General features: G+C 45.4%; 2 protein-coding genes across 13 annotated transcripts; one reads left to right on the top strand and one right to left on the bottom strand.

The window, feature by feature from the left end:
* Nucleotides 1-56,407: 56,407 nt before the first annotated feature.
* Nucleotides 56,408-56,668, bottom strand: LOC115648006 (splicing factor 3B subunit 5-like). The gene has a single exon (XM_030555074.1). It carries the CDS (start codon nucleotides 56,666-56,668, stop codon nucleotides 56,408-56,410), a length of 261 nt encoding a protein of 86 aa, XP_030410934.1.
* A 22,698-nt stretch (nucleotides 56,669-79,366) lies between these two features.
* DTNB (dystrobrevin beta) lies at nucleotides 79,367-441,127 on the top strand. Of its 12 annotated transcripts, none has more exons than XM_030555064.1 (23): nucleotides 79,375-79,661; nucleotides 87,880-87,987; nucleotides 104,514-104,581; nucleotides 113,359-113,439; nucleotides 131,125-131,338; nucleotides 142,985-143,070; nucleotides 170,371-170,525; nucleotides 194,571-194,676; nucleotides 211,544-211,710; nucleotides 239,452-239,576; nucleotides 284,919-284,996; nucleotides 329,742-329,831; nucleotides 343,004-343,091; nucleotides 363,984-364,069; nucleotides 366,571-366,684; nucleotides 371,816-371,912; nucleotides 376,854-376,874; nucleotides 416,546-416,705; nucleotides 420,543-420,632; nucleotides 430,767-430,817; nucleotides 431,882-431,951; nucleotides 438,440-438,475; nucleotides 440,826-441,127. In XM_030555064.1, exons 2-22 carry the CDS (start codon nucleotides 87,920-87,922, stop codon nucleotides 438,468-438,470), a joined length of 2,046 nt encoding a protein of 681 aa, XP_030410924.1. In that variant the 5' UTR covers nucleotides 79,375-79,661; nucleotides 87,880-87,919; the 3' UTR covers nucleotides 438,471-438,475; nucleotides 440,826-441,127. The 12 variants fall into 12 exon arrangements, 10 of the variants coding, with proteins under 10 accessions (XP_030410929.1, XP_030410924.1, XP_030410923.1 ...); XM_030555063.1 differs by having other exon boundaries at nucleotides 430,764-430,817; XM_030555069.1 differs by lacking the exon at nucleotides 329,742-329,831 and having other exon boundaries at nucleotides 79,374-79,661; nucleotides 430,764-430,817.
* Nucleotides 441,128-509,587: the final 68,460 nt, after the last annotated feature.

Genomic DNA, 509,587 nt, shown 5'->3' with positions numbered 1-509,587 from the left:
GTGAATCTTCCCAAGCCTCCTGCGCCTAATACTGACTCTGTTCTAATTTTCTCTCCAACTCCTGCCTCTTATGGAAAAGAGCTAACCACTCTGCTGAGGCAACATGCAGCTGAACTTTTAAGTTCTGAATTCCATTATCCCTTTCACCTCCTTAGCCTTTCCTTTCTTATGCCCTACTTCCATATCGAACACATGACTCAAAGTCCTATGGATTAGAATGCTCAGAGATGAACTGAGTGTCCTTCAACTTCACTACTCCTCCTCCGTGTTCCTTAATGTATTTTCTTACAAAGATTCCCAATGCCATGCTACAGGCAACCCCAGAACTCCCTACTAATTCCATTCACTCACTCTAACTCATAACATTCAAAAACCAGTGGGAGAACACTTCAGCCTCTATAACCACTCAGTGACAGACTTGAAGGTCGCAATTTTGCAACAAAAAAAACTTCAAAAACAGACTCCAAAGAGAGACTGCTGAACTCGAATTAATATGCAAATTAGATACAATTAACTCAGGCTTAAACAGAATGGTTGGGTCATTACACTAATTGAATCTATTTCCCTATGTTAAGTTCCCCTCACACCTTATATGGGTCATCTTAATTATCACTTCAAAGTTTTTTTTTCTCCTGCTGATGATAGCTCATCTCAATTGATTAGACTCTTCCTGTTGGTATGCATACTTCCACCTTTTCATGTTCTCTGTATGTATAAATATCTCCTGTCTGTGTGTTCCATTCTATGCATCCGAAGAAGTGAGCTGTAGCTCACAAAAGCTCATGCTGAAATAAATTTGTTAGTCTCTATGGTGCCACAAGTACTCCTGTTCTTTTTGAGGATACAGACTAACACGGCTGCTACTCTGAAACCTGTCTTCCGACAGTGGCCAATGCCAGGTACCCCAGAGGGAATGAATAGAACAGGGAATCATCACGTGATCCATCCTGTTGCTCATTCCCAGGTTCTGGCAAACAGAGTCTAGGGCCACCATTCCTGCGCATCCTGGCTAACAGCCACTGATGACGGACCTATCCTCCATGACCTTATCTAGTTCTTTTTTGAACCCTGTTATAGTCTTGGCTTTCACAACATCCTCTGGCAAAGAGTTCCACAGGTTGACTGTGTGTTGTGTGAAAAAATACCTCAGTTTGTTTGTTTTAAACCTGCTGCCTATTAATTTCATTTGATGACCCCCTAGTTCTTGTGTTATGAGAAGGAGTAAATAATACTTCCTTATTTACTTTCTCCACACCAGTCATGATTTTATAGACCTCTATCATATCCCACCTTAGCTGTCTCTTTTCTAAGCTGTGAAAAGTCCCAGTCTTATTAATTGCTCTTACTATGGCAGCCGTTCCATACCCCTAATCATTTTTATTGCCCTTTTCTGAACCTTTTCCAAATCCAATACATCTTTTTTGAGATGGGGCAACCACGTCTGCACACAGTATTCAAGATGTGAGCGTACCAGGGATTTATATAGAGGCAATATATTTTCTGTCTTATTATCTATCCCTTTCTTAATGATTCCCAACATTCTGTTAGCTTTTTTGACTGCCGGTGCCCATTGAATGGATGTTTTCAGAGAACTATCCACAATGACTCCAAGATCTCTCTTTTGAGCGGTAACAGCTAATTTAGACCCCATCATTTTATATGTATAGTTGGGATTAATGTTTTCCAATGTTCATTACTTTGCATTTATCAACATTTGAATTTCATCTGCCATTTTGTTGTCCAGTCACCCAGTTTTGTGAGATCCTTTTGTAGCTCTTCGCAGTCTGTCTGGGACTTAACTATCTTGAGTAGTTTCGTATCATCGGCAAATTTTGCCACCTCACTGTTAACCCCCTTTCCAGATCTTTTATGAATATGTTCAATAGGACTGGTCCCAGTACAGACCCCTGGGGGACACCGCTATTTACCTTTCTCCATTCTGAAAACTGACCATTTATTCCTACCCTTTATTTCCTATCTCTTAACAAGTTACCAATCCAAGGACCAGATACCTAGCAACCAACCTTTGAGAGAAAAAAAATCTAGATGAGTCAATCCTGCTACATCAACAAATACAGGAAGAAGAAGAAATTGATTTTAGATCCAGGCAGAGAAGGGAAGGTAAAGGGTAATGGTCAAGTTCAGGATCCTGACACAAGGAAAAGAGGAGAGCAGCAGAATATGGACCCTGGATTTCAGAAAAGCAGACTTTGACTCCCTCAGAGAGCTGATGCCCAGGATCCCCTGGGAAAATAACATGAGGGGGAAAGGAGTCCAGGAGAGCTGGCTTATTGAGGTTGCAGGAAAAAAACATCCCGGTGTAGGAAGAATAGTAAATATGGCAGGCGACCAGCTTGGCTTAACAGTGAGATCCTGGCTGATCTTAAACGCGAAAAAGAAGCTTACAAGAAGTGGAAGATTGGACAAATGACCAGGGAGGAGTATAAAAATATTGCTCAAGCATACAGGAGTGAAATCAGGAAGGCCAAATCACACTTGGAGTTGCAGCTAGCAAGAGATGTTAAGAGTGACAAGAAGGGTTTCTTCAGGTATGTTAGCAACAAGAAGAAAGTCAAGGAAAGTGTGGGCCCCTTACTGAATGAGGGAGGCAACCTAGTGCCAGAGGATGTAGAAAAAGCTAATGTACTCAGTGATTTTTTTGCCTCTGTCTTCACAGACAAGGTCAGCTCCCAGACTGCTGCACTGGGCAGCACAGTATGGGGAGAAGGTGACCAGCCGTCTGTGGAGAAAGAAGTGGTTTGGGACTATTTAGAAAAACTGGACGAGCACAAGTCCATGGACTTGGATGCACTGCATTCCAGGGTGCTAAAGGAGTTGGTGGTTGTGATTGCAGAGCCATTGGCCATTATCTTTGAAAACTCATGGCGATCGGGGGAGGTCCCGGATGACTGGAAAAAGGCTAATGTAGTACCCATCTTTAAAAAAGGGAAGAAGGAGGATTCGGGGAACTACAGGCGAGTCAGCCTCACTCAGTCCCTGGAAAAATCATGGAGCAGGTCCTCAAGGAATCAATTCTGAAGCACTCAGAGGTGAGGAAAGTGATCAGGAACAGTCAGCATGGATTCACCAAGGGCAAGTCATGCCTGACTAACCTAATTGCCTTCTAAGAGGAGATAACTGGGTGTGTGGATGAGGGGAAAGCAGTGGACGTGTTATTCCTTGACTTTTGCAAAACTTTTGATACCGTCTCCCACAGTAGTCTTGCCAGCAAATTAAAGAAGTATAGGCTGAATGATTGGACTATAAGGTGGATAGAAAGCTGGCTAGATCATTGGGCTCAACAGGTAGTTATCAACGGCTCCATGTCTAGTTGGCAGACGGTTTCAAGTGGAGTGGGTTCTGGGACCGGTTTTGTTCAATATCTTCATTAATGATCTGGAGGATGGCGTGGACTGCACTCTCAGCAAGTTTGCAGATGACACTAAACTGGGAGGAGTGGTAGATACGCTGGAGGGTAAGGATAGGATACAGAGGGACCTAGATAAGTTAGAGGACTGGGCGAAAAGAAACCTGATGAGGTTCAACAAGGACAAGTGCAGAGTCCTGCACTTAGGATGGAAGAATCCCATTCACTGTTACAGACTAGGGACCGAATGGCTAGGAAGCAGTTCTGCAGAAAAGGACCTAGGGGTTACAGTGGACGAGAAACTGGATATGAGTCAACAGTGTGCCCTTGTTGCCAAGAAGGCTAACAGCATTTTGGCCTGTATAAGTAGGGGCATTGCCAGCAGATCGAAGGATGTGATCATTCCCCTGTATTTGACATTGGTGAGGCCTCTTCTGGAGTACTGTGTTCAGTTTTGGGCCCCAGACTACTAGGAGGATGTGAAAAAATTGGAAAGAGTCCAGCGGAGGGCAACAAAAATGATTAGGGGGCTGGAGCACATGACTTATAGATTCATAGATTCTAGGGTCAGAAGGGACCAATGTGATCATCTAGTCTGACCTCCTGCACAAAGTAGGCCACAGAACCCTACCCATCCACTTCTACAACAAATCCCTAACCTATGCCTGAGTTATTGAAGTGTTCAAATTGTGGTCTGAAGACCTCAAGCTGCAGAGAATCCATCAGCAAGTGACCCATGCCCCACACTGCAGGGGAAGGCGAAAAACCTCCAGGGCCTCTGCCACTCTGCCCTGGAGGAAAATTCCCTCCCGACCCCAAATATGGTGATCAGCTAAACCCTGAGCATGTGGGCAAGACTCACCAGCCAGCACTCAGGAAAGAATTCTCTGCAGTAACTCAGATCCCATCCATTCAACATCTCATCACCAACCACTGGGCATACTTATCTGGCGATAATCAAAGATCAGTTGCCAAAATTAGGCTCTCCCATCATACCATCTCTTCCATAAACTTATCAAGCTTACTCTTAAAGCCAGATATGTCTTTTGCCCCCACTATTCCCCTTGGAAGGCTGTTCCAGAACTTCACTCCTCTAATGGTTAGAAACCTTCGTCTAATTTCAAGTCTAAACTTCCTAGTGTCCAGTTTATACCCATTTGTTCTTGTGTCTACATTGGTACTAAGCTTAAATAATTCCTCTCCCTCCCTAATATTAATCCCTCTGATATATTTATAAAGAGCAAGCATATCCCCCCTCAGCCTTCTTTTGGCTAGACTAAACAAGCCAAGCTCTTTGAGTCTCCTTTCATATGACAGGTTTTCCATTCCTCGGATCATCCTAGTAGCCCGTCTCTGAACCTGTTCCAGTTTGAATTCATCCTTCTTAAACATGGGAGACCAGAACTGCACACAGTATTCCAGGTGGGGTCTCACCAGCACCTTATATAACGGTACTAACACCTCCTTATCTTTGCTGGAAATACCTCGCCTGATGCATCCTAAAACCGCATTAGCTTTTTTAATGGCCATATCACATTGGCGGCTCATAGTCATCCTGTGATCTACCAATACCCCAAGGTCCTTCTCCTTCTCTGTTGCTTCCAACTGATGCGTCCCCAATCTATATCTAAAGTTCTTATTATTAATCCCTAAGTGCATGACCTTGCACTTTTCACTATTAAATTTCATCCTATTACTATTACTCCAGTTTACAAGGTCGTCCAGATCTTCCTGTATGATATCCCGGTCCTTCTCCGTGTTAGCAATACCCCCCAGCTTCGTGTCATCCACGAACTTTATTAGCACATTCCCGCTTTTTGTGCCAAGGTCGGTAATAAAAAGGCTAAATAAGATTGGTCCCAGAACCGATCCTTGAGGAACTCCACTAGTAACCTCCTTCCAGCCTGACAGTTCACCCTTCAGTATGACCCATTGTAGTCTCCCCTTTAACCAGTTCCTTATCCACCTTTCAGTTCTCATACTGATCCCCATCTTTTCCAATTTGACTAATAATTCCGCATGTGGAACCGTATAAAATGCCTTACTGAAATCTAGGTAAATTAAGTCTACTGCATTTCCTTTGTCTAAATAGTCTGTCACCTTCTCAAAGAAGGAGATCAGGTTGGTTTGGCACAATCTACCTTTAGTAAAACCATGTTGTACTTTGTCCCAATTACTATTGACCTCAATGTCCTTAACTACTTTCTCCTTCAAAAATTTTTTCAAGACCTTACATACTACAGATGTCAAACTAACAGGCCTATAGTTACTCGGATCACTCTTTCTCCCTTTCTTAAAGATAGGAACTACATTAGCAATTCTCCAGTCGTACGGTACAACCCCTGAGTTTACTGATTCATTAAAAATTCTCGCTAACGGGCTTGCAATTTCATGCGCCAGTTCCTTTAATATTCTCGGATGAAGATTGTCCGGGCCCTCCGATTTTGTCCCATTAAGCTGTTCAAGTATGGCTTCTACCTCAGATGTGGTAATATCCACCTCCATATCCTCATTCCTGTTTGTCATCCTTCCATTACACCTAAGCTCCCCATTAGCCTTATTAAAGACTGAGGCAAAGTTCTTATTTAGATATTGGGCCATGCCTAGGTTATCCTTAACCTCCATTCCATCCTCAGTGTGTAGCGGTCCCACTTCTTCTTTCTTTGTTTTCTTCTTATTTATATGGCTATAGAACCTTTTACTATTGGTTTTAATTCCCTTTGCAAGGTTCAACTCTACTTGGCTTTTAGCCTGTCTCACTTTATCCCTACATGTTCTGCCCTCACTAAGGTAGCTTTCCTTGCTAATCCCATCCTTCTTCCACTCCTTGTAGGCTTTCTGCTTTTTCTTAATCACCTCTCTGAGATGCTTGCTCATCCAGCTTGGTCTACAATTCCTGCCTATGTTTTTTTTCCCCTTTCTTGGGATGCAGGCTTCCGATAGTTTCTGCAGCTGCGACTTAAAGTAATTCCAGGCCTCTTCCGCATTTAGATCCACAAGTTCTTCAGTCCAATCCACTTCCCTAACTAATTTCCTTAATTCTTTAAAGATAGCCCTTTTGAAATCAAAAACCCTAGTCCCAGATCTATTTTTGTTTATCCTTCCATCTAGTTTGAACTGAATTAGCTCATGATCACTCGAATCAAGGTTGTCCCCTACAACCATTTCTTCTATGAGGTCCTCACTGCTCACCAACACCAAATCTAAAATGGCATCCCCTCTTGTCAGTTCTTCAACTACTTGGTGAAGGAATCCATCAGCTATCACATCCAGAAAAATCTGATCCCTACTATTCTTGCTAGCACTTGTACTCCAGTCTATATCTGGGAAGTTAAAGTCTCCCATGATCACACATTTCCCATTAGTGTTTACTTCATTAACAACATTAAAGAGGTCTCTATCCATATCCAAATCAGATCCCGGCGGTCTGTAGCACACCCCAAGCACTATCTCAGGGGAGGCTCTAATAGCTTTCTTTCCCAGTGTGATTTTTGCCCAGACAGACTCTGTCTTGTCCATTCCATCACTTCTTATTTCTTTACAGTTAACCTCCTCATTGATGTACAATGCTACTTCACCACCTTTGCCTTTATTTCTATCTTTCCTAAACAGCACATAGCCTTCAATACCTGTACTCCAGTCATGACTACTATTCCACCACGTTTCTGTTATCCCTATAATATCCGGTTTCACTTCCTGCACCAGTAGCTCTAGTTCCTCCATTTTGTTCCCTAGGCTCCTCGCATTAGTGTACAGACATCTTAATTTTTGCCGTTTGGCTTCACTCACATTCTGTACCCTGTTAGGCACGGACATTCTACCACCAACATCACCTGTTAGTCTGTTATCTACACTACCCTTCCTCCTTATGCCAATTCTTCTGTCCATGGCTGTATCCTCTCTTACTTCGTTTACTTCCCTCTCAAGGTTAAATTCCGGCGTGGAGATCTCCCGAACATCTCCCAACCATCTCCCCCAAATTTCTAGTTTAAAGCTCTCTTAATCAGGTCAGCGAGCCTCCATCCTAGAAGTCTATTTCCCTCCTTGCTCAGGTGAAGTCCATCCCGAGAGAACAGTCTTCTGTCCGTAAATGCTTCCCAATGGCCGTACGTCCCAAAGCCCTCCTTATAGCACCACTGCCTGAGCCATCTGTTGATCGCCATAATCTTGTCACACCTTTGTCGCCTTTCTCTAGGAACCGGCAGAATCCCACTGAAGATCACCTGAGCCTCAATTTCCTTAAGCATCTTCCCCAGTCTGGCATAGTCTCCCTTGATACATTCCAGAGAGTATCTAGCCGTGTCATTCGTTCCCACATGAAGGACAATCAACGGATTCTTCCCCGCTCCCGCTAGTATCCTTTTCAGCCTCAGGTCCACATCCTGTATCTTAGCACCCGGCATACAGCACACCCTTCTGTTCTCCCGATCAGCTCTAGTCACAGGCCTGTCTATTCTTCTCAGTAAGGAGTCTCCAATCACGTAGACCTGCCTTTTCCTGGTGACAGTGCGCTTTTCCGGTCTATCTCCCGCACCCACCGGCTGCAAGTCCTCTCAATTCCTATTCCCCCTTGCAGTCCTCCTGGGGCTCATATTTGGTGTTGTCTCCATTGACTCCTCCCCTCCTCTTACAGGACTATCAGCTCTTCTCTTTTTCCTTGCCCTCTCTCCTTCAGCGACCACCTGCTGTGCCCCTTCTTCATTTTCCAACTCTGCAAACCTGTTCCTGAGTTCTATTTCTCCTTCACCGGCCCCTCTTTTCCTCTGCCTGGTTCTCTTAGTCACATGCTTCCACCGTCCACTTTCCTCCCCCAGCAGTCTCTCCTCTGAATTATTTGGTCCTGCTTTCATCTGCACATCTTAGCTTATCCCTTCAGCCCCCTTGTGTCTGTGCTCCATCATCTGCTCAAACCCCCTTCTGAACTCAACCAGAGTTTGCACCTGCATCTCCAGTCCTCGGATCTTCTCTTCCATCAGCTCTATCAGGCGGCACTTCATGCAGACAAAGCTCTTCTCAGGCGCCCCCTCCAGGATCATGTATATGCTGCAGCTTCCACATCCACTCATCCTCATTGTGTCTTTCACTGCTGCCTCTGTATCAGTCATGGCCTTCCCACCTGCTGCCTGGTAGTCAACACAACACAAGCCCCCAGCAGGCACCAGACTACCACTCTATCCCTTGACTTGCTTGTCGGTTCCTCTGTCTTAGTCTCCCCTGCAACCTCCCCCTGGAAACTCCCACTGAAACTCCCCTGTTTACAGCTCTGTTTGCTGGCTCCTGTGCTGCTGCAGCTGTCTGATTTATGAGGAGAGGCTGAGGGAACTGGGATTGTTTAGTCTGCAGAAGAGAAGAATGAGGGCAGATTTGATAGCTGCTTTCAACTACCTGAAAGGGGGTTCCAAAGAGGATGGATCTAGACTGTTCTCAGTGGTACCTGATGACAGAACAAGGAGTAATGGTCTCCAGTTGCAGCGGGGGAGGTTTAGGTTGGATATTAGGAAAAACTTTTTCACTCAGAGAGTGGTGAAGCACTGGAATGGGTTACCTAGGGAGGTGGTGGAATCCCCTTCCTTAGAGGTTTTTAAAGTCAGGCTAGACAAAGCCCTGGCTGGAATGATTTAGTTGGGTATTGGTCCTGCTTTGAGCAGGAGGTTGGACTAGATGACCTCCTGAGGTCCCTTCCAACCCTGATATTCTATGAGAGAACCTTCCCTCTTATCCCATGATTGCTTATGAAGTGAGTTTAACAATTAACTTGAACAAGTCACACAGAAAGAAGTATAGGATTTAGGGTTTACTCCCTCTCTTCCCTTAATGGCTAGCATGTTAGCAATCAAGAGGTGTTTACCCTATCGGGCTCCACAGGGTGCAGTGGCAAGCTGGCACAGTTTGTCCTCAGTAGACGGATCAGTGGGTAGCCCAGGAGAGCAGGGGGACTAACACAAAGTAGCGTAGACCTACACAGGTTCTGAACTTCTGTGGCCTTCCTGGGAGGACAACTAAAATATAAATCAACTCTCCTGCCACCTCACAGTGTGCGTCATTGAGCTCTGATGTGACTGTTGTTTCAACTTCAGGTACCTAATATTGCAAATTCAACAAAGCCCTCAACATGTCTGTAAACTTTAAACACACAACGCACCCTCCGATCTTTCAGGATTCAACAAAACCCACAACATGTGACTAGTTGAGATTTAAAAAAAAAATCAAGCACTACCACTGAGGGATGGGAAAGGTGCAATGAAAGCAGAAACACCACAAAAACCACACCAGGAGCAATAATGTGTTGCCAAGAAACAGCTAAAAAGGTGCTGACGTGCCCAAGAGAAAACAGAGGGCACAATGAACCCTATTGGACTGAGTCAGGGAAAGCTTGTGCTCTCTAATGCTGGTTTACTCCACGTAAGTCTCCTGCGTGTCTGACACCTGAAACACCTGAATAACGTTGCCACATGCTACTCAAGTCTCCTGGCTAGCTCACCACTGTTGCCTGATTCTTTCTGAAGGTTAATAATATTTGTATTGCTTGCCAGTTGATCAGCAGGTAATAAGGTTCTTGTCCCAGAATCAAGCTACCCAGAATTAAAACCAGAGTTCAGTATCTTTTAGGGAGCCTCAGGGTGTCTAGCAAGGATACTCACACTGAGGCCAAAGCCTTAATCTTTATTAAAGTAAGGAACAAAGCCAGAAAAGCTCCAAGCCACATGAAAAGTAGTGGGGCTATCTGTGGTATTATTTTATGAACAAGCTCTTAAATCTGCATACTTCTGCCCTTCCTTGAGGACCTGGTGGTCAGAGACAAAGGACCAGCCCTGTCTCTGGCATGCCAAATGAGTCCGATGGTCCAGGTTCCTCAATGCCCAAGACTGATGATAATAGAACTGAAGGGTCAAAGGATGGAAAGCGCTCACTAAGCTAAAGAAGAGTAACTCACCCTGTGGTGGTTTGTCCTATTATAGGCACTGAGCACCATCCTGAAGGTTCAAAACAAATAAAAGGAGGTTCTTCACATAGTGCACAGTCAACTTGTGGAACTCCTTGCTTGAGGAGATTGTGAAGGCTAGGACTATAACAGCGTTTAAAAGAGAACTAGATAAATTCATGGAGGTTAAGTCCATTAATGGCTATTAGCCAGGATGGGTAAGGAATGGTGTCCGTAGCCTCTGTTTGTCACGCAGGAGAGAGATCACTTGATCATTACCTGTTAGGTTCACTCCCTCTGGGGCACCTGGCATTGACCACTGTCGGTAGACAGGATACTGGGCTAGATGGACCTTTGGTCTGACCCAGTATGGCCATTCTTGTGTTCTTATGAGAACTGATGCTCTCAGGAATGGTAAGAGGGAAAACAGCACAATAAAGATAATGGATTTCAAGAAGGCAGACTTTAGGAAACTTGGATTTGATAGGTAAGATCCCATGGGAAGCAAATTTAAGGGGAAAAACAAGTAAATTATCCCACTGCGTAGGAAAAATAGAAAGTATGGGAAGAGACCGCCGTGGCTTAACCAGGAGATCTTCAATGATCTGAAACTCAAAAAAAAGTCCTACAAAAAGTGGAAACTAGGTCAAATCACAAAGGATGAATATAAACAAATACATGTAGGAACAAAATTAGAAAGGCCAAGGTACAAAATGAGATTAAACTAGCTAGAGACATAAAGGATAACAACAAACATTCTACAAATACATTGGAAGCAACAAGAAGACTAACAACAGGGCAGGCCAGTTACTCAAAGAGGAGAGAGAAAAACCCCACAAAATGTGGAAATGGCAGAAGTGCTAAATGACTTCTGTTTCAGTTTTCACCAAAAAGGTTAGTAGCAATTAGACGTCTAACATGGTGAATGCCAGCGAAAATGACGTGGGGTAAGGCTAAAATAGGGAAAGAACAAGTTAAAAATTACTTAGACAAGTTAGATGTCTTCAAATCACCAGGGCCTGAAAAAATACGTCTTGAATACTCAAGGAGCTGACTGAGGAGATATCGGAGTCATTAGCAATTATCTTTGAAATGTCATGGAAGACGGGAGAGATTCCAGAGGACTGGAAAAGGGCAAATCTAGTGCTCATCTATGAAAAGGGAAATAAGGATAACCCCGGGGAATTACAGACCAGTCAGCTTAACTTCTGTACCTGGAAAGATAATGGAGCAAATAATTAAGCAACCAATTTGCAAACACCTAGATGATAATAAGATGATAAATAACAGTCAGCATGGATTTGTCAAGAACAAATCATGTCAAACCAACCTGACAGCTTTCGTTGAGAGGGGATAGGGCGGAAGTGGTCGATGTGGTATATCTTGACTTTAGTAAGGCTTGTGATCCTGTCCCACATGACCTCATTAAAAAAAACTAGGAAAATACAACCCAGATGGAACAACTATAAGGTGGGTGCATAACTAGTTGAAAAACTGTTCCCAGAGAGTAGTTATCATTAAGGTTGCATGTCTGTCCTTGAAGTCATGGATTCCATGACTTTCTGTCACCTCTGTGACTTCTGCAGCAGCTGGTGCTGGCTCAGAGGCTGCCTGAGCTGGGCAGCCCCTTGGCCAACAGCAGCAGTTTGGGTGTGTGGGAGGGGGCTCAGGGCTGGGGCAGGGGGTTTGGGTGCGGGGCAGCGCTTACTCCGGGGGGGGGGGAACTCTGGCTTCCACCAGCATGTCCCTGTAGCTCCTAGGTGGAAGGGCCAAGGGGCTCTGCATGCTGCCCACAAGTGCCACCCCAGCAGCTCCTATTGGCTGCGGTTCCCAGCTCATGGGAACTGTGGAGCCGATTCATGTGGCAGGAGCAGCGCGCAGAGCCCTCTGGCCACTCCTCCCTCTAGGAGCTGTAGGAACATGCCAGGCACTGCCAGCCCCTCCACCCCCCGCACCAGCAGGAGTCCCGAGCTGCCCACCGCCCTCCGCCTCCCCCAGCACCAGCAGAGGTCCCAGGACACGTGTTGCCACCATCTCCCACATCCCCTCCCAGGACCAGTGGGGGCCCAGACCATGCGCTGCCGCCTGCCTCCCCCGCAGTACAGCATGGGTCCCAGGCTATCCCTATCCAGCTCCCATGGTACCCCTGGACCACTCCCCCCACAGCACCCCTGGCCCAAATTTTAGTTAGGGGTTTATAGTAAACGTCATGGACAGGTCACAGGCCGTGAATTTTTGTTTATAGCCCTGATCTGTCCATGACTTTTACTAAAAATACTTGTGACTAAAACATAGCCATAGTTATCAGTGGTTTGCAGTCAAGTTGGAAGGGCATATCAAATAGAGTTCTGCATGGATCTGTTCTGGGTCCAGTTTTGTTCAATATCGTCATCAATTATTTAGATAATTGCATAGAGATTACCTTTATAAAGTTTGTGGATGATACCAAGCTGGGATGGGTTGCAAGTGCTTTGAAGGATAGGATTAAAATTCAAAATTATGTAAACAAATTGGAGAAATGGTCTGAAGTAAATAAGAAGCCACCCTGACATTATCATCAAAGAGGCTGATAAAGGAGGTGCTGTTGTCATCATGAACAGGTCTGACTACCAAAAGGAGGCCGCCAGACAACTCTCCAATACCAAATTCTACAGGCCACTTCCCTCCGATCCCACTGAGGAATACACTAAGAAACTGCACCATCTACTCAGGACACTCCCTACACTAACACCAGAACAAATCAACATACCCTTAGAGCCCCAACCAGGGTTATTCTGTCTACTACCCAAGATCCACAAACCCGAAAATCCTGGACGCCCCATCATCTCGTGCATTGGCACGCTCACTGAAGGACTGTCTGGATATGTGGACTCTCTACTCAGACCCTATGCCACCAGCACTCCCAGCTGTCTCCGTGACACCACTGATTTCCTGAGGAAACTACAATGCATTGGTGACCTTCCAGAAAACACCATTCTAGCCACCATGGATGTAGAGGCTCTCTACACAAACATCCCACACACAGATGGAATACAAGCTGTCAGGAACAGTATCCCTGATGATGCCACAGCACAACTGGCTGCTGAGCTCTGTGCCTTTATCCTCACACACAACTATTTCAAATTTGATGACAATATATATCTCCAGATCAGTGGCACCGCTATGGGCACCCGCATGGCCCCACAATATACGAATGTTTTTATGGCCGACCTGGAACAACGCTTCTTCAGCGCTCGTCCCCTCACATCCCTTCTCTACCTACGCTACACTGATGACATCTTCATCATCTAGACCCATGGGAAGGAGACTCTGGAAAAAGTCCACCACGATTTCAACAGCTTCCACCCCACCATCAACCTCAGCCTGGACCAATCTACACGGGAGGTCCACTTCCTAGACACCACGGTGCAAATAAGTGATGGTCACATTAACACCACCCTATACCGAAAACCTACCGACCGCTACGCCTACCTTCATGCCTCCAGCTTCCATCCCGGGCACATCACACGATCCATTGTCTACAGCCAAGCACTGAGGTACAACTGCATCTGCTCTAACCCTTCAGACAGAGACCAACACCTACAAAATCTCCACCAAGCATTCTCAAAACTACAATACCCACATGAGGAAATAAGGAAACAGATCAACAGAGCCAGACGTGTACCCAGAAGCCTCCTACTGCAAGACAAACCCAAGAAAGAAACCAACAGGACTCCACTGGCCATCACATACATTCCCCAGCTAAAACCCCTCCAATGCATCATCAGAGATCTACAACCCATCCTGGACAATGATCCCACATTTTCACAGGCTTTGGGTGGCAGGCCAGTCCTTGCCCACAGAAAACCTGCCAACCTGAAACATATTCTCACCAGTAACTGCACACCGCACCATAGTAACTCTAGCTCAGGAAACAATCCATGCAACAAACCTCGATGCCAACTCTGCCCACATATCTCCACCAGCGACACCATCACAGGACCTAACCAGATCAGCCACCTGCACGTCCACCAATGTAATATATGCCATCATATGCCAGCAATGCCCCTCTGCTATGTACATCGGCCAAACTGGACAGTCTCTATGGAAAAGGATAAATGGACACAAATCAGATATTAGGAATGGCAATATACAAAAACCTGTAGGAGAACACTTCAGCCTCCCTGGCCACACTATAGCAGACCTTAAGGAGGCCATCCTGCAGCAAAAAACCTTCAGGACCAGACTTCAAAGAGAAACTGCTGAGCTTCAGTTCATCTGCAAATTTGACACCATCAGTTCAGGATTAAACAAAGACTGTGAATGGCTTGCCAACTACAAAACCAGTTTCTCCTCCCTTGGTTTTCACACCTCAACTGCTAGAACAAGGCCTCATCCTCCCTGACTGAACTAACCTCGTTATCTCTAGCTTGCTTGCATATATATGCCTGCTCCTGGAAATTTCCACTACGTGCATCTGACGAAGTGGGTATTCACCCACGAAAGCTCATGCTCCAAAACGTCTGTTAGTCTCTAAGGTGCCACAGGATTCTTTGCTGCTTTTACAGATCCAGACTAACACGACTACCCCTCTGATAGCAAATAGGATGAAATTCAATAAGGACAAATGCAAATTACTCCACTTAGGAAGGAAAAAATAGTTACTTTTGTAACTGTTGTTCTTCAAGATGACCATTCCATTCTAAATGTGTGCACATCCACATGCACAATTGTCAGAGACTTTTGCCTTAGTGATATCCCCCTTGAATGCCACGCTCATGCATTGGTATATTAGGCGCCACTAACCCTACGCCCTCTGAGTTCCTTCTTGCCAGCAACTCCGACAGAGGGGTAGGAGGGCAGTTAATGGAATGGACATGAGCAACACATCTCGAAGAAAAACAGTTACAAAAGGTAACCATTTTTTCTTCTTCGAGTATTTTCTCATGTTGATTCCATTCTAGGTATCTCACAAGCAGTATGTATGGAGGTGGGCTCAGAGTTCGTAGTTTCGCGGCATGCAACACTGCCCTACCAAAGTCAGCATCATCTTGGGCCTGCTGGGTAAGCACGTAGTGGGACGTAAACGTATGGATGGACGACCAGGTGGCTGTCCTGCAGATGTCCTGGATAGGCACCAGGGTGAGAAAAGCTACTGAAGAGGCCTGCACCCTGGTCTAGTGCACAGTGACAATTGCCGAGGGTGACCCTTTCGCTTGATTGTAGCAGAAGTGAATGCAGGCAGTGATCCAAGAAGAAATTCTTTGGACAGATACAGGATGCCCTTTCATCCTGTTATCCACCACGACCAACAATTACGTAGATTTACGGAATGGCTTGATCCTGTCAAAGTAGAAGGCTAGAGCCCCCCTGACATCCAGAGCATGCAGTTTACGCTCTTCCTCTGACTTATATGGCTTTGGAAAGAGGACTGTTAAGTAAATGTCCTGGTTTGAATGAAACTGAGAGACCACCTTGGGCAGGAAAGCCGGGTGCGGTCTCAGTTGCACCTTGCCCTTGCAGAAGACCATATAAAGTGGTTCCAAAGTGAGCGCCCAAATTGCCAAGACTCGGCAGGATGAAGTCACTGTGACCAGGAACACAACCTTCCAGGACAGGAGAAGAAGAGAACAGGAAGCCAAAGGCTTTAAGGGAAGACCTGTGAGCCACAACAGCACCAGGTTCAAGTCCTATGAAGGAGCAGGGTACTTGACATGTGGGCAGAGACGCTCAAGGCCCTTGAGGAATCTGGCTGTCATGTCCTAGGTGAAAATCAACCTGCCCTTGAGTGGCCAATGGAAGATTGAGATGGCCACAAGGTGGACCTTGATCGATGGAAGGGACAAGCCTTGGAGCTTGAAATGCAGAAGATAGTCCAGAATGAGCTGCAACAAGGCTCGCTTGGATCAGACTCCTTTATCTGAGGTCCAGCAGGTGACCTGCTTCCACTAGGCCAGATAGTTTGCCCTGGCAGAGGGCCTTCTACTTCCCAACAGGATCTGCTGAACATCCGCTGAGCACTGCTGCTCCTTCTCATTCAGACACACAGGAGCTAAGCCATCAGATGCAGCACCACCAGGCTCAGATGCAGAAAACTGCTGTGGTTTTGGGACCGCAAGTCCAGCCTGAGAGGCAGCTGGAGCAGAGTCACTACTGAAAGGTCCAGAAAACTGCTCGGCAAACTGCTGTACCAGTGTTGGCGTTGCCAGGCCGGCACTATGAGTATTACCTTTGCTCTGTCCTGCTTGATCTTCAAGAGGACCCTGGGGAGCAATGGCACTGGAGGAAAGGCGTACATCAGCGACCCCGACCATGGGAGTTGAAAAGTGTCCAATGGATCCCTGGTCCAAGTCCTTCATTGAGCAAAAGATGTGGCATTTCCTGTTCTGTCTGGATGCAAAGCGTTCCACCTGTGGAGTTCCCCACTTGTGGAAGATGAAACTGACCATCTCCAGATGGAGGGACCATTCATGGTAAGACAAGATCCTGATGAGGTGATCTGCCAAACCATTCTTGGCCCCTTGAGTGGCAATGAGATGTATACCACTGCCTCAAGTTCCCTGATGTTGATCTGCAAGGAGCAATCATGACTGGACCAATGACCTTGCATATGGAGATCGCCCAGGTAGGCTCCCCACCCCAGGTCTGAAGCATCTGTGATGAGGGTCATCGACGCTGCTGGAGCCACAAAGGGGACTCCTTCCAGTACCACTGCGGGATCCTGCCACCAGGTGAGAGATGACAGTACATCATTTGGAATCCTGACCACCAGGACCAGGCTGTGCTGGTTGAGGACATAAACTGATGTCAGTAGAGGCCTGAGGTGGAGCTGTGCATGCTTGGACCACGTAAGTGCATGCTGCCATGTGACCCAACAGTCTCAGGCACACGTAGGTGGTGGTGAGTGGGTGGGCTCGTATACACGAGATGAGATCCATCATGGCTTGGAACTGAATTTCTGGGTGGAAGACTCTGGCCCAAGTGGAGTTAAGAGCCGCTCTGATTAATTCTCTGTGTTGCACTGGGTTAAGGTTGCCTTCTTCTAGTTTATTATCAGCCCCAGGTTGTGACAGGAGAACAGACCAGACTGAGATGCCTCTGCATCTGGTCTCAGGACCATCCCCTTATCAGCCAGTTGTCAAGGTATGGATACATTTGGACTCCCCAATGTCACAAGTAAGCGGCCACTGGCACAATACACTTTGTGAACACTCTCGGGGCTGACGAGAGACCAAAGGGCATTGCTGTGAACTGGAAATGGTGCTGGCCCAGCATGAAACGGAAGAAGCTCTGGTGCCCAGGGAAAATGGAAATATGGAAGTAAGCATCCTTTAAATCAAGGGCAGCATACCAGTCTCCCGGATCCAGGGAGGGGATGATGGAGGCCAGTGAGACCATGTGAAACTTCAACTTCTTGAGAGACTTGTTGAAGCAACGCAGGTCCAGAATGGGTCTGGGGTCCCCTTTTGCCTTTGGAATTAGGAAGTAACTGGAGTAGAACCCTCTTCCTTTCATGTTCCGAGGAACCTCCTCCACTGCCCTCAGGCACAGGAGATTGTCGACCTCCTGAAGGAGGAGTTCTTGTGAGAAGGGTTGCTGAAGAGGAACATGGAATGGGGGATGAAGGGGTGGTCAGCGATAAACTGTAGGGTATAGCCCGAAGAGACTGTATCGAGCACCCAACGGTCTGAGGTGATACGGGACCAGGCCAACTGGAAAGGGCAGAGGCAGTTGAGGAAGGGAAGGTGTGGATCCATTAGATTGACTGGGGCATTGTCCTTGGGTGCATCCTCAAAACAGCTGCTTTGGGCCTCCCTGATTTTGAGAGGGTCAGGTTGCACAGCCGAGTGGGAAGATGATGGATATAGCCACTTATGCCTCTGTCTCTTTGTCTTTCCTTCTGTAGGAGCTTTGGCAGTTCCCCAGGACCTAAACTGCAGAGAGGGAGGACAGAAAGCTTTCCTGGACTGTTGCGAGATATGAAGGCCCAGGGAGTGAAGGGTGGCTCAGGAGTCTTTAGGGCCATGAAGCCTTGAGTCTGTCAGCTCAGAGACGAGCCCGGTGCCCTCGAAAGGGCGGTCTTGGATTGTGGCTTGCATCAACCTAGAGGACTGCAGCCAAGAGCTGCGTCTCATGGCCTCTGCAGATGCAACCACCATGGCTGAGTCAGTAGCATCCCAGGTCATTTAGAACATTGTTTAGGAACGCTATCATAGTTGAAACTGATTGTATGGAATACGCTCTGATGTGCGTGGAGGGTCCGTGTTCCAAATACGACAGCACTGTTGAATGCATGTGGAGATCCATTTAGACAGTCTCTGAGTGGAGACTGCGCAGCCTTTAGAAAGGTCCGTGGCAGAAAGTCTAGGAGATTTCCATGAAAGTTTGGTGCTTTCCAGGCAAAACGCTAATGCACGCCTAATGTCCAATGTATTTAAGACAGTCTCTGTTGGAGTCTCATGAAGTTTGGGATAGAACGTGGGACGATGGATTGGTTGGCTCATATGAAAGAGTGATGTTACCCTCGTTATAAATTTTGGGTGCGGATGTAGCGTGACCTTGTCTTTGAAGAATATTGTGTAGGGAGGATCAGCCATGAGAGCCCCATCTCACTCGCCTGTCTGGCAGACATAATAGCAACCAGAAAGGCCACTTTCATGGATAAATGCAGGAGGGAACAGGTAGCTAGGGGTTCAAATGGTGGTCTGTTGAGAGATTTCAATACCAGATGGAGGTACCAGGCCAGGCCAGGGTAGGCTGGTGAACCTCTGGATAAATATTCTGGAGACCCATGAGGAAATATTTAGTAATGGGATGTGCGAAGATCAAAGTCCCATCAGTTTTCTGATGGAATGCTGTAATGGCTGCAAGATGGAGTTTGATCAAGCTCATTGTTAAACCTCAGCATTTCAGCTCCAGTAGGTATTCCAACACTAATGGTGGCAGTGTCGTGCAGGCCATCAATTGTTTTTCTTGACACCAGGAGAAGGATCTTTCATTTTTGAAGGTAAGTATTATGCATGGTCACTTTCCTGCTGTTCAGTAATATGTGTTTAACTTGTTCTGAACAGGCTAGTTCGCTGTAATGGAACCATGCAAGAGCTACACTTGTCGGTTGTTCCAGATTCGGGTGAAGTATGACCGTTCTGAGACAGCAGGTTTGAATGGTGAGGGAGAGCTCAAGGGGTGCATATTGCCATGTGCATCAGATAAGGGTACCATGCTTGCCTAGGCCACCTTGGGATGATGAGGATGACCTTGGCCTTGTCTATTCATCTTGTGTATCATGTGTGATATCAGGGGAATTGGTGGGAATGCGTACATGAGCTGTGCATCCCATGTGATGAGGAAGGTGTTCCCCACTGATTATGGTCCCATTCCTGTTCTTGAGCAGAACATCGCATATTTGTGGTTCACTGGGGATGCGAACAAGTCGATGAGGGGATTTTCCCACTGATGGAATGTGGATTACAGGACTCCCTCATTCATTTCTCATTTGTGGTCTCAAGAGAAATACCTACTTAGCATGTCCGACATCCCATTCTGACAGCTGGGAAGATAGGAGGCCAAAATGTTTATGTTGTGGTGTAGACACCAGTTCCACAATTTCATGGTTTTGGTGCAGAGCAAGTGTGATTGAGCACTCCTTTGGCGATTGATGTAAAACATGCAGGCAATGTTGTTGGTCATTATGCAAATGGATTTGTTCTTTATGTGAGGTAGGAAATGTCTGCAGGCATTGTGGTCTGCATGTAGCTCTAGCTGATTGATGTGTAAATCAGTCTCTGCCAGAGACCATTTGCCTCGAACCATGTGCTGATGCATGTGGGTGCCCCAGTCTATCAGCGAGGAGTCCATCATGATTATTCTTGATGGGGTGGTACTGTAAGTCATTTGTGCTGGCTGTGCTTGCTGGGTATATATACCAAGCTCAACCAGCCCTGTAGGTAGTGCATATGTAGTCTTGCGTGTCGTACCATGAACGTTGTGGCTGCCATGTGTCCAAAAAGTTGCAGGACAGTATGAATAAGTATTTGGGGGCTGACCCTTACCTCTGAGATAAGGTTTCTCAGCATTGTGCATCTGTTTAGGGTAGGGAAGCTTTGGCTTCTGTGGCATCAAGATGTGCCCTGATGAAGTCCAGTTGTTGGACAGGGATTAGAGTGGATTTTTGTTCCTTTTTCTGAAGCCCTAGACCACTGAACAGTGTGATAGTTGTTTGGACTGTGTCTCATGCTTCTTGTGGCATTGGATCTTTGAGAAGGCAATTGTCCAAATACGGGAAGATCATTATCCCTTGTTTTGTCTAGCTGTGCTGCTACTCCCACTAAAGTTTTGGTGAAAACTCTTGGCACAGTGGAAGTGTTCATGTCCTACTGTGAATTGCAGGAATTTCCTGTAAGCAGGGTGTACTGTAATATAAAAATAAGCATCTTGGAATTGAAGGCTGAAATTCAGTTCCCCTTTTGCAGCGCTGGAAAAATCATGCCCAGTGTGGACATCTTGAATTTTGAGTTTGTAAAAACTTGTTGAGCTTCCTGAGGTCCAAGAGAAGTCTCCATCCCCCATTCGTCTTCTGGGTCAAGAAGTAGTGGGAGCAAAATCCCTTACTCCTGTATTGTGAAGGCACTCATTCCACTGCACCTAGTTGTACATGATTGACTTCTTGTAACAGGTGCTCGTGAGAAAGGTCCCTGAAGACGGACGGGGAGGGGGGTGTAGGGTACATGGTCGGGAGGTAAAGATGATAGTATATCCCAATCGTATGATCTCTAACACTCATTGGTCCATGGTTATTGATGCCCATATATGGTAAAATGGGCAAAGCGATGATCAAAGCATGGAGATGGACCGGGTGTAAGCACTGCCTGGTGAGGGAGGTCATCCAGACCCTCGACCAAAACTTCAAAAATGTGGTTTGGGCACAACTGATTGAGAAGTCAATGGTTGAGATTGAAGTGCTATTCGTTGCTACAAACATTGACTTTGTCTTTAGTTCTTGTATGGTTGTTGCAGCTGTCGATTAGGAGAGGAGTCTCTGTTTTATAAGCATAATTTCTGGACCTCTGATAAGGTTGGTACCACCATCTCTTCGCAGGTGGGGTGTAAATCCTCAGAGTGCACCGAGTGGCTCGAGAGTCTTTCATCGAGTGGAGCACCTCATCCATCTTGTTTGAGAACAACTTTTCCCAGTCAAAAGGTAAGACTTTGACCTTGGCTTTGAGTTCCTTAGGAATGCCTGAGGATTGCAGTGAGGATGCCCAGTGCATCACTATGGCCATGGCCGTGATTCTGGCTGCTGTGTCTGCAATGTCCAAAGACACTTAGAGGACTGTTTTAGTGATGAGTTGTCTCTCATTTAAAATGGCCTGAAACTGTTATTGTTTCTCCTTGGGAAGTTCGCAGTGAACGCGCTGAGTTTCCCATAATTATCATAATTGTATTTGGCTAATAAAGCTGAATAGTTGGCGACTCTGAATTATAATGTGGCTGAGGAGTAAAATTTGTGTCCAAAGAGGTTGAGCCTCTTGTGTTCTTTGTCATGCGGATTTGAATTGTTGTTTATCATGTTGATTGGCAGCATCGACCACCAAAAAGTTAAGGGATGTGTGGGAAAAGAGGAAGTCCACCCTTTCAGCGGGGACATAATACTTCCTATCTGCCCTTTTGCATGTCGGCGGTATTGAAGCTGGGATCTGCTAGACTGTCTCTGCTGGTTCCAGAATTATACCATTAATGGGCAGAGTGATCTTAGATGTGGAGAAAGGTTGTAGAATTTGTACCAGTTGGTGCTGGTTTGTCTGAACTTCCTCCAGTGGGATGTCCTGGCTATAGGCAACTCACTTAAACAGGTCCTGGAACTGTTTCAAGTCACGCGCTGAGGTAGGCAGTGGTGGCATAATGACTTCATCTGGGGAGGAGGAAGAGTTGTGTGCAGGAGATATAGTTTCCTGATCTGTGCCCATTTCAGTGTTAACTGCGACATCCTGAGCTTCTGTTGTCTGCAGGATGGGGGACATGGGGTGAGATCTCAGTTCACCTCTGTGAGCATGGGTGACCTAGAGTGAGTGCGCATTGAACTGGGAAGGTCATCGGTGGGTACATCCACAGTGGTCCGTACCATGGTTGAGTCATCTGGTTATAAGGATGTTTGGACCCCATATGGGTCCAGGGTCGTCTTCGGTCTTTTGGTGATGAGTGGTGTGGTGAGAAGGTGCACGGTACCTGCACATTCATCATCGTCTTCACTGTATGAATGTAAAGCAGTCTGAGAACTATGGGGATCCCCGCTATAATATTCAGGAGAGCTTTCGGTACCGAGCAGGGGGGACTGCAGTACTGATGAGATAGCCAACGATCTCTGTTGCAGCAGATTCGGTGGCGTTTCTGATGTCAGTACATCGGTGCCAATTCCAGTGCGATCAGATGTGGCAGTCTAGTCAGCGCAGTCGGTGCCGACTTGGCTTTCTCTACTGGTGCCGACTGCGATGTCAGAGCCAGGGGTGGAGCCTGAGGAGACACTTGGTACTGAGTCCCATACAAGTGAGTTCAGTGCCATGGAGGAGGCATGTCTCCTTCAGTCGCTCGACTGTGTCTCCTTCGCTTGAGACTCAGTGATGCCGGAGGTGTCCAGAGCATCATACCCGCACGAGGAAATCAGGAAACAGATCAACAGAGCCAGACGTGTACCCAGAAGCCTCCTACTGCAAGACAAACCCAAGAAAGAAACCAACAGAACTCCTCTGGCCATCACATACAGTCCCCAGCTAAAACCCCTCCAACGCATCATCAGGGATCTACAACCCATCCTGGTCAAAGATCCCACACTTTCACAGGCCTTGGGTGGCAGGCCAGTCCTCGCCCACAGGCAACCAGCCAACCTGAAACATATTCTCACCAGTAACTGCACACCGCACCATAGTAACTCTAGCTCGGGAACCAATCCATGCAACAAACCTCGATGCCAACTCTGCCCACATATCTACACCAGCGACACCATCACAGGACCTAACCAGATCAGCCACACCATCACCGGTTCATTAACCTGCACATCCACCAATGTAATATACGCCATCATATGCCAGCAATGCCCCTCTGCTATGTACGTCGGCCAAACTGGACAGTCTCTATGGAAAAGGATAAATGGACACAAATCAGATATTAGGAATGGCAATATACAAAAACCTGTAGGAGAACACTTCAGCCTCCCTGGCCACACTATAGCAGACCTTAAGGTGGCCATCCTGCAGCAAAAAACCTTCAGGACCAGACTTCAAAGAGAAACTGCTGAGCTTCAGTTCATCTGCAAATTTGACACCATCAGCTCAGGATTAAACAAAGACTGTGAATGGCTTGCCAACTACAAAACCAGTTTCTCCTCCCTTGGTTTTCACACCTCAACTGCTAGAACAGGGCCTCATCATCTCTGATTGAACTAACCTCATTATCTCTAGCTTGCCTGCATATATATACCTGCCCCTAGAAATTTCCACTACATGCATCTGACGAAGTGGGTATTCACCCACAAAAGCTCATGCTCCAAAACGTCTTTTAGTCTATAAGGTGCCACAGGATTCTTTGCTGCTTTTACAGAGCATCATAGGTGCTCACCCGAGCATGTGTCAGTATCAGGGGTAGTGACCTGGCAGGAGATCGCCTGCCTTTCTGCTGTGCTCTCTGAAGAGATGTCTGCACTCTCTTCCTCTGTCTTTTAGAGGAAGGCATGTCTCCTTTCCCTGAAGGGGGGCTGCATGGAGAGGAGGTCTTTTGGTCCATCTCTGGTTGGAGAGACTTCTCCATCAGGATCATTTTGAGTTGGAGAACCCAGTCACGCCGGGCTCTTGCCTTCAGGTTGCTACTGTGGGCACATTTTTATAGGATATGCGCCTCACTGAGACATCGGACACACAAGGAGTGCCTGTCAGAAACATGCATTGCTTCATGGCAGGAACCACATCGTGTAAAGCTTGGGGAGCCAGGCATCTTTAACGGTTAATCGACCCCACTGCAGGGAAACTACAGGGAGGTTAAACCGGAAGGAAGTAAACTTTTTAAAAATAAAACTAACACTAACTACAACTTTCTATATGGCTAACTAACTATTTAGACTATTATTTCTAAAGGTCTGGCAAGAGTGATGAACACCAGAGCTCTGTCTTCAGACGAGGATGGTTGAGACAGAAAAGATGGGTTAAGGTCATGTACATGCTAGATGTGACACCAGCAGCACCGTGAGACACCTACTGCACACGCACAACCTGTGCAGACGTTGCTACCATAAATCTCCGATTGACGGTGCCAGGATGCACTGACACCTGAAGTGGAGCACCCACAGGGACAGCATTCAAAGAAGAAGTTGAAGCTATACAAATTCAGACTGGAAATAAGGTGTACATTTTTAACAGTCAGGGCAAATTACCCCAAGTCATGGTGGATTGTCCGTCACTGACAATAATTAAAACAAGATGGAATATTTTTCTAAAAGTTGTGCTCTAGAAATTATTTTGGGGGAGTTCTCTGGCCAATGTTATACTGTTACAGAAGCTCCAGACTGTAGCCTTTGTAATTTGACCAAATTTCCACTTGTTGTAGGACTCTTTTTTGAGTTTTAGATCATTGAAGATCTTCTGGTTAAGTCAGGGTGGTCTCTTGCCATACTTCTTATCTTTCCTATGCAGTGAGATAGTTTGCTCTTGTGCCCTTAATAATGTCTCTCTGAAAACCTGCCAACTGTCTTCAGTTGTTTTTCCCCTTACACCTGCTTCCCCTGGGATCTTGCCTACTAACTCCCTGAGTTTGCTGAAGTCTGCCTTCTTGAAATCCATTGTCTTTATTGTGCCATTCTCCCTCCTACCATTCCTTAGACTCATGAACTCTACCATTTATGACTCTATGAATCTTAAAAGAAATCCAAATATTTTAAAAGGTGGAAATGAACAGTTTATACACCCAATAATCTTAACTCTCCCCAACAGTGATGCTATTAGAGAAAAAAATATGCAAAAACCTAATCCATCTATAAGTATCTCTGTGATCATTTGCTGGCATATTGCATTCATCCCTCTCCTCTCACACCTTTTATCTGTTTTTTCTGTTTTATATTGTAAGCTCTTTGAAACCAGGAGTGTCTACAGCCCATGAACAGTTATACTTCTGGCATTTTCAGGTTACCTTTTAAAAATTATTAACTAAAAACTATTTTCCCATGCTAATTTTACCCCTACTGTTACTCACACTTTCTTGTCAACTGTTTGAAATGGGCCATCCTGATTATCACTACAGAAGTTTTTTTTTTTCTCCTGCTGCTAATTGCCCACCTTAATTGATTTGTCTTGTTGGAGTTGGTGTGGCAACCCCCATCTTTTCATGTTCTGTGTGTGTTTGTGTATGTGTATATCTATATATCTTCCTACTGTATTTTCCCTCTCCAGGCATCTGATGAAGTGGGTTTTAGCCCACGAAAGCTTATGCCCAAATAAATTTGTTAGTCTCTCAGGTGCCACAAGTAGTCCTCATTCTTTTTGCTGATACAGACTAACACTACCAGTCTGTAACTTTCAACTGTGACATATTTTGTTGGGAGATGTGTGTGTGTGAGAGAGAGAGAGAGTGTCTAGATATTTACATTTTTCTTTTTTCTTTCTAGTTTGTGAAATGAGCCAAATAAGTTAATAACACAAAATATTTCCTGTTAACATATTTAAAATATGTTAAATTTTAAGGAAACAATTTTCTTTGCATTTTATCTCACAAATACCAAACAGTAACTTTCCCTAATGTTTCAAGGCCATTTTTGTTTTATTGTTTAAATACAATTTTAATCATTTTATAAAATTACATTCCACTATTTGAAACCACAATAAAGGTTTAACATAGCAAAATTGGGAAAATTTGTGATAAGAACAATCAGAAATGGTATCATCTCTTTTACAAATAATAATTTAAATAGTTTAGGACTATAATTTTGTTCAATAATTTACTCAAATTCATAACTTTCCTCGAAAGTTGGATAATATGTAGCTTTGATAGTAAATTAGCAGAAAATAAGTAAAAGTTCAGTTTTATATATTTCTCAGACAGATTTCTTTTAAGGTGGGATGTGTGTGTGGGGGCAAAGGGTTTTTTTTGTTTGTTTGTTTTCCACCTATAAAATAATAATGAAAAAACAAGTATGTCCTTTGAGGTGTGTCTGTGCATGTACTGTGTGCATACAGAATTGTATATAGGCTTTATATGTATGTATACAGTAATGAACTATCATGGCTTGTAGATGGGTTTCTCTGAAATTATTATTAAACCACATATGTATGTGTAAACAGTATGTATGGGTGTCTAAAAGTGCCTTTTTGCGTTCCTCTGCATGTGTATGTTTAACATTCTGTGCTTCTGTTTGTAGGCACTTGTGCTGATTGCCCTTGTTGTTCACATGGGCCATGTGTGTACGTATCCATGCATGCTTGCTAAACTATTGAAATGTTGTTATACTGGGGATTGCAATATCTTCTCTGTACCTATTTTAACAAAATTGTCCTGCTTGCATGGATTTTAATTTTAATAGTTGTAGATATATGACATGTTTTTCCAATTATTACATGGAGTTATTACAGAAGGGGACAAGCTTGCAAACTCACACTGGGGCTGAGTAGGGAGCTCAGCTGCTGCTGAATCCTAGTTTGCAGTGTCAGCTGCTGGATCTGCAGCTCGACCTGCACTTTGTTCAGAGTTACGGACAACCTCATTCCCAAGGTGTCTAACTCTGAGATTCTACTATAACCTGAACAGAACAAAAAGAAATGAATGAAGCAAAATGGAGTGACTTCTTGCCTGTATTAGATTAATAATTGAGGAAAGATGGGGCAAATGGGATGAACTGATTTTTAAAAATCATTAACAGAATGTTTACAAAAACAATACGAATAGCTATTGGGATGCAGAACCCATAACATCTCAGTGTTTGCACACTCTCTTACCTTTTCCATTCTAAGGTAAGGTGGGCCTTCCAGGTGGAGATCAGAGTTTGAAAGGGGCTAGGCCAGGGCAAAGGTCATAACATTTGTGACACTGGCAGACCAGCCACTCTGTGTATGACCCATAACAACTTAACAGGAGGTATTACAATTGTAATCAAGACAATTTAGTTGTATGTGAATTTCAAAGAGAGGTACTAGACTAGCATTCATTAACCTGTTCATTTTTAGTGACAGAAATCAAGGGTAGATGCTAAGTGTATTTGTCTGTGTTCGCCTATATCTTGTTAGAAGTTTAACAATGTAATCAGATTAGCTTGTAGATGCTGATTGCCTTTCATATCTTAATTGCCTTATGCTATGTATACATCTATGTTCAGTGAACCTTAAGATCAAAGATGTAAGATACTGCAGGAAACTAATGGTAGAAACTAATTTGCCAGCAATTCCCCTCTGCCATGTACATTAGCCAAATCGGACAGTCTCTATCCAAAAGAATAAATGGACACAAATCTGACATCAGGAATCATAACATTCAAAATCCAGTAGGAGAACACTTCAACCTCTCTGGTCACTCAGTAACAGACTTAAAGGTGGCAATTTTGCAACAGAAAAACTTAAAAAATAGACTCCAAAAAGAAACTGCTGAGCTTGAATTAATATACAAACTAGATACCATTAACTTGGGTTTGAAGAGAGACTGGGAGTGGCTGGGTCATTACACAAACTGAATCTATTTCCCCATGTTAAGTATCCTCACACCTTTTTGTCAACTGTCTGAAATGGGCCATCTTGATTATCACTCCAAAAGTTTTTTTTTCCTCCTGCTGATAATAGCTCATCTCACTTAATTAGCCTCTTATAGTTAGTATGGCAACTTCCACCATTTCATGTTCTCTGAATGTATATATATCTTCTTACTATGGGCTTGTCTACATCAGAAAGTTGCAGCGCTGGTGAGGGAGTTACAGCGCTGCAACTTTGAAGGTGTACACATCTGCGGGGCATCACCAGCGCTGCAACTCCCTGTTTGCAGCGCTGGCCGTACTCCCGTTTTGTCTCGGGTGTAGAGGATCCAGCGCTGGTGATCCAGCGCTGGTAATCCAATGTAAACACTTACCAGCGCTTTTCTTGACCTCCGTGGAAGGAGGAAGCCTCTGGTAATCAAGCTGATCTCCTTTCCCGGTTTGCTCTCTCGTTCCCGGAACCCCGAGCAAGCAGGTAAGGAGAACCGCTTGCTCGGCGGTTCGGGGAACGAGAGAGCAAACCGGGAAAGGAGACCAGCTTTGCCGCGGTTTGCTCTCTCGTTCCCGGAGCCACCCTGCAAACCGCAGGGAAGGAGAACCGCTTGCTCGGCGGTTCGGGGAACGAGAGAGCAAACCGGGAAAGGAGACCAGCTTCGCCGCGGTTTGCTCTCTCGTTCCCGGAACCCTGAGCAAGCAGGTCTCCTTCCCTGCGGTTTGCAGGGTGGCTCCGGGAACGCGAGAGCAAACCGCGGCGAAGCTGGTCTCCTTTCCTGGTTTGCTCTCTCGTCCCCCGAACCGCCGAGCAAGCGGTTCTCCTTACCTGCTTGCTCGGGGTTCCGGGAACTAGAGAGCAAACCGGGAAAGGAGACCAGCTTCGCCGCGGTTTGCTCTCGCGTTCCCGGAGCCACCCAGCAAACCGCAGGGAAGGAGACCTGCTTGCTCGGGGTTCCGGGAACGAGAGAGCAAGCCGGGGAAGGAGACCAGCTTCACCGCGGTTTGCTCTCTCGTTCCCGGAACCCCGAGCAAGCAGGTCTCCTTCCCTGCGGTTTGCAGGGTGGCTCCGGGAACGCGAGAGCAAACCGCGGCGAAGCTGGTCTCCTTTCCCAGTTTGCTCTCTCGTTCCCGGAACCCCGAGCAAGCAGGTCTCCTTCCCTGCGGTTTGCAGGGTGGCTCCGGGAACGCGAGAGCAAACCGCGGCGAAGCTGGTCTCCTTTCCCGGTTTGCTCTCGCGTTCCCGGAACCCCCCTTGAAGCCGCCCAACAGCGCTGCAGTGTGGCCACATCTAACACCACTTGCAGCGCTGGTTGCTGTAAGTGTGGCCACTCTGCAGCGCTGGCCCTATACAGCTGTACTAATACAGCTGTAACAACCAGCGCTGCAAAATTTTAGATGTAGACATGGCCTATGTGTTCCAGTCCATGCATTTGATGAATTGGGCTGTAGCCCATGAAAGCTCATGCTCAAATAAATTTGTTAGTCTCTAAGGTGCCATAAGTACTCCTGTTCTTTTTAATAGTATTATCTATAGTGTCTTCGGTTTAACTATCTTGGGTATAATGGAGGACTGGTTAATTGCCTTATGTAACTACAGTAGAACCTCAGAGTTACGAACACCAGAGTTACAAATTGATCCGTCAACCACACACTTAATTTGGAACCAAAAGTACACAATCAGGCAGCAGCAGAGACCAAAAAAATAAGAAAGACAAATACAGTATAGTACTATGTTAAATGTCAACTACTAAATCTTAAGGAAAACATTTTCTTTGCATTTTACCATCTCACATATACCAAATAGTAACTTTCCCTAATGTTTCAAGGCTATTTTTGTTTTTGTTTAAATACAAGTTTAATCATTTTTATAAAATTACATTTCAAGGTGTTTGTAACTCTGAGCTTCTACTGTAAGTATAACTAGTTTACATGTGTATGTGTAGGAAATAGGAGATTAACTTCAAAGCAATGGTCCATAAACTATCTGAATGGCCTATTCTTCCTTGGAGAAAAGTTCTGCTGTGACAGTTTCTGTGAGGAGGCTTGTCAACCTCCTAGAAGAGCTATAAAAGAGAAGCCTTGGGCCTGATCCTTTAATCTCAGGTCTAAGCCATAGGACCAAGGTCTCCAGATAGATGTAGCCCATAGGATTATTTTGCTATTATATCCTACTAATCCAGCCAGCAGTATCAATTAATATGTCTTTTTCTGAAATTAATCCATTTTATTCTTATATTTTATCAGTATAAAGGACACAAGGAAGAAAGGAGAGCAGCAGAATACAGACACTGGACTTCAGAAAAGCAGACTTTGACTCCCTCAGGGAAATGATAGGCAGGATCCCCTGGGAGAATAACATGAGGGGGAAAGGAGTCTAGGAGAGCTGGCTGTATTTTAAAGAATCCTTATTGAGGTTGAAGGAACAAACCATCCCAATGTGTAGAAAGAATAGTAAATATGGCAGGCAACCAGCTTGGCTTAACAGTGAAATCCTTGCTGATCTTAAACACAAAAAAGAAGCTTACAAAAAGTGGAAGATTGGACAAATGACCAGGGAGGAGTATAAATATATTGCAAGAGTGAAATCAGGAAGGCCAAATCACACTTGAAGTTGCAGCTAGTAAGAGATGTTAAGAGTAACAAGAAGGGTTTTTTTCAGGTATGTTAGCAACAACAAGAAGGTCAAGGAAAGTGTGGGCCCCTTACTGAATGAGGGAGGCAACCTAGTGACAGACGATATGAAAAAAGCTAATGTACTCAAAGCTATTTTTGCCTCTGTCTTCATGAACAAGGTCAGCTCCCAGACTGCTGCACTGGGCAGCACAGTATGGGGAGGAGGTGACCAGCCCTCTGTGGAGAAAGAAGTGGTTCAGGACTATTTAGAAAAGACGGATGAGTACAAGTCCATGGGGCCGGATGCACTGCATCCAAGGGTGCTAAAGGACTTGGCGGATGTGATTGCAGAGCCATTGGCCATTTTCTTTGAAAATTCATGGCGATTGGGGGGAGGCCCCAGATGACTGGAAAAAGGCTAATATAGTGCCCATCTTTAAAAAAGGGAAGGAGGAGGATCCAGGGAACTACAGGCCAGTCAGCCTCACCTCAGTCCCTGGAAAAATCATGGAGCAGGTCCTCAAGCAATCAATTCTGAAGCACTTAGAGAAGAGAAAAGTGATCGGGAACAGTCAGCATGGATTCACCAAGGGCAAGTCATGCCTGACTAACCTAACTGCCTTCTATGAGGAGATAACTGGGTCTGTGGATGAGGGGAAAGCAGTGGACATGTTATTCCTTGACTTTAGCAAAGCTTTTGATACAGTCTCCCACAGAATTCTTGCTGGCAAGTTAAAAAAGCATGGGTTGGATGAATGGACTATAAAATGGATAGAAAGCTGGCTAGATCATTGGGCTCAATGGGTAGCGATCAGCAGCTCCATGTCTAGTTGGCAGCTGGTATCATGCGGAGTGCCCCAAGGGTTGGTCCTGGGTCCAGTTTTGTTCAATATCTTCATTAATGATCTGGAGGATGGCGTGGACTGTACCCTCAGCAAGCTTACAGATGGCACTAAACTGAGAGGAGTGGCAGATACACTAGAGGGTAGGAATAGGATACAGAGGGACCTAGACAAATTAGAGGATTGGGCCAAAAGAAATCTGATGAGGTTCAACGAGGACAAGTGCAGAGTCCTGCACTTAGGATGGAAGAATCCCATGCACTGCTACAGACTAGGGACTGAATGGCTAGGAAGCAGTTCTGCAGAAAAGGGCCTAGGGGTTACCGTGAACGAGAAGCTGGATATGAGTCAACAGTGTGCCCTTGTTGCCAAGAAGGCTAATGGCATTTTGGGCTGTATAAGTAGGGGCATTGCCAGCGGATCGAGGGACATGATCATTCATCTCTATTCGACATTGGTGAGGCCTCATCTGGAGTACTGTGTCCAGTTTTGGGCTCCACATTACAAGGAGGTGGAAAAATTGAAAAGAGTCCAGCGGAGGGCAACAAAAATGATTAGGGGGCTGGAGCACAAGACTTATGAGGAGAGGCTGAGGGAACTGGGATTGTTTAGTCTGCAGAAGAGAAGAATGAGGGCAGATTTGATAGCTGCTTTCAACTACCTGAAAGGGGGTTCCAAAGAGGATGGATCTAGACTGTTCTCAGTGGTACCTGATGACAGAACAAGGAGTAATGGTCTCCAGTTGCAGCGGGGGAGGTTTAGGTTGGATATTAGGAAAAACTTTTTCACTCAGAGAGTGGTGAAGTACTGGAATGGGTTACCTAGGGAGGTGGTGGAATCCCCTTCCTTAGAGGTTTTTAAAGTCAGGCTAGACAAAGCCCTGGCTGGGATGATTTAGTTGGGTATTGGTCCTGCTTTGAGCAGGAGGTTGGACTAGATGACCTCCTGAGGTCCCTTCCAACCCTGATATTCTATGAGAGAACCTTCCCTCTTATCCCATGACTGCTTATGAAGTGAGTTTAACAATTAACTTGAACAAGTCACACAGAAAGAAGTATAGGATTTAGGGTTTACTCCCTCTCTTCACTTAATGGCTAGCATGTTAGCAATCAAGAGGTGTTTACCCTGTCGGGCTCCACAGGGTGCAGTGGCAAGCTGGCACAGTTTGTCCTCAGTAGACGGATCAGTGGGTAGCCCAGGAGAGCAGGGGGACTAACACAAAGTAGCGTAGACCTACACAGGTTCTGAACTTCTGTGGCCTTCCTGGGAGGACAACTAAAATATAAATCAACTCTCCTGCCACCTCACAGTGTGCATCATGGAGCTCTGATGTGACTGTTGTTTCAACTTCAGGTACCTAATATTGCAAATTCAACAAAGCCCTCAACATGTCTGTAAACTTTAAACACACAACGCACCCTCCGATCTTTCAGGATTCAACAAAACCCACAACATGTGACTAGTTGAGATTTAAAAAAAAAATCAAGCACTACCACTGAGGGATGGGAAAGGCGCAATGAAAGCAGAAACACCACAAAAACCACACCAGGAGCAATAATGTGTTGCCAAGAAACAGCTAAAAAGGTGCTGACGTGCCCAAGAGAAAACAGAGGGCACAATGAACCCTATTGGACTGAGTCAGGGAAAGCTTGTGCTCTCTAATGCGATTTTATGATTCTAGTATTAATTCCTTGAAATTTAGGATGCGTCAAGGCATATGTTTCCTAATAATAAATTTTGCTGAAATGCAAGAAGCCTACCGGCCTGTATGATCTGGTAAGATCTGCTATATAGGAAAAAGTATATTCAGTTATAAATATGTCAGCATAAAAGCCAGCAACCTTTGGCACAGATAAGAATGGTCCCTGAACTTTAGGAAACCAAAGAGAGGAACTATCCACATCACGGTTTTATCCGGCATCTACAACCAGTTGGTAATTGCAGGGTACGCCACAACTTGGAGGTCATCAAGAGAGCCTAGATTGGCAGTTTTGGAGTGAGAAAATCCTTATTAATATATTTAGAAAGTAAGTATCATAATCCACTAACCTATAAGAGAAGGGTACCCATAAATTTCTTAGGATATGGAAATAAAATTTGGGTATAGTAGGTTGGATCTGAATTACATAGGTCAGGATCCTATAAAATACCTTGTAAGAGAGCTCTTCTGAGTTCTAGGCTCTTCTAACTCCCGAAGCTTCGGTTTCTTGGAGTGCTTTTTCCAGTTCTCCTATATTCTAAAGACTATCTTTTCATCTATCTGTCTGTTCCATCTTCTATCACGCTATCAGCTTAGCTTGCGCAGTACAGTATAACTACTCAATATTCCTAATCATTGGGGAAGCCAGCACCATTGCGTAATCGGGGATGCCAGGAGGCTGGTCCTTCATCTCCTATTACTGGGTCCTCAAGGAAGAGTGTGAGTATGTTAGGTTAAGGTACTTATAATAGAAATGTTACCACCAGGAGTTTTGGAATTCTTTTACTGGTTTGCAGTTATAAGTTTCATTGCATTTCTTATTTTTATGTTAATTTCAATAAAGGTTTTATCAATTTGGTACTGTCCTCAGTGTACATGTTCTTGCCAAGCACCCCAAGAGTCCTCTCCCGATGTAGAACTCTCTGAGTTCTTGAATTCTGTAGTTCGAATTGGACAAGAACCTATAAATCTTCTGGTCAGATGCGATCAGTGGTGAGCCATAACAATTAACACATCAAATTCACGTCAATATAGATACCTGGATTACCCTGTAATTCTCCTGGAAAAACTCTAGCAGATGCTACACCTGAACTGCTTATTGGACTATAACCCTTTGAATTGATTCCAGAAATATTTTTACAAATCTACATGTTTGTATGTATATTGATCTCTTAACCAATTATAATTCTACTTTTTCCTTTTATTAAGAAATTTAAATTTAGTATTAAGAATTGGCTGACAGCATGATATCTGGGTAAGATCTGAGATTCATATTGACCTGAGGGTAAGTGTCTGATCCTTTGGGATTGGTACAACTTTAAGTATGGTGAATGAAGTTTTCAGTAACTCATTATATTAGATTTGGTTGTGTAGATGGGAGCCAAGGTCTGGAATGCCTAAAAGAGACTGTTTGGCTTCTTGTTAACCAGTGTGGTACTACAGAAGCTTTTTTGTTACAGGCCTGGTGAATTTAATTATAGAATAAACAACTAATTTTGGGGATTATCTGCCCTATTTCTTGCAGTCTGTCCTGAGTGTGGCATCCTCAGTGTGGCCCGTCCAGGCACCCGGTCACAACATAATTTATGGTTACATCATCAGTCCTGTGATGCTGAGGTAAGGCAGGCTTTCCGGTTAAGGCAGGACTTCCAATGACATCCTTATCTCATTCATCAACCTCCTTAATCTTCACCCCCAAATAAACTTAGAGTTTCAGGGATAGGGATGCCCTCACTGATTCACTGAGGCTTGCAGTGAGGAACCAATGAGCCTTCTAAAGCTCAGTGGGGATCCTCTACACCTCTACATAGACATCAGAAGAGCAGCTCTTTGCTGCCCCCCTCACTTTTCCCCCTGCCTATAGTCTCTCTGCTCTCTTTTCTCTCCTACTATAGAACACAGATTCAGAGCCCCTCCACTTACTTCCAGCGTTGGCACAGCTCCATTACAGAGTCCTCAACACCTGGGAAAGTTTCGAGCACCAATATCCTTCCAGTGCCCCCACCTCTGCATGCACAGCTCCATGTTTTTGCACCTTATACGTGTAACTGAACTTATTTACACAACACGCCTATGTGTGTTTTACCTATGGGGTCCTGAGGCACAGAGACTAAGGTCAAGGTTAGTGTCCCTCAGAATTCCAGTTTGTGATTTACCCAACATCCCTCAGGGAGTCTGTGGCAAAGCCAAGGTTATAATCTAGTTCCCCTAGATCCCAACCCATGCCTTCACCACAGCACCCTCCATTGTTTTCCTCCAGCCCTTTACCTCATTCACTATACAGAAATTGCAGCACATGCAAACATTTGCTAGACATATTCCTCTGTGTCTCAATACTTCAAAGGAGTGGACGTGCAGGAGTCGCCCTTTGCAAAGACTGCATTGCCAAGTGCACACACTTGGCAATCTCCCTAAGAGGCGGTGCGGTCAAGTGGATGAAAGTTGGATTTGCTTCTCTGAGACCTGAGTTCTACTTTCATGTCTGTAAGAAGTAGGCTTGTGTAATGTCCCAGATCCTCAGTTATCTCATCTGTAAAAGGGGGAAATTATATTTGCCTGCCTCCTAAGGTAGGGGTCTGAGCTCTATGACAAGGGCTGTGAAGAACACAGAATCATTCACACTAATAAGTTCAAGATGTGATACTAGAATTCGTGGTGTCCTTCTCCCTCTTGAGTTTATGCCATGGATTGCCAGTGCTATCCCCTCACACTGTATTTCCAAAATGGAGGGTCTAATAACTTTCCCTATATTTATATTATAGACCTTGATTTTGGTAGTAGGCACTAGTCTCAGGAACAGGATCCAACACTACAAATTTCATGTATCTCATGCCCACCCCCCATGTAGACAAAAACAAAGTTACAGTAAAATGGAGTCAGCATCCTGAAAGGCTGCAATACACTCAGCCCTTTCACTCATCATGTAGTTAAATTTAACTGCACTGTAATTAGGTCCAATGTGGGTCTCTTCTTGATTGCAACCATCAGCATCTACCAAGTAGCTATTAAGTACAATACTTCATTAAGAGGAGATTTCCTTCCCCTCCCCAGCCACTTCCTCTGCTCTAAGAGATGGAGATAGGAATCCCGAGCTTTTCTGCAGAGGCTCCCAATGGAGATTATAGGGAATTCTGTCTCCATATCTGCTCCCTGCTCTGAGTGAAGGTACAGTTTTCCAGAGGCCTTTCTCCCAGCTCCAAGTGCCTCCAGGATCTATCATCACTTCCTGGGTGACATGAATAACATCTTTTGCCAGCTAGGGCCGCCTCCTCTTATTGTTTAGTGGAACTATATAAGGGGGAAAGGATTCCAGAAGAGCTGGCTGTATTTTAAAGAAGCCTTATTGAGGACACAGGAACAAACCACCCCAAAGTGCAAAAATAATAGCTAATATGACAGGCGACCAGCTTGGCTTAACAGTGAAATCTGCAGTGAGCTTAAACACAAAAAGGAAGCTTACAAGAAGTGGAAATTTGGACAGATGACTAAGGAGGAGTATAAAAATATTGCTCGAGAATGCAGGGGTGTAATCAGAAAGGCCAAGGCATAATTGGAGTTGCGGCTAGCAAGGGATATGAAGGGTAACAAGAAGGGTTTCTACAGGTATGTTAGCAACAAGAAGGTGGTCAGGGAAAGTGTGGAACCCTTACTGAATGGGGGAGTCAACCTAGTGACAGATGATGTGGAAAAAGCTGAAGTACTCAATCCTTTTTTTGCCTCGGTCTTCACAGACAAGGTCAGCTCCCAGACTGCTGCACTGGGCAACACAATATGAGGAAGATGTGAGCAGCCCTCAGTGATGAAAGAACAAGTTAAGGACTATTTAGAAAAGCTGAACATGGACAAGTCCATTGGTCCAGATCTAATGCATCCAAGGGTGCTGAAGGAGTTCGCTGATGCATTTGCATCTCTGAAAATTTGTGGTGATCAGGGGAGGTCCCGTATGATTAGAAAAAGGCAAATATAGTGCCCATATTTAAAAAAGGAAAGAAAGAGAACTCAGGAAACTGTAGACCGATCAACCTCACTTCAGTCCCTGGCAAAATTATGGAGCAGGTCCTCAAGGAATCCATTTTGAAGTGCTTGGAGGAGAGGAAGGTGATCAGGAACAGTTGACATGGATTCATCATGGGCAAGTCATTCCTGACCAACCTGATTGCCTTCTATGATGAGATAACTGGCTCTGTGGATATGGGGAAAGCAGTGGATGTGATATATCTTGACTTTAGCAAAGCTTTTGATATGGTCTCCCACAGTATTCTTGCCAGCAAGTTAAAAAAGTATGGATTGGATGAATGGACTAGAAGGTGGATAAAAAGCTGGCTAGATTGTTGGACTCAACAGGTAGTGATCAATGGCTCGATGTCTAGTTGGCAGACCGTTTCAAGCGGAATGCCTCAGGGGTTGGTTCTGGGGCCAGTTTTGTTCAGCATCTTTATTAATGATCTGGATGATGGGATTAATTGCACCCTCAGCAAGTTTGCAGATGACACTAAACTTGGGGGAGAGATAGATATGCTAGAGGGTAGGGATAGGTCCAGAGTTATCTAGACAAGTTGGAGGATTGAGCCAAAAGAAATCTGATGAGGTTCAGCAAGGACAAGTGTAGAGTCCTGCACTTAGGAAGGAAGAATCCCATGCATCTCTACAGGCTGGGGACTGACTGGCTAAGCAGCAGTTCTGCAGAAAACTACCTAGGGATTACAGTAGACAAGAAGCTGGATATGAGTCAACAGTGTGTCCTCATTGTCAAGGAGGCCAATGGCATATTGGGCTGTATTAGTAGGAGCATTGCCAGCAGATTGAGGAATGTGATTATTCCCCTCTGTTTGGCACTGGTGAGACCACACCTAGAGTATTGTATCCAGTTTTGGTTCTCCCAGTACAGAAGGGATATGGACAAATTGGAGAGAGTCCTATGGAGGGCAACGAAAATGATTAGGGGGCTGGGGCACATGACTTACGAGGAGAGGCTGAGGGAACTAGGGTTATTTAGTCTGCAGAAGAGAAGAGTGAGGGGGGATTGGATAGCAGCCTTCAACTACCTGACAGGGGGTTCCAAAGAGGATAGAGCTCGGCTATTCTCAGTGGTGGCAGATGACAGAACAAGAAGCAATAGTCTCAAGTTGCTGTGGGAGAGGTCTAGGTTTGATATTAGGAAACACTATTTCACTAGGAGGGTGGTGAAGCACTGGAATGGGTTACTTAGGGAGGTAGTAGAATTTCCATCCTAAGAGATTTTTAAGGCCTGTCTTGACAGAGCCCTGGCTGGGGTGATTTACTTGGGGTTGATCCTGCTTTGAGCAGGGGTTTGGACTAGATACCTCCTGAGGTCTCTTCCAACCCTAATCTTCTATGATTCTACTATTAGGGCAAGTGTGGAGAGGTGGTTGAAAACCCATCTCAAATTCAACTGCTTCTAGGCTGCACACAACCAGGGAGTTCTTATACTTATCAGCCCTCCACACCGCCCTGAGTCTGTTTTCAACCACCACTCCACACTTGTCCTTATAGTAATGATTCCACCATTGTATGTGCTGTGCTGTGGGCGAGAGCTGTATAAAGGACATCTTATTAAACTCTTCATTTTTATCTGTACTTTAATAGAGCCTTCCTGAATTTTGCAATGATCTGCTTTCTGTTTTGTTTCTTGCCAACTTGGAATAAAAGTCCTTAAAAGTGAAAGAAGAGCTCTGCAAACAATGTCTAAATATAGATTGGGAGCAGACTGCAAGCTCAGGCAAGGTAATTATCCTGTCACATAAAGGGAGAACAAAGAGAGTAATACACAAGGTTCAGCATCTCCCCTTGCGCTCAGCTCCTGCTTTAATCATTATTATCCTGTTGGCTGGCAACTGGGAATGTTTATAAAGGAGAAGAGCACAGTCCTTACAGTTTGTGATATATTTATTACATAAAAACAAATAGTGCTGCTAAGTCATTGGTTGTCACTAACCATGGTCCTAAATTTACTTAGGGAAAAGAATAATAAATACAATTGTCACCTGTTTTGGAGATGGCAGCTGCAGACAAAGAAAGCACAGGAGGAATAAAGCCTACCCATGGGAGCACCAGATCTGATTTTGTCTGACATATGTAATACATGCACACAGGTTAATAGTGCATTCTTTATTTTAGTAGTATTAATGTCTTGCACTTTTCATACAGATAAATGCCAAAGAACAAGATATCTGTATACAGGCAAGAACCGCTTCCTTCACAAATATACAGCTTCTGCAACTCCCTAAAAATTGCATAAGAACATAAGAATGGCCATACTGGGTCAGACCAAAGGTCCACCTAGCCCAGTATCCTGTCTTCTGACAGTGGCCAATGCCAGGTGCCACAGAGGGAGTAAACAGAACAGGTAATCATCAAATGATTCATTCCCTGTCACCCATTCCCAGCTTCTGGCAAATAGAGGCAAGGGATCTCTCTACTGGCGAGTCTTATCTTATGCTGGGGTTACGTTCCGCTGTCAGCACGTAAAGCGAAAAACATGTAGGAATAGTATTTAAATTGTTATTTTTCTCTTCTTTTTTTTGCCCACTGTGCAAAGCAGAATTTGTGCACGTTAAATGTGCGTAAAATGAGAGTCGCCTGTATATAAAGGCTGCCCATCCTGGCTAATAGCCAATGATGGACCTATCTTCCATGAATTTATCTAGTTCTTTTTTTAACCCTGTTAGAGTCTTGACCTTCACAACATTCTCTGGCAAAGAGTTCCACAGGCTGACTGTGCGTTGTGTGAAGAAATATTTCCTTTTGTTTGTTTTAAACCTGCTGCCTATTAATTTCATTTGGTGACCCCCTAGTTCTTGTGTTTATGAGGAGTAAATAACACTTCCTTATTCACTTTCTCCACACCAGTCATGATTTTATAGACCTCAATCATATCTAGTTCACAGAAGGCCCTGAAGACAGAAGGATCCAGACCATATGACCCAGCCAAGGGTGTATACAAAGAGTAGTTATCAGTGGTTCCCTGTCCAACTGGGGAACCACTGAAAAGCATCCACTGAACTTAGGACAAGAAACAATTGGCTTAATTGGAAGCAAAAGAGATTGAGGTTAGATATTAGGAAAAACTTTCTAACTATAAGGATATTTAACAACTGGGATAGATTAGTGAAGGAGGATGGGGAATCCCTGTTTTTGGAGGTTTTTACGAACAAAAGTTTGACAAACACCAGTCAGGGATGGTCCATTACTTGGTCTTAACTCACCGTGGGTCCTTTCCAGGACTCCAGAGGTCCTTTCTAGCCCTACATTTCTATGACTGCATGGCTACATTGGATCTCAGTAGCCAAATATTCTTGTTGTTATCTCTGCATGTTGTGTTTTACAAAGCAAAGGGGGAAATACTGCTAGCAGGGAGGAGGGGATGAATAGTGAAACACAACGACACTTAACCAGAGCACGTGGAGGTGCTATCCAGCTGAAGGATGCTTTAAGAGAGTATTATGACAGTGTGCCATAGCATAAAAGTGTGCTGTTGTGTGCTCTTTTGTGTCACATAATGAAAATACCACTTGGTTTCTATGTAAATGCACTATTAGGACAGTAAAGATGGAATAGGAGATGATTTTGGGATAGGTCAGATGAATGTTTTGTAATACAAAATAAATCATGATTATTACAAAACCAAAATTGTTGAGACATAGTCAGCAATGATCTGATGAAAAAAACATTAAAAGGAAATTAAAAACAAAGTGTGTGGTGTGGAATGCTCCTACATGAGTCACAGACCAGGATATATGTATCCATAGCAGTTCTTGTTTTCCACTGTGGTCAAGTGAAATGGGCACTGCGACAGGCTATGGTGGCATCTTGCCAGCTGGGGATGTGTGCATAGCACAGGGCCTGGAAATATAGAATTGGTCACAATGTGCAATGACTGGTGGGGTGCAAGTCTCTTGCCATTTTACTTCACTGTATTCTGAAACATTAAGAGTTTGTTGTCTGAAGAACTTCATTATGTCTTGGTACGTTTCTCAGTCCATCTCTTGGTCCTTTTCTTTTTCCATAAGTAGGATCTACCTCCAATCCCTTGCTTTTTGTGAACCTTCCCCAGAGACCATAAGAAGGTTTGAAAACATGTTCTCCCATGTTTGTTTCTTCTTTCACCTAATCAAGGTCAATCGTTCAGCTGATACGGAGACCTTGCAAGGAGGGTGTGGCTGCTAAAACAAGACAGATTTAAAGGCTTAGTGGAAAGGAAAAGATAAGTGGTAAAACTCTATACAAATTTCCCATAAAGATATCCATAAAAATATGAAAAGGATAAGACTTGCTTCACTGCTACTATATTCAGGACCGTTCACCAGCTCATTGCTTGCGGGGGGACTATTCAAAGCCTGCATCTGCATGGGATAAGAGGGAGGGGGCACGGTCTGCTAGGTGGCCTAGGCATTAGATGTAAGGATAGTGTAGTAAATATTGCTAAATTTGTTACCAGGCAGTGGTGATTATGGCTGACATATCAGTCTTGAAAGTAACAAAGACCCAGAGAAGGCAGCTGCTCAAAGTCACCCTGGTCTGTATGCTGCCACGTTCATGACAAAAATGGTGTCTCTGAAGCTTGTTAATCAAAAATTTTCCAAGATTGTGCCAGAAGACAAAAGGGAAATATGTAAGAAGATAAACTTAAAACTCCATGAGTGAAGAAGATTCATCAGAGCTGCTTAGCACCACCAGCCAAAACAAAGTTAAGCCCTCTGAGCCAACAACATACTGTTTCTACCATGTCTACCCCTGAATCAAAGCACAGCATGCAAGTGAATTGTTTTTGTCTTGGACTGGAAAACCAAAGCATTGTCTTTTTCAATGTTTACATAAAGGTTTATTTTTCATGTTTATTCATAAAAATCATGTAGTTTGAATGACCTGTTACTGGTGTGCTTGTTTGCTTTTTTAAAGATATTTTTAAAACATTTCTTGCACTGTATTTGAATACTCAAACTGATATTTGAGCATTTGCAAGCATTGCTTTATGATGTTCAAAAATCTATCTGGATGTCCTGCAAAAAGGTTACATCTATAAATGAATATATGGTCATAGTCCTTAAATGGTTACAGTCTTCTCTAATTGAACTGCCAGGGCACATTTTAAAATAAAATCACTACTTGAAAAGGCAATTCCCTTGTTCCCTGCCTGCACACATTCAGATGCCATTTTGGAAGAGGAGTGAGGAGGGGGATGATGGCTCTGGGCCCATGAAGAGATGTCAAGGAAACGATAGTGGATGTTAATTCATAGACCAGAGCTCCCTTCCCCTTCCTCATTGGGCTCTGTATCTGCATTCATGTGCATGGGGTTTGGCTGGGTCTTACAGAGCTCCAGTCTGTCTGTGGGTCATGCATCTTCCATGTCACCCTCCTTGAGCTCTTTGTCACTGGACACTTCCTGGGTTCCTTCCTCCAAGTTTTGTGAGGTGTTCACCATCACTTGTGGGGGCACCCTGCTTACTCAAAGGGCCCACAGCCAGCTATGGAGCCTGTACACAAGGTCTTCTCACCCAAGATCTTCCTCTCTCTCACCACTGCATTAGAAAGTTCTGAATCCTGCTCATTCCCTAGACCTGCAATCTCATATTCATCTTTGACCTTTCACTTTCCTTTAACCTTTTACATTCAAACTGTTCCTAAGTCTTGTTGCTTTTTTCTCAGTAATATTGCCAAAATCTGTGGTTTGGTGATTGTGTATGCTTGAGTTTTGCTGCTTTACTTATATCAGTATAAGACTTGATCTAAACTAGAAAGTTTTGCTAGTAAAGCTTTCCTTATTTCAGCACATCTCTGCATGCAATCACACTCAATTTTGAGTCCTCTTGATAAAATCTTGACTTTCTGTCAGTGGCTGAAAACTACCTCCACAAACAACATACACCGTCTACTGGCACTGCTTTAGTCCTTCTATACATGTAGGAGAGGTAGTCTCTCAAACTCAGGACAGTCGCATCCTGTTACACTTCTTGAGGGTACCAGGGTTTTGAGGCATCTTGCTACTACCTGCTCTTAGCATGAGGAAGCCCTGTCTGTGACTGCAGTGGGTCCTCTCCCCAACTCTACCAGGTACAGGGAACCCAAACACTTCCCTTTAGTCTTTGCCGACCTTCCCGTCCCTTTTTTCAGGTTAGCAACCCAAGCATCTCCATGAAGTGTCTAACTTTTGGTTCACTAGAAGGGGTGGCTCCAGGCACCAGCACGCCAAGCGCGTGCCTGGGGCGGCAAGCCAAGGGGGCGCTCTGCTGGTTGCCACGAGAGCAGCAGGCAGGTTGCCTTTGGCGGCATGCCTGTGGAGAGTCCACTGGTCCCGCGGCTTCGGCGGACCTCCCGCAGGCATGCCACCAAATGCGCGAGACCGGGGACCTCCCGCAGGCAAGCTGCTGAAGGCAGCCTGCCTGCCGTGCTTGGGGCGGCAAAATACCTAGAGCCACCCCTATTAACTTAACATTCATAGTAGTCACCAATCTGCTGCTTCCAAAGAAGCATTACACTCCAACTTAGCAGTTTCACTTCAGATCACTGCTAAGTTTAATTCACAGCACTTTGTTTATAGTGAAATTAAGTATATTTAACAAAGCATAGAGAGTCTAGTAGAAGCATTGGAAACAAATGATTACATGGATAAGCAGCAAAGAGTCCTGTGGCACCTTATAGACTAACAGACGTATTGGAGCATGAACTTTCGTGGGTGAATACCCACTTCATCGGATAGCATGAAAGCTTAGAGGAAAAAGTTGATAGTATTATATTATCACCCAATAATGCACTTGAAAAGTGGAATATAATCAAATGAGACATCCCTCAAGCCTCAGGAGAAACTCTAGGCAAAAAAAACAACAACCCAGAAACCAAAGATGGCAGCCAAAATTAATAACCACATGCCTTTTGATGAAAAGGATGATTACATTAAAAAGATCCTCCAGGAGAAGTTTCTATCTTGACAAAACAAGAGATAAACATCAAAGGAAGAAAAATTCAAGTACTGCAAGCCAAGCCTCCAAGAGGACTTTTTGTTACCATAAAAACATAAGAACAGCCGTACCGGGTCAGACCAAAGGTCCATCTAGCCCAGTATCTGTCTACCGACAATGGCCAATGCCAAGTGCCCCAGAGGGAGTGAACCTAACAGGCAATGATCAAGTGATCACTCTCCTGCCATCCATCTGCATCCTCTGACAAACAGAGCCTAGGGACACCATTCCTTTCCTATCCTGGCTAATAGCCATTTATGGACTTCACCACCATGAATTTATCCAGTTCTCTTTTAACTGCTGTTATAGTCCCAGCCTTCACAACCTCCTCAGGTAAGGAGTTCCACAAGTTGACTGTGCGCTGCGTGAAGAAGAACGTCCTTTTATTTGTTTTAAACCTGCTACCTATTAATTTCATTTTGTGACCTCTAGTTCTTGTATTATGGGAATAAGTAAATAACTTTTCCTTATTCACTTTCTCCACACCACTCATGATTTTATATACCTCTATCATATCCCCCCTTAGTCTCCTCTTTTCCAAGCTGAAGAGTCCTAGCCTCTTTAATCTTTCCTCATATAGGACCCTCTCCAAACCCCTAATCATTTTAGTTGCCCTTTTCTGAACCTTTTCTAGTGCCAGGATATCTTTTTTGAGGTGAGGAGACCATATCTGTACACAGTATTTGAGATGTGGGCGTAGCATGGATTTATATAAGGGCAATAATATATTCTGTCTTATTCTCTAACCCCTTTTTAATGATTCCTAACATCCTGTTTGCTTTTTGACCGCCTCTGCACACTGCATGGACATTTTCAGAGAACTGTCCACGATGACTCCAAGATCTTTTTCCTGAATTGTTATAGCTAAATTAGCCCCCATCCTATTGTATGTATAGTTGGGGTTATTTTTTCCAGTGTGCATTACTTTACATTTATCCACATTAAATTTCATTTGCCATTTTGTTGCCCAATCACTTAAGTTTTGTGAGATCTTTTTGAAGTTCTTCACAGTCTGCTTTGGTCTTAACTATCTTGAGCAAGAACTATCTTGAGCTTAACTATCTTGTTGTTCTACATGATAACTGATCAGAAAAGAATGCACAAGAAATACAGCATTACAGTATACCACCAAGCTGATTTATGGCCCATCAAAATCAGGACCACTAAATAGTTCAGATGGATCTACCTTAATCAAGGACAAGAGACACAATGAAAGGTCACTGATTCAGAGTGATCTAGATCACTTGGTAAACTGGGCACAAGCAAAAAATATGCATTTCAAGTATACATCTTGGAACAAAGAATGTAGGCCATACTTACAGGAGGGAGAATTCTAACCTGGGATGCAGTGACTCTGAAAAAGATTGGGGGTCATGGTAGATAATTTGTTGAATATTATCTCCCAATGTGACACTGTGGCCAAAAGAGCTTATGTGATCCTGGGATGTATAAACAAGGGAATCTTGAGTAAGAGTAGAGAGGTGATTTTAGCTCTGTTTATGGCATTGCTGCAACCACTGTTGGAATACTGTATCTAGTTCTGGTGGCCACAATTCAAGAAAGATGTTGATAAATTGGAGATGGCTCATGAGAGCGATAAAAGGTTTAGAAAACATGCCTTATAGCAATAGACTCAGGGAGCTACATCTATGTACCATAAGAAATAGAAGGTTAAGAGGTGACTTAATTACAGTCTATAAGTATCTACACAGGGAACAAATATTTGATAATGCCCTCTTCAATCTAGCAGAGAGAGATATAACACAACACAATGGTTGGCTGAAGCTACTAGACTAATTCAGACTGGAAATAAGGTGTATATTTTTAGTGGTGAGAGTAACTAACTGTTTGGAACAATTTACCAAAAATGGTGGTGAATTCTCCATCACTTACCATTTTTAAATCAAGATTGGATGTTTTTCTAAAAAAACTGCTTCTAGGAATTATTTTGGGTGTGTTCTACAGCCTGTATTATACAGAAGGTCAGACAAGATGATCACTATGGTCCCTTCTGGCCATGGAATCTCTGACAGTGGAAGGAAATCCCCCCCAGGAATTATGGCTTTCTACCCTAAGATTCATAGAGTCCAAGGCCAAAAAGGACCATTGTGATCATCTAATCTGATCTTCTGTATAACACAAGCAAGAGAACTGCCCCCAAATAATTCCTGTTTGAATAGAGTCTATCTTTAAAAAAAAGCAAACAACTAATCTTCATTTAAAAATTGCCAGTGATAGAGACTCCACCACAACTTTTTTAAAGAATCATTCTGGTGGTTGATGACCCTCATTGTTCAAAATTTACGCTTTATTTCCCGTTTGAATTTGTCTAGCTTCAGGTTCCAGCACTGGCTCACATTATACCTTTGTCTGCTACACTGAAAAGTCCATTATCAAACATTTGTACTCCATCTAGGTACTTATAGATTGTAATCAAGTAACTTTCTCTTTGTTAGACTCAAGGAACTCAATTTATTTAGTTTATCACCGTGTCATGTTCTCTAATCCTTTAATCATTCTCATGGTTCTTTCTCTGATCCCTCTTAATTTTTTCAGCATCTTTCTTCAGTTGTGGACACCAGAAATGGACACAATTTTGCAGCAGTGCCAAATACAGAGGTAAAATAACTTATCTACTCCTATTCAAGATTCCCCTTTTTATGCATCCCAGGATCATATTAGCGCTTTTGGCCACAGCGTTGCACTAGCAGCTCGTGGTTAGCTGATGATCCACCGTGACACCCAAATCTTTTTCGGAGTCATTGTTTCCCAGGTTAAAGTATGGCTAAGTGCAAGAGACATTTCTTTGATATTACCTTCTTGAACATAAGCATATACCACCATATATATATATATACACATATAATATATATATATTATTTAAAACAACCTACACTAGACTGTGTACACTTCTGCCCCTGGGGAGAGAATGAGAGAAGAAATGTGTGACAGATGTTAATCATGTTGCTTAATGAATGCTTGGAAGGTGCTCAGATACTATAGGGATAAGTGTGGAATAGAATAGAAATATTACAAGACTTGTTATACAATAGTGAGAGTTGGCAACACTCTTACTCTCCTATTCCTGTAAAAAGCGACAAAGAGTCCTGTGGCACCTTAAAGCCCTGGTCTACACTGCGGGGTGGGCGGGGGGATGTCGACCTAAGACATGCAACTTCAGCTATGCGAATAGTCGGCGTATCTCAGGGTATGGCTACATTTGGAATTTCAAAGCGCTGCCGCGGCAGCGCTTTGAAGTGTGAGTGTAGTCAGAGCGGCAGCGCTGGGAGAGAGCTCTCCCAGCGCTGCATGTAAACCACATCCCTTACGGGTGTAGCGTGCAGCGCTGGGAGCCATGCTCCCAGTGCTGCTGCCCTGATTACACTGACGCTTTACAGCGCTGTATCTTGCAGCGCTCAGGGGTGTGTTTTTTCACACCCCAGTTGCAGCGCTGTAAAGTGTGAGTGTAGCCAAGGCCTCAGTTCGATTTCTCTTCTCCATCCTCATCCTCTCTGATATGTTTGCGACACAGTTTAACCACATCATCATCTTGATTTGCTTTCTCCTTCCTGAGATTTGGTGACTGTTTGGCTCGTTGTCCTTTTACTTTTCAGACTGTTCCTTCAATGTCTCCTTTGGCAGATTCATCTTTTCCCAACACTGTGATGCTATCCTGCAGGACTGCGTCCTTGGTCCCTTCATCTTCTACACTGCAGTTAGACACCAACAACTGGCCCGTGCGGGTTTTTAATTGCAGTGCCGGCATACCCTTAGATGCTTAACTTGCCCCAGGCATTGGGGCACCTAACTCTGGATTCTAGTAGGTAGCAGGACAACTAGAAGTTAGGCATTGCAACAATGAGTCTAAGTACTGTCTGTAGATCTAGCTCTTGGGGTGCAGCGTACAGATTTGGGCTCTTCATCACAAAAAAGAGGTGGGTAAAGAGGTGAATCCAAAAAAGTGAAAATAATGATAAAAGAATTAGATGGCATGTTGTCCTATAAGATAAGGGAAAAGATGCCAAAGAAGGCTAAGATATACAAATTGTGATACAAAAGTAATATGAGAGTGGCAAGCATTGTTTCAGGTGCATGTGGGCCTTAAACTCAAAGGGAAATATATACATCCTAATTAGAAAGTTACTCTGGCGTTGTCTTACTACAGGGTTGTCTGTATTCCTTTTGGGCCTGGATTCAAGCAGAGAGGCATTGTAATGGAAAATCTCTAATGGCTTCTTAAGAGAGTATAGCATGCCAGTATCCCTCAAATGAGCAGTTACTAGCTCCTTGCACAAAAAAGTATCTTGACATTGATCTTTTAAATTACCATACTGTTTCTAACTGGACTTTTTGGCTAAGGTTACTGAGAAGGTTATTGTAAGGCAGTTTTGGAATAGTCTGGGGTTCTCAGATTGGTATGGTGTGGAGCCTGTGATGGTCTCATAGACTGATACTCTCCTAGCAGTCGACAAGGATCAGATGTCCATGCAGATTTTATGTGACCTAATGTTTTAGTCAAAGTTGTTTGGTTTCTATATGATCTGTTGATGGATAATTACTTATGACACCACCTGTGCATTTTCACCCCCCTACCCCAACCTGTCCTTGTCCCCATTAATAGAAGATTAATTCAAAGCTGCTATTATTCTTTTGCCATACACTAGCATTTATATACAGATGAGGTTCTCCTAGGGCAGAGGTTCTCAACTGAGGGTCCACAGCCCCCTGGGGGTCTGCAGTTCCCTGCCACTGAAACCTGGTGCTCCAAGCCCCAGCACCCCCCATGGGGCTGAAGTGGGGAGTGGAGTGGGGCTGAAGCCCAGATCCCCAGCGTGTCCCTTACCCCTGCAGGGCTGAAGCTGGAAATGGTGTGGGGTTGAAACCCCAAGCCCTGACACCGCCCTGCTTCTGCAGCCAGGAGCAGCACATGGCTGAAACCCCAAGCTTCCCCGTCTCCCACCACGAGTGGTGCAGGGCTGAAACCCTGATCTCTCCTTCCCCTCTCCCGCTGAAGCTGGGAGTAGGGGAGCAGCTGAAACCCTAATGTTGGCAGAAACCTTGAGCCCATGGGCAGAGTTGAGGGAGCACAAGGATGTTGCTCCCGCCAATTGAAGTGTCTTATGCAAAGTGAGCAGTTCTACCACCCACCTCCTCCTCTCTCCCAGTCCCCCTCTGGCCAGGTCGTAGGCAGGAAACCAGAGAAAGGCAGTGTGGCAGGCAGCTGCTTCTCTGGCTGGTGGTGCCATAGAGTGGACGGCTGTGGAGTTCCCCATCTGCTGCTGGTGCCTGGGGTTGTAGCTGCTCCTCAGCTCCCAGCCCCCTTTGACTGTTCACACAGGCAGTCAGAGCTGCCCGGGCAACTCTGGGCCCAGCAGAGCCCTTGGGGAGTAGCCCCTGGCACAGAGCCCTAGACAGGTGGGTGGCCTGCTGAAGTGAGTCAGGGATGCAGGTGGCACTCCCTCCCTGGATTCGGCTGTGTGGAGCTGGCCAAAGCCCCACCAGCCCTTGCACCTCACCAAAATAGAAGTCAAACTATGCCTATGCCCAAGCCCCTCCTCCCCTCCCCGCTGGAGTTTTTCTAGCATGTCGAGGGGGGCCTCAGAAAGAAAAAGGTTGAGAACCCCTGCCTAGGGTATGTTTACAGTGCAAAAAACCACCAAAACCCTGTGGCAGCGAGTCTCAGAGCCCAGGTCAATTGACTTGAGCTTGTGCTACAGGGATAAAAATAGCAGAGCAGATGTTCCCACTAGGACTGGAACCTAGGCTCTCACGCCCATCTCCCATGCTGGGTTCAGAGCCCAGGTTCCAGTTTAAAAAGGGATGTCTACACTGCTATTTTTAGCCCTGTAGCACAAGACTGTCAGTTGACCTGGGTTCTGAGACTTGTTGCTCAGGTTGGTTGGTTGGTTTGTTTGTAGTTTAGAGGTTCCCTTAGAAGCAGAAGAGTGCTGACAGTGTATTTAATCTCAGACCTAAGAGACAATACTGCAAAATTCTCAGAAATTTCCGTACAAGTCCCAAAAGGACAATCAGATCATCTAGTCTGACCTTTGCATATCATAGACCATTACATTTCACACAGATATCTGTATGTTGGACATAATAACTCGGTTTAGACAAAAGCATCTCAGTCTTCAAAAGACTAAAGTTTTTTGAAAAGATATATATTATATTCTAGTTGAAACAGGAATTATTTCAGGGAAGTCCTATGGCCCATGTTATTATGCAGGAGGTCTGTTCCTCAAAACCACATTCCTTCTCCATCAGAGCTCCCAGCTTGCACTGCATGCAAAGTCTCTTCTCTCTTCATGCAGGAAATGAAACATGGCATATCCAGCGTAGGTCACAAAGGCGGATGCTGCTATGTCCATCTATGTTGCTGAAGAAAAGCTGTACCTATAAAGCAAGGCCCCTAAACCACTTACTACAAACTCCCAAGGAAATTCCGCTGTTAGCAGTTCCCTGTGTAATGGAAGAATTTTGGCAGATATGTGAATATTTTCCCCCTTCTTTCCTGTTTGAATTTTGTATTCATTATTGCAAATGTTACTATTCAATCTTTAAAGAAGATACTTCAATGGTAAAAGCTAGATCATGCTGGACCAACCTGATCTCTTTCTTTGATTTTTTAGACAAAGGAAATGCAGTAGATCTAATCTACCTGGATTTCAGTAAGGCATTTGACAGAATTCTGCATGGGAGGGAAATTATTAGTTAAATTGAAAAAGATTGGGATTAATATGAGAATTGAAAGGTGGGTAAGGAACTGGTTAAAGCAGTGGTACCCAATGTGGTGCCTGCAGGCGCCATGGCATTTATGTGCGCCTGCCTAGTGCCCAGCAAGACAGAAAAGCTGCAGCCCCACGCCTGCCGAGGACAGAGAACCCCAGGGCTGCAGACTGCGGACACCAGTGTTCTCTGTCCCTGGCAGGTGCGGGGCTGTGGCTTCTCTCCGGCTTCTCCTGGGCTGCAGACTGCGGGCGCCGGTGTTCTCAGTCCCTGGCAGGCACGGGGCACACCTAGTGCCCAGCAGGGGAGAGAAGCCATGGTCCCGTGCCTGCTGGGGACAGAGTACTCTGAGGCTGCAGGCTGCGGGTGCCAGTGTTCTCTGTCCTCCCAGCTTCTCTCGCACTGCCCAGAACTGGCACCAAAAAAAAACCCCAAAAACTCAGGCTCAAGGACTGGAAGGGGCCTCGAGAGGTCATCGAGTCCAGTCCCCTGCCCTCATGACAGGACCAAATACTGTCTAGACCATCCCTAAAAGACATTTATCTAATCTACTCTTAAATATCTCCAGAGATGGAGATTCCGCAACTTCCCTAGGCAATCTATTCCAGTGTTTAACTACCCTGACAGTTAGGAACTTTTTCCTAATGTCCAACCTAAATCTTCCTTGCTGCAATTTAAGCCCATTGCTTCTTGTTCTATCATTGGAGGCTAAACAAAAACAAACGCTCCAACTCTCCAGAATGGACAGAATGCCACCCTGTAGCATGTGCTGCCCCAAGCAAGTGCTTGCTCCACTGGTGCCTGGAGCCGGCCCTGTATGTGAGTAATTGTTGGCGCCCACCACACCCTTCTGAAAACACAAATGTGCTCGTGGCCACAAAAAGATTGGGACCACTGTGTTAAAGGGTGGACTACAACAAGTCATAATGAAAGGTGAACTGTCAGGCTGGAGGGAGCTTACTAATGGAGTTCCTCAAGAATCAGTCTTGGGACCAGTCTGATTGAAAATTTTCATTAATGACCTTAGAACAAAAAGTGGGAGTGTGCTAATAAAATTTGCAGATGACATGAAGTTGGGAGGTATTGCCAATATAGAGGAGGACTGGAATATCATACTAGAAGATCTGGATGACCTTGAAAACTGGAGTAATAGAAATAGGATGAAATTTAATAGTGCAAAGTGCAAGCTCATGCACTAAAGGACTAACAATGAGAATTTCTGCTATAAGCTGGGGACATATCAACTGGAATCTACAGAGGAAGAGAAAGACCTGCATGTACTGGTCGATCACAGGATGACTATGAGCCACCAATGTGATGTGAGCCTTTTTCATGGCCACGTAATCCTAGGATGTATCAGGTGAGGTATTTCCAGCAGAGACAGGGAAGTGTAATAACCATGACACAAAGCACTGGAGAAACATTAGCTGGAATACTGTATGCAATTCTGGTCTCCCATGTCTGGACAAATTGGAGAAATGGTCTGAGGTAAACAGGATGAAGTTCAATAAAGATAAATGCAAAGTGCTCCACTTAGGAAGGAACAATCAGTTTCACACATACAGAATGGAAAGAGACTGTCTAGGAAGGAGTATGGGAGAAAGAGATCTAGGGGTCATAGTGGACCACAAGCTTAATATGAGTCAACAGTGTGATACTGTTGCAAAAAAAGCAAACGTGATTCTGGGATGCATTAACAGGTGTGTTGTAAACAAGACACGAGAAGTCATTCTTCTGCTTTACTCTGCGCTGGTTAGGCCTCAACTGGAGTATTGTGTCCAGTTCTGGGCACCGCATTTCAAGAAAGATGTGGAGAAATTGGAGAGGGTCCAGAGAAGAGCAACAAGAATGATTAAAGGTCTTGAGAACATGACCTATGAAGGAAGGCTGAAGGAATTGGGTTTGTTTAGTTTGGAAAAGAGAAGACTGAGAGGGGACATGATAGCAGTTTTCAGGTATCTAAAAGGGTGTCATCAGGAGGAGGGAGAAAACTTGTTCACCTTAGCCTCCACTGATAGAACAAGAAGCAATGGGCTTAAACTGCAGCAAGGGAGATTTAGGTTGGACATTAGGAAAAAGTTCCTAACTGTCAGGGTAGTTAAACACTGGAATAGATTGCCTAGGGAAGTTGTGGAATCTCCATCTCTGGAGATATTTAAGAGTAGGTTAGATAAATGTCTATTAGGAATGGTCTAGGCAGTATTTGGTCCTGCCATGAGGGCAGGGGACTGGACTCGATGACCTCTCGAGGTCCCTTCCAATCCTAGAGTCTATGAGTCTAAGAAAGATGAAATCAAACTGGAACAGATGCAGAGAAGGGTTATTGGGATGATCAGAAGAATGGAGAACCTACCTTACAAGAAGAGCATTAAGGAGGTTGGCATGGTTAGTCTAATCAAACAAAGGCTGAGGGGACATATGATTGCTCTATAAATTCATCCCCTCCCTGTTCTCCTCACAGCTGGGGTTCTCTTGGGCTCTATTTTCTTCCCATTCTCCGGGTAGGGTCTCTGTCGTCCATCCCAATAGGGACACTCTGCCTTCCAGTGTCCTCCTCGCCCACAGGCATAACATCCTCCTGGCCTTCTGGTCCTGGTGCCTGGCTTCCCCTCTTGCTCCCTGCGATTCCTACAAACTCCCCCTCTCAGCGACTTGAACAGGTACAGCTGCTGCTCTGCTAGCCAGGTCATATAGGCCGGCAGATACTCCTGAAGACATCCGTGATGCTCGCAGGGGCACCGACTCCGGAGTCCAGTCTGGGAAGGTCTCAGAACCCTCCACAAAGAAGGCCTCTGTATACCCTGCCTCCACTGTCTTCATGTTCTGTGTCCCTCAATCTCTCAAATCTCTGAGACAGGCAATAGTTCCTACAGTCCTCTATCATCCCCCTGTGTGACCATGTGCCCGCATTCTCCACAATGTGTGACGGGGTGCGACTCACCACTGCAGCACCTCCTACTGGCTGTCTTGGGAATTAGTTCTGTGCTCTCTTCTGGTGGTATCTCACCAACCATCACCTCCGCTCCTGGACCCACATCACTCCCAGGACCATGGTGTTCTCTTCATGACACTGCCCTCTGGCTGTGCCACACACTGTGTTCTCCTCTTCCGGGGAACCTGCAACCTCTGCCTAGCCACTTACCTCAGTGGTAACTGCAGTCCATTGTCCCGGGGCCGCATGCCATGCAGTTCCAGCACCCTTTTCTGCTCTTACCTCAGGGCCTCAGCCTGTAGGCCCTAGCAGCCAGCTAGGAGCTCTCTCTAGCTTTCCCATTCCTGCTGGCTGCACTGAATTGTCCCAGCTGCTGGGGCTTCTTCCCCCTGCTAGGAGCCTGCTCTTATTCCCTCAAGTTCCAGTCAGCTACTGAACTTTGCTCTGCCTGCAGCCCTTCTTCTCTGGGCCTGCCGGGTCATGACTGGCTACTCCTCTCAGCCCCTTTTTAATTGTCTTCCTCTGGCACAGCCTTCCTTGGGCTGCTTTTAACCCCCTTTCTGTGAGTGAGGGGCAGCCGCCCCATCACAATCATCCGCTACCAATGTGCTTTACAACTAGAGGTACCACACAGAGAGATAAGATAGTTTATTCTCTAGGGCAGATTCAGTCATTGGTTTCTTTGGTGAGACTACAAACAAAAGGTTCAATTGTAGCGATGGATTTTGTGATGTGAAAACATATCCCACTAAGAACTAGACTGAGATTCTCAAATGATTTCACATAAGCCCATTGAACGCTAGTCAGATAGAAGCAATTTTCAGTGACTGATGAGTTAGAATGCATTGGAACCAGTGGTCTGGAGGGGAAAGATCCATAGCCCATTGGTTATACTTTGAAGCATCTAATCATTCCTATTTCAAGATATTAAAACTTATATTTTTTAAATATCTGTGGAACTCTGCCTGTCAGTGAGGAAAGCAACAGTCTGAAACTGGAAGAATATAGAAGATTTTGCTTCCCTGCTTCTCTCTTCCCCCATAGACTACAATTTTTCCCCATGATTTTCACAATGTATCTTTGCTTAACCAATTGTCCTTACATTGTGTCTGGTTTGGGTTAGTGTGCTGGGTCAGCAGTATTTGAAACTTCATTGTTGTTTGCTCAGTATAGTAGTGGGCCAATTCTTCTGTGTCAGCTTTGACCCTTCCCCTTTCTGATTTCTTTGTGGTTCCTTCAGAAACTGCAGTCTTAATAGTCCTTTAATACTGAACAGAACCTCACAGAATATCAGGGTTGGAAGGGACCTCAACTTCATCTAGTCCAACCCCCTGCTCAAAGCAGGACCAATCCCCAGACAGATTTTTGCCCCAAATGGTCCCCTTAAGGATTAAACTCACAACCCTGGGTTTAGCAGGCCAATGTTCAAACCACTGAGCTATCCTTCCCCCCCAAAACTGTGTTGCAAACATTTTTCTAATTTTGATTCAAAAGAGATTAATGCTGATGGTCTGGATCCAAAGTCCCCTCAGGCTCTCTTCCTTATGCAGGTATGTGGTCAAGCACACAAGTGTGATGCAGTCAAAGGTCCGATGCTCTGGAACTGCTCTGTATGAAGCCAGGCAGGATTGTGGGTAATGTGACTCCCCTCAGGGCATGTTGCCCAGGGCAAAAAGTCTATTTGGCTTCAGACCTTCCTGGTCTGATCTCGGAGCATTCAGCATCCCTGAATTCTGCACTACGCCACAAATCTATAACTGAGCAGTGAATTTAGTTCTGGTAGGGTTTACTCACAATTAGATAACATGATAAACACAGCTTGTCCCTGTCTACACTGACTGCAAAGTTGTATTTAATATTTTGTTACTTAACAAGACTCCTCAAAGTCCTGTTTTAATACAAACTTAATTTTCTTGTGAATACAATCCCTATGATATACTTTCTATAAGTATTTCAATAAAGGAATGTTAAAAAATACAGAGATTCAATCCACTTTTCTTGCAGTGTTCATTTCGCCATAAAGCAGGAAATCCACAAACGAAACAAAACCAAATCTTAGCATAACAATGACTGTTGCCAGCTGGAAACAAAAGTCAACAGTTTTTTTTTAAAGCACTCAACGCACTTTTATTTCACATATGTAAAAAAAACCAAAAAATCGTACAGCTAAACAAAGGATGGCGTAGGACTGCAAACAGTGCTAATCCACAGGAAAGGCCTAATGGCTAAGTCCCTCCAGTCCAGGTCAAGTCCCCTCAGGAGCAAGGGGCCACACTGTGGCTGATCCCGACGACATGCGCTTTCCTCATAGTTAGGCCCCATATTGGGAAGCGGTCGTCCCGGCTACCTCACAGGCCACGGCTGGAGGCGGGGTGATGGATCAATGCGTTTGCCAGGCTCGGTCATGATCGACGGCGGGGAGGGGGTAACAGGATCCAGCGTGGCCAGCCCAAGCTCCCACCTCTGGCGGTGGCAAGGCAACTTTGTCTTGCTCCTCCCAAGAGCCGCTCACGCCCCGAGTCCATCCTGGCTTCGCTCCCCTGAGGTCGGGCGAGTTCTGAGGAAACCAGGCCGGGTCCAAACGTTTTTGGCGGCCGGGGGCGGGGATGTTCCCTAGCAGGTGGAGGGCGGGGCGATGCTAGGACTCCTCAGGCATGTCGGCGGGCGGGTCGCAGGGCTGCAGCATCTTCTCCATGAGGTTGAAGCGCACGTGCGCCTTGTTCTCATTCTCAGCAATGGCGAAGTAGTTGAGCAGGTCGAAGTGGCCCATATAGGAGCAGTACGAGTCACGGTGCTGGTTCACCAGCCACTCCCACTTGGTGGTGTCCGCGTGGCCCGTGCCGATGTACTTGGACTGCAGGTGCTCCAGCTGGCTGTGGATGGTGTAACAATCCATCATGGCAGCAGCAGTGGAGGCCTCTCTCGAAACCACCGAGGCCCAACCGCTTCCAGACTTCACCCGGCTCAGGCACAAAATGGCACTGAAACTTTCCTCAGTTAAGAGGGCTCATACATGAGAAACCCTCCTTGTAATTAAAATTGGCACTTTCAACAAAAATATCTCTACCTCTGAAGAATGGAAAATTATGACAATGAAAGTGATGATAAAGCTAAGCAGCGTAGACCTGGTCAGTAATTGAATTGCAGAATTCTAAGGAAATAACCAGTGTGATGTATGATGCAGGAAGTGGTGTTGGTGATTCAGCAGAGTCAAGTCAGCACTGAATCAATGCCCCAGTATGGTACTAAGGACTCACATATTGTTGGAGGTCCTGTCTTTCAGCTGACATGTAAAAACAATGTCTGACCATTAGTGGTTATTGACAATCCCACAGTACTTTTCACAAGAGTTAAGAGTAGTTAGTTCTGGTGTTTGGACTAAATACCAATTGGGTGCTTATATTCTACTTCAATAAATTTTCCTCTGCAGTTTCAAATGAATATGGCATACTTCATTTCTTGTCCTATGCTGTTACATAGTGAAGCTATGCTATATTCTATCTATGGGAGCTTACTTGATAGTAAGGATTATTAGAACACACAGTCAACATGCCGCCCTACCATCGAGGTTCAGTCTGGATGGGGTTTGGGGAAGGGCCTTCTTGGTTCACAGACTCTGTATGGAACTTTCTCACCATGAAAACATCCTTCAATTACACTATTTTTAGAACTCAGTGCAAGACTTTTCTTAGCTGGATTGGTCTCACTTTTGTCACAGGTTTTGAGTTATTTCTAGTTTTGTTGGCTAGCTGCATCTGGGATGACCCCATTTGGAAAGGAAGGATGGTCTAGTGCTTGAGGCACTAGCATAAGCATTAGAAGACCTAAGTTGAAGTCCCTGCTTTGACACAAACTTCCTATCATGTGACTTTAGGAAAATAATTTAGGCTCTCTGTGTCTCAGTTCACCATCTATAAAAGGGGGATGATGTTAACAGTTCCCCATCTCAGGTGAGGATAAATACATTAACAAATCATGAGGTGCTTGGACACTATAGTAATGAGGGCCGTAAGATAGATGTGGTCACATATTTTATTTGAATTTTTTTTTGTACAACGTCCCAAATACTCTATTAGGAGATGCTTGCTTGAAAAAAAATCATTATGACCAAAAGTCACTGCTGATAAAATGCAAAGCCATTGTTAGCTAGCCCACTAGTTCCCCTTCCTCAGTGCTGCAGAAACTAGGAAATACTCCAGATTGAGGCACTTTCTGTGTGGCTGCACCATTATCAACAGAAAGGAAGTCACTCACTTTACTAATAAGAATGTACTCTCTTTGTCACATTCTATTTCATTAGGACTAAGTATAACAGAGACACTCCACGTGGGAGAACACCTCATTACTTTGGTGTAACACTCAAAGGCACCATATGCAAATAAGAAAAGATCCACTAGAACAAGGGAAAAATAGAGGAGCTTGGAGACAGAGAGTGAGACAAAAATGAACAGTTAAAGAGAAGACAAGACACACCAAAATTGGACTGACCAAAGCATTAGAAAATGTATTTTCATAGACTCTAGGACTGGAAGGGACCTCGAGAGGTCATCGAGTCCAGTCCCCTGCTCTCATGGCAGGACCAAATACTGCCTAGACCATTCCTAATAGACATTTATCTAACCTACTCTTAAATATCTCCAGAGATGGAGATTCCACAACTTCCCTAGGCAATCTATTCCAGTGTTTAACTACCCTGACAGTTAGGAACTTTTTCCTAATGTCCAACCTAAATCTCCCTTGCTGCAGTTTAAGCCCATTGCTTCTTGTTCTATCATTGGAGGCTAAGGTGAACAAGTTTTCTCCCTCCTCCTGATGACACCCTTTTAGATACCTGAAAACTGCTATCATGTTCCCTCTCAGTCTTCTCTTTTCCAAACTAAACAAACCCAATTCCTTCAGCCTTCCTTCATAGGTCATGTTCTCAAGACCTTTAATCATTCTTGTTGCTCTTCTCTGGACCCTCTCCAATTTCTCCACATCTTTCTTGAAATGCGGTGCCCAGAACTGGACACAATACTCCAGTTGAGGCCTAACCAGCGCAAAGTAAAGCGGAAGAATGACTTCTCGTGTCTTGTTTACAACACACCTGTTAATGCATCCCAGAATCACGTTTGCTTTTTTTGCAACAGTATCACACTGTTGACTCATATTAAGCTTGTGGTCCACTATGACCCCTAGATCTCTTTCTCCCATACTCCTTCCGAGACAGTCTCTTCCCATTCTGTATGTGTGAAACTGATTGTTCCTTCCTAAGTGGAGCACTTTGCATTTATCTTTATTGAACTTCATCCTGTTTACCTCAGACCATTTCTGCAATTTGTCCAGATCATTTTGAATTTTGACCCTGTCCTCCAAAGCAGTTGCAATCCCTCCCAGTTTGGTATCATCCGCAAACTTAATAAGTGTACTTTCTATGCCAACATCTAAATCGTTGATGAAGATATTGAACAGAGCCAGTTCCAAAACAGACCCCTGCGGAACCCCACTTGTTATACCTTTCCAGCAGGATTGGGAGCCATTAATAACTACTCTCTGAGTACGGTTATCCAGCCAGTTATGCACCCACCTTATAGTAGCCCCATCTAAATTATACTTTCCTAGTTTATCTATAAGAATATCATGCGAGACCGTATCAAATGCCTTACTGAAGTCTAGGTATATCACATCCACCGCTTCTCCCTTATCCACAAGGCTCGTTATCCTATCAAAGAATGCTATCAGATTAGTTTAACACTATTTGTTCTTTACAAATCCATGCTGGCTATTCCCTATCACCTTACCACCTTCCAAGTGTTTGCAGATGATTTCTTTAATTACCTGCTCCATTATCTTCCCTGGCACAGAAGTTAAACTAATTGGTCTGTAGTTTCCTGGGTTGTTTTTATTTCCCTTTTTATAGATGGGCACTATATTTGCCCCCTTCCAGTCTTCTGGAATCTCCCCCGTCTCCCATGGTTTCCCAAAGATAATAGCTAGAGGCTCAGATACCTCCTCTATTAACTCCTTGAGTATTCTAGGATGCATTTCATCAGGCCCTGGTGACTTGCAGGCATCTAACTTTTCAAGTGATTTTTTACTTGCTCTTTTTTTATTTTATCTTCTAAACCTACCCTCTTCCCATAAGCATTCACTATATTAGACATTCCTTCAGACTTCTCAGTGAAGACCGAAACAAAGAAGTCATTAAGCATCTCTGCCATTTCCAAGTCTCCCGTTACTGTTTCCCCCTCCTCACTGAGCAGTGGGCCTACCCTGTCCTTGGTCTTCCTCTTGCTTCTAAGGTATTGATAAAAAGTCTTCTTGTTTCCCTTTATTCCCATAGCTAGTTTGAGTTCATTTTGTGCCTTTGCTTTTCTAATCTTGCCTCTGCATTCCTGTGTTATTTGCCTATATTCATCCTTTGTAATCTGACCTAGTTTCCATTTTTTATATGATGCCTTTTTATTTCGTAGGTCACGCAAGATCTCATGGTTAAGCCAAGGTGGTCTTTTGCCACATTTTCTATCTTTCCTAACCATCGGAATAACTTGCTTTTGGGCCCTTAATAGTGTCCCTTTGAAAAACTGCCAACTCTCCTCAGTTGTTTTTCCCCTCAGTCTTGATTCCCATGGGACCTTACCTATCAGCTCTCTGAGCTTACCAAAATCCGCCTTCCTGAAATCCATTGTCTCTATTTTGCTGTACTCCCTTCTACCCTTCCTTAGAATTGTAAACTCTATGATTTCATGATCACTTTCACCCAAGCTTCCTTCTACTTTCAAATTCTCAACGAGTTCTTCCCTATTTCGGACTAATCCTGCGTAGAGGAGATGAATAAAATCTTCGTTTCAAAGTGCTCTTAAGGTTGCTAAATATAGTTATCTGTCACATCACATATAAAGACCAAATACTTAGAAATAAAGTAAATGAACATAATTTTATGCTGCCCATATGATAAAGATATTACTCCTACTAAGAACATACGAATGGCCATACTGGGTCATACCAAAGGTCCATCCAGCCCAGTATCGTGTCTACTGACAATGACCAAAGCCAGGTGTCCCAGAGGGAGTGAACCTAACAGGTAATGATCAAGTGATCTCTCTCCTGTCATCCATCTCCACCCTCTGACAAAGAGGCTAGGGACACCATTCCTTACCCATCCTGACTAATAGCCATTGATGGACTTAACCTCCTTGAATTTATCTAGTTCTCTTTTAAATCCTGTTATAGTGCTAGCCTTCACAACCTCCTCAGGTAAGGAGTTCCACAGATTGACTGTGCACTGTGTGAAGAAGAACTTCCTTTTATTTGTTTTAAACCTGCTGCCCATCAATTTCATTTGGTGGCCCCTAGTTCTTATATTATGGGAATAAGTAAATAACTTTTCCTTATTCACTTTCTCTACACCACTCATGATTTTATATACCTTTATCATATCCTCCCTTAGTCTCCTCTGTTCCAAGCTGAAAAGGCCTAGCCTCTTTAATCTCTCCTCATATGGGACCCGTTCCAAACCACTAATAATTTTAGTTGCCCTTCTCTAAACCTTTTCTAATGCCAGCATATCTTTTGTGAGATGAGGAGGCCACATCTGTATGCAGTATTCAAGATGTGGGTATGCCATGGATTTATATAAGGGCAATAATATATTCTCCATCTTATTCTCTATCCCTTTTTAAATTATTGCTAACATTCTGTTTGCTTTTTTGACTGCCACTGCACACTGCGTGGATGTCTTCGGAGAACTAGCCACAATGACTCCCCATCGTATTGCATGTATAGTTGGGGTTATTTTTTCCAATGTGCATTACTTTACATTTATCCACATTACATTTCATTTGCCATTTTGTTGCCCAATCACTTCGTTTTGTGAGATCTTTTTGAAGTTCTTCACAGTCTGCTTTGGTCTTAACTATCTTGAGCAGTTTAGTATCATCTGCAAACTTTGTCACCTCACTGTTTACCCCTTTCTCCAGATCATTTAGGAATAGATTGAATAAGATTGGTCCTAGGACTTCCCCTTGGGGAACACCACCATTCTGACAATTTACCATTTATTCCTACCCTTTGTTCCCTGTCTTTTAACCGGTTCTCAGTCCATAAAAGGATCTTCCCTCTTATCCCATGACAACTTAATTTACATAATAGCTTTATACTAAGTATAAAGAAATAGATGTCATCACAACATAACAGATACCAGAGTGATAAGCATAATCTGAGAACCTAAACAGAATAACCTTGACTCTGACCCAGAGGTTGCTGTTAAAGAATATTAGAATTTTTCTACCACATCTTTTTTTGGTTTGCTTTTGTTTTTCTACCATCTTTGTGACAGCCTGAAGATATGAATGGCTTTTGTATTCAGCTCTGAGATAATATCAACTGAAGTCTTTCTATTCTTTTTGCACTTTGTTCACAAATGGACAAAATAATGCATAGTGGCATTAAATTGCTGATCTTAGCAAGAAGAAAGAGTAAATTTGTAGCCCCCTTTTATGTTTTTTAGCTAGCAGCGCTCCTCCTGGAATGATAAGTATATTTCTCTGATTAAAAACCTCAGTCAAAACTGCATCATCAAAGATTAAAGCGTACTCCTCCATAAGAGTGTCTCCGGACTCTTCTTCTCCTATACGTAGCTGCCTTTGCACTTCCGTGGAACAATGGGACTGCTCAAAGCTGTTTGATATTACCAGCACTAATCCAGTCATTCACCTTTTATAACAAATGCTATTTTGAATTCAGAAGAAGTCTTACTCTCTTCTTGATACACACACTTAATTCCCACAAACACTAAAAAGACTTATGCATACTGAGAGGAAAATGAACTCTGTTTAACATGTAGCCTCTATAAACAGATTTTATTAGCATCATACAGGGCTAGCAGCTGCTGTGGGAGGCAGCTATAAATAGTAGCTTTGAGTTTGGAAGAATTTTTGTTTTCTTTGTATTTCTTATCTGTGAGAATGGCATCTTCTGTCTCCTACACATTCTGACCAGTGCTCTTAGACAAAGATAGCAGTGAAATAGTTCTCCAGGCACTTGTTATCCCCAGTGCAAACCATTAAAGGGATAATGTCAGGGTAAAACAATTTCTAAGGAATCTTTAATTTAAGATGATTAAAAATAAAAAAAAAAGACTTTTTTACTTATTTGATGTTTTTTACTATTTGATGTTTATTTACTTTATGCATTTCACTAGTGTAAACTAATAAATTGCTCAGTTTTACTTCTAGTCCATTTCACAGAGGAAACACTCTTAAATAGTTTATATTAGACTACTGTATGCATGAGGGTAGCAAATTCTATATATCTTGTAGAATATATATTGGGCATAAACTGGGCTGGACAAAGCAACAGAGGCTTTGGGAACAATCTTATAGTGGCTAGCAGGAATGGACTAACTGGTCTAATTGGTCCTTGCTGCATCTGATTCATTTGATTTCCTACCCTACTACCTCTAAAAATGAAAGTATTTCCTGTTTGAAATTTTCCCTGAGACAGCAGGAGAGGAGATCCCTATACAAATTGGAAATGGAAGGGCATATCTTTGGGAAATAACATTTCCCTGAGCTAGGAACAAGAAAGTATCTTGGGTTCATTAGTCAAGAGAGCAAACCCCCTTCTCAGGAAGGAACTGTTGCACTGAAGAGAGGGGAAGATCTTCTCCTATGAGGCCTGAAACAGTGACAGGTCTCCTGAGCAGATCTCCTCCTTCAAAAATTTCATCCAAATTAAAGCTCTGAAAAAACTCTATTCCTTGAGGTTGTGAAGAAAACCTTCCAAATATGAGTTGAATGTAACCAGGAAGGCGGATTCTAACCTGGCAAGCAGTGACTGAATAAAATTTGGAGTGCATGATGAATATCTTCACTTATCAACTCAATCTTGAACATCAACTGAACATGAGTTTCCAACTGTGGCCAAAAGGGATAATGTGATCATGGGATGTATAAAGAGGGGAATCTCGAATAGGAGTAGAGAGGTTATTTCACCTCTGTATTTGGCACTGGTGTGACCACTGCTGGAATATTGTGTCCAGTTGTGGTGTCCACAATTCAAGAAGGATATTGAAAAATTGGAAATGGTTCAGAGAAGATCCATGAGAGTGAAAAATGATTAGAAAACATGCCTTAAAGTGATAGACACAAGGACCTCAACCTATTTAGCTTAACAAAGAGAGGTTAAGGGGTGATTTGATCACAGTTTATAAGTGCCTAGAGGGAGAACAAATATTTAATAATGGGCTCGTCAATCTAGCAGAGAAAGGTATAACATGATCCAGTGACTGAAAGTGGCAGCTAGTCAAAATCTGACTGGAAATTAACCACTGGAACAGTTTATTAAGGGTCATGGTGGATTCTCCATCCAGGTGATTTTTAAATCTAGATTGGATGTTTTCTAAAGGAGATGCTATAGGAATTATTTTGGGGAAGTTCTATGGCCTGTGTTATACAGGTGTGACATTCTGCACCACTGCACAATACAGAATTTTGCAGAAATTAATGTTGTGCAGTCAGAATTTTCTTTACTCCACAGAAATGGGCTGCAGTTCTGCTGGCCGCCACTAGTGGTTGCTGGACCTCGCAGAGTCAACTTGCACATAGAAGACACTATGGGAAACAGGGTGAAACTAAAGAGTTTCCAGCAGCTGCAATTCCTCACACACCATAAGGTAAGAAGATGGTGGCACGCAGGAAACGCCACACAAGGTTGGAACTGCATGGTGACTTGCTTGCCTGGTGCAAACGTTGTGGATCTCTCGAGACATCTAGATAGGCTTATGTGTGGTGCTGGGGAGGAGCCGGTGGTCATGGTACATGTAGGTACCAATGACACAGGGAAGGATAGAAGAGAGGTCCAGAAGGCCAAATTTAGGCTGCTAAGAGACTGAAGTCCAGGACCTCCATGGTAGCATTATCTGAAATGCCTCCAGTTCCACGCGCAGGGCCAGTTAGACAGGCAGAACTGCAGCATCTCAATGCATGAATGAAAGGATGGTGTAGGGTGTAGGGGTTTAGATTTATTAGGAACTGGGGAAACTCTGGGGAAAGGGTCTGCCCACATATCTACGCCAGCGACACCATCACCGGACCTAACCAGATCAGCCATACCATCACCGGTTCATTCACTGGCATGTCCACCAATGTAATATATGCCATCATATGCCAGCAATGCCCCTCTGCTATGTACATTGGCCAAACCGGACAGTCCCTACGGAAAAGGATAAATGGACACAAATCAGATATTAGGAATGGCAATATACAAAAACCTGTAGGAGAACACTTCAACCTCCTTGGACACACAATAGCAGATGTAAAGGTAGCTATCCTGCAGCAAAAAAAACTTCAGGACCAGACTTCAAAGAGAAACTGCTGAGCTTCAGTTCATCTGCAAATTTGACACCATCAGCTCAGGATTAAACAAAGACTGTGAATGGCTAGCCAACTACAAAAGCAGTTTCTCCTCCCTTGGTGTTCACACCTCAGCTGGTGGAAGAGGGCCTCATCCTCCCTGGTTGAACTAACCTCGTTATCTCTAGCCTGCTTCTTGCTTGCATATATATACCTGCCCCTGGATATTTCCACTACATGCATCCGACGATGTGGGTATTCACCCACGAAAGCTCATGCTCCAATATGTCTGTTAGTCTATAAGGTGCCACAGGACTCTTTGCTGCTTTTACAGATCCAGACTAACACGGCTACTCCTCTGATACTATATGTGAAAGACGGCATAGAATAAATTGAAGTAAAAATCTTAAATGAACCAAACTGTACCATAGAATCTCTATGGTTAGTAATTCCATGCTTGAATAATAAGAATATAGCAGTAGAGATATATTACTGACCACCTGACCAGGATGATGATAGTGACTGTGAAATGCTCAGGGAGATTAGAGAGGCTATTAAAATAAAAACTCAATAATAATAATGGGTATTTCAATTATCCCCATATTGACTGGGTACATATCACCTCAGGAAGGGATACAGAGCTAAAGTTTCTTGACATCTTAAAAAACTGCTGCTCGGAGCAGCTAGTTCTGGAACCCACAAGAGAAGAGGCAATTCTTGATTTAGTCCTTAATGGAGCACAGGATCAGGTCCAATGGGTGAATATAGCTGGACCACTTGGTAACAGTGACAATAATATAATTAAATTTAACATCCCTGTGGCAGGGAAAACACCAGAGTGGCTCAACATGGTAGCATTTAATTTCAGAAAGAGGAACCACACAAAAATGAGGTTAGTTAAACAGAAATTAAAAGATACAGCAGCAAAACTAAAATCCCTGCAAGCTGCATGGAAACTTTATAAAGACACCACAATAGAGGCTCAACTTAAATGTATATCCCCAATTAAAAGACATAGTACAAGAACCTCAAAAGAGCCACCGTAGCTAAACAATAAAGTCAAAGAAGCAGTGAGAGGCAAAAAGGCATCCTTTAAAAAGTGAAAGTTAAATCCTAATGAGAAAAATAGAAAGGAGCATAAACTCTGGCAAACTAAGTGTAAAAATATAATTATGAAGGCCAAAAAAGAATTTGAGGAACAGTTAGCCAAAGACTCAAAAAGTAATAGCAAATTTATTCAAGTACATCAAAAGCAGGAAGCCTGCTAAACAACCATTGGGGCCACGGGACAATCGAGATGCTAAAGGAGCACTCAAGGATGATAAAGCCATTAAGGAGAAACAAAGTTAATTATTTGCATCAGTCTTCACGGTTGAGGATGTGAGGGAGATTCCCAAACCTGATCCATTCTTTTTAGATGACAAATCTGAGGTACTGTCCCAGATTGAGATGTCATTAGAGGAGATTTTGGAACACACTGATAAACTAAACAGTAATAAGTCACCAGGACCTGAAGGTATTCACCCGAGTTCTGAAGGAACTCAAATATGAAATTGCAGGACTACTAACTGTCATCTGTAACCTCTCACTTAAATCAGCTTCTGTACCAAATGACTGTAGGATAGCTAATGTGATGAAAATTTTTAAAAAGGGCTCCAGAGGTGACCCTGGCAATTACAGGCCTGTAAGCCTGACTTCAGTACTGGGCAAACTGGTTGAAATTATAGCAAAGAACAAAATTGTCAGACACATAGATGAACATAATTTGTTGAGTGGGTCAACAAGCATGTGGATCCAGTGAATATAGTGTATTTAGATTTTCAGAAAGCCTTTGACAAAGTCCCTCATCAAAGGCTCTTACGGAAAGTAAGCAGTCATGGGATAAGAGGGAAGGCTCTCTCATGGATTGGTAACTGGTTAAAAGTTAGGAAACAAAGGGTAGGAATAAATTGTCAGTTTTCAGAAAGGAGAAAGGTAAATAGTGGTGTTCCCCAGGGGTCTGTACTGGGACCAGTCCTATTCAACATTTCATAAATTATCTGGAAAAAGAGAGAAACAGTGAGGTGGCAAAATTTGCAGAAGATACAAAACTACTCAAGATAGTTAAGTCCTAGGCAGACTGCGAAGACCTGTAAAAAGATCTCCCAAAACTGGGCGCCTGAGTCTGAAAATGGCAGATGAAATTCAATGTTGATAAATGCAAAGTAATGCACATTTGAAAACATAATCGCAGCTCTACATATAAAATAATGGGGTCTAAATTAGCTGTTACCACTCAAGAAAGAGATCTTGGAGTCACTGTGGATAGTTCTCTGAAAACATCCACTCAATGTGCACCGGCAGTCAAAAAAGCGAACAGAATGTTGGGAATCATTAAGAAAAGAATAGATAATGAGACAAAAAATATCATATTGCCTTTATATAAATCCATGGTATGCCCACATATTGAAAACTGTGTGCAGATGTGGTTGCCCCATCTCAAAAAAGATATATTGGAATTGGAAAAGGTTCAGAAAAGGGCAACAAAAATGATTAGGAGTATGGAACGTTTGCTGTATGAGGGGAGATTAATAAGACAGGGACTTTTCAGCTTGGAAAAGAGAAGACTAAGGGGAATATGATAGAAGTCTATAAAATCCTGCCTTGTGTAGAGAAAGTAAATAAGGAAGTGTTATTTACTCCTTCTCAAAAAACAAGAACTTGGGACCACAAAATGAAATTACACCTCTACCCCTATATAACGTGACGCAATATAACATGAATTCGGATATAACGTGGTAAAACAGCACTCTGGGGGGTGGGTCTGTGCACTTTGGCGCCTCGGCGCGTCAGCGTGTCTGGCTCCGACATGCTGCTCTGAGCAGCATGTTAACGGTGCCAGGCCAGGGCCAAGGGGTTGGATAAGGGGCAGAGGGTCTCGGGGGGGCAGTCAGGGGACAGCGAGCAGTGAGGATTGGATGGTTCGGAGGTTCTGGGGGTAGGGCAGTCAGGGGATGGGAAATGGGGGTGTTGGATAGGGCGTGGGAGTCCAGGGGGTGATTAGGAATGGGGAGGTCTCCAGAGGGGACGGTCAGGGAACAAGGAGCAGGGGGGCTTGTATAGGGGGTGGAGTCTTGGGAGAGCTGGTTGGGGTGGGGGGGGTCTCTGGAGGGGGTAGTCAGGGGACAAGGAGCCGGGGGGGTTGGATGGGACAGGGGTTATGAGGAGTCAGTCGGGGGGCAGGAAGTAGGTGGGGGTCGGATAGGGGGCGGGGTCAGGCATGTTCGCTGACTATTAATAACGGAAATGCTCGAGGCCAAAGCAAGTTTGATATAATGTAGTTTCCCCTATAACGCAGTAAGATTTTTTGGCTCCCGAGGACCGCGTTATATCGGAGTAGAGGTGTAATAGGCAGTAGGTTTAAAACAAACAAAAGGAAGCATTCTTTGATAGGATAACGAGCCTTGTGGATAAGGGAGAAGTGGTGGATGTGATATACCTAGACTTCAGTAAGGCATTTGATACGGTCTCGCATGATATTCTTATAGATAAACTAGGAAAGTACAATTTAGATGGGGCTACTATAAGGAGGGTGCATAACTGGCTGGATAACCGTACTCAGAGAGTAGTTATTAATGGCTCCCAATCCTGCTGGAAAGGTATAACAAGTGGGGTTCCGCAGGGGTCTGTTTTGGGACCGGCTCTGTTCAATATCTTCATCAACGATTTAGATGTTGGCATAGAAAGTACGCTTATTAAGTTTGCGGACGATACCAAACTGGGAGGGATTGCAACTGCTTTGGAGGACAGGGTCAAAATTCAAAACGATCTGGACAAATTGGAGAAATGGTCTGAGGTAAACAGGATGAAGTTCAATAAAGATAAATGCAAAGTGCTCCACTTAGGAAGGAACAATCAGTTTCACACATACAGAATGGGAGGAGACTGTCTAGGAAGGAGTGTAGCAGAAAGAGATCTAGGGGTCATAGCAGACCACAACCTTAATATGAGCCAACAGTGTGATACTGTTGCAAAAAAAGCAAATGTGATTCTGGGATGCATTAACAGGTGTGTTGTAAACAAGACATGAGAATTCATTCTTCCGCTTTACTCTGCGCTGGTTAGGCCTCAACTGGAGTATTGTGTCCAGTTCTGGGCACCGCATTTCAAGGAAGATGTGAAGAAACTGGAGAGGGTCCAGAGAAGAGCAACGAGAATGATTAAAGGTCTTGAGAACATGACCTATGAAGGAAGGCTGAAGGAATTGGGTTTGTTTAGTTTGGAAAAGAGAAGACTGAGAGGGGACATGATAGCAGTTTTCAGGTATCTAAAAGGGTGTCATCAGGGGGAGGGAGAAAACTTGTTCACCTTAGCCCCCAATGACAGAACAAGAAGCAATAGACAAACTGCAGCAAGGGAGATTTAGGTTGGACATTAGGAAAAAGTTCCTAACTGTCAGGGTAGTTAAACACTGGAATAGATTGCCTAGGGAAGTTGTGGAATCTCCATCTCTGGAGATATTTAAGAGTAGGTTAGATAAATGTCTATTAGGAATGGTCTAGACAGTATTTGGTCCTGCCATGAGGGCAGGGGACTGGACTTGACGACCTCTCGAGGTCCCTTTGAGTCTATGAGTCTATAAGCATTTTTTCACACAACGCACAATCAACCTGTAGAACTCCTTGCCAGAGGATGTTGTGAAGGCCAAGACTAGAATAGGGTTCAAAAAAGAACTAGATAAATTCATGGAGGATAGGCCCATCCATAGCTATTAGCCAGGATGGGCAGGGATGGTGTCCCTAGCTTCTGTTTGCCAGAAACCGGGAATGCAACTACTGGAGGAACGAACCGGGGGCTGTTCTCTTCTTGACCTGCTGCTTACAAACAGGGAAGAATTGGTAGGGGAAGTAGAAGTGGGTGGCAACCTGGGCAGCAGTGACCATGAGATGGTTGAGTTCAAGATCCTCACAAAAAGAAGGAGAGTAGCAAAATACAGACCCTGGACTTCAGAAAAGAGACTTTAACTCCCTTAGGGAACTCATGGGCAGGATCCTCTGGGAGGCTAATAGGAGGGGAAAGGAGTCCAGGAAAGCTGGCTGTATTTTAAAGAAGCCTTATTGAGGGCACAGGAACAAAACATTCCTGATGTGCAGAAGGAATAGCAAATATGGCAGGTGAAAACCTTGGCTTAACAGTGAAATCTTTGATGAGCTTTAAACACAAAAAGGAAGCTTACAAAAAGTGGAAACTTGGACAGATGACTAGAGAGGAGTATAAAAATATTGCTTGAACATGCAGGGGTGTAATCAGGAAGGCCAGACAACTGGAGTTGCACCTAGCAAGGGATGTGAAGAGTAACAAGAAGGGTTTCTACAGGTATGTTAGCAACAAGAAGGTGGTCAGGGAAGTGTGAGACCCTTACTGAATAGGAGCGGCGACATAGTGACAAATGATGTGGAAAAAGCTGAAGTACTCAATGCTTTTTTTGCCTCTGTTTTCACAGACAAGGTCAGCTCCCACACTGCTGTTCTGGGCAACACAGTATGGGGAGGAGGTGACCAGCCCTCAGTGATGAAAGAACAGGTTAAGGACTATTTAGAAAAGCTGGACATGCACCAGTCCATGGTCTGGATCTAATGCATCCGAGGGTGCTGAGGGAATTGGTTGATGTGATTGCAGAATCATTCTATTTGAAAATTTGTGTGGATTGGGAGAGGATCTCGGACGATTGGAAAAAGGCAAATATTGTGCCCAAATTTAAAAAAGGGAAGAAGGAGAACCCGGGAAACTACAGACCAGTCAGCCTCACCTCAGTCTCTGGAAAAATCATAGAGCAGATCCGCAAGGAAACCATTTTGAAGCAGCTGGAGGAGAGGAAGGTGATCAAGAACAGTCAACATGGATTCACCATGGGCAAGTCATGTCTGACCAACCTGATTGCCTTCAATGATAAGATTACTTGCTCTGTGGATATGGGGAAAGCAGTGGACATGATGTATCTTGACTTTAGCAAAGCTTTTGATACTGTCTCCCATAGTATTCTTGCCAGCAAGTTAAAAAAGTATTGATTGGATGAATGGACCATCAGGTGGATAGAATGCTGGCTAGATTGTCAGGCTCAATGGGTAGTGATCAATGGCTCAATGTCTATTTGGAAGTCGGTATCAAGCAGAGTGCCCCAGAGGTCAGTCATGGGGCTGGTTTTGTTCAACATTTTTATTAATGATCTGGATGATGGAATGGTTTGCACCCTCAGCAAGTTTGCAGATGACACTAAACTGGGGAGAGAGATAGATATGCTGAAGGGTAGCGATAGGGTCTAGAGTGACCTAGACAAATTAGAGGATTGGGCGAAAAGAAATCTGATGAGGTTCAACAAGGACAAGTGCACAGTCCTTGCACCATGCACCGCTACAGCCTGGGAACCAACTCGCTAAGGAGCAGTTCTGCAGAAAAGGACCTGGGGATTACAGTGGTTGAGAAGCTGGATATGAGTCAGCAGTGTGCCCTTGTTGCCAAGAAGGGTACTGGCATTTTGGGCTGCACTAGTAGAAGCATTGCCACCAGATTGAGGGAAGTGATTATTCCCCTCTATTCGGCACTGGTGAGGCCACATCTGGAGTATTCTGTCCATTTTCGGGGGCCCCCAGTACAGAAAGGATGTGGACAAATTGGAGGAAGTCCAGCAGAGGGCAACAAAAATGATTAGATGGCTGGGGCACATGACTTCTGAGGAGAGGCTGAGGGAACTGGGCTTATTTAGTCTGCAGAAGACAAGAGTGAGGGGGGGATTTGATAGCAGCCTTCAACTACCTGAAGGAGGGCTTCAAAGAGGATGGAGCTAGGCTGTTCTCAGTGGTGGCAGATGACAGAACAAGGAGCAATGGTCTCAAGTTGCACTGAGGGAGGTCTAGGTTGGATATTAGGAAACACTATTTCACTAGAAGAGTGATGAAGCACTGGAATGGGTTACCTAGGGAGGTGGTGGAATCTCCATCCTTAGAGATTTTTAAGGCCTGGCTTGAAAAAGCCCTGGCTGGGATGATTTAGCTGGTATTGGTCCTGCTTTGAGCAGGGGATTGGACTAGATGACCTCCTGAGATCTCTTCCAACCCTAATATCCTATGATTCTATAATAATAGGCAACAGTGGATGGCTCACTTGATGATTACCTGTTCTGTTCATTCCCCGTGTGGCACCTAGCATTGGCCACTGTGGGAAGACAGGATATTGGACTAGATGGACCTTTGATCTGACCCAGTATAGCTGTTCTTTTGTTTTTAACCCAGCATCAGGATGTTTCTCCTTCTGGATCTCTGGGCTCTGAGGGGTAAGGGGTGGGTATCTAGGCTGGGAAGGCCATGTGGCTGGACTCTGGGGGGTGGTGTGGGTATTTGGGCTGGGGGTCCCTCATGGCTGGGCTCTGTGGCAGTGGGTGTCTGGGCTGGGGGGGGGGGGGGGCACAGCTGGACTCTGGAGGGGAAGGGGACAGGTGTATTGGCTGGGGGAGGCCCTGCAGATGGGCTCTGGTGGGGAGGGGTTGTGTCAGACCCCTTGGCTGAGTGGAAAAATATAATATATGGAGATATACCTATCTCATAGAACTGGAAGGGACCCTAAAAGGTCATTGAGTCCCTGCCTTCACAAGGAGGACCAAGTACTGATTTTGCCCTAGATCTCTAAGTAGCCCCCTCAAGGATCAAACTCACAACCCTAGGTTTAGCAGGCCAGAGCTCAAACCACTGAGCTATCCCTCCGTAATTCCAGACACAACCCTAGGAACCTCCATCTTGCAGTATCCGGTTATGCCTGCTGGGCACTGCAAGCTTGTATGAGTTCATCAATTTAACAAAGAAATTGGTATGTACCAGGCTTGTTATCCCAAGGGGAGTCTTTGACATGGTTCAAACCAAATGCATTGCTTCAGGCAGAATAAACAGACAAATTTATTAAGTAATTATAAGTCAAAGCACAATAACTCAGATTAGGTCATATAAAAAAAAAGCTAAATGCATTCTAAGATGATCTTAACACTTTCAGTGCCCTTACAAACTTAGATGCTTCTCACCACAGGCTGGCTGGTTGCCCTTCAGCCAGACTCTCTCCTTTGATCACTGCTTCAGTCCCTTGATAGTGGTGTCTGTAGATGGAGGTGGAAGAGAGAGAGCATGGCAAAGTCTCTCCCTTTTACCCTGTTCTTTCTTTCCTCTTGGCTTTGCCACCCCCCCGCACCTCAGAGTCAGGTGAACATTACCTCATTGTAGTCCCAAAGTGACCAAAGGAAGGTCAGTGAGAGAGTCCAACAGATCCTTTGTTTCTGCAGAAGTCAGTGTCCTTTGTTCCTGTGAGGCTGCGCTGGGTTTGTCCCATATATGCCCTGATGAAGTGTGAACTACCCCTCTGCTCATGGAGAGTTTTGCCTGGGCTTGTTTTAAGCCACGAGGAAACATTTTCAGCCTCATAACTATACACATGAAATTACAACCTATAACATTACTATAACAACAATGCTCAGGGCATCATGAGCCTTCCAAAGACACCCGACATGACAAACTTTGCATTGGATACCACACTATCATATTATAAGAATGAACATGGGGATACAGACTGTTCCCCCGAGGTACACAGTGTCGCAGTCATCACCTGCCTTATAACTCTGGGTGCCTTAAAATGCCCAGTTGCTGGAGCTCTCTTGTGTGGACACTCCTTGCCAGCATACAAGCATGCACTGAATGTCTGTGTGACAAGTAGCTCTGGACCAGCAACTCTAACTCCAGCAGCCTTCTTGTTACACCACAGCTACACATTGGCCTTCACCAACCTTGGTTATATCTGGCAAGATGACCTCAACGGCCTCTAGTCCCAAATTTCCCAAAACCATGTGCTCTGCAATAATATTAATGATCACTATATTATTAGCTTTCAAATGATATCTTACATGACACCTTTTTGTGCGCTGATCTGGTCAGACCAGCTGAAACACATTACTAGATACCAATTAGCCCCTTGCCCTCTTGCACTGGGATGCTGTTAGAGTTACTCCTATGGGAATTCTGCACCAAAAAATTAAAAATTTGCATACAATATTGCAAAATTCTTAAAATTTTATTTGTCAAAATAACACTACATAATCATGCCAGTTTCAATAATTTTGGTAATTTATTTCAAAATACTGTCAGCAAGTAAGTCTGTAACAATACAGACACAAAAAAAAAATGCCCCCAGGAGTAGGAAGTTAAAGAAACCCCTATGACAATCCAGTTCCTGTTTCTCTTCCCCAGAGTCGAGGATTGGAGTGACCGACCAGATAACACCAGGAGAATGTCACAATGACACACAACCCTTCACTGGTCTGGATTACACTACAGAACTTGAGAACAGGAGATCAACTAGATAATCACAATGGTCCCTTCTGGCCTTGGAATCTATGAATGAATGCAGAAGGGCATTCCTGAATTTGCACACAACTTGAAGCAACAGTTGTAGAGGACCCAGTCTGTGAGGGGCAAAGCACCCTTAATTATCCATTGACTTGAACATGAGTTGAAGTTGGCTAGCCCACTGCGAGGTTAGGTCTATATTGCATAGTAAACCTGGGTGCACGTGACCCATACTTGCAAACCCATTCTGTCAAAGCTCATTTTTGAGCAGCCACACCACATGACTATGCATGCCTCATAACCATGCCAGCATATCCATACTGTGGTATCAGACGTGTCAGATTCTGTGCCTTTTCTGGGTGCATCCCAGGATTCTGAGCACCCTGCTAGCTGTAGCTGCTCTAAGGCTTGGTTCATGGTGTATCCTGAGAGACCTCGTCTGTCCATCCTGTGGCACTTGACCGGAAGTGCTCCTTGCCTGCCAGTGGATTCCGCTGACCCACTTCAGGTCTGCATGCTCCCTGCTGCTGGAATCAGGCCATACCAGTGGGTTGCTATAACCATCTGGGAGCTGCAAACCCCAGACTGCTACAGGTCCATGGCAAACCACTTTGATGTTGGCAAGTAGGCTGTGTGGGTTGTGGAGGTTCCTGAAGCAATCAGGACTGTTGTTTCCTCAGAGGTGATTGGCTTTGAAAGAATGGGCTTCCCGAATTGTGTTGGGGCTATTGATGGGACTCATACGCCCATAAACCACAAATGGTACTACATTATTATATAGACCTTGGTGGACCACAGAAGCAGGTTCATGGACATCAAAGTGGGATGTACTGGCAGGGTGCATGATGTCAGGATTTTTTAGAGCTCAGGACTATAACTTCTTGGATAAGCAATAAGGACCTTATTCCCGTCAAGAGACATTGTTGTAAATGGAGTCTCTAGCCTCACTGTTATTCTAGGGAACCCTGCATGCCCTCTTCTGCCATGGCTTATGAACCAGACCCTGATTTCAGAGGATGTGATGCAAGGACCCCATGGTGCCAACAGGAAGAGGGCATAAAAGGTACATGGAGGTTTATAGGGATCCTCTGGGTTCAATAGCTACAGAATAGTTCACCAAAGGGTGGCATGTAAGGTCTCTACCAAGAGCCAATAGCCAGTGGTCATCATAATCATTGTGAAAGGTATGTAACAACAATATTTCAAAAGTTATGTACCAATGCTGGAAATTATGTTTGTAAAGCCTTGAAGGTTAAAGGCAAGTCAGAAAGAAGTGACATCCCTCGTGTCTGTCTCTCATAGACTCAAGGACTGGAAGGGTCATCGAGTCCAGTCCCCTGCCCTCATGGCAGGACCAAATACTGTCTAGACCATCCCTAATAGACATTTATCTAACCTACTCTTAAATATCTCCAGAGATGGAGATTCCACAACTTCCCTAGGCAATCTATTCCAGTGTTTAACTACCCTGACAGTTAGGAACTTTTTCCTAATGTCCAACCTAAATCTCCCTTGCTGCAGTTTAAGCCCATTGCTTCTTGTTCTATCATTGGAGGCTAAGGTGAACAAGTTTTCTCCCTCCTCCTGATGACACCCTTTTAGATACCTGAAAACTGCTATCATGTCCCCTCTCAGTCTTCTCTTTTCCAAACTAAACAAACCCAATTCCTTCAGCCTTCCTTCATAGGTCATGTTCTCAAGACCTTTCATCATTCTTGTTGCTCTTCTCTGGACCCTCTCCAATTTCTCCGCATCTTTCTTGAAATGCGGTGCCCAGAACTGGACACAATACTCAAGTTGAGGCCAATGTAAGCCTATTTGCATACTGAGTTACCACTTAATCAAGATTGAGACACCGACGAGAGATTGTGAAATCTAGAAGTAACAATACACAGCAGGAGGGTGTATGGTTTATGAATAAAGATCAAAGGACTGTTCTGATATATCTGGGATTGCCAAGGGACACTCTGATATCTTTCACCTAGGAGACAAGCTGCTAGTGCGCATGTCTTATAAATGGAGAGTCACAGCGAGTTACTCTATAAAATGCTGCGAGAAAAGACTTTGGGTGAGGTAAATTTTATTAGATAAGAGAAGTGCTTTGTAATTAAGTCTAGGCTCTGGAATGCATGTTACGATTTTATGCTATATGTAACCCTTTGTTTCCAATATTTCTACTTGATTTCACCTGAATCTCTATGCTTTGTTAAATAAACTTCTACTTGTTCTTTTATAAATATATCAAAGTGCTATGTATTAAATCTGTGGACAGCACGGTTTTTAATTCTAAAATGGAATTGTGTTGGTTGTAAGATGTTTTAGGCAGGAGTCAAATTGGAAGCAAAAAAAAATCAGTGATACAGTTTAAGATGTGTGTGCAAACTAAATTTTGCCCGAGACACCAAAATAAGACATTAGATTGTCCAGTTAATCAGAATGATTGTGCATACTCTGCTAAATTGCTTTCTCTTAGAATGGCTATAATGCCCAACTGGCCTCTTCAGAAGGTGGAGCTCAGATGCTTTGCTAGATTCTTTGAGACTTCTCGAGTGTAGCTTTTTTCAATGGGACAAATAAAGGTAGAAGTATTCTCCCAAGTTTTTTCAATATTGCTTCCCAGAAGAGTGTGTGCTGTCTCCAGCTGAGATAAATCCCAACAGATTATATCAGTTTGGGGAGGATCAGACCAATACAGTACTTTGGATCCCAGTATGGATAAACTAAGGCTATGTCTATACTATCGCGGTAAGTTGTCTTATGCTACACAACGTCTATTCTGAGAACTCCCACAAGCCCTACCAGAATACTGCAAGCCCTAAATACTCAAAAATCATGAGACTGGCTTAATCATGAGATTTTAAAAAATATATATATATATATAAATCCGAGTTAATTTATTTGCTAGATTCTGAGGTTTTAGGGTGAACTTGGGACACATATTTAAGCTTTTCTCAGCACTCAGGAGCCTAAGAAACTTACTTTAAAAAAAATGAAAGAAAGAAAGCTGAGCTTCTTCCCTGAAGCCAGGAGCTAGCGCTGAGAGAAAAACACCATTATGAGACATGCCATAAATCACAAAGTTGGCACCAGGGGACCAGCTGGCTGGGAAATGCCAGGGCAGTGCTGGGTTGCAGGAGTTGGGCAGGAAAACGTGTCACTCCCCAGCAAAGGGCTCAGGCCAGAGGTGAAAATAACTTAAAGGACTTGCCGGTACTCCAGAGTCCTGTGGAGGGGGAGGGGCCTCAACCAGAAGAGGCGTGGCCTCTAAGTCCCGGGGCTTTTAAATCAGGATTTAAAGGGCTCGGGAATTCAGCTGAAGCTAGGAGCTGGGCCCTTTAAATCACCCCGGAGCTACCAGCTGCACAGGCAGCTGGGAGCCCTGGGGTTTGCAAGTAATTTACATTTCTTACCCATATGGTCCAATCGCAAGCAACCCACCTCTCCTACGTACTTCATGGATCCTTCCCATTGCATGACATGGATAGAGAAAATAAAGCTACTATTACTACTACCAGTACTGTCTGTAATATAACTTTACTATTGGAATAAGCCTGAAAAAATGAAAACTCACTGTCACATTTTTCTCCGTGTCTTCCCTCCTTCTCCAGCCAGGCTGTGGACACTAGGCTCCATGCTTTCTCCTTGCCTGGCACTGAGCAGCAGCTGCAGGGCCTTCCCTCTAGCTTGGAGCAGGGAGACTGGCTAGGGAAGTAGAAGTCTGCCTCCTGCATAAGAACAGTTTAAACTCAGCTGTTCCCTGCGTGGTTCAGTAACACTTCAAAGAGGATCTGCAAGCAGTTTGGACATCACAACCATGATCCTCTGCTGGGGAGGGAATGGTATAGATTTGAACTTGGAAATGGTTCCTGATTTTGACTGTGTTTTTTGTGTATAGGAGATCCCCTCATCCCCAGGGGCAAAAAAGAACTGCCCCTACCATGGTCACACACTGTTCTTATGTAGGCAGGAACAGCAGGCATCTCAGCCAGTGTCCCTACTGCAAGCTAGAGCCTAGAGGAGAACCTCTATTGGGGTGGGGGTGGAATGCAGAGCCTTGTCTGCAGCCTGGCTGGAGGACAGGGAGGGAGGAGACAAGAAACCAATGTGATAGTGAGTTTTTCCCTTTCACCTGCTTTTATTAGCTCTGGATTTAAGCAGTGGAGCCAAATGCTTGTACTTGTTGTGTATATTAGTATTGGAGACAAGAGCCCTTCAAGGACTGCCCCTGCCATGGTCAAACACACCCTCCCACTCCCCCCAGGTACTGTGAGTGAAATTAACAAGGATGTCACAAACCACTCCTAACCCCCCGAGCTGAACCCTCAGGGAACAGCTGAGTTTAAACTATTCTTATGCAGGGGGCAGGCTTCTCCCTTCCTCAGCCAGTGTCCTTTTCTTACCGGTCCTCCTGTACCAGCCTGCACCGGCTTACTTTCACCTCTGGCTCAGGCCCACAAGGGGCGGCACCACAGCTTTCACCATTTCAGGACTCCATCGTGCCCAGACTCGGCATCCTGCCCTGCGCGGACTCGGACTGAGAATACGTGAGGGAAATTCCCCTCACAGCCGCCACCACAGACCTGCCTCCAACCCCACAGCAACAACCCTTGCGCCAGCGCGCTGAACGACGAGCGTGAGGCAACTCCGCGCAGGGAACCGAATGAGGAGACGCGAGCTCCAGGCTACAGACGGAGAAATGACCGTTGAACGGCCCGCGAGGAGACGTGCTCGCTGATTGGCTGCGGAAGCACGAGGGCCGGAAATACAACGGCAAGGCGCGGGCGCGAGCCGTACGGAGTCGGTTGCCGATTGGCTGAAGCGCGCGCTCCCTCTGGGGAAAAAAAACCAGCTTCCGCTAGTTGGCTTGAGACGGAGGGGAGGGGCCAGCGGAGTTGACCGCGGGTTGGCTCGAGCGGTCAGAGCGCGAGGGGGCAGGCCGAGACGAGGTCGGTTTGGTTTGAGTGAGTGAGCGCGCGTGCGCGCGCCCCTGTGGCGGCCTCCTCGGATTGGTCGGAGCTGGCCCTAGCGAGGCCGCCGGGGAGGGTCCGTTGGAGCAGAGACGCTGAGGCGTTCGGGGAGCCGGCGGGTTTGCGGAGTAGGTAGCGGAGCCGGAGTCAGGTGGCTTCCGGAGGCCTGGCCGCCGCCTTCTCCTTCCAGGATAGCGGCCCCGGGGACCTTCTGATCGCAGCCACCTGGAAAAGTGAGTGCGCTGGGGACGGCACCAGGCGCTGCCGGGGCGGGTGGAGCCGGGGCGGCTGCGGGGGGAGGCGGACGGAACCGTGGGCTAGTTGGGCCCGTCGCCCCTTCTGAGGTATCAGGTAGTCTCGAGGCACCGTTCGGGGAGAACTAGCCGGGCTTTGCCGGCCCGCGGGAGATGCCTAGGGTGGCTGGGGCGAGGAGTTGCCGCCTACGCGCCAGCTCCCCGCCGTACTCGGGTGCCTGCAGGGGCCGGTGCTGCTCATCGATCTCCACCCGTGCAGCGTCGCTGCCAGACGCCTGTGTCTGCTCCGCCGCTCTTCCGGCTAGAGGGAAAGCTCCGGCACGGAGCGCTGCAGGGTGGTGCCTTGCGTGGGTCCCTGAGTTTTTGGGGGGCAATAAGGGTTACTGTGTACGGGGGCCCTGATGCCTTGTTGCGAGGACCACCTCTCCTAATGCTGCGAATCGGCCTGGAGACAGCAAGGGGGTGGATGCTTCGTTCATGCTCTCGAGATTGCCCCCCCATGCATTGGAGGGAGAGAGAGACTGCCATTGCGTAGATCTGTGTGCACCGTGCACTTCTCTTTCACAATCCCCATTGATTTTTTAGGAGGGAGTGTATTTGGCTCCTCTCTGGAACTGTCCTGGCTCACTAGAGGTCTCTGCTGTTTCTCTTCCACTCTGAACTGAACACTATTGGCCATAAGGTAGTGAAATTGCTGCAGACTTCAGTTCCTGGCTCGAAAGCTTCTCTCTCTCACCTACAGAAGTTGCTCCAATAAAAGATATTACTTCACCCGTCTTGTCTCCCTGGCTCTGTCAGATATGTTCAGGGCAGAAATATTTATATTCTTAGTGATAGGCGAAGGGGAAAAAGTGCTTTTTTTGTTTTTGTTTTTCCTATAAGAGAAACAAGTCTTTTCTTACATGTTTGTCCCAATGTAAGTAGGTTGCTAGTGGGATTGACATTGGATTGTGAGGGGAAGTGACTGTTATGAAGGCTGCTTTTAAATTGTGTATGAAAATTCCACCCCTTCTGTTAAAGATCAGGAGAGCTCATAGTCCATCTCAGAGATCTCCATATCCTCAAGTGAAAACTAGGTTTGACATTTCCTGAGACTCTTAAGGTGAGAAGCAAATAGGAAAAAAATTCAGGCCATATTTATGCAACATAAAGAAACAAAGGGCAAACTTTTTTTTTCTTTTTTTAGGTAGCCTTTAAAGATTCAAAAAGGAATTAAGGATAGAAAAGTGAAAGTTGCCTCTAGAGAGTTTTTGTGTAATCCAGGTAATCTTGATTGTTCTAAATATCGTATGGTGTTGAACACAGGACTTATGTGCATGAACAGAGAGATATAGATATATGAAACTATTTAATCATCTTCTTGTAATTTACATTTGATCTGTTCTTCATGACAAATGTACTATGCAAAGTGCATCCAAGTAACAGATCAATTTATGTGAAATATACTCTGTGGACTGCAATTTTTTGTAAAAGTACAAACATGCGTGAGGTCATGTCACCAAATTTAAGCTTGAATATTTATAGGGAGACCTCCAAGGAAAATTTTGATGGTATGGAAAGTGTTATTGATTCAGTTGGTGGCACTCTTCCTCTAGGACTCTCCTGACTGAGTATAGATTGGGTGACATTATATTGCTGGAATGTCTGTTTTTATGATGTGTGAAACTGAAGCCATTGCGGACTCTGATGTACTGTTACCTTCTGTGGACCAGCCACTAGAGGAGGATCCTTAATACGGTGAAACAGTGGGTTATATAACATGAACAGCCCCATTTTATAGACAGCATAGATGAGAACTTAGATTTAACAGATTTTTTTCTGAGGGATGGTGTGATTCAGTAATTAAGACTAGCGTCTGTTACAGTAAAAATCTGGATGCTGTTTCCGGCTTGTGTAATCTCTTGGTAGGGAAGGTTTATAAGGTTCTTTACTCAATAATAAAGGTTGTGAAGGATGCAAAATTATTAACTTCTTAAAGTAGAAGTGAGTCCAGAACTATTGCTCCCCTGGTTGCCATCCTACTATACTTTTCTCTAGACCAAATGGTACTTTGATGAAGGAAAAGCAGCTGCTGCTGCTACACTGTATTAGTTCTGTGTGGCATGCTGAAGTGATTCGCTGGGGTGGTGCATGCACAGTGCTAATTTGGCATTTCTGGCAGCAAGCCAGGAACAAACTAATGAGCAAAATACTACCAGGAAGTGGCAATTTTGACAGCTCATAACCTGCCCAAAATAAACAGATTTTCAAGAAGCCAATACTAGCTGCCTCCCTGACCCCAGGCATGGTCTCCTAAAATTTCAAGTTACTGCTGAAAACCATAACAGCACTAGAGCTATTCTAAAAAAAAAAAAACAAAAAAAAAAACCTTTTCTAAAGTTTTTTTTTTTAATGGCAGAAAGTTTTTAAATATATGAGTCATTACCCCCTCCCTGAAACATGTTGCCAAATAAAATATTTAGTTTAAAAGAGTTAAGGTTGAAGGTGTTCCTACTGAGTTCAGCACCAACTTCAAAACATTCAAACATTAGTCTGAAAATGCACACCCAAGGCATCTATCTAGTTCTGCTACCATGAAATCTTTCATTGGTCAGTATTGCGCCACCAGACTTAAAGCAGCCATCCTTACCTATGTTCCCAAACACTTCAAAAATGCATGTAAAGCTTAAAATAGTAAATAATAGATCCATTTTGTATTAAAAGGTTACCAACATAAGTTTCTTGTCTTTTAAAAAGGGAACAAAGAGGACCCTAGGAATTACAGACCAGTCAACTTCACTTCAGTTCCTGCAAAGATAATGGACCACATTATTAAAAAACAGTCACTTTATAAGCAACCAGGGGGTAATAGTATTAAGTAATAGCCCACATGTATTTGTCAAGAACAAATCATGACAACCTAACCTAATTTTCTTCCTTGACAGGGTTACTGGCCTAATGGATAGAGGGAAGCAGTAATATATCTTGATTGTATCTCTTATTTATATCTTGTAATAGATCTTGATTTTAGTGAGTCTTTTGGCACAGTCCCATGTGATATTCTCATAAGCAAACTAGGAAAATGTGATCTGGATGAAATTATTATAAGGTGAGTGCACAACTGGTTGAAAGACCATGCTCAAGGAATAGTTATTAATAATTCTGTATCAAACTCGGAGGATATGTCTGGTGGGGTCCCCCAGGGATGAATCCTGTATCCAGTACTATTCAGTGTTTTTGTTAACAACTTGGATAATGGAATAGAGAGTGTGCTTATAAAATTTGTGGATGACACCAAACTAGTAGGGGTTGCTAGAATTTTGGAGGATAGGTTTAGAATTCAAAATGACCTTGAGAAATTGGAGAGTTGGTCTGAAATCAACAAGATGAAATTCAATAAAGACAAGTGCAAAGTACTACAGTTAGGAAGGCAAAATCAGATGCACAACTATAAAATCAGAAATAACTTGCTAGATGGTGGTACTGCTGAAAAGGCTCCAGGGGTTACAGTGGATCACCAACTGAATGAATCTACAATGTGATGTAGGTATGGAAAAGGTTTAATACAATTTTGGAGTGTATTAACAGCAGCATTGTATGCAAGACACTGAAGTTAATTGTCCTGCTCTATTCAGCACTAGTTGGGCCTCAGCTGGAGTACAGTGTCCAGTTCTAGGTGTCACATCTTAGGAAAGATGTGGATAAATTGGAGACAGTCCAAAAGAGGAGAACAAAAATAGTAAAAGGCTTAGAACACATGATCCATGAAGAAGGATTAAACAGGTTGGGCATGTTCAATCTTGGGAAAAGAAGACTGAGGGGATATCTACCAATAATCTTCAAATATGTTGAGGGCTGTTGCAAAAAGCATGATGATCAATTGTTCTCCATATCCAGTGAAAGTAGGACAAGAAGTAATGGCCTTAATCTGCAGCAGGGGAAGTTTAGGTTAATACTAGGCAAAACTTTCTGTCTTTAAGAATGGTTAAGTACTGGAATGTGTTACCAAAGGATGTTGTAGAATCCCCATCATTTGAGGTTTTTAAGACCAGGTTAGACAAATACTGATCAGTACTGGTCTAGATATACTTGGTCTTGCCTCAGTATGGGGAAATGGACTAGATGACCTCTTGAAGTCCCTTCCAACCTTACATTTCTATGATATAACATTACTTTATGAATGTCTGACATTATTGTTCATCACAAAAAACTGCCTGTTAATTGTTACACAGTCTAACTAAAATGCAAAGATTGCATGTTTGCATAAGTCTGCAACACCTTATAATCAACTCATTTCATAACTCCAAATAGATGTAATTTCAATTCTGTTAATAAAACTATTCTAATACTCAGAACATCATTTTGAGAATTTGTAGAAGTTTGATATAATTTAATCTGTTCTAGCACTCTTTTGAAATCTTTACTCATTTATGTATTGCTTACATAAAACACGTATAAACCCAGAAGCATATTTTCATTAGTGAACAAAACAAGGGGCAAGATGATATGAAAACATGGCTTGGTTTTAGTGTCAGTAATATAGCATACAGTCTTTCTGGTTTATGTAGGAGGATAGACAGCAAATTATAGATTTGGAGTTGTAGGTGTACTGTGATATATACGTATTTAAAAAATTACTTGCCTTGGAGTCCTCCAGTAGAGAAGAGCAAATTATACCTGAAATGTGTTTTGGGTATGGAGAAGGCCATGTAATTCAGGTGTGCCCAACATACAATTCTGTTGTCTCCATTGTGTCTCTCTGGTCTAATGTGCCCCATAGCAAATCAGGCCTTGACTATAACTGTCAGTAAGAGTTCCTCCCTCCCTCCTTCCCATCAGTATAAAAAAGCAGTGTAGCATTCTTTGTACTTATTGATTTTGATTTTTTTTATTTTATTTTACATTGACAACAAATTTTAACCTTTCATTATACTACAGATTTTTGTATCGACTGCACCAGGGAAGATATTTTTGTTGTGGGTGAGGGGCAGAAATTGATGGTTCTTTGAGCGGCCTCTGCATTTTCGCACTGCATGTAACTTCTGGAACGAAGAGCAATCTGATGAGGCAGGAATGCTTTCAAAGCCCATCTCCAACACAAAATAGTTCAGGTGGTAATAGACAATACCACTACAAAGTTTTACTCAAGCAAGGGAAGTACATGTTTTTCTCAACTATGCAAGGGCAATGGTGTTGCAGGAATGGTGCATCGTTCACAAGAAATGCCTATTAACAATACACTTGGATGGGAAGAACAACAGTCTGGTAGAAACAACTAAGCAGAGCTCCAGTGGACCAACCATGTTAAGTCACCGAAGACATTAATGATATAGGAAAGGTTCACATGCTGGATTCAACTACAAATATTTAACAGTATTGCATGATTTATATGTGTACACTATCTTCTACTTTTCGTTTTGTTGTTCAGAAAACTTACAGGCACACAGTTTGAGCTATTAGGAAGACTGTTCCCCTTATTACTTATTTAGCAAAACAACCTTTTTTCTGCCAATTGCTTCAAACAGACAAAACATTGAGCTGCGCCTGCAAGGCAACTGACTTGTTTCATAAGAGTAAGATGGTCCTATGTTTTCATCCCAAATTTCTGTCTAAAGTGGTGTTTAATTTCCATCTGAACTAACATCTAAACTTGACTGTTTCCCCAAAGTGACAGTCTTGTCTCATCAAAGAATTTAAAGCATACTAGTGTCGATAGTTGCTGAGGGAAATGACCTGGGAATCAGAATGGTTGAAGATGAAAGGGATAAAGAGAAGTCAGTAAGAAGTGGGGAGGGTAAGGGAATATAGTGTTAGTTTGTGGGGTGGAGATAGTGAATGAGATATTCATAGACTTCAAGGTCAGAAGGGATCATCATGATCATCTAGTCTGACCTGCACATTGCAGGTCACAGAACTTTACCCACCCACTTCTGTAATAGACCCCTAACCTCTGGCTGAACTGTTGAAGTCCTCAAATCATGGTTGAAAGACTTCAAGTTAAAGATAATCCATCTTTTACACTAGTTTAAACCTGATATTGAGGGAGATAAGGAAAGGAAGGGGAGAAAAGAGAAGTGAGTGAATCTTTTTGTGGATCTTGTTCAATTTCTCATTGTAGGTAAGTAGATTAGGCGGAATTTGAAGGGTGACAAACATCTATGATTGCACATGTGGGATTTTAATAAGGGAGATTTTTTTTTTCCATAAATTAAATATAGTAATTGAGTCGGTGTTGTTCTTGATTTTTCTCCAGGGTGCAGGAGTGGAAGAAAGGTATGGAAGGTGTGACTTATACTTAAATGCTTGAATAGTTTGATACTTAGTAGCTGGAGGACTAAGTATGCTCACTGAAGTGAAAAAATAATTGCACCATCATGCTCCCTCCTTGCAATTTGAAGGGGAAAAGTACTTAAAACTTAGGCCGTTACCTACAGCTGATGAGCTCCAAGAAGAGCGAAACCTTTTAAAATAGGTCCTGTAGTATTGGCCTAAGGAGGTTGGCTGTGAGTTGCTTGCCTTTATTCTTGTGCTTTTATAAAGCCAGGAACCAAAGTAGCACAGAAACAATCTAGAATGAGCAGTGACTGAAGTTGAAACCAAGTTGGGGGCTTTAATATTCTTTCAGGGCTTTGATATGGGAATGCATAGCTATAGATCAGTAAAATATTACTCCTGGGGGAATTCTGTGCCAAATAATTAAAAATTCTGTGCACAATGTATTAAAATTCTGCATAGTTATAATTACACCAGTTTAAATTATTTTGGTAATTTATTTCAAAATACCTGTCAGCAAGTATGGCTGTAACAATACAGACAACAGAACAGATTCAGGAAGTGATTTTTGATAAATAAGATTCCTTAGTAGGGATATTAATAAAGAACTTTGAGTAATAATTCCTTTAAACTACAATACAGAAGTGTTTCCTGCACCCCTCAGAAGCAGTGCAAAGACTTGGGGGAGTCACAGGTAACAGAGGAGCTGAGGGAGAGGGAAATTGCTGGGAAGGAGCATGAGAATGAACCTGGAGGGTTGCTGGTGCGGATGAGAGGTATGGAACAGATTATTATTATTATTTTTTTTTTAAGAGGATTGTTAGGGAGCCGGGGAGCCTCTCCCATGCAGACCCTGGCTGATCTCTGTCCCCTCTCATTCAGTCAGGCATATCTGCCCCATCCCCATGTGTCCCTGCACCAAAATTCAGTCACCCTCCTCTCCAATAGCCCTTCTGAACTGCAGCCTGTGACGCCCCAGCACCCCTGTATGCCCTGTTCTGTCCCCCCTGCCCCATCCCAGGCATCCTCACCTGAGCCAATGGGCAGGGCACAATGAAGAAAGCAGCTTCTCCCCCTCCCCTTCCATGGTTGGCTTCTCCAGCCCGGAGCTGGCTGCCCCATCTTCTGGTGCCACAGCAGCCCTAGTGGGTGAAAGGCATAATTGTAGCACCTCCTGAGCAGAAGGTATTTTCTACAGGGGAAAAAAAATATCTTCGGGGACATGAATTCTGTGCATGTGCAGTGGTGCAGAATTCTCACGGGTAAAATATGTAATGCCATTTTTTAAGATTCACTGTACATGTGTTCTTATCATTTTGAAGGGAAAGACTGAAAAATGCTGAATTAAAAAAATGCTTCAGGATTTTGTAATTTGTAAATCCAAATCATAGGTAAAATTAATAGATACATTTTAGTGCTACAAGTGAGAGGCCATTCTTCAAAAGACATCTAGGTGTGTGGATTTCTTTTCATAGATATTTGCTCTTCCGTATAGTGAAGGTGGTACCTCTCCAAACTTTCTAAATCTGTTGGTTTAAACAATAGGCATCTTGAACCAACAACACTCTTGTTGCTTGAAGTCAGAGTTTTTCAGGCTACAACTAGTAATAAACTTCTCTGGGTTGCTGTTAAGGCTGCCTAGTGTCTCAATTGACACCACTTCAACTTTTCTCGTTGTATGGTGTCCTTAGGCTGGAGCTTTCACCCCAGTGAGTTGTTGGTTTGCTGTTGTTCAGCAGTACCAACAACTCCCCGTTTGGACACACTAGGGGCTTCACACCTTGAAGTGTTGTTTGTTCTTGCCTGGAGATTCAGGGCTTTTCTGGTGCTTGGCGAAACTTGCGTTGCCCAATGCATTAGGATTTTGGTTTTCATAGCTCCCATTGCACTGAGACACCTGCACAATTGACTTCTGTGTCTGTTCTATTTTTGTCTTTTCTTTCAGGTACCAAAGTCAGTAGGTGTGAACAAAGAGGGTAGATCAAATGCCTACAGCAGTTTTCTTAGTACTTATGGAAAGCATCCGTATGAGACAACCTCTGTGGATCCTGAGGTATTAGTAATTTCAACTGATACACAGGTGCCTGCATCACATCTGAGTGATGGGGTGAGCTGAGCTGGACTGGACTGCTGGCAGTCCAGGTACAAACGGCATAGACAGCTGCAGCGGCACAGGAGCCAGCAAACAGAGCTGTAAACGGGAGTTTCAGTGCGAGTTCTGTTGGAGGAGAAGGTTTTTGTATTTTGTGTATTGTGTATTGTAGTTATATGTGTGGAGGCTGGTAGGGGCAGTGTGCTGGGAGAGAAGCTGAGCCCTGACTAGGGGTCGGGGCTTCTCTGCTTAGGTGTCCTATAAAGGTAGCCAGCCAGTCAGGCAGCGGCATAGACAGCTGCAGCGGCACAGGAGCCAGCAAACAGAGCTGTAAACGGGAGTTGCAGTGCGAGTTCTGTTGGAGGAGAAGGTTTTTGTATTTTGTGTATTGTGTATTGTAGTTATATGTGTGGAGGCTGGTAGGGGCAGTGTGCTGGGAGAGAAGCTGAGCCCTGATTAGGGGTCAGGGCTTCTCTGCTTAGGGGTCCTATAAAGGTAGCCAGCCAGTCAGGCAGCGGCATAGACAGCTGCAGCGGCACAGGAGCCAGCAAACAGCTGTAAACGGGAGTTTCACTGGGAGTTCTGTTGGAGGAGTTTGCGAGGGAGACTAAGAGAGCTAGGCAGAGGAATAGACAGGCCAGTGAAGGGAGCGGGTGGTGTTCTGCCAGTGTTCTGGTGCCCATTGGTGGTTTGCTTTGCTTTGTGTTTCCTGGACTAATAGGTTTTAGGTGGGAAGGCTGTGACCAAAACAAGGGCAGCAGTGGAAGACACAATGAGGATAATTGTGGAAGCTGCGGCATGTACATGATCCTGGAGGGGGTACCTGAGAAGAGTTTCATTTGCATGAAGTGCTGCCTGATAGAGCTGATGGAAGAAAAGATCTGAGGATTAGAGATGCAGGTGGAAACTCTGGTTGAGTTCAGAAGGGAGTTCGAGCAGATGATGGAGCAGAGACATGAGGAGGCTGAAGGGAAAAGCTCAGACTTGCAGATGGAAGCAGGACCAAAGAATTTTGAGGGGAGACTGCTGGGTCAGGAAAGTGGATGGTGTAAGCATGTGACAAAGAGAACCAGGCAGAGGAAAAAGACTGGCCAGTGAAGGAGAAATAGAGCTCAGGAACAGGTTTGCAGAGTTGGAAAATGAAGAAGGGGCACAGCAGGTGGTCGCTGAAGGTGAGAGGGCAAGGAAGAAGAGAAAAGCAGCTAGTCCTATAGGAAGAGGGGGAGAGTCAAAGGAGACACCACCACCAAATATGAGCCCCAGGAGGATAGGGGATGGGTTGCGAAGGACTGCAAGGGACAATAGAAATCAGAGGACTTGCAGCCAGACAGAAGAGAGGATAGACCAGAGAATCGCACCATCACCAGGAAAAGGGAGGTCTACAAGATTGGGGACTCTCTACTGAGAAGAATAGACAGGCCTGTAACTAGAGCTGATCCGGAGAACAGAAGTGTGTGCTGTCGACCGGGTGCTAAGATACAGGATGTGGACCTGAGGCTGAAAAGGATCCTAATGGGAGCGGGAAAGAATCCACTGATTGTCCTTCATGTGGCAACAAATGATATGGCTAAATTCTCTCTGGAACGTATCAAGGGAGACTATGCCAGGCTTGGGAAGACGCTTAATGAAATTGAGATTCAGGTGATCTTCAGTGGGATTCTGCCTGTTCCTAGAGAAGGGCAACAAAGGTGTGACAAGATTATGGTGATCAACAGATGGCTCAGACAGTGGTGCTATAAGGAGGGCTTTGGGATGTATGGCCACTGGGAAGCATTCATGGACAGAGGACTGTTCTCTCAGGATGGACTTCACCTGAGTAAGGATGGAAATAGACTTCTAGGATGGAGGCTGTCGCAACTGATTAAGAGAGCTTTAAATTAGGAATTTGGGGGAGATGGTTGGGAGATGTTCAGGTAATCTCCACGCCGGAATTGAACATTGAGAGGGAAAAAAACAAAGTAAGAAAGGATACAGCTGTGGGCAGGAGAATGGACCTAAGGAGGAAGGGTAGTGTAGATACCAGTCTAATAAGTGATACTGGTGGTAGACTGTCTGTGCCTAATCGGGTAGAGAATGACAGTGAAGCCAAACGGCAAAAATTAAGATGTTTGTACACTAATGCAAGGAGCCTAGGTAAGAAAATGGAGGAACTAGAGCTATTGGTGCAAGAAGTGGAACCAGATATTATAGGGATAACAGAAACGTGGTGGAATAGTAGTCATGCATGACCTGAGTACAGACATTGAAGGGTATGTGGTATTTAGGAAAGACAAAATAAAGGCAAAGGTGGTGGAGTAGCATTGTATATCAGTGATGAGGTAGACTGTAAAGAAATAAGAAGTGACGGAATGGATAAGACAGAGTCTGTCTGGGCAAAAATCACATTGGGAAAGAAAGCTACTAGAGCCTCCCCTGAGATAGTGCTTGGGGTGTGCTACAGACCGCTGGGATCTGATTTGGATATGGATAGAGACCTCTTTAATGTTGTTAATGAAGTAAACATTAATGGGAATTGTGTGATCATGGGAGACTTTAACTTCCCAGATATAAACTGGAGGGCAAGTGCTAGTAATAATAGGGCTCAGATTTTTCTGGATGTGATAGCTGACGGATTCTTTCACCAGGTAGTTGAAGAACCAACAAGAGGGGATGCCATTTTAGATTTGGTTTTGGTGAGTAGTGAGGACCTCATAGAAGAAATGGTTGTAGGGGACAACCTTGGTTTGAGTGATCATGAGCTAATTCAGTTCAAACTAGATGGAAGGATAAATAAAAATAGAACTGGGAGTAGCGTTTTTTATTTCAAAAGGGCTAACTTTTAAAGAATTAAGGAAATTAGGGAAGTGGATTGGACTGAAGAATTTGTGGATTTAAAGGTGGAGGAGGCCTGGAATTACTTCAAGTGAAAGTTGCAGAAACTATCAGAAGCCTGCATCCCATGAAAGGGGAAAAAGTTCATAAGCAGGAGTTGTAGACCAAACTGGACGAGCAAGCATCTCAGAGAAGTGATTAAGAAAAAGCAGAAAGCCTACAAGGAGTGGAAGATGGGAGAGATTAGCAAGGAAAGCTACCTTATTGAGGTCAGAACATGTAGGGATGAAGGGAGAAAGGCCAAAAGCCAAGTAGAGTTGGACCTTGCAAAGGGGATTAAAACCACAGTAAAAGGTTCTATAGCCCTATAAATAAGAAGAAAACAAAGAAAGAGGAAGTGGGACCACTAAACACTGAGGATGGAGTGGAGGTTAAGGATAATCTAAGCATGGCCCAGTATCTAAACAAATACTTTGCCTCAGTCTTTAATGAGGAGTTTAGAGATAGTGGTAGGATAACAAATGGGAATGAGGATATAGAGGTAGATATTACCACATCGGAGGTAGAAGCCAAACTCGAACAGCTTAATGGGACAAAATCGGAGGGCCCAGATAATCTTCATCCAAGAATATTAAAGGAACTGGCACATGAAATTGCAAGGCTGTTAGCAAGAATTTTTAATGAATCAGTAAACTCAGAGGTTTTACTATACGACTGGAGAATTACTAACATGGTTGCTATTTTTAAGAAAGGGAAAGAAAGTGATCCGAGTAACTATAGGCCTGTTAGTTTGACATCTGTAGTATGCAAAGTCTTGGAAAAAATTTTGAAGGAAAAAGTAGTTAAAGACATTGAGGTCAATGGTAATTGGGACAAAATACAACATGGTTTTATAAAAGGTAGATCATGCCAAACCATCCTGATCTCCTTCTTTGGGAAGGTAACAGATTTTTTAGACAAAGGAAATGCAGTGGACCTAATTTACCTCGATTTCAGTAAGACATTTGATACAGTTCCACATGGGGAATTATTAAATTGGAAAAGATGGGGATCAATATGAAAATTTAAAGATGGATAAGGAACTGGTTAAAGGGGAGACTACAACGGGTCATACTGAAAGGTGAACTGTCAGACTGCAAGAAGGTTACTAGTGGAGTTCCTCAGGGACTGGTTTTGGGACCAATCTTATTTAATCTTTTTATTACTGACCTTGGCACAAAAAGTGGAAATGTGTTAATAAAGTTCGCAGATGACACAAAGCTGGGAGGTATTGGCTAACACAGAGAAGGACCAGGATGTCATACAGGAAGATCTGGATGACCTTGTAAACTGGAGTAATAGTAATAGGATGAAATTTAATAGTGAAAAGTGCAAGGTCATGCATTTAGAGATTAATAACAAGAATTTTGGTTATAAGCTGAGGACGCATCAGTTGGAAGTAACAGAGGAGGAGAAGGACCTCGGAGTATTGGTTGATCACAGGATGACTGAACCGCCAATGTGATATGGCCATTAAAAGAGCTAATGTGGTCTTGGGATGCATCAGGCGAGGTATTTCCAGTAAACATAAGGAAGTGTTAGTACCGTTATACAAGGCACTGGTGAGACCTCACCTGGAATAGTGTGTGCAGTTCTGGTCTCCCATGTTTAAGAAGGATGCATTCAAACTGGAACAGGTACAGAGAAGGGCTACTAGGATGATCTGAGGAATGGAAAACCTGTCTTACGAAAGGAGACTCCAAGAGCTTGGCTTGTTTAGTCTAACAAAAGAAGGCTGAGAGACGATATGATTTCTCTTTACAAATATATCAGAAGGATAAATATCAGGGAGGGAGAGGAATTATTCAAGCTTAGTACCAACGTGGACACAAGAACAAATGGATATAAACTGGACACTAGGAAGTTTAGACTTGAAATTAGACGAAGGTTTCTAACCATTAGAGGAGTGAAGTTCTGGAACAGCCTTCCAACGGGGGCAAAAGACGTATCTGGCTTCAAGACTAAGCTTGATAAGTTTATGGAGGGGATGGTATGATGGGATAGCCTGATTTTGGCAATTAATTTGGTAACTGATCTTTGATTATCAGCAGATAAGTACGCCCAGTGGTCTGTGATGGGATGTTAGATGGGGTGGGATCTGAGTTACTACAGAGAATTCTTTCCTGGGTGCTGGGTGGTGAGCCTTGCCAACATGCTCAGGGTTTAACATTGCCATATTTGGGGTTGGGAAGGAATTTTCCTCCAGGGCAGATTGGCAGAGACCCTGGAGGTTTTTCGCCTTCCTCTGCAGCATGGGGCACGGGTCACTTGCTGGAGGATTCTCTGCACCTTGAGGTCTTTAAACCACGATTTGAGGACTTCAGTAACTCGAGCATAGGTTAGGAGTTTTTTACAGGAGTGGGTTGATGAGATTCTGTGACCTGCATTGTGCAGGAGGTTAGACTAGATGATCATAATGGTCCCTTCTGACCTTAAAGTCTATGAGTCTTAGTCAAATTCCTCCACTCCAAATTGTAGATTCATGCACCTGAGGATGAAATGTACATACAGGGAGGACATAACAGTTTTCATGTACATAAAAGGTTGTTACAAGGAGGAGGATGAAAATGTGTTCTCGTTAACCTCTGAGCACAGGATGAGATGCAATGGGCTTAAATTGCAGCAAGGCTGGTTTAGGGTGGACATTAGGAAAAATTTCCTGACTGTCAGAGTAGTTAAGCAAGGAATAAATTGTCTAGAGAAGTTGTGGAATCTCAGTCATTGGTGATTTTTTAAGAATATTTTAAACAAATACTTGTCAGGGATGGTCTAGATAATACTTAGTTCTGCCATGAGTTCAGGGGACTGGACTAGAAGACCTCTCAAGGTCTCTTCCAGTCCTGCGATTCTATAATCTACTGAAGAAAACATTCCAAGGGTGGAACCGTATTGACTTCCACATGGGTCATCAGCAGCCTTTGAACCTTTTAGATCTGCAGCACAGACTTTTACCAATTAACCTTATGGAGTAACTGATACCAATAGTAGATTGTCATCTGGACTAGCCACGAGACGGGAATATCATATACCTTGCTAATACATTTTATAGATATTTGCTGTCTGCAAATGCATGCTGATGCTCAGAATCTTGAATTCAATCCGTATACTGAGAGGAATGAATTCTAGTAGTCATAGATGCTTCTGCCTCTGTGTCCCCATCTCCTCCCTTCCAGCCTGTCCCAGTGTAGTTTTGTGTTCTCTCCTCCACACAGGGTGCATGTGATTTAAATCAAATTGATTTAAGTCATGATTAAAATCACTAGTCAGGAAGACTCGATTTAATCATGAATTTCTACATAAAAGTGCATTCTTGTTGGTTCTTATAACCTTAATACATATTCTTCACAACTCAGAGATGTAGGTTTCATTTTTAGAAGGTACACACGATACATTTTTCAAGTTAATTATTTTGAAAACTTTTCAGATTAGTTTTACAGCTATATCAGAAAATGAATGATTGTTTGATTATTTCATTTACCAAAGGTAACTGAAGCAGATATTTATGAAATCATTGGGAGGGGAACTATCTCCAATTCAACAGGTTAATCGTTAATATTTGGAGGATTTTCTTGTCATGCTGTATTAGGAGGAAAACCTCACCAGACAGACATTTAAATTTTTATTTAACTAAAACATTATGTATTCTGGATTTTTTTCTTCAACAGCAGAAATATAATATTTTAACCAAACAAGTATATGAATTGTTGACTTTAAACATTCAAGTTTTTTAAAATCAGGTTTGTTTTTGTTAAAAATTTTTTTAAATAAAAGTTAAATATTTTTTAAAAAATTAAATCTACTATGTTAGCCAGGTCAACATGGAAAAACTTAAAATACTGGCTTCTGCAGCTAACGCAGTCATCTTCACCTTCATTTTACTGTTGTTCATAATCTGGAAAAGAAAAACAAGCTTTCCTGCTTTTTCAGGTCCCGAACAGTTTCTCAATTTGGAATTAGTTAGTCCAAAGGAAGAAAATATTCTTTCTACACGGGCAGAAGAAGCTACAGCTGTTAAAAGTGAGATTATCACTTCAACAGTCTCTGAATCTAAGGGTATGTCTACACTACGAAATTAGGTCGAATTTATAGACGTTGTTTTTTAGAAATTGTTTTTATACAGTCGATTGTGTGTGTCCCCACACAAAATGCTCTAAGTGCATTAAGTCGGCGCACTGCGTCCACAGTACCGAGGCGAGTGTCGACTTCCGGAGCGCTTCACTGTGAGTAGCTGTGGATAGCTATCCCACAGTTCCCGCAGTCTCCGCTGCCCATTGGAATTCTGCGTTGAGATCTCAGTGCCTGACGGGGCAAAAATAGTGTTGCGGGTGGTTCTGGGTACATGTCGTCTGGCCCTCCTCTCTTTTTCTGTCTCCCTCCGTGAAAGCAACGGCAGACAATCATTTCATGCCTTTTTTACCTGAGCAGACGCCATAACACGGCAATCTTGGATCCCGCTCAGCTCACCATCACTGTACGGCTCCTGGGTGCTGGCAGACGTGGGACTGCATTGCTACACAGCAGCACCTCATTGCCTTTTGGCAACAGCTGGTGCATTATGATTGGTAGCCATCGTCGTACTCCTGCGTGCTCTTTTAGCCGACCTCAGTGAGGTCAGTCAGGGGCGCCTGGGCAGTCATGGGAGTGACTCAGACAGGTCATTCCCATCTTCGGCCGAGCACCCAGGAGATGACGATGGCTAGCAGTCATACTGCACCATGAGCAGCCAGGAGATGATGATGACTAGCAATCGTAATGCAGCATCTTCTGCCGAGCATCCGGGAGATGATGATGGCTAGCAGTCGTACTGCACCGTCTGCATCCAGCCTAAGATGTAAAAGATAGATAGAGGGGATCAAAACAAGAAATTGACCTGATTTTGTTTTGTGAAATCAACGGCCTGCTTAACCCAGGGTTTTGAGTTCAATCCTTGAGGGGTCCATTCTATGTGACAGTTGTTTGTGTTTCTCCTAGATGCAAAGCCACCCGTTTGTTGAATTTAATTCCCTGTAACCCATGTCGTCAGTCGTCCCTCCCTCTGTCAGACCAACAGCAGACAATTGTTTTGCGCCTTTTTTCAGCACAGACGCCATAGCACTGGGATCATGGAGCCTGCTCAGATCACTGTGGCAATTATGAGCACTGTAAACACCACCTGCATTATCCTGGAGTATATGCAGAGCCAGAAGCAGCAAAAGCAAAACTAGGCGAGGAGGTGACGGCAGTGCAGTGATGAGGACATCGACATGGACATAGACTTCTCATGAAGTACGGACGGGGCAACGTGCCCCGGTAATGTGCACATCATGCTGAAGAGCTCTGCATGGTCACCTCTCCTGATCAGCTCACCACCCTGGCCAAACAGGAAATGAAATTCAAAAATTCATGGGCTTTTCCTGTCTACCTGACCAGTCAAGTATCAGAGGGGTAGCCATGTTAGTCTGGATCTGTAAAAGCAACAAAGAGTCCTGTGGCACCTTATAGACTAACAGATGTATTGGAGCATGAGCTTTCGTGGGTAAATACCCACTTCGTTGGATGCATGCATGTATTCACCCACAAAAGGTCATGCTCCAATACGTCTGTTAGTCTATAAGGTGCCACAGGAATCTTTGCTGCTTTTACCTGGCCAGTGCATCTGAGTTGAGAGCACTGTCCAGAGCAGTCACAATGGAGCACTCTGGGATAGCTCCCGGAGGCCAATACCATCAAATTGCATCCACCCTACCCCAAATTCGACGTGGCAAGGCCAATTTCAGTGCTAATCCCCTCATCGGAGGTAGAGTAAAGAAATCGATTTGAAGAGCCCATTAAGTTGGAAAAAAAGGCTTTGGCTTGTGGATGGTCCAGGGTTAAATCGAGGTAACGCTGCTAAATTCGACCTAAAATTGTAGTATAGCCCAGCCCTGAGTGCTTAAGTGACTTCCAGCAGTTCACTGGTGTGACTCTTTAAAACATCATCAGCACACACATTTCTTGAGTGGTTCTTATTCCCAAACGGGATCTCACGGCCTGCTGCCATTATAGGTTTTCCCTTCTAGTGAGAGAATTGTATAGTAGATCTCAAATCAATGAAGGCTACACTCCGAAAGACCTCAAGACTTCTGGAATGTACTGCAGTTTCACATTTGTTTCTACTGCCTATCCATCCCTTCTCGCATTTATCTCCAGACTTCTTCTTCTTGTCCAGATCTATCCGCCCCCAACAATCTTCTATTCATTGAACTTATTGAAACTTTGCACTTTTATATAGAGGTAAGGGATTGACTCGGTTTACACAGATTTGCAGAGGGACAATAGAGTTGAAGTCTGTTGTTTTTCACCTATATATTTATTTAAAAACATTTTTGCTGTTAACAAGCATGTTATCTCTGGCGACACAAATCCATAGTTTGAGAACTGCAAAACTAAGCATCTCTGATGGTGTCTTCTAGACTGCGGACTGAGTCCCAGTGAGTAGATAGAAAGATTAACCTAAATAATCTATACAGAAACCCCTGGAACCACATAAGATTGGGTCCCTAATCCATGAACTTTTGGAACTCATTTCCAAAACTGTTCTGAAACATTGCATTAATATATTGTCTCATCCTAGAGAATTAGAATGTATAACCCCTATTCCATGTTGAAATATCTTTGAGCTATAATATATCTTTATCTTTAGGTAGAGTTTTTCTTCAAAAAGCATTTTATCAAAAAATCTGATTTAAATTAAAAAAAAGTCATTGATTTTTATCCACCCTGCCTCCACCCCATGCCCATTCCTCATCCCAGTTCCGATCTTCTCTATCTTGGCTTCCAGTCCTCGTTCCTGCCCTGGGCTCCTCATCCAATTTCTCTCAGTATGCTCCTCCTCCCTCCCACTGCCACATCCTAATCTCTTTTCTCTCCAGGATCGTTGTCCCAGTCTACTCATTCCACCCTTTCCCAGGCCCAGCTCTTGTCTCCTCTGCATTCCAAATGAGCTGCTTCCTCCTCCATGCTGCCTGGGTGAACTAAGCCTCTAAACAAAATGACTTGTAAGACTCTTTTTTTAATATGGTGTGATAAATGAAGGGGGGGAGCTTACTTTTATGAACACCCAGCCAGCCAGCAGCTATAAAATCCCTCTGAGTAGCTGTTCTCTAATTGCTCTACTTGTAAAGGGTTAAAAAGTCTCACTGCTATGCATAGCAGTGGGGAAGTGAGTGAACACCTGGCCAAAAGAGCCAATTGGAAGGCTAGAATTTTTTAAAATGGAAAAACAACTTCCCTTTTGTCTCTCTGAGGTTGTTCTCTGGCAGAAAAGAGACAGTGCAGTTATGCTGTAAGCAACTTGGGGCCAGGCATGAAAAATCCTCAGTATTATACCTAGAAACTACTCATTTGAATCCCAGGTATGTAAGTGGATCAGGAAATGTCTGGGAAGATGCAATTAGATTTATCTCTTTTTATTTCTTTATGGCTTGTGAACTCCTCTGTGCTAACCCAAGTGCTTTTGTTTTGCTTGCAACCTCTAAGCTGGATCTCAAGAAAGCTATTCTTGATGCTTAATCCTTGTAGTTGTTTGTTTTTTTAATCTAGCAAACGTCTAAATTCCAGGATGTATTTTCTTTTTTTAATAAAATTTACCCTTTTTAAGAACAGAATTGAATTTTTGTGTCTTAAGAGGTTTGTGCACGTTGTTTAATTAGCTGGTGGCAACAGCTAATTTTCTTTGTTTTTCTTAACTCTTCCCTGGAGGGGTGGTGAAAGGGCTTGAGGGTACCCGCAGGAAGGAATTCCCAACTGCACGTTCCTGGTCTCTCAAAGGGGTTACGCACTTGGGTGGTGGCAGCTTCTACCAATCCAAGGTCAGAGAGAAGCTGTAACCTTGGGAGTTTAATACCAGCCTGAAGTAGTCAGTATTATTTTTTAGAATCCTTGCGGGCCACCCACCTTCTGCACTCGAAATGCCAGAGTGGGGAATCAGCCTTGACAGGGTGGCAGAGCAGTGGGATCACTTTTGAACCAGAGGCACAGACCTCAGGATTTTAAAAGGACACATTTTTCCTTTTGGCAGCCTGCAAAGCCAAGGAGTTTTTTTTTTTCTTCTTTCATTTATTTGCTGCCTAAAGGAGAACAGACACACAAAGGGTTCAGCTTGCAAAGCCAGGGAGTCCAACAAGCAGTTTATTTTTTTTGCCTAGCTTTGTGGCAATGAAATAGCTAGGCTAGAGTAGGGCAACCCTGTGTATGAGGTTGTGGTCGGGCACTGAAACCCTAGAGCAACCAGGCTTCCCAAAGTGGCACACCATGGAGAAGGCAGACCCAGATCAAGCCCAGACATCCAGCTGTATGACAGAAATGCAGGGAGGGGATGAGGGACCAGAGATTTCCCTGAAGGAAATGGTCAGCCCACCCCAACCCAAGATCCAGGTGCCAAGATGGAGGGAAGCCCTTAATCCAGATGGAGTTCTAACTGCAGAAGACAGGAATTTCTTCCTACAGATGAAGTGCTTGGAAGTGGAGGCGAAGCACTTGGAGGAGGAGACAGAGCTGAAGCGCCTAGAGCTGGAAAGAGCTAAGCTGGGTCAGCCAGGTAGCCCTAACTGTCCTCCTCTACGTACTGCTCCCCATTCCAAGAAATTCCCCACATACAAGATAGGTGGTGATACAGAGGCCTTCTTAGAAAATTTTGAAAAGGCATGCCCTGGGTACAACATTCCTCCAGACCAGTATATGGTGGAGCTGAGGCCACAACTCAGTGGACCCTTAGCAGAGGTGGCAGCTGAAATGTCTAAAGAGCACATGAACAAGTACAAACTTTTTAAACAAAAGACCAGAATTAGGATGGGGCTAACGCTCGAGCATGCCCGTCGGCAGTTCAGAGCCCTAAAGTGGAAACCAGATGTGGCATTTTCCTGACGCCTACCACATTGTAAAAAAAATTGGGATGCCTGGATATCAGGAGCAAGTGTTAAATCTCTGGAAGATCTGTCTCTCCTAATACAAATGGAGCAGTTCTCAGAGGGTGTTCCTGAGGAAATAGAAAGGCACATCCTAAATGGGAAGCCCAAAACGGTAATTGAGATGAGGGAGATTGGAGCCAAATGGGTGGAGGTGGCAGAGAAGAAGAAAGCGAGTAGCAGTTGATGGGTATACCAGAAGGGGCAACCTGAGATGACACCCTACCATCAGAATCAGTCCAAGGCCGCTTCTCACAAGGAGGAGCCCTCTACCCAGCCAGGGAGACCCCAGATGCCTGCTCATCCCACCACCCTACTCTCCATCCACCCACCTCACCCCAGCCCACAGTCAGCTGGCGATGCTTTAAATGTAATGAGCTCAGGCATGTGAAGGCCAACTGCCCCAAGAGCACCAACTGACTCATCACCCCAGGATCCCACTGAGAGCCTTCAGGCCCAGATGTCTCACAAATACCCCCAGAGTGAAGGGAAACTGTATGTGGCCAGGAGGAAGATTACAGGGTGGAAAGACACTGGAGCACAGGTGTCAGCTATCCACCAATCCCTGATGGACCCTAAATTCATCAATCTAGAGGCCTAAGTGACAGTGCAACCCTTTAATGCCAACTCCTTTAACTTGCCTATAGCCAAGTTGCCTGTCCAATACAAGGGCTGGTCAGTAATATGGACTTGTGCAGTCTATGACCATTATCCCATTCCCATGCTGCTGGGAGAAGACTTAGCCAACCATGTGAGGCTAACAAAAAGGGAGGGGATGGTCACCCGCAGCCAGGCTAAACAGGCCCCCACACATAACTCCATTTCTGAGCCTCCTACAAGGACCCAGTCTCGGTTCCCTGATACCACAGGCCCAGGGCCTGAGCCAGAGGTGGGAGAACCAGACCAGAGTCTATGGCAGCGGTTGTAGATCCAGTTCCTGGGACCCAGCTAGAACCAGCCCAAGGATCAGAACTGGCGGAGCAGTGTTTGCAACCCCACCAGAGTTAGGGGAGCCAGCACCAAAGGGCGCCACAGAGCCTACACCTGCAGCAGCAGCTCAACTGGTGCAAGAGGCTCAACAGGAGCCTGAAATACAACTGGATAGCCCCCATTCTCTTGCTGGATTTCTGCCTGCATTTCTTTTTACTGCTGCAGCTCATTCCTTTGTTGATGTTTTGTTTTTGTCAGAGGGTGTTTTTGGCTTTAAATGTAAAGAATGTTAAGTGTATCTCCCCTCTCTTGCAAAGTTCGATTGCAAAATTCCCCTGTTAGCTGCTCCTGTTTGCTAGCACCTCTGTTTGCTTCAATCTGATGAAATTCAGTAAAGCCAAGTACAAAGTACTACACTCAAAGTGGAAAATTCAAACGCACAGCCAAAAAATGGGGAATAACTGGCTAGGCAATACTCTTGAAAAAGATCTGGATATTATAGTGGATCACTAATTGAGTGAGGGTCAATAATGTGATGCAGTTGCACAAAAATGATAATATTCTGGCATGTATTAACAGAAGTGTTGTATATAAGACAGGAGAGGTAATTTTCCTGCTCTCCCTGGCACAGATGAGGTCTCTGTTGGAGTGTTGTCTCCAATTCGCTTTTAAGAAAAATGTAGAGAGAGTCCAGAGAAGAGCAACAACAATTATGCAGTATGTTGCTGCTGTTTCTGAAAGACTATTGAACTTGTCATCAGAAAACTGGACAATTTACATGCACAACTTGATGGTTCTGAGTTAAAAGATTTCTTAAATATGTATATAAATGTAGAAATTAAAGAAATATGGGCAATGTACTTTGTGTGTGTATGGTTTGTATTGTCAATGGGTAATTAAATTGGTTCGGGATCCTTCAAGATGCAGTGTCATATAATGCAAGATCCTTTCCAGAAAATAAATATTAACAGGTAGTGGAAGAAGCTGCCAAGGGAAACTGTAGAAAGTCTATCACTGAATGAGTTTAGTGCCAAGACTATATATGTATTCATTTTTTATTATGCATTATAGATGTAATGAAATCAGTCCTGCCATGTTGCATCACAGTGAACTAGATCTCTAACTTAAGAAGTTCCTTTCAATCAAAATGATTCTAATATCATGGAGTAATTTAATCTGCTATTTTCACTTAATAACACTAAAGCCCTGAAGCGTCTTCAATACATTTATATTTAAGTAGTTGATGAATATTGTGTTAACATTTACCTGTATGAAATCTTTGTTTTTATATCAACATCAAGCTGAGTCACTTACACTTGCTCTTCTTTAGGGTTAATTCAAATCTGGTATCAGTCACTAAGGAGAATATAATAATGTTATCATGGTTAGTAAGAGATGTTAAATGAATTCATAGATTTTTAAATTCAGACGGGACCATTGTGATCATCTAGTCAGACCAACTGTGTAGAACAGGCCATAGAACGTCCCAAAAATAATTCCTAAAGCATATCGTTTAGAAAACATCCAATCTTGATTTCACCAAGTTGGAAAAGTGTGTTTTTTTTATTTAAATATGGATGTAAATTGGTGCTTTCTTGCTTGCTTTGGAATTTTGGGAAATCTGAATTAGCAGACGCAAAATCTCAATATAGATACTTTCAATAATATTACTTGATACAATGTATCTTTAGTTTTCCAATTTAGATCACTTTTGCCATTCTGAATAGGCTAATAATTTTAATATGGCACTCAAAAGCTTGAAAGGCATTTCAAAAACATAAGATAACTCTCTGTTCCAAAGAATACTAGATTAAAAATATGTATTTTCTAGGGCTGTCGATTAATCACGGTTAGCTCAAAAAAATTAATCACGATTAATCGCAGTTTTAATTGCACTTTTAAACAATAGAATATCAATTGAAATTTATTAAACATTTTGAATGTTTTTCTACATTTTCATATACTATTCTGTGTTGTAACTGAAATCAAAGTATATATTTTTCATTATAAATATTTGCACTGTAAAAATGATAAATAGTATTTTTCAATTCACCTCATACAAGAACCGTAGTACAGTCTTTATTGTGAAATTGCAACTTACAAATGTAGGGGTGTTTTTGTTTTATAGCTGCACTCAAAAACAAAACAATGTAAAACTTCAGCACCTACCAATCCACTCAGTCCTACTTCTTCTTCAGACAATTGCTAAGACAAACAAGTTTGTTTACATTTACAGGAGAATGCTTCCCTTTTCCTATTTACAGTGTCACCAGAAAGAAAGAACAGGCAAGGTATATACATACCAGATCTGCTAAACATTTGTATGCCCCTTCATGCTTTGGCCACCATTCCACAGGACATACTTCCATGCTGATGACGATCATTAAAAAAAAATAATGCATTAATTACATTTGTGACTGAACTCCTTGAGGGAGAATTGTATGTCCCTTGCTCTATTTTACCTGCATTCTGCCATATATTTCATGTTATAGCAGTCTCAGATGATGACCCAGCGCAGGTTGTTCATTTTAAGAATACTTTCACTGCTGATGTGAAAAATCGCAAAGATTGGTATCAATGTGAGATTTCTAAAGATAGCTCCAACACTTGACCCAAGGTTTAAGAATCTGAAGTCCGTTCCAAAATCTGAGAGAGATGAGGTGTGGGGCATGCTTTCAAAAGTCTTAAAAGAGCAATACTCCAATATGGAAACTACAGAACCCGAACCACCGAAAAAAAATCAACCTTCTGCTCATGGCATCTGACTCAGATAATGAAAATAAACATGCGTCAGTCCGCACTGCTTTGGATTGTTATCAAGCAGAACCTGTCATGAGCATGCACTTGTGTCCCCTGGAATCGTGGTTGAAGTATGAAGAAACATATGAATTTTTAGTGCATTTGGCACATAAATATCTTGCAACGCCAGCTTCAACAGTGCCGTGAGAACGCCTGTCCTCACTTTCAGGTGACATTCTAAACAGGAAGCTGGCAGCATTATCTCCTGCAAATGTAAACAAACTTGTCTGTCTGAACGATTGGCTGAACAAGAAGTAGAACCGAGTAGACTTGTAGGCTCTGAAGTTTTACAGTGTGTTGGTTTTGAGTGCAATTATATAACACAAACATCCCTACATTTGTAAGTTGCACTTTCATGATAAAGAGATTGCACTACAGTACTTGTATGAGGTAAGTTAAAAATACAATTTCTTTTGTTTATCATTTTTACAGTGCAAATACTTGTAATAAAAAATAAATACACCTCAACCCTGATATAATGCGACCCAATATAACACTAATTTGGATATAATGCAGTAAAGCAGCGCTTGGGAGTGGGGCCGGGGCTGCACGCTCCAACGGATCAAAGCAAGTTCAGTATAATGCAGTTTCACCTATAATGCGGTAAGTTTTTTTGGCTCCCGAGGACAGCGTTATATCGGGATAGAGGTGTATAAAGTGAGCACTGTACACTTTGTATATTGTGTTGTAATTGAAATCAATACATTTGAAAATGTAGAAAACATCCAAAATATTTAAATAAATTATATTCTATTGTTTAATAGTGTGATTAATCACGATTAATTTTTGTAATTGCTTGACAGTAGTATTTTCTTTTTTGCTGATTTTGCCTGCTACTTTATATTCACCTGTTTGACTAGATTTGACAAGAATAGATCAAAATCAAAATCTTTCACTTGATGAAGAAAATAAACTTTGCAGTATGTTGGTTTTGTACTAGGAGAATTGGTAACATTAACACTGTTTTAACTTTTTTGTCTGTAGAATGATTGAGGAGAGTGGGAAGAGGAGAAGGACAATGACAGAGAAGAGACAGCTATTCATGGAAATGAGTAAGTTGCAGATAAATCATCTGTATTTGTAACAGGGTGGCTTGTTGCTGGAGTGTGTGAGGCTGGCCAACCCTGATTACTGAAGAAGCATGCCTATGTTGGATAAAGTAATTTCCTAGAAAGGGCAGAAGATGGCTGCGGTGAAAAGGGAAGATTAGGCACCTGCAGGAAGTAAGAGAGGCTTCTGCAAGGGAGATCCTAATATGCAGGGGTTTTGAAAGTTGCCAAGGTGGGGCTGCCAGAAGGATGTCAAACTGGGACAGAGGAAGAGTTCCATGTGGACCATGAGGATTGCTTGAACCACTTGTGTTATTAAACCAGCCCTGTGCGGGGATCCAGTTAGCCACATGAAATGCTGCATGGAGTTCTTAAGAGACCTGCAAGAGTGGGGTTAACTGAGGTGGGGTACCTACAAAATATTTGGCCACAAGGATGTACTTAGTAAATAGTAACTCCGCTACAGAGTTTTGAAAGAAACTACAGCAATATAAGCATACCTTTTTTCACTCCAAAGAAAGAGTGGATTTATGGAACACTATAAATTTATAATTTCAGTACTTGCAACCTTAGTGTTAGCAGTTTCTAAGGGAAACACTCAAGTCAGGAAACTCAGCCAGAGTTAAAGTTCTTACGTATTCCTAGTTCTTCCTCCTTTTTCCAGTTTTTATGGTATTCTTTAATTTACATGATCACATACTATTTTCTTTGAGTGCTTGCTCATGTCCATTTCATATTAGGTGTGTGTGTGCTTGCCACATGCACTGGTGCTCGAAGTTTTTCCCTCAACAGTATCCATAGGGGACTGGCTCTGCTGCCCCCTGGAGCGGTACATATGTGCCATGGTATAAGTGGTGCTGCCGGCTTCTCCCACCCTCAGTTCCTTCTTGCCACCAGTGACGGTGCTGGAACATATGCTGCTTCGGCTAGTGTCTAATTCTCTGTTCTATGAACTCTGTAGAACTTGTAGTATAGTAGTAGGTAGTTGTTGTTACAGTTAGTTACCCTTAGTAGTAGTTCTTGAAGTTCTTGTAGTCCCAAATGGGACTCAGCCGGGGAACTGGGCATGCCCCAGGCTTTAAGCCCTGCAATCGCTGCAAACGGCCTAAGCCTGTCAGTGATTGACATACCAGCTGCCTGAGGTGCTTAGGTGAGTAGCACATAAGCGACAAGTGTAGTATCTGCAAGTCCTTCAAACCTAGGATGAAGGAGGAGTACGATATCCATCTTAAAGTGCTCCTAATGGAGTCACCACTCACTCTGGTACCGGAACAGCAATCCAACTCTGCACCAAGCACCATGGCCTCCATGTGCAGTGCTCCGCAGGCGCCATCCACAAGCTGGCACCGGTCTCCCTCCACAGCTCTGATCAAGAAGCCGAGAAGGACTGAGGGGAAGATCTCCTACTTCCTGCAAGGGAAAGGAGAGGGCTGAGGGCGAGCCAAGACCTGGGCTGGGCAGCTCAACGCCTCCTTCAGGAAGTCGGGTCCCAGCTCAAGTCGAGCAGTGCAGCCTATCCCATACTTCACATGTGACTCCAGATAGAGGTGTAGGCCCTGGCCGACTTCAGGTGCCATTCATGCCCGAAGCCTTTCAAACAGCTCAGGAGATCCTAACACTCCTGGTGCCACCCACACTGGTTCCAGTGGTACCCCGGTCTCAGGGAAAACCTATGCTGGGACCTATGCATGTGTCCCTGACTCAGCGGCACCGTTCCTCATTGAGAGGGACGTCCTGCCATTGACCGACCACCTGAAGCCATCACCCCTCAGGACTAGAGAGGCATGCTCAGCGGAGTCCTCTTCAGTCCCTGCACCGGGGGTACAAGTTGAGGGACTCTAGGCATTCCTTGCTGGTGGATTGGCACAAACCCTCTGAGGCACATGTCACCTGGTAAGAACTCCAGGACCAGTCCCAACCATCTCCAATGGCTCGGGCCCAATTGGAGATCAGAGACCGCTGATCGCCGGGCTGTCATTGCCCGTCTCCAAGAAGGAGATCCTTCTACTCAGGAAGATCCAACAACCAGCCCCGTAGTAGCTCCCGGTCCCGTTTTACGTCCCAGTACTGGCTGAGTAGCGTGAGTTGTGGATCGCTGGGTGTCCTCCGCAGATCTACCAAACACCATCAGTCCCTGAGACTCCGACCAAGACATCCATCTTGCTCGGATAAGTCAGCTTCTTGACACAGCAGCCGGCACCGGTCAGACAAGAGCTACCTCTCCGCCCAATCCTGGTCGCCTGGTACTTATAGCTCCGGCACGGAGTGAGGTTCCCTGACTGTGGGACAAATCCCAGTACCTGTGGTGCTGCCTACATCATCAGCACCGAATCCTCTCCTGTGGCCCCAAGCACAGTGACTGGCGCCATGGTACCCATGGAACCCTTGGGGTTCACCCAACCTTCCCAGGCTCCTCGATTGGTGTCAGGAGCCTCGGAGGCCAGCGGCCTCGGTATCACATTCCCGTCCAGTGCTCGAGGCTTCCAGGGTTAAGACCCCACAGGTGCAGGAGGACCCAGGGGAGCAAGCTGCTGGACCACCAATGGATGTGGAGATTCCTGCGGCATTGGCATCATCCTCAGCCTCATTTGGTGATGACATCACAGGGCTCCCTCACCCAGACATGCGTTTCTCTGAAACATTGAGGAAGAGGATGCAGATGTCTCTGCAGAGACCACTGCGGAAACATAGACGGGCTCCTGCCAGGTCACTACCCCTGATGCCAACCCGCTCTGGGTGAGCACCTATGATCTGGGCAGCACCGAATCCCGAGCGAAGGAGACTGAGTCAAGGCACAGATGGCAGCATGCCTCCTCCATGGCGCTGAATTTGCTCATAAGGAACCCAGTGCCGAGCGTCTTCTCAGGAGCCATGCCTCCGCCCCCGGCACTGATCTTGCAGTTGGCACTGGCTGCACTGACTACATCAACACTACATCTGACGGCACTGACATTGGCACCAATGAGAGCGCCACCATCAGTGTCGATGGCACCGACATCAGAATTGCTGCAGAATTTACTGCAACAAAGAGACTTGGTTGTGTCGTCAGCACCGCAGTCCCCACTAATTGATACCGAGGGCTCTCTTCTAAGTTATGGAGGAAATTCCCATACTTCTCATGGCATGGTACATTCGTCCAATGATGATGATGATGATGATGTTGTGCAGGAACCATGCACTTTCTCGCTGCACCACTCTTCACTGAAAGACCGACCAACCTGGAGCCAGATGGGTCCTAATTACCTCATAACCAGCCTGCCTAACTATAGGCACATGGGGAACCCTGGGCAACTTACCAGGGCCTCAATCCAGGCCACCCACAGCTCACAGAGGCGAACTGAGGTCTAAATCTTACATCTCCCACCCCGCAACCAGTGGATGCTCAGGAAGTAGGGGACAACACAGAAACAGCAACTCGTAACTAAAACAGATCTCCAAGTGTCTTTGGACATCACAGACATGGCAGCCGGAACCACAGCCATAGTCATGCACTAGGCATCCTGTATTACAATCCTCTGGCATACCTAAAGAACTCCAAACTAAGGTTGAGGACCTACCTTTCGACTGAGAGAAGCTCTTTTCAGACAAGATAAGACAGATGAGGTGGTCCAGTCAATGAAGGACTCTCGAGCCACTCTTTGCACTTTGGAGATCTACCCTCCACCTGCAAAGAGAAGATGGTACCAGCCTTATTAGAAGAATAGGGATTCCTCTTCCAACCAAGAGAACAAAAGAGGCAATATGAGAACCAAAGACATCGCCAACTATCACAATGATGGAGAGCACCTCAAGTTCAACTGTCGACTTCTCTAAAGGCTCCGCCCAAGCCACAATTTTGAAGTTTTGGTTGAGGGTCTGGATGACTTCCCTCACCAAGCAGTACTTTCACTTGATCTGTCCCCATGGTTTGGACATCGCCTTCGCCCATTCTACCACATCTGGACATCAATAACAATGGACCAATGGGTGTTATAGATTGTACGATCGGGATATACCATCCCCTTTACTGCCCACCCACCTACCCTACCCACTCACCCCCATCCCTCTTCAAGGGCCCTTCTCACAAGCTCCTGCTGCGACAAGAAGTCAATCATCTTCTGCAACTAGGTGCCGCGGAATGAGTACCTTTGCAATACATGGAGAAGAGGTTCTACTCCCACTACTTCTCGTCCCAGAAGAAGAATGGAGGATGGAGACCTATCCTGAATCTCGGAAAACTGAACAAGTTCATATGCATTCAAAAGTTCTAAATGGTGACACTGGGCATGATAATTCTAGCTCTGCAAAAGGGGGACTGGTTTTCAGTCTTCAACTTCCAAGATGACCTCCAATATTTTCATATTACTATACACCTCGTTCACAGGAAATTCCTGCATTTCACATTAGAATACAAACATTTGCAGTAAAGAATACTACCTTTTGGTCTATCTACTGCACCCAGAGTTTTCTCCAAAAACCCTAGCGGAGTAGTGGCACATCCATGCAAACAAGGAATAAAAGGAATAAAAGCCAGGATGGGCATGGGTAGAGTCCCTAGCCTCTGTTTGCCAGAAGCTAGGAATGGGCGATGGATCACTTGATGATTACCTGTTCTGTTCATTCCCTTTGGGGCACCTGGCATTGGCCACTGTCAGAAGATAGGGTACTGGGCTAGATGTACCTTTGGCCTGACCTAGTATGGCCATTCATGGGTGCTTATGTTCCATATTTGTGGTGAGCTAATTCAAGGACAATGAGCCCATCTAGGCTGTTAACTGAATGATGAGCACCTGGTCAGATAAGACTATAATGCTTCAGTTGCAGGGAGGTGCTCCTGGAGAGGGACACTCCCTTAAAAGAGAGGAACTCCCAGCAGCTGCATGATAACTGCTACCTGTTAGCTTCTCCAAGACTACAGGCCGAGACTGAAATCCCCTCACCCTAACTAAGAAGGAGGGCTGGGAAGACACCTGAACTTAAAGGGGATATGTTTTTAGGAGAAGCTGTTTGAACTAAATAATTTGGACCCTAGGGGAAGGGAATATTGCTTAAAGACTCTGGGTTTGTGTAATGTGTACCCCAAATTAAAAAATACAGTAAGAGGACAAAAAAAATGCCACTATGCTTAAACAACAAAGTAAAAGAAGCAGTTAAAAGTGGAAGTTAAATCCTAATGAGGAAAATAAAAGGAGCATAAACTCTGGCAAATGAAGTGTAAAAGTATAATTAGGAATGCCAAAAAGGAATTTGAAGAACAGCTAGCCAAAGACTCCAAAAGTATTAGCAATTTTTTTTTAAGGAACTTCAGAAGCAGGAAGCCTGCTAAATCACCAGTGGGGCCACTGGTCAATCAGAATGCTAAAAGAGCACTAAACTGGAATACGGCCATTGTGGAGAAACTAAATGAATTCTTTGCATCTTCACGGCTGAGGATGTGAGGGAAATTCCCAAACCTGAGCCATTCTTTTTAGGTGACAGATCTGAGGAACTGTCCTAGATTGTGGTGTCATTAGAGGAGTTTTTTGGAACAAATTGGTAAATTAAACAGTAATAAATCACTGGGACCAGATGGTATGACCCAAGAGTTATGAAGGAACTACTAACTGTAGTCTGTAACCTATCATTTAAATCAGCTTCTGTACCAAATGACTGGAGGATAGCTAATGTGACGCCAGTTTTTAAAAAGGGCTCCAGAGGCCAGTAAGCCTCACTTCAGTACCAGGAAATTGGTTGAAACTATCGTAAAGAACAAAATTGTCAGACACATAGATGAACATAATTTGTTGGGAAATAGTCAACATGATTTTTGTAAAGGGAAATCATGGCACACCAATCTCCTAGAATTCTTTGAGAGGGTCAACAGGCATGTGTACAAAGGAGATCTAGTAGATATAGTGTATTTAGATTTTCAGAAAGCCTTTGACAAGGTCCCTCACCAAAGGCTTTTAAGCAAAATAAGCAGTCATGGGATAAGAGGGAAGGTTCTCTCGTGGATTGTTAATTGGTTAAAAGATAGGAAACAAAGGTAGGAATAAATGGTCAGTTTTCAGAACAGAGAGAGGTAAATAGTGGTGTCCCCCAAGGATCTGTACTGGGCCTAGTCCTGTCTAACATATTCATAAATGATCTGGAAAAAGGAGTAAACAGTGAGGTGGCAAAATTTGCAGATGATACAAAACTACTCCAGATAGTTAAGTCCCAGGCAGACTGCGAAGAGCTACAAAAGGATCTCACAAAAGTGGGTGACTGGGCAACAAAATGGCTGATGAAATTCAATGTTGATAAATGCAAAGTAATGCACATTGGAAAACATAATCACAGCTATACATATAAAATGATGGGGTCTAAATTAGCTGTTACCACTCAAGAAAGAGATCTTGGAGTCACTGTGGATAGTTCTTTGAAAACATCCATTCAGTGTGCAGCGGCAGTCAAAAAAGTGGACAGAATGTTGAGAATCATCAAGAAAAGGATAGGTAATAAGACAGAAAATATCATATTGCCTCTATATAAATCCATGGTATGCTCACACCTTGAATACTGTTTGCAGGTGTGTTCACTCCATCTCAGAAAAGATATGTTGGAATTGGAAAAGGTTCAGAAAAGGGCAACAAAAATGATTAGGGGTATAGAACGGTTTCCGTATGAGGAGAGATTGATAAGACTGGGACTTTTCATCTTGGAAAAGTGGCGACTAAGAGGGGATATGATAGAGGTCTATAAAATCATGAGTGGTATAGAGAAAGTAAATAAGGAAGTGTTATTTACTCCTTCTCATAATACAAGAACAAGGGGCTACCAAATGAAATTAATAGGTAACAGGTTTAAAACAAACACAATAAAGTATTTTTACACACAATGCACTGTCAGCCTCTGAAACTCCTTCCAGTGGGTGTTGTGAGGGCCAGTACTGTAATGGGGTTCAAATTGGAGCTAGATAGATTCATGGAAGATAGGTCCCTGAATGGCTATTAGCCAGCATGGGCAGCAATGGTGTCCCTAGCCTCTGTTTGCCAGAAGCTGGGATTGGGTGACAGGACCTGGATCACTTGATGATAACCTGTGCTATTCATTCTCTCTGGGGCACCTGGCATTGGCCACTGTCAGAGGACAGGATAGTGGGCTGGATGGACCTTTGGTTTGACCCAGTATGTCCATTCTTATATTCTAATGCCCATTCTACCAGGTTTCAAGCTACTTTCTCAGTAAAGTGCCCATCCTGGATGTTTACAAAGCTGCTTACATGGTTATCAGTACATATCTTTTTGAGACACTGCTACTCAGGCATCCCAGGTTGGTTGTGGACTTTGGTGAATCAGTTTTACAGTCCTTGTTCCAGTAGGCTCCACCACCTGAAATAAGAACTGCTAGTATATATGCACAATGATTTGAAGGAGGAAAAAAAGTATTATCTGTACAGTAACTGTTCTTTAAAATGTGTTGTGCACATATATATTCCACACCCTCCCTCGTACCCCATTGCTTGAGTTGTTACCAAGTTTCTGGTATGAAGGAGCTGAGATAGTCCCACTCTTTAAGCCCTCCATTACAGACATGACAGGCAGGGCATGTGCACTGCTCCAACAGTATTATTACCAAACATTTCTGGCACAACCTGAGGAGGGGTCCCAGAGTTCTCTCTCTGTTGCTCTGCTCCTAGTGCTGCACACTCTGATCCCTTCCCAACCACCGCTATCCCTACACCCAGCCTTGAGCTCTCTGACAGCTGTCCCCTATGCCCAGTCCTGAGTTATCTAATGCTGCCTTTGTACCCAGACCCACACTCTCTGCTTGCACATCCAGCCCTGTACTCTTTTCCCCAACATTGCCCCACACCCAGCTCTGAGCTCGCCTCCTGCACCCATCCCTGCAATCTCCCTATCCCACAGCTAGTCCTGGGCTCTTATCCAGAGAGGTGGTCAGCATGGAGAGCACCATACCCACCAGGGGCCAGACCCCATCCTCCTGTCTCTACTTCCTCAGTAGGTTCCAAAAGCCTAGATCCAATTCTCCCACCCTCCTGGGGACTAGGGGTTGGGGTGCCTGGTGCCCATGGGAGTCAGAAGGACTGCAAATGCCAGGGTGGATGATAAGGTGCACAGGGTTGCAATGCCACTTAGAGTTGGCCTGGCCATCTCTCCATTATGCCAGTGGGGAAGGGCCTCTACTGTTATGACACCTGCCTCCGGTGAGGGGCCAATGTGTGGGGGGAAACTGGGTCCCTTGTCCTTCTCATCATTGCACCCCTGCTGACTCAAGTGTACTGGGTGCACATACACACCAACAGTGGAATGTATCTGTGGACAATTCGTCTGGAAGAACAGTTGCTATACAGGTACCAAGTAACCATTTTTTCCAATTGTTTTGTCTCTGAAGCTGGCACAAACTAATTAAATTAAAATATAATATCTGTTGCCTCACATTGTAAAGTCAGATGACTTTAATCTCAAAACTCTTTCAAAAGTGGCATGAACAAATAAGTGTTTGTGACAGTAGAAAGTCTCTACTATTAGTCACTTGGGCTTATTTTCATAATACACATGAATTTGCCAGTTGGAAATAATATAGCTATCCCAAACTTGCATCAATTTATAATGTGCTTTTTCTTACATTTCCGAAGCGTTGCACACACTAAATTTCTATACCTTGAGGAGTTCACAGTTGAAAAATGACAAAGGTTTAGATTTGATTAACTAGCACCGGGCAATAATGTACTTGAGGGAAATATTTTACCACATGAACTGAATGTTTAAAGAAAAAAGATTGAAAAGTAAATAGGGTCTTTTCATTTTGATTTATAGGGGCTCAGAATTTTGATGTCATCAGACTTTCAACATATCGGACTGCCTGCAAACTGAGATTTGTGCAGAAAAGATGTAATCGTAAGTCATAACACTGTACCCTTCCATAAGCAGGTTGATTACTACATATGTATTTGATTTGGGAGTATGCTATACATGCAAGTTTAAAGAATAAAGATTATATCTTGGCAATTGCGGAAACTATAGTTTAAAACAGATTTTACTTTAGTTTAGAAATTAAAAACATGATCGAATCATTAATAAAACATAAGTGAAATTTTAAAAATTAAGGCATGTGGAGTATTTATCTGCACTTCTTGAACTCTTAGGTAGAATATTAGCTGATTATATAATTCACTTATGAATATTTACCATACAGTATGATCTAACTTTTGTAGTATTTTAGTCAGTGTTTTCTCATACAGTTCATTGATCTTATAGTTCATTAATAAAGATTAATCCACAGGGTAATGTATGATAATAGTCTTTACATTAATTCTTCAAACTAGGTTATTGCATTATATTTGTAATCTATTGTGTTGATCGCTGTGGAGCACAAAGCAGAGTAGATTTATGGACTTAAGAAAAAATCCTTCCTTCCCTTGGATGACCCTAGATAAAGTGGAACTGATATAATTCAGTTGTGGAGAAAGACAGAGCATGACTTCGGGGACCTGTGCAGAAGGTGTGCAATATTGTGTGCTGCAATTGAATGGGGGGATGGTGCACCTGGCAAAGGGATTGTCTGTGTGGTTTGGGAGAGGATTATTTTCTCTCTTCTCATTCCTTTGGAGAACCCCTTAATCAGCTGTGCACTGAGGACAACAATTGCCCCTTAATTCATAGAGGTGAGTGAAAAATACTTCTCCTGGATCAGCCGAAGATACTGTTTATAGAATTTTTGCAAAGCTCTTTAATTTTAGCTGTTACTTGTATAGTTTTTATAACCTATCTTGTTAAAAAGCTTGTGTTTTCAGCTCTCTCCCATAGCTAGTAGAGGGATAGTGTCCTGAAGTGGTGGCTTAAACCTTCCAATATGGTCTCTTTTGCTATGGTTACATTCGTGATGGCCCAAGGATAAAGCTCTGAAAGTTTCCAGATCAGGGTTTCTATTATGGTAGCTAAATATTTCTAAAAAGAAAGAAGTGAATCTGGGTCTCAGCTTCCTCTTAGTAAATAATAATAAAGCAAAATTTGTAATTAGCTAGGAGGCAAGTCAGTGGTGAATATAAAGCTTGCTCTAGTAGAATTACTGTTTTCAGATTTGCTTTTACACCATTTTAGAAGCATGATGTATGTTTCATTCTTGCAAGTGTGGAGAAGGAATCTACCTAATTTATTTTGGGGTCTCACACAAAAAATATTGACAGAAAAATACCCATTTACAAGCATACATTCTGAAAAATGTAAACCAGTATTTGTTTCAGTACAACCAAAGTATAGCATGACTTATCTTGGGCAGCAGTGGATGATAGGAAAAAAAAGGAAAGGTCACCAGTGATGTGGGGTTACATCACTGATAGGGTCAAAAGAACCAAAAGCATGGATTGACAGCCTTACATAACAATATACAATAAAGTGTATTTAACTTGGCCTGAACAGTGACTCAACACAGAAATCTGACTGGACTGTACTGTCATGTGGAAGATGCAAATTCAAGACTCATTTTGAGCTTTTCACAATGTGGTAGGAGGATCTAAGAACATCAAAATATGCAACACCATCTTGTTTTAAGAATTTCTCATGTGACTTATTTAAGGTTGAGCTAAAAAGGGAAATAAGTATTAAGCAATAAATGACGTATTTGAAGTGTAAAGAAGGCCTGAAACTTCTTTTTGGAAGTCTTATTTTTGTTTTTTACATTAGAAATTTAGGTTTTGGCTACCTTGGAATGGTGACAAATTGAAAAACTGTTAGGATTATGACAGCGCAAGTACAAGGGAAGTAAAAATCTTGTGAAACTAGGGCCTGGACTAAACAGAAAGTTGCACCAGTATAACTAAAGATATGATATTGTACCAATTTAGGTAAGGCGGTGCAATTTCATCTATGGCTATTGCTTTAAATTGATGTACAACTTGCCTAAACACAACAGACACTCAACTATATTAGTCTGGTCAAACATTATAACTCTCCTATTGTGGAAACCATTCCATCAATATAAAGTGCTCTATAGTGGTTTAAAAGTTGTAAAATTCCTGTACAATAGGGGTTATACCAGTACAATTATTGTGATTACTAAATACAGCACTCCCTAACTGAAATAGTTATACTGGTACAAAGTCTGTGTAGACTAGAGTTACACCAATTTAACTAGGGCTATGTTTATGCAGCGCTGCAGCGCAGACTTTGGTCCGTTCTTCAGTTCACATCCCTGAAGCGTTGTGCTCTCACTGTCCCACATGGATGCTGCTGGCACTAACTAAAAGGTGTCTAGTTTGCTTTAACGTAGTCCTCTTTCAAAAAAGACTATGCTAACATAAGCTAGGTACCTTTTTGGTTGCAACAGCAGCAATTGTGTGGGACAGTTAGGGTATGTCTACACTACCCGCTGGATCAGCGGGTAGTGATCAATCTATTGAGGATTGATGTATCGCGTCTCGTCTACATGCAATACATCGATCCCCGAATGCGCTCCTCGTCGACTTTGGAACTCCACCAGGAGGAGTGGTGGCCATCGATCCTGCGCCCTGAGGACACTAAGTAAGTCGATCTAAGATATGCAACTTCAGCTTTGAGAATAGCATAGCTGAATTTGCATATCTTAGATCGACCCCCCCCACCCCATTGTAGACCAGGCCTTAGAGTGCAACAATTGCACTCTCCGTTTCACATCCCCGAAGTCTGCACTGTGGTGAAAAATAGACAAGATCTAAATTGATGCAACATCACAACTTAAGTTAAACGGTGTAACTTGTGTTTGTAGACAAGGCCTAAGAAGGGAGTGTTTTATTCACAATTTAAAATGCAGATATTGGGTTCATTAAAACCTACTTAACTGAGGGTATGTCTACAATAGCGACTGTCCATCTGTCTTGTCCCATAATCCTCCAATGTCCTTGTTTAAATCCCCAAAACATGAAGGTGAGTAGAGGGTGAGTAAGCTAGTGTGCCTGAGGTGTGTGGGTAAGTACGTGTCTCAGGCTCGGACATGACCCCATATCCATACCAATTTGCAGTGTGGAGTAAGGAGCTTGTACTAGGTCTCGAGTGTTAGTAGTCATCCACCCCCAGTCCCACAATGCACTGAATGCTTTTCTTCTTGAGTCCTACTCAAACTATAAAGGACCCTGTCCTCCGTTTTCACCAATAGTAGCGAGCTGTGGTGAACATATCAGAACAGGTTTCTGCCATACTTTTTTGATCAATATAAGTAAATGTGGATCCTACTTTGAGAACAGCTGCCTGGTCCTCCAACTACACTTGGGTGCTGATTAATGTGTGATTGGAGTGCAGTGTCCTCCACAACTTTGCCCAAAACAGAAGGAACATGTATTTCAGGAAATTTCACAGATGCTTTGGATCAGGTGGACATTGAGCTGACTCCAGCCCTTTCCAGGAAAGCATCAAGCACTTGAGGCTCCTGCACAGGAGGGCAAAAGGCTAGAACAGTTATAAGAACATAGGAAAGGCCATAGTGGTCAGACCAATGGTCCATTTAGCCTGGTATTCTATCTTCCAATAGTGGCCACTGCCAGATGCTTCAGAGAATGAACAGAAGAGGGCAATTTACAAATGATCCATCCACTGTCGTCTAGTCTCGGCTTGTGTCAGTTAGAGGTTTAGGGATATCTGGAGTATGGGATTGCGTCCCTGGCCATCTTGACTAATAGCCATCAATGGACCTATCTTCCATGAACTTATCTAATTGTTTTTTGAACCCAGTTATACTTTTGATCATCACAGCTTCCCTGGCAATGAGTTCCACAGCTTAACTACGCTGTGTGAAGAAGTACTTCCTTACGTTTGTTTAAAACCTGCTGCCTATTAATTTCATTTGCTGACTCCTGGTTTGTGTGTTATGTGAAGGAGTAAATAACACTTCCTTATTTAGTTTCTCTGCACCATTCATGATTTTAGAGACCTCTCTCATATCTTACCCCTTAGTCGCCTTTTCTAAGGTGAACAGTCCCCGTGTTTTTAATCTCTCCTCATATGGAAGCTGTTCCATACCGCTAATCATCTTTGTTGTCCTTTTTTGGTATTTTTTCCATTTCTAATACATTTTTTTGAGATGGGGTGACGACCAGAACTACATGCAGTATTCAAGGTGTGGGTGTACCATGGGTTTATATAGTGGCATTATGATATTTTCTGTCTTATTGTCTAGTCCTTTCCTAATGGTTCCTAACATTCTATTAGCTCTTTTGACTGCCACTGCACACTGAGCAGATGTTTTCAGATAACTATTGCGACAAAGTTCCTCCTCTACCTTGGTGGGTTCTGCGTTTATTGGTGGATTTTGTTAGCTTCAGAGATCTTCCTGTGTCTGATCAGGAGTTGGGAGGTTTGGGGGGAACCCGGGCCCACCCTCTACTCCAGGTTCTAGCCCAGGGCTCTGTGGATTGCAGCGGTCTGTAGTGCCTCCTGTAACAGCTGCATGACAGCTACAACACCCTGGGCTACTTCTCCATGGCCTCCTCCAAACACCTTCTTTCTCCTCACCACAGGACCTTCCTCCTGGTGTCTGATAACGCTTGTACTCCTCAGTCCTCCAGCAGCACAGCCTCTCACTCTTCAGCTCCTTGTGCCTCTTGCTCCCAGCTCCTCACACGCACACCACAAACTGAAGTGAGCTCCCTTTTAAACCCAGGTGCCCTGATTAGTCTGCCTTAATTGATTCTAGCAGCTTCTTGATTGACTGCAGGTGTTCTAATCAGCCTGTCTGCCTTAATTGTTTCCAGAAAGTTCCTGATTGTTCTCGAACCTTCCGTTACCTTACCCAGGGAAAGGGGACCTACTTAACCTGAGGCTAATATATCTGCCTTCTATCACTCTCCTGTACCCATCTGGCCTGACCCTGTCACACTATCCATTATGACCCAAGATCTTTCTTGATTAGTAACAGCTAATTTAGACCCCATCAATTTTTATGTATAGCTGGGATTATTTTTTTTCCATTGTGTGTTATTTTGCACTTGTCAACATCAAATTTTATCTTCCTTTTTGTCTCCCAGTTTTGTGAAATCCCTTTGTACCTCTTTGCAGCCTGAGTTGGCCTTAACTATCTTGAGTAATTTTATATTATCTGCAAACTTCTGCCACCTCATTTTTACCCCGTTTTTCAGACCTGTATTGAACAGGTCCCAAACCACCAGACCCGTGGGGACCATGCTATTTACCTCTCTCCGTTCTGAAAACTGACTATTTACACCTATTCTTTGTTTCCTGTCTTTTAACCACTTACTGATCCATGAGAGGACCTTCCCTCTTATCACATGACCACTTACTTTTTTTAAGAGCCTTTGGTGGGGGCCTTGTTAAAGGCTTTCTGAAAGTGCAAGTATACTAGATCATCTTTGTCTATCCCCTCAAAGAATCCTAATAGATTGGTGAGGCATGATTTCCTTGTACAAAAGCCATGTTAGCTCTTCACCAATGTCATGTTTGTTAATGTGTCTGATAATTCTGTTCTTTACTATCATTTCAACCAGTTTGCCTGGAACAGAAGTTATGTTTACTGTCCTGTAATTGCCACAGTTGCCTCTAGACCTTTTTTTTTTAAAATCTGCATTATATTAGCTATCCTCCAGTCACCTGGTACAGAGGTTGATTTAAGTGATAGATTACATACCAGAGTTAATAGTTATGCAATTTCAGATTTTCTTCAAAAACTCTTGGGTGAATACTGTTTGGTCCTGGTGACTTCTTATTGTTTAATTTTTCAATTTGTTCCAAAACATCTTCTAGGACAGTTCCTCAGATTTGTCATCTAAAAAGAATGGCTTGGGTGTGCAGTTCTTCCCCATATCCTCTGCAGTGAAAACAGGTGCAAAGCATTAATTTAGCTTCTCCACAGCAGTACTGTCTTCCTTCAGTGCTCCTTTAGTACTTCCATGGTCCAGTGGCCCTACTGGCTGTTTGGCAGGCTTCCTGCTTCTGATATGCTTAAATAAATTTTGCTGTTTGTGTCCTTAGCTAGTTGTTCTTCAGATTCTTGTTTGGCCTTCCTAATTATGCTTTCATACTTGACTTGTCAGAGTTTATCCTCCTTTCTATTTTCCTCACTAGGATTTGACTCAATTTTTAAGGTATGACTTTTTGCTTCTATATGCCTCTTTTATTTTGGTGTTTAGCTATGGTGGCATTTTTTGGTCCGCTTGCTGTTTTTTTTTGGTTGGGTATACATTTAGTGTGATCTCTCTTATTTTAAATAGTTTCTGTGCAGTTTGCAGGCATTTCACCCTTCTGACTGTTCTTTTTTAATATCCATTTAACTGGATTCCACATTTCTGTGTAGTTTCACTTTGTGAAGTTAAATGGTACTATGGTGAGTTTCTTTGGCATTTTCCCCCACAAGGATGTTAAATGTAATTACATTATGGTCACTATTATTGAGTGATTCAGCTATATTCACTTCTTGGATCAGATTGTGTGCTCCACTTAGGACTAAATCAAAACTGGCTCTCTCCTTGTGTGTTCTAGGACAAGCTACCCCAAAAAGCAGTCATTTAATGTGTTTAGAAATTTTATGTCTGCATCCCTTCTTGAGGTGACATGTTCCCAGTCAGTTTAGGGATAGCTGAAATCCCCTATTATTATTATTATTATTATTATTATTATTAGGTTTTCTGTTTTTTGTAGCCTCTTTAATCTCCCTGAGTATTTCACAATCGCGATCACCATCCTGATCAGGGGGTCAATAGTATATCCCTACCGCTAAACTCTTATTGTTCAAACATGGTATGTCTATATAGAGATGCCATGCAACAGTTTGATTCATTTAAGATTTTTACTTTATTTAACTCTACTTTCTTTCACATGTAGAGCTACTTCCTCACCAGTACGACCTACTGTGTCATTCCAATATATTTTGTACCCTGGTATTACCACATCCCTTTGATTATCTGCATTCCACCACGTTTCTATGATGCCTATTATATCAACATCCTCATTTAATGCCAGGCACTTTAGTTCACCCATTTTAATATTTAGACTTCAAGTATTGGTATAAAAGCATCTGTACATTTTGTCAGTATGTCATTGTCCAATGGAATGCTGATGAGGGCCAGGATGAGGAGGCAGCAGGGACTATGGAGTCAGCAGAAGACCCAAAGGATGAGGCGCATGTGTCTTTTGCACCTTTACCTAGACGAGCTAGTTGAGGAATCCCCTCTTTGCCTCCCCTACCCCCCGACAAATGTGAGGAGGACCCCAAGTTGTGGCAGGAAGCAGAACCTGAGGCTGGTAAGTTACAGTGGACCCCCATCTTCCCTGTCAATATCCGCTCTTGCTCTGGTGTTACATTGCTGATTTTAAGCCCAATCCTTGTTCTGCTCAACCCAGAAATATCCCCGAGCTAGATACTGCTATAAATCAATTATTTGTATTGATTTCTGATGAGTCACTTGGGGGTTAGGAGTCACTATTATGCATTTGGCTGAAGCTATGTCTTAAAAACAGATTATTAGAGAAAAATCACTGTGCCCTGTGTGTGTACTTTCCTTGGCAAGCAGTCAGGCAGCAATGACCTGGGGCTGCGTGAACCGGGGAAAGGGAGCAGGTAGATTTACCAAGTTCCTGGTTGAGCATAGGACAATTGTAAAAATTGTACTAAACTTAGTTTGTCTGAAGCTAATATCAGTTGTCTTTCATCCCTTGGAAGATTACATTGTTTCTGTACTTTTATCACCCAACCCCAAGCTTACTGTCCTCTTACAAAACTGAGCCATGTGGAATGGGGAGAAGGTTTAAGATGGAGGAGTGGGCTGTGGAAGGGGAAGGGAATATTTTGAGGAAAAGTTGGTCACAGCAGTCCTTTCTCCCTTGGAAGATTGCAATTTTTTTCCTGTCCTGATCCCTGGTGTCTTGCCTCGCCCCACACTGAGCCATGCCGCGCAAGCTGGGGGAAATGGAGGTGGGAGAAGGATCCAGACTGGCAGTTGGATAAACACAGTGTGGTGTCCCTTTGCAGTGGAGAAGTGAGGGGCCTGTGGTACAGATCTGAATCTTCAGAGGAGAAAATACAGTTGCAGTATCTTTCTTGCCCTCCATTTTGCCATTGCTAGATAGGCATGGGGCAGAATTTTCTGGTGATGCTGGGGGTTGTGGATGGTGCTCTATGTCGTTTACATCTCCCTATACACAGAAACTCCATATGTTAGCTGAGAATATAGTCAATTTCCAGTTGAATTGCCTCTTAGTCCTGTAAGTATATTTCACCAAATTTCTGGCATAGCTGAAACACCAGCTAGGTCTTGAGGTTCAGTGGCAGTGTTGCAAATCTGCTTGGTCCACCTTCAGAGCTACCCAAACCCATCCATTCAGCAATAGCTAGAGGGTTGACCATTAGCAGAAAAGTCTTTTGCATAGATTGCCAGATCTTCTCCACAGGACTGCAAAGCCATCTCTTTTCTATTCTGGTACCTTGAAAACTGTTACGTTCTCCAAATGGTCGCCTTTAAAGAATAATTTGCATACTGATAACATAGCCCCTGAAAGGAAATGTCCCTCCCCCTGCTTTGAGACACTATGAAAATTTTAATTTTTTTAAAATATTGGTACATTTTTCTTACCATTCATAGCCTCTGCTCCTTCTTCCTGGTATGCAAAAGTTGTCTGAGAAACAAGGATAGTATAATAGTTGCATTCATGGAATGACGAAAAGTATCATAAGTTGTGGCCTTCTACAGCAACATTTTTTATGGATGATAGGAATTTCTCAGCTTCTTCCAAAGGAAAAAAAAATGCTACCCTTGTCTTTGAATTGGCAGGACCTTCGTCTCCTGAGAGGGAATCCATTCTGTCAGGAGAGCAGGCATGGCACCTCAGAGACAGCAGGGGCAGATGGAGAAGGACCTTCAAAGAGCTATTTGGAGAGATGGACAGGAGGAAGAAGGAGCAGTCTGAGTTCTTCGGGGCATGAGAGGATTGTTCTCCCCAGTAGGAAGACACACTGATGAACTGGTTCATGAGCAGGAGGCAAGCCATAGGGAACGGGAGCATTCCCTATTGGAGAGGCTCGTAGAACTGGTGGTCGACTGAGTTCGGGGTCTGCTGCTGCTATTGCCTCTGCACAGCCGCTGCCACCTACTTCTCCAGCCGTCGCCCAGGGTACAGCTGAGCTAGACAACCTAACCCCCAAGTGACCAGATGGGGACAATGGAGCCTGCAAGATTCCTGGGAAAAATACCCTCCACTGTTATCCAAAACCCTTTTGCTGGGGGACACCCCGAGCATCCAAGAGGGGAAAGATGAGCTTGCAGGAGTCCCTGAATCCCACCAAGTGTTATCGTTTCCTTGACTTGTGTCCTAAGTATAATGAACATAAGATATTTTTAGGTTCTTGATTGGGACCCACAATTCACAGCACATGAATTGCAATGGTGTAACTATCTGGTGCTATTATACTACAAACACTTTTCTGTCTGCATCCCCCTCTTCCTCTGTTCAAAAATATCTGAAGGCCCAAAGATATATGCACATGATGGGGAAGTGCAGTTAGTGCTCTGTACATAGAGAAATTATTAGTTCTTGGTGCAGCAGAACACACAACTTAAGTGTTCTGGGGCTGGAGGTTTGGTGCAAGTTCCTAAGACGGCTCTAGAAAGGTCTGTTTTATCATTCAGAAGTTCCTTTTTCTAAAGCCACTGCAGGTCATCTCAGGTTTCCAAAATGATATGATCCTCCAACACTTATTTGTTCTCTTGCACCAGAAGTAATGGTCCACTCCAGGATATACTGTGACAATACTGGCATTCACCATATCTATACCATATGAGCTAAATTACTTGTCATTTAGCAGCAAGGTCAGCAGTCTCTGATATGTCAAATTTCTGCCCAAATTCCACTTATCATCTTGCTAAACACCTACTCCACCGCATAACTGTTTATCCTGCAATAAGGAGCAGGAGCAGACCCACATCATCATACCATTGCTCTGTCTTCTATCCACTTTGGCAGGGAATAACAGTGAGGGGAGATGTAATGAGGCTCTGCAATTGATAGATTTGTGAAAGTGGAGGACAGTACCTGGAACGCAGAGCAAAGCGGTTTCTAGAGTGTCTCCCTGTCTGCACTGTGCCCTGGGAAACTGCCCCTGTAATGGTAACACTAATGTTGTGCAGCAGTGGCAGTGTGGATGTGGGTAAACGCATGTACCTAGCATTATATTTGTGTCCAGTACAGCATATGTAGACACTTAGCATAAGTATGGCAAACATGCCTGAGTATGTATGTGTCCAGTGACTGAATATGCATGCCAATGTAGACATAACTGAAAACACTTAAGAGGAAAATGCTTTGAGGATTTATTTTCTATTTCTCCTTCAAGAGCTTAGAAAATTCCAGATTTATATTAATCATTCTAGAAGTCATATGACAAAAAAAGAAGACGTGACACTGTTTCCTAAGGGAAAAACAGTCAAAGAACAACCTAATACTGAAAACAGATTTTACCTCTCTTGGAAATTATTTTCCTATTAGTTTTAATAACATTTATCACAATTTAGTTTCCATACATGCACTCCTTTATTAGTTCAAAGGCCACTTGGTGTTGATTACACCCAATGTACAAACATTAAGTCCACATACATCCCTGTATTTCAAAATGGTGGCTGCACCCAACATTCAGCTTTTGTTTCATGCGAAAGCCCTGATCACAGACTGTTCAGTAGCCCAGGCCACAAAGGGCATGTACCAACTACCTGTTTTCCTTTCCCCTCCCTACATCTATCCTGCTCAGAATGGCAGCATGGCGCAGCCACAACCTCTACTCCACCTGTCCTCTACTGTGTTCCAACAGCATATTCAAATAAAGAAAAATTCAGATATGTGAAATTCAGTAGTTTGAGACGAAGTTACAGGGAAAAAAATGGGTAGTATTCTCAGTTTGCATAAGGTAGACATATGAGTATTGCATGCCCGTAAAGGTTCTAAGACTACAGCTTCCTGCTGATATTGAGAGAGATATATATGCCCTGTAACACAGATCTGTACAGGAAAATAAGTTTACCTTAGGAATGGTCTATCCGTACAACCCTGAATGGCTTTTTACAGGGTTTGAGAAAGATAAACAGTTAAGGCTTCAAACAATCAGTACAAAACCTGGTGTATTTTTCTCTGCGTGTTGGCTACTGCTTATCACCCTATTAATCTCTACGTGTGTACACATTGATTATTTAATAATTTGTTCTAGTATCTTTCCAGGTATTGAAGTTAGGCTGACTGGTCTATAATTCCCTGGATCCTCTTTGTTCCCCTTTTTAAAGTTAGGTGCTATGTTTTCCCTTCTGCAAAAGCAGCAAAGAATCCTGTGGCACCTTATAGACTAACAGGTCTGTTAGTCTATAAGGTGCCACAGGATTCTTTGCTGCTTTTACAGATCCAGACTAACACGGCTACCCTCTGATACTTCCCTTCTGCAGTCCTCTGGGACCTTACTCATCCTTCATGAGTTCTCAAAGATAATTGCTAATGGTTCTGACTTGCTTCAGCAGCTCTTTAAGTATCTTTAGGGTGAATTTCATCAGGCTCTGCTGACTTGAATACATCTAACTTCTGTAAATATTCTTTGACCTGTCTTTTCCCCATATCTACAGGGGAGGTAAAGCAGAATCTAAGACTGAGAAATTGCTTGTTGTTTATTTTCTCTGGAGATTATGGGGGATAGTTGCACAGTCTTTGTCCCTGCTATGGCTCGCTGTTCCCTTCCAGTTGTGTAGCATTACACTTCACAGTGTAGTTTGCTGGTCTGCCCTTTTCCTTTTTGAATAAGGCCATTCTCCACCTCCTAGTCACCCACCTCAGTGTAACATCACTGAGAGTCAGAACAGCCTAAAGGGGAGGTATAGGGGATGCCCTATGATACTACATAAGCACCCCCAAGGCACAGCCTAAACAGTGAAGCAAACCAAGAACATAATTCCCAACCCCCCCATCCTCCAAGCCACAACTGTAAACCCAGATAGCATATATTGCACATCCAAAAATCCCAATCTAGCCCTCTTCATGCACATACCACTTATAATCTCTGAGCCCCCTCCCCCTCAAGAATGGGAAGAATCTCAGGAAAGGGAAATCCAAAATAGCTTTTAAAAAATATTTATAATAGCCTTGGGAATGTGAATATAACTGCTTGTTGTTTTTTCCCCCTACTCCCCCAGCTGTGGCACCTGCAGTGGCCAGACCTGCAAGGATGGGACCTTTATGAACGACTGAGTGGCTGGCTAACTTAAAGGGAAGAAACAGAAAACTGTGGAGGAAATGTTTCCAGACCTCACTGCAGAATCCCCAAATTGAAAACAGCAGCAATCTGGAGGTCTGAGAGGAAAAGACAGGGAGATATCAGAGAAAGTTTTGCAGTGGCCAGAGACTGCATTGCCATGGCAAAAGACACAATAGAGAAGGATATGCTTGCAGCAGCAACTCTTGGAGGCAGTCTAGAATCAGTTCCCTACAGCCCCTAAACAGCCATTCTCCCAGACACCATTCCCCACTCCAGCTGAAACTTGAGGCAGTGAGAACAGTTTTACTTGGGAACCCAGTTCTTTTTGACGTGTAATGACCCTGATACTTAGAGCCCTGACATGCGACCCCGAAAAAGCAGAAGAAGAGGCAGAGGCAAGACGTATGCTTGCCTGTAAATTGGAGCATACCCAGTCTTGTGTTTTCCCCTCCATTGCACAGTTTCTCTTTAAAGAAGTATTTCATTGTTTTAATTAAAGGTTCATTTCTGCTTGCTACGCAATACATTATTTAATAATAAAAAACTATTAAAAATTCATTCAAAATGATTTGGTAATGCATGGTACACAGAAAAACTGTTACTTTTCCATAAGGCATAGGTTTTTATAAAAATATGAAGAGACAGATGCAAGATGAAATAAGAAATGCCACCCAGTTACTACTTATTTGGTGTATGCAATCCAGTTAAGCCACGCCACACCACAGTGTTCTTATTAGCTATACAGACGCTCCCTGACTTACACAAGCGTTCTGTTCTGGAACGCCTTGCATAACTCGAATTTTGCGTAAGTCGGAAATATATACTGGAGCATTATGCAAAAACAAAACAAAAAACCCCTCCTATTTCTAGCTTACGGAACTTTTTCTGAAAGTGCGGATTTGCGTAAGTCAGAGTTGCGTAACCCAGGGGGCATCTGTATTCAAGGCCACGCATAGAAGGTGCTGCAATGTTCATAATTCATTCCCCACTGTCACCTGGATAACAGCTGCACTTACAGCTGCACATTTTCAAGCCTGAGACTAAAAGTCAAAGCAGTAAGCATCCCTGACAGTACTGCAGGGCTAGTGCAGCACAGATCTCAAAAAAGTTTGCCTTCACCATGCTGAAATTCTTTTGCCACTGCTGATCCTCCCAGTTTTGTGGAATGATCCTTTCCCACTAATCAGTGCTGTTTTCTTGAGCTCAGAGACGGCAATGCACAATGTGAAGCTGCTCCAGGAACAGTTATATAAATATCCCCAATTATTATTTATTATTATTATTATTATCTCCTTGAACTGGAAGGGACCTTGAAAGGTCATCGAGTCCAGCCCCCTGCTTTCACTAGCAGGACCAAGTAATAGCAGTTCCTGTAGTAGCACTTGCTTGGTGTCTTCCTCCTCCTCCTTCCTCTGCTACTGGAGATGCTGCTGCTGCAGTCACATTATCTGCTTGGTGGTACAGTGTGCAAAGTCCAAAACTGAAGCCACCTTACTTCAAGAACTCAAGAAGCCCAAATAGCTTCTATGCAGTCGTGGCTCCTAGCACAAAGGCACAGATCATTGTTAGGTCCACGCTGGCCAACAGGAATTCAAAAATGGTGCTAGGCCACCCAGAAAGAGGAAGCCTGGGACAGAGAGACTGGAATCATGGAACTTTTTATTTTGACCCTAAGTCCCAGAATTCCACTGGCTTCCCCTGCACATCCCATAAAGTACAGCAAAAAACCTCTAATGCACACAGCACAACAGCAAAGCAAAGGACCATGGGATACCCTCCCAGAATGCCAAATATTTAGGACACACCAAGCCCCTGACATCTGAATACAATAATGCAAATTAAAGGAAGGCACAGAAGTCCCGTGTGCATACTACTAGTATGGTTTACCAATATGTGTCAACTCAATTTGAACTAAATCCCACATGTACACAAAGCTTTAGTTACTGTTCCCGGACTATATTGTGTGTGTGTGTGCCCAAAAAATGAAAATTGATTGTGCTCACGTGCAGCCATAAACTTCCAGTTCAGTGATCAATTTATTTTTGTCTATCAGAATAGCCAATATAGAAATACCCTGAGTTGGTTGGGATGCTTTTTTGTGCTACTTGTGCTACAGGGATAATTATATTAGCTGACAGCAGCAGAAGGCTGTTATTCCAGAGGGAGATGGGCTGCTGGGTCCTATGAGTGGTCAAGGGAAGTGCAAACTGGTAGGTACTCTCCTGCCTTACATGGCACCCCCAAACGTGGGGAGATGAGGCTATGTGCAGGTCCAGGGGTAAGAGTGGGGGAACCTGGTTTATTATAGGAGTTCCTGATACACTGCATATGTTGTTACTGCTGCTGTTTTGTCAGCAACACAAGCCCAACTCTTTAGAATGTTCAGATTTCATTGATACTAGTTATGCTTCCAAAGGTGCAAATGGAAATATTGAACTGAGGAACAGCCTTGTACATACATGGGTGGAAGACTGCGTGTGGATCTCACTTCATTCAGAAGCTGATCTGGTACTTATTTGTTTAGAACCAAAAATGTGCTCAGCAGTGCAGAAGAAAAACTGAAGATAAGCCTTTTCCCAAAGGGATTACTGTCCACAGAGCAAATGGAAAAGATAAAGTGCCATTGGAGGGTAGTGGCTTGATGTGTTAGGCTTTCAGTTCCACCAAAGCTTCCATTTACTTAAGGTACTTGTCTGGCCATCCTATACGCACCTTACAGCCTTTAATGTATTTTTCCATGAGACACCCCTGAGAAATAGGAAGTATGGTTATTCCTGTTTTTCAGATGGGCACCTGGGGCATGGAGAGACTAAGTGACTTGCCTAAGGTCACACAGGAACTCTGTGGCAGAGTAAAGAATTGAACCAAGATCTTCTAAGTCCCTAGTTAGTGTCCTAACCACTGGACCCCCTCTTCCTCTTTGAAGGTGGTAAGGTGATAGGAAATAGCCAGCATGGATTTGTAAAGAACAAATCATGTCAAACTAATCTGATAGCATTCTTTGATAGGATAACGAGCCTTGTGGATAAGGGAGAAGCGGTGGATGTGATATACCTAGACTTTAGTAAGGCATTTGATACAGTCTCGCATGATATTCTTATAGATAAGCTAGGAAAGTACAATTTAGATGGGGCTACTATAAGGTGGGTGCATAACTGGCTGGATAACCGTACTCAGAGAGTAGTTCTTAATGGCTCCCAAGCCTGCTGGAAAGGTATACAAGTGGGGTTCAGCAGGGGTCTGTTTTGGGACCGGCTCCGTTCAATATCTTCATCAACGATTTTGATGTTGGCATAGAAAGTACGCTTATTAAGTTTGCGGACGATACCAAACTGGGAGGGATTGCAACTGCTTTGGAGGACAGGGTCAAAATTCAAAATGATCTGGACAAATTGGAGAAATGGTCTGAGATAAACAGGATGAAGTTCAATAAAGATAAATGCAAAGTGCTCCACTTAGCCCTCGTCCAGACTAACCCGCGGCGTCGGCGGGTTAAAATCGATTGCTCGGGGATCGATATATCGCGTCTAGTCTGGACGCGATGTATCGATCCCCGAGCGCGCTTACATCGATTCCGGAACTCCATCAACCCGAACGGAGTTCCGGAATCGACACGGAGACCCGCAGACATCGATGCAGCGCCGTCCAGACGGGTGAGTACCTCGATTTTAGAAATTCGACTTCAGCTACGTTATTCCCGTAGCTGAAGTTGCGTTTCTAAAATCGATTTTAATATCTAGTCTGGACGTGGCCTTAGGAAGGAACAATCAGTTTCACACATACAGAATGGGAAGAGACTGTCTAGGAAGGAGTATGGCAGAAAGAGCTCTAGGGGTCATAGTGGACCACAAGCTTAATATGAGTCAACAGTGTGATACTGTTGCAAAAAAAGCAAACGTGATTCTGGGATGCATTAACAGGTGTGTTATAAACAAGACACGAGAAGTCCTTCTTCCACTTTACTCTGCGCTGGTTAGGCCTCAACTGGAGTATTGTATCCAGTTCTGGGCACCGCATTTCAAGAAAGATGTGGAGAAATTGGAGAGGGTCCAGAGAAGAGCAACGAGAATGATTAAAGGTCTTGAGAACATGACCTCTGAAGGAAGGCTGAAGGAATTGGGTTTGTTTAGTTTGGAAAAGAGAAGACTGAGAGGGGACATTATAGCAGTTTTCAGGTATCTAAAAGGGTGTCATCAGGAGGAGGGAGAGAACTTGTTCATCTTAGCCTCCAATGATAGAACAAGAAGCAATGGGCTTAAACTGCAGCAAGGGAGATTTAGGTTGGACATTAGGAAAAAGTTCCTAACTGTCAGGGTAGTTAAACACTGGAATAGTTTGCCTAGGGAAGTTGTGGAATCTCCATCTCTGGAGATATTTAAGAGTAGGTTAGCTAAATGTCTATTAGGGATGGTCTAGACAGTATTTGGTCCTGCCATGAGGGCAGGGGACTGGACTCGATGACCTCTCGAGGTCCCTTCCAGTCCTAGAGTCTATGAGTCTATGAGCATAACAGTACAAATATGACACTAACAATAATGGATTAGGCACCACTGCTGAAGGTACCTGTCATAATGACACGATCAAGGAAGTAGAATGGTTGAAGTAATGTTTATAAAGGGAACCCTGCCTTGCTCTGTACTTTATTAGAAGGCTACTATGGAAAGAGACAGACAAGACACTGCAAAGCCATATCATTCAATGATCAAAATGTGTATTCAATGAGTAGGGTGCAAGCGCCAATGAAGCAATGGTCCATAAGAACCTTTGCCTCTTGGAGTGCCACATATTTTGCAGCATAGAATACTCTGTTGGTGTCTGTGAAATATCTGCATATAATGGAGTTTCTTTGTTTTTCCTAAAAACTCTAAGAAAAGCATTCAGGTTTGGAAATGTCAAAGCGAAGGTTGCCTGCATGATCTAAAATATGTCCCAATAATTAGACTTTGCTATAAAGCATGCACATAATGAAGAACAGTTATGGTTTAGAATGGGAAAAAATTAAAACACTTCCTGACTTTTAAATGCTTCACTTTGCAGTCTTAATTTTTTCTTTCAGGAATATATACTGTAGTTTAAGAGCTCTTAAAGGCCTAATAGAACATGGTTAGACTAAATGTTCACTATAGCCCGATTTTGACAATTGAAAGGTTTTCTTGTGAGATTTTTGTGACTAAACGTGTTGTGAGGAATATGATTTATTCTCCATGTTGGTGATTTTAATAGGATGCCCTCTTCCCTCCTTTCTGAACTTTTAGAGTATGTTTAGAGGATGGATTCTGCTTTTTTAAAATACCAAAGATTAACATGTTATCCAAAAGTGGTGTGTAGAGAGTAAAACTGAACGTTACAAAAAATAAGTTAATTTCTTTCTTTACTTTTAGTTCATCTTGTTGATATCTGGAATATGATTGAAGCCTTCCGAGACAATGGCCTTAATACATTGGATCTCAACACAGAGATCAGTGTTTCTCGACTGGAAACGATAATTTCATCCATCTACTACCAGCTAAATAAACGCCTTCCTTCTACTCACCAGATCAGTGTGGAGCAATCCATCAGCCTTCTCCTCAACTTCATGATAGCTGCATATGACAGGTTAGTAACTCTTCCAGCTGAATTCCTTTTTTTAAACTAGTTCATTTATTTGGGCACACCGTGCTTAAGGGCTGCACCTAAATTTTATAAAGTGGAGCAGATTGCACATCTTTAATATAGTGGTGTCTACAGAGATTTACACATCCGGCAAGCAGTGATCCATCTTTTAAAATCTTGTTCTTGTGCAAGATGAATCACTGCCGGCTGGGACCTGTTTGTCTCTACAGGCCACTTATTGGGATTAAAGCTAAAGGGCAGCCACACTGTGCATGAGGGCTCTTAGGCCGGCCATGTTTGGTTCCTGGGACATATTGTGGCCAATCCTTTTTGTGAATGCTAATTAAAATAGAAAATAACATTAACCTAATGGTAGTATGAGTTTGCTTTGAAATTGCATGATAGACTCTCAAATTTATGTACATGCAGTCTCTTGATTAACTCTGGTGCATAAGACCATGTTAATATAACATATATTTTGATACTAAGTCTTGACCCCACCTAGAGTTTGCCAAGGAATGGGCTAACGCCTAATCTTCTGGCTGAAAGAAAGACCACAGTTGTCTGTTCAGAGTGCAGCATTTTCTTTTGGTTTGGTTTGGACCCTTAAACATATATTCTAGTCCCCTCCTGGCAGTCTTCTTGCAACAGGGGTTGAACATGTTCATTAGACTTATCCCTCTCTTTAGGCAGAAGTTTTTGTCTCTGTGGAATCTGTGAATGACAACTGTAGAGTTCCAACTGTTAATTAGGAGCTCCATATTTTTTGGAACGTCATCTATAGTATTTCATATTGTTCGCCCCCTTAGCTATTCCTTCCTTTCCCAACCTTCCTTTTTTGCTGTTGTCCTCTCCTATAACATTGCCCATCCCATCCATCATGACCAAGGAGCAGAGTTGGAAAACAATGTATTCAGAAAGTTACAGCACTAATATAAAACTGAAACATCTCATGCAACCCCACCCCACCCCACAGTGCAATGGACAAGTAGAAAGGCTGAACTGACCTCTGCTGGCTATGTTGAAAACCTTGCCACAAAGACACAAGTCGAATAGTCAGAACTCCTTTAAGAAGGCAATCTATGCCTATAACTGTACATGAAATGAGGCTGCACCCTTGTATTTTTTATGTGGAGGATGACCATATTTGCCAATTGATCTCACATTTGATCTATCTATAAACTCTGACCTGGGGACTACATTGAGAATTGGAGACAACATTTCAGAAACTTATAAAAAGGCATCAAAATGTTCTAAAAAAAAATCTGCTGCTCATGTTAAGAATCAGTATGACCAGAAAGTACACCATGCTGCCCTCTTGCCAGGTGACAGAATACTTGTCCTGAATCTTTCAGAGAGATGGGGACCAGGCAAATTAAGATCCTGTTGCAAAAATAATATTCAGGTAGTATTTCAAAAGAAAGAGGATAGTCCAGTCTATGAAGTAAAAGCAGAAGATGGAGAAGAACCTGGTAGAGTTCTTCTCCACAATCTTTTTGTTCCCTGTGACTTCTTACCATTGGAGATTACACTACCCTCCAAAGCACACAATAGACAACACAGAGAACTAGGCAAACTAGTGCAATAAGAGATCAAAATGGGGACTGGAACTTGAACTCCAGTGATTCTGATACTGAGAGTGAAGATGAACGACATTACGTAATGGTACCAGATATTGCCCATGGCCCGGAGACTCTGAATCCAGAAGCAGAAACATTTAATCTGTGATTGGGAAACAAGGATGATGATAATCCTGTAAATTTGAAAACTGCTGATCAAACTGATGTCACATTTGCACCAAGCACTGAAATACATGAATGCCAGATTATGCCAAGAAACCTGAAACCAGCAGTACACAAGAGGGCAGATCATCAGAACAATCCACTGACATTCAAGATCGTCTGACTAGAGAGATAAGAGGCCCTCAGACTCTGACATATGAACATTTGGGACACCTACTTATCAATACCTAAATCCAACTATTGGACTGGTGAATACACCATGGGTTGTCACATGTCATAGCAAGTGCCTATTCCTGTACCTTATCCTGTTTTCTATACAAGACTGATGTAATATTGATAAAAGAAGTGATATTGACCTATGGTATGGATATTGCTCTATATCGAGTGTTTTATAGTACTGGATAGTTTGTACTTATGTTAATTTAATACATTTTCTGAATAGCTTGACACATGCACTGTCACTTGGAGCTATATGGTTAAGCCACTGATAATATAAGAAATATTAGAGAGTCAATAGGGTTGAGATTTTGTCATGGGTATTTTTTAGTAAAAGTCACAGATAGGTCACAGGCAGTGAACAAAAATTCATGGAGGCCTGCAACCTGTCTCTGACTTTCATTAAAAATAACAGCGGCAGTGAAGAGGGGACTAACCGCTACCCCAGGCCCATTGCTGCTCTGGTGGTGGGGACTGATCACTGCTGCTCCAGCCCCCGGGGGGCAGCTCCAGCTCAGTCCCCAGGCATTGCTCCAGCCCCAGCCCAGGCCGCTGCTCCAGCCCCACCGCTCTGTCCAGGGCTGAAGCCGAAGAAGTCACAGAGATCTGTTGAAGTCACAGAATTGTATCCTTATTTATACGGTATGAAAATCTTTGGGGATTTAGGGTGTTCAAAACTGATTATTTAGTTGTATAGTGGAACTAAAATTTCTGCGTAAACTTTCTGCTTTGTGAAATGAACTGAAGAGCAATGCAGAAACTTTCACCATTAGTACCAGAACTTGTGACACAGGAGAGGCTCGAACTGTCAATAGGGAATAACAGTTATGAGCTTGTGGAACACATGGATTACTTCTAAGAAGTCAAATGGATGGACTCTATGATTCTCAAACTTTTGTACTGGTGACCCACTTCAAATAGAAAGCCTCTGAGTGCGACCCCCCCTTATAAATTAAAAACACTTTTTTATATAGTTAACACCATTATAAAAGCTGGATGCAAACAGGGTTTGAGGTGGAGGCTAACAGCTCACGACCCCCCTGTAATAACCTTACGACCCCCTGAAGGATCCCAACCCCCAGTTTGAGAACCCCTGGACTATATGTGTTGTGTTTTTAATGGAAGTGTTGGAATGATATTACATTTACGAGGGGGGACAATAGCATTCATACAGGAATGTCAGGGATAGACATTGTGGTCCTAGTGTGAGTCTGTAGCCAAAAGAGCTAATAAGATTGTAGGATTAATAAACAGGGGAATCTTGAGTAGGAGTAGACAGATTATTTTACCTCTATGTTTTGCACTGGTGAAATCGCTGCTAGAATGCTGCATCCAGTTCTGCTGCTCACAATTCAGGGATGTTGATAAATTGGAGAGGGTTCAGAGAGGAGCCTCAAGAATGATTAAGCGGCAAAGAGTTCTGTGGCACCTTATAGACTAACAAACGTATTGGAGCCTGAGCTTTCATGGGTGAATACCCACTTCGTCGGATGCATGGAAGAGGGCATTCACCCACAAAAACTCATGCTCCAATACGTTAGTTAGTCTATAAGGTGCCACAGGACACTTTGCCGCTTTTACAGATCCAGACTAACACGGCCACCCCTCTGAAGAATGATTAAAGGATTAGAAAACAACATGTCTTAGAGAGAGAGACTCAAGGAGCTCATTCCTTTTAGCTTAACAAAGAGAAAGTTAAGGGGTGATTTAATTAGTCTATGAGTATCTGTATGGGGAACAAATAACGGGCTGTTCCGTCTAGCATAGGCATAGCATAATCCAATGGCTGGAAGTTGAAGATAGACAAATTCAGACTTGAAATAAGGTGTAAATTCTTGACAGTGAGTGCAATTAACCATTGGTACATTTTACCAAGGGCCGTGGTGGACTCTCCATCACTGACAATTTTTAAATGAAGATTAGATATTTTTCTAAGAATTTGATCTAGAAATTATTTTGGGGAAGTTCTGTGGCCTGTGTTATACTGGATGCCAGACTAGATGATTACTGTTTTCCCTTCTGGCCTTGGAATCTGTGAGTTTATCTGTGTCTTGTCCCTTTAAGAATTGAAGTTCTGCTGAAAGGGGCACAGGGAAAAACTCTGGTTGCAGTAGCAGAATTGTGTTCTGTACGGACTGGGCGGCAATGGGGCTTGTGCAACCAGGGGTGACTTTTGATTGGTTTGTTTTATTTATTTCTGAATTTAATAAAACTCTAGTTTCAAAACTCTCTCTGGTGTGGGAGTGAAACATAAGTGGCCTTGAGCCAATCTGAACAGCCTGCTCTTGAAGTAAATCAGTAAACCCCAACATTTTCTCAGGGGACTCATTCCCTTGGTCAGTTTTTCAATTTCCAAGGTCAAAAGAATTTCTTAAAGCCCAACCATAATGGAACTAAGCATGCGAAAGATTCCTATGACAACGTATCTACCACTTCCTCATGTTCCCATTAATGAGGTCTCAAGAGCCCGTGTCAGTGTTTTGGACCCTTCTAGAAAGCTGTGTACTTATCTTATGGCAATGAATGATCATAGCTCAGGGCTATTTAAAAGAGGTGGGAGCCTCAACCACCTCACTTCCTTCTGTCTGCTTAGGACTGAGGATATAAGGAACCTCAGAACTGTGCCCATATCTCACCAAGCCAGATAACGAAGACACTTTTTCTCTTATACATAGCTTGGTATTTTAGCTTTCTTAGATAATTTCCTAGCTATAAATAGTTCAGAGCTGTTTCCTGGTGTGTGTTCTGCCTGGCAGAGGTAGACCATTCTGCCCCTGGTCAGATCTGATGTCTGCTTGGCTGCCTTGACTTCATGACCCAACAGGGATCCTCAGTTAAAGTTCCAGGCTGGGGCTTTGTGCCATACCTGGACCAGTCTCTACTGGCTCCAAAACACACTACTTCAGAGTTGCGTAAGTTGACTTTGACACCACCTGTTAAGGTGGGATCTGAGAAGGCTCTGCATCCTAATAGTGGGGAAAGAGAAAGTCTTTGGGGTTATTCTTTTTGTTGAGACATTCATGGCACCAAAGATTGCCTGTGGCTCCTATTTGCATGTCTCTGGTCAGTGTAAAAACACTCCTCAAATTGGAAGCTATCCAAGGTTCAAGATTCCAGTGCCAACACTTCATCCTCAATACCAGCCAAGACCTCTATGCCTAGTGCCAGGACAGTTGCCCCATGCTCCCAGACACCAGTTCTGATGTTATGGTGTCAAGAACAAATTACAAAAAGCTCTCTCCGAGACCATTCATATCTTGCCTGCCAGTGCTGACTCCCCTGGACCCCCAGTGCTTCCTGTGCTCATTTAAAGCATAAAGAGAAGAGAAGGCTATGAAAAATACTCCTCAGAAAGCACCACAAAAAGAAGCTTCACCAAACCCAGAACTGCATGATGTCTGTTCCAGTTGACCCCAATGGTACTGTATTTGACTTTCTCAGTACCTTCTCCTTGACACCCTACTCCAGTGCCCATTGAACTTAGGAGAATCAGAGGAGGGGCTGGTTCTTCTTCAGGTGTCCTCTGCACATTCCCACTAATGGATGTGTGACGGGTTGCCCACAGGGTGTCACCTGGAACTGGGGTACCACTAAGCCCTCTGACCCACCAGCCTGGGCTCCCTCTCACACTGTGCTGCTGTGACAACAACCAGCTCCCCAGCCTGGGACCCCAGAACAGTATCATCCTGCCTTGGTCAACTCTGGCCAGTATGTGGGTCCACCTCTCTCTCAATATGAAGACGACCAGGCACACTTGTGGTAACCAAGCTGAGATTTTCCCCAGGCACCTTAGTCAAATGCACACTGGTTTGGATTAAAACATAAAATAAGTTTATTAACTACAAAAAGATAGATTTTAAGTGATTATAAGGGATAGCAAACAGATCTAAACACATTACCTAGTAAATAAACAAAAACGCAAACTGAGCTTAGCATACTAGATAGGTAGGATATGAATTAGCAGATTTTCACCCTGAGTGATAAACAGGCTGGCAGATTCTTAAGGCACAAGTTGCCTTTGCTTTGCAGTTTGGGTTTCCCAGGTTTTCATACACTGCCTAGAATCCTTTTAGCCCAGGACCATCACTTCCTCAGTTCAGTCTTTGTTCCTCTGATGTTTCCAGATGTGTTGTTTTAGGGAGAGTGAGGTACCATCCTGATGTCATTTCCCCCTTTTATATCTTCTTCCCACTTACTGGAAAGCTCTCTTACTGTGACCTGGGTCAAACAGTTCCCACTGTGTAGTGCTATCTCTGAGAGGTTTCTATTGTACATAGTTCCTGGGGTAATCCTTGTGCTTGTGTGCATTTCCTCAAGGAGCCATTAACATTGTTTGGCCTTTTTACTCTTTACCTGAAAGGCTGCTTGTGGATGTTTTCAATCTCACATGTTTCAGTAACACCTACATAGCCAAACTTCATTACTTCACATACGTTAATAGCACATACAATCTAATGAGATATTACTGTCTAGCAGATCAAGACTTTTAGAATGACACCTCACAGGGCATACTTTGTGTAAAACTTATCCTAATTATATGACAGTGATGAATAATAGGGTGCCAGGGTGTCAGGATGCTGTGACTGTTGCATCCTGAATAGTGGAACCCTAGCTAGTAGTGCCAACTGGAGCACTCACATGCCTCCCTCAGCCCTCCCCTGAGTGACCATTCTGAGGCAAGAGTATAGAAGTGCTGTGATGCTCCAGCCACTTAAGTTCCTTCCAACTATGACCAACTTATGTGTTAGGAACCACTCTGGGACTCTTCTGGATCCATATCTTAAGTGCCTAATGTTTTGCATGCTTGAGAGGTGGCCCCTTCATGTCTGCAATGCAACCAAAGAAGGAGAGGGAGAATAGGTTTCAGGCAATTCTGTTACAAGAAGTGTTGGCAGTGAAGCATTCCCACTGTTCCATCCCATCCAGAGGGTGATAGATAAAATAAAATACGAGGCCAAGATGATCCGAATAGTGCCTTTGTGGTCCAGATAGCAGTGATATCCAGACTCAGTTCACAGGTACAGGGGAAGGTGCATATTCTTAGTCTCCTACCATTAGTACCAGACTTGTCACAATAGCAAGGGAAGGTGTATCATTCAGATCTTTCATCACTTCATTGCTTGGGCCAAAAGACTCTAGGATTGTTAGAACAGTCTTGTTCATTAGAATTACAAAATGTTCTGGCTAATTCAAGGAAAGAGTCTACACACTAATGTTGTTGTCATAACTGGAAAAGGCTTTTATTGTGGGTTAACTGATGTAATGTGGATACATATACTGCACCTAATATTAGTATATTTAAATTTTTATTAGTTGTATATTAGAATATTATACCTTAAAAGGTGAGTTGTTTCTCTGTCCTCTTAGGATCCATCTAGCCACAATTTCAGCATACCATATTTCTGAGACAGTAAATTGGTATTGGCTCATGATGTGTTTAAGAGATTCTTAAAGGGTCTTAATAATTTATATCCACCAGTGAGAGACTGAGTACTTTCTTGGGATTTAAATTTAGTGCTTACATAAATTGACATTACGCATTTGAACCTATGGGATATTATACATTTTTCCCACTTATCTCTTAAGACAACCTTTATAATAGCTTTCACCTCAGTGAGTTGAGTAACTAAGTTATAGGCATTAATGGCAGCTGCTTTTTTACTGTCTTTCATAAAGTTGAAGTAGTGTTGAGTACTCACCCAAGGTTTTAGCCTAAAGTGGTCTCTGATTTTCATCACAATAAGTCAGTTTTTACCAGTGTTTCTTCCCAAACCTCAGAGCTGAGTGGGTGACAAATCGCATACATGGGATTCCAGAAGAGTTCTAGCATACTATTTGGACAGACCTATGCATTTGACAGTCTCACAATCTGTTATTCTCTTATATAAGGAGAAAAACGAGGGCCGAGCTGTTAATGTTCAAACTATCTAAACTATCTAAATGGATGAGACTATATATTAAAGAAGCATATAAACTTGTGAGTATTCTGCTTCCTGAAGGGCTTAGAGCACGTTCTACCAGTGCAAAGACACTCTATAGGTTTATTAAATATGTTCTTCTAGTAGAGGTTTATAGAACAGCTACATGGAGTTCAATTCACACTTTTACTAAGCACCCACGAAACCTCATGCTCCAATATGTTTGTTAGTCTATAAGGTGCCACAGAACTCTTTGCCATTTTTAATTTCCAGGTTAGCAGTCTCAAGCCCTTTGTTGTGGGGACAGTTATTGTTAGTTCTGACACAGAGTTGTGCTTTGAGGACTCTCCTGATGACTCCTGCAACAGAAGGCTTGAAACGAAGACAAATCTTTCTCCTAGTTCCCATAAAGCTTGCTTTTAAAGTCACTGTAGGCCTCCTTGGGGAGAGGTCCCTTGTGATCTGATGTGGACTTTCTGTGGAGAACATGTTCATAGGCACACACAAAGATCATCTCCTCTTGCAGTTATCCCTCTTCTCCCAAGTGTTCAGTGGGTACATGCCCTACAGTAATGCTACCAACTCCAGTCAGAAGCCCTGCTACCATCAACATCTCTGGCTAACATCTCTGACGTGCAGTCTGAGCACAGAGATTAGGTCACATCTCGACAGGATGATCCTGGGACACAGACATGATCTCTCCAGGTAACGTGGGCTGTTGATCTCCTGTCAGAGTTGACTTCAAAACAGTTCCACAATGTGGTGGCTGGAGCCCTACTGCTGTAGCCCCCATCTGTCCCAGCAGTAAAGTGAAGACTTTTCAACATCCTACAGTCCAGAGAAAAAAGGAGGTAATGCTCTTTATCTAAAGGGGCATATCTAGCATCCCTTACTACCATGCTTGCAAAGGCAAAAGATGGATGGTTGTTTTATACCAGGGCCTCCAGGTTCAGTTCTGTTGCTTATCCTCCTGCAAATGCATTAGTTATCACAGCAAAATCTCTGAGAACTTCATTCTCTGCCCCTCCAGACAGGGAAGTCAGAAGATTGGACGCCTTTGGCAGGAAAGTCAGCTCTGTGTATTGAGGTGGCAAGCTATGTAGCTCCTTCCTTTTCTTGACCAATTGCCATATATCCAGCAGAAGCTGGCTAAGGATGTTGCCCAAGGAAAAAAAGACTTGCCACTGCATCAAAAATGTCATATGCTACTGTCATAAACAGATAGCTAAGGGTTAATGTCTCTTTCACCTGAAAAAAAAGTAACCTGAAGCACCTGACCAGAGGACCAATCAGGAAACAGGATTTTTTCAACTCTGGGTGGAGGGAAGTTTGTGTCTGAGTTCTTTGTCTTCTGCCTGAATCTCTCTCAGCTAGAGAAGGATTTTTCTATTTCCTGCTTTCTAATCTTCTGTTTCCAAGTTGTGAGTACAAAGTGGGTTTTTTCTTTTGTATTTACATGTCTATAGTTGCTGGAGTGCTTTGAATTGTATTCTTTTTGAATAAGACTGTTTATTCAATATTCTTTTAAGCAATTGACCCTGTATTTGTCACCTTAATACAGAGAGACCATTTTTATGTATTTTTCTTTCTTTTTATATAAAGCTTTCTTTTTAAGACCTGTTGGAGTTTTTCTTTACTGGGGAACTCCAGGGAATTGAGTCTGTACTCAGCAGGGAATTGGTGGGAGGAAGAAGTCGGGGGAAACCGGTGTGTGTTAGATGTACTAGCCTGACTTTGCATTCCCTCTGGGTGAGGGGGGAAGAGAGATTGACTCTCGGTAATTCTGTTCTCCAGGCTGGGAACGGGGAGGGTGGAATCCCTCTGTTTAGATTCACGGAGTTTGCTTCTGTGTATCTCTCCAGGAACACCTGGAGCGGGGGGAAAGGAAAAGGTTTATTTCCCTTTGTTGTGAGACTCAAGGGATTTGGGTCTGGGGGTCCCCAGGGAAGGTTTTTGTGGGGACCAGAGTGCCCCAAAACACTCTAATTTTTTGGGTGGTGGCAGCAGTACCAGGTCCAAGCTGGTAACTAAGCTTGGAGGTTTTCATGCTAACCCCCATATTTTGGACGCTAAGGTCCAAATCTGGGAATAGGTTATTGACAGATGTTGCCCAAGGAAAAAAAGATTTGCCACTGCATCAGAAATATCATATGCTACCTTCAGAGGCTGAAGGCAAGATTTGTAGCCTCTTTACAGACATTCATCGTTGAACTCATCTAGTCTTTCTATGGGTGCCCAGTTCAAATTTGTGAACTTCGAGGAAGAAAGAATATTCAGCAATAAAATGGACCTTACAGCACACTAAGGAGGCAGGGTCAGGTGTGAGAGCTGTATGGCTGACCCAACCTCCCTGCCCAAGAGGAGGCTCTTTTTTTGAGGCTTCAAGTACCAAGACAATATGTTTTCTATCTTCCTTTGCACAGATGAAATACCAGTGTCTCATAGGCAGCCTCTTGAACAAGCTGCTAAGAGACAACACAGAAATAAAACAAGATGGCTGAAATGTTTTTCTGGAGGCAGCCACAATCTTCAGCCTTCCAGCCTCTGTTTTGGTGGGTCTGCTGGGAGTACAGAACCAAGTACATTTAGTTTTCTCCCTTTAGAGATCGCTTGGTCTATTTTCTACCATCTTGAGAACAGAAAATTTGATAATGGGGTCCTGCACATCATCCAGAATGACTGCCTCCAATCCCCCATTCCTCTTCTGAAATCCTTCTGAAATCTTATTTCTAGAAGAGATGGAGTCTCCTCTCCAGAAGGAAATAGTTGAAGAGGATCCAAGTTTCCTCTTCCACATATATATTATCTTACCTTTTCTGAGTTGCTGTAAGAAATCTATAAAGTATTATCCATAGCACACAGTATGATGTAGATAATACAGTCAATCTTTTATTTAGGATTATAGTGCTCAGAATTTATTAATTGCTTATTCACTCTCATGTACATGCTCTTGGTACTCCTAATTTATGTTCAACTACTACTAAATTAACTCCATACTGAGCATTAACAATGGCTTTATCCTGAGATCACTGTTCTATAGCCTCTATAATCCCATTACTATATGTTGTTTATGTTTTACCTCCTTGTAAAGCATTTTGTGATTTTTTTTAAATGAGAATAGTTGTTTTTGCATATCACTGAATAAAATCTTTCCATTGTTTTTATAAGGAATTAGTACATTTTTTTTCTCATGCTGACATTAGGAAATGGTTGCCTGATTGTGCCATCTGTTCATTATAGTGCAGCAGTCTAGGTGGCTTTAATTAGAATAACAACCATCTATGTTTGTTCATGTTCTATTCAGAATGTCCAGAATATCTTGTTACCTAACCTGTTTTGTTAGAATACCCCCTTTCTCTGAGTGTCAGTCAGTGTTCATAAAGAATTGGAATTCCCGAGAAAGGGCAGCAGTAGAAGCAAGAAACATAATTAAACAGGCATATTCTAAACTGAAAGAAATGACTCATAATAATCAGGTACCACCATGTAGTAGGTAGCTGTGGGACAGGTAAAACAAATGCAAGCCTCTCTTCATCCACAGAATGCCCATAATTCTGCAAGAGAACATGTTTTGTCATCGGCTACTTGTTAGCTGTTCTAATTTATTGACAAAGCTAAATGTTACTATCATTTTTTGCATTATTTAACTGTTAAATAGTTTTATAAAGCATAGCACTTAGGGAAGGCATAAATGAACTTTTCTTCTGATCCTGAAATATTTTTGTTCTTATCATTCCATATGGTAATGATTTATCATGTATTTTATTTTTCAGTGAGGGCCATGGGAAGTTGACAGTGTTTTCAGTTAAAGCTATGTTAGCAACCATGTGTGGTGGGAAAATACAAGACAAACTAAGATGTAAGTACTTTGAAGTAAATTTAACTATTATTTTAAATTTTCTATTTCCACCATTAGTCACACAAACTTTGTATTTAATTGTTACATTCTGGAAAATTAGCTACATTTTCTTGCTCATCCAGCAATCATGCTACTGGAATGAATCTTGGTATGTTAGTCTTTCTGGTAATGCATGCCATCTACTGGCTACAAAAGATACTCAATTTATATTTAAAAACTAATATTTTGTTCAATGAAAGTGAAACAGCACTGCAAAAACCCGAAGCTTATTTGACAGTTATTATCCTTCATAATGTTTCATTCATTCAAGGCTTGATCCTACTGTACAAATGAAGTCAACGGAAGCTTTGCCATTATGTTCAGTAGGCACTGGATCATACAGTAGATTAACACAGTATCAGTGTATGGCCTTATACTGGGGTCTATAGGATACAGACTTCTGAAAGAACTTTTGAGCTCTTTTAAGGGTTATTTGAGGTGTCCAGGGTGAATCACTACCACCTGCTTACAGTGGGAGGGAGACCTGTCTATGCCACCTGGGGAGACTCTCCCCAGCCACTGACTGCTGGCAACACAAATGCTTTGCAAGCTCTGCTCTTTCCCTCTGCAGCCTAGCAAATTATACACTTTGTTACACTCAAGTGTCCAGTCCCTTATCTTCTGGACACCTGCAATGTACACCAGTGTGCTGTTGCTGGAGGCAGTGCACCTCAGTTCTCTGGTTTCACCTCAGTACAACACTCTCCTGTGCACAAGGCTTTTAGACGAGTCAATAGTAAAACCAAATGGATCTTAAGATAGAGATTAAAATAAAAGCAAGCTTAAGGGTTTGGAAACATAAGGTAACAAGTAAAAGAAAAACCTAAAAGTCACTCTATAACTTATACTTTTTCCTATCTAAAAAGGTGTAGCTCACCCAATTGTTAGTTGCGACAGCACTTGTCCAGTCCAGAAAGCTGGAATCCATCTTTTATGAGAGATGCCCCTGTTCGAGAATGCCTTCTCTGTAATGGATCACAACTTGTGTTCTTCTGTCATGTCTTATACAGTTACAGACTATTGCCTCTTACCCAAGAGGTCCCCTAATCAGAGTCTTTTCTTAGGGTTCTTTTGTCTTTCTAAATCCTCAAGCCTACACCTGTTCCAGACAGTAAATATAGGCTGGCTCAACGGATGTCCATTCTTGTCAATGCTGATTGAGTGAACCCTAAGATCCACCTCAAATCAGGTGACAAGCTTCACTTTAACAGTTTTGAAACCCAATATCAATATGTTACATGACTCTAAAATTGTTTTGTATGCAAATATCACGCAATAACCATGACAATCAGCTAGTTCTTAGCTTTTGGCAAAGATCACAAACACCACCCTGGGGTGAAATATTGAAAAGCTGGTCAGACATGGGTGTAATATACCCGCCAGAGTATGTGTGGGCATGTTTGTGTCACACCTTTGAAAACAAATACTTGATCTCTCTCTCTCTCTCTCTCTCTCTCTCTCTCTGTCTAGCAAATCTTACAAAATATGACAGGAACAAAGAAGGGAGGCTGGCATCATTATGGGAATAAAGGTGTTTGAGTGACCTTACATTTCCATATTTTCAAACTGTTTTGGATTTCTTTAAAGTTTAAACTTTAGTTCAGAATTTACTGAGCTTTTAATCATAGAATCATAGAAATGTAGGGCAGGAAGGAACCTTAAGAGCTTATCAAGTGCAGCCCCCTGCAATGAGGCAGGACCAAGTCAACCTAGAACATTCCTGGACAGGTGTTTCTTCAACCTATTCTGAAAAACCTTCAGTGATGGTATAACAGGGGGTTTGGAGGACCAGTCAGCCTAGTGGTTGGAGTATTTGATTTCCTGCCCCCTGTTTCTGTGGTTGAGGTGCCTCAATCTTAAAGGAAGGGGAGTAGGGGGACCCAGGCCCTCCCACTCCACCTGGTCCCAGCCCAGGGCCCTGTGTAAGTCAACCCCTGAGTAGGGGACCTCCCAGCAGGGAGTCCACATCCGCAGCACTGAGCTACTTCCTACTGTTGCCCCTTCAGGGCATGGCCCCTGTAATCCAAGTTCCTGTGGTGGCTTGTCTCTAGTAGTGCCCTCTCATGGACACTGGGTGATGTTCTGCTGCTGTCCCAGGTTCCTCCAGGTATGGAAGCCGTAAGTTTGGTGGGGTCAGAACCCCCACAAGGGCTCTGTGCTTTCGCCACCCAGGTTCCTCTTAGGCTGGGTGCTCCTAGACCTCTTTCTCTGTCTCTTTTGGCCAGGAAGAGGGTGCTTGGCTCCTGGTGGCTGCCTCAGCTGGGCTGGTAGTTCTCCTTCAGTCAGGTAGGAAAGCAGCTAGCTCCTGCCTCTCCGCCAGTCAGTCCCAAACTGAGCCAGGCTCTCTCCTTTTCTCTTCCCTCCAGGCCTGGCATTGGCTGCAGGTATAATGGAGGTGGGGCTAGCTAGACCCAAAGGCTCTCTTTACCGCTTCCATGCTTGTGGGCATTTTTTTCTGCTTCACCATAGATGGGGATTCCACAACCTCCCTTGGAAGCCTATTCCAGAATTTAACTACTCTTTTAGTTAGTCTTTCCTCATGTTTAACCTCAATCTCTCTTGCTAAAGATTAAGCTCATTACTTCTTGTCCTACTTTCAGTGGACGTGGAGAACAATTGATCACAGTCCTCTTTATAACAGCCCTTAATATATTTGAAGACTGTTATCTGGTCCCCCCCCTTAATTTTCTTTTTTCAAGACTAAAATATGGTCAGTTTTTTTAAGTTTTCCTCATAGGTCAGGTGTAACCATGCTGTCTCAGGCCAGACACAACTGATAGTATCAATTCAGGACAAATTGCTTAGAGCAGGGCAGTTACAGCCCAAATCTGGAGTTCTTTTACTATTAATGCATTCCAAACCAGCCAGACAGAGAGGACTTTGGTTCTACCCCATTGGCTAACCACAAGTCACACAAGGAATTCCCTTAGACACTTCAGTTTCCCAGTATCACCACCAGTGCCACTCATCCTGGGGACGAATGGTTATGAAAACCCATACCCCAGTAAAAGAAAAAAGGGTTCTCGTGATCCCAAAAGCCCAAGCCCCAGACTCAGGTCAATATACAAATCAGATCTTACCCACAAATCACGCTGTTGCCAATCCTTTAGAATCTAAAATTTAAAGGCTTATTCATAAAAGAAAGAAATATAGATGAGAGCTACAATTGATTAAATGGAATCAATTCCATACAGTAATGACAAAGTTCTTGGTTCAGGCTGGTAGCAGTGATGGAATAAACTGCAGGTTCAAATCAAGTTTCTGGAGTACATCCACAGCTGGGATGGGTCATTGAGTCCTTTGTTCAGAGCTTCAGTTTCTAGCAAGGTTCCTCCATAGGTAAGAAGCAAGATTGAAGACAAAACGGAGATGCTGCTGCTGCCTTTTATAGTCCTTTTGCCATGTGGCTTGTGCTTTCTTTGTTCCAACCACAAGCCACCCAGCACATGGTATGGAAAAACCTTAAGAGTTCTCTCGCTAGGCATGTCCCTGCATACTTTGCTGAGTCACAAGGTGTATCTGCCTTCTCTCAGTGGGTCAGTTGGATAGCTGATGGTCCTTAATGGGCCATCAAGCAGGCTAGGCAGTGCTGACGCCACATTGTCTGGGGTGTCACCCAGAAGCATAGCACAAGTTTGAAATACAGTCAGGATAGAGCCAATAATTATAATTTTAAATACAAAAATTATACATGCATACAGGTAGCGTAATCATAACCAGCAAATCATATTCTTTTTATAGACACCTCACGAGACAACCTTTGTCCAATATTTGCTGCAAATATGTAACAGTGGTGACAACAGTGATCTATAAGGTCACAATTTATGTCAGTAACGTCACATCAGGTTTTCTATACCTTTTACTATTTTTTTTGCTCTCCTCTGGACTTTCTCAAGTTTGTCCACGTTCCTAACGTATGGCCCCCAAACTGGGGACACAGCTCCACCTGAGGCCTCTACATTGCAAAGAAGAGCAGGACAATTACCTCCCATGTCTTACATATCACACTCTTGTTAATACACCTCAGAATCATATTAACCATTTTTGCAACTGCATCACATTGTTGGCTCATGTTCAATATGTGATCCACTATAACACCCAGGTCATTTTCAGCAGTACTATCGCCTAGCCAGTTGTTCTTCATTTTGTAGTTGTGCATTTGATTTTTCCTTTGTAGCTCAAGCACTTTGTACTTGGCTTTATTGAATTTCATCAGGTTGCTTTCAGACCAGTGCACCAATTTGTCAAGGTCCTTTTGAATTCTAATTATGTCCTCCAAAGTGCTAGCACCCCTCCAAGGTTGGTATCATCCATAAGTTTTTTAAGCATACTCACCAGTATCATCATCCAAATCATTAATGAAAATATTGAATAATATCAGACCCAGGATTGACCCCTGCAAGACTTCCCTAGATATACCCTCCCAGTTTGATAGCAAACCATTGATAACTACTCTTTGAGTAAAATCTTTCAAACAATTGTGCACTTATAGTAATGTGATCTAAACTACATTTTCCTAGTTCACTTATGAAAATGTCATGAGGGACTGCGTGTCAAAAGCCTTACTAAAATAACGATATATTACACCTATTGCTTTCCCCTCTATCCACTAGGCCAGTAACACTGTCAAAGGAGGAAATTAGGTTAGTTTGGCATGATTTGTTCTTGACAAATCCATGCTGGTTATTACTTATCACCCAATTATCCTCTAATACTTACAAATTGATTGATAAATAATTTCTTCCAGTATCCTTCAAGGTATTGAAGTTACGCTCACTAATCTGTAATTCCCCAGGTCCTCTTTGTTCTCCTTTTTAAAGACAGGTACTATGATTTCCCTTCTCCTGCCCTCTGGAACCTCACCTGTCCTCCATGAGTTCTTGAAGATAATTGCTAGCAGTTCTGTGATTGCGTACACTAGTTCCTTAACTACCTTAGGATGCTGACTGGAATACATTTAACTTACCTAAATATTTTTTAACCTATTCTTTCCCTATTTTGGCTTGGTTTTCTTCCCCCGCTTGTTAATATTAATTGTTTTGGATATCTAGTCATCATTAAACTTTTTAGGGATGACTGAAGCCAAGTAGGCATTAAACACATCGGCCTTCTTGATATCATCAGTTATTAGCTCTCCTTCCCCACTGAGTGGAGACCCTGTTCTTCCCTTTGTCCTTCTCAAGCTCCTAATGTATTTAAAGAACCTCTTTTTATTGCCTTTTACGTCCCTTGCCAGGTGTAACTCATTTTGTGCCTTAGCCTTCCTGATTTTGTCCCTACTTCCTTGTGCTATCATTTTCTACTCCTCCTTAGCAGTTTGTCCATGTATCCACTTTTTGTAGACTCTCTTTTGATTTTCAGGTAACTAAAGAGCTCCTGATGGAGCTATGTTGGCCTCTTACTATTCTTCCTATCTTTCCTTTGCTTCAGAATAGTTGACAATTGTGTATTTAATATTGTTTCTTTGAGAAACTGCCATCTGTCCTGAACTCTTTTATCCCTTTTATTTTCTTTCCGTGGGACTCTTACCTACCAGTTCTCTGAGTTTAACGTCTACTTTTTGAACTCCATTGTCCTTATTCTGTTTCTTTCATTCCTTCCTATCTTTAGAATTATGAAATCTATTATTTCATGATCATTTTCACCCAAATTGCCTTTCATCTTCAGATTTGCAATCAATTTTTCCCTGTTAGTCAGAATCAACTCTAAAATGGCTGTCCCCCTGATTACTTCCTCCCCTTTCTGGAACAAAAAGTTGTTCCCAACACAATTAAAGACCTTACTGCAAATTTTCTGTTTTTCCATATTACTTTTCCAACAGATATCTGGGTAGTTAAAATCCCCCATTACTATCAGGTCTTGTGTTGTGGACATTTCTGTTGTTTGTTCTATAAATCCCTCACCCACTTCTTCCTTTGGTTTGTTAGTGTATAGTAGACCCTTATTGTGATGTCATTGGTTTTTCCCCCTTTCATCCTTACCAAGAAACTTTCAACCTGACTGCCTCTTACCTCCTTCTGCAGCTTAGAACAAAGTGTATTACTCCTGGGGGAATTCTGCGCCACTGCACAATGCAGCATTTTGCAGAAATTAATGTTGGGTGTGTAGAATTTCTTTCCCCCTCCACAGAAATGGGCTGCAGAGATGTTGGCCACCACTAGAGGCTGCTGGACCTGGCAGAGCCCAGCTCACACATAGAAGATGATGCCAGGTAGAGGGGGAGGGAACTGGAGGGTTCCCAGCATCTGCGGTTCCCAACACGCCCTGTAGGAAGGAGGCAGTGGCACATAGGAAACTCTGTGCAAGCCCGGGACCCAGCATGAGGCTGTTGCTCCTACTGGATCCCTGGGCTCTAGGAGGGTAGGGTCTGTGAATGTCTGGGTCGAAGGGGTGCAACTGGCCTCTCAAGTGTCTGGGCTGGGAGGGCCCACAACTGGCCTCTGGGGAGGAGATGTGAGTGTCTGGGTGAGGGGCATGGGGCTGCACCTGGCCTCTGGGGGGGAGGGGATGTGAGTGTCTGGGTGCGGGGGAGTGGCTGCAGTTGATCTCTGGGGAGGAGGGGATGTGAGTGTCGGTGGGGGGGGACTGCAGCTGGCCCCCGGGTGTGGGGGATGTGAGTGTCTGGGCCGGGGGGCCCACAGCTGGGCTCTGGGGGGTAGGAGGTGTGCGTGTCTGGGCTGGGGGAGGGTGCAGCTGGGTTCTGGGGGGAAAAGGGGTGTGAGTGTCTGGCCCTCCCATCTAGCCTCTGGAGAAGGAAGAGGCAGAGAAGCAGGAACTGGGTTGTCCTAGGGGTTTCTTTAACTCTCTATTCCTGGGGGAATTTTTGTGTGTGTCTGTATTGTTGATATAGTTACTGACAGGTATTTTGAAATAAATTACCAAAATAATTGAAACTGATGTGATTATATAGTGTTATTTTGACAAAATTTGCAGAATTTTAAAATATTGTATGCAGAATTTTTAACTTTTTGGCATAGAATTTTTAATTTTCGGAGGCAGAATTCCCCCAGGAGTAGTGTAGGTATGCTCAGTGTATAATGCAACACTTCCTCCCTTTTTCCCAGCCTGTTCTTTCTGAACAAGCTATTACCCTCTACCAATATTCCAGTCATGAGTTTATCCCACCAAGTCTTTGTGATGTCAGTAAAGTCTTAATCTAAATTGTGTACTAATACTTCCAGTTCCTCCTGTTCCCCCACTCCTTGCATTTATCTCATCTCTATGTCCTGCTTTTCTTGTCCCCGTCTTCCCTTTTCCTGATTCCTTGACCTCCTGTTCTGTCTGCAAAACAATGCTATTCAGAAACGTTCTCAATACTATGCTTTAACTGACTCTGCCTCACTAGCAAGCAGCACAGTTGTTTTCAATGGTTTCTCTTCCCTTTCCTCACTGACACACCTACATTCGGACTCCAGAGTCTCAGGGTTGTACTTTCAAAATGCCTGTGATATATGCTGTTAACTCAAACACTTTAACCCCCCTCCCCTTCTTTTAACATCACCTTCTACATGCTAGGTTCTTTTCCTCCCATAATCAGTCTGCTCATCAACTCTGGAACCCTGATTCTGCCCTACATATACTGTTCCCATGTTGCTGACCACTACTGAGAAAATTCAGGGACTACAATGATTTCCTCCTTTTTATAAATGTGATCTTGTTCCTTCCATTCTTCTTCGAGTGCTCTCCCTGTGGGTGCCCCACATCAGGTGGTGGTGTGTCCCAGTGCCGTCGATTGGAGATTTTTGCTAGCAGCGTCTGGTTGGGATGCATGTGCGCAGTAGCTGTCTTGTGACACTGCTGACGCCTCTTCTGGCACGCGCACACCTGACCCCTTAGGTTCTTTCTCAACCATCCTCAGCTTGAGACAGAGTCCACTAGCACTGTCCCTACGAACTATAGAAAAATGTAGTTTTAGATTGTCGTTAGTTTAATTGTCTAGTTAGTCTTAGATTAACATAGCAGTAATATCGTAGCTAGTTAGTTTGAAAAAAAACATGTTTTTGCTTTAATTTCATCCCCAAATCCCAAAGAGGGAAGCTTTTTAAAAATGCCTGGATCCCAGCTTTTAAAAGATGTGCGTCTTGTAATGATGCCATGCCAATCTTGGATGGACACTCACTTTGTGTCCGCTGCCTCGGGGAATCGCACATTCCTCACGATGCACTCACTGAAACAGCCTAAAGGCTAGAGCCAGGAGAGATAGGGATCTCTGTCTGAAATTAATCTTGATGGACAAATCCCGATCATCCACAGCAGCATGAACATGTGGCTCCCTTGGGGTGGTCTCCATTGACGGGGCGAATGCCTCCTCTTCAGAGAAATCAAGAAAAAGGGCCTTGTCTTCACCAAGCCATGAACTGCTAAAAAGGAAACGATCTCTGGCGAGATCCCTGCCATCGGGGCTGAGCTTATCAGGAGTGAGCACCTTCGATACACCAGGCACCTCCGGCAGTGCGGTGGGGACTTTGGGGAAGGGGTGGAATGGGGGTGGGGTGAGGGCACGGGAGGGACTGGAAGAGGTGGGGCAGAAGCGGGGCCAGGGGTGGGGGAGGGATTTGAGCATCCCCCCAGGCAGAGGGGAAGTCGGCACCTATGGCATCAACTCCTCCTCACTCAACTCTCTGAGATGGCAACTACATCAGCACCTGGCTCTCCACAACCTGGCACTGCAGACTCACCCGTACTGATGGCACCTGAGCAGCCTCATTCCCTCATCGCTCCGCCATTCTCAACCGAGGAGGAGGAAGAAGAAGGGGAGGCAGCCTTCTTCTCGGGACATTCTTCCTCAGCGGACACTACCCACCAATACAATTGCAAAGGACAGACAAGCAAGAGTCTACCACATGACTCGTGAACCCATGGATGTGCCCACCCATGCCATTCCCTATCCAATGACTACAGTTGGACCCATGGGCAGCTTTCAGGGCCCAATTCCAGAGACCCGTGTCTGCGCACAGGAAACCCATAAGGTCAGCAACAACATCAGTACCTGAACTCTCTGAGGTACTTCAGGAAGGGGAAGAAGGGAGGGACGACAACTATAATCACAAGGAGTCACCAGAACACAATTTCTCATCTTCCCCAGATGACATGGCCATAACTACACCGACACGGGCCCCTGACAATTTCAGACACTTCCAGGAGCTATTTAGACAGGTGGCCCAGAGCCAAAACATCCCCCTAGAAGAGGTTCAGGAGACACAACACCAACTCCTAAAGATTTTACGTACTTCCTCTTCATCAAAAATTGGCATTCCAATCAGTGATGCCCTTCTGGAACCCGCAGATGCAGTGTGGCAAACTCCGGCATCCATCCCACCAACTAACAAATGCACAGACAAGAAAGATCTCAGGCCAAATAAGGACATGGAATTCCTGTTTGCATACCTACCTCTAAACTCATTAGTGATGAATGCAGCCTACCAACTGAGCACACAACATAAGACCACACGTCAGGACAAGGAATGGAAGAGACTGGACCTCTTAGGACGGAAAGTCTACTCCTCGGCCACACTACAATTCCAGACAGCAACCTACGCAGTGCTACTGGCAAACTATGACCATGACAATTATAACAAACTGATGGACTTCACGCAGGACACACCTGAGGAGAAGAGAGACCAGTTCTGGGCCATTGTCAGTGAAGGCCAACTTATCTCCAGGATGGCACTTCAGGCTGCCCTCGATGTAGCAGACACAGCAGCCCGCAGGACGGCAATGGCTATAGTAATGTAAAGGGTCTCATAGCTTCACTCCTCAGGAATCCTTAGAGAGCTCCAGCACAAAGTGGAAGATCTGCCTTTTGAGAGAGACAAGCTCTTTTCCTAAAAACTGATGAAGTCGAGCAACGTTCAAAATTCAAAATGATCTGGACAAATTGGAGAAATGGTCTGAGTTAAACAGGATGAAGTTCAATAAAGATAAATGCAAAGTGCTCCACTTAGGAAGGAACAATCAGTTTCACACATACAGAATGGGAAGAGACTGTCTAGGAAGGAGTATGGCAGAAAGAGATCTACGGGTCATAGTAGACCACAAGCTTAATATGAGTCAACAGTGTGATACTGTTGCAAAAAAAGCAAACATGATTCTGGGATGCATTAACAGGTGTGTTGTAAACAAGACACGAGAAGTCATTCTTCCGCTTTACTCTGCGCTGGTCAGGCCTCAGCTGGAGTATTGTGTCCAGTTCTGGGCACCACATTTCAAGAAAGATGTGCAGAAATTGGAGAGGGTCCAGAGAAGAGCAACGAGAATGATTAAAGGTCTTGAGAACATGACCTATGAAGGAAGGCTGAAGGAATTGGGTTTGTTTAGTTTGGAAAAGAGAAGACTGAGAGGGGACATGATAGCAGTTTTCAGGTATCTAAAAGGGTGTCATCAGGAGGAGGGAGAAAACTTGTTCACCTTAGCCTCCAATGATAGAACAAGAAGCAATGGGCTTAAACTGCAGCAAGGGAGATTTAGGTTGGACATTAGGAAAAAGTTCCTAACTGTCAGGGTAGTTAAACACTGGAATAGATTGCCTAGGGAAGTTGTGGAATCTCCATCTCTGGAGATATTTAAGAGTAGGTTAGATAAATGTCTATTAGGGATGGTCTAGACAATATTTGGTCCTGCCATGAGAGCAGGGGACTGGACTCGATGACCTCTCGAGGTCCCTTCCAGTCCTGGAGTCTATGAGTCTATGAGTCTATGAACATTACGGACCCAGGGATATACACACCACCTAACAGGAGACGAAGGTACCAGCCCTATAACAGGAGCAGAGACAGCATGTCTCAATGCCAGTAGAGACCATACGACGCACGGGGCCAAAGAAACAGAACACAGGGACGTTGACAGAACCAGTCACAGAAAGCGGCGTCCCAACAACCACCAAATAAACTGCAATTTTGAAGCATTGGTCAAGGGTCTGCACGACCTCCCCACAGCACCAGTGTCAACAACCAATACCCAAATCCTTGGGCTCCAACTCAGACTATATTACAGCAACTGGGCCTCCGTCACCTCGGACCAGTGGGTCTTAGAGATCATTCAACCAGGCTATACCATCCCTTTTACATCTATGCCTCCTACCCACCCACCTTCCCTATCCCTCTTCAGGGATCACTTTCTACTAATAGGTGCAGTGGAACTGGGTCAGTCACAACACAGAGGGAAGAGATTCTATTCCCAGTACTTCCTGACCCAAAAGAAAAACGGGGAATGGAGACCCATCCTCGATTTAAGGAGACTCAACAAATTCATCCACACCCACAGGCCACTCTGAGCTCAATCATTCCTAATTGGAAGAAGGGACTGATACACAGCCCTCAATCTACAAGACACATAGTTTCATGTTACAATCCATCCAGCTCACAGACACTCCCTAAAGTTCACAGTAGGACAGGAACATTTCCAATACAGAGTGCTACCATTCGACCTCTCAACTGCACTGAGAGTATTCACCAAAACACTTGCGGTAGTAGCAGCTGATTTACACAGAAGGAGGATACTGATATTCCCTTACTTAGACAACTGCCTACTCAAAGACACCACAAAGACAGAAACAGAAGGAAGCATTCAAATAATCACCTCTCTCTTTCACTCCCTGGGACTTCAAATCAATGAAAAGAAATCCACTCTTGCTCCGGTGCAGCAACTAGAGTTCATTGGAGCTCACCTGGACTCCCTCATGGCCAGAGCATCACTACCAAGGCCACATTTCACAACTATAACCTCCCTTATATCAGTGATCTCACACAGTCCATGGATACGTGTACGAATGTGCGTACAACTATTGGGACATATGGCTGCTACCACATTCGTTGTAAAACACGCCAGGCTACACATGTGATGCCTTCAGAGATGGCTGAATGCAGTATACAGCCCACAAAGACACAGTCTAAACAAGAGAGTCACACACACCGGAGAAGTGATACAATCACTATGCTGGTGGACAAACCCAACAAATGTTTTCTCTGATGTACCATTCCAACAGGAACCACCATCTGTTCAGATCATGACAGATGCCTCCCTGATCGGATGGGGGGCTCACCTGAACCAACATACAGCCCAGGGTAAATGATCCTCTGTGGAAACACATCTACACATAAACCTGCTACAACTATGTGCAGTCCGCAGTGCATGCTGTCACTTTCTTCCTCTCATAAGAGACAGAAAAATACGTATCCTAACACAACATCCCATGTATGTTCTATATCAACCGCCAGGGTGGGGCACAATCCCACCTTTTATATGGGGAGGCTCTAAAGCTATGGAACTGGTGCATAAGGCACAACATCACTCTCACAGCATCATACCTACCAGGCTGCTTGAATATAATGGTGGACACTCAAAGCAGACAGTTCTCCCAAGAACACAAATGGAAACTGAACGACGAAATAACACATCATATTTTTCACAGATGGGGAACTCCATTGGTAGACCTGTTTGCGACACGAGCAAACAAGAAATGCCCAAAGTTCTGCTCACTTGCAGGACAGAGAGAACAATCACCGAGAGAGCAGCAAAGAATCCTGTGGCACCTTATAGACTAACAGACGTTTTGGAGCATGAGCTTTCGTGGGTGAATACCCACTTCTTCAGATGCATGTGGTGGAAATATCCAGGGGCAGGTATATATATGCTAGCAAGCAAGCTAGAGATAACGAGCTCAGTTCAACCAGGGAGGATGAGGCCCTGTTCTAGCAGTTGAGGTGTGAAAACCCAGAGAGGAGAAACTGGTTCTGTAGTTGGCAAACCATTCACAGTCTTTGTTCAATCCTGAGCTGATGGTGTCAAATTTGCAGATGAACTGAAGCTCAGCAGTTTCTCTTTGAAGTCTGGTCCTGAAGTTTTTTTGCTGCAGGATGGCCACCTTAAGGTCTGCTATAGTGTGGCCAGGGAGGTTGAAGTGCTCTCCTACAGGTTTTTGTATATTGCCATTCCTAATGTCTGATTTGTGTCCATTTATCCTTTTCCGTAGAGACTGTCCAGTTTGGCCGATGTACATAGCAGAGGGGCATTGCTGGCATATGATGGCGTATATTACATTGGTGGATGTGCAGGTGAATGAACCAGTGATGGTGTGGCTGATCTGGTTAGGTCCTGTGATGGTGTCGTTGGTGTAGATATGTGGGCAGAGTTGGCATCGAGGTTTGTTGCATGGATTGGTTCCTGAGCTAGAGTTATTATGGTGCGGTGTGCAGTTACTGGTGAAAATATGTTTCAAGTTGGCAGGTTGTCTGTGGGCAAGGACTGGCCTGCCACCCAAGGCCTGTGAAAGTGTGAGATCATTGTCCGGGATGGGTTGTAGATCCTTGATGATGCGTTGGAGGGGTTTTAGCTGGGGGCTGTATGTGATGGCCAGTGGAGTCCTGTTGGTTTCTTTCTTGGGTTTGTCTTGCATTCTTTATCAGATGATGTCAAGTATCAGAGGGGTAGCCGTGTTAGTCTGGATCTGTAAAAGCAGCAAAGAGTCCTGTGGCACCTTATAGACTAATAGATGTATTGGAGCATGAGCTTTCGTGGGTGAATACCCACTTTGTCGGATTTTATCAGATGGAACGCCCCTCTCGTATATGCCTTCCCACTGATTCCTCTGATCTCCAGAGTCATACACAAGACAAAAAACCAATGGGGCCAAGCTAATCCTTATAGTGCCAACATGGCCCACGGAGACTTGGTTCCCTTACCTGTCCAACATGGCACTATGCAAACTGTTCACTCTTCCCATCTGACACAATCTCCTCTCACAGGACAACGATCAAACCCTCCATCCAGATCTGGGCAAACTCCACCTGAAGGCATGGCTCCTTCACAGCTCTGCCCTGAGGAATTAACCTGTTCTGACCGAGTAAAACAAGTACTGATTAATAGCAGGAAACCTACCACACGCTCTACTTACCTCCAAAAATGGAAAAGATTTTCCTTCTGATGCCAAACCAAACAAATATCTGCACAACAGGCCCCATTTCTGATCATCCTAGATTATCTACTATCCTTAGAAAAACTCAGGACTGGCTACGAACTCGATTAGAGTTTACCTTGTGGCTATAATGCCCTTCCACCAACATGACGCTTCATGTCAGTATTCACCCATGCAATTACTAAGAGGTTTGTAACAGGGTTACAGAACATGTATCCAGATATCTGTGAACCCACCATCATGGGAATTAAATGTAGTGCTCAAAGATCTAACCAGAAAACCATTCAAACCCTTAGCATCGTGTTCTTTACTTCATTTATTTATGAAAGTGGCATTCTGATAGCCATCACATCGGCATGAAGAGTGAGTGAGTGGGCACTCATGGCACTCACCCCATACACAATATTCTGTAAGGACAAAGTGACTCTGAGGATGCACCCAAAATTCATGATCAAAATATTGTCCTCATTCCACCTAAACCAGCCGATTCACTTACCTACATTCCATCCGAAACCACACAGCAACCCCAAGAGGCGGTGTTGCATACATTAGATGTCCTTCGCTCCCTGGCCTTTTATCTGGACAGAATGAAGGACTTCCGTATATCTCCAGACTATTTGTATCAATGACAGAAAGATCTAAAGGTACAGCTATATCCACACACAGACTATCTAAGTGGATAAAACTTGTTGTGCTACTCCCTGTGTAACATAGCAGCCCCAATGGGCATCAGAACACACTCAACAAGAGCTGTAGCGACTTCCATAGCATTCCTTCACAATGTACCCATCACAGAGATATGCAGAGCAGCCACTTGGGCATCTGAACACACATTCGCTAACCATTGTGCTCAGATTGAGCGCAGACACAAGGGTAGGCTTCACAGTCCTAGACGCAGCTACAGACTCAACTCTGAAGTCCCTTCCATCCTCATGAGGGTTTTGCTCATTCACCTTCGAGTCCTGTCCCTGTGGGTGCTCCACTTTAGAAGAAGGGAAGGTTACTCACCTTGTACAGTTACTGAGGTTCTTTGAGATGTGTGTCCCTGTGGGTGCTCCGCTAGCCACCCTTCTCCTCTCTACTTTGGAGTAAGAGCTTAATGCTTCATGGTAGAGAAGGAACTGAGGGGGTCGGGGTGTGCATGTGCCAGAAGAGGCGCCAGTGGCGCCACGAGATAGCAACTGTGCACGTGTGCCCCGACCAGACACAGTTGGAAAAATCTCTGATCGATGGCGCAGGGACGCACCGCCACCTGATGTGGATCACCCACAGGGACACACATCTCGAAGAACCTCAGTTACTGCACAAGGTGAGTAATCTTCCCTTCTGTCAGCTACTGTATCTTGCCTAAGCAGCTTTCATTTCTACCCTGGTTGACTCATATGCCCACAACTCTTCTGTTCCCTGCTATCCCTATTAGCCCAAGATCTTACTAAGATTGACACCATCTGGTGCGGGCTCTCCTCCTTTCACCCATGCTTTCTTTCTTTTCCTTTTTCCTTCCCCTTTCCTGATCTCCATTTAAGCTCTATTGCTCTCCTTCTGATCATTCCTAATCTCTTCCTTATCTGGTTTCTTTTGTCTCACGTTCAGATATATTCCACTGTCTCCCCCACAATAAACTATTTTTTATATAAGAGCCCCCCTCTTGCTTCACTGTCTACTTTCTCTTCTGTCCCCTCCTTTTCAAACTTGGACCCCTTCAATGTCTGGTCTACTCCTGGTGCCTTTATTTCCTTATTATAAACTATGTCCTTGATAATTTCAATCAAACTCAGTCCCCAGTTTGAACATATATGGCTTTTGGACATCCAGCAAAAAGCCTTTTTGACTTAACTGAGTTATACCTGTTCAAAAAAATACTTCACAAAATGTAATTTATACAGCTGTAAGTGGCCGTGTCATTGTGTATGCATGTGTAAGTGCTTTTTAAGTTCTTTGGATTCCTTGATCTCTGAAGGTGTGTATGAAAACTTCATTACATTCAATTGTGAATATGCATCTGGGATGAGGCTCATATGCTGCTATTAATGTGCACTTTTAATGCAAAAAAGTGTACATTGCATGAGACAGTAGATGGTGTTTACCTAACTGAATTTGCATCTTATGTAGCTAAAGTAATAGTCTACTGTTGTCTAGAACACAGGTTCTCAACCTTTTTCTTCTGAGGCCACTTCAACATACTATAAAAACTGCATGGTCCTCCTGTACCACAACAACTGTTTTTCTGTATATAAAAGCCCGGGCCAGTATTGGGGGGTAACAAGCAGGGCAGTTACCCACGGCCCCATGCTACAGGGTGTCCTGTAAAGCTTTGGCTTCATCCCCTCACGGCAGGGCTCGGGCTCAGGTTTGAACTTTCAGTCCTTATCTCCACAGAGTCTAATGCCAGTTCTGCTTGGCAGACCTCCTGAAACCTGCTCGCGGACCCCCAGTTGAAGACTACTGGTCTAGAAAATACTTTTGTCATGGAAATTTTTGTTTTACCATAATTTTTTTTTAAAACTTTGGAAATTCCATATAAAAATCTTTCTTAAAAATTATTAAGGTTTCAAAGTTGAAGAACATCAGTTGATGCTTCTTGATACGTAAGAACATAAGAAAGGCAATGGTCCATCTAGCCCAGTATCCTGTCTTTCAACAGTGCCCAGTGCCAGATGCTTCAGAGGGAATGAACAGAACAGGACAATTTTGAGTGATCCACTCCCTCATCATCCAATCCCATCTTCTGGCAGTTGGAGATTTAGGGCATCCGGAGCATGGGGTTGCATCCGCAGTTTTGAACCCAGTTATGCTTTTGACTTTTACAACATCCCCTGGCAACGAGTTCCACAGGTTGACTGTGCATTGTGTGAAGGAAGTAGTTCTTTTTGTTTGTTTTAAACCTGCTGCCTTTTAATTATATTGGGTGATCGGTAGTTCTAATATGTAAAGGGGTAAATAACACTTCCTTATTTTCATACTGCACAGCATTCATGATTTTACACACCTCTACCATATTGCGCCTTACTCGTCTCTTTTCTAAGATGAACAGTCCCAGTCTTTTTAATCTTGCCTTGCGTAGAACCTATTCCATACTTCTAATCATCTTAGTTGTCCTTCTCTGCATCTTTTCCGTTTGTAATATATCTTTTGTGAGATACGGTGACCAGAACCTCACGTACTATTCAACGCATGAGTGTACCATGGATATAGTGGCTTTATGATATTTTCTATTTTACTATCTACCCCGTTCCTCGTGGTTCCCTCAATGTTCTGTTAGCTTTTCTGACTGCTGCTCCATGTTGAGCAGATGTTTTTAGAAAACTATCCATGATGACTTGAAGATAGTTTTCTTGATTAGTAACAGCTAATTTAGACCCCATCATTTTGTATGTATAGTTGGGATTATTTTTTCCAGTGTGTATTACTTTGAATTTACCAACATTGATTTTCATCTACCATCTTGTCACCTAGTTAATGCAATCCTTTTGTAACTCTTCGCGGTTTGCTTTAGGTTTAACTATCTTGAGTAATTTAGTATCGTCTGCCAGTTTTGCTACCTCACTGTTCACTCCTTTTTCCAGATTGTTTATGAATGTGTTGAACAACACTGGTGTCAGTACAGGTCCCTGGGGGACCCTGCTATTTCTCTCTCCATTGTGAAAACTGACCATTTACTCCTACTCTTTGTTTTCCTATCTTTTAACTAGTTACTGATTCATGAGAGGACCTTCCCAATTATCCCATGATTGATTTGATTTAGTTGGGGATTGGTCCTGCTTTGAGCAGGGGGTTGGACTAGATGACCTCCTGAGGTCCCTTCCAACTCTGATATTCTATGATTCTATGCTTAGTTTGTTTAACAGCCTTTAGTCAGAGACCTTGTCAAAGGCTTTCTGAAAGTCCAAGTATAATATATCAACTGGATCATACTTGTCCACATGCTTGCTGACACCCTCAAATAATTCTAATAGATGGTGAAGCATGATTTCCCTTTACAGAAGCTGTGTTGTCTCTTCCTCAGCATATCGTGTTCATCTGTGTCGGATAATTCTGTTTTTTATTATAGTTTCAACCAGTTTGCCTGGTAGTGAATTTAGGCTTTACTGGCATGTAATTGCCAGAATTACCTTGAGAGCCTTTTTTAAAAATCAGCTTTACATTAGCTACCCTCTAGTTATCTGGTTCAGAGGCTGATTTGAGTGATAGGTTATATACTATGATATGTTGAAGTTAGATTTTCAATGATATTGAAATTAGGTTTTAAAATCCTCATTCCATGCCACTTCTGAAGGTAAATTTCAAACACAACTTGGCCCAAAATGAATCATGGTTCCACAGGATTTCTCTCTCTCATTATCTGAGTGCCATCCAACCTATGTACTGAATAAGACTGAAGAAGTCTTGTGGAAATGGTTATATATTACATCAAAAACAAAACGTTGAAAGAATGTTAAGGTTATAAAATGAAGCACGCAAGAACTGATAAATTCCAGAATGAACATTGTCCTTGCAACTTTATTTGCCTCCTTTGTGCGTTTATATTATGATGCAGACTTCAATTACATGATCACATTCTGTTTCTTCCACAGGACCCCTGTCTCCATCAGTGACCATAGGTAGTTATTCAATATTACCTTTTTTCCTTCTCATTCAGTGAGTGACCATAGGCCTCATATGATTTACACCAGTGGTGGGTAACCTGAATAGCAGGTTACCCACCTGCTGCACGTGGCACATCTGGGTAATCCACTGGCAGGCCGTGAGACAGTTTGTTTATATTGACCGTTTTCAGGCACGGCCTCCCGCAGCTCCCAGTAGCTGCAGTTCACTGTTCCCAGCCAATGGGAGCTGCGGGAAGCGGCACAGGCTGCAGGGACGTGCTGGCTGCTACTTCCCGCCGCTCCCATTGTCCGGGAACGGCAAACTATGGCCACTGGGAGCTGCGGACAGTCAATGTAAACAAACTAGCTCGTGGCCCACCAGCGGATTACCCTGAAAGGCCGCAGATTGCCCACCGCTCATGTACACCCTCGAAACCCAGTGCTCAGTAAAAAATTATTAATTTCCTGCTGAGTGTTTCCATGGAACTCTCACTGTAGCTTCTGAGTGCTTCAGAAATTCATGAACTTACAAGTAGAACCTCAGAATTATGAGTACCAGAATTACGAACTGACCAGTCAACCATACACCTCATTTGGAATTGGAAATTCGCAATCAGGCGGCAGCAGAGACGAAAAAGAAAAGGCAAATACAGTACAGCACTGTGTTAAACATAAACTACTAAAAATAATAAAGGGAAAGTTTAAAAAAATTGACAAGGTAAGGAAACTGTTTCTGTCCTTTTTTTCATTTAAATTAAGATGGTTAAAAGCAGCATTTTTCTTCTGCATAGTAAAGTTTCAAAGGTGTATTAAGTCAGTGTTCAGAAAGAACAACCATAATGCTTTGTTCAAAGTTATGAACATTTCAGAGTTATGAACAACCTCTATTCCCGAGGTGTTCATAACTTTGAAGTTTTACTATATCTTCACAACACATGTAACCTTAATACTGGCTTTTCCTAACTTTTGAGTGCTTAACTTTGCAAATATAATGCTCTTAGGGCTTGTCTACTGTCATAACCTTAGTCCCAGATTTGGACCTTAGCGTCCAAAATATGGGGGTTAGCATGAAAACCTCCAAGCTTAGTTACCAGCTTGGACCTGGTACTTGCTGCCACCACCCAAAAAATTAGAGTGTTTTGGGGCACTCTGGTCCCCCTGAAAAACCTTCCCTGGGGACCCCAAGACCCAAATCCCTTGAGTCTCACAACAAAGGGAAATAATCCTTTTCCCCTTCCCCCCTCCAGGTGCTCCTGGAGAGATACACAGACACAAGCTCTGTGAAACTACACAGAGACTCCCCCCTCTCTGTTCCCAATCCTGGAAACAAAAAGTACTTTCCTATTCCCCCCAGAGGGAATGCAAAATCAGGCTAGCAATCCAACACACAGATCTCCCCGATTTCTTCCTCCCACCAATTCCCTGGTGAGTATAGACTCAATTTCCCTGAAGTAAAGAAAACTTCAACAGGTCTTAAAAGAAAGCTTTATATAAAAAGAAAGAAAAATACATACAAATGTGCTCTCTGTATTAAGATGATACAACACAGGGTCAATTGCTTAAAAGAATATTGAATAAACAGCCTTATTCAAAAAGAAGACAAATCAAAGCACTCCAGCACTTATATTCATGCAAATACCAAAGAAAAGAAAACCATAGAACTTACTATCTGATCTCTTTGTCCTTACACTTAGAAACAGAAGATTAGAAAGTAGAACTACTTCTCCAAAGCTCAGAGAAAGCAGGCAGGCAGACAAAAGACTCAGAGACACAATTCCCTCCACCCAAAGTTGAAAAAATCCGGTTTCCTGATTGGTCTAAAAATCCGGTTTCCTGATTGGTCCTCTGGTCAGGTGCTTCAGGTGAAAGAGACATTAACCCTTAGCTATCTGTTTATGACATCTACACAGCAAGATACTGCGTGTCAAGCCAGAGTGTGCAACACTTTGCCCTGCTGTAATGTCCTGTATTGTAGACACTGCTATAGTGTAGTGAAAGTCTCAAGAGTGTGGCTTAGTGTACTACTGCTGGGAAGTGTAGTATACTAATTCACACTCCGGGACTTTCAATGCCCCTTAGCAGGGTCCATGCAGTGAGTCAATGTGTGGCAAGCTAGTATGTTCTAGATTTGCACCCTGGTGTGCCATGCTCTGAGTTGCTATGTAGTCAAACCCTAAGTGTGGTTCTTTGAGATGTGTTTGTCCATATATATTCCTTTTCTGATGCACATGTGCCTCATAACACAGATTCAGATCAGAGTCTTTTGGCCTGCGGTGGCTTTTGGGCTATATGTGCATCCTGAATGCCCTTGTGACTCCCAACTGAGGGAATAAAAGGCAGAGTGGGTCCAACTGTCCTTTAGTTCCTTCATCAATTCAGAATCCAAATCATATAGGACTCTGCATTACTGGGGAAGGAGCATGAGTTGTGAAATACATGTGGGCAATGTACCTTAGAGACCTACAGTTACTGTAAGGTAAGTAACTGTTTTTCCCCAGTTACTGGTACTGGTTACAAGTGATACGGGCTCTCATAGCTTAATTGTGAGCTTCTGTTTTTGGAGTCGTTCAAGACCAAGTGTTTCAGACTAACCTCTGTTGTAAGTTAGTGTGCCTAGAACTGAATGGAAAGCTGCTAGCGCAGGTTGGCACTTGGTCTGAATGAAGAGTAGACTTATTGAACTATCTTAGTATGTTAAGGTTTAATAGTTTTTTTCCTACTGTATTGAATGAAATACAATGTTTTGGGTTTATTTCAATTTTAAAATCAAAATATCAGTACAGGGGATATAACAGTAGTTAAATTTATAATTGCAAAATATCTCCTAGCAGCATAAAAAAATTAAAATACCAGCTAATATGAAAGAGATGCGGTTTTTATTTGGAAAGTAAGATGATTAGACCTCAGATGGAGTATTGTGTCCAGTTCTGGGCACCACATTTCAGAAAAAATGTGGGCAAATTGGAGAAAGTCCAGAAAAGAGGAACAAAAGTGGTGAAAGGTCTAGAAAGCATGACCTATGAGGGAAGATGAAAAAAATGGGTTTGTTTTGTCTGGAGAAGAGAAGACTGACAGAGGACATGATAACAGTTTTCAAGTATGTAAAAGGTTACAAGGAGGAGAGAGAAAAATGTTTCTCCTTTACCTCTGAGGATAGGACAAGAAGCAATGCACTTAAATGTTTAGACTGGACATTAGGAAAATCCTCCTGTTAGAGTGGTTAAGCACTGGAATAAATTGCCTAGGGAGTTTTTTAAGAGCAGGTTGTACAAACATCTGTCAGGAATGGTCTAACTAATACTTAGTCCTACCATGAGTGCAGGAGACTGGACTAGATGATCTCTCGAGGTCCCTTCCAGTCCCATGATTCTATGCAGTATGTTTTAGTTTGGTCATTAATCAATGGAAGTTGTGGTCTCACTAGTGTATCTTTGTTATGTTATTTATTGGTGTAGGTAATTAATCTTCAGTTACTTTTAATTGTAAAGTTATATAAAGGAACGTGTTATGGGTTTCAGATTTTGAGTTTTGTGTGGAATACTGGGAATATTATTATATTGGCTGTCAAATTGTAAGTACATATTTATAACATTAGGACAGCTTTAAGTTTTTTTAACATAACTTTTAATGTTCTTATGTGCAGTATTCTTGATCGTTTTTCTGTTCTAAAAAAAGTATAGTTACAGCTCTAATACAGTGTTAATTAAGTTTTACCTGGCAATTGAGTATTAAATTTATTTCTAAGAAGTTTAGAATTTGTATTTGTAGTATATTTAAAAATATTAAACATATATAATTTCTCCCCAACAAAGCCAACAACTGCTTCCCTCTCCTTTCCTTCCACACTCCAAGTCACAGGGGCTCTCTCTTATTATCTCCCACTCAGAACATCACCCAAAACACAAATATCCTCCACCTCTGTCCTAGGTTATCTCAGTCATAACCCTTGCATGCCACTTCTTTTGTTCTCTTTGCATCCTATCCATGGCATCTCTCTACTACATTGAAACACCTGATCACCGCCTGCAGCTTCCTTTGCTTGCTGAAGCAGATATATGGCATTAACCTCTCCCATCTCTTGCTCTTACCTTCCTTTATATCTGAAAATTCACCCTGCCCTGCACATCTCCTTACACCAGCATTACATCAGTACTCAAATAAAGGTGCAAAAATTGAACCATACCAGGTAATTCCTGGGTTACTTCCTGCCCTGACAACCATTCCCAAATATTCCCTACTTTCACTCCCACCAGGAGTGAACAAGGCATAATTTGTTCAGTTTATCCTTTAGATAGCCCTCTGGTGAAGTTTGTGTATTCCACGCAATGTACTTTTTAGAACCTGCCAACAGAACCTGTCACAGACCATGACTTTAGCCTTGTCTTCACTAGGGAAAAAGGTGTGTTCTTAACTCAAGTTAGCTAACATGAGTGAATATCCTAGTGAAGACCAAGCAGTTTGTACTTTTCACATGAGTTAGCAGGTCAAGATAAATCCTAGGCTCCTGTTTAGTCTTGTCTTAACCTGCTGAAATTACAAACTTCCCTGGTCTTCACTAGGATTGTACCTCATGCTAGCTAACTTGAGTTAAGAACACATCTTTTTTCCTAGTGAAGATGCACTTGTTGGGTTATGAGATCCTATTCTTCTTCTCTGTCCTCCAAAATGTCTGTGAGGTAAAATAAGATTAGATTTCCTGCAACGCAGTGAGCATGCCAATTTCAGCCTCAAAGCAATTCTCTTTACTCCATCACATCCCACTGTTTCCCTACCTCACTTTTTGGTTCTACTGACTCCTCTATTGGCAGGATCTTTAAGTGGAACATCAGCATAGTGCCAAACTGTGTTTGGGTTCCTAAGTCTTGCTTGTTTAAATGTTGTGGTTTTCAATTTAATTTTTTTGTCTTGATAGTATTTTACCAGCTTTCTCAAAGGATTTTTGATACAATTTAGGCCTCAACATCTGCTTTGTCTGCATTCTGCCATATATTTCATGTTATGGCAATCTTGGATAACGACCGAGTACATGTTGTTCGATTTAAGAAAACTTTCATTGCAGATTTGAAAAAATGCAAAGATACAAATGTGAGATTTCTAAAGATAGCTATAGCACTCGGCCCAGGGTTTAAGAATCTGTAATGCCTTTCAAAATCTAAGAGGGACGAGGTGTGGAACATGTTATCAGCAACACACTCAGATGCAGAAACTACAGAACCTGAACCACCAAAAAAGAAAATCAACCTTCTGTTGGTGGCACAGGTGATGAAAATGAATGTGCATCAGTCGGCACTTCTTTGGATCGTTATCAGGCAGAACCTGTCATCAGCATGGAAACATGTCCTCTGGAATGCTGGTCGAAGCATGAAGGGGCATACAAATGTTTAGCATATCTGGCAGGTAAATATCTTGCAATGCTGGCTAAAACAGTGCATATGAATACCTGTTCTCACTTTCAGGTGATATTGCAAATAAGAAGTGAGCAGCAGTATCTCCCGTAAATGTAAACAAACTTATTCGTCTTAGCGATTGGTTGAACAAGAAGTAGGACTGAGTGGACTTATAGGCACTAAAGTTTTATATTGTTTTGTTTTTGAGTGCAATTATGTAACAAAAAAATCTACATTTGTAAGTTGCACTTTCACAATAAATAGATTGCAGTACAATACTTGTATGAGGTGAATTGAAAAATACTATTTCTTTTGTGTATCTTTTTTACAGCGCAAATATTTGTAATAAAAATAATATAAAGTGACCACTGTACACTTTGTATTCTGTGTGGTCACTGAAATCACTATTTCTGAAAATGTAGAAAAAATCCTAAATATTTATAATAAATAGTATCTATTATTGTTAAAGAGTGCAATTAAAACTGCGATGAATCACAAGTCTTTTTTTAATCCTTTGACAACCCTAAAAATAACCTTTATACTCATACTCAAGATCCCCCTGTTTATGCATACGAGAATCAAATTAGCCTTTTTAGCCACAGCGGTGCAGTGGGAGCTCAGATTCAGGTGATTATCCACCATGATCCACAAATCTTTTTCAGATCTTTCCCTGAAGGCAGCTGGGAAGCTGAAAAATTCTGTTTAAGTTCTCCTGAAACAATTTTTCTTAAAATCGCTTTCCTTGAAAATGTTCACATTTTTGATGTTCCTCCCTGCTTCAGAATGAAACTTTTTTCGTTAAAATGCAAAAAAATTGTCAGAAAGGGTTTGTTTCCCCCTTGTCATCCAGCTCTGTGCAATTCTTTATTGTTCATTGTTACCAGTCTTAATGTGCTCATGTGTCTGGACCCAAAGAAAGAGGGATTAACTCCTTCACACCCAGAGGGTATGAATACAAAGTGAATAGGTTATTTGAGTCATAGCTATTGTTCATAAAAATATCAGTACTGTTCCTACATTCTCCATGTCAGATGTTCTGCTGCATGCATGCGTACTTTTTGCATGCTGCACCAGTTCTGGGCATATAGTCTGTACACAGGCTCCAATCAAACTGCCCAATAAGACCACAAGACCCATTTTCATAGTGAAGGAAATTGGTCAGGTTTATTGGTGACGAAGAATGGTCCTAGCTCCCGGGATCAATGTCAGCTTAGTAAGTCGCGGGACTTTCCACTGCCCCCTAGGCTGGACGAAGGGTTAAAGTGAGGTATCCCAACATTTATAGACTAAGACAAACAATCAAGGATAAACAACTTATGTATCACCTTACGTGTTTCATGACATGTTTTTTACCTCCCCTTGTACTTTCCTCCTGATGTTCCAGACAAAGCATCTCTTTTAGAATCATAGATTTAGGTTGGAAGAGACCTCAGGCGGTCATCTAGTCCAATCCCATTCTCAAAGAAGGACCAGCCCCAACTAAATCATCCCAGCATAACCCATTCCAGTGCTTTACCATCCTCCTAGTGAAATAGTGTTTCCTAATATCCAACCTAGACCTCCCCCACTGCAACTTGAGACCATTGCTCCTTGTTCTGTCATCTGCCATCACTGAGAACAGCTGAGCTCCATCCCCTTTGGAATCCACCTTCATGTAGTTGAAGGCTGCTCTCAAATCCCCCCTCACTCTCCTCTTCTGCAAACTAAATAAGCCCAGTTCCCTCAGCCTTTCCTCATAAGTCATGTGCTCCAGCTCCCTAATCATTTTCGTTGCCCTCCGCTGGACTCTCCAATTTGTCCACATCCTTTCTGTAGTGGAGGGTCCAAAACTGGATGCAGTACTCCAGGTGTGGCCTCACCAGTGCCAAGTAGAGGGGAATAATCACTTCCCTCAATCTACTGGCAATGCTCTTACTAATGCAACCCAATATGCCGCTAGCCTTCTTGGCAACAAGGGCACACTGTTGACTCATATCCAGCTTCTCATCCACTGTAATAGCCAGGTCTTTTTCTGCAGAACTGCCAATTAGCCAGTTGGTCCCCAGCCTGTAGCAGTGTATGGGATTCTTGCATCCTAAGTGCAGAACTCTGCTCTTGTCCTTGTTGAACCTCATCTGATTTCTTTTGGACCAGTCCTCCAATTTGTCTAGGGCACTCTGGACCCTATCCCTACCTTCCAGTGTATCTACCTCTCCCCCCAGCTTAGTGTCGTCCACGAACTCGCTGAGGGTGCAATCCATCCCATTGTCCAGATAATGAAGATGTTGAACAAAATCGGCCTCAGGACCAACCCCTAGAGCACTGTGCTTGATACCGGTTGCCAACTAGTCATCGAGCCGTTGATCAGTAACCATTGAGCCCGACAGTCTAGCCAGCTTTCTGTCTATCTTATATTTCATTCATCCAATCCATACTACTTTAACTTGCTGGCAAGAATACTGTGGGAGACTGTATCAAAAGCTTTGCTAAAGTCAAGGTATATCATATCCACCGCTTTCCCTATATCCACAGAGCCAGTTATCTCATCATAAAAAGCAATCAGGTTGGTCAGGCATGACTTGCCCTTGGTGAATCCATGTTGACTGTTCCTGGTCATCCTCCTCTCTTCCAAGTGATTCAAAATGGATTCCTTGAGGACCTGCTGTATGATTTTTCCAGGGGCTGAGGTGAGGCTGATTGGTCTGTAGTTCCCCGAGTTCTCCTTCTTCCCTTTTTTAAATGTGAGCAATATATTTGCCTTTTTCCAACTGTCTGGAACCTCTCTGATCGCCAGGAGTTTTCAAAGATAATAGCTGATAGCTCTGCCAATTCATCACTTTTGTCAAACCATCTTATGATGTGCGAGGTTGGGGGGTTCTTGTGCTGGCCTGCTGGAATGTGTGTACATATTCAGTGTGTTTTAGCAATGCTAGCAATACTGGTGCCGAGTTCATGTACTGCACACTGACTTGCAGGCAAGCATCTGCTTTTGACAGGGCCTGATTGTTGCTCATAACATAAGTTTTGCTGACTTTGGTTCAGGCCTCAGGCCTTTCCCCAGGCCCATGCTTCAGGCTCTCTCTTTCTACTACACTCCACACATCCCAAATTTACCTGTCTTGCCTTCAACATATTAGAGGTTTTTAGTACATTGGAAAAATATATTGTATAGGAATGTGGAGAGAGAATCTGGAGGATATATAATAAATGAAGTGCATTCATGTTAAGTTTTATATTGTAACTTGGAAAGAAGTAATATAAAATTGATGTTCATGGTAAACAAGTAGAAATAGATTACATAACTAAGAAAAAAAACTTTTGTGGTGGAAAGCATAATGCATTTTTCAGTCAACTTATATTTACTCTAAGGTTTTACTTTATTTTGTTCTTCTTATAGATATTTTCTCCCAAATGTCAGATTCCAATGGATTGATGATATTTACAAAGTTTGATCAGTTTTTGAGAGAAGTTTTAAAACTTCCAACAGCTGTATTTGAAGGGCCTTCTTTTGGATACACAGAACATTCCGTACGGACATGTTTCCCACAACAAGTAAGAGTTAACAAAATGTGATTGTATATTGCATGTTGAAATAGTACCACCTTCTAAAATCCAGTGACAACTTCTGTAATGGTTTGTATGTACACTCTTTTAAACTTTGTGTGTCGTGTACTCCAAAAAATTTTAAGAGGGTCTGAGTAAATGATAGGAGAGTGCTAGCTCCACTGTAGTTACGGTTGAAATCAGAGTTCTGTTTAAAGCTTAGCAATAAATGCTCTAAAATCATCATGGTTATTTGGATTGCTTTGAAATTTGATGCCTCTCTTGGGGGAGTGGGGTTCGGTTACTGATCCAAAATTGGGGCCATTTGAACAACAGGTTCACCGAGTATTGGCCCTATAGGTACTCCACTTCAGGTGCTCATGTGCCTTTGATCAGAGACTTTCAGTAGCCGTGCCCATTCAGTTTGTGCATGCACCCTATCTATCCTTGTGCCCCTCATAGCAAGGGTATATAGGGGCATGTTGAGTGAACTACTCCCAGTTCCTTTCTCAATAGAGGGGCTGGGCTACAGTACAGCATTTCAAACAGCAGGGGCACAGGGTATCTAGTGCAGCAGGCATCAGTCAGGTGCAAGCCTTGACGGGAGAGGGGCTGGAGTGCAAATTTGTGCAGATTTTTATTTCCGAAGAGTCGGAGTGCAGGTCCCAGAGCAATGGTTCAGACTGCTCCAGCAGCACTATACCCCTGGCCAAAAGACAGGCAACTGGCATCTCCATAGGGAGGCATACCCCCATAGTTTGAGAACCTCTGTGTCATACTTATTGTTTTAGGCTGTATTTATCTCCATGGGGTGTTCTCATTCAGTTGAGACAATCACACTGAGATGAATGGGCCGCTTCACACCTCTCAGAGCCTGCTATGCTTTCAAGATTGTTGGGGATCTGGATATGGCAGAGCGGTTGCTGATGATTAATTTCATGCTGTATTACAGAGGAAGACCAACTCTTCTACAATTAAGATTGAGAAAATATTTCTGTTTAAAGGATGATTTTTCTAAATTCCAATATCTGAATGGATACTCAGATTGTCTTGAAATTTGCTGTGCTTAATGGAAGTGGGAGTTAGGGTCAGTGAGCCAAATTTGGGGTTATTTGAGCATGTTTCTGAGATACAGACCCATGGAGGGGGAAGCTTATGCAAATTCAGCATCTACCAGTGTTTTTATTTTTTGTTTCACGCCAGGCTTCTAAAATGATAATGGCTTAATGGGAAGGGGAGGGTGAGGTGGTGGTGGTGGTGGGTGAGGGCTATATGTTGTAGGTCATAGTTGGGAGATTGGATGAGGAGCGAGAAACACCAGTCTTTCTTTGAATGCTTTAAGTTACTGTAACCACCCTTGTAATAAAATTATCCGGTTTTTGGGACACAGAATATGTCTGAGATTTCTCTCACCAACTCTGTTAGCAACTAATCACTGCAGACATATCAAGACACAACCATTATGCTCTTCCTACTGCAAAAAAAAGTACAGGGGGCAGGAGAGCACTTTGAAATCACATAGCAATGGAGTGGCTTAGTGGAGTGAACAGTAGACTCAGAAAACCTGGGCTCTATTCTCAGCTCTGCCACTGGAGCGTTGGGTCACTTTGGCCAAGTCACTTCATCTCTCTGTGCTTCAGTTTCCCTATTTGTAAGGGAGAATAATATTTTCCTCCTTGAGATCTACTGATGAAAAGTGCTATGTAAAAAGTAGTTATCAAATATCTATTTACAGGCGCATCTGAATGACACGCATACATGATAATTACAACTGCCTCAATGACCCCTAGTGTCTACCAACAACTTTTCTTTCTTCTAGAAACTTCAGGAAATTAAATGGCAACAACTTTGTTAATGCAGATTTAAGGTTGCCTGGATATAGCCTGTGCCTTTCCAGAATCTCAATTTCAGTAAAACTGAAACCTGTGAAAACCAGGAAATACAGAATTAAGGTACACACCCACGCAATGTAATTGCCCAATTTGAGTGGTGCCCATAACCACGCATACTCTCTCTGCTTTTGCCCTGTATTGAACAAGAGCTCCTTAAACTCTCACACTTAGTCTACTCCACAGAAAGAATAGGGCATCTACTACATTTTACAACTCCTTCAATCTTATTACGACTCCTTCACCCTTCTGCACATAGTACCATCAAACACTCTACTTTTGCTTACCCTTCCTTAAACTCATAACCCACACTCATCTCACACCTAACTGCTGACAATCCCCTGGGCAGGAAAACCCTTATGCCCTGTCAGTGACACGGCCTATACAACACAGTGATGAAATGAGGCATACCAGATCTCCCGAAGCACACATGCAGTTCTTTCATTTGATCACACACACATAGAGGGTCAGGGAGAGCTTATCCCTTGACTCCTAGGCTACAACCCTCCCTGCAGATGATAATCACAGCTCTACTTATTACTCCACCATTCAGTAAAGCTACACCTAACACAGTGAAGGCAGCTGAAGTGTATGCAGATAATTCCCAGTGCCTGCTGCCAGCTCCAGGGAGGCAGAGGTAAGGTAACATAGCTGTGTACCGTAACTCTGTATTTTCTGGTTTTCACAAATTTGAGTTTTGCTGAAATTGACATTCTGGAAGAACAAGCGCGTTAACTAAGTTTTTTGCCATTTAATAAAAGAAAATGGGCACAGTCTTTACTCAGGCAAAAGGTGGGTTTGGCGCAATTCTAGTACCAGATTAAATTCATTACTTCAGGAAGAAGGCTTATGCATAGTTTGATCAGAGGCATTTTTATAAGAGTGTGGCAGTTTTAGGGGGTTTGCGAGTCACTACTTACTCCCCTGCCTCCAGAGTGAGGGACTTTCTTGTGGCAGCTGGATGTCAAGTCCCTGCTCCTGTCAGCCCTTCAGCCACTCAAGCACACCCGCCAAGGCTCTATCAGCCCCTACTTTGCCTTGCAGATTAAAAATAGATGCACCCCAACTCCCAAGCCACTCCAAAGCATTCCTGTAGCATTCAGTCTCTGTCGCTGGACATTCACAGTAATTACCAGGTTACTACTCCCAAGGGAATAGGGTACGCACACACACACACGCCCCTTGTTTGATTCAACTAAGTATCAGTTCCAATATATCAACACAGAACTGTAATCTATGGTAAAATCAAATGTAAGTTTATTAACTAAGGGAAACACTAAAAGATAGTGAGCACAGGTAATAAGAATAACAAGTAACATATAACAAAAGTGTAACACACTTAACTTTAACATGCATAGGAAAGATAGGAAGTATGGCAAGAGACCACCCTGGCTTAATTAAGAAATCTTAAATTATCTAAAAATCAAAAAGAGTCCTACAAAAAGTGGAAACTAGGTCACATTATAAAGGATGAATGTAAACAAAGACAACTATGTAGGGACAAAATTAGAAAGGCCAAAGCACAAAACTAGATCAAACTAGCTAGAGACATAGAAGGTAACAAGAAAACATTCAGAGATACATTAGAAGCAAGAGGAAAACCAAGGATAGGGTAGGACCATTACTCAATGAAGGGGGAAAAACAATAAGAGAAAATGTGGAAATGGCAGAGGTGCTTTATGACTTCCTTGTTTCGTTTTTCACCAATAAGGTTGGCGGTGATTGGACGTCCAACATAGTGAATACCAGTGAAAATAAGATACGATCAGAAGAAGCTAAAATAGGGAAAGAACAAGTTAAAAATTACTTCGATAAATTAGATGTCATATCACCAGGGCCTGATGAAATGCATCCTAGAATACTGAAGGACCTCACTGAGGAGATATCTGAGCCATTAGCGATTATCTCTGAAAAGTCGTGGAAGACAGGAGAGATTCCAAAAGACTGGAAAAGGGCAAATGTAGTGCCCATCTATAAAAAGGGAAATAAGGACAACCCAGGGAATTACAGACCAGTCAGCTTAACTTCTATACCCAAATAAAATGGAGCAAATAATTAAGCAACCAATTTGCAAATACCTAAAAGATAATGTGATAAGTAGCAGTCAGCATGGATTTGTCAAGAGCAAGTCATATCAAACCAACCTGATAGCTTTCTTTAACATGGTAACACGACTTGTGGATTGGGGGGGAGAGTGGTAGATGTGGTATATCTTGACTTTAGTAAAGCTTTTGATACTGTCTCACATGATCTTCTCATACACAGACTAGGGAAATGCAACCTAGATGGAGCTACTACAAGGTGGGTGCAGAACTGGTTGGAAAACCATTCCCAGAGAGTAGTTATCAGTGGTTCACAGTCAGGCTGGAAGGACATAACGAGTGAGGTCCCACAGGGATCAGTTCTGGGTCCGGTTCTATTCAATATCTTCATCAGTGATTAAGATAATTGCATAGAGAGTAAACTTATGAAGTTTGTGAACTATACCAAGCTGGGAGGGGTTGCAAGTGCTTTGGAGGATAGGATTAAAATTTAAAATGATCTAGACAAACTGAAGAAATGTTCTGAAGTAAACAGGATGAAATTCAAATCATTTGCACGCATACTAAATGGGAAATGACTGCCTAGCAGGAGCGGCGCCAGGGTTTTTGGCACCCTAGGTGGGGATCCTTCCGCGCTCCCGGTCGTTGGTGGCAATTCTGCGACGGGGGGTGGTCCTTCCACGCTCCAGTCTTCGGGGCACTTCGGCGGTGGGTCCCGGAGCGAGTGAAAGACCTTCTGCAGAATTGCCGCCAACGACCCGGAGTGTGGAAGGACCCCCTACTGCCGAATTGCCGCCGAGGGCGGCAATGCCCTCCCAAATCCTGGCACCCTAAGCGACCGCCTAGGTTGCCTAAATGGAAGCGCTGTCCCTGCTGCCTAGGAAGGAGTACTGCAGAACGGGATCTGGGGGTCATAGTGGACCACATGCTGAATATGAGTGAACGATGTAATGCTGTTGCAAAAAAAAAAGCCAACATCATTCTGGGATGTATTAGCAGGAGTGCTGTAAGCAAGACACGAGAAATAATTCTTCCGCTCTACTCTGTGCTGATTAGGCCTCAACTGAAGTATTGTGTTCAGTTCTGGGTGCCACATTTCAGGAAAGATGTGGACAAAACTGAACGAGTCCAGAGAAGAGAAACAAAAATTATTAATGGTCTAGAAAACATGACCTATGAGGGAAGATTGAAAAAACTGGGTTTGTTTAGTCTGGAGAAGAGAAGACTGATAGGGGACATAACAGTTTTCAAGTATGTAAAAGGTTGTTACAAGGAGAAGGGAGAAAAATTGTTTTTCTTAACCTCTGAGGATAGGACAAGAAGCAATGGGCTTAAATTGCAGCAAGGGAGGTATAGGTTGGACATTAGGAAAATGTTCCTAACTGTCAGGGTGGTTAAGCACTGGAATAAATTGCCTAGGGAGGTTGTGGATTCTCCATCATTGGTTAGACAAACACCTGTCAGGAATGATCTAGATCGGGGTCGGCAAGCTTTGGCACCCGGCCCGTAAGGGTAAAGCCACTGTTGGACCGGGCCGGTTTGTTTATCTGGAGTGTCCACAGGCATGGAGCCCCGCAGCTCCCACTGGCTGCAGTTCGCTGTTCCCGGCCAGTGGGAGCTGCGGGAAGCAGTGACTGGCATGTTCCTCGGCCTACGCCGCTTCCCGCAGCTCCCATTGGCCAGGAACTGCGAACTGCAGCCAGTGGGAGCTATAGGGCTCCGTGCCTGCAGGTGCTCCAGATAAACAAACCAGCCCGGCCTGCCAGCATTTTACCCTGACGGGCCAGGTGCCAAAGGTTGCCGACCCCTGATCTAGATAATACTTAGCCCTGCCAGGAGTGCAGGGGACTGGACTAGATGACCTCTCAAGGTCCCTTTCAGTCCTATGATTCTATGCTAATCTCATCTAAACCAATTTCTCACGTAAGCCCTTTCTTGCAGCATTTCAACCAAGATTGGTTGAGATCTGTTTTCTGGGGTATAACCACACTGCCTGGTTACCCGAGCATGTGCAGGATAAAATCGGCATCCTTTTGCCTTTCTCTTATACCCCTAAGTCTGTTGTTTTTGTCCCCAGAGTCAGGTTGACGCCCTGTGTTTTCTTTCCTGGAATGCTAGCCTCAAGATGTCACCTAATACTTCTGTTTGTTTCATGTTTTCCACATTGACCTGTTTTTCCTGTTAACTTTCACATGTAAATGTGGCCTCCTTTGGTTTGACTTTGCAGTGCCTGATTTATATATGAACTGAGGTTGGTGATTCCACTTCCTTTGTCTGGCAAAGCCAACTTGCCAACCATGCCTGGGGCACAGATTCTAAAACATATTTGCAGCACATACATACAGTTTCTTAAATATTACCCACACATAAGTCATGCAGTGATTGAGGACCAATATGGTGTAAGCTTCCTTAGATACCTCATTTGACCCTTTTGGAGTAAATACTATGAAAGTACTGTGCCCTTTCTCCACTGGTGATGTCTGGGCCTGGCTAAATGGGTTCTTGTGCCCCTCTTACAGATAGAACCCAGGGAAGCCTCATCTACCAAGGAGTGAGGTTTCCTGGTGCTGAAGAATCTGTATCAACTGTAGACTTGGATTCTCAGTCACCTGGCGTACTTGGCCAACAGAGGACTTGGCTTTCCTTTATAGGGAGATCACTACTAGCTAGAGATATTGATTCTTCTTCAAGTGCTGTCCCTGTGGGTGCTCCACTTCACTTCAGTTGATGGTGTGTCTCGGCGCCGTTGATTGGAGATTTTTGATAAGTATCTGGTTGGGCTGTGCATGCGTAGCAGCTGTCTTGTGGTCATTGGAGTCTCAGTCAGCACGCTCATGGCCCGAATCCCTCAGTTCCTTCTCAACCGTCCTTAGCTGAAGACAGAGCTCTGAACAGTGCGACATCTCCTCTTCCTATAGTTAAATAGATAGAAATACTTGTTAGATATCTTATCCTTCAGTTTAGTATAGTTAATTAGATAATTGTTAGTAGTTTTAAAAAAAAATAGTTTTGTCTCCTGCAGGTACATGAACTTTCAATATTCATGCCAGGTTCTCATGGTTTTAAGAGATGCGGCTCCTGCCGTGAGGTGATGCCAAGGTCTGACAGTCATTCTCTGTGCATGAGTTGCCTTTGTGAAGCACACATACCATGTAAGTGCACTCACTGCAACAATTTGAAGGCAAGAACCCATCATGACTGGGATTTCCTCCTTAAGATGATCCTTATGGAGAAGTCACTCCAGCCAGGATCTGACAAGGATCTGAACCGGAAAGAGCATGGCTCCATCCACTCTTGAGAAGAGGAAGAGAGCCTCGAATTCTCCACAGAGGGAGTTGCACAAAAAGAAGTGGTCTCCTGCAAATCTCTACCATCGGTGCTGACAGCCCTGAGAGTCAGTACATACAATTCTCCTGGCACCTCTGGCATCAGCTATGCCACGGAGCCGAAAGCCAAGGAGTTGAGACATAGATCCAGCCATGGTCTCCTCCATGGCACCTACCACAGCAGCACTGGCAACTGAGACAGCACTGATCACGCAGCCACCTTTGGCACTGATGAGGTCGATGCACAAGTCAAACGGACATGTGTCTATCATAATACTACACTTGGCACCACTATCACCGGCAACTCCACCAGAGAGGTCCTTTGGGACCATCTGCCTGTCCCAAGTCAGGATAAAGGAGGAGGGTTGGGCATGGGGCTACCAACTCCACCTCGTAAAAAATCAACCTGCTACAGAAACGCTAACAATAGAGACAACAGAGACTTTTACCCTGGAAAAAGAACGGTCTTCAGCTCGAAGATGCATGATGCTGGGTGGTAAAAGCCATGAGGAAGCCACTAAGCCGATTACCCTTCTTGCAACCAGGAGGATTACCATAGGCACATGGAACGTGAGGACCATGTACGAGTCAGGAAAGACGGCGCAAGTTGCAGCTGAGATGAGGAGCAACAACCTGACCCTATTAGGCATTAGCGAGACAAGATGGACGCAAGCGGGACAGAGACGACTGTTAACAGGAGAGCTGTTGCTGTATTCAGGACATGAAGAGAGCGATGCACCCCACACACAGGGAGTAGGCTTCATGTTGTCCAAGCAGGCACAGAGAGCACTGATTGGTTGGGAGGCACATGGTCCCAGGATCATCACAGCATCCTTCAGAACTAAAATGAAGAGGATTAATATGAATGTTGTTCAGTGCTACGCTCCAACTAATGACAGCGAAGAGGAGGACAAAGATTATTTTTACAACAGACTCTAGAAAATATTAGAGATTCTCCCAGACAAAGACATCATCATCCTTATGGGAGACTTTAATGCCAAAATTGGACCTGACAACACAGGATACGAACAAGTCATGGGGACCCACGCTCTGGGAGAGATGAGTGAGAATGGAGAGAGATTTGTGGATCTGTGTGCACTTAATAACCTGGTCATAGGAGATAGCATCTTTCGTCACAAGCGGATCCACAAGAGTACCTGGGTATCACCAGCAGGCATGACAGAAAATCAGATCGATCATGTCTGCATTAGCAAGAAGTTCAGAAGTTCCTTGCAGGACGTTAGAGTTAGAAGAGGAGCAGATGCGGCGTCCGACCATCACTTAGTGGTGGCCAGATTGAAGCTGATGCTGAAAAAGAACTGGATAGACGCGTCAGACAGAAGAGTGAAGTACAACGTCAGCCTTCTGAAGGACCATAAGACCAAGGAAGATTTTGGACTGAGGCTGAAGAATAAGTTTTCAGTATTACAGGATCGGTCTGAGGAAGAGGAAGACAGTGTACTAAACAGATGACAGAAAGTGAGAGAGACACTTAGGTCAGTATGCCAGGAAGTGCTTGGAATTAAGAAACACCAGCAGAAAGAGTGGATCACAGCAGAGACCTTGATCAAGATAGAAGACAGAAAGAAGAAGAAGGCAGCAGTCAATGACAGCAGGACTAGAGCAGCAAAGGCCAAAGCTCAAAAAGAATGTGCTGAAGCCCATAGAGCAGTGAAGAGGAATATCAGGAAGGACAAGAGAGAGTATGTGGATGAACTGGCAGCAGAAGCGGAGCAGGCAGCATACAGCAGTAATATGAAACAGCTGTATGATACTACCGAGCGACTGTCTGGAAAGTTCAGCAAGCCAGGACGTCCCGTTAAAGACAAGCAGGGAAAGTCTATAACAGGAATAGAACAACAGATGAACAGATGGGCGGAGCACTTTGAGGAACTCCTGAACAGACCAGCACCACCAAATCCACCAGATATAAACCCAGCCAACGAGGACCTCCCAATTAATTGCGATAAACCAACCAGAGATGAGATCAGAAAAGCCATCACCATGATGAAGAATAGGAAGGCAGCTGGACCTGATGACATCCCAGCAGAGGCCCTGAAAGCAGACCTGGATGCTTCAGTGGAAATGCTGTACCCCCTCTTTGAGAAGATATGGGAAGAAGAAGTGATTCCAGTAGACTGGAAAGAGGCATATCTCATCAAAATCCCCAAGAAAGGAGATCTTAGCAACTGTGCCAATTATAGAGGAATCACACTCTTGTCTGTGCCAGGGAAGGTCTTCAACCGAGTCCTCTTAGAGAGAATGAAGGATGCCCTCAATCCACAGCTACGAGATGAACAGGCAGGTTTCCGGCAGAATAGATCATGCACGGACCAGATAGCAACGCTTCGCATCATAATCGAGCAGTCTGTGGAATGGAACTCCTTGTTGTACATCAACTTTGTTGATTATGAGAAAGCATTCGATAGCGTGGATCGAGAGACCCTCTGGAAGCTCCTTCGGCACTACGGCATCCCAGCAAAGGTGGTCAACCTGATCAAGAACTCATATGACAGTATACACTGTAGAGTGATCCATGGAGGGCAGCTTACTAACAGCTTCCAGGTGCAAACTGAAGTCAGGCAAGGATGCTTGTTGTCACCACTTCTCTTTCTCCTCGTCATCGATTGAATTATGAAGACATCCACCTACGAGCGTAGGAACGGAATCCAGCGGACGTTGTGGACCCAGCTTGATGACCTGGACTTTGCTGACGACCTTGCACTCCTTTCGCACAGTAAACAGCAGATGCAAGAGAAGCCCAATGTAGTGGCAGCCACGTCATCACAGGTCGGCCTCAACATTCACAAGGACAAGACCAAGATCCTTAAGATTAACTCCATCAGCAATGACCCAGTCACACTGAATGGAAGCCCCCTGAAAGAAGTGCAGTCCTTCACCTACCTGGGTAGCATCATCGACCAGCAGGGTGGCACAGACACAGACATCAAAGTAAGGAGTGGTAAGGCAAGAGCAGCCTTCTTACAGCTCAAGAATATCTGGAGCTCCAAAGAGCTGTCTTTGGCAATAAAAATTCGACTGTTCAACTCCAACGTGAAATCAGTCCTACTGTATGGAGCTGAAACCTGGAGGACAACCAAAACAACCATCAGGAAGATCCAGACCTTCATTAATAGCTGCCTCAGAAGGATTCTCCAGATCCGCTGGCCAGACACCATCAGTAACATCCACCTCTTGGAGAGGACCTGTCAACTCCCAGCAGAGGAAGAAATCAGAAGGAGAAGGTGAGGTTGGGTAGGACATACACTACGTAAGCAGCCAACTAACATCACCAGACAGGCACTGCGGTGGAACCCCCAAGGCAAGCGGAAAAGAGGCTGTCCAAGAAACACCTGGCGATGCGACCTTCAGGCTGATAGCAAAAAAATGGGCTATACCTGGAACCAGCTAGAGTGAATGGCCCAGGATAGAGGACTCTGGAGATCTGTGGTTGGCGGCCCATACCCCAATTGGGATGACGGGCATGAGTGAGTGCGTGAGTGACTATCACCAGCACCACAGCAATTCTTAACCCAGAAAGACCTTACTGTGGCATCAGTTCCACAATCTCCTCTTCTTGGTTAACTGTTCCAATGGTTAATTAGACTCGCCATTACAAATGTATGCCTTATTTGTCTCACTTCAACTTCCAGCCATTGGATCGTGTTATTGTGACAATGTGAACTGTTGAATAGCTGTCTCTCTTCATTTCTCCTTTCTGGGATGCCTTTTACACTGCTTTTCTGATTAACAGCCACTCCTGGCCAGTCAACATACAGCCTCCAGCATGCAACTTGCTCCCAGCTACACAGTATTGAGTGCTACTAGCTAGCTACTTATAAATTACACTGCAGAAAAACAGCAGCAGATTCTCTAGACCCAGACTTCCCCCCAAGAAATGTGAATCTTGTAGTACCCAGCACACTACTGGACAAAACAAGCTCATATAAAGTCTGTCATTTCATTAGTGGAAAATGATATGCACTATCTTTGTTATCCAAAATGGAATCTCCCAGACATTTTAATCCAAACACACTGATTAAGTAAAACAATAAAACAAATTTATTAACAACAGAAATATAAATTTTAAGTGACTACAGATAATGAGGCATAAAGTTAGAATTGGTTACCAAGAAAATAAAAAGATAAGACCCCAGCTAAATGCCTAACTCAGTGGTTTTCAAACTGGGGTACACGTACCCCTAGGGGTATGCAAGTTCTCATCAGAGGGTATGCGAGAAAGATCCTGTAATGGTGGACAACGCATCATGTTAACCCCCACAGACCTTTTTTTTTTTTTCGTGTTTTTGTAGGTATATTAAGACCCTATCTCAGATGGGGGTATGCGGTAGATTACATTATTTGGAAAGGGGTACAGAGCCTAAAAAGTGTGAGGAGAGTGAGGTCAAGTGTTTTTCCTCCCCTCTTTGTAATTCAATTTATTGTGCTAGAAACACCTTTGATGAGTCATGGTGACAAACAGTCTCTTGTGAACGTGAGGTTTGAACCCTCCTTGTGATGAAATGTAAATTTCTTGTTCTTCGGGTGATTGCTCATATCGATTCCAATTAGGTGTGCTTGCGCCTCATGCACAGTCATTGGAAAGTTTTTCCCCTAGCAGAACTCGTCGGGTTAGCCGTGGAGCCCCCTGGAGTGGTGCCTTCATGACGCTCAATATATGACCCTGCTGACCTGTTGCCTCGTCAGTTCCTTCTTACCACCAGTGACAGTCATTGGAACTGTGACATCTTGCTCAGCAAGTTCTCTGTTTATTCTCTGTAAGTATTTGTTTTTAGTTGCAAAGAGTCCTGTGGCACCTTATAGACTAACAGACGTTTTGGAGCATGAGCTTTCGTGGGTGAATACCCACTTCCTCAGATGCACCTGGTATTCACCCACGAAAGCTCATGCTCCAAAACGTCTGTTAGTCTATAAGGTGCTACAGGATTCTTTGCTGCTTTTACAGATCCAGACTAACACGGCTACCCCTCTGATACTTGTTTTTAGTTGTTAGTTAGTATTAGTAGTTAGCAGTTGGGCGGGGGGGGTTACCTTCTCTCCCGATCACGTTTCCTTGGGGGGCTTACATGCCCAAGTCCCAAGGGCTCAAGCCCTGCAAGTCCTGCAGCAAGCCCATGGCAAGGGGCGACCCCCGCAACACTTGTCTGAAGTGTCTGGGAGAGGCTCACCAAGCCGATCGGTGCGGGATTTGTAAGGGGTTTCCCCCAGAACCAAAAAGGAGAAACTTTCACTTCAAGCAGCTCCTTATGGAGGTGGCACTTAGACCTCAGCCTCCACCAGTGTGGCAAGACCCGGCACCAAGTTCATCGGTGCATAGCACCCGGCCGACAGTGGTGGAAGCGGCACTGTGGAAGGACTCTGGCAGAGACCTGTGGCACCGCTGCTCCCTGTGCCGAAACTGGCAGGATTGACCCGGCACCACTCCCACTCCCCAGTGCAGAAGCAGCACTGGAAGCAAGGGAGGAGCAGCTCTCCGTCCCAGAGGTCCACCCCTCTGGAGCCAGCCAGTGGGTTGTGTCCTCATGAGGAGCACCCAGCGCCAAAGTCTGCGGAGATAGCACAGTTGGCTTCGGCCCCACAAGGGAGACCGTCGAGTCCAGTTCTGTTGGACTTCCCAGACAGGTCATCGAGGAGGTGGAACTGCCATCCGCCCTGGACAACTTTGAGGCCATGTGGGACCTCATCGCCATGATAGTGACGAGGTCACCCACCCTTGGAGTTAAGCCTTCAGTACTGCATTGAGTGGCACTGTCTTGAGGCAAACTGGTGATGGTCCGGCCCTCAGCACTGCTGATAGAATCCTGGCACCACTCGGAATCCCGGCGCTGCTTGCAAGAGCAGCACCGGTAAGACTTGTGTCACTGCTCTAGGTTGTGTCAGTGCTCCTGGTGGTGATGCCGATCTCTGCATCGATCCCCATTGCGCAGCAGGTCCTGCTTCCAGCACCGGTCCTCGCGCTGCTCAGCGACCCCGTGCAGCCCCAGATCACGGCACCACTCTCTAGCCTTATGGCACTGCTCTCCAGTGTCATGACACCACTCCCCAGAGTGGCACTGCTAGCAGGATCAGCTCTGTTCGGCACCGCCCTGGCCTTTGTGGTCCTGATCCCGGTCTTTGGACTTGGAGACAGGATCTAGATACTCAGACCGGGGCCAGCACTGGTCAGGTTGTGGACACTCTGAGGTGGGGGCCAGGCCGTGGCCTGTGCAATGGCAGGGACCAGCGCAGTGGCCATTTTGGACCCTTTGGGCATACCAACAAGCACAGGGTACCCGGTCTAAAGGCTCCTGATCAGCCACCTCTGAACCACGGGTGCCAGAGGCCACCAATCACCCCACCCCGAGGGGTGCCAAGGAAGCACCGTGCCCCACCCCCTCACGGAACCAACTCCAACTCTGGTTCCTGAGCAGGACCCTGATCTACCTGGTCCAGCCAACAAAACAGGACGGGAGGTTTCTGACGAGCAGGAGGGACAGAAGGACCCTGTTCCCTCATTAGCCTCCACTTCCTCCTCCCCAGACGAGGCTGTTGTGGGCACCTCTGTCTCTGGACTGCCTCCCAGAGACAGCCACGCCCACCAGGACGTCCTTCACGGGGTGGCGCACAACATCGATCTGCAGGCCGAGGAGTCGGAGGACCCAACGGTTAACTTTTTGGCCCCAGCATTGTTGGTATGATGGTTCTTTGTGACTTTAATAGTTCTACACACACACTCACCCATTATGTATGCTAAGTGATCAAACGAGAGGTAATAGATGTGAACTCCGTATGATGCTGGCCGACCAATAAATACTAACTGGAAACAAGTCTGACTCACCTGTTTGTTAGTATTGTTAAAATAGGTATTACATTTATAAGAATGTGTTTAGTGTTGTGACAAAGTTCCTCCTCTACCTTGGTGGGTCCTGCGCTTATTGGCAGATTTGCTCACCTCGGTGATCTTCCCTACAGTCTGGATCAACTCCTCCTGTGTCTAATCAGGAGTTGGGAAGTTTGGGGGGGAACCTGGGCCCGCCCTCTACTCCGGGTTCCAGGTCAAGGCCCTGTGGATTTGCAGCTGTCTATAGTGCCTCCTGTAACAGCTGCATGACAGCTACAACTCCCTGGGCTACTTCCCCATGGCCTCCTCCAAACACCTTCTTTTTCCTCACCACAGGACCTTCCTCCTGGTGTCTGATAACGCTTGTACTCCTTAGTCCTCCAGCAGCACAGCCTCTCACTCTCAGCTCCTTGTGCCTCTTACTCCCATCTCCTCACATGCACTTCCTCTCCTCTGGCTCCTCCCTCCCTGACTGGAGTGAGCTCCTTTTTAAACCCAGGTGCCCTGATTAGCCTGCCTTGATTGGCTGCAGGTGTTCTAATCAGCCTGTCTGCCTTAATTGGTTCAAGCAGGTTCCTGATTACTCCAGTGCAGCCCCTGCTCTAGTCACTCAGGGAGCAGAAAACTACTCAGCCAGTGACTAGTATATTTGCCCTCTACCAGACTCCTGTACCACACTGGCCTGGTCTGTCACATATCCCTCCCCCCTGCTCAACACCAAGGTGTTGGGCAGCTTGGGATGCCAGACAGTGGACACGTGACAAGCCATCGGCATTACCGTGACGGCTCTCTGCTCTGTGCTGCACACGGAACTGGAAAGGTTGGAGGGATAAGAACCACCTGGTCACCCTTGTGTTCTTCTCCTTGTTCCGCTGCATCCATTGAAGAAGGGCATGGTCGGTCACGAGGACAAATCTGCACCCAAGCAAGTAGTAGCGCAATGCTTCTATGGCCCATTTTACGGCGAGGCATTCTCTCTCCACCACTGCATATTTTTGTTCCCTCGGAAGGAGTTTCCTACTGAGGTAGAGAATTGGGTGTTCCTCCTCCCCGACCATCTGTGATAGGACGGCCCCCAACCCTACTTCCGATGCATCTGTCTGCAGCATAAATTCCTTGGTGAAATCAGGGGCTATCAGTACGGGGTTAGTGCAGAGGGCAGTCCGTAGGTCTGTGAATGCTTCCTCTGCTGCGTCAGACCATCTCACTAGATCAGGTCCACGGGCTTTCACTAGGTCTGTCAGGGGGCTTGCCCTTGTGGCAAAGTGGGGGATAAATCGTCGGTAATACCCCACTACACCTAGGAATGTCCGGACTTGTTTCATGCGACGCGGTCGGGGCCAATTTTGGATGGCCTCCAACTTGTTCACTTGGGGTTTTACCAGACCTTTTCCCACAATGTAGCCAAGATATTTGGCCTCTATAAACCCTACAGTGCACTTGGCAGGGTTTGCTGTAAGGCCAGCTCGCCTGAAGGTATCAAGGACTGCCTCCACCTTCTCTAGGTGGGTTTCCCAGTCTGGGGTATGAATGACCACATCGTCTAAGTAGGCAGCAGCATAACTGTTATGCGGGCTTAAAAGCTTGTTCATGAGGCGCTGGAAAGTAGCTGGGGCCCCATGTAGTCCAAAAGGGAGGACAGTATATTGAAAAAGACCCTCTGGTGTAGAGAACACAGTCTTTTCCTTTGCGTCTTCCACAAGGGGAATCTGCCAGTACCCCTTTGTCAAATCTAGGGTAGTCAAGTACCAGGCATTCCCCAGACAGTCCATTAGCTCATCTATGCCAGGTATGGGGTACGCGTCAAACTAGGATACTTCATTTAGTCGCCGGAAGTCATTGCAAAACCTTGTGGTGCCATCACCAGGTTTGGGCACCAGCATGATTGGGCTGGACCACTGACTGTGGGATTCTTCGATGATCCCCAACTCCAGCATTTTTTTTAATTCTGCTTTTATTTCCTCTCTTTTGGCCTGGCACCTGATAGGGCGTCATTGTTATTCTGGCCCGAGGGTTTGTGACGATGTGGTGATATGTCTCGGTGGTTCGACCTGGTTTTGTCAAGAACACATCTTGGTTCTGGAAGATCATCTCAGACACCTCATTCTTCTGGTCTGGTGTTAAATCAGGAGACACTCTCACCTGTTTGGAAGGCTTGTTTTCCTGGGTTAGGTCTTTTCGGATAGTTGTGCATGCCTCTTGTGCATGCCAGGATTTCAGAAGGTTGATGTGATAAATCTGTTCTTATTTTCAGCATCCTGGCTGCCGCATCTTGGAGGTTACTTCCCCCATGGGTTCAACCACCTCATAGGGCCCCTGCCATTGGGCCAGAAGCTTGCTTTCTGCCATTGCTACCAACACCATCACTTGATCCCCTGATTGGAACTGTTGGACTTTTGCCTGTGTCAAAGTTAGAATCAGGACTCACAATTTGTCAGACCACTCTGTTTATTAGTTCAGCGCTCCACCAATAACATTCAGAATATGTGAGTGGCCATGCAAGGCCCAAACAGTCTTATTTATACAGATAAAAGAGCGGGAATTAGACAAAGGGACAAAGAAATCAAAACAGTAAAATTCACCTGGGGCACAGCATGCATATCCTATTTCCTTACTAACTGTTATCGATCTAAGGCTAATGCTTCATCAATTGCCCTTAAACGGTGCAATTGTTCTATGTTAATGTCTGTATTCCTGACACCTGGTTGCAACATTCCAGCAATTTTGCTTAAAGGTACAGACAACACTTCTTTAATCCTTTCTATTCTTACTATATAATTCATTCTACTTTCACACCTGGCGATTGTAATAAGTTCTCTGGGCCTCCTGGGCCTTTTCCAAATGTTCCCGTACAATAGACATGACACGAGCTATCCGGTCTTGCATCTGTATTACATGTTCTATTATATTTCTCCCCTCATTGGGTTCCTCTTCCCAAATCTCTTTGACGATATCTAGTATGCCACGGGGGTGACGTCTTTATAATAACTCGAAGGGGGAAAACCCAGTTGAGGCCTGAGGTACCTCCCGGATAGCGAACATAAGGTAGGGCAGTAGGGAGTCCCAGTCCTTCCCGTCCCGACTTACCACCTTCCTTATCCTAGCCTTGAGGGTTCGATTAAATCTTTCTACCAATCCATCAGTCTACGGATGGTAAACTGAAGTTCTCAGGGTATGTATATGGAGCAGCGTACAGAGGTCCTTCATTAGCTTTGACATAAATGATGTTCCTTGGTCTGTTAATATCTCCTTTGGTAGCCCCACTCGGGCAAAGATTTCCACCAGCTCTTTGGCTATCGTTTTAGAGGCTGTGTTCCGCAGGGGGACAGCTTCTGGGTAGCGAGTAGCATAGTCCAAAACAACAAGTATATATTGGTGGCCGTCTTCTCCAGGGGTCCCACTAGGTCCATGGCTATTCGCTCAAAGGGGACCTCTATGATGGGAAGGGGTACTAAAGGTGCTCTCAGATGGGGACGGGGACTATGCAGCTGACACTCCGGACAGGATGCACAGTACCTTCGCACTTCTTCATGTACTCCGGGCCAGAAGAACCGTCGTAGGACTCGTGCCAGGGTCTTCTCTACCCCCAAATGCCCCCCAAAAAGATGACTATGCGCAAGACTTAATACAGCATTCTGGTGTTTTTGAGGTACTAAGATCTGCTATACCTTCTGCCCCTGTACTGATGCAATTCGGTATAAGAGATTCTTCTTCATTATGAAGTAGGGTCCTGGTCCCAGTGTTCTCCCTTCCACGGGAACCCCATCTATTTCAGTCATCTCCTTTCTAATGTTGTTGTACCTTGGGTCTTCAGCCTGGTCCTGTCCAAAATTTCCGCTTCCGGGGCTAATCTGCCCAAGATCTAGGGGCCCAGTCTCTGTTGCCTCTACTGGTTCAGAAGTGTTAGGGTGGCGCTCAGACTCAGGAGCTACTGCCTCCTGGGTGGCCTCCTTTTCAGCTGCTCGGGTCTGCCTACCTATGAGAGCAACCCTCTGGCTTTGGGCCCGTATTCGGGTTCCCAAGGCCGTAGCTGCCCTCCTTTCCCTTTTTGACTTTCTACCATGTCTGGGAATAGAAAATAAATCTGGGATATTTCAGAGGAGACTGAGGGTTGACAGTCTACTGTGGATGCCTCACTAACTTCAGGATTCCCCTCTTTCTCCAATCCTCCTACTGGGAGTAAGTCTCCAAACCCTGGGAAGTCCCTCCCTATGAGCAATGAGTATAGGAGTTTAGGGACTACACCTGCTGCTACCTCAGTAGTGTTCCCCTGAATCTCGAGTTTTACTGGGATGGTAGGGTAATAATCAACTGTCCCATGGACGCATGCTATCCCTGCATGCTTAGCCCGCAGCAGCTGACTACACTTCACAAGCTTCCCCAAGACAAGCGTGATAGCACTCCCCGAATCAACCAGTGCTGTGGTCTCTACCCCATTTAGCTTTACTGGTTTGGTGTACATATGTGGGGTTAGTGAGACCCCCACAAGGTGGATTAGGGAGCATGGGTCTGCCCAGTTCCCCAGGTTACACTGCATCAGCTCCTCCGCACTGGGACACTGTGCAGCTATATGTCCCCACTCCCCGCAGGCATAACATCTGTATGAGGCCCTAGGCATTCCCTGGTCTCTTGGTTTGGGCAGTCTAACATCATGATCCTCTTCTCCCTCCGTGCTCTGACTCTTTGTGGTTTCTGGTGAGCCTTCAGCCCCTCTCTTTTTCCACCTGGGCTCTCCTGGTGGCCCCGTCACCCAGCTCTAGGGCTTGGTGCTGCTAGTTTAACCCGGGGAGCCTCTTCCTTAACTGGTTGGGTCAGCTCCCTCGCTGTCCTTCGCCTTTCTACCAGTGCAACAACCTCATCATAGGTGGAGGGTTCGTTCTGGCTTATCCAGGCATGAAGGTCTGGCGGTCGTCCCCTCATGTATCAGTCGATGACCAGAACCTCTAGTATCTCTTCTGGACTCCGGGACTCCGTTCGCAACCACTTTCGTGCGAGATGGATGAGGTCATACAATTGGGACCGCGGGGTTTTGTTTTCCTGGTACCTCCACTCGTGATACCGCTCGGCCCGCACTGCAGTCTTTACCCCGGATCTGGCCAGGATTTCTGCTTTCAGCTGGGGGTAGTCTGCTGCAGCCTCTTCAGGCAGATCATAGTAAGCCTTCAAGGCCTCCCCACACAGGAATGGGGCAAGGATGCCAGACCACTGATCTCGAGGCCAGGCCTCCCGTAGGGCTGTCCTCTCAAAGGCCAGAAGGGATGCCTCTACATCATCCTCCCACGTCATTTTCTGCAGCCAATGTCTGGCCCGTATGATCTGCATCCTTTCATGGCCGCGGTTAAGCTCTGTAAGGGCCTTTACCTGGTTCACCAGTTCTCGCAACATAGCTCAGTCTTGAGAAGCCTGGTCCATCAGCAGGCAATTAGTCTCTTGCTGCAGCCGCACTGCCTCCTGTTGGGCAGCTGCCTGGACATGGGTAGCCTCCTGCTGGGCTGCTGTAGCTTGTATCAATGTCCGTACTAAGTCATCCATTGTGGTGAAAAAAAAAAAAACAACCCTCTACCCTTTTTTTTTTTTTAAATCACCCTCCTCCTTCTGCCGTGCTGTGTACACCAGATCCCACCCCTGACACCAGTTGTGACAAAGTTCCTCCTCTACCTTGGTGAGTCCTGCACTTATTGGCAGATTTGCTCACCTCAGTGATCTTCCCCACAGTCTGGATCGACTCCTCCTGTGTCTAATCAGGAGTTGGGAGGTTTGGGGGGGAACCCGGGCCCGCCCTCTATTCTGAGTTCCAGCCCAAGGCCCTGTGGATTGCAGCTGTCTATAGTGCCTCTTGTAACACTGCATGACAGCTACACCTCCCTGGGCTACTTCCCCATGGCCTCCTCCAAACACCTTCTTTATCCTCACCACAGGACCTTCCTCCTGGTGTCTGATAACGCTTGTACTCCTTAGTCCTCCAGCAGCACAGCCTCTCACTCTCAGCTCCTTGTATCTCTTGCTCCCAGCTCCTCACACACACCTCCTCTCCTCTGGCTTCTCCTCACCTGACTGGAGTGAGCTGCTTTTTAAACCCAGGTGCCCTGATCAGCCTGCCTTGATTGGCTGCAGGTGTTCTAATCAGCCTGTCTGCCTTAATTGGTTCTAGCAGGTTCCTGATTACTCCAGTGCAGCCCCTGCTCTGGTCACTCAGGGAACAGAAAACTACTCAGCCAGTGACTAGTATATTTGCCCTCTATCAGACTCCTGTACCACACTGGCCTGGGTCTGTCACAGTGTTTATACTTTATGAAATGCTTCTAAGTTGCTCCATGCATTAAGCTCAGTTTTAATATCTGTGTCCCATGTTATAAGGTATTATTTGAGTGTTTTCTGTATAACTGAAGAAGTGGGTTTTTCACCCACAAAAGCTTATGCCCAAATAAATCTGTTAGTCTTTAAGGTGCCATTGGACGCCTCATTGTTTTTGCTCTGAAACAGTAAACCATTTGTCTAGAGAGAAGCATTACCGCATCTGAAATACTAGTTTTGCCACAGGAGGTGTTACCTTCTGCTCAACAAAAGAAGGCCCATAGACACCAGACAAATCGTTGTGGAACACCAAAGGACAAAAGATTCCAAAACACAAAAGGTTCGCCCCACACCAATGAAGAGGAGACATACATTTGGACTCATCCAATCAGCCTGATCTTTGTGGGAAGTGAATAAAAATCCCTAACAAGGAAAAAACTGTATGTTTATGATGCTTGGACTCTCAGGGTCAAGGATTACTAAGCATAAGCAAAAGATCCCGTGCTTGTTCTGGGGTAGCTCTGAAGGACATAAGCAAGCTCTATATTATAGATGCTTCTATTACCCTTTGAGACTTAAGACTAACTCATTTGTGTTTGTATGTTTACATGCTTTAATATTGTACGAATAACTTAATGCTTTTTCTTAGGTAATGAATCTTTTTTAATAGGATTGGCTACAAGTGTCTGGTGAGATCTAAGGAGCAATTAACCTGGGATAAGTGATTGGTTCTTTGGGACTTGGAATAACCTGAATATTAGGGTGATATTATCACAAAGGCAAGCTTACCTGAATGGTAAGATAGACCAGAGTACCCAAGAGGACTGTCTGGGATTCCATGTTAGGGCTGTTACAGTGCTTGAGGAGTTCACACTTTATACTTAGTTGGTGACATCTGAATATAGAACTCACAACCAATTTGGGATTTGTACCCCGCTTCGTCACAGTCTGCCTGAGGTTCGCACTCATGCTCTTGAACCACTCCATACAGTTTGACACTCCTTATACACCAGAAGGTCTGTTTCAATATATTTAAGGATTTTTCTTGGCCTCACTGAGAAGTTAGTTTCTTTAAGTCATTAATGTATCTCCGCCTCTCATATCGTATGAAAAAAGAGGTTCATTGTGCATTATCAGTAATAGCCTAATAGGGACTTCTACACTTTTGGGGGGAGTTTCGGGGTCTCCAGGCACACCTTCTCTCCTGAGAAGAATTTGACTGTTCCTGCTGTGATGACTGAGAATGAGTTCTCTTGGGACTCCCTCACAGCAGCAGCGGGCAGCCTGGCTGTTGAAGAGAAGTTCTTCAGCTGCAGGGTAAGATGATTAGGCATAGGGCATCCTATAGCAACTGAAAGGAGCAGGCTCAAGCACTCCTAAAGTCGTGCATTAATAGTGATTGGTACAGGTAATCGTGACTACCCTCTAGCTCCCCGAGACTGATTGAAAGGCCATTTTCAAAGAACAGTTATCAATGGTTTACTGTCAACCTGACAGGATGTATCTAGTGGGATTCTGCAAGGTTCTGTCCCGGATCAGGTACTATTCAATATTTTCGTTAATGAGTTAGATAATAGACTGGAGAGTATGCTTGTGAAATTTGTGGATGACACCAAACTGAGGCGGGATTGATGCACTTTGAAGGATAGGATTAGAACTCAAAACAATCTTGACAAATTGGAGAATTGGTCTGAAATCAACAAGATGAAATTCCATAAAGTCCAAAGTATTATACTTAGGAAGGAAACCTCAAATGCACAACTACAAAATGTAGAATAATTGACGAGGTAGTAATACTGTTGAAAAGGATTTGGGGGTTATAATGGATCATGAATTGAATAGGAGTCAACAATGTGATGCAGTTGTGAAAAAGACTAATGTTCTTGTTCTTGGGGGCATTAACAGGACTGTCTTATGTAAGACAGGAGAGGTAATTGTCCCACTCTCCTTGGCACTGGCGACATCTCAGCTGGAATACTGTGTCCAATTCTGTGTGCCACTCTCTAAGAAAGATGTGGACAAATTGAAGCGGGTCCAGAGGTGACCAACAAAAATGATAAAAGATTTAGAATACTGACCTGTGAGGAAAGGCTACAAAAACTGAGGATATTGTCTTGAGAAGAGAAAACTGAGTTAAGGACCTGATAAGTCCAGATATGTTAAGAGGTGTTGCAAAAAGGATGGTGATCAATTGTCTTCATATCCAGTGAAGGTAGTTACAAGAAGTAATGGGCTTAATCTGCAGCAGGGGAGGTTTAGGTGAGATATTAAGGAAAAACTTTCTAACTATAAAGGTTGTTAGGTACTGGAAAAGGCTTCCAAGGGAGGTTGTGGAATCCCTGTCATTGGAAGTTTATAAGAACAGGTGGACAAACACCTTTCAGGGATAATGTAGGCATACTTCATCCTGCCTTAGCATAGGGGGCTGGAATAGATGGCCTCTCAATGTCTCTTCAAGCCCTTTATTTCTATGATTTTGTACTCATTAGGGAGAGATGGCAGACACATACATCTTCCTTCCCCAACTCCAAAAAGATATAGGTGAATTGGACATAGCATGCTTCTCCAAAAAGAGTGCTTCAGTCATGGTGTGGCTGCTGCCCGGGAGAACTGCGGACAGTTTTCCTCCTCCTAGAAAACAAGGCTTTGGCCTTTTTTGCTCCACTGCTGTAAGCAAGGCTGCCACCATCTTCTTTAATCCCTGTCACGGTGGCCCATTGATGTACCACCAATGTATAGGGAGGCAAGAAGAGACAGGCTGTCTGAACAGTGGTTTTTATCCCACAGATCACGTGCCAGAGCAAGGGATTTGCTTCCCAAAAAGTAGAGGGTGTGGCTGGCCTTGCACAGGTCTTGTTTCCTCCTCTGAAAGTGGAAAAAGACTATTTAAGAAGTTATCTAGTTAAATACTTTTTCCTTGTAGGCCTAGTTTCCTTAGCTTTTCTTCCTGACAAATCTCATTGGTATGCATTTTTGTCAATATTATATCAATCATTCTTCCTTCTTTCCTTGCCAATTTGTCTGAAATCGTGAAAAGCATGGGTCTAGATCCGGAGAGACTGTTCTCTGCTTGAAAATTAATTTCACTCACTTCCTTTCCTAAATTTCTTAATTTAAAATCAGTTTCCTTGCCCATTTTTTCACATTTTAGTACAATTATGCCTTTACCTGTTCCTGTTCTCATTTCTTCTCTTTCGCTTGTTTGCCATATAGCTAATGCCTAAGTACTCCTTTTGATTCCTCCTTTCCTTGTCTTTGTCTTTTTTTCAGTATTGTACCATGTGCTTGGAACTTCCTCCCTTAGTTCACTAAACAATCTTCCCTCTTGGCATTTGAATCCCTCTTTTAAAGCACTTCTTTGCAAACCCTTTCAGCTGTAACTTGCAAAGTACTGACTACATACTCACTCCCCTTTGAATTTACTTATGTATTATGTATTTATTGATAATTTATGTATGCAGTATGTACTATCTTGTTTGTGATGTACTGTCTAATTAAGACTGAAAATTCCTTGGGGAGGGAGAGAATGTATCTGTCCTTTACAATACGTAATACACTGTTGGTACTCAGTAAATTAATACTAAAGAAACTATAGGATGGAGGTAATTACAAAGAATTAAGTTCTCTTTTGAAAGTGACTCATGTTTTTGTTTCTTTTACAGAAAAAGATAATGCTAAATATGTTTTTAGACACATTGATGGTTGATCCACCCCCTCAGTGCCTTGTGTGGTTACCTCTCATGCACAGACTTGCACATGTAGAAAATGGTAAGTTAAATATTTATGTCTGACATTTCTGTTCGGAAAAGTATATATATGATCTTTTCCAGAAATTGGATCTTAGTATTTGCTTTTTCTGATTGTTCCCACTGTATGGTGTTAGTCCCAGAGCGTTCAGGGACTAATTCTCAGAGGAGCTAAACACCCCCAGATCCCACTGACTTCAGTGTGAATTGTAGTCATTCATCACTTCTGAAAACAAGACCCTATAATTACACAGAAAATTGAGCAATAATCTAGAACAATCCTATTATTTTAAACTTTTCTTTTTAATTTGAATATTAACATCATTAACAGCACAGGATTTAAAATAAAAAATATAACCTTCAGAAAAAACAATTTCTGCAAATGAACAAGCTCATCGACAACTTTTAAAGGATTTTCACTTGCATCGCACTTTAAGATGTATTATCAGTTGATGATGTGGAAGATTTTTGGGTACCAGTTCAGGTTTCCTTGCTGAGTGTCTCATGAGTGCATCAATCACTTTCTGCCTCTCACCATGAACAACATGAGGGCTGAGCTCTCTCCATCCATGTCCAGTGCTTTCCTTAGCTACAAGTTCCCAGTTACACCTACACAAGAAGGTATTTTTCTGAGAAGTGATTAGGGTTTGAAAAACTGGAGAAGGCTAAAAGGACAACAGATGTACAGATGAGGCATTGTGTGCAACCTGGTCTTTGACTGGCATGTAGATATGTCAACACATTCTGTGAGGCATAACATCCTCCAGTCTCAGAAATCACAATTTCCACTTTTGAGGCAGTCATCGTCTGTGGACCTAGTGGTTCACCAAGGACTTAACCCAACCTCCCCTTTTTTTTTGGCCAAAATCTTGGGTAATCAATTTCTCCCTCATCTTTTCTTGTCACTTCCTAGGTATGATCAAATCTTCCCAATTTTTCCTCAACATACCACGTTTTCTGTCTCAGCAGCTAGACTGCTTATCCCCGTCCCAATAGCCTTTTGCCTTGATTACTAAATTGTCTTCCACTTTAGTCTTCCTGAAACCCATATCTGTCATACTGCAGTCTGTCCAAAATCCTGCAGCTAAAATTATCTTCCATGCCTGTCAAATGGACCACATCATTCCCTTCTCTGAATGTTTCCAGTGGCTATGCCTTGTTCACTATATCAAATTCAAACCTCTTGTGTGTCATTCCCTGCAGATTCTGCCCTTGCCTATGTCTCAGTCTTCTCTTATTTCTCATTGCCCCATCCACTCTGCTTTACCAGGAGTGCCAGCCTTGATGCCCTATTTGTTTGCTTCTCCCTCTCCCAACTTTGTGCCTTTCCCTATGCTTTTCTCTATTAATCAAACCATGGACTTCTCCACAATATGTGTGTGTATGTAATAAATACATGCGCACACACATTTAATGAAATAAGCAACCATGAGATATGTCATTCACCTGTTGTATCAGCACCTCAAGGTGCATGTAGCACCTAGATGCCCCAACCAGATCAGGGCCCAATTGTTCTAGACACTATACAGAAGCAGTCCTTGCCCCAAAAAACTGATAATCTTTTTCTAAAACAAGATGTCACAGGTGGGTGAAATAAATGGGGGAGTAGTGAGTGATAACAGGGCAATAGTATTACAAGGATATTTTACACAGACTATAGATGTGTGCACACTCAATTCATTCAACTCATTCTAATTTAACCCAATAAACTTACCAAAGTCCAGTGGTGACAGAGACAGGCAGAGGATGCTGCTGGCAGTCCTTATTTACAACTCTTCACACAGGTGGGATTAGGGTGATGGTCATTCTCCATAGATCAGGATAGATAAGGACTTCTTATACACCTTAAGTGATAGAGTTGGCCTTTTTTAGGCACAGCGCTCCTCTCCCCAGTCTGGGGACAGGGAACTGAAAATGAATCCTAAACACAGCCTGCCCTTTCTGTATCTGTCAGGCTACTACTCCTGGCTGGTCATTCAACTCAGTGGTCAAAATAAAACACAGATTCAGATTGACAATTTGGTTCATGGAATGTCAGCACTCTTCTTGACAATGAGCAAAGATTGGAACGTAGGTCAGCCTATGTTGCCAAAACACTGAAGAGGTATAACATAGACATCACTGCCGTCTAAGACGGTCAAAGGTAGGGTTCGCCATGTGGTCCAACATTGCTCGCAAGCTTGACTCGCTCCCCCAGAGAGTCAATGACTGATGTATAGTGCTCCACATAGAAACCAGTATGCCACCATTATCAGTGACTGCACTGACAATGACTCATACACCGAGATCAAGGAAGTGTTTTATGAAGGTCTTAGCAGGATCTTCAGAGGGTTACCACACCAGGACAAATTTATTGTCCTTGGAGATTTTAGTGCTCCTGTGGGAACTGACTCAGATACATGGAAGAAGGGGCTAGGTCATCACAGCTTTGGAAGGTCAAACTCCAATGGCCAACTGCTTCTCTCCAAATGTACCAAGTTCAATCTCACTATTACCAACACTGTCTTCCCACAGGCCAATAAATATAAGATAACATGGATGCATCTTAGGTAAAACAGTGGCACATATTGGACTATGTAACTGTACAGTCTAAAGACATTGAAGATGTGTACACCACCTGCTCTTTGAGAGATTCTGAATGCTGGTGAGACTACTGACTTGTGAGAAGCATCATGTTGCTACACTTCTCACCAAAGCATCCCAGAAGATACCTCAAACCAATGAAAAAAATCAGTGTGGCTGCCGTGAAAGACCCTAGCAAACAATCCAAGTTGAAACAGATACTGGAGACTGCATTAACTGAGGTCCCAGAGAACTCCACAGATATTGAGGCAACCTGGCAGAAGCTCAGAGATGTCACATATCATGTGGCATCCAAGGTTCTTGGCTTTGTAAGGCGGACACACCACAACTGGTGTGATGCAAATGATCCTGAGATAGACTGGCTACTGGAGACAATGCACATCACACTCAAGTCCTACATCTTGGACAAGAAATCAGTAATGAAGGAGACCAGGTGCCATCAGGCCAGACATGCACTTCAAACCCGATTAAGGCTAATGAATCACTGATGGAAGCAAAAGGCTGCAGCTCTGCAGGAAGGGGTTGACAAACATGATGTGAAGGCCTTCTGCGAAGGTCTCCATGCTGTGTATTACCCCAAATCCAGTGGGAACAGCCCCTGTCCTCACAGCAGATGGTAACTGGATGTTCACAGACAAAAGCAATTTTCTCTATCACTAGGCAGAGCGCTTTACTAGTCTCCTGAACTGTCAATCCACTGTGTATGACGAAGCCATTGACTCACTCACACAATGTGTTGTCCTTGAGGAGCTGTCTGTGGACCCTTCTTTAGGCAAAGTTACTAAGGCTATGATGCAACTATCCATGGGCAAGTCTCGAGACCCTATCGGCATTCTGCCTGAAGTGTACAAATGTGGAGTTTCCCACCTGGTCAGGAAACACATCAGCCTTTTCAAGACTATATGCCCTAGGAGTTTTCAACAAGTTTGTGTCCCACCCAATGGACACATTGTGTCCAGAGTCACAGTGTGGCTTTTGTGCTGGCTGTGGCATCATGGACATGATTTTCGCAGCTGACAAATACAACAGAAGGTTTATGAACAGAACAAGGACCTGTACATGGTGGTTGTTGACCTGATCAAAGCCTTTAACATGGTGAGTCACAAGAGCCTATGGAAACTTTTTCATGAATATGGTTGCCCAGAGAAGATGATTGTGGTCATCTGCTCATTTCACGATGTCATAATGGCCAGGGTGATGGTCCGTGGTGATTCATCAGAAGCCTTCCCTGTCACCAGCAGCAGGGATGGTGTGGTCTTTTAAGCCATGTTCTTGTTCGCATTCCAGGACTTTGACAGAGGTGTACACATCCAGTTCAGATTGGTTGGGGGTCTATTCGATCTAAAACTCAGGGCTTGCACCAAGGTAACTGAACAGCTATTAAGAGAGCTCCTGTTTGCTGACGACTGTGCCCTCATTGCACACATGCATAAGGACATTCAACTTATCATGGATGGTTCTGCCTCTGCCTCAGCATGCTTCAGTTTCATAACCAGCCAGCACCATACCACCAGCATCATTGATCTCATGATCCCATCATCACAATTGACAACACACCCCTCAGCTTGGTCAGGAAATTCTGCTAACTGGGTAGCATACTTACTGGCAATGTGATGTATGATGAGATCATTCAGTGCCTGGCAAAGGCCAGTTTGGCATTTAGCAGGCTCACTCACAGGCTCTGGAGGGAGCATGGAGTCTGCCTCAGGACCAAAATATAATCACCTTACTCCAATATGGCTGTGAGACATGGAGCTTTGGATATTTCGTTTAAGAAAACACAAAGATGGGAGAAAATGAAAGGGGCAGAGGGTAGCACAGACGATAAGACAAGGATAAGAATTTCGGTTTGAGGTGTAGATCACAATGGAATTGTGCAGAGCTTTAAAGGCAAGAATAAGAAGTTTAAATTTGACAAATTGGAAGCAGCAGAGCCATCACCCATCTCGAATTCAGGGCATTTTGCTATGCTCTCAAGGCCTTTCTACCATCTCTTTAGTGCTAAGTAGTACAGGTCCTAACAGACAATACCATGGCACTGAATTGCATAAAACAGAAATGGGTGTGGTTCCTACATTAGTTGAAGCAAGAAAACTCTTTGGCATTGGTGAATCAAACATAGGATCAACCACACAGGGCTACATCATGAGGAGGAGATGAATGTGCAGGCAAATTTCTCTGAGCAGGACAATGCAGGACCAACAATAAGGAATAAGGCTAATCCAAGGAATTATAGACTAGTCAGCGGACCTTCAGTGCCTGAAATGATAATGGAGTAAATCAAGTAATCAAATTGCAAACACCTAAAAGATAAGATAATAAGTAACAGTCAGCATGGGTTTGTCAAGAACAAATCATGTGAAACCAACCTAATAGCTTTCTTTGAGATGGTAACAAACCTTGTGGATAGGGGGAAACGGTAGATGTGGTATATCTTGACTTTAGTAAGGCTTTTGACACTGGCCTGGTCTACACTGGGAGCGGGGAGGGGAATCAATTTAAGATCCGCAACTTCAGCTACAAGAATAGCATAGCTGAAGTCGACATATCTTAGATCGAATTAAAATTACTTACTTTGTGTCCTCGTGGCTCTGGATCGTCGGCCGCAGCTGCCCCGTCGACTTTGCTTCCGCCTCTCGCACTGCTGAAGTTCAGCAGTCGATGGGAGAGCGATCTATGACGTCTACACTATACGGAATAAATCGATCCCCGATTGATCGCTATCCACCTATCTGGCAGGTAGTGTAGATTTACCCACTGTCTTGCGTGACCTTCTCATAAATCAACTAGGGAAATATAGCCTAGAGGGAATTGCTATAAGGTGGGTTCATAACTTGGAAAACTGTTCCCAGAGAGTAATCATCAGTGAGTCACAGTCAAGCTGGAAGAGCATATCAAGTGGGGTCCCGCAGAAATCAGTCCTGTTCAATATCTTCATCAGTTATTTAGGTAATGGCATAGAGAGTACACTTTTAACGTTTGCAGATGATACCATGCTGGGAGGGATTGAAAGTGCTTTGAAGGATAGGATAAAAATTAAAAATTATCTGAACAAACAGACAAAATGGTCTGAAGTAAATAGGATGAAATTCAGTAAGGACAAATGCAAAGCACTCCACTTAGGAAGGAACAATCAGTTGCACACATACAAAATGGGAAATGACTGCCTAGGAAGGAGTATTGCAGACAGGGATCTGGAGGTCATACACAAGCTAAATATGAGTCAACAATGTAACACTGTTGCAAAAAAATGCAAACATTGTAGCAGGAGTGTTCTGAGTAAGACAGGAGAAGTAATTCTTCCACTCTACTCTGTGCTGATTAGGCCTGAGCTGGAATATTGTGTCCAGTTCTGGGCGACACATTTCAGGAACGATATAGACAAATTGGAGAAAGTTCAGAATCAGGAATGGTCTAATTATGACTTAGTCCTGCCTTGAGTGCAGAGGATTGGATTAGAATACCTATTGAGGTCCATTCCAGTCCTACACTTTTTTATGATTCTATAAAGTTGAATGATTTTTGACACTGTCAGTAATCATCTCCATATTCAGGAGAAGAGTCATAAATGGAGCTCTTCATCTCCAGAGAAAATGTGAAGTGATTAAGCAAAGACTGGAAAGTCATTGTCAGATGATTTCTTCTGGGTTGCAGTGGAAGCCTCCAATCCCACTCCTTCCCAGTGTTATGGAAGATAGAGAGACAGAACAATGATTCATATGGCCGTATTATGGCCAAGACAACACTGGAATACAGAGCTCCTAAAGTTCTCCGAAGAATCTCCTTTCCCACTTCCACTGTCTCCAGATCGACCTCCTGCCTCAGAGGAGCTGCCAGTTTCTTCATATCAACCCAGAGACATCTCGCCTTTTGGCCTGGATAATAACCTACAGTGATGGTCACTGATCAGGCTTGCTCTGGACAAGGATAAAGTCCACTATGAAGTGCTATTTCCAAAAATGGAAAAGGTTCTCCATGTGGTCCAGTAGCAAGAATCTTACCCTGACACAAACAGGAATTCATGCTATATTGGACTGTTTAATGTTAAGTCACAAGGACTCTCACTAACAGCATTAATATACACCTGGATGCTATCTCAGCTCACTGCCATCCTGTGCAGAACAAAATGGTATTTTCCCATCGAACAATAGCCAGATTCCTAAAAAGACTTACTAATGCTTTTCCTGGAGTAAGAAAACCACCTCCTTCCTGGGATATAGATTTGGTGCAAACCAAGTTGAAGTGGACTCCGTTTGGATCTCTCAGGAACACTTTTCTAAAACACCATTCTTGTTGGCTATAATCACATCAGCAGGAAGAGTCAGTGAGCTCCAAGCTCTAATGGCCGTTCCTTCCTACACTGTAGTGCACAAAAAATAAGTGGTGCATAGACCTCATTCTAGCTTAATGCACCTTAGCCAGTATATTTCTCTCCTTTAGTTGTTTCCCAGTCATTGTTCTCACCCATGGGAAATACATTTCCACACTTTGGATGCCAAGAATACAAAGCCCATTTAAAAGATTAATAGGCTATTTGTAGCATATAGGAAAAGCTGCTAAAGAGAACCAGTCAACACCGAGATATCTAAGTGGGTTAAGGCTTGTGTAGAACTCTGTTACAACATAGCTAAGTTACCAGGGCCTACAGGGTTAAGGACCCATTTGAATAGAGCCATTGCAGCTTTTGTGGCAAGTCTTAGACAATTCCTAATACTGGAAATCAGCAGAGCAGCAGCTTAAAATTTAGTGCATATTTTCTCCAATTGCTGTTCTTTATACTTAGCATCATGTTCCAATGCTCTATTTGTCAGGATAGTGCTACCACGCATATGTGGTTATGTGGTTATAAACTCTTCATCCACCTTCCACCCGGGCAGTACTGATCACTAGTTTTAGTCAAGTGGAATACAAAAAGTCTTTTGAAGAAGAGAGAGGCTACTCACTAGTAACTTTACATGCATCTGAGGAAGTGGGTATTCACCCACGAAAGCTCATGCTCCAAAACGTCTGTTAGTCTATAAGGTGCCACAGGATTCTTTGCTGCTTTTACAGATCCAGACTAACACGGCTACCCTCTGATACTTGACTAGTAACTTATTTAAGAATTGCCTTCATGTATTCATGCTTCCTGTCTGCCTTTGCCTTGGGGTTTTTTGTTTGATCAGCAGCCTGCAGTTCAGGAGAAGAAACTGATGCGTTTGTGGGTAGTGGTGGGATGTATATGTCAGGAGACTGAGTCATAGGCAGTCAGGTCTAATGGTTGGCGCAAGAGTCAGGCCCAGTGGTTGGAGTCTGAATGTCAGAGCCAGGGGCCAAGACAGGGCCAGTACCAGGAAGCAGAGCTAAAGGTCATAACTAGAGTCAGAGTCTAAATATCAAGGCCAAGGGTTGCAACAGAGTCACAGTCAATAATCAGAGCCAAAGCTCAGAACTGGATTACCCAAAATTAGGGAAGGCAGGACCAGGGCTGGTTCTGAGGCAGGAACAAGGCTGGGGCAGGATGGAAAAAAGACTGGGTGCAGGGCTAGAGCTGTCGGGGAGCAAAGCAGGAACAGGGCTTGGTGAGAAAGAAGCACAGAGAGGCAGAGAGTCTGTGGGCATGTGCATTGAGCAACCAGTGAGGCGCTGCTGCTGAGCTTGAGAACTAGCTTGCTAGCTTCCTCAGCCAGTCAGGCAGGGCTGTCTGTCAGGCAGTGTAGCTGGCTCGTTAGGAAGTCAGGAGTACTGAGCAGGCGCAGCCACAGGGCCTTACTCCTGACAGTATGTGTACTCCCTCATAGTCTTGAAAGTCAATGTCACAAGAGGGTGTCTGCACACCCCTCCTCCATGGGCTTAACTTTGAAGAGGGTTCTGTGGCTTATCACCAAGGGGCAGCATATCCTACAGGTGTGAGTTCACATATGTGACTGACTTTTGAAGAACAGTTGATGGAAAGTAACTTCTCTTTGCCTAGGGTAAACCCTACTCACAGTGGGTATGGAATTGCTTAGAGGTGCTGTAACCTCATAGGTTGAGAAATATTTCTTTAGAATAGATTTGTGAAGCTATAAGCATGGTGTTTGTACGTACATTTATGTACATACCTGCCCCAAAGCATTCTTCACTAGAGTAGTTCTAATTGCAATGCTTGAAAAGTAATCTTATACCTCTCCCTTTGCTGTGGTTATAAGATTGTTATAAAGAACCCATTAAATTGTTGACTGAGCTTATTCACTCAAGGAATAGACAACTTTTCTAACCTGTAAATGGTGTTTCTCAGATGAAATGAGCTAAATCCACAATGACCCATCTTTTGTGTTTTTTTGTTTGATTGAGTTTCATTCTTTGCTTCTATTTTTTTAACTCTGTAATTTTTTGTTCTTAGATAGTGTTTGTGAGTTTCTAGTTAATTTTTTTTTTCTAGTTCTGGAACCATTCGTTGATTGCCAGCACTATAAAAAGTTTCTTTTTGATTGCACCTTGTCAGAGTGGAGCACCTTTGTTGGCTAACTTTTCCTTCCAATCAGATGCTCATCTTCTTTGTAGTTTGTAAGTATTCTAGTTAAGTAATATGGCAGATACAGCTGGGGTGCTTGAGAGAAGCTTGAGGACACCTGGACTGGCACCCAAAAAACTGTCGTTTCCTGTGTTGCCTGTGGTTGTCCTTATGTGAGATAAACAAAAACTCATTAAATTGTGGATTGCGTTTATTCCATTGGAAAAGTACCACTTACAGGTAAGAGAAATTCTCTTCTCTCACAAGGCATCAGATCAAGTTTTCTTTAATCAGTAACGCTATTCTAAAGAAACCTAGGACATCATTTTTGAGAGCCATGCTTCAGTTTTTGAGATGTGCAATATAATACCAATAGTATTACATTCAGTGGCTTTCTAATCCATTTTGTTAGCTTTCTGTAGAAATAAGGTCCATGGAAGAAAATAGAGTTTTGACTGAAGAAGAAGCCACTGTAAATCCAAGTGGAAGAAATTCGTACATTCTACTTCCCTCCTTCCCTCTGTAAAAGAGGAAAAAATGTAGGAAAACATACCCTGGCAGTGTGAAAAGTTATTTTTCTCCTTTTTACACTTGACTGTCCTGTCACCCTAGCTAGGTATGTATATTTTTAGAAAGATTTTAATAGATTGTAAACTCCTTGGAACAGGGATCATGTCTTTATCTGTGCCTATATTGTAGGCACCTAACAAATTAGTTGTATATGAACTTCAGCAAATTATCTGACTAACTTGTTTCTTTGGATTTATTAATCCAAATATAATAAAATATATCTGACCTGTTCGTTTGCAAAGAAGATTACTTTAGTAGCGATATTTAATCCAGGGAAAAGTCATGGGGGAAGAATGTATTCCCAATTATTTGTTAACTGGTCACTCCTCTACTCTTGTGAACTGCTCAGGTAGTTTTCCAGTCAAATATTGCAGCCCTGTCACCATAGCCTCATTTTGTGGGAAACTAGGCTTTACCTCTCTCACCAAATCAGAAGAAAGTTCCTGATGATTAGTTGCTACCCTTCCTAAGAAGAGCAGAAAATGGACAGTTCAAGAAACCCACATGATGTCCTGCTTAGCAGGTCCAAAGAGTATCAGCTTCACCAGTCTAGGACCAACAGGCTGCTGCTACTCTTCACTTAGATTGATGGATCGTCTCGTGGAATGAATTTTCATAGGATGATATAGAATCATAGAAGATTAGGGTTGGAAGAGATCTCAGGAGGTCATCTAGTCCAACTCCCTGCTCAAAGCAGTGCCAACACCAACTGAATCATCCTAGCCAAGGCTTTGTCAAGCCGGGTCTTCTAGTGAAAGTGTTTCCGAATATCCAACCTCCCCCACTGCAACTTGAGACCATTGCTTCTTGTTCTGTCATCTGCCACCACTGACAACAGCCTAGCTCCATCCTCTTTGGAACCCCCCTTCAGGTAGTTGAAGGCTGCTATCAAATCCCCCCTCACTCTTCTCTTCTGCAGACGAAATAACCCTAGTTCTCTCAGCCTCTCCTCATAAGTCATGTGCCCCACTCCCCTAATCATTTACATTGCCCTCTGCTGGACTCTCTCCAATTAGTCCACATCCCTTCTGTAGTGAGGGGACCAAAACTGGATGCAATACTCCAGATGTGGCCTCACCAGTGCCAAATAGAGGGGAATAATCACTTCCCTCAATCTGCTGGCAGTTCTCCTACCAGTACAGCCCAATATACCATTGGCCTTCTTGGCAACAAGGGCACACTGCTGACTCATATCCAGCTTCTCTTCCACTGTAATCCCCAGGTTCTTTTCTGCAGAACTGCTGTTTAGCCAGTTGGTCCCCAGCCTGTAGCGATGCATAGGATTCTTCCTTCCTAAGTGCAGAACTCTGCACTTGTCCTTGTTGAACCTTATCAGATTTCTTTTGGCCCAACTCTCCAATCTGTCTAGGTCACTCTGGACCCTATCCCTACCCTCCTTTGTATCTACCTCTCCTCCCAGTTTAGTGTCATCTGCAAACTTGCCGAGGGTGCAATTAATCCCATCATCCAGATCATTAATAAAGATGTTGAACAAAACCAGCCCCAGGACCGACCCCTGGGGCACTCCACTTGATATTGGCTGCCAGCTAGACATCGAGCCATTGATTTCTACCAGTTGAGCCCAACAATTTAGCCAGCTTTCTATCCACCTTATAGTCCATTCATCCGGCCCATAGTTTTTTAACTTGCTGGCAAGAATACTGTGAGAGACCGTATCAAAAGCTTTGCTAAAGCAGAACAGGAAGTGTGCCCAGTTTTGTTCCAGAGCAGGTCACAGCCACCTGATCCGTATCAGACACTTTCCTTTGTCCATGGGACAAGGACCTCTTTTATGCACTCCCATCCGTGTCCCTGATTCCCAGGGTCATTATCAAGCTCAAGAAAGAAACATGGCAAATTGGTCCTTATAGCTCCAGCCTTATCAAGGCAGATGTGGTATTCAGACCTCTGCAAGTTGTCCACTCAGGAACTCTTACTGTTGCCAGGGACAAAGGACCTCCTAATGCACAGTCATGGACGAGGGCTGCCTCCAAATCCTCAAGGGTTGAGCTTCACAGCATTGTTCACTGGTGGCTGAGTATGGAGGAAATGCATTGGTCAGTCGCTTTCCAGAATGTTCTCCTAACAAGATAAAATATTCCACTAGAGCTACTTACTTGAGTAAATAAAAGCATTTCTCCATCTGGACAGCTTCCCAAAATGTGTCCCCAACTAGACCAGCATTCAGACAATCCTGGACTATCTTTGGTACCTTAAGAAGTTGGGTCTGATGCTCAGCTCTGTTAAGGTGCATCTATCTAGAGGCCACTTTGGCTTTTCATCCTCATATAAGTGGCAGGACTATTTTTACTCTCTCCATCATGATCAGATTTGTGAAAGCGCTAAACAGATTATTTCCAGCAGTCTGAGACCCAGCACCTCTATGGGATCTGAATTTGGAGTTGTCTTTGCTTATGGACCCTCTTTCAGAGTCTTTGGCCCTGTGCTCCTTTCTACACTTACTAGTTAAGGTAGTATTTTAAGTGGCCATCATCTCTGCCAAGATGCATTGGTCACTGATCCACCTTACACGTACTTCACAAGGACAAAGTCTAGCTTAGGCTTCTTGGAAGTTCCTCTCCACGGTGGTCTCTGACTGCCACATAATCCAATCTGTCTGCTAGTTTTCTTTCCAAAGTTGTACGTGAACAGGTATATGAGAAAACTCCACGCCCTCAGTGTTTTGTACATATTGGCTTTTTACTTGGATAGGGGAAAGCCCTTGCAGGTTTCTTCCTAGCTGTTCTTGTCATATGCAGAATGAGTGAGGCATCATCCAGTCACAACACAGGCTCTTCATCCTAATGGCTTATGCTGCTGAAGGAGTAATAGCTCCTTCTAGACTCACAGCACACTTGCTCACAGCATGTTCAATCTCAACAGCATTTCTGGCACACATCCCTGTTATGGACGTATGTAGCTCAGCAACACGGTCCTCAGTTCATACTTTCACTAGACCATATGCACTTTGCAGCTTGAGGGAAGATGCAGATCTAGGCAAGGCAGTCCTACAGTCCCTCTTTCTATAAGGCTCTAAGCCCCTCCTGCGTTAACAGCTTGGGCATTCTCTGTATCATAATGCAACCACTTGAAGAACAAATGATTATTTACCATCCTGTAATGGTGGTTCTTCGTGATGTGTTTCATATATCAATTACGTGACCCATCATCCTTCCCTGATGTGTCGGAGTCTATCACTGGGTTCCAGTGCAAAGGAGCTGAAGAAGGTTTGGGGTGACTCTGCCCTTTATATCCTTAATTGGCTCACGAAGACCTTAGCCATGGGTGGGGCTGCTGACTCCAGCACCAGTGCACAAGGTGTGCACACATCTACAGTATAATGGACATATGCAACACATCTCAAAGAAAAGCACTTACAAGAAGGTATGTAACTGTTTTTTTCCACTTGCCCTCCAAAGGCTGTCATCTATTTGGGGAGATGGTGGATAAACCCTACAAGATAAGTGGAGCAAAATGCCTCATTTGCACAGCTTAGAAAGACGTATTCATTATCTTGGGAAATGTGCAGCAACTTTCACTGAAATTCAAATTCAGACCTATCTTTCTGAGATTTTCTCCAGCCAGCTCTCAGGAGAGTTAGTCTAAGAATGAGCTTTCCAAGGATTTTAAAAGAAAAACCTAAGATGTCAGTTTCTTTCCCCTAGGTGGAGAGGGAATGCTTGTGTGTGTACCCGGTCAATTGTGGAAGCTAGTTTGGAGGGTGTGTTACATTCCATTCTGATAGCAGTGAGTTTTTGTGATCATTCTGTTGTGTTCCAGGAGTTCCTCATTCCTGGGCCAGCTACAAAGAAAGCTTTGTTTTTAGGGCTCACTAATCTCATTCATGACAACTCCATTGTTCCAGTGGAAAGCAGGTGTGAAGAGCGAGGCTGTCTGTAGATCAGTGTGGTCAGCCCAAGTCTGTCAGGATAGAATGAAGTTTTAGGGGTGGTCAAACAGCAGCTCCTTTACTGTTGAAGTGTGGCTTGCAGAGCCCCTCAGACTCTCCCATTCTCTGCCTACCAGACTGGGGTGGAGGGAAGCTCAGGGCTTCTGCACTGCAGTGGCGTGGTGGGGCTAGGAGCTTCTTCCCAGCAGGGCGGTGGGTCTCGGGCTTCAACCCCACTGGGTGCACCCGCTGGGGCTAAGGGTTTCAGCAGGAGTGGGGCTGAAACTCCAAGCCCAGATAGGCGCCTTCTGCAAGGCTGAAGCCCCGAGCCTAGACAGGGACCTCCCTTAGAGCTGAAGCCATAAGACCCTCCTCCCCAGAGAGCACAAGCTCTTAGTCCTAGCAGCCCACTGCGAGGCTGAAGCCCCGAGCCCCTGCAGACGTGCCCTGGCTCTTGAACTACTGAAGATTGTTGTAATCGGCTCAGAGGGTCAGTACGTTTGGCCACCTCTGCCATATTTCGTCCTTTTTACAACCACAGCTGTTGGTGTCAAGTCTAGGAGGACAATCTGAAAATAGAAATGTGAATGACAGTCATTGTTCCTGTAGCAGCAAGTTCTTCAAAGCACTTCTCTCTTTCAACATCACTGTCATCTGAGCTACAGTTTCAACCTTCTGCCTTTCTCTTCTTAACTAAGTCTCAGTGCTTAATCCTCATCCTGTTTGACCTGTCTGCAGACATTTCCTCCTCCTTGATATCCTTTCTTATTTTCTGTGACTGTCCTTTTTTCATTCTCCTACCACAGGCTTTCCTTTTTTTAGTGTGTCATTTAGTGTCTTTCTCCTCCACTTCCTTGAAAAATTGTTCTTGTCTGCCTACTCTTCTCATTCTACATTTTATCCCTGAGTATCCTCTTTTCTCCATTTGCATAAGTTTAACTATCACTTCTAAAATGACAATTTTTATATACTTCTCCATCCAGACTAGTCTCCTGCAGGTCAGTCTTGCATATCTCACTCTCTCAGATATCTCACCCTGTATGGATCACTGTCATCTGAAATTTGACATAGATAAAACTGAGCTCATAATCTTTTCTCACAAACTCTCTCCCACTGCCATTATGGTTGATAGCACGCCTCCATCCTCCTAGGCTCCGAGGCCTCTAACCTGGGGGTCATTTTCAATTCTACCTTATTTCTCCTATACCCAGGCTGTGACTCAGTCTTGTCACTTTTTATAACAATGTTGCAAAAATATCCACCAATTTATTTCTTTCCATTCTAAGACAGAAAATATCATATTGCCTCTATATAAACCCATGGTATGCCCACATCTTGAATACTGCGTGCAGATGTGGTCACCCCATCTCAAAAAAAGATCTATTGGAATTGGAAAAGGTTCAGAAAAGGGCAACAAAAATTATTAGGGATATGGAACAGCTGCTGTATGAGGAGAGATTAATACGACTAGGACTTTTCAGTTTGGAAAAGAGATGACTAAGGGGAGATATGATAGAAGTCTATAAAATCATGACTGGTATGGAGAAAGTATATAAGGGCATAACACAAGAATGGGGGATCACCAAATGAAACGAATAGGCAACAGATTTAAAACAAACAAAAGGAAGTATTTCTTCACACAATGCACAGTCAGCCTGTGGAATTCCTTGCCAGATGTTCTGAAGGCCAAGCCTATAATAGGATTCAAAAAAGAGCTAGATAAGTTCCTGGAGGATAGGTCCATGAATGGCTATTAGCCAGGATGGGCAGGGATGGTGTCCCTAGTATCTGTTTGCCAGAAGCTGGGAATAGGCAACAGGGGATGAATCACTTGATGATTCCCTGTCCTGTTCATTCCCTTTGGGGCACCTGGCATTGGCCACTGTTGGAAGATAGGATACTGGGCTAGATGGACCTTTGGTCTGACCCACTATGGCTGTTCTTATGTTCTTTTTCTGATGACTGAATTGCTTGTCCGTGCTCTAATAATAGCCGATATTGACTATTGTAACCTTCTCCTCTCCAATCTTGTAGATACTTACCTTGCTTCCTGCTTTCCATTCAAAATGCTGTCACCAAAATCATTTCCCCTCACCTTTTGGTTTTGATTTCATTTTCACTCCATAAGATCTTTTCACTGGTTTCCTTGTTGCCCAGCATATCATCTTGAAATTCCCTATCCTTGGTTTCAAGACCCTATGCTTCTGGCCCAAGTCTGTATCAGTGATCATGTTTTCGTTATGCATTACCCCATTCTCTCCACTCCGATATTGTTGATAGCTTTGAAGTTTCCTTTATACCCTTCTTCCATTGCCATCGCCATGCTGTCCCTTTCCAAATTTATTCCATTTTCAAGTTACCTCCTTGACCTCACATATACCTCATTCCATCTCTCCTAAAAACTCACTTCTGTCATCTCTTATATGAAGAATGAAGGGGAGGAAAAGGTAAACTAAAGAAACGAATAAAACCAGAAAGGAAAAACTTAAGTCAACAGAACCACTAAGAGGAATATGTGCCTTGCCGAATAATTATATGCTCTTTTTTATTTATTTGTTCATCATTTCCCCATTTCCTTCTCTCCACTTTTTTTGGTCTGTTTATGACCCTCACTATTTGTCATGTCTAATTTAGATTGTAAACTCTTTGGTACAGGGACAATGTCTTTGTTGTCAAGACCCTTAGCATATTTTTGGGTGCTCAAAAATAAACTCAGAACTCAACTTTATATCTGGGTACTGGCTGTATTTTAACACTGTGCAACATATATCATTTTGGGATTGACTCATATAATGGAGATGGAAAAGACTGCCATCCAGTCCATCTCCCTGCTATTGCAGGATTGTTCCTTTCAGTACATTAATTTTTTTAGCCAATTTAGTTTTGAAGTCCCAAGCAGTGGGACTTGCACCACATTCTTTGGTAGGCTCCCATTTTTTAGGGTTTGAAAATCCTTTGTATACTGTCAAGTATCAGAGGAGTAGCCGTATTAGTCTGGATCTGTAAAAGCAGCAAAGAGTCCTGTGGCACCTTATAGACTAACAGAAGAATTGGAGCATGAGCTTATGCTTCAGTACTTCTGTTAGTCTGTAAGGTGCCGCAGGACTTTTTGTATACTGTGTATACTTTAGGTTGTCGAACTTGCATACAGATTTCAAGATCAGACAGTATCTGAATAGGGACATATATAGAAATACATTATTTTAACTTGTTTAATGTAAATCATTTTTATAAGTACGAAATTGTTAGCAAATTTTATTGATGTTTAGGAACTTCATCCTTATTGGGCACTCAGATTTATTGTGTGTGGTTTTTCAGATAATAGTAAAATAACACTTTTTAAGATTCTCTTATTGCTTTTCCCCCCTGAAGTCTTCCATCCTGTGGAATGTTCATATTGTCGGTGTGAGAGCATGATGGGTTTCCGGTACCGATGCCAGCAGTGCCACAACTACCAGCTCTGTCAAAACTGTTTTTGGCGTGGCCATGCAAATGGCCCTCATAGCAACCAACATCAGATGAAGGAGCATTCCTCTTGGGTAATTCAGCTTTGTTTGTAATAATGCACTGATCATCTCTATGCAAACTTCTTTTGAAAGCTAAAGATGTTTTTGTAATAGGCTTAGAATCACAGGTTAAATCGTAAAGGTTTTCAAAGAGGAGCTTATAAATAGGCACATTATACTTTTCTGTGAGTTGTACGTAATTTAATTTAATTATTTGACATTATCATTTTGCTCAGTGCTGATGATACAGTTCCTGCTCTCAAGTGCCTGGCAATCTGAGAGACATAAAACAAAGCCCTTATTGTCGTCGTCTTTTCCCCAACACCATCCCTTCCTACATCCCTCTTGTTACCAGACTAATAACCCACTGTAATTTTGATGTGATCACAAAGGAAGAAAACACTATGCACACAAGGTGCTCTTTTTGGCAAAGTGGTGTTCTTGAACATAGTATCTCTTTAAAATAATTAAATGTTTGCCTTCATTGTGCATGAAGCTGGACTGTATATATCGTGGAAGACAGATCCTTAACCCAAGAATCTGGTAATCTAAGATACATGAGCAGTAAAGTTTAGAAAAATAGTCCAACAGACAACTAGATGATGAGCACATCCCAAGTCATAGCTAGTAATTCAAGGTCTGGAAAACAGGATGTCACAGGTGGGATGATTCTATAGCAACCCTGATAACACCAAGCCTGATGCTGCAGCCACCCCCTGTCTTAGTCCACAAGTTGTGACCTGCTTGAAGCAGGGTGGCCAATGCCATAAGATTGGCATCAGTCGCTAAACAGTTAACTAAGATTACAAAACTCAGAATTCGGCTGTCTGTGCCTTTAAACAAACAAGAAAAATGCCAAGACAAGCACTTCAGGGCAGGGCCCTGACCTGGCCCTTGGGTTCTGTGCTAGCACTGAGGAACTTCTCTTCTGTCCCAGTCTCACCCAGCGCTGCCCCTGAGAAGTAACAGGCAAGCATTCATAACTGCACTGCTGGCTCCTGATTATTCAGTGTCTCCTCCTGGCCCTTCTAAGCTCTGGAGGGCTAAGTCTTGTGGTAGCCTGATCTGAGTAGGTTTTCCTTGAGCACACGGCGTAGACACCTCCAGCAGGCGACAAAGAAGGCATGGTAGACCCCATCACACAGGCCTTGTGGCGTGAGATTTACGAAGCTAAATCTGTTTAGTTCATTCAAGAGAAGATTGAAAATGACTTGATCATGACCTGCATGTACCTATACATGGAGAAGAGATTTCTGATAGTAGATGGCTCTTTAATTTAGAAGAAAAAGGCATAATGATATCCAATACTTGAAAGCAGAAGCTAAACAAATTCAGATTGGAAATAGGATGAATATTGTTAGCAGTCAGGGTAAATATCTATTTGATCAGTTTACTTAGAGAGCTGGTGGAATCTCCATTCACTTTCTCTTTAACTCAAGACCAGATGTCATTCTAAAAGGCACGTTGTGGCTCAAAACAGTGGGCTTGATTGAAATTACTTGGTGAGGTTCTATGGTCCCTGTTTGCGGGAGGTCAGATGAGATCATCAGAATGGCCCATTCTGGCCATAACAATCTATGAATGTATAATCACTTTTTGATGGTGAACGCAATCATTTAGATTATCCTACGTGGGCTAAGTGGAAGAAATCAGTTTTAAGTTGCGATTAAATGAACAGGGTGGACATTAATCATACTGGTTTAAAGAGGGAGTTCCAGGTATAGAATCATAGAAGATTAAGCCTCTAAGGATGGAGATTCCACCACCTCCCTAGGTAACCCTGTTCCAGTGCTTCACCACCCTCCTAATGAAATAGTTTTTCCTAATTGTGACAGGTTCAGTCACAGAGACCCCCTTGAAGCTGTCACCTGATGTAATGGAGTTACCTCTGAGCCCGTTTTCCACTGCCTGCTTGGAAATTCAGAACCCTACCTTGTTGAGCCAGACACACTAGTCTGCTGCAACACAGACCCAGGTCTGGTCCACGCCCCCAAAGCTGCAGATTTTAACCAAAAACTGCTCAGCAAGTCACCTATCTCCAGCACCCAGACACCCAGTTCCCAATAGGATCCAAACCCCAGATAAATACATTTTACTCTGTATAAACCTTCTACAGGATAAACTTATAAATTTTCCTTCCTCTATAAAACTAAGAGGGAGATATGCACAGCTATTTGATCCCCCAGGTATTAATAACTTACTTTGGGTAAATTAATAAACAAAAGTGATTTTATTAAGTATAAAAAGTAGTGTTTAAGTGGTTTCAAGTAATAACAGACAGAACAAAGTAAGTTACCAAGCAAAATAAAACAAAACATGCAAGTCTAATACATTTAAGAAATGGAATACAGATAAATCTCACCCTCAGAGATGTTCCAAGCTTCTTTCACAGACTAGACTCCTTAGTCTGAGACCAATCCTTTCCCCTCATACAGTTCTTGTTAGTTCCAGCCCCCTTTGCTCTGTCTCACCCCCTTTTATAGCTTTGGCATCAGGCGGGAATCTTTTGTCTGTCTGGATACCCACCCCTCCTTCAGAATAGAAAAGCACCAGGTTTAAGATGGATTCCTGTACCAGGTGACATGATCACATGTCACTGTAAGACCTCATTCTCCATTCTTTCAGGGCTGGCCTGCACTTACCCAGGAAGGTTTGTAAGTAAACAGAGCCATTCGCAACCGGTTGTCCTAGTTAATAGGAGGCATCAACATTCCAAGCCACCATTAATGGTCCACACTTTGCATAGTTACAATAGGATTTCAGAGTAATACTTCATATTTCTAGCTTCAGATGGAGTGCGTCACACTAATATCCAACCTAGACCTCCCCACTGCAGCTTGAGACCGTTGCTCCTTGTTCTGTCGTCTGTCACCACTGAGAACAGCCGAGCTCCATCCTCTTTGGAATCTCCATTCAGGTAGTTGAAGGTTGCTATCAAATCCCCCCTCACTCTTCTCTTCTGCAGACTAAATAGAATCATAGAATATCAGTGTTGGAAGAGACCTCAGGAGGTCATCTAGTCCAATCCCCTGCTCAAAGCAGGACCAACACCAACTAAATCATCCCAGCCAGAGTTTTGTCAAGCTGGGCCTTAAAAACCTCTCAGGATGGAGATTCCACCACCTCCCTAGGGAACCCATTCCAGTATTTCACCACCCTCCTAGTGAAATAGTGTTTCCTAATATCCAGCCTAGACCTCCCCATCGCAATTTGAGACCATTGCTTCTTGTTCTGTTATCTGCCAGCACTGAGAACAGCCTAGCTCCATCCTCTTTGGATTCCCTCTTCAGGTAGTTGAAGGCTGCTGTCAAATCCCCCCTCACTCTTCTCTTCTGCAGACTAAATAAGCCCAGTTCCCTCAGCTCTCCTCATAAGTCATGTGCCCCAGCCCCCTAATAATTTTCATTGCCCTCCGGTGAACTCTCTCCAATTTGTCCACATTCTTTCTGTAGTGGGGAGCCCAAAACTGGATGCAGTACTCCAGGTATGGCCTCACCAATGCCAAATAGAGGGGAATATTCCCTTCCCTTGATCTGCTGGCAATGCTCCTGCTAATGCAGCCCAATATACCATTGACTTTCTTGGCAACAAGGGCACGCTGTTGACTCTCATTCAGCTTCTTGTCCACTGTAATCCCCAGGTCTTTTTCTGCAGAATTGCTGCTTAGCCAGTCGGTCCCCAGCCTGTAGCTGTGCATGGGATTCTTCCTTCCTGAGTGCAGAACTTTGCACTTGTCCTCATTGAACCTCATCAGATTTCTTTTAGCCCAATCCTCCAATTTGTCCAGGTCTCTCTTGATTCTATCCCTACCTTCCATCATATCTACCTCTCCCCACTCCTTAGTGCCATCTGCGAACTTGCTGAGGGTACAATCCGTCCCATCAGCCAGATCATTAATGAAGATGTTGAACAAAACTGACCCCTTGGGCACTCCACTTGATACTGGCTGCCAGCTAGTTATTGAGTTGTTGATCCCTACATGTTGAGCCTGATAATCTAGCCAGCTTTCTATCCACTTTATAGTCCATTCGTTCAATCCATAGATTTTTTAACTTGCTGTCAAGAATACGGTGGGAGACCATATCAAAAGCTTTGCTAAAGTCAGGATATATCACGTCCACCGCTTTCCCCATCTCCACGGAGCCAGTTATCTCATCATAGAAGGCAATCAGGTTGGTCAGGCATGACTTGCCCTCGGTGAATCCATGCTGACTGTTCCTGATCACCTTCCTCTCCTCCAAGTGCTTCAAAATGGTTTCCTTGAAGACCTGCTCCATGATTTTTCCAGAGACTGAGGTAAGGCTGACTGGTCTGTAGTTCCCCAGGTTCTCCTTTGTCCCTTTTTAAAAGATGGGCACTATATTTGCCTTTTTCCAATGCCCCGATCGCCACGAGTTTTCAAAGATAATGGCCAATGGCTCTGCAATCTCATCAGCCAATTCCCTCAGCACCCTTGGATGCGTTAGATCTGGACCCATGGGCTTGTGCATGTCTAACTTTTCTAAATAGTTCTTAACCTGTTCTTTCATCACTGAGGGCTGCTTGTCTCCTCCCCATACTGTATTGCCCAGGACAGCAGTGTGGGAGCTGCTCTTGTCTGTGAAGACTGAGGCAAAAAAAGCATTGAGTACTTCAGCTTTTTCCACATCATCTGTCACTAGGTTGCCTCCCCCATTCATTATGGGTCCCACACTTTCCTTTACCTTTTTCTTGTTGCTAACATACCTGTAGAAACCCTTGTTGTTACTGTTCACATCCCTTGCTAGCCTCAACTCCAAATGTGTTTTGACCTTCCTGATTACACCCCTGCATGCTCAATTTTTATATTTTTATACTCCTCCCTAGTCATCTGACCAAGTTTCCACTTCTTGTAAGCTTCCTTTTTGTGTTTAAGCTCACAGAAGATTTAGTTAAGATTGAATACACTTCTACCCCACTATAATGTGACCTGATATAGCATGAATTTGGTTATAACGCGGTCAAGCAGTGCTCTGGGGGGGTGGGGCTGCACACTCCGGCAGATCAAAGCAAGTTCAATATAACACGGTTTCACCTATAATGCAGTAAGATTTTTTGGCTCCCAAGGACAGTGTTATATCGTGGCAGAGGTGTAGTTAGGTGTTGATACACATTTCAGTCCTAATAGCCACAACATGAATTTTCATAGAATAACTCATTTGCAATCAATCAATAAATAAATAAATAAAAATAAAACCTTTCTAAGTGCAAAAACTTGGAAATTAACCGTTAAGAACTGCAGCTACTTCAGTGAAGTCCTATATTTCTTCTTCACTTACTGTGAACCCCATGTAAGTTACAATCTCTCCATCCTTTAAATTGTTTCTTTTTATTGATTGCATAATTACATTTAAAGAACAACATATTAGGATAAGATGCTGACAGTTTAATCACTTTATTTTATTCATGTGAAACTAAAGATGTTTATTCATCTAATACGTTTACTTACCCACACCAAAAAAATCAAAGGCTATTCTGAGCAAGGTGAAGAGAAGAAATCCAGTTGAAATAGCTGTGCGTGGTTCTGCTAGTGTGTGGAAGCAGCTCACACACTGCCCGGCATGAGACACAGACTGGTGCGTGAAAGGAACTTCTTGTGGAAGTGTGCGAGCTGCTTGCACACACTAGCACCAGAGGTGGATTAAGCTTTTGTGGGGCCCTGGGCCAGAGCAAGTGGGGGCCCCTCCTGACCCCTTCCGCCTGTAGTTCCCCACTCTTCCTGCTCCTCCTGGGGAAATGGGATCGGGGCATGGGGGCTCGCCCTGCCCTCCCCCCCCACCTGGTGCTCCTGCTGGAGAGCAGGATTAGGGTTCGGGGCCTTCCCCTGTCCCTGGCAGGAGAGTCGGGCGGACAGAGCAGGTTATGGCATAGGGCGCCCATTTTTCCAGGGGCCCCTGGGCATGGACCCCATTGGCCCAGTGGCAAATCTGCCACTGACTAACAGGACCAGGAAGAGCTGCCAGTGAGTCTGGTGCGCGCCCCGGGGCCGGGGCTGCTGGCAGTACAGCCATGCCAGAGGAGCTGCCGGTGGAGGGTGCTGGATCCTGGGAGTGGTGGCTCAACGTGCTGCTGCTTTCACCAGTGCAGTTCCTGGCAGAGCCGTGCAGCGCCGCGGATACCGATGTATATCCGCGGATATACATTCTGTATCTGCACAGGCCTACTGATCACAAAAATAAACGTTGATGGTGGCTTAGGTACAAGTGATCATAACTTGATCATATTTATAATGTGCGAGCAGGAATAAAGTCCAGAACAGTAATATATGTACTTGGTGCTTTAATAGGGCCACCCTATTGTATTCCCCTGAAGGTTACGCATGTGCACCATGCGCCTGGAGTTGGAGAATTTGAAAGTAGTGTCTGTTAGTCTGCACATGCATCTTGGCTTGCCTCATGCCGCCATCTGAGGTGATAAAGGGTGGGGCAGACAGAGCACGTCTCTAGTTCCTTCTCTCCAACACATTGTTCATATTTGTACTTTCATTGTCCTCGTCTCTGAAGCACTTTTTAAAATAATAGTTGTATGTAGTTTTTATGAGTTTTACCAGTTTCATCTTAGTGCTAATAGTCAATAGTTGTAGTACTTGTTTTTAGATAGATTTTGGGGGTTTTCAATCTCCCCTCCAAACTGCACCCTCTGTACCAACATGTGGGTACCAGACTATGGCCAGGACTCCAAACTTCCAACTGTGTGCCTCCTGCCCGTGTTCATCTCGGTCAGTGACAACCATGAACATTGTTTCTACTGCCTAGGGGAAGCTCACATTGTGGCCAGACGAGTATTTGCCAGATTTTCCCTAGCTGCACCCGAGAAGGAAGAGCTCTTTGCATCTGGAAGCCTCTCATGGAGCTTGCCATGAGACCTCATTCGGACTTAGACCAGGGAACCCCCCTCCCCAATCCTGAGGCAGCGAGAAGTGAGCCTCCTGCTGCCATGTCTAACTCCGGTGCTTGTGGAACCTCCCCCATGGACCTCACTGGGACCTAACTGGGAGGTAAGGAAGCACACCCATAAGCATGGGACTAAGTCTTCCTCCAGATGAAAGAAGATAGATTCTCTTTCCACTAGTTCGGCCCAAGGGTTACAAGAGCATGCGCTAAGCCCCATAGGCACAAGAAAAAGACCCACAAGCAATAGGATCCAGCAATTTGGGGCACTGATCCATTGGTACCACCATCATCGGCACCCCACAAGACATGAGATGGGTGTTGAATGTCATCCACCATGGTTATACAATCAAGTTTATCATGCTTTGTCCTTCAAAATCCTGCTTCTTGTCCCCCTTTGGGGACCACTCTCGTGACAGTATTTTTGCCCAAGAGGTGAATGTGTTACAATGGGGAGCAATAGAACACGTTCCTCCTGTTATATCAGAGAATATCAGAGATTCTACTCAACCTACTTCCTGATACCCAAGAAGAAAGGCAGGTGGAGACCAATCCTCAATCTCTGACATCACAGTTGCTTCATCCACAAAATCAAGTTTTATATGGTCACTCTGGCAGCAATAATTCCATCCTTAGAGAAAGGCACGTGGTTTATAGCTGTCAATATAAAGGACACTTACTTTCACATCGATATTAATCCTGCCCCCAGATATTTCCTGAGATTCACATTGGACACCCAACATTTCTAATACAGAGTGCTCTGCTTCAGAATAGCCGCTGCTCCCAGTCTTCACCAAAGTATTTTCCATTAGTAGTAGTTTGTCAAACATTATGGTGTCCTCATGTTTCCATATCTCGATGATTTGCACCTTTCCGCAAGTTCTAGACAAGAAGCCCACATGTCAACCTGGTGTTACTCAATCTCCTTTCTTCCCTTGGAGTGAGCGTCAATGTTGAGAAATTGATTCTCGACCCCATGCTGTCTCTGGACTTAATCGGGGCTACCATAAGTTCGGTCACATCATGATCTTACTTGCCTACACACAGGTTTCAAACCATGATCAGATGACAATTTTGGTAGGCTGTCCATCAATCATTACTCAAGTAGGACTCCGTTTATCCATCTCCAGGTAAATAGATAACTGCTTCTTAGCCACTGTTAGGGGGCTTATTCCTTCATCCTCTCACTTCCCTGGTCCTTCTCACATGAACAGGGAGCAACAATACCCGAAGTCCAAAGGCGCAAACAATTCGATGTTTATTGGGGTGAACTTCCAGCAAGCATGATTCCAGTTTCCTTCCTTAGTGTCCCCCTTCTCAGCTCTGACACCACAGGGCCTTGCCTGTGTCCCTGTCCATGTTCCCATCCCCTGTTCCCATTTCCCCCTTTAGCAAAACATGATCCAAATTCCCCCAGTCCCTGTTCCCCTGTTCCCATTTCCCCCGTCCTTACCTCCTGATTGACTGCAGACTATATAGTAAAACCTGAGTTTTGCTTAGCTATTCCTTTAGTTAAATTTTAACTAACCAATCCTAACATATTATAACATGGTTATTTAACCAATTATATTCCACCACCTTCATTGGTTTACACCCAACAAAATTAATTATACAGCAGACAGAAACAATTACAGAACCAGACAGAGACCATACAAATAAACATACAAAACAATACAGAAGTGAGGATTTCACAACTACATCTATACAGACATAAGGGTTTTCCAGCTGTGTCTATTGACAAGTGAGTTCTTGCCAGACAGGATGCTATCAAACTAAGTTTGCTTTTACATCTTCTAGGCTCTACCCTTCCTCTGGAGGTGATAGAAATATCAGGACAGGATTGTATTCAGAACAGCCCAATAGCACCTTATTTCAATGTGACTAGTTTGGAATGTGAGGATGTGACCATACACTTCCCAGCTTATGGCTGCCTAACTACATCTTAGCTGAAGGTCTTAGCCTGTCACAGTAAGAGAAGGCCACTCCACAGACAGTGATTTTGATTTTTTTCTTTTATACCTCTATAACTAGCTAAGTGATAAGAATACACCTAAATTCTTAAAGGATAGGCCTTTGCAGACAGGCCTGAATATCTGTATCCTAACAGCCACCAAGAATGAAACCATGTGAACAATCACTTGAAGAAAGAATGGTTACATATCCAATGGTAACTGTGGTTCTTTGAGATGCATTGTCTACAGATTCCTTGATCCACCCTCCTCATTGCTACTACAGAGTTTTGTAACACTTGGATTTTATAGGTGTGAAGGAACTGAGGGCTGATTGGGCCCACTCCACTCTTTTTGTCTGGAGGAAGGGAAAGGGAGGGCACCTAGGGCAGAGCCACAACCCCAGAGAGTTACTGGGTTATACAGTATCAGAATGCCAATATACAAAAACCTGTAGGAGAACACTTCAGTCTCCCTGAACACACAATAGGAGATTTGAAGGTAGCCCTCCTGCAGCTAAAAAACTTCAGGACCAGACTTCAAAGAGAAACTGCTGAGCTTCAGTTCATTTGCAAATTGGACACCATCAGCTCAGGATTAAGCAAAGACTGTGAATGGCTAGCCAACTACAAAAGCAGTTTCTCCTCCCTTGGTGTTCACATCTCAACTGCTAGCAGAGGGCCTCACCCTCCCTGACTGAGCTAACCTCGTTATCTCCAGACTGATTCTTGACTGCATATTTATACCTGCCTCTGGAAATTTGCATTACGTGCATCTGACGAAGTGGGTATTCACCCATGAAAGCTTATGCTCCAAAATGTCAGTTAGTCTATAAGGTGCCACAGGACTTTTTGTTGGGTTATACAGGATATTGTGAACTGCATATTACAAATATGCAAGTTCAGGTAGATATGTGTAGAGTATTTTTATAAGGAAAAGTCCCATTGATGAAGAAATAAACTGGTGTTTATGCTTAGCTGAATAATATTTTACTTAGTTACAATTTTAAAGACTTCTGGAATATTTTGACTACTTGTTGTTGTTGGGACCTGTTAATTGTGAGTGCTCAGCTTGTCTGAAAATCAGGCCATTGACATTAGAAAATGTATTTAAACATGGGTGATGTTGTTATTAAAAAAGCTTTTGTTTTGTCTGCTGCAGTAAGGTAGTCAAGGTGTTACCCCTTTGTGGTGAGTATATTCTATGTCAGAAGAACAATTTCTGAAATTGCTGAAACCAGCTAAAAAGCTGTAGCCTTTGGAAGCCTCCTTTCCAGTGCAGTAATGCCTTGTTCTTTCTAAAACACTTGCTATTTCAGAAGCAGAATAGAATATTTATTATTTATAGAGCATTCTAATCCAACGGCCTCTGAGAATCTATTAATAATATAACTAAAAGTAATTTTAGTTGTTTATTTGTACTGTGATAGTGTCTTGGACCCTGATGAGGACCCCAGTATGTTAGTTACTGTACAAACACATAAGAAAAAGAGTCCCTGTCCTGAGAAGCTCACTGTCCTCAGTAATTTAGAGTTTGCCTGTGCTGGACTTCTTATAGCTGCAGTAGGGTCCTTTGAGCATTTTTCTCTCTTAGAAACCCTTCTTTTGTATTATTAACTTAGTTACTGTCCCCTATAAAATCTTTTAAAGGTAACTTGCAAATCATTCTATAAAATTCTTAATCGTAATGATATTGGCCAGATGCCCTGAAAACCAAGTGAAGAGGGGGACATATTCAGTACAATTTTAAATAGTTTCTTTCCCCAGCCGAAGGCAAACTGTGTCCATGCTCAAATGAATTCAAGAGCTGTGTTAGGCTTCGTGTGAAATATGTTTGCAGTGTTGTAGCTGTATTGGTCCCAGGATATTAGAGAGACAACTTGAGTGAAGTAATATCTTTTATTGGGCCAACACTTTTGGTAAAAAAGACATATTTTCTAGTGACAGAGCTCTTCTTCCGGTCTGGGAAAGATACCCGGGGCTTGTCTTCACATAGAGTGCTACGTTGGTGCAGCTGCACTGGTGCATTGCTGTAGTGCTTTGGAGAAGATGCTGCTATGCCGACGGAAGAGCTTCTCCTGTTGGCATAGTTAATTCACCTCCCTGAGAGCGGTAGCTATGTTGTCAGGAGAAGCTCTCCTGTCGGCCTAGCGCTGTCTATACAGAAAGTTAGGCCGGTATAACAACATAGCTTGGGGGTGTGGATTTTTCACACTCCTGAGTGACATAGTTATACCGATATAGATCTGCAGTGTAGACCTGGTCTCAGAATGTCACAGCCAAATACAAGGTGGAATAGACTGTTTGGCATAAGTAGTTAACACATATTCTAAGAGACCGTTCAAGGTGAAGTGGCCCATTGACACCTCTCCAGTTATAGGACAAAAAAAGGGAGGTTAGGTTTCAGATTGTTGTAAAAAACCATAAATTGAGTTTTTATTAAGTCATCATTTTAATGTCTATCAAAGTTATGAATGTAAGCTCATCGGCTCATCTTCTGAAGGTGATGTGCAGGTTTCCTTTGAGGACGAGGACAGGAAGGTCAGATACAGAGTGATCATTTTGTGAAAAGTGTTCACCCATGGGTGAGATGATGTTTTTGTCTTTTATCATTTTTCTGTGTGAGTTCATTCAAAAGTGTAGTGTTTGTCTGGTTTCACCCACATAGTTGTTGCTGGGGTATTTAGTGCACTGGATGAGATACACTACATGTTGTGATAGGTGTGTGTAGGACCCAGGGATCTTAAAAAGTGTGTTGTGGGAGTACTGATCATCATAGCAGCAGAGAGATGGTCTGCAGGTTTTACATCCTTTCTTCTGGCAGGGTGTGGTACCATTTTGAGTTAGTGTGTCCTAGTCTGTAGCAAGCTTGCTTCAGATGATGAGATTTGAAACCTGTCACAGGTTCTCTTACCACACTGGCGTCTCCTGCTGGCTGTTTCAGGAATTAGCTCTAGTCAACAGGTGTGCCCTCTGGTGCTGTTGGCTCTTCCTTCCTCGTCTCCACCTGCAGACCCACTGCAGTTCCAGTCTCAGTGCCTCTGCTTCGTGGCACAGCTGTCCGGCTGTGTCACAATCCAGGTTCCCCAAGAAGCATAAGCAGAAATCCTGCTAAACAACCAGCAGGGCCACTGGACAATCGAGATGCTAAAGGAGCGCTTAAGGACGATAAGGACATTGTTGAGAAACTAAATGAATTCTTTGCATCGATCTTAACGACTGAGGATGTGAGGGAGATTCCCAAACCTGTGCCATTCTTTTTAGGTAACAAATCTGAGGAACTGCCCCAAATTGAGGTGCCATTAGAGTTGGTTATGGAACAAATTAATAAACTAAAACAGTAATAAGTCACTGGGACCAGAGGGTATTCACCCAAGAGTTCTGAAGGAACTTAAATATGAAATTGCAGATCTGTGGTTGTAACCTGATATTTAAATTAGCTTCTGTACCAAATGACTAGAGGATAGCTAATGTGGCGCCAATTTTTAAAAAGGGCTCCAGAGGTGATCCTGGCAATTATAGGCTGGTAAGCCTGACTTCAGTACTGGACAAATGAGCTGAAAGTATAATAAAGAACAAAATTGTCAGACACATAGATGAACATAATTGGTTGGGGAAGAGTCAACATGGTTTTGTAAAGGGAAATCATGCCTCATCAATCTACTAGAATTCTTTGAGGGGGTCAACAAGCATGTGGATGAAGGGGATGCAGTGGATTTAGTGTACTTAGATTTTCAGGAAACCTTTGACAAGGTCCCTCACCAAAGGCTCTTAAACAAAGTACACTTTCATGGGGTATGAGGGAAAGTCCTCTCATGGATTGGTCAACTGGTTAACAGGAAAAAAAAAAGGGTAGGAATAAATGGTCAGTTTTCAGAATGGAGAGAAGTAAATAGTTGTGTTCCCCAGTGGCCAGTCCTATTCAACATATATTCATAAGTGATCTGGAAGAAGGGATAAACAGTGAAGTGGCAAAATTTGCAGAAGATAAAAAACTACTCAAGCCAGTTAAGTCTCAGGCAGACTGTGAAGAGCTACAAAAGGATCTCACAAAACTGAGTGATTGCGCAACAAAATGGCAGATGAAATTCAATGTTGATAAATGCAAAGTAATGCACATTGGGAAACAGAATCCCAACTAGACATATAAAATGATTGGTCTAAATTAGCTGTTTCCACTCAAGAAAGAGATCTTGGAGTCGTTGTGGATAGTTCCCTGAAAACATCCATTCAGTGTGCAGTGTCAATCAAAAAAACAAACAGAATGTTGGGAATCATTAGGAAGGGGATAGATAATAAGACAGAAAATACCATATTGCCTCTATATAAATCCATGGTACGCCCACCTCTTGAATACTGTGTGCAGATGTGGTACAGAACAGCTTCCGTATGAGGAGAGATTAATAAGACTGGGACTTTTCAGTTTGGGAAAGAGGTGCCTAAGGGGGGATATGATAGAGATCTATAAAATCATGACTGGTGTGGAGAAAGTAAATAAGGAAGTGTTATTTACTCCTCCTCATAACACAAGAACTAGGGATCACCAAATGAAATTAATAGGGAGTAGGTTTAAAACAAAGAAAAGGAAGTATTTCTTCACACAACGCACTATAATGGAGTTCAAAAAAGAACAAGATACATTCATGGAGAATAGGTCCATCTATGGCTATTAGCAAAGATGAGCAGGGATGGTGTTCCTAGCCTCTGTTTGCCAGAAGCTTGGAATGGGTGACAGGGGATGGATCATTTGATGATTCCCTGTTCTATTCATTCCCTCTGGGGCACCTGGCGTTGGCCACTGTCGGAAGACAGGATACTGAGCTACAGTGATCTTTGGTCTGACCCAGTATGGCCGTTCTTCTCTATAATGACCTTTAGCACAATTTCCACAAGACTGTTCTGAAGACAACTGTCCTAGTTAGAAAGAAAACTATAATTGTGGTCAAACAAGATTTTTTTCTGCATCTTTTTGTCATGAAAGATGCTTTTCACATATGTGGATGTGTGACACCAAATGCCATACCCTATAGAAAGTGAAATGAAATTCTGTTCCTTCAAGGATGTTTCTTCCCTCTTGAGAATGTCTGAGGGCATGTTCTCATTGTATGAGGATTATGCACCTCTGAAAATTTTAAAACGTTACCATTTTCAGCATTCACATCAGAATAATTGGAATATGTTTGTAAGTAATTCCTTCTGAATATTCACTGCTGGAAGGGAGAACATTGTTATCCACTATGATCACTTTCATTAATTAGAACTCTAAAACTTAGACAAAAATCATCACTATGTGGAACGTGGGGCAATCTACAAGTTGGCAAGGAGCGTCTTTCTGTGTATTTCTGTTAAACGGTTTACATAAATATTGAGTGGTGCTTTGGTCAGACTTAGGACTACAAAGATTTATGTAGTTTAAGAGTAGCAGCCGTGTTAGTCTGTATCCGCAAAAAGAACACCTTAGAGACTAACAAATTTATTTGAGCATAAGCTTTCATGGGCATCCGATGAAGTGGGCTGTAGCCCACGAAAGCTTATGCTCAAATAAATTTGTTAGTCTCTAAGGTGCCACAAGTACTCCTGTTCTTTTTTAAAGATTTATGTAGTAGATCTCCATCTATTTGGAAGGAGTAATTTTCCTGCTTGATGAATATAATTATGTATATAAAGCACTCAAATACCATGGTTATGGAATAAAGACCTAGATTGGTGCATGTGACTGTATTATACATTGATAAAGTGACTTTTCAGTCAGCTGCCACTTGACAAAATCATTGTTTTATTGTTACATTTTATTTTATTTTATTTTATTACAAAGCTGAGCCCAGTAGCCTGTCTTCCAACAGTGGCCAATGCTAGGTGCCCCAGAGGGAATGAACAGAACAGGGAATCATCAAGTGATCCATCCCCTGTTGCCCATTCCCAGATTCTGGCAAACAGAGTCTAGGGACACCATCCCTGCCCATCCTGGCTAATAGCCGTTGGTGGATCTATCCTCCATGAACTTATCTAGTTCTTGTTTGAATCCTGTTACTGTTCTGGCCTTCACAACACCCTCTGGCAAGGCATTCCACAGGTTGACTGTGTGTTGTGTGAGCCTCTTCAGCTTCCAGAAAATGGAGCTTGCATATAGACTTTCCTGTGATAAATCAGATATTTAAGGAATAATCTCGGCGGGAGGATGTGCAATTGTAAATTGGAGTGTTTTTAGGAAAGGAAGTTGTCCTAGTGATGATAATAGAATCATAGCTATGTAAGGGCAGGGATATGGAGGTTATCAGCTCCAGCCCCCTATGTTGAGGCAGGACTGGAATATACTTAGACCAGTGTTTCTCAACCTGTTTATCATTGTGGGCCACATATGTGGACCACAGTGTGTTACATGGGTGTGGTTGAGTCCCCTATGCCCAGCGCTTCCGCCCAGAGTGGGGCCAGGAGTGAAGCCCTGGGCTCGTGACCAGGCGGGCGGACCCTGCCGTGCGGGGCCAGGCAACAGCCAGTGGCAGCAGCCAGATCCGGATCCTGAGTGCCGATGCACGGGGATGGGCAGCTGAGATCCAAGTGCCACAGTGTGCGGACGGGCAGCCCGGACCCCCAGCAACGGGCCAGGAGTGAAGTGCCCATTACAGGCCAGCAGCCAGGATCCGAGAAGGGGGGCAAGGAACGGAGCCCCGCCTAAAACGTAGGGCTGCTGCAGCACACCAGCAAACCTCTAGTTCCCAGCGCCCCTGCACTGAAACCTACCCCTAGACCCACTCTCCTGCCCCCTTACTACCTATGCCACTCACCAGGCCCCTGCTGGCAGGAGCACGGGTTCAGACTGCAAGACGCTGTCTCCCCCTCAGCCAGCCCCAGCCTCTGCCAGACCAGGAAGGCAAATGCTGAATTTTTTTTAGCACACAACTGGGCCACAGCTGTGAGCTATTTGGGCTGAATGTGGCCCGTGGGCTGCAGGTTGAGAACTGCTGACGCAGACCATTCCTGAAAGGTGTCTAACTTGTTCTTAAAAACTTCCAATGCATGAGGTTTGACAACCTCCCATTCGAACCCTATTTCAGTGCTTATCTCTCCTTATAGTTTGAAAGATTTTCCTAATATCAAACATAAATCTCCCTTGCTGCAGATTAAGCCAATTACTTCTTGTCCCAGCTTGAGTGGATATAGACAGTGGTCAATTGTTATCCTTGTTATAATAGCCCTTTCCACGTTTCAAAGCTATTATCAGTTCCCCCCTAAGTCTTCTCAAGACTAAACATACCAGTTTTTTAAACCTTTCCTCAGAGGTCAGGTTTTCTAAACCTATCATCATTTTTGTTGTTGTTCTCTGGACTCTCGCCAATTTGTGCACAACTTTCTTGAAGTGGTACCCAAAACTGGACATAATATTCTAGCTCAGGCCTCAGCATTGCTGAGTAGAGTGGGACAATTACCTCCCATGTCTTACATATCACACTGCTGCTAATGCACCCCAGAATATTTGCCTTTTTCTCAAGTGCATCACAGTGTTGGCTTATATTAAATTTGTGATCCACTATAATCTCCAGATCCTTTACAGTTGTACTACTGCATAGCCAGTATTTCCCATTTTGTAGCTGTGCCTTTAATTTTTTCTTCCTAAGTGTAGTACTTTGTACTCCAAGGCCCTTTTGAATTCTAATCCTGACCTCCAGAGTGTTTGCTATTCCTGCCAGTTTGGCATTCTCTGCAAATTGTAAAAGCATACTCTCCTCTCCGTTATCCAAGGCATTAATGAAAATATTGAAAGGTGCTAGACTCAGGATAGACCCAGTGGAATCCCACTGGATATGGCCTTCCAGTTTGATGGCTAACCACTGTTAACTACTCTTTGAATGCGGTCTTTCAATCTATTATGCACTCACCTTTTAGTAATGTCATCTAGACCCATTTTCCCAGTTTGTTTATGAGAATGTCATATGGGACTGTGTCAAAAACATTATTAAAATAAAGATAAATCACTTGTACAGCTTCCCGCCATCCACTTCACCAGTAATGCTGTCAAAGAAGGAAATTAGAATAGAATATTAAGGTTGGAAGAGACCTCAGGAGGTCATCTAGTCCAATTCCCTGCTCAAATCAGGACCAACGCCAACATCCCAGCCAAGGCTTTGTCAAGCCAGGCCTTAAAAACCTCTAAGGAAGGAGATTCCACCACCTCCCTAGGGAACCCATTCCAGTGCTTCACCACCCTGCTAGTGAAATAGTGTTTCCTAATATCCAACCTAAACCTCCCCCACTGCAACTTGAGACCACTGCTTCTTGTTCTGTCATCTGCCAGCACTGAGAACAGCCTAGCTCCATCCTCTTTGGAACCCGCTTTCAGATAGTTGAAGGCTGCTATCAAATCCCCCCCTCTCTTCTCTTTGCAGACTAAACAATCCCAGTTCCCTCAGCCTCTCCTCATAAGTCATGTGCCCCAGCCCCCTAATCATTTTCATTGCTCTCCACAGGACTCTCTCCAATTTGTCCACATCCTTTCTGTAGTGAGGGGACCAAAACTGGACACAGTATTCCAGGTGTGGCCTCACCAGTGTCGAACAGAGGAGAATAATCCTCCTCCTTTGAGATGAGTGTCCCTGTGGGTGCTCCACTCTAGGTGTTGGTGCGCCCCTGCGCCTTTGATCGGAGATTTCTGCAGCAGTACTCGTAGCGTCCACACATGCTCAGAGCCTGGCCCCCGCTCTGAGTATGCCTCTAGTGAGCATGCGTGGTCGGTTCCCTCAGTTCCTTCCCTACCATCCCCAGCTTGAGACGGAGCTCAGCAGACTCCTTAAAAAATTTCTTTCCTCATTTTAAAATAGCTTGTAGTTAGACAGTTTCTTGTTAGTTAGTGTTACCTACGTTCTTTTCTACTGTTAAAAAAAAAATTTTTTTTTTGTTCTCTCAGCCGCTTCAGATATGCCTGGCTCCACAGGCTTGAAGCGCTGCTCCTCCTGTAAGGATGCTGTCCCTCTCTCCGATGGACATTCACAGTGCATAAAATGTTTGGGGGAGACCCATATTCCCCCAAAATGTGCTCCCTGCACTAAACTAAGCTCCAGAGCAAGATACGAACGGATCTTGCCAGGGTGATCTTGATCGCACCTTCATGGCCGAGACAACCGTGTTTCCCTTTCCTCACCAGAATGTCAATTTGACCACCGATCTCCCTGCCTGTCATCCCGAACCTCTTATCACAGCAACATGTCCGGCTTCTTCATCCCAATCTCTCCATGCTTCATCTCAAAGCCTGGTACCTGCATGGTTCTCCCAACGAGAACTAGACTGTTCTGACCAAGTTCAGAGGGTACTTCTACACAGCAGAACACAATCCACCTGTACCACCTATCTCCGAAAGTGGAAACGATTCACAAAATGGTGCTCAACTAAACAACTGTCTCCTACCTCGGCACCTCTTCCCTGCATACTCGACTATCTATTGGACATTAAGCAATCCGGCCTTTCCTTCAGCTCCCATCAGAGTCTGCTTAGCTGCCATCACAACCTTTCATGGTACAGTTGACAATACCTCAGTCTTCGCTCATCCCATCACCAAGCATTTCCTGAAGGGACTCCAAACCCTATATCCAGACATTAAGCCACCTACCCCTCCATGGGATCTTCACCTAGTATTGTCCTGTTTAACTCATCAACCCCAGTTCCCCCATGGACTTTCCCCCAGCTTTTCTAAATAGTCCCAAACCACTTCTTTCTCCACAGAGGGCTGGTCACCTTCCCCCCATACTGTGCTGCCCAGTGCAACAGTCTGGGAGCTGACCTTGTCTGTGAAGACAGAGGCAAAAAAAGCATTGAGTACATTAGCTTTTTCCACATCTTCTGTCACTAGGTTGCCTCCCTCATTCAGTAAGGGGCCCACAATTTCCTTGACTTTCTTCTTGTTGCCAACATACCGGAAGAAACCCTCCTTGTTACTCTTAACATCTCTTGCTAGCTGCAACTCCAAGTATGATTTGGCCTTCCTGATTTCACTCCTGCATGCCTGAGCATTATTTTTATACTCCTCCCTGGTCATTTGTCCAATCTTCCACTTCTTGCAAGCTTCTTTTTTGTGTTTAAGTTCAGCAAGAATTACACTGTTAAGCAGCATAGATGCAGCGTGAGTTGTCAGAAGGCATATGCTGGCATAGCTATACCATCTCCCCAAACAACATTAGCTGTGCCAGCTGAAGCAGTCTTCTGTAGGCATAGCTGCATTTACAGTGGGAGTTTTGCTGGCATAGCTATGTTGGCTGAGTGTATGTGATATTTTTCACACTCCTAGACCACACAACTGTTCATGCAAAACTTGGTAGTATAGACCAGGCCTTAAATGCAATTTCTTGTATGAATGAAAGATACTGCCCTGTTGTATCCCAGTACAGTTCTGGGAGAGACTCTCGTGTCTTGTTTCTCAGTGACCACTCCTATGCAGCTTAAAGTCACGAGTCATGTATAGCTTTTAAGGTTAACACGAGAATGATATTGTTGAAGACTTAGAAAACTTTTAGAATCTTGCTGATAACTGCACACAGGGATGGCTTTAGGCCGATTCACCTGATTCCCAGGAATCGGGCCCCGCGCCTAAGAGGGCCCCATGCCTTAGACACTTTTTTTTTTTTTTATTTACCTCTGGTCCCTGGCTGCAATCTGCTCAGGGGTCTTCCGTGGTCCCGCTCTCTTGAGCGAAGTACAGGCGAGAGCGCGGCAAGCCCCGAGGCCCTGCTCTCCCAGCTGAAGCCCCGGCCGGAGCGCGGCAAGCCCCGCTCTCCCAGCTGGAGCTCCGGCCAGAGCGCGGCAAGCCCCGAGGCTCTGCTCTCCCGGCTGGAGCCCCGGCCGGAGCGCGGCAAGCCCCGAGGCCCTGCTTTCCCGGCTGGAGCCCCGGCCAGAGCGCGGCAAGCCCTGAGGCCCTGCTCTCCTGGCTGGAGCCCTGGCCGGAGCGCGGCAAGCCCCGAGGCCCTGCTCTCCTGGCTGGAGCTCCGGCCGGAGCGCGGCAAGCCCCGTGGCCCTTCTGTCCCGGCTGGAGCTCCAGGCATTTAAATAGCCTCCAGAGCCCTGGGGTAGTAAGGGGCTCCACGGGCTATTTAAAGGGTCAGGGCTCCAGCTGCATCTACCACCCTGGTCCTTTAAATAGTCGCCAGAGCCGCGCCACCCCCATGCATTCCCCAGGGCTCCCGCGGCTATTTAAAAGGTCCAGGGCAGGGTAGAAGCTGGGGAGCCCCGTGCCCTTTAAATAGCCCCCAAAGCCCTGGGATAGCAGGGAGCTTGGGGGCTATTTAAAGGTCTGGGGCTCCAGCTGCCTCTGCTGCACCCCCTGCCCTGCCCACACCAGCCCCGCTCCCCCTGCCTGCAGCCAGCTCTGCACCCCATGCCCACAGCCAGTCCCTGTCAAACCCCCTGCTGTGTCTCCAGTCAACCCTTGCCACACACCCGTGGCCCTGCCCAAAGCCAGCCAGCCCCACACACACTGCTACCCGCACCAGCCCTGCACACCCTGCCCTGTCTCCAGTCAACCCCTGCTGCACCCCCCTGCCTGAAGCCAGCCAGTCTCACACTCCTCTGTCTCCAGCCCTGCCAACCCCTGCTGCATCCCCCCGTGGCCCTGCCTGAAGCCAGCCCGCCCCACACACCCCCTATCTCCAACCAGCTCCGCACCCCTTGCCCTGCCTGCAGCCAGACCCTGCCTCCAGCCAGCCCCATGTCCACTTGTGCCCTGCAGTTCCCAGGGCAGTAACCCTGCACACCTGCTTCAATGAGGGGGGCAGGGAGCAGCTGGGACCCACACATTGAAACGGCAGTCATTAATAACCAATCAACAGCATATATGATGCAATGTACATAATATATAATTTTATTATTTATGTAGTTATGGAAAGTAAATAATACATGAAAGAAATGAAAGGCTTTTTTTTCCACTTTTTTTTTTTAAGTCATCCCTGCCAGGGCCCCGCCAAAAATGTTCGAATTGGGCCCTGCACTTCCTAAAGCCGGCCCTGACTGCACGTGTAAGCACAAGGGTGGAAACAAGCTTGTCTGTGAGGCATCCTTTTTAGAATCGCCAAATGTGCATTTGCACATTTGTCTAATGTTAAAGCTCTTAGACTCTGTGAGGAAATGTAACCTCTCTGTAGGATTAGCTCATTCTTTTTATCTGATTCACTTCGCTAGTTAGATCTTTAACTCTTTGAAGCTGGAACCGTGTCTACCTCTGGATGTGTACTGTGCCTTGCACAATGGGTCCCTGATCCTGACTGGGGCCTTTGAGTGTTATTCTCAGTCACTGTGTTTATTTAACCAATTCATTATTTTAGAAAAGATGAGACTGTGGTTCTTAACTACTAATACTTATCTATTAATTATCAAAATACAAATGACGGGCTGTAAAATCACTCCCAACTTTATCACAAGATATACATTTGATACAAGTTACTCTTCCTTTCTTAATGCCTTAAATTTGAAAACACAGAGAATACATTTTTTTATCCACTGATTAATATGGGATGAAAAGCAAGGTTTCTTACTACCTTAATTTGTTACGCTGTCAGTTCCAGAGACTCACATCCAAGTGGGATACCGTTTGCATTCAGTGGCTTTAAATTAATTCATAATGGACTTCTTTGGCATCACAAAATTACTACACAGTTGCGGATATCTACAGACAATGTTTGCAGATCGGATGCAGATACAAATGTTGTATCCACGCAGGGCCGTATAAATGACACTGAAGGACTGATAAGAAGTAGGAGGAGAACCAAGAGAAGACAGTGCTATAGAAACAAAGGTGACGGGGGACAGGATTCAACGTGAGAGTAATCTTTAGTTATGAAAAGTACAAAGGAAAAGGATGGAATAGAAATCACTAGATTAGGGAAAGAGAAAGATTGTTAGTGATCATGAAAGAGCAAGTTTGGTAGAGTGCAGAGGGAGGAAGCAGGACTGGAGAGGAGAGAGGATTCAGTGAGATAAGAAGGAAGGAAAAGCAAGGGATGGAAATAGCCCATTCAGGACCTAAAGAGAAGTAGAACAGTAGTTGGAAGGGCAATTGGTTGCAAAAGCTGTTTAGGTTATTTATTTATTTTTACAATGGAAGAATACTGGATCCTGGGTTCTAGTTTGAGTGGAAGGAGTCAGATTATAAGGAGAGGTTGAGGGTGAAGCAGAGAAAATTGAGGGGACAGCTTATGGTAAGGGAAATAGAGCATTAAGTGAATGACCATCAGTCAGTGACAGGAGGGAAAGGGTGTGAGGAGGGAAAGAAACAGTGATGGGATGGTAGCACTTGGACACAAAAGTGATGCATGAGTGATAGATGTAAGGGTAGAGGGAAAGTGATCAAATCTGAACTGATTGTTGTTCAAATCAGTGCAATCCTGAGAAGAATCCTGGGGAAAAGGAGCTTGAGGATAGAGTGGAGGGTGACAAACGATAGGAGCTGTAGAGTGAATTGTAATGAGGAAGGGAAAGAGAACAGCTGTTCATGGAAGATAACCTTGAAGGAGGAAAGGGTGAATTTGTAGTGGAGGAAGTCTGTGTGATCCCTGGATTTTCTCCACAGATTTTCAGCAGTACAGGACTTGGATGGAGGAAGTGGTTTATGGTTATTTAAGTGGATGGTGCAATGGGAGAAGGACAAAAATATTAAGGGTGAAGAGGGTGGTTTTGGGGACTCAACTATTAAGTTAGTGGAGGTGAGTGAGAGAAATGGAAGGGACTCACAACTGCTGGGAATTCAGGGACATTTATGAATTTGGAATCATGGAAGAGCTGGGGGACGGTGGGCAACATTATAAGAAAAATATTAGTCAAAGAGATGGCCCCTTATTCCATTCAACAAATGGGAATTACGTTCTCCCATTTTTTACAGGATAATATATTTGGTACACGAAAACATTACCTTAAACTCAATAATATGTTAATAAGTTAGAAAAAATAATTAGTCTCACTGTCCCTGGGTTTATTTAACTCATAGACTCATAGACTGTAGGATTGGAAGGGACCTCGAGAGGTCATCGAGTCCAGTCCCCTGCCCTCATGGCAGGACCAAATACTGTCTAGACCATCCCTGATAGACATTTATCTAACCTACTCTTAAATATCTCCAGAGATGGAGATTCCACAACGTCCCTAGGCAATTTATTCCACTGTTTAACTACCCTGACAGTTAGGAACTTTTTCCTAATGTCCAACCTAAATCTCCCTTGCTGCAGTTTAAGTCCATTGCTTCTTGTTCTATCATTGGAGGCCAAGGTGAACAAGTTTTCTCCCTCCTCCTGATGACACCCTTTTAGATACCTGAAAACTGCTATCATGTCCCCTCTCAGTCTTCTCTTTTCCAAACTAAACAAACCCAGTTCCTTCAGCCTTCCTTCATAGGTCATGTTCTCAAGACCTTTAATCATTCTCGTTGCTCTTCTCTGGACCCTCTCCAATTTCTCCACATCTTTCTTGAAATGCGGTGCCCAGAACTGGACACAATACTCCAGTTGAGGCCTAACCAGCGCAGAGTAAAGCGGAAGAATGACTTCTCGTGTCTTGTTTACAACACACCTGTTAATGCATCCCAGAATCACATTTGCTTTTTTTGCAACAGTATCACACTGTTGACTCATATTAAGCTTGTGGTCTACTATGACCCCTAGATCTCTTTCTGCCATACTCCTTCCTAGACAGTCTCTTCCCATTCTGTATGTGTGAAACTGATTGTTCCTTCCTAAGTGGAGCACTTTGCATTTATCTTTATTGAACTTCATCCTGTTTACCTCAGACCATTTCTCCAATTTGTCCAGATCATTTTGAATTTTGACCCTGTCCTCCAAAGCAGTTGCAATCCCTCCCAGTTTGGTATCATCCGCAAACTTAATAAGCGTACTTTCTATGCCAACCTCTAAATCGTTGATGAAGATATTGAACAGAGCCGGTCCCAAAATAGACCCCTGCGGAACCCCACTTGTTATACCTTTCCAGCAGGATTGGGAGCCATTAATAACTACTCTCTGAGTATGGTTATCCAGCCAGTTATGCACCCACCTTATAGTAGCCCCATCTAAATTGTACTTTCCTAGTTTATCTATAAGAATATCATGCGAGACCGTATCAAATGCCTTACTAAAGTCTAGGTATATCACATCCACCGCTTCTCCCTTATCCACAAGGCTCGTTATCCTATCAAAGAATGTTATCAGATTAGTTTGACACGATTTGTTCTTTACAAATCCATGCTGGCTATTCCCTATCACCTTACCACCTTCCAAGTGTTTGCAGATGATTTCTTTAATTACCTGCTCCATTATCTTCCCTGGCACAGAAGTTAAACTAACTGGTCTGTAGTTTCCTGGGTTGTTTTTATTTCCGTTTTTATAGATGGGCACTATATTTGCCCCCTTCCAGTCTTCTGGAATCTCCCCCGTCTCCCATGATTTCCCAAAGATAATAGCTAGAGGCTCAGATACCTCCTCTATTAACTCCTTGAGTATTCTATAAAAGCAGCAAAGAATCCTGTGGCACCTTATAGACTAACAGACGTTTTGGAGCATGAGTTTTCGTGGGTGAATACCCACTTCATCAGATGCATGTCTGGGTATTCACCCACGAAAGCTCATGCTCCAAAACGTCTGTTAGTCTATAAGGTGCCACAGGATTCTTTGCTGCTTTTACAGATCCAGACTAACACGGCTACCCCTCTGATACTTGAGTATTCTAGGATGCATTTCATCAGGCCCTGGTGACTTGCAGGCATCTAACTTTTCTAAGTGACTTTTTACTTGCTCTTTTTTAATTTTATCTTCTAACCCTACCCTCTTCCCGTAAGCATTCACTATACTAGACATTCCTTCAGACTTCTCAGTGAAGACGGAAACAAAGAAGTTATTAAGCATCTCTGCCATTTCCAAGTCTCCCGTTACTGTTTCCCCCTCCTCACTGAGCAGTGGGCCTACCCTGTTCTTGGTCTTCCTCTTGCTTCTAATGTATTGATAAAAAGTCTTCTTGTTTCCCTTCATTCCCATAGCTAGTTTGAGCTCATTTTGTGCCTTTGCCTTTCTAATCTTGCCTCTGCATTCCTGTGTTATTTGCCTATATTCGTCCTTTGTGATCTGACCTAGTTTCCATTTTTTATATGACGCCTTTTTATTTTGTAGGTCACGCAAGATCTCGTGGTTAAGCCAAGGTGGTCTTTTGCCACATTTTCTATCTTTCCTAACCATCAGAATAGCTTGCTTTTGGGCCCTTAATAGCGTCCCTTTGAAAAACTGCCAACTCTCCTCAGTTGTTTTTCCCCTCAGTCTTGATTCCCATGGGACCTTATCTATCAGCTGTCTGAGCTTACCAAAATCCGCCTTCCTGAAATCCATTGTCTCTATTTTGCTGTACTCCCTTCTACCCTTCCTTAGAATTGCAAACTCTATGATTTCATGATCACTTTCACCCAAGCTTCCTTCTACTTTCAAATTCTCAACGAGTTCTTCCCTATTTGTTAAAATCAAATCTAGAACAGCTTCCCCCCAGTAGCTTTTCCAACTTTCTGAAATAAAAAGTTGTCTGCAATGCAGTCAGGAACTTATTGGATAGTCTGTGCCCCACGGTGTTATTTTCCCAACATATATCTGGATAGTTGAAGTCCCCCATCACCACCAAATCTTGGGCTTTGGATGATTTTGTTAGTTGTTTGAAAAAAGCCTCATCCACCTCTTCCACCTGATTAGGTGGCCTGTAGTAGACTCCCAGCATGACATCACCCGTGTTTTTTACCCCTTTTAGTCTAATCCAGAGACTCTCAACACTTCCATCTCCTATGTCCATCTCCACCTCAGTCCAAGTGTGTACATTTTTAATATATAAGGCAATACCTCCTCCCTTTTTCCCCTGTCTATCCTTCCTGAGCAAACTATACCCATCCACACCAACATTCCAGTCGTGTGTATTATCCCACCAAGTTTCAGTAATGCCAACAATGTCATAGTTGTATTTATTTATTAGCACTTCCAGTTCTTCCTGCTTATTACCCATATTTCTTGCATTTGTATATAGGCATCTAAGATACTGGTTTGATCTTGCCTCCCAGCTTTGCCCTGACCCTCCTTTCTCTCTGCCATTATAGCCCACGCTCCCTCTTGTTTCCAACCCATCTCCCAGGTCTTGTTCCCCACTTACCTGTGGGGTTTGCTCACCTGTCCCCGTCAAACCTAGTTTAAAGTCCTCCTTACTAGGTTAGCCAGTCTGTGTGCAAATAAGGCCTTTCCCCTTCTCGAAAGGTGAACGCCATCTGTGCCTAGCAGTCCTTCCTCGAATAGCATCCTGTGGTCGAGGAAGCCAAAGCCCTCCTGGCGACACCATCTTTGCAGCCAGGCATTCACCTCCACGATGCATCTGTCTCTGCCCGGGCCCCTACCTTCGACAGGAAGAATCGAAGAGAATACCACCTGCGCTCCAAACTCCTTAACCCGTACTTCCAGAGCCCTGTAGTCACTCTTGATCTGCTCAGTGTCACACCTCGCAGTATCATTTGTGCCCACATGGATGAGTAGCATGGGGTAGTAGTCAGAAGGCCAGATAATCCTCGACAATGCCTCTGTAACATCTCGGATACGGAACCCTGACAGGCAGCATACCTCCCGGGATGAACGGTCAGGGCGACAGATGGGTGTCTCCGTCCCCCTCAGCAGAGAGTCTCCAACCACCACTACCCTACGTTTCTTATTATCAGTGGTGGCAGCAGACCTCCCAGCCTTAGGGGTACGAGGCTTCCCCTCCTTAACTGTTGGGGGTGATTCCTTCTCTCCTGTATCAAGAAGAGCATAACGGTTATCTATTACCACAGCAGGAGGGTTTGCAGCAGGGGTGGAGCACTGCCTGCTGCCAGAAGTAACCAGCTGCCAGTGTCCACCCTGAGCCATCTCCTCCTCCACTGGTGTGTCAGTAGTCCTGTGAACTGGGACAGCTACGTCAGCTGTCTCCACATGGATACTGTCCAGGAATTGCTCACGGATACGGATGTTCCTCAGCCTGGCCACCTCCTCCTGTAGCTCTCCCACCTGCTGCCTGAGAGATTCCACCAGTAGGCACAACTAAGTCATTGTGGTAAAAAGGGTGAGGATTAAGCCATGAGGACACATTTTCAGCCTCATAACTATATACATGAAATTACAACCTATAACATTACTATAACAACAATGCTCAGGGCATCATGAGCCTTCTGAAGACACCGGACATGACAAACTTTGCATTGGATACCACACAATCATATTATAAGGATGAACATGGAGGTGCGGGGGGTTCCCCCAAGGCACAGAGCATCACAAATAGCTATTGTCTTCATTTCAGTCTTTCTGGGGTGAAGCCCATGTGGCTTGCTTCTATCCCTGACAGTACTCCTCTCAGATTTGCTACCATATATGAATGTGATATAAATCCTTAAAAGACAAAAAATATAGTAGTTGTTGATAATTAAGAATCGTCTACCCTTGTGATGAACTTGATTAGGTATCCTTAAGTGTTTCTTTCCTTCTTCTGTTTAAACAGCACCTGCTTTGTTCTAAAGGGAGAGGTGGTGTCAGGTTCTGATGGGTGTATCATATTTCAAAATTATATCTCAAAAGGCCACTTAGCTGAAATACCATGACAAAGATTAATGACCTTTTGGTGTGACCCTGATAGAAAGCTCAGAGTTCACATTTGGGATATTTCTTGATTTAGCAGTCTAATGAATGAGTCTACCATATTTCAAAATTCCAGCTTAATAGAAATGTAGAGATTAATTCAGCCACTCACCCTGTTTACAGGGTCTGAATTGTACTGGATGCATGACCTCGTGCTAATCAGCTAGATATGGTATTTACACAAAGATTTTCTAATGTGGGATATTTTTGAGCGTCTGTGCTCCTTCCTTGCACAGATTGATCTACTCATTGTTTGACTTTCTTTAAAAAACAGAAATCGCCTGCCAAGAAGCTGAGCCATGCAATTAGTAAATCTCTTGGTTGTGTGCCCACTAGAGAACCACCTCATCCTGTATTTCCTGAACAGCCAGAGAAGCCACTTGATCTTGCTCATATTGTGTGAGTATCCATTTGTATGTATCTTTCATTTAATCAAAACTTAAAACTAAATTGATACCAAAGTAGCTGTTTGCGGACATATTTGACTGCAGAATTTGTTTTTTTAGTTCCATTTGGATTCACTATGGAGTTTTTAAGAGATGTAGTTTTGTAAGTCAGAAAGGATCCCTTAAACAGATTTATCATTTTACATGAGTTTGTTCTCTGGAAAAATGTTAAATAAGTAAATGGGCTAGATGGACCTTTGCTCTGACCCATTATGGCCATTCTTATGTTCTTAAATAAATATTCTGTTAGCAGAAGAATGACTGATACATAATGTATAGGTAACCATCATCATCATGTTCCCATTATGCCTCTGGCGTTTAGGACAGTGACGAAGCTCCTCCACTCTTGTCTGTTTCTGACAAGTCTTTCAATGATTCCCCAGCTGTGCCCCAGGTTTTTCAGCTCAGCTGCCACAGCTCTTCGCTATGTTATTTTCAGGCAGCCTCGTTTTCGCTTGCCTTCAGGTTTCCATCTTATTGCTACTCTGCTGATGGAATCAGTTTCCATCCAAAGCACATGGCCAATCCATCTCCAACACCTCCTGGCAATGATGGTGCTCGTATCCTCTTGGCTGCACTGTGTCAATAGATCTTGGTTTGAGATTTTTCTGGGCCAAAAGATATGGAGGATTTTTCCGAGGCAGGTTGTATAGAATGAAGACAGTTTGGACATGTCATACTTTCTCATTCCCCAGCTTTCTGCACTATAAAGTAGTGTTGAAAGTACGCAGCTCTGATAAATCTTGAGTTTGGTTTTGGTGGTGTATTTTGATGATTTCCAAACTGTATTTAAGCTCTTGAAGGTCTTCCTGGCTTTACTCATTTTGTTGCGGGTGTCCTGGCTTGTTCCACCATCCTGGCTGATGGTGCTGCCCAAGTATGTGAATGTTTCTACATTTGTGAAAACATCATCCTCTATCTGTACTAGCGGTGGTGAGGCAATATTAAAGGTCATGATATCTGTCTTATTGCAGTTGATTTTCAGTATGAGTGTGTTTATTTATAGATAATGTATTTTCTGGATTTTATCCATATATTTTATTATATTCTATCTGTACTTATTTATTAAGAATTCAGTTTTACAAAGTATTGAGTATCCTCAGCACTCACACGCGTGAATGGGAGTTGAGCTACTCAAAGCCATGTCAGATCAGGTCTTGTCTTATTTATTTTGCTTGTCATTAAACTGCATAAACAAAACTGTCATTTAAAGGCTGCAACTACTTCTGAATTCATATTTTATAGGACATTCTTAAAGTATCTGGTGGTGGTGGTTGATCCTGAGCCTGGTGTAAAATTGTGGCTGGCTGTGGATCTTGGCTTCACAAGTTACTTATTTTTGTCTCACTGATTGGTCTCCTATGCTTTTCTGTTCAGTGGTGTTATCTCTATGGTTTCAATGTGGCAGAATGGTTTTACCAAAGAGACATTGTCATATTGTTACAATTTGGACAGATCTGTGATCAATCTGGTATTTTTGCTTCCTGGTCTTATCAGTTCTGGACATCAAAATCAGAATTCATGAGATAATTGAAATTGTGTCAGCATATACATGTAATAAGCTTGACTGGTAAAGAGACAACGGTTAATACCACGCTAAGTTTTGCAAAAGTCACAAGTTTTTCATGTCAGAAAAAATTAAGCAAAATGATTCAGAGAAAAACAAGGGAAGAGAAGCACAGCTATGGAGACATAATTTAAATAAAACTGAGGGCTCTAGTTTCATACAATATGCAGTAAGGACACCAACACCGCAGATTTAAGACTGAATTAAGTTGGTACCGTTGCTGTTTTCGTTTATCCTTGTCAGAAAGACAGATTCGTCTTAAGAGGTTTTCTCTTCTTTTTACAGTCTCTGAATTGAAAACCAGGATATCCGAATTTTAGTGTCTCGGTCTTTGAAAGTTTAATATTAAACAGTTCCACTTTGACCTTTACTAATGCCTTGTGATTTTGATTGACTGGCCCTTTTATCATCTCCTTTTAACTGTTTTGACAGTCACTGAAGAAGAGCTGGAGACTAGTCTGTCAAAATACAGAATATTGGAAAGGCGAGAGTAGTACAGTAGTGACGATGATTATAATATAGTGGGATGCTGATCTGTCTTCCCCTTATAAAGAACACAGAAGACACTGTAGCTTGACATGAATGTAAGTAGGAATAGGAAATGTAGTCCATTCTTGAACTTTTTGAAAGCTATAGTTTTAAGCTATACTAATTCATTCTTGGCCACATGATTCTTTTCCAGCTTTTGTATCAGCTTTTTGTGTGTCATGCTTGCAGTGGTTTTAATCCTATGCAGCAGGAGTTGTTGGATCTGATTTAATGGGATATAATTTTTCTACTTTTCTCTGTTAAATTGGGTTAATAAAAAGAACATATCTATTAGTGCTACTCTTCATTTCAGAGTTAGAAGTGGTATGTTATCGTAACTTAATGACTCCCCAGGTTAACAAAACAAGCAGGAAGCACATTGTCCATAATATTAGAAACAATAGTTAACCACACGGATTGGCTGAGACATGTTGTGGAAAACCAGCTTGAGTTGTTAAGCTCTTAGACGAGGTTTGCTGCTGTGGGGATGCTGCCCGGTCTGGTGGCAAGGGATACTTACTATCTGCATTGTTTAGATTTTCACATAATTCCAAGATCATTGTAAATCAATGTCAGTTCATGTTTTCTTCTTTGGATTCTCTCATTGAGTTCCTCCATTTTGATACCAGCAGGGTTTTACAAGGAAAAACAGTACTATAACATGTATTACTTGTTCAGAAAGAAGGACCTTATTCTGTGACTCTGCATAAAAAGAATATATGCAAGTAGTTTCAAGTTAATATGACTGTTTGTGTAAGATCTAATTCCAAAACTACCAGTGGAAGTTTCACATATGGCACAGATTAACAAGTACATTTAATTATTTCTATCCTCTGCTGGGAGACATTAATTGATTAATGGATCAAATGAATCTGTGCCAAGAACTTAGTGGTTGAATTTCCTCCATCTTTCTTTATATAAAACACATTCACCATTGGATAGCTTCACTTAGTGCAGCATATTAACTCTAGCCAGGCCCTCCAGTCCATTCCCTTCAAAACCTGGCCTAATACTACTCAGCCGCTCAGATGACCTATTATGCTGTAGAACAGCACAGATGGAAACCCTCACAACCAGGACCAGGATCTTTAATTTATTAATTGAAATCCAACTAAATATTTCAAGGATACTTAACCATTTCAGTTTCCTTTCAAGTGGATGTCCAAATTACTACCAATACCTGTTAGCACATTTTTCAACTAGTTATCGTCCTCTTTAAAGACGATTTCATTTGATTTGCTCTTGCCCAAACATGCAATATCATGTTTCAGTTCACATGAGTTCATTGCCATTTAAATAATAACCTAATCTTCGGAGTCACGTATTGAACCTTGTGAAACCTACAATCTGCTTACCTTCATACACTGCACTCTTCTGTATAGTTTGAGATATGGGAAACTCCAACACTTTTAGACAAGGGATAATGTAGTCCAATAGTGAGGACACTGGATTGGGTGTCATAAAACCTGGCTCTTCTTAAAGTGTTTGTTCACATTGATTCCAATCAGGTGTGCGCACGCTGCATGCGTGGTTGTCGGAAAGTTTTCCCTTAGCAGCTCCCGTCAGGTGAGCTGTGGAGCCTCCTGGTGTGGCACCTTTGTGGCACTCAGTATATGACCCTGCTGACCCGACCCCCTTTCAGTTCCTTCTTACCATACATGACAGCCGTTGGAACAGCATTGGCTTGCTCAGCAAGGGCTTTCCTTAGCCTTTCTTCCTTGCTAGTTGTTCTAGTTACTTGTTATAATTTACAAAGTAGATAGTCTCTAACCCCTCCATGGCATGCCGCAACCCCAGGGCTTTAAGCCCTGTGTTGTTTGCAACAAGCCTATGCCCATTAGTGACCCCCACAACTCTTGTTTAAAGTGTCTGGGGAAGGCGCACCAGACTGAGAAGTACAAAATGTGTAGGACTTTTTGGCCGAGAACCAAAAAGGAGCGAGATTTCTTCCTCTAGTAACTGTTGTCAGATGCTACCGGTGTGGTGCTCTGCTCTGTCCAATGTTGGTATCACTCGGCTGCGTGCTTGTGTTCCCTCTGTGTGCTGCCCCAGCTCTGCAGATAGCTGACACAGCAGACCCGAAGAGAACCCTCAATGACCAGAGTCTAGTAAGGTACAAAGGCACATCGGCCAGGTTTATTGCCATATGGACACAATGATAGTTCCCTGTAGATTTCTTAGTCTAACTCAGGGCATACTACGAGAAAGTGCCTCTTGGCAATGGACTCAGCTCAGTCAGTGGCGGGACTTTCCACTGCCCCCTCGGCTGGACAAAGACACCGCCCCAGGGATACATTCTTATACACAGGTATAAACAAGTTACACATCACTCCTGACGTATTGAGGTGCAACCCTTCTACGTAGCAAGGTACAACCCCTCTCCACAGCAAGGTGCCGCCTCTCACCTTGTACATGTTGGTTCGAACAAAACAACTCTATCCATCATATTACCCTTTTGCCCCTGTCATTGGGATGGGTCAGCCTGTTCCTTGTTATCTGTGTGGAATGTGGCAGTATGTGAATATTCTGATCTCTAGTGTTCAGCACCTTTTAGGTACGTATCTTCTTGCAGCATCAGCCCTTTCCTTGCCAGCTTCTGTGAGCAGGGCCTGCCTCTGGCTCACAGCTTCACTTTGCTTTATGCTAGCAAAGTCTTGACCATTACTTTAGTTCAGGCCTCAGGCCTCATACCGGGCCTCTGATACCAAGGTTTATATCTTAGGGCGTCTTCTTAGTACAGTAACTTCTCATGGAATCCGCTTTGCGTCTGCAGCCTGCTGCGGACCACCAGGACCCGGCACTGAGCATGTCTGTATGGAGGGCTCTGGCATCAGTACTTGATATGGTGCCAAGGAAGGACTCTAGTATAAGGGACCCTCAGCACCAGCGCTCCCCAGCTCCGCAGCCAAGGGCAGTGGCCCGGCACCATTTGGCTTTGTCGGTGCTGCACAAGTGGCATAGGAACACTGAAAGGGGGTGCTCACTGGCTCCGAAAGCCATGGGACCATTGGGGATGCACAGACGCACCCCAGAATGGATTCAGCCCCCAAACAGCATGAGTCAGTGCCGCTGATTTCGGTGCCTCAGAGGGGATCGTTGAGTCTGGCACTCAGCAACTCTCTGTAAGGGCAGTGCCAGGTGGAGGAGTTAGAGCCACCCTCCACCCCAAACACTTCACAGCCCCCAGTCCTGAAGGACAAGCCTCCGGTACTGATACGTCCAGTACCATTTAGAGGCAAGCCGGCTATGATGTGATGCTCCCAGTCCCTGGTTCAGCACCATCCGTGGCACCACTCCCAGTCACTTTCGCCACGGCATCGCACCCCACCACCAAGCTCTGTAAGAGCATCTCCAGCACCGGTGAGACACTCCCCCTCTCTGGCACCAATGGCAGACGGCACTGACCCACGGCACTGGGAACTCGTCCTCTGTCACTGACACCGGATACTTGGCTCCAGTCTCTAGAGAGGTCGACCCGGCACCGGTCCCCTGCCTCATCTGCATGACACTGGTCTCCTGCGCATGGCCCTTTGGCACCACCTTTGTTATCACAATCAGGAACAGGATCCACTTCCTTGGACTCCGACAGTGACTTATATTATTCCCAGGGTAGTTGGTAGAGGTCCAAGAGGCAGCGAAGGCAGTGGCAGCCCCCAGCGCAATGGCCCTTATGGACTCACTGGGCTTACCATCAGGCCCAGGCCTCCCTTCAACGGGGTTCGTGGTCAGTTACCTCGAATACCAACCCTCTCACTCTGCCAGGGACAGGCCTACACCTCAGGGATCTGAAGCCACCCTGACCCAGCTGCCCTCTCAGGCTCAGGCTGCTGCCATGGCGACTCCAGCACAGGACCAGCTGCAGGGTCAGGCAATGGCCACTTTGACTATAGTGCCTCAGGGGCAGGCACTGACCAGGAGGAGGTCAGGGAGCCGAAGGAACAGGAGGAGCCAGTACTTCCTCTGGCCACCTTGTCTTCATCCCCTTACGAGGCTGTGGCAGGGGCTTCAGCTTCGAGCCCTCCTCCGGTTGACCACAGGGCACATCAGGACCTTCTGAGAGGGATTGCCCGCAACATGGGGTTGCAAGTGTAGGAAGTGGTCGAGGCCAAGGACCCCATGGTGGACATTCTTACTCCTGAAGGTCCATCGCAGGTAGCTCTGCCATTAATCAAGACGATTGAGAGTAACATCACGATTCTGTGGCAGACCCTGACCTCAATTCCGCTGACCGCCAGGGCTGTAGAACACAAATACTTCATCCCTTCCAAAGAACAACAGTTGCAAGAAGGTGAGTAGCCATTTCATTTTATTCCCAGTTCTGCCTCTGTCCTGCCGTGTGACCTTGGACAAGTTACTTTGCCTTTCTGTGCCTCTATTTCTGTTTTCACCCTTGTCAGCTAGGTCTTCAGAACAGTGACTGTCTCTTACTCTTACAATTCCTAGTACAATAGGCCCTGGATCTTGGTTCAGGCCTTGAGTTGCTACTGTAATACAAATAAAAATACTACATTCAAGGAAAATAGCTAGAAAGTATTTACCTCCCACATTTTCTTCAGGGAGTATAGTTTCATGTCACTCTATAAAGACATTGACTACACCCAGTCCATATAGATGAGAATATACACTATGATGAAACAATATTATTTTTTTTAAAGCTATATAATCCCTTGGCATTTAGGTCCAGACTAGAGCTGTAGTCACAGTTCACAATGTAGAGAGGGTGTGAAGGAGTTGTGCTGCAACAATCGCTGCTAGTGAAATTCCCTTACTCAGTGAGAATTCTTTCCTGGGCTCTGTTGGAATAGCACTGCTCAAACGGGGGGTCACAAGGTTACTACATGGGGGGTCGCGAGCTGTCAGACTCCACTCCAAACTCTGCTTTGCCTCAAGCATTTATAATGTTGTTAAATATATAAAAATGTGTTTTTACTTTATGGGGGGGGGGGTCACACTCAGAGGCTTGCTGGTGAAAGGGGTCACCAGTACAAAAGTTCTTCACCTTTTGCAAGTGTGCAGTGTGCACCGCACCCCTGCTGTTACGCTGGCTCAAGGGGAGGGTGACCATATACAGCCCTGTCTTCTCCCTTTGACTCGCCTTCTAGTCCCTTCTGCCACACCCACCATGCAAAACTGAACAGGATCAGGCACAATCTGGTTCCCGATTAACAGTTTTTTGAGGAGGTACTGACCATCAAAACTCTTCATACCATTAGCAGAGAATCCTCGCTGTTGAAAATCATCTCATCTCCATTCTGCAAAGACAAATCAGGCCTCAGACTTTTACAGTTCCATCATAAAAGCAAGAAAGTAAAATAATTCTTTGGATCATTCATAGCAGCTAAAGTACCAGGCCAACCTTTACAATTATGCCATTCTGAGCTGTGTCAATGAGCAGGATAATACCATGTAGTAGATAGTGTAATATCAGGAAGCTCTGCAGATGTAAGAGTTCGTTCAGTTTCACAAAATAGTCCTGGTGGCCACTTACAAACAGCAAATGTTACAGAGAAATGGTCTCCCCACTCCATCTGCATCAGAGTTGAGAAATGCAGCTATCCTGGTCACTGTGGGGTTGTCAAGACCACAGAAACCTTTTTTTCTGAGCTTGGTCATGATCTTTGCTACCGGAGATACTGGTGGATTAGCATATAGGCATTCTACTCATCAGTGGATGGAGGAATCCCTTTCTAGCATAGTGTTCTGCTAATGACATGTACTGAAGACCAGGTATTTCCTCCTTGTTTGGCTGAATCTAGTTTTTAAGACTTAGTTCATCAGTGCTCATTTCCCAGCTGTCTTTGCCCAATTGTGAACTAGTCTGCAGCCTTTACAATGTTCATTACTACCTACCAACTTTGAAATGAAATATTACATGAAACATTAAATATTAAATCATAGTCCCTTGCCAATGTCATTTATTAAAAAATGGATAATCTTTTTTATGAGTGCTCCTTAACTGGAAACCTTCAACATGTTTAAATCTGAGTAAAATAATGGTATTGACTGTCATATAGGTTAAAAGGTAAATTGGCGCTATTTAAAATCTGCAGAAATGTTGAGCTCTCATCTGGTGATGTGATGGAATTTAAGTTTATATGGATCTTTTTTAGTGGAAATTTTTAAAAGTAATTAATAACCACACTAAAAAAAAATTGTATGCCAATGTGACATTTAATTCCAGCTGCTGAAGTAAGCTTTGCCAGTGTTTGTGCTGTTAGCATAAAATTAAACATAATGAGATTGATGGTTTCAGGTAAATGCTCAGTAAACAATAGCATACATCACAGGAACGCTTCCTTGTCATTCAGAATACATTCACAGCACCCAAAAGAAACTCAGGGCTAAACCAACCAGGGGGATAAAAATGCATCTTATTTCAAGAGAGGGCAGGAGGAGAAGAACCAGATTTTTTGTATGTTATGGAGGAGGCAGGAGCAACATTTGGTGACAGCATTGGTATGAGGGGAAGGAGAGGGAGGAGACAAATTATGCCCATTTTGTGAACCTAATTGATAGGAGGGAATGGTGTTTTCAACAGTGGAGAATGGAAATGGAAAAGGTTTAGGGAAAGTAAGCTTTGCTTGGACCACATCTAGCTTAAGCGAGTGGCACGCCATCATTGTATTAACAGTGGTTAGACTGTGGGACTTAACCTAATGGGTCTGAACTGAGGGAAACAAGTCAAATGTGAAGACGACTATACATTTTGAATAGATTTTGGTTGTTGGCCTGTTCTTTCACTCCCTTCTGCCAAAAACATTTGTCCAGTTCTTCGTCAACTCTTCTTGTTTTTACAGTAACCAACTCGTTTCTCTGAGCAGACTGGTTCTCGTCTTACTCCCTTGCAATCCTTGCCGACAGTTAACATCCCTTTTTTCTTTTGCATTCCTCCTCTTTCAAATCCCTTGACCTATGACTCTGAATCAAATTTAAACTCTTTGTCTTTCTCTTGAAGAGATACAGCTATCCCCTTGCCTACATCTCAGCCCACATATCTTCCTAGCGTACTCCTCTCCTCCATTCTCTCTGTGCACTTCACTTTGCTCAAGCCTCTGGTCTAACTGCTCCCTTCATTTTTTTTTTCTACTCTTGACTTCACACCATCTGCCATGCTGTCTGGAATAACCTTTTGCACCATTCATCCCACCCTTCTTTTTCAGTCGCTCATAACTTTAGTCTACATTTCTCATATTTGTTCACATCTCAGAGATGAAGTTTTTAGGAATAGTTGGCAAAATGAGTGAATCTGTTTTTCGTTTGGATCAGAAATTCTGCACTCTAACTGAACACAGTTGAATCTGGAAACTTGGATATTTGTGTATGTTTCACTGAGACTTAAAGGCAGATTTAAAGAGAAGAAGCTCAGTGCTATTAATGAAATGAAAAATTAAATTCAGCAATTGCATGTGCAGTAGGACTTTTCAGTTTTATCAAATATATTTTAACAATGAATTTGTTAAGGTATGCCTTCTTGCCTTCTCCAGGAGCTTACAAAGTCATTTGTGGAGAACTGAGCCACTGGTTACTCAGACCCACACTTGCTATAGTCTGTGGGGCTGTGAAGTTTTGTAGAATAGAAATGATAAAATTTGTGCTTAAACCTATTTAGGAATGATACACGGGGAACAGGAGGAGCAGCACTCTATCTCAGATAAGATTATCTGTTTTTCTCAAAAAGCGTTGCATCCAACATGGAGAATTCTATATTAGACCTTGTCTTGACTGATAGAGGAATTGATCACCAAACTAGAAACAGAACTAGTGGAAGCTTTAGGTGCAAGTGATCATAATTTGATTACATTTGTTATGAGTTTGAGTTAGCATAACTTCATCACACTTGCTCTCTGCAGTTAATCCAATCATTCCATTTAGCTTGAATGTTTATTTTGCAGTGGCTGCTCTGACTTGAGCTAGACTAATTCTTGAGGAGTTAATTCATGTGTAGGTAACTCAAGTTAACTCTGCACTAAAGACAGCCAAAGAGGGGTAAAAATGAAGAGAGTTAGTTAGGGAAGTGGGGCAGATGGCACGATGGGACTTTTATAAGACAGACTTTAATAGCAGCCAGAGAGGAGGTTGAAGTTGAAGTCAATTAGAGAATCAGTGCAGAAAAAGGATTCTTTCCTTAAATTATAAAAAGGTTTTAATCTACTTTATTTTCAGTTTGCTAATGCAAAGTACTGTTATAATTATCTCCTTGTTTCTGTCTGTCAGTGAGGTAACATTAGCACACCACCTACTTCTGATTTATGGTAAATCTAAAGGTTGTTCGTCTTTCATAATTTTTTGTCAAAGAGCAATTAGTAAATATTTAAATCCAAATTCCTTGTCAGATATGGCTCATTTTGGGTTGATTTCATAGGTTCTTATGGGCCAAATTCTTCATACCTTTGCAGCCCCATTTACTTCAGTTTAGGCTCAATATTAGGGAAAGCATGTTGAGAGTGAGAGATTAGTTTGTAGAATAATGTCCTGAAGGTAGAAGTAGATGTAGTGCTGATGACAACTCGCTGATATAGGAGAAGGGATCTATTGAGTGATAAAGTGTATCACATGTACAAACTGGGGAAAAAAGATGTAAACCACCTTTAATTTAAAGAGAGAGAATCATATTTATATTAATGCTTTGTCAGTGTTGAGCTGGAGAGGACTTCTGTGAGCCCATCCCTCAAAGGGATGCTTTGAGTGATTTTTCCAACTCAAATGGAGTACAGATATCCCGTCTGGTTGTTGCTCAACCATCCCTGAGACTTCTTAATACTTCTGAGGAGTAACAATTTTTGCACAAATAAATGTTAGTCTTTAAGGTGCCATTGGACTCCTCGTTGTTTTTGTGGATACAGACTAACACAGCGACCCCTCTGATTTTTTGCCTGGGGAATAGACCTTCAAGATTTCACCAAGTGTTCAGGTATTGTCAAAAATATTTCCCTGGGGAGGATAAGCCCAGGCCTTCCTATGAAGTCTTCATCCCTTACTTCATATTCTATAAATTGAACACTGTGCTTTACAATCTGTATAATTTACAAGAACTTAATATGAACTTTTTGGACAAATGGACTGTGTTCAGCAAGTGGTGTTGCTGTCTCCTTGGTTTAAGAAAGCAAATTTGATTACATGGGTAAACAAGTGAACAGCTTCCCCAGCTCCTCCTTTCTGAGCAACTGCAATCCTGATACACAGAATTTATCACAGACTAAGGCAAACTTTTCTTGATAATCCCTGTCTTAGAATATGGAAGCACATCATTATGCTTTATACAGAGAGCTCTAGACTTTATTGCAATGGAAGATTCTTTTGGTTATCTACAGCTAACCAGAATTCAACACAACATTTGAAACAAAACAGGTCAAAGTACTTGAAAATGTATGATAAGGCAAGGCTTGAAATGTTTACCAGACACCTACTAGCCACAGAACTAGAGATGTTAGCCACAGATAGATATAGAAGATGCCAGGAAAGCTTTATCAGTAATGTCTAGGATCAATGTCTTGTTGATAAAGCCAGCCCCCGGCCTTAGAATCATAGAAGATTAGGGTTGGAAGAGACCTCAGAAGGTCATCCAGTCCAATCCCCTGCTCAAAGCAGGACCAACCCAAACTACTTCGGCAAGTGGGAAGAGGTAGAATGCTTGGGAAATGTACAAGACGTTATCCCTTGATCCTGCTTGGGGTCCATCGTTTGTATCAGCCTCTGGCGATGAGATGTCTTGGAAACAGTAGTCTTTCCCTCACTCTTTAGCTGGTTAAAGGGAAGAACTTTTCACTACTCTGCTCCAAATACTACTGGTTTTTGGTGGTTCTCTAAAAAGTTGCAGTGTCTGCCTCTGCATCTGCTCAGACCTTCCTACAGCAGTAGCAGCAGAGTAAACGTTATAGTGATGTTTGACAGTTAACTGCTGCCCACAGGGCTTTGAATAGCAGCAATGAAACTGACCAGAGTCGTCATGTTAATTTCACTCTACCGCTGCCCGAGAGTTTTTTTGGGGAAAAAAATCCAATAAATTGTTTTTAAATTGTCAGATGAAATAAAATTCCTCTTTTCTATTGGCAATATAGCTGATGTGTTCCTATCCTGCAGATGAGTACTTTTACCACAGCTCTTGATCAAGATCCTACCTGCTTTTTTAATATGTAAGGGAGAATCATCTACAATATTTTATTAAAAGACCCGCAGAGCCTTTTGTCAAGAAATAGCATTAAGTCTCACACTCGAATCCCTGTGGTGAGCTGATCAGCCTCATGTCATTTCCTGATACTGGGGCTAAGAACAAACAGGATCATCTCAGTTATTTTTTTTATAAGCAGCTTATGCAGAATTTACATTTAACTAGGACATTTTTGCTTTTAAAACAATCAAGCTGATCCTCTGTTCTTTAGGTAACTCTTTAAACAGCCAGTTTGCTGGAAACAATGTCAAACTCAATTTCTAGACTGAATTGATAGGTATATAAAGCAGTATAATAAGGAAGAACGGGACATCAGATAATAGCCAGATTACAACTTTGCCCTGCATCTCCATTGTAAAAGGAAAGTATGTTTTTTTTCTATCAACAAAATGAACATTTTGTTGATGCCTACAACTCCTGTTAGACACACTTTTCCCTTATTGCCTCAAGGAGGGAAAGCCCCAGTCCTTCCAACATTAGGAAGTTGGTTTGAGACACTCAGTGCTCCTATGCACCACCCAGGTCCACAGGTGAGTATTTTTGACCCACAAAGGCTCTTAGAAGTGAGGTTCCCATTTTGCGTGTCATTGGAGGTCCTACGATATCAAGCTTGCCTTCCACAAGTTGGTGGGCAGGGACTAAATGAATGCCCTCCTTCAAGCTGAACAGTTTTCTTTAAGCATAGATCAGTTCCCCCATTTATACAGTATGTAGTGTTAGAGGTTAGGACATCGCTTTCTGTTGGGGAGAGAGAGAAGGATGGAAAACTTCATTAATTGATATTGAGATCTACAGACTGAAATTGTGGAAATGTTCTTTGGTACGAGAGGCCAATAGAGAATGAAAACAGAGATTGGAAATAGAGAATGATGTGTGAATAAAGATGTTTTGAGTTATATCTCAAAATATTTGAAAAGGAATTGAAAGCTTTATACCTCAGTAAAGCTCCATTTTTCCTTTAACTGTCCCCTCTTAGTTTCTGCTGCCAGTCTGCAGAATATTAGCTCTGTCAAAAGCATCTCTCATCAAAAATCTCTTCAACTTTAAAACACTCAGTGGGAAGAAAATTGTGATAAGTCTTCTAAAAGGTAAAGTGACTAGTTTTAAAATACTGTAGGATGTTTCTAAAATAGTATTATACATAAGAGTTCCTTTTGAAGATTTTCAGAATAACCTTCAGAACATCAAAATGTGTGTTTGTCCTGGTTTCAGCAGTTTAATTAGTTTCCATATATAATAGCAAACATTGGAAGCTGTTAGACTTTTTTTTTAAAGAGCATTTTCAGGCCCTTTGACAGAATCACTGTTTAAATTGTACCATCATTATTTAACTGGACAGCAAAGTTCTAAAAGATTTAGTTGTCTCTGAATTCTTAACATGTGTTGTATTTATATCTGTGGCAGCCAGAAGTGATGCAGAAGGGTTAAAAGATGCCCTTAGCAATAAATGGGAGGGCTGGGTCTGGTTGTTGGAAACAACTCTATGCATCAAAGATACACTATATGCCTTCACCAACAGAAGTTGGTCCAATAAAAAAATATTGTCTGTCTCACCTTGTCTCTCTAATATTCTGGGACCAACACGGCTACTACACTGCGCTCATACATCAAAGAACAGTAGCTGTAAGACTTTGAAGTTATCCTCTTGCATCATTTGATAATACTTTATTGGGAGACACGTGTTGAACTCCCAGATGCTTTTGGATTCAGGGTGTGTGATTTTGCTAACTGTTAATATGGAACCAGTGCCCCAGTAAGTTTGCAGAGGGCTTTGTGTTACTGAAGCAGCCACCTTTTGAAGGGAGGGATAGCTCAGTGGTTTGAGCATTGGCCTGCTAAACCCAGGGCTGTACGTTCAATCCTTGAGGGGGCCATTTAGGGAACTGTGGTAGAAATCAGTCTGGTGATTGGTCCTGATTTGAGCAGGAGGTTGGACTAGATACCTCCTGAGGTCTCTTCCAACCCTGCTATTCTATGAGAGCTAAAACTGACCAGACAAAAAATTGTCGGCATTTTTTAATATTCCCTTCGTGTCTAATGTTGGGTTTCCCCTCAATGGCTGTTGGATGTAAATAAATCAGAGATTTCTTTCAGAGTAGCAGCCACGTTAGTCTGTATCCGCAAAAAGAACAGGAGTACTTTTGGCACCCTAGAGACTAACACATTTATTTCCACATGAGCTTTCGTGAGCTACAGCTCACTTCTTCAGATGCACAGAATGGAACACACAGACAGGAGATGTTTATACATACAGAGAACATGAAAAGGTGGAAGTGTGCATACCAACAGGAAGAGTCTAATCAATTGAGATGAGCTATCATCAGCAGGAGAAAAACAACTTTTGAAGTGATAATTAAGATGACCCATAGAAGGTGTGAGGAGAACTTAACATAGGGAAATAGATTCAATTAGTGTAATGACCCAACCATTCCCAGACTCTGTTTAGGCCTGAGTTAATTGCATCTAATTTGCATATTAATTCGAGTTCAGCAGTCTCTCTTTGGAGTCTGTTTTTGAAGTTGCTTTGTTGCAAAATTGCCACCTTCATTCTTAAATCTACTGAAGTGCTGCTGAAGTGAAAAAACAGATGGACAGAGCCAGAAGAGTACCCAGAAGGCACCTACTACAGGACAGGCCCAACAAAGAAAATAACAGAATGCCACTAGCCATTATCTACAGCCCCCAACTAAAACCTCTCCAGCGCATTATCAGAGATCTACAACCTATCCTTAAAGATGATCCCTCACTCTCACAGATCTTGGGACACAGGCCAGTCCTTGCTTACAGACAGCCCCCCAACCTGAAGCACATACTCACCAGCAACCAAACACCACACAACAAAAACACTAACCCAGGAATCTATCCTTGCAACAAAGCCCGATGCCAGCTCTGTCCACATATCTATTCAAGTGACACCATCATAGGACCTAATCACATCAGCCACGCCATCAGGGGCTCGTTCACCTGCACATCTATCAACATGATATATGCCATCATGTGCCAGCAATACCCCTCTGCCATGTGGCACAGGCCACGAGCTCTTTGGTGGCCTGTGCCGCTTCAGGCGATGAAGGCCCTAGGAGGAGCCAGATCCCCTGCCGCTTCCGGGAATCAGAGGCAGATCCCTGGCTGTGCCTCCTGAAGCTTGGGTGAGGGAGGGGACACATGGCCTGAACTAGGTCCTTTACTCAAAGCCCCCTTCTCCTCCTTCGATGGTGCCAGGGAGACCTTTTTCTTATGCCTGTTGGAACCCATGTGGCATACTGATGATGTCGGTTCCATACTCCTGCCACTCCTCTCTGGCCATCTTGGAAAAACTGCCCCCAGCCCCGCTGACACCGGAGTCGGAGCATGGTGCAGAATCTGATGCAGGGGCAACATAACAGTCTCCAGTGTCTAAGGAGCCGTTCCCAGAAGGAGAAGGGGCACTCGCCCCTCCCCCTGCAATGCACTCGTCATCTTCATCACTAGACAAAGCAATGGCAGGGCCCGCCCAGACTGACCATGTCCCCTCCACACACCCCAACAACTTTTAAAGAGCACCAAGCAGTCCTTAAAAGGGTGGCTGCCAACTTAAATCTGGAAATTGAGGAGTTGGCAGAGCAAACAGATGACCTTTTCAATGTCCTATCTTTCACCACGCTGGCCCATATGGCACTGCCTGTCCACCTAGCAGTCCTTAAAATTGCAAAAATGCTGTGACAGGCCCCCTCTTCCATTCCACCCACTTCTAAAAAAGGAAAAGAAGTACTACATCCCCACAAAGGGGTTTGAATGCCACTATAAGCACCCACCAGCTGGGTCACTGGTTGTATCCGCAGTTAACGGGAAGGACAAGCAGGGCCAGATGCCAAGAGACTGAATTTTTTTGGCAGAAAGATTTATTCGATGGCCAGTCTGCAATTTCAGGTGTTTAACCACTAAGTCCAGTTAGTCAGGTACAATTTTAATCTGCGGGGCTCCCTTAGTAAATTCAAGGAGGCCCTCTCACAGGACAGCACCCAGGAGTTCACTGCTTTAGTGGAGGAGGGCAAAGCAGTGGCGAAAGGTGCCCTCCAGATGGCCTGGGATGCTTCTGAGTGGGCGGCCAGGATTGTTGCCTCTGTGGTGGTAATGAGGTGCAGCTCTTGGCTGCAGTCCTCAGGGTTATCCCAGGAGATGCAGTCCACTCTCCTGGAGCTCCCGTTTGAGGAAGCAGAACTCTTCTCCAAGCTCATGGATGCAAGGCTGCATGACCTTAAAGACTCCTGTGCCACCCTCCGCTCCCTGGGCCCTCATACTCCTCAGCAAGCTAGGAAGCAGCTCTGTCCTCCGTCTCTTCCACCTCCTCTGCCTAGGTCCTGGGGGGCTGTAGTAAAAAAGGACAGAGACAAGGAGTTTAAATGACAATGCCCCTTGTTCGCCTGCTCAGCCTGGCCCTTTAAGACACCAGGGAAGCCAGAGACAGGCATTTTGAGGGTGCGCTCAAGGACAGTGCCCCAGTCACATCCCAGGATCCACCTTTTCATTCTTTCCTCAACCACCTGCACCCCTTCCAGTCAGCCTAGTCACGGCTAAGCTCGGACCATTGGGTGCTTAACATAATCTCTTTGGACCACACCCTACAGTTCAGTAAAACAATAAAAGGTCTACATACATTTTTAAGCTTATCAGTGGCATCCATGACTCCTATGTAGAAGCTGGTAGGTCCCAGGACTGCCAACTCTTTCTCAGAGATACCCCACCCTGCCTTCCCCCTTGAACAAAAGGTTCTTTTGATGGGTCAAAATGAAGGCTGCTCAGTCAGGTTAAACTCAGCCTTTTATACCAAAAATCCTTTCTTTATCTTCTTTGGCCTCCCGATCTGAACCAGTTTATGCAGTGCTCCTTAGGGATGGTACTTCTCTGGAGCTGTCCTTACCTGCCCCAGAAGTAATTATACCCTCCTTCTGCCTCTGAACCCCAGTGTTATTTAGTTCCTGGAGGGCCTACTGTCACCCTCCCCCCTGGAGTAAAATACAGTGCTAGCCCACAATACTTGTACAGATAACCTTCATAAAGTGAATACAATAGTCCTCAAGGATATTGCACATGGTAAATACTGACTAGGACAATAAAAAGAACAGATCCTTGTGGCACTCCTGAAGGAAAAGGTCTGGTGGGAGAGGTGCAGTTTCTCATTTCTACCTTGTAAATGTGGTCCTGGAGAATGAGATTCAAATAAATTCACAGTATTTCTTTGGACCTTTGTTTGCCGCCTTTTCAGGAAAATAGTATCCTCTGACATTGTCAAGTTGCTGCAGTGTGGTCCCAGAGCAAGAAAATGGATATTTGCTCCTTATCTAGGGATAAGAGATCAGCACTACATATGCTGTTTCTGTACCTCATCCTGGCCTGAAGCTACTTTTTTATGCATCTGGTATATTGGATATGAACAGATATGTTTTGAAGACATCCTTTGCAAGCATCTCAATAAGGCCTATTATATTAATTCAGATGGAATATAGGGGCCAAAGGATGTTAATATAACCCAGTCACTGCTCAGCATTAAACAGTTTTAAACAAGGTTCAGGTTTGGTATACAGAAAGCTCAGCCTTCTTGGTAGCATGGCAAATACACCATTAAAAATCTTGTTTAGCTTTTTATTAAAGATGCAGAAAAGAAGGAAAAACAGTTAAAGCATTTGATGTGTAAAATATTTAGTACGACTTTTAACAAAACCCCTTGTTCCCTTTTCCTCTAGCTGGAGAGAGCTTTTAGAAGGAAAACACCCTTTGTTTGACAATCTTTTAGAGGGTATTAAAGATAGTTGTAACTAGCCTTTTTTGGGGGGGGAGGAGGAGGGAGCTGTTGTTATTGCTGCTGTTAAAATCTGATCCTGTTTCTTCAGAAGGCAAACAAGAAAAACAAACACAAGGGGAGAAAAAAAGAACAATAAAGACAGAAAATGCAACTTCTCTCTCTGGTGTTGACTTTCACTTGCAGCTTCACCGCTGGCAAAACACAGGCCCAGCCATTCCGACAGCTGGGAAACTTGTACCAGCAGTGGGTTGTTTAGGGCATTGCTTTTAGTTGCCTCACAGGCTCACAACAGTGTGGCAAAATATGCAGTCTTGGCCAGATAAGCCAGATTTATTATACAGAAGGCAAAAGAAGGGAGATGTGAAAGAGAAGAAATTAGATGGGGTAAGGAAAGGACACCGGGGGTGGGCAGGACCAGCGCTAGGGGTTTTAGCGCCCTAGGCGCACGGCAATTTCGCTGCCCCGTGCGCTGGTCCCACGGCTCCGGTGGAGCTGCCGCAGTGGTGCCTGCGGAGGGTCCAGTGCTCCGCGGCTCCGGTGGAGCTGCTGCAGTCATGCCTGCGGGCGGTCCACCGGAGCCGCGGACCAGCGGACCCTCCGCAGGCACCACTGCGGCAGCTCCACCGGAGCCACCTGCCGCCCCCTCCAGCAAAACGGCGCCCACCAATTCTTCTGGCGCCCTAGGCGATTGCCTAGGCTGCCTAAATGGTAGCGCCGGCCCAGGGGGTGGGGGAAGACGAAGTCTCACATTCCAGGTGGGGTGTTTGTTTGAGACTTACCCAGAGCTGGTGGAGGTGGCAATGTCATTTAGCTCCCTTTCTCTGGCCCAATCTGGTCAGGAGATCTTTCAGGTTTAGGACAGAGATGGTGGGATTGGCAGCCCAGGTGGGTGAAGCTTGCTTCTTCCCCTTTTATATCTTTTAGTCAGCCAGTGTTACAGTAGTTGCAGCTTTTCCCTCTGCTAATTATCGTTGTAAAGTTTTTTTAAGAACCCCGAGAGAGTGTTGGATTGAATAGACAAGCCTCTCATTATTTTGTCTACCAATTAGGCTTAATACCCGACACACCAATTTTGATGGTGTAGCTAGGCAGCAGTTCTGCAGAAAAGGACCTAGGGGTTACAGCAGACGAGAAGCTGGATATGAGTCAACATTGTGCCCTTGTTGCCAAGAATGCTAATGGCATTTTGGACTGTATAAGTAGGGGCATTGCCAGCGGATCGAGGGATGTGATCATTCCCCTCTATTCGACATTGGTGATGCCTCATCTGGAGTACTGTGTCCAGCTTTGGGCCCCACACTACATGGAGGATGTGGAAAAATTGGAAAGAGTCCAGCAGAGGGTAACAGAAATGATTAGGGGGCTGAAGCACATGACTTATGAGGAGAGGCTGAGGGAACTGGGATTGTTTAGTCTGCAGAAGAGAAGAGTGAGAGGGGGATTTGATAGCTACTTTCAACTACCTGAAAGGGGGTTCCAAAGAGGATGGAGCTAGACTGTTGTCAGTGGTGGCAGATGACAGAACAAGGAGTAATGGTCTCAGGTTGCAGTGGGGGAGGTCTTGGCTGGATATCAGGAAACACTATTTCACTAGGAGGGTGGTGAAGCACTGGAATGGGTTACCTAGGGAGCTGGTGGAATCTCCTTCCTTAGAGGTTCTTAAGTTCAGGCTTGACTTTATTGATTTCCACTCTCACACTTTTCTTGTTTACTAGGCATGATGTTAACACAGTCCTTGAGTTATATTATAGGCTTTGTTGTTTGGACTAATTTAGTTTTGCTGTGTTTTCTGCATCTTTTCTCATCAACATTTGTTGTTAAGGGTTATTGTGACTTTTGTGAATTTACACTCATATTCTACACTTCAGCTCACAATTAGGGTAAATTTGTAAGCCCAATTATTGCAACAGGGCCTGAGGCAGTTTCCAGAGGTTAGGTCTAATGTGTATGGGGGATTCCTTCTACAAACAAAGTATTAGTAATCTCTGTCTTGACCTTTGTTGGCTGGCATGTTCTGATAATACGCGTACTCTTTATTAAATCCTGCCAGTGTATTACAATCTTTACATGCACATGGTGTTCTTGATGGAAAATACCAGGGGAATACTTACATTTTTAATAGTTTCTGTGAAAGAAGCCATCTGCAACCTTTTTAACTTGTTCAGTAATAGTTGCCAGAAGCATTCTTGCACATTAATTTATATGTCATTAGGGGAAAGGGAAATATGGAGGACTTTCAGCATGAAGGGATTAGGAAGTAAAGGAGTGTATTTAAGTTTCTATAACAGACTAACTTGAAGAGATTCAAGGATAAAAGCTGAAGACAATCAGTGACTCAGAGAGGTAGTTTTTGGTAGATGGAGAAACACAAGAAAGTTCAACACCCTCTTCTGGCTCCCCCTTCTCTCCAAACTGCCTCATTGCAGAGAATAATGCAAGTTTGATAATAATTTGTCCCAGGAGAGTGTGTTAAGATGGCATCACTTGATTTCAGTATTTTCATGGATATTCGTAGGTGCTGATTGTACAATACAGAAAGATACATTTCTATGTAATTGAAGTGATTGATGTTGCTTAGGTTTCCACTAGATCAGACTGTCTTCTTTCTTTCAGTAATACAGCCTAGATTGGATTCCCGTGGGGGTACAGAAAGTAAACTCATCCAGTTTAAAATAAATCTTGAGTTTAAGCCACTCTGACTAGTCTAGTGATGAAGAATTGTAGTACAATGGACCTACAGTCAAAGCCAGTATATTTAAGTTTTGCTTATTGATGAATATAAATTAATATTCACCAGATAAATTATATGTTGGCACATCACAAGTCTAACACATCAGATGTGAATTTCTGATGTGATGGGTCTAGCTGGAAATTCTTTGTAATAGTTGCCAAAAAACTTTTGAGGTCTTAAAATATTTAGACTCTGAACTGCATTTTAATGAAATGGTGAGTGTTTCTCTTAGCAAATTCAATAAATTGCCTCTTAGTCTAGCTTTAATGTGTCCTGTGAATTCAACACATTTAAATATTTAAAACAATTTTATTACAGCATCTAAAGACTGCTGGAGCCCTTCAATGTTCTTAAGTTTAGCTTTCAGTGGTTAAGCAGCTGATGTTAGGTTATCAATTGCCATATAGCTGCTGTATCATCAGCATGTTGTACTGAATCTGATCTAGGGTTGTCAGGTGTCTGGTGCTGACTGGACTGTTAAAAGTCTGGTTGGTGTGGGCTGGCAGGCTCCCTACCTGGCTCTACGTGGCTCCCCGGAAGTGGCAACATGTCCCTGCAGCACCTAAACAGAGGCGTGGCCAGAAGGGCTCCACATGCTGCCCCCGCCCTGAGCACCGGCTTTGCAACTCCCATTGGCTGGGAACAGTGGCCAATGAGAGCTGCGGGGCAATGACTGTGGACAGGGGCAGTACACAGAGCCGCCTGGCCACTACGTAGGAGCTGACAGACATACTGGCTGTTTCTGGGAGCTACCTGAAGTAAGCACAGCCCGGAGCCTGCACCCCTCACTCCCTCCCACACCCCAACCCCTATCCCAGCATGAGCCCCTTCCCACACCCAAACTCCCTCCTGGAGCCCACACTCCATCCCCCTGCCTCAGCCCTGAGCCCCCTCTTGCCCCCAAACTACCTCCCAGAGCCCGCACTCCAACCCTCTGTCCCAGCCTTGAGCACCATCCCACACCTAAACTCCTTCCCGAAGCCCACGCTCCTGCCCCAGCTCAGAACCCTCTCTTGCACTCTGAATCCCTTGGCCCCAGCCCAGAGCACCTGCATCCCAAACCCCTCATCCCCAGCCCTACTGCAGATCCCACCACCCCCAGCCAGACCCTCCATCTCCCCCCTGTACCACAACTCCCTGCCCAGAGTCCCCTCCTGCACCCGGAACCCCTCTGACCCAGCTCCCCAGCCTGGAGCACCCCCTGCACCCCAACCCCCCCATCCCTGGCCCCACCCCAGAGCCTGCACCACCAGAGGGAGCCCTCACCCCCGCCCGTGCCCCAACCCCCTGGTCCAGCCAGTTGAAAATGAGTGAGTGAGTGAGGGTGTGGGAGAGTGAGCTACAGAGGGAGGGGGGAAGGAGTAAGCGGGGAGCAGGGCCTCGGGGAAGGGGCAAGGATGTTTGTTTTTGTGCGACTAGAAAGTTGGCAACCTAATCTGAGCTAGAAGGAAGACCGGATTTTCCACTGAAGAGAAATCAGTTTATATTGGTTTAATATTTATTTGCAGTTCTGAGAGTGCAATGGAAGAATATTATGGCATTATCCAGCAAAATTAAGTAGGCGCTACTAAGTTGTTCTATATCTCCTTCATTATATATATAACCCATTGTAACCCGCCACCAAATCCAGGTAGGGTGCTGAAAGTAGATGTGCCCCTATGGGGGCACCATTATATTAAGTGTTTGTAACTTTATATGCATATACCTATATTGATCTAGATATATATAGACAAATACAACATTTTCTGTAGCTTACACAATTAAAATACCACATTTTTCTACTAATTTTTTACCCTTTTCCTTTTTGCCAAATATGATTTCAATGGACTTGAAATGAAATATATCTACAAACAAATTTTGGAACATATGTAGCACCATACCATATTGTGCACTAGCAAAGTAGTGGAAATAGTAGAACAGAATCTCAGAGTTATGAATACCTCGAGAATAGAGGTTGTTCATAACTCTGAAATGTTCGTTACGCTGAACAAAACGTTACGGTTGATCTTTCAAAAGTTTACAACTAAACATTGACTTAATACAGCTTTGAAGCTTTACTATGCAGAAGAAATTTGCCTTTGTTTGGTCTGTGCTGCTGCCTGATTGTGAACTTCCAGTTCCAAATAAGGTGTGTGGTTGATTGGTCAGTTCGTAACTCTAGTGTTCATAATTCTGAATTCTATTGTATTTTCATTCTACTACAATCAGAAGAGGGGGGACACTAAACATAGTTTCTTCTACTATCTCCAAAAAAGTAGTTACTATATTTTGTTTTTGGTGGTAGTCAGGGCCAGCTCCAGCGCTTTTGCCTTCCCAAGTGGCAGAAAAAAAAAAAAGGCACAATCGGTGGCATTTCGGCGGCAGGTCCTTCCCTCTGAGGGGGACCAAAGGACTTGCCACCGAAGACTGGATGTGCTGCCCCCTTTTATGGGCCACCCCAAGCACCTGCTTGCTGTACTGGTGCCTGGAGCCAGCCCTGGTGGGAGTAGCACAGACTTTAATGTAAGCCACATTTAGAGCCTATATCCTTTGACATTCTCTATTTCATTTAGTTTTTCTATTTTTATGTGACTGAAATAAATGTCTAGATGGAGTCAAGTGTTAACCTGTTTATACCAGTGATGCACAATACATATTAATTTACATATTATTTCGTGTACATGAGTTTACCTAAGTGCTTCTCTAGATACAATGTAGCTTTAGTGGCAGCTCTATACTTACATTCTGAATCAGTCCTTTCGATTTTCTTTCTACTCCTCCTTTGTTCTTGCATCTCTCTTGCTTTCTCACATCCTTTTCTCTCTTTTACTCCTCACTCTACGCTTCTGAGTCTCAGTTTTGTTAGAAATAAGAACCAGCAGCTCCTCCACTCTGAGGGAAATATATGGGTGGATCTTTTTAGCTGTTTACATGTGGTCAGTGGAAGATAGTTTACTAATGCTGTAAATATTAAGGTGTTAGACTTTCTTCCGCTGCTGCAGTTATGTCATCTCCTTGAAATGCGAAAAAGTCTGAGTCATTGAGGACAGTGAAGACCCAAATGTCCAAGTGTCAATAATTTGAGTACCTAGAACTTTGTGTAGTTTATTCTCCTTTTTAAAAAATTTTTATTACGTTCAGGTAGCTCATGCTGTGACTATCTTAGACAGCCTTTAATTAAAGAGCCTCCAGGGTGAAAGTACTCTCCCAATAGAAGCCAGCACTTTCTGCATATCAACATGGAACTTCCCAGACTGTCTTTTCCATCTCATGTTTATATTTCCTGTGAAAAAATAATATATTGTTGAAGTGTAAGTTTTGAACTCTCTTCCTAATTTGTTTAAGAGGAAGGATGCGTAAATTTGAACATGTGGTATGGTTTGGATTTATTGAAAAAAACAACTTTACATTTGTACCTGCGGCTATCGGTGCTGATTCTGGCTAATAAGACAAAGACTATGTTTTTGTATTGCTTTTCATCCTTAATAGCATTCAAACATTATAGATTGATAAAAATCTTTAGCCCTGTAGTTACATTTTAATGAGCTGTTAGCAGGGCCTTATCTTGCTTAAAAATATTTTGTAGAATGAAATACCTTGTGAACAGGAGATCCTTGGTCATGTGACAGTTCTGTTTCCTTAGAGACAACAGCAGTGTGTAGTGCATTAGGATGCTTATTCAGTAGAGAAAGGAAGAGACGTTTGCTACAGAGCGCAAAGGTTTGGCATGTTTGCTTCCCTTTCTGTTGTGTTGCTTTAGCTTAAAAGGGCTGGTAGGATCTTTGCATGCCGTAAGGATGCAAGAGCTCGTTGTTAAGGCAGAGTTAACTTCTCTGAATACGGTTTTAAAACGTAACCCTTGTATGTGATTATTTGTAGTTAACATTACAGACTAGTGAGAGTGATGCCATTAACAGAGCTGTAGCATGACCATGCTGTTTGGCTTTATTTGTTTCTGTCTGTTGCAAACAGACTGCAATAACAGCTCATGTAGGGACGTTGCATGGGATGTATTATTGAACAGGCTGTAATTGGTAACTTACTGAATGGTTAAGTTTCCATCTTTGTTAGACCTTCCTAAAATGATTCAAGAATAAAGCCTTGAAGAAGTAAAATATAACTGTGTGTCCTGTTTACAGTCAGAATTATTATGATTAGATTATTCATACAAAATATGGCATTAGTAGAAAGTAGCAGAGTTGTCAATGGCATTTTCTCATGCCAGGTAATATGAATGTTCCACTTTACTGGGAATGAATGCAGGGATGTGTTAATGAACTCATTGGATTTATTATGTCAGTGACTAACAATATTAAATATTATTCCTATTTACAAATAAAAGACTCTAACTGGCAGGAAAATTTTCCCTAATGTTTTATAGGCAAGATACTGTATACAAATAAATTGTATTATATAATATAACTGATTAATAATTAATTCATATTAAAATAATTCAGAACTACATTGTGTGTATTTTCAAGTAGTCACTATATGAAGCTGAGTTTTCGTGTAAGTGTATCCCTTGAGATTGGGAACTAGTCCTTTTCTAAACCTTGAACAAGTTAATTATAATACACTGTTAGATTTTCAATTGATTTTTAACTTTTTAGCATTTTTATTTTACTTGTCTGCTGATTATTTTATCGGGAGCACAAATAACCTTTTTTAACTGCACCGAAGTCTCAGTAATCTAGAGGACAGTTTAGGGTGTCTAATAATTCATTCAGCCAGATATCTGTAGTTTAGCTATTTTGAAAAATAGAAATAATGTTAAAACCCTTGGCTGTTTTTTCCAGTGACAGATGGTAATGTAATATCAGGTTGAGTGACAGGAGGCTGTTATACTGCCATTAGCAATGAAGTAGTAAAAATATTACACTAGCCAAAGATGATGATGACAAAAATCTCCTTTGGCAAACATTCAGTCTGCTATTGTTGGCTTATACATTTAACCCAAATTATTGGATTACACATTAAGTTTTCCTGCTCCCTATCCCCCATTCCCCAAGAGAGCTTTTAACTGGGCTATTAATTAGTAAGAGCAGAAAATTAGATAGGAATCTAAAACAGATACAAGCTCCATACTGAGGGAAGTTACTTAAAAAATGATTTAGGAGGACAGCATTTCCCAACCCTAATCCACACCAATCAAACCCCTCCATTGAGTAGTTTAAGCACAGGCCATTAGCAGTTTCCCCATCATTTGTAACAAGAAACAGGCCAAAACTGCAACTACCAATGAATGGGAACTGGGTCATAATTATGCAAACTATCATAAAACCTTTTAAAAGTAGCTCACATGGTTTGCAGTGGAATAGAAGGGTTGTCACCGATCTTTACACTATGGTTGTTGTAACCTCCCCTTTTTGTGGGAACAGATTGTTGGCTTGGCATAGGTGATTTTTTCTTTTGGTGCTCGCCTTGGGAAAGTATGAGCAATTATTTAAAACTCTCCATTCCTTCTCATAAATATACTGTCAGAATGTAGTATTATACAATGAAGAATTCCTGACTGTCATACTAACACTTGTACTCGGAAGGCAAAATAAAAATGCCCTCTGCCTTCCTGGAATGATAGTTGTATCAATTTTTATAATAACCGTATAATCATTGTTCACAAAAGTTAAAAAAAAAATTGGAGACTGGCTACTTATGGAACTGGTAAAGAACTACAGAGCCTTTTATTTCAAGGTCTTCGCTATTTCAGTAGTCAAAAGGCTTCATATTTGAAGGTTGTTTGAACCACCTGAAATGAATTGGTGGACATAGGTCAATATGTTATAAAGGCAGCTTGGTACTACTGATCTCCTTGTTGGCACGCTTGTCAGAGAACTCAAATATCGAGTAAGCCATAGAAACGAATGTCTCTCTTCCTTCCTAGAGTTGATTTCTCCAGAACGTCATTTAGACATATCTGAGCTGGTAACAAGATAATTTGCTTGGCCTCTTCCTGTGCTATGCCTGTTCTGTGGATAAACAAAGGATCTGAGTCTCCAGACTCTGTTATTGAATATCTCCTACCAAAAATAAATTCACTTTAAAATAAAAAACGAGTGAAAAACCACAGTATGCTTCTTCCCTCTCCTACTCTCTTCTGCCTATTTTAAAATGAATAGAAGCATTTGCGGAATGGGGAACCTATGAAAAGGAAGTTAGGAAAACAAAGTTTGTTTTAGGATCTTACTTAAAGATCTTTTTTGTTTCTGTTTCCCTTGCAATACTATAAAAATTTGCCCTCAACCATAAGCATTGATTATAAGTAGAATTATAGGTTTACATTGGATTGCCTTCCTCAAATGCAGTTCTTAACTTGCTGTAAAACTGTGGCATGGTAAGTCAGAATATATATATCAGGCTTGAATTTCATTTTAAAGGTGAACTGCGAAGGCTAAAAGTGTGCCCTTGTTCTTCTTGACTGTAAATAAAGACAGCCCTCTATTTTATTTTATGCTAGAAATATCAGGTACCAATTTCCTACTCTTTGCTGGAGGATTTTGATAAATCTTTGGAGAATCTGAATGGTGACATCAAAACTCAATACTGAAACCTGAGCAGCAGCTCTCCCAGGGTCCCTGTGAGCTAAAATAAGCACCTAAATAGAGCAGAGATGGAATGGGAATTGATTTGAATCTTCAGATGCCCTGAAGCGCTGTCTGCACTTGCGTGGAAACCATGTAATTCTACTCTGAAAAGTGACTGTATAAAAATGTATTGGAGGAGTAGCCGTGTTAGTCTGGATCTGTAAAAGCAGCAGAGAGTTCTGTGACACCTTATAGATTAACAGACGTTTTGGAGCGTGCATCCGATGAAGTGGGTATTCACCCACGAAAGCTCATGCTCCAAAACGTCTGTTAGTCTATAAGGTGCCACAGGACTCTCTGCTGCTTGTATAAAAATGGTTCCTCCTTATTCAGAATTGATCCCTGGATGCATTTAGAGTCACATCTGCCCACTTCTGTAACTAAAATAAATGTTAGTTCTGCAGAGCCATCAGGTCTGTGGGAAAGTGGGTCAGATTATGTTATGGGTCATGCATCATCAAGAGAATCATTAACTTCAAACTGGAAAGCCAAATCCTCCTATCATTTATACCTGCATAATTCCACTGAGGAAAATAGAGTTATGCCAGTGTAACTGAGGGCAGAATTTGGTCTTCAGTATCTTTGGTGGTGATGCACAAGCCAGAAAGAATCCATCTTGTCTTAGATTCCAGGTTAGATTTGAACATCAGACAGAATAACCATGTTCTTTCTTGTAAACTGAAGAAAGCTAAACTGAGAGTAATGAAGAAACAATAAATCTAAAACTCAACAATGCCACTGTTATACTAATGGGGCAAAACTGTGTAAGATGATGTGGTGTTGGGTTTTTTAAAGAAAAGTTTTCTAACTTAAGATCCTACCTCAGAAAATTGTTTAAGCACAGGTCTAACACAGCAGTTTTAATGCATCCATACTAATTCTTGGAGCATATCAGAAAGCTGTTTAAATAGTTTATCAAATATGGCTTCATGAAAAGTGTATATAGAAGCCCCCTCTCATCTGGAGACCAGGAGAGCTGCAGCTGAGGTTTCTTCAGCTGTCATATGTTTATTCAGGACATCTAAACATTGGCTCCATTCTCTCCTGCAGTGAGAAAAATCAGAACCATATGGGCTGGATCCTCAGGTCCAGCTGAGCTCTTCTTGGTGCAGGATTCAAAGGGGAAGCAAAGATGGTTGCCCTAGATGCTGAATTGTCAGCAAGGGATAGCTGGAGTGCAGCTGCACTCCTGTTCCATCTCCCCCACTTTTTGCCATGTCCAGAGGTTGCAACCTGGTGATTCCCTTGCAGTGTAACGAGGGCTGTAAGTACAGGTGAGGACCTAGTCCTATATTTCTAATGAATGTATATTTTAAAGGGGTGGGAGAGCCAAAAAAGACCAAGCCTTTTAAAAACAAGAGTAAGACCATCATTTTTAAAGGGGGAAATACAATTTTATTTTTGGGGAGGTTTTGAATCCTGTCAGACGGTCACTTACCACACTGGCACCTCCTGTTGGCCGTTAGCTCTGGTCAGCGGGTGTGCCCTCTGATGGTGGTGGCTCTTCTGTCCTCATTTCCACCTGCAAACCCACTGCAGTTCATAGAATCATAGAATATTAGGGTTGGAAGACACCTCAGGAGGTCATCTAGTCCAATCCCTTGCTCAAAGCAGGACCAGTTCCTAACTACATCATCCCAGCCAGGGCTTTGTCAAGATGAGCCTTAAAAACTTCTCAGGATGGAGATTCTACCACCTCCCTAGGTAACCCGTTCCAGTGCTTCACCACCCTCCTAGTGAAATAGTGATTCCTAATATCCAATCTAGACCTTCCCCACTGCAACTTGAGACCACTGCTTCTTGTTCTGTCATCTGCCACCACTGAGAACAGCTGAGCTCCATCCTCTTTGGAATCCCCTTCAGGTAGTTGAAGGCTGCTATCAAATCTCCCTTCACTCTTCTCTTCTGCCAACTAAATAACCCCAGTTCCCTCAGCCTCTCCTCATAAGTCATGTGCCCCAGCCCCCTAATCATTTTTGTTTCCCTCCGCTGGACTCTCTCCAATTTGTCCACATTCCTTCTGTCTTGTGGGGACCAAAACTGGATGCAATATACTTCCCCAATAGAATGGAATAATCACTTTCCTCAATCTGCTAGCAATGTTCCTACTAATACAGCCCAGTATGCCATTGGCCTTCTTGGCAACAGGGGCACACTGCTTACTCATATCCAGCTTCTCGGCCACTGTAATCCCCAGGTCCTTTTCCAAAGACCTGCTGCTTAGCCAGTCGGTCCCCAGCCTGTAGCAGTCACTGGGATTCTTCCGCCTGAAGTGCAGGACTCTGCACTTGTCCTTGTGAACCTCATCAGATTTATTATGGCCCAATCCTCCAATTTGTCTAGATCACTCTGGACCCTATCCCTACCCTCCAGCATATCTACCTCTCCCCCCAGCTTACTGTCATCTGCAAAATTGCTGAGAGTGCAATGTATCCCATCATCCAGATCATTAATAAAGATATTGAACAAAACCAGTCCCAGGACCGACCCCTGCGGCACTCCACTTGATACCGGCTGCAAACTAGATATTGAGCCTTCGATCACTTCATTTTAAGACCACTCGCTCCAGGAAGCAAGACTATATCACCACCTTCCTCTTTCTCTGTATGAGGCAAGCTTCTTTCTTGGTTGTGAAATATTGAGTTTTTAAATAGGTTTTCCTTCTCTCTCTTTGTTCCCTGTCCACACTTGGTATAGAATAGATATATCTCAACCATTCTTATAGTCTAATTAGTTTATTCTTTCATTCAGTAGTGTGCAAGAAAGCAGAGAATCGGTATTTAGCTTAGAATAGTAAATAATGGTGTTCATATATAAACATTCACTTCCTCCTACGTAGCAATAGATATTGCAGACAAGGGCCAATGCAGTAGCTGATGATGAGAATTTTATCTCCTAAATAATATAACAAACATGTAAGGATAGGAAACATTTGAGAGGAAAATTCATCCTTCTAGTTCTGTGTTAACAAACGGTGTTTTCAAAGGTATACTATGACCTATTAAAGTCCAGGTTCATCTGTTTCAAAGGAAATGAGTAGATGACAGGTTTAACACACATTTTTCTGAAAGCATTTTCAGCATTTATTAAACTCTTTAGGCACAGAGTGGAGAAGTAAGACTGTTGGTTAGGGAATGGCCTGAAGGTGTTTTCATCTAAATGTTATTTAATAATAGCCCTATAGACTGTTTCCCCTGAAGACCAGTGAGAATCTGCCTTCAATTTTCCCCTTTGCTGAAAGCTCTCTCTCACCTTTTAACTTGGTCTTCTAAAGCTATTGTGAGAAGAGGACTAATTAGTAGATGTGCCAGCCTCCCTGAGGGTCTACAGTCTACACCAGGAATAGGCAACCTATGGCATGGGTGCCGAAGGCGGCACACAAGCTGATTTTCAGTGGCACTCACACTGCCCGGGTCCTGGCCAACGGTCTGGGGGGCTCTGCATTTTAATTTAATTTTAAATGAAGCTTCTAAAACATTTTTAAAACCTTATTTACTTTAGATATATCAATAGTTTAGTTATATATTATAGACTTGTAGAAAGAGACCTTCTAAAAACATTCAAATGTATTACTGGCATGGGAAACCTTAAAATAGAGTGAATAAATGAAGACTCAGCACAGCACTTCTGAAAGGCTGCCAACCCCTGGTCTACACCAACCTTTGCTAGCACAAACCCTGGCTTAGAGCCCCTGGTGACATATCCTGAACTGGGTTGCAGCTCACTAGAGGTCTGCAGCTAGTCCATGATTCTGTGCTGGAATTGATAGTATTCTTTGTGCAGCTGCAGTGTGTGTGTGTGTGTGTGTTTGGTTATTATGGTCTGTGGGTTAAGGCAAGCAAAGTGTTGATGTGAACAGTGGCTTGACTGGTGATTTCTGTGATTTATGTTTAGTGACTACATTGATATAACTGCACTTTTTAAATTGATATACTACTGGGATTGATATACTACTGAAGGGGATCTCCCATTGTGGTTGCCTGCACATGAATGTTCTCTGTCTTGGAATAGCTATATACTATGTCTCATACAGTGGGATGCTCCTTGTTATGTGGAGCTTAATTAATTCCTAGCCTTTGGGGAAGTTCCTTTTGACTCTCCCACAGAAATAGTCACATTGTTCTTTCTAGTTTACTGTAAAAACACATTGCCGTAATTCTTCCTGTAGTAAAATATGAGAAACCATCATGGCTATGTTCTTTTGTGAAAATGACTGGCAGACCAAACTGGAAAGGGATGGGATTTCACACAATCATTCATATGAGTCTCCCAAAGGAATTCTAAGAGTTACAAAGTAAAGTACAGTTAAGTTAAATTAAAATGCAGAGTAAAGTAGAGTACATTCTTACTCTAACTCTGCTAAGGATTTAATTTGATCAGATCATATTTTGCAACCTGTTTTTCTTACCAGGGGGCAACAGACTGGAGGGAAGTGTTTGTAAAGATTATAGCATCAGTACTGTAAAGATTGTTAGGTACAAACAGTTCTCAGTGGATTATAATAAAATGAGTTACCCCTTTCTAAACTGCTATGAAGTAAATAATGAAGTGCTCTGAAGTAAGAATCCATCACATTTTAAATAGTTTTCCAGTTAACACCTTATTTAATACATTTCAAAAACACCTCATGGTGTTGTCAGGCTGTGTTTCCCTTTACATTATCTGTAACCAGGTTGTGGTTGCTTTTTAAAATGGTCTTACAGTTAAGAAACTGGACTGGGAGTCAGATCTGGTTTTTTTCCAGCTTTGTCACAAACTTTGTGTAACTTTGGGCATCCATCTGTTCCACATCTGTAAAAGTAGGGAGAGAAATATTTGTCTGCCTCTGGGGTGTTTGAAGATAATAAATTCATTCATCGCAAGCCTATTAGCAAGAGAGCAGCTTGCAAAGAGATTGGTTCAAGATCAGAAACACTGTGCAAATAAAGAGCTAGGATGAGTTTTTCTATCAGTTCACATGATACTTTACTCTTCCTTATAGATAAGCGAACACATGAATTTGCTAAACTCTTTGGGAAACTCTGATTCTCCATTTTTCACTGGAAGAAAATTTCAGCAAAAAAAATGTGCCAAGTTCTAGTAATAATGACTAGGAGGGAAGGGAGCAGGTAGATCACAGTAACAGAAATAAGACTCTGCAGATACAGAGGCTTGCATCATACAGAATTTGATGGTTCTGAATTATTTCTATTAGGGCTGTCAAGTGATTAAAAATTAATCACTATTAATCGCGCAATTAAAAAAATTAATCGTGATTAATTGCACTGTTAAACAATAATAGAATACCATTTATTTATTTGTGAATGTTTTCTACATTTTCAAATATGTTGATTTCAATTACAACAAAGAATATAAAGTGTACAGTGCTCACTTTATATTTATTTTTGATTACAAGTATTTGCATTGTAAAAAAACAAAAGAAATAGTATTTTCAATTCACCTAATACAAGTACTGTAGTGCAATCTCTTTATCATGAAAGATGAACTTACAAATGTAGAATTATGTACAAAAAACCCACATTCAAAAATAAAACGCTGTAAAATTTTAGAGTCTGCAAGTCCACTCAGTGCTACTTCTTATTCAGCCAATTGCTCAGACAAACAAGTTTGGTTACATTTGCAGGAGATAATGCTGCCTGCTTCTTGTTTACAATGTCACCTGAAAGTGAGAACAGGCATTCTCATGGCACTTGTAACTGGCGTTGCAAGATATTTACGTGCCAGATGTGCTAAAGATTCATATGTCCCTTCTGGGTTCTACTTGATAACAATCCAAAGCAGTGCTGATTGACACTTGGGTTCATTTTCATCATCTGAGTCAGATGCCCCCAGCAGAAGGTTGATTTTCTTTTTTGGTGGTTCGGGTTCTGTAGTTTCTGCATTGGAGTGTTGCTCTGGCCTGTACTATACAGGAAGTCAAACTAGATGATCACAATGGTCTCTTCTGACCTTGGAATCTATTAATCCTTCTCTATTGCATCAGACACAACCTGCTTGTCTTCACTTTCATGGCCTATTCCGACTCTACCTACTAGTTGTCTTATGATATCAAGATGTTGACTCTGCCTCTGCTCTACTAACGATACCAGCCTTCATTGCACCTTACTGCTTTCTCATGCTGCCCCTCACACATAGGAGGAGCTCCCCGTACACCGATACAATTGCCAGCCATGCTGACCAATGTTGTTTCTTTGTTTCCATGTATTCTGGTGTCTGTCTGTCCATGTCCATTTGTTGTCTTTTGTCTTATACTTGGATTGTAAGCTCAGTGGGGTAGGGGCCATCTTGTTCTATATTTATACAATGCCTAGCATAATGGGATCCTGATCTATGACTAGGTCTCCTAGGTTCTATGGTAATGCAAATAATATTGTTTTCATATGGTTCACTCCAGTCTGGCTGTTTATATTCGTTTGTTGTTGTATACAGTTGTATGCTTAGATTGTAAGCGCTCTGTCTTTTTGGTGTGTGTTTGTACAGTGCTTAGTACAATGGGTTCTTGGTCCATGACTGGGGTCCTAGGCACATCCACATTACACATGATAAGTAATAATTACTGAAAAAGTCACTACTTTAGAAACATGCCACGTCGTTGCACCAAACCTGAGCCAGTGATTCACAGCAGGTTAGCGCTTCACGTATTAAAAAAAAACAAGAGAAAGCATAAGCTTTCAGATACATTCATTTTATACCTGTATAAGTACAGTGTTCTACCATTTAAAAAAAGTCTGTCATGTAATTTCTAAAATCGTATGGATGCAATGTCACAGTACACTCATAGACTCATAGACTGGAAGGGACCTCGAGAGGTCATCGAGTCCAGTCCCCTGCCCTCATGGCAGGACCAAATACTGTCTAGACCATCCCTAATAGACATTTATCTAACCTACTCTTAAATATCTCCAGAGATGGAGATTCCACAACTTCCCTAGGCAATCTATTCCAGTGTTTAACTACCCTGACAGTTAGGAACTTTTTCCTAATGTCCAACCTAAATCTCCCTTGCTGCAGTTTAAGCCCATTGCTTCTTGTTCTATCATTGGAGGCTAAGGTGAACAAGTTTTCTCCCTCCTCCTGATGACACCCTTTTAGATACATGAAAACTGTTATCATGTCCCCTCTCAGTCTTCTCTTTTCCAAACTAAACAAACCCAATTCCTTCAGCCTTCCTTCATAGGTCATGTTCTCAAGACCTTTAATCATTCTTGTTGCTCTTCTCTGGACCCTCTCCAATTTCTCCACATCTTTCTTGAAATGCGGTGCCCAGAACTGGACACAATACTCCAGTTGAGGCCTAACCAGCGCAGAGTAAAGCGGAAGAATGACTTCTCATCTCTTGTTTACAACACCCCTGTTAATGCATCCCAGAATCACATTTGCTTTTTTTGCAACAGTATCACACTGTTGACTCATATTAAGCTTGTGGTCCACTATGACCCCTAGATCTCTTTCTGCCATACTCCTTCCTAGACAGTCTCCTCCCATTCTTTATGTGTGAAACTGATTGTTCCTTCCTAAGTGGAGCACTTTGCATTTATCTTTATTGAACTTCATCCTGTTTACCTCAGACCATTTCTCCAATTTGTCCAGATCGTTTTGAATTTTGACCCTGTCCTCCAAAGCAGTTGCAATCCCTCCCAGTTTGGTATCGTCCGCAAACTTAATAAGCGTACTTTCTATGCCAACATCTAAATCGTTGATGAAGATATTGAACAGAGCCGGTCCCAAAACAGACCCCTGCGGAACCCCACTTGTTATACCTTTCCAGCAGGATTGGGAGCCATTAACAACTACTCTCTGAGTACGGTTATCCAGCCAGTTATGCAGCACCTTATAGTAGCCCCATCTATACTGTACTTTCCTAGTTTATTTATAAGAATATCATGTGAGACCGTATCAAATGCCTTACTAAAGTCTAGGTATATCACATCCACCGCTTCTCCCTTATCCACAAGGCTCGTTATCCTATCAAAGAACGCTATCAGATTAGTTTGACACGATTTGTTCTTTACAAATCCATGCTGGCTATTCCCTATCACCTTACCACCTTCCAAGTGTTTGCAGATGATTTCTTTAATTATCTGCTCCATTATCTTCCCTGGCGCAGAAGTTAAACTAACTGGTCTGTAGTTTCCTGGGTTGTTTTTATTTCCCTTTTTATAGATGGGCACTATATTTGCCCCCTTCCAGTCTTCTGGAATCTCCCCTGTCTCCCATGATTTCCCAAAGATAATAGCTAGAGGCTCAGATACCTCTTCCATTCACTCCTTGAGTATTCTAGGATGCATTTCATCAGGCCCTGGTGACTTGCAGGCATCTAACTTTTCTAAGTGATTTTTTACTTGCTCTTTTTTTATTTTATCTTCTAAACCTACCCTCTTCCTGTAAGCATTCACTATACTAGACATTCCTTCAGACTTCTCAGTGAAGACGGAAACAAAGAAGTCATTAAGCATCTCTGCCATTTCCAAGTCTCCCGTTACTGTTTCCCCCTCCTCACTGAGCAGTGGGCCTACCCTGTCCTTGGTCTTCCTCTTGCTTCTAATGTATTGATAAAAAGTCTTCTTGTTTCCCTTTATTCCCATAGCTAGTTTGAGCTCATTTTGTGCCTTTGCCTTTCTTATCTTGCCTCTGCATTCCTGTATTATTTGTCTATATGCGTCCTTTGTAATCTGACCTAGTTTCCATTTTTTATATGACGCCTTTTTATTTTGTAGGTCACGCAAGATCTCGTGGTTAAGCCAAGGTGGCCTTTTGCCACATTTTCTATCTTTCCTAACCATCGGAATAGCTTGCTTTTGGGCCCTTAATAGTGTCCCTTTGAAAAACTGCCAACTCTCCTCAGTTGTTTTTCCCCTCAGTCTTGATTCCCATGGGACCTTACCTATCAGCTGTCTGAGCTTACCAAAATCCGCCTTCCTGAAATCCATTGTCTCTATTTTGCTGTACTCCCTTCTACCCTTCCTTAGAATTGCAAACTCTATGATTTCATGATCACTTTCACCCAAGCTTCCTTCTACTTTCAAATTCTCAACGAGTTCTTCCCTATTTGTTAAAATCAAATCTAGAACAGCTTCCCCCCAGTAGCTTTTTCAACTTTCTGAAATAAGAAGATGTCTGCAATGCAGTCCAGGAACTTATTGGATAGTCTGTGCCTCGCGGTGTTATTTTCCCAACATATATCTGGATAGTTGAAGTCCCCCATCACCACCAAATCTTGGGCTTGGATGATTTTGTTAGTTGTTTGAAAAAAGCCTCATCCACCTCTTCCACCTGATTAGGTGGCCTGTAGTAGACTCCCAGCACGACATCACCCGTGTTTTTTACCCCTTTTAGCCTAACCCAGAGACTCTGAACACTCCTATCTCCTATGTCCATCTCTACCTCAGTCCAAGTGTGTACATTTTTAATATATAAGGCAACACCTCCTCCCTTTTTCCCCTGTCTATCCTTCCTGAGCAAACTATACCCATCCACACCAACATTCCAGTCGTGTGTATTATCCCACCAAGTTTCAGTAATGCCAACAATGTCATAGTTGTATTTATTTATTAGCACTTCCAGTTCTTCCTGCTTATTACCCATACTTCTTGCATTTGTATATAGGCATCTAAGATACTGGTTTGATCTTGCCTCCCAGCTTTGCCCTGACCCTCCTTTCTCTCTGCCATTATAGCCCACGCTCCCTCCTGTTTCCGACCCATCTCCCAGGTCTTGTTCCCCACTTACTTGTGGGCTTTGCTCACCTGTCCCCGTCGAACCTAGTTTAAAGCCCTCCTTACTAGGTTAGCCTGTCTGTGCGCAAATAAGGCTTTTCCCCTCCTCGAAAGGTGAACACCATCTGTGCCTAGCAGTCCTTCCTCAAATAGCATCCTGTGGTCGAGGAAGCCAAAGTCCTCCTGGCGACACCATCTTCGCAGCCAGGCATTCACCTCCACGATGCATCTGTCTCTGCCCGGGCCCCTACTTTCAACAGGAAGAATCGAAGAGAATACCACCTGCGCTCCAAACTCCTTAACCCGTACTCCCAGAGCCCTGTAGTCACTCTTGATCTGCTCAGCGTCACACCTCGCAGTATCATTTGTGCCCACATGGATGAGTAGCATGGGGTAGTAGTCAGAAGGCCGGATAATCTTCGACAATGCCTCTGTAACATCTCGGATACGGGCCCCTGGCAGGCAGCATACCTCCCGGGATGAACGGTCAGGGCGACAGATGGGTGTCTCCGTCCCCCTCAGCAGAGAGTCTCCAACCACCACTACCCTACGTTTCTTATTATCAGTGGTGGCAGCAGACCTCCCAGCCTTAGGGGTACGAGGCTTTGCCTCCTTAGCTGTTGGGGGTGATTCCTTCTCTCCTGTATCAAGAAGAGCGTAATGGTTATCTATTACCACAGCAGGAGGGTTCGCAGCAGGGGTGGAGCACTGCCTGCCGCCAGAAGTAACCAGCTGGCTGTGTCCACCCTGAGCCATCTCCTCCTCCACTAGTGTCTTATCTGTGGGATGGGAGTAGAGATTTGAGATGTCACGTTACACTTTTGACATGGACAGACTTCTGACCTCTCCGGGCTGAAATCACAGCCTCACCTTGCTCCTTTAGGATGAGGGGCCTACTTAATTCCCCCCTCAACCCCCTCCCCCCCGAGGTCAATAGCTCTGAGTTCCAGATGTGACTGATGGATTGTTCTGCTTCATCACTGAACCATTTTGCTGATGGTTTTGTGAGTATTGTGGCAACCTTTTGTCTACAAACACTGTTAGATTGACACCTACATTTCATTCTACCTTCACATTGTCCTCAGTGATCGCAGTTATATATATAGCTCAGTGGTTTGAGCATTGGCCTGCTAAACCCAGGATTGTGAATTCAATCCTTGAGGAGACCATTTGGGGATTTAGTTGGGGATTGGCCCTGCTTTGAGGAGGGGGTTGGACTAGATAACCTCCTGCGGTCCCTTCCAATTCTATGACACTTCTATATACTAATGAAGCAACAAGTGAGGAAACTGAATGATAGCAGTGGAAAACTTTCTCTCAGTCAGATCAGTTACGTTTTAGAGAATTTTTACTTTTCTTTGCTGTGCTGACAGAGGCAAATAGGTAATTCCTTTCCTTTGCTACAGATCAACAGTGTCTCATACAGGGGAACTGTTCAGAGTGGAAGACAGTCTGGTAAATTCTGCTTGTCTCAGTTGGGTTAGAGTTGATTTTTTATAATCCGTATGCTTTTCTGAAAAGATCCATCAGATTTGGGCTGACTGGGCCCAGCGCAGTGAAGGTGTTACTGAGTTCCTCTTATTTATTGAAGTCTTAGATGTATTGAGAGAGTTGTATCCATTGCCTGTATGCTGAACTCTTGTCCCCAAGGCCAACTGAAGACCTGCACGGATTTTAGGCCTGTTACTGAGGGAGATTATTCACACCTCCTACTCAGGGAACCAGAGAGTGACATTAACACACAATCAGGGGCAGCTCCAGGCACCAGCACACCAAGCACGTGCTTGTAGTGGCAAGCCACGGGGGGCACTCTGCCGGTCGCCGCGAGGGCAGCAGGTAGTTTGCTTTCGGTGGCATGCCTGCGGAGGTTCCGCTGGTCCCGCGGCTTCAGTGGACATCCCGCAGGCTGCGGCCGAATCCGCGGGACTGGGGACCGCCCACATGCAAGCCGCCGAAGGCAGCCTGCCTGCCGTGCTTGGGGCGGCAAAATACCTAGAGCCGCCCCTGCACGCAGTTACTAATCAATCTCAGCTTCTCACTTTTAGGGAGGATTATTCAGAATAGATGAAGTTGAAGCAACTTCAGTGTCTTCAGAACCTTATGATCCCGACTACAAATCTGTTTTTAGGCTTATGTTTAGTACAGACACAGTGTTATCTGTAGCTGACTCTCTCTTCTTGGCAGTAGACAAAGACAAAAATAAGGGATCCTTGTTAATTTTTATTCGAACTGTAGCAATTAATCACCTGTTAGATTGTGTTGACTTGTTTGAGAAATTGGTAACGCGGAAAGGGAAGGACCTTCAGTGGGGTTCATTTTTCCCTTTCTCAGAGATGGCCAAAGGATTGTAAAGAGTACTTTTCTTCCCCAGGAGATTTCACATGCAGATTCCATATGGTTCCTGCTTGTCATTCTTACCTTTGATTGACTCTTACTGTTTTATCATTTTTTAGCAGGAAGCAGAGGTTTAATTAAGTCTTATTTTGAAGAGGTTATTTCTTTGCTTAATTGTGTAAGGTGCCCGTACGCTGGTATGATGTATGTTTACCTGCCACAGTGAGAGAAGCCTTAAAAACAAGTGAGCAGATGACAGAAGAGATGAAGATGATAAATTATAAATATACATACCAAAATTAAAAGAAAAGATAAAATAAATATTAGAATTAGAAAACACTGAATTTTGTAGTGTTCCCTAAGCAGTTTATTTAAGGCATTCATCAATCAGACTTAGTACTACGACATTCATGAAAAATAAAGATCCCTTTGACAAAACAGCCTAATGGATTTTTAGTGCATAAAATAAACAGTCAAAGATACATCAACAACCATGGGGAAACTGTTTCCTGAACTTGGTGATAGAGACCATTGATGAGGAAAGTGCTGCAAATGGATACATTGCTAAATCTCATACCCATATACTGCTTCATTCTGTGAAACATTTATCCCTGTCTCTGCAAATCTGTTTAGAATGGAAATAATTCTTGTGACCTCGCTGTGCTAGGTGGTGCACAAACGCATTGAAGGGCATGGTCCCGACTCTGAAGAGCTTACAGATTCCTTTCCTAAATTCTTTTCTTTTGATAAGTAGGAAGGAAATTCAAGGTGGCTGCTTCTCTGGTTTGACTCTGTACTTCCTGAATCATTAAGTGACTTCTAGTTCTGGAAGTTAGAAATCTTTTTGCGTATACTCAATAGCTACGTAGATAGTTAAAATTCCCTCTGAGAATAGAATTCTTCTGCTTAGATAGCTTTGACATTTGATTCAGGAATTTTTTTTCTTTCTTGTTCTCTTTTCCTTCTGCTCTATAGCAGATGTCCACAGTTGTCTCCTTTGTTGGGGGAACTCAGGTAAGTTTCTTTTAATCAGAAGTTTTGGGATAATGGGCTTGCCCTGGACTAACAGTAATGGTGCCATTTTCTTTTACTCCATCAGACTGCTTCTGCTTCGGTATTAGAGCATCCTTCCTAAGACAGCTTTGTTATTACTTCCGTTAGTACTGTGTGCATGATTACAGCACACTACTGATTTCACGAACAAATGGCTTTTCTAGCTTGGTTACATAAGGAAATGGAGTGCCACCTCAAGAATGTTCACGTTTTTTGGAATATGTTCAGTGAAATGTCTAAATGACCCCAAGAAAAGAGCTGGACCAGGAAGGCTCTAGTGTGTGTGGTAAAGAAGACAGAATTCTGCAAGCAGAAATCTTTTAGCCACATGTTCATATTTAGACATTTTTTCCCTATATCTTTATCACTGTGAGTGGGATTTTAGGTGGAAAAGTGAGGACAGTGGTATTTATAGAACTGGAAAGAACCTATGGATGCCTCTTAATGAAGCTGAGAGCAGATTGAGAATGCTGAGTTACGTCTTTTATTATGAAAGAAGTTGCCTAACAGCAGCATTATAATAAAAACATTGACTTTGACACCACATACCAACACTACATATATTTAAACCTTCAGAAGGTGAAAATAATTATACCCCTAATAAATGCAGTTGGTTACTGTGAGTTGCATTAATTTAAATGAATTCTTCAAAAAATCCCTGTACCTCATAATATATAATGTATATTGCCATTTTTACAGACAGCGACAGAGAACATTTATGTATGCTCTTGATCTTTTGTGGATTTTGGGTATGGATGTACTGTACACTCGCCCAACAGGTTGGAAGTGCACTGGGAACTGATCATTGTTGCCTTAGTGCATATTTTGCTGAGGCTCATTTTGTTATGCTCCTTGCTTTACAACTGTCTTCACAATTCAATAACACATACATCCCACTTACTTCAAATAAATAGTATTTATACAGCAGCAGGGGTATACATTGCACTTTATGTAAAGACAGTTTATACGAAGACAGGTTGTGTCCCAAAGAGTGCATAATATAAGCATCAAGATGCATTGACAAAAACTGGGGAAGTGAGTTGTGACCCAAAAATGTTTGGGTTGTTTAGGTCAGGGGTTTTCTTGTTAGGACCCATGAAAGGAGAATTAATGGAGGAACCCTAGATCTTCCCACCTCTCAGAGTTCTTCATCTTCACCAGATGAGACTGTCTCTCCAGAGTCCTTGTCTTGCATCTGCCTCCCAGAGTACTTCAGAGTTTTTTCAGGACTTCATGAAGTGGTGGGCAGTTCTGTAGGGGCACATGTGGAACTTGTGCAAGAGAATCCATGCACTTTCCTAATAATAGGCTCCTGCCCCAGGAAGTGTTGTGCACAAATGATATCAAGTCCCTCAATAAGATTTTGACTGTTTCTTTACCCATCTAGTTCGTGATTCTTTCGTGGTTTAATGAGAGGTCCCATCAACACCATCTTAAGGCCACTCCCAAAGATAAGACATTTAAGAGACTGATTTATACAGCCAAATGGTTTATTCTACTGCCACTCTTCAAATGAGAGTTGCTAATTATTAGGTTCTTTTGTCAAAATATAACTTTATTAATTTATCTGCCATTTCTAAATTTGCTGACAAATTGTCAGAGGCGTATAAAGAACAGTTTTTAGTTTTGGTTTCAGAGGGATATCTTATAGCTCATGCATACCTCAAGGCAGCAATAGGTGCTGCTGATATGGCTTTGCATTCTGTGGTCACTGCAATCTCCATGCAGCATTATTCTTCACTACAGGCTTCTGGCATTCCAAGGGTGCTGCAGAACACCATAAAAGTCTTACCTCTTGAGGGTTCTAAACTGTATTCTGCTAAAACAGATGACACTGTGCGCACATTGAAACACACTCGTGCAATAGTTCATTCATTAGGAGTTTATACTTTGGTTACCAAGAGGAAACAGTTTAGTCCATAATCTTACTCCAGACCCTCTTTCGTCATTCACAGTATGCCTCTAAGAGAAAGTCAAGACCCCGATGTCTCCAGCCATCTTCGGCAGCAGGAGTCCCTTCTCACCAGACAGCTGCAAATTCCAAGCAATCTTTTTGACTTCTTGGTCAAGGACAGCATACCAACTATATCTCCTTGCTTTGGATGATGTCTGTTCCTCTTTCACTGTGCTTGGGAAAGCATCACATGAGACAACTGGGTGCTCAGCCCATCAAAGGAAGGTTATGTTATCCAATGAACTCCCTCCCATTTCCGAGTCCACCCTCCCTGTCCTTTCAGGGATGCTTCTCACAAGACTATTACTTCAGGAACTATATCTCTAGAATTGGAAGTGATGAAAGAAGGTCCTTACTAACACAGAAGAAATAGCTTCTATTCCCATTACTTTCTGCTCCCAAACAATCTGATGGCCTTGCCCCATTCTACATCTAAGAAAGCAAGTTCAGGATGGTCTGCTTGCTTCTATTATCCCTTTCCTGGAGATTGGAAATTTGTATGGTACCCTCAGTTTACAGGACTCACTTCCATGTAGCAATACATCCTTGCCATAGGAAGTACCTTTGATTCATAGCAGGTACCAACTATTACCAGTACACAGTGCTTCTCTTCAGACTGTCATCCGCCTCAAGGGTCTGCACCTAGTACATGGCAGCAATAGCATCCCACCTCTGCCATTTGAGCATTCAAATTTTCTTTACCCAAATGGTCGGCTAGTACATGGAGCATCAAGAGACCAGGCCCAAACGGTATCCTAGTCATCAAACAGCTATTTTCCCATCTGCACCTGAAACTAAATTCGGACAAATCCTAGTTACAACCAACACAACTCATAGGAGCAGACCTCGATGGCGTGACCACTATGGCTTACCTTTCAGGGAAGGTTTCAATGTGTAGCCTTTCTCTCAGAAAGTCTCAAATCCAAATCAGTGACATCAGTGCATGCCTGCCTTCAGCTCCAGGCCACGTGGCCTTACGCACGTACATAACTGCATGCCAGATTTCACCTTCACTGTCTACAGACCTGGCTCCATTTGGTATATCACCCTTTTAGACACCAGCTTTGTGCACCTGCATGAGTGTTTCAATCTCTCAGCTGGTGCTAGAGCCCTGAACAATGTGCACAAAGAAGTGCCATTTTTGTCCCCAGAACCAGCTGTGATTCTGGAAAGTTGTCTATCAAAGTTTGGGGAGCCCATCCCAGTCAACTACAGACAAAACCTCTTTGGTCATCTCAGGAAGTTTCACCTTCATATAAACGTATTAGAGCTCCAAGCCATTCTTCGGGTCTGCAAAATGTTTGTCCAGCATCAGGAACTAGGTGGTACAAGTTCTTACATAGAACACCACTGTCTTGTTCCATCTGAACAAGCAGGGAGGTGTAAAATAGCCTCCACTGTACCAAGAAGCTATTCTTTTATGGAATTTATGCATTTGTCTCAATGTTTCCCTGAAGGCTTTTCATGAGTGATCAGTCAGGAAGGGTGTTCTGCTTCAGATCTTCCACCACTGGGGGTACCAAGCAATAGGCTTGTTTGCAACCAACCTGAATAACAAGTGCATAATATTTTGCTCTGGGGCAGGCCACAGTCTGGGTTCCATCACAGATGCCTTTCTTCTTCCATGGTCCATTCATCTCCTATGTCTGGTTGAGTTCCTCTTATTCTGAAGGTACTCAGGAAGCTGAAAAGAGACAAACCAATATTAATTCTGATTGCATCGGTATGGCCAAGAAAATATTGGTTCATGGACCTAGATCAGCTTTCTGTCTGGTTGCCGATAACTTTACCACTGATGGAGTATCTTCTGTCTAAGAACCACGGCAAAATTCTACATCCCAACCTCCATTGTCTCCACCTTACAGCATAGATCATTTCTGGTTGAATTCTGATGAAAAATTGTGCTCCTGAGGGGTTCAGACATATTGATGAATAGCAGAAAATAATCCATTAGACTAAGAGTAACATACTCCACAAAATGGAAGAAATTTTTGATTGGGGTGCAATTTCAACAACCACACCCTAAATTTATGCCTAAAGCATAACCATTGCCTGAAGCAAACTATTCATTTGCCAGTGTTTTTTTTTCCCCCCAAAGCTCCACTCTCCTAAAGCTGAAGAAATACTTCATGTTCTTGGAGCAATGCTCCGATAGCTGATATCTGCAAGGAAGTGACATGGTCGCCTGTACATACTTGTTCTGCTTACTAGACCATCAGTCAGGCCTCTTATAATGATGCAACTTTGGCAAGTTGGTGTTACAGTCTCTGTTCAGATTATTCAAAGTCCCTCCACCTGCAAGGGAACTGCTGGTGAGTCACCTGCTGTGGAATATATATATGCACAATCACTCAGAGTTTCAGAAAAAAGTTACTTACACATACAGTAAGTGTGGTTCTTCAGCATACATTTTACATTGCACATACATGTATTCCACGACTCTCCCAGCTTCCCTGTTACATTGAACATTACATGTGGCAGAACGAAGGAACAATGAGGGAAGTGGTGACCACACCTCTTTTATGCCCTTGCCTGAGAGCATGAGAAGAGCAGGAGCACATGTCTCTCCTAGTTGTACTGCAGGCAGAAATCTGACTCAGGTGCATTGGGCGCACGAACACCTGCTGTGGAATGTATTTGTGCACAACATATTGAAGAACAACAGTTACCGGGCAGATAAATAACCATGTTTTACCTTCATTTTAACCTGACACATGAACTCTTTAAGGTAATCTGAACACAACACCCCTACCTATGTAGGGACTGCTGTTACTTAGGTATTTGAATTAGTTGTACTTTTGCCCTAATGTTGTTACACAGAATAATAGTTTTGTTTTCACGTTTATCTGTATTTACTGCTGTTTTTTAATCCTTAACATGGATTACGTTATTTCTATTTTAGTCCTCCTCGAACTCTGACCAACATGAACGACACCATGGTTACCCATATGTCCTCCGGAGCACCCTCCCCAACAAAAAGGTAGCTATACCTTACTACATTTACTGTTTACATCTTTGCAAGAGGTATAAATAGAATGAATTTTGCGTCACTGTTAGTGTTCTCACTTGTTTCAAATGCTTCTGCAGCTGCTCTGAGTGTGTCTGAGGTTCATAAAAAAAGGCTTGATTGCCACTGCTGCTTTTTGATCTCTTTAAAGAGCTATTTTCTTGTATTGAATAATTTTTACTACAGAAATATGACTGAACTAGCTGATGCTAAAGTTTTATGGAGGGTATTTCCTCCAAAGCCGTTCAGAAAGACAGGTCTTGCTGTTTTATTGCCTTTGTTAATGCCTGTTCTTCACAAAAAGTAGAAACCAATTGCATAGTTTCTTTTGAGATTCCTGAAGCCTGATCTACATGGAATGGTTAGTTCATATTGTGTGACGCACACTGGTTAGTGCGCAATACGTCAGCTCTACTCATGGTGTGCACACAAGACAGCTGTGCACTACTGAGCAGATGATGTGGCTGTAGCAGCAGCTCCTCCAGCAGCAGCAGAGGAAGAGGACAAGGAAGATGAGGAGGACACTGAGCAACTGCTGTTTCACAAGCTCTTCTTGGAGCAGCTTCACAGCACGGTTTTTGGGCTTGGGAAATCAGCATCAGTTGATGAGAGAAGATAGTTCTGCAGACCTGGAATGATCAGCAGAATTTGGTGGCAGAATTTCAGGATGATTGTGATGGGGCATCTGCCCCACACTGGCCTATAAAGGGTTATTAGAGCCCAAGGGAGGCTGCACAAAAGGAGCGAGGAGCAGCCAATTAAGGCTGGGTTGGCCCATACAAGAAGAACTGCAGAGCAGAGCTGCTTCAGTCACTCCCTGAACCTTGAAGACGGAGGAGGACCGGCTGCCTTGCAGCCTGAAGGCAGCAAGCACCCTGGACAAAGCAGTGCTACAGACAGAGACTGGGGAAGCTAAAGACAGTCCCTGATGGGCTGCAGGGATCTGCAGGCTGAGCCCTGAAGCAAGGGCAATGAGGGTGCTGAGGCCACAGGGAAATGGGCCAGGGAGATCTACTGAGGAGTCGGAGGGGATGCAGCAAGTGGCAGCCATCTACAGAATCCCTGGGCCAGGACCTGGAGTAGTAGGTGGGTCCGAGTTTCTCCCATCCCACCTTGCCACTGAGGAAGTGGCCAATTGGCTGCAGTAGCCACTGAGGAAAGTGGCTGGACAGCGAACTGCGATACAGTCCCCTGGAAGTGGAGGAGCACAGCGTGCAGCGCAACTGGAGGGCTGTGTCCTGAAGAGGACGCTGCAGTCCTTGGAGTGACGTGGGTCTTGGAGCAGAAGTGACGACAGCTGGACATCACCAGAAGAGAGTGCACTGTGAACAGAGCTAATCCCCAGGACAGCCAGCAGGAGGTGCCACAGTGGTGGGTGAACCCCATCACAATGGTGAAGACAACATTTTTGAGATCAGCGCTGAACTAGCCCTGGAGCCGCAGCAGCACCAGGCCAGCATGCAGTGCCCCATACCCATTGAGAAGCGTGTCACCATTACCAACTGGAAGCCAACCACCCCCAAATGTTACCTGTCTATAGCCAATTTGGCATTGGGAGATCACTGGTGGCTCCATTGTGAGGCAGGTGTATGATGTCATGCATAAGGTACCATTGTATTAGCTTTTAAAGCTTGGTGATGCTCAGGAGATTTTTTGATGGCCTTGTATGCATGGGGTTCCCAAACTGGGCTGCGGTAATTGATGGGACCCATGTCCCACACACCAGGGCTCAGCATTTATAAACAGAAAGGAGTATTTCTACATGGTTGCTCCGAGGCCTGGTTGACCACTATGACATGTTCACAAACATAAATGTAGGGTGGTGTGGAAAGGTCCACAATGCTAGGATCTTTCAGACTGCTTCTCTCTTTGCTTTAAAGAGTAAAGGAGGTTTTTCCCCCAAGACCACTATGAACATTAATGGTGTGGAGAATGCTCTGGTTATCCTGGGAGACCTGGTTTATCCTCTGCTTCACTGGCTAATGAGGCAATTCACAGACTACTTGGACAGGAGGGAGGAACTGTTTAACTAGTGCCTCAGTATGACAGTGGAGTGTGTATTTGGCGATCTGAAAAGATTTCAGAATGGTAGCCGTGTTGGTCTGTATCAGCAAAAACAACGAGGAGTCCTCGTGGCCCCTTAGACTCTAACAAATTTATTTGGGCATAAGCTTTTGTGGGCCAAAGCCCACTTCACATCAGATGCATGCAGTGGAAGAAGGTGGCTCTCTTTATGGGCTAACTTGCCTAGGATTATATCTACATGTTGTATTTTGCAAAATAGCTATGAGAGTAAAGGAGAATTTTTAACAGTGGATGAGAGATTGAGTGGCGGAGACTTGCTCAGCAATTTAAGCAGCCAATTGAAAATGGAAACAGCCATGGCAATATTATCAGGGATGCATATTGCTCTTTAGGCCTGAAAATGTGCAGCTGTACATCCAGCTATTATCTCAGGGAGTAGTGGGGAGAATGGATTGTGAGCGCTGGAGTGTCTTTTATGGGTGGTAGAAGTGGCACATTATGCACTCCTTATTTTATCATGTCTGTGCTTGTATACTTTTAAAAAAACATATGACGTGCAGAATTTATGTTTTTTCTGTGTACCATGCTGTCACAGATCCCCAGCCTGCCCCATCTTTTAAACAGTCCCTAGCAGGAACCGTTTCAGTATGCCAGACCCCCAAGGAGCCCAACTCTTTCTTTAGGGCAGGACATAGCCTCAATGCCTCTGAGACTGAGCTTCTGGGCTCCAGTACTCCTGCTTTGTACAGCGTGTTCTGCCCGTGCAGTCCAGGGATCAATGCACCTCTGCAAGGATATTCAGTGTTACCAGGCAGCCTTTTCAAAACAGAGCAGGATTTGTCGCCCAACTGGAACACAGCTCTGGGAAGTGGCAGAGAAATAAATGTTAAGATGTAGTCCATTCTGGCCAAGCAAGCTCTCCTCACAGCTATGCTACCGTGGAATCCATTTTTGGCTCTCTCCCCCTCTCTCTTTGGCAATCCCAAGTGAGAGCTGCTATCTGTCTCTTAAAAGCCTCTTATCCCAGCCATATGACACCTTTCACGCTAAGGCCTGGTCTACACTACTCGTTTAAACGGATTTTAGCAGTGTTAAACCGATTTAACGCTGTACCCATCCACACAATGAGGCCCTTTATATCGATATCAAGGGCTCTTTAAATCGGCTTCTGTACTTCTCCCCGACGAGAGGAGTAGCGCTAAAATCGGTATTACCATATCGGATTAGGGTTAGTGTGGCCGCAAATCGACAGTATTGGCCTCCGGGCGGTATCCCACAGTCCTCCACTGTGACCGCTCTGGACAGCAATCTGAACTCGGATGCAGTGGCCAGGTAGACAGGAAAAGCCCTGCGAACTTTTGAATTTCATTTCCTGTTTGTCCAGCGTGGAGCTCTGATCAGCATGGGTGGCAAAGCAGTCCCAAATCCAAAAAGAGCTCCAGCATGGATCATATGGGAGATACTGGATCTGATCGCTGTATGGGGAGAGAAATCTGTTGTATCAGAGCTCCATTACAGAAGACGAAATGCCAAAGCATTTGAAAAAAATCTCCAGGCTATGATACGGAGTCCACAGCAAAGTGCGGCATGACATGCATAACGGAAAGCCAAAGAATCAAAGGGATGCTCATGGAGGGAGGGATGGGGTATCGAGGACTCCAGCTATCCCACAGTCCCCGCAAATCATTTGCATTCTTGGCTGAGCTCCCAATGCCTGTAGGGTCAAACACATTGTCCGGGGTGGTTCAGGGTCTCTCTTGTCAATTTACCCCTCTTCCGCCTCCGTGATAGAAAAGGGGAAAAAATCGTTTCTTGACTCTTTTATATGTCACCCATGCATACTGCATGCTGCTGGTAGACACGGTGCTGCAGCAGTAAACAGTAGCATCCTCTCTCCTCCCCTCCCTGGTGGCAGACGGTACAGTGCAGTAGGACTGATAGCCGTCCTTGTCATGAGCCCGTGAGTGCTCCTGGCTGGCCTCAGGTGAGGCTGGCCGGGGGTGCCTGGGTAAAAATAGGAATGATTCCCGGTCATTCTCAGTAGATGGTACAGAACGTCTGGTAACCGTCCTCATCATAGCAACTGGGGGCTGAGCTCCATCAGCCCCCTCCCTTTCATGTGTAAAGAAAAGATTCTATACTGCCTGGATTATCATAGCAGCGGGATGCTGGGCTCCTCTCCCCCGCACTGCTTAATGTCCTGCCTGGACTGTCATAGCAGCTGGAGGCTGCCTCCCCCTCATTTTATCTCACTAACAAGTCAGTGTTTCTTATTCCTGCATTCTTTATTACTTCATCACACAAATGGGGTGACACTGCTATAGTAGTCCAGGAAGGTTGGGAGAGGAGGGAAGCAACGGGTGGGGTTGTTGCAGGGGCACCCCTCGTGAATGGCATGCAGCTCATCATTTCTGCGGGATCTGACACGGAGCGGCTGAGCTCTCTGGTTCTCTGGTACGCTGGTTCTCTAGTACACTTGCCCCATATTCTAGGCAGGACTGACTCTATTTTTAGATACCATAAAGGAGGAATTGACTAGGGGATTCGTTCCCATTTTTGTCTTTGCGCCCCCGGCCGACCTCAGCCAGGGGCACCCATGACAGCAGCAGACGGTACAGAACGACAGATAACTGTCATCTTATTGCCAATTTACAATGGCATAGCAGACGGTACAGAACAACTGATAACCGTCTCTGCTATCGTGCAAAGGCAAATGAATGCTGCTGTGTAGCGCTGCAGTATCGCCTGTGTCAGCGGCATCCAGCACACATACCGTGACAGTGACAAAAGGCAAAAGAGGCTCCATGATTGCTGTGCTATGGCATCTGCCAGGGCAATCCAGGGAAAAAGGGCACGAAATGATTGTCTGCCATTGCTTTCCCAGAGGAAGGAATGACTGACGACATTTACCCAGAACCACCCACGACAATGATTTTTGTCCCATCAGGCACTGGGATCTTAACCCAGAATTCCAAGGGGTGGGGGAGACTGCGGGAACTATGGGATAGCTACGGAATAGCTACCCACAGTGCAACGCTCCGGAAATCGACGCTAACCTCGAACCATGGACGCACACCGCCCAATTAATGTGCTTAGTGTGGCCGCGTGCACTTGACTTTATACAATCTGTTTTACAAAACTGGTTTATGTAAAATCGGAATAATCCCATAATGTAGACGTACCCTGAGTTCACGCATCCAGCCTGCTGGAGTTTTCCATGTATAAGTGTCAGTTGTTCAGTCCTTACATCTCCCATTGTCTTTGAGGAGCCTCCATCAATATGGGTCAGTTTCAATCAGTGCTTAATGACGCATTCATTCCATCCCAATCAGTAATGTCAGACAATACCTTATGTTTCCTGCTCTTCCCTAAGAGCAGCTTTTTAACCTTTTGCACCCAGTCGGTAGCAATGCAAAGTACAGTGGGAAACGAAGGCTCACGTAGAAATCATAAAAACATTACAGAAAATTCCCACTTTGTCACAGATGCATTACCAAGTCCTTCTGAATTAATTTTAAAGGTTTTTATTATTAAAAACAATTTGTTATGTAACAACCAAAAATAAATTTTTAATTAAAGTAATGAAACACAGCTTTAAGGTGACACAGTGCAGTGGAAGGCAGCACACAACAACAGCAGGCTCCAATTCACAGGTGAATATACATCTTGCCTCTGTCTCTTCTTGTTCTTCTGCCTTCTGGTGTGGAGGCTCAAAGTTACAGATGTGTTACATGGCACGAAAGAGCTGGGCTCTCAGGGGTAATTGTTCTTGCTGCCCTGATCTTCAGCTTGGGAGAGGAATGGTATCTGGGAGCACAACTGTAAGGTTTCATTGAGGGAACATATGCTGGTGTTCCCAGTACTCTGTATTGCCCAGGGGCTGCAGAACATGACTGGGTCCTGGCTGAGGGCACTGGAATGTCTGTGTGCTTCAGCAGAGCATTCTGAGTCTATGTTGCCTCCAGGAGTTGCCACTGCATTACCCTTTCTCTGTAGTGACTTTTGCCCTGGCTATGCTGTCTCTGGCCACTGCAACACTTTCTCTAGTATTTCTCAGATCCAATCTCCAGCTTGCTATTGTTTTCAAGTTTGGGGGAAGTCTGCAGTGAGGTCTGCAAACATTTCTTCTTTAATTTTCCAGTTCTTCCCCCTCAGCTTAGCAAGCTGCTCAGACCTTGATAAAGGCTTTGTCTTTGAGGGTCTGGCCACTGTGGGCGCTGTGGCTGCAGGAATAGGGAATTAAAAACCAGGAGTTATTGTTCATATGGAACACATGAGGCGAGCAGCCCTCTGTGGTGAAAGAACAGGTTCAGGACTATTTAGAAAAGCTGGACATGCACAAGTCCATGGGGCCGGATGCGCTGCATCCGAGGGTGCTGAGGGAGTTGGCTGATGTGATTCCAGAGCCATTGGCTGTTATCTTTGAAAACTCGTGGCGATCGAGGGAGGTCTTGGATGATTGGAAAAAGACAAATATAGTGCCCATATTTAAAAAAGAGAAAGAGAACCCCAGGGAACTACAGACTGGTCAGCCTAACTCCAGTCCCCGGCAAAATCGTGGAGCCGGTCCTCAAGGAATCCATTTTGAAGCACTTGGAGGAGAGAAAGGTGATCAGGAACAGTCAACATGGATTCACCAAGGGCAAGTCATGTCTGACCAACCTGATTGCCTTCTATGGGGAGATAACTGGCTCTGTGGATGAGGGGAAAGCAGTGGATGTGATATATCTTGACTTTAGCAAAGCTTTTGATACAGTCTCCCACAGTATTCTTGCCAGCAAGTTTAAAAAGTACGGATTGCATGAATGGACTATAAGGTGGTGTGGCAGAGCTCCAACCTTGTCCCTGTGGATCCCGCACTTCCAGGTGGTTTATGCTAGCCTCAGAGGCTCATTGCGACCCTCCACGTAGCCCTTCTCTCTCTAGGGCCAGGGTTACAGTCTACTGAGCCCTTTTCATCATAAGCCAGTGAGGAGGTTGATGAGAGAACTCGCACAGTCTCTGTCATCTCTACAAGCTTATTCCAGAACAGTTTAGACTCCTGTCCTGACAGGGGCCTGACTTCCCCTCCTGGGAGGTGTTCCTGTAGTGGCAGGTTGGGAGGAACCCGGGCCCACCCTCTACTCCGGGTTCTGGCCCAGGGATCCTAATGACAGCAGCTGTTGGCAGTTGAACTTTTACCACCAGAGCTGCTACATTCCCCTGGGCCACTTCCCCACAGCTCCCCGGCTTCTCTCTCACAATGCCGCCTTCACCCTTATTTTAGGGCTCGAGGGTGTCTTCATTACCCAACCCTTCGGCCGCGCTTCCTCTCCTCTGGCTCCCTGGCTCTCCTCGGCCTGACTGGAGTAAGCCCTTCTATAGTATCAGAAGGGCCTTAATTAGAGTCAGGTATTCACATTAGCTTAACGGCCTCACCTGACTCTTTGTAGGCTAATTGGAGTCATATGTCCACCCTAGCCTGGAGCAGCCCCTGCTCTGGTCAGTCAGGGAACAGAAAATTGCTTATCCAGTGGCCAGTAGATTTGCCTTCTACTACTCTGCTGTAGCCAACTGGCCTGGGTCTATCACAGTGGATAGAAAGCTGGCTAGATTGTCAGGCTCAATGGGTAGTGGTCAATGGCTCAATGTCTAGTTGGCAGCCAATATCAAGCAGAGTGCCCCAGGGGTTGGTCCTGGGGCCGGTTTTGTTCAACGTCGTTATTAATGATCTGGATGATGGGATTAATTGCACCCTCAGCAAGTTTGCAGATGACACTAAACTGGGGAGAGGGTAGGGATAGGGTCCAGAGTGACCTAGACAAATTGGAGGATTGGACCAAAATAAATCTGATGAGGTTCAACAAGGACAAATGTAGAGTCCTGCACTGAGGAAGAAAGAATCCCATGCACTGCTACAGGCTGGGGACCGAGTGGCTAAACAGCAGTTCTGCAGAAAAGGACCTGGGGATTATAGTGAATGAGTGAACGTTGCCAGCAGATCAAGGGAAGTGATTATTTCTCTCTATTAGGCACCGGTGAGGCCACATCTGGAGTATTGCGTCCAGTTTAGGTCCCCCCATGACAGAAGGGATGTGAACAAATTGGAAAGAGTCCAGCGGAGAGCAAAGAAAATGATTAGAGGGCTGGGGCACATGACTTATGAGGAGAGGATGAGGGAACTGGGATTGTTTAGTCTGCAAAAGAGAAGAGTGAGGAGAGATTTAATGGCAGCCTTCAACTACCTCAAGGGGGGTTCTAAAGAGGATGGAGCTAGGCTGTTCTCAGTGGTGGCAGATTACAGAACAAGGAGCAATGGTCTCAGGTTGCAGTGGGGGAGGTCTAGGTTGGATTTTAGAAAAAACTATTTCACTAGGAGGGTGGTGAAGCACTGGAATGGGTTACCTAGGCAGGGGTGGAATCTCCATCCTGAGAGGTTTTTAAGGCCCGGCTTGACAAGGCTTTGGCTGGGATGATTTAGTTGGAGTTGGTCCTGCTTTGAGCAGGGGGTTGGACTAGATACCTCCTGAGGTCTCTTCCAACCCTAATATTCTATGCTTCTGTGATATTCCAGAGAGGCTGTGGTAGCATTTTAGCATGTATTTCTTGTTTCTGCTCCCTGAGATTCTTCCCAGACTTGGGAGAACGTCAGAGGTGGTAAGGAGTGTGTGCAGGGGGTCTAGCTTGGGACTTTGGGGTTTGTAGATGTGCCTTGAAGGCTGTGAGGTTTTGGGGATTATGGTCCCAGTTTGGCTTTGCAGTTTAAGCTGTGCCTTGGAGATGCTTATATGGTGTCAGAAGGGTCAGTGGAGGGGCTCTGGGAGCAAACTGGATCGTAATCCCATTTGTGTTGATAACGTTACACTGAGGTGGGTGACTAGGAGGCAGAGAATGACCTTAATCAGAAAGACAAAGGGCAGCCCAGAGAGACAAGATGTGAAGTTACTCACCAAGATGGTCCCTCTCTCCCTGCCAGAAGCTCTTATTGGGAACTGTAAGCTATCTCGGGGAGCAAACAGCTGCACAGCTGTCCCACATAACATTCGTATCAAAATTGAACAATTTCTCCATCTAAGATTCTGCTTTATCTCCCCTGTAGACGTGCTGAAATTGCAGAGAAAAATAGATGGGGTTCTGCACTGAGTGTTCAAAGCCTTAACTTAGTCTTTTTCTGTGTAAACCTATCAGAAGCCATTAAGAGTTGCACAGCTATGCTATCCCTAGGGTAAACATATTTTCCTGTACAAATGCCTGTTCTGAGGCATATATACCTCAGCAACAAGCTGTAGTCTGTGCCTTTGCGGCATGCAATACCCATATCTACCTCATGGAAATTTTTTTTTCTTCTAACCACTATCTCAATAAACTGTTGAATTTCACACAAATGAATATTTTCATTATTTGAATATGCTGTGGAAGGCAGGCTGGGGTAGAGGCTCTTATGTCTCATGAGGTTGTGGCTATGCTCTGTTTCTGGCTGTTGTTTTGGGGCAGGAGTGTGTGTGTTTGCCGAGCAAGACAGATGAGTGGTAGGAAAACGAAAATAGGTAGATGGGGCATGTGTCTTCCATGGCATAGGCTTGTAAACAGTCGATAGTCAGGACTTTTTGCATGAGACAGAAGCTGATTGCCCAGCAGGTCCAGCTGCCATTTCTAAAATGTGAATGGCAGATTGTGAACCAATGAATGGGAACAGTATGGGCTGAGGGAGAGAAGTGGGGGCTGAAGACTGGGAAAGGCTCAAAACTGACATCTGCCAACAACTTAAATAACTCCTCTCCCTCCCAGGCATTTATCCCTCTGATATATTTTGAGTGCAGCCATATCTCCCCGCAGTCTTCTTTTGGTTAGGTTAAACAAGCCAAGCGCTTTGAGTCTCCTCTCCTAAGGTAGATTTTCTATTCCTCAGATCATCCTAGTAATCATTCTATGCGCCTGTTCCAGTTTGAATTCATCTTTCTTAAAAAATGGGAGATCAGAATTGTGCACACTATTCCAGATGAGGTCTCACAAGTGCCTTGTATAATGGTGCTAATACTTCCCAGTCTACTGGAAATACCTCGCCTGATGCATCCTAGGACTGCAGTAGTTTTTTTCACAGCCACATCACACTGGCAGCTCCTAGTCATGCTGTGATCAGCCAATGAACCCAGGTCTTTCTTCTCCTCTGTTGCTTCCAACTGATAAGGCCCCAGCTTATAGCAAAAATTCTTGTTGTTAGTCCCTAAATGCATGACTTTGCACTATTAAATTACATCCCATTTCTATTACTCCAGTTTACAAGATCATCCAGATCTTCTTGTATGATATTCCGGCCCTCCTCCATATTGGCAATACCTCCCAACTTTGTCATCCACAAATTTTATTAGTGCACTCTTTTTGTGCCAAGGTCAGTAATGAAAATGTTCAATCAGATTGGTCCCAAAACCAATCCCTGAGGAACTTCGCTAATAGCCTCTATCCAGTCTGACAGTTCATCTTTCAGTATGACCCGTTGTAGTCTCCCCTTTCTCCCAGATGTTCTAAAGGCTACTGGAGTATATTACCATAATGCTGATCTACTGGAATCTAGGTGTAAATGGCACTGTGCCAGGCTTTAAACAGGAGAAGGGTCATCTGATCAACTTGACCCCAGAGTAGTGGAGGTCACACAGGTAAACAGACAGTTCTTCTTCAAGTGATGTCCCTGTGGGTGCTCCACTTCAGGCACTTGTGTGCCACTGCGCCTCTAGTTGAAGAATTTCAACAGCAGTGTCCGGTTGGGCCCCACATGCGCTCTCCCCATCTCATGCCGTCAGTGGAGGTTAACTAGCGCTATGCAGCCAACCCGACCCTCCATTCCTTCTCTGGCACAGAGAACCTTGTGAGAACTCTGAAGTAGAGGGGAGGACGCTGGGTAGTGGAGAATCCACAGGGACACACATCTCAAAGAACATCAGTTACTGCACAAGGTGAGTAATTTTCCCTTCTTTGAGTGAGGTCCCTGTTTGTCGGATAGTAGTTGGAGGACTGCAAAAATAGTGCAGTAGAGATTGGGGCATGGCCAGCTGCTGAAACACAAACCAGATAACATTGAGTGAGTGTTTACAGACTGGAAGAAAAAGCCAAAGGAAATTATATCTGATCTTATTATATGATTTGGAAATTGCTGCTAGCACCGAATGCAGCAGTCTGTTTTATTAAGTGATGTTTCATTTACTGATTTAGTTACCATCATCTGCACTAGCTGCAGGGTGATTTCCTGGCAAATTTCAAGGTGTGTTTTCCGATATATAAAGCCTTAAACAATGTTGGGTCCTATTTGTCTGAGAGAATACCTCTTTCTTTCTTTGACACTATGGCAGTTACAATAATATGGGTTCAAGGTTTGTATTAAGAGCTCCTGCTATAACCAGGTGGTTGCTGGAGACATGATGCTCCAAATGAGGAGACTGGGGCTCTGAAAGTCACTTTCTTCCTTTGCTTATCAGTGTCTGGATTTGGAATGTTAGGTTACATGAGACAAATTAGAGGATTGGACCAAAAGAAATCTGATGAGGTTCAACAAGGACAAGTGCTGAGTCCTGCAGTTAGGACGGAAGAATCCCATGCACTGCTACAGATTAGGGACCAAATGGCTAGGCAGCAGTTCTGCAGAAAAGGAGCTAGAGGTTGCAGTGGACAAGAAGCTGGATATGAGTCAACAGTGTGCCCTTGTTGCCAAGAAAACTAACGGCATTTTGGGCTGTATCAATAGTAACATTGCCAACAGATCAAGGGAGGTGATCATTCCCCTCTATTCGGCATTGATGAGGCCTCATCTGGAGTACTGTGTCCAGTTTTAGGCCCCATACTACAAGAAGGATGTGGAAAAATTGGAAAGAGTCCAGCAGAGGGCAACAAAAATGATTCAGGGGCTGGAACACATGACTTATGAGGAGAGGCTGAGGGAACTGGGATTGTTTAGTCTGCAGAAGAGAAGAATGAGGGGGGATTTGATAGCTGCTTTCAACTACCTGAAACGGGGTTCCAAAGAGATTGGATCTAGACTGTTCTCAGTGGTGGCAGATAAGAGAACAAGGAACAATGGTCTCAAATTGCAGTGGGGGAGGTTTAGGTTGGATATTAGGAAAAACTTTTTCACCAGGAGGATGGTGAAGCACTGGAATGGGTTACCTAGGGAGGTGGTGAAATCTCCATCCTTAGAAGTTTTTAAGGTCAGGCTTGACAAAGCCCTGGATGGGATGATTTAGTTGGGGATTGGTCCTGCTTTGAGCAGGGGGTTGGACTAGATGACCTCCTGAGGTCCCTTCCAACCCTGATATTCTATGATTCTATGAACCTCCCTCCACCAATGAGATGCACCCCATACCCACACTGAGAAAGCAGTAGGAGGCCCCCTCCCACACCTCCACGAATTAAAGTGGGCAGCTCAGCGGTCTCATTCTCTCCCACTTCCTCTTGGCAGTGGAGCGGAGACTGCAGCCGCTCTTCCACTGCCTGAGCTACCATTAGATCCAGACACACATAAGCTTTACTTAAAGAAAGATGTTATAGGTCTGAGTGGGGGATATTAATGCAGGAAAATTGGGGGCAAAGAGTTGGACTTTCCTATTTAGCTCTGAATGTAGTGAGATTTCTGCAGGTTATATATTTTTAGGAGTGGTAACAAGTTGTGTGATGTCATTGGTTTCTGATGGTTGCATCCGTCCCTCTGTGCTGGTATTGTTAAAAGGAAGGAGGGGAGAGAAGGACACTCCAGAGTTTGCGCAGAGCCTTTTAACTCTTTCAAGCTACAGTACTGTTTATTCTGGGGTTGGGAGAGAGATCTTCTGCTTTGTTTTGTCTTGTTGCTGCTATCAGGAACAGAGAAGTAGCCTCCACCGAAGAATCATAGAATTGTAGGACTGGAAGGGACCTCAAGAGGTCTTCTAGTCCAGTCCCCTGCACTCAGGACAGGACTAAGTATTATCTAGATCATCCCTAACAGGTGTTTGTCTAACCTGCTCTTAAAAATCCCTAATGATGGAGATTCCACAACCTCCCTGGGCAATTTATTCCAGTGCTTATTACAAACAAGAATGCCTTGTTTGTAATAAGAATCCAGAAATTTAATATACTTTTAATGTCTTAGCTGAATTTATTTATAAATTGAAGATTGAAAAAAAACCCTCATCATACAGTGCTACTCAATGCAAACTTCTTATGTGAGCTGCTGTTGTATCAGTTTCACCCTCCACATCTCCGGCATCCGCTAGGGCAAAGGCCAGTATCCAGAGTGGAAATGAACTTTTCTGGCTGTAGGATTTCTCTAACCATATCTTGCATCAGGCAAGGACCATTACTTCAGTCAGGTTAGATAGTTTTTTCTATTAAGCAAAAGTTTTTGCAACAGAGGTTTATCCAGACTGGGTTGCTTATGTTGGTTAATCTTCACTTTGGAATTTTCTGACATCTGAATACTCCACTTTGCAGCTTTAACATTTTTTCTTTTTTTAATTTAATTTCCTAGATTAAAAAAAAATATCTGTAATGTGGATATTAATGTTAGACAGCAGTAGAACCCTCTCCGTTACACAAGATGTGTACTGAACGAAATAAGGGCTACTCCTAATATAGTATAGAATAAGGGCATTTGAAATGCAAATACTTAAACGACCTTGACTAAAAGATGTTGCTATACATGCCAGCTATTAGACAACAAAACAGAGTATTCATATTTTATCTCAGATAAATGCAGACCCTTATATTGCAGAAATCATTCTCTGATTTCTACAGCCAAGGAGCCTTCCAGGACAGTTGGGAGTGATTCTGTCTTTTCTATCAGACTAAATTTCCTTTAGTTGATTTATTAAGGTAACTCTGGCCATAGCTGTGTTCTTGCTGTCCTGGACAACCTGGATCATCCTTCCTTCAAGAATTCTACTCCCAGGGACCAAGAATACTCAACTAGGATAATGACATTTCAAATTTTGTTAATTTTTTTTATACCCCACAAACACCAAGTGGTTTTCTCAGCAACCATGGTAGAGTGTAGCCAACACAATACCTTTTACATAGGTGTTATAGAAATTAAATATATAATGGGATTTTACTCTTTCTAGTGTAGAAAATGGGGTGAGGTTCTCCACTGAACCCCAAAGTACTTGCACACACATTATTATTGAAACATCCATAAAACTGTTACTGTCTACAATGAAATTATTTTTCCAACTTAAATGATAAAGAATAAAAGGAGATAGGGTCACCTTACTGCACAACATCCAAACAACTCCCCTCTCTTTCACCTTCAAGGTCCTTGAGTGTGTATTGCTGCCTCCATTTCCTCTCTTCCAGCTCTTTCCTGGATACTCTGCAGTCTGTCATGTGTCCACTGCACTTCACCAAGATTTCTCTTACCACGGTCACTAATTATCTGCTGTTGGCAGTGCCAGGATCTCATTTCTGTCTTTATTTATTTGTCCTTATCCTCGTCTCCTGCTGCTTTCAGTACCATTGATTCCTGTCCTCCCAGGGCTTTTGCAGATCTGTTGACTGACTGTCATCCAGCCTTCTCATCAACCTTTGGGAGACCACCCTACCTCAACTCTTCATTGAAGTACTTCAGAGCTCTGTTATTAATATTGTCCTCTTTTGCACTCTAACCCGGAGTAATCTCATTTTTTTTCCTGGCTTCAGTTACTTTTTCTACACTGATAATTCCCAAATGTGCCTCTCTCCCACTTTTTCCCCACATCCACACGTCTCTGAGTTCTCCTCCTGGATGTCCAGTCATCAACTTCAGCTGAGCATGACTGAAACTGAACTCTTCATCTTCCACTCAAACACATGTGTACACCCTTCCTCCTTTCTTCCTTCCCTCCCACCCTTTATCACTGTTTACAATTCTATCATTCTTCCTTTTATCCTTGTGCGATATTTCATTCCTCCCACATTGTTGTTGCTTATGTTCTGATATCACCTAAATGCCTCAGTCAGAACCAGAGCCCAGTTGTGCTAGGTGAGACACAATTCCTGCCATGAAGAATTGACAATTCTAGTTTAAAACAAGAAGCAGCAAGTAAATGTGACGAACAAGGAGGAAAGAGCAGGGAAGGATGAGGGTACTAGTCATATAAATTATTTGTATTACTGTATTACCTAGGAGCCCTAGTTGTGGACGAGGGACCCCACTGTGCTAGGCATGGTACAAACACAGAACAAAAGGGAAGGCCCTGCCCCAAAGACTTTACAGTCTAAGCTCTAAATCAAGAAAACAAATGGATACAGCCAGACAGATGTGGGAGTACAAGGAAACAGTGAGACGATATTGGTCAGCATGATGGGCAGTGGTCTCAGCACACCAGCAGCCTAACTGTTGTGAATTTTTTTTTTAGGCATCACAGAAAAAAAGAGTTTTGCGGCGGGTTTTAGAAGGTAATGAGTTAGTTTTGCAGATGTTCATAGAGAGGGGCACGAGGGGCAGCATGGGAGAAAGCATAAAGGTGCTTGTTTGAAAATGGAACAGGAGGGGAATGGAGGCTAGGGCTGGACGGAAACGAAAGTTGATTTCTTGATAGCAAATGAGAGATGACTGGTAGAGTGGGAATAAGCACATGAAGGGCTTTGAAAGCATAATTCATATACATGATCGAACGAGGTTCAGCACTAAATTGTTAGTTTTTAAAATACAGTGTGGCCACCTTTTAAATACTTTTAATACATATGAATATTTATTTTTAATATAGCATCTTTTTGTTATTTTAGGGGGTTATGACACTGGGGAAAGGGATATGAGAAAGGTTGGAACAGGAAAGGTAAGAGAGAAGAGTGTGGAAAATGAGGAGAAGAAAGGTCAGGAAGACGAGCAGAAGGAATAATCAGGGATATTAATTCAGTATTGCAAATGTCTGCTAAGCATCCATAATTTAAGACTCATATCAAAGCTTAAATGTGTGGGTTTAAAAAAATCCTTTTTCTCACATCTGTGCTTCTGTTTGAGTTCTCCTCCTGGATGTCCAGCCACAAACTTCTCCTGAGCATGACTAAAATCGAGCTCTTCAGCTTACTCTCAAACACACATGTGCACATCCACCAATGCTGCCAGTGCTGATGTCCTTCGGCTTCTGCAGGACTCCTGTGGGGTTTAAAGCTCAGACCTCTGCAGCTTGATGCTGTAGTAGTGGGGGCTACGTGGTAAGGGTGTGTGGGAACATCCACTGAGACCTGCTGTTCCCCTGGCGTTCTGGGTGGAGTGAGAGACAGAGGAGGGTATAGGAGCCTGACTGGCTGCCTTGCATCCTGGCTTGCTACAGCTGCTCTGGGAATTCTAGGTGAGCAGAGGACATTAGAGCAGACTGTTGCCTAATCCTGCTGCTACTACTTTAATAATATCTCCCAACTGTGTCCTTGTTCCTAAAATGTTGGTTTATATTTGTCATCTCAGATTTTTATTAACCACAAGTTAAAAAGAGAGCGGTGAGGAAGGGAAAAAACGACACAACCGAGAATTTAGATTTTGTCACATGACAGGTAACATTCAGGTCTGAGCTGGAGCTGGTGAAGATGTCGATGTTATTTGTCTCCTTCTCTGGTCCAGTCTAGTTAGGGCGAGGATGAAGAAGGTCTGGTGTTCCAGGGAATGGTGGGGATAACAGCCATCAGGGTGAAGCTTGCTTCATCTCCGTTTTTTGTCCTCCAGTCAGCCAGCATCTGCATCCATCTTTATGTTTTCCCAAAAAAAGGTCTTGTCTTTTGAGGGCATAAGTAGGGAGTGAAGGGCAGAATATTATTTTGGCCTAATTAGGCCTAATTTCCAACACCCCAGTTTTAGTAAATTACTTTCCAGTCTCACACTTTTCTTGTTTACCAGGCATGATCTTAACACAGTCCTTGAGTTCTATCAGGAGGCCTTTTGGTTTAAATTAATTCAGTCTGTCTGTCTCTCCTTTTTGCACCTTTTCCCATCGAGAGTTATTGTAACACTTTATGAAATTTACTTTTTACGGTTGAGTTCACAATGAGGGTAAATGTGTAGGCTCAGTTATCACAACAAGTCTGCCACATTAGCTCACCTTGGTGCTCATGGTGGTGGTTTTATTATCCCACAAGGCTTTCTTCATTGCACTACTTATGGCTGGGCAGGTTTTTTAATATAAATTTGCCAGAAAATGCATTTTTCAGAATACTGAACTTTTTCATGAATTCCATGAATAGTTTCTGCTGACATTTTTTTCCGCAATGTCTAGATGTTTTATTTCAACATCTTGCTTTGAATCACCATTTTCAAAATGACATTTTATTGCAAAAAAAATTCATTTTTAATCTACATTTGAAAAGTTTCATTTGACTAGAACAAAAACAATTTGTGTTTTTGTTTTGACAAGGAAAAAACAACCCACAATCCAGTTTCAGTTTAAAACAAATTTTTCCTTTTTGCTTTTTCAGTTCAGCCACCAGACCAAAAAATCAGTTATTCACTCAGCTGTAGCTGGAATAGTCTCCCTAACCCTGTGTACCAGGCAATCTCATTCTGCTTCTTCAAACCCCTCTCCAGATTTACTTATTTAATTTGGTGTTCCATCACTGACCTCCACTCTGCCCTTCTGTAACAATGCGGTTCTGGCAGGACCCAACTGAGAGTGCCAATTCAGGACAAATTGCTTAAAACAGGGCAGTTACAGCCCTAGGCTGGGGTTTTTCCATCTCTAAGGCAAACCAAACCAGCCAGACAAAGAGGACTTTGGTCTCACCCAACTAGCTAACCACAAGTCACACAAGCAATTCCCTTAGACACTCCAGTTTCCTAGTATCACCACCAGAGCCACTTGTTATGGGAAAAATGGTTATGAAAACCAACAGCCCAATAAAAGAAAAAGGTTCCTTCCTTCCCAAAGAATCAAGCCCCAAAACCAGGTCAATATACAAATCAGATCTTACCCACAAATCATGCTGTTGCCAATCCTTTAGAATCTAAAATCTAAAGGTTTATTCATAAAAGAAAAAAGATATAGATGTAAGCAAGAATTGATTAAATAGAATCAATTACGCACAGTAATGGCAAAGTTCTTGGTTCAGGCTTGTAGCAGCAATAGAATAAACTACAGGTTCAAATCAAGTCTCTGGAACATCCCCTGCTGGGATGGGTCATCAGTGCTTTGTGTAGAGCTTCCATTTGTGGCAAAGTCCCTCCAGAGGTAAGAAGCAGGATTGAAAACAAAATGGAGATGAGGCATCAACCTTTTATAGTATTTTCCAGGTGTAAGAACCTCTTTGTTCTTACTGTGGAAAATTACAGCAAAATGGAGTCTGGAGTCACATGGGCAAGTTCCTGCATACTTTGCTGAGTTACAAGGTGTATCTGCCTTCTCTCAATGGGTCAGTTGTGTAGCTGATGGTTCTTAATGGGCCATCAAGCAGGCTAGGCAGAGCTAACACCAACCTGTCTGGGATGTTTCCCAGAAGCGTAGCATAAGTTTGAAGTACAGACAGAGCCAATATTCATAACTTTAACTAAAAAATGATACATACAGACAGACAGCATAATCATAACCGGGTCTTAGACACCTTATATGACCCCCTTTACATAAGATTTAGTGCCACTGCAGGACCTTGGTTACAACCATGTTCTGTATGGTCCCAGATTATGTCAATAATGTCACACCTTCATGCTAGGTTCTTCCAACTTTAAATTACTTTTTTTAAAAGAGGCAAGAAACAGCACAGCTAAGCACCACCTCATCTTTTGCTTTTCTATACCACATACTTCCATACCTAGTTCACCCCTGCTTTGTTTCCTGTCATTGCTTACTGTGTTATATTTACTTCACATTATAAAGAGTACAGTCTTGTCATTAGTGGCTGCACTGCTCTATGCGGTCACATACATTTGTTTAATAGATTCATAGATTCCAAGACCAGAATGGTCCTTTGAGATCTAGTCTGACCTGTATAACACAGGCTAGAGAACATCCCTAAAATAATTCATAGAGCAGATCATTTAGAAATTATCCAATCTTCATTTAAAAATGGACAGAGATGGAGAATCTACCACAACCTTTGGTAAATTGTTGCAATGGTTAATTACCCTCACTGAAAGATTTACTCATTTCCAGTCTGAATTTGTCTAGCTTCAGCGACCAGCCCTTGGATCCTGTTAGACTTTCCTAGGCTAGATGGACAAGCCCATTATAAAATCTTTGTTTCACATGTAGACTGTAATCAAGTTGGCCCTTAACCTTCTCTTTAAGCTTAATCGATTGCATTGTTTGAGTCCATCACTATAAGACATGTTTTCTAATCCTTTAAACATTCTTGTGGCTCTTCAACATCCTTCTTGAATGGTGGGCACCAGCATTATACCCTATCCCAGTTGCATCAGTGCAAATACCGATCTTTTCTTCTACTTGAGATTCCCCTGTTTACCACCCCAGGATCACATTAGTCTTTTTAGTCACAGCATCACATTGGGAGCTCATGTTCAGCTGATTATTTTCCATGACCCCCAGATCTTTTTAAGAAAGATGCATCTGACGAAAGCTCATGCTCCAAAACGTCTGTTAGTCTATAAGGTGCCATGGGATTCTTTGCTGCTTTTACAGATCCAGACTAACATGGCTACCCCTCTGATACAGATCTTTTTCAGAGTCACTTGATGGTGATGTTGGATTGAGTTCCTTTTCTTCCATCTCACCATGCAATCTCAGTGTCCTTTGAGGCTAAGACTGCACCCGGAATGCCCCTCCTGAAGGCATAGATAGCAGAGTGGACCAAACCGTCCCTCAGTTCCTATTTGTTATATGGGCAGTAAGAGTGAACCTATGCAGTGTCCACTTCTCTGCTAGGGGTGTGTGTGTGTACATTTTAGGTGGAGTTGTTAGTATATTTTTTTCTTTTTTTCACTCATACATCTTTTAAAAAAATTAAAACTTTTTATTACACCTGCCTCTGCCCTATTTTTGCAGCTTCCTTTTTATTTTCAAGAGGCCCAGTATTCAGTTACTTCAGACCTTTTAGAAGTTATAAGCGTGGGATATCCTATTCAGTTTCAGACACTTTCTACCCCCCTTCTTCATCCTTTTTCAGGGACCCCTCTCAGGAGAGACGGTGAAAGCAATAGTGACTTCCCTTCTAAAGCTCAGAGCACTGAAAGCACTGAAAATGCCTCTGGGATTCACTAGGAAAGGTTTTACCCACATTGTTTTCTAACCTGTAGAAGAAAAGGGGTTGGCACCCAGCCCTTTGATCTTTCAGTAGCACCAAGTGTTTGGCAGCTGTAGCAGCTCACATGAGGAGAGAAGAGATTCAGGTTTATCCATGCTTTGATCATTGGTTCATTCAAGGAAGAAGATTTCCAGGGATGATGATGTCCCAGTTGAGGGGTTTAGAAGTAATCCCACGCACATTTATCTTTCGCAGACCCCTAGCTCTTTCTCTGGCCTATACACTTTATTTCCACACAGTTTGAATGCTACCTTGAAAATCTCATTGCCTTTAATCCTTGTCCACCCTGATTTCATGCCATTTTCCTTGATCGATATACATCTCAAAATATATGCCAAAGAGCTCATAGAATCAAAACATTTCTCCCAACAAAAGAGGGCATGGAATTGTTAAAGAAACTCATCATGAGAGAGAGCAGCTGTGTGTGAGAGACTGCTCTGATCTTACAATATTTCTGAACATGACAACCACCCAGGCCAAATTTTTCAAATTGAATATCCAAAATTAGGAAAAGAGGGAATGTCAAAAAAGGATGAAGTACTTTCTGATAATTCCTTGGTCCTAGGTTTTCTCTTCTCCTGTATTACCACAACCCCTCATCGGGTATGCAGTTTACATTATTTCTTGAACAAAGGGAGAGGGATAGCTCAGTGGTTTGAGCATTGGCCTGCTAAACCCAAGGTGGTGAGTTCAATCCTTGAGGGGGACACATAGGGATCTGGGGCAAAATCAGTACTTGGTCCTACTAGTAAAGACAAGGGGCTGGACTCAATGACCTTTCAAGGTCCCTTCCAGTTCTAGGAGATGGGTATATCTCCAATTATTAATTAATTAATAACTGGTTTTGACCATTGCTTTGGAGTCTCCTGTCTGGCAGGGGGTGGGCAGGCTAGTGGTACGTATTGAACATGTCAGACAAAACTTTTGTCTCTCGGTCAGTTGTCTTACTGCTGTCTATTAGAATATTTACCCTGCAAGATTGGAGCAAAGGCGGATTGTGCTAAAAGGAATTCCTCATAGCTAAACTCACAAACTTTGGCCCAGTGGTTATGAGTTGTGAGTACCAAACAGTTTGGTCAATATATTGTTTCTTCAAAATAATACTTTTTAAAAGTAAGAGGGTATGACCTAAAGCACCTTCGAGTCACATCCTATCTTTCCATAAAATATACCTTGTGAGCTATTATTTGAAAACGAATGACTCGCTGGTCAATAGTATCATGAAGTGCATGTAGCAACATTATATGTACCGTTATTAATTCACCCATATGACGATACTTGTTCAAAACTAGACAGCCCTGCCTAGACAAAAGTTGTTAAATAGGCCTGTCCTAACAAAGTAATGTGGGTTTACCTCAGTTTACATGTAAGTAGTAAACAAGACCATCAAGACAGAATGGGAGGAGATGGCCGGAAACAAAATAATTTTATTTTGGCAAACATAAGTGAGGGAAGAGACAGCAAGAAGTTTGCTTCACCCCCAAACTCAATGATGCCTTCCTCACAGCTTGAATGAACTTCACTTTGAGGGGTATTCTTCAGAAGAATCTATGTCAAAGATTCACTGGACTATAAAAGAAAGGGGCAGAGAACCCCAAATGATCTCTCTTTCACCAAAGAAGACAAAGGAACTGGCACCTTTGGGCTTCTGGAGGAGATCCTGACTGAGTCTTGTTGGAAGACTGGATGAGAAGAGCCATCTTGAACAAAGCCTTGAACCAAACCTTGCTAGGTTACGTATTAGATATTTAGATGTGTGTTTTCACTTTTATTTGCTTGTGGCCATTTCTAGATTTCTCTCTCACACCTGAACTCACTTAAAATCCTATCTTCTTTTGTTAATAAACTTGTTTTCCCATTAAGCTAACCAGCAGGACTATCTTTGTACTAAAGTCAATGTTAACATGGGGTTTGCCTTCTTGAAGGAGCAGACAAATCTTGTTAATCCTCTGAATGTTGCAGGAGAGGGCTGGACAGATCAGAGCACATGGGTCTGGGGAAGTTCGGGACTGACAGTATATTGGGGTCACCCGCTAACATTAACCAAGTCTGGTAAAGACAAAAGTGTGTCTGTGATAACTGCTGGCGACTTGTTGGATTCAGAGTGGTTGAATCAGAGCCGTACAGCATACACACAGCCAGCATACACTTTGTGTTTTGTATGTCCCAGACAGGGAGCCACAAGTAACAGAAGCATTTTGGGGCACTCAGGGTTCTATTAGCAGCAGTGACACAACCTCTCATTGGTCTAAATTACACCCCAGAACTTGACAGAGGGACATAAAAGCTACTTTTCAATTGAGAGTGCCTGAGGCATGTTGTTACATTCTAGGTATCTTAAAGGCACGTTGAAGAATGCAGTCAAAGCATGTTGCTCATTTGGGGAGGGATGATGTTTTGAGCTTGACATCACCTGCTGAAGACTCAGAGCTGCTTTTTGTGTTGGAGTTGAATTTCTGCTTTTAGCCAGGCATTCCTTAAACCAAGTATTATTGTGTTTAATTGCTGTTAGAATTAAGCCAAAGTTATGCAGGTGTGCTGCCTATAATGTCATGACAAGATGACAGCTGCCTCTGGAGAGTTAGGAATAAAATGAAACATAGAACATGTATGAAGTTACATGCTGAAGGGGAGCTAGCCAACTTTTCTTATTGCTTTTTAGTTTTACACTCCATTGTTTTGAATATCCTTTATCAAAACTTAACAAACTTTTCTTCCCTGCTGATGTTCTCTGTTTGGTACTTTGTGATATTTCTGAAGAAGCAGAACTTGGTGATTGGGGTCTTGTTTACCTTTGGTATAAATCTCAACATCATTAATGACTTCAGGAGCAATGTTCACAGCTGTGCATTAGCTGCTGTTGTTGGCTGCAGTACTAGTAAGGAAGCTTCCATGTTTCTTTTTTTTCTCTTATGAATATTGTGAGTAGATTCACACATGCTCAGTAGCTGCGTGCTAGAATGTGGCAGCTACATTTTCCATTGAGTCTATCTGCCAAAGGTTGTAGGAGTTGAGCTGGACTTTCCCTGGAATTTCTGCTCCCGACTGCTGCAAGTCACTGTGGTACCAGGCAGAAGAGCTCAGAGTAGGCAGACTTCCCTTTGCTCTCAGTGCTCCACTTGCTGGTGTCCAGACAGCATAGAGGAGGAAGCATCCTGACTCAGATGCAGAGGGAAGAAAAGTGGGGAGAGGGGTAGACTGGAAAAGAGAGTAGATTGATACAAGGAACTGGAGCTGTGGCAGGGAGTGACTGGGACTGGCTGGGAAAGGAGACTAGACAGGGAGACGGGGGGTTGGGAGTGTGGGATGAAGAGCCAAGGGTGAGTGAGAGAAGACAGAGTAGGACAGGCTTGAAGGGATGGACAGAAGGGTTGCGTGGAAAGACCTGTGACTAAGGGACGAGAATGGGATGAGGAGACAAGTGGGGAGAGATAGGACTTCTCAACTGTGTTGTGAAAATAAATTCATTCGTGTTTGGGAAGCGCTCGGATGCTGTGGTGACAAGAGCCATAGAAACCTCTGTGAGGAAATGAGTCATTCTTCTTTCAGTGCCGGGTTTGAGTGGTGTGCTGTAAATGAGGGATAGGGCCACGCTTTAAACAATGAGGATAAAACAAAATATTGAAGAGCTACTTTTTCAATGGGCACTGGCCATCCTATGCACATGAATGAAGTGGACGGGGGTCCCATGGAAAAAATAGTATGTGATCATGTAATTGAAACCTGTATCATAATGCCTATATATACACACCTCTACCTCAATAGAACGCTGTCCTTGGGAGGAAAAAATATTACTGCGTTATAGGTGAAACCGTGTTGTATTGAACTTGCTTTGATCCACTAGAGTGTGCAGTCCCTCCCCCCCGAGCACTGCTTTACCACGTTATATCCAAATTCGTGTTATATCGGGTGGCGTTATATCAAGGTAGTGGTGTATACAGTGTGACAGAACCAGGCCAGTGGGGTACAGGAGTCTGGTAGAGGGCAAATATACTGGTCACTGGATGAGTAGTTTTCTGTTCCCTGAGTGACCAGAGCAGGGGCTGCACTAAAGTAATCAGGAACCTGCTAGAACCAATTCAGGCAGACAGGCTGATTAGAACACCTGCAGCCAATCAAGGCAGGCTGATCAGGGCACCTGGGTTTACAAAGGAGCTCACTCCAGTCAGGGAAAGGGGAGTCAGAGAAGAGGAAGTGCATGTGAGGAGCTGGAAGTAAGAGGCACAAGGAGCAGAGAGTGAGAGGCTGTGCTGCTGGAGGACTAAGGAGTACAAGCGTTATCAGACACCAGGAGGAAGATCCTGTGGTGAGGATAAAGAAGGTGTTCGGAGGAGGCCATGGGGAAGTAGCCCAGGGAGTTGTAGCTGTCATGAAGCTGGTACAGGAGGCACTATAGACAGCTGCAATCCACAGGGCCCTGGGCTGGAACCCGGAGTAGAGGGTGGGCCCAGGTTCCCCCCAAACCTCCCAACTCCTGATCAGACACAGAAGGAGTTGACCCAGACTGTGGGGAAGATCACTGAGGTGAGCAAATCTGCCAATAAGTGCAGGACCCACCAAGGTAGAGAAGGAACTTTGTCAGAAGTGGGATTTGGTGTGCACAGCGCGGCAGAAGGAGGGTGATTTAAAAAAAAAAGTAGAGGGTTTTTTTTTCACCACAATGGATGACTTAGTACAGGCATCGATACAAGCTACGGCGGCCCAGCAGGAGGCTACTCATGCCGTGATGGGACGCGGCTCATACGGGCCAGCCATTGGCTGCAGAAATTGACGCGGAGAATGATGTAGAGGCATACCTTCTGACCTTTGAGAGGACAGCCCTATGGGAGGCCTGGCCTCAAGATCAGTGGTCTGGCATCCTTGCCCCATTCCTGTGTGGGGAGGCCCAGAAGGCCTACTATAATCTGCCTGAAGAGGCTGCAGGAGACTACCCCCAGCTGAAAGCAGAGATCCTGGCCAGATCTGGGGTAACGACCGCAGTGCGGGCCCAGAGGTATCATGAGTGGAGGTACCAGAAAAACAAAACCCCGTGGTCCCAATTGTATGACCTCATCCATCTCGCAGGAAAGTGGTTGCGAACGGAGTCCCGGAGTCCAGAAGAGATACTAGAGGTTCTGGTCATCGACTGATACATGAGGGGATTACCGCCAGACCTTCGTGCCTGGATAAGCCAGAACGAACCCTCCACCTATGACGAGACTGTTGCACTGGTAGAGAGGTGAAGGACGGCGAGGGAGCTGTCCCGACCAGTTAAGGAAGAAGCACCCCGGGTTAAACTAGCAGCTCCAAGCCCTACTGCTCAGGTGACTGGGCCACCAGGAGGGCCCAGGTGGAAAAAGAGAGGGGCTGAGGGCTCACCAGAAACCACAAAGTGTCAGAGCACTGAGGGAGAAGAGGCTCATGATGTTAGACTGCCCAAACCAAGAGACCGGGGAATGCCTAGGGCTCCATACAGATGTTATGCCTGCGGGGAGTGGGGACATATAGCTGCACAGTGTCCCAGTGCGGAGGAGCTGATGCAGTGTAACCTGGGGAACTGGGCAGACCCATGCTCCCTAATCCACCTTGTGGGGGTCTCTCTAACCCCACATATGTACACCAAACCAGTAAAGCTAAATGGGGTAGAGACCACAGCACTGGTTGATTTGGGGAGTGCTATCACGCTTGTCTTGGGGAAGCTTGTGAAGTGTAGTCAGCTGCTGTGGGCTAAGCGTACGGGGATAACATGCGTCCATGGGACAGTTGGTTATTTCCCCACCATCCCAGTAAAAATTGAGATTCAGAGGAACACTACTGAGGTAGCAGCAGGTGTAGTCCCTAAACTCCCATACCCGGTGCTCATAGGGAGGGACTTCCCACGGTTTGGAGACTTACTCCCAGTAGGAGGATTGGAGGAAAAGGGGAACCCTGAAGTTGGTGAGGCATCCACAGTAGACTGTCAAAACCCCAGTCTTCTCTGAAATATCCCCAGATTTATTTTCCATTCCCAGACATGGTAGAAAGTCAAAAACGGAAAGGAGGGCAGCTAAGGCCTTGGGAACCCAAATACTGACTCAAAGCCAGAGGGTCATTCTCGTAGCTTGGCGGACCCGAGCAGCTGAAAAGGAGGCCACCCAGGAGGGAGAAGCACCCGAGTCTGACCCCCACCCTAACATATCTGAACCAGTAGAGGCAACAGAGACTGGGCCCCTAGATCTTGGGCAGGTTAGCTCTGGGAGAGGAAATTTTGGACAGGACCAGGCCGAAGACCCAAGGTACAACAACATTAGGAAGGAGGTGACTGAAATAGATGGGGTCCCTGTGGAAGGGAAAACCCAGGGACCAGGACCCTACTTCATAATGAAGAATATCTTTTACCGCGTTGCACCAGTACAGGGGCAGAAGGTACAGCAGATCCTAGTACCTCAAAAACACCAGAACTCTGTATTAAGTCTTGCTCATAGTCATCTTTTCGGGGGGCATTTGGGGGTAGAGAAGACCCTGGCACGAGTCCTACGACGGTTCTTCTGGCCCAGAGTACATGAAGAAGTGCGGAGGTACTGTGCATCCTGCCCGGAGTGTCAGCTGCACAGTCCCCGTCCCACCTGAGGACACCTTTAGTACCCCTTCCTATCATAGAAGTCCCTTTTGAGCGAATAGCCATGCACCTAATGGGACCCCTGGAGAAGACGGCTCGGGGCCACCAGTATGTACTTGTTGTTTTGGACTATGCTACTCGCCACCCAGAAGCCGTCCCCCTGCGGAACACAGCCTCTAAAACGATAGCCAAAGAGCTGGTGGGGATCTTTGTCCAAGTGGGGCTACCAAAGGAAATATTAGCAGATCAAGGAAACCCATTTATGTCAAAGCTAATGAAGGACCTCAGTATGCTGCTCCATATACATACCTTGAGAACTTCAGTGTATCATCCACAGAGTGATGGATTGGTAGAAAGGTTTAACTGAACCCTCAAGGCTATGATAAGGAAGGTGGTAAGTCGGGACGGGAACGATTGGGACGCCCTACTACCCTACCTTATGTTCGCTATCCGGGAGATACCTCAGGCCTGAACTGGTTTTCTCCCTTCGAGTTATTATACAGGCGTCACCCCCGTGGCATATTAGACATCGCCAAAGAGATCTGGAAAGAGTAACCCAATGAAGGGAGAAATATAATAGAACATGTAATACAGATGCGAGACCAGATAGCCCGTGTCACCCCTATTGTATAGGAGCATTTGGAAAAGGCCCAGGAGGCCCAGAGAACCTGTTACAATTGCCAGGCAAAAGTCCAACAGTTCCAACCAGGGGATCGGGTGATGGTGTTGGTACCCACGGCAGAAAGCAAGCTTCTGGCCCAATGGCAGGGGCCCTGTGAGATGGTTGAACCTGTGGGGGAAGTAACCTCCAAGGTGCGGCAGCCAGGACGCCGAAAACAAGAACAGATTTATCACATCAACCTTCTGAAACCCTGGCATGCACAAGAGGCATGCATTACTGTCTGAAAACACCTAACCCAGGAAAACAAGCCTTCCAAACAGGTGAGAGTGTCTCCTGATTTAACACCAGACCAGAAGAATGAGGTGTCTGAGATGATCTTCCAGAACCAAGATGTGTTCTCGACAAAACCGGGTCGAACAACTGAGACGTATCACCACATCATCACAAACCCTGGGGCCAGAATAACAATGAGGCCCTATCGGGTGCCAGCGGCCAAAAGAGAGGAGATAAAAGCAGAAGTAAAAAAAATGCTGGAATTGGGAATCATTGAAGAATCCCACAGTCAGTGGTCCAGCCCAGTCATGCTGGTGCCCAAACCTGATGGCACCACAAGGTTTTGCAACGACTTCCAGCGACTAAATGAAGTATCCCAGTTTGACGCATACCCCATGCCTCGCATAGATGAGCTAGTGGACTGTCTGGGGAATGCCCGGTACTTGACTATTCTAGACTTGACAAAGGGGTACCGGCAGATTCCCCTTGCGGAAGACACAAAGGAAAAGACTGTGTTCTCTACATCAGAGGGTCTTTTTCAATATACTATCCTCCCTTTTGGACTACATGGGGCCCCAGCTACTTTCCAGCGCCTCATGGACAAGCTATTACACCCGCACAACAGTTATGCTGCTGCCTTCTTGGACAATGTGGTCATTCATACCCCAGACTGGGAAACCCACCTAGAGAAGGTGGAGGCAGTCCTTGATACATTCAGGCAAGCTGGCCTTACAGCAAACCCTGCCAAGTGTACTGTAGGGTTTATGGAGGCCAATATCTTGGCTACATTGTGGGAAAAGGTCTGTTAAAACCCCAAGTGAACAAGTTAGAAGCCATCCGAAACTGGCCCCGACCACGTTGCAAAAACAAGTCTGGGCATTCCTAGGTGTAGTAGGGTATTACCAACCATTTATCCCCCACTTTGCCACAAGGGCAAGCCCCCAACAGACCTAGTGAAAGCCCATGGACCTGATCTGGTGAAATGGTCTGACGCAGCAGAGGAAGCATTCACAGACCTACAGACTGCCCTCTGCAGTAATCTGGTACCAATAGCCCCTGATTTCACCAAGGAATTTATCCTGCACACAGATGCATCACGGCAATGCTGATGGCTTGTCACGTGTGCACTATCTGGCATCCCAAGCTGCCCAACCCCTTGGTGTTGAGCAGGGGGAGGGATATGTGACAGACCCAAGCCAATGGGGTACAGGAGTCTGGTAGAGGGCCAATATACTGGTCACTTGATGAGTAGTTTTCTGTTCCCTGAGAGACCAGAGCAGGGGCTGCACTAGAGTAATCAGGAAACTGCTAGAACCAATTAAGGCAGACAGGCTGATTAGAACACCTGCAGCCAATCAAGGCAGGCTGATCAGGGCACCTGGGTTTAAAAAGGAGCTCACTCCAGTCAGGGGAGGGGGAGCCAGAGGAGAGGAAGTGTGTGTGAGGAGATGGGAGTAAGAGGCGCAAGGAGCTGAGAGTGAGAGGCTGTGCTGCTGGAGGACTAAGGAGTACAAGCGTTATCAGACACCAGGAGGAAGGTCCTGTGGTGAGGATAAAGAAGGTGTTTGGAGGAGGCCATGGGGAAGTAGCCCAGCGAATTGTAGCTGTCATGCAACTGTTACAGGAGGCACTATAGACAACTGCAAATCTACAGGGCCCTGGGCTGGAACCCGGAGTAGAGAGCGGGCCCAGGTTCCCCCCAAGCTTCCCAACTCCTGATCAGACACAGGAGGAGTTGCTCAAGACTGTAGGGAAGATCACTGAGGTGAGCAAATCTGCCAATAAGCACAGGACCCACCAAGGTAGAGGAGGAACTTTGTCACACTAGCATAACAAATATGTCAGGAATATAGTTTGAAATCAGACTCTTGAGGTATTAGCTCTTCGTAACTGCTTTGTATTTCTGACACAGCAAATAAATATTTTAGTGGAGTGGTAGTTCTGCTATAGTTATGATTAAGATCCACTTACTGGTTAAAGAACAATTTTACTGAGTGCTCTAAAGTCCAAACGGTTAATCAGATCATCTTGGAATGCGGTATGCCTCATAGGATTAGTGATTCAAATTTGGGTTCATTTAACCAACTGGTTCCTGAGATACAGCCCCCTGGGGGAAAAAAACAGCATTTCTAAAGGTTGGCAGATTCTACCAGTGCTTTTATGCACGCTCCTGGAGGTCAAACTGTGACTCTGATCAGGGCCCAAAGGGTCCATTTGCCCCAGCTAGTCCATGGCTCTCTGTACCCCTTTGGGGAAACAGTATTGCAGATGCCATTTAGGAAACAGGTTCTACAAATAGGGTTGTGCCTAAAGCCATGTGCTTCCATCTTCAGTTCACAGGATTTTTCAACGTCCCTTGTTTTCTGCTTGCCTCGCCATCTCTGTCTGAAAGAATGGATCCCGCACTGCTTTCCAATGCTCTGCTGCCTGTCAGGAGCACGTTGCCAATGGCAGTGCAGTTAATTGTGAAGTTCCTAACTCAACAGAATTCACAGGTGCCTGATGTATTGTCTGACATGGATAGGAGCAACATTAGATTACTTTTGGCATTCACAGAACAGCTGAACATGGTGGGCCATCACTTTTGGGCTCAGAAAACTAGCATTGAGTAGTGGGATCACATCGTTATGCAGATCAGGGATGATGAGCAGTGGCTGCAGAACTTTTGGATGAGGAAAGTCACCTTCCTGGAACTGTGTGCAGAGCTCATCCCAACCCTTCAGTGCAAGGACAGCCAAATGAGAGCTGCCCTCTCGGTTGAGAAGTGCATGGCAATTGTAGCGTGGAAGCTGGTGACTCCAGACTGCTACCGGTTGGTCGTGAATCAGTTTGGAATCAGGAAGTCATCCACTGGAGCTGCGTTAACGCAAGTGTGCAGGGCCATTAATCACATTCCCCTGCGAAGGACTGTGACTCCTGGCAATGTGCATGAAATAGTGGATGGCTTTACAGAAATGGGTTTCCCTAACTGCAGAGGGGCGATAGATGGCATGCACATTCCAGTTTTGACACCAGAGCACTTTGTGATGGAGTACATCAATAGGAAAGGGTAATTCTCCAGGGTGTTGCAGGCACTCGTGTATCACCACGGACGTTTCACTGACGTCAACGTGGGGTGGAGTGGAAAGGTGCATGACGCCGCATCTTCAAGAACACTGACCTGTACAGAAAGCTGCAAGCTGGAGATTTCCTTCCAGACCAGAAGATTACAGTAGGGGATGTTGAAATGCCCACAGTAATCGTGGGAGACCCAGCGTACCCCTTAATACCATGTCTCATGAAGACTTACATGGGAAACCTGATAGCAGGAAGGAGCAGTTCAACAATAGGCTGAATTAGGTGCAGAATGACCATGGAATGTGCATTTGGCAAATTAAAAGTGCACTGTTGATACCTTTATGGCAAGTTAGACCTCAGTGAGGATTATGTTCTCATGGTCATAGTGCATGTTGTATGTTGCACAATATTTGTGAAGATACGGTAAAAAGTTTGCTCATGGGACCCCCAGATCCCCATGTGAGCTTGGATCTTGGGGGCTTTGTTAGTCAGAGAGGGCCTGAACCCCTCTCCCTGCCCCCCCCCCATGAAAGCTGGCATCTGGGAAAGCCCTGCCACTGTGGATGGGGAGCTGAGAACAGGCATGCTGAGATTGTGCACCAAGAACACACCACTGACACTGGGCTGAGGAGTTGAGAATGGTCATGCATAATGCTCACCACAGTTTCTCAAGCACTGGTACTGTCAAGGGAGGGTGAGAATGGGCACCAAGATGAATGGTGCAATGCATACATCTCAGAGCTGTTACTTCAGGCTGCATTCATCTCCATAAGGTGTTCTCATTCATCTGAGGACATCACATTGAGATGTATGGGCCGCTTCGTACCTCTCAGAGCCTGCTATGCTTTCAGGATTATCCTGTGCTGGGAATCTGGATATAGCAAAGTGGTTGCTGATGATATTATATTCACAATATTATAGAGGAGGACCAGCTCTGCTGCAATTAAGATTGAGATGACTTTCTGTTTAAAGGACCATTTTACTGAGTGCTCTAAAATCCACATGCTTGACTTGAAATTTGCAGCACCTCAAAATGTACAGGAAATGGCTAGTGATTCACATGTGGGATCATTTGAGCAAGAGGTGACTAGAACACAGCCCTCGGAGAAAACAGTTTTTCTTAAAATTCACAGATTCAGGCAATCCTTGTTTCCCCACACACTTGATTTCTGAAGTGCATATGGCTTAATAGGATTGGACGGGAAAGATGAGGTGGAAATGGGGTTTGGGGCTATATGTGGCAGAGCATGGTGAGGGAGTGGGAGTTACAAAAGAAGATAGACACTCCAGTCTCCGCTCATATGGTAAAAATGACTGTAACCACCATGTAATGAAAATGTCAGGTTTTTTTGAGGAGGTAGACCATGTATGAGATTGCTTTCAACAGCCCTGTTAGCAATTACATACCAAACATTTCCAAGCACGATCATCATCCCCATTACACTATAATAAAGAGTATGGTAGGTGCACTTAAGAATAACATAACAACCTTCTCTCTGAGTAGAGAGAACAGTGGACTGGGATTCAACAATGTAAACCCTGTGCCTGGTTCTGCCACTGGCCTGTTGGGTGTCCTTGAGCAAATCATTTCACCTCTCTGCCTCAGTTTCCCCATCTGTAAAATTTGTATGATGTTTCTCTCAGTAAATTTCTTTGAGAGCTATTGATGGAAAAGCATTATGTAAGAGCTAAGTATTAGAATTACTTTGCTACAGCAGCCTCTCAGTTGTACACCTACATGATAACTATTGATGCCTAAATGACCACTAAATTCTACCAACAATATTTCTTTTTCCATTAAAAAAAATCAGTTAATTTACTGAAAAAAAAATTTGTTAACAAAGCATTATGGCTGCCAGGTGGTGTCTCAGGCCCCTCCAGAATGCAGAGTTTAGGCCTTAACTGGGCACCACATTTCAGGAAAGATGTGGACAAATTGGAGAGAGTCCAGAGAAGAGCAACGACAATGATTAAAGGTCTAGAAAACATGACCTATAAGAGAAGGTTGAAAAAATTGGGTTTGTTTACTCTGGAAAAGAGAAGACTGAGAGGAGACATGATAACAGTTTTTAAGTAGGTAAAAGGTTGTTACAAGAAGGAGGGAGAAAAAATGTTTTTCTTAACCTCTGAGGATAGGACAAGAAGCAATGGGCTTTAATTGCAGCAAGGGAGGTTTAAGTTGGACATTAGGAAAAACTTCCTAACTGTCAGGGTGGTTAAGCACTGGAATAAATTGCTTAGGGAGGCTGAGAAATCTCCATCACTGGAGATTTTTAAGAGCAAGTTGGACAAACACCTGTCAGGAATGGTCTAGATAATAATTAGTCCTATCATGAGTGTGGGGGACTGGACTAGATGACCTTTCAAGTTCCTTTCCAGCCCTGTGATTTGCCCCTCGCTACACTGTCTCAACAATCTAGAGATGATTCTAAATTTGGACAAGTGGTCCTCCAGTCCTTGTTCAAACAGATTCTGAACCCACATCCGACTGGAACTGCTTGTGAGTCACCAATAGTAGAATGGACACCTACCGTCACTTAAAGAGGAAGAAACAGTTACTGACCTTTCCGTAACTGTAACACAGAGAAGGACCGGGATATCATACAGGAAGATCTGGATGACCTTGTAAACTGGAGTAATAGTAATAGGATGAAATTTAATAGTGAAAAGTGCAAGGTCATGCATTTAGGGAGTAATAACAAGAATTTTAGTTATAAATTGGGGACACATCAGTTGGAAGTAATAGAGGAGGAGAAGGACCTCGGAGTATTGGTTGATCACAGGATGACTATGAGCCGCCAATGTGATATGGCCGTTAAGAAAGCTAATGCGGTTTTAGGATGCATTAGGCGAGATATTTCCAGTAAAGATAAGGAGGTGTTAGTACCGTTATGCAAGGCACTGGTGAGACCTCATCTGGAATATTGTGTGCAGTTCTGGTCTCCCATGTTTAAGAAGGATGCATTTAAACTGGAACAGGTACAGAGAAGGGCTGCTAGGATGATCTGAGGAATGGAAAACCTGTCTTACGAAAGGAGACTCCAAGAGCTTGGCTTGTTTAGTCTAACAAAAGAAGGCTGAGAGGAGATATGATTTCTCTTTACAAATATATCAGAGGGATAAATATTAGGGAGGGAGAGGAATTGTTTAAGCTTAGTACCAACGTGGACACAAGAACAAATGGATATAAACTGGACCAGGGGTCGGCAACCTATGGCATGCATGCCAAAGATGGCACTCGAGCCAATTTTTAATGGCACGTGGCTGCCTGCTGGGATTCCGCGTGCCATTAAAAATCCTGCCAACACGGCAAGCGTGGGGTTCGCAGTCCTGGGCCGAAGCGCCGGCCGGAGCGCAGCAAGCTGCCGGCCCCTTCCCTCAGTTCCTCTAGAGTTTTGTTGCTGCACCCACGTGCACAGCGCTCTGGGGCCTGGGGCTGCATGCTCCCGCAGGGCAGCATTTGGCTCCGTGGGGAGGGAATGATGCTCCCCGCTCATCCGGAGCACTGCTGCTGCACATGCAGTGCTCTGAGGGACAGGGCGGGGTGGGGCGGGGCGGCACACGCAGCGGCAGGGCTTCAGATGAGCGGGGAGCCTCATGGTAAGGGGGCTGGGGCTGGGTTGGGTAAGGGATGTGGGCAATCAAGGGACAGGGAGTAGGGTGGGTTGGATGGGGGAGTGGGATCCTGGGGAGTGGTTAGGGGCGGGGGTCTCTGGAGGGGGCAGTCAGGGAGCAGAGGGAGTTGGATGGGGCATAGAAGTTCTGGGGTCTGTTTGGGGGGTGGATAGGAGGTCAGGGCAGTCAGGGGACAGGGAGCAAGGAGGGTCCTGAGTGGGCAGTTAGGGTGGGGGGTCTCTGGAGGGAGTGGCCAGGAGACAAGGAGCTGGGGGAGTTGGATGAGTCTAGTGTTCGGGGGGGGCTGTCAGGAGGTAGGGGTGTGCAGAGGGGTTGGGACAGGCAGGGAGCAGGGGAGGAGTGTATGGGTCCAGAGTTCTGGGGATCCTGTCAGGAGCGGAGAGCGGTTAGATAGGCATGGGAGTCCAGGGGATCTGTCTGGGTGTGGGGGTGTGGATAAGGGTTGAGGCAGTCAGGGGACAGGTAGGGGGTAGGGTCCTAGAGGGGTAGTCAGGGGACAAGGGGCAGGGAGGCTTAGATAGGGGGTGGGGTCCCAGGAGGGAGTAGTCGAGACAAGGAGCAGGGGGGTTGGGGGTTCGGGCGGGGGGCAGTCACCCAGCCCTCTGCCCTGAGCCCTGCACCCCCACACACACCCGAGGCCCCTGCCCTGAGCCCTGTACCACCCACCCTCTGTTGACTCCTTTACCCCCCCATGACCCCAGCCCTGACTCTGGAACCCCCACACATACCCAGCTTGCCCTACCCTGACACCTGCACCCCCCTCACATGCCCTCAGCTGTCTGCCCTGACTCTTGCACCCCCCTCACATCCCATGCACCCCAGGCATCCCCACCCCCACCCTGAGCACCAAACGGGAGCTCCTGCACCCCCACTCACATTCCCACCTTCACCCCTCACACCAAATGGGAGCTGCCCAGGTAAGTACCCCCACACCCAAACCTCCTGCCCCAACCCTGAGCCCCCTCCCTCATTCTAGCTCCTGGTAAGACCCTTCACCTCCAGCCCTGTGCTCGGTCCACTCCCACCCTCAGTTCAGTGCAGAGAAAGGAAGAGAATGGGCCAGAACCAGGGAGAAGGTAGGTACCCACTGTATGTGGGCAGGGCCGGGATCCCAGACTGGTAGTGGGCTGAGCAGGTCCAGCAGCCGGGATCCTGGCTGGCAGGCGCCAGAGGATGGAACCCCTGAGTGGCAGTGGGCTGAGCTGCTCAGCCTGTTGCCGGTCTGGGGTCCCGGCTGCTGGACCCGCACAGCCCGCTGCCGGTCTGGGGTCCCGGCTGCTGGCGCCACAGAGCCCGCTGCCGGTCTGAGGTTCTGGCTGACAGACCCTTCCCAGCTGGTGTTCCAGCCGCAGGCCCCACTCAGCCCACTGCCGGCCTAGGTGAACAGAACCCCAGACCAGCAGCAGGCTGAGCAGGCTGGTGGCATAAGATCAACATTTTAATTTAATTTTAAATGAAACTTCTTAAACATTTTGAAAACCTTGTTTATTTTACAATACAACACTAGTTTATATATATATAGACTTGTAGAGAGAGACCTTCTAAAAAACATTAAAATGTGTGACAGGCACGTGAAACTTAAATCAGAGTGAATAAATAAAGACTCGGCACACCACTTCTGAAAGGTTGCCGACCCCTGAACTGGACACTAGGAAGTTTCGACTTGAAATTGGACAAAGGTTTCTACCATTAGAGGAGTGAAGTTCTGGAACAGCCTTCCAACGGGGGCAAAAGACATATCTGGCTTCAAGACTAAGCTTGATAAGTTTATGGAGGGGATGGTATGATGGGATAGCCTGATTTTGGCAATTAATTTGGTAACTGATCTTTGATTATCAGCAGATAAGTATGCCCAGTGGTCTGTGATGGGATGTTAGATGAGGTGGGATCTGAGTTACTACAGAGAATTCTTTCCTGGGTGCTGGCTGGTGCGTCTTGCCCACATGCCCAGGGTTTAGCTGATCACCATATTTAGGGTCGGGAAGGAATTTTCCTCCAGGGCAAATTGGCAGAGGCCCTGGAGGTTTTTCGCTTCCTCTGCAGCATGGGGCATGGGTCACTTACTGAAGGATTCTCTGCAGCTTGAGGTCTTCAAACCATTATTTGGGGATTTCAATAACTCAGACATAGGTTAGGGGTTTGTTACAGGAGTAGATGGGTGGGATTCTGTGGCCTGCATTGTGCAGGAGGTCAGACTAGATGATCATAATGGTCCTTCTGATCTTAAAAGACTATGAGTCTATGTGTTGCACATACCCATTCACTGACCTGCCCTCCTTCCCCTCTCTGTCAGAATCTTCCAGTGAGAAGAAACTGAGGGGGGCTAAGGGGGGCTCCACCTCTATGCCTGCGCGCTGTGCGCAAGGTACCACAAGTATCAGAGGGGTAGCCGTGTTAGTCTGGATCTGTAAAAGCAGCAAAGAATCCTGTGGCACCTTATAGACTAACAGACGTTTTGGAGCATGAGCTTTTCGTGGGTGAACACATTCATTCAACGAAGTGGATATTCACCCACAAAAGCTCATGCTCCAAAACGTCTGTTAGTCTATAAGGTGCCACAGGACTCTTCGCTAAGGTACCACAAGGCGCTCTAGCTGCCCCAATGGGTACCGCTAAGGGAAAATCTCTCTGACAAATGTGCACTGGAGCGCACGATCACCTACAGTGGAATGGACATGTGCAAAACATCTCGAAGAACAACAGTTATTGAAAGGTTAATAACTATTTCTTACAGTACACGCCCACACAATTGATCATAACTCTCAGCCGTTGCACTGTACTGGACAGGAGCTACCTACACATGCCCTATACTCTACACAAATATTTACTGAGCAGCAAGCTGGGCTGTAAATCTACAGTGTTTCAGCATGCTGCACACTAAGTGTGTTTGTACCGTATGTCTGAGGCCCTTCATTTTCTGCTTTTAAATGCTTTTTATTTCTTTTTTTCACTGAAAACTTCCCAGGTTTTACAAAAGCTGTTACCTGGTTTTTACTGATTTTTTTCACCTGAATTTTGGACCATTCTCACAATCACAGCACTGCCAAGCTGCTCCAGCTAATTCCACCATTTGATACAGTTGCATCTAACAGTGAATTCAGCAGAAGTGCGTGCAGATAATTCCAGTGACTATTGCCAGCTCCAGGGGGGCAAAGTTAAAGTGGCTTGGATATGTGCCTTAACTCTGTATTTCCTGGTTTTTAGACGTTTGAGTTTTGCTGAGCTTGATATTTTGGAAGGGCAAGAGATAGAATCATAGAAATGTAGGACTGGGAGGGACCTCGATAGTCCATCTAGTCCAGTGTCCTGCACGGAGGCAGGCCTAAATATCCCACCAGGTAACCTTAACTGTGTCTTAACAAAGTGTTTTGTCTGTGATTTCATTAATGGCAGTGATGTATTGAGATCAGGGGCGGCTCTAGACATTTCACCACCCCAAGCATGGCGGCATGCCATGGGGGGCGCTCTGCCAGTCGCTGGTCCCGCAGCTCCGGTGGCTCCGCCGCAGCACGCCTGCAGGAGGTCCACTGGAGCTGCGGGACCAGCAGACCCTCCACAGGCATGCTACCGAAGGATGCCTGCCTGCCACCCTCTCGGTGATCGGCAAAGCACCCCCCACGGCTTGCCGCCTCAAGCATGCGCTTGGCGTGCTGGGGCCTGGAGCTGCCACTGGTTGAGATACTGTTGTGAAAGGAGCTATATAAGTATCTAGAGTGGTGGGAGTGTATCTTGTACGTTGGTACCCTCAAAGCAGCAGAGCACAATCTGACTCTTATTATAGTGTCTCACCAGAGTCTCTTTCACCTTCCCCAGTGTGGAAGCTCTGCTCCTGTGCATGGAGAGTTGAGAACAGGCATGGTCAGAGCATGCACCAAGCACAAAGTGCTGAGACAGGTGCATGTCACAGGATCACAAGTACTGGCAGTGAGGAGGGGAGGATGAGAACAGCTGGTGAGATAAATGAATCTGTTCACATGACTCAGAGCTGTTGTTTCAGGCTGTGTTCATCTCAGTTAAGTGTTGTCACTGAGCAGAGAACACATCATTGAGATGAATGGACAATTTCATACATCTCTGGGCCTTTTGTGCTGCCAGTTGGATGTATAGAACACCTTCCCCACACACTAGGCCTAGATCTACCATAGGGAATTTGCATCTCCACTCATTTGCGCCTTCCTGCCTCCAGCTGGTACAGGCACTCCTCACAGCCCCACCACCTCCCTATTGTCCCTCTAAGCTTACCAGATGCATGGAGTGGTAAGGAGGAGGGTGAAGCTGCGGGGTGGGGAAAGCACAGAGTGGTGATGTGTGTGGGGGAGCTTGGAGTAGCAAGGGAGTAGAGGGAGATTTGAAGCAATGGGCATGTTGGAGGGAATGTTGAAGGAGTGATAGGAAAGTCTGTGCAGTTGTGGGGGTGGAGGAGGATATGGGCATTGGAGCAGGAAGTGGGAGTGTTGGACCAGTGCAGAAAAGAGTAGGGTGGAAAGGTGAGGGTCAGATCTGTGCAGTGGGGGTGTTGGAGGGGCTTCAGCTCTGTTCCCTGCAAATCAGTCCATGAGTGATGGGTACTTTCATGGCCCCTATCACTCTAGTATCTGAGTCCTCACAATGTTTAATGCATTTATCCTCAACATCCCTGTGAGGTAGGGAAATCCTATTGTCCCCTTTTTTTATAAAAGGAAAGATGAGACACAGAGAGACTTGAGGTTTGTCCAAACGGAGAGTTGATCAGGAATAGTATTCCTGATTAACTGTTAATCCACTTTGTGGATTAAGCTAATTCAGAATAAGGCATTTACTCTGGAATAGAAGTAGTCACACACAGAGCTATTCAAGAATAACTATTCCACTGTAAATTCACACCTTAGCTTAATCTGAATTAAATTGCCTGGGTAGACAAGACCTAAATGACTTGCCTTAGGTCACACAGCGAGTCTGTTGCAGAGCAGGAAATTGAACCCCTGTTTCCTGGCTCCTAACCACTGGCCCATCCTTACTCTCGTGTCCCCATTGACTCCATGCTCGTCCCTGTACTATTCCTGCCTTAGCTCTCCAGCTCCTCCACCTGCCCATCCCATGCTGACGCCTGCACCTTCCTGGGGAGGATTATGGGTGGCGGGTATAAGAAGTCAGGGGAGGCTCAGGCTCCCCAAACAGGATGCAGCGCACCTCCCTCTGGTGGCATGCTAGTCCACCACCTTCAGAGCGCTGCTGCTGATAGGGCACCCGGGCAGGGGCACCTCCATGCCCCAGCACGCCAAGCGTGTGCTTGGGGCGGCAAGCTGCGGGGAGGTCTCTGCCGGCGCTGCAAGGGCGGCAGGCAGGCTGCCTTCGGCGGCTTGCCTGCAGAGGCTCCACTGGTCCCGCGTCTTCGGTGGACCTCCCGCAGGCGTGTCTGCGGAAGCCGCGGGACCAGCAGACCCTCCGCAGGCAAGCCGCCGAAGGCAGCCTGCCTGCCGTGCTTGGGGTGGCAAAATGCCTAGAGCCGCCCCTGCACCCGGGTCATAACCCCACCTGTGTTCCCCCTGAGGCCCCACCCACACTGTTCGTCGTCCTGTCCCCGCTCCAGTTCTTCCCCTGAGCCCCGCTACCCCTCATGCCTTTCCACCTCCTCCCTTGAGCCCCTCCCCCGCTGCTCGCAGGGGTGGAGAGGCATAAGCAGCAGGAGGGGGGCCTTGGAGAAGCAGGAGAAAGGAGCGTGTGGTGGGCAGGGGGCCCAAGCAGGAGCGGAGTCTGCGGCGGAGTGGAGTGGAACGGAACGTGGGCAGGGCCTCAGAGGGAGAAGGCTGAGGGGGAGCAGAGCAGGGGACCAGAGCCACGGTCCAGGTGCCAGTGCCTCCATGCACTTCTTGGGAGCTTTGAGTGCTTATGCCCAGCCTCTCCAAATACAGGAATCACACACGGTCTAGGGGGAGAATGTTTGGGGAAGGACAGAGAGATGGGAGCTGAGGAGATGTGCAGAGGCAGTGAAGGGACTAGCATACAGCCAGCACTTTCTGTGGCCAGGGTAATCATTGACCACGGGCCATGGCCAGCGGAGGAAGAGTGCTGCGCTGTCGTAAATAAGTGTGCTAAGAAATTATTTTGTTTTCAAAGCAAGGAATTAAATGCTCAGACACTTTAACGCAGAGTTACAGTTTCCTATTGGTGCCTGGTGGCCTTCTCAAATGTGGAGTGTTGCTAAGCTTAACCCTCTGAAAAGTAGGAAATTCAGAGTTCAAGTACAAGCAATCTCTGTGTGAGATCAGGGGAAAGGGGGCTGTTGTTAGATGTGTTGTCAGATGCTACCGGTGTGGTGCTCTGCTCCCTCCTTGTTGGTATCACTCAGCTGCGTGCGTGTGTTCCCTCTGTGTGCTGCCCCAGCTCTGCACAGATAGCTGACACAGCAGACCCGAAGAGAACCCCCAGTGACCACAGAGTCTAGTAAGGTACAAAGGCACGTCGGCCAGGTTTATTGCCGTATTGGATACAGTAATAGTTCTCCGCAGATTACTTAGTCTACCGAGCATACTACAAATATGTACCCACGGTCAATGGACTCGGCTCAGTCAGTGGCGGGACTTTCCACTGCTCCCTCGGCTGGACAAAGACATTGCCCCAGGGATACATTCTTATACACAGGTACAAACAAGTTACACATCACTTCTGACGTATTGAGGTGCAGCCCCTTCTACGCAGTAAGGTACAACCCCTTTACGTAGTAAGGTGCCGCCTCTCACCTTGTGCATGTTGGTTCGATCAAAACAACTCTATCCATCATTTTACCCTTTTGCCCTTGTCATTGGGATGGGTCGGCCCGTTCTTTCTTATCTGTGGAATGTTCCAGTATAAGGTGTTCTGGTACCGTGTTTATACTTCGGTATGCTAGGTGAATATCTGTTTATGCAACATCAGCCCTTTCCTTGCCAACATCTGTGAACTGAGCTGGCCTTCAGCTCACAGCTTGACTTTGCTTTTTAGCTAAGTCTTGACCATTACTTTAGTTCAAGCCTCAGGCCTCATACTGAGCCTTTATTAGGGCCTTCACTTACTACAGGGGCGTCTGGAGCAGCAGTGAACTGTGTGGGCTAGGGTGTGGTTGGAGAGGCCTGGCTGCTGTATGCGCAGGGGGCCTGGCTCGGTGTATGTACAGGTTAGCCTACAAAACCAAGGAACTATGTGACCCTCTAGTAAACTGCTGCCTGTGGTGTGTTCACAGTAGCAGAGGACATCAGACAGCAAGGAGCAACTTTTTACATATGAATTGCTTCTGAAGTGCTAATGACTGAATGGGGTTATTCAACTATTACCACCATCCCACTGTAACAAAGTGTACGGGATGGGAAGGATCACTTAGGAATGACATAGTATCCTTTAACGTTTGGCCAGCCACAGCAGTGCCTCAACTGCAAAGCTTGTGTTGGCATGGACCTTAGCTCTTCATTTCCTGGTTTTCCTTGGTTTGAGTTTTGCTGAATTCAGTAAGGTAGGCGATAGCACTGGGCAAACTTAACTCTGCATTAACAACGCTTTTTGTCAGTTAATTTAGTTGCACACTCATGTGCAATACACTTAGAGACTGAGTGAAAAATCTGCAATGCACGATCAGGACAGTTTTCAGACATCATTATATTTTAAATTAAAACCTTTTTTTCCCCCCAAAACTAAAAGTGCTAGTCTTCAATGAGGGCTATGTAGGGTGACCAGATGTCCTGATTTTATAGGGGCAGTCCTGATTTTGGGGTTTTTTTCTTATATAGGCTCCTATTACCCCCCACCCCCATCACAATTTTTCACATTTGCTGTCTGGTCACCCTAGGGCTATGTCCATTTCAAGTTTAAAAGTTCCACCATTTTTGCTGAATTTTTCACAAAGATAGGAACATATGAAACAGGTTATAATGGAAACTGTTTTGCTGTCTTTGGCATAGTGGTTACAACCGTAGGCCTGCTATATTGGGGATCTAAAATTAAAGCTTTTCAGTATCTCACAGTAGTCAGGTTTCACAAAAGACTGGCGCACATAAATTGCTGAGAAGTTCTTTCTGTACAGTGCTTAATGTTAATTCTCTCTCTTGTTACAAACCCATTATTGGAAAGGTTGCTTGTTGCCCATAGGGGTTTATTTATGAGGGTAATTCCATTTTGCTGCTTCATTATAAGCTCTTGCTATGCTTCAGGCAGATTTATATAGCAACCAGCTGCACCTTACAAAGAAGAAAGAGCTTGTGTGTCTGAGAAATGTGGATTGTGGTTTCAGAATATCCAGTGCGCTGCCACTGAAAGCAATAGGTGTCATGTTTTAAAAGATATCTCCAAAACAAATTCCTTCCTGGACATGTCTAGAGTAGGAATTAATTGGAATTGTCATGCGGAAAGAGCAGTTTTGAATATCTAATACAGGAATGAAAGAAAATTACACAGAGACAGGAAATTTGAGAAGCAAAAACATATTTTAAAATGACTTGCTATCTTAAAATCCTTGTGATATGTGTGTGCCTTCCAGAAATGAAAGTACCAAATGCAGGTTGGAAGGAACCCCACTGAGTTAGGGTATTTGTGGGGCATATCTGTGAGCACCCAGTTGTTAGTGGGCAGGGCCGTCCTTAGGCATAGGCAACATAGGCAGCTGCGTAGGGCACCTGAAAATTTGGGGCACCACTGGGTCTTAGTGTCCACCGCTTGTTTTCCTATCCCTGTTCTGACCCTTCCTGCAGGCTCCCACAGATGGCTGCTCTAGCCTGGTTAGTCTTCCTTGGGAGGGAATCTAGTAGTTAAAAGTGAAAAAACCTCCAGCCTACCAGACCTATTAGCACAACATTGAAACTGTTAAAGAGACATTCAAGGGATAATAAAGCCATTTAACAGGCATTTGCCAACCCCAAGGTATATACTGACAGGTTTCAGAGTGGTAGTCCTGTTAGTCTGTATCAGCAAAAACAAGGACGAGTCCTTGTGTCACCTCAAAGACTAACAAATTATTTGGGCATAAGCTTTTGCGGACTAGAACCCATTTCATCAGATGTCCACGAAAGCTTATGCCCAAATAAATTTTTATACTGTCAGTTGCTGACTTTACTGACAAAAACAGTTGTGCATTAATGTAATATTTACACAGAACATGTCAGTCTACAGGACCTTAGTTTAAAATTTGCTTTAAAAATATTTCATTAGTGAGCTGGTGAAGATTATAAAATCACATTTCTAAAAAATGCTTGCATAGAGTTTTAGATGCACAATCATCTTTAGCCTTAAATGTGTGGATCTTCAGACACAGTTTTTTAAATAAATCCTTCAAAAGACCTCCCTTATCTAAAATACACATTTTAATTACTATAGTTAAAAAAAAAGTGCTTCCAAGTCTTCCTGTCCTTTCTGTCCATCCCTTCACCACCACTCCCCACTGAAGAGAGCCCTTAAAGGGACAACAGTCCTTCTCTTCCAGATAGCTGGACAAAGAGTTCCCTTTCTTTACTTCTGACTATCCAACAAACTAGTTTTAAAAGAGCCCTCCAGCAAAATCAGTACCTTAGTAAGACAAAATCCTTGTTATACCTAAAATCTTTGGAAACATATTTTTTTAAAGTTGGTGAAATTTCATAACCATGTCTCTTGTTATGGAGATCACACAAAGTAAATTACTGTTCCCTTTTTCTAAAAGCAATGAACATTGTTATAAACACACTAAACCTCTCTGATTAATTTAAAAGAATGTCTTTGTTTCAGTGAGTTAAATATGTAGTAATCTGGAATGCTGGCTTAAGATTTGAGTACATTTAAAATATAAATTCAACTTAGAAATACTGATGAAGAAAATGTAAAACAGAGAAGAGCTGCATCATGTATTCCATTATATGTAATGTTGTATTCAGCAGGACAGCTGACTCACCCTTACTATGAAGTTTTTGCAAATAAATCTCTGACAAACTTCAGGACATATCAAAAAACCTGTGACTGACATTTTTTATTCCCAAATTTTAGTGCTTTTAATTAGGTACTTTCTTCATGTCCATTCTGCATGAGGGAGAGTGCATGGAAGTCTCTGCGGGGAACTGTGACTCTGCGCCACCATGAGGCAGGCTGGGCATCTCATTATCCTTTGCTGTCAAGTCCCTCCTCCCCCTCCCCCACCAGGCTGTGAGCTTGGGCTGCCATCCGGCATAGGGGCACCAGTTTAATAATACTGCGTAGGGCCCCATAAATCCTAAAGACGGCCCTGTTAGTGGGTATCATTTTCATGTGACTCTTGTTGAAACATACGTGCATTTTTAACTGTTCATCAATCTGTGTTCATTTTAATTACTGTTGTGTGTTTTGTTAACACATTAATAATTTGCTTTATATTTATTTTTTATGTTTTGTTTGCTTTCTTTGCCTTCATTACTACTAGGTTGCAGTACAGACTGGACACTGCCAATCGTTTAGCTGATGAGCATGCACTGATAGCAACATATGTGAGCCGGCTACAGAACGGTACACGGTTAGTGTTAGGAAAGCTTTCATAGAGTGGGGATGGGGACAATAATGCTGTTTTCTTTGAGAGATTTACAGTTGAGAGCTGAAAGTCACCCCATGGCAGTAGGTCTGCACAAGGCCCTCCACACCACTTAAGCCTCTTATTAAGAGCTTACCTGGTTCTTTTATGGTGTGCAGGGCTTTTCTCACCCTTTATCCCAAGATGAATTTTATTTAAATCAAAAACATATTTTTTGGTGTCTTCAGAGTTTTCTCAGGGTTTTGTGCAACTCTCACTTGAATTTTTTTTTCAATTATGAACTTAGTCCTAAAAATGCATTAAAAACTGGCCACATTTGTTACTGTAAACAATTTAATAGTAGTTCTAGGCAAACATGAAAATGGTTTCAGCATAGTGGTCCATGGATACTAAACCATTTTTTTTTTAGATCCTATTCACTGCTCTACTCAAAGATATATGTGCCCCAACAGAAGCAACAAGGGCAAGTCTGTCAAAAATCCTTCATATCATTCTGAAAATACACATGTGCATGACTTGCGTAACATGCCATGGCTTCAAAACTCCAGTCCTTTATCTTTCCTAAACAGTGTGAAAGAAGTTTGGTAAGCGCTTTGGAGAGATCCTCTCTTCTCACTTACAATTACTGGCTGTGTGCATTTACCTTTTGTATCTGTAAATCTAGATTCTGTATAAAGAGAGAGGTCTAGAAAGGTTTCCCCCAGAGCTCTAAAGCATGGTGGCTTCACTCCACCATAACTTCATTTTCTACCACTTTGCTTCCCTGGCCTGCAAGTCTTCTCCACCCCACTTTGGGGCCTAATGATCCATTGACAGAGGCGAATCTGTGCTGGAGAGGAAGAGGAGGTGCAGAGCCCTAGAGGGTGTACCTGGAGACTTTGCATGTCCACACATGCCCACTGGCTAAGATTTTTGGAAGAAGGCCATATGCCATCATTCTTTCATTTAGCAATTTCTGTCCCACAGATATGTGGGAAAGATGAGCTCTAGCTTTCCAAATCATGCACAGAAGTCAGTCATTCCCCCTGAAAGTTGAGTCACTATTCTCTGCTAACACTTCTTTACCCAGAGCATATAGCACTGTCCACCATGTAACAAGCAAGGAATTCCTGACTCCCCATGTCAAAGGATTAATGTAGTTACTTCAGGTGTGATACAGCATGGCCAGAGGGCAGCAGAAGAGGCTTAGAAGGGAGCCTTTATTCCCTGTAAGGGGAAGAAAGTTTGCTATAGATTAACTAGAGCACCTGAAGCCAATTAGAGCACCTGCAGTCAGTCACATGATAAAAACCCCTACTTCAATCAGACAGGGTGGGAGTTGGAGCAGAAAGGATTGGTATTGGAGCAGAGAACAGTTTGGAGAAGTTGAAGCAGAGAGGATTGATGTTGGAGCAGAGAACCCTCTGAAGGAGTTGGAGAAGAGAGGATTGGTGTTGGAGCAGAGAACAGTCTGAAGGAGTTGGAGCAGAAAGGATTGGTGTTGGAGCGGAGAACAGTCTGAAGGAGTTGGAGCAGAAAGGATTGGTGTTGGAGCGGAGAACAGTCTGAAGGAGTTGGAGCAGAGAGGATTTGTGTTGGAGCGGAGAACAGTCTGAAGGAGTTGGAGCAGAAAGGATTGGTGTTGGAGCGGAGAACAGTCTGAAGGAGTTGGAGCAGAAAGGATTGGTGTTGGAGCGGAGAACAGTTTGAAGGAGTTGGAGCAGAGAGGATTGGTGTTGGAGCGGAGAACAGTCTGAAGGAGTTGGAGCAGAGAGGATTTGTGTTGGAGCGGAGAACAGTTTGAAGGAGTTGGAGCAGAGAGGATTGGTGTTGGAGTAGAGAACAGTGTGAAGGAGTTGGAGCAGAGAGGATTGGTGTTGGAGCGGAGAACAGTCTGAAGGAGTTGGAGCAGAAAGGATTGGTGTTGGAGCGGAGAACAGTCTGAAGGAGTTGGAGCAGAGAGGATTGGTGTTGGAGCGGAGAACAGTTTGAAGGAGTTGGAGCAGAGAGGATTGGTGCTGGAGCGGAGAACAGTTTGAAGGAGTTGGAGCAGAGAGGATTGGTGTTGGAGCGGAGAACAGTTTGAAGGAGTTGGAGCAGAGAGGATTGGTGTTGGAGCGGAGAACAGTTTGAAGGAGTTGGCGCAGAGAGGATTGGTGTTGGAGCGGAGAACAGTTTGAAGGAGTTGGAGCAGAGACGATTGGTGTTGGAGCGGAGAACAGTTTGAAGGAGTTGGAGCAGAAAGGATTGGTGTTGAAGTGGGGAAAAGTTTGGAGGAGTTGGAGCAGAGAGGATTGATGTTGGACAAAGAACAGTCTGAAGGAGCTGGAGCAGAAGGGATTGGTATTGGAGCAGAGAACATTCTGAAGGAGTCAGAGCAGAGAGGATTGGTGTTGGAGCGGAGAACAGTGTGAAGGAGTTGGAGCAGAGAGGATTGGTGTTGGAGCAGAGAACAGTTTGAAGGGAAGCAGAGGACAGTTTGGAGAAGTGCTGCGGTGGGCTAAGAAGTCCAAGACCCTAGGTAAAGGGCACCTGGCTTGTACAGAGGGAGGGCAGGAATCCCCCACAAGCTGAAGGGCAGGAGAGGGAAGTAGCCCAGGGGAAGGAACCATCAGTTCAAGTGGTTTACTACTATCCCTGGCCTGGGACCCAGAGTAGAGGGTGGGCCCTGGTCCCTCCCTCTCCACTCTCCTCCTCTAGGACACTAGTGGGGCAATTAATAATCAAATTCAGGGGCAAGAAATGGCGCCCTGAAACCCCCGCCAAAAGAAGAGAAAGCACGAGATCCATCATAATAGTGCTGGCAATTTGCCACACGGGTAAGATGAAAAGGAGCTGGTTATGAGAGGCTGTCACACTGACTGCACTTCAAGGCACATACATGAGATTTAAGGAACTACTAGATGTAGCTAATAGCTGCCACATTGCAAAATGTTGGAACACTTCATCTCAGAGAGAGGATTTTGCTCCTTCCAAAACATATTGACAAGCTTTTTTTAAAATAAATAAATTCTGCCCTCAGTGTGTCTAGCAGAGGTGATCAGGAGAGAGTGCTCCTCCACATCCCCGATGAAGCCTCCACCTCCCATATCCATGCTTTTGATCTCTCCCAGCCATCAAGAATCCCATGTACAGGTTACATCCTTCTACCTGAGATAAACTGGTGGGATTCTCTATGCACCATGAAAAGTCATTGCCAACGATGGAGGTGGCCTGCCATTCCAGGACTCATACATACTGAGTGAATAATAATAATAATAATCACTCCCTCTCCTTTTATAGTTTCATAGAATTTCAGGACAGAAGGGGCCTTTAGATTATCCTGTCTGACCTCCTGTGTTGCAAAGACCATTGTATTTCACCCAATTACTCTATATTATATCTGTGTCTTCAAAAGAGAAAGGGAGCTCACTGGGTCCAAGAGATGCCCCTGGAACACGACAATGTAAACCTTATTCATTGTATTTTCTGACTGAAAGCCACTCATAATGTGTGGGACTTTGAAATTGGTTTGGAATCAAACCATGTGCACTCAAGTCATGGAGTCAAGTATCAGAGGGTAGCCGTGTTAGTCTTGGATCTGTAAAAGCAGCAAAGAGTCCTGTGGCACCTTATAGACTAACAGACGTATTGGAGCGTGAGCTTTCGTGGGTGAACACCCACTTCGTCAAGTCATGGAGATCACCTCCAAGAAAGCTAGCTCTTAGTTGGGACACACCCAAGAATCCACAAAGGACACAAAAGAGAGATACTTGGACCAACTGTCCCCATTCCACTTTATATCAATTTTTGAAAAACGTCAAAACTGTTATAAAAATGCTTTGTTTATTAAAAATTGGGTTTTGTGGGAAACCAATTTCAGTAACCATTGATACAAATTCAATTAAAATGTTGAAAAAATGAAACATGGGTCTGTCTTGAACCCCATGAAATGAAAACAGCTTAGAAATTTCTTAACACGTTTTAATTTTTTAACGAACTTTAGTTGACTCTACTGCCTGTGTAAAAGAAATCTCCCTTGCTGTCCTCTGCAGAGCAGCAACACAGACCTCTCTTCACGCATCCGTAAAGTGATATTGATTGGAAACAGCCTCCAGAGAACATATTTTCTAAATAGGAGCGAACCAACTCTCTCCACTGCACCCCCAGAGGAGTTTTATTTGGGGGATTTTATGTTATGTTGGCCAAATATCTCTATTTGAATTCATTTTCTCATTTTTATTGCTACTTTCACAGTCTAGTGTCAGAGTCTCTCTGTTATCTGTTAGCAGCTAAAATTTCTCATTGATTCTGATGTTCTTTTCTGTTGCTGCCTGTTGCAGCCTATTCTTTGTTTGGGACATCCTCAGACTTCTCTGTTCAAGTGTGAGAATCCTGTGGAGACAGCGGCCCTTCTTCTCCAGTATGTCCAAGCTGCAGTGAAGAGTGGTGGTCTCAGGGAGCCAGTTGTGGCACCCTGACTTAGGGCTGCCTGGCCTCAGCATAAGTTACAGCAGAAGGACCCTGCTCTAATCTGTGCTGCTGGCATAAAATCCTTTATTCAGTGAAGGATTAGGCATAGTGACACTCAGTTGTTACTCCCCAGGTTTTCCCTGACGTGGTCCTGTCTTCCTCTGTACGCTGGGGAAAGGGGAATGACTGGTGCATGCTCTATGCCATTCCCCTCTGGTGAGTTTATGTCCACTTTGCACTCCGTAAGCAACACAAAGTGGTCAGAGCAATCTGGAGACTTTGGCCCAATGTCTTTAAAGTAGGGAAAATTATGTTATTACATAACTGCTTATCAGAAGGTATCTTATCATTTCTTGGAAAGGGCCATTTTGAAAATAGCCTGGACAGGTAGTGCATGGTAGCCAATATGGCTCATTCAGGCTCACACTCTATCCTGCTCCTGCTGCCCTCAAAGGCCAAAAATTCAGAGCTGTGGGAATTTTGCTGGACTTGTGTTAGAAGGAACAGTCGTAAGAGTGAGAATCCTGTGAGATGGCTTAAGAACAGTAACTGCAAGTAAATGACAGGATTCAGAGTAGCAGCCGTGTTAGTCTGTATCCGCAAAAAGAACAGGAGTACTTGTGGCACTTTAGAAACTAACAAATTTATTTGAGCATAAGCATTTGTGGGCTGCAGCCCACTTCATTGGAAGCATAGACTGGAACATACAGCAAGAAGATACTTATACGTACAGAGAACATGAAAAGGTGGAAGTAGCCATACCAACTGTAAGAAGCCAATAAATTGAGATGAGCTATCATCAGCAGGAGAATAAAAACTTCCGAAGTGATAATGACCCATAGAAGGTTCGAGGATACTTGACATGGGGAAATAGATTCAATTAGTGTAATGGCCCAACCATTCCCAGTCTCTGTTCAAACCTAAGTTAATTGTATCTAATTTGCATATTAATTCAAGTTCAGCAGTCTCTCTTTGGAGTCTGTTTTTGAATTTATTTTTTTTTTGTAAAATTGCCACCTTCAAGTCTGTCACTGAGTGGTTAGAGAGGTTGAAGTGTTCTCCCACTGGTTTTTGAATGTTATGATTCCTGATGTCAGATTTGTGTCCGTTTATTCTTTTGCGCAGAGACTGTCCGGTTTGGCCAATGTACATGGCAGAGGGGCATTGCTGACACATGATGCCATATATCACATTGGTAGATGTGCAGGTGAACAAGCCCCTGATGGCGTGGCTGATGTGATTAGGTCCTACGATGGTGTTACTTGAACAGATATGTGGACAGAGTTGGCATCAGGCTTTGTTGCAAGGATAGGTTCCTGGGTTAGTGTTTATGTTGTATGGTGTCCGGTTGCTGGTGAGTATGTGCTTCAGGTTGGGGGGCTGTCTGTAAGCGAGGGCTGGCCTGTCTCCCAAGATCTGTGAGAGTGAGGGATCATAGACTCATAGACTCATAGACTCATAGACTCTAGGACTGGAAGGGACCTCGAGAGGTCATCGAGTCCAGTCCCCTGCCCTCATGGCAGGACCAAATACTGTCTAGACCATCCCTGATAGACATTTATCTAACCTACTCTTAAATATCTCCAGCGATGGAGATTCCACAACTTCCCTAGGCAATCTATTCCAGTGTTTAATTACCCTGACAGTTAGGAACTTTTTCCTAATGTCCAACCTAAATCTCCCTTGCTGCAGTTTAAGCCCATTGCTTCTTGTTCTATCATTGGAGGCTAAGGTGAACAAGTTTTCTCCCTCCTCCTGATGACACCCTTTTAGATACCTGAAAACTGCTATCAGGTCCCCTCTCAGTCTTCTCTTTTCCAAACTAAACAAACCCAATTCCTTCAGCCTTCCTTCATAGGTCATGTTCTCAAGACCTTTAATCATTCTTGTTGCTCTTCTCTGGACCCTCTCCAATTTCTCCACATCTTTCTTGAAATGCGGTGCCCAGAACTGGACACAATACTCCAGTTGAGGCCTAACCAGCGCAGAGTAAAGCGGAAGAATGACTTCTCGTGTCTTGTTTACAACACACCTGTTTATGCATCCCAGAATCACGTTTGCTTTTTTTGCAACAGTATCACACTGTTGACTCATATTAAGCTTGTGGTCCACTATGACCCCTAGATCTCTTTCTGCCATACTTCTTCCTAGACAGTCTCTTCCCATTCTGTATGTGTGAAACTGATTGTTCCTTCCTAAGTGGAGCACTTTGCATTTATCTTTATTGAACTTCATCCTGTTTACCTCAGACCATTTCTCCAACTTGTCCAGATCATTTTGAATTTTGACCCTGTCCTCCAAAGCAGTTGCAATCCCTCCCAGTTTGGTATCATCCGCAAACTTAATAAGCGTACTTTCTATGCCAACATCTAAATCGTTGATGAAGATATTGAACAGAACCGGCCCCAAAACAGACCCCTGCGGAACCCCACTTGTTATACCTTTCCAGCAGGATTGGGAGCCATTAACAACTACTCTCTGAGTACGGTTATCCAGCCAGTTATGCACCCACCTTATAGTAGCCCCATCTAAGTTGTACTTTCCTAGCTTATCTATAAGAATATCATGCGAGACCGTATCAAATGCCTTACTAAAGTCTAGGTATATCACATCCACCGCTTCTCCCTTATCCACAAGGCTCGTTATCCTATCAAAGAACGCTATCAGATTGGTTTGACACGATTTGTTCTTTACAAATCCATGCTGGCTATTCCCTATTACCTTACCACCTTCCAAGTGTTTGCAGATGATGCCTTTGATTACCTGCTCCATTATCTTCCCTGGCACAGAAGTTAAACTAACAGGTCTGTAATTTCCTGGGTTGTTTTTATTTCCCTTTTTATAGATGGGCACTATATTTGCCCCCTTCCAGTCTTCTGGAATCTCCCCCGTCTCCCATGATTTCCCAAAGATAATAGCTAGAGGCTCAGATACCTCTTCTATTAACTCCTTGAGTATTCTAGGATGCATTTCATCAGGCCCTGGTGACTTGCAGGCATCTAACTTTTCTAAGTGATTTTTTACTTGCTCTTTCGTTATTTTCTCTTCTAAACCTACCCTCTTCTCGTAAGCATTCACTATACTAGACATTCCTTCAGACTTCTCAGTGAAGACCGAAACAAAGAAGTCATTAAGCATCTCTGCCATTTCCAAGTCTCCCGTTACTGTTCCCCCCTCCTCATTGAGCAGTGGGCCTACCCTGTCCTTAGTCTTCCTCTTGCTTCTAATGTATTGATAAAAAGTCTTCTTGTTTCCCTTTATTCCCATAGCTAGTTTGAGCTCATTTTGTGCCTTTGCTTGTCTAATCTTGCCTCTGCATTCCTGGGTTATTTGCCTATATTCATCCTTCGTGATCTGACCTAGTTTCCATTTTTTATATGATGCCTTTTTATTTTGTAGGTCCCGCAAGATCTCAAGGGTAAGCCAAGGTGGTCTTTTGCCACATTTTCTATCTTTCCTAACCATCGGAATAACTTGCTTTTGGGCCCTTAATAGCGTCCCTTTGAAAAACTGCCAACTTTCCTCAGTTGTTTTTCCCCTCAGTCTTAATTCCCATGGGACCTTGCCTATCAGCTCTCTGAGCTTACCAAAATCCGCCTTCCTGAAATCCATGGTCTCTATTCTGCTGTACTCCCTTCTACCTTTCCTTAGAATTGCAAATTCTATGAGTTCATGATCACTTTCACCCAAGCTTCCTTCTACTTTCAAATTCTCAACCAGTTCCTCCCTATTAGTTAAGATCAAGTCTAGAACAGCTTCCCCCCTAGTAGCTTTTTCAACTTTCTGAAATAAAAAGTTGTCTGCAATGCAGTCCAGGAACTTATTGGATAGTCTGTGCCCCGCTGTGTTATTTTCCCAACATATATCTGGGTAGTTGAAGTCCCCCATCACCACCAAATCTTGGGCTTTGGATGATTTTGTTAATTGTTTGAAAAAAGCCTCATCCACCTCTTCCGCCTGATTAGGTGGCCTGTAGTAGACTCCCAGCACGACATCACCTGTGTTTTTTACCCCTTTTAGCCTAACCCATCTTTCAGGATAGGTTAGGTTACACTAATTGAATCTATTTCCCCATGTTAAGTATCCTCACACCTTCTATGGGTCATCTCAATCATCACTTCAAAAAGTTTTTTTTCTCCTGCTGATGATAGCTCATCTCAATTGATTGGCCTCTTACAGTTGGTATGACTACTTCCACCTTTTCATGTTCTCTGTATGTATAAATATCTTCTTGCTGTATGTTGCAGTCTAGCCCACAAAAGCTAACGCTCAAATAAATTTGTTAGTCTCTAAGGTGCCACAAATACTCCTGTTCTTTTTACAAGTAAATGATTTTTCTTTACTTTGTGAAGCAGGATATAGGATTCTGTGACATTTCGTAGATTGCTGTTTAATACCCTTTATAATATTCCTACAATATTGTTAGATACGGTACATGTCTATTGCACTGAATGGTAAATTGTGCCTTCTGTTTCCATGCGTGAAGCCTGAGTTCTGTATTAATTGACATGTGGAAGTCTGAGGTATAAGAGGCAAGTTTGAACTCAAGTACCTTTCTGCACACATAAGACTTCTGACAGTAATGAAGAAGAAACCTTAGATTTTCTCCATTACAATATTAATTTTTGAAGAATTTTTTTCTCATACATTTAAGCATAAAGAGAAACTGTTTCAGGAAGTGAGACACAGTTAAGAGATACCAAATTGTGAACAAAGAGAGAAGGGAATGAAAGGTCCTGCAGCAAGAGATCTGACTAGAAAGAAGGGGTCAAACAGCTTAAATTGCTGATGAAATCCACACAGGTCTCAAAATCAAATTCAGAAAGCAAGGTAGGGAAGGTGGACCTACAATAAAAATGTGCCATGGTCCAGAAAATGTGTTTTGAATATACAGTGTTATGGGGGTGAGTGGGAAATAGGAACAGGGAAAGATCATCAAGGCCAATACGATGGTTTATCTCATCTCTTAATACTACTTTCCTAAATGTTCACCTTACCTTACAGGCCCCTCTTTCTCTAGTATCAGTGCACCTACATCACTGAATATCTTCAGATTATTCTATTTATGGACACGCAGTAGGCCAAATTCAGAGGTGTGTCTGAACTGGTGTAAATTACAGCATTACCTTCATTCGGCTTCCTCACGCTTCCCTGCTGTGTAAGATATAACTCTGACACTTCTCCTCTGACTAAAGTGACAAAGAGTCCTGTGGCATCTTACAGACTAACAGATGTATTAGAGCATAAGCTTTCGTGGGTCAGACGTCTGACGAAGTGGGTATTCACCCACGAAAGCTTATGCTCCAATACGTCTGTTAGTCTATCAAGTGTGTCAGGACTCTGTCGCTTTTTACAGATCCAGACTAACACGGCTACCCCTCTGATACTTGATACCTCTCCTCTGACTGATCACCTAAGTCTGGAGGAGTCCAAGTTAATAAATTTGAACAAATCCACATTTTAAAATAAATGTGAGGTATGTAACTTGAATTCTATTGTTCAATTAAAATGAATATTTGCCTGTGAAATTAAGGTGTAATTAATGATTGTACAAAGTAAGGCAGATATTTTAAAAAGTATTCTGCCAGGCTCTTAGCATTTATTTCTTTACCATAATTTCATTTTTAGGGCTTGATTCTGATTCTGCATTTGATTGCAAATGCATAGGTGCACATCACTGCATGTTTTCTGACATCCGGCACTACATCTGTGGATCCAGTATCAAGAAGCAAGTCCTTCTGGTAGTAGGCTACATCAGAAAATTGAGCCTTATTAAAATATTTTATTACCTATCATTTTAAAGACAAACTATAGTGGAGAAAAAAGACTTACTGTAGTGACTGAATCAGACACCAACAACAAAGGCAAATATTTCAATTTAACACTAACTTGAAAAGCCTGCTCTTTCATATGGCATCTCAGTTCTGATTTGTTGTATTGGAAACTTTGCAGCCCATAGTCTGAGGTCATAGCAAGTCTTTATATTGACTAATTTAAATTAATTCAAAACTTACTGTTTGTCCACTGAAGTTTGATATTATTATATTTTAAAAGTTTAAAACAATTTCTAAAGTTTATAGTGTGTTATATATTAGTTAGGCCCTGCCAGGCTCACCAGACTAGTATAAGCACTTTTCTGGATATATAAATAGTTTGAGACCCATGTTGTGCTCTCTTCCCACCATAGATTTCCCATTAGTCCTGAGGATCATCCACCAAAATTATCAAACACATAGATGAACACGGTTTGTTGGAGAAGAGCCAACAGGGATTTTATAAAGGGAAATCACGCCTCACCAATCTATTAGAATTCGTTGAGGGGGTCAAAAAATATGGACATGGGTGTACTTGGGCTTTCAGAAAGAGAGGGACCTAGTTAAAGGCTAAAGGCTTTTAAGCAAACTGAGCAATCACAACATAAGAGGGAAGGTCCTCTCATGAATTAGTAATTGTTTAAAAGACAGGAAACAAAGGATAGGAAGAAACTGTCAGTTTTCACAGTGGAGAAAGGTAAATAGCTAGGTCCCCCAAGGATCTGTACTGGGACCAATGCTGTTCAACATATTCATAAATGACCTGGAAAAGGAGTAAACAATGAGGTGGCAAAGTTTGTAAACAATACAAAATCAATGGCTATTAGTCACAATGGGCAGGGATGCCGTCCCTAGACTCTGTTTGCCAGAAGCTGGACATGGGTGACAGGGGATGGATCACTTGATGATTCCCTGTTCTGTTCATTCCCTCTGTGGCACCTGACATTGGCCACTGTCAGAAGAAGGATACTGGGCTAGATGGACCTTTGGTCTGACCCAGTATGGCCATTCTTATGTTCTTAAATTTGCTCAGCATAGTTAAGTGAAAAGGTGACTGCAAAGAGTTACAAAAGAATCTCACAAAACTGGGTGGCTGGATGGCAAAATGGCAGATGAAATTAAACGTTGATAAATGCAAAGTAATGCACATTGGAAAACATAATCCCAACTATATGTAAAAATGATGAGGTCTAAATTAGCTGTTACCACTGAAGAACCAGATCTTGCAGTCATTGTGGATAGTTCAATGTGCAGCGGCAGTCAACAAAGCTAACAATGTTAGGAACAATTAGGAAAAGGATAGATAATAAGACAGAAAATACTATAATGCAACTATATAAATCCATATTATGCCCACACCTTGAATACTTTGTGCAGTTTTGGTTGCCCCATCTCAAAAATGATATTTAAAAATGAAAAAGGTGCAGAGAAGGGCAATAAAAATTATTAGGGGTATTGAACAGCTTCCATATAGGAGAGATTAAAAACACTGGGACTGTTCAGTTTGCAAAAAAGAAACCAGGAGGTGAGGGTGGGGGTTCTGATAGAGGTCTATAAAATAATGACTGGTGTAGAGAAAGTGAATAAGCAAGTGTTATTTACCCCTTCACATAACACAAGAACTAGGGGTCGCCCAGTGAAATGGATAGGCAGCAGGTTCAAATGAAACAAATGGAAGTATTTCTTTACACAACACAGTCAAGCTGTGGAACTAGTTGCCAGGGGATGTTATGAAGGCCAAAAGTATAACTAGGTTCAAAAGAGCTAGATAAATTCATGGAGGATAGGTCCATCAATGGCTATTAGCTAAGATGGTCAAGGATGCAACTCCACACTCTGGATGTCCCTAAGCCTCTGACTGGCAGATTCTGGAACTGGACGACAGAGGATAGATCCTGCGATAATTGCCTGAATCTGTTCATTCCCTCTGAAGCATCTGGTGCTGGCCACTCTCAGAAAACAGGATTAGGGCTAGATGGACCATTAGTCTGACCCAGTGTGGCCATTCATATGTTTACCACCAGAGCTCCTATTTTTGCTTTTGTTTCTCCAGCCTTCAACTTCCAACTTTTCCTACTGTTTCATGGTGCTGTCACTGTGGGTCAGAATTGCTGGAGACATTTTCCTCCAGAGCTCATTTACTGTTTCTCCCAAGACAGCTGCAGTAATATTTCTACAGAGTGATGTGAGGTCCTTACCTCTGCACCTGCAGCCGTATTGTCCTGACCCAACATCTGCTGAAAGTTGGCAGAGTCAGGTCAAGCCCTAAAAGTGCTATCTCTGCAGCATCCTCAACCTCTGTCAGCCATGGAGGGAAAGACAAATTCTAGGTCTCAAACTCGAATCCTTGCATGCCTTATACATTTTACTCCTGCCTGGCTGGCCTATCATCAGTATTTCTGCATTTTAGTTTCTTTTTCAGTTACAAAGTGAATTCTTCTCTGATTGGCATGATTTACTCAGTTTTTCTTTCTGGAAACCATTCTCAATTTGACATTTGTCACATAGATCTTATAAATACAGGACTTTCCACCTTCACCATTCAGTTTAATTATCCATTTTGATCAGGGTCTATTAAAAATATCCTTGGAAAAACAGTATATTTTTAGCTAACAAACTTTTTATAGGGTTTTTTTTTTTTCAGTTTTGGAAACTTATTGTTTTAAATATTTAACACTAGGCTGGACAAACCCCTGAAGAATAGACTACTAAGAGAACAATCTTGTGCTAGGCCCTGTATTCGAGATTGGGAGAAGGGCATGGTCTAGATGGTTTCTGAGAGGGGTTTTTCATTTCAGATTAACGTGATGTTACATACTGATGCATCCTTTTCTTTGACATATACAGTGTAATGTCCAGTGCTGAAGCTATGTATATTGATGGGGATGTGTTGACTTTTTGTTCCCTTGGCAGTGTTTTGGACAGCCCTAGCAGACTTGATGAGGAGCACAGACTCATTGCCCGATATGCTGCTAGGCTGGCTGCAGAAGCTGGAAATGCAGTAAGTAAATGCATCGACTCTCCAATTTGATTTTCTCTGGCTCTTTTCTTATTAAGGAAGGTAGCAAAATGTTTTTCAGAGCTTTGATTAGCATCTTAACATTGTGCTAAATTGAGTCAAATTGTCTTTTTTTCGGCTAAGCTGATGTAAAATGAGGCATTATTTCCCTTTCCACTCCTCTCTCGCTGTTTATAGCATGAATACCACCTTCTCAAGAAGGTTAGGGAAGAAATGGAAAATGTCTAGGAAATGGCAACGTGATTGCAAGCATGGAAAGACTAGTCCTATGTAGTGTAGAGAATGGACAAATAGGAGGACACATGATAAAGGCATATAAAATATCACATGCTACAGAGAATGTAAATCAGTCCCTATTTACGTTGTCTGACAATACAAGAAAAAAGGAGGAATCCAATGAATTAAAAAGACAAAAAATTGAAATTGATAAAGGAAAAACTTCTTTACACAGTACATAGAATCATAGAAGTGTAGGACTGGAAGGGACCTCAAGAGGTCATCTAGTCCAGTCCCCTGAACTCAGGACAGGACTATGTAAATAACTATTGATGTCTGTATATTATAGCATTTCTAGTACCTTTAGCTGGAAGAGCCGAGAGGAATCTGGCATGTGGATTTAGGAATGGGAAAAACATAGGTGATTTTGAGGTTGCAGATAGGAAAACCCAGAGAACCCCTGCTGCATTATCATTCACTTACCTGAGAATTCCCTCAGCATTTCCATCAGGACATGGACTCTATATGCATCCTTCAGTTCAGCAGCAATAAACTCGAGTTCCTGCAGCCGCATCTACTCACTCCTGGCCAGTGTTCCCTTTTCATCCAAATTAATTGCCAAAAGATATCATAAGGAACTTGGAGAACATGCAGAACTAAGAATTTAGTGAGAGTTAATAGAAGATTAGCTGTTTATATCAAGGTTAATAAATGTCTGGCTTTTTTCACACTAGCTGATGCATTCCCATGGGAAGACAGTAGCATTTATACTGACAAACTTCCCCAGGTATTCAGCTGGGAAGATCTGCTCTGAACTACAGCCAGGTTCTATAAAAGCCACCAAAATATGCTCTGAATCAGATTTTCCAGGTGATGAGGCCATGCTCCCTGCCCATGTAGAGATTATAGATACACAGAACTCTGTGGTCAGGGTGAATGCAAGACTGTGTTTATGTCCTGTTTATACAGACTCCTTACTATATAACTCCTATGTCCACCCTGAATAGTAGCTCTAAATGTTCACAACTAACACTGCCTTAATGACACATTCTAAGTCCTGTTCTGACTAGCTCTGGGCTCATTGGTGTGGTGTGGGTTGATGGAGTCTTGCACTCAAAGCCCCAGTATTGCACTATACCCCTTCATCCCCAGCTCAGACAGTATGGCTACCCCATCACCGTTTCAGAATTATGAATACCCACCTTGTCCTCAAACAATCTTCGAAAGAATGACTGTCCACTCCAAGTCACTGAACAGTCTGAATTTCCTCTGCCACAGTGTAATCTCTAGCACAGTGGTTCTCAAACTGGGGCCGCTGCTTGTGTAGGAAAAGCCTCTGGTGGGCCAGGACAGTTTGTTTACCTGCCGGGTCCACAGGTTCAGCCAATCGCAACTCCCACTGGCTGTAGTTCGCTGCTCCAGGCCAATGGGGGCTACGGGAAGCGGCGGCCAGCAAATCCCTTGTCCCATGCTGCTTCCCACAGCCCCATTGGCCTGGAGCAGCAAACCGCAGCCAGTGGGAGCCTCGATCGGCTGAACCTGCGGATCCAGCAGGTAAACAAAACAGCCCGGCCCACCAGGGGCTTTCCCTAAACAAGCGGCAGCCCCAGTTTGAGAACCACTGCTCTAGCAGTATGAGTGCTTCTTGCTACTTCTGTCAGAATAAATACTCTCATCACCTCCTTTGTGTGTGCCCTTTCACTAGCTCCATCAGTATGCATTCATACAGTGATCTGGATTCCTGAAGGGGTTATGAGCCGATCTTTTCCTTTTGTAGAGCTTTAATAACAAGAAATGTTTTAAAATTCTAGAAACGGACACATCAGCTCTTCATTATCACTTTGATGGGGTTGTCTAGTAAATCTCTTTATTTGAATTTTCTGAAGTCGTTCAATTCACTACACACACGTATTGCTGTAGGGATACAGTATTTAAGTGACTATTCTTTGTTGGTGGGAATGAGAAATGGGGAAATTCTCAGTAATCTTTGTGTAAAACTTAAAGTTGCTGAGAAGCTTAATCATTTCTTTGCATCAATCTTCACTACAGAATGTGCTGGGGAGACATCTATCCCTGACCTATTCTAAGTTAATAAAGGTGAGGCACTCTCAGAGATTGGTGATGTCAGAAAAAGATGTACTGAAATAAATCAATGATTTAAAAACCAGAAAGTCATCCAGTCCAGATGGTGTATATCCAAGCATTCTGAAGGAGCTCATGTATTACGTGGCTTAGAGGGATAAAAGAGAACTGGTTGACAGGTTATTTAGACTTTGAAAAGGTTTTAGACTTTGATAAGGTACCTTACAAAAGGCTATTAAAGAAGCTAAGTCATTATGCGGTGAGAGGCAAATTATTGTCATAGATCAAAAACTGGCTAAGAGATAGGAAACAAAGAGTAAGAATAAATGGTAAATTTTCATTGTGGCAAAAGGTTAACAGCAGGGAGCCTAAAGGTTCTTTATGAGGTCAGGTGTTATTAAATATTTTGAATTATCTGGAATGCGATGAAGTAGTAAAATTTGTAGAAGACACACAGGACCTTCACAAAATAGAGAATTAGTCTGAAAACAAGAAGATAAAAGTCAGTAAAGACAATTGCAAAATACTACATTTACAAAGGAAAGAATCAAATGCACAACTACAAAATGGAGAATAACTGGCCAGGTGGTAGAATTCCTAAAAAGGATCAAGGGGTTATAGTTTATTACAAATTGAATATGTGTCAACAATGTGATGCTGTTGTGAAAAGGGCTGATATCATTCTGGGATGTATTAACTGGAGTGTTGTATGTAAGACCTGGGTGCTAATTGTCCTGCTCTGCTCAGCACTGGTAAGGCCTTTGCTGAAGTATCGTGTCCAAGTCTGGGCACGACACTTTAGGAAAGGTGTGGATAAACTGGAGGGAATCCAGAGGAGAGCAACAAATATGATGAGATTTAGAAAACCTGACCTATGAGGAAAGGTTAAAAAAACTGGGCATGTTTAGTCTTGAGAAAAGAAAACTGAGGAGGGACCTGCTAAGAGTCTTCAAACAGATTAAGGGCTGCTATCAAGAGGACAGTGATCAGTTGTTCTCCATGTCGACTGAAGGTAGGACAAGAAGTAATGGGCTTAAGGGAGATTTAGGTTAGATAATAGGAAAAAGTTTCTAACTCAAAGGGTAGTTATATTCTGGAATAGGCATCCAAAGGAGGTTGTGGTATCCCCATCATTGGATGTTTATAAAAACAGGTTGGACAAACACCTGTCAGGTCTAGGTTTATTTGTTCCTACCTCAGAGCAGGAGGTTGGACTCGATAACCTCTCAAGATCCCTTCCAGCCCTACATTTCTATTAGTCTATAAAGTTACTTAGGTTAATCAAGTCCAGAGAGACCTGTGAGGCACTTCAGAGGGACCTAACCAAGCCAGGTGAATAGGCAACACAATGGCAAATGAAATTCAGTATTGTTATATGCAAAGCAATGTATATTTGAGAGAAAAGTTTAAACCACTCATACATCTTACAGCATTCTAAATTAACTGTATCAACTCAGGAAAAGGTCCCCCATATCATCGTAGATAGTTCAGTGAAGGACTCAGTTCAATGTGGTGCTAGAGTGACCAGACAGCAAGTGTGAAAAATCGGGACAGGAGGTGGGGGGTAATTGACACCTATATAAGAAAAAGCCCCAAATATTAGGACTGTCCCTATAAAATCAGGACATCTGGTCACCCTATGTGGTGCTGCAAGCAAAAAAGGAAACAAGATGTTAGGCCGCATAAGGAATTTGAACACTGGATGTGAGCTCATATAGAATACAGGGTGACCAATATGCACCCATCTCAAAAGAGATATTGAAGAATTAGATGGGTTCAGAGAAGAGTGATGAAAACTATTAGAAGCACGAGAAACTCATATGAAGATAGTTTGAAAAGTCTGGGATTGTTTACCTTAGAAATGAGATGAGAAAGAGAGAATATGAAAGAACTATATATAATGAATGAATGAATTTGAATTAACTTCAAAAAGGAGAATTACACAAAAATGAGGAGTTAGAGTAGAGATCAAAAGGAAAGGTCATAAGAGTGAAATGCCTGAAAGCTGCATGGAAACTTTTAAAAAATACATAACACAGGCTCACACTGTATGTACACCTCAAATTAAAAAAAACCAGTAAGATAACCCCAAAAAATGCCACCATGGCTAAACAAAGTTAAAAGTGGCAGTTAGAGACAAAAAGACATCTTTTAATAATTGGAAGTAAAATTCTACTGAGGAACGTAGACACTGGCAAGTCAATCATAAAAGTATAATTAGGCAGACCTAATTTGAAGAGCAACTGGCAAAAGACACAAAAACTAACAGCAAAAGAATTCTGAAGTACATCAGAAGCAGGAATCCTGCCAGTCAGTGGGGCCACTGGATGATCGAGGTGCTAACAGGAGCATTCAAGGAAGACAAGGCTGTTGCACAGAAGCTAAATTAATTCTTTGCATCAGTCTTCACTACAGAGGATGTGAAGGAGATTCCCACACCTGAGCCATTCTTTTTAGGTGACTAAACTGAGAAACTCTCCCAGACTGAGGTATCATGTAGAGGACGTTTTGGAATGAATTGATAAATTAAGGAGTTGTCAGTCACCAGGACTAGATGGCATCACACAAGGGTTCTGAAGGAACTCCAATATGAAAGTGCAGAACTACTAACTGTAGTATGTAACCTATTGCTTAAATCGGTGCATCTTCTCTCTTCGATAATCATAGTTTATTTGCTGGAATACTGCGAGCACAGCTCCTGACGTGTAATGAACCCAGTTAGACACACTTAGATCCTGGTTTTATCTAGGTCGGCTCTGGAAAAGTTTTGAATAGATTACTCTTGTTTTCCTCAAGCCAGACTGTGGAAGACAAATCCTTTTTACTGAAATGGGCTGCTCAGGGTAGTTCCTTGTGCTGAGGGAGGATGAGACAGGTGCAGATGCTGAGTCAGTCTCTTCAGAACTGTGGAAGCTTTAGCACCCTCTCTTGCTCCCTCTAGCGCCAGGAGAGGGGAACAATTCCAGTTGTGACCTCATCAGTGTTGGTGAGATTTATTATTATTTCCCTGCCATTGGGTTCCAGGTTTAAAACACCAGTACTGCTTTACCAAGATATTACGCCTCAGTACCCAAGAGCCTTGGCACTGGTCTTGCTGCTACTTGGGGTGGAACTCAAGGCCCAGGCTAGGATTCACTGGCACTCTTATACCACAGGCCTTGTTACCTCACAAGCTCTAGCACTTCATACCACAACAGGGGTCAGTTTCCTTGCCTCACTCTTCCCCATCCATAGCATGTACATGGTGCTCCTAATAAATGGAGACCTTCAGGAGCAATTTATGGATCTGTGGGTTCTTCTTCGAGTGCTTGCTCATGTGTATTCCACAGTAGGTGTGCGTGCTCCCCACGTGCACCGGTGCCGGAAGTTTTTCCCTTAGCAGTATCTGTCGGGGGAGAACTGCTGTGACCCCCTGGAGCGGTGCCTCTATAGCACACTATGAGGGGAACCGCGTGCTCCCCCCACTCTCAGTTCCTTCTTGCCGCCAGTGACGGTGCATGGGAACTACCTGCTCCAGCTTTGCTGCAGCTCATCCCAGAGCTCATTTTGTCGTTAGTAGTACCTGTATGTGTTAGTTCAATAAAAGTTCCAGTTTAGTTAGTTAGTTAGTGTTCGGGCCGGGGGCATGCCCCGGGCCCCAAGGTTTAAATCGTGTGAGTCTTGCAGGCGTTCGATGCCCAGAAGTGACCCACACACCGACTGTCTCCACTGCCTGGGCAAATCTCACATCAGCAACCACTGTAAGATCTGCAAGTCCTTTAAACCCCGGACAAAAAAAGAGAGAGACACTAGACTTCGGGCTCTTCTCATGAAGTTGGCACTGGCTCTGACCCCAGTACACTGAGTGGAATTGGCACCAGGCACTACAACTTTGGTCCACAGTGATCTCCTTCCAGTGGGCGGCACCGCTCCCCGTCGAAGAAGCAGAGAAAGGCTCCATCTTCTCAGAAGCGTTGAGAAAAAACAGGGGGTGAGGCTAGACCTGCGTCAGGCAGCCCTAGTCCACCCACCCCCCAGGCTCTAGAGCTCCAACTCAGGTTGAGCGGAGCAGCCTGGTTGCGTCGACTCAGGCCCCTCCGGATGTTCGGATGCCTTCGACGCCGGAGGCCTTGCAGGCAGCCAAGGACATTATGACTCTGCAGGTGCCTGGGGTACCTCCAACCCCTGGGCCTCGCTCTAGACGCAAGCAAGGGACCGTTCTCGGGTCCGCTCACCGCTCAGTGTGCTATCAGGACACAGTTTCTGGCCTCCACTTTTGTCACCCACCAGGTTGTCTGGTCGGCTGCTGTTGGAGCAGAGCTCCAGGCACTGCTCCACGCCAAGTAGAGAGTATTGGCTGGACAGACACAGATGCCATAGACCCTCCCATTCTCGGTGGAGCTGCCGAAGCCTCTCCCAACACGGGCGCCGTCACCGGTCATGCTCCAGCTCTCTCGCCTCAAGGCATCGTGCCCATGACTCCTGGCGGGGATTGCCAGCTACATGTTGCTGCGGATCCAGGCGTCGCAGAGTCCTCGATGTCAGAGTCCTCGTCCCGTGGCAGATATCATTCTCGGTACCACCACTCATACCGCTCCCACGGTACTGGTAGGTCGCTGGTAACCCTGACCTCGACCCACATGCAGCCCCCTATGACAGGACCACTACCAATTTATGGTCCTCCCATTTGGCCTGTCCACCGCACCCAGGGTGTTCACCAAGTGTATGGCGGTAGTAGCGGCCTACCTCAGATGCCGAGGGGTACAGATATTTCCCTACCTCAACGACTGGCTGCTCAGTGGCAGCTCATGGCCCCAGGTACAGAATCATGTGGACCTGCTCTTGGCTACGTGTGCCAACCTAGGCCTTTCAGTGAGCGAGACCAAGTCGACATTGGTTCCGGTGCAGTGCATAAAATTCATAGGCGGTCTCCCAGATGCCTCCAAGGCCACAGCCTCCCTTCCCCTGGGCAGGTTCCAGACTCTGAAGGGGCTTATAGCCTCGGTCACGGAGTTGCCTGTCACCATGGCCAGGGCATGCCTGCAGCTCCTAGGCCACATGACGGCGTGCATGTATGTGGTCCGCCACGCCAGACTTTGGATGAGGCCCCTCCAACTCTGGCTGGCCTCAGAGTTCTCCCAGGCCCAGGACAAACTGGACAAGGTCCAATTGGTTCCGGCGCCGGAGATCACCTTACTACAATGGTGGTCGTGCCCGGCCAACATGCTCCAGGGAATTCCCTTCTGGGACCCAACCCCATCACTAGACCCAGTATCCGATGCATCGGACCTGGGCTGGGGGAGCCCACATAGGGAATGCACAGACCCAAGGGATGTGGTCAGCTGCAGAGCTGTCCCTTCACATAAACATCAGGGAACTCAGAGCGATATGCTTAGCCTGCGTGGCATTCAGCTCACAGCTACGTGGCAAGGTGGTCAGAGTTCTCACGGACAACATCGCTGTGATGTTTTACATCAACAGGCAAGGTGGGACGAGGTCCTCGGCCCTCTGCCAGGAAGCCCTCAGCCTCTGGGAGTTCTGTATAGCCCACGACATCTCCCTGAAGGCTTTCCACCTGCCAGGCATCAACAATACACAGGCCGATCACTTGAGCAGGGTTTTCTCCTCCCAACACGAGTGGTCGCTCCACTCCCCAAGTACACCAGTTTGTGACCCGGCAGAACTGCCATTGCCCCAGGTTCTGCTTCAGAGGCGGGGTGGGGAGGAACGCGATCTCAGATGCCTTCCTCCTGTCATGGTCGGGTCAACTCCTTTACGCCTTTCCCCCGTTTCCCCTCATCGGCAAGGTTCTGGAGAAAGTGAAAACTGATTGCCCTGGCCTGCTCTCAGCAACACTGGTACGGGACCCTCCTGGGCTTGCTGGTGGCCCCCCTGCAGCCATTATCGCTCCACCCGGACCTACTCTCCCAGGACTAGGGCCACCTCCTCCACCGCAACCTGGCTGCCCTCTATTTGACAGCATGGCTAGATGCGGAGGAAGCAAGGTGTTCTGAAGGGGTCAGGCGTGTCCTCCTAGAAAGTAGGAAGCCATCCATGCACCGAGCCTACTGAGCACGTCAACTGCTAGAAGAGGGCCTCATCCTCCCTGACTGAACTAACGTCATTATCTCTAGACTGATTCTCGCCTGCATATTTATACCTTCCTCTGGAAATTTCCACTACATGCATCCGACAAAGTGAGTATTCACCCACGAAAGCTCATGCTCCAATACATCTGTTAGTCTATAAGGTGCCACAGGACTCTATGTCGCTTTTTACGGATCCAGACTAACATGGCTACCCCTCTGGTACTCAAGATCTCGGTTTTTTCTAGCTTCTCCACATCTTTTTCATGTGTAAATAGTTTGTGTTAGTTTAGGATTTAGGCTCCATAGCGCAGACATACCCTATGTCAACATGGTGCCTTAGTGTAGACTCAACCTACATCGACAGAAGAGGATTTTCTGTCAGTGTAGGAACATCATGTCCCTGAACGAAGTTCACTCTGTTGACAGAAGCACTCTTCCATCCACGTAGCTGCATCTACACTGGCGGTTTTGTCAGAATAACTATGTTGGTCGGGGTGTAGTTTTTTTCACACTTGTGACCAACATAGCTATGCTTACATAACTTTCAAGTGTAGATCAAGCCATAATGTAAATAGATAATGTTATGTTTGTACTGCTTTCTTTCTTTGCATTCCCGCACAGGACATCTTCCTTTGTTTTTGTTCCTGGAGTGGTACTTCAGTACCACATTACTATGCAGACGTCCCCAGAATTTAAGCACTGCCCTTTATGTGAGACTCTTATGCCCATTAACTCGTTGCCTCATTTGTCTTCCTTAAGGGCTTATAAGGAATAAGTGCAGCACCTGCAAGTCCTTTACTAGGAGAACACAGCATGTCTCAGGAGCACCTCCTGGAGAAATCCGTGCCTCCGGCTTTGGATCTGGACTGTTATAGGATTGAATGAGTACTCCTCCTCCGGAAGTGCTCTGGCTGCTCCTCCTTCCTCTTCTGGCTCTCTCAAGAAGGAAAACCCCATGAAGACCTATAGAGACAAGAGGCATTGCTTCCCTTCCCTAGGGCCATCTGCCAAGGCTGCCAAGACTTCCACCTCTCTGGAAGTAAAAACTGTACAAGACCCAAGAAGTTTCCTCAACCTGTCATGGGGACTCCAGCCACTGTATTTCAGCTAATAAGGATTCTCATAAATCTTCCAGTAAGAGCAAGAGTCCCTGAGTACTGCTCCCCAGTACTCTCTGAATCATTGCACTCAGCACTGGTGCAGTTGATTTTGATGCCAACCTCATCCCTACTGTTGAGTCCAGTACCCACCAAGCCATCTACAAGTCCGGTATCAGTGGAGGACGGTCAGGAGTTCTTTCACTGAGGAAACAAGTTCTGTCTCAGTACCATCTCCTGGCATGAAACCTGGCTGAGAGGAATTCAGGATACTGGCAACTGAGAGGTGGCATTTGCGACTGCTTTTTCCTAACTCCTTCATTAACTTGGTTAGTAAGAGAAGTTCAACCCAGAGTAGTAATTGGCAAGGTCATCTACAGCCATAGATTCCAAGGCCAGAAGAGACCATTGTGATCATCTAGTCAGACCTCCTGTACAGCACAGACCAGAGAAATAATTCCTCAAAATACTCCTCACTGTAAACATTTACACTTTATTTCTGGTCTGAAATTTGTCTAGTTTCAGTGTCCAGCCATTGGACCATATTAGACCTTTCTCTGCTACATTGAAGATTAAATATTTGTTCCTTGTGCAGATACTTATAAACTGTAATCAAGTCTCCCCTTATCCTTCTCTTTGTTAAGCTGTCCTCTTCAAAGTAAGTGTGAATGCACCATGTTAGTTGGGGTCCTAGAACATATGTTTTCTCTCACTAGCTAGGAGAGGCAGAATCACATGGGTGGCCCTCCTTGCTTTGAGTACTTCCATGACTATCACTTGTACAAGTGGACTGTGTTTTTAGAAGGTGGGAATTGTTTCTTTGATCCTGTATTTGTTTTGTCCTAGTGTTCTCTGAGTCTATCCAATATATGAGAGAACTTCTCTGTGAAGTAGGATGTCATCTCCTCGCAGTGAGCTGCACTGGTTCTCTAAGGTCAAGTGGAGGCATTCTGGATGTTGTCAGATGCTATCGGTGTGGTGCTCTGCTCTGTTCAATGTTGATATCACTCGGCTGCGTGCGTGTGTTCCCTCTGTGTGCTGTCCCAGCTCTGCGCAGATAGCTGACACAGCAGACCCGAAGAGAACCCCCAATGACCACAGAGTCTAGTAAGGTACAAAGGCACATCGGCCAGGTTTATTGTCAAAGGAAGCACAATGATAGTTCCCTGTAGATTTCTTAGTCTAATTCAGGGCATACTACGAGAAAGTGCCCCCTGGCAATGGACTTAGCTCAGTCAGTGGCGGGACTTTCCACTGTCCCCTCGGCTGGACAAAGACACCGCCCCAGGGATGCATTATTATACACAGGTACAAACAAGTTACACATCACTCCTGACGTATTGAGGTGCAACCCTTCTACGCAGCAAGGTACAACCCCTCTACGTAGTAAGGTGCCGCCTCTCACCTTGTACCTGTTGGTTCGAACAAAAAACTCTATCCATCATATTACCCTTTTGCCCCGTCATTGGGATGGGTCAGTCTGTTCCTTGTTATCTGTGTGGAATGTGCCAGTATGTGAATGTTCTGATATCTGGTGTTCAGCACCTTTTAGGTACATATCTTCTTGCAGCATCGGCCCTTTCCTTGCCAGCTTTTGTGAACAGGGCCTGCCTCTGGCTCACAGCTTCACTTTGCTTTATGCTAGCAAAGTCTTGACCATTACTTTAGTTCAGGCCTCAGGCCTCATACCGAGCCTCTGATACCAAGGTTTATATCTTAGGGCCTCCTCTTAGTACCCTGGATTTACAGAACATTTGAAGGCATACTTTTCAAGCAGTAACACTTGCACACATCAGGGCTAGATTCTGTCTCTTTCATATGAAAGTGGTGGGGTCTGAATGGGATTTACACATATGAATTCCATCATCTGCACATGCGGGTGATAGTGTTTGGGAAGTGTATTTGCATGCACCAGGTTATGTACTACAAATGAATTTCCTAGTTCCTCAACCACGTGTCAAAATCCTGATGCCTTGATAAGAGTCCCTCTGGCTGAAGTAATGTGTGTTCTGAGGAATTACTTCAATTTCAGGTGGCTGCACTGGAGAACCCAGAGTTTATTAAATTGTATATAGTAGAAAACAATCTGAAGCCTTCTAGACTAGAGGGAGCAGATGACATCGTTTCAAATTCACATGCCTCATGTAAATTCTAACATTCTGATGCAGTGTGGTCTCTCTGGCTAACCACACAGAGAACTGCTATATCACAGGGAGTACGGAAATGTTTTAGGGATTAGTTTCCTCTTCGGTCAGTGATTGGTCAAGGAGAGGTGAAAACATGCTGCTCTCCTGAACCTCTAAGCAAAGGAACTGCTAAGGAATTTCCAGTTACTGAGAACACTGTTGTTGCAGCACCAGAAGGAAAATAAATGCCTGTGCACTACACATTCAATATTTAGAACTCAAATGTGTGTCTGTGGATAAGAATGTCAGATGCTCCACAGATTCTGCATAGTTCATGCTAGTTAAGAGTGATGGGGTTTTAATAATAATAGGAGATATCCTATCTCCTAGAACTGGAAGGGACCTTGAAAGGTCACTGAGTCCAGTCCCCTGCCTTCACTAGCAGGACCAAGTACTGATTTTGCCCCAGATCCCTAAGCAGCCCCCTCAAGGATTGAACTCACAGCCCTGGGTTTAGCAGGCCAATCCTCAGACCACTGAGCTATCTGTCCTCCTCATAAAATAAAAAATATTTATTTTATGTAGTTAGAGTGAGTGCTGATTAAAATAAATAGCCTGCTGCAGCTAAAAAACTCCACTCAGAGATGCAGTCTAGCCAGTCCCAGGGGCTTTCGCACAGAATGGAAAATATGTAGAGAAAAAAATCTTGCTAGAGAAAGTGTAGCTTTTCTTTGTGGCAATTTGAACTCCCATTTTACATATGACATCTGGGAAGATGTTCCCTCTCCTGCCTCATCCTGAGAGTTTCCCCCTATAAACAGCAGCCCATCCAACATTATTGCATCGATATTCTAGCCACGGCAGATCCTTCCAGAGTGGCCCTGCCTCTCAGTCAGCCCATTCTGGAACCAGTTAATACTCCGGGGGCGATTCTGTGCCAAAAAAGTCAATACTCTGCATATTTTATTTGTCAAAATAATACAGTATAATCACACCAGTTTCAATTGTTTTGGTAATTTATTTAAATGACAGTTCAGAAAAAAGTCACAATAACTATTTAGCATTTCCTAAATACATGAACATTATGTTACAAACACTTGGTACTAATACCCTGCATTCCAGTTATAATCCTGGATTTTCATTTAAATTACATTGCAGAACACCAAACAGAAAAAAAAAATGTAGACTGTCATTTTAAATTGCTCAGACTTTCACACATGAAAGTCATACAGTTTTGCTAATCGTTGTCCTGGACCTGGCTGGGTACTTTGGGAAGTGCTTGGTTCTGATTGTCCTGACATTTTATTGACTGCTTTGTAAATGTTTTATTTGCCCTCGAAGTCTTTTTTTTAAATGGGTAAGTAAAATAAATCCTGAACTGTAATCTAACCCTATTATGCCACGTTGCACAGGAACAAAGTGAGAAAGCGCATAGATCTTCTTAGCTGAGGATTCTGTTACTGCTAGACTGTGTTTTCCCTTTGTTTGCAGAATTTCAGAAGGAAGGGTTTCTACTTCCGTGATTTCCTAATCCCAAAAACCAAAGGAGATCTCAGGCCTATTTTAGCCCTGCATCAAGTGAACAACCATCTCAAAAAGATAAAGGTCTGCATGGTGACCCTGGCATCCATTATTCCCACTCTGGATTCTGGAGATTGGTATGCTGCCCTTTATTTAAATGACGCCTATTGAGGAGATTAGGAGTGCAGGTCTGCCCTTACCTGGACTACTAGCTAGTCAAGAGCCAGCGTAGGACTCAGGTTATTCAAGGCCCTAGGCCTACTGATCAATGCAGACAGTCTACCTTTTGGCCAGTACAGAGGATAGAGTTACTGGGGCAGTGTTGGACACTATCCAGGCCAGGGTGTTCCTCCCAGAGTTATGATTCCAATTGATCCAATATCTGGTGAGACCTCAAATGTCATCCAGTCGCAACAGCCCAAAAGTGTATGAGGATCCTACACCGTATGGCCTCATGCACATGTGAGATACAACATGCGAGATTGCATCTCAGACCCCTCCAAATGTGGCTAGCCTCAGCATACTCACAAAGCTGCCTTTGTCTGGATACTGTACACACAATATGTTCCTCGATTTTAATTTTCCTGAACTGGTGATTGGATCCTCTCAACATGCATATGGACAGTCTATTCATCTACCCTCAACCATCAATGTCTCTGGTCTCAGACGTGTCTGTGGTAGAGTGTGAAGCCCACCTGAGGCCCCTTAGGACTCAGGGTCTTTGGTCACTGAAGGAGCTCTCCATACCAACGTCAGAGAGCTCAGGGCAGTTCACCTTGCCTGCCTCATATCAGAGGGAGAAACCTGTTTGTTCTTACAGACAACACCGCAGCCCTGTTTTACTTCAGTGGGCAGGAGGAGCTCATTCATCCCTCCTTTGTCAGGAAGCAGTTCACCTATGGGAACTTTGTGAAGCCCATTCAATCAATCTCAAGGCTTCTTATCTTCTGGGGGTGGAGAATGAGTTAGTCGATCATCTTAGTAGGTCTTTCCTCAGTCATGAGTGGTCTCTTCACCCAGACATAGCTGAAGGCATTTTCTGGCAGTGGGGAAACTCCCCAATAGATCTATTTGTGAACAAGTACAACAAAAAATGTTACCAATTATGCTCCCTTCTGGGTTCTATCACAGACACCTTCCTGCTACCCCGGATGGGAACGCTTTATTATGCTTTCCCCCCAGTCCCACTCCTGCACAGTGTGCTACTAAAAACCAAGCAGGACCATGCCTGGGTTATATGAATAGCCCCAGCATGGCCCCGCCAAGACGAGTTCTGCACTCGACTGGACCTCTCAATGGTAACTCATCTCACTCCTGTTGCACCTGGATTTGATCACTCAGGGCCACTGTTGGCTCCACCACCCAAACCTGTGTTCCCTTCATTTAACGGCCTGGAAGTTCCTCAACTAAATCCCAGAGAACAGGCTTGCTGGAGCACGTTCACTGAGTGTTACTAAGTAGCAGAAAGCCTTCCACCAGAGCCACCTACCTGTCAAAATGGAAGTGGTTCTTGGTCTGGACTTGCTAAACTGGAGTCTTACTGACACTCGTCCATTCAACAAATACAAATGATTTTTTCATGGAGTCTTTTAAAGCCAGACTCTTTCTTTAAACTAGATAAATTAGTGCCTTAGCATGGGTGAGGTAGCAGGTGAGGGTTTATAGGCCTCCATACAGAAGTATATTTTTTCTCAGAGGTGGGCTGAGACATGTGGAGCAGCATAGAAGAAGACCCAGAGACAAGAGTGAGAAAAGGAAGCAAAGGGGAAGTTACACAGCGTGGGAAGAGCTGTGGGAGGAATGCAAAGTGATGAGAGCAGAAGGGAGAGCAGGAGCCAGGTTTTTTAGGGCCTTGAAGACAGGGAGAAAAGTTTGCTTCAATCTAATGTGAGAGAGGTGGGAAGCCGTTCACCCAATGAAATCAATTTAAGTTGTAAGACTGAAAATGGAGATGATTTAATTCTCCTTGTTGCTGTTACTAGGTTTGAAATGACAGTGAAGAATAAGTACTAATGGACTTTGTGAGTAGGTTTTAGAGGAACGATCACAAGTTTTTGCCTTTCAGAAAGTGTGCCTAGAGGGAAAGGAAAATATGCTGAAAAATTCTGGACAGAATTTTACAGGAAATGTTTCCTATATAGAGTCAGCAAATGAAATGCTTCCCAATGAGCTCTAAATACAGGGCGCAAGGCAAGACAGCTGTTCTGTGACATTCATTGCAAAGGAGTGGGGACTCTGCAAAAGCTCTTTAATACTTTTTTCTTCACAGAAAAAGCTTTTATAAAAGAGACAACAGCTCTGTCCTAGAGGTGAGATAGCTGTGGGCATTGTTCTTCAGTTGATAGGATCATGTGCTAAATAATCCTTTAACAAAAAAAACAAAAAACAAAAAAAAGTAAGTTAATTGTCTGGATCAGTGAAATGATATGTCTGAAAATCTCTGCATCAGATTATCAGTACTTTAAATGGAATCAAATAAAAGGTGCATATAAAATCAAGCAGGTTGGAACCAGCCTCACTTTCACTAGAGAAATGCTGCTTGCCTGGGACTACAGGTCTCACTGTGCACTTCTTGAGCCATTGAAATGAAAACAGAGTCAGACATGTTGGGGATTGTATTTTCCACCAGCCACAACTCTGTATCAAAGGGGAAGGCAGCAACAGGCAGAATTTCTGTTTAAAGTTAGGCACCTAAAGCTAGAAGTAGTTTTTTGTAAATTTGACCTCTAGCCTGTGGAAAGCACTATGGTCATACCTGATCTAAAGTGTCAGAGAGGTAGCCGTGTTAGCCAACTACAAAAGCAGTTTCTCCTCCCTTGGTTTTCACACCTCAGCTGCTAGAAGAGGGCCTCATCCTCCCTAACTGAACTAACCTCGTCATCTCCAAACTGATTCTGGCCTGCATATTTATAGCTGCCTCTGGAAATTTCCATTACATGCGTCTGATGAAGTGGGTATTCACCCACGAAAGCTCATGCTCCAAAACGTCTGTTAGTCTATAAGGTGCCACAGGACTGTTTGCTGCTTTATACCTGATCTAAGTAATAGACAAGTTGATAATATAAATACAGACAAACTCATGTCTTTGGTGTTACTGTTAGCAAAGTGATGTATAATCATGTAATGAAGACAGAAATACTACTAGCAAAAAACCTCATGGATTGCCAAATTCAAGGCTGTCTAAATTAGGCTTTTCTCTCTAAATTCCCACATTGCAAACACCAGGGCAGGTCCAGGCAATGCACTGGTTAAAACTCCAGGAGCTGCCGACTCCTGCTGTCCTCTGTTATTGGCTGAGCTCGTGAAGCGCGTATGCTCAAATTTATGGCATTTCTCTGTTTGGGTGTAATATGATCACTTGAACACCTCATCTGCTAGGTTCCAAAATTTCAGAGAATGTTCTAGGCATCAGTAGGCAGAACCATAATGCTTTTGACATCTGGTTAGCAGAACCACAGCTTCAACCCCCACCATAATCCTCTAAGGATCAAAGAGCTGATCATGGCAGAAATTAACATCATTCCGGCATCACAAGAGCCCTCCTTTGAGTTCAGCCTGTATCAGTTGATCTTAAAATCACTCTGAAAGAGAAAGCAAAGAAAGAAAGGAGAATAAGAGTCGGAGGAGGGGCACACACAGAGCCCCTTCCATGGGGGGAAGGGCTGGCCCTCAGAACTTCTGCTGGGAGTAGGAGAATGGGGGACTCTTGTAAGCAGGGAATGAGGGATATACACAGCCTCTGGCCTGTGTGAAAAATGGGGGAGCTGGGAATGGAGGGTACACCGAGCCTGTGGCATGGCAGATAAGGAGAGAATAGGGGGCACCCAGAATCCCTTGTGAGGGGAGAATGGATTGTGGGTCTGGGACCTAACTCACCCCCTTACTAAACTAGCCTTGAGCAGCCTGGGATGAAACTCAGGGATTTCACCACTGAAATTAAGCAAAAGAATGCTCTGCTGCTAACCCCCACCTCAGGAATGTCCCTAACAAGAGTTATAACCAGCTAAATTATAAAATCAAAACATCCAGGCATTAAAAATTTAAAAAAATACACAAAAACCCAACAAATAATAATAAATAAAATAAGCTCTAACCAGCAAATATATGCTAACCATCTGCATAAACAAAAATAAATTACCATTTAAACATGAATAAAAAACAAAAGCCAGTGCATAATTAATTAAAATCTATTACTTAAAAATAATAGATTTAATACATTTTTAAAAATAATAATTTTACCTATATGATATAAATAAAAAACAAAACTCTTTAAAAATCAGCTTCAAACTACAATACAATAAGCTACAAAATATCATACCCTGCACAACCAGAATGTATGAAAGCACCAAACCCCCCGAACAAATAAATCCTAACTAGCCAGCAAATAAAATTTGTATATTAAAAACAGTAAGCATAATAGATTTGCTTAGCATGTGTATTCTGTATATATTGCTAATAAATACATGTTTACAACAGCTGTATAAAGCTCTGTCATTAACAAAAGTGCCTGCAAATCCGTAAAGCCCTAAGCCCTGTGAGTAAGGGTAGGTGCCTTGTGCCCCAAGCCCTAAAGAAAATTTAATTGAGTCCCACTTTAAGATCTTGGTAGGGTATAAACTGGGTGCCCCAAGTTGTGCGGGTAACAGGAGGACCCTGGTTTGGGGGGAAGGCAGAACAGGAGGCACACAGAGACCCCAGCATGGGGGAGTAGGGAGACACAGAGTACCTGGCCTGACGATGGGGATGGCCAGGTTGCAGCAAGTCCTGGAGAGAGGGGAAGGGGAGGGTGTCATAGAAGGTGGCTGTGGGGGAGAATGGAGGTGGGGATTTAAGGACCCCTAGTGTGTGCAAGGTCAACGTACAAAAGTAACAAAATGTGTGATTCTGCAGTTTGAGTGGGTGGCTCAGGTCTCACAAGAAGTCTGCGCGAGCACTGGGAGTGGAACCGAGATTTGCAGTCAGACTCTACGCTCATGTAAGTCAATTTATGCTACCAGAAAAGGTCAAAGAGATTGAGTCAGTTGAATTAGCCTGTGGGAAGCACTAAGGCCATCCCTGTCTTCGAAGGGACAATGAGAAGATGTTTAATTTGTTGATGATCTATGTATCCGACAGTATCAAACTAGCAAAGATCTGAAAGGCGCAGGCTAGCCAACTCATCATGAAATACACAAAGGAACAGGACTGCCATGTACCAGCTGTACAGGACCAGGAGTCTTGTTATCAGACTGGTTCAGTTCTCTGCTCGGATGTAGTGTGTGAATACACTAAACATGTTCTTTGCTTCGGTTGAGTAATATGTAGAATGGGAAAGACAACGCAGCAGCTCTGCAGATATAAACTGTCGGGAACAAGGGCATCCCCATTATGTCAGGAAGCCATACACCTGTGGGACTGGTGCATACAACATTGACTCATCTTGGTAGCCCAGAATGATACAGCAGTTCACTTAAACAGAAAGAGCTCCATCAGCGACTAATGGGAATAGAAAGACTCAGTCTAGCTCAGGTATTCCTAAAATGAGAAGTTCCCTCAGTAGACCTATTTGCTAGCAATGTGAACACAAAGTTTCCAGTGTTCTTCTCCCAGGGAGGAGCAAGCCCAGGATCTCTGTCAGACACACTCCTAATTCAATGGGGAAAGAACCTGTTTTAGACTTTTCCCTCTGTTCTGTTAATCCCAAGAGTTCCAAGAAAGATTTTACAGGGCAGAGTTCAGGTAATATTGATAACTCCAGCTTGGAGGCATCAGTTCAGGTACTCTGACCTGGTGCATGCATCAATCAGTCCACCTGTTCCACTTACAAACCTAGTGGGCATCATCTCACACCGGAGTCTGAATCCCTTGCAGATCTTCATGGCTCTTGAAGCAAAGACAGTAGACTTTAGAAAATGTAAGGGGAGCAAAAAAGACATTCTAGTTATGCATCACTTAGTGGCCAAAGGGGACAGCTGTCTCTGATTCTGTGAATGGTGGATTCTCTTGCTTGGAGAGCTGGTGATGCTGATAGCTTGATGTAAGTGAGAGGCATAGCTTCCTTACGTTTTAGCCATGAGAAAGCGTGCTGTGTTTGTTTAGTTTGTTGTTCTTGTTTGGTATGACTTAAATCTATGTTCTTTATTCATAAACTTAGTTTTACTATAAACCGTCTCAGTGCAATGTACCGAAGTAAAGTGTGGGACCGTGGCTAAACTAACAGACTAGTAGGTGCACTGTCTCTTTGGAGACAGCAAGCTTTATAATTACCGAGAGTGCCCAGTGAGAGAGACTGGACACGGCAGAGAGAAATTTCTGGGGAACTCAGGTTCCCTGATTGTTAACCTGCAAGACAAGGTTAAAGCGTGCAGAGTCTCCAAGGTGTGCTGGTGAGGCAGACAGGTTGATGTGGAATTGAGCTATCTCACAGTTTAAGCCCCAGCAAAGCGCTCTCTTGCTAAGGCAGACAGGTAACACAGTGGCTTACAGTTCTGGCTGCTCTGAGCAGAGCATGTTTGATTGCACCAAGTTTATCAGTCATTCCAGATCTCACTGTATAAATGATCTGTCTTTATCCTTGTTTATTACTCCACCAATCTTTGCTAGTAAAGTTTTTGTAAATGACACAATGATTTTATACTTCCACATGATTGATAAAAATATTGGAGAGTTGGCTGTGAACTGATTCCTGCAGAGTCCCAAACGGATTATTACTATTAACACTTATAATTGGAGATCTATAATTTAGCCAGTTTTTAATCCATTGGATGAGGGCTATGTTGATTGCATAGTACAAATATTTTAGCCTTTTTTGTCCTGAGGAGAAACTCAGTGCAGCAGTTCCCCTAGGAGTAGCCATGGAATTGGGAAGTTAACAGGGCAGCAGCCTTTCTACAGCCTTCCCCCTTCTGCTCAAGACAGACTCAGCAGAGTTCAAGTATCATCCTGTTTCAACCCTTAGCTCTGTGAGCACCAAAGTCTTCTGCAAATTACGTGCTTGGTTTTAATGCTTAATGTTATGCTTGTGAGTAGACCCATTAATTCCAAGGAGACTACACCGTGTATAAAGTTAAGCACACGTAAGGAATTGGGACCTAAAAGAAATAACATTCTTGGCTGAGAGATTCGTATTAGGTTGTACCTGAGAAACTGTCGAAGAATTTCCAGGAAACATGCTGGAAAGCTTCAACAAATTATGTGTAAATAGGAATGGAACTATCTAGTTCTAGTGTAATCTAACAAGGAAGAACATTACATAATTAGTTTCCTACGTTTCTGGCACAGTTATATTATGGTGATCGTGTATTGTATCTTTTCTTTAAGACTTGCCATATGAAAAGGTCTTCTCCTGGTAACAGCTTTTCTTTACGAATGGTATAATTCTCAACTATTTTTATACCCTTTTCCTTCTTTCCTTCCACCTCTTCATAAGCATACTGCTAGCTTCTGTGTCTACTTCTCTGCATCACATAGAAATATTCTGTGCTGCCAGAAACACATGATACAGTTTTTCCTCAAGCCCCTTCCCAAAGAGATGACAAACTGAGTCATATCCACTTCTCTCCAGCCTGGGCAAGAGTTGATGGGCATAACTGTGCAGTCCTAGTTGGAGGGTGTGCCTGAAGAGTCAATATTAGAACCATTATTTTATTAATGTTCATTCTTCATAACAAACGATACTCCCTATATTGTACTACATCATTCAGGGAACCTGGATCCAAGCAGCACATTATCTATATAGCATACAGTAAATATTGTGATTAAATATTATATATTCTTATCCTCTAGCCACGCCCACCAACAGACCTGAGTTTTAATTTTGATGCCAATAAACAACAAAGACAGCTGATAGCCGAACTGGAAAACAAAAACAGGTAAGTCATGTAGAGCTGTTTAGTGGGGTGGGAGACAGCGGCAAAGAGTTCTGTGGCACCTTTTACAGATCCAGACTAACGCGGCTATCCCTCTGATATTTGACACCATGTGCGGACAGAGCATTTACTTGCAGGCTTACTCAATTATTTCTAGCATTTTGTTATTTAAACTGAATTTCATAGGTTCCCTTGTTGAATGGTGCACCTGTTTCATTAGTGCAATTAGTTTCTGTTGTTAATTACCTCTGACAATCACATTTTTTGTTGAGATGTCTAAGTATGGACATGGGGGCCGGCCTTTAGAGCCCCCAAGTTTGAAAAAGCTGGCCCATCTTAGGTCAGAATTTGATGCCAAGTGCTTTGTGATGTTCATTGCCCTAAGATGGGGGTTTCTGATGACTACAGTGGGAGCTAGACACATACCTCAGAGGCTCCCAAGTTCAAACATTTTGGTCAAGTTAACAGTCTCCCTTATGTCCTGTGTTCCTGAGAACCCTTGAGGCACCAAGAAATCACTTAACTGTCTTATTCATTGGGCGCCAGCAGTGTGCCCAGCATGGTACACGCCTTGAAGCAGTTGCAGTTGTAGCCCCAATGATCTTGTAATTTAGAACCCACATGTTGTAGAATAAACCGATCAGATAACAGCAGTATAATAAATGTGGAAAAGGAGGCATTTTGAAAGGTTTCATGGAGGAAATTTGATTTGAGAAGAGGGAGGATTTTTCCTCTCATTGGACAGCTTGTAGTGTTTGGAATGAATCTTAAAGAGCAGATCTGTGAGAGGGGAAACTCACCTCTTATGCGTACCTCTTGTTGGTTGGGTGCAAGTGTGCACTCTCTCTCTTTCTGCTCCTAGCATCCCCGGTTGGCTGTTAACCTCATCACACACAGTTAAGATGCACCAACACACCCCTTCTGGGGTAAAAGGTCAAACAGGGGCTATCACTGTGCCCTCATTGGTATATGCAGATGCGTCTCTGGGCTCAGTTCTCAGCCCCTTCTGAGCTAGCTTTAAGTCCACCCCTGCCCTGGTATGGAGTAGTGCCCTCAGGGCTTTTTCCCTGGAGACTAGTCTTTGCCTTATCAATTCTTCTCGCCCAAACTCTCCAGCCAGGTTACTCCTTCAAGCTCAGTCCCCTTCCCAGGGTAACAAAGTTCAACAAATGGTTGGCCCTCTGCAGGGTCTTCAGCACTATCCTAGAGCCTTTTAAATTCTAGCCCTATGCTTGGGCTTCTACAAGAAATTTGTCCCCTTCTTTGGGCTTCAGACACTCTTCCAATGGCCAGTGAGGGGACCCGGACCCACCCACCACTCTGTGTCTCAACCCAAGGACCCTACAAATAGCAGCCAGGTGCCACTTCCTTGAATAGCTACTGCTGTTATATCCTAGGCTCTTCCTATATAACCCCTTTCTCTTCACCTCTAGCTCAGGGCTGATGGTCTCCACTCCTTTCCTTCCTCATCGAATGTCAATGCCACCAGAACCCATCTTCTGGCTCTCCCTTGAGCTCTAGCAAGGAGCATCCTTCCTTGCTCCTCTGGTCCCAGCCAGGAACTGACCTGCTCAGCCCCTGCACCTCATTTTATCTGAGCCTGCTTGCTCTGATTGGCTTCTTCCCAGAAGCCTTTCTAGGCAGGCCTGAAGCACCAACCTTCGCTGCTCCTTTTCTGGAGCAGAGTGTGGTAGGACCACAATGCCTCCGGCATGAGGCCTCAAAGGGCCTGCTACACCCATCACAAGATCAAATACAGCAGATAAACTAAATTGTAGGCTCAGTGCTCCTCTAAGAAAGAGTGATTTAATTTACATTTTAATAAATGACTTCTTAGCAGTTACCAATATGTTCTCTGACCTCCAGCTGTACAGGATGCGACAGCAGTTTAGAATATACACTGTGTGGTTGAGGATGCTAGTTAATTGCATTCCCTTTGTGAGCCCTCATGACAAGTTTCTCTCCATTATTATGAATTTCTATGGCCAGGAGCTGTTGTTTTCACATTCCTGCTGACCTGCCAGAAACTCTTGTGAGGATAATTATGAAATTAACCAGTATCACCACAGCTACTTATGCTGGCTTGGCCTCTTTGAAACATTTCCTGCAGCAGGAGCAAATAGATCAACATGCTTTGACTAAAAATCCAGCTCTTCCCCCTTTGAAACAGAGCTGTTCTGTTTGCCCCCCTGTAGGAAGAGTTTGAAGAGGCATTGCTGGCCTATGGAGAAGTGGTGACATTGGTTAATTTCAGACTCATCAGCTGTTTGATAATAGCTCTACTAACTAGTCCTGTGGCAATGTTTAGGTCTCCACTACATACCACTTCTGGATTTGAGCCCACAGCATTCACACATGAAAGGGAATTAACTGCACTTACTACAGTGCTGCTGTTACAGGGCTGGGTAGAAAGCACATTTGAAGCTTTTGTCTAGAATTTGAAAACACAGTATGAACTGTTGCCTTGTTTCTTGTTCAATCTCCTGGTCTCCTTATTTCAACAGAGAGATACTGCAAGAAATTCAGCGCCTCAGACTGGAGCATGAGCAAGCCTCCCAGCCAACCCCAGAGAAAGCTCAGCAGAACCCAACTTTGCTGGCAGAACTCAGGCTTCTACGGTAAAAAAAATAAAATTAAAACTTTTATGCATGTGACATATTAAGCCTTCAGCCATGTGTGGCCTCTTCTCCAGGATGAATGATCCTATCTGGTACTGAGAACAGAATATTATTGGTAAATCTACAAGAACTCTAAGGAGCCATTTTAAATCTTTCTGCTGGGGATTGTTGAAAGCTGGCAGTTATATAAAACTATGTGACTTTCATAAAATGGATTTAAAAGCAAATAGAAACATCACTTAAAGTGTATTCTTGCTTTTGATAAATAAGAAAAATAAGCCAGTTTTTTATAAGGAGGCCAGTAGAATTGGGACCATTTCCTTATTTACTGGGCAAACAAATGGAACAGAAGAGCAGTGTCAGTGATTTGCTTAGTCAGTGGGGTTTTGAAAACACTTATCTGCAAACATTCAGCCACATCTCCAGAGCTGAGGAGCAATCTTCAAACTCCTTTGATTACGTTTGCATTTTGAAGTGTCAAGGGAAGAATTTTCAGTGTTAACAGAATAAAGTACGTCATCGTCTGTGTAATCACAAATGAATTCTCTGGCTGCTTTTTATTTCATCTTTTGCTTGTTAATTCTCAGTTCAACCTTCAGAAAATACCATATGAAACCTAATGCACATCCTGAAATGTAAGCTCTTGACAGATACAGCCCTTTGAGAACCGCATTATGTTAGGATTGCAAGAGAAGCCATGCTGTATGTTAGTGTGTGTCCTGTACATGGTGAGGAGTTCTCCCTAAGACACAGTGCCACTGGAGCGGGGCAGCTCTGCTCCATCCCCAATACAGGGCAATTTCTATAGGCAAGACTGTAAGAAAGTGGTGATTTTTTGGTTCAGAAGCCACAGTTTGTAAAAAAAAAATCCAGTTTTGGTATGGGGTCAAATTTGAGTGCACTGGAGAGGTGGCCAGGCCAAATCTGAGTGAGTGGCATTGCAGCCCCTCGAATAAAGTGGCGCACAGGATCGCAGTGCCACTCAAATTTGCAGCAACTATAAAAAGTTGCCATGTGTGTTAAAAGTTTCAGTTTCCACAACAAAACTGCAGCCCACGGTTTTCATACAGCCTTACCTATAAGCCATTATCCAGCCCTCTACTGTAGCATTAAAGACTCTCAACACATTTATTAGCTTTTTGTATAGAAGCAGCTCAGCCGCATCAGTGCTTTTCAGTGCGCTGCTGACCAATATTTCCTTTGTCTCATCTGCTGGGAACATCTCAAGAACACAGTTCTTGAACTCTGGGCTGGAGACCCCTGGGGGCTTGGACACAACAGTGGTCTCTGTGTTTCCATGTTGAGCGCAATGCAGATGAGGGAACGTGTGAATGTGGCCTTTTGCTTCCTGTGCATAAGGGAGACAGATTGACCCCCAATTATGCCCATTCATGCTCTTTGAAGCAGAAAGGGAAGGGCTAGTGCACCACCAAGATGCTGATTTCTGCTACTCTCCCTCAATTTTCCATTGAAGATCAGGAGAGTGGGGAGCCAGGGCTGCAGTGATGGCAATTCAGAAGATGCCAGAACTAGAGGTACTTAGAATTGCATAGAGAGAAGGCTGGAGTGGACTGGAAGGATCCAGATTAAAGAAAGCTTGGGCTGCTAGATATCCCCATCTCCCCCCACCCACAGTTAACACTTTCCACCGCAAATTACTTTATATTTTATAGGCTGATCAGACGCTCTGACTAAGCAATTTAAATTTAATATAAAATCACTGCCGATAAAATCTGCAGATGACACAATGATTGACAGAGTGGTAAATAATAATGACGCCAGAGCAATCATACAGAGTGATCTGGATCACTTTAACCAGGGCCCATTTGAACAAAATGTGTTTTAATCCATCAAAGTACAAGGTCATACCTCTAGGAACAAGGAATACTGGCTGTATTTCCAAAATTCGAGACTGTGTCCTGAAAGCAGTGACTGTGAAAAGGATTTAAGAGTCATAGTGAACAAGCAACTGAACATGAGCTCTGGACCTAGTGCGAACGTGTGACAAAAGGGCTAATGTGACCCTTGGATGTATAAACTGGAGTGTAGTGAATAGGCATAGCAGATTATTTTTCTTCTGTGTATGGCATTGGTGTGACCAATACTGCATACAGTTCTGATGTCCACATTTTTACAATGTTGAAAATGGGAGCAAGAGCAGATAACAGTCACAAAAATTATTTGAGGTCTGGGAAATTGCCTTACAGTGAGAGACTTAAGCTAAATGGGCTGAACTCCTTATCAAAAAGATTGAGAGGTGACTATGTTGTGTAAGTACCTTCAGGACAAAATACCAGATTTTGAGGATGGATCTAGACTGTTCGCAGTGGTAGCAGATGACAGAACAAGGAGCAATAGTCTCAAGTTGCAGTGGGGGAGGTCTAGGTTGGATATTAGGAAAAGCTTTTTCACTAGGAGGATGGTGAAGCACTGGAATGGGTTCCCTAGGGAGGTGGTGGAATCTCCTTCCTTAGAGGTTTTTAAGGGCAGGCTTGACAAAGCCCTGGCTGGGATGATTTAGTTGCGGTTGGTCCTGCTTTGAGCAGGGGGTTGGACTAGATGGCCTCCTAAGGTCCCTTCCAACCCTGTTAGTCTATGATTCTATGATACTAAAGGATTCTTGGAAAAGACATAATGAGAACTGCTCTCTGGAAGCTGAATCTAAACAAATTCAAATGAGAAATGAGGCACAAATGATGATTAACCATTGGAACAAACTACCAAACGAAATGGTGGATTCTCCATCTCTTGATGTCTTTAAATCAAGACTGGATGCCTTCCTGGAAGATGTTTAGTCAAACACAAGTTATTTGGCTTAATACAGGGCTAACTAGGTGAAACATTCTCACTTGTGATATATAAAAGGTCAAACTAGATGATCTAATGATCCCTTCTGATCTTAAAATCTATGAATGACTCTTGGAAGTCAGGAAGTTCCATGCAGAATTCAGATATTTTGAGGCCAGACTGGGCCATCATGATTATGTAGTCTGACTTCCTGCATAACACAGGCTAGAGCAGTAGTGGGCACCCTGCAGGCCATGGGCCGCACACAGCCCGTTAGGTAATCCGCTGGCAGGCCACGAGACAATTTGTTTACATTGACTGTCCACAGGCACGGCCACCCACAGCTCCCAGTAGCCACAGTTTGCTGTTCCTGGCCAATGGGATCTGTGGGAAGCAGCACATGCCACAGGGACATGCTGGCCACTGCTTCCCGCAGCTCCCATTGGCCAGGAACGGTGAACTGCAGCCATTGGGAGCTGCAGGGGCTGTGCCTGCGGACGGTCAATGTAAACTAACTGTCTTGTGGCCCGACAGCAGATTACCCTGATGGATCGTAGGTTACCCACCACTGGGCTAGAGCATTTCACCTAGTAATTTTTGTGTTAAGCCCATAACTTCTGGTTTAGCTAAAGTTTAGAAAGAAATATAATCATGGACAATTCATCCGGTTCCTTGGTAAGTTGTTAATGAAATGTAATGGCTTATCATTAACATCATTGTTAATAATTTACACCTTATTTTTATCATTACTTTGACTAGCTTCAGCTCCCAGCCATTAGATCTCATTATGCTTTTGTCTTTTAGCTTAAAGAGCTCTCTTCTGCCAGAATCTTCTCTCTATATTGGTACTGCAATCCAGTCACCTCTACCCAGCAGAGCAAGAAGTCCATTCTGTTATATAATCTTGGTACTTTTATGGTTTGATTAAATACATACGATACTCCACCCTTCCATTTACCATAGTAATTGCAAACAATATTCAGTAGATCCATTTGGTTTTGAGATGAGATGTTTCTTTTCCAAGTTATTACTTTCACATTTTTCGCTTCTAAAATGAGTTGGTTACTAAGATCCTTGTAATGATTCATCCGTAGGTAGAGATCCATGAGGAAAATTTCCAGATTAAAAGAAAGGTCAAAGCCTGTGATAACATTGATTCTGTCTTTATCATAGACTCATAGACTTTAAGGTCAGAAGGGACCATTATGATCATCTAGTCTGACCTCCTGCGCAATGCAGGCCACAGAATCTCACCCACCTACTCCTGTATCAAATCTGTGTCTGAGCCATTGAAGTCCTCAAATCATGGTTTAAAGACTTCAAGGTGCAGAGAACCTTCCAGCAAGTGACCTGTGCCCCACGCTGCAGAGGAAGGTGAAAACCCCCCAGGGCTTCTGCCAATCTGCCCTGGAGAAAAATTCCTTCCCAACCCCAAATACGGCGATCAGCCAAACCCTGACCTGAAATTATTATATGGATGAAACCACAAAAATAAATGAATAATCCTCTCCTGTTACCTTTTTTTCCTGCAGTTATTGTACTATTTGTTCATGGTTTCAAATAATGCAACATGGCTTTCTTAGCACATAAAATAACGAGCTTTCTGACATGTGATGCTCATTTGATTCTAGGTTCCTGACTAGGAGACTTTCTAAATTTTCTTTGAAAATTAAAACAAACAAACAAGCAAACAAACACAAAGCCACTTTTCTCTCAAATCTGTTAAACATAAGACTTTCATTCTGGCAGGCTTCAGAATGGATTAATTTTCAGTACGCAGAAAGGAAAAATTCCCTTCTCTACCTGCAGATTGGCTTGTGTTGTGTTACCCTCTACACAGGTTCGGTTGCAGCAAATGCTTCACAAGTTGTATGTCAGATTATTGGATACAAGTAGCTCTGTAAATTCTCTGTTCAGGTTAATGGCATTCCATTGTCTCTTCCTTCCAGCACTCTGCACCCTGTTTTCATTTTTTTGGTGGTTCAGTCTGACTTGTCTTAAAGAGCTGCTGGATGCCTGGGTCTGACAGCATCATTAAGAGAATGCTGGCGTTCTTTTCAAATGGCATTGGTTTAAAAATAGTGCTTCCCACCATTATAATTCTGACTTTGTGTGTCTGTATTTCATAGTGAAAAATGTGATTGTTGCATGCCATGTTACAATAGGAGTCGTGGTTAGCGTGTTATGTTTTGCTCTGATTTTGTTCACTTTAAGTGGGAGTACTACACATAGTGAAATATAACAGCGTGGTGTATATGCCAATCAGCCAGCTCTGTGAATTTTCCTATGTGCCCTGAAACAGCCAGAGTTTCTTTTGACACTTTCTTCCATGTAACTTGAACAGGCAGAGAAAGGATGAACTAGAACAGAGAATGTCTGCACTTCAAGAGAGCAGAAGGGAACTGATGGTGCAGCTTGAAGGGCTAATGAAACTGCTCAAGGTAAACACCTTTGTCTCAGACCTTCCTCCTTCCCTGCCCAGGCTTTGCTCTCACTGGACTGCTATATTGCTGGTGTCATTACTTCCCTCAGTGATCACTTACAGATAATCTTGTAAACAACAGTATGAACTTGTAAAAAGCCACTTCCATTTTGGCTCTGCATATTGGGAAGGATGGTTAATGTGCAGTTAGGTCCACATGCTGCTTCTCGTGTTAAAGTTGTTGAACACCCACAGGTTTTGGGAGGTGTGGGAGAGGGATGATAGATTTGTTAATTGACTAACCCAGAGGTCGGCAACCTTTGGCACGCAGCTCGCCAGTTTGTTTACCTGCCATGTCCACAGGTCGCCGTCCCAGGCCAATGGGGGCAGTGGCCAGCACATCCCTCGGTCCGTGCTGCTTCCTGGAATGGTGAACTGCCGACCCCTGTCCCTCTCAGATTTTGGAAGGCACTTCAGATTCTTAAACCTTGGGTCAAGTGCTGTAGCTATCTTTAGAAATCTCACATTTGTCCTTCTTTGCATTTTGTGAAATCTGCAGTGAAAGTGTTCTTAAAACAATCAACATGTGCTGGGTCATCATCCAAGACTTCTATAACATGAAATATATGGCAGAATGTGGGTAAAACAGAATAGGAAACATACAATTCTCCCTCTAGGAGTGCAGTCACAAATTTAATTAAAGCATTATTTTTTAATGAGCCTTATCAACATGGAAGTATGTCCTATGGAATGGTGGCTGAAGCATGAAGGGGCATATGAATGTTTAGCATATCTGGCATGAAAATACTTGCGATGCCGACTACAAAAATGCCATGCAAACACCTGTTCTCACTTTCAGGTGACATTGTAAGTAAGAAGTGGGCAGCATTATCTCCTTGTTTGTCTTAGCGAGTGGCTGAACAAGAAGTAGGACTGAGTGGACTTGTAGGTGCTAAAGTTTTACATTCTTTTGTTTGAGTGCAGTTATGTAACAAAAAAAATCTACATTTGTAAGTTGCACTTTCACGACAAAAAGATTGCACTACAGTACTTTTATGAGGTGAACTGAAAAATACAATTTCTTTTGTTTATCATTTTTTACAGTGCAAACATTTGTAATAAAAGTAATGATATAAAGTGAGCACTGTACACTTTGCATTCTGTGTTGTAATAGAATCCAATATATTTGAAAATGTAGAAAAAATCCAAAAATATTTAATAAATTTCAGTTGGTTTTCTGTTGTTTAATAGTGAGGTTAAAACTGAGATTAATTGCAATTAATTTTTTTAATTGTGATTAATTTTTTTGAGTTAATCACATGAGTTAAGTGCGATTTATTGACAGCCCTAGTCATTACGTAGGTGCAGCAAGTGGATTTCAAATGTTAATGACTTGGCCATTTAGAAGACAAAGAATAAAACTCTTTTTATTGGATGATGACCTGAAAAATGGAATTCCAGTTATCTTTTTTAAAAGTATAAGTGCTAATAAATAATAATTTACATGTTCAAAGCATAGTGCAAACATTAGGTGAATTAATCAGAGTCTCTGGGTACCAAAATTAAGTCATAACATAAGATTTCTTGACCAAAGTCTAAATTGGAAAACTCTCATTCACTGCTGATCTATATAGCATCCCCATAACCAACCACTCAGGCTGAAGCAAGAAAGGAGATTGACATACCCAAACTCTCACAGACCAGTTGGAGGAGCAAGGTCCAGAGCCTGAGGCTAACCACTGAAAACACCCTGCCCCTGTGCATTGAAGATAACTGTCAAGTAGCGATTGCTAGTATCTAATTTTGTAGTTTATATCTTAGAAAGAAAAATGTAAGAGGAGAAGTGTTCTTTGGTTTTGTGTGTTTCAGTTTTGGATGTCCATGTTAGAGGTGAAGGGCATCTGAAACTCTAGCTGAAGTCAAAGATAGTGGCATGCCTTCACCACCTCTAAAGGTCAGCCATGAAGGGACTCAAGTTGAGCACAGAAAAACAGAGGCAGCAAAATTAAACTGCAAATTTTATTATTTGCATTGTGGTAGCACCTACAGGCATGACACGAGGCACTGTCCCCACCACTATCCTCAAAAGGTTTAATTTAGTTTAACAAAGAGAAAGTTAAGAGGTGACTAGATCACAGTCTATAAAAGTCCCTACATAGGGAAGAAATATTTGATAATAGGCTTTTCAGTCTACCAGATAATCCTTAAGACGTTTCAGTGGCTGGAAGTTAAAGCTAGACAAATGCAGACTGGAAATAAAGTATACATTTTAACAGTGAGAGTAATTAACCATTGGAACAGTTTTACAAAAAGTATTGGTGGGTTTTCCATCACTTGCAATTTTTAAATGGTGAGTGGATGTTTTTCTAAAAGATATACCATAGTTCAAAAGGAATTCTTCTTCTTCGAGTGGTGGCCCTGTGGGTGCTCCACTCTGGGTGTCGGTGTGTCCCTACACTGGAGATCGGCAATTTCTCGCAGCAGTCCTCGGTCAGGGGAAGGGCACACACAGGAGTCATCCTGCCCACATTCGGTTCCTGAGGTTCACAGTAGGACCCAACCACTACCAATACAGGGTCCTTCCCTTCAAACTGTCCACTGCTCCGCGCGTATTCTCAAAAACGCTCATGGTAGTCGCAGCACATTTATGACGCAAAGGAGTCATAATCTTCCCCTATTTGGACGATTGCCTTCTCAAGGGTGCCAATCAACAAGAAATAGCAGGCATGTTGAAGACCACAATAGACCTGTTTCACCAGCTAGGTCTACAGATAAACTAAAAGAAATCCACCCTGGAACCAACCCAGCGATCGGAGTTTATCAGAGTTGACCTAGACTCCATACAAGCCAAGGCAATATTGCCAAACCCCAGATTCACTACATTGACCAATTTTATTTCCACGGTGACCATCAGCCCACAAACTTCAGTGAGGACATGCCTTCAGATTCTGGGACATATGGCAGCTACGACTTTTGCAGTAAAGTATGCCAGACTCCATATGTGCTGTCTACAGCACCGTCTGTGCACCCAGCAAACACTCTCTCAACAGATGTGTGACAATACCACTAAGGGTTATCCTCTCCCTACAATGGTGGACACAGCCAGGGAATGTATGCTCCGGGATTCCCTTTCAACAAGACCCCCCCATCAGTGACTATTTCAACAGATGCCTCCCTGATAGGTTGGAGTGCCCACTTGGGTCACCACAATGTACAAGGCAAGTGGTCTGCGACAGAAACCCAACTGCATATCAATCTCCTGGAACTCTGTGTGGTACACAATGCATGCCAACACTTCCTCCCACTCATACAAGAAACCTCAATCTCTATTCTCAGAGATAATGTGGTGTGTATGTTTTACATCAATCACCAAGAGGAGCCAGGTCTCACTCGCTATTTGTAGAAGCCATGAATGTATGGAACTTCTGCATCTGCAACAGTATAAACATCACAGCATCATACCTACCAGGGTGCCAAAGAACTACAGCCGATAACCTCAGCAGGCACTTCTCACAGGAACAAGAGTGGGAAATCCATGACAGGATATTCCAAAAATGGGATCACCCAGTAATCGACCTTTTCGCCTTAATGACAAATCACAAATGTTCACTATTTTGCTCCAGGGCAGGCCTGGCACTGGGATCGTTATGGGATCCTTCCTCATCCCGTGGAACGCATCACTCATATACGCCTTCCCGCCACTACCACTGATCCCACGGGTTATCCGCAAGATACAATTCGACAGAGCATACATCATTCTTATTGTCCCCACATGGCCCAGACAGACTTGGTTTCCATACCTTTCATGTCTAGCAGTCTGTGCCCCACAACCGCTGCCTTTCCAGACGGACCTCCTGTCCCAGAACAAGGGTCTGATGCTCCATCTAGACCCAGGAAAACTCCATTTCAAAGCATGGCTCCTCTCTGGTTCCAACATGGGGAATTGAACTGTGCGGAGAAAGTAAAACAGGTATTACTAAATAGCTGTCGCCTCACCACTAGAAATACTTACCGCCACAAGTGGAGAAGATTCTCCCTTTGGTGTCAGCAAAAACAGCTGGATGTGAACAAGGCGCCTCTATCTGTGATCCTATACTACCTACTAGAACTGAAGGAAACAAGGTTAGCCATAAGTTCTATTAAAGTACACCTGGCTGCCATCACAGCCCTCCATGAACAAATAGAAGAGTCTTCAATATTTGCTCACCCGCTTACATGGCTCTTTCTAGCAGATATACAGAACATGTACCCAGAAGTATACCAACCTGCACCACCATGGGATCTCGATCTTGTGCGCAAATGTCTCACAAGACCACTCTTCGAACCTCCTCTCCTTCCATTCCACTGCTCTGGATGTCTGACATTGTCCCAACTTGCCTTTTTTAACCTGATCAGTAAAGGTCACTGTGGGCCAGTGACAGGACGTCCCTGGCTATGGCTTCAGTTTGACAAAGACTGAAAGTGTGGCAGAGATGTTATGCTGGTCTGTCACAAGCACAGTACATCACTGAGTATTGGCAGCCTTCAAACAGTTCCATAGCTAGCATTTATAGAGTTAAAGAGGTATTTAGTTTAATCCTTCTTAGCTGAAAGGTTGAAGGCCTCAAGGAGTGCAGGTGTTGAATAGAGAGAACTGGTGGATCGTCTGAGTCCAAGGGAGGTGCTGAGGGCACTAAGGGTGTTTTGGGCGGGAAGGGGTCACTCTGAGATCTGCTTGGTTTATTCAACCTCGTAGCACAGCTGCACATTATAGACATAGATCTCTTTTTGAGACATGGAACAAACTGCATCTCTGCTTTCTCCCCACAGCTACTTCATCTTTGTTTCGTGTTGCGTCTACAATTTACTGTCTGCCTGTTCTTTCATTTCTTCTGTTGTATGTTTGCGCATTTCCTTTTAACATGATGATTAATATATCTTTGTTTCTCTTTTCACCTTTTTCTGTTGCCAACATTTGTAGGAAGAAGAGCAAAAGCAGGCAGTAAGTTGATTTCAGTGTGTAGTTGATCTAACTTGGCGGGGTTCTGCATGAAAACACAATTTTTGTCCTGATGGGATTGTATGTAAATGAACCATGCATTGCTAGTGTAAAGTCACCGCTATGAGGTCTTTCTCATTTTTAAAATTCCAAACCAGAACTCTGCAGTTCCCAGTGGAGCATGTTCTTCATAAAGTACTGTGAGCTTTCAAATTAAGTGTATTGCCTTGAGTACATGACCAGTGAGAATATTTGTTTGTTTTTTAGAAAAGTGCATGATGAACCAGATTGAAAAGGCAGATTTTCAGCTTGGTTTACTTCATAGTCTGACAGTTTCTCTGGATTATTTTGATAACTTTCTTGTCTCATTGAATAACCTGGAATTCGCCTGTTTGCTGTGTACAAGTCCATGCATGAAAACTAATTTTGATACTCTAGGCATGGCTTCATGTCATGTAGCCTTGATATAGTCTCACTAGACTAGTCTTTTGCACTCATTGCAAACAAAATGTGCAAACTAATGGGGGACAAGAATGTGTTTGCTGTTATTGATTTCCATTTCCATTCCCCTCCTACTAAAATTTAAATCCAGTGTTAACTTTGTGATCCACTCCAGAGGGAGCCCTGCTTCTTCTTTAAGGAACAGCCTTATATTCAGTTATTTTTCTTCAGCAGCACACGCTCTCAGCACACCCCAGCTGTTCTTCTCTGTGCACACAGAGTTATGAAGATTAACCCTGTGTTCACTTTGGTTGTTTATCTGCCATATAGACCTTACACAGCTTGAAAATATTCAGATAACTTATTTCTCGTAAGAAGATGTACCTATGTATACAGCTTCTATTGGTGAAGCTTCTGAGTCACGCCACATCAGTAATGTGCTGGAACTGACCCTTGGTGGCTCCTGGGAGCCCCATATTAAAATTTCTTCCCCAAATTGAAGGGATGATTCTGGTGATTTCCCTCCTTGTGCTAGAGTTCGCTCCTCTCTAGATGTGACTAGAGAAGATTTCCCTGGGGTTCATAAAAATACCTCTGCAAAACAACTTGTGACTTTTAGGAATGGACCAGATTACACCAAACAACAGGTAAGTACAGAATGTTTCCTGAGGGAAAAAGAACCCCAAGATACCCAGATGAGGTCTGTACTCCTCTGCCCCGTCAAATTGCAAAAGCCGAACATTGCCATATATTGTCATCATACTCAGGATAATTTTCAGGATTAAACATTTCCATGGAAGTGTAGCATAATTAACATTTGTTTCCCAGTGCCGCTGCCTCCTTCCTGGTTATTGTTTTAGTTGGCTTGTGGGGTCAGGGGTTGTGTGCTCTCTAGGGTTGCCAACTTTATACTGAAACTGAACACCCTTGCCCCACCCCTGCCTCGCCCCTTCTCTGAGGCCCTGCCCCTGCTCACTCCATTCCCCCTCCCTCTGTGGCTCACTGTCCTCACCCTCACTCACTCGCTCATTTTCACCAGGCTGGCTCAGTGGGATGGGGTGCAGGAGGGCTCTGGCTGGGAGTGCAGACTCTGGGGTGGGGCTGGGGATAAAGGGTTTGGGGTGCAGGAGAGTGCTCTGGGCTGGGACCGAGAGGTTCAGAGGGCAGGAGGAGGATCAGGGCTGGGCAGGGGTTGGGATGTGGGAGGGGGCCAGGGGTGCAGGTTCTGGGCAGTGCTTACCTTAAGCAGCTCCCAGAAGCAGTGGCATGTCCCGCTTCCAGCTTCTACGCAGAGGCATGGCCAGGTGACTCTGTGTGCTGCCCTGTCTATAGGCACCGCCCCTGTGGCTCCCATTAACCACACTTACCAGAGCACTCTGGCTTCCCTGTATGCATAGAAGCCAGAGTGGGGACATGCCGGCTGCTTCCCGGGAGCTGTGTGGCTCAGAGGCTAGCAGGGAGCCTGCCAGCCCCGCTGTGCAGCACCACCACTAGGACAGTCAACAGCCCGGTCAGTGGTGCTGACCAGAGCCACCAGGACCCATTTTTGACTGGATGTTCTGGTCAAAAATCGAACACCTGGTCACCCTACTGCTCTCCCCAGTTTTTGTAGATAGCTGGTTTGGCAGACCTTGATAGTACTACCCAGTGTGGTATTTGTATGAGGTGGATAAATATTTAATGCCCACTATATAGCAACAACTCTGGGCAATGTACTGGGCAGTGAACTCGTAATCGTCTGGTTTAATACATGGCCTGATTTTGATTTACAGCCTCTGGTTCAGGCCTCAGGTCATGCACTAGGCCCAGTGCTCCAGGCTCTCTCTCTACTACAGTTATTGAAACTCATTGTAGTTAGAATAGGAAAACAAATGAAAGCAGCAAAGAATCCTGTGGCACCTTATCATCCGACGAAGTGGGTATTCACTCACGAAAGCTCATGCTCCAAAACGTCTGTTAGTCTATCAGGTGCCACAGGACTCTTTGCTGCTTTTACAGATCCAGACTAACCTAGCTATCCCTCTGATACAAAACAAATGAAGAGATTCCCCAGTTGTTCTTCCCTCCTGTCTGCAGTGCACATACCCTGGAATATCATATTTATCAGAGAGGAAGTTTAGGGGGTGGGGAGCTCTTACTAAAGTGTTAACAGCACATTACTTCACTAGATAGTCCCGCTGCTTTGGAATTTATGGTTTCTGAGGCAACAAGGATTTGAAACAGCAGTAACCAAACTTAGACCAACCGAAGGCCATGTTAGTGACTTGTATTAAATAAATCTGAATGCAGTGCCTAGTTTGCAGGAACTGGAGCAGGTTGCAGCTGCCCTCATCTGTAATACAATGGTGCAACCTGAAAAAAACTACAAGTTCCAGTATGCATTGCTCTGCTTCGATCAAAGCCACTTAAATGAGATCCCCACATCCTATTGTCTCCTGAGCCCAGTAGTTTTCAGGAAGAGAGGGGTGGTCATGGTACTTCTTCACACTGAAGAGGAGAGGCGAAAGGCAGCTCTGGTTCTTATTGTAGAATCACTGGGCCATACACTGGCTTCTCTGCTACTTCAGTAAATTTACTGTCAGCCATTTATTCCAAGTATTCAAATAAACACAATACTGGAGAATAGAAGGGCTGATGCTTTGGGAGAACCCAGCTTAAAGGAACATAGTCAACTTGAAATCTAGTCAGTTTCAGCAAATACGTTTAAATTAGTTTCAGGCACTTCATTGGTTTTACCATCACAATGTCTTTGTTGCCCCTCGGAGCATGTGTAAGACCCTTACAAACAGGAAGAGTGATTGTCTATATCAGCAGTTCTCAAACTTTAGCAACCCAAAGACCCCCATTTTGAGTTAAAATTTTTCGTGGACCTGCTCAGCCCAGGCCCTGGCCCTCTCCACTCCTTCCGCCAAGTCCCCGCCCCACCTCTTCCCACCCGCACTCCTCCCTGCCCCTCCTCTTCACCTCTTTCCGCCTCCGAGCACCCCATCCCCGCTCCTCCCCCTCCCTCCCAGCACCTTCTGCATGCCAGTGGACAGCTGTTCCCCAGCATGCAGGAGGCACTGGGAGGGAGGAGGAGGGGTTGATCAGTGGGGCTAGTAGCCCTGGACAGGATTCCACCCCCTCCCATGAGAACACCCTGTCCCCACTTCTCCCCCTCCCTCCCAGTGCTTTCTGCACACCGCCCGCTGAAGAGCTATTCCCCAGCATGCTGGAGGTGCTGGGATGGAAGAGGAGGAGTTGAGGGAGGGAGGAAGAGAGTAGAGTTGATCAGCAGGGATCTAGAATGCCCTCACGGACACCCATCTGAGAAACGCTGGTCTATATTCCCAGTGCTGTCAAATGCACAAAATAAACTGAGAAGGGAAAGAGTGATTTTTCCCTATAGCTTTGAGTTGTAGTAATCTTAGGTGGTGTTTGTCATAAAACTAGGTAAAAAGCTGTCAGCTAGAAGCGTGATTTAAGTTGGCTGTATCCCTTTAAGGGGTAGCAATCACAGCTCAGAACCTTATGCGAAGTGGCCATTCCACACGTCTTTCCAGAATCAAGTGCCTCTCTACCTAATGACATTTGTCCTGCTTACACTCCAAATGCAATTTGAAATAGGCATGACTTTGTTCAAATTCATGTTTTTCAAACCTTGCCCTCACTGAGAACTATGCCCAATGCCAAGTTTCAACTTTCAAGCTGCTGTCATTTTTAACACAGCTCTGTACAAAAGGAATGTGGCTAGAGTTCTTTTAATCTTTGGAACTCAAAAACAGCAGGAGGGATTGCTCAAATTTTCAAAACATTCACCTTCAGAAAGAGACCCAGAATAGGAATTTTAATCCTAACCAATGAATTTTTTTAAAAACATACATATTGTATGTGAAAACAGGGCTAGAACTGAAACTGATTAAGAACCTCCACTCTAGAATTCACTTCTGTGCAAAGTTATGGTGGTACAATAGTTTTATCATGGACAGTTTAGGGAGAGTCCTGAGCTGGTCATGCTAGAAGGGTCACATATAATCAGAGAAGTGATGAGTTATGAGACTTGTTTTACCCTAAAAATATTATTTATTATTCCAATTTGTTGCTAATAATTTCAAAACATATAACAGCAACAGGAGCCCTTGGAAAAGGGCTTTATATGTTTCTATATCAAGGGTCGGCAACCTTCGGCATGTGGCCCATCAGGATAATCTACTGGCGGGCCACAAGACATTTTGTTTACATTGACTGTCCGCAGGAACGGCCCCCTGCAGCTTCCAGTGGCTGTAGTTCACCATCCCCAGCCAATGGGAACTGCAGGAAGTGGTGGCCAGCATGTCCCTGGCCACTGGGAGCTTCAGGGGGCTGTGCCTGCGGACGGTCAATGTAAACAAACTGTCTCGCGGCCCGTCAGCAGATTATCCTGATGGGCCGCATGCCGAAGGTTGCCAACCCCTCTTCTATATATTATGGTGCTATTGGTCTCTTGTTCAGTGTGTATACAGTGAAAAGGATGGCAAAGAATTGTTGTAACCCTTTGCAGGTGGACTCACAAATTTCCCCTCTTTTCACTTCCAAAACAAAATGGCCATTAACAGTTGTGGTCATTTTCAAAAAACAACAAATAAAATAAAATAAAATTAAATTAAAAATAAAAACCACAGTCTCCTGTCCCCACCCTTCCACTAAAAGTATCAGGCTTTCAGTTCTTACAGGAGGTGTAGTAAGTTGAAACTTCCACAGTAAATACCTACGATAATATGGCGGGGGTAGAGGGAGGAAGTGCTGGTTTGAAAAGGTTCTGTATAAGCTGCATAAATCCTCTGGCTGACAGAAATAGCAGCCCTGAAGCAGTACATGCTATTGTTCATGCACTCTGTGAGTTGGTACGGTAGAAGAAGACTTTAAAACAGTTTATACTGTTTCCATCCCTCACCCTGGCAACATGCTTCATAGTCATAGGCACATGCATAAAACAAGACTTGCTCTGTAATGAGGTAATGGATATTTGTCAATGGAACCCTCTGTAGGGGTGGATGTCACGTGAAGGAGATTGATACCACACAATCTAAACAGTTATTTAACCAATTGCTTTTTGCAACAATTACATCATAAAATGTGACTTTTGTAAGAGACAATTCAGCTGTACGCCCACCTGTTTCCATAGTTGGATTTTGTTTTGTACACGTCCTTCCACTAGCCTGGCTCTAAATGAAATCTCCTACTGCCATTCTGGGTCAGATTACACCTCTCTACCATTACCTTTATACATCTGAATGTGTGACACCATTATTTAAGGATTCAGCTTTGTTGTATTTCCTGCAATATGCACTGCCTGGCTCCGGGGAATAGGATATGGAGCTTTCTAGGCCACCAATTCAAGACCAGTCCAGGTCAATTGTAACAAGAAGACATTTGCTGTAAGCCTGGTTCCTAGTGGTTCCATCTAATGGAAATGCCGGTCACAGCCCCCTTTGTTGACTATCTCAGCAGAGGCCACACATTCAATTAGGTATAAAGGCAGAACTTGCTTTCATAGGGGACTGTCTCTTCAACAATAGAGTTGCTCATTATAAATGCCAAGTTGCAGGTCTGACTTAGCAGCCAGGAGTGATGTAGGCAAAGCATGCTCATCCCCTGGGGGCATGAGTCATTGCATGCTCATCTCCTGGGAGCATGAGTCATTGCATGCTCATCTCCTGGGAGCATGAGCTGCTTTTATTGCTCCCTACCTGGGATGATGACTAAACACTGATGCATTATTTATGCCCTGGACAGATAATGGTAACACGTAATGCTTTTATAGCATTTAAAATCTTTAAAACACTTCATGAAATTAATCCTCACAACATCTCTGAGTTAAGTAAATATATATTGTTGTGTCCATTTCAGAGATTGGGAAGACTGAGAGTGAGAGATTGTTACATGTTCAAGACCAAATAGCAAGTTAATGACAAAACTGGAATTAGAAATCCAAAGTCCCTGGCTTCTGATCCAGAGCTTGTTCCAGTGAACAGTGTTGCTTCTCACTGCAAGTAGACACACATTAGTGTGGAAGAAACTTACACTGCAGCTGTTCCTGTTCTGTGATTAGATTACTTCTTTCTTCACTACTAGAAGTTGTGCACCTTACACCAGTGTCATATTCACATAGCACATTTTTAAACATCCAATAAAATAGAGCTCTGTGATACGGCTAACAGGATGGCCCAGTGGTTTGGGCAGTAGTCTAGGACTTGGGAGATTCAATTCCTTGTTCCACTGCAGACGTCCCGTGTGAGTTAGGTGGTGTTATTATTACTCTACTTGCAGAGAAATCAATACTAAGTGCATTTGTATGTGTGTCCATAACACTTTTCTTGCAGTCATTATACAAGCATGGGGGACTAATCAAAGCCACATGAATGCTATCTGGATCTAGCATTGGTTTATATGACACATGGCCCTTATTAATAGTAATAAGGCATTGTCAGCATGGGATTACTTGAGGTGTCATGAAATCCATTTCACTGGGAAGAGGATTGCTAGCACATGGCAGCCATTTGGGGCTACTTTTGTCATCTGCTATGCAGAGTGTATTGCTCTCTTTTGACTCTTTCCCTTGCAGGGTGCTCTCCCTCTTTCCACCTCATTTCCTCATCTGTGCTCTCCTTTGCTAGCGGGTCCTGGCATATCTTGCTAAAGCACATCATATGTAGCAGAATCACCTAGATTTGGTCTAAAATAGCACAATAACCCATTTGAGCATAAACTGCTCTGCTGCTAACTGTATTGTAACTTTATGTCTCTTTGAGGTGAATGGTGTCATTCAGATTACCTCCCTCACCCCAGTTTGTTCTCTGTTTCCCCACACCCATGCACACACTCTGTCCAGACCCATAGTGTAGACATGATGCACCATCTCAAAGCAGGGTTTATGCAAGTGCAGTTTGGTCTGATAATGTATCAAAGTGACATGCATCTCTAAGACTGTCTAACAGGGGAATAATATTTTTGCATTCTGCATCAGTGCCCAGTCTGAAGATCAGGTCCAGAGTATAACTAGCTGTGTGTGTAGGTCCACAGTTTATCTGAGAGAAACCAAAGGTGTAAAGGTACTTGGAAGTTTGGCCCTGAGTAACAGAGAGACACTGTCAGCGCTACTGTTGAAGTCACTTTCACAACATGTATCACCATGGCTCTATCAACTTTTCTAGGAAAACGGCCGGGTGTGTTCTTAATCGATTGACGAATGGCTTTGTTTCAAGGGAATTTCTCCTGCATTTGAGGCTGAATAGAAACAATATGACTGTTTCACCAGTGGTTTTGACTTTCCTGATCTGGATTGATGATGTACCAAGTATTCTGTTCCCTATACTAGTTTTTACCTTGCTTTGGTGACCCAAGATTTTATTTAGAGCCAGAAAAGATAGGGTTAAAAGACTGATTTTAGATTTCCTTTAGGATGACTACTTAAAGGAGGATTCACATTTCCTGACTATTTCCTTTTTTAACTTCTTGGACTAGGCAGCCAGGCCTTTTTTTTTTTTGGCTCATATCAAATTAGAAAGAAAGTCACGGTACCCTCCCTAATGCAGCTTCTGAAAGGCCTTCTATAATTGGTCAGCAGTATCCATTTTAGAGGCAGCAGAGAGCTCGTCTTTGAATAATGTGTTATTTCTTCAAGCCCCAGGCGGATTTTGGCTCCTGCACCACCAAAGGAGCATTTGGCTCTGGCTTTTATATGTTCTGTGCTACTGCTGGCCCCCAAACTTAAGTTGAGGGCCAACACTGCAACACACGTGTGTGGCTGCAGTGTACATATTTCTGTCTTAATCATGCCAGCTTCAGCCATTTACATGGTACCAGCACTGCACTTAATTATTCTGGCAGCAACCTAGACTACAGCATCACCTGCTTTGGCACTGTCACTGCACCAGCACAGAGCTTCCCAAGTGCAGGCCAAAGTATCCTTTGGGACTGCATAAAAAAATGGAAAGAAATGTTCCGGGACATGATGGAAGCCATGAAGAATTTAAATATTTTCCCGAGTTTTCAATCCTCGCTCACGTTCTCTGTTCATTGGCTTCCTCTCCCTTTTCCCAACAAATTCAAGCTCTGTAGCCACATGTTTAGGGATCAGCAAAGCTTCACTGTGCCTAAATCTTGAGTCCTCTTTTGACCAGTCCCCGCTACTTCTTGGACACTACATTCCCGGATTTACACCAAGGATGAGTTTGTCCCTATAGGTAGTGTATCCTTTTATTTAGATAATACATACATTTAGGATATTATTCACCCACTCCTGTGAATCTAATTAACTATTTTCTCTTTTCACAGATTTTAAAGCAGCATCTTTAGCTTCCTTACTCAACATTCTAGTAAATTAATGGTCTGACCTAGTCTGTAGTCATTTTCAAAGCCACTCCATGTAAGTATCCTGGAGGAATAGTCCACGTACTTTCCCTTCATGTGCTTCTGTAAATACTCAAGGGTTCAACTTGGAATTAGAACTACGCACAAATTCTCCTTCATCAGAGGAGCCTCACTCTAGGGGTAACGCTTCATGGCTTGCTAGACGGGCGATGCTAGTGAAGATCAGAAGAGGTGCTATAGTCAGAAAATTCCTGTTACAGATAATTAACCTTCCTTCTCCTGTGTGAAATTGCCTCTGCAGATCCCTATTGAGAGTCATAGAATCATAGAAGATTAGGGTTGGAAGAGACTTCAGGAGGTCATATAGTCCAACCCCCTGCTCAAAGCAGAACCAATCCCCAACTAAATCATCCCAGCCAAGGCTTTGTCAAGCCTTAAAAGCCTATAAGGAAGGAGATTCCACCACCTCCCTAGGGAACCCATTCTAGTGCTTCACCACCCTCCTAGTGAAAAGGTTTTTCTAATATCCAACCTAAACCTCCCCCACTGCAACTTGAGACCATTGCTCCTTGTTCTGTCATCTGCCACCACTGAGAACAGCCGAGCTCCATCCTCTTTGGAACCTCACTTCAAGTAGTTGAAGGCTGCTATCAAATCCCCCCCTCACTCTTCTCTTCTGCAGACTAAATAAACTCAGTTCCCTCAGGCTCTCCTCATAAGTCAGGTGCCCCAGCCCCCTGATCATTTTCACTGCCCTCCACTGGACTCTCTCCAATTTGTCCACATCCTTTCTGTAGTGTGGGGGGGGGGTACCAAAATTGGACGCAATAGAGGGGAATGATCACATCCCTCGATTTGCTGGCAATGCTCCTACTAATTCAGCCCAAAATCCCATTAGCCTTCTTGGCAACAAGGGCACACTGCTGACTCATTTCCAGCTTCTCATACACTGTAATCCCCAGGTCCTTTTTCTGCAGAACTGCTGCTTAGCCAGTTGGTCCCCAGTCTGTAGCAGTGCATAGGAGACTTCCGTTCAAAGTGCAGGACTTTGCACTTGTCCTTGTTGAACCTCATCAGATTTCCTTTGGCACAATCCTCCAATTTGTCTCGGTCACTCTGGACCCTATCCCTACCCTCCAGTTTATCTACCTCTCCCCCCAGCTTAGTGTCTTCCACGAACTTGCTGAGGGTGCAATTCATCCCATCATCCAGATCAGTAATGAAGATGTTGAACAAAACCAGCCCCAGGACTGACCCCTAGGGCACTCTGCTTGATACCGGCTGGCAACTAGACATCAAGCCATTGATCACTACCTGTTGAGCCTGATGATCTAGCCAGCTTTCTGTCCACCTTATAGTCCATTCATCCAGCCCATACTTTTTAAACTTGCTGGCAAGAATACTGTGGGAGACTGTATCAGAAGCTTTGCTAAAGTCAAGATATATCACGTCCACCGCTTTCCTCATATCCACAGAGCCAGTCATCTCATCATAGAAGGCAATTAGGTTAGTCAGGCATGACTTGCCCTTGGTGAATCCATGCTGACTGTTCCTGATCACCTTCCTCTCCTCCAAGTGCTTCACAATGGATTCCTTAAGGACCTGCTCCATGATTTTTCCAGGGACTGAGTGAGGCTGTGACAAGTCTGTAGTTCCCCAGATTCTCCTTCTTCCCTTTTTTAGAGGTGGGCACTATATTTGCCTTCTTGAAATCATCCTCCCCCAATAGCCATGAGTTTTCAAAGATCATGGCCAATGGCTCTGCAATCACATCAGCCAACTTCCTCAGCACCCTCGGATGCATTAGATCTGGCCCCATGGACTCCCTAGTCATCTGTCCAAGTTTCCACTTCTTGTAAGCTTCCTTTTTGTGTTTGAACTCACCAAAGATTTCTCTGTGAAGCCAAGCTTTTTGCCTGCCATATTTGCTGCTATTTCTGCACATCAGGATAGTTTGTTCCTGTGCCCTCAATAAGGCTTCTTTAAAATACTGCCAGCTTTCCTGGACTCCTTTCCCCTCATATTAGCCTCCCAGGAGATCCTGCCCATCAGTTCCCTGTATTGTAGGAAACCGTCTTCTTTGAGAATAACAAACAGATATTATGGTTTCAATGTTAATGCTTTTCTGACATGTGTCCTTCCTCTGAAATAGGAGCTTTCCCTCAAAGTATCCTCTTCTAATACATTCAGATGTTCTGATTCTTTTGGTAGATTCTGTGCCTACTTACTTGTAAACTCTTCCGCATTTTGATTTTCTGTCTGTAGAAAGCTTTTATTTTTAAAAAATACAAACAAACCTAGGAAATTCAAATTTTCAAATCCCCTGTCTTAAGAAAACGTTGTTTATAGCTGAGTTACTCATAAATTAGGAAATGACTGAGTTAAATTGCATGCACAGCCTTAACTCTGCACCCTTGTGCTAATGCATTATGACAGTCTTTAATTACAAGAGCACAATCTAGTTATTAAATGATAAAATATAACATTCAAATATTCATAGGTCAATGTCTGTCACATGATTAGGTCCTCCCATTTCCAAGTGTGCACTAGGAAGATGAGTAACCTCCTGTATTAGGGCTTGATCTAGCTATCTGTTTACATGCATCCAGTATTCAGGTGTGACAACAGGACCGTTCTCAGACCTCCTCCCAGGACAGATGCTATAACACAAAGGCTGAAAGGGCTTCTTTGGGTCTATTCCATAATAAAATGGTTAACAGAAAGGCAGTGCTAACTTTGGGAAACAAGGTGGAAAACTTTCCGACTTGGATCGTTAACAAGTTATAGGGTGATGTCAGCTGAGAAGCCTGGAAACAAAAGTAAGATAATTTTGAAAGATAACAATGGCTTTCAGTCTTGTGTAATAGAAGTCAGCTGTGGAACCTTATGGGAATTAAAATTGTAAGAGCCCTGGGAACCTCTGCAAATAAGAGAGCAAACCCAGCGGGATTTATGAGGAAATCGTAGCTATTGGTAGAGAGAGCAATGTTATATATTGGATGCTGTTCCTGCACCCCCACGAGGGGCCCAGCTGAAGGGGGGGGCAACACACACCCTATAACTGTGGAAATGATAGATGAAAGCAAAAAACAATATGAAGCTAGAGAAAAAGACAGTCTATGTGGTAACCAAGATTTGATTGTTTCCTGATCCCAGCTCTCCCTCCTACAGCCAGGGGGAAAGAAAGGAATGAAAACAAACAACACTTTATAGATGAAAGGGTTGACGTAGCTGTCTTATATCCAGCAATGTTGTGGAGAGATACATACCCATGTCTTTGGGGATTTCAAATCTGCAGCTGAGCTACTGAATAAAATCAGAGCAGCAGGTGTCTAGAGAAAGTCCAGCGTGGACAACAAGGAAGGAGGACGTAAGCTCTACGATGGTTGTCATCAAAAAGTAAGAATTTTCCAACAGCTAGCACAGCTATTTCATATTCTAAGGATAAAGAAAAGCTGTGATGACTCTCAGATGCCACTGTGTGGTAACTGCTGACAAATGCTGATTTTCTAAAAGCAGTCACTGTGTGTGATTAGCAGAAGAATCACTGTGGTATGGCCATGCTGAGCTTTCTGTTCTCTTTTCCCCTTTCTAGTCTTGAGTTCACTGAAAATTGTTTTCCAGTTACTCTTCTCCCTTCAGAAGACATGATGTTTAATTCTGCAGAGTGTGCATGGTCCTGTTAAATATCTCATCCTCCCTAACGGAGGAGGGGGAAAATACAAGAAAATGTACAGGTTATATTTTGTCTGTTGCAAACTCTCAGAAGTGTTCCATAATTGCTGTCCTCTTCCACCCTAGAATGAAGGTCAGTTCCCTCTTTATCAACTTGTCAGGTTTGACGTGTACTATACTTAAATTTTCTGTCTGAAAATTGCCTGGGATTATCCCTGGTTTGAATAAGTGATTTTAATGTTTCAGAGTAGTAAATCGAAAATTGAATTATAACAGCAGCTGGGCAATAGAATAAGGTGCTCAGGAAAGAAGTGGAGATACTCAAGGTTTAGACTAGATGTCCATCTGTGAGTGGTTTAGGAAGAGTGAAATCAACGTAACCAGTGCCGAGGAATTAACTGCAGATTCCACTGAGGTCCCTTCCAATCCTCATGGGTCTGTGTATCATAGAAACTAGCCATTTGCGCTGGTAGACCTGCCCTTGGAATGTCAGACTGGGACTCTGTCAAAGTGATAGCTCAACTCTGAAGATCACAGAACACACTCCTTTATTTATGGCAAGTCAGCAGTTTTTGTTACACAGAAGTTAATCATTATGGTGAAGTTTGTGTGAGCGTTACCACGAATCCCTACCCGCCTTTTCGGGGGGTTAGACTATAATTCTTCCTTAATAATTTGCTCTGGCTTGTAATTTAGTGTGCAGACTCTCTGTAAGAGACCAAGGTGGGGGGTGAGAGTGGCAGGGAGGGTGGGAACCACATTTTTAAAACCATATTAGCTGGTTTTAATTTATACTAGAATTTAAAAAGAAGTTTGCCAGTAAGGCTGCTGCTGAGTCCTTCATGCACACTATTCTGCTGCCTGCCTTCCTTGGCCGGTCTTTGCTCCACACCGCAAGGGAAGGTCGCAGTAGCAGCCCTTCCTTTCAGATTTCCTGTGTCACATCCCAAGTGTTATTTAAATGTATTTTTGTGTATCTAATTTAATTATGTGATTCTGCACAATTAAATACAAACCTTTCAGTGTGACAGACAATATACTGTCTAATAATCCCATCTATGCTGTCTGCTCTTTTCACTCCAACAGTTGATTAGACAGCTGTGTTGTTCTAAAGAAGCCAGTGCCAACAAAGGCCCAAAATAGAACATTGTTGGGGGGTTTCGGTGGGGAGGTATTTTATTTTTAAAATACACAGACCTTATACTGTATATTGCTGTCAGGATGCCAGAAATACATTCTAAAGTACTCTCTTCTATCTGTCTAAAGTACCTTTCTCATGCTGTTTTCTGAGCAATATGTGAGCAGTGATTCTGAAAATTGGTAATGAAGAGGACAGAGTTTGTTTTATTTAAACATGCTGCAGCAAAATGAAGGTAATTGTCCACACAAGCCATCTGCTACCTGGCTGCCTTCCATGTGCTTGGGAGACAGAGAATGTATGGAGAAAGTGCCTCTTTCATTCCGTTGCCATGATAACAGCCCTGCTTTAGATTTAGAGGGAGGGTTTATTAATGCTTCAGAAAGGTTATTAGTCTGCTGAAGTAATAAGCTTTTTCTGCGTTCCTTTATGTGATTGTTCTTGTACATTTTACTGTAATGCGTAAAAAGGAGACAGGAAGTTTAAGGCCTATTTGAAGAGATAGCCATGGCTAATGTGCCACAGAGGACAATAAAATTCAGGTTTCATACAGGAGTAAGTGGATTAGGACTGATTTGGGAGGGTCTCTAAATATTCCCATCTTAGTTTCAGATTGAAACATTTACTTCAGAGTAAGTCTGGTTATGAAGGATGATTTTTCACAGGTACTTCAGTACAGGTGAATTCTTTGCAAGTTAAAGCACATAAAGAAATGGTTTCACTTGTTGGGACAATAAAAGGAAAAATTTTCTTGTACATTTCTGGTTAACATAAATAACGTTTTTTATTGTAAAACGAAGAAGAAAAACCACAGTTGACATCATGTACCTGAACTCATAAATGTGGACTAATGAAAAAGGGAAGCATTGGTCAGAGTCGCACCCCTGGGCCAGAAGGCTGTTCCTTCCCGTCCCATCCCAGCACTCTGGTTCAGGCACAGCACACCAGACAGAAGTGGGGGCTGCACTGGTAGGTGCCATTCCTCAGGTAAGACTTTACACTGAGGCCATGTCTGCCGGTGTTTGAAAACTGCAGAGCGGAAACGTAACGTTTCCATGGCCCTTTCAGATACTTGGGGAATAAGTCCAGTGCCCTTACCAAGATACCCTCTCAGTGAGTTGGGTTTCCATGGGTGTGAGCTACTGCTGAATACATAAGGGCTGCTGCCTTTGCCTGCCCCATTACTCTGTTCCGGTATCTCTCTAGTTTCTTTGTGGGAGGCTGAGGATAATACACTGTATCAGACTGACTTCGTATAAATTTGGCTTCCGAGCTGTAAATTTCAAGTAGTTTAAAGAAATTTGTATTGTAGCAAATGAGCTTGCACATAAGTTTTAGTTTTCCCCTTTACCTCACTGACCAAATGGTCCCTTGAGCATTTCAGGTCAAGCAAATCAGTCTTTGTTGAGCCACTTCCTGTCCCTGTCCTTCACATCGCTAACTAGCTGAGCTTTCTTAGCAATAGAGATGTATCTTAAATTACAGTACAACACTATTTATTTGTGTAACTTTCATACAGAATGATTGTACTTAATCTTAGTATTAGTTAATATTTATATTGTGGTAATACCCTGGCCCAATCAGAGGCAAAGACCCATTGTGCTGGGCGTAGTGTGGACATGGATGTGTGTGCACACACACAGCTTGTTCCTGACCCTAAGAACTTATAGCCTAGAAGACAACAAGCAAGTGATCAGAAAGGCTGGGCAGGAACATGCATGTAACCATTGGTGGAGAATAATGCTACTACATGGCATGTTAATTCTTTGTCCTTTTTCATATACATATTTTAAAGTTACAAAAACTTGTTGTTGGGGGGGTGGAGTCGGCAGAGGTCAAGGGGTGAAGCTCGACATTATAGTGAGGGAGGGAAGGCGATTGTTTGAATGAAAGAGGAGAGTGGATAAATGCTGGGGGAGGGGTACTGTTATTTTTGCTGCTGTCATTTCTACATCTAACTTTTAGTCTTTACTTCTGTTGTTTTGCTGATGACGATGTTCCTCAGGTGGAGGTGAGGGAGGGAGGCTGACTTATAAAACAGGCAAATAGCAGAAAAGTGTTTCTTCTAGTATGTTGATAGTTTCAGACAGGCAGGGCCGGCTCTAGGCACCAGCGCTCCAAGCATGTGCTTTGGGGCGGCACTTTCCAAGGGGCGGCACTCCAGCTCCTTTTTTTTTTTTGCTTGGGGTGCAAAAAGCCAGGAGCTGGCCCTGAGCGGAGGTGAGCTGCGGCAGTGGGGTGGGGGCACTTGGATGGCTGCAGGAAGTAACCCTGGGGGGAGGGGGCAGAGGAACTGCTCCCCTCCAGTTCCCCCCAGCTCACCTCTGCTCCACTGCCTCCTGCTCCCCCGAGTGCACTGCCGCTCCGCTTCTCCGCCCTTCCTCCCAGACTTGCGCGAATCAGCTGTTTTGCAGCAAGCCTGGGAGGGAGGGGGAGAAGCGGAGTGGTGGCAGTGCGCTCAGGAGAGCAGGTGGAGGTGAGCTGCAGCAGTGGGGGGCACAAGGAGGGCTGCAGGAAGTAACCCTGGAGGGGCAAAGGAACCGCTCCCTCCCCCAGCTCACCTCCGCCTCCTCCCCTGAGTGTGCCGCCATTCTGCTTTTCAGTGCGCCCATGGGAGGAGGTGGGGCTGGGGATTTGGGGAAGGGGTTGGAATGGGGTGGGGAAAGGGCAGATTTGGGGGGGGGCTGGGGAGGGCGCGGGAATTTTTTTTTGCTTGGGGCAGCAAAAATCTTGGAGCTGGCCCTGCAGACAGACAATATTTTAGAGTGGACAGGAAGATTTTACAGTGCTGGAAAATGTGGGAGGTAAAAGATCATCAATGGGCAAGTCAGATTGTACAGAAACTAATACTAAGGGTGAATGTGTGTAGCAATCATTGAGTCTTTTGGGTGGAGGGAGGGATAGCTCAGCGGTTTGAGCATTGGCCTGCTTAACTCAGGGTTGTGAGCTCAATCCTTGAGGAGGCCACTTAGGGATCTGGAGCAAAATCAGTACTTGGTCCTGCTAGTGAAGGCAGGGGCTGGACTCAATGACCTTTCAAGGTCCCCTCCAGCTCTATGTGATAGGCATATTTCCATATATTTTCATATGACCTTTAGGGCCAACCCAGACTAAGTAGCTGGTGATCCCTTGCTTATGCCTAGAAAACCTTGCCCCCCTGAGTCCAAGCAGTTCCTCCTTGTTAGGGGTTTTATTCCCTTCCCCCCATGTGCTCTGAGCAGCAAACTCAGCTGATGGGAAGGATCCACTTGCAAGACACATCTTCATGGTGGGGAAGTAAACAGCAAAGTCTTTTGTCCTTTCTAATGTTCCACTCTCATCTATCTGGTGTTGATGGACCTTCGTTTTGGGGCAGGACATAAGAGCCTCTGCTGTAGACCAGCATTTTGTCTCTCTCCAGTTTGGTGATTTACACAGTCACAAAGGTTTACAATGCCTGTGCTCAAATATCACCTTACAATATGGGATACAGATGCTAGAAGTGAGCTTGCTGCCTAGAGCAACTCACAAGCATTCATTAAAGTCTAAACACTAACCACATTCTTACCAATCTAATACCTGTTTTAACAATGCTAACACACAGGTGAGCCAGGCTGGTTCCAGCAGAGACACAGGGACCTGGGTGTGAGCTGGTTCTTCATTTGATGTTAGGCGTGATGTCCCATCACAGCTTGTCATGCAGTGTCAGACATAATGGTATTGAAATAGGAGAGAGAGTGTCAAAATCAGCTTTTTAAACATATTGTTACTCTGTAATGGGAGCATGTCTCTCAAAACAGGGGAAAGGCTTGAGATAGGGAGAGATGTGCACCTCCCAACTGAAGCAAGAGAATGAGTCAAGTACACTTTAGATCGTGGAGCACTTACTGCTGTGTGCCTCATTAACACTCCGGGAACAGACCCGGGAAGGAGAAGGGAGCTTTGTGTATGTTTTTAAAAAAAGCCACTGCAGCACAAAGAGGAGCTCCAATTACTTGCAGTGAATATAATAAAACAGCTTCAGCTCCATGATACTTGACATGAACAAGCCAGACTTAAGAGCCATTTCAGGAAAGTGAAATAGAGATGGAGGAAAGTTTAGTAAACCTAAGTAAGGAATTGAATGTGTATAGTGTGAGTGGGGAAATAAAAACACCACTCCCTTTTCTCATCCATTCAACTTTTGTAATTCTCTCTGCTGAAGATTTGTGCATACTCTGAGAAGCCATTTAGCATAGTTTGACTTTTTCCCCCCCCTATAAAAAGATGCTGAACAAAAATTAAGATTATAAGATAAATTTTTCATATACTGGCCTCTTTTCCATGCCTGCAATTGTTTTCAGGAGCAATTTAGTTAATTTAAAAGCCTATGTACTTGATTTATAGGTGCAATCAGGTTTTTACATGTCTAAATGACTTAGGTTGCATTTGAAATTTTTGTTCACAAATTTGCAGACACAAATCAAAGCCAAATGTTAGAAAATGGCAGATTAATGCACCCTTAATTCTGCCCGTTGTGCATATGAATTATACTAGTCATTAAATTAAAAGATCACATATTATTTTTTCCACAGGACTCCTGTCTCATTCAGTGTGCAACCATATATATATATATATATATATGTATGTGTAAAAATGCAAGTATAGGTGTGTTTGTGTGTGCATACAGGAGAAAAGATCTTTACATTTAATTGAATTCTTTTCTGATTTCATCTGAAATCAGAGAGTGAGCTAGTCCCATTGGCATGTTGCCAGGAGTGAGAGTCACACCTCAGCCCTGATCTTATCCAGGCGGGTAAGTGTTTCCATGACTGAGACCCTAATTTACACAAAATGTATTAAGTTGCAGCTGTCCTATTCTTGCCATATTACGTGATTCAGAAAGCACTCAGCATTGCCTCCTGCTCCAGGTGGAGTGTGCCATCTGCAATAAAGATGAGGTGGCCATGAGCCACATTTGTAGAACTTGGCAGGTTTGTGTTTTGCCTGCAGGCTGCAGTTTGGCCACTCTTGGTTTAGGCCATGACTACGCTACAAAATGACGTCAACCTAACTGACATCGGCATCCAGCCACTGCAGTTATTAAATTTCTTGTGTGTGTGCACAATTGTGTCAGCGGTGCGTGTCCTCACTAGGAGCACTGGTGTCGATTGTATTGTCAGTGTAGGGCATTGTGGAATGGCTCCTGCAGGTCATTAAGAGTCAGCCTAACCAACAGTGTCTACATCGACACTGCATCGATCTAATTACATCAGCCTTGACCCTGTGCCGCTCGGGGACGTGGTTTTACTAAAGCAGCAGAAAGAAGCACTTATGTCGGCAGGAGCTAAATTTAAGTAAAGACACTTCCACAGCGAGGTTGGTGGAAGGCAGTTTATGTCGACCTAACCGTGTCATGTAGACTAGGCCTAGACAAACCTGCTCTGGGGATGGGGAGCCAGGGTTCAGAGTAACGTCTTATTTCTAGAAATTGGATTCTTTTCCAGATAGAAAATCTCTACGAGGCTGCTTATTTTTAATCCCTTCCGCAGCTGCCGCTATAAATAGGTCTTAAGTGATTATGGTAACCTGTAATGAGGGCTCATAATGATAAGGTCTAACCTGGGTAACTAATTTCAAAATATAAAATCCTTCCTACATTCTTCTCAGAGAAAGGTAAGTTCCAGCTAAAAGGCTGCTACGTTTGATATGTGTATTTAGTCTTATTTTATTTCTGGTTTTTAATTCTTAATATATGTGTGACCTTTCTTCCTCTTCTGAACGGTTGCCAAGATTGACACTTTACATAGATCTGGGAGGGAAGGAGAAGGAGTGAGCAGCTTCTTCCAGAGCCAATGCCTGGGCCTGTGTAGGCACTGCAGCTTCTTGCTCCCTCCCTCTTCAGTCCTGTCCCACTCTGGGGGCTACAATCGCAACTTCATGTTAAAATCAACTCTCCAGCAGTGAACACTGCAGCTGTCCACAATGCCATGCCAGTCATGAACATGCAGAACTTGTATTATGCAGATCCAACTGGTCTTTTTATTGAATTATTTGTATTTTTGTGGTGCAAAATAAGATGAAATTGTTACGGTCTCTTGAGCATTTTTTCAACTTGCTAATGATCTGATCTTTGAAATGTATAATCCCCCCAGCCTCCTGGAGCTGTGCTGCAACTGTTTGCTGACCCATTTGTTTAAAATCCACTGTTAATGCGGCTTCAGAATGATCATTTTTCCCATAAGTAGTATTTCATGTTGTATTGAATGAGAATATAAACCTTAGGCTTCTATTCACCATTTGACAGAAATCAACAGCATTGACACCAAGACACAAATTACGGGCCAGATTCTGCCATCCATTTTCCTTTTGAGCAGTACATTACTCCTTGAGAAGTTCCGTAGCAATCATTGAGTCTACCCAAGGAGTAAGCTAGTACTCAACATGAATGAGGGTGGCAGAATGGGCTCTCTAGATGCTAGGGTTCTCCTCTACCTTTCCTGTTTTAATTGCAAGTGCAATGTGATAAGGGTCCGATATATTTTAATTGTGAAGGTGCTAATCTTGTGACAAGATTGTATAAAGTTTTCCTTTGTTATGCAATGGATATTGGTCCCAAGATCTGACCACAATATCTTGTACCAGCAAAGAGTTGGAAATTTTGTGGAGATGACAACAGTGCTGTGGAAGGAAGAAGAGGGATTTAGGCCCCTACTAATTGAGCACTTGAAGTGATGTGTCATGCATCTGAAAAGCAGGGGACTACAACTTCCATCAGCCCTCTCCCCACTGTACAGCCCTGTAAGTGTCCAGTGCTGGGGCTCATCCCTCTCAGGCGCGGCAGGGAGCCAGGGCACCTCCCTACAGGCAGCAGTCCGTGTAGGTCGAACCCCTCAGCAGGGGCTGAGGGAATAGAGGGTCTGTAAACAAGGCAGAATCCCGGCCCTTCAGCAGGGTCGGGTACACACAAAGTTTATAAGCCCAGGCCCTTGGGCAGGGCAGAAAGCAGTTCAAGCTCAGGCCTGTCAGCAGGCTGAGCAAACAAAAAGTCTATAAGCCCGGCCCTGGGGCAGGGTGGGGCACTAAGCAGTTCAAGCTCAGACTCTTAGGCAGGGGCTGAGCAGCAGTTTAAACTGTAAGTCTATATAGAGGCCTCCTCAGGCCAGGGAGAGGGGGAGCCTGCCAGCCTTGGAAGGGTGGCGGGGGCACGCAGGCCCTCCCACTCCACTGCATCCCAGCCTGGGGCCCTAACAGCAGCAAGGGTTAGCTGCAGTCAGTGGGGAATCCTGGCCGAAACACACTGACATCGGTTCAGGGTCCCCTGGAGCCAGACTGGGGTTGGCTACCCCCGGGCCACTTCCAGTCTCCCTCTCTCTAGGTACCTGTCCTCCGCTGGCGTTGTCCGGCGGGTCCCAGACCATGGGTTCCTCTGGGTACTGGGCGGCAAGAAGCTCCGGCAGCTCTTCTGGATACCGGGCACGAGGCAGGTCAGGCCAGCGCTCCTCCGGGTAGTGAGCCCGAGGCAGGTCAGGCCAGCTCTCCTCCGGGTAGTGAGCCCGAGGCAGGTCAGGCCAGCTCTCCTCCGGGTAGTGAGCACGCGGCAGGTCAGGCCAGCGCTCCTCCGGGTAGTGAGCGCGGGGCAGGTCAGGCCAGCGCTCCTCCGGGTAGTGAGCACACGGCAGGTCAGGTCAGCGCTCCTCCGGGTAGTGAGCCCGAGGCAGGTCAGGCCAGCTCTCCTCCGGGTAGTCAGCACGAGGCAGGTCAGGCCAGCTCTCCTCCGGGTAGTGAGCGCGGGGCAGGTCAGGCCAGCGCTCCTCCGGGTAGTGAGCACGGGGCAGGTCAGGCCAGCGCTCCTCCGGGTAGTGAGCGCAGGGCAGGTCAGGCCAGTGCTCCTCCGGGTAGTGGGCGCGAGGCAGGTCAGGCCAGCGCTCCTCCGGGTAGTGAGCACGCGGCAGGTCAGGCCAGCGCTCCTCCGGGTAGTGAGCGCGGGGCAGGTCAGGCCAGCTCTCCTCCGGGTAGTGAGCCCGAGGCAGGTCAGGCCAGCGCTCCTCCGGGTAGTGAGCGCGGGGCAGGTCAGGCCAGCGCTCCTCCGGGTAGTGAGCATGCGGCAGGTCAGGCCAGCGCTCCTCCGGGTAGTGAGCGCGGGACAGGTCAGGCCAGCTCTCCTCCGGGTAGTGAGCGCGAGGCAGGTCAGGCCAGCGCTCCTCCGGGTAGTGAGCACGAGGCAGGTCAGGTCAGCTCTCCTCCGGGTAGTGAGCGCAGGGCAGGTCAGGCCAGCTCTCCTCCGGGTAGTGAGCGCGAGGCAGGTCAGGCCAGCGCTCCTCCGGGTAGTGAGCCCGAGGCAGGTCAGGCCAGCGCTCCTCCGGGTAGTGAGCCCGAGGCAGGTCAGGCCAGCTCTCCTCCGGGTAGTGAGCCCGAGGCAGGTCAGGCCAGTGCTTCTCCGGGTAGCGAGCACGGGGCAGGTCAGGCCAGCGCTCCTCCGGGTAGTGAGCGCGGGGCAGGTCAGGCCAGCGCTCCTCCGGGTAGTGAGCACACGGCAGGTCAGGTCAGCGCTCCTCCGGGTAGTGAGCCCGAGGCAGGTCAGGCCAGCTCTCCTCCGGGTAGTCAGCACGAGGCAGGTCAGGCCAGCTCTCCTCCGGGTAGTGAGCGCGGGGCAGGTCAGGCCAGCGCTCCTCCGGTAGTGAGCACGGGGCAGGTCAGGCCAGCGCTCCTCCGGGTAGTGAGCGCAGGGCAGGTCAGGCCAGTGCTCCTCCGGGTAGTGGGCGCGAGGCAGGTCAGGCCAGCGCTCCTCCGGGTAGTGAGCACGCGGCAGGTCAGGCCAGCGCTCCTCCGGGTAGTGAGCGCGGGGCAGGTCAGGCCAGCTCTCCTCCGGGTAGTGAGCCCGAGGCAGGTCAGGCCAGTGCTCCTCCGGGTAGTGAGCGTGGGGCAGGTCAGGCCAGCGCTCCTCCGGGTAGTGAGCCCGAGGCAGGTCAGGCCAGCGCTCCTCCGGGTAGTGAGCCTGAAGCAGGTCAGGCCAGCGCTCCTCCGGGTAGTGAGCCCGAGGCAGGTCAGGCCAGCTCTCCTCCGGGTAGTCAGCACGAGGCAGGTCAGGCCAGCGCTCCTCCGGGTAGTGAGCGCAGGGCCGTGTCAGGCCAAGTGCTCTCCGGGTAGTGGGCGCGAGGCAGGTCAGGCCAGCGACTCCTCCGGGTAGTGAGCCCGAGGCAGGTCAGGCCAGCTCTCCTCCGGGTAGTGAGCCCGAAGGCAGTCAGCCAGCGCTCCTCCGGTTAGTGGGCGTGGGGCAGGTCAGGCCAGCTCTCCTCCGGGTAGTGAGCCCGAGGCAGGTCAGGCCAGCGCTCCTCCGGGTAGTGAACCTGAAGCAGTCATGCCAGCGCTCCTCCGGGTAGTGAGCCCGAGCAGTCAGGCCAGCGCTCCTTCCGGGTAGTGAGCCCGGGCAGGTCAGCCAGCTCTCTTCCGGGTAGTGAGCCCGAGGGCAAGTCAGGCCAGCGCTCCTCCGGGTATGAGCGCGGGGCCATGTCGCCAGCGCTCCTCCGGTAGTGAGCGCGAGGCAGGTCAGGCCAGCTCTCCTCCGGGTAGTGAGCGCGAGGCAGGTCAGGCCAGCGCTCCTCCGGTTAGTGGGCGTGGGGCAGGTTAGGCCAGCGCTCCTCCGGGTAGTGAGCCCGAGGCAGGTCAGGCCAGCGCTCCTCCGGGTAGTGAGCCCGAGGCAGGTCAGGCCAGCTCTCTTCCGGGTAGTGAGCCCGAGGCAGGTCAGGCCAGCGCTTCTCCGGGTAGTGAGCGCGGGGCAGGTCAGGCCAGCTCTCCTCCGGGTAGTGAGCACGAGGCAGGTCCGGCCAGCTCTCCTCCGGGTAGTGAGCACACGGCAGGTCAGGTCAGCGCTCCTCCGGGTAGTGAGCGCGAGGCAGGTCCGGCCAGCTCTCCTCCGGGTAGTGAGCCCGAGGCAGGTCAGGCCAGCGCTCCTCCGGGTAGTGAGCGCAGGGCAGGTCAGGCCAGCGCTCCTCCGGGTAGTGAGCGCAGGGCAGGTCAGGCCAGCTCTCCTCCGGGTAGTGAGCCCGAGGCAGGTCCGGCCAGCGCTCCTCCGGGTAGTGAGCCCGAGGCAGGTCAGGCCAGCTCTCCTCCGGGTAGTGAGCACGAGGCAGGTCAGGCCAGCTCTCCTCCGGGTAGTCAGCACGAGGCAGGTCAGGCCAGCGCTCCTCCGGGTAGTGAGCGCAGGGCAGGTCAGGCCAGTGCTCCTCCGGGTAGTGGGCGCGAGGCAGGTCAGGCCAGCGCTCCTCCGGGTAGTGAGCCCGAGGCAGGTCAGGCCAGCTCTCCTCCGGGTAGTGAGCGCGGGGCAGGTCAGGCCAGCTCTCCTCCGGGTAGTGAGCCCGAGGCAGGTCAGGCCAGCGCTCCTCCGGTTAGTGGGCGTGGGGCAGGTCAGGCCAGCTCTCCTCCGGGTAGTGAGCCCGAGGCAGGTCAGGCCAGCGCTCCTCCGGGTAGTGAACCTGAAGCAGGTCAGGCCAGCGCTCCTCCGGGTAGTGAGCGCGGGGCAGGTCAGGCCAGCGCTCCTCCGGGTAGTGAGCGTGAGGCAGGTCAGGCCAGCGCTCCTCCGGGTAGTGAGCCCGAGGCAGGTCAGGCCAGCTCTCCTCCGGGTAGTGAGAACGAGGCAGGTCAGGCCAGCGCTCCTCCGGGTAGTGAGCGCGGGGCAGGTCAGGCCAGCGCTCCTCCGGGTAGTGAGCGCGCGGCAGGTCAGGCCAGCGCTCCTCCGGGTAGTGAGCACGAGGGAGGTCAGGCCAGCTCTCCTCCGGGTAGTGAGCACGAGGCAGGTCAGGCCAGCTCTCCTCCGGGTAGTGAGCGCGGGGCAGGTCAGGCCAGCGCTCCTCCGGGTAGTGAGCGCGGGGCAGGTCAGGCCAGCGCTCCTCCGGGTAGTGAGCGCAGGGCAGGTCAGGCCAGCGCTCCTCCGGGTAGTGAGCGCGCGGCAGGTCAGGCCAGCGCTCCTCCGGGTAGTGAGCGCGAGGCAGGTCAGGCCAGCTCTCCTCCGGGTAGTGAGCGCGGGGCAGGTCAGGCCAGCTCTCCTCCGGGTAGTGAGCGCGAGGCAGGTCAGGCCAGCGCTCCTCCGGGTAGTGAGCGCGGGGCAGGTCAGGCCAGCTCTCCTCCGGGTAGTGGGCGCAGGGCAGGTCAGGCCAGCGCTCCTCCGGGTAGTGAGCGTGGGGCAGGTCAGGCCAGCGCTCCTCCGGGTAGTGAGCCGAGGCAGGTCAGGCCAGCGCTCCTCCGGGTAGTGAGCCGAGGCAGGTCAGGCCAGCGCTCCTCCGGGTAGTGAGCGCGTGGCAGGTCAGGCCAGCGCTCCTCCGGGTAGTGAGCACGAGGCAGGTCAGGCCAGCGCTCCTCCGGGTAGTGAGCGCGTGGCAGGTCAGGCCAGCTCTCCTCCGGGTAGTGAGCGCGAGGCAGGTCAGGCCAGCGCTCCTCCGGGTAGTGAGCACGAGGCAGGTCAGGCCAGCTCTCCTCCGGGTAGTGAGCGCGGGGCAGGTCAGGCCAGCGCTCCTCCGGGTAGTGAGCACGAGGCAGGTCAGGCCAGCGCTCCTCCGGGTAGTGAGCACGAGGCAGGTCAGGCCAGCGCTCCTCCGGGTAGTGAGCGCGGGGCAGGTCAGGCCAGCGCTCCTCCGGGTAGTGAGCACGAGGCAGGTCAGGCCAGCGCTCCTCCGGGTAGTGAGCACAAGGCAGGTCAGGCCAGCTCTCCTCCGGGTAGTGAGCACGAGGCAGGTCAGGCCAGCGCTCCTCCGGGTAGTGAGCACGAGGCAGGTCAGGCCAGCGCTCCTCCGGGTAGTGAGCACGAGGCAGGTCAGGCCAGCTCTCCTCCGGGTAGTGACCGCGCGGCAGGTCAGGCCAGCTCTCCTCCGGGTAGTGAGCACGAGGCAGGTCAGGCCAGCGCTCCTCCGGGTAGTGAGCACGCGGCAGGTCAGGCCAGCGCTCCTCCGGGTAGTGAGCGCGGGGCAGGTCAGGCCAGCTCTCCTCCGGGTAGTGAGCCCGAGGCAGGTCAGGCCAGCTCTCCTCCGGGTAGTGAGCGCGGGGCAGGTCAGGCCAGCTCTCCTCCGGGTAGTGAGCGCGGGGCAGGTCAGGCCAGCGCTCCTCCGGGTAGTGAGCGCGGGGCAGGTCAGGCCAGCTCTCCTCCGGGTAGTGAGCCCGAGGCAGGTCAGGCCAGCTCTCCTCCGGGTAGTGAGCGCGGGGCAGGTCAGGCCAGCTCTCCTCCGGGTAGTGAGCCCGAGGCAGGTCAGGCCAGCGCTCCTCCGGGTAGTGAGCCCGAGGCAGGTCAGGCCAGCTCTCCTCCGGGTAGTGAGCGCGGGGCAGGTCAGGCCAGCGCTCCTCCGGGTAGTGAGCGCGGGGCACGTCAGGCCAGCTCTCCTCCGGGTAGTGAGCCCGAGGCAGCTCAGGCCAGCTCTCCTCCGGGTAGTGAGCGCAGGGCAGGTCAGGCCAGCGCTCCTCCGGGTAGTGAGCGCGAGGCAGGTCAGGCCAGCGCTCCTCCGGGTAGTGAGCGCAGGGCAGGTCAGGCCAGCGCTTCTCCGGGTAGTGAGCGCGAGGCAGGTCAGGCCAGATCTCCTCCGGGTAGTGAGCGCGAGGCAGGTCAGGCCAGCTCTCCTCCGGGTAGTTAGCGTGGGGCAGGTCAGGCCAGCGCTCCTCCGGGTAGTGAGCACGAGGCAGGTCAGGCCAGCTCTCCTCCGGGTAGTGAGCGCAGGGCAGGTCCGGCCAGCGCTCCTCCGGGTAGTGGGTGCGAGGCAGGTCAGGCCAGCGCTCCTCCGGGTAGTGAGTGCGAGGCAGGTCAGGCCAGCGCTCCTCCGGGTAGTGAGCGCGGGGCAGGTCAGGCCAGCTCTCCTCCGGGTAGTGAGCGCGGGGCAGGTCAGGCCAGCGCTCCTCCGGGTAGTGAGCGTGAGGCAGGTCAGTCCAGCTCTCCTCCGGGTAGTGAACGCGCGGCAGGTCAGGCCAGCTCTCCTCCGGGTAGTGAGCACGCGGCAGGTCAGGCCAGCGCTCCTCCGGGTAGTGAGCGCGGGGCAGGTCAGGCCAGCGCTCCTCCGGGTAGTGAGCACGAGGCAGGTCAGGCCAGCGCTCCTCCGGGTAGTGAGCGCAGGGCAGGTCAGGCCAGCGCTCCTCCGGGTAGTGGGCGCGAGGCAGGTCAGGCCAGCGCTCCTCCGGGTAGTGAGCGCAGGGCAGGTCAGGCCAGCGCTCCTCCGGGTAGTGAGCCCGAGGCAGGTCAGGCCAGCGCTCCTCCGGGTAGTGAGCCCGAGGCAGGTCAGGCCAGCGCTCCTCCGGGTAGTGAGCGCGGGGCAGGTCAGGCCAGCTCTCCTCCGGGTAGTGAGCCCGAGGCAGGTCCGGCCAGCCCTCCTCCGGGTAGTGGGCACAGGGCAGGTCATGCCAGCGCTCCTCCGGGTAGTGAGCACGAGGCAGGTCAGGCCAGCGCTCCTCCGGGTAGTGAGAACGAGGCAGGTCAGGCCAGCGCTCCTCCGGGTAGTGAGCGCGAGGCAGGTCAGGCCAGCGCTCCTCCGGTTAGTGGGCGTGGGGCAGGTCAGGCCAGCGCTCCTCCGGGTAGTGAGCCCGAGGCAGGTCAGGCCAGCTCTCTTCCGGGTAGTGAGCCCGAGGCAGGTCAGGCCAGCGCTCCTCCGGGTAGTGGGCGCAGGGCAGGTCAGGGCAGCGCTCCTCCGGGTAGTGAGCGCGGGGCAGGTCCGGCCAACGCTCCTCTGGGTAGTGGGCGCGGGGCAGGTCCGGCCAACGCTCCTCTGGGTAGTGAGCGCGGGGCAGGTCAGTCCAGCGCTCCTCCGGGTAGTGAGCGCAGGGCAGGTCAGGCCAGCGCTCCTCCGGGTAGTGAGCGCGGGGCAGGTCAGGCCAGCTCTCCTCCGGGTAGTGGGCGCGAGGCAGGTCAGGCCAGCTCTCCTCCGGGTAGTGGGCGCGAGGCAGGTCAGGCCAGCTCTCCTCCGGGTAGTGAGCGCGGGGCAGGTCCGGGCAGCGCTCCTCCGGGTAGTGGGCGCGGGGCAGGTCCGTCCAGCGCTCCTCCGGGTAGTGAGCCCGAGGCAGGTCCGGCCAGCGCTCCTCCGGGTAGTGGGCATGAGGCAGGTCAGGCCAGCGTTCCTCCGGGTAGCGAGCACGAGACAGGTCAGGGCAGCGCTCCTCCGGGTAGTGAGCACGAGGCAGGTCCGGCCAGCTCTCCTCTGGGTTGTGGGCGCGGGGCAGGTCCGGCCAGCGCTCCTCCGGGTAGTGAGCACGAGGCAGGTCCGGCCAGCGCTCCTCCGGGTAATGGGCGCGGGGCAGGTCCGGCCAACGCTCCTCCAGGTAGTGAGCATGGGGCAGGTCAGGTCAGGCCAGCGCTCCTCCGGGTAGTGAGCCCGAGGCAGGTCAAGTCAGGCCAGCGCTCCTCCGGGTAGTGAGCGCGGGGCAGGTCAGGTCAGCGCTCCTCCGGGTAGTGAGCGCGGGGCAGGTCAGGTCAGCTCTCCTCCGGGTAGTGAGCGCGGGGCAGGTCAGGCCAGCTCTCCTCCGGGTAGTGAGCGCGGGGCAGGGCAGGTCAGCTCTCCTCCGGGTAGTGAGCGCGGGGCAGGTCAGGTCAGCTGTCCTCCGGGTAGTGAGCGCGGGGCAGGTCCGGCCAGCTCTCCTCCGGGTAGTGAGCCCGAGGCAGGTCAGGCCAGCGCTCCTCCGGGTAGTGAGCACGCGGCAGGTCAGGCCAGCGCTCCTCCAGGTAGTGAGCGCGAGGCAGGTCAGGCCAGCGCTCCTCCGGGTAGTGAGCGTGGGGCAGGTCAGGCCAGCGCTCCTCCGGGTAGTGGGCGCGGGGCAAGTCAGGCCAGCGCTCCTCCGGGTAGTGGGCGCGAGGCAGGTCAGGTCAGCTCTCCTCCGGGTAGTGAGCGCGAGGCAGGTCAGGCCAGCGCTCCTCCGGGTAGTGAGCGTGGGGCAGGTCAGGCCAGCGCTCCTCCGGGTAGTGGGCGCGGGGCAAGTCAGGCCAGCGCTCCTCCGGGTAGTGGGCGCAGGGCAGGTCAGGCCAGCGCTCCTCCGGGTAGTGAGCGCGCGGCAGGTCGGGCCAGCGCTCCTCCGGGTAGTGGGCGCGGGGCAGGTCCGGCCAGCGCTCCTCCGGGTAGTGGGCGCGCGGTAGGTCAGGCCAGCTCTCCTCCGGGTAGTGAGCCCGAGGCAGGTCCGGCCAGCGCTCCTGTGGGTAGTGAGCGTGGGGCAGGTCCGGCCAGCTCTCCTCCGGGTAGTGAGCACGAGGCAGGTCAGGTCAGCGCTCCTCCGGGTAGTGAGCCCGAGGCAGGTCAGGCCAGCGCTCCTCCGGGTAGTGAGCGCGGGGCAGGTCAGGTCAGCTCTTCTCCGGGTAGTGAGCCCAAGGCAGGTCAGGTCAGCGCTCCTCCGGGTAGTGAGCCCAAGGCAGGTCAGGCCAGCTCTCCTCCGGGTAGTGAGCACGGGGCAGGCTGGGCCTGGCAGGAGCTTGGGCACCAGCGTCTGTCCTCTCCGACAGCCAGCGGCCAACTGAGCGCTGAGGCCGGGCTTTTATACTTCCTGTCCTGCCTCTTGACTTCCGGGTGGCGGGGACAGGCAGCTGTGACTCTGCCCACTGAGGCACCTGCTCTGGCTCTTCCCTCTCAGCCGCGGCGGGGAGCCAGGGCACCTCCCTACATCTCCCCTTCCTCCATCATCCCTCAAATCCCCACCGGGAACCCAGCAGAAGCCAAGGCTCCGGGCACAGAGTTCCCTGCTGAGAGCCCTGGTGGCAGCCTGGCTAGGAGCAGGGAGCCCAGGGCCGCTGATGTGGAGCTGGGAACCCAGACAGAGGCCCGGCTTGGAGCAGGGAGCCTTGGCAGCGGCCGGGCTAGGAGCAGGGAGCCAGGCGGCAGCCTGGTTCGGAGTGGGAAGCTGGGAGCCCAGACAGCAGCCCAGCTTGGTTCTGGGAGCCTGGCCAGCAGCCCAGCTAGGAACGGGGAACCAGAAGCCTCTAGCTGGAGGCCTCCTCCTGCCCCAGGGTGACAGTCAGAGCTAAGAGCCAGGCGTAGGGTTCACAGCAGGGTGTCTCCCAGCCTTTCTTGTCAAGCTGTGAAATTGACAAGAATGACAACCAACAGCCGGTGTAAGAAACACAGTGTCTACACAGACGCTGCATTGCCCTAACTACACCGACATAAGCCCTATGCCTCTTGTGGAGGTGGAGTTATGATGTCGGTGTAGTAGGGCACTTAGGCCTGGTATATGCTGGGGGAGGGGGGAATCGATCTAAGATACGCAACTTCAGCTATGAGAATGGCGTAGATGAAGTCGACGTATCTTAGATCGACTTAGAATCACTTACTTCGCATCCTCGCAGCGTGAGATTGACAGCCGCTGCTCCCACGTTGACTTTGCTTCCGCCTCTCACTGAACTGGAGTTCAGCAGTCGATAGGAGAGCAATCGGGGATTGATTTATCACTTCTACACTACATGTGATAAATCGATTCCCAATAGATCGATCGCTACCCGTCGATCTGGTGGGTAGTGTAGACGTATCCTTATATTAGCGGGACAAGGCTGTAGTGTAGACACTGACACAATTAGGTCTGTGTAAGCTGCCTAATGTCAACCTAACTCTGGAATATAGACCTGGCCGCAGACACAATATACCAGGCATGCTACTGGCACCCAGGGAGAATGCGGTACCAAATAACCTTAATAATTACAAATTTGCTGTAGGCCGCTTCATTGCAGGATAGCTGCTGTAAAGCTGCGGAGCCTGTTGAAGGGTACAGCTGTTGCTGCTATTTACGGTCTGTACTGCAGAAATACACCAGGCAGGATCCCTTTTGTGTTAGGCACTGTACAGACACATAGGAAAGCACAGCACAGTCTCTGCCCCCCAAAAGTTGACAATGTTCCTGCTGATGTATTGCCTGCCAGTGAAGGAAGACAATCATAGGCAGAGTTGGCAATTAAATTACCAAGGGAAACTGATTTTTCACAAGTCTTTGAGATATAGCCTCAAACTGCTCACTGTCTTGTGTCAGCATCTGTGTTCGCAGTGCACGGTGGGAGAGAAGATACCAAGAATCCATAGGAGAGTGTACGATGGTCTCATTGAAAAAAGAGTAGAGTCATGAAGGCCAGCCAGAGAATTCATTGCATTGAAGTGGCAATGGGCATAAAGGCAACCTAGTGCTGGCTGGAGATTTGTAGCATACACATGGCCAGAAGCCCTTGTGTAAATGCCTTTGTTTCCCAAACCAGGGTCTAATCTCAAACTACTATAAAAACTGACTTTATGTTGCACTTATGGGTGTGACAAAGCTCTAGTCATTCCAAGACATCATGGTTTCCATAGTAACTAATGCACTTGAAAGGGGAAAATGTTGAGGGGAACTTAAAAAAAAAGAAGACAAAGACCATAGTAAATGGCACAAACCAAACATGTGGGGGTTGTAAAGTTATAATGCCGTAAGTGTGTAATTACTCCCATTCTTTAGGTCATAAATCAGTGCTAGCTATGTAAAACTACAGTGGTCTGTGATGCATGTTGAAATTTGGTGATAATATTTACTGATTGGAGAAAGGTGCAAATCACTGATACACAGTGAGGATAGCCAGAGAGTTAATAAAATTTTGCACTTTACGTGTTCCAAGAACTTTATAAATAGTGGCTAATCTTCAGTGCCACTGTGAAATAGGTAAATATTATCCTCCTAGGAAATGAAGGCACAGTGGTTAAATGACTTGCCCAGAGTCACACAACAATTCAATGGCAAGGCCAGGGTTTGAAGAGGAATCCCTGGCCTCCAGTGCTGTACTTTGTCACTGCCCCTTGACAGCTAATGGCAATGAAAATGAAATGGGAAACAACTGTCTAAACATTTGACGAGGTATCTGGACAGGTGCATTTGGTAACACACTGCCTTTCACTTCTGACCTCTTCCCTTGCTCTTCTATTGGCATTATGAAATATAAAACACTTGAGTAGAATTATATTTTGAAAAACTTTGAACCAGCGAGTGCAGCTAACCTAAACAGTCAAAATTACTATGTCAGCCTTCTGTTCCTTTCGCGTGGTTATTTATTTGCCATTATTTCATCTAACTTAAGGCCATGTTTTGTAGCTCTTACCTATGCAAATTCCCTTTGAAATCTGAGAGAGTTTTACCTGAATAAATATTACAGGCTTTGGCTCTTAGATCACAAACCATTGGGATGGAAATAATGTCATCTTATTTGTTAGAGAGACAAGGTGGGTGAGGTAATATCTTTAATTGCAGTCATTCTCAACATTTTTTCATTTGTGGACGCCTAAAAAATTTGGAATGGACGTGCAGACCCCTTTGGAAATCTATTGTCAGCATATATAGTTGTATTCTGTTCTGCACGGGCAGTAGGCAAACCCCCTCTTATTCATTAGTCAAGTACTCTACAAATCTTTTTAGGGTTCTTTAGGAAGGAGAGCTGCCATCAAGTCAACTTCCATAAACAGCCAGATGAGTGACAGCAGTTCTAGAAATATAAGATGCATATTGAGCAGTCCCCTAATGTGAAGCCAACATCTGAAAGGCTCTCTGGAATGATCACTTCCATTTCCCATCCAAACTGTCCTGGAGAGAGATTAGATTCAAGAGGCATGGTGGAAGTTTTGTCTGGGATGCTACTACCACTGTACCTACCATGTGTGCTGCCAGCTCTTTGAATGTCAGCGAGTAGCCTAAAATGCCCTTTGGCCAGTCTGACTATTGGAGACTGGATGGCAGGATATTTCCAAACAAATTCACTATTTTTTGTTTCCTTTTTATTTTATTATTAACATACATAAACTTTCTAGACAAGTATTAACAAATGTTATTAATCTGTATTTAAAGAACCATTTGTATTTGGTCAACCTCTTATTATCTGTGTATTTTGTTCCGTTTCTAAGAATGATAACCATACATGATCAAAATCCATTTGATCCTGATATGTGTGTCATTTTTTTCATTATGCCTGCACCTCGTGTGTGCGAGCTGGGAATTGTTTGAATAGCTGTGTCTATCAGGGCCACACATGCACCCAGGGCCTCTTTGTGCTCACACAAGGGCATAAAGAGCAAGGTGGTCATGGCCTTCCCTTAGTCCTCATGTACTGTCCTGTGGCAGTGAGACTGACCCTGGACTCTCCAACCCACTATGGCTTATGTGTAAGGTTTGAACTGGGCTGTGACAAAGTACGTTTCACCTGTTTGAATTCTAATTCATCATTTAAAAAAAAAGAAAAAGAAATAGAGATGACAAGGACTGGTCAGCAGGGCAAAGTCGCACAAACATTAAAAATGGCAGACTCAAGCCAGGGTTTAAACCCTGTCCTTTGCACAGCAGTGTGATGCCTCTGTTAGATGGACGTAGCAGGTGTCGCTGCTGCCACAGGGAATCTCACATCCCCCCAAAATGCTCCATCTGCCATTCCTTCTCTTCCCGCACTGAGAAATGAAGGGGTATGAGGCTGAAATTGCACCTCTTGGCACAATCCGTGTGGCCTCAGACCCAGGGGAAGAAAAATCCTAACTGAAACCTAGGAGGCTCTCTTCAGTTGGTGCCCCAACAAGCAGGTAAAACCCCCGTTCCAGTGGGGACAAAAGACCAAAGAATGTGGCTAAGTCGGCACCAAGTCACTTGACACCAACAGGTTCCTCCTCTTTACTAAAGACATTCGTGCCAACTTCTTTCGCACCAGTCCCAGGACAGAGCACTGTGTCAGATATGGAACAATGCTGCAAACACAACTCCACGCAGACATCACATTTGCCATGGAAGGAGGACTCTATCCAAGGACAGGCCATTGAGGCCATCCACTTCTAGACAGTGGCAGGATGATGATGATGATGATGAAAAAAGCAGAAGAGACTTTGGCATCAAGAGCCCTTCCAGAACTGATGGCACTCCTTGTGCCAAGGCTCATCTCCGAGAATCCACCTTCACCTTTCCTCCTGGCACTGATGCTGGTACTGACTTGGGCACAGCACAGGCATCATCATGGGTTCACCTCCCTCTCTCTGGGCCACTCTTTCTCTCCTGATTCCAGGAGACTGGAATGACACCCTAGATGGTAACTGAAAGGTGCCCAGCACCAAGGCCTCTGACCAGAATGGCAGTAGATGGGCCACCACAACCTGGCCAATACCAGTCTGATCTACTGCCATCGCCCTATGTATTATATTGGGTCCTATCATATCTTCAGTCCCAGGGTCAAGTCCCATCACATGTCCCCATGAGGAGGAAGAGATCCTGGTCCTCCTTGGCATTAGTACCGAGGACCTCCTCTCCAATATCGGAAGAGCAGCTGGGTAAGATGGCAGAATTGGCCCAGGAGATGCTCCAACTTCCTTCCACTCAAAGCATCCCTCTTATGCCAACAAGACTATCTCTTTAGCACTCATCATGGATGATTTTCAGGTGTTTTGGGAACTCTTGTCCAGAATTGTGGAGAACTTGAATATCAAAACAACTATAATCGAAGAGAACATCCATAAACTGTTCAACATTTTTAATTCCTTGGCATGCATAAGAATTCCTGTACACATCAACAAGGTCTTGATAGACTTTAAAGACCACAGTGATGCACAGACAGAGAGAAGCAAGATCATCCCTTCTGTGTCAAGAGACTACTCATCTACAGGAGTGGTGTGTTCAACATTGGGGAAGTCTGATTGCCCTCCACTTGCCTGGGGTCCAGAAAAACTTAGCAGATCCATCTTAGCAGGAAGTACTCTTTCCTTCACAAATAGACCTTCAAAGATCCTATATCTTGGCAGAGGAGTAGACTAGATGACCCTTGTGTTCCCTTTTAAACCTATGGTTCTGTAGTTCTAAGAGACAGTCCATAAACAATTTTTTCAGAAATGGTGGGGTCCGACCATAGACCTTTTTGCAACCAATTTGAACAAGTAGTGTCACATATTTTCCTCCTGAGGAGAAAAGAGCCCAGGCTCCCTTTTGGATGAATTTGTGCTCCAGTGGAATATGTATCTATTGTATGCATTTCCTCCAATTCCCCTAATTCCCAGAGTCCTCAGAAAATAAGTTAGAACAAGGCCCAAGTAATTCTGATAGCACCAGTGTGGCACACCAATTTTGGGACTCAAAACTGAGTCATCTATCATTTGGACCATGCTTCCCACTCCCAGTTCTTCTATACATTATCTCACAGAGCCAAGGTCTCATTCTACATCCAGACCCATCGTCTCTGCATCTGACTTCATGGATGCCAGCTGGCTAACTTCATAAGACAGATGTTGCTTTGCACTGGTGCAGGACATTCTGATTCAGAGCAAGATATCTTGAGCGAGGCTCACATATAGAGCCAAGTTGAAATATTTTTCAATGAGGCCTGCTCATATCCCCTGTAGCCCTTGTAGACTCCCATCCCAGGCATTCTGGATTATTTGTTTCTCTGAAACTTTTGAGTCTTTCAGTCAGCTCCATTAGAGTTCATATAGTAGCAATATCTACCTACCATGCTCCCATTCAAGGTCACACAGTATTTTTACACCTAACTCTGACTAAATTTTTGAAGGGGTTGGTTTATGTGTTTCCACCAATTAAGGACATTCTTGCTTACCCCCGAGGAGCTTAGATGTAGTACTTCTGTCTTTGATGGAAACCTCATTTGAGCCTTTATATCATAGCATGTGCTTTGTCCTATATACTTTTGTTGGGAGAGTGAGTGAGATTCGGACATTAATGGCAGGACCACCTTAGACTTCCATCCTAAGTGCAGGACTCTGCACTTGTTCTTGTTGAACATCATCAGGTTTCTTTTGGCCCAATCCTATAATTTGTCTAGGTCCCTCTGTATCCTATCCCTACCCTCCAGCCTATCTACCACTTCTCCCAGTTTAGTGTCATCTGCAAACTTGCTGAGGGTGCAGTCCACGCCATCCTCCAGATCATTAATGAAGATATTGAAAAAAACTGTCCCCAGGACTGACCCCTGAGGCACTCTACTTGATACCGGCTGCCAACTAGACATGGAGCCATTGATCACTGCTGCAGACTAGGAAACAAGTGGCTAGGCAGCAGTTCTGCAGAAAAGGACCTAGGGGTTACAGTAGACGAGAAGCTGGATATGAGTCAACAGTGTGCCCTTGTTGCCAAGAAGGCTAACGGCATTTTGGGTTGTATAAGTAGGAGCACTGCCAGTAGATCAAGGGATGTGATCATTTCCCTCTATTCAGCATTGGTGATGCCTCATCTGGAGTAGCGTGTCCAGTTTTGGGCCCCACACTACAAGAAGGATGTGGAAAAATCGGAGAGTCCAGCGCAGGGCAACAAAAATGATTAGGGGGCTGGAGCACATGACTTATGAGGAGAGGCTGAGGGAACTGGGATTATTTAGTCTGCAGAAGAGAAGAATGAGGGGGGATTTGATAGCAGCCTTCAACTACCTGAAAGGGGATTCCAAAGAGGATGGATCTAGACTGTTCTCAGTGGTGGCAGATGATAGAACAAGGAGTAATGGTCTCAAGTTGCAGTGGGGGAGGTTTAGGTTGGATATTAGAATATTATTTCACTAGGAGGGTGGTGAAGCACTGGAATGGGTTTCCTAGGGAGGTGATGGAATCTCCTTCCTTAGAGGTTTTTAAGGTCAGGCTTGACAAAGCCCTGGATGGGATGATTTAGTTGGGGTTGGTCCTGCTTTGAACAGGGGGGGTTGGACTAGATGGCCTCCTGAGGTCTCTTCCAACCCTGATATTCCATTATTTTCTATGATTATACTACTTAACACAAGGACAGTTATTCTTTGACCTCGTGCAAAATTCCTACCCAAAGTAATTTCAAAAGTATACTTAATAGTGAAACATTATGTATTTACCAGTGTTTTTTCCCAAGGGGTCCCTCGTCTCCTGCAGATGCAAAACTCCATGCATTTGATGTACTGAGAGCCCTTTCCTCCTATCTCCATAGGACAAAATCTTTTTGCAAATCTCCCAGACTGTTTTGGCTGTTAGAGGCGTGTCTAGAGGGCAGGGTATTTCTGCTCATAGACTCTTGAAGTAGGTGTCAAACTGTATCAGTATTTCATATGAATTGAATAAATTAACTCCTTCTCAAATCAAAGTGAACTCTATAGATCAGGCAGGCTCCTTAACTTAACCAAAATCTGTTGGGTAGCTACTTGGAACGCAATACAAATTTTTACTAATCATTATTGCTTTGTAGCAACTCCAGATTTGACTCTCAGGCCATGTCTACATCTACAATTTTGCAGCGCTGGTTGTTACAGCTGTATTAGTACAGCTGTATAGGGCCAGCGCTGCAGAGTGGCCACACAGCAACCAGCGCTGCAAGTGGTGTTAGATGTGGCCACACTGCAGCGCTGTTGGGCGGCTTCAAGGGGGGTTCGGGGAACGCGAGAGCAAACCGGGAAAGGAGACCAGCTTCGCCGCGGTTTGCTCTCACGTTCCCCGAACCACCCTGCAAACCGCAGGGAAGGAGACCTGCTTGCTCGGGGGTTCGGGGAACGAGAGAGCAAACCGGGAAAGGAGACCAGCTTCGCCGCGGTTTGCTCTCGCGTTCCCCGAACCACCCTGCAAACCGCAGGGAAGGAGACCTGCTTGCTCGGGGGTTCGGGGAACGCGAGAGCAAACCGGGAAAGGAGACCAGCTTCGCCGCGGTTTGCTCTCGCGTTCGCCGAACCACCCTGCAAACCGCAGGGAAGGAGACCTGCTTGCTCGGGGGTTCGGGGAACGAGAGAGCAAACCGGGAAAGGAGACCAGCTTCGCCGCGGTTTGCTCTCGCGTTCCCCGAACCACCCTGCAAACCGCAGGGAAGGAGACCTGCTTGCTCGGGGGTTCGGGGAACGCGAGAGCAAACCGGGAAAGGAGACCAGCTTCGCCGCGGTTTGCTCTCGCGTTCGCCGAACCACCCTGCAAACCACAGGGAAGGAGACCTGCTTGCTCGGGGGTTCGGGGAACGAGAGAGCAAACCGGGAAAGGAGACCAGCTTCGCCGCGGTTTGCTCTCGCGTTCCCCGAACGACCCTGCAAAACGCAGGGAAGGAGACCTGCTTGCTCGGGGGTTCGGGGAACGAGAGAGCAAGCTGGGGAAGGAGACCAGCTTCGCCGCGGTTTGCTCTCGCGTTCCCCGAACCACCCTGCAAACCGTAGGGAAGGAGACCTGCTTGTTCGGGGAACGCGAGAGCAAACCGGGGAAGGAGACCAGCTTTGCCGCGGTTTGCTCTCGCGTTCCCGGAACCACCCAGCAAACCTCAGGGAAGGAGACCTGCTTGCTCGGGGTTCGGGGAACGCGAGAGCAAGCTGGGGAAGGAGACCAGTTTGATTACCAGAGGCTTCCTCAGGTATGCTGGGATACCTGCTTATTCCACGGAGGTCAAGAAAAGCGCTGGTAAGTGTCTATACTTGATTACCAGTGCTGGATCACCAGCGCTGGATCCTCTACACTCGAGACAAAACGGGAGTACGGCCAGCGCTGCAAACAGGGAGTTGCAGCGCTGGTGGTGCCCTGCAGATGTGTACACCTCCTAAGTTGCAGCGCTGTAACTCCCTCACCAGCGCTGCAACTTTCTGATGTAGACAAGCCCTCAGTTTAGCATGGCAGTCCTACAATCCTTATTTAAGTAGACCTTCTGGCACCCACTTCCTTAGAGAGACAACGGCTAGCCAATCATCTAGAGTGGGGTCTCTGTGGACATATAGAGGAAAAAATAAAAACGCTTACCTTACATTAACTGTGGTTCTGTAAGATGTTTTTTCCACAGGGATCCCATGACCCACTCTGCTTCCCCATGAATGTGGTGTGCTCCAGCTTTGGGATTCTTTATTGGTGAAGGAACTGAGTGACATTTGGATATGCTCCATCCTTTATGCACTCTGTTGAGGGGTACAAGACATGCAGGGATTGGTGTGGCCCCAATGGGTACTGTTTAGTAAAAAAGAATCAAATCTCATGGTGTTGGGGTGCATGCACCCTTAGAGTGAGATCTGTGTGGGGAAAATATCTTGAAGAGCCACATTTGCTGAAAGGTAAATAACCGTTTTTTAATTTGAAAGTTCTATTTATAATTTTCCTCAAATACTATAATGGTAGGACATTCCCACCAGATATGTAGAAAAGCTCCTAGTCCTCCACCTTCTCTACAGCATTTATGACTCTCTTTTTGATATATTTTCTTTAGCTTAAATGGAGTGAGGTACTAATGATGAAGTAGTTTGTAGTAATTTTCCTTAATGGTTACAAAATTAGGTGTGGCTTTGTCTTTACGCCAGTTATTTTTCCATTGTTCCAAAGAGATATTTGTTTTTAGATCCTTTTCCCTTTTTTCCGTAAAGGGAATCTTATCGTTTAGAGCTATCCTCTGAGGTGGTCTTTCCCATAATTAGTGTTTCTATCCTCAGTTAATGGTCTGCGGGAAACTTGAGGTACCTAAAAAGGAAATGCACTATTTTTTAATGGGCAGCTGTACTGGCATGGATTTTGCTGCCAAAGAAAATGAAACGGTTCTCCCCTTCCTTCGTTTGGATTTCTACCATGGATCTCATCTTTAAGGTCAAAGTCATGTGGTCCCCCATGTAAACTGAGTCCTGAAAAGAAACTGTGTTTATGGACTCTGGGGAAAGAGGTGCCCACATTTTCCTCACTTGTGAAGCGAACTGTCTCAAAATCTGAAGAGTTCTCTGCTCCATTTAATATTTATAGGGATAATGAGAATGACCAAGTTAAATTAGATAGTCTGATGTACGTGATATAAATCCTCATGCTTCAGATCATAAGCCCACACCATATGATAGTGGCTAGGGAGAATCTGTAGGCAGATTATTCTATAAATGCCCACTGTGGGGTTTCTTGCACTTACCTTTGAAGCGTCTGGTATTCTTCACTGTCAGGGAAAAAATACTGGACTAGATGATCATGTGGCTCTTTAATCCTTGTCTTGACTCTTCTTTGAACCCTCTACAGTTTATCAACAGCCTTCTTGAATTGTGGGCACCAGAACTAGTATTGACTTCTGTGAGCTTTGGATCTGGGAGGAATGTGAGGGCTACCATTCATATGTTCAGAATACTCATATCATGAATATTTGCGTAAAGTGCTTGAATTTTATTCTCTCCTTAAGTGCTTTGTACAAAATTGTTTACAGACATTGAACCAAAACATATAAAATTAAACAGTTTGGAAACTCAGTGTTGTATTTCCCTTTACAGGCTCAAGCAGCAAGCTCCCCACACTCCTCACCTACCCATGGAACCAGTCGCCCAATGCCAATGCCTGTCAGAGCCACTTCCGCTGGCTCTACCCCAACTCACGTACCTCAGGACTCACTTGCAGGAGTCGGGGGAGATGTGCAGGAAGCTTTTGCACAAGGTGAGCGTAGCACAAACCAAACCCTGCTATTGCCAGACACTGAAGTGATTGATTATTGCACAAATATAATACAGCAATTTTAATATGATAATTACTGATATTATTTCACTTGGACTATGCCAAAGCAGAATGGAAGTAGACTTTTAATCTACAGGATTAGGTGACACAAGTATTAACAAAAATAGTTGTGTGACCTAATCCTGGCCTCCCAATTTTTCAGCCACCATTTTGTGCACGTGAATAATTAGACACTTAAACATTATCCAGTTGCACCCACAAATCAGGTAAGTAAACTTCATGTCACAGTGCTGTGAATTGAGTGCAAAATGAGAGACCACTTACCAAACTTTGGCCCAGAGGATGCAGAGAGGAACAGAATGGTAGCCATCAGGAAAAAATAAACAGCACTCTCAACCAGAGTGTTCAGCTAATATTCACTTTGTAAGTTGATTATTAGGTTTAAAAAAAAAAGTTGAAATTTTGGACTGCAAATAAGTGAATGCTAAACTGAATGTAGCCATTAACAAGTATGTAAATCTCTGAACAGGCAAACACTCTGGTATAAACCTAAAAGTGTCAAAACACTGTGTGGCAAGGGGACGACAAGAGTAAAAACCAACCAAAAGATGAGAAATAAAAAAAGAAAGCAGTGGACAAAATTAAAAAGTGGACAATAACATATCCTCTCCCCAGAGAAACTGTACCACTTATTCCTAAAGGCGATGACAAGTCGTACCAATTCTTACCACAAGGGCACAAGTAGTTTTATGCACATCTAGTGCCATGTTGCTTGGTGGTCAGTGTAGCTACTAAGTGTCCGTGTCAAATGCATCAATTGTATGATTCAGTCTTCACCTCAAGACAGAGTCTGTGAACACTATGAAGATGGTGTCATGTTTGTTAGCTTTTCAAATGAAGATTGCCGAGACTATATTCTTCCTCACCTAGACTGGCTTCTGCCTGAGGGGGCTAAGAAAAAGGCAAAGGAAGTTACAGCAGAGGAGCAGTAAGTGGCTAAAAAGTCTCTTGTTCGAAACATAATACCTTTGGTACCACACTAACCCTTTGAGGAGAATGTACTGATTAAAGGGTTTATTCCCCATGATATCCAACAAAATCTGAGGTTCTGTTACTTGAAGACCAGAACCTCCTTGGTCAATACACAGATGAGACTTTGGCAGATGTCAGCCCTACAAACCTTGGGCCCCTGCAATTCACTTGTAAGAAGAATGTGTCGTTCCGATTCCAGCAGTAGGGATTAGCTCCTCATCCCTCTAAACACTTCCAGAAACAAAAGCAGAAGCAGGCATTCCCAGGGAGATATCGTGCCAAATACCAGAGGCATAGCGCTCCATCTGCTGCCATGGGTGGTCCAGTTGCTTCTTCTTCGCCTCTGCGGCAAGTTTGAGTACAGCTGAGAGTTCCCAACTGCTTTCTTTGGCAACTGGTTTCCTGTCCCCTTTGCAGATTGACTTGTTTCCAGGCAGCATGAAGTAGAACATAGTACAGTGGGTCCTACAAGGTATTCAGAATCTACAGTACAACAGCTCGGAGTCACCAGCGATGATGCCGCTATGGAATCAAGTAACTCACAGGCTCTGTCTGAAGTCCAAGAATGTTGCCAAAAAAGTTTCATTTAACTCAAAATTTTCACCAAACTTTTACATTATTTTTGCTAGCTTGTGCTGCTACTGGGTTCTTGCAAATGTATGTGCATAGGAAGGAAGCTTTTCCTTCGGCTCTTCACTGAGGTTCCACCGCGTTTTATCCCTTGCAGTTCCAGGGGGCAGTCAGCATGGCAGACCAATGAGAAGAAAAGCATAAGCAAGGTCTTTTCTACCTGTAACATCCTCTCTATTAGAGCTAATGGAGGAAGATCTCTGCTTGTTTTGCAGGACCAGAGAGGGGAACCTTTTCTGAGAAATGGTTGTTAGCATTTCCTGCTAGTGTGATCCTCAGACAAGACAAGACTCCCCCTTATATGATCTCTTGGTCTTAGAGTCAAGATACAGGAGAGGGCTTGTTAATAATATCAAAATACTAGAAGTATACAGGTTCCTGATAAACGGGGAAAAGATCAACTGTATCATCAACACAGTTCATTGTGCACCTGGGAGCATGGATAGATTCTCAGTCCCAGAATCTTTATTTCCTCAGCGTATGTGCTGACTCCGTGAGTGCTCTGGGGCTGGAGCACCCATAGGAAAAAAATAGTGGGTGCTCAGTAACCACCAGCCACCGTTGTTTCACAGTCTTTGTTTAATCCTGAGCTGATGGTGTCAAATTTGCAGATGAACTGTAGCGACAGAAAAGGATAAACGGACACAAGTCAGATATTAGGAATGGCAATAAACAAAAACCTGTAGGAGAGCACTTCAACCTCCCTGGCCACACTATAGCAGACCTTAAAGTGGCCATCCTGCAGCAAAAAAACTTCAGGACCAGACTTCAAAGAGAAACTGCGGAGCTTCAGTTCATCCTCAAATTTGACACCATCAGCTCAGGATTAAACAAAGACTGTGAATGGCTTGCCAATTACAGAACCAGTTTCTCCTCCCTTGGTTTTCACACCTCAACTGCTAGAACAGGGCCTCATCCTCCCTGATTGAACTACCTCATTATCTCTAGCTTGCCTGCTTATATATACCTGCCCCTGGAAATTTCCACTACATGCATCTGAGGAAGTGGGTATTCACCCACGAAAGCTCATGCTCCAAAACGTCTGTTAGTCTATAAGGTGCCACAGGACTCTTTGCTATCCTACGTGAATTTATCTAATTCTTTTTTTAATCCTGTTATAGTCTTGGCCTTCGCAGCATCCTCTGGCAGGACGTTCCGCAGGTTGACTGTGCGTTGTGTGAAAAAATACTTCCTTTTATTTGTTTTAAACCTGCTGCCTATTCATTTCATTGGGTGACCCCTAGTTCTTGTGTTATAAGAAGGAGTAAATAACACTTCCTTAGTTACTTTCTCCACACCAGTTGTGATTTTATAGATATCTATCATATCCCCCCCTTAGTTGTCTCTTTTCCAAGCTGAAAAGTCCCAGTCCTGTTAATCTCTCCTCAGATGGAAGCCATTCCATATCCCTAATAATTTTTGTTGCCCTTTTCTGAAGCTTTTCCAATTCCAGTATCTCTTTTTTGAGATGGGGTGACCACATCTGCACACAGTATTCAAGGTGTGGTTGTACTATGGATTTATATAGAGGCAATATGATATTTTCTGTCTTATTATCTATCCCTTTCTTAATGATTCCCAATATTCTGTTCACTTTTTTGGCTGCTGCTACACATTGAGTGGATGTTTTCAGAGAACTATCTATGACTCTTTCTTGAGTGGTAACAGCTAATTTAGACCTCATCATTTTATTTGTCTAGTTGGGATTCTGTTTTCCAATGTACATTACTTTGCATTTATCAACATTGAATTTCATCTGCCATTTTGTTGCCCATTTGCTCAGTTTTGTGAGATCCTTTTGTAGCTCTTCACAGTCTGCCTGGGACTTAACTACTTTGAGTAGTTTTGTACCATCTGCAAATTTTTCCGCCTCACTATTTACCCCTTTTTCCAGATCATTTATATCAGAAATCTTCACTAAACCAGGATTGATTTTAATGGGTTTTTGCACTACAACTGCCTTGTCAAAGTGGCAGCTCTGCAAGCAAAGGTGAGTGTTTGCAGTTCTGCTCTGATATTCCTTACAGAGGGAAAGTAATCACTCACTTTGATTGGTCAGGAACAACTGATTGAACTTCCTTTTGTGAGTAGCTTGGGAAATTGAAATCTAATATCTGCCATAATTCTTTGTTTTCTTTTCCTCCATTTCTTTCCTAGGTACACGAAGAAACCTCCGTAATGATTTATTGGTAGCAGCTGATTCAATTACAAATACAATGTCTTCTTTGGTGAAGGAACTTCATTCAGGTGAGAGAGTTAAACTTTAACATACATATACACTCTGGAGATCAATGTGACCAGTAATAGTTATCTTAAAGCTACGTGTTGAAGATTTATCTATAAACTATAGTTCTCATCCAGAAACTAAATAGAAAAATTAGATTGCAAGGTGCAATTTAATTCTCCCTCAATGAGAAGTCACCAGTAATGAGAATTCTGTTCTACATACAGAACCTGGCTGACACTGTTGTTGATGAGTCTAGGGTGCTAGAAACCAGTTCACTCATTCATAGCTGTATTGACTTCTCCAAGGCTAACCATAATAACTTTTCTTTGCTTGTAAAGTAAGCATATGTGATTCAGAATGCTTGCCAGGGAGCGGAGATGCCACTTTTAATGTCATTTTTTTTACTACAGCAGTTCTTTAAAGACATGAGCTTAGAAGTTAAGATATATTTTTGACTGAGTTCACACAAACTGTTACTTAATGATTCTGTAGTATTTATAACAGCAATTTGGAGTTCACTTAAAATGAATTCCCATTAGGGAACTCTAGGCATGAATATAACATTAAAATATACCTTTGGCTCAGCTTAAACACAGGAATTAAACAGCTGTGCAAAAAGTGGTGATTTTGCCTGCATGCCTTTTGCACAATAGGAATGATAGTGGGTTTCAGTGAACAGGATAATTGGGCCACAACAAACTTACAAACTTGTTGAGAAAGACCCATCCCAGGATTCTCAGGGCTTTGCTTGTAAACAGGGCTGGCTCTAGCAATTTCATCGCCCCAAGCACAGCAGCATGCCGCGGGGGGCACTCTGCCGCTCGCCGGTCCCGCAGCTCCAGTGGACCACCCGCAGGCGTTTCTGCGGACGGTCAGCTGGTCTCGCAGCTCCGGTGGACCTCCCGCAGGCGGACCTCCAGTCCACCGGAGCTGCCTGCCACCCTCCCGACAACCGGCAGAGCGCCCCCTGCGGCATGCCCCCCCAAGCACAGCAGCACGCCACGGGGTGCCCTCTGCTGCTCGCCGGTCCCGCGGCTCCGGTGGACCTCCCGCCGGCATTTCTACGGACGGTCAGCTGGTCCCGCAGCTCCGGTGGACCTCCTGCAGGCGTTTCTGCAAATGGTCAACTGGTCCCACAGCTCCGGTGGACCTGCCACAGGCGTTTCTGTGGAGGGTCCGATGGTCCCGCAGCTCTGGTGGAGCTGCCGCAGGCGTGTCTGTGGGAAGTCCACCAGAGCCACAGACCAGCAGACGGTCCGCAGAAACGCCTGAAGCAGCTCCACCAGAGCCTCCTGCCACCCTCCCAGCAACTGGCAGAGCATCCCCCGCAGCGTGCCACCCCAAGCACGCGCTTGGCGCGCTGTGGCCTGGAGCCAGCCCTGCTTGTAAAGAACGTCATTGTTCAGCATTTCAGCTATTTGTTAAAGGGCCTTGTGCTTTTAGGAATAAGGAAAGGATTCTGCTTTCATATCAAAACACAGATTTTATATTTTCCTAACAGATTCCATAGTTACTCCTGAACAGTACATTCACCAGTCCAAACCTTGTGTCTTGGCTGCAGCGGCAGCTTGGGAGTTAATGAAGTCCTGCATGTATTACAGCAGCAACCACTAGTGCTGTTATAGTAGTTCTTCAAGTGATGTCCCTGTGGGTGCATCACGTCAGGTGATTGTGCACCCCTGCACCTCTAGTCAGAGAATTTAGACAGCAGTGTCCGGTGGGCCCCACATGCACTCTCCCCTCAGATCTAGATTTAGGATTAATTGTGTAGTAGAAGATAGGAAAACAAGTTATAACTAACTACTCTACCCCTTTTCCTTCTTCCCATTTAAAAAAATAAATAAAAATGTATTATGTTATGTTATGTTTCATTCATCCCTTTCTGGGATAACTTCACCTGAGAATGCCCGGAGGTTCCTGCGTTTTAAACGTTGCCTTTCCTGCCAAGAGGCAATCCCTGTTTCAGATGGACATTCCCAGTGTGTCCGCTGCTTGGGGGAAATGCACATACCCCAGAAGTGCTTCCATTGCCACAACCTTAAGGCCCGTGCCAGGAAAGTGAGGGACCTTAAATTCAAACTTATCCTTATGGAGAAATCCCTCAGCGTGGACTCAGACTCAGAACCACAAACTTCTCCCAGTCATCAGTTGCCGATAATCAGCAACTATGAGACCTTGATGGCAAAATACAACCACACCAATTATTCTAAACTGTCTGAATGTATTGACTTTATGCTGGAAGACTAGTAGGAGCAATTTAGGTCAGTCATCGCTGAAGGCCACTTTCTGGCACAAACAGCTCTCCAGGTATCATTAGACTTGGCAGACACAGTGGATAATGGAGCAAATAATGAAGCAATCAATTTGCAAACATCAAGAAGATAATAATATGATAAGTAACAATCAACATGGATTAGTCAAGAACAAATCATGTCAAACCAACCTGATCGCTTTCTTTGACAGGGTAACAAGCCTTGTGGATAGTGGGGAAGCGGTGGACATGGTATATCTTGACTTTAGTAGAGCTTTTGATACTATCTCACATGACATTCTCATAAACAAACCAGGGAAATGCAACCTAGATGGAGCTATTATAAGGTGGGTGCAAAACTGGTTGGAAAATGTATCGGGGGTAGCCGTGTTAGTCTGTATCCACAAAAACAACAGCAATGCCCCTCTGCCATGTACATTGGCCAAACCAACGAGTACACCTTGCAGCGATCACAACCTTTCACGATAAAGTGGATGGGTTCTCAGTCTTTACCCATCCAATTACAAAATGATCCCTACAAGGTGTCTGGAAACTCTATCCCAAACTCCGAGTCCCAGTGCCTCCATGGGATCTTAATTTAGTACTTCATTCCCTTACTGGACCTCTGTTGAAACCCTTGGCTACATGTTCTCTATTACACCTTTCAATGAAAGTAGCCTTCCTTGTCACCTGTATGGCATACCCCCCATACACAACCTTTTTCAAGAACAAGGTCATTCTAAGACCACATCCTAAGTTTCTACCTGAAGTCCATCTTCCCTCATTCTTCCCTAAACCTTAGAAGTGGCATTCCATACTCTGAATGTCAGAAGGGCGCTAGGATTTTATCTTGAACGAACTAAACCATTTAGGAAGGCACCAAAGCTGTTTCTCTCTACTACAGAGAGATCTAAAGGAGACGCTATATCTAAGCAGAGACTCTCCAAATTGATTTCAGAGTGCATTTATCTCTGCTACTGCCAACATGAACTACAACCCCCACCGAGGGTTAGAACACATTCTACCAGTTCGCTGTCCACATTGGTAGCCTGCCTTAATAATGTACCTGTTAGAGACATGTAAAGCAGCCACTTGGGCATAAGCCCATACAGTAGAAGCTCAGAGTTATGAACACTAGAGTTACGAACTTACCAGTCAACCACACACCTCATTTGGAACTGGAAGTTCACAATCAGGCAGCAGGAGAGACCAAAAAAACCGCAAATACTGTATAGTACTGTGTTAAATGTAAACCACTAAAAATATTAAGGGAAAGCAGCATTTTTCTTCTGCACAGTAAAGTTTCAAAGCTGTATTAAGGCAATGTTCAGCTGCAAACTTTTGAAAACAACCATAACATTTTGTTCAGAGTTACAAAGATTTCAGAGTTATGAACAACCTCCATTCCCGAGTTGTTTGTAAATGTGAGGGTCTACTGCAACATTCATTCAGCACTACGCAATTGAGCAGGACTCAACATAGGACACTTTATTAGGACACATGGTCTTATTATCGGTCACAGACCCAACTCTGAAGCTCTCCTTTCCACTGAGGGTCGCTATTCTACAGTCACTTGAAGTGGAGCACCTACAGGGACATCACTTGAAGAAGAAGAAGGTTACTCACATTTCACTGTAACTGAGCTTCTTTGAGATGTGCACCATTTGTGGCTGCTCCACTACCCACCCTCCTCCCCTCTACTTCAGAGTTCTAGTAAGGTCCTCTGTGGTAGAGAAGGAACTGGGGGGTGGGAAGGGGTTGGCCGCAAAGCCAACCAGGTACTGCTGTCGAAATTCTCTGACTAGAGGTGCTGGGGCACACAAACACCTGGAGTGGAGCACCCACAGGGACACATCTTGAAGAACCTCAGTTACTGCACAAGGTGAGTAACCTTCTCTTAAGGGACCTTGTGTTTCTTCAGTAAATCACCATGTTCAGAGATGCATAGTTCTGTTCCCCTCAGGCTGAAACCTGGTGAATAAACTCTCAGCCCAAGACAGATCTCTGCAGTAATTTATTTCTTGCTTTTAATAGTACTGCAGATTTACACTAATGTACCTGAGATCAGACCCTGGCCCACAGTGACTTGTATCAGGGATTCAGGACTTCTGATCTCCTGGTCTCTTTTGAAAACTGTACAGTGTTTGACAAATACAAACAAAGCAAGGTTTGTGCTGTTGACAGTTATTTCAGTCTTGTCATGTAAGGCATTTATAATGCATGGGGGATTGAAGATAAAATTAATTGCAATCTTGTATTTGATTATATGTAGAAACTAAAGAAGACCAATCCCTTGAAAATATCTGAAATAATGTAAACTGTGTAAATTAGAAGAAGCACGAGTTATACGCAGCTGATGAGATTCAATGGGATTTTACATATTAGTTAGGAGTTAAACTAGGAGAACTTAAACTTCCTCCAGGCCTGGATTTCCTGCCAGCTTTAGTTGCAGGCATAAAGTTTGATATGTTTTTGTGAGTCACAGGTGTGAGTTACAGTACCTAGCTTGATCTACAGCATCTTCGTCTGCATTCAGAAAACAGTGCCCTGAGGAGTGCAGAAAAGGAAAGGAAGAATTGCTTCTGCCGATAGTCAGGAGACAGTCGATAGATCTGAGTATAAAGCGTGGGCTTCTCACAATCTTCCCTGGCCAGGAAATACTGGGTACCACTTAGAGTGATGACCAGCTAGGTCATTCAAAAGCAACATACGGTATTCTCCTTATCCTAGAGACTAAGCAGGCTGCTGTCTAACTTTCCCAGCCCCACTTAGCTTGAGAAGCAAGAGACAAGCGTAGCACCAGACTCAGAAATTGCTTGGAATCCCAAGTCACCTTTGTGATTTTTAAAAATCTTGTTTAGTTTCAATCAGTGATTTCTGCCGTCGTCATAGTACATATTTCAGTTGTTGTGTTGGGCACCATGGAAAAGGCCATTGGTAGAAGCACTTGTGACTTCTCAAAGTGATATTTATCAACTGGCTGTAGTTGAAACAATGAAGAAAATGCCAGTTTCTTTTACTTACCTATTAAAGATCCCCTTTGGTCAGAACCAACTTACACTACTCAAGCTTTTCAAGTTGTGCTTTCTATTACAGGTGTGTTTTTCTCTTTCAAAACTCTGTTAATATATTTTAAAATATGGATCAAGGGAAATATAACAGCCTGTAATAACTATTATCTGTGTACATTATTTTACTAGAAATGCTACATACAGAGATATGACCTCCTCCCCCAAATGAGAAGGAACTTGCCCTTCTGTCCACCTTCTTCTCAACATAAATACTAGCCTGGCCCATAAATTCACTTCAGCTTGACTGGAGTTAAATAAAGTGAGCCTTGTTGCTCAGTTCCAGTTTATGTCCTATGTTCCTAAAACCCCATGCTTCAGCTGGCCATCTGCAGGGATCAGGAAGGAATACCCCCCCATGTATTCTGGGGGGGATTTTGGTCTTTCTCTGAAGCATTACGGCTGAAATTGGAACATTGGATGGGGGGGAAGGGCTGAGGTGGCACGGAGCGTTCTCCCTCTCAGGTGCTCACAGGCTCAGGGTCTAACTGATCGCTATATGTGGGGTTGGGAAGGAATTTTCCCCCAGATGAGATTGACAGTAACTTTGGGGTTTTTTGCTTTCCTTTGCAGCATGTGGGTGCAGGTCTCTTGTCAGTATTATCTAGCTAGAGCTCATTAATTTCCCTGCCATTGCAGAGGTATCTGGCATTTGGTGCTCTTTGGTCCCTTCTAGTCTCTCCCGAAGATACACAATAGTCTAGTCTCCTGTGGGCTGTAATACTTTTGGTGTCATTTTGGTTGTTGGGTTTCATGTGCGGGTGGTGTTTGTGGGCTGGGATATGCAGGAGGGCCGACTGGATGATCTGGTGGCTCCTTCTGGCCTTAAACTCTGTGACTCTAAACTCTGTGACTCTACATCCTCTATCAGTATGCACTTCCTTTCTGTCACTGAGAGATGTAATGAGAAGTGAATTTATTGGAACAGAATCTGTTCTCAGTTACAACTGTGCCACTCCAGTGACTTCCATGAGTGTTGAGGTCTCTTGGCACCTCACATGGTTAGGCTGTAGATCTTCAGTAATTAACATCAAGTGTTCTTCCTCTTGGATCTCCATAGAACTGTTTCAGGTTTTCCTTCAGAGTGGATCTTCTTGCTTGGAGTGGGTGCAGACCTTATTCCACTCCAGTGTGCTGGCATCTTGTGCACTGCAAACTGCAGACTTTTTGCTGCTGTAGTACCCATCGGGGCAGCATGCATGCTCTGTGCCTCCTCTTGGCTCCTCTCGAGGCTATATCAAGGTGACACTTCCCTAAATCCCCTCATTTCCTTCTTACCACCTGCAGCTTGAGTTGGAGCTCCCTGTGTTGGAATCGCCCCATGATTTCCCTGCTGCGTCACACTTTGTGATTCGGTATTCCATAGTGTAAATAGTTTCTGGCAGTTAGCACCGTAGTTTGTTAGATTAGTTAGTTTATTAGTATATTTAGAGGTACAGTTAGTTTGTATAGTTCTGGAGCATTCCCCAGGCTTCGGGGTTTGCCTGTCCCTACCAGCGACCCACACACATGCTCCTTGTTGTGCCTCGGCAAGAACCACATCAAGGAATAGTGAAGTATCTATTGTTCTGTTACGAAATGGATGCCGATTGCAAGAGATCTTCATCTAAAGCAGCATTTGTTGGAACAGGCTGTGAGACCTGCCCTGGTACGAGGACCCTGTTCCAACCACTCAGTTAACTGGTATCCTCCACCTCTGTGGGAGTTGGGGACAGACCCCAGGACTCTAATCAGTCGCGGAGGCAGGAAAGAGGTCTGAGATCATTCCACAGATCCCATGTGAGAGGACTCATAAAATGGACTGGAGTGCCAGAAATCAAGGAGGGATTTATTCTCCTCTTCATCAAGAGCAGGACCTAACTGTCGGCAAGACTGGTACCCAGGATAGACCCGTGTCTGCCCAGTATCAGGATGAGAGAATCCCAGCACCGTGCCAGTGACTCCAGAACCATCCGGGGGACTGCTGTCAAGTCTGGTCTCTACAGAAACTCAGGAGTCGGGGTCAGTGTCAGGCCGGGGTCAGAGACCAGAGATCGGAGCGGTACCGAGTTAGAACCGAGAGGCAGGAGTCGGGGTCAGAGTCAGGCTGGGGTCAGAGACCAGAGATCGGGGCGGTACCAGGTTAGAACCGAGAGGCAGGAGTCGGGGTCAGAGTCAGGCTGGGGTCAGAGACCAGAGACCTGGCAGCACCAGGTTAGAACTGAGAGGCGGGAGTCAGGGTCAGACTCAGGCCGGGGTCAGAGACCAGAGATCGTGGCAGTACCGGGTTAGAACCAAGAGGCAGGAGTCGGGGTCAGTGTCAGGCTGGGGTCAGAGACCAGAGATTGGGCAGTACCGAGTTAGAACCCAGAGGCAAGAGTCGGGATCAGAGTCAGGCTGGAACCAGAGACCAGAGGCAGTACTGGGCTAGAATCAGGAGTCAGGTTGGCATCAGAGACCAGAGATCAGGAAACAAGGCAAAGTCTGGTGTTGTAGCAGGGCAAAATCTGTGTACTTACCCAGACACCTTCCTGGGGCAACCCCTGGGATTAAACTGGGGCACTTGGCCAATCAGAGGGCCACGAGGAATGTCACTCTGGGTCTCGTGAGCAGTATTTCCTGCGGCCTCTAGTCTCCACAGTGTTTCCTGATTGTGCCTCTGGATGGCTTCCCAGCACGCTGGGACTATCAGCCACCCCAGGCTCTGCAGGCCTGAGTTCCAGTCCCCAGGTCCTCACATAGGCCCTCTTATCGACAGCCAAATCTTTGTGGCACATGTCAGCATCACTAGCCCCAATAGCCAAGCAAACAGAAAAACAATATCATGTCCCTTCCCAGAAGCAGGAGTGTGTCTGTTCACACCAAAACCAAACTCATTAATTGTCACAGCAGCTAATGAGAGGACACCACAAGGAAGATTTAAGGTGAGGCTAATGACCAGCAAGCTCTTTTAGTGGGCAATGATGTCTAAATTCATGGACAAATTGCCAGACAACTCCAGAGAGAAGTTCAAAGCTTTCTTGACAAAGCACTTGCTTGGGCAAAGGCCTTGCTACAATCTACTCTCAACATAATGTGTGATTCTTCCAGAGCAATGAGCACTGCCTTCATCAGGAAGAGGGCATCTTGATTATTTAATTCCGGGATAGCACCAGATATCCAGTAAACCACTGAAATTCTGTCTTTTGAGGGACAGTTTGTATTTTCTGACAAGACAGATGAGATGTTTCTCTTTTAAAGATTCATGAGTGACTCTCCGCTCCCCGGGGGTTTATCTTCCAGCCTCCAATAAGCGTTAGTACAAGTCCCTGCAGAAATATTCAAATTATTTTCATGGACAGGCCTTCTGTCCTCCCAGATGATACTACATTTCTTGGAAGAGGGAGAGGCTTCAGAAAAGAAGGTCAACTAACGTTACCACTTACGCACCATGCTCTCAGCTTTCGGTAGGAACACAACTCTTGAGACTTGTTTTTCGAGGACAGCACAGCAACCAACAATGATCTACACATCCCTGCTCAGTGTGGAGACAGATTATCCCACTTCCTCAGCCCATGGGAACAAATATCTTTAGACAAGTGGGTCCTAAGTACTATAAGCCTGGGATATTCAGTCCCACTCATTTCCACCCCTTCTCCCTACCCTCCTTCTCTGTCCCTTTTCAGGGACCCATCTCGTGAGTCTCTGCTCCTTCAGGAGGGTCAGCCTCTCCACGCCCTGTGGCACAGAGTAAGTGCCTCCCACTCTTTTTCCTGTTCCCCAAACACAGGAGTGTAACTGAGACTGTTCTGGACCTCTGGGCTCTCGACAAGTTCATCAAGCAAGTGAGATTGTGCCTGGTTACCCTAGTGTCAATCCTCCATTCTTGAGATGGCAGTGGTTGGTTGGCTGCCCTTGATCTTCTGGACACATTTCAGTATAGCTGTGTTACCCAGCCTCAAAAAATTCCTCAGACTTGTCATCATCAGTACATGGTACTCCCCTTTGGCCTGTCATCACCAAATGCATGGTGGCCTTCTCGAGGAGGAACAGGAGACATGTCTTCCCTTACCTTGATGGTTGGCTGGTCCAGGGGTTCTCTCACAGATAGGTCCATTGCCATCCATTGACTATGTCATCCACCTGTTCAATCACCTTCATCTTATCCTGAGCAGAGAAAAGTCTGCACCGATTCCTGCCCAGAGACTCGAGCACTACTGAGGGTGGTGAGGGTGGAACCACCTTAATATAGTCTCAGGAAGGGCCCTGAGGAGGTATAAGGTATGTGCACTGTCTCAATGGGTAGCAAAAAGTCTTCAGCTCACAGTGCACAAGGCAGTACAGACCTGAGCAGAATACACATCTGCACCCACATCTCAAAGAACAACTGTTACACAACAGGTAAGTCACCATTTTTTATCTGTGTTTGACCCATTCCCCATTGTCCCATTGTTTGGGTTTTATAGCTCTTAGTCTCTTTGAAGGCTCAAATATGGCTGCACAGGTGCACAAGAGAACCAGTGGTCTTTGTGTATCACACTACATGGGGCCAGGCACAGTCCTGTTGGTGAGTGCAGGCACTGCCCCCTGTGAGGTGAACGTGAAAATGGGAGTCATTAAGCTAGTCAGTGGAAGGAGCATACACTCTACCAACTGAAAGGATGGTGCAGCTGCCACTACACCATGAAAGAATTCCAGCATAGGTGGTCTGAAGTACTCCTGAGGGCTCCCACTCCAGCACAACCCCTCCCCCCCTTTCCAGTGTGAGTCTCAAAAGCCAGCATGGCTCTTAGAGAGCTCCCTCCTGTAGAAAAATGCTTTCTAGTGACTCATTTCCATGCGTGTTTGGCTAACATTTGTTGTTTTTTTTAAAGCAGAAGAAGTAGGTGAAGAAGAAGAGGAAAAGATGCAGAATGGAAAGGACAGAGGTAAAAGGCTATCTCAGCTGTACAACACTTTTCTCATTTATTTCTGTGTCTGAGATTAGAGTGTGTCTGCAAACTCTCCACTTCAGTGTACCAAGCACTGCAGAAACATTCATGTAAAAGCTTTGGGTCTGGGCAGTTTATGGAGACTTCTTGCTGTTACACCTCCTCCAAACACTCCGCTGGGCCTATCAGGCTTGTCTTTCTGCTCCTCTCACTGCCCTGCTATATGTTTGCTCTCTCCATTTCTGCCGTTGCTTGGGACAGTCGTAATGTCCCGGTTTCCATTCTCTCCGTATTCAGATGTATTGAAATATTTTCTTTCAGCAAGTGGCCGTGTACAAGTGTAAGCGTGGCAGGAAAGGAGTTACTCTGAATGGTACAAGAGGAACAAAAATGAATGGTGTGAGGTTAGATATAGAAAATGGAGGCTGAATTATCAGGAAAGTTTCTGGAAATTGGGTGTGCGAGGCTGTGGAATTGGCCCCTCAGGGAAGCAGCAAAGCCATGTTGGTTGAGGCATTTAAAACGTGTCTGGACAGTGTTCAGCAATATTCTGCTGAGAACAATCCTGCGCAGGCAGCAAAATGGGGCCTTACAGTAGGTCTCTTCCCATCTCGAATCCCTGATTCTAAGTGTAGATAATAGAACTAATCCTCCCCAGGCAGCTCTTCCTCTGGTTTATAAGGATGTGGAAGGAATGTGGGGCTGTCACAGCATTGTTGTGCAGATGGACTAATGATCCCCTATCCAAAAGGGCTCAGGAGAAAGAAAACTGAGGTGAGCAGTGTGGGGAGTGGAATACCAGTCACTGGACACTGGGTTGGGGGTTTCACCTGTCCCTTCCTCAAATGGCTGAACAGAAGATCCCTCCTCCTGGTGTGACAAGATCTCCAGCCCAAATAGGTACTGAGACGGTGTGACGCTTTCTCAGGGCACCAGGACTGTGAATCACCTTGTTACCTCCCTTTCTTGTGGTAGCTGGGTGTCAGCTCTTGTACAGCACCAGCCTTTCAACCATTCAGACACTGTGCTCAGGACTCTGTCAGGCCTATCTTGCTTTGCAGGCTACCTTAGATGCACCCAAGTCCCTGCACCATCCAGCCCCTGTCACTGGACACTCACAGAAATTACCAGGTAAGCTGCCTCCCAAAGAGATATACACAACTGGAAGGTTATGATTCAGGGTTCACACTTTATGTCAACACAGCACTGTATGTATAGTAAAAACACATATATTTATCAACAAAGAACAGAGAGTCACAGATTCAAGTTAGTATTGAATAAACATGTTGGAAACAGAAATGGTTACAAACACAACAGAAGTGTAACACTCATTCTAGAGACTAAGAGCTTGTCTACCCTTAAAAGGCTGCACTGCTGTAGCATTTCACTGTAGACGCTACCTATGCCAACTGGAAGGGTTCTCCCATGGGTGTAGGTGCAGAGTTTACTGGTTTTCATTGAATCCAGGATCCATTCCTTCCCTTACCATCCCCCTCTGCCAAGGCTGTCCCAGAGTCATGATAACTGCCTGGGGTTCATATGCTGGGGTGCTCACCTGTTGAGTTCGCATCTCTCATCAACCTGTTTTTCCTACTGACTACATATAAATGGGGCTTCCTTTGTGTTGTCCTTACAATGCTTAATTTACCTCAGAGACAGGGATAGCTGAAGAGACATGCTTTTATATGGCAGAAGACCTGTTCTTGTTACAGTCTGCCTTGTTACAGACTTTAAAACGTAATTTTTATACATGCACAGATGATTCCTTATATAGTGTCAGTATATACATTTCACAGTGATATTATAAGCAGTGTGTTGTTGAGTTTTGTTTGATACCTCACAAGACACTTTTTGGGTAAATATTATGAAAGCAGTGTGTCGGGTGTAGTGAGTTTGTCAGGCCTGATAGGCGTTGCTGTTACAGAATAGTGAGCTCTCTGCCAGTTGGTATTGTGGTGGTTTTTGCGTTACGGGAGCTGCCAGATGTTTGGGGCCTCTGACTCCTCTGAGGTTTACCCATCACTAGTTGAAATGATAGACTTGTTTGGGCTTTTGGGTTTTCTTTTACTAGCAATAATACATCTGACTTCAGTGAAATCAACAGTTTTTGAAGGTAGTATGTTGGCTTTAAATCGTACAAGGCTCTTATCCCTGGAATCTTCTTCCTCCATCAGATATTTTGGATGCTTAGCAGATGTTCACTCTCTTTTTCCAAATGTGTAACGTACCTTGCATGGAAAGTAGGGGGAAGAGAGGGAGTTTGAAGATTCATATCAGTCATCACTGAACAGCAAGAAGTAGTTGTTCGAGTCCACAGCATTTCAATCTAACCAGCAGTAATCTGTTTCTTTACCCCAAACACTCTTGTATTTTTTAATCAGTGCATGTATTTCTAGCATGCCAGTTACTGTAGTATCTTCTAGGTACCATTTCTGCCTGTGTCTTTTGTACACAGTGAACTCTTGGCTAATGTTTGAATTGACATTGCCAATACATAATTCCCAGCTCTTCACAACTTGCTGGGCTACCATTAGAGAGACAGGGTCAATGAGATAATATCTTTTATTGGGCCAACTTCGGTTGGTGAGAGAGACAAGCTTTTGAGTAACACAGAGCTCTTCTTCCGGTCTGGGGAAGGAGCTCCCAGCATCACAGCAAAATGCAAGGTGGAACAGATTCTTTAACATAAGTCATTAGCACCTATTGTAAGAAACCATTAAAGCTAGAGTCATGGAAGAAACAGAGGGGGTTGGTGGGTTACAGATTGTTGTAATAGGCCATATATCCAGTGTCCCTGTTCTGTGCCTGATTTTTAGTGTCTAGCAGAGTAATAAATTTAACCTCGCAGGCTTGTCTTTTGAGAGTGTTGTGCAGGTTTTCTTTGAGGATGAGGCCTGAGAGGTCAGATATAGAGTGATCACTTTGTGAAAAGTGTTCACCCGCAGGGGATAGAGTGTTTTTGTCTTTTATCATTTTCCCATGTGAGTTCATTTGAGAGCAGACTGATTGTCTGGTTTCACCCGCATAGTTATTATTGAGAGTTTTAGTGCACTGGATGAGGTACACCACATGTTGTGATAGGGATGTGTAGGACCCATGGATTTTGAAAGGTGTGCAGTTTGGGGTGCTGATCATTGTAGAACTGGAGATATGTCTGCGGGTTTTGCATCTGTTGTTCTGACAGGGTCTGATGTCACTTTGAATTGGTGTCCTGGTCTGTGGGGAGCTTGTTTCTGATGATGAGCTTGGAGGGGTTGGGGGCTTGTTTAAAGGCCAGAAGTGGGGGTTCAGGAAAGTTTTCTTTCAGGATGGGGTCCTTGTTGTGTATGGGTTGTAGCTGTTTGATGATACCATGTCTGGGCTCCAGTGTGGAGTGGCAGGTGACCACCAGTAGTGTAAGGTCAGAGGGGGCTTAGGAGGTTGTCCACTATCTTGCAAATATTTGAGGCAGGCATTGGTGAGTGACTTTGGTGTATTGGGAAGTGATATCCATGGCAGTGAGGATGGTGTTCTGAGGGAGGCTGTTAATGTTGCAGAGTTTGTGGAGGAAGTCACTTGTGTCCTGGCGGAAACTGGCCCTTTGTGTGGTGAGTGGTTTGAGGATGGTTTCTATGAGTCCTGATATTCCTTCAGTCAGAGTGCCGTGGCCAGATACGATGGGTCTACTGGGGCTCCCTGGCTTGTGTATCTTGGGAGCACGTCCAAGTTTCCTAGGTGAGTTTGTGGAGGATGGGTTTGTAGAGTTTCTCTTGGAGTTGTTTGAGGGAAGGATTTGATGACATCCGTAAGTTCCTGGGTAAATTGTAGTGTGGGGGTCTTCTCTGAGTTCTTCATAGTAGGCTGTGTTGGAGAGCTGTGGGTTGGCCTTGTTAATGTAGTCACCACAGTTGAGAACTACAGTGGAACCCCCTTTGTCTGCTGCTTTGAACACTGTCCAGTGGTTAGATTTCAGGGACTGCATGGCTGTCCTCTCAGCAGTGGAGAGATTATGGCGGATGCGATGTTTGTTAAGGATTTCGCAGGCCCTCCCTCTCCCATGGGCCCCAGCAGGAAGCAACACCAGAGGGTCCTCTCTGCAGTGAGTCCAAGTCCACTTCCTTGGGCTACTTCCCACCAATAAGTCTCTTCAGTTTGGGGCAGGCCCCTGTAGTCATAACAAAAAAACAACAAAAAGTCCAGTGGCACCTTAAAGACTGGACTCCGTGTTTTTTGTGGATACAGACTAACACGGCTACCCCCAATCCTTGTATCCTAACAGTCTCCCTCAAAAACAACAAAAATTCAAAGGGACAGGGCCCTGCAGGTTCTGAAAGGGGGTTGGTTAGAGCGGTCTCCTGTAGGCCTGACCCCTCTGTGGTCCCCTCTAAGGGACAACCTTTTGTCTGGCTGCCTGGAGAACGAGTCCTCTCTCCTATAACCTGTCCAACACTCTCTGCCTGTGCTTCTGAGCCCCTTTTAACCTGTTCCTCCAATCAGAACATGCTCAGCAGGCTGGGGGTGCTACTGGGCCCACAATTGTCTTTTAACCCCCTTGGGCCCAGTATGGGGTTTGTATCCCCCATCACAGGTGACTTGACTGCAGTCTGTAAGTATCTCCATGGGAAGCAAATATTTATTAGTGGGCTTTTCAGTCTAGCAGAGAAAGGTCTAACATGATCCAATTGCTGGAAGTTGAAGCTAGATAAATTCATACTGGAAATAAAGTGTAAATTTTTAACGATGAGACTAATTAACCATTGGAACAATTGCCAAGGGTCGTGGTGGATCCTCCATCACTGGCCATTTTAAAATCAAGACTGAGTATTTTTCTAAAGGATCTGCTCTAGGAATTATTTTGGGGCAGGTTTCTGGCTGGTGCTATGCTGGAGGTCAAACTAGATGATCACAATGGTTCCTTCTGGCCTTGGAATCTCTAAATCTGTGATTTCCTTGTTCCTAGGTGTATAACTTTTTGCATTTGTCCGTTTTAAAATTCATTTTGTTTGAATTAGCCGAGCTTACCAAGCGATCCGGTTTGCTCTGTATGACTGCCCTGCCCATGTCCTCAAGACCACTCCACCAATTTCTGTGTCATCTGCACATTTTTTCAGCAATGAGGGCTGGAGAAAGTGAGAGACTTCAGTAGCTCAATCTGTTTAGCTTTGATAAAGAAGATTGAGAGGTAGCTTGATTACAGTATCTGAGTAAATCCCAGATATTAAAGAGATCTTTAATTTAGCAGAGAAAGGCATAAACAAGAAGCCATTGCTGGAAGCTGAAACCAGACAAATTCAAATTAGAAATCAGGCACAGATTTGTAACAGGGAAGGTGATTTAACCATTGGAACAAACTGCCAAAGGAAATGGTAGATTCTCCATCTCTTGATTTCCTCAGATCGAGACTGGTTACCTTTCAGAAATATATGCGTTAGTCACCACAAATGATTGGGCTCCATAGAGCGGTAACTGGATGAAATGTAATGGACTGTGATATGTAGGAGATCAGACTGGGTGATCTAATGGTGCATGAGTTGATTAATCAGTCTGGGCTCCCTGTCAGATGTTTCTTTCATTCCCTCAACGGTTGGACTGAAGTATGCCTTTCCCTCAGTCCCAATGATACCAAGGTTCCTGAGGAAACTGAAGCAGGATGCACGATCATGATAGCCTCCTCATGGGACAGGCTGTTTTGGTACTCAGATCTGATGAACCTCTCAACACAGACCTCGATCCACCTTGCCTGCTTTACCCAACATAGTCTCACAGAACAAGAGTCAGAATCCGCATGCAGACCTAATATCATGACATTTGACAGCTCAGATGCTGGTTGGATGACATCTACCAAAAGAAGTTCTTTAGCTGAAGTTCAAAACATTCTGTTTCAAAGCAGGAAAGCCTCAGTTAGACTGACAGAAAGCTGAGTGGAGGAGGTTTCTATCTGGGCACCTCAGCATCACCTGTCTCTCTTGACATCACCCATTTCAGCATGACTGGATTGTCCACTAGCCCTAACAATCTGGACTTTCTCTCAGCACCCTAAGGGTACATCTAGCTAGCAGCAGTCTCTGCACATCAGCCTCCTATCCAGGAACATGCCGTATTTTCCCACCCTACAGTGGCAAGGTTCCTTAAAGCCTTTTTCACGTTTTTTCCCCAGTTTGGGAACCCTCCTCTTGAGACCAACCTCCTCACGTTGGAGCTCATTCCCCTCGAGCTCAGGCAGCTTCTGTTGCCTGTGTGAGGAATGTCCCTATTTCTGAAATCCATAGAGCAGATACACGTGTCTCAGTTCTACATTCACAAGATGCTGTTCTTTGGTAGAGACTTCCAAACTGGATGACCACTTTAGTAGGGCTGTCCTGAAGTCACTGGTTAAGTAGGACTCCTATTACCCACCTCCAAGCAAACAGTACACAAGAACATAAAAACGGCCATACTGGATCAGATCAAAGGTCCATTTAGCCCAGTATCCTGTCTTCCAACAGTGGCAAATGCCAGGAGCCCCAGAGGAAATGAACAGAACAGGGAATCATCAAGTGATTCATCCCCCGTCGCTCATTCCCAGCTTCTGGTAAACAGAGACTAGGGACACCATTCCTGCCCATCCTGGCTAATAGCCATTGATGGACCTCTCCTCCATGAATGTATCTAGTTCTTTTTTTAACCTTGTTATAGTCTTGGCCTTCACAACATCCTCTGGCAAGGAGTTCCACAGGTTGACTGTGCACTGTGTGAAGAAATACTTCCTTTTGTTTGTTTTAAACCTGCTGCCTATTAATTTCATTTGGTGACCCCTAGTTCTATGAGAAGGAGTAAATAACACTTCCTTATTTACTTTCTCCAGAGCAGTCATGATTTTACAGACCTCTAATCATATCCACCATTAGTCATCTCTTTTCCGAGATGAAAAGTCCCAGTCTTATTAATTGCTCCTCATATGGAAGCCGTTGCATACCACTTATCATTTTTGTTGCCCTTTTCTGAACCTTTACCAATCCCAATATATCTTTTTTGAAATGGGGCAACCACATCTGCATGCAGTATTCAAGATGTGGGAGTACTATGGATTTATAACTGTTTGTTAGTCACCAAGAGTAGAATCCATGTGGACAATCATGCGAAGAAGAAATAATGGTTACTTACCTTTGATAACTCGTTCTCCAAGATGTGGTATTCACACAGATTCCACAACCCGCCCTCCTTCCCTGCTACTATGGAGTCTTACTTCTCTGGGATTCTGTATTGGCGAGGTAACTGAGACACTGTTGGGACTGCTCTTCCCTTTATGCTCTTGGGTAGGGGGGATGAGAACATCTAGGGTGCAGGTATGGCCCCAATAGACACTACCAGCCAAAACAATGTGATCTCTTGTGCATGGGGCACAGCTAGAGTTGAATCCATGTAGACAGCACATCTTGAAGAAAGACAGCTACTATAAGGTAAGTCACTGTTCTTTACCCTCCATACCCCACAGGAGTTTGTGAGTCTTCATTCATTGTCATTGTCATTCATTGTCTGTAAAGTTGTTTGCATTCCCGGGATGAGAGGTGCCCTATTAGAGCAACATTGGTTGGGTTTTTTTTTTCATTTTGTTGCAGTCAGTTACCTGCCTTATAAATTTTTCCCCCCATGTGTTGCAGGTTAGAGGGAAGAACCCAGACTGCACAGTAATTCAAGTAAGTATGGGGATTTTTCTTCTTCCCAAAGAGCCTGCTCCATTCATGCTGCTGTAATGGATATGACTGACTCACTCATAACCTGACAACATTGTCCTTTTCCTTATTTATATTCATGTACAAAATGGAAAATATTCGCCATTGATCTGTTACTGCACGTCCTCTTTAAAGTGTCAGGTTTTCCTTCTAAAGACCCAATCATGATTACATTTAAATTAGTGGGAAAGCTTCTATTAACTTCAGTGAGAGCAGATTTAGTATCATTATTCTCTTATTGTTTGTGCTGTGATAGCACTTAGAGGCTTAGGTCAGGCGACAGGACCCATTGCACTAGTTATCTGTACAAACGTGCAGTAAAAATAAAGTTCCTAACCTAGAGAGCTCACAATCTATCTTATAAAAGGACACCACAGGTGGTCGGGAAGGGTGCGATAACAGTAACTGTTAATCCTGTGTTGTTAATGCCCCTGAAAAACATGAATAAAATCTTTATCTTCTCCCATGTGAAAAGTCTGTAGGAGGCATTGGATCAGGTTTCTATGCTGATCCAGTCACATGATATTTGGCATACCCACGAAAGGTGATCTTTAAGTGAGGAGAGGGGAGAACTCCTCTTGCAGAGAAACACCACATGGGGAGCACAGATCATAATCCAGAAGTAGTTAACTCAGGGACTGGGAATGGGATATGCAATCTTTCATTTCCAGGTTTCTGTTTCCAGGCCACTCCAGGTCAGAGGACTATAGCTCTGAGAAGTGGGTGGGAGATACACAGACATTCTCTTCTAAGTTAGCAGTTCAAACTCAGCCCATGTACATAATGGACCTGAGTCATTAACATCTGTTCAGTGGGCTGTGTGAAACAAGTTTCTCACTCCACACAGCAAAACCAAAACTGTCATCTAAGGTGACTTGCAAAGGGGAAAAAATGGGGCTTGTGCATTTTGGGGGGTTTGTTTGTTTTTGTATGGATAAAGGCAGCCTGAAAGTGGCGGAGGATTCTGGGGAGGGGGAGGGTTGTTTTTATATTAGAAATTCAGCTCCTGTTTAGCCTAGAAATGTGTCTGGTAACTGGAGAGTTAGTGACATGTTATTACAAAACTGAAAGTGGAGAGGGGAGGGGATTGTTAACCAGACTGCTTAAAAACACTTTTTGTTTGTTTTTGTTAATGCCTAATTACTTACAATGATTGGCTACCATTTTGGAGAAAAGAACATTTCTGTTAAAGATTCAACACCTTCAACCTTCCATGTAAAGTTGAATGCTAACAATCCTCTGCAGCCCCCAACAGGTTCTCCAGCAAACCTGGGAAGGACCAGAGTTGACGTTCCTGGCATTGCTAAATTAAAAAACAAATAGAAACATGCCAACCAGCCCCCTTCCAGGCCTTCTGTGTCCTTCATGATAACTCAAAAAAGGACCCAAGCCCTTTTTAAAGAAGAATAACTTACAAGTCGCCTTTAAAATCTAGTTGTTCTCCTTCAAGTGGCCTCTGCACATTCCCACGTGTGCAATCAAGGTACCTGTGCCGTGAGCATTTGGAATCTTCTGGTGAGCGGTGTTGTCGCTGTTCCGTGCCCCTTGCAAAGGCTCCTGAGGATGTAAGTCCGGTTCCATTCTGTCTGGCCATGCAAGGTGCAGTGGGCTCCGATCCCACCCGGTGTCCTTGATGATTCCCTTGTTGTTTTTCCTTCTTTCTGCCCCTTGGGAGCTGTTTATGTTTGCAGTTAGATCAGCAGTTAGTCAGGCTTTGCGTAAAACAGAGGAGGCATGTAGCGGGCAACCTCAGGACCTTCAGAGGCTGGAGAGCTGCCTCGTCCCATTGCTGACAGGGACTGCTCTTAGGGCTGTTGTCTAAGGCTGCTTGCTGTAAGTCCAGCAGCAACTTTGGAGAGATGCTCTCCGCACAGGCTGTCTGACTGACATAGATGGCAGGTCTCTGGATCTATCCTGGTCAGCTAAGTCCAGTGCCAAGGATCCGGCACACGTTGACTCTGACCTAGTGTGATACTGAGGACCTGGCACTGTTGACTGGCAAATTCACACTCCCCACTCCAGTCTCCCCAGTTCATCTGAGTCCTAGAGTGGGAATTCTGGTACTAGGAGGGAACTGAAGAGTGGTTGGACCCACTTCCAGGGGTGGGGATGAGCGGCCCCAACAGGCACTGCTTGCCAGAAGATTCTGGAAGCTCACAGTATAGAAGCCCTGATCCCATGAGTGTGAATGTGCAGAACTCCAGTTGCTGGTAAGTAAAAGTCATTTCCTTACAACATATGCACAAGTTTGAACTATGCTCTCCATATGGAAAGTGTTTCTCGCTAACTGTTGTGTGTGTTTCCAATGGCACAGGCACAGAGGGTTATGAAGCGAGCTCATGTTCTAACGAAGTCTCCACATCCTTTGGAAGAGGCATGTTTCAGCCGATACATACACCATTGTGCAACTGTGAAAGATCACAGCCAACCACCTGCTGTAAGGGAAGGGAAAGCAGCTTTCTTTTAACTGACTGAAGGGCTTTTCCTCCCTCTGAGACTATTGCATGTACTATTTTCATAGGTGTTTGCCAATGCTAATCGGACAATGCCCCATCAAAAATTCAACAAAACGTTTTTATGGGAGGTTTCAAAAGAAAACTGTTCTCTTGTAAAGTGCACTGATCTCTTCTGATTTCCTATCTAAGCAGTGTCATCTCATCATGCGCTGGTGGTTTCACTCGTGACCTTTGACTTTGGATGTGCATGTAAAATGGATTTTAAACTATTTGAGTTTTCCTGTGTGTAATACAAAGGGAACTCTGAGTCCAGATCCTTTAAAAACACACACTTTCTAAAAATACCGCTCTTGTCTATTAATGTTTGGTTGCCATAGTGTTTGATACTGCATGTCATTCTGAGAGTAAATGACAGGGCATGCCAAGAGTAGAGGAATGCAGAGCAAGGAGGGGGGAATGGCTGTAATTAGGACCATAAAACTTGGATGAGATGCCTCCTGGGGATTCCCAACTCTGTGTATTTTTCTTTTAGACTCTGTTAAAAATTACTTGAATAGTTCTTGGCAAGCAGGGGAGTTCAGGGATGACCACTGCTTGGTTCAGATTAGTGCCTGCACATTCATTTTCAAGAAGCAAGTATATTTGTATTTAAATTGAAGGAGAAATGACAAAGTTGTATAGTCAGAGGTTTGAAACTCACCACTACCTGGATCCTTGCTAGACTCTCTAGTTTTGTAGCTACTTAGAAAACATTGTAATCAGTTCCAATCACTAGTGATTTTATTTTATTTTATTTTTTCTTGGTGCTTAGGAATGTTATTTTTAGCAGAAGAGCTGAGTGCCCTAATGCATCTATAAATATTTATCAAGGGCGATGAATGGAATGGAGTGATAAACCCTGAAACCAACTCTCAGCTTTGCTCCCTGTCTCATCTGAGATGCAACATTGGTTCTTGGAGGAAAGTGCTCGTTAGGTACCTATAACTCTTTGGGGGAGAGAAGATAAACATACATGGTGGCCACAGGTTTCGTCAAATATAAATATTGTGAATGAGCTGTCAAGAAGGAAAGAAAAGTGAGGTTAATCTGGTTCAGTGTGTTAGCTTTAGCCTGCCAAACACCACGCACTTGGGAGGGTTCGTGGCTGTCTTTGTTAGGGTGACCAGGCAGCAAGTGTGAAAAATCGGGACGGGGTGGGGGGTAATAGGAGCCTATATAAGAAAAAGACCCAAAAATCGGGACTGTTCCTATAAAATTGGGACATCTGGTCACCCTAGTCTTTGTACACGTTTTCAGTATGATTAGCTGAATCATTACCCAGACATTACTCTGTTTGCAGCTGTACAGATGCAAGAAGGGGATTTGTGTTCTGGAATTTTAAAGGATGAAAGTTTTGCTAGTGGCCGGCTCCAGGGCCCGCCGGTATAAACAGGAGGCCATCGTGGTTAGAGATATTGTGGCTGTAGCTTCATCATATCTTCACTGTGGACCCTCTTTTTTGTCCTTGATTTTCATGCACTTCTTCCCCTACTTACCACCCTGACTCCCAAGGTCTGGTTGGTAAAATGCTGGCATTGTTCCAGCTGTGAATGGACCAGCAACAGCATAGAGTACCTGGGATCTCTGTCTCACCCACCAAGCCTGCTTTCAGACAGGCAAAGGTCCTCTTGACATTTAACTTCAATAACCACAGCCAACGCTGTGTGCAGAAATCTGTGTGGAAGGAAATATGAATTGTGAACTAGACTAGGCCTTGGGGGATGCTGAAGATGAACTGGAAACACTCAGTATGTGGAACAGTACATCTGGGAGAGGAGTAGATGAAAGTTTTGCCTTTTGGTCTTTCCAAATGAAAACATATGTTTTTCTCCCCTAAATGCCAATAATCTGGGTCAGAGTTACAGTGGAAGGGGAGACACTGTTCATGACCCAGTGACTATGATCTACAGCTTTTCTAGCGAGACAAGGTGGGGGAGGGGATATCTTTTATTGGACCGACTTCTGCTGGGGAGAGAGACAAGCTTTCAAGTTAGTACCACACCTACCTTGTCTAATGTGCCGGGACCAGCATGGCTACAACAACCGTGCATATTGCAGCTTTTCTGTCATGTGATTACAACGTGAAAGCAAGCTACATGGACAGACCAAATAGCTGCTCATTCTTTTTTTAAGTTTTTCCTGTTTGTTCATTTTCCAACGCCTCACTTTTGTTGCCACCATTAGTCTAATATTTAGAGGCTAAAACTTCCACTGTATCTGCTCGTTTTTGCAGCTCTTGGAGGTAAAGACACTTCTCCCTACACGAAAGGGAATATCTGTCCCTATAGGCTGTCTGCGCTGTAACAGATCTACATGACAGTGGCTAAAACAGCAGTGATTACCACCACCTTTTCTGCACTGGGGCTCTCACCAGTAGAGCTGAACCAGTGGTAACTGTGGTGGGAAATATCCTAGTGCAGATAAGGCCCCAGTGTCTGCAAGTTGGGAGCAGAGGTATTGTAGTATGATGATGGTGATGCTACATTTCTATAGCACTCTCCATCCCGAAGGACAGTCAGGTGCGTTGATTACAGATTATAGATATTGAGAGGTCGTTGTAACCCCCCAGCAGTGGAATAGCCATTTCACAGCACAGAGCAGCACCACCAGAACCAAATGCACTTTGTTAGTTTTGTTGTTTTCTGCTTACTATAAAAGGAGGAGCATTTCCTCTCTCAAAGTTCCAGGAAGCTAATTACCCTTGCCCACAAGCATTACAATACTATGATCACGTCTTAGCCTGTTGTAAGCTCAGCTAAGGAAGCTGTGGAAGCATTTTCTGTATCAGACTATTAGAGAGTTTGCTTATTCTTCTCTTTATGCTGAACTCTGTGATTGAATAGGCAAGTTCCACTGTGCAGTAAAACATTTCTGTTGCATCTGCTTTTTGTTCATATAACTCTTGACAGGATCAATGGGCTTTTACAGCCAGAGACAGTGCATAGTCTGTGTATATGAAATGTGACCCTGTGTGCCATGGTTCTGGATTACCTCACCCACAGTGCCATATATTTTAGTCTACAAAGTGTTAGGTAATTGCTTCGTATTATTGTCATGAGGGGTCTGGAGGGTGCTTTGCAGTGATAGTGTAAGCCTGTCTTAGCTGATGTGATACCGAGAGGATGTCCTTGGTTTACCTGACCACCTCTTGCACAGAAGCCATTTGTGTGTCACTCTCATGCTAGAGTCGCTGGGGAAAAAAAAGGCTTTTTTCCCCAGCACTTTACAATGTTAATATGCCCCGCAAGAAGGAATAGCGAATGGGGAATTAAATGTCAGGGAGCAGAGAGCCAGTGGATCATATACAAACTCCAAGGCCATTTTCCCATATGTGATCATTCAGGCCTAAACTTCAGTTACATTTGTCCTCATTAACCTGGTACGCTCCCGAGAGCTTCACTCTGCCATTTGCCCTGAGTCAAGAACAAGGTGGCAATCCAGCCTTATCCTGTTGCCATAGTGCTGCTAGGGAGCACTAGCCAGCAATTCCTGAAGAGAACACGGTGAGGGGGCTGCAGAGCGACCCTGTGGTATTGCCGGCTGTCGTGCCCTGTCTTTGGGTGGAACTGGAGTTCTGCTTCCCACTCACTGCTACTCAGTACTGATACCTTTGGTGAGCCCCTGCTAGCCACCTTCCAGCCACTTTGTTCTCCCTTCACTCTGCCATGGAGCTGAGACTGCTCCAAATGCCCGTCTCCTGATGGCAAGAGGAGCACAGGCTCAGGGGAAGGAGGAAGGCACAGACCCGTACAGCTAAGCTTTGAATGTTACTAAATGGGTACCATTGCCCAGAGCTTTTAGGAACCCCTGCAGCATGTCATAGTGAGATAACTTATGTCAGGGCTTGTATGTGTGGCAAGTTACTCTGCGGCAAGCCAGCGTGTGAATCTACAGCCCACCAGCTTGCCGCACTCAGGGCTTCAGTGCAGTAAAAGTCCTGTGGTGGAGCAGTGCCCACAGCGAACGTTTCTACACAGCAAGCTGGAGTGCTGTAGATTCACACCCCGGCTTGCCATGCAGTAACTTGCTGTGTAGACAAGCCCTTGATGAGCACAGCGTAATTCCTGTGTCATGTGCCATGACACCTGTGATAGCTCCTCACTCCGCAATGCAGAGCACTTGCTGTGGTGACACGACATGACATTGTATGGAAGAAAATCACTCACACACGTTAACATTGGAAACTCTGCTTATAAACTATTGTTTGCCTTGCAATAACTGCCTTAAAGCCCCTGGGCTCAACATTCCAGGCCAGGCTTTAATATATTTTACCAGGCCGTCTTCTCCGGCATTACTTTACCCCACTCTAGTCACACTTGCCCGCACACTTTATTAAGTCTGTTTTTCACCTGTCAGCAAAAACAGCGCTTTCCTACCCATCTGTGCTAGTCTTCACTGGACACAAAATTTAATCTTTGGCGCCTGGGTGATGATCTACTCCACTGCACCAGAACAACTCAGCCCCAGGTCAGTGGAGTAGTAGCCATGTAACAGAGCTAATTTTGATCCTGTGTGTAATATAGCTACCCTACAGAACTCTAGCATGCCATGTAGATGTGGTATTGATACTGATGTAATAAACTGCAGTAAAGCGGGTATCACCCGCACTCTGCCCTCTGGCCCATCTCTGCTGAGACGCCTTCAGATATTCCACATCCTGAGCAGCTTCAAAAGGCTGCCATTGGAAAAAATGCATCAAAGAGATGTTTCCTTTTTTCCTTCAGGTGTGGAGCTTTTTCTGCACATGTTCCTGTACATTTTTTCCAGGATGTGTAATAACATCAGAGTCACGAGCAAAAGATACAGGGCCTGATATGAAGCCCATTGAAGTCAACAGGAGGCTTTGCATTGCCTTCAGTAGGCTTTGATCAGGCCCATTATGCAAAGCCACATTGCTCATTAACGTGCAGTATTGCCGTGGCTCTGGCTAGACACCGGCTAGATACTCGGGAGAAGAGAGGAGTTTTACAGAGATCATTGTCCGTCTCCAGTGAAGCTGAATAACTGTGACCGTGTCTCAATGACGTTTGTTGTGGAAATGTTGGCTGTTTGTTTTGTACCCTCTTCCTGTTTCACGTCTTGGTGAGCTTTGACCAAAATGCCTGTTTTCACACTGGAAACGGACAAAAATTCATATTTTGCAGCCATCTCTGCTCACTGCGTCCTATTTTTTTGTGTGTTGAAAATAGCCTTGTTTTTGCTGGGAAAAGGGCCCATTTTTTTACAAAACAGTGAAGGAGTTTTTTTGTGTGGAAGAGGGGGCAAATGGACCCATTCTTGTCTTCACAATGCACTGCCATAGGGTGGCAACAGCAGCCCTCTGGCAACCTCTGCGTGTGGTGGGGCCTTGGGCTCCGCGTCTGTACCCAAGTGCATGTCACCTCTGCAGTCTGGCCTTCTTCTGTTCTCTAAGAAATGACCCCTCCGAAGTGCTGTACGTATAAAGTACAGTTTATCCCTGCTCTGCTCTGTTTGTAAGGGATGCTTGAACATGCTCTTGAGGCTGAAACGTCAGTGTTGGGCTATGTCCCCAATTCTTGTGTTTGACATGGACAGTGTGGTGACTTTTTAAAGAAGAGGCTGTCTCCAGTGAAGGCTCAGCCACTGTATGTAGTAGTGCAGACTGAGGACTATGCTATGTGCAAACAGGTGCAGTGAAGGTGACCGGAAGGTATGTCCACAATGCAGAGCTGCAGCATAAAGACAACAGCTGTGCCTAAACGTCCCAATTAATTGTCGCTTGGTCTGAGGATTGTAACTGGCTGAGATGTGGCTTGGAGATTATGCCTCCCACAGGGAAGTGGAGGGATTGCAGGGGGGAGTAGGATGGGTGCTGTGCATGAGGAGTAAGACTCGGTGCATGGGGGCAGAGGAGGGGAGCCAGCTACAGACTGGGAAGGGAGGTCCCAGAGGTTCGTGTCTCTTGCCAGCCACTAGGGATAGCTGCTCCTGACCCTGGCCCAATCACCACAGTTCCTGTCTACTCTCCAGCCTGATCCCAGACACTCCGAGTCCTGCTCTTGCCTTCATCTCCCCCTGCCACATGCGTGCAGTTTACAGAGAAGATTGGTTCCCAGAATGATGTGTGTGGGCAGAAATATAGATCAGCCCCCACTATGTTTCTGTTGCTAGCCCCCACCATCCCCTGGTTCAGCTGCCCCAGATGCCTTGCCCTTCCTGGAGATGGGAGAGAACACCCAAACACACAGGTTTGTGTGCGCTTTGAGCACCACCTTGTCCGCTCAGCTCAGCTCAGCCAACCAGCCTGTCACATTCAATGATAAACTGTTCCAAGTTACCCGTGGAAGCTCGTACATTGTGCTGTTTAACTAGGGAAGGAAAATTCCTTTGGCTTTATGCAGTGCATCTCACTACAGGCTTAAAAAGAAAACCATTCTCGAGCTGGGCAGAACGGTCGCCGTTCCAAGGGCAGGGATTAGTGCATCCCACTCCGGCATGGCCTGCTGTGGAGGGAGCCCTGCAGTAAAATGTGGAACCAGTACAGCAGCATGCGATGTGAGTTACCATGGAAATGTCTAGAGAACGGCTGTCTGGGCGGGGCCTACCATAGCAACGATGCTGTGAGGAAAGCCAGAGCTGATGCGGCTCCCTGCACAGCATTGCACAAGGGAACGAAACTGCTGTTTAAAACGTACCGGCTTTTGGTCCTAGCTAAACTTTTCAGCTCTGTGATGGAATTGTGGGTTCGTCAGCCAATATCACCTCGTGTTTGTTGGGGAGGTGAATTCCCCGTTAGTCCTGGGTAGCAGAAGCTGGAGTTTCATGACACAGCCAGCGTGGTCTGCACTGGCAGGTAGCACTGGGAGCAGCGTGCTCTCAGATGTGAGTCTCCCTCATGCTATTTTCTACATAAAATTACTGTGTCAATGATGTATAACAGGAAGAAAATTGGCTTTAGCAACTCATACAGACTTCAGCATATGTGTGCTCAGTGGATGTCCAGTTCCTTCAGAGACCCTGCCAACTTCCAGCCCCTCGATGTAAAACAAAGCCAGGCTCATTCACATCCGGTCAGGTGGCCACAAGCAGAGCTGGCAGGGACCACACCCTTTTCTTCCATGTACTGCATAGAAATCTGCCTTGGGATTCCAGACTGCTGTGGAATGACTGTACTATTTCAAATTTACGTGTGACTGTGTGTGTGTAATAAATCAATGTGTGTGGGTGAGTGGGTGGGTGTGAGTGCGTGTCTGTGTGGGTGTTCCATAAATAAATGTTAAAAACGAGATTCTGTCATGTTGGGAATGTGTCTAATATAAATCTGTAAACTGGAAGCCATGTTCTGTTATCTGCCAAATATTGAATAAATTAGTCCCATCCCTATGGGGGGTCTCTTGTCTGTGATGACCATGGAAAAATATATTTGAGATGTACATGGAACAGAAAAGCTGTTTTAACATGAACTTACTGCCCCAGAATAAAAGCAGCTGCCCATAGTTCATTGTGTCTTTTTGTTAAATACCAGAGCCAGGAGAGTATGCACATCTGTCATGAATACAGGTCAAATAGAACAAACCAGACCTCGTGATAGAGGCGCCTGCAACTCCATACTCATCTGGGAGCTCAGAAAGGGTCAGTGCCTAAAGCCCCTTTCAAGATGCTTCCTTTCCTGGATGATCAGTGGGGCTCAGTGTTATTCAATAGTTAGGACCCTACCAGATTCACAGCCATGAAAAATGCATCATGGACCGTGAAATCTGGTCTCCTCCCATGAAATCTGGTCCTTTGTGTACTTTTACGCTGTTCTATACAGATTTCACAAGGAGACCAGTGTTTCTCAGATCGGGAGTCCTGACCCAAAAGGGGCTCACAAGGTTATTTTAGAGGGATCACGGAATTGCCACTCTTACTTCTGCGCTGCCTTCAGAGCTCGGCAGCTGGAGAGCAGTGGCTGTGGGCCGGGTGCCCACCTCCGAAGGCAGCGCCCCGCCAGCAGCAGCACAGAAGTAGGGGTGGCAATACCATACTGTGCCATCCTTCCTTCTGCGCTGCTGCCTTCAGAGCTGGGTGGCCGGAGAGTGGTGGATGCTGATCAAGGGTTCAGCTCTGCAGCAGCAGCACAGAAGTAAGGGGGCAACACCGTACCTGCCATTTTTTCTTCTGTGCTGCTGCTGGCGGCGACTCTGCCTTCAGACCTAGGCTCCCAGCCAGCAGCCGACTCTCTCCAGCCACCAGCTCAGCCCAAAAGTAAGGGTAGAAGTACTGCAACCTCCCCTACAATAACCTTGCGACCCCCTCCCCACAACTCCTTTTGGGGTCAGGACCCCTACAGTTACAACACTGAAATTTCCTGAAATCATGACATTTATGATTTCTTAAGTCTTATGACTCTGAAATTGACCAAAATGAAACATGAATTTGGTAGGACCCTATCAATAGTATTTACCCCACAAAAGAGGATGGATTTTAAAGGTCAGCAAACATACTATAGCACAGGGGTTCTCAAACTGGGGGTCAGGACCCCTCAGGGGGTCGCAAGGTTGTTACATGGGGGGCCGCAAGCTGTCAGCCTCCACCCTAAACCCCGTTTTGCATTCAGCATTTATAATGGAGTTAAATATATAAAACAGTGTTTTTAATTTATAAGGGGGGAGGTCGCACTCAGAGGTTTGCTAGGTGAAAGAGGTCACCAGTACAAAAGGTTGAGAACTACTGCTATAGCGTATATAGATTTAGGTACATGTGGCCATCACTCCTACTAAAGTCCTTTAAAAACTTTGTACAAGAGCTTGGAAGAAGGGTAGTATTACCACCCTTACCAGTAGGCCAGTGAGTGGAGTTAAACCAATCCTACCATAATTTAATTACAGATTCCATAGAGTACCAGTCTGAAATCTATCTGACTCCATATGAGCTAGACATACTGAAATTAAACTACAAAGCATACAATTATCTGTAAAGAAGGTGACCAATTTTACTAAACTTTAAGAGTGAGTAGTAAGCAGCTCTGTTGCAGTTTTTTAGCATCCTATCCAGGCATTTCTGTCCCTATCCTCATAGTATCTAGGCACCTAGCCATGTTTGCTCCTCACCTGTTGCCCATGCAAAGTACATAAAGATCAGGAATGTCCTGGAACAATGTGTTCTTCAAGTAGTGTCCTGTGGGTGCCCTACTTCTGGTGTGCTCACGCCCTTGGTGCCTTACATCAGAGATTTTCGGCAGTACTGCTCGCTTGGCCCATGCATGCTCCCTAGGCTATGTAAGGCAGCTTGGAAGAACCATTCTCAGGTCCTTCTCAACCGCCTCAGCCCGAAATGGAGCATTCGCATGCCTTACTACCTGAAGGCTACAGCGTAGTCTAGTTACCTTTGTTATATTATGTTCTTTATTTATTTTAGTAAGTGGTTATGGGGGGATTTCTCTTCATCCCTTTTCCCTTTAAGGAGGGTGGAACCTTCCCCCTTCACAATAACCATTGCCCAGGGGTATGCCAGGCTCTCCAGGCTTCAAGAGGTGCGTCTCTTGCTGGGAGTCCACCTGGGTTGTTGATGGGCATCAGTCCTTCCGGTGAAGGGTAGTAGGGGCCCTGGCAGAAACAGATGCATCCTGGAGACAAATGCCTGGCTTCAAGAATGGTGGCAGCAGGAGGGGTTCAGCTTCCTTGACCACAGGATGCTGTTCCAGGAAGAAGGACTGATAAGCAGAGATGGGTCCACCTATCAAGTAAGGGAAAGAGCATATTTGGATATAGACTGGCTAACCTAGGGAGGAGGGCTTTAAACTAGGTTTGAAGAGGGGCAGATGACCAAAGCCCTCAGGTAAGTCACGAACATGGAGACCTGGGAGAAGGTTTGGAATTTGGGGGGAGCATGAGCTGTTATAGCAAGGATAAAGGAGAGCCAAGACAGAACTGATGGGGAGGGAATCAAATCACTATCTTAGATGGCTGTATACTAATGTAAGAAGTATGGGGAATAAGCAGAAAAAACTCAAAATGCTAGTAAATAAACACAGCTATGACATAGTTGGCATCACAGAGACCTAGTGGGATAATACGCATGACTGGAATATTGGTATAGAAAGATATAGCTTGCTCAGAAAGAACTGGCAGGGAAAAAAGGGAGGAGGTGTTGCCTTATATATTAAAAATGTGTATGCTTGGCCTGAGGTTGAGATGGATATAGGAAACAGACTTGTTGAAAGTCTCTGGGTAAGAATGAAAGGGGTAAAAAGGGTGATGTCATGGTAGGGGCCTACTACAGACCACCTAACCAGGAAGAAGAGGTGGATGAGCCTTATTTTAAACAGCTAACAAAATCATCCAAAGCACAGGACTTGGTGGTGATGGGGGACTTCAACTACCCAGACATCTGTTGGGAAAATAACACAGCAGGGCACAGATTATCCAATAAATTCTTGGAATGTATCGGAGACAATTTTTTTATTTCAGAAGGTGGAGACAACTGCCAGGGAAAAGGCTGTTATACATTTGATTTTGACAAATAGGGAGGAACTGGTTGAGAATTTGAAAGTGGAAGGCAACTTGGGTGAAAGTGATCATGAAATGATAGATTTCAGGCGGTAGCGGAGTTAGTCTGTATCACCAAAAACAATGAGGAGTCCTTGTGGCACCTTAGCGACTAACAAATGTTAGTCGATGAAGTGGGTTTTAGCCCACGAAAGCTTATGCCCAAATAGATTTGTTAGTCTCTAAAGTGCCACAAGGACTCTTCGTTGTTGTTGTTGTTTTGAAATGATAGAGTTCATGACAAAGTGAGTATTCACCCACAAAAGCTCATGCTCCAACAAGTCTGTTAGTCTATAAGGTGCCACAGGATTCTTTGTCGCCTTTTACAGATCCAGACTAACACAGCTACCCCTTTGATACTTGACACCATGATTCTAAGGAATGGTAGGAGGGAGAACAGCAAAATATAAACAGTGGATATCAAGAAGGTGACTTCAGCAAACTCAGGGAGTTGGTAGGTAAGATCCCATGGGAAACAAGTCTAAGCAGAAAAACAATAGAAGAGGCAGTTTTTCAAAGAGACGCTATTAAGGGCACAAGAACAAGCTATCCCACTGTGTAGGAAAGATAGGATGTATGGCAAGAGACCACCCTGGCTTAACCAGGAGATCTTCAATGATCTAAAAATCAAAAAAGTCCTACAAAAAGTGGAAACTAAGTCAAATTACAAAGGATGAATATAAACAAATAACACAAGTATGTAGGAACGAAATTAGAAAGGCCACGGCACATAACGAGATCAAACTAGCTAGAGAGACAAAAGGTAACAAGAAAACATTCTACAAATACATTAGAAGCAAGCGGAAGACCAAGGACAGGGTAGGCCCATTACTCAATGAGAGGTTTCTGTTTTTTGTTTAGAAATAAAAACAGAAAATGTTGAAATGGCAGAGGTGCTTAATGATGTCTTTGTTTCAGTTTTCACCAAGAAGGTTGGTGGCGATTGGATGTCTAACATAGTGAATGCCAGTGAAAATGAGGTAAGATCAGAAGAGGCTAAAATAGGGAAAGAACAAGTTAAAAATTACTTAGACAAATTAGATGTCTCGTGGCACAAGGGCCTGATGAAATGCATCCTAGAATACTCAAGGAGCTGACTGAGCAGATTAGCAATTATCTGAGCCATTAGCAATTATCTTTGAGAAGTCATGGAAGATGGAAGAGATTCCAGAAGTCTGGAAAAGGGCAAATCTGGTGCCTATCTATAAAAAGGGAAATAAGGACAACCCAGGGAATTACAGACCAGTCAGCTTAACTTCTATACCCGGAAAGATAATGGAGCAAATAATTAAGCAATCAGTTTGCAAACATCGAGAAGATAATGTGATAAGTAACAGCATAGATTTGTCAAAAACAAATTGTGTCAAACCAACCTGCTAGCTTTCTTTGACAGGATAACAATCCTTGTGGATGGGGGTAAGTGGTAAACGTGGCATGTCTTGACTTTAGTAAAGCTTTTGATGCTGTCTCACATGACCATCTCATAAACAAACTAGGGAAATACAACCTATATAGAGCTACTATAAGGTGGGTTCCAAGCTGGTTGGAAAACCATCCCCAGAGAGTAATCATCATTGGTTCACAGCCGTGCTGGAAGAGCATAACGAGTGGGGTCCCACAGGGATCATTTTTGGGTCCGGTTCTGTTCAATATCTTCATCAATGATTTAAATAATGGCATAGAAAGTACACATATAAAGTTTGCAGACGATACCAAGCTGGGAGGGGTTGCAAGTGCTTTGGAGGATAGGATTAAAATTCAAAGTGATCTGGACAAACTGAAGAAATGGTCTGAAGTAAATAGGATGAAATTCAATAAGGACAAATGCAAAGTGCTCCATTTAGGAAGGAACAATAACTCCGCTCTCGTCACCACTGTCTAGGGCTGCTTTGAGAAGGGCAGCCAAGAGATGGACATCTCTATTCTCCTCTTCTCAATCCCCGAGCCAATCAGCCCCTCTCCATCTCGCATTCTGATCCACGCACCAAAACACATTGATTTAAGCACCAGGGCAGCCCTTTGGCCAGGACAACACACTCCTCTTTCCATGACATTTGTGCCAGGATGAACTGTGCTGGCATTTCCCTCTTTCCAATAGCTCCTCCATTGTATTGATGGCTGCTCTGCTGGGACTGAAATGCTGGGAAACACCTTTAATCTCAACCCCTTTTCATCTGAGCTGGGTTTGCTGCTCAGCAGCAGCAGCAACACATGATGGTGTAATGTGTAAAATCTCCTCTGAGCTTCACTGAGTATAAAACATGTGGATCTTCACAAAGGCCATGAGCCTCACACTTCCAGCATGAAAAGCTGACCGGGATCCACTTGCTTGCCGCTCACCCATTGAGATCAAAGTGGTGGAGGCTTGTGTCTGAGGGGTTACTGCACGTAATGAGCTCTGGGCCATCAAGGGTGCAATGTCCTTGAAATCAATGGGAGATGAGGGTGGTCAGCATGTTCAGGATCAAGCCCCCTCTGAGTAGTTTGCATGGAGTAAATTGGGCAAATGAGTCTAATCAGGAAAGGCAGGCCATGGATGCAGCAAAAGCAGGACTCACTTTGGGCTGGGAGCAGAGGCATGCAGCGAATAGGATGGCTACAGCAGAATAAGGGGATTATTTGCACAGATCCTCTCTTTTTTAAATGGAATTATTAGGGCTGGTTGAAAAGACTTTTTAAATGTTAAAATACTTTTCAACTGGCATTAGCAAGCAAAATAACCCAATCCGGGGTGTCAGGTCATTTACACACGTCAAGTCCCCTGGGCTGAAGTGGGACAACTTCCCATACTATCAGTGATGGAGGAAACACCTGGCCTTCAGCCTCATGCCTTCTCCTTGCATTCCTGGGGCATATGGTTGCCTTGTATCTCAGGAACAGCAAGAACAAGGTGGGGAGAACAGTCTGGCTGGAGAAGGGCTTTTACTTAGCCTGGAAGCTCCTTGGGGCAGGTACCGTTTGTTATGCATTTGTACAGCAGCGAGCACAAGGGGCCCCAAGCTCTGAATTGGGCCCCTAGTGCTATGGCAATATATATATTAACGATTACCAGTGAACTGTACATCCATACACACGGACTCTCCTGGCCATGCAAACTCATGGGGCACTGGTCATGTGGGTAGTAACAGCCACATTCCTCACTGGTATAAATCTGACCAGGGCTGAGCGAACTCGGCTCTGACCCACAAGTAACAAACTGCCCAAGGAAGAACTGCGAGAGTGAAGAAAAGTGCTTCATCCACTCTTCCTGCAGACCCTTTTTTGTACTGACTTTATGAACAGAGGGTCCCCAGTGTTGCAGTTAGGTGATGGGAAACATTGTGTGCATGATGTGATTAGAGAAACTGGAACTCCGGCACGACTTGGGAGGGAGCTAAGAATGCATATTCAGCATGCATTGCTCTTTGGAGAGCTCATGGCAGGGGAAGCAGGGCTCAGAGATCACCATAGTTAACAAGCCCCAGAACCCTTGACCCTAACGTTTCTGAAGGAAGTTCTGCATTAAGAATTCAGCCCCTCTCCAATTACATATTTTGAGGCTGGAAGTGCCATGATGAGAAAAACAAGCATCCATCTTGAAACCACAACCACCTGGGGCTGTGAGCAAGCGTGAGCAAAATTAGCTTCTACTAATTCTAGAGAAAGGGTCCATGTCTTTCCTCTAATTCTTCTAATCCCTAAAACAAATGAATAGCTGGGCACAGGGAGTTAAATCAGAAGTGCGTGGAATGCCAAGCTGGGGCCAGGAAGCACAGGGGATATGGTCAGCATCTGGTGCCCATAAAACAGTGGATTCCAATTGCCATCAGCCCCCCCTTTTCATGTAACATCTCTTGCAAAGGGAAGGATTTCAAAACAGCTCAAGGCAGTATTGTGTTTGTGGATCAAAAGTGCAGTCCTGGATGTTTGACGTCAATGGCACTTTTATCAATGATTTCAGTGGTTGTTTATATTCCCCTCTAGAGACTTGGGATCAAATCTTAGTCTGTATTACACCTGAAAATTCAATGGATGCCAGTGAACTAGAACATTTGTTGGATGCTGTTCCAAGCAGGCCCAGGACAGCAGCAGCAGGGGAAGCGGGCAAAATCAAGCATCAGCAGAGAAATGAGTGAAGGGCCCAGAACTGGAAGAGGTGGTCAGGACTGAGGTGCAACTGCAGGGCCAGGAACACTCTCCGGACTAGAATGGAGTGGGGTTTCAGATTAAGATTGAAGTGCATTGGCAGGGCTGTGGAGGTGCCCAGGGCTGGAACTGCAAGGGAGGCTGTGACTTTTAGAGAAGCACCAACAGGGCTGGAGCCCAAGGCTGGACAGGCAGGGGCCAGTGGGTCAGGACTGAGGGGCACTGGCAGAGCTGTGAGAGGAGCCCAAGGCTGGACAGGCAGGGGCCAGTGGGTCAGGATTGAGGGGCACTGGAAGAGCTGTGAGAGGAGCCCAAGGCTGGACAGGCAGGGGCCAGTGGGTCAGGACTGAGGGGCACTGGCAGAGCTGTGAGAGGAGCCCAAGGCTGGTGTGATGTTATTGATATGAACTGGGACCATATAGAACATGGTTTGCAACCAAGGTCCTGTAGTGGCACCAAATCTTATGTAAAGGGGGTCATATAAGGTGTCTAAAACCAGGTTATGGGTTGCTGGTTATGATTATGGTGTCTATATGTCTGTATCATTTTGTAGTTGAAGTTATGAGTATTGGCTGTATACTGTCTGTATTTCAAATTTGTGCTGTATTTCTGGGAAAAGTCCCAGATAAGTGGGTGTTAGCTCTGCCTAGCCTGCTTGATGGCCCATTAAGGACCATCAGTTACACAATTGACCCATTGAGAGGAGGCAGATATGCCTTGTAACTCAGCAGGGTGTGCAGGAACTTGCCCATGTGACTCCAGACTCCATTTTGCTGTAATTTTCCACAGTAAGAACAAAGAAGTGTTCTTACACCTGGAAGAGCCTATATAAGGCTGATGCCTCATCTCCATCTGGTCTTCAATCCTGCTTCCTACCTCTGGAGGGACTTTGCTACAAACTGAAGCTCTGAACAAAGGACTGAATGACCCATCCCAGCGGGGGATGTTCCAGAGACTTGATTTGAACCTGCAGTTTACTCCATCACTGCTACAAGCCTGAACTAAGAACTCTGCCATTATTGTATGTAGTTGATTCCATTTAACCAATTCTAACTCTCATCTCTGTCTTGTTCCTTTTATGAATAAACCTTTAGATTTTAGATTCTAAAGGATTGGCAACAGCATGATTTGTGGGTAAGATCTGATGTGTATATTGACCTGGGTCTGGGGCTTGGTCCTTTGGGATCGAGAGAACCTTTTTCTTTTACTGGGGTGTTGGTTTTCATAACCATTCATCCCCAGGACGAGTGGGACTGGTGGGGATACTGGGAGACTGGAGTGTCTAAGTATATTGCTTGTGTGACTTGTGGTTAGCCAGTGGGGCAAAACCGTAGTCCTTTTTGTCTGGCTGGTTTGGTTTGCTTTAAAGGTGGAAAAACCCCAGCCTAGGGCTGCATCTGCCCTGTTTAAGAATTTGTCCTGAGCTGGCACTCTCAGTTGGGTCCCGCCAGAACCGCATCGTCACAGCTGGACAGGCAGGAGGTGGTGGGTCAGGACTGAGGGGCACTGGCAGAGCTGTGAGAGGAGCCCAAGGCTGGACAGGCAGGGGCCAGTGGGTCAGCACTGAGGGGCACTGGCAGAGCTGTGAGAGGAGCCCAAGGCTGGACAGGCAGGGGCCAGTGGGTCAGGCCTGAGGGGCACTGGCAGAGCTGTGAGAGGAGCCCAAGGCTGGACAGGCAGGGGCCAGTGGGTCAGGCCTGAGGGGCACTGGCAGAGCTGTGAGAGGAGCCCAAGGCTGGACAGGCAGGGGCCAGTGGGTCAGCACTGAGGGGCACTGGCAGAGCTGTGAGAGGAGCCCAAGGCTGGACAGGCAGGGGCCAGTGGGTCAGCACTGAGGGGCACTGGCAGAGCTGTGAGAGGAGCCCAAGGCTGGACAGGCAGGGGCCAGTGGGTCAGGACTGAGGGGCACTGGCAGAGCTGTGAGAGGAGCCCAAGGCTGGACAGGCAGGAGGTGGTGGGTCAGGACTGAGGGGCACTGGCAGAGCTGTGAGAGGAGCCCAAGGCTGGACAGGCAGGGGCCAGTGGGTCAGGATTGAGGGGCACTGGCAGAGCTGTGCGAGGAGCCCAAGGCTGGACAGGCAGGGGCCAGTGGGTCAGGACTGAGGGGCACTGGCAGAGCTGTGAGAGGAGCCCAAGGCTGGACAGGCAGGGGCCAGTGGGTCAGGACTGAGGGGCACTGGCAGAGCTGTGCGAGGAGCCCAAGGCTGGACAGGCAGGGGCCAGTGGGTCAGGACTGAGGGGCACTGGCAGAGCTGTGCGAGGAGCCCAAGGCTGGACAGGCAGGAGGTGGTGGGTCAGGACTGAGGGGCACTGGCAGAGCTGGGGAGAAAACCCGTGACTGGGACAGCAGTGTGGATGGCTTTGGTATCACTGCTCTTTTCCCCTCTAATTCCTGCCCTATTGCAGCATCCTCCAGCAGAAAACAGGATCTGTAACTTCATTTGGAAACACCATCCAGAAGCCAAACTGGCTAGTAAGGGCTTCCAGGGTAGCATCAGAAAATGCAGTCTCCCACCCACACTGAAATAATCATCCCCACTGCTTCCACCTGTTGCTCAGTCTGGGCTTTATCCCTCAGTGTGTAAAGTGCCCTCACTGCCCGTGAAACCTGTGGAAGCTGAGCACCTCTCGGGAATCTCTTCACGTAGAGCAGGACTAGGCACCAAAGGAGTCAAAGACCCAAACCAAACTCTGCTCCTCTCAGACTGCTGGCCCAAGACCTCCCATGTCTGCTCAACAAGCTGGCTTTGGAAAGCAGAGGTTACTCACCGGTCACAGTAAATGGAGTTCTTCAAGATGTGTGTCCTGATGGGTGCTCCACTTCCGGTGTCCTCAGACCCGGATAGGCACTATGCTTCCTCATGCCCTGCTCCAAGGCTATAGAGAGCAGAGCGGGTGAACCACCCTCCTCCTGCACTGCAAAATCCCCAGAGGAAACCCCAGAGCAGAGGGGAACGAGGGCAGATAGTGCCGCACCCATACAGACTCACAGCTCAAAGAACTGCAGTTACTGCAGAAGGTGAGCATCCTCTCCTTCTTTGAGCAGTGTCCTATGGGTGCTCCACTTCAGGTCACTACTGAGTAGTATCCTCAGCTGGAGGGCAGGGGGGCTTTGGACGGCAGTTCCAACAGCAGCATCCAATCTAGAAGACTGGTCCACTGCACAATGCTTGGAAAAGGTATGGATGGATATCTAAGTGGCAGGCTTACAAATGTCCCAAATATGAACATTCCTGAGTAATACCAGAGATATAGACAGAGATCATGTGAAATGGGCCAAACCCCTAGAAGGAGGTTATTTCATAGCATAATATCATACAATCAAAAATCCACCAGGGGAGTCTGTGGGTGGAAATTACTGAACCATCAGACCTATCCACAATAGCCACACATAGTCTGGATGATTTTCTAAATGACTTAATGCTGTTGAAATAAAAGGCTAATGCTCTCCTAATATCCAAATGTGCAAAGTCTTCTCTCTGGACTGATGTGGCTTCAGAAAAAAATGGGCAGATGGATAACCTAGCTGATGTGAAACTTGGACGACATCCTGGGGAAAAGTTTAGGGCATGGACATAACAAAACTTTGTCCTTGAAAAATACTGTAAATGGTGGGTCCATTAGAGCCCATATTTCCCCAGCCCTTTGAACAAAGGTGATAGCCACCAAAAAGGCTGTCTTCAGAGATAAATTAACTAGGGACAAAGTAGCGATTGGCTCAGAGAAAGGGCCCATAAGGCATCTAAATCCTAAATTCAAATCCCAGATAGGAGTGGGTTCCTTAAATTGGGGGAACAGGTTCTATAATCCTCTGAGAAACCTTACAATTTAGAATAAGCGAAGAGTGAGACTCCCTCCACTGGGGAAAGAAAGGCTGCTCATAGATAATCCTGTTTTTTTTAGCTCTAATTGGTACTCAAGAATGATAAAGAAGGGAGAGTGAGCAGATGGAACACTTCTCTGGACACACCAAAGGCTGAACCTTTCCCGCTTGAGGAGATAAGTGTATCTTCCTGGAATCATTCCTACTGTTCAATGATATCTGTTGTACCTCCTTAGAGCAAGTAGACTCTATTCCCATGAACCATCAAGGAGCCAAGCTTTGAGATGAAGAATCTTCAGGTTGGGGTGAAGAATCCAACCAGCATTTTGGGAAAGAAGATGTGGAATGGATGGAAGGCTGATTGCCTAACAGGCTAGGAGAATCAGGTCAGAATACCGTATCTGTCTGGGGCACATTGGGACTATTAATATGATCCAGGCTTTGTTGTGCTTGATCTTGTTTCACAGTGACAGCCGTGTTAGTCTGTATCAGCAAAAAGAATGAGGAGTACTTGTGGCACCGTGGAGACTAACAAATTTATTTAAGCATGAGCTTTCTTGGGCTAAAACCCACTCCATTGGATGCATGCAGTGGAAAATACTATATATATATATATATATACACACACACACAGAGAAAACATGAAAAAATGGGTGTTGCGTGTTGCCATACCAACTATAACAAGAGTAATCAGTTAAGGTGGGCTATTATCAGCAGGAGAAAAAAAAACTTTCGTAGTGATAATCAGGATGGCCCATTTCCAACAGTTGACAAGAAGGTGTGAGTAACAGTAGGGGGAATAGTTCTACTTTGTGTAATGACCCATCCACTCCCAGGCTTTATTCAAGCCTAATTTAATGGTGTCCAGTCTGCAAATTAATTCCAATTCAGCAGTCTCTCATAGGAGTCTGTTTTTTGGTTGTACTATTGCCACTTTTAGGTCTGTAACTGAGTGACCAGGGAAGCTGAAGTGTTCTCAGACTGGTTTTTGAATGTTATAATTCTTGATGTCTGATTTGTGTCTATTTATTCTTTTGCACAGAGACTGTCCGATTTGGCCAATGTATAGTCTCTACACAAAATAATAAATGGACACAAATCAGACATCAAGAATTATAAAAACTCCTGGTCACTCAGTTACAGACCTAAAAGTGGCAATAATACAACAAAAAAACTTCAAAAACAGACTCCGATGAGAAACTGCTCAATTGGAATTAATTTGCAAACTGGACACCATTAAATTAGGCTTGAATAAAGACTGGGAGTGGATGGATGATCCTGAAATTCAAGGGCTAAAAACCAGTCCCCCAGTTCTAATAATGGAATTACAGCTGCCCGAGTCACCATCCTGAATTTTTTGTGATTTCATACAATTGTTTAGGAGTCTTAGGTCTAAGATTGATCTCCACCTGCAATTCTTGTTTGGGACCAGAAAGTAGCTGGAGTAAAACACTCCTCCCTCTGTGCTAAACTGGAACCAGTTCTGCAGTTCCTGTTCACAGAAGGGAGTAGACTTCTTGCTTTAAGAGATATTTGTGAGATGGGTCCCTGAAGAGGAATGTGAAAAGGGAGTGGGCATAGAGGAGAAAGAGAAAATGGATTAAATACCCCAATCTTATAACCTCCAGCACCCATAGGCGACGACTCTGTGGGTGCTCCAGGGTTGGAACACCCAAAGGAAAAAAATGGTGGGTAGCCCCTCCTCTTCCTCCCCCAAATGCCTCCTGCCCGCCAGCGGTCCCGCCAATCAGCACCTCCCCCTCCCTCAATTTTTTTGCTCTTTTCTGGACTCTCTCCAATTTGTCCACATCCTTTTGAAATGTGACACTCAGAACTGGACACAATGCTCCATTTGAGGCCTGATCAGAGTGGAGTAGAGCAGAAGAATTACTTCTCATGTCTTGCTTACAACACTCCTGCTAATATATCCCAGAATGATGTTCGCTTTTTTTGCAACTGTAAGCAGAGTCAGGATGAGCTCTACCCTGACATCTGGAGGTGAATTATGGCGAGTGTGCAAAAGAATTTCAGAGGCTGATTGTGTTTGCATAGGCACACCCACTCCGCCTAGCATAGCCCACGGCAGCCTAAAATGGTTACTTTCACGGCTGTGGGATCCCCAATTTCTTTGTTATTGGGGCAGGAGGGATAAAGTGTTGTCACCCTGATTAAGTAAATGAGTAACTATGAAACTGTTTTATGATAAAGGGTTTCACTATCAACTAAATAGCACTTGCTAGACAAGGGACATGGGTTTGAAAACTGTCATGGAAAATGACCACCACCCAGTTGAGTTGATCAGACAGCCTGAGGCTCCTTTATTGATTAATCAGAGAATACGTGCATATGCATGGAGAGACGACAGGTCCTCTAGCAAGAGGTAAGTCGCTCTGCCCTACAGCAGTGATACCTGGGTTTATATAGCCAAAAACCGCAAATTACCATATGAACTTATACATCCGAGGATACCATATTTGGTTAATACAATGACATCTTCTAACCATCTGCTAAAAAAAAACTACTATTAATATACTGGTTATGAGCTAATTTGCAAGCTTGCTCTTTGTAACTTCCCCTTTTTACTGGTTTTTTTATTTGTCAGGACTTTGACACCTGGTTTCCACCTACTTGCAGGTTACTTGTGGTTAAGCTGTTGCCTGTTGTCCAAGCTTTTTGAGGAACTTGTATTTAAAAATACATGTTGTTTGTACTTTTGGTCAAGTTGCCAAGAGATACAATTTATGCATAAGCAATTTTAATGAACTATAGCAACCTAGTAGCTGTTAGTTTATTCCGGCAGTGATGGATGGGTTATTTAAGGGATTGTATGTCAGTTTTTTTTAACCCCTGGTTTTGGGGCCTGGGGTTATTTTTCTTTATCAAAACCCAGTGAATTGAGAGAGGCTGGGGACAGATATCTGTAGCTAGTGGTGTAGGTGCCTTGTGTGAGCCAGATGCTCCAGTTCCACCTACTCCTCTCTCCACTGTGGAATATCAGAGTTGATTTTTTATTTCCTCAAGAATCTAGATACAGGTTACTGAGCTGAACTCACTTTGGGCTAATGGTGCAGGGGCCACAGGGCACTGGACCCGCCCCTCAGAGGGTCAGGAGGCGACCCAGAAGTATAAAAGCCAGCCGGCAGCGCTCAGTTGAGGCCCAGCCGCCGTTGGGAGCAGACCTGCCCGAGGATGCTCGTGACTGGGAGGCTGCTGAGGCCCAGGGTGGTTGCCCAAACTGGCCGGAAGTCCCCTGCGCCCGCTACAACGAGGAGCTGCTGGAGCTTCCCCGCGCCCACGACGAGGAGGGACTGCCGGAGTCGCCCCGTCCCTGCTGTTACCCCGAGGAGCCCCCGGAGCAGGCCTGGCCAGACTTCCCAGAGGTACTGCCGGATCTATCACCCGGCCCCAGCCGGGAGGGGCCCATGCTACTGGACTTCCCAGGGGCTGACGCACCGACCAGGTAGGCCCAGAGGGGGAGATTGGAAGTGGCCCGGGGGCAGCTGACCCCAGTCAGGCTGCAAGTGTACTGGAACCCATGTCCGTGTGTCGCGGTCAGGAACCCCACTGACCCAGTAGCAGTTATAGCCGTGACTAGGGCCCCGGGCTGGAACGCAGAGGAGTGGGTGGGCCTGCGTTCCCCCGCCACCCATATGCGGGTGGCAGACTCCCTCTCCCCCCCCGGCCTGAGGAGGCCCCTGAGTCTAGTGGCGGTTTACAGCCCTGAGCCAAGAGGGCCTGAGCCTCTATAACTGTGTGTTTGGTGCCCCGCCCGACCCAAGGGCTGGGCCCCCTTAAACTGTGCCACTGCTTGGTCCTGCACCAAAGGACCTGAGCAGCCTGAACTGTTGTTTGCTCAGCCCTGAGCCAAGAGGGCCTGAGCCTCTACAACTGTGTGTTTGGTGCCCCGCCCGACCCAAGGGCTGGGCCCCCTTAAACTGCGCCACTGCTCGGTCCTGCATCAAGGGGCTCGAGCGGCCTGAGCCTCGGGTAAGGAGGCCCTCAGCCCCGGGACTGAGGGCCTGAGACCCCCAAGCTGACTTTCTGTTTACTCTGCCCTGTAGCAGAAGGCCGGAGTCCTAAGCGACTGTGCCGCGTCGCTTAGCCCTGTTAAAAAGGGCAGACTCGGACAGCGTGTAGCGAGGCCGGTGTGGCACCCCTCCTCCTCAGGGAGGGTCAAGTCCCGGACGGGCACCTTTACAGTGCACTAGCACTGGGGCTCCCTACTGTGAGCTGAAATCACTAAAGAGCTGGAATTGCTGAGCCGAGAGCACTGAGTACTGTGCCAACTAGTGGGGGAGCCTGAAGCTATACTGTGGAGAGAGCAGCTAGCAGAGTGGAGCAGAGCAGTTTGTGGAGCCACGGAGTGAATGGAGCCGAGCAGTTTGCAGGGATGGCTGAAGCGGATCACGGGATGGCCGGTGGAGCAGAGTAGCTGGCGGAGCGAAGCAGTTCCTGAGGACGGCTGGAGGAGCAGAGTGGAGCGGCTGGTAAAGCGGAGCAGTTCGTGGAGAAGGCAGAAGCAGAACCCCACAGAGAGGCAGGGCAGTTGGCCCCGACCACGTAAGGTGCCCCTTTCTACCTAGGCTGTGGGGGGGACCTCTACAGATAGACTCTCGAGCTTTGGGGCTGCACTGACCCAGGGCAGAGACTTTTAGATTGTGGGACTTTTGGGACTCTCAAGGTTTTTTCCCCACTTTGAACTTTAGAGTACAAAAAGTGGGGACCTGCATGAACACTTCTAAGCTTAATTACTAGCTTAGGTCTGGTACACTGTCACCAGCCAGAATTTAGTGTCTGGCACACTTTCTGTTCCCCCAAAACCTATCCTGGGGAACCCAGATCCAAACCCCTTGGGTCTTAAAACAAGGAGAAACTAACCATCCCCCTCCTTTTCCCCCTAGACTTTCCCCTCCCTGGGTTGCCTTGAGAGGCTTCACACGGATCCAAACTCCTTGGATCTTAAAACAAGGAGGAATTAACCATCCTCCCTCCTTTCCCCCCACCAATCCCTGGTGAGTTCAGACCCAATCCCTTGGATCTTAAAACAAGGAAAAATCGATCAGGTTCTTAAAAAGAAAGCTTTTAATTAAAGAAAGAAAAGGTAAAAATTATCTCTGTAAAATCAGGATGGAAAATGCTTTACAGGGTACTCAGATTCATATAGACCAGAGGGACCTCCCCCCACAGCCTTAGATTCAAAGTTACAGCAAACAGAGGTAAAAATCCTTCCAGCAAAAGAACCATTTACAAGTTGAGAAAACAAACATAAGACTAATCCGCCTTGCCTGGCTATTACTTACAATTTTGAAACATGAAAGACTGATTCAGAAAGATTGGGAGAGCCTGGAATGATGTCCCGTCCCTCTCAGTCCTGAGAGCGAGCAACGAACAAAACAAAAAGCACAAACAAAGACTTCCCTCCACAGAGATTTGAAAATATCTTGTCTCCCTGTTGGTCCTCTGGTCAGGTGTCAGCTAGGTTTACTGAGCTTCTTAACCCTTTACAGGTAAAAGAGACATTAACCCTTAACCATCTGTTTATGACAGGGACTGTGGGTGATCTTTGGGTTGCTGGACTCTAGGGACGTTTAGGGTATTGGACTTTGGCGTCTTGGGGTGATTTGGGAGTTGCTGGACTCAAGGGAAAAGGACACGGCCCAATTTCCTGGGGTGGGTCTTTGCTCACAGTTTGCTCTATGAACTCTAGTTGAGGTGTTTTCCCAATGTAATGCTTGTTGTTTATCTCATGTAATTAAACCTTTTCCGCTACACCGAGACTCTGTGCTTGCGAGAGGGGAAGTATTGCCTCTTGGAGGCACCCAGGGGTGTGTGTAAGACTTTCCCAGGTCACTGGGTGGGGGCTCGAGCTGGTTTTGCATTACGTTGTAGGGAAGGGACCCCTATGTATTGAACCCGGCCCTTGCTGCTATCAATTCGGCCTGGCAGAAGGGTTACATTTTGGGGGGCTCGTCCGGGATCCTAGGTCAGTATCCCTCGCAAGCACATCTTGAATTGGGAAAACCCCAAATTACCTTGTTGTTTTGATGCTGTATTTGGAAAAGATTAGAGTTTGTATAATGGCCCTACACTTGTTAGAGGACTGGTGCAAGGGGATGAATATTGACCCCAGGAACTGTCTTCTGGTAATGGGGGTGCTGGAGGCAGTTGATGAGGGCTCAATAGAACCTATCTTAAGGTCATCCACTGAGTACCTGCATAAGTGCAAAATGCGTGGGTGCATTTTTGTGGGGGGAGGGGCTTTTGCTGTACTGTGTGAGCTGCCCTCAGCTGTGGACCCTCTACAGGTTCCAGGCACGATAGCAGTGGAAGATGGTGAGTGGAAGATAATAACCACCGGGAGCCAGCCCTCACCAGCCCCTACTGCTGATGTCGAGTTTTTAAAGAAAATGTCGAACTTTTTGGGGAAAGAGGGAAAAACTTTGGCTGATATGCCAGGTCTGTTGGGCCTTAAATCGGGAGCCCCACACCAGGAGACTTCTCCTTCACCTGAGGAGTGGGTGAAGGCTTTGGGGCAAGCATTAGAGAAGGTTATGCCACCCCACCCTGAGTCAAGCTCCTATCGTAAACTGAGGTTGTTTTCTGAGGGTCCCACCCCACAACCTGGCGGGAGCACACCACTGAGATGCTGCAGGAGTGGGTGGTGCCTGATGCTGAAAAGAGAAGGTGACTAGTAGAGTGTCTCAGGGGGCCAGCCCTAGATGTGATTTGCATCCTGAAACTCGGTAACCCTGAGGTCAAGGTGAAGGACTGCCTAGAGACCCCGGATCACGCCTTTGGGAGAACTGAGGGTCCAGAGGATGTTTATTGCAAGTTCCTCAATGCCAGGCAACAAAAGGGAAAGAAGGTCTCTGCCTATATCCAGAGGTTGGAGAAATTATTACAGAGAGCCATCATGAGGGGAGCAGTAGCAGTTGAGCAAATGGACCGGACTAGATTGGCTCAGATTGTGAGAGGAATTCAATATCAGAACCCAATCCTTCTCCACCTTCGATTAAGGGAACGGCAAGATAATCCACCAAGTTACTCTCGCCTGATAAAGAGGTCCAAGAGGAAGAAGAGAGGCAGGCAGCTGGCGAGGTTTGGGAGGTGCAGCAACACCAGGCAACTGGCACAACATCCACACGGACACCCAAGGCACTAATGGTGAATCCTCAAGAGGAACTTACTCAGCGAGTGCAGGCCTTGACACAGAAAGTGACTGAACTAGAGAGTACCCTCGATTCAGCAAAGACTTCAAGGTGCAAGGAACCCTCTGCTACCACGGTCCAGAGGACTCATTTAGAACATCTGCACCCCCTCGACAGCAAGGGAAAGGACAATCCTTCTTCTGCTGCCAGTGTGGCCAGAGCAGGCACACTGCGGCAAGGTGTCGGAATGCAGAGAATCCCATGCTGGTATATCAAAAGCTGAGGGCCACCTGGGGAAAGTCAGGAAACGGCCCCAGGGCCTGGGAAGGGAGCCGCTAGGCATGCAGGATGCGGAGGCTCCCCTGGAAGGAACCATGCGGCCCGAATCCCCCCAGGATTGATAGGACCCCGAGCGGAGGTCACTGTAAAGGTTGAAGGGACAGAATGTAGAGCAGTGCTTGACACTGGATCCCAGGTGACTATCATATTCCAGTCTTTCTACCAGCAGATTTGGGCATCTGCCTATACGGCCCCTGACAGGGCTTGGCCTACGTGGCCTCAGCATGGATGAATACCCTTATCAGGGCTATGTCATAGTACACCTGGAATTCCCAGAAGAGATCGCTGGGGAAAGACAGGAGGTGGACACTGCTGCTTTAATATGCCCTGACCCAAAGGAGCCTCTGATGTGTCCATGCTAATAGGGACCAGCTCCAGCCTCTTTAGGATTACTGCAGACAGCAAGCAGGAGACCAATATCTGAACACCTTGGTGATACACACACACACTGTGCCGTGGCCTACAGAAAAATTGAGGACACAAGAAAAGTGATGCCTGATTTGCCAGTGGGAGCACTGAGGTATGCGGGCCCGGTCCCTTTAGTGGTGCCTGCCATGTCAGAAAAGGAGGTAATTGTCAGGAGTACCTGCCTAAAAGGCAGTAAGGGAACATTAGCTGTGGTAGAGCAGCCAACCAAGGGAGGGCTCCCAGAAGGAGTGCTGGTTCTCAGTGGAGTCATAACCCTACCTGCCGAAGCCCAGGAGGAGGTGACTATACTGCTTGCTAATGAAACACGGCGTGATGTGTTTGTAAAACCAGGGCAAAAGATTGCAGACATCTTTGAACCTGAAAGCGTTGTGAGACCCCAGTGTGAAGCTGAAGTTCCAGTGATAGATCCTGCGAAGTTTGACTTCGGGGACTCACCGCTGTCTGAGGAGTGGAAGGATTGCCTGAGGAAGAAGCTTTGCGAGAGATCCAAGGTGTTCTCACTACCTGAGTGGGACGTGGGATGTGCCAAAGAAGTGGAACACCACATCAAGCTGCAAGATCCCCGACCCTTCAGGGAGAGGTCTAGGAGGATTGCCGTCTCTGAGATGGAAGACGTGTGCCATCATCTTCAAGCGTTGATCGCGAATGGTATCCTTACAGAATCCCGAAGCCCCTATGCCTCACCTATTGTGGTCGTTCGTAAGAAGAGTGGAAAAATCTGGATGTGTATTGACTACTGCACCCTGAACAGGCGCACTACAGTTGATCAATACACCATGCCTCGAGTACAAGATGCCTTGGACTGTTTGCTGGGTAGCCAGTGGTTCTCTGTGTTGGATCTTCAGAGTGGATACTACCAGATCCCTCTGGGAGAAGAGGATAAGGAGAAGACAGCCTTCATCTGCCCATTAGGATTCTACCAGTTCGAATGGATGCTGTAAGGGATTTCTGGGGCCCCTGCCACATTTCAACAACTTATGGAAAAAGTCGTGTGATACATGAATTTACTGCAAGTGTTAGTTTACTTGGATGACCTGATTGTGTTTGGAAGAACCTTGGAGGAACATGAAGAAAGGCTTCTTAAAGTGCTTGATAGGTTGGAGGCATATGGTTTGAAGCTTTCAATTGACAAATGCCAGTTCTGCCAAACCTCAGTGAAGTATGTGGGTCACATCGTATCCAAAGAGGGTGTGAGTACTGATCTCGATAAAATAGAAGCACTCACTACCTGGCCACGTCCCATTAACTACAGAGAACTCAAGACCTTTCTTGGATTTAGTGGCTACTACCGCAGTTTTGTGAAGAACTATGCTACGATTGTAAAACCTCTGAATGATCTTACCAGGGGATACCAGTCCAACAAGAACAAATCTAAGACCCGGAATAAGAGGAGGCCTCCAAAGCCTCCTGTGCAGAGACACTATGGTCCCTTCGAACCATTTGGGCCACAGTGGAATGAAAGATATGAGAGGGCTTTTCGGGAAATCATTACTCGCCTAACTCATGCTCCCATCCTAGTCTTTGCTGATCCAAGCAAACCATTTATCCTGCATACTGATGCCAGTTTTGAGGGTCTGGGAGCTGTACTGTATCAGGAAGTGAAAGGAAAATGCAAACCTGTAGCCTTTGCCAGCCGAGGACTGTCTGACAGTGAAACTTGCTATCCCATCCACAAGCTGGAGTTCTTGGCCTTGAAATGGGCCATCACTGAGAAATTTCGAGATTACTTGTATGGTGCTCAGTTCCAGGTGTGGACAGACAACAACCCACTGACCTATGTGTTAACAAGTGCTAAGTTGGATGCTACAGGACAGAGATGGGTGGCTGCCTTGGCTAGCTGTGAGTTCAGCATTCAATACTGATCAAGGAGAAGCAATGTAGATGCAGATGCATTGTCCAGACATCCGCAGGCATCTGAAGTTGCTGTGATATCCACGGATGCCGAGAGAGCTATTTGCAGCGTGAGTCGCTGCGAGTCAGATGCCCGTGAGAACCTTCATGGATGTGTTGCTGAAGCTTTGGGCCTGCCCCCTGAATGCATGCCTTCTGCTTCAGTGAACTATATTGCTTTGGACCAATCTCCCTTGCCCATGCTCAATGCAGCTGACTGACAGGAAGCCCAGCTGCAAGATATTGACATTTGTGATACACTATTTGCCAAAAGGGAGGGGTGAGGCCAAGCTGCGGTTGTCCCACCTACCCCAGAGAGTAAACTACTATTGAAAGAATGGACCAAACTAAAACTGATTCAGGGAGTGCTACACCATGTGACCACAGACCCTCTACAAAAGCAATGGACTCAACTAGTGCTGCTGAAAGAGTACAGAGCCCTGGCCATGAGGGCCCTGCATGATGACTTTGGACATTTAGGAATAGAGAGGACTCTGGAACTTATCCGCAGTAGGTTCTATTGGCCCCAGATGGCCGAAGATGTTCGCAGAAAATGAGAAACATGCGCCCAATGTGTTCAAAGGAAAACTCTGCCAACGAGGGCTGCATATCTGAAGAACATCACCAGCAACAAACCTCTGGAGCTGGTTTGCATTGATTTCTTGTCCTTAGAAGTAGACAAGAGGAATATTGGGAACATTCTAGTCGTGACCAACCATTGTATGTGATATGCGCAGGCATATCCCACATGTGATCAGAAGGCCACTACTGTTGCTCGAGTACTGTGGGAAAAATATTTCTCAGTTTATGGATTCCCAGCCCGCATACACTCGGATCAGGAACGAGACTTTGAGAGTCACCTTCTGAAGGAGGTGCTAAGGATAGCGGGAATTAAAAAGTCTAGAACAACGCCTTATCACCTGCAAGGTGATCCTCAGCCAGAGAGGTTCAACCAAACCCTGTTAGATATGTTAGGGACTTTGCGGTCAGAGCAGAAGGCAACCTGGAGCCAACATGTCGCATTTCTGATGCACACCTACATCGCCACAAAGAACGACACTAGGGAGTCACCCCATATCTCTTGATGTTTGGGCAAGAACCAAGATTACCCATAGACCTGTGCTTTGGTGTATCAGAGGATGGTGATAGCTATGAAACCCATCAGCAATATGTATCCCGACTACGAAAAAAGCTGCAGGATGCTTATCACTTAGCTACATCTGCAGCTCGGAAGAACGCAGACAGCAACAAACATCGATATGATGCTAGGGTGCGTCTCAAGAGCTCCAACCAGGGGACAGAGTCCTGCTGCAAAATTTGGGTATTGCTGGCAAATGCAAGATAGCTGACAGATGGAAGGCAATACCTTACTTGGTGATGGAAAAGCTAGGAGACCTGCTGGTCTACAAAATCAAGCCTGAAGAGGGTCCAGGGCAGCCAAAGACAGTACACAGAAACCTTTTGCTCCCTGTGGGGGAATTGGTAGGCACCCCTTATGAGATGGGCCACAACAGGGCAACTGGGGCAGAACGAAGGTGCTGTACCAAAGCTGCCTTCCAGTGTGGACAACCGGCCCCCTGCAGCTAACCTACCCCTACTCAGCACATCTGAGAGTGAGTCTGAGGAGGGAGACACAACCAGGGTGTATCCTGGGATGAAGACAAGACTTCAGTCTCGATCAGCTGAATCAAAAGAGAACACCTCCTCTTCCACTCTAAACCCTATGGCAGAAGTATTTAGGCCCATTCCTGACACCCCTGAGCCATTGGTGGGACCCTCGTGTGATGACATACACAGGTTATTTGGCAGTGGAGACATACAGGTGGAGGATGTCCTGAGCACTTTCGACCCTCAACTGTTAGAATTAGAAATGCAGGGGCCTATGCCAGTATCCGAGGGGACCTCACAGGAAACCTCCCCATCCGTCACTCAAGAGGATGTCCCCCCTACCACAGCAACAGAGATTGTCAATAGGCGAGACAGGGTAATAAGACCAGTAAAAAGGTTAACTTATGATGCACCTAGGGTGACTAGTGAAGAGCCAATACATTTAGCACACAGGTTTGTGGAAGCTAAAGTGAGGTATTTGAGACCTTTTGGAGGGGACCAGTGAGTTGGTATAGCAGGGAATGTGATTTGTCGGGACGACAAATTCTCGGCTGGGGGAAGGATGTAAGCAGAGTCAGGATGAGCTCTACCCTGACATCTGGAGGTGAATTTTGGCGAGTGTGCAAAACAATTTCAGAGGTTGATTGTATTTGCATAGGCACACCCACTCCACCTAGCATAGCCCACGGCAGCCTAAAATGGTTACTTTCACAGCTGTGGAATCCCCAATTTCTTTGTTATTAGGTCAGGAGGAATAAAGTGTTGTCACCCTGATTAAGTAAATGAGGAACTATGAAACCGTTTTATGATAAAGGGTTTCACTATCAACTAAATAGCACTTGCTAGACAAGGGACATGGATTCCAAAACCCAGTGAATTGAGAGAGGCTGGGGACAGGTATCTGTGTCTGGTGGTGTAGGTGCCTTGTGTGAGCCAGATGCACCAGTTTCACCTACTCCACTCTCCACTGTGGAATATCAGAGTTGATTTTTGATTCCCTTAAGAATCTAGATACAGGTTACTGAGCTGAACTCACTTTGGGCTAATGGTGCATTAGCACTGAGGCTCCCCTACTGTGAGCTGAAATCACTAAAGAGCTGAAATTGCTGAGCCGAGAGCACTGAGTACTGTGCCAACTAGTGGGGGAGCCTGAAGCTATACTGTGGAGAGAGCAGCTAGCGGAGCAGTTTGTGGAGCCACAGAGTGAATGGAGCTGAGCAGATCACGGGACAGCTGGCGGAGCAGGGCAGCTGGCAGCGCGGAGCAGCTGTGGGACGGATGGAGCGGCCCATGGAGCGAGTGGAGCTGAGCAGTTTGCGGGGATGGCTGGAGCGGATCACGGGACGGCTGGTGGAGCAGAGCAGCTGGCGGAGCGGAGAGGAGCAGTTTGTGAGGATGGCTGGAGGAGCAGAGTGGAGTGGCTGGCAGAGCGGAGCAATTCGTGGAGAAGGTGGAAGCAGAACCCCACGGAGAGGCAGGGCAGTTGACCCCGACCACATAAGGTGCCCCTTTCCAGGCTGGGGGGGTACCTCTGCAGATAGACTCTCGAACTCTGGGGCTGCACTGACCCAGAACAGAGACTTTTGGTTTGTGGGACTTTTGGGACTGTGGGTGATCTTTGGGTTGCTAGACTCTAGGGACGTTTAGGGTATTGGACTTTGGAGTCTTGGGGTGATTTGGGGGTTGCTGGACTCAAGAGCCCAGGGAAAAGGACACGGCCCAATTTCCTGGGGTGGGTCTTTGCTCATGGTTTAGTCTATGAACTCTAGTTGAGGTGTTTTGCCAATTTAACGCTTGTTGTTTATCTCATGTAATTAAACCTTTTCCGCTACACCGAGACTCTGTGCTTGCGAGAGGGGAAGCATTGCCTCTTCGAGGCGCCCAGGGGTGTGTGTAAGATTTTCCCAGGTCACTGGGTGGGGGCTCGAGCTAGTTTTGCATTACGTTGTAGGGAAGGGACCCCTATGTATTGAACCTGGCCCTTCTGCTATCAATTCGGCCTGGCAGAAGGGTTACACAACAATGTTACGCTGTTGACTCATATTTAGCTTGTGATCCACTATGACCCCCAGATCCCTTTCTGCAGTATCCTTCCTAGGCAGTTATTTGGGGGTTTCCCATTTCCCAGCGTGCAGTCTCGGGCTGACCTGTCATCAGACCAGCTCTCCCACCTGGCTCTGGTCACCAGCTCAACAGGTTCTTCCCTGGAAAATCAACTAACTCATTCTGGAGCAGATTAACTGTAGCCCTGGACTGGGTGAAGAGACCACTTGGGCCAGCCTGGTACCACTTACTGAGCACAAGCTCCAGGCTCATGACTGTCTTGATCCCTCGGCCTCTGGGCCTGCTGGGGCTCCCAGGGGTGTGCAGAGCAGCTGCTGTTGTGGTGTAAGATGCGGAAGGTGGCTGCAGTATCGGACAGTCACGGCTCTGTTGCCATGTTGCGTGATTGCTCAGCAGGGCAGAAGCAGCCTCACCTTGCTCAGAGACATGCTCATGTAGCTAAGTAGCTGTTGCAGACAGAACCCATGACCAGAAGACAACTGGGCAAGCTGCGTGCTGCAGGACGCCTTTGAGTGGGAATATGAGGTGAGTCCTGTGGAACAAAGCTCCTCATTGAATGGGATTGTCTGGCAGGGGTCAAGTCAGGCTGTTTCCATCTCATCTTGTGCTTGCTCCGTTGTATGATCGCACCAGGCTGGATCGATGAAGCTGGGAGCTTCCGACAATGGACATGGAGCGGCAGATCTCTGTGTCCCAACCTCCCACACAAATGCATTTCCTTTTGCCAGGAGGAGCAGGGTGGAGGCTGCAACCTGGCCTGAGAGTGGGAGGCATTCTGGTGCCTTGGAGTCTTGCTAGCCTGGATGTTTTATAGGGCCAGAAAGGAAACTACTGGTACATCAGAAGGGATCCGTAGAGTGCAGCAGACAACATTTTGCTCCACACAGCATGACCTCACATGTATGGTGCATGCAAGATCACAGTGCATGGAGGACACCATTATGCTGTACAAAAATGGCATCCTCCACCCAGCGTGACCTCACACACACTGAACGTATGAGGTCACACTGGGCAGAGGACGCCATTTTGTTCTTCAAAACGACATCCTCCATGCACACTGAGGTCCCAGGAGGAAATAGTTTATTAAAATGGGGTCATGCCAGCAAAGAGTTTGGGAACCCCTGTGCTAGCCCCTCTGGGTGTTGCACTAGGTGCCTCAGTTTCCCCACCTAACATGGTGATGATGATATGGACTCACCTGTGTGTCAGGGCATTATATGACTGTTTGTAATATGGGCTGGGAGCCTTTGCTCTGTAAGAGCCAGGGATGATTGTCCACGTCCTCACCGCTCACATAGTGAAACTCGAGAGGTGTGCTAATCATGCTGATGATAAATGCCTTGTAATCCATTACCACCACTTGCTCCAGCCCCTTACTCTGGCTCCCTTGTAACAGTTTTGCAACCTGTAACCAAGAGCAATGTTCCCACCAGCCAGCGTGTCATGTAGCAAGAATCCCATGCAGGCGCCTTATGTATTTAATTCTTTTCCTGGCTGAGGTTTAATAATCCCTATGCCTGGGTCACCGATGTCACGTGCAGCATGTCGGAGGAGGGGCTTGGGCACATCAGGCGGGCAGGTGAAGGCTTTCCTAGCAACGCTGGGCTGAGCCACACTTGGCACAGTGAGGGCTCAGACCCCAGGAACCGCACTGCTCCAGAGCTGCAGCTGGACAGCCACGAGACACTGGTGTCATGTGATGACAGACACCTCTAGGATTTCAAGCAAACTTAGTGGGAAAGCCTTAGGGACCAAGCAGAGACCCAGTAAATCACCCAGTCCCTCTCCCTGCCAGGGAGCAATGGGACTTCTGTGAGAGGTGACTCCCCCAGCCACAGCTATGTCTGCTGGGAGCAACGGGCCCCCAGTCCTTCCCTGAGAGATGAGCCCCTTCCCCAGCCAGACCTGTCCCCCTGCTGGAGAGTCTCCCCTGAGAGTTGGTCAGGGTTATTCCCTCCCTTCAGATGTGATCCTGCAGACACTTTGCTGGGGTTCGTGCAGAGCACTGGGCCCTGTATTTCTTCCCACTCCAATAATGCAAGTGTATCCTGTCAGTCACCCCTAAGTGCTACCTCTGACCAGTCAGCTCTAAGACTGTGACACAGACCCTGTCCCAGGACACGTGCAGAGGGACACAGGTGGATCTTCCAGTGGTGACACAGACCCTGCCGCCGGGCACGTGCAGAGGGACACAGGTGGATCTTCCGGTGGTGACACAGACCCTGCCCCAGAGCACGTGCAGAGGGACACAGGTGGATCTTCCAGTGGTATCTCCTCCTCTTACTTGACCTATCACTACTGGGAAGGGCCTGGAAATTACACCCCTGATGTCTCCTGAGATCCTGCCCTAGCGGCCTGCAACATACATGTTGGTTTTTACTTCCAGGGGTGAGACAACCCCCTGATCCCTTCTGTTCCCTGACCAAGTTCCCCTCCTCCAAGCAGTCTTGATCCTCATAGGCCTGCTCTGGAACGTGAGCCAAACACTGGGTGTCTTGTGGGCTGTGGGACCACCAAGCCCCAGACCAAGCAGGGAGGGTGTCAAGGCCAGAAAGTTGGTCTCTACTGGCTGTTTCAGAAGCCATCAAGATATGAAAGAGGCCATAAAACCAGAGACCCATAGGGTTAGTAGGGTCATCAAGGGTCATCTAGTCTAACCCCCCCAGCCCAGATGCAGGATTTGTTGTGTCTACCCATCCCAGACAGATGGCTCCAGCCTCCTTTTCAAAACCCCCCAGTGAAGGATCTTCCACTAGGCAGTTTGTTTAAGGAGCACGTTTTCAGAATCGAGGCAACATGGAGAGGAAAGGTGATTCCTCAATGCCCCCATGACAACTACTACATTCATTTTAGCGCCAACAGTGCAAAGCATTACGTCAGCAACAGTTCTGAAGGGGGGGCCGGGGAGGTCAAGTGGCGCCCTCTGCCCAGCCACTGGTGGAGACACCAAGGACCCCTACGGGGAGACCCGAACCATCGTGAGGCCGTCTGACTAATGTGGTGCCCACCATCTGTCTGAACCCGTGGAGGAGGAGGAGGCCTTGGATGAGGCCAGGGAATCTCCGTCAACCAATTTGACCCATGGAGCCAAGTCGCAGGTAAATAGAGCATAAAATATTGAGGGGGCTCTAACCCCAACTATACATACAATATGATGGGGGCTATTTTAGCTACAACAAGTCAGGAAAAAGATCTTAGAGTCATCATGGATAGTTCTCTGAAGATGTCCATGCAGTGTGCAGAGGCGGTCAAAAAAGCAAACAGGATGTTAGGAATCATTAAAAAGGGGATAGAGAATAAGACTGAGAATATCTTATTGCCCTTCTATAAATCCATGGTACGCCCACATCTTGAATATTGTGTACAGATGTGGTCTCTCACCTCAAAAAAAGATATACTGGCACTAGAAAAGGTTCAGAGAAGGGCAACTAAAATGATTAGGGGTTTGGAACGGGTCCCATATGAGGAGAGATTAAAAAGGCTAGGACCTTTCAGCTTGGAAAAGAGGCAAGAATAAGGGGGATATGATAGAGGTCTATAAAATAATGAGTGGCGTGAAGAAACTGAATAAGGAAAAGTTATTTATTTGTTCCTATAATACAAGAACTAGGGGCCACCAAATGAAATTAATAGGCAGCAGGTTTAAAACAAATAAAAGGAAGTTCTTCACACAGCGCACAGTCAACTTGTGGAACTCCTTTCCTGAGGAGGTTGTGAAGGCTGGGACTATAACAATGTTTAAAAGGGACCTGGATAAATTCATGGTGGCTAAGTCCATAAATGGCTATTAGCCAGGATGGGCAAGGAATGGTGTCCCTAGCCTCTGTTTATCAGAGGATGGAGATGGATGGCAGGAGAGAGATCACTTGATCATTGCCTGTTAGCTTCACTCCCTCTGGGGCACCTGGCACTGGCCACTGTCAATAGACAGATCCTGGGCTAGATGGACCTTTGGTCTAACCCGGTACGGCTGTTCTTATGGGCAAGAGGTACTGAGGGCTAGAAACCTTGCTGTGTAAATCTTACACAGGATGCTGACCAGAGTTTCTTTTCTGAAAATCTCTCAACAGCTAGACGACTCCTTTCTAGAGACCCTTGAGAACCTACGCATCAGTAGTCCTGTGAGGAAGACTTTGTCTTGCATCAGGTGTCTTTGCTCATGCCTGAGACACGGAGCTCAAGAAAACACACTGAGTAAGAACAAACTGAAGACAGCACCAGCCCTGAATCAGTAATAGCAGCACCCTGATGTCCTTAGACTGCTGTAAAAATGTTATGTTTCACTGTATGGTTAATACATTTTATTGTGACTGTGACCCAGCTATACTCACATTAGCAGGCATCCTTACAGCTACCAGTCACGTCTCCACAGAAGGCTCTGCTAAAGAAAAGGTATTCCCTGGAAATATAGGGAACTTTGGCAGGGGAGGTGGACCCTTTTTTCCAAGCGGCCAGAAAACATGGTGAAGCATTGAACAGAAGCCAGGTAACAACCCAGCTTCCAGACCAGGATGTGCACACTTTACACAAACCGCCAGAAATCCATTTTAAAAGAAAGAAGACTCTTGTTTCAGAGGTGAATACACAATGGTTGGCAGATCTGGCAAATAGGTAGCATGTCTCCAAACACAACAGTGGTTTTAAATACATCTTAACAGTGACTGCTATTCTGGCTAAATATGTCTGGGCCTTAGTACTAAAAGACAAGACAAGAGATCAACTATCTACGGCCTTTAAAACTACTGTTTATGAGTGGTGCATGCCCAAAAAATTACAGTATGATTGGGGGAAAGAATTTTTAAACAAGCATTTTATCAGTTTGTGAAGGCAGCATAGATTCACCATTTTGTTATTAATGATGAAGTCGAGGCATGGACTGTGATGCATTTTAACAGAACTTTAATAACTAAGCTGTAGAAGTATTTTATGGCTCACAACACCTTTCTCTACATCAGTGTGTTACCAGAGTTTATAAAGCGTTACAACCAAAGCCTTGACAGAACTATCCGTACCAACCAAGGTAAGGAGCTGGAACAAGGGCTGGGAATGGATTTCATGTCCCATTACAAGGCATTTATCATCAGCATGATTAGCACACCCCTCGAGTTCCAGTATGTGAGAGGTGAGGGAATGGACAATCATCCCTGGCTCTTACAGAGCGAAGGCTCCCAGCTCATATTACAAACAGTCATATAGCGCTCCTGACGCACAAGTAAGTCCATATCATCATCACCATGGGGAAACTGAGGCACCCAGTGCAACACCCAGTTGCATTGACATCATGACCCCATTTTAATGAACTGTTTTCTCCTGGGACCTCAGAGTGTATGGAGGATGTCATTTTGAAGATTAAAATGGCGTCCTCCGCCCAGCGTGACCTCATACGTTCGGTGTGTGTGAGGTCATGCTGGGCGGAGCATGCTGTTTTGTACAGCAAAATGATGTTCTCCGTGCATTGTGACCTTGCACACACGATACATGTGAAGTCACACTGTGTGGAGCAAAATGGTGTCTGCTGCACATCGGCTTGAACATCACCATACAGATAGTTAAAGCCCTGGCTCTTCCAAGGGCTGGGGAGATGGAGTTCGTGGGAATACACACCCACACAGCTAGAACAGCACCCCTGAGGCCACCCCCTTAAAATCAGCTGGGGAGCTAAGAACTGGAGTTTCTCGCTACGCCCCAGCTGTTAGCACCCAAACCGAATGACTGGATCATTTGAAGAAAACTGTGTCTAGCCAGTCGGAACTGCTTGAGGGAGCCACAAACGTACGATCCTGTGAGTAGAAAAGTTACAATTAAATCCTCTGATGTGCTTTTGCCTGTTCTGCTCTTGGGGGGTAGTGAGGATTGGGGGGTGCCAAATCACAGTGCCAAAAATACTCTCAGATACAGTGCCAAAAATATCTGTATCTAGATAAAATTGGAGGAGGTCATTTTATATCGATTCAGACATCAGAGAATACCAGGGGGACTGGGGACTTTCCCTACCCGTGGGTCCCTGTGGGCAGAAGGAACAATCAGATTGTCATCATGGCATATGACAAACCGTGTTACATCCCAGTGAGTAAATATCACGTCCATAGCGTCCCCACTGAAATAACGACAGACCAGAACAGACACATCTTGGCAAGGCACCTCTGCTCCTGGAGAGAGTGGGGATTTTCAAAAGCAAAACACGAGGGAGACCCTCACTAATTACAGGGACCCCTCGCTACACAAAAACTATCACACATCCCAGGCGGGCTGTGGTCTCCCCTTCACCCTTATCATGGGGTCCCCGTGATGTATGGGGCTGATACGGGGGCAATAGGCCACAGCCCCTTTGGAAAAGTCATAGCACTTATGAGAAGGGGCTAGAATATATTAACCCCCTGGAACAGCCTCCACTGGCATGTTTTACAAAGGGGGGGAGGGGATGTGTGTTTAATATAAAATATAGCAGGGTTTGGCTTTATTTTAAACACAAGGGTTTTGGTTCCATCTGCTTCTCCGCGAACCCTTTCCACTGTTTGCTGTGAAAGAGGCGTCTTTCCCCACAGACCCAGCAGTGGTGGTCTCACACCACGATTTCAGTTAAAAGACATAACTGAACTCCCTGGAGAGCATCAGTGGGGCCCTTCAGATCCCAGCGTAGTTAAGCCGACCCAGGGCTTTTAACAGAAACCCAGGAAGAAAGAAAGGCCTGGTGCGGGGGTGCCCAGCCCCCACAAGCCCAGAAGGGGTTAAGATGGCTAGCTGGGCCAATTAACTACCCAGGCTGCACCTGGAGGATGACCCAGGGAACAGGGATTCATTAAAGAGTGGCTGAGCGCCTCAGGAACAGGAGCTGCCTGTATATAGCCCACTGTGAGCTGCTGGGGGCTGCAGGGAAGTAGGTGCAGTCACTCCCTGGGGGAAAGAAGGGGTGCTTGGGGCCACAGACGTGAGAACCCTTCAGTTGGGAGTTTGGGGGCTGGCCAGCCCAGAGAAGGTGGGAAGCCAGAAGGCAGGTGAGGCTCAGGGGAAAGGCAGTGAAGTCTAGGATAGTGCGGCTCCTGGCTGCTGACTAGAGAGTCCCTGAGCTGGGACTCAGAGTAGAGGGTGGGCCCAGGTTCCCCCGCCAGACCCTGGGAAGGGGCACAGACCAGACAGTGGGCAACAGCCTGCCTGGGACAGTTTGCTGCAAAAGACTCTAATCCCCCAGAAGGGGAGGACCATAGTGAATTGGCCAGGGGGCTGCATCACGAAGGGGAAGCTGCAGCTCCTAGACTGAGAGAGGACAGCAGGTGGAGAGACGGCCAGAAGATGGTGCAGCACCTGGAGGGAGCTGATCGCCAGAGCAGCCAGGAAGAGGTGGCTTTAGCGGTGAGTGGACACCATGACAGATCTTTTCAATAAATATTGTATTTATCTACCAAGTTTGTTGTATTTTACAACCCTAGGTTAGCCCCTCTCCAGACTTTCCGAAATGCTTTTAGATTTCTTGCAAACAGGTGTTTTTTCATACAGGGTTTTGTAACTCTTTTGTATGGAATATATAGTCAATATAAACCATTAGGCATTTAGCTGTTAGTTTGACTGTCTTGTGTGAAGCATCACCAGTGTCTTTAAAGCTTTGCACAGCATTTACCAATGCCACCCCCTGAGCTAAATTGATTCAGCACAGGCATTTCATTGCATATGCTAATGCAACAGCTGCATTTAATAGCCTTTCTAGCCACAGTTCAGCGCTGAGACCCCAGAGTTTGTGGTTTATCTCCTTAGCAGTCCAGTTCTCACAGTCATGCTGCTGTGAGCCTGGCATGTCTCGAACACGCCCATCAGGCATCAGAAAGCTGCTTTCTAAGGCCTGGGGTCCACACCTAAAACGTGGGCTGATCTAGCTGCCTTGCTCAGCATGGTGAAAAATGTCAAGCCCTGTGCAGTGTGGTTAGATCAACCGAACCCCCACTGTAGATGGTCAATGGAAGAATTCGTCATTCAACCGAACTACCGCCTCTGAGAGGTGCATTAACTGCATCGAGGGGAAAGCCCCTTCCATTGCTCCAGTGAATATTTATGCTCCAGGAGTGCGGGTGTAGCTGTTCTGCTGTAGCGCTTGTAGAGGAGACGTACCCTAAGACCACGCATCTCTTTCATGGTTCTGGAATGATACAGTCCTAGCTCCATTCCCAGCGCTCTCCTTAGAGATGTACACTCCTCCTCCGCTTCCCGTGGCAATTTCTTGAGCACCCTGTCTCGGTGATTGGCAAAAACATCTTGGGCCTGTTGCAGCAAAGTCTGGTGATCTAATGCTGTCCAGGCTCTCTTAGTCTCTAGAAAGATGTTGCCCAGCTGTTGAGAGATTTTCAGAAAAGAAACACCAGTAAGCACCTGTTTTCGGTTTACACAGGCCAGGACAGCTCTAACCCCCAATATGGCCTCAATATTTTATACCTTGTTTACCTGAGATTTAGTTGTGTGAGTCAAATCATTCGATGGAGACTCCCCAGTCTCATTGGAGGCCTCCTCCTTCATGGGGTTGGACAAATGGGGGGCATCACATTCATCAGATTGTCTCCTGATCGCTCAGGTCTCTCAGTAGGGTTCTGGTGTCCCTAGCAGCGCCTGGGCCAAACAGCTCCCCTTGACCTCCCTCGCCCCCTCCGCAGAACTGTTGCTGACCTTGCCCATTCTTGCAGGTGCCCAAGCATTGTCAGAGTAAAACCAATGCTGTCATTGCCATGGGGGTGATGAAGGAGTCCACATTTCCTCTCCACTTTTCCTCTAGTTCTGAAAATGTGCTCTTCAAACAACATGGCCTCTTTCATACCTCAGGGGCTCTGGGAACAGTGCTACCAAACAGCCAATGGCTAAGCAGCAGAGACCAGATTTCTGGCCTAGACACCCTCCCTGCTTGGTCTGGGGCTTGGCAGCCCCACAGCCCATAAGGCCCTGAGTGGTTGACACATGCTCCAGAGCAGGCCTAGATCAAGACTTACTGCTGGAGGAGAACTCAGGCAGGGGGAAGAAGGGATCTGGGAGGGGGAATTGGCTCACTCCCAGAAATAAAAACAAACACCTGTCACAGACCCCTGAGGGGAGGTCTCAGGAGACATCAGGGTGTGATTTCTGGGCCCTTGAGTTACAGGATACCATTCAACTATTCCTCCTACTTATCTCTCTCTCCCCTCAAATAGCTTCTTTCTCACCAGGTGCTCCCTACAGATCCATTGCCTCTGCTCCCCACGTCCATCCCCTTTGCAGTCACTTATCCACACGAGGCCGTGAGAGCCAAACTCTCCTTTGCTCTAATGTCACTGAGCACAGTGGAGCTCCAATGGCAGAAGGCTTGTCCCCAAGCTCTTCAGGCCAGTGGCCTGTGTCTACACAGCAGCCAGTATTGGACCTGCTAGGAGAGCTGCTGAGACCCCCTCTGAAAGGGCCATTTGGGTGCAGGTCCTGGCAAGTGCCCCAACATCTCAGTGACCGGCTTGTTGCAGCCCAGAGAGGCTCTGATATTTCCCAGAAGCATGTGGATGTCAGGGGAGGTATCAGCCTGGACCCTGTAGCTGAGGACTGCCCAGCTCCCCGAATGGCTGCTGTAGTCTTTGTTTGGAAGGGATGTCTGCACTCCTTTTCAGCTGAACCAGCAGCAGGGATGGTGCTTCTGGTTCTCATTAGCAACCCTGGGAAATAGGTTCCTGCCTTTTGCTTGCTTGGACTGGCCAGACCAGAAACAGCAGGGGCTCCACACACCCGCAAATGGGAAAGGTTAATAGGGTAAGTCAATATTAATCTGCAGGGATTTCTGTCCAGTCTCCCACAGTGAAGGTCTTGTACCAACTCCCCCCACACCACGGGTGTAGAGGGGCCACCTGGGATCTGTGTGGAGGGAGAATGGCACCCCGTGAAAGTGGCACACCCCAGGCCAGGAAGCAGCATGTGTGGGCACAGACTGAGTTACGATAGACCTGAAAAGCCACACTTGAGTCAGGGCGAAGCAATGGTGGGGTGGGGAGGGAGAGGTAAGCAGAGGGTTACTTTCCATAGGTGTGAGAAGGGCCCTTTATGACAGGCTGCAGTAAGAACAGAGGTGGGGCAGCGCTGAGCGGGTGCTGTGCTGCGCTGCAGGAGGCAGGGTAGTGACTCAACAGGGGGCGCTGTCCCATTGGACTCAGCGCTGACCCCAATGCCCCTGTCCAGTGCTCTGCAATGGAGCTGTCAGCTGGGGAGAAGACAGATGGTCTGGTAATCACACCCCTACACCCCTTCCTCCTGCAGGACATCACTAGGTGTATCCCTCCCTTCCCCGCCCCACACACCTGCAGGGGTCACACTGCTGCATGTGGGGCTCTGCTGAGCTGCACAGACCTGACCGGGAGTAGAAGGAACTGCTGAGTGCTGCTCTGCCGGAGTCTTCCCTGGGGAAGTGGTTAGTAGCCCATGCCGGGTCCCCAGAGACGGCCGTAGTGTCCCCCTTTAACTGTGCCAGCCTGGGGTGATGCCCTAGAACTGAGAACATCACATTCCTGGGGTTAGAAAATAAAGACCCCTGGCTATTCTAACAAGCGTGGGGCCAGTAACCTTGTTGTCCCAGCCTCATCCCAGGGCACCCGGCTTCCAGCACTGCCACCTGGCATCGCAGCCACAGCTGAGGTCACTCAGATCTCGTGCTGCATGAAATGTCTGCCTCAGAGCTTTTTGAACCAGCTCTAGCAAAATCCTTCTGAGCAGTGTTGCTGGAGGACTGTGAAGTGGCTGCTGCGTCCCACCCATGGCCGGCGCTTCCATTTAGGTGACCTAGGCAGTCGCCTAGGGCACCAGGATTTGGGAGGGTGGCATTTTGCCAACCTTAGCGGCAATTCAGCAGCGGGGGGTCCTTCCGCGCTCTGGGTCGTCATCAGAAATTCTGCGGCGGGTCCTTCACTCGCTCCGGGACCCACCGCCAAAGTGCCCCGAAGACCGGGAGTGCGGAAGGACCCCCCCCACATCAGAATTGCCGCCAACAAATGGGAGCGTGGAAGGACCTCCGCCTAGGGCACCAAAAACCCTGGCACCGCTCCTGGTCCCACCCCAGAGCTGGTTGTGTTTCAGTGCAGGAGGAACTGAGTAGCTTGGGAATTAAACTGATGTGCTTTGGGGTTTTCAGAAGTGCTCAGCGATGGCCTGCCTCCGACCTCATTGAAGTCACTGGAGCCTTGTCTTAACTCCAGCTGTGAACTTGCCTTTCCTCCTAATGAATAATTAGCCTAGGTGGGGCTTTTACTATTGATGTCAGGAGAGCAGCATTAGGCCATTCTCCTCCTTTGAGATCTATCCGGACAATGTTCCTTTGAGAGCAGCTCCACGTGGTCTCTCTAGGTTGAGTCTACCCCAATGCCTGGGGATTATCTTTGAAGGAAAAAACTATTCAATTTCTCCAATCTATTTAACTGAGCCCATGAGGTCTGGCAGCGAGAACCCCCTGGCCACCTCTGCTCTTACTGCCCCAGCTTCTCCGAGCTTCCGCTAGCTGAGGTCCTGGGTAACTGTAGGTCCAGGAGTCCTAGGGTCTGGCTTTTAACAACTGACCTCATGATTCCCCTCTGAGAGGGGGCAGGAATCAGGACTCCACAGCAAGTTGCTTGCAAGCTGGGTTTGGTGACGAGGGGCTGAGCACAGCCCAGGCACACAGGCAGCTCTGGGGGCTTGAGTTGTCCCCACAGGTCCCAGTGAAACCACCCACAAGCAGCTTCATTGCAGCCAAGGCAACATGTTCAAAATGAGTAAGAGGAACGCAGCATCTGATTAAGCTGCGGAACTCACTGCCACATTATTTTCTGAGGCAAATAGCCTGGTCAGGTTAAAACAGTGGCTCGATGCTAACATGAATAAGGACAATATCTAGTTTCACTAGCAATGCTACAAATAACGAGAACTATCACTGCTCATGCTTCAGAGTACAAGCAGCTCACCAGCTGGGGGCTAGAAATTTCTCCCAGGGGGTTGTATGGCCCTTTTGGCCATCCCGCAAAGCAGGGGGGATTAGTGGCTATTGTCTCGTGTTTTATTACCTTGGCCCTGGCACTGCTCTGCTGTCCATGGAGGCTGGTGGAATGGGGTCAGTGATTCTTGCAATGATTTTATTATTCACCTTGCCCCTGGGGAGGAGAGCAGCCCCTGTGTGGTGATTAGTCCCCTCCTCGTGTGGACAGATACCATGCGAAGCTCTGCTGGCTGCTGTAACAGAGTAATTTGCTTTTCTACTGCAAACTCCATGGGGAGGGTTTCCTGAGCCCCACCATCTGCAGAGCCCAGTAATGACTCACTCTTCCTGTGGGGCTCCAGGGGAGTGGTGGGGCACGTGAGAGCTGGAAAACTGGGCTGAACTGAGAGGGGCTGGGCTGAGAACTAGAAACAGCCCAGATCACCCAGCTCCTGTCTTCATTACGTGCCATGTTTCCAGCGTCATTATTCCAGCCGCACCTACAGGCTCTGACCAAGATCAGGACTTGCCCCTTACCCCATTGGCCTAGGGTTGCCAGGTTTTTGATTGGAAAGTCTGGTTGAAAGGGATCACATGTACTGACTGGACACCAAAAGTCCAGTTACCGGGGAGGGGGCAAGGGAGGAGGCACTGGAAAATCGCCCCACGCCAGCTCCTGCTCAGCTGGGGCCACCTCCTGCCTGCATCAGGAGGACAGAGTTCCCATCTGCCATGTGAGCTGGAGCTACCTGAGCAGGGCAGAGCTAAGGGGAGCAGGGGCCTGAGCTGGAGCTGGAGCCGTCCAGAGCGGGTGCGGGGAGCAGCTGGGGAGAGCGAGGGAGACCCTGGGTAGCAGGCCCAGTGCCGAGAGACCTGCAGGCCAGACTTGAGGGGCAGGATCGTAACCCTCACAGGGGGCTGACACTGGGCAGAAGGGTCCTGCTACCTAAGCCTGAAGGTATGTTGCCACTGCCAGAGCAAGTGTCTGACCCGCCACATCCCTGCAACACAGCCGGGGCCTGGCACACGTGAGGAGCAGACTGTGAACTGCCCTGACATTCCAGAGACGCTGTTTGGGGCTCCCCTGTGCCACAGAGCGGGGTGATGGGTTTTCCTTTCACCTTTCCCGTTTTCTCCTTATGTTTTAAATTGGCTGCTGTTTAATACATTGTATTTGGTTGAGCTACATGCAGTGATCAGTGGGTCAGGGAAGCAGCCAGAGTAGAGAGAGCACGCTGGTGTGGTTGGGGGTCGAGACCCAGGAATCCTGGGCCCAGCCCAGGAGAGTGGAAGGGGAGCCCTTCAGGCCAGGCAGGCCTCTGGGTAAAGGGAGTGGGAGCGAGGACTCTGATCCTTTCACTAGCCCATTTCACCGGGGTAGTGTATAAGCCAGGAAAGTTCCCCACAATAGCGGGACCCTTCCCCCGCTTATAGAAGGTTGCCAGTTTTGGTTGAACATGTTCCTGGAGGTTTCGTCACATGACACAATCTAATTAAAGATTAATCTGTAATTTCTGGAGACTCCAGGACTATCCTGGAGGGCTGGCAGCACCCGCCTTGCCTCGGAGTGTGTAATCTCAAAAGGCCTGGCAGACAACTGGGGGATCATTCGCTCTATTTTACAGCAGTGGATCTGAGACCCCAAGAGATGAGTAGCCACCACCTAGCATCCCCTGCTGCCCCACCACCCACAAAGGCTGTGAAAAAAGATTTCAACACAGCTGAGCATGTCTGAAAAATCTGGTCCTGAGTGACTTGCCACGGGTCCCACCGAGCCAGGGTTTCCAGCATGCCAGTGCAGTGCCCTTGCTGTGAGCCTAGCAGCCCTCCACTAGCCGGCAGGGCCTGGACTCGGCACGGGCAGCAGCTAACCAGGGACCTCCAGGTGCCAGTTTAAGGGACAGGCAGCTACAGCACAAAACCCAGCACTGAATGGGCCGTGCCAGCTGACCCTCCATCTCATCCCTGCAGGGCTAGGGACACGCACGTTGGTGTGAGGTGGTGAAGGGGCAGCTGTGTGTGCTGCTTCGAGCAGTGAGGCCACCAGTCCTCAGGGTTCTCAATCCAGCTCCTTGCTCCAGCCCTGAGTTTGCTGCGCTGCCCAGAGCCTCAGATCCGGCCTCCCTTGCTCTGAGCTTCCTGAGCAGCATGCTTGGTTTGTCACCCATCCGGCTGCAGCCAGTTCTGGGAGGCCCTGCCACGGCTTGAGGTTTCAGGGGAGAAGTGTTGTCTCAGAGACCATCTCCTGGAGCCAGGGGCAATGCATCTTTCAGGATGACAAGCCCTGGTACTTCCCACAGGCTGATCTAGAGACTCCAGGACTCTCTGCACCAAGGGACCATTTCTCTGCCTGCTCCCAGTCACCAAGGAAGAGCGAGAAGTAGCTATCTGCTTGAGCCCTGGCCACCCGGCAGAGGATGTTTTCTGGAGCCCAGTTCTGGTTCCGATTCTACTCTTGTGTCCATTGACTATAGTGAATGACTCCTGAGTCGCACCAAGCCCTTGCTAGCTTATCTTCCAAGGGGATTTTCTGCATGGCCCCATGGCCCCAAAAACACTGATGGCCCAGGAGCTTTGCTGGAGCAAGGGCCCCGGGGTTTCCGTTTGCTCTGTGTTCTCTCACCTGCTTGGTGTCTGTGTCTGTGCAGTGGAATGGGGAATGCAGAGAGCTCCTGGGATCTTCGCCATCCCCAGCCCCTTTAATGACAAACTGAGACCACCTCTCCCCCAGCTGTGCCTGCCAAAGTGCCTTTGTTCCCGTAATGCCTCACCCAGCTCTTTCCTCTGCAGGATTCACTCCTGTCTGCTTCCTACCAGGCTGAAGCCCTCGTGGTCACTGGCGTGTGTCCTGCTCCCCGTTCTGGGAAGCACCAGTTCCCCTCTGTCCTCCAGGCCTAGCCACCCGACTCTGTTCTGTGCACTCAGGGGGCTCCAGGGAGCACGGGGAGGGGGTGGTTGGGGGCTACGACGAGGGTCCCACTTCATGGGAGGTGCCAGCTCTGTTCTGTCTTGGCTGCCATGTGTCTTTGGCACTTGGGGGGAGGGCTTTGCCCGGCAGTGAGCCGAGGGGTCCTGCAGGGCCGAGAGAGATGTCAGTAAAGGCAGCAGACCCCGGGAAAGAATGGGGTCATTTCCCGTGTGGTTCCTTTGGTGGCTGCAGCTGTATCTTTCAGACTCTGCAATTCACACCACCCCCTCACTGGCGCATCACGTCCCTCCCCCCAGCCCCATGGCAGCTGATGGCAGGAAACGTTCGTCAGTAGAAGCCTTCTCCATGTTAATCAGCCTGCTCGTGCCTGGTGCAGTCCCTGCTGCCCCAGTCACATGTGCCCCCTTTCAGGATCTCTCCAGCTCTGGATCCCGGGCGAAGGCACGTGAGGGCCGGAGGCAGCTAGACATCCGCTGGGCCACTAGATGGCAATGAATATTGTGTCCTTTGTTAAAGTGCAGCAGCAGCAGTCCAGGAGCTGGATCCTGAAAATTAACCACTTCCTCTCAGCTGATTGGAGCTGCCCGCAGGGGGAGAGCCCCAGAGCCACCGCTCCCAGGCCAGTGTGGGAGCTCCCAGCAGTCCACTCCAGAGAGGTGGCTAGTGGCAACTGAGAGCTGTGACCTGGGGCAGCGGGACCAGTGCAGCCAGCCAGATGGGGCTTGTGTGCTCCTCAGAACACTGGGGCGTGAGAGGGGCCTTGGCAGGCAGCAGAGGCTAGTGGTTAGATTACAGGACTGGGCGCTGGTCCAAGCTCCATTGCGTACAAGCTTGGGAGCCTTGGTAGCAAGCAGGGGTGGCTCCAGGCACCAGCACGCCAAGCGCGTGCTTGGGGCGGCAAGCCACTGGGGGCGCTCTGCTGGTGCTGTGAGGGTGGCAGGCAGGCTGCCTTCGGCAGCATGCCTGCGGAGGGTCTGCTGGTCCCGCGGCTTCGGCGTGCTTGGGGCGGCAAAATGCCTAGAGCCGCCCCTGGTAGCAAGACAGGCCTTGCTCTCCCTCACACCTCCCCAGGGGTCTAACCACCTCCCCCTTGTGAGAGGAGACCCAGCACCACTGGCCTGTCTGGGGGCCTGTCTGCACTGCAGGCCATGATGTGTGGGGAGTGGGTTGGGTGCAATCACGTGCTGGCCTTGCCTGGGAGGCTGGGAGCTAGCTGCAGGAGACCCACCTGACAGCCTGGACCCTTAACGGACAGAAAAATGGGTCGGCCCCTTGTACCAGGCCAGGCCCAGCTGTGTGAGAACACGATCCCCAGCCCTGTGCAGGAGGGCACACGGGTTCTGGGGTGTCGGGCATGGAAGGAGGGACCCCAGGGTGAAGCACAGTCTCCAAAGTGAACGGGTGCCCAAGGGCCCACCCAGGAGCAGGCATGCAGGCCAAGCGAAGTGCACACAGGATTGTGGGTCTCCTTGCCACCATGCTGCCAGGTTTTACTCCAGGTGGCTTCATGGAGCTGCCAGGATGGGGCACTTTCAGGGTAAAATGGAGCTTTCCCCCTCAGCTGAACTTTGGAAGGCGGGCGTGTCTCAGAGGCTGGGCACTCTCTGCAGCCCAGATCCCTCTCTCAGCTCTGCTGCTCCTTGCAAAGCCTGCAGGCCCCGAAGAGACGGCTGAACTCAGCCACCTGCCCCACTAATAACCGTCTGAGATGTGCCGCGGCGGGAAGGGAAGCCAGAAGTGGGACATCTGGAGCGCTGCATCCCCAGATGTGGTGGCTGGCAGCAGGAAGTGTGGAAGTATGACATGTTTATACTGCATCGCTCCCCCAACCCGAGTGCGAGGTGTTTACAAACCGGGAGTGGGGGGGAAGCGGGAGGGGACGGCTGACATGTCTGAGGCCACCACACATCCGGCATTTCTAAAGCGAGTCCGAAGGCTACGCCAAGAGCTCAGCAGTTCCAGCAGCGAGTTCAGGCTCCAGCCAGAATCCCCCTCCCCACCGCACACCACGTGTCATACGCCAGGGCTTCGGGGACACACCACGGCTTGTTCATATACTCCACTGTGGCTTGAGCAGGGGCCATGTCTGTACCGCAGGCCTTGAAGACAGCTGTGTTTGCCCTGCCAGCAGCATGGCATTGTGGTTTGTACAGCCAGGGCTCGTGCACAATGTGGGCAGTGCAAGCGCCTAGCTTGGCTTGCCAGCCTTCAGCCATGCCGCCCCTCACCGGCTGGGCTCTCACCAGCTCAGGCAAAGCGCCTGGGTCGCTGCCTTAGTGGGCAAGGGAGATGCCCTCCCTCCAAGCCAGTGCCCGGTCTTGGTGCTAAGGGATGCTGTGCTGTAGAGGTGCCAATGTTCAGGTGACATGTAGAGCTGAGGTCCTAACTGGTTATGAGTCCCCTGCACTCCTTGGTAGCCTGGTGGTTTGGTCCCACGCCACCTCTGGCAGTTGTGTTCTGCCTGCCTAAAATCCACCTCACGTTCTTCCTAAAAGCAGTGTTGCTGGGGGCTGTTAAAAAGCAGGCGCGTTCTGCCCCAGAGGGGTTGCATTAGCATGCTAGGTGAGATGAGCCCTGAATATGTCACTTGCTTGTTTGGGTGCTTTGGGACAAAAGGTGCTGTACAGGAAGGCTGGGTGCTGGAAACTCATCTGTGTGACCAGAAAATGGCTCGAGCCATGACAGAGTGGAGGGGAGTTGGGGTCTGATTCCCAGGGGAAGTGTCTCCCAAAGGGTTTGAAAGCTCACTCCTATACAACACCCCCTCCCTGCAGTAAAACCCACAGACCTTGGCACTGGCACCATGCTCCAGGGCTGGTGGCGCCATCCCAGCCTGGTGCATCCCAGAGCATGAGAGTGGAGCAGGAGCTGGGTGGTGGGAGGTACTTGCCCCGCTCTGTCATGCTGTGGTGATGCTCAGCAAGGACAGGGAGTCTAAGGATCTCAGCCATAGGTGCTGACTCTGTGGGTGTTCCGGGGCTCACAGCTGTTCGGCAGCACTGCAGATCAGCTCTTCAGAGGGGCCATCGATCAGCTGTTTGGTGACTGGGGGAGGCACTTGGGAGAGGGCGGAGAGTGGCAGGAGGGCGGGGGCCTCAGGGGAGGGGGCGGAGCAGGGGCAGGAAGAGGCAGAGCAAGGGCTGGCCCTTGAGGAAAGGAGTGGAGTGGGTGGAGGAGTGGGGCATCCCTGGGGAAAAATAAAAGTCTGCTTATAGTCTCAGTTTCAGCTCAGGGAAGCATCTGCAGTGTCTCTGGCACTCATGTGAGCGGGCTGTCCCCGGCTCGGTCCAGCAGTGTTGACACCCCAGGCAGTGGTGGGATTCAGTCTACACTCACCCCTTGCCCCCAGGACCCCAACCATCAGTAGGTTCCTCTCTCCTCCCTGGCAGTCCCTGAAACACTGACTTCCTGTGTGAGTCACCCCCCAACTCCCTGCTGCCACTCAGGGAAGTGTGCAGGCGTCTAGACTTCCCAGACATGTCCTGCAATATTTTGCCCCATCTGTTCTGACAGGCCAGGGCCAATGGTGCAGAGGATTGTGGGGCATCTCAGAGACCCAGAGGCACTTGCCCTGCAGGAATGACTAGCACCAAGGGAGGATGAGAATGGAGTGTGAGCATGGCAATGCCAACACACCCCAGCAATATCCTCTTCACGATTGCCGCCTGGGCCCACTGCCATCCCAGCTTTCCTGCTACTCCCAGCTCTGGGTCTGGCTGGAGAGTCTGCAAGGGCTTTCCATGCAGCTGTACTGCTCAGAGGTGGGGGAAGCGTTCTTGGGGCAGGGACGTGTCTCCAGGAAGGTGTGGGGTGGTGGGCTAACTACTGGCCCAAGGGTCGGGTTGGTTGGGTATCTAGGCTGCCTTGTCTATCCCTAACACATGGAGGACCCTTTCAGCTTTCCCAGCATCCCCAGTGCAGGAGCGATCCCTTGCTAAATTCTCCTTTTCCCACATGCTCATGGCTGGACACCTCCTCCTTCCTGGTCATGTCCCTGCTGCAGCTCTGCTTCACAGTGGGCCTGCACTACCTGCCTGCCCATTGGTGCCATGGGGTTGCCCCCATATTTCCCAGCAATTACCCGGTGCTGGACTCTGACAGCCATGGCTACTACAGAGCCTTCGCCACCTGTTGGTGCCAGGACTGACTTGCTTGTGCTTCTCCAGGGCACTGGTGGTGGGCAGACTCCATGGACGTGGCGCATGCTGTGACTGGACCTGCTGCAGGATGTCGGAGTGCAGGGTAATGCCACTGGGCAGGCAGTGCAGCTGAGCGGCCTGGGCTGTACACATCCAGGGCTCAGGTGTAAAACAAAAGGCGAGGAGAAGTAATTTGTTCATGCACCTTTAATTTTCTGGCTGCATAAATCAGTGGGAATAAGTGCCCAGAAGCACTGCCGCAGGGCAACTCCACAGTAACTGCGGGATGTTAGAAAGTGTCACCTGGTTTCTTGTAGGGTCATTCAGGAGTGCTGCACCCCATGAGGGGATTTCTTCCTAAGTGCTGGGTTTTGTGGGTCATGGTTTGTTACTGCAAGGCTGTCCCTGAGCACTGGCTGGTTTGTTATTGTAGGGTCTCATTTAAAAACAGGAAACCTGCAGAGCCAGCACAGAAAACCCCTTGAAGCGCTTGGGTGCCCCTGGCTAGCTGTGCAGCAATGAAGTGACACCCTCCTTTCCCAGAGCTAGGGTGAGACTGGTGGGGCAGAGGCCCATGCCAGGGCCACACTCTGCCAGGGGGGCAGGCCGTGATCCAGGGGGGATGAGTGTAGTGCTCTTCCGCGGACCATCAGCCCACAGAGACGAGCCCCCCTTTGATTCTCCATTGCTGCTGGCTCTGGAGACTGGAGTCTCCCCTTGCCCAGCTCAGGACAGGCTGCCCTGGCTGGGTGCATGGGTGAACGCAGGGCAGAGGTTTCTCACCACAGACTGGCAGGCAGGCAGGCTCTGACTCGACAGCTTGTTAACAAACATTGAACACTGAAGACATAACAGCATCTGGTGAGAAGCTGCCTCTTAAGCCCTGGGAAGGGCCCAGATGGTCGCCTCCCACAGGCACCCAGAGCCTGGGAACTCCGTCTCTGAGAGATACGACAGCTCCCAGCAGCCTCTCAGCTGTGTCGCCCTCTGCTGGAGGACGCACCTGCTGGGGAGGAGGAAATGGCCCCCTGCAGCCTCTGAGATCCAAAGGGATTTATGGGAAGGGGACATAAGCAAGCTCATGGAGGCCGCAGCTCTGTACAGTTACATCTCCAGGGAGCTCCTAGGCTGGTACATGGAAGCTCCGCCCCCAGCACCCCATTCCTGAGCTCCCATGGCCCCTCCTCTCTTAGGGGTGGTCCCTCGTTCTAGTTCCTCCTCCATCATTCCCCAGATAGGCCACACTAGCCCTAGGGAAGCCATAGTCTCAGCTGGGCTGCTGCATGGGTGGGTGGATTGTATTCCACAGGAAGTCCAGCAAACCACAGTCTGAGTGTGACCCAGAGGTCACTGCTTCCAGCAGCCGCAGGTGACATGAGCAGCTCATAAACAATGTGTCACCATCTCCTCCACTGCACAGTGCAAACTGCCAGGGCCCCAGACTCTGCCCATCCACGGGCCATGGTGGGAATGTGTCACAGCCCCGAGAGCCTGTTTAACTGGAGCAGATTACGGCTGTTCTTCTCCCTACAGTAAAGACTACAGTCCTAGCATGCCATGTGCCATGCAGACCAGTGTAGCTGGAAACAGTGCATGCTGGAAGGTACTGGCTTCTCAAGTCGCTCCTCTGTATTAGAGGCAGGACCACGTTGGGGATGTTCTTCAGCTGTGCTTCCTTGTAGTTAGGGCTGTCAAGCGATTACAAAAATTAATCGCAATTAATTGCATGATTACAAAAATTAATCACAATTAATTGCACAATTAATTGCACTGTTAATAATAGAATATAGACTCATAGACTCATAGACTCTAGGACTGGAAGGGACCTCGAGAGGTCATCGAGTCCAGTCCCCTGCCCACATGGCAGGACCAAATACTGTCTAGACCATCCCTGATAGACATTTATCTAACCTACTCTTAAATATCTCCAGAGATGGAGATTCCACAACTTCCCTAGGCAATCTATTCCAGTGTTTAACTACCCTGACAGTTAGGAACTTTTTCCTAATGTCCAACCTAAATCTCCCTTGCTGCAGTTTAAGCCCATTGCTTCTTGTTCTATCATTGGAGGCTAAGGTGAACAAGTTTTCTCCCTCCTCCTGATGACACCCTTTTAGATACCTGAAAACTGCTATCATGTCCCCTCTCAGTCTTCTCTTTTCCAAACTAAACAAACCCAATTCCTTCAGCCATCCTTCATAGGTCATGTTCTCAAGACCTTTAATCATTCTCGTTGCTCTTCTCTGGACCCTCTCCAATTTCTCCACATCTTTCTTGAAATGCGGTGCCCAGAACTGGACACAATACTCCAGTTGAGGCCTAACCAGCGCAGAGTAAAGTGGAAGAATGACTTCTCGTGTCTTGTTTACAAGACACCTGTTAATGCATCCCAGAATCACGTTTGCTTTTTTTGCAACAGTATCACACTGTTGACTCATATTAAGCTTGTGGTCCACTATGACCCCTAGATCTCTTTCTGCCATACTCCTTCCTAGACAGTCTCTTCCCATTCTGTATGTGTGAAACTGATTGTTCCTTCCTAAGTGGAGCACTTTGCATTTATCTTTATTGAACTTCATCCTGTTTACCTCAGACCATTTCTCCAACTTGTCCAGATCATTTTGAATTTTGACCCTGTCCTCCAAAGCAGTTGCAATCCCTCCCAGTTTGGTATCGTCCGCAAACTTAATAAGCGTACTTTCTATGCCAACATCTAAATCGTTGATGAAGATATTGAACAGAACCGGTCCCAAAACAGACCCCTGCGGAACCCCACTTGTTATTCCTTTCCAGCGGGATTGGGAGCCATTAACAACTACTCTCTGAGTACGGTTATCCAGCCAGTTATGCACCCACCTTATAGTAGCCCCATCTAAATTATACTTTCCTAGTTTATCTATAAGAATATCATGCGAGACCGTATCAAATGCCTTACTGAAGTCTAGGTATATCACATCCACCGCTTCTCCCTTATCCACAAGGCTCGTTATCCTATCAAAGAATGCTATCAGATTAGTTTAACACGATTTGTTCTTTACAAATCCATGCTGGCTATTCCCTATCACCTTACCACCTTCCAAGTGTTTGCAGATGATTTCTTTAATTACCTGCTCCATTATCTTCCCTGGCACAGAAGTTAAACTAACTGGTCTGTAGTTTCCTGGGTTGTTTTTATTTCCCTTTTTATAGATGGGCACTCTATTTGCCCCCTTCCAGTCTTCTGGAATCTCCCCCGTCTCCCATGATTTCCCAAAGATAATAGCTAGAGGCTCAGATACCTCTTCCATTAACTCCTTGAGTATTCTAGGATGCATTTCATCAGGCCCTGGTGACTTGCAGGCATCTAACTTTTCTAAGTGATTTTTTACTTGCTCTTTCCTTATTTTCTCTTCTAAACCTACCCTCTTCTCGTAAGCATTCACTATACTAGACATTCCTTCAGACTTCTCAGTGAAGACCGAAACAAAGAAGTCATTAAGCATCTCTGCCATTTCCAAGTCTCCCGTTACTGTTACCCCCTCCTCATTGAGCAGTGGGCCTACCCTGTCCTTAGTCTTCCTCTTGCTTCTAATGTATTGATAAAAAGTCTTCTTGTTTCCCTTTATTCCCATAGCTAGTTTGAGTTCATTTTGTGCCTTTGCTTTTCTAATCTTGCCTCTGCATTCCTGTGTTATTTGCCTAGATTCATCCTTCGTGATCTGACCTAGTTTCCATTTTTTATATGATGCCTTTTTATTTTGTAGGTCACGCAAGATCTCAAGGGTAAGCCAAGGTGGTCTTTTGCCACATTTTCTATCTTTCCTAACCATCGGAATAACTTGCTTTTGGGCCCTTAATAGCGTCCCTTTGAAAAACTGCCAACTTTCCTCAGTTGTTTTTCCCCTCAGTCTTGATTCCCATAGGACCTTGCCTATCAGCTCTGTGAGCTTACCAAAATCCGCCTTCCTGAAATCCATTGTCTCTATTCTGCTGTACTCCCTTCTACCTTTCCTTAGAATTGCAAATTCTATGATTTCATGATCACTTTCACCCAAGCTTCCTTCTACTTTCAAATTCTCAACAAGTTCCTCCCTATTTGTTAAAATCAAGTCTAGAACAGCTTCCCCCCAGTAGCTTTTTCAACTTTCTGAAATAAAAAGTTGTCTGCAATGCAGTCCAGGAACTTATTGGATAGTCTGTGCCCCGCTGTGTTATTTTCCCAACATATATCTGGATAGTTGAAGTCCCCCATCACCACCAAATCTTGGACTTTGGATGATTTTGTTAGTTGTTTGAAAAAAGCCTCATCCACCTCTTCCGCCTGATTAGGTGGCCTGTAGTAGACTCCCAGCATGACATCACCCGTGTTTTTTACCCCTTTTAGCCTAACCCAGAGACTCTCCACCCTTCCGTCTCCTATGTCCATCTCCACCTCAGTCCCAGTGTGTACATTTTTAATATATAAGGCAACACCTCCTCCCTTTTTCCCCCGTCTATCCTTCCTGAGCAAACTATACCCATCCACACCAACATTCCAGTTGTGTGTATTATCCCACCAAGTTTCAGTAATGCCAATAATGTCATAGTTGTATTTATTTATTAGCACTTCCAGTTCTTCCTGCTTATTACCCATACTTCTTGCATTTGTATAAAGGCATCTAAGATATTGGTTTGATCTTGCCTCCCAGCTTTGCCCTGACCCTCCTTCCTCTCTGCCATTATAGCCCGTGCTCCCTCCTGTTTCCAACCCATCTCCCAGGTCTTGTTCCCCACTTACCTGTGGGCTTTGCTCACCTGTCCCCGTCGAACCTAGTTTAAAGCCCTCCTTACTAGGTTAGCCAGTCTGTGTGCAAATAAGGCCTTTCCCTGCTTCGAAAGGTGAACGCCATCTGGTCCTAGCAGTCCTTCCTCAAATAGCATCCCGTGGTCGAGGAAGCCAAAGCCCTCCTGGCGACACCATCTTCGCAGCCAGGCATTCACCTCCACGATGCATCTGTCTCTGCCCGGACCCCTACCTTCAACAGGAAGAATCGAAGAGAATACCACCTGCGCTCCAAACTCCTTAACCCGTACTCCCAGAGACCTGTAGTCACTCTTGATCTGCTCAGCATCACACCTCGCAGTATCATTTGTGCCCACATGGATGAGTAGCATGGGATAGTAGTCAGAAGGCCGGATAATCCTCGACAAAGCCTCTGCAACATCTCGGATACGGGCCCCTGGCAGGCAGCATACCTCCCGGGATGAACGGTCAGGGCGACAGATGGGTGTCTCCGTCCCCCTCAGCAGAGAGTCTCCAACCACCACTACCCTACGTTTCTTATCAGTGGTGGCAGCAGACCTCCCAGCCTTAGGGGTACGAGGCTTCACCCCCTTAACTGTTGGGGGTGATTTCTTCTCTCCTGTATCAAGAAGAGCATAATGGTTATCTTTTACCACAGCAGGAGGGTTCGCAGCAGCGGTGGAGCACTGCCTGCTGCTAGAAGTAACCAGCTGGCTGTGTCCACCCTGAGCCTCCTCCTCCACTGGTGTGTCAGTAGTCCTGTCAACTGGGACAGCACCGTCAGCTGTCTCCACATGGATACTGTCCAGGAATTGCTCATGGACATGGATGTTCCTCAGCCTGGCCACCTCCTCCTGTAGCTCTCCCACCTGCTGCCTGAGAGTTTCCACCAGTAGGCACCTTTCACATTGGATGCCACCCCCAGCCTGGATATCAGTAAGTGGAAATTGCAAATTACAGTCTTTGCAAGCCCACACCAGAATCTGGGTAAAAGCATCCATGCTTTGGTGCTCTGTCTGGCTACAGGCGCAGGTGGAGGAGACAGAAGCAGTGCTGGCACAGGTGTTGCGGGTCCTCCTCACCATTGTAAGCCTCCCTCTGTCAAACTCTCTCAAATTCCCGTCTACAGCTCCCTGTCTGCTCCTCTCTGCTGTAAACAGAAAGGTTTTCAATGTGGCTCAGGTTATGGGTTCAGGGGACCAATGGGTCACAGATGAGACCGACAAGGGACCCCCCTCCCCTTCCTACTCCCCTTCCGAACTCCCTTGCAAAACTCCCTGTTAGCAGCTCCTGTTCACTAAGCTCCCTGGTCGCTTGTGTGCAGCTTTATAAAGCCCTGGCCTGAGTGAATGCCCCTCCCACTGGTTAAGGTTCAGCCAATTACCAGAGGCTTCTAGCTTTCAAACCTTCCTAGTAGCTCCACCTCCAACTGCCAGCTACAGCACACGGTCCTTCAAACAAACAAACCAAACAGACTGACAAACACAAGCTCAGCACACAGCAAGTAACCCCCAAACACACACACAAACCCAAACACTGCAGACAGTCACTTACCCCACAGATGCTATCATTTATTTAAATAGTTTTTGATATTTTCTACATTTGCAAATATATTGATTTTATTTACAACACAGAATACAAAGTGTACAGTGCTCACTTTATTTTTGATTACTAATATTTGCACTGTAAAAAAACAGTATTTTTAAATTCCCACATTACAAGTGCTGTAGTGCAATTTCTTTATCATGAAAGCTGAACTTACAAATGTAGAATTATGTACAAAAAATAACTGCATTCAAAAATAAAACAGTGTAAAACTTTAGAGCCTCCAAGTCCAATCAGTCCTACTTCTTGTTCAGCCAATCGCTCAGTCAAAAAAGTTTGTTTACATTTGCAGGAGATAATGCTGCCCACTTCTTATTTACAATGTCACCTAAAAGTGAGAACAGGGGTTTGCATGGCACTGTTGTAGCTGCCATTGTGAGATATTTACGTGCCAGATGCACTGAAGATTTGTATGTCCCTTCATGCTTCAACCACCATGGTGATGACGGGTTCTGCTCAATAACAATCCAAAGCAATGCGGACTGACCCATGTTCATTTTCATCATCTGAGTCACATGCCACCAGCAGAAGGTTGATTTTCCTTTTTGGTGGTTCAGGTTCTGTAGTTTCCACATCGGAGTGTTGCTCTTTTAAGACTTCTGAAAGTATGCTCCACACCTCGTCCCTCTCAGATTCTGGAAGGCATTTCAGCTTCTTAAACCTTGGGTCCAGTGCTGTAGTTATATTTAGAAATCTCACTTTGGTACCTTCTTTGTGTTTTGTGAAATCTGCAGTGAAAGTGTTCTTAAAACAAACGTGCTGGATCATCATCTGAGACTGCTATAACCTGAAATATATGGCAGAATGCAGGTAAAACAGAGTAGGAAACATACAATTCTCCCCCAAGGAGTTCAGTCACAAATTTAATTAATGCATTATTTTTTAATGAGCATCATCAGCATGGAAGCATGTCCTCTGGAATGGTGGCCAAAGCATGAAGGGGCATATGAATGTTTGGCATATCTGACACGAAGATACCTTGCAATGCCAGCTATAAAAATGCCATGCAAATGCCTGTTCTCACTTTCAGGTGACATAAATAAGAAGTAGGCAGCATTATCTCCCATAAATTAAACAAACTTGTTTGTCTTAGCGACTGGCTGAACAAGAAGTAGGACTGAATGGACTTGTAGGTGCTAAAGTTTTTCATTGTTTTGTTTGAGTGCAGTTATGTAACAAAAAAAATCTAAATTTGTAAGTTGCACTTTCATGACAAAAAGATTGCATTACAATACTTGTATGAGGTGAACTGAAAAATACTATGTCTTGATTCTAGCAAAGCTTTTCATACCGTCTCTCACAGTATTCTTGCCAGCAACTTTAAAAAGTATGGATTGGATGAATGGACTGTAAGGTGGATAGAAAGCTGGCTAGATGGTTGGGCTCAACGGGTAGTGATCAATGGCTCGATGTCTAGTTGGCAGCTGGTATCAAGCGGAGTGCCCCAAGGGTCGGTCCTGGGGCCGGTTTTGTTCAACATCTTCATTAATGATCTGGATGATGGGATGGATTGAACTCTCAGCAAGTTTGCAGATGATGCTAAGATGGGGGGAGAGGGAGATACACTGGAGGGTAGGAACAGAGTCCAGAGTGAGCTAGACAAATTGAAGGATTGGGCCAAAAGAAATCTGATAAGGTTCAACAAGGACAAGTGCAGAGTCCTGCACTTAGGATGGAAGAATCCCATGCACCGCTACAGACTGGGGACCGACTGGCTAAGCGGCAGTTCTGCAGAAAAGGATCTGGGGGTTACAGTGGATGAGAAGCTGGATATGAGTCAGCAGTGTGCTCTTGTTGCCAAGAAGGCTAATGGCATATTGGGCTGCGTTCGTAGGAGCATTGCCCACAGCTGGAGGGAAGTGATTATTCCCCTCTATTCGGCACTGGTGAGGCCACATCTGGAGTACTGCTTCCAGTTTTGGTCCCCCCACTACAGAAAGGATGTGGACAAATTGGAGAGAGTCCACTGGAGGGCAACAAAAATGATTAGGGGGCTGAAGCACATGACTTATGAGGAGAGGCTGAGGGAACTGGGATTTTTTAATCTGCAGAAGAGAAGAATGAGGAGGGATTTGATAGCTACTTTCAACTACCTGAAGGGGGGTTCCAAAGAGGATGGAGCTTGGCTCTTCTCAGTGGTAGCAGTTGACGGAACAAGGAGGAATGGTCTCCAGTTGCAGTGGGGGAGGTTTAAGTTGGATATTAGGAAAAACTATTTCACTAGGCGGGTGGTGAAGCACTGGAATGGGTTCCCTAGGGAGGTGGTGGAATCTCCTTCCTTAGAGGTTTTTAAGGCCCGGCTTGACAAAGCCCTGGCTGGGATGATTTAGTTGGGGTTGGTCCTGCTTTGAGCAGGGGATTGGACTAGATAACTCCTGAGGTCTCTCTTCCAACCCTAATCTTCAATAATTCTATGATTTTGTTTGCCATGTTTACAGTGCAAATATTTGTAATTAAAAACAACAGTATAAAGTGAGCACTGTCTACATCGTATGCTGTGTTTTAATTGCAATCAATGTATTTGAAAATGTAGAAAAACATCCAAAAATATTGACTAAATGTCAGTTGGTATTCTGTTGTTTATCGGTGCGATTAAAACTGCGATTAATCACGATTGAATTTTTAATCATGATTTTTTTTTTAGTTAATTGTGTGAGTTAACTGATTACTTGACAGTCCTAAGTGCAGTGCAGTCAGTGGAGTGCTACAGGGCCTATCCTGCCCGCAGGGGCGGCTCAGGCACCAGCATGCCAAGTGCGTGCTTGGGGCGGCAAGCCACGGGGGACACTCTGCCGGTTGCAGCGAGGGCGGCAGGCAGGTTGCGTTCAGCGGCATGCCTGTGGAGGGTCCGCTGGTCCCGTGGCTTCAGCGGACCTCCAGCAGGTGTGCCGCCAAATGTGCGGGACCGGGGACCTCCCACAGGCAAGCTGCCGAAGGCAGCCTGCCTGCCATGCTTGGGGCAGCAAAATACCTAGAGCCACCCCGCTTGTCTGTGTTCCTGCCCTCTGCATCCCGGGGCCTGGAACTGGAGCGGATTTATCCAGTGAGCAGAGACTCCTTCGGGCTGTGGCAACAGCAGAGTCGAGCTGGGAACACTGTTTGGCAGGCACCAGCTGTAGAGCTGCATAGGTGCCTTCCCGGTAGGAGCCATGCTGAGCTGGTCTTTGCCATTCCCTGGATCCTCGCTAGGTAACGGGGGCAAGGAGTCCCAGGTACTGGGCCTGTAGGACGGGTGGCTGATTGGACACTGGGGTCAGTGTCCCCAAAAGGGGAGATCTGGAAGTGTTGGGATGAAATTTGGAACACACAACAAATCAGCTGAACATCAGGAAAGGTTTCCTGATAGCAAGACTGCTTGGGATGGGGGCAGCTAAAATCAGACTGGGCTCCCCTAGGTCATCAGGCGTGACCCTGCTACCCCGTCTCTTCCTGGGGCTGCACTAGGCCGCTGGCATTTCTAGTTTGTCTCCCTCTGTCCCTGCAGCTCCAGGCCTGAGCCTGTTGTTTGGGTCTGGGGCTCTTCTGGTTGAACCTAAGTCCTTGTGCCTGGGGCGCAGGGGCTACCTGGCTAACACACCAGGGAGCCAAGGAGGAAATTAGTTTCAGGCCAATGAGCATCTCATGGGATAGGGAGGTGGGTCTGGGGCCGGGGCCTGGGCCTGCTGTGCGAGAGCCTCCAGTTCTCTCCATGGAGCCGCTGGGCAGCCTGGGCTGGTTCCCAGAAAGCTGCGGGGTTTGTTGCGGTCAGTCCCTTGTACAAATGCTGCGTTAGCGAGGGGTGACGTGGGGAGAGGCAGCGAGGGGAGCTCACCCCAGCCAGAGCAGGCCTCAGCGCAGGATGCAGACAAAACGTGCCGACCTGAGGGAAGGGGAGTCTGGCAGCAGCTCCTGTTCCCGACTGGCTGGGCTGTGCCCTAGGGCCTGCAGGCAGCCTCCTTCGGCTGCCCCTGCCCGGCTCCCCTTCCCTCTGCACATGTCTCTGTTTGTTCTATCAGTGCTAACGTTTTCACGCCTCATTAGCTGAGCATTTAAACCCAATTACCCCCAGCCCAGAGGAGCAAGGATTAGCTCATGTTGAACACAGGCGGCAGATGGCCTAAACCCCAAAGAAAGGGTACTGACCCCTGAACGCCCCATTGGGCTCTCTGACTGGAGCCTGGCAGGGGGCAGGAGGAGGGGAGCCGGGCTAGTCACCACTCCCATTATTCCTCTGGCGCCTGTTAACCCTGCCAAGAGCTCCTGGCTGGACAGAAAGTCCCAGGGGGACAATGCTCCGTCCTCAAAGGCTGCTCTGGGCACTCCTGGCTGCTTATTAGGGCCCATTAGAGGGGAAGTCTGTCATCCCGCCCCTGCAGGCGCTGCTTGTTCTGGGGCCGGGGGAGCAGCTCCAAGGCAGAGCCGCGGGGTGCACTGCCCCGTGACCTCCCAGCCCTGGCTGGCCTGGGAGCTGCCAAGCTAAGAGATGCCCCCTCTTCAGGGCCGCAGCAGCAGGCCAGGCAGCAGACACTGCTGCTCCCCGGTATGGTGAGAGGGGGCTGCTGGCAGGGCCTTCTCTGGGAGGCCCCTGAGCTCTGGAATTCACAACCAGTGCCCCATCCCCTGTGAAATAAACAGAGGCTGTTGTCCTTCAGGGCCCACTGCAGAGGCCTGTCTCTTTTCCCAGCATCTGGAGAGGAGGGGGTGGGGCATCCTTCTTGTCCCGTCATCCTACTGCTTCCTGCCACATCTGTGTACATGCCATGGCCAAAGCATTACATGCTGCCAGGCCACTAGAAGAGCAGTCGTGCTTCAGCAGCTGGCAGCGCAGCTGCAAATTCTGAGGCCTCTGCCGCAGTCGCAGCGCCGGAGGCCAGCCACATCGCCCCCCTTGAACATCATCTCTCGACTGGCCAGCTCCGGTGCCGAGTCACTTAGGGCAGCGCCTGGTTGTTCAGGGCTGATGTGCAGGGCGTGGTCGGCGCTCGGCTGGTGGGAGCCTGAGCACATGGGCTACAGGGCTGTTCTCTGCTCTTGTCTGCCACAACTGAACCCTTTTCTCTTTGGGTGGCAAGAAAACCTGGTCATGACGTCAATCAACTCAGAGTCGGTGTTATGTCATCTAGCAGATGGCTTGGCTCTGTGCATGGCCTTGTGCCCCCGATTGTTAGCAACGTCCTGCATGTGACAGTGGAGAACCCCAGCTGCGCCCTCTCCAACCCAGCTCTGACTTTGACCAGACCTGTGTGTGACAACGGAGAGCCCCAGCCTTCCCCTCTCCGACCCGGCCTGACCGCAGCCAGACCTGGGTGTGACAACGGAGAGCCCCAGTCTTCCCCTCTCCGACCTGGCCTGACCACAGCCAGACCTGGGTGTGACAGTGTAGAGCCCCAGCCGTGCCCTCTCCAACCCAGCCCCGACTGTGACCAGACCCAAGTGTGACAGCAGAGAGCCCCAGCTGTGCCCTCTCCAACCCAGCCCCGACTGTGACCGAACCTTTGTGTGACAGCAGAGAGCCCCAGCCGTGCCCTCTCCAACCCAGCCTGACCACAACCAGACCTGGGTGTGACAGCAGAGAGCCCCAGCCGTGCCCTCTCCAACCCAGTCCCGACCGTGACCAGACCTGGGTGTGACAGCAGAGAGCCCCAACCGTGACCAGACCTGCGTGTGACAACGGAGAGCCCCAGCCATGCCCTCTCCAACCCAGCCCCGACCGTGACCAGACCTGGGTGTGACAGCAGAGAGCCCCAGCCTTCCCCTCTCTGACCTGGCCTGACCACAACCAGACCTGGGTGTGACAGTGGAAAGCCCCAGCCTTCTCCTCTCTGGCCTGGCCCTGACTGCAACCAGGCCCGAGCATGGATCACACGTTTGCTGCCCTGAGAGGGACCCTGGGGGCTACCAGCTGCAGAAACTGCTGTCTTCAGATTCATCAGGGTTAGAAGTGAGGATCCCAAACATAGCATGGCCTCGGTGCCTGGGGGGGCCGGGCCTTGGGTTAGGATCAGCGCTCTGGGCCGTGCAGCTCCTCACACACAGGAAGGATGGGAGGAACCTCGTGATCTAGTGACTGCCTGAGGCGCTGCGGCCTGTGCACCAGCCTGTCCTTGCGATCGCACGACATCCCAGCCAGGCAATGGAGCTCTCAGAGGCCCAGTCCTGCTAGCCTTGCGCTGACCTAGACTGAGGGAGGCAAGAGGGCAAATGCTACTGGCCCCCTGGGGCTCTGTGGTGCCCCCGACCCCTGTTGGAGGCTGCGCCAGGGCAGGGCAGGGCTGGTCTGTGCAGCTTCTTCAGCCCTGGTACTCCAAACAGTGAAGCTGCCTGTTCCTGTGACGGGACGCAGAGCCAACTCACACCCTGTGACGTGGGGGTCAAACGGCACAGCCCAGAGCTTTCTGCAGCCCAGGGGTACGTGACCGCTGCCAGGCCATGGAACGATCCCCGGTGCCATCTGGCTCAGCAGGAGCCTCGCCAGCCAGGCCAAAGTGGGAGCAAGGAGCTTTCTGCAGTCCGTGCAAACCAGGCCAACATGACAGACAGTGACCCTGCAAAACACCTGCTGTGGGGCTTGGTGCTGGGGACAGCAATCTCAGCTGCCCAATCCCCGGGACTGCACTGCTAGGGCATTCTGCTCCTTCCAAGCCATTTCACTAAGAAGCCTGTCCCTCGGGGGGTAGGGGAGCCCCCTCTTCCCACACCATTCCTAAAACAGCCCCCCCCCCAGCCTCTATGCACTCCCCACACCGGGGCAGCGTCTGCAGGGCAGGCTGGGAATGAGAGGCTGCATTCTGGAAGCAAAGACTAAAGAAACTGGACCAAAGTCTGCCCAGCGTGAGCAGCAGCTGCTCCCCTGGGAGCCCCTTGCAGCTGGGCCAGCTCCCCCGGGCAGTGAAAGTGAGATCGAGAACCCCTGTCCCCCACATCTACAGGATCCCTTCAGTTATGCTGTGAGCCTCTCCATGCACACCAAGCCCTATGGGACCCCCAGAATCCCCCACATACCACAGCCCCCCTCTAGAAGCTGATGAAAACTCTTCCATCTCTTGTACTGTGATTTCAGGTGGCGCAGCTCAGGGTGGAGCAGCACACAGAGCCAGGTGCACGGGGGGAGGTGCATCTCTGGAGCAGGGCTCTGGCGCAGACATGGCCAGTCAATGGCCATGACTCCTGCTAACCAGCCTGCATCCTCTCCCCCTCCTTGCCTCCAGCCCCACCTCAGGTCAGGTGACCTCCTGTTAGCAGTGTGACCTAGGGGCAGCAGTGATTTGATTTCTTCTCCTTTATACCCTTTAATGGTGACCCTGAGCTGCATTAGCTCCTCTGACTCCCATCCATCACTGTAAAATTAATTCCTCTGTCACCAGCTGTTAATTTAATTCATGTCCCCTCCCCTCCCCAGCCCACCTCCCCCAGCCTCTCCCCAGCCTCCAAACCATGAATGATTTATGATGGAGGAATGCAGCGATCTAAACCCTCAGTGTTATCGGTGGTAAATCACAGGGTAAACATGACCTGTGGTCAGCCCTACCTACTAGGGTGGGGTGGGCGGTTGGGGGGTTCTGCAGGGGGTGGGAGATGATGTGTTAGTCTTTTGCCAGCGCAGAGCAGCTCAGCTGGAAAGGCAGCACCCGCTCAGCACGCTGCACAGCATTGCTTGGTACCAAACACTATATCTTTGCTCCTTTCTCGTGCCAAATCCCCAGCCCCGGGTGCCTGTTTCGCTCCCCAGTGGTAGCCTGACTTAAGCATATCTAGATTGTGAGCCAGCTGCAACATGCTACCAAATGAGCTCACAAAACTGGGTGACTGGGCAACAAAATGGCTGATGAAATTCAACGTTGATAAATGCAAAGTAAAGTACACTGGAAAACAGAATCCCAACTAGACATAGAAAATGATGGGGGCTAAATTAGCTGTTACCACTCAAGAAAGAGATCGTGGAGTCATAGATAGTTCTCTGAAAACACCCACTCAATGTGCAGCGGCAGTCAAAAAAGCCAACAGCATGTGGAGACTCATTAGGAAAGGGAGAGATAATGAGAGAAAACATCCTGTTGCTGCTATATAAATCCATGGTACAACTGCAGCTTGAACACTGGGTGCAGATGTGGTCGCCCCATCTCAAAAAAGATCTATGGGAATTGGAAAAGGTTCAGAAAAGGGCAACAAAAATGATTAAGGGTCTGGAACAGCTGCCGTATGAGGAGAGATTAATAAGACTGGGACTTTTCAGCTTGGAAAAGAGACGACTAAGGAGGAATATGACAGAGGTCTATAAAATCCTGCCTGGTGGGGAGAGAGTGACTAGGGAAGTGTTATTTACTCCTTCTCCTAATGCAAGAACCAATGACATGAACAGGCAGCACGTGTAAAACAAACATAAGTACCTTCACACAATGCACAGTCAACCTGTGGAACTCATGAAGGCCAAACATATAACAGGGTTCAAACAAGAACTAGATACGTTAACAGAGGACAGGCCCATCAATGGCTATTAGTCAGGATGGTCATGGACGCAACCCCACGCTCTGGGTATCCCTAAACCTCTGCCTGCCTGAAGCTGGGGCTGGCTCACTGAATAATTGCCCTGCTCTGGTCATTCCCTCTGAAGCACCAGCCACTGTGGGAAAACTGGCTATGGGACTAGATGGACCATTGGTTTGGGCCAGTACAGCTGGTCTTATGTTCTCCCTGGGGCAGGGCTGTGTCCTGGGTAATGCATCTGCACAGCACCGCACGCCTCCCACTGTGTGAGTGGGCGCAGCTGACAGAAATGAGAGCTGTACAGTGAAAGGCAATGCCCAGCCTAGCACGGCTCCCACCACCCAGTCTCCTCCCATGGGCCCAGCCACATCCAGTGCAGCGCTTACTGGCCTGAGTAAGAGCAGGTGATACGCAGGGCAGCTCCTACTGGCCCAGCCAGGGGCAGGGGACACGCAACCCAGCTCAGCCAGGGATAGGTGACATCCAGCCCAGTCCACTCTGCATGTCTCCTTCTTCCTCAACTGGGGAGAGGTTCCCATCTGGCTGCCTATGGCCCATGGATTCCCCCACCTGTTGTCCTGTGCTGGCCATGGGCCTCCCCTCAGGTCTCTCAAGAGGGGATCTCGACATGCTGGAATCTCACCCCAAACAATTCCTCCCTCTCTGCACATGTCTCACATTCTGAGCTAAACAAGCCGTGGTCTGGGTGGGGCGGGATGAGCAAGGGACCAGCTTCAAATTGATTGGTGCAGACCCAGAGGCCTGGCTAAGGCCAGTTTTCCAGGTAGAGCCCAGCTCCGATAGCCCAGAATCTGGCTCTCCCGAGGTCGACCTGACCCCTAAGATGGGGCAGAACAGCAGTTTCACTCCCACTTAAACTTGGCCACTTCTAGGGGGTCGGGGAGCTTTTCTGCCAGGTGCTCCAACCAGCCCTGGTTCTCCAACCCCCTGAGTGTCCAAACACGAGGGGTTCTTTCTCCAGGGAGGTCTGGGTATTGGGGCTGGGTGGAACTGCACCTGCTGCTCACCCATAGCGATGGTAACGATGCACCTCACTTCTCTTCTGCTAACCCCACAGGAGAAAGTGGGTCAGCAGCTCAGCCGGTTTGGAATCCTGTTGCTTTCAGCTCCCTTGTTTGTGAACGGCCCTGTATTCCTCCTGCTGTTTGTAAAATCCATCCCCCCCCCCGCATGCTCCCCTCAGCCCCTTCGACAGCACTGGCTCCCTCTGCTGCCCTCATCTCTTTCCTGCAGCTCCACGGGCTGTGTCTGTGCCACTCGGATTCCTTGCTCCATTCCCAGCAACAGGGTTGGAGGGATTTTAGCCTGAGATATTTGAAATCGTACTGGCCACTTCTTCCTTCCACCGCTCCTTACTAAATGGTGGGTCTTTGGCGTCTCCAGTGCTCCCCCAGGCTCCCACAAGAGAACACCCCGCTCCAGACTGCTCACCACAGCTCGCTCCCAAAGGACTGCACACACACGTTCTCTCCATGTACAGGCGAGGGAGTTAAGGCCCAGCGAGGTGAACTTGTAACTTGGTGAGTCAGTGGCAGGGGTCAGGCACAGAGCCCATCTCTAGGAGACCCCTTCCATGCACACTAGGGGTGCAATTCAGGGGGCTTACACAGGACTTAAGCCGTGCCTAAGCCTTGGGCTGGCATCTGCCTAGGGGTGACTCCCACCCTCTGAGCCCCAGGGAGGGCGGCCAGGGAAATTCTGAGCCCTCTGCTGAGAGTTTGTTACATCCCCATAACTCTGGTGCATGGTGGCCACTTTAAAGAGATACTCACTGGGGGGAGAGAGAACCTGGGGCAGGGGCTGAAGGCTGATGACCATGAGAGATCTGGGCAAAACCCACTGGTCACTGGGCCCATTCAGAACCAGCACTGGCTTAGGGGAGCTGCTCTGAGTCATCTAGAAACAGCCAGTGAGGGAGGGACATGCAAATTTTGTTTTTCTGCTGGCAATGTGAAAGGTGGCAAAGAAAACATTTTAGACAAGGCTTCCACCCTGGGACAAGTGTGCAGACGCAGGGCAGGCTCGGCTCGGGGGCTGGGGGGGGGGGGAGTGTGTGGAGGAGTGGCAGCCCTCCCACAGTTGTTTGCAATCATTCCCCCACCTCCTCTGACAGGCAGTGGAAGTGGGCTGCTCTCCCCCACACTCCGCTTCTGAGGCAGCTCGTCTTGCTCACACTAACAATCACGATTCCACAAGACGTCATGGAAAACACCTAAGTGAATTATGGAAAGAGGAAAGGAGAAGGAACGTGAGTCTGCTTTGATGTTTCATTTGATAGAATCCAGAAGCCCTTGTGAGTCAGTCCCACAGTCAAGTGCACAAAGGTTCTCACACAGAGCTGCACAGAGCAGTGTGTGTGTGTGTGTATGTGTCTCTCTCTCTCTCTCGCTGACTCACACACACACTCACACGCACACCGTGAGAGACAGCCACCAGCACATGCATGCACAAACACACCCAGAGACCACTCTTTACACTCACAGACAGGCTGTCATGCACAGTCACACTAATACACACACATGCACAGTTACACATGGCACTCACTCACTCACACACACACTTCCTGGCAGGATCCCATTTCCTTCCCTCTTGTATTACTGAAGGACTTTCCTGGAACTGGCACAGTGGGAGCCCAGCAGCTAGCAGATGTGGCTGGGAGTGGAGGGAAGAGAGAAAATGAACCCTTCCCATGCATGGGGACAGCCTGGTCTGCGGAGGTTACTAAGGGCAGTGCTGATGGAGGGAGGCCACAATGATGGCCAGACAGGTGACATGCATCCGACGAAGTGGGTATTCACCCACGAAAGCTCATGC

The sequence above is a fragment of the Gopherus evgoodei genome, chromosome 3, assembly GCF_007399415.2.
Source record: "Gopherus evgoodei ecotype Sinaloan lineage chromosome 3, rGopEvg1_v1.p, whole genome shotgun sequence".
NCBI classification, from domain to species: Eukaryota; Metazoa; Chordata; order Testudines; family Testudinidae; genus Gopherus; species Gopherus evgoodei.
The sequence above is the reverse complement of the archived record's forward strand: the minus strand, read 5'-3'. Positions and strand labels throughout refer to the sequence as shown.

Coding starts and splice junctions, on each gene's coding strand:
- DTNB (XM_030555063.1), top strand. CDS start 87,920: ATGCCTACAGCAGTTTTCTTAGTACTTATGGAAAGCATCCGTATGAGA. Junction 87,988..104,513: donor CAACCTCTGTGGATCCTGAG/GTATTAGTAATT, acceptor TTTTGTCTGTAG/AATGATTGAGGAGAGTGGGA. Junction 364,070..366,570: donor GAACTGGAAAACAAAAACAG/GTAAGTCATGTA, acceptor TTATTTCAACAG/AGAGATACTGCAAGAAATTC.
- LOC115648006 (XM_030555074.1), bottom strand. CDS start 56,668: ATGATGGATTGTTACACCATCCACAGCCAGCTGGAGCACCTGCAGTCC.